The 512,936-nt window shown below is 42.6% G+C and overlaps 3 protein-coding genes and 1 long non-coding RNA gene across 6 annotated transcripts in view; 1 reads left to right on the forward strand and 3 right to left on the reverse strand.

The window, feature by feature from the left end:
* BTBD9 (BTB domain containing 9) overlaps positions 1–64,642 on the forward strand; it is a 423,191-nt gene extending 358,549 nt beyond the window's left edge. For both annotated transcript variants that reach the window (XM_021684707.1, XM_021684708.1), the window contains exons 10-11: positions 44,879–44,957; positions 62,860–64,642. In XM_021684707.1, coding sequence (XP_021540382.1) covers positions 44,879–44,957; positions 62,860–63,057 — 277 coding nt within the window. In that variant the 3' untranslated portion in view covers positions 63,058–64,642. The remainder of the gene's footprint in view (positions 1–44,878; positions 44,958–62,859) is intronic.
* A 14,188-nt stretch (positions 64,643–78,830) lies between these two features.
* ZFAND3 (zinc finger AN1-type containing 3) lies at positions 78,831–416,329 on the reverse strand. 2 transcript variants are annotated; one of them, XM_021684704.2, is made up of 6 exons: positions 416,181–416,329; positions 301,641–301,681; positions 161,871–162,053; positions 139,899–139,964; positions 112,656–112,823; positions 78,831–81,204 (listed from the first exon to the last, which is right to left on the reverse strand). In XM_021684704.2, the coding sequence occupies exons 1-6, from the start codon at positions 416,249–416,251 to the stop codon at positions 81,050–81,052; spliced, it is 684 nt and encodes a 227-aa protein (XP_021540379.1). In that variant the 5' UTR covers positions 416,252–416,329; the 3' UTR covers positions 78,831–81,049. The 2 variants fall into 2 exon arrangements, with proteins under 2 accessions (XP_021540379.1, XP_021540380.1); XM_021684705.2 differs by lacking the exon at positions 139,899–139,964.
* On the reverse strand, positions 340,121–340,354 carry LOC110575694 (reactive oxygen species modulator 1-like). Its single transcript, XM_044917662.1, has one exon. The coding sequence runs from the start codon at positions 340,352–340,354 to the stop codon at positions 340,121–340,123; it is 234 nt and encodes a 77-aa protein (XP_044773597.1).
* A 53,452-nt stretch (positions 416,330–469,781) lies between the features above and the next one.
* On the reverse strand, positions 469,782–470,425 carry LOC110575632. The gene is made up of 3 exons (XR_002480031.1): positions 470,387–470,425; positions 470,114–470,152; positions 469,782–469,803 (listed from the first exon to the last, which is right to left on the reverse strand). It is a non-coding gene; the product is annotated as an uncharacterized LOC110575632 (long non-coding RNA).
* Between the last annotated feature and the right edge of the window lie 42,511 nt (positions 470,426–512,936).

Here is a 512,936-nt window from a genome sequence, read left to right on the forward strand (position 1 = left end):
CACACACACACACACACACACACACACACACACACACACACACACACATGAAGTATAAAATACAAAATAGGATCCTGGAGTCATAAAATGGTTTAACTGAAAGTACCTTGGAAGTTATCATCTAAGTCTCTCATTTTACGGATGAGACTCTGAGACAGGTACAGAGTACAGATGCCTCCCCAAGTTCTCATCTAATGGAAGGGTCCAGATTCCAATCCAGATCTCCTGATTCTGAATCCCTTGTTCCCAGAATGTTACAGGGCCTATAAGACCATAGTGAGAAACAGCCCCATAAGGGCTGTAAGAATAGAGACATGATCAGAATATAGCGTGGAATTAGGATGTGTTTCTGAAAAGATGCGTTTGGAACCTAGCCGCTTACTGCTGGCCCACATTGTAACTGTAAACACTGGTGATTTCCCAACCAAAGGAAGCTATGAACTTCAGACTTAAAAATCACACAAAGGTACAAGTCAGAAGTCGGCTCACCTGCCAGAAGGCATGATGAAGACTATAGATTACAAATCCACTTACATGGGGCGCCTGGGTGGCTCAGTCGTTAAGCATCTGCCTTCGGCTCAGGTCATGATCCCAGGGTCCTGAGATGGAGCCCCGCGTCGGGCTCCCGGCTCAGCAGGGAGCCTGCTTCTCCCTCTCCCACTCCCCCTGCTTGTGTTCCCTCTCTCGCTGTCTCTCTCTCTGTGTCAAATAAATAAATAAAATCTTAAAAAAAAAAAAATCCACTTACATTTTCATATGATCTTCTATTTTGCTCTCACTGCAGCTTCTTCCACAGAATATTAATTTATTCAGCCTATTAGCTGTATCATAATTCATGTTTTAAAAATTGGTTTTAAAAGCACAGTCTCTATATCAAATCACCTAGGGCTTCGTTATCTAGGTTTGGCATCTTCTGTTTTTCTTCCCTTTTCCTTCCTATTGCCTACTTAAAAAAAAAAAATCATTACACTGTTCATTAGGCCATTTATTAGACTATTTCCTTCTACCAAAAGAGACTTGCATGTGTGTTTTTCCTCGGTTTTAAGCCAAGATCCATAAAGCATATTCCCCCCACAGTTGACATTTTCTTTTCACAAGCCCTTGAAATGGGATGGAAGAGAATTTCACCACAGAGCTGTAAATTATGTACTGAGTATCAGTAATAAACATTTCTTACAAGATTTTAAAGTGTAGTTTCAGAGTGGTGATCATCTGGAATTGCACACATTTACCAGCTGCTTTGGAGGGAGCTGCTGAGTGCTTCCTGCTCATACACTTTTCACCTCTTTATCCAAATTTATACAACAGTACAGAGCACATGTAGTAAACCTAAACAGAGCAAAAGAATATTTGTACTCCTAGTAACGTGGCTTCGCGGTCTTGACCTGGAAGGGGTGAGGCAAGTCGTCGTCTTGTTGGTCCTTCTCTCCCCAGGAGGTTGCACATTAAATCTGTACCAGAGAGGTCGCGACTTTCCTCTGGTGAAAAAACCTGGATTAGATCACTTGCTTCCTTATCTGTGCTTCTCAGAGCCTTTAGTGAAAGCGTCTTCCGTGGGGGTGATGCTCCGGCAAAGGAGGGCAGTTGGCGTGGGCGCCACTGCTATTAGAGGAAAGTAACTTGTTTATATTGTTCTTTTCTCCTTCCTTGTTCTCCAGGGAGCCGCTGAATTCTCTATAGGACTTGGCAGTGGATATATAAGCTTAATAGAAATTCTGACTGCTGGAGCTTTGAAATGTATAGTCTTCTCTCTGGGGTCTGCTAGGGGTGGGGGAAGGAGGAGCTCATGGAAGCTTGTTGGTTTGTTTCGCATTTCTGAATCTTCTCAATTCATTTTTCCTAATTCAAATGAAAATCCAGACCTACCCTAATGTAATGTTGGATCACGGGCTTACACTAACAAGGGGATATGATTCTAAAGTTGATGTTCTCACAGCACCATCGAGCCCCTCATATCACAGCCTCGGCCTGTTTGCAGGTGCTTCACGTAGGCTGATTGAAGGCCTCCAGTGCACAGAGATGTGGTTATATTGCCCTGCGAGGACAGAGAACCGCAATAACCTGAGGTAGTAATCAAGTGTTCAGTAAGACGTGGAATGTCCTGTCATCTACAATTACAGATGCATTCGTTTGTGGATTGCTAGCCTGTTTTCAGTTTATACCTTCACAGTGCATTAATACCACATTCTTATATTAATATTAATTAACTTTATAAATTTCCGAGGAGATGAGAAGGGGGAACACAGGGCACACAGTGTTCCAGACCATTCATATTTGGGGATGGAACAACTGAAACTCTCAGATATACTATTTTCCCCTTTTGGCACTTCCTTAACGAAGACTATCTTTCAACTAATCCTGAATCCCTGTCCTGCTAAAGCCCCCAGCCTGTGGGACACGGGCCTGCATTAACTCCACACTTGCGGTTTATCCATGCGTTAACTTAGCAGGCATACTTCGAGCACTGCTGTAGGTCAGGCACTGTGCTGGCTGGGCACTTTCTCCCTCTCGTGGACTCGTTAATTAAGCTTTTCCAATCAGCTCAGGACCACCGTCACCGAAGGGCCTTGATCCAAACGTAAATAGAGGCATTTGTGGATTCTGACACACTCAGCTAGACCAAATCTTCTCTGAGTGAATCAAGAGGGGTAGCATTTATGGGAGACAGCAGCATGCTAAATCTGGACCCACACACTACATAGAAGGGAGCGGGCTTGGCCTCAGTGGATAAATGAAGATCACTCCTTCTCCCTTGAGCCTGCTGGAGGGAAGTTCCGGTGCGCCTTTGAGCACAGATCTTCCCGGAGGTGGCAGGAAGATAGGCTGTACACTCAGCCAGTCCACTTCCTTGTTACCTTTGTATTGGCAGCAATGACCTCAGCCATAGGGAGGCTTGCCAAACTGAGCATGTTTTGTTGCACGCCTGTGCCCATGCTCTGGCCGCCCTCGCTGGTGATAAGATGAGTGTGATGTGCAGTTTGTAATGAGCACTTGCAGTTTCTGTAAACTGTGTAATACCATATAATAAGCAGTAATTTTCCACTTATCCTTGATAACAGGAGGTTTCTGCTGGGCTTTTAGCAATAGCCAAAATGTGGGTGTTTTTTTTCCCCCCTCGCCAATATGATGAGTTTTCAGAGGCATCTTTCTTCTCACAGATAGATTGACAGGTTGTTTTCCAAGTGTGTCCAAAATGTGTATTGGCTAATCTTGCCTTGAACAAGTCAAAGTTAAACACAAAATGATTCTGAAGTAGCCATTTATAATAAAATGACTATATACATTCTTAAGCTCATTTTAGTTGTCTCCTGGCTATGCTTTTCCTCAAGGGATTAGTAGCTTGAAGCTTAGCCCAATAGCTTGGATGATAAAACTGCCAAGTCTCAAGTTATTGTTTTAAATTTCCTATAAGAGATTATATCTTAGGTATAAAGTGAATTCACCCTAGATGACTTGGTGCTCTTCCCTGAGAGAGGAAGAGGGCTATTATGCTGTGTACTTTTCTCTTGAGTTACACACTGTCAAGCTTGGATGGGGTTCTGGCTATGATTTTTTTTAATCATTGGGAAATACTTTCAGAAGAGCCATGGACTCAAGCTTTACAATGAAATCCTCCCCACCTCTATTTAAAGTCATCTCCTGACTTTCCCTAGGTGCTCGGAACGCCATAAAATTCAGTGTTTTCACAATAAATTAAGATTGCGTTTTCATCAGACAGGCTTCTCCCCTTCTGAGATATTGCTTGCATTATCTATTCATTCGTCCGTTTCTGTAGGCCTCTTGGTAACCACTTACCCCTATCAGATGGCTTAAGCAAGACCAACAGCTGTTGATTTTGTGCTGTCAGGGAAGTCTTATGAATCATGTTGATGGGAGCCCTGGTACTTCCATGATCGCTGGGCACTGCCATTTATCTGTCACAGAGCTGGCCTGCCTGCAGATTTCTTGCCTGGCACTTCAGTGTGTCTGACCTGCTAACACCAGGATATCGGTAAACGGTGGCAACTAAGATGCAGAAGTTGCCTGAGCTGATCTCCCATTTAAAAGATGATTGTGCCTTTTGGCACAGAGGGTTGCATTCTTTTCGTCAGAACGATAGTTTGATCCTCAGTACGCAGAGCACCATGTGGGTTCCTGAAGAAAAGAGAAGATAGACCACTTGCCTGGCATCTAGTTCAAAAACAACGTACATGTCAAAAAAGACTCTCCTATCAGCTGACCCTTTCCAAGTGTCCCCTAGACAGCAAACTGAAGTCGAATGATTGTTTTCTTCTCGTGTCTGCTTGAAAATTCATCCAAATCACAGAAGAACTAGTGTGTGGTTTATGAAGACAATTTATTAGAGCTAAAAAGCAAGCAAGTCGCACTTTTACAGAGTTAGACTGCTGATCAGTGAGGTGTCAGGACAAGTGTGTACTTGGGTAGAGACCAGGCTTCCTCCAGACCCCAGTGTTGACCATGTTGCTCAGAGAAAGTGCTTCTGATCCATTTCGCACATCCATACTCTGGTAGCTCTGTTTCCCCGATCTGAATCCAGATACACCATCGCAGTGGCTCTGGGGTCTGGGGAACTATTGTTTTTGTTCGCTTCCTCCCACGGGGCCTTCCATTGACACTCTGCATGTGGAAGTGAATTGACTGTGCCCATGAAATGCACTGACCCAGGTGGAAGCAGATTTTTAATCAAGTACCAATAGAACAACCCATTTTCTGCCAAAATCTCTAGAGTCCTAGCATTACTTGGTGCCCATTTTCCAGTTGTTTACTGGGATTTGATTTCTAGCCTAGCATGTTGTCTTTGGGGTTTACTGAGATTGATTTAATTTAAATTAGGGTTTATAGTTCTCGTGATCCTCTTACTTAGGAACTTTGCATGGAGACGCCCACTACAGATAGAATATCATGTGTTGGGGCGCCTGGGTGGCTCAGTCGGTTAAGCGTCTGCCTTCGGCTCAGGTCATGATCCCAGGGTTCTGGGATCGAGTCCCGCATCGGGCTCCCTGCTCGGCGGGAAGCCTGCTTCTCCCTCTCCCTCTCCCACTCCCCCTGCTTGTGTTCCCTCTCTCGCTGTGTCTCTCTCTGTCAAATAAATAAAATCTTAAAAAAAAAAAAAAAAAAAAGAATATCATGTGTTGGCAGACAGTTGTGATGAAAGTGAAGCTCTTTCCTTCAGAGCAGAAGTGGTCTGCCCTACATTTGCTTAGCTTCCTTTAGGATGATGGATATTTAGATTTCAGGTTGGGGGGTAGCTTTCTAAGTCGTTTGAAATGATGTTACAAACCAGTGTTCTCCTTTAGAAATGCATGGGTCAGGGGTGCCTGGGTGGCTCAGTCGGTTAAGTGTCTGCCTTCAGCTCGGGTCATGATCTCGGGGTCCTGGGATCGAGCCCCGCATCGGGCTCTCTGCTCCCTCTGCCGTTCCCCTTACTTGTACTCTCTCCCTCTCTCTCTCTCATAAATAAATAAAATCTTTAAAAAAATGTATAGGTCATTAACAAAAATGATTTGTTAATTTTACTACACTAAAAAGTAAAGGGGAGGGACTATGGAAAAATCAGAGTTGTATTTTCAAAGAGAAGACCTAAAATTTGTACCTGCATTGCCAATTCCTGGTCTCCACTCACTTTAGAAAGGGGGGCTGAGGAGGAAAAGCAAATGCCAGAGGGGATCTGGGGGAACGGGCATGGGGAAGCAATATAAAAAGTGTTGTCATCATTATTTCTTAAATGAGACATTCTTTTCCTTTAATAAAAACATCTAACTTAGGTTTTCTTGAGAAATGAAGACCCTGGTAGAAGGAGATCTAGAGTCTCAGGCTCCATCCAGGTTCTGAAGTCTTGTGCCTTGTCACACAATTATGTCAAGTGATGAGACTTGTTCTTTTTACCTCCAGCCAGGGGCCATTCCGTGTCATTTTGCCCAAGAGGTCTGTGACAGCATTGTATTTCTGTACCATTGGTTTCCCTGCGTGTTTGGTTTTATGCGTTCAAAAACCTTCTGGGAAGAGGTTCAGAGGCCTCACCAGACTGCCAGAGAGAGCCATGGCACAAAAGGGGGAAGGCCTAAGGGTCAAAGGAATACTCACATATGAAAACCTTTGGAGAAAGCAGACATTTCAATCAGGTGTTGGTTACAGACATCTTGGTTATCATGTTATTTTTTTTTACCTGATCTCTAGTTGTTCTCCAGCGACCTTTCCATCTGATGTGCACCTGAGGTCTGAGACCATTTGCCGCGAAGATGAGCATGTCAGGCTCATCTTTGTTACTGACCTCTCCATCTTAAACCTTGAAATTGGTGACCTCAGTTGTTAGGCTTCAGCCGGGGATGCTGAGAGCCAAATGAAGTTCACGCCAAACCCGAGTCCTGCTCACCAGGCTCAGATTTCAGAACCCTTTCTCTCTTTGCAGCTGCATTTGTGTATCAGTCCTGAAGGTTTTGTTCTAAAAGATTAGGGCTCGGGAAATGTAGCCAGCCCTTGGTGGCTGGTGCTTTAGCCGGTGCTCTCACCCTCCAGGCCTGCCTGCCTTCTTCCAGGACTCCCTCGTTTCTGACAGGAAGTCCGTGCCGACCTTTATCCACTCATGCAGTCCATTTTTCTGAAGTGCCTACTGTGAGGTGGGAACTGTGTCAGACAAGAATCTGCCTGACCACGAAAGTCAGGAGCCCATGGGAGTGAGCTGATGCTTGCATTTTGGCTGCTCCGGGTGATGACCAAGAGCATAAAGTGCAGGCTGCCTAAGGGGTAGCGCTTTCCTACTCATCGGCTGCATCCCAGGCGCTCGGCTGCATCCCAGGCGCTCGGCTGGGGGAGAGGTCGGAGCCCTGCCCTCAAGGAAGGTACAAGCTAGTGGATGAAATAACATGCGCACAGATAAAAGTGAAAATCTGTGTTGGAATTGTGTTTAATGTAAAATTACTTCAATCTCGCCCTCTATACTAGTGGTTTTGTTCTTGAAGTACTCATCAGGATCTCACCGCCGGAAAGAAAAGTGGACAGTACAGCAACATTAACTGCACACGAACGAAGGAAAATGCAAAATAAAAGAGTCCCTGGACTAGAAATCAGGGGGCCTGGCTCTCAGCCAGTGTTCTGCCACTGACTGTCCCAGTGTCCTTGGGCAAGTCCTTTATTCTGCCTGTACCTCTGTCTCTACATCTGTAAAACACCATTCCTAAAACAAGGCTTGCTTACGGGCTCTGAGAGCTCTGTTTATTAAAATAGTCCAGTGTATTGTTATCTTATCAAGAAAAATGTGAAATAGTTATGTAAAAGATAAAATACAATGGATTTCTCTCTAAGGCTCCTTCTAAAGTTGGCATACCACAGTTCTAAAGTCCTAAGATTGTGTGTTGGCTGAGTAGATACACACACACTGACATACTTGTATGTTGTACATATAAAATATAAATGGGAACTTTAATAAACTCTTACTTAGGAGGTTGAACCAAACCCCACAGCTGCTTCTCTCTCTTCTCCCCAGCCCCGGGAAACTATCATTAATTGTCGCGAACCTGGGCCCAAATAGCCACAAGAGCTCCACCTCTAGAGATAAGCTTGCAACCTCAGATATTCTTGTTGGGAAGTGAAAAAAAAAAACACATAAAACCCTGAAATATATTAAATACCTTGAGCTTCCTGAAGATTTTGAAAGTCATAAGATATACAGTTAAGTGATATTTGAAAGAAATGTTCTCATGGTAAACAACGAACAGAAGTGCTCAAGCCCAAGGTTAGATGAGTTCGCGTTGAAAAGAAGGGTCAGGAAGTTAGGCTTTTCCTTCGACAATCACTAAGTACACACCTCCTGACTGGAAGCCTTTCCCTAATGAAATATTAACATCCATTAGATGGTGGGTATGCATTAAAAATGTTTTAACAAGCCTGGACACAGGGGTATCAGTTAAAATAATTAGCCCTTGCCTGTAATCTGAAAGCCTTATCTCTTCATGCTCACTTTTTTCGAAGGCAGATGTTTTATAACTGATTTGAAAATCAAATTTGCCCTTCAGTGATTTCATTGGGAAGAAACATAGAAGTAAACATTATAAAGAAGGCTTTTCAGCACATTATGCATGCAAATGTGGCAGCCGAATTCAGGTTCACAAGCGGAGGTGGATGACTGTTCTGGTTGAGAAAGGTTGAGTTGTTTAAATGGATACAAAGGTCATCCCCCCTCCGAACGTGCTCTTCTGTCATTTCGTAGCAGGGCCGTTGCTTCGTGTTAGGCTCTGTCTGCCAAAAGGTAAGAATGGAAAGCCTTTGGCAGGCACAGTGAAGCCACCTGAATAACACACTAACCGGGTTTAAACTGTGGGGCGCTTTTAACCGAGCCCTTGCTCTCTGCCTAACCCAGTGCCGCATGTCACAGAATGGGGTTGAGGGGGTTCCCTGCTCCTCTCAAATACCCGCTTGCTGGTGTTGAGGCTCTGGTTATAGCCATTAACTCTGTGCCGCAAAGACCGTTTGTGATATATTTCCAGGTCTGTTCAGTTACCCCTCAAAGGTCAGGGACTGTGTCTTACCTATTTTTGAATCATCAAAACTCAGCACAGAGGCTGACATATGTAGGAGACTAGAAATGATTCATGAGCAAATGAACGAATGAACTTATGAATGAACGAATGAGTGGTTATACGCTAGGGGCGTTTTGTTTTTTTTTTAACAGAATGGTAACACGGATTTTTCAAGGGCCGCCTGGGTGGCTCAGTCGTTAAGCATCTGCCTTCAGCTCAGGTCATGATCCCAGGGTCCTGGGATCAAGCCCTGAGTCAGGCTCCCTGCTCGGCGGGAAACCTGCTTCTCCCTCTCCCACTCCCCCTGCTTGTGTTCCCTCTCTCACTGTGTCTGTCTCTGTCAAATAAATAAATAAAATCTTTAAAAAAAACACGGATTTTTCAGACTTACAGTGAATTAGATAAAGGTTATCACTAGGGAAGAGCGGAAAATGAGATTTAAACTAATCCAAACCAAATTCTTGCTCTCTGTCTTGAAGATCAAAAACTTGAGCCCTCCTACAGGTCTGGAGAGAAGAGGTCTCCCCATCCAAGCAGGTGTGACCACCCTGCCTAAATTTTGAATTAAGAACCCCGTTGGGCCAGCTCCTCAGTGGGTGGATTCAGGAAGGGGTTGATTCCCCAGGGTAAGCCAAGCATCCCCGGGGAAGAGCTTGCTGGAGTGGGCAGGGCTCAGCCTGGGCTTTAGGAGGAAGCCTGACCACTTTATGTGATACTAATCCATGATCCAGAGGGACTCATTGAAACAGGCCTCATTAAATGAAATGCAGCTCAATGTCCAATGGCAATCAGGAACCTTCTGGGAAGAGCTTTATGCTACACTACATTTCTCTTGTTATCTTTTATCTCTTTCTGTTTAAGAATCTTTATTTATCTCAGGTTTCTTGGGGAATGTGGTAAAAAACTTTTTTGGGCTGTTCTCCTCTAGTATCCACCCTCCTTCCCTGCTGAGAGGCTTCAGCTCCAGCAAGAGGCCTGTTCCATGTGGAGCGCATATCCCCTCACGCTTGCCCCCTCTAGCACTCTCCTCAGCCTGGACAGACAAGACCGCCTTCACCTCTGGTGTTGAAGTGGTGCTGATGGCCCCAAGACCGTTTTCTGAATGCTTCTAGCTGAAGCTATTCATGTACCTCTAGTCATCGGAAAGTATAAAAGAGGCTTCTCTCAACAAATGTTTGAACACCCACTGCACACAAGGCACAGAGTTGCCACGTTTGTACTCATTGTCCACTTTCCTGGGTCAGGTTGAGAATTCACTGAACTCTTCCCTGAACCCTGGAAAGTAGATTTTCTACATCATCAGCCTCCCTAGGAAGCCCTTGGAAGGCAAAACTTTCAGCCTATGAACAAACAATCAGATTTCAATAGGAGAACTTCTCTTTCTTAAGAACTTTAGTCATTCCATGGAGAAAAAAAGATGTGGTACATATACACAATGGAATATTACTCGGCCCTGAGAAAGGGGGATATCCTGCCATTTGTGACCCCATGGGTGGACCTTGAGCACATTATGCTAAGCAAGATGAGTCAGACAGAGGAAGATAAGTGCTGTCTGTCATTTCTGTGTGGAACCTAAAAAGGCCAAACCTATAAAAAGACAAAGTAAAATGGTGGTTACCAGGGATGGGTTGGTGGGTAGGATTGATGGTGTTTAAGGGTACAAACTTGTAACAAGAAGTAATTAAGTCATAGCGATAGTAATTAAGTCATAGCAATCTAATGCACAATATAATGAATATAGTCAACACTGTACTATAATTATGTAATGTGATAAATATCACTACAGTGCCAATCATAATATATAAATGTATCAAAGTAGCACACTGTACACCTTAAACTTACACAAAGTTACGTGTCAACCTTATTCAATAAAAAAATTATTGTTAAATAAAAAAAGAACTTAGGAAAGAAGAAGGGGTGGGGTGGGAGAGGTGGAGTATTATGTGCCAGATGGATGGATGACAGATCTCTTAGGAAGCAGAGACTATGCCCCACTCGTGTGTCTCTGTGTCTCTCAGAGGCTGGTGTGTGTAGAGCGGTGGTAAAGGGAAATATCTCATCGGTGTCCTTTAGGTTTGAGGCACTCTGGTAGGTAGGGGCCAAGAGAGCTAGCACCAGGGTTCTTCTTTTTACCCCTCTGCCCATGAAAGCCTCCTCCATCAGCAAGGGACAGTGGCAGCCTGTGGAGCTCTATACTTCCTGAGAGAGGGGATGGAGAAACCTCCAGGAGTAGCCTCACACAATGACCCACGGTGTTGTCTTCTTTTTTTTAAGATTATTAATTTATTTGAGAGAGAGAGAGGGAGAGAGAGAGTGAGCACACAAGACAGGGGAACAGGCAGAGGGAAAGGGAGAAGCAGGCTCCCTGCTGAGCATGGAGCCCAATGTGGGGACTAGATCCCAGGACCCTGGGATCATGACCTGAGCCAAAAGGCAGATGCTTAACTGACTAAGCCACCCAGGCACCCTGACCCACAGTGTCTTTTAACAAGGGTCCCTCAGAGTCCACTCATCCTAAATTCTTCCTTCCCCTACTGCCACATACAAGCTAATGCCTTTTTCTACATTTTCCTAATCTAGAAACATCTAATCATACTCAACCCATTTCTCTCCATTGTCTGGGTCAATTCTCTTTGCTTCTGTCTTCCCATCTCTCAGCTGGTCTCCACAGCCTCTCCCTCCACCTCCTGTCTCTACCGTTCTGCCTCTACAATTGCCTTTATAAAACACAGCTATCATACCACCACTTGCCCACAATCCAAATGTCCCTGCCTGACATGCAAGATCTCATAGTCTGACCCCAAACTTCTTATCCACCTCATCTCTTCTCACTTCTGTGGGCTGCTACCTGTTCTCTGGACATGGTCTGTGCTTTCTCATCTTCATGAAACATCCATGTATTGTTGACACCACCTCGAATGCGGGTCTTTATTGTCCATCCCCACCCCCTGCCCCTTCTCTGGTAAATTCTAGGTCATCCTTTATGCCCAGCTCAGTGTCATCTCCTCTATGAAGCCCAACCAACCCCTCCAGACTAAACTTGGAATAGCTAGAATCCCCAACTCAAGCTAAATGTGGGCACCGCTCTTCCTTGATCAGTCATGAAACTGGACTCACAGACTTAGCAAGAGAGGGAAGAATTTCAGGCCTGGTTAAATGATGGAGCCACTTAAAGAGTTCGGAAGAAAGCATTTTAATTGCATGCCTCTTCTCTGTAAGGAAGGCAGAACTGAATCTGGTTTGTTCACTGCCACAGTCCTGCCATTTGCTAGAAGTTCAGTATGGATTAATGTGCATGAAGGACCCAGGAGATCATCTGTCTCCTGATCTAGAACTTACAAATCACAGCTGGAACTTGAGGAGTTCATGGATAACATAGTCATTGAAAAGGAACTATGGGACCCAGAGGCTCCACTTCTAGCTTCTAGGCATACACCCAGGAGAAATGAAAACCTATGTCCACACAAAAACTCGTACATGAGTGTCCATTCACAGCAGCGTTAGCTACCATGGCCCCAGTTGAAAACATTTCAAAAGTCTGTCAACAGATAAATGGATGGACTGATAAATGGATGGACAAAATGTGGTATATCCATGGAGTATTATTTGGCCAGAAATAAAGGAATGAAGTACTGATACATGCTATAACTTTGGTGAACTTTGAAAACATTTTGCTGCGTGAAAGGAGCCATGTATTGCATTATCCACGTGTATGCAATGTCCAGAACAGGTAAATCCCAGACCCAGGAAGTAGACTGCTGGTTCACAGGGGCTTTGGGTGCTGGGGAGAATGAGGAGTGACTGCTAAAGGGTAAGGGGTTTCTTTTGGGGGAGATGAAACTGTTCTAATACGGACTGTGGTGATGGTTGCACAACTCGGTGAATATACCAAAAACCAGCGAATTGTACACTTTAAAAGGGTGAATTTTATGTTATGTGAATGATATCCCACTAAAGCTGTTATTTTTTAAATGGAACGAAGAGTCCTTGGGCATTCCCAGACCAGGGCCACAAGTACCCTTCCACGAAGGACTCATGCTGGGGACTAGGGACAGCTCTGTGCAGTGGGAAGACCCTCATGTGGCCCTGTTTTGTTAGCACCAATTCCAGCTTTGGCTCACAGAAGGCCTGCACTGCTGTTGGTGGGCTCTTAGCTGTTCAAAGAGGCTACACTGAGACCACAGCAGGGAAGCACAACTTTTCTCCGCTGTACTTTCTCTGCCTTTTCCTTGCAATTCCTTTGAGCTGGAAGAGGAGAGTTATGGGTAAGAGATTCACTTTTCCCTTCTCTCCTGTTTTCTGCCTCCCACCCCACCTTTTCCTTTTACCGCTCATGATTCTCTCTCCCCAGATGCGTGGCTGGACCAGGGATTACTGCTCTACTGCCCTTTTTTTTTTTTAAAGAGAAGGTGAAGAAAGGGGGAGGATCAGAGGGAGAGGGAAAGAGAATCTTAAGCAGGCCTCACGCGCAGTGCAGAGCCAGACACGGGGCTCGATCTCAAAACCCTGAGATCATGACCTGAGCCCAAATCAAGAGTAGGACCCTTAATGGACTGAGCCATCCAGGCGCCCCTAATGCATTTTTTAGAGATCTCATTCTGGGCCTTTGGGGTCAGAGAAGGGCCTTGCCGACATAGTAAAAAGAATAGTCCTATTTTCCTCACCTGTGGCTGGGCCACGGCAGACCACTGGGAGCCAGTGGAGCCTTCAGGAGGGTTGGCTTAATGGCACTGTGGTGGATGAGCTGCCAGGCTCTTGATGAGCCCTTCCAGCCCCATTTATAGCCCACTTAATGTGTTGGCTACTAGCTCAACAGTATGAGCCCCTACTATAGAGTCTTACACTGCCCTTGTAATGGGATTCTAAGTCAATAAAATTCAAATTTTGAAATCAGAATGATCCTTGCCCCTAATGTTACACTAGAATAAGTATATATAAATGCAGGGATTATAGACATTTACATGAATTTTACCTGATTGAGCAACAGCCCTCAAAAATGGCCCTTTTTATATAAAAACAATCTAATCCTGTAACCACAGAGCTACATGTGACATGTTAATTCTGCACCAGCATCTTAGAGGTCTCTCAGAGTGCATGGTTTTTAAGTAACATGTCTGTGTTATCCCACATAATGCATTTTTACTACCAATTATTGTCTGGCCTAACTCCGTGCTGGTAATTCTATTTGATTCTTTGATGGCATCACAAAATATTGATAACAAACCAAAGTTGATAATAACAGTGGTAAGAATGAACCAAGAACCATTTTTATAAATACATATAGCATATATTTCATTTCTCCTGATTCCATAATTCTCACTATTACTCATCTATTAAACAAATGAACCAATTGAGCACCCACTAAGTGTTAGGCACTGAGCAAGGCAGACAAGATACCTACTTTCATCAAGATTACATCTTTGCAGGGGAAACAGGCAATACCAGATAATAAGAAACTTTCAACTACTGATAAATGCTATGAAGAAAATCAAACAGGAGAGTAAATAGATAGTAATGGGACTCTTGTAGGCAAAAAGCAGCTACTTGAGCTCAGAAGGGCCTCTCTGACAAAGTGACATTTGAGCTTAGTGATATAGAAGCCAGCCTTACAAAGGCTTGGGGAACAAGAATTTCAGGAAAATTTAAGGCCACAAAGGAGAAATGAACTTGGTGTGTGTGCTGTCGAAGCCTGGGGAAGGAGTCAGCGCAAGGTGGGATGGAGACGCTAGTACCTCTCAGATCATATCTGACCTTCAGGTCTTGGTAAGGAGTGTGAGTTTCATTCTAAGAGCAATGGGGAGTTATGTAGGGTCTTAGGCAAGAGAGTGCTATGAGCTGATTTCTGCTTTTTAAAGATCATTCCGGTGGCTGTGTGGGGAATGAATTGGAGGGAGATAAATATGGAGCTGAGAGACGAGTAAGGAGGCTGTTGCTATAACCTAGAAAAGACATGACAGAGTGGTGACAGCAGGGATGGTGGGAAGTGGTTGGCTGTGGAAAACAGACTGCTGATGGATTGGCCTGGGAGCCAGTGTGGGGACAGGGGAAAGGAGAGCTCTTGATATGTACCTTCTGACTCTGTCCTCAGTCCCGGACATTTCAACATTTCACTGTTTTTATCAATGCCCTGACAGAAGACAGAGGGCAGACATGAGATTCAAAATGACCTCTCCAGTCTCTAATGTGGGGCCAAACCAACAGGATGGGATTTAATGGGAATAAATGTGATGTCCTCCATTTAGGTTCAGAAAATCAATTGTACAAGTACAGTAGGGGGGCAGTCAAGCTTGAGAGATGTTTATGTGAAAAAAAGCTGTGGTTTTAGTTGGCCGCAAACTCAATATGAGCTAACAGTTAGGATGAGACTGCTATAAACTTGGGGCAGTCCTAGTCTACACTGGCTGTACAGTGTCCATATGCCCATGCTACCTTCCTATTGTGCTCTGTGTTGGGCAGGACACATGTGTCCTTGCTTAAAGAAGGACATTGCAAATGACCAGGTGATGAGAGTTCAGGAAGCTGATTCAATGAGGTGGTGTGTGGGGAGGTACACTGAAGGAGCCAGGCATGAAACAAGACCCAGGTAAGATGAGACCAAGGGAGTTGTGAGGTGATGATAATGATCTTTTTTTTTTTTAAAGTAAACTCTATGCCCACATGGGGCTTGAACTCATGATCCCCAGATCAAGAGTTGCATACTCTACCAACTGAGTCAGCCAGGTGCCCCTGATAATGATCTTTAAATGTGTGCAGAACTGTCTTGTGGAAAAGAGACTCTAATTCTGTGAACCCCAGAGGTTGGCACTAACATGTTTTATTCATACCTTCAACACACATTTAATGAGCATCTACTCTGTGCCACTTACTTTTTTTTTAAGTTTCTGAGCTTAGAGTGCTCAGTTTTGGTCCAGAGACAGATACAGAAATCAATAAGTGCACTGAAGTATTGCAGATGCCCCCATAGAAGTATTCATTGAGTACAGTGGGGACACAGTGGAGGGAGTGACCATGTCACCTGAGAAGGGTCGAGAAAGGTCTCTTGGTAGATCCTGAAAGATAAGCGGATGCCGGCCAGGGCACCATCTGGGGTGGGGAAGAGCCATTGGGAGGCACACAAGGCAAAAGGAGCAGCATGTGCAAAGACATGAAATGTGACATAGCTTGGCGCATTCAGGGAATTAGGCCTGGTTTGGCCTGACTGGAGCGTGGCCTGGGAGGTCCAGGGGCTGCCCATTCTTGCTTCAGGGGTAAGGAGGATTGGTCCAACAGCATGCCCTGGGCTGCCCCTGAAGGGAACAAGCTGGAGAGAAGGCTGGAGGGACAAAGTGGGACCAGATGGTGGAAGACCCTGGATGCCATGCCAGGGAGTTTAACCTTCTCTTCTCAGGCAGAAGAGAGGACTGCTGAGGGTGCACCTTATTCGGGTAGATTGTGCCTACAAGAGGAACAATGAACTGGCAGTGAGAGAGACTGGAGACAGGAAAACCAGAAAGCAGCAGTTAGAGATGAGGGTTAAGGAGAGCGATAGGAGTATTCCGGGTGAGAACCTGAAGGGGCGGTGGGGCTTTAGGGAAGGCAAGAGAAACTCTGCAACTCTGTGCTCTGGTGCCCCAGGGCAGCAAGCTGGACAGCCACAGGCCCAACGGTCGAGGCAGAAGGGCTGCTTCTGAGCAAAGTACCATACACATATGGTCCCGGAAGTGCCAAATTACAACAGAACCCTTGTTCTCAAGTCTGTCCACGAATCCGTCTCAAGGTGCCTGGGTTCTCAGCATGGAAAGCCTGGCAGCCCTCTCCATTACGGTCCCCCTGGAAGAGCAGGGCACTCCGAGGACGCTGTCCTCCATCAGCAGGAAGAGCTGCCAGCACCGGGGAAAGCGGTCCCCCATTTGCTTCATAGACAGGGACTTGTCATCTTTGGCAGAGGCCCTTCTGGTCTCTTCTGAAGCACTCTTGAACCGGTTCCTCAGCCAGCTAACTCGGGCAGCCACTGTGGCCAGCCAGCCCTGCTCTCTCGTCCACCTCATGCTGTCCCTCCCCTTCCTTCTCTCCCGCCCCACCAGAGCAGCAGGGACAAGGACAGTCACTGACGTGTGTGTCTAGGGTTCTGGAGCATCCAGCCAGGCCTCACCATGTGGCTCTTTATTCTCCAGCTGTTTTCAAGAGGCTCATTGGTTAGTCCTTCAAGAGTCTCTGGTTTCGAAATCTGCGGAATTTGAAGCCAGGAGCTAGAAGAATAGAAGCTGGGAACTACGTAATAAATATGTGCCCTTAAAACAACAGTAAGTGGACCACACACACACAAACACACAAAAAAAATAGACTCAAAATGGTTGAAAGACCTAAATGTGAGACAGGAGTCCATCACAATCCTAAAGGAGAACACAGGCAGCAACCTCTTCGACCTCAGCTGCAGCAACTTCTTCCTAGAAACATCGCCAAAGGCAAGGGAAGCAAGGGCAAAATGAACTATTGGGACTTCATCAAGATAAAAAGCTTTTGCACAGCAAGGGAAACAGTCAACAAAACCAAAAGACAACTGACAGAATGGGAGAAGAAGAAGATATTTGCAAATGACATATCAGATAAAGGGCTAGTATCCAAAATCTATAAAGAACTTATCAAACTCAACACCCAAAGAACAAATGATCCAAACAAGAAATGGGCAGAAGACATGAACAGACATTTTTCCAAAGAAGACATCTAAATGGCCAACAGACACATGAAAAAGTGCTCAACATCACTCGGCAGCAAGGAAATCCAAATCAAAACCTCAATGAGATACCACCTCACACCAGTCAGAATGGCTAAAATTAACAAGTCAGGAAACGACAGATGTTGGCGGGGATGTGGAGAAAGGGGAACCCTCCTACACTGTTGGTGGGAATGCAAGCTGGTGCAGCCACTCTGGAAAACAGTAGGGAGTTTCCTCAAAAAGTTGAAAATAGAGCTACCTTAAGACCCAGCAACTGCACTACTGGGTATTTACCCCAAAGATACAAATGTAGTGATCCGAAGGGGTATGTGCACCCCGATGTTTATAGCAGCAATGTCCACAATAGCCAAACTATGGAAAGAGCCAAGATGTCCATCAACAGATGAATGGATAAAGAAGATGTGATACACACACACATACACACAAACACACACAATGGAATATTATGCAGCCATCAAAAGGAATGAAATCTGGCCGTTTGCACCGACATGGATGGAACTGGAGGGTATTATGCTGAGCGAAATAAGTCAATCAGAGAAAGACATCTATCTCATGATCTCACTGATAAGAGGAATTCTTAAACTCAGGAAACAAACTGAGGGTTGCTGGAGTGGTGGGGGGCGGGAGGGATGGGGTGGCTGGGTGATGGACATTGGGGAGGGTATGTGCTATGGTGAGTGCTGTGAATGGTGTAAGACTGTTGAATCACAGACCTGTACCTCTGAAACAAATAATACATTATATTTTTTTAAAAAAGAAGATGATAGTAAGAAGGGTAAAATGAAGGGGGGGAATCGGAGGGGGAGATGAACCATGAGAGACGATGGACTCTAAGAAACAAACTGAGGGTTCTAGAGGGGAGGGGGAGGGGTTAGCCTGGTGATGGGTATTAAAGAGGGCACGTACTGAATGGAGCACTGGGTGTTATACGCAAACAATGAATCATGGAACACGACATCAAAACTAATGATGTATGGTGATTAACATAACATAATAAAATTTAAAAAAAAATAAACAGTAAGTGGCAGCACTAATGCCTCTAGCCAGGACTTCAAAGCACAGACCCCAAACATGGTCTCACTTGCAGACAAATCAGCATGCCAGCATTCTTCGAGAACATGAAGAAGGGAAAATACCGGACCCACCTCTCGGGAACCGCGTCCCGCATCTCCTTGCTGTAGAGCATTTGGTCTCCCTGTCAAGTGACTCGGCACAGGGGAGACATGAGGTACACGCGGCATAAGAAGGCCACTCCAGGAAACAGTTGTTAAGTAGTCAGCCTCACACTGCCCAAACCTCTGCTCGGCTCAGCCGTAAAATCCTGGGTCAAATCGTGGTTATAAAGTCGATTGCTTCCAAAGCAACCCTGCCGTCTTTAGGTCTTTGTTTTATTCAGGGCTGCTCTGTCAGCTGTAGCTTGCCTTTGATGGGCCACAGCAGTGTTTTTCACGTCTAACTAGTGTTTTAATGTTTGTGAGAGACGGTGGTTAATTGGATCCCCGTGGTACAAGTGCTTTAGCAGCCCCTTGCGCCAGGGGGCGGGGGGGAGCTCTGTGACTGTGTGTGTGTGTGTGCGTGTACGCGCATGTCCTCACACCTGAGCAAGCACCATGAGCTGTAAGTGTTCTTGGGCCCTCATCTCAGCTTTGAGAGTTTTTGGGTTTTTTTTTTTTAAGATTTTATTTATTTATTTGCGAGAGAGAGAATGAGAGACAGAGAGCATGAGAGGGAGGAGGGTCAGAGGGAGAAGCAGACTCCCTGCCGAGCAGGGAGCCTGATGCGGGACTCGATCCCGGGACTCCAGGATCATGACCTGAGCCGAAGGCAGTCGCTTAACCAACTGAGCCACCCAGGCACCCCTCAGCTTTGAGAGTTTTAATACTTGTTTTCCCAAGGTCAGAAATCTTGGCATCATCCCTAGATTCTTAGCCTTTCTTCTCTTGTACTCTTTTGTCGTGTGTGTGGTTCTTGGGCCTGTTGGAGCTGCCCAGCCAGGCTCATCCTGGTCAGGGCTAACCCACACCCCCAGATCCACTACGAACTACCCCCATCTTACTGACTGCCCTGTGCTATTGGGTCCCCGTTTACAGACTTTTCCTTCCGCAGGGGTGCAGCGGCAGCAAGGGCTCCCCCTCTCCCAAATTCGTGAAAGCTTCCAAGTGCCTATCTGTTGCTCCGGCTTGCTTTGTTTTGTTTGTTTTTCATGGCTGCTTTATTTAAGGGCTCATGACTGACAGCTGTCCCCAGCCCAGCCCCTTCCTCCTCCACAAAAGTGCAACCTAATATGAAAAGGGGCTGTTCTGTTGGGGCCCAGCCAAGGGGCCTGTGGGACTGTGGCTTTTAATCTCAGGCCGCACACCTTGGAAGGCATTAAAGGAGGGCAGGAAATCCAGTTCTAATGGCCACAGTGCTGGTGGGGTGGATGAGGAGCCTGGAGAGCCCCGGAGAGCCCTTGCCCAGGATGACAGGACACCAGGGCAAAGGGGCCAGCAGGTTAAAGGCCTTCAGAGCCAAGTGAAGAGTTCACGCCGCTGGGGTCCCGGCAACCCCACCTCAAGTCCATGCCATGCCCCCAAGCACACCCCCATGGCCATGCACACCCACAACCACACCCATACCCACTCCATACACACAGGTATGTGTCCAATGGCTATACAAGTCCACTGGTTCTGACAGACAGGTGACCAGTGTCTGGGATTTCTCTAGGCACACAGTACAAGAGATGACTCTGGAGTTGCAGGCACAGTCCATTTTCTTCTCACAAAACTTCTCGCGGTTGCAGGAGGGCAGGTGTTGGGTCTCTAGGATGCCTGTCATCTTCTTGGAGGGTAGCTTCCATTTTGACTTTCTGTGTCCTGTGTCTGTAGGAGGACAAATACTCACCTTCCCCCATTGTGATGGCCTCGTTCACCTGGGAGACAGTGGCTTCCCTAAGTCACTACACTTTGAATTATGCAATCCAACTGCCTATGTAGGGATCGGTGTCTTATCGGTTTTCCAAAAGAGAGGGTTTCACACTCCCATCCCCACTCTAAAACCTGAGGTGACCTATTTCTAGGAACCTGAACGAGCCTAACTAACATTCCTGTGGGTGGAGCAGAGAGACCCACCGAGGACAAGTTAGGGCAGGTTAGAGAACAGGCAGGGACAGGAATAGGTAAGTACCTTGGGGCAAGGCAGGCTGGTGTGCCCTAGAATTCAGGATGCCTGGGAAGTAAGAAGCCAGTCTGCCTCTGGCCTGGAGCCTTATGTTCCATCCTAGCCAAGGGACTGTGCTCGCTCATTGAGCACGAGTATTGTTAGTCTCTTTTGATGCGTGTGTCATACCTGCCTCAAATGAATCCACGTACATGGGGGTAATCGCTAAGTGGTAAAACTCTATTCAAAAGTAAGACATCACGAGATCTCTTCAACTAGGTCATAAGCTCCTTGAAGTCCAAGGTTGCTTCTGACACTTCTTTGCATTTTCATAGGTAATCCCTAATCTCTGCTCTTTGCCTGGCTGCACAAATGACCATTGAGATAAGCTGATTAAATACCATTTCCAGCCAAAATGGAGTTGGCCTCCTCTGTTAGTCTCTCTCATAGTACTGTGTTCTTCTCCTTGATAACACCTGTCACGATTTATAATTTTGTTATTTGTAATTCGCTTATTAATTTCTGTCATTGCAATAGGCTTTAAGTTCCAGGAAAGTAGGGATCATGTCTGCTTTCATTGTTCATATCTACATTCCTAATACCCATATAATGCCTGGCATATATAAATATTTTTGAGTTACTAAAGGAATGGGTTCCCAGGAGCACATTAGCAACTTCAGAGCCAGAGAATGTCTCTGTTCTCCTAGATCTTACCAACTAGGGAGGTCCTTGACCTTCACCAGTTTTGCTGGACTAGCTTCCTCATGTACCCTGAGCATCCTGTCTCTTCCCATGACCTCCGAATTTGATTGCTAGTGACTTGATTCAAGTGGATCTCAGAGCCTCTAGGACACATCATTGGGCAAGAGGTGGCAGTTTCCTTAACCAATTTTTCCTGTTCTATTTGTCCGTGGTGTTGTGGGCGATGAAGGAATGGATGGAGCTTTGAGGCTCCAGAGGCACAGAGGTGGGTAAGTGGACTTCTGACGAAGCTTGTAGAGACAAATGCAAAGGCTGCCCTGGGGAGCACCCACAAGGAAAGCATACTCTTTCATTTCTTCCCGTCCATGGTAACTCAATGTCCCCATCTTGTAGAGAGCTCCTTGAGACATGCATTCACCATCTACCAGCAAGAATTCCATCTGAAGTTACTTACCTTCAACTACACGTGACTTTCTGAGCCACATTTATGGGTTTACCCAAATTAGATTATGAAATTGCTGCATTACACTTCATTATTACCTTGAAATTACACTTCCATTCTGAATGGCCAAGTCTCGTAAGCAATGTGAGTGCTACCTGACATACATACTCTGAAACAAGCCCCCTGTTAGCCTGTGAGTTTGTAATGGGTAATATTTGGATAATTCTGATTAAACATATAAATCATGAAAATTAGAAATGGGAAGAAAGCTCTCTACTTGGATTAGTTACATACTAGTGTTTGGCTCAGTAATGGATCATTGTCTCTCCTGCAGATCTTGCTCTTACCCAAGCATTTTTTGTTACATTTTTACCTTTCTTTCATGGCACTTCTTTACCCATGTTCAGCCCTTCCAGTAGACAGAGCCTCTCCGTTTCTGCTCTTTGTACATTGTGTGTACTTTGGCTGGTAATCTGTAAAAGCCTTTGTGCAAGGTTTTTAAGTATTTTTCATCCAACATTGGTTTTGCCCCAAGGATCATCTTCCCCCAAGCAGTGACACTGGATTTTGACAATCCTTTTCTTTCTCATCATTATGAGATGGCCGTCATCCAGAAGTATGCTCAAGAACATATCCAACATTAGGAATATTGCTCAGAAGGCCAGGGGCTTGCCAACTGAGCCAGGCAGACAGATAAATCCAAGAAGAGGAATGACAACATAGAAAAAGAGGTTGTGCAGGCCATAAGACTCAAATAAATCTTACTACTGAATTATCCATACTTCAGAGTTATAAAGAACTCCCAGCCATTCTGAAAGACGTAGGAAGAAGTAAGACCAAGACAGGGATTCCAAAGCAAGATGAGAAATTGGGAACGTTTGGGGAAGATGGTAGGGGAGGGGGATTAGTCAATTAAAAAAAAAAAAGGAAAGGAACAGAACAAAAACAAAGGAAATAAAAGGTTTGGGGGCGCCTGGGTGGCTCAGTCGTTAAGCGTCTGCCTTCGGCTCAGGTCATGATCCCAGGGTCCTGGGATCGAGCCCCACATCAGGCTCCCTGCTCTGCGGGAAACCTGCTTCTCCCTCTCCCACTCCCCCTGCTTGTGTTCCCTCTCTCGCTGTGTCTCTCTCTGTCAAATAAATAAAATCTTTAAAAAAATAAAAATTAAAAAGATAAAAGGTTTGGCTAAAATGGCAAGATCGGGCAGGAGCAGCGTGACAGGGTCAGGGCTTGTAGACTTGCGGGTAGGTGAGGAACTGGGTAGGAAGATAAATGAATATCTAAATTCCGAATTCCTGTGCAGGGATAGCTTCCCGTGTTTAGACGACTGGCTATTGGGCACTGTAGTTCAGTGGGATCAGCTGTTAGAATTCTTTTTAATGGAATTCTTTTTAAATTATTTATTGTGATACTCTACAAATCTTCCCCCAAACTCAGGATCATAATTTCATTTCTGCTGATTTGCCTCACATACCAGATCTATTAAAAAAAATTTTTTTTAAAGGTGCAGAATCAGTAAAGAAAGCAGTGTGAGGAGCTAGAATGGGATGCCAGAAATAACACATGTGGCCACACCCCTGTTTACATGGGTATCACACATCTAGTTATAAGTCAATATTTTATATGGATGTCTAATTTACTTTTGTTTTTTCATTTAAACTCAATTAATTAACATATAATGTATTATTGATTTCAGAGGTAGAGGTCAGTGATTCATCAGTCTTATATAACACCCAGTGCTCATTCCATCATGTGCCCTCCTTAATGTCCATCACCCTGTTTTCCCATCCCCTACCCCCCTCCCCTCCAGCAACCCGCAGTTTGTTTCCTATGCTTAAGAGTCTCTTATGGTTTGTCTCCCTTTCTGATTTCATCTTGTTTTATTTTTTCGTCTCTTCCCTGTGATCCTCTGTTTTGTTTCTTAAATTCCACATATAAGTGAGATCATATGATAATTGTCTTTCTCTGATTGATAATTTACTTTTGATATATGTGGGTGTTCCTATATTTGAGACACAGAGATGAGTTTTATATATTATTCAGCTAGAACCTTTTCAGTTCATGGTGCGTCCATGGGATTATATTCTGAATCTCATTTTGTCCATTATTAAAATCAGGGTTCTTTTGTTAAGTAAATAAAATGATTGAATTATCAATGCCAAGTTAGTCCTTTTTCTCTTCATCAGTGTGATCTTTAAGCACTTTTATTAATACCTTTAAGTGCTATATTTGAGTGGCTACAAGCCCTGTTTTTTAAGATGAATCTTTTTTTAGATTTTATTTATTTATTTGAAAGAGAGAGATTGAGAGAATGACTGGGAGGAGGGGCAGAGGGAGAAGCAGACTCTTTGCAGAGCAGGGAGCCCAACATGAGACTCGATCTTAGGACCCTGGGATCATGACCTAAGCCAAAGGCAGACACTTAACCGACTGAGCCACCCAGGCGCCCTAAGATAAATCTTATATTTCGGTATCAAATGTATCCAATTCATGGTAAGCCCTTAGACCAGTCTCTTACCTTCTCTGGGTTTCATTTCTTCTTCTGAACAATGAACAATTATTCCAGCCCCTCCCCATGCTGTAGGTAAATGAGATTACATCTCTGACAGGAGTGCCTGGTCAGCAGGAGAAAGCTGCAGTATCGTTATTGGGCTGTTACTGCTCTCTTCCAGATTGCACACCACATGATGCTTGTGGCGCCCACAGTCTAGCTGGGCTTCCACTGGCAAAATGATTTAAATGCAGTGGCTTGTTGTAGGCTGTGTTCAGGGTTCCCTGACATCCTGCGGGCAGGAATCTGGTGGTGGGCTCTTGGCCCACGTGTCTGTGCAGTGGGGTGTTGGATGTCTGAGCCTGAAGTGAAGAGGGTGGCAGTGGGCTCCTGGAGGGAGGCTTTTGGACGGGAAGCGTCTGGGTGATTATAAGAAGGCAGGTGCTGATTTACCTGTTTGCCAGTTTATTTTCTTTGGGGGAGGCAGTGTTTCAATTTACAGCATTCCTTGGAGGTTTGACATATCAATTAGATGTTATCGACAGTAATAGAGGGGCAGCTGCTATAAATGTGAAGTTTTTACTGGTAGGCCATGAAATGACACCCCAAGGGACTGTAACAGCGTGGCGTGATAAATACCGTGTTACCTGCACACGGGCAGAGGGACTGATTAATAGGGGAGGAGGATTCTATCTGCTGTACTAAAATGTTATTTATTCATTTGCTGTCAATCAAACCTTCTGTTCTAATTGGCTGAAAGGTTAAATCATCAAGATCTGCTCATAAACCAAGTTAAGGTAGGAAGAAAAGCAGCATTAAATCATAATCAGTAGCTTGTTTATTTACAGCATTATTGCATCTGGGTGACCTTGGAGAGCCTCTCTCTGCCCTCTAGTTACAGTAGCAGCCCTGAGCTAGGGACTTGCGTGAGTGGAGGTTGCTGGAAGGGAGGAGATGTTCGCCGTGCCTGCTGGTGCAGCCAGAGTCGGAAGAAGGCAGCACTCAGTGCGATGTTGCCTCCGCATAATTAGACCACTGCTACTCTTGCTGCTGCATTTTTAATGTATGGCTCACTCTCGTATTGCACGATCCTTGTAAAAGGAAGACTTATTTTCGAAAAGACAAATATATTTCCACAGTAACAGTTTTATAGAGATGTCAGTGAATAAGTATAGGCATCATTAAATCACATTTTAAAGGCAGGCTTCTCATTGTGATAAATCTGCATTATCAGGTCTCATTTCTGAAATGAATCATACGTTGTAAAACTTTATGGGAGTTGAGTAAAAGATCCCTTGTTGACCAGTACAAGTGTATATTGTCAAACCATGCAGAACGGATAGCTTCAAATCCATGAAAACACTGATAGGGTTACACCCCTTTCTTAGAAGCAGTATATTTCAAGTACAAGCTACTTTGGGGAGGTAAGAAGCTTTTCTCACTGCCAAAGAAGCTTATTCAAAGAAAGCCAAGAGTAAACTCGCATTCAAAGGATCTCTCTACTCAGCTTGGCACCGTGAGAACACAGCTTGCTCTTCAGTGGGGCTGGTAAATGTCAGTAACCCAGAACCACAGCGCCGAGGATGGTGAGGCCTGCCCTGACGGGGCGTGCTCACGCTAGGATATGTCCTCACCACACGTACCACCCACGACCCACTCTGGGCTCATGCTCACTCACCCCACCTCCGCCTTCAGCAGCCCAGCCAGGCAAACACTGCAGCCTAGGAAGTGGACCGCTTTTCCTTTATCTTGGTGTTTAACAAATTCACATCCACGTTGTTTATTTGAGTATTTTAACCACAGACAGCCATGTCAAGTCATGAATCATGAATCTGATATACCATACTACCATATTAAATACTAATGATCTACCATATTAAAGATAAATTTCCAAAGAGGGTCTGATTGTCCCCCCTGTGAGATGACAGGGGTGGCTGAATGGCTTCCTCGGTGTTTGAAATTATTTGTGTGTGTATTTTAGGTCACCGTTGTCTGTGGAAAGGTGAAACAAATGTTCATTGGTGGTTTGTATGGCAAAAACGGCCGACATTATCTGCTTTTTCATCTTCTAGTAACTGCTGAGTTCATTTTACTGTAAGAACACACACCCATTTCACGACCACCTGGCCTTATTCATTCTTCGTGAATAGCAAAACTTGTCAGCTGTGTTGTTCCACAGTCAGGTTGCATGTGAGGTGCATGACACTCTCCTAGATAGAGGGACAAAATTGGAGCCATTTCTTCAAGTCAGAGAATTAATCAGAAAGATGAAAGTTGAGAAGCTGGACTTAGGTGGCTAATTCAGTAAGGAGAGACTATTTAAAGAAGAGAATGTGATAAAGTAATGTCCTCGTGCTCCTTCCGAAGGAACAGACTGAGCAGCACTGGAACGCGTGTTGCTTCTACTTACTAAACCCTCCACAAAGAGTTAGTCATCAGTAGCTGTCAGTATTAACGAGCCTGGTGCACATCTGGGTGGGCACTCACAAAAAACCGTACGAGAGAGAGTGGCCTATCTAGAAAGTCGCACACTCCATAAGTGGATTGTTTCTCCCCTATCAGATAAAATGTCATGCATCGCTAGAAATTAAATTTCATATGTATAGAAATTAAATATCATATATAACTAGTCATTCAATTTTTGTGCCCAAGAAATATACAATCTGTTGATCATTGGGATTGGAGAATAAAGAAAAGACAACCAGTGTTTCTTTTGTGAGGTGGCCCGGTCATGGCTTCATATGGCTCTCCTTGTGAGTTTCTGTCTGTGCCACACACACTCAGCCTACGGGTTAAAACCCAGGCAACTGGTGGTAGACATTCCAGATCAGGAAAGTCAGAACCTGGTCATGGGTTCAACCTCCTCCTGGGTTGGAAGAGAAAATTTGGGAACATCTCTACAGCAGGAAGGGGTAAAAGTCGAGATAAGCAACCGTAGGGGAAGTCTGGCAGGTCCAGGGGGTTGTTCTAGAAACAGCACAGCCTAGAAGCACTTTGGGGGGCGGTCGCAGCTTTGGATGTTGGGGTTCAGAAGTAGACTGTTGGGCTGGAAGGGTTACAGCAGGACCTTAGGACTTCAGGGAATGAAGGGAATTTAGCAGGGTCAGGGTCAGGGCCATATTTGGTCCATAGCCTGTTTTTATACAGCCTCTGAACCAAATGGTTTCTACATTCTTAAAGGGTTGCTTAAAAAAAAAAAAGAAAGAAAAATACGTGACAGGGAGCTCTGTGGCCTAAAATATTTACTGTCTGGCCCTTTAGAGTAAAAGTTTGCTGACCCTGGGGGTAGACATGGACTTGAGTACAGAATAATTGCTGGCACCAGGGTGTGACAGGCTTGTTGAATGACAGGGAGTGAGGTGAGAGCCAGTTCCTAGGACCCAAGTCCTTGAGAAGAGGATCCAGGGCAGGGCTCACCTTACTGCTGAGTAACTTCCTGCATCCCTTCCTGGCTTGGGGTAAGATGGAGCTGGGCCCTGGGAGGGGCTGCAGGGAAGGGAGAGTCGGGTGGGTCCTGCAGCAGGGACACAGGGAGTCTGGTGAAGAGGGATTCCTGACGTTTATAGTAACAGTTTACAGAGTGCTCTCCCAGCACTACCTGCAGGATAGGCATTTTCAAGGTGTGGCAGCAAAGACTCCAGAGATCAAGTGATTTACCCATGGCCCTCAAGCTAGTGAGTGGCAGAACCTGGGCCAAAACCTGAATATTGTGACTTCTGGCTGGTGGGCTTCCTGCTCCAACACAGTTCCTGTCCCCGAGTAGTGATCCTTGGCCAGCAAACCTCTTCACCCGACCAGGATACCTATGGAATACTTCGGAAAGCTGGATTTGAAACCTTCCTGCCCACAGCATCCCCTCCTATCAGTCCCCCATCCTCACTACCACTAAAATTGTCCTCTTAGGTCTTCCTGGTCCCCTTATTCTAAAACTGCCTATGCTTTTTCCGGCTTGCTGCCTTCTACCTAATGTAACATAGGCTGTCCTCTTTGTTGCAAAATACAACAGTGGATCTGAAAGTGAGGGTGAGGGCCCCAGTCCATCAGCATCACCTGGGAACCCGTTAGAAATGCAAATTCTCAGGCCCCGCCCCAGACTCTAGGGCCGGAAGCCGGCAGTCTGTGTTTAACACACCCTCCAGGGGCCGCTGATGAATCCGAGACCCCCCTGGAACAGTGCGTCAGAATGTGCATCAGATTCTGTCATGGACCACACCTCCTCCCTCCCTGTGGGAAGCCCTGCACTAGGGCATGTCTGTGTTCTCTCCAGAAGGTGGTTGCCGTGTTCTCTACTGGCTGAAGGTGTTAGTGACAGCTATCATACAGGTCGTTGTCTATTGGTCCTGTCATGAGAACCAGTGAGAATTTCACTGCCGTGGCAAATTCTTCAGACATTATCACCAGCTGCTAAGCACCCCTGTACTGGGGAGAGAAGTTGAGGAAGATGGGACATGAACCAGCTACTGTACATGCAGGGACCCAGACTTGGGAGTGCCAACATCGAAGATTTTCAGAGGGAACCCGTGTTTCCTGAATGCTGCGTTTCTGTGGAATGCATTGCAGTGCATCTAACTAGACTCAGTTGCCATAAAAAGAAGGCCGAGACAAGAACTCTCGGAAGAGTCCTACAGAGCCTGTACCAGACCGCTGGCCCCAAATCTGCTTGCTAACAGGGCATTTAGACCCAAAGTTGGGAGTCATGATTGTTCCCACGAAGGTTATAAAAATGAAGAAAATGAAAATCATAAAAGCAAAGATGGATATCCCCAGGGTACAGCCCTTGTCCAGTCACGTGCTCTGAGTCAACAAACTGCACGGTGTCAGAGCTGCATTCTTAATTTCGTGTGGTTCCCTTTCATGATGTGTTGTCATATCCAGGAGAGATGGCTCCAGAAGGACACTTGCCACCTTTAGTCATAGAACAAAGCAACGGTCCTTCATAAGGAGTGAAGGGCTAAAATACTGATATCCTCCCCAGAGCTTTAAAACTGATGTTGAGGGGCCTTCTCCCTGCGGCAGTTTTTAGGCCAGGGCTGGTGTTAGGGTTGGTGGTGTTAGGGTTCTGTTGTTGTCGTGTTCATCTCCAGTGTGAAGGCTCCTCGGTACCGAGTCCCAGGTCTAGAGTTCCGCTGACTTGATGGAAAAAAACAGCTGAATGACAGAACAGCTGAAATTTCATCCATTTCTGCACCTCCCAGCCCACAGCCCTTCAGGACTGCCCAGCAGAACACCAGTGTGATCCTGATGGGGGCAGAGCCGTCACGGAGCAGGGAGAGGAATAAATCATCTCGCAACTTTAGGAAAATCTACTTTGTGCTTTCACACACTTGGTTGAACTTTTCAAAAATATTGACTGAACAACTTTCCAGCTGTGATCACCAACAGCTCTAGCTGACAGTCGTTGACAGAAAGCCAATGGGCACTCGCAACGTCATCTCGTGCTAACGGCCTTCCTTAGCGGCTGTTGAGGAGATGAGTGCTGTCCTGGACCCGGAAGAGTGATTCCTGTCCCCCGGTGGCGTTCACTCGAGCATAGGGAAGCTGTTTGCTTAGCGAGCCCAGGGGCAGACACGAAGCCTGCCTGTACATCTCCGTCACTCCGAGGGTGTTTTATGTTCCGATCTCCAGGAACACAAATAATATTCTTTCTAAGCTGCTCCAAAATACAACTGATAGAAAATATCATGGAAAAGGTGAATTGCCAGACAGTAAGCCCTCATGACCGAGGGCTTATTCCTAAAATGATGACAAATTTATTGCACACATTCACTGCTGGCTTTCTGAGATTAATAGCTGATCTATCTGATTTTAAAGGCTGACAATGGAATCAGAAAGAGTTACTGGTCAGTTTTCTCACCCATCCCCTTCATCCAGCAACCTTCTTCCCCACAAAATAATACAGAAAAATAAGCTGATTTAGCTTTAGCAGCAGTCTTACAGTATTTTACTGCAGGAGATTTCCATATGCCAAGGATAACTTTTAACCTTGTTGAATGCAGTCTGACTTCTTGGCATCTTCCTTCAACTCTGCAAAACCCTCAGGGCAGGGGACTAGCACAGCGAATAACTATGGGTAGATTGAAACACAACCTGAAAGGAAGCCATATTTTTGTCTGTGTCTCCTGGCTGCTTGTTTACTATGAAGGAGTAAAGAAGTCATTGTTTGATGTCTTAGCCTTGGGGCATGAATAAAATTCAAAGCAGGTGTTAGGAAATTCACTGCTTCACATCTTGGGCCTGGGCACACACGCGCACACACAACTATGTACACACGAAACCTAGGTTTACAAAATACAGGGAGGGAATCTCTGAGGCTGCTGGCCTGAGGGGAGTCCGGATTCATCACAGAAAGCGAGATGCCTCCCATGCGTTTCGCTCTTATCATTTTGATTCTGACTTGGCTCCTCTGGCTAATTAAAATGATCTGACCAGACCTCCTGGCCTGCCAGACCTCCCAGCACCCTCCTTGCCCAGCTAAATCCCCCTTCCCATCTTGGCATCTGATTTTTGTGTCATAAATTATCTAAAGTATTTAACCTAATTTACGTGCTTAACACATGCCCTGGTTGTCTCCTGCCCCGTTGCATTGGCCACCATGCTTGGTGAGCTCACAGGGAGCCACCCACTGGCAGCCTGGCTGCAGGCACTGAGATGAGCAGAGCAGGGTCACCGAGGGGGGGATCTTGCTGGCCGGCATGCGGGCATGAGCCCGGGGACGCCTTCGTGACTTAGAGCCAAGGGCCCCCCTGCAACAGAGCACGCACCCAGAAATCCATTGACAAGTTGAGTGGGGCGGGGTGGTGACTTTTTATCAAGAAAGTGTTTGAAAAGAGAGAGAAATTATTTTTTTTAAGTTCCACTTTTTTATTAACAGAAAATGTCCCAGAAGAAAGACTGTTACATGCACCATACCGCCTTACATCAGCTTTAATTGTGTTGAATGCTGCAATTTATGCAAATTCGAGAAGGGGCCTTTATGGGGCCTGCCAGAAACACTTGTCACCTTTTTATTGTAGAACTATCAGAGATTCCAGTGTGTTCAGCGGCTCGAGGCTAATCTTGGGCGGCTCCGTGCAAAGAGCGATTGTTTTCATCATAGAGAAACATTTTTTTTGTACTCTGGAAATTTTTAAAGCTCTCCCCAGTGCCCCCAATTTCTTACCTGTTCAGCTGCAAATATCAGGCCCTTAATGGTTAGAGAGGGAGAGTCTATTTTTAAGTTTTCACTGAATATCTCCCCAGTGTTAGGTGCTGAATGTATTTGGCATGTCATCAGATCTGGAATACCCGCAGGAGCTTAGTGTAATTTTTAGTTGTGAAATCGGTCAGATTTGATTCAGAGAATGTCTGGAAGCCCTTCCGGAGGGCCACTGGCTTGCTTAGGTGTGTGTATTGCGGTGAGTTTCTGAGGTAGGGTCGGGGGTTTTGTTCTGCACAGGCATTTGGCGTGAATTTCCATAAAAGCAGCCCTTTTTAAAAACCTGAAATTCAGGGCCATTTAGTCCTCATTGTGTTCTAAATCCTTTCAGTATTTAAGACACTAGGAAACGAAATTGCCAAATTCTTAACATTTGAAAATTGGCACCTGCCCAGGCGTGGTCCTCACATTTCCAGCGCGCATCTCCGAGGGAGTGTGCTTCTGGGGAGAGACGGAAGCGACGCATTGGACAGTCACGCAGAGCCAAGGAGGAGTGGCGCTCTCCCCAGAGGCAACAGCCTTTTCAGAGCAGGCCTACTCTCCTTACAGGCTGAAAGGAGCCACTCGTGTCATTAAATCAATAATTCTGTGGAGCATTGGACTTGCCGGGGACAGGGAATCCTCTGGGGAAGAGCAAACTGAATGTGCCCTCGCCCCCACCAGCCTTTAGAGCTACCTGCTGGCAGAAAGTGTGGCCAGGCTGCCCACCCTTCCATCCATCCAGGGGAGGCCTAGACCCGGGTGGTTGTTATATTCCAGGCAAATTTCAGCAGAATTCCCCAGCACCTGAGCTGGGCACCAAGCAATCAAAAGTAGGACCAGCCCTACCGAACAATATGGAGCAAGTCAGAGTATTTGGAGCCAGGGCAGGGCCCTGAGGGAGAAGTGTGTCTCCTCACACCCACCACAGGCCTGGCCTAAAGTAGTCCAGTCTCTTCTGGACAGGAACTTCACAGCACGTGAAGCCTCAGCCCCAGGCAGATCATTCTCCCCAGCTGCCCTAACTTAGAGAGGTGAAGGGCCCGGAACGTAGGCCATAGGTGGAGAGCCCTTCCACCCGCCCCACCTCTGAGGGAGGGCCACTCCTGGCCTCCTCTGTAACATCACCTAGGACAGGACCCCATAGGCTCTCTGAGTCACCACGTTGATGTTTCTGATTTCTCTGGTGGGCCAAGAGTTACTGCTCGGTTGCCAGAATCAGCATGTTGCTGATATCCCTTCTGCACATGGACCAGTAGTGGGCCCAGTCACATCAGAAGGGTCAGTTGGTGGACTCAACACACTGATAGCAAAGGGTTAGTCTAGACTGCTCTGCCTGGCTCCTGAAGTCTGGTCTGAGTCTTTATTTCCAGAGTAATTTTTAGTTAGGAATTTTGGTCTCCCAGACAGGTGGCAGCAAGAGTCCCTGTATCTGTTAACTACGGGAACACTCCTCTGTCCAACCTCTTCCTGTCTGTCCCTCACCAGTGCAGCGACTACTTGGTGGTATTTATTCTTCAAAGGGAAAAAAAGGGTTTTTGTCTCTGATATGGACCTAGAACCATACGAATAATGAATTTGTCTGAAGAAGATGAATTAACTGACCTTAAGCTAATGGCTAATCCTTCGATATCAAGTAAGGTGAATTTTTTGTACAAAATCTTATACTGATTGGAGCCTTTGAGAATTCCAAGGAAATGGACAGAACCTGGAGTGTTTGGGAGTAAGGACTTCCCATCTCCACGCTGTGTCTTGTGAATTGGTTTGTTGAAGTTCTTGCAGGCTCTGGATCTCTAAACTTTGAGCAGGATTATCTTGGATAGTAGGTATTTCGAAACCCATTTCTTATTCCGTTGTGTTCAAAAATCTTAGTGGTGTGAACTTGGTAACATAAAATCTTCCTACCTAAAATGCTCAGCTGTGTCTGGCTTCACCAGAAAAACTAACAAAGGTCCTGAAGAATATGTTGTGCTCTCAGTGGGGAGGGGAGTTATTGGGGCAGGAACTCGGATGGCAAGTGACCCAGTGGTGTTTGGGAGGGTCCATCGGGACTCCAGACGCTGTAGCAGTAGGCTTGAGACACGCTTTCCCTTGGAAGAGCCCCACATTTCCCTCCCATACCTGATGGGCTCTCGGAGGAGGCAGATAATAGGCAAGGGTAAAGGTCCATTAATTCTAAGATCCAAGTGTGACAGAAACCCTATTAGAAAGAACACATCTCTTCAAAAGACTTCCCAGACATTTAGAACTGTTTCAACCGAATTTAAATTTGTGAGGGAAACCATTAAACCTTGGAAGAAAGAAATGCCAGACCAAGAGGGTGCTTTTAGACACTAATTTGATTGACCAGGCCTCCCCTGTTGCTATACCACACAAAAGCTCTTGCCCAGATGCCACCGTGTGCGCGCACACACACACACACCAGTTGTGTACAAACATGAATACCGAGGCAGGAAGAGACATGAATTTTCTTTTTCTTTTCTGCATGATACTCAAATTCATTGCGTTTCTAGCACAGCTGCTGCAAGAGAGAAAAGCACTTGGCCCCAGAGTCTGTTTATGTGTTTGAGCCGAGAAAGCGATTTTTGTTGCAAGGAGCTCTAAGTGAGACAGACAGAGTCAGAGAATAAGAGAGAGAGATAATTATCTAAATTATGTTCGTGCTATTATCGAAGACGAATATAGTTAAAATGTAATTAAATATGACGGGCTAGCAGGATGTAAGCCAAGCTTTGGAATGCTAATCATCAATTACGGCATCCCCTTAGGGGAATCAAGGAGCACTCAGTGGCAGGGAGTGGATGGCACCAGAGTGGGAGTGGGGGACTTGGGGATGGGGAGCTGGGTGAGATGCAGAGTATTAAAACAGCCCCTCTCCCCTCTGCTCCCACACATGCTCGTTTGAACACTCTACGGATGTCCCCAGAAACGAACTTTCCTGTGGCTGCCACAGGGTTAGAAGCTTTCAGTTCAGCTCTTACAAGGAGCTGGCGGGAGGGTCCTGACCTTTTCTTTGAGAGGAAACTCCTCTAAAAGGGAAAATTATGCTATGAGCAGGGCAGGTAACACCAAAACCGGCTCATGTTAGAGCAGCAAATACAAGGGCATTCACCAGAGCAGCCAGAAAGCATAAAATGCCCATGTAGGTCCAGAAATCTCGGAGGCAGGAGGAACCTAGGGGACTGCTGATCTGGACTGTAATTAGGACAGTAGATGACACACGTCCGTCCCAGCAGGCTGCTCCCCACCCCACCATCCCCAGCCAGGGTAAGGACTCCACCCCTGCTGTACACTGAAATCCCCTGTGGAGTTTAAACAGGACTCATGCAGGGCCCACCCCCAGAGATTCTGAGTTTAATAGGCCTAGGGCGTGGCCTGGGAGTGGGAATGTTTAGAAGCTCCCCAGAATAACCTTCTACAAACCATAGCCAAGGGGAGGGCAAGCAGCAGCCACTGAAGACTGTGTCAGCTGTTCTGTCCTTCCACAAACCTGTTGTACCAGTCTCAAGGCCAAGAAGAGAACAGTGTAAGAAAATTGATTTTTTTTTTAAAGATGTTATTTCTGAGTAATCTCCACACCGAAGCTGGGGCTTGAACTCACAACCCCAAGATCAAGAGTTGCAAGCTCCACCAATGGAGCCAGGCAGGTGCCCCAGATTTTTGTTGTTGTTCTTAATGAAACGTGATTTGTATATCTTTGCTGGTGCTAGGTTCCCATAGAATTTCGAGGTGGTATGATTCCTGTACAAGAGTTCATTTGTTCCATTTAGCACTGTCTGAACTCTCTCTAAGGCTGGGATAGAAACCTGGCCACCTCCTTGGGCGGGCCAGGTGGGTGATGTGAGCGAGCAAAGCAGACCAGGGCAGGCTCCAGGGAGATGGATACCACCAGAAGATGGATGGCCTGGGTCTGTCTCATTCACCTCAGCTGTAGACAGTGTTGTCTTTGCAGAAAAGGACCCAAGGATGCCAGATCTTCAGGTTTTCAAGAGAAACCTATTTGTACAAACCTCTTTGTATTTTTATGTGAAATCTCCTAATTTTTAAGTGGGATCTAACTCAAATTTTTAAAAATACTCAGTAAACCAGCAAAAATATGTCTTCTGAGCCTCCCCTAGGTGACCTTTGATCTCGGGAAGCTATTGGCTGATCAGCGTGTGACTAAATGGTCACCACTCCCCGGGGCTCCTTGCAGTCTGTTTTCCTGCCACCTCAGTGGGACCTGCAGTCAGGTTCCACTAACTTGGCAGTGTTTTTCCTCAGCCTGGCATGTAGAGGGCTCTCTGTAAATAGTTGTTGAATGGAGAGACAGACAGGGTAAATGGAGCAAGCCCAGAATTCCCTGTAAGTCGGGGCAGCTATAAAATCCAGTTAAGCGTTGTGCAAGACAAAAGAACTTCCTCCCAGGTTGCCAGATCCGACCTGCACCGCACTGAGGCTTTCCTTCAGACCGGGGTCAGAGGTCTGGGGACCAGGGAGCTCTTTGGAAGGGGTTAATCAGGGTCTGGGCTGCCCCCGCCTCTCTGCTGCGTAGGATGTGGGGTTAGTCTGCCTCTGGGGCCAGGGAAGTGGGCCCAGCATGTGCCAGGTTGGGAGCCGCTGGGGAAAGACACGCAGGGCCCCGCTTAGGGCCTATTACAACTCGGGATTCCCGCCTCACCCAGTGCTGTGGGCGATGGTCCCAAGCGCAGTTTTAGAAACGATGAAACAGATGGCACTCAGGTCCTTGGCCTGTCGCAGCTGCGGGGCAGACAGAACAGCGCACTCCGAGGGATGGCGGGCAGCTGGGGGGTCCGCGCGAGGGGCGCACGCATAAAGAACTGCCAGAGGGATCTTCAGGGGAGTCTGGAGGCTCACTCAAGGCCTCCAATACCTGTCACGTCTCAGTGCCACACAGCTCCAGAGGGCGCCGCTGTCCCCGCAGGAGCTCGGGGGATAGGGGACAGCCTTTCATGTTCCCTTCCTCTGCGAGAATCTTTTCCGAAGGCTCCTGTTTGCCTCCCAGCCCTGCTCCCAAAGGCTGTAAATAAATCTGCTCCCCGCACATACCCTTTCCATTACTCGTCACCATAGGCCTGTCTCCTTCTCTGGCTCTGCTTTTATTTTACACCTTCTGAATTTTTAAATGGTTATCAAAGTTATATGTGGACATTGTTTTAAAAGTCAAGTAGAAGCACAAGGCTCATTAACAAAAAGCAGGAGTCCCCTGCTTCTCCCTTCCCTCCCCGACGGCCTGCTCCCCAGAGGCAGCCGCTTTCCTTCCTTCTCTTTAACAATTTTTTTAATATTTGGAAAAGTTAGAACGTTCAGAGGAAATACCTTTAATATGGTTTAAAAATTAAAAACTAAAGACAGTGAAATGTCTCTCACCCACCACCTCTTCCTCCAGAGACTAGTTTATACATAAAGGAATATGTGGATTCTCCCCATTTTCTTAATACAGATTTCTGTATACCTTGGAGATCTCTAGAACTTCTCGCTCCCGCTCTCCCTTTCCCTAGCTCTCTCCAGCTGCATAGTCCTTCATCACAGGGATAGAGATGACCGTAATTTTCTTACCCAGTCCCTCATTTGAGGAGCATTTAGGTTGTCTGCATTCTCTTGCTCTGCAAAGGGTCCTGCACTGCAGTCCTTATCTGTCACAGTGTGTCACAGCTCCCGTGGTATGAGAGGAAGTGCTAGGTCTAGGCTCGGGGTGTGTACACTTAAAATGTTGCTAGTTGGCTAAGTCAGTTTATACTTGCCCCAGCCGTGTGTGAAAGCGCATGTGTCCCCCCACTTGCCTAACATAACACGTGATCAGACTTTTAGGTTTTAAGGCAAACACGTTCCTGCCTTATAGACCGTTTTTTTGGTCATTGTCTTCGTGTTTCTAAACGATACGCTTTTCTGCCATCTTTTTAATCCTGTTAGGGAAATTATCATCTCCCTACTTTGAAAGATAAGGATTTAGCTTGATGACCCTTCCCCCTCTAGTGAGTATACTTCTCTCCCCCTCCTCCAGTTCAGTCACAGTTTTTATCATTTATTGTTAGCATTAGCATGACTATGTAACTATTGTTCAGAGCTAAGCCACGTAGTTTGCTAAGATCACCATTCCTTTTAGTATCATTTGTTTTTCCTGGAGTTAAACATTACTTACTTTTCCGTGTATGTCATTCATTAATTTTCTAGACACATATCACTTATTTTTGTCAGACCCACAGAAATGCCCTCAGGCTGGTCTAATACCTCTGGTAAATCCGTTTGCTTTTCCCCTTGGCGCCCTGCCTTCCCTCCACAGCGGGGCTGGTTGCCCTAGACCTCGCTCAGCTCCCATTCCCCACTCTCCCTGCCCACCCTCCTGGGAGTTCCCCTCACATCCGTTCCAGGCAGATCCTCTCTTTTCTGGGTCCAGAAACTTTCTTTGCGGTAGTTTAATCCTTTGTTATTGGTGGAACACATTTTCTGGAAGTTTCTAGTGAATGCACTGAAGGTACATTTAAGTTTCTTTATTCTATCCAAATATTGACTGGGTTGGGAATAGTCCTCTAGCTGGGACTAACTTTTCCCTCAACATTTAGAAGGAAGGGCTCTATTATCTCCTAACTCCCAGTGTCACTCTTGAAAAATCTCAAGCAATTTCGGTTCCCTCACCTTTATGTTGACTTGCTTTTGCCCCATCCTGAAACATTTAGATCTTCTAAAGTTTCTCAGTAATATGTTTTGTTTTCTAATTTACCATAGTGGCCACTCAGTGGCCTCTGTAACTTAGGAACTTACGTCCTTCATATATGAGAAAGTGTTTTGTTACTTTGACAGTTTTATAGCTCATATCTTCTCTGCTCTTTTTTCCTGGGACATCTACTAATTGGATAGTGTAGACTCCTTAGTTGGGTCCTCTCATTTTCTTATCCTTTTTCTTCTTTTTTCTATCTGCCATCTTGTTTGATGTTCTACAAAATTTCCTCAACTTAAGCTTCTACTGTGTTGAATTATTGATTTCAATTCATAGTTTTAATTGACAAGAGCAATTCTTGTTTTGAATATCCCTTTTTCATATCATTTTATTCTTATTTCAAGGGTGTAATATTTCTTTCATCATTCTGACAGTAGTATAAGAGTTTTTTTTCCTGAGGTTTTATTCTGTCTACTGAATTATAACTCTATCCTCTGAATTATTTTTCTTTTCTAGTTGCTTTTGGTCTCTATTTTTCATGTTAGGGTCCTTGGTGACCCTTGACTGGCTGTTTACCTTCAAACGTTAGGCACTGAGAAAGCTGGTTGGAAGCTTTGTGTAGGAGGGTGGGTTTGTGGACTTCCTTCAAGGTTATCAGACTGGGATTTGAGCATTTAATTGGGAGACCCCTGCCTGCTCATTCAGATCCAGCACACTAGCTGCCTTCTGTTTCTCCTCCTGGAACGTTCTTCCAGATCCACATGGCCATTTCCTCCATTGGTGTAGGTCTTAGCTCAGTTGTCACTTACCAGAGAGAACCTCCTTAAATATGGCATCTGAAAGCAGTGTGCCTGTCTCAGTCTACTTACACTGCTGTATTTTTCTACTTAGTCCTATATTATATTTTTTGTCTCTCTCTCCTACTGCAATGTAAGCTTCTTGAGGGCAGAGTCTAAAATAGGGCCTGCTCCATAGTAAGCACTGGATAAATATTTATGGAAACCAGACTGGAGGGACAGAGAGAAAGAAGGTGGATCAGTATCTCTAGGTCTTTCCTCTTGGACTGGTCAGAGTCTTCAGAGGGATCCTCCAGTCTTCTGCCTGGGGGTTAAGCCTGGATCACAGTGGTCTAAAAGCCAAGGGAGGGTAGGGGATGGGAAGTCTCACCATCTGAGACAGTCACTTCTGTGTAATTCCTTGCTCTCAGCCTCAGCAGGTTCCCACCCTCTGCTGTGCCTGGTGCCCCCAGAGTAGACCCTCTCTGTTCAGGGACTCCAGAGTGAAATCCCTGTCTCCTGCCGAGATGGGAGAGGGCTCATTCCTGCGGTTCAGGAAGAAAGAAAGGGGATATGGGGCGGGGGGGGGGGGGGTCTGTCTGCTCTTTTCACCTGCTTTCAACCAGTCCTCATAGTTCAGCCCCCTGTACACCCCTACCTTCAAAGGTGACTGGTGACTGAAAGACATGAGCCTTTCTAGGGTCTCGTGGTGTGAATCTGTTTGGGGTGTGTGTGTGTGTATTAGAACACACATATTTGGTATGAAGCATATATTAGATTTCCTTACTGCCCTTTTAGTGGAGGGCGCAAAGATTACCGCATGTGTTCGGTCTGCCCCGTTTAAGTGCCAGTCTGGCCTTGGCCATCTCCCCAGTGTTCACCAGGGCTGCTCTGGAGAAATTCTGACACTGGCATCGTCTTTATAGTATAGGCAGCAGGTCGCATAGTTTTCCAGAACCAAAGAGATCAGATACCATGGGTACCGGATTTACAGGCTCCCTAGAGGAGGCAGGACGAGGCTGAGGATGGAAAGCCAGTCTCAGCCGAGCCCCGCCGCCTTCCTTTGTCTGGTGGCTCTTGTCACCAGAGCCACTCGCACAAGCCCCGCGCTCCCGGATGGAGGCTGCAGCCCCCCCCCTCCCCCCCATCCTCTGCGCACTTCCCACAAAGACCCACTTGTCTGCAGCCAGTGGCACCGCCTGGCAATTCCACATGCCCATCAAGGGGCTGACTCCACCTAGCCCCCGAAGTTTCATATTGGCGGTCTGGGTAATTACACCCCTGGCGAGGGCTTTCTCACATAAACACAGACACCATTTGAATGCCTTTCCTCTCCCTCTTTTTTAATTTATTTCAAACCTGTTTAAAATGCAGGAAAGAATAAGAAGTATTCCGACATTCACTCACATACTCATCCCCAGAATTGAGTGTAGTTAGTATTTTTCACATACACTTCGTCTTTTTTATTTTAATCAAAGAAATAAAACATTCCAGTTAATGTTGAGGCCTCCTTTGTTCTCCATCAGCAAACTCATTCCTCACCCTCTCCTCAGAGACAACCACTATCATGAATTCAGCACATCTCCTTCCAGAGTATTTAAAAATATTTTGCGAGCATGCGTGTTTTCATGAGTAACGTGTGTGGCTGTGTGTGGCTCCACATTGTACATGTCGTCCCCTAATTTGCTTTTTAGTACAACCTTATGTGTTTTCCATCTCTCCATGCTGTGTGGAAAGAGGGAGCACCTGCTGAGTCTCTTCTCTTCTTCACTTTTCCATATGTGTGACTGTAAAGATAGAACAGTAGCCAACGTGCGCTTTTACCACATGCCAAGCACGATTTTCTCATTGAATCCCCACAACCCCTTCGACCCCCTCGCACACAGGGACCTGGGGCTGCAGGGACCCAGCGTGTGCCAGGGGTCAGCTTGTGATCCGCTCGCGTGTGTGATCTCCCGTCCGGCATCATGACATCAGCACATAAGTGAGGGGCTTTAAAACCCTGGGACCCAGGCGACAGGGAGGAGTCGGTGCCCCAGCCTCTCCATCAGAAAGTTCCTCACTGTGCCCTTGGGTGGAAAGAATGCCAACAGTCGTGAAATCTTGACACCGGGCAGCGCTGGAAAGTGGACAGGTGACTTCTCTTTCTGCCTCAATGTCTCACCTCAGAAATGGGATTCCAACGAGCTGCCTAGCTACCTAACAGATTGCTGGGGACCCAGCGTGATAGATTGTGATTGGGAAGGACTTTGTAAGCCCCATGGTGGTCTGCAAATGGAAGACGCCGTTAGGACAGCTCTGGCCCACCTTTTCCACTCCTTAACAGACCACCTACCCTATTCCAGCCACACGCCCCCGATTTTATGTGCATGGCAGTACTTAATCCTCGTTCCTCAAGCAGCAGCTTTAGAGAGACTGTTCATAAGTAAGCTCTTGTTTTCCTGGCTTGTTTAATTACTACCATGGCAACGTCATTTTCTTTCTTTCTTTTTTTTTTTACTTCATATATATATATATATATATATATATAGTATTTCAGCCTCGTTGTGGGTTAAATTGAATTTTATGGGTGGCAACCCAATCAAAATTTATAACTTTTTCTCCAGAAAAATTGCTTCCAAGCTTGAAACAACCAGTTATAAGGGAAGCTTTGGAACACTACCAGTTTGTGAGTTGGGACCAAGGTACTGTTGACACTGTTCTCTACTTAGTTCATGGAAGGATAGCTGATCTCCCCAGAGAGACTATGAGCCTCAGAAGGGCAAGCACTACATCTCACACGGATCCCCCATAACACTCGGGTGCCAGGCTCAGGAGTATATTGAATAAATGCTTGCTTAATTCTTCCAAAGCCCAGCTGCCTTGTCTGCCTCCAAGAAATGGGTGCTGATGGGAGTGCCTTGGGCGCCCCTGGGAACCCATGCTGTACTCAGTAAATCATAGACTAGCAAACTTGCCTCACAGATGAGGCCCGGGAAGCACTGTGTCTTATCCAGATCCATTTGGCTGAATGGTACTGGTAATAGTAATAACAATACCATCTATTTTTTTTTTTGGTACTTTAGCAGTTAGCACTTTGTTCTAGATGTTTTATATTTGTTCATGTATCTAATTGTCACCAAAGAAAGTTAGATATTTTTATTATCTTCATTTTACAGATGAGGAGACTGAAGCCCAGAGAGGTTAAGCAGCTTGCCTAAGGTCACAGAGCTGGGAAAAGGGCAAAACGGAGATTCTAACCCAGAGCCCGTGGTGTCAGCCAATGTGCCAAACCACTTCTTGTTCATGATCTGTATTAAAGCCTTGAGCAGTAGGCAAGATAGGTACTTTAAAAAAAAAAAAATACTTACATATAGATCCTACCAAATTCAGACAGTACAGAAAAATACAAAAGTCTAGGAGATGGGTCTGGAAATTCTTTCATCCAAAGCTAAAGTCTTGATCAACAATTTGGCAAACATGCCTATAGATACGTCTCTCTGAACACATCTGTGTGTAGATACATATTTACAGTCTCCTGTACTTGGGACCTTCCTCGAGCTGCTCTTCAGTGACCAGCTTTGGACAGGAGACTGGAGCTCAGGAGAGGGGAGCCCAGCCTCCGGCGCCAGCCTTGGGACTTCAGTCCAGGGTGGGGCTTTCTGTTTTGTCCCAAGTGCTCAAAGCAGAGGCCACACATATTGTCCACACCCGTTGCTCCTGTGTAGACACTCCCTCCCATCACCCAGTTTTGGCCATGCGCCAGGGGGGTGCCGCGCCCCTGCGGCTCCGTCATCTTCCTGAGCATGTTGCCTACTAAGGAAGGGACCCAGGGTACTTGGCGAGGAGGGACATTTTATACAGCTGTCAGGAAAGCACAATAAAAATGGCAGTGGAACCTCTCGGGGACCGAATGATGGTGGTAGTTCCCTGGCACCGTGAGGTCCTCGAGTCGCACAGTGATTGCATATGTGGCCCCGATGTGGACTTCCCGTGCCCCCTTATCACTTCCCCGTCGAGCAGCATTTAAAGTTGTTTGGAAGCAGTTGAGGGCAAATGGGATCTGATATTTGAGGAGGGAGAGAGATGCCCATTACCTCATCCTAACCAACGTCCCTTCCTACTGATATTTTGTTTTAGGGTTGGTATCCAGTTTTGCTGAAAATGAAATCATCTTTCAGCTCTCAGGCTGTGTTAGTGAAAATGAACTCTAATGTGATTAGATATTAATGCAGTGTAATGGAGGATTGGTATTAAATTGAGGCCTTCTGATCTTATTACTCCACAAATGCTCCCTCCCTGCTCAGGCTGCTGACCAGCCAGCCCCGCTTCCCCAGGCACAGGGGAGGGGCGGAGGCGCCCGAGCCCTGAGCCCACAGTGGGAGCCTGGCTCTGCCCGAGGCCGCTCCCGGCCAGCCCTCCCTTCCTTCACTGCCTTGGGGTCCCCGCCGTGTTGTGGGGGGAGCAGGGGTTGGACCTCAGGAGGCATAATTTGGATCTGGCTGCACCCTCGGAGCCACGAGCATGTTGTTGAGGATCATGGGCTTACAAGTGCCAAGTTTCACCTCCACATCCAGAAGCACTTGAAGATTTTCTGGAGAGGCGTGCAGCCAGAAATCTAAGAACACAATCTTCACCTCCACCACGGCCCAGCCTCTCTGCACCCCAGTTCTTTTTGTGAAGCTGACTTGAACATGATAGTTGTCATTGGCTGCTATCACTTGTCCTGGCCCTGTCTCCCTTTCCTAGGGGGCTGGTCTGAGACGCAGGCGGTGGCCCAGCCTTGGTGTGTGCCGTAGCTTCCCTTAGGAGAGGGGATGGGCGTCGGCTGCCCCACGCTGCATGGACCCCTCATTTGACCTGCCGGAGGAAGGACGCCCGTCTGTCAGCCACACAGCTTGGCTCAGAAGTGACGGGTAGGCCTGTGGGAGCCCAGGCCCAGGGCCGAAGCCCCACAGGGCCTCCCTTATAGGCCTGCCCCAGCCCACAGGCTGCATCCCACCCCACAGACGCCCCAGGGGAGCTGGGTGGGTTTGGGAGCAAAACAGACCGAGAAAATGGGCCAAGAGTGCAGGCTCTAGGGATGGTCAGATGGCATCACCTTCATGTATGAATGATAGCATTTTTACAAAGAGAGTGATTTTTCTTATGCTATTTCCAGAAAACTGCTTTCAGAGGCACAGATTTTGCACACAGGATGGTAATGACTTTTTAATGACCTTAAGGGGCCTGGGTGTCCAGGCAGCAGTGAATCAATCTCAGTGGGAGGCTCACAGTGAGAGAGAAGCTGGAACACCTGAAACCAAAGGGGGAAAAACAAACCACAAACATATACATTTTCTTTGGTAGCATTACTTGGTAATTAGACAATTACAGGAAACAGCTTCCCAGCAGTTGGCATTTCCACTGTGTGAGCGGAGGAGGGACGGCAACAACTGTGAACTCCTCACATTTATTACAGAAAATATTATTGGAGTTTACAGTCGTGGGTGCCGTGCTCTCCTCCAGCGCATTCTGATGAGCTGTGAGCGTTAAACCAAGAGCAGAGCTCCTCCTCTCCGGGGCTGTTTAGGGCCTGCTTGGCTGGGCTTTAAATGAGCTGGCTTTTGAGCCCACCCAGAGTCTGGCTGGTCCTGAGAATAAGCCCTGGGGGGCGGGGGGATGCATTTGGAAGCAGGAAAGGGGAGGCGGAGGAGGCCTGTGAAAAAACCGCCTCTTCTTCCCCAGGTGCCATCCCCTGCCTGGGGCAGGGTTCAGACAGAAGAGCCTGGGGTTCACATGGCAGTGGGTGACCCCCACTTCTCCCTCCCCTTGCCCTGCCCCACCCAGTCCACATTCCTGCCCTGGTTCAAAACTCTCGTCCCAGAACCCCCCACGCCTCTCAGATGCACGCCCACTCAGCCAACAGCCCCCTGAGGTAGGCCCATCTCACAGATGAGGAAATGTATTCGGTGAACCCCCACTGACCTTGTTCACTTTTCTCTTTGGCCACACTCGTGTCACAGTGTGAACTTGGACTGTACCTTGTGCCTGTTTATGGGGAGCTTTGTAAGAATCCCCGTTGCCTTCGCAGAAGGTAGCGCTCTGAATGGGGATCCTAGCTACTGACCGCCTCCCTCAGACACACATGAGGTGGAGCCCGTTCCATTCCCCCATCCATCCTACGTCACAGGCCTCCTGAGGACGGAGGACAGGAGCCCTCAGCATCTAGCTCCTCCCGCCTGCGCTGTTGGCCCGGTTAACTGTACCGTCTTAACCAGGCACATGGTTGTGCTTCCCCTCACAGGTCCTGGCAGTCTGTAACTTTTGAAAGACAGCCCACCTCCTTCATCCGAATCGTGGGAACACACAACACAGCAAATGAGGTAAGGGTCTCCGTTCATGAGCAACACTGTGCTGGTTCATGATGGACAGGTAAATGCTACATCCCGAGCTAAGTGGAACTGTTTGTTCTCCCCACTAATGGGCTGTTGTTCAGACAGCTTGGTACAGAAGAAAGTCCTGCTCTTGCACAGTAGAGATATCATTATCATTTTTGGATGTGTCTTCACTAGGAAATGAAAGCCCACTCCTATGGCCTTGCTTCCCCCCACCAGCCTCCCTGTGGAATCGGTGACCACAGAGACCTTGAGAGGGCACATGTCCTGTCCTCAGAGTCTTCCACCCTCCCAGACGACAGCTATTTCAGAGGTCGCTTGGCCCTCTGAACATGGTGTTTAAGGAAACTCGGCCCCAGACGGTTGCTGGTTTTCTGTCTATCCTGTCCTATGCCAGGCTGCACAGAAATGCTTATGAATGGGCCTGTTCCTCCCCTGGCATCCAGGCCTGGATCATTCCAGGGGACCGTGCTGTTTGTACTGTTCCTCCACTTTGGGATTGCATGAGGGAAGAGTGGGCTGGTTGTTTTGCCCCATTTTGAGCACCCACAGTCAGGGCAGCAGTCAGGTGCGGGCCTGAGCCTTGAATATTGCCATGCTATTTTCTCGGGAATGTAAATGGCCCCAGAGAAATGCACTGGGGTTCCTCTGGATCAGAAAACAGAGGACAGGAGGCGTCCGGGTGGCTCAGTCAGTTAAGCATCGATTCTTGATTTTGGCTCAGGTCATGGTCTTAGGGTCGTGGGATCGAGCCCCGAGTCAGACTCCACACTGGGCGTGAAGCCTGCTTAAGATTCTCTCTCTCCCTCTCCCTCTCCCTCTACCCCTCTCCCTACTTGCTCTCATGCATGCTCTCTCTCTCTCAAATAAAATCTTTTTAAAATATTAAAAATAAATAAAGAAGAAAAAAAAAAAAACAGTGCCCTTGGTGAATGGAGAAACCAGGACACCTGAGTGTGAGGGAGGGCACTATTAATAATTACACCGGGACAGCAAGTGTAAACCAGGACTGAGCTAGGCATACCTGGACTGCCCTCCCCTGCACAGCATGGATTCCCAGTGGGCTTACAGAGGCACCTGGGCATTCACGCACACCACCTAAGGTGAGACTAGTGTCAATCAACTGTAAGTTAACTACTTACCTTTCCTGTTCTTTGAGTGGGTGTTGAGTGAGCACTAATGGCGAGACAGTGGTATCTCGCGTTTGGCCACGCTGTTGACTTCATCTGCTTATCACACCCTTGCTTTTTATGCAGTCATGTGTGTTTAGTGTGAACCTCTGAAGGACTGCTGGTTAAAGACAGGAATCATAAGGAAGAGTAAGGCTGAAACTCAAGAGGGAAATGAAAGGCATCAGAATAGTAACCGCTCTGCAGTTTCACCTTAAGCTGCTCTCTCAGATCTGTCTGGGACTGGCTTCCTGGGCATGTGACCAGGGCAGTTGCGTGGGGCTCCACACCCAGAAGGGGCTCTGTGCTTGGGGTTTAATGCTCACCAGCACCATCTTGAATTCTTCATAATTTTACCTATGAATTTGTTTTTATAAGGGCAGCCACATGGGACAATGGAGCATTCACCAGGGGCTGGGAGCCTCAGCTCCCACACAGGCCCATCTCTGCCCCCTCTGGCCTTCCCAGGACAGGTTCTCAGCCACCCACCCCCTGGCCCCTGGTGCCTGGACCTGCCCAGCCTCCCCCTTCTAACCTCCCCTTGACCACTGCCACCCTCCACTCCCTGTGGGGCCCAGCATGTTTGCAGGGAGAGTCCCGGTCTGGTATGAATCTCACTCGAGTCACAGGATAGGGCCCCGGGCGCCTGTGAGGGTCTGCCCTAGCCTTAGGAGTTCCCCTGACTGAGGGATTACAACATGAAGTAACAAAGGAAAACCCTGTGTCAGGTCAGGAGAGAAACTGTGGGAGGAAAGAAAAAGCTTTTTTCCTGCTTTTTGAATGAGAGGCTCTACATTTTCATTTTGTGCTGAGCCCTGCACATTATATAGCTGGCCCGATTCATGCATTGTGTTTGTCAAATAAGAATTCTCCAGAACACGTCAAGGTGTTTCTGGTACTTCAAAACACATTTTAAAAAGTGAAAATATTGTGATAATTTATATTCATTTTGCCTTTTTATTCATTTAGAACAAAAATGATACATGCCTACAATGTGTTTCTTGCAGAGAAGAGCTGATAAACAGAAGCCTGAAACTTTCTCTCTTACCTCTTCATTTCACAAACCTGAAAATTATAAAAGTAAACAAATTGAGATTTTTTTTTTAAGGCACAAAATTAAAGAACTCTAAACATCAGGTCATAAAAAGCATTTTTTTTTTTTTGATGAGGTAACAAAAGTAAATTTGAATCTGTATTTTAATATATATTTGAGCCCCAAACCAAATATCATCATATTTTTAAACATTTTTTTCTTTTTTAAAAATTTTAATTCCAGTATAGTTAACATAAAGTGTTATATTAGTTTTAGGGGTACAATGTAGTGATTCAACAATTCCATACATTACTCAGCATATTTTTAAAATTTTGCCAATAAATCCCGATTTTTATGTGTTTATTATGTACCAAATTGGAAAACTATCTTTACATAATACTAAATCAAGGTAAATTGAATATTTTTCATTTTCAGTCACTTATTTCTTATGTAGTACATCCAAAAAAACCCAAGCAGTTCTGTCTTTAATTCCTCCATGGGATTCTGCAGTTAGGTATTTCAGCAGAAGGAATTCTAGGTCAGAGAGGGCCAAGGAGCCACTGGGGTGAGTCTGATGAGGGTCTCCCAGAGTTTAGCCCCAACCCTATCACCTCAATGACCACATGAAGAACCATTTCCCATTACAGAACCCTGAAGTTGGAGTGCAAGATTGTCTCTTTCTGGATGAGTTTCCTGAACTGTCTGGGCAGGGAGCTCTAACCCCGTTGACCAGCCCGTTTGAATGGGTTGACTAGTAGGCCACTAATTAATCGGTGATCTGTTGCATTTGGCTTATGAGCAACTTGCTCAGCTGCCCTTACTGAGTCACTTACTGTTTGGGGAAGAAATCCTGAATGTGGTGTTGCCAACTGGGGAACGTCCTAAAGCATAAAGTAAATAATGAACGGGATCATAAGGCAAGACCCACAAACTGCCTTTCTCAGAGCACATGAGAAGACCCAGAAGTGCTGAGTCTCCCTGGGAATCCGGAATATAGCAAACTCTCAAAGAGAGCATTCTTTTCTGTAGCATGCTAGTTTCTGGGGCATCATTTTGGACAAAGTATCACCTATCTTAGAGAACAGTGGGAATGTATATACGTCGGTGTGGTGATGTTCAGAGGTGTGAGAGACAAGGTTGCACTAGGGGAAGAGGGGTAACTAAGGTTGCTCGAGCAGGAGTCCTGGGGGTAAGCAGCCCCGGAGGAGAGGTCGGATGGCCCAGACAGCCAGGGAAAGGAGGCTGGGGGCACAGTCAGGAAATGAAAACAGCTGGGGGGTCCAGGACAAGCCCCATCCCTTGTCCCATGGAAGCCAGAACCCCGCTGTCAATGAGAATATTGGGGTCAGGGTGCTTCTTTCTCACAGGTGAGGGTCGTAGAGGGAGAAGCAGGGTTTCCTCAGCCTGTCACTGCTTGTTTGCCAAGTGACGTCAGGGACCTTCGTTTAGTCAGAGCCGGGACCTTTAGATACTGAGTGTTACCAAGGGCTTTTGGTAATTTCAAGAAGTGTAGATGGAATTGGTTTTTAGCACGGGTGGGTAACAGAAAGAGAAATGTGGGTGAGTCACTTTGCCCCATCCCCCACAGAAGACCGTTTTCTGCAGGTGCTGCCCCATCCAGAGAGGAGGTCAGGCAGGGGATGGCAGGGGGAGCATCGCTCAGAGGCGCCTGTGACTTGAGGAGTGTGGTGGTGGGGGGGGTTGGCTGTTGGGACAGAAGGTGGGAAGCAGCCCGCACAGTGTGTCCTGGGGTGGGGGCTACTGGCAGCTGTGTTGCTGTGGGGCTGGAAACTACCCCGACCCCCACATCCCGCCCGCTGCTGGAATAGCAGAGCCCCCCGCCCCCACCGGAGCTAAACCAGCCCGGCATCCCTTGCGCAGTATAGACGTGTGTGTCCTGCCCCCGAGGCCAGGCCGTCCTGCGTGCGAGGCCCACGTGTGTCAGCCGCGTGCTAATTTCCCCCCTTCCCGGCCACCGGGCTCTCGGGTGACAGCAGCCCCAGCCACGGCAGACGTTCACATTTCTTGATCACCTGTTTCCGCACGCTTCTGATTTCCTGCAGCATTTCATCCCTGTCCTCTGGGGGGTGTCTGTCTGCTGCTGGCATCTGCCTCTCATCTTCCTTTGTGAGCGCCGCAGCGAGGAATTCATTTAATTTTTTAGCTACCTTTATGACCCCTGTCAATCAATTTCCCTACTGCTTACCTTACAGACCCCTCCCCTTCCGTCAGTGACCTCCTGCCCCTCGTGTACTTGGCATCATCCTTGCCATTTATCTTAGCTCCCGAGAACATTCTCCTTTCGGTCCCCCCCAGCGTGTGCTTTGTCATCCTCTGCTCCATAATCTCCCCTGCGCCTGGCGTGCTTCTCGCATGGCTCGGGCCCCTCTCCTTTACCCTTGGACGCCTTTCCTGCACATCTTGTGCGCACTCGCAGGGTCTCCTTTGTCTTCCTGTCACGCTTAGCACTAGATGGCAGACACGTGTCTTTCAGCACAGCCGCCCTCTCGTCCTCCTCTCCTTCAGTTGCTTCCATTTGTCTGAGTCTCCCCAGGGCTGGCAGCCAGAAAGGTCCTCCTCGGATGCTTCCTCGGGCACGTTATGCTGGTCTCGGTGCCAGGCTGGAGATGGCGTTCTCATTCCAGCACAGTGGCCCATCTGCCTCAACCGCTGATCAGTTCCGAGTGCCCAGGAGGCAGACGTTGCTCCCCTCTCCAAGCCTCTCTTGTCTGAAAAAGGGTAGAACCGGGGCCCTGGGGACGGCACCACCCGCGTCCTGGCAGACCCAAAGCTACAGTGCTGGTGACTGTGGCCAAGCCGTGCCGGCTGGGATGCGGCGCCCCACGCAGACCCCTTCCTTCCCATTTCAGTAATGATCGTAGCAGAGCCGCGGACGCGCACACCTCCGTCCCCGGAAATCAGACGGGGTCCAAACGGGATCCGTCTGGGGAACCTCCGAAAAGCAGTCCGTGGATTAAAGGAAACAGAAGTTATACCTGGTCTTGGGGGGAGGGGGGTTTATGGCTTTTATGAAAGCCTGGGTTTGAGAGCAAGTTCTGGAGTGATTTTTCAGGAGGCATTGAGCTCAGGGACATAGCTAGACCCTGGGGGAACAAAAGGACTGTGGGAAAAACAAACTGTCTGCAAAGTAGAAAGACTGGAGTCCCGCTCACAAGAACCCATGCGAGAGCCTTTGCCGAGTCAGTAACCAAGGCTGCGGAGGGACTTGCCAGGCTGTTGGCTGCGCTCAGGGTTCCTTTTCACCCACTGCATGTATGTAGCTGAGGAGAGAGGCTATGTCATATTTACCTGTGTGTCCCGGCACCTCGCGTGGGCCCGGTGCGCTTACAGATGGAGTACCTGTCGGCAGAGGGAGCGAATGAACCGTTCGGTCTGTCCGTCCATCTCTCCCTCGTGCATCCTCAGCCACCGAAGGCAAGGACTTAGTGCTACAACTTCTCACCATCAAGAGCCTGTGGCACTCCAGAGGTAGACTTTGTGTAGCCACACTGAAGAGTTTCTGAAACCAGACACTTTTGTAAGTGGAAAGGTAAATATGCCACATACCTCCACATGTCCTAGTTGAAGCCCCTCACAGTAACGATTATTCTTATTGTAAATTGTAATAGCAGCTCGTATTTACTGAGCACTTACTAGGTGCCAGGCCCTACTGCACGCCCTTGAGGCTAATGACACTATATGATCGGCATATGTGAAGTAGATTCTACTCTCACCCATTTTTTAAAAATGAGGAGGTTCAGTACCAAGTGTTGGCAAGGATGAGGAACAGTGGACAGTTTGCATCCAGCACCATGGGAGTATAAACTGAGGTGGTCCCTGAAGAGAAGAGTTCGGTAACATCTAAAGTTGAACATGTGCATGCCTACCCTAAGGCTAAGCATCTCATACCTGTGTCTATTCTCTAAAGAAGCTCTTACACACGTTCCAGATGCAAGAATGAAGATGCTCACAGCAGCACTGTTTATAGCAGTCATCCATGCAGGGACAATGGATAAGCCACGCATCGTCGGGCTGTGATCCACGGGATGAGTATCACAGCATGTCGAAGGAAAGAAGCCAGACACAGAAGAATACATATAGTAGGATTATATTCATAGAACATCAAAAACAGGCAAAAGTAAGCTATCACATTATAAGGATGTGGACACACAGGTGGTAAAACTTCTCTTTAAAAAAAAAGCAAAGGAATAATTATTATTAAAGCCTGAATTGTGGTTTCCTCAGGGTGGGGAAGCTTGGATCAGGAAGGGCCGGCCACGTGGAGGGACCAAGGGACACCGGCAGCGTTCCTGGGTTCTTGACCCTAGAGGAGTCTATGAATAACTATATAGTTATTCAACGAGCTGCGCATTTGCATTTCATGCACTCTTTAGTGCATGGTTTTCCCAGTAAAAATATTTTAATCAAAAAGGAAAATTTGATGAGGAAACTAGAGCTGAGCGATGTTAAGTGTTTTGCCCAAGGTCACCCCGCCGGCAAGTGCCAGTCAGGATTTGAATCCGGGCAGTTGGTCTCTGAAAACATCCAGACTGCTCTGTCTCCCAAAAAGGCACAATAGATAATAGTAAAGCCACAGAAATGAGCCCAGCTCTGCCCAGCACAGTCAGACATGGTGAGCAGATGGCTCCCGTGGGCACACTTCAGGCGCCAGCCTGCGCCAGGTCCAGGAGAGAAACCAAGGCAGGGCCCTGGCTGAGGGCTGGTAGCAGTCAGCCAGGTGAAGAGCAAGCCGTCCGGGCCAGAGCCGGCGCGCAGCGCAGGGAGGCCAACGGCACAGCTGACGTGGACGGAGGCAGGGCCCGGGGCCTGAGGAGGGGGTTCCTCATCTCTAAAATGGACCACATGAGCCTGGCGCTGGGGACTGGAGAGACATGGATGAGACTGGGCGGCGGAGGGTCGTGGCAGGTGGGCGGTGGCAGACTCCTCCGCGTGCTGGTGCAGGGAATAGCAAGCAGCTCGGGAGCTTGCCGCAGGAGGGTCACCTGAGCCAGCGCCAGCAGGACAGAGTCTGCAAGTGGCTGCTTGAGCTGCCCTCCAGGACCACTCAGCGCGGAGCCTGGAGTGAGGCAGAATTTATTTACAGGCTTCTGTCAGGCCGGTGAGTGGCTGTGGGTCCCAGGGCCGTCCTCGTTCCCATAGCAACATGTGGCTCCAGTGAAGAAAAAAAACACAAAAACAGGGAAAAGGACTCTTTTTGTTTTGTTTTGTTTTGTTTTGTTTTTAAACAAAAAAACTCTATCATTATTTCCCAGACACCCCCACCAGGTCTGGTCACACCCTCGGTGGCTCCCCCGGGGTTTCCCCCTTGCAGCATCCTCTAGAGGCTGTGCTCTAAGCCCCCAAAGGCAGGTGTCCCTCCACACAGCCATAGGCTAGCTCTCCAGGCCAGAATTCCTGGTCGGTCAGCACCAGAACCGAAGCAAACATCCTGGGGGCCGAGACTCCGAGGGCTAACAGAGCAAATGGACCCATGAGCCTCTCCCTCAGAGAGCTCCTGACCTCAAAGTGCCACTTCTGCCAGGGAGGAGGAACCTGGCCATCCGGGGGGTGTCACATGGCAGTGATGGGGGAGGGAGGTGCCAAAATCAGACGTGCTCAGAAGAGAAATAACCGGCACAAACCAGCCTTCCAGTGGCACCTGGATGCCCTGTGGGGCGTATGCAAGGCAGAGGTGGTATTTGCAGGGGCAGGACTGGGTGTGGGCCAGGCACAAGGTAAGCACAGGAACAGGAGGCCTTGGCATGGACAGGTAAGCCAACCTGGCACCTGTGAGTTTACCTAACAGTACTGCAGAGGCTTTGCCCAGGTCCTCCACTATGCTGCACTTCTTGAGGGCAGTGATGGTGTCCTGGTATCTTCGTGTCCCAGCACCCAGGCCCCTGTCCCCCACACCGTAGCCCCTCCATAAATCAGACCGAAGGCCAGAGCTTTAGTGCAGGGTTCTGAGGGAAATAAGCTCTCAGGAATCCCTTGTGACAACCTGCATCTGAGGAATGAGGAAGAACGGAAGATTGCACCAGGCTATAATCCCCATGACCTTGGAAAATGGCCAGGTGATGGCTGTGGGCAAGTCTGGAAGCATTTAGTTGCAAGAAACTCTAGGACAAGGTGAAGGGGGAGGTTAAAGGTGAGCCATCCAGACAAAAATGTGGGTTTAAGGACTACACTTTAGATCATGATTGAAGTCAGGTACCTCAGAAGTCAGGCTAAGAAGAAAGGGGTGGGGAGGGTCTAGAAGTAAGCTCTGAGACCTAGCCATAATGCACAGGCTAGCAAAGTAGGGGATGAGCCGAGGAAGAGAGAGGAGAGTGGAAGGAAGGGAAGGCCTCACCACACTCATCGAGTGCGGTCCAGGAGACCCCAGCACTGGGACCAGCCTCACCCCCAACCAGCCCTGTGACCCCCAACAAGTCACTTTACTCCCTGGTTCTCAGGACACTTGTCTTCAAAATGAGAGTGATGGGTGGCTCAGTCAGTTAAGCATCTGCCTTTGGCTCAGGTCATGATCCCAGGGTCCTGGGATGGAGCCCCGCGTCGGGCTCCGGGCTCAGCGGGGAGTCTGCTTTTCTCTCTGCCCCTCCCCCTGCTCGTGTTCTCTCTCATTCTAAGAAATAAATAAGATCTTAAAAAAAAATGAGAGTGAATTCAGTCTTAAAGATTCCTTCCCAGTGAGACAGAAAAGGCAGGAAAATATTTAATTTGTAGCATAATTATAAAAGACAAACTGTTACAGGCGTCTCTTCTTAAATCTCGATTATGAAAGATTTGCTTGGGAAGAGAGGGGGAGGGTGGCACGGCAGTGAGCGCAGGTCATCGTTCCAAACACTCCACAGTCCTTCTGCATATCGTGAGCAGCAGTAACTCTTGCACTAACCTACTGGCCTGGGGGAGGGTGTGCACAGAAGCTAAGCCGCCCTGCGGCGAGACAAAGGGAGACGTCGGGCTTGTGCGGATAATGATCTCGAGCGGTGTCCCACTGCCCAGTCCCACTACCCAGGATCTCCATGCAGCCAGAGGAAGTGAAGAACTGTCCCGGACAGCTGGGGCTACTCGAGCTGGCCTTCTAGGGCGAGGGGGCACAGGCAGGCTCCTAGATGCCCCTCCAGCGGGAAGGGGGTCTTGGCAAGGCCACACCTACCAGGTTCTACCTGGGAACTGGAACATTTCCCTTGTTTTGTTTCTTAGTCTTTTTTTCAAAAATAAAAAGATACCTCTAACACACTCCGGGGCCAAGATAATTACGATGAGAGAGTAAATCGTTCTCCCTGGAACTCTGGAGTGTACACACAGAAAAAACAGTAACCAGGGATTGCAGGGCTGCCTGGAGTGATATGTATTGGAAAGGCTCTTTTTCCAGAACCTTCCAAGCCATAAAGTTCCAGGGATCTGTGGGAGCCCTGGCCTACGCGAATGTGGGAAAGTGGTATTGGAAAGTTCAAGAACTTGCCATACGTAGGCAGTGTCACCAGGAATCGTACTCCTGTGCCTATTAGGATTAGATAGTTGTGCAAAAACGGTTTGGGCATCGTGTCACCCCGAAGCAATACTGAAAAAGTATTGTTCACAATCTGGAAATGTCTCCCGTTAAAAAAGGGTTTCTTAACTGAAAACCATGTTTTGGGCTGTTCGGATGAACATAAACAGAACTGTTGCTCATAAAAAAGGGTGTTTTGTTGGAGGCACTTGGACTTCAGTTTTAGAGGAACAAAAAGTGAAACATCCCAGCAGACTGCAGAGGGACGCTTAACCTGATCTCCCACGGTGGGTGTAAGAAAGACGTTCCTTGTCACCAGCGTCGGGATCCCTGAGCGCTCATTGAACGCGGCGTGGGTGCAAGTGCCACTGCCGTGGACACGGGGAAAGCCGAGCAGGCGGTCTTCGGGGTGGCATTGCCCAGAAGCCGTGTCTTTGTGCCTGACTTATGGGCACATATCCCTGAGAGGCGGTTACCTATTTTATCAAGATATGTCACCTTGGAAATTTAAGTCGAAAGTCAGGAATCCTATTTGTACTGGCAGGCATGAGAGCAGTCTGGGAAAATTACTCAGGAGAAACCAGAAAAGCAAGGTAGAGCCATGGATCAACATTTATTAAATTTCCCCAATTTCTGCCACAGTTCACGGTGGACTCTTAGTGCAACCTGGGAAAATGAGCCGAGGCTTCCGTGTGTCTAAGCGCCTCGAAGCTCTGTCGAGCACACCGTGCTTGGGGAGCCCCCATAATGAAGGGCGGCACGGCCCGCGGCCGAGGGGCTTGCCCAAGCACAGGCTGGCGCGGCTGTGCACGTCCCCTGCAGGTGGCTCCCTGAGAAAAGAACGCCCCAGACTCGCTCAAACGTGTCGAGAATTATGGCTCCCAGAGAGGAAAGGCAAAGTGATAATAAACAGCAGCTACAAAAAAGGACACCCGGATAGTGACTCAAGCTGTGTCGGATTCGTACACACGACTACATTCCAAATTAGCCGGCTCCTCTCGGGGGACAGATCCAGAGGCCACTGAAGCTGGTTCAGCGAAGGTGCCCCTTTGTGAGCAGTGGCAATCAAACAGGCTAATGGGATACATGATTGCCGAAAAGGGGATGGGAGAATGGTGCGGCGGCCGTGGTAATGGTTTTGCATAAATCAGTGGTGCGACTGCCCTGTACGCCTCATTCACTTTTGGTCACATCCTTTCCAAGGGGTATTGCAGTCTTGGGAAGGTTCGCAGGAAAGAAATGGAATGACACAAGCTTCTGAGCAAAGAGAAACTCAGGACCTGGCTGTTCTCCCCTAGAGGGAGGCAGAGGAGCTTCAGGCTGCGGCCCCACAGGCGGACACTTCGGGGGGCAGCCCGTGCCCCTGGGGGGTAGTGAGGACTCCCCGAGCCCTCAGCTACCTCCCCTGGTCTCCCTATGAACAGAGCAGAGGCCCTGCTGCCTCTCTTCCCCAACAGGCTCACTTCCGAGCCCTGCTCGCAAGAACAGAGTCAGGTCCCCTCTCTGGGTGCCCAGGTGCCCAGTCTTGCACAAGATGATGGTGGTGAGGTGCGGGAGCCCAGAGCCTGGCTGGGTGTTGGTGTTGTGCTGCGTAGGGTTCGGGGCCGGCACGCTGTTCTACAGAGGGATGAGCAGGCTTAAGAGCTGCTCGGCCCTGAAGTTGAATCCCTCCACTCACTCCTGGGACCTTGGGCACACTGTTGCCTCCTCTGCAGGGAAGTAAACTCATACCAGCAGGGGCACCGTACAGCCACCCCCCACCCCCCACCCACCCCCACTCAGCGCCCTGGTCCATGTTTGTGCTCAGTGGGATGCCTTGAAGTTTAAAAAACAAAAACAGGAAAGGATCTGAAGGCAAGGACAGGCCCTTGGAGGTTGGCTGAGCCTGGAGCCCGGGACCCCGCTGCTGCCACCTTCTTAGCAAGGCAGGCTGCCATCTCTGTCCTCCCAGAGAATCCTTCCAGCCACTGCGGACCCTTTTCTTTCCTATGTCCATCTCACCATGTCTGTTCTCAAGTTCTGTTATTCTTCCTTTAAAAATGACTCTTTCCTGTTTATCCCAGATCACTGAAGTCTACCTCAGGGGGTTTCAGAGTTTAAGGGTTTCTTGTCCCTACTTTATTCCTTTAGACTCCCCCCACCCTTTAGACAGTTTTATTATTTGTATTCCTTTTGTAATATTTTTAATTGAATGCTTTTTTAAGAGCCTCCTCTGTCCGGAGCCTTTGGCCCCCTGCTCAGGTCTGGCCAGCCCCTCAGAGTGCTGCCCGGAGCCATACCCCCCACTGCCACCCACCCCGTACCCCCCTGCTCTCTCCATCATCACCCTTGGCTGGAGAGCTCCCCTCTCCTGCTGCGTCAAGGGCTCCCTCCTCTGGCCTTTCCTGCTTGGCTGCCTCCAGCTTCCCGACCCAGCTCAGACCTCTCCACCCCCAGGAAGCATTCATTCCCGACTCCCCCTTCGGCTGGCTGGGCACCCCTCCATGCCCTCAGGGCTCCCTGTAGGCCCAGAGCTCCTTGCTCGTCCACGAATGTGTCTGCTGTCCTGACCGGATGGTGCACCCTCTGAGGGACCAGGACCCACGTGGTCGGCAGGTGCCTTGTACGTGTTGTGGAGTAAATGAATGGATGCGCTCAGACCTCCTGACCTCCACACCCGTCACCCGGTTCCTCCGGCCACTCCTCCCACACATGTGGGGCTCGCCCTGCCCTCTCTATGCCTGGCACCCAGAGGCACCCTTCCTTTCCCGACTTGCGCCTGCCCTTTGCCTGCTTGTTCTGACTCCCACTACACATTTTACCTCTTCATTGACTCCAGGCCTGACCCATCTTCCCATTTGTAACACACCCTTTTTCCCTTAGAACCATCAGCACACCGTTTGTGACTTCCTAAAAGCAACTGTTTCCTGTGTGTTGCCTTTGAATCTGGCAGAGCCTGCTTGGCTCTCCGGAGATGCTTAGGGAACCCACACTGAAGTTCAGTGGTCCTTCAGGGACACCCTTGGGCCCCAGACTGAAGCCCGGCTCGGAGGTGGCCCCGTCCCTCCTGTCTGGTCACCTGCATGCCCACCGCAGGGCCATAGCGGGGCTCGGTCAGGCAGCCAGCAGCCGGGCGGTCCACAGCCTCCTGTCTGCCCTAACTCAGACGGGGGGGGGGGGCCCACCACAGGTGCCAGGGGAGCTGTGCCTAGGCTCTCTCAGGAGGGACAGCCCTAGCGGTACATGAAAACAGCCCGCGGAGATTCATTGGCACTATTGCTGGCCATGTGGGGACTAACAGCCATTTGCACTATTATTTTAAAGCAGGTTGGTTAAATGGGCTAAAGACGGTTGTGCTGTTCACATCACCCAAGTTAGGGAAGAGAGAAATGCAGGCTGGAAGTGGGAATGACAGCGGGAAGGAGGGCAGTAAGAGGCAGGCCAGCGAGCATTTATTAGGCGCCCACTACAGACAGTCCTCCCAGGCCTTCCCAGTGCCGTGCAGAGCAGAAGCCCCCTGCCCCTCAGAGTAGGGACGCTGAGGGGACCCTTTCCAAGATGAAAGGCACATTCTGAAGGGCCAGCCGATAGTGCCTGGCCCCACAGAGAGCTTTTTAAGTTTATTTTTCAATCCAGAATTGAAACAGTGATATGTTTATTCCTGTGCAAGGCCTGCGTGGGAGAAGGGACAACCATGCATTGGTCCTTGAGTCCCAAGGTTGCTGAGATGGGTAGACAGAGGCAGGAGTGGGCCAGGCTTTGGGGGCGGGAGGCCTGAAGCCTCGCAGGACCTGTGGGGCAAGAGCTTGCCCAGAAATTAAGGGCACAGAGAAGCTCGCAGGCGCACGGGGGTAGAAACCCCTTCCATACAGAGGGAAGGTAATGAGGACTGGGCAAGCATCAGTCAATGCACGGATGACCATCAGCCCCAGGGCCTGAGGAATAGTCTCCGGAGCTATGAGCCGAGAGCGCAGGCTGCAGGATTGCACAAATAACGGGCTAGAGAGCCTGATGGGACAGGCTAAGGACTCAGGGTCAGAGATGGGGCAGGTGCAGTAAGGACAGCGTGTGCACATTTCCCTGTCAGAGGGTGGAGACGTGGGCTCTGGGGACAGAGTGTGACCAGACTGGACTGGGAAAGAGAACAGGGTGTCTGTTGGCTTGCGAGAAATTCCAAGGAGGGGCTTGAGAGAGGGTGCGGGTGGGGCTCCAGGCAGTGGAGGGGTGTTTTGGGGGGCTGGCCTGGTGTGCCCCCGACAGCCCCACCTGCGCTTAGAAAGAAGAGTGCTCATAAGGCCAGAGAGGCCGTCGCTAACCTGCCCGAAGATGGTCTTGTCACTTGAAAAGCTTAAAGAACGTTAAACTGATGGAGAAGAAGAGATTAATAGCGGCCGCTCAGATGTCCAGGTTTGCCCTGCGTGGTGCAGGTCAGAGCTGATGGCCCAGACAGGTCAGAATCACAACAGCCCTCCCGTCGGGCTCTTGCCAGGTAAGCACCTGCAGATGGGCCCAAACAGGGAGATTTGCTCTAACGGCAGAAAGGAAGGGAAGAAAGGAAAAGGGAGGAGGATGGGGGTGACTTGGCACCGTGAGGCCCCCAGGAAGCACCATGGTGAGAACAGGGCCCCCTGAGCTTCCTGGAGAGAAATCCGCTCCCTCCAAGGAACCCGGCTCTGCCAAAATGAACAGGACAGACCTGAAGACACATGGCCTCCATTAGTCTTCATATTAGAGTTTGAGATGCGAAATTTGAAACAGCGGTAGATAAATGAATTGAGGTGGGAATATGGGGAAAATAGTGATGCAGGAAGGTAAGCACGGAATTTATAATTTAACTATAATCTCACAGTTGCCATTACATGTCTTCTCCTCTGTGAACCAATTCTACAGTAGAAGGTTGTGTGTGTGTGTGCACGGTGCGTGTGCTTGAGCCATGGTGGCCACAGAGCCCCTGGGACGAAGGAGGGACAGTTCCTTGTCCCCCCACCCCCACCCCCTGCAACTGTCTGCCACAGCTGTGCCGCCCCCCCTCAGCGAGAGGAGCAGGTGCCCACCAGCCCTGCCCTGCGTCCTGCCCGCTCCCAGGGCACCTGTGCCTACAGACAGGCCCTTATCCAGCAGCAGACTCGCCACACGGGCAGAATCGAAGCTGAGCGGCCCCTCTCGGCCAGTAGGCCGGCGGAAAAAAGGGAGCAGGGTGGGAATTGCCGCTGTCCTGGAAGCACTGGGTGGCCCGGGGGGGGGGGGCGGGGGGGCAGTGTGTCCCTCCCTCATGGGCCGGGAAGGTGCCATGCCCCTGGGCCACATGGCCTGCCTTTCGTGGCTGTCCGCGCAGGCTCCAGGCACCCACCAGCCAGTGCAAACATCACTACAAACCAGGCACACTCCGCATTTGTACCCAAGTTCACCGAGAGCTTTGCCAGTTTCACCATCTTACTTCTTTAGCAGAAGCCTGGAGACGGAAGGGAGAAAGCCGGGGATTAGGTAGTACCGTTTGGGGAGCCAGGGCCCTACCAGCTGTCTGCCCAGGAGGCTCTGGTCCAGCAGCTGGGCTTCTGCCCAGCGGTCCCCCTGCCACACCCCCAGCCTCCATCCCTGCAGTCCAGCACAGCGGTCTGTTTAAAACTCTTGAGCCATCGGGCCCCTCAGGAAGTGGACCTCACCCCTAAACCCCATTCCAGCTGAGGCTTCCAGCCTCCCCATCACTGCCCCTGCCTCTTCGTGGGATCCGCTACCGCCAGGCCCCTCTTCACACGCCTCCCTTGCCCCAGTGAGCCTGTGCGGCCCTTCCTGCGCACCCCCCACCCCCGGCCACCTGGGCTCCAGCCTCCTGTGCCGGCTCATCCCAAAAGTTTGGGAGCCCTCCGGATTTGTCCCACTTTGCTGAACTTCACCTCTAACAAGTAGCCAGGGTGGATGTGTGTTTCTCCTGAATCACCTCACGGACCGTAGCTCCTCCCCTTGGCCTCTGTGACCTCCCACCCAAAGCTCTCACCCCTTGTTGAGGACAACACCGTTGGCCGGGAGCTGACCACACTGTCCTCCATCTGCAGGCCGCCCTGCCCTCATGGCTGGATGAATCTCCCCAAACATCCCTGCACCTCATCAGCGGCCTGTGCACTTTTGAGGCCAGAGTCTTTGCTGTTGGAGCTGATGTGCAGGCTCGGCCCCGCGGGAAGTGCCCAGTCGGTGTTCATGGGATGAGCAGGTTCTGGAGTGTTCCTCCGCAGAGGCCTCGCCAGCTCCACTGACTTGGATCTTTCCCTCAGACACCAGTGGGCCCTTTCCTCCTGAGGTCTTCACCCATGTTGTTAACCTGCCTGGAACACTTCTAACCCCGAAATGCCCCTCCTTCCCTCTAGGCTGTGCCTATTAACTTTTAAAAGCACTCCCTTGAGGGCTTAGAGTCTCCTAAGGGCAGCGGCAGTGGCCTTCGAATGTTTTGCTTGTCCCTTAGAAGAACTTGGGAAAGAGTAAGTAATTCTTTGAACATTTAAGGTTGAAAAGTAAAATATTAAGTTGAAGTACAATTATTTTTATAAATACGAGGTAAAAAAAATACACATTTTTATAAGATGGAAGAGGAGGAACCAATTATTAGGAATAAATATTTGATGACGTGATTCACTAAAATCGATTTTAACCCACCCATTGAATAAGGCACACCAAATCTGAAAGTCATCGTGCAGAACTTTTACTCATGGGTTTTAGCCAGTGTATCTTGAAAATGTTTTAATTCTGGAAGAAATCCCAGTTATGTTTAAAAAGTCACAGGAGTCAGGAGTACACCTCAGTTCTGGATTCGAACACCTCCCTGGGGCGGAGGCCCGCTCTCGCGGGAGGGCCCCCCCCGGATGCTGAGGGCAGGGCAGGCCTGCGCTCTCCTTCCGTGAGGGGAGGCGGGGTGTTGCGAATTCAGCCACGTTCGCAGGCAGCTTAGCAAATACAGATGCTGAGCCTCTGGAAGTGAATTCCTGAAAACTGTCAGCGTGCTCCCTGGGAAATGGCTCGGCAAACCCCGCACCAAAGACCACGGCTGCGGAGGAGGTGGTGACTCTTCCCCTTCAGAGAGTTCGGGGCCGACCCCAGGGAGCTGGAACCCCAGAAGGACCTGGTAGTTGGTGCACAAAGGAATTTCCGTGTGTGCCGGTGAGGGGGCAGGCCAGCTTCTCTGCAGGCCCACCTCGGACGGAGTTCCTGGCTGTCCCTCGTTCCCCCCCCCCACACACACACCACGTGCCCTTCTGTTCCACGCCGGGCGTGTCAGGCTCACACCCACACCCACACCCACACCATGGTCCGCTGAGCTCTGAGCCGCGCCCCGTCCACGCCATAGCTGGCCCGGCACTGAGCACAGAGCTCAGGCAGCTGCCCCAGGGACTCAGGGGCTGTGGCGAGCGCCTCTCGGCTCCTGGGGGTGGCCGGCTCGTCCACACGCGGTGTGCGTCCCGGATTGGCCCAGACCGCGTTGGGGTCAGGGTGAAGCCCCCTGCCCCGCACTGCTGCCCAGCCCGGAATCACGCCTCAGGAGCCGGTCCCTTCCCCAGGGCCCAGGAAGAGCTGCAGAGGGAGGGACTAGCTTGGACCCTTGGAGATAAGCCTGGTCCTCCCCCAGGGTGATGCCCTGCTGGCTTTTTATTTTTTTAATATCAACTTTATTGACATATAAACTAGCATACTGTACAACTCACTATGATGCAGTGGTTTAGCACAGAGTTGTGCGGCCGTCACCACAGGCAACCCCTGTTGACCTTCAACCCAACTGCCAAAAGCAAGATTCATTAATTAATTAAAACCGAAGAGCTCGTATGACAAGAATAACCCGAAATGGAATAATCCAGTGAGGGCATTTTTTTTTAAGATTTTATTTATTTGACAGACAGAGACACAGCGAGAGAGGGAACACAAGCAAGGGGGAGCGGGGGAGGGAGAAGCAGGCTTCCCGCTGAGCAGGGAGCCCGATGTGGGGCTCGATCCCAGGACCCTGGGATCATGACCTGAGCCGATGGTAACGACTGAGCCACCCAGGCGCCCCCATGAGGACATTTTATAGGAAGCCATGTCATACTGCCTGTAACTTACAGACCATCAGCCCATTTACTTCTGTCCCACCTTCTCGTCGCTGCCCCGGGTCCGTGGGGCCCCGAAGGACTTCGGCTGCCTCCCGGTGGGACGGCCACTGTTGCTCACTGGCCCTTTGCTCTCTCTCGCCAGGTGTTCCACTGTGTCCACTTTGAGTGTCCAGAGCAGCAGAGCAGCCAGAAGGAGGAAAGCAGCGAGGAGTCGGGGCCAGGGGAGCCCAGCCTGGCTGGCCCACAGTTCGAGCCCCACGCCCTGCAGGCCCCCAGCGGCAGCTCCCTGCCTTCCAGCCCCGGCTCCGCCTCTCGCTCCCCCAACCGGCAGCACCAGTAAAGGGGGCGCCGACGACGTGGAGGCGCGGGTGGGCCCCGAGGGCAGGGGGCCAGGATGGGCGTCCTCCCAGGAGGGATCTCTGTTGACCGTCCCCCTCCCCTGCCGGGAGGGGCAGACTGGGCTGCAAAAACACGGACACAGAACAGGCTTTCTCCCAAGGACAGAAAGGGGCTGCTTTGTTCTCCTCAATTTGTTCAAATTAGGCTAGTCTCCAGGGGGAGAAAATGGGTCTTCAGTCTTCATCAAGTCCACCATTAACACCCTACCTCTCTAATCTAACCCGGGCAAAGGGGACAGAAGGCAGCGGCAGACGGCCCGTGTCGGAATACCTCGGCAACCGAGCTCAAGTGTGGGAGGATCCATTGGGCCTTTATGACCCGGAGGCACCCTTTACGAAGTGGGTTTCCGAAGCGTGTTTACTTTTATGGAACACATTGCCCTGGCAACTAAATGATTTTTTCTTTCTTTTAGTTATTGTCCATTTGCTGAATCATAGGTGTTCCAGATCTTTTTGAAATGCTCAAACAGCAAATCACTTGTTTTAATCCCTTTTGACGCTGTAATTTTCCTTGCTTAGTTTTGTACGGTTAAGCCTGGGCTGGAGCGGAGAGATTCTGTGCACAGCTCCGAAATGAGGCACAGATGGCTCATCATGGCACCTGGTCTGACAAGGAAAATCCTCTGAGGAAGTTCAACAAAATACACAATGAGCAAATCAATCCGAGGACACTGGAGTTAATAATCACTCGAATTCCTGAGTTATTAACCTGTCATTCCTGAAACATATCCAGCCTTTAAGCTTGGGAGGCTGACGAGGAAATATTTTGCCACCTGCTAATTTCCTGTTCATAAGTCTGTAAATGTATCTGGAAGTCCGCAGCAGCTTCCAGTTGGGCTGAGCCCGCCCCTGAATCACCACTGGTTAGCCGGGCCGTGGGGACGGCGGCCCTCCTGCCGGCCAGGGTCAGGAACTCGAAACTGGGGCTTCGCAGCGCGGTCGTGATAGTTCAGGGCTTGCTGTGTTTCACCCCCAGACCCTACTACTCGGCCAGGGTTTAGAAGAAAAAGCCGTTCTAAGAAGCTTTTCTCCTCGAGCCGATCTCCTCTGACTGCCGTGGCCTGCCGTGGCTCTGTTGTGTCTCCTGCTTAGTGACTTCCAGTCCAGCGCTAACTACCCTTTGTAATGTGCTCAGCCTGCTGCCTGGGGTTTGCTGGGCTCCACGGAAGCCCGGCCGCGGTCCCCCGGCCCCCCAGACGCAGGCCCAGGCCCTCGGCACACCCTGTGACCCCGCTTGGAGGAGGGTGGGCTTACAGGGGAAGGTTCCTTTCTGGGGTCTTAAAGACACGTGGGGTTATGGGTGGACACAGAGCCCCTGGGCCCACTAACTAAATGCTTTCTCCAGTGTAACTTGGTCTTGAGTGATCTCTCAATATGGGAGCAGCAGGGGGGCATCAAACCACATGATTAAGCAGGAAGGTGGGCTTTCTGTTTGAACGTGGGCGGCAGGAGACAGTGGCAGGGGTGCCACAGCGCCAGCCACAGCTGCAGAGGCTCTGGGCCCCCCCACCCCGCTCTCAGCTTGCGCATCTGACTCCTTCCCCACCATGTGGGGCGAGTGGGGTGCCAGGCATCTCACGGGGTGGGAGCGGGGCGGGAGGCTCCCGTAACAGATGGCAGGGCCGCTCGCTGGCCATGGGTGGCCGCCCCGTGGGACTTGGCCACTGCCTTTGTCAGCATCCGGCACACGGTCGCCAATTAGCGTGGAGAATTCCTGTCCACTCGGCACTTCCTTCAACAGCGCAGTCACTACCCGGCGGGGAACAGAAGGAGCCCAAGAAGTCAGCAAGGGCAGAGTTCAGATGTTTGGAAAGTCTCCATTCAAACTTTGGAGTCGCCTGTCCAGGGAGGAGTGGGTCCCCGGGCTTGGCTGGCACTGCCGACCTGGGAGAAAGGGAGTGGGCTGGTGAGGACCTGGAAGGTTCCGGCCCTCCATCCCCAGACCGTTGGGTCCCACCGGCCCACGGCCCACGCCGCCGTCTCGGGCCCAGGTCTGGCAGCTCCATGGCACACCGAAGAGGCACAGGCCGTGGAGCTTCAGCACCAGACCCACGTGTGGGCGCCTCCCGGCCTCCCGCTCTCCCCTGCGGATTCCCTTCCGTGCCCGCAAAGTCTGCACGCCTGCCCCGAGGTCTGTCTTGGGGGATCGGAGTGGGTGTCAGCAGATAAGGGAAGGAAGGGAAGACGGGAGCGGCCAGCATTCGGCAGCAGGGGGGACGGGCACGTGGCCACGTTCCCTCCCCTGGGCCGGTCGGGAGGCCTTGCTTGCATGGAAGCCCGCTCTAGAGCCCAGGCCGGCGTGGACGAAGCCCCGCAGAAGCCGCTCTGCTCTCCCTCCTGCCAGGTCAGTGGGCTCAGCCTTCCGTGGTGAGCCTTCTGATTTGGGGAGCAGGGGGCTCCTTCTGCATGCCTGGCTGGGCTGGGGCCTTCTGGATGCGGCCTGCAGCCCCCAGTCAGGGTGCGTGGCCCCAGACATGCGCAGATCTCCAGAACCCTGGCTGGTCCTTTGGGGGGCTCCTCCCTGCAGCCAGCTAGACCAAAATGGCCCCCAAACTGCAAGAGCCCCACGGAGCTAAACAGGAATGCAGACAAGACAACCTGGTGTGCAGCCGGAAGGCCTCCCACGTGCCGGCTGAGTCCTCGCCCCAGCAGCGGGTGGCGGCCACTTCCCCTGTGGGCTGTGAGGAAGGAGACCCGGCCAGTCACCAGGGGGCCGGGGGCAGACGAGGGACCCCGCCCTGTGAGGGTGCAGCCTGGGCCGTAATTGGTTTGAGGAGAGGTCGGGCGAGGCCTGGCCCTCCGTGGGGACAGATAGAAGGGTGCTTGTGGCCTCTGGCCCATGCCTGTGATGCGTCTCAGTTACTGACCGTGGAACACCACCTTTGTGCCTACCAGCCAGGTCAGGAACTCGAACACTGCCAGAGCCCCCTGCCCTTCCCTTTAGATCATGATGTGGGGGCAAGAATCAGCTGTACTGGGGATTTGGGGGATAGCCGTCGCCTTCTGGCAGCTGCTGGGAGGGCCAGCTGGGGTGACACCGGGCACACCAGGTGGGGCCTGCGTCCACTGCCCGTGTGCGCGCGGGGCTGGCGGCCTGCTCGTCTGCGGATCTGAAACAGGTGTGATAGTTTGACATGCACGCGCATGCCCGCCCAGACTTGTTCCCCATATTCTCAGTGCTGTTTCTGTTTTACTTCTTCTGACTCTCGTTAGAACTGCGAGCCCGCGATGAACGTGGGACTCTTCTCAATTGCTCTTCAAATTGTCACTTTTAATCTTATTAAATGAAGTGTCGATTCCTGATAAATACATTAGAAGTGTTTTACTCCTAGAAGAGTTGGGAAAAGAAATTATTTTCAGCAAGAGTGGGATCTGTTTGTTAGACTGATCCCTTGGTCAAAAAAAAAAACACATGAGTTTCTGAATTGTGCAAAAAATTGCTCAGTACTTACGCTGTCGCCCCAATTGTCAAATCGTTGTGCAGATGGCTCCAACCCAGTCAACTTCACCTTTCTTTTTTTTTTTTTTATAGAAGATAACAAAATTGTAATCACTTTTTCTTTCTAGAGACTCAGAAGAAAAAAAGGAAGGTATGATCCGTATGATCCGCAATAAAAAGCAGAGCATCCTGTCTGCCTCTGCAGACGTGGGAGCTGCTCGGACAACTGCGAGCTCCCCCGCCGGCCCCCCCCTCCCTTCCCCGCCGCATCCCTTCAGGCAGGACTTCCTGCTGGCCGGATGTGGGCTGGGACCTGCTTCCAGAGCAGGGCTGTGGGGCAGGTGCACAGACCAGCTCCCCCTACAAACACACACCTTGAATATCCCCGGTCTCTTAAACTACTCGTTAAAAAATATTGGTAAAGTAATAATGCCCATGGGCTAACATTCCAACCTAGCAGAAGGGCCAAAGGTGCCCTCCCTCTCGTCTGGCTCTTGAGTCACCGTTGACCTGGGCCAGGTCGTTTCCTCTGTGACGGACTCATTGCGAGGGGCATAGTGCCCCCTGCTCACCTGCCCCTCAGTCCTCCTTCCCGGCACCCCGGCCTCTCCCAGATGAAAGCCAGACTGTGAAAGGGGCCCTCCCGGCCCATCAGGTTAGTTTTTGGGTTTTTTTAAAAGAACTGAAATATCCCCAAGGGGCCTCATGGCCTAAAGATTCATAATCATCCACCTATAATTTATGATAAGTGTCTCGAGCATTTACCATTTGCATCCTGAGTATTTATAGCCCTGAGCCGGGAGCGGGGGCAGGAGAAGGCCTCCACCTGCCTCCACCATTGTCTCCTGCTCAGCTGTCCCTGCAGCTGGGACAGCTGACGAAGGCCACCTCCGAGAGCCAGGGCAGGGGGGCTCCAGCCCGTCTGGAGGTGGGAGGCGCCAGCAGAAGAAAGTTGGGCAAGAGGGTCTTGAGAGGCTTCTAAGGAGGGGATCTGGGTTCTGGGGCTTGGGTTTCCGTGGATACCCTGGGAACACTGGGTGTTACTACTACCGCCCACCCACCCATCCGTCACCAAATATTCTCATCCCGTCCCATGAGCCCCAGGGGTTGTGGCCCAAGACAGCGCATCCGACAGCGCCTGGTACAGACAGGACCAGCATGTCCGAGGTGGACGTGCATCTGCCCGCCGCCCAGGGTGCAGGGGCAGGCTGGTCCTCCCGTGGCTGCTTCCAGCCCCAGGCTCCAGGTCACTCCCCATGCACATCGCCCGCCTTGGGGCCTGATGGTGGGGTCGGCCCCAGCCCCAGCCTCTGTAACGGCTGCTCCCTCCAAGGCCTGCCCCAGGCAGCGGGGTCTCACCATCCCCGGGGCCAGGCGCCGCTGGTGAATCGGAAAAGCTTGCAGGCGACGACAGTGGGCACAGGGCCCTGTGGTGGCCAGGAGGAGCCAAGCCCTGGGCCGAGCACCCCAGGGCCTTGGGGCCCAGCCTCGCCCCCCACAGGGCAGCTCAGTCCTCAGAGCTCCCTTCAGAGAGGCAGTGGCCGCTCTGAGGAACACTCAGAACTCTCCCCGTAACGAAGGTCCTGAGGCCACCCCAGCCCCAGCTCCTGGAAAAGCTAGAGGGGAGGCGGGCCTCGGCTCAATGCAGAGGGTGACAGGAGTGTCTCAGGGTTGCTGTGGGGCTTGACCGATGAGCTACTCTTGCCAAACTTGTGTATACCCTGAATTTCCCAGAGAGCACCAAGCTCCCCCGCCTTTGGGGTTTCTGGGCCTTGCTGCTCTCTCGCGCTCACTCAGCGCCCTGTCTCTGCCGGGGCCCCGCGGGGCACAACGCCCACCAGCGTGTGTGCACCCCGGCGAGTCCGCTGCTGCCGCCGGGCCGGGGCCGCCACCCCACGCGACCGCACTGGGCTGCCTCGGACCGTGGCCTCGCCCTGAGCTCTTGTCACCGAGAACAGCTTGGAGCGGGTAGGCGTGTTTATTTTCTGAACCTGCACGCAGGGCTTGACATTTCCCTTTGCTAACGCCCCTCCAGCGGTGGTAGCTGAGCCCTGGAACCTCCCGTCAAGGCTGTTTTGAACCTGGATTTAGGCACCGTCGTGTGAGCGAACCTCCTAGTTTCGTTCGCCTGGAACGGACTGCAGTTCCCGACAATTCGTCGATGTGCTGAAGAAGACAAAAACCGAATCCAGAGAGACTGGGGTTCACCACGCAGCTGCTCCCCGGGTCCCCTCGGGCTGTGACCACCACGCAGCCCGGGCCCTTTTCTTCGTGCTGGGACGTAGCGGTGACCAAGGAGCACAGAGCAGGCCCGTGTCCTGCCTTCGTGGCACTTACATTGCTGAGGAGGGGGACGGACGACAGACAACATCCACGAGTGTAAGTGCACCTCACGCCCATGTGCCCGTGGCAAGGACAGGACTAGAAGCGGACGCTCCGGTGGAAACCAGGAAGGGGACAGCTGGGCTAAGCCCCGGGGGTAAGGGAGAGACTGAGGCCCTCTGGGCAGACCTTCCCAGGATGAGGGCGAGCGGAAGGCAGGGCCCTGCCTTGCTGCGGGGCTGGCGTGGTGAGGGGCAGGGGTGAGGCCCAGGGTGACGGGCCCAGGGAGCAAGGGGGCGGGGTGGGGGCCAGGGAAGGGCCCCAGGATCCTTAGAGAACATTGGGCTCTTGTCCAAGTGACGTGGGAGCCAGTGGAAGGTTCTGAGCATAGGAGGGCCCTGGTCTGACTCACACTGTAACAGGCTCCCCGGCTGCCCCGATGGAGAATTCTCGTAGAGCGGAGAGGCGGGAGCAGGAGAGGGGAGGGCTGTTGCAGAAATCCGGGGAGAGGTGGTGCTGCGTGGACGAGGCGAGCTCCGGGGGCTGAGAGGATGTGAGGGTCAGTGCCAAGAGAGAAGCAGCAAGGTCAAGGTTGACTCCAAGTGGGGTCGCCTTCACAGAACCAGGGATGGGGCAGCCGGCTGGGGACATGCTGGGTTTGTAGAATGCAAGGAAGCTCAACAAACACAAACGGTCTGTGACGGAGAAGGAGCTGCTTCTCACTTACCCTAGGCCTCAAGGTGACGACTTATCTTGGTACATCAGCTCAGCAAAAGTTAGGGGTAGAACTGCTTTCACGCAGGGAGTACCGGTTTGCAGGAAATACTCAGGATTGTATTATCACGGGCACCAGAATTCGTGAGGATGGCCCTGTTCATTTCAGCTTAGCTCAGGGGATAAACTGCTTGGGTTTCTGTTTTTTCCCGAGCATCCTGTGGAAAGACTGTCATGGTTGTACCAGGTTTTTCTTCGAGTTTGAGAGGAGTCCTGGAAGCAGTCGGCCCACCGCAGTGCGGACCAATCCCCTGGAACGTGATCGAATGCCCGGCCCCCACCTGTGCCTACAGGTCCCGACTCAGGGGCCGGCGGGGCCCAGGGATCCGCATTCTCAAGCACCCCCCCAGCTTCGGCCCCGATAACCCACCCGGCTTGGAGGAACACTGAACTAGAGGTGCGAGCAGCTGGGACCCCAGCCCGGAGCCGAGGGCGGCGCGGAGAGTCCGGTGTCACCAGTGTTTATGTAACTGGGACGAGATCACCAGCAGGGAAGAGACGGTCCTGGGCTGAGCCCGGGAGCCCCAGTGGGTAGAGCCTGGGGAGGTGAGAGCAAAGGCGGCTGAGGGACCAGGGACCCTGTGCCTGAACAGCTCGGGGGGACAGCCAGCAGGGAGGGCAGATCAGTGGGGCAAATGCCCCGAGGCTTCAAGAAGAGAAGAGGGCTGAGGACGGATGGGATTTAGGGGGCGCCTGATTCGGGTGGAATCCGGTTTTCTGGAATTGACCACGGCTGAGATAGTCCCTGAGGCTGGCTGTGAGCTCTTGTGTGGGCACCTGGGATCCCCACTTTCCTTTCTCAATGTGTCCAATCCTCCCAGCACACTCTTCTTTCATTTTACCGAGGCATGGCATGAGACTTCAAGGACAGCCCTTGCCTGCCTCTGAGGGTCTTAGCTTTCTTCCATTGACAAGATTTGTCCACCAGCGACCAACAGTCATCTTACGGTACCTGGACCCGGGACGCACTTGCCAGGACTTGGAAGGACCAACCCTTCCGAAGTGGCTACACATTTTCAGTCCTTCACCTGTCTGGGACTGCAACATTTCCAGTATATTCTACTTGTTTCATCTATTTAAATTTTGAAGCTCTTGGACTCTGAATTCAAGATGGCAGACGGCTAGTTTTGAGGGCCAGTCGCCGTCTGGACTGAAATGCAACATGTGCAGTACGATAAAAAGAGCAAACACTGCCTTCCCCTCCCTCTCCCTAAATCACGAGCAATGACCAAGAAGAGAGAGAGTTTGCAAATAAAAATAACCGGAGTGGAAAAGAAGGAGGTGATGCCAGAAGCTCAGGAAATGGTGCAAGATAAGCCACCGAGGGATTGCCTCCAGCCACAGTGAGCTTGCTTCGACGTGTACACACAAACACGACACTCGGCAAACGGAGTGCCCAGTTCCCTTCAGACATGCCCGCCGATTCGTAAAGTGGTCGCATCTCTGCTGGCGCGTCCTGCACGTAGCGGAGGTGAGGGGGGCACTGTGCGGGGGCCTCGTTCCCGGGGCCCACCCGGTGCCCAGAACAGCGGACGGGCCCATCCGGAGGCCAGCGGGGCTGCAACAAGACCGCGGGCCACGCTCCTGGGCCGGCGGCGGGCGCGCAGCAGGTGTGTGCCCACAGGACTCCACTGGCCCAAAGCGGGGGTCCCTTCTGTCTGCACTGTCCTTGCTGCAGGGGGAGTTCGAAGCCCCACATCACCCTCAGGCACTTTCCGCCCAAGCCCCGGCTCCTCTGTCTGCTGCCCTCCCTGGCCCTCCCGGCGAGGCCTCTCGGTGCCCTTTGGACACATGAGCTCTTCAGAGCATCTCCAGCCGCTGCCCGTCGGCACCTCCAGCTCGGGGCTGTGGTGCTCTGGGGGCTGGGCAGGGCCCTGGGGCAAACCTCTGACTTTGAACGGCTGTGGGGAAACCCCAGCAGGTGCACCCGATGGGGACAGCAGGGTCTCAGGGGATGGGGGCAACAGACCCTAGCTGTGTGGGCCCTTTGGTGGCAACAGGAGACCCTTGTTGAACAATGCTCCAGACCTGGAGACAGCACAGTTCTGCGGAGGCCCTGGCTCTTTTCTTCCATAATAGGATTCCTACACAATTTAATGTCACATCCTTGGTCACCTCTTTTCCCAGTAATACTCTCTGGCCCTGGAGTCACTTTTCTCTCACTTTTTGAAAGCTGGTTGGCTCTAATCCTTGGCGAATGCCCAGCCAGACCTGTCCTGACCACAACAGGCTCTAAAACGACAAGTACCTCCATCCCGAGGCCCTGGTTCCTCCACATTTGGGTCTTCCACCTGGTCAGACCCCCTGGGAGGGGCAGCTCCTATCTTGCGTCCTGCATCTCCATCCACAGCAGTGGCCTGCTGCCCGGGAGCGGGGCCTGGGTGACTGGACACTGTCTGGACATCAGGAGTGGCAGAAATAAGTCGGCACCTCACCACCTGCGTCGCCTCGTTCCCGTCAGCCCAGCGGTCAGGAGTGGCCGGGCCGCCCCGTGCCTCCCGAGCCTCTGTCATCCCCACGCTGCAGGCGCTGGGGAACCTGACCAGGGTTGCTGTCTCGGGAGCGGGTTGACGTCTGGCGCATTACTGATTAAGATGTGTCCTGTTTCCATCCAAGGGCCCAGCCTGGCTAGGGGCTGCTAGCCAACACCTGAAGCCCTGCGTGAGTGTCTGCGAAGGCGAAATTTTCCACCTTCCCCAGTGAAGGCACAGGCCAAAGGGAGTGGGCCCCTTGGCAGAGAGGCACTTGGAGGCCCAGCTGGACAAGAACGGCGTCCTGCCTCCAGGGCCGGGGCTGACCAGGTGCCACAAGGACTGGGAGGGGCGGGTCACTGGTAAGGATCTCAGCGAAGGTACCAGAATCCACTGCTTCATCAGCACCTGCTGAGTCCATCAGAGTGGGTGCCGTCACCCCAGTCTAACCCCCCAGCAGCTGTCTGCTCCCGTCTTTGCCTGGTACCACCACCTCTGAGACCTCGCGCCACCCTTCCAGAACCTGGCTGGTTAAACTCACTCACAGTCACCATGGCCAAGGCACCGAGCCCTCCCTGCTGCCGTCAGACGTCACCTGTTCACGCCACGTTACTGCAGACCCACCGTCCCAGGACCTAATGGCCTAAAACAACAGTTATTTTGCTCACAAATCCACTGACTGGTCAGGGCTCGGTGGAGACACTCTGCTCCACTTGGTGTCGTCTGGGTCTGCCGGAGGGCCAGGCCAGGTCACCCGAAGACTCGCTGGCTCCCCGCGGACCTAGCGAGTGCAGCTGGGCTCCTGGGCTTCTCTCTCTCATTTTGGGCTCTCCACATGGTCTCGCCAGCGCGAGGCTGCAGGGTAGCCATTTTTTTTCTAATTGAAGTGAGATTCACAGAACATAAAATCCACCATTTTAAACGAACAATTCAGTGGCGTTTAGTACATTTGCGATGTTGTGCAAACGGCACCTCTACCTAGGTCCAGAACATGTTTATCACCCCAAAAGGAAACCCACACCCATGAAGCAATCAGTCCCCATTCTCCTCTCCCCGGGACCCCTCGGGACCACCCACCTGCTTTCAGTCTCTATGGATCTGCCCATTCTGACATCTCCCTTCAACAGAATCACATCATGTGTGATCTGTGACTGGCTTGTCGGACGCAGCCACGTGTTTTTGAGCTTTGTCCACACTGCAGCAAGTGTATTTGATTTCTTTTCATGGCCGAATTGTAGGACTACACCCCATTTTGTTTATCCATTCATCCCCTGGTGGACGCCTGGGCAGTTTCCACCTTTTGGCTGCTGTGAACAGGGCGGCCGGGAACACGTGTGTGCACACACTTGAGTGGCTGCTCTCAAGTCTTTGGGCTCGAGTCCAACGAGTGGAACTGCTGCCATATGGTAATTCCGAGTAACTTTTTGGGGAGCCACCAAACTGCTTTCTACACCGGCCACATCACTGCACATTCACCCCAGCAATAAACAGAGGTCCCCATGGTTTCCACACACTTGCCAACACGTACTTTGCATTTTCCGATCCTCACGGTCCTAGCGGAGGCGATGCCCACACGTCAGCCCTGGGCTCCCGAGGCAGCCGGTGACAGCGAGCCGCTGGAGGTCGTCTCCTGGGCCTTTCCCTTCTCGCCCTGCCGTGTGCTCGTCATCCGAAGAGCCAGGCGCCAAAGCCAGCACCCGTTCGAGGGGAAGGCCTCCGCTTTTTGATGGGAGGAGTGTCAAAGAATTTAGGGACCAGTTTTAAGTCACAATAGCTTCATGACATTTCGCACCCAGAGGCCCCGGGGACACAGGCCAGCACACCGCTCCCTCATCGGGTCGGCTGGCTGACCCAAGTGCGCTCAGCTACATGGCCGACTCACGTGCAGACTCAAGCTCCTCCTCTCAGCCCGCGACACAGGGAAGGGCCCGTGGGCCCCCGGGTCATGCTGGGGACTAACCATTTCATGCCCAGCTTCAACTCTCGCCCAGCCTTTATAGGGGCCCCCCTTTAGGAAAAAGACTACAAAACTTGGTTCATAGATGAATATGAAGAATTGGAAATCAGCAAATCACCCATTTCTCAAAGTGGGACACATACCCAGACATCAGAAAGTCTAGAAAACCACCACAGCCGTTCAGTGACCATGACACGCGTCTGCGAGGCCTGGCCCTGCGCTGTCGGGTTGTGCACTCTGATTGCCCTTCGCGGGAAAACCATTTCCTGACCCCGTGTAAGAACAGAAAGACTCCTCAATCTCTCCTCTGGCATGGTTGATCGAACTCTGACTTACTGATACTTTAGAAAAGTTTCTTTCATCTTCACCACTCACACTGGCACGGACATAAGTTTTTAGAACTGTTGTCAAATGTGGGGAAACCATGATCAGGTTTCCTGACCAGCTGTGTGAGCTGTAGGATTCCAGGCCAAGTCAAGAATTCCCAGATTAATCTTTAACCCACTTTGCACTGCACAAGGAATGGTGCATTTACAGTTGGACGTGGCTGCCCGGCCCAGCCTACTCCTTGAACAGGAGCAAACTTCCATCTTGAGCAGGCAGGAGTGAGAAGCAAGTCTTCCTCTTTTAAGTTTATACATCCAACGACTGGAAGAACATTCCGCAGACTGGCTTCTGGCTCCGCACATTTCAAGTCTTGTCTCCCCTCCATGGCTCCCATCATTCAAGTCACAACACAGGGTGATCAGCGCGGCGGGCAGCTAGGAGTCTTCCTGGAAGGCGTCCCTACCCCCGGGACGACCACCAATAACCCACTCAACACCGACGTGACCGCGCACCACACAAATATACCCCATTCCCTCCAGACTACGTCCCCAACTCGACTTCATCTTGGCCAAACCCCCCAAATGCCCATGTCACCTCAGCACCACCCAACGGAAGAGGAAGTGTGAGGGAGGCGAAGTTTGAATGGAACAGGGACCAGGTCTAACCCACTGCCGTTCAAGGATCTCACTCTTGCAAATTTTATAAAACCGCGGCAGAGGCAAACCCACTGCCAAGGCCCACCGCAGGGGCGCAGAGGGGGTCTTGGTGAGTGAGGGGCCTCAAGCTAAAAACTGCCTTTCCCTGGAAGTCCCCCTCAGGTGGCCGTCGAACCTTTCCTACTCCCCAGCCCACCTCCCGGCGCCCCGAGGAGCCAAGTCCCGGCTGCCTGCCTGTGCGACCCGCGTCTTCCCCGGGCGCTGCGCCGAATCGCCCCCTCCCTCCGCCACCGCGCAGCCCTCCTCTGCGATGGGGCACTCCATCGGCATAAAACCAGTATTTCTCTCCTGCCCCCACAGCCCTTCCACTTGTGCCCCCTTCTCTGCATTTCGTGCGGCGAAACTCGAGCCCGGCTTTCCGCGGCCTCCCGCCCATGGCCAGACTCTGGCCGCAGGGTCCCCGAGCAGCCCCTCCGTGGGCAACAGCGACGACTCCTGGACACTCGTCAGGACTCCACGCTCTCTTGGTCTCCTCCTTCTGCTGGCAGCTTCTTCTCGTCTCCCCGGGCCTCGTAACACCGGGATGCCCCTGGCTGGCACGGCCCGGTCGGCCTCCTCCATCCGGACTCCCTCTTCTTTCAGTGGCCAGTGACTGCGGCCAGGCTGGGGCTTGTGTGCGTGGCTGTGTGCTGACGACTTAAAAAGGCTCATCTCCAGCCCTGGGTCGCGTGTCTCCTCCACCTTCCCCGCCGGATGTGTAGCCCACGCCTCAGCTTAGTCTGTTGTGATCTACCCCGCCCCCCACGTGTTCCCACCGGGGTCCAGCACGGATGGCACCTCCATCCTCCCATCAGGACGAAACTAGCAAGTCACCCTCAGCTCCTCTCGCTCACCCCGGGCCCCTCCGTCAGCAACTCCTGCTGTCACTACCTTCAGCCTGAGTCCAGACAGACTCCTCGGCCCCAGCCCGGCTCCCTGAGCCCTGCGCCACCACCATCTACCGCCTGTTCTATCAAGCGGCCTCCCTGGCCTCCCGCCTCCTCCCTTGCAGGCCGTCCTTTAACACCCACGGCTCCAGCCCCGGATGGTCCCCATCTCAGAGAAGAGCCCCCAGGCCCTGCCCTTCTAAACCACCTCCCCCACCCATTTTGTATCACATATTTATTCCCTTTTGTCCTCTGCCCCGCCACGGCAGACAGTATTTTTGGTCACCACGCTATCCCCAGCGCGTGGATCGGTGCCAAGCACGTTCCAGGTGCTGAATGAGGGCCCCCACGGCCAGGCCTGTGGGCTGGAAGGGCCCCGGACATACAAGGTGTGCGCCAGGAGCTTCTGCCTTTGAGACCTGTGTCCTGGTGACTTCCCCTTCCCTTTTGGGCATTGTGTCACATAGAGTAGATGCCTGCCCTCCTAGTCTGGGACCCCCTGCCCAGGACCTCCTTCTGCGGTCTAGTGGGCCTGGGACCACAGTTCCCCCTAACCCGGGGGTCAGCTGATTCTCACAGCTGACCCCGTGGCCTCCCTGCCCAAAGCCTTCCACAGCCCTGGCCCCCCATCAAATCCACACTCCTCCCCGCAAGAGCTCAGGCTCTTCTCAGCCCCAAGAGGAGAAGAGTGCAGGGCTGCCTGACGAAGGTGGGGTGGGAGTGGAGCTCTAGGAACCAGTGGCCCAGCCTGGCCTCCCAAGTCTGTGGACCCAACAAGGTGTCACGCATGAACCCATTACCCACATGCATGAAACAGGAGTCCCCAGGTTTCTGGGGAGCCTCTCACTTGCCGACAGCTTAATTGCTCAAACCCAAGAGACCAGCCCCCGAGGCCCAGTGGCTGCATGTGAGCCCAGGGGCTCAGTGCCCCTTCCCAGCCTGGCCCTCTCCCGCACGTCCTGAGAGCGAGCTATCAGTTTTGCCAGCTGGTTGCTGAAGCCCCCCCACGTCCCGACCCCCTTGCTCCTGGCTTGCTATCCAGTCATTGATCAGAAACACCTTTATATGTAAACCCGGGGAACAGGATGTAGGTCAAGGGAAATGAATCTGCTGGGTGTTTTGGGTTATGGGTCACTAGGACAGCACATGAGAGGTCCACACTGGAAGCTCCCAGCTGGCCTGGCTAGAATTAACCCCTAGAGTTTTCCTCAAGTGCCCGGGACACAGGAGGTGCTCAATGAAGTGGGGTAACTTGTCCCAGGGTGTCGTGATTATGGTAAAGAGAAGTCCTGCATCGCGTATTGTGATGCACCAGCCACCTGCATCTTCCAAAACACCTCTGGCCAGGAAACCCATATTCCACTCTGCATCACCAGGGTCCTGAGCTCTTGAAGTCCTGACAGCCTGAGACAGTTGGTCCCTTCTGTCATTTTTTAAACTTTAAAAAAAATTGTTACGTATGCGTGTAGTCATGGTAGTAATAAGGCTCACCGCATTCCTATCCTCCACCCCCAAAGAAAACCACTGAACTTTCAGCTTTTTTCTCTGCATTCACCTCCACATTTCTAGGTAACATGCTTCTATTGCGGTCTTGAATTTTCAGTTTTATGCATTATCTGCTGACTGGACAGTAAGAACTTAGCCCCATTATACGCTGCACATACTTTCCCTGTCCCGAGTTCTGTCATCAATTTTTGCCAGAGCAACATGCATCATTGGTATGTTTATTATTTGTACGCAATCACAGCTGAGTCACGTAAGGTCTATGGTTCCTCTTCCTTAATATTTTTTGTGTGGCATTAATAAACGGTGTATTCTTACTTGCTTCATTTTCTCTGTCAGACTCCTGCCCCATCCCTGGGACGGAAGCGTGGATCAAGGGTGGAGCCCTCAGCTCTGTCAGACGGCGGGCAGGCCTCACCCCCGGCTGCCTGGCACACTCCCGATGCCAGGCCTCGGCATTTGTCTCTGCTTACTCCTCTTTCCCTGGAGCCCTCCGGGCAGCTTTGAGAATGGCTGCAAAGGAGGTAATTCCCGAGGCCGCTGTAGACTATTCCTGGGCATCTCTGCTGCTCTGGTGCCCGCGGGGGTGCCCCCTCTCCGTACGCCTCCCACCCCCACTCAGCCCAGCAGGCTTCCTGTTCCTCACTGCGCCTTCTTTCCACCGCCCTCTCTTCTTGCGGTCAGCTCCTGCTGGCGCGAACAAAGCCTCCCAGATGAGCAGGAGGGACAAGGGGGGCACTGCCAGGCACCGCGTGTTCCAAGGCCACCGGACTCCTGTGCTCTCTCCCCACTTCTGATTTCCTGGAGGATCTTTCATCACCTTCAGTGACGGCTGTGTGGTCAACACTCTGCCTTAAAGGTGGTGAGGAGGGACACGACTCCCCAGATGTTTTTAAACACCTTAAGGCATACGAAGTGCCTCCTCTACACCTGAGTTCACACAGCACATCCATCATGCTGCTCCTCCCTCCAGATGCGGCCCCTCCCAGACCCCAGGACCCAGGACCTAGGCACGCCCAACCCACACCACAGAGGGGCCCTCAGGGCTGGTGCCCGTTTCTTCCCATCCCCCCCCCACGTAACCTCCTCGCTGCCGGCAAAGGCCTGGCCCAGCAGACACACCTCCACCAGGGCCAGGCCCCATGGCCTCCCAAGGCACGACCTCCCACAGAAACAAGGGGGGCAGCTGCGAGCCCAGGGCAGGGACAGGTGCTCTCTGCACACAAGAGCCACCTGCTCCCCGACCTCGTCCAAGCCCTGGCCAGGGAGACAGTCCACCATTTTTCTGGCTGTACAGGCAGCACTTAGGAGAACTGGCAAAACAGAGAAATCCAAACTTTCATACGATTGGTTTAATTTTTTTTTTCAGCAGGAGAAAAAAGAATAAAGTTACAAGATTCTTTTAATATTTTCACAATGTTAAAACTAAAACTGAGCTCTAGGCTATGTGTGTAAGTAAATCTAAAACACAAAAGGGTTAAATAAGATCTTCTCTTTTAAAGATACAAGAATTTAAGCTTTCCTTACATTTAACAAACTTCACAGAACAGATACTGCAGGGGACAAGCCCCCCCCCCCCCACCCCCAGCTCTACCACCAGGAAGTGAATATGGGCTGCAGCCCTGTGTGCCCCTGGGCTCCCCAGAGAGCCTGCTTCCCATCCCTGCCTCGAGGCAGCAGCGGCGGGGCCTGAGGAGGGCCGGGAGGGCGTGGGGGGGGGGGGGGCTCTTCGGGATCAGAGCTTGGCGGGGGGCCTGGGCGGGCCGCCTCACTGAGGATGGCCATGCACTGGCCAGAGGGCCGTGGCTTGACAACAGTGGTAAACGCGGGCAGACCTGGCCCCTCTGCCCTGGGCTGCCCTAGAGCAAGAGACACCGGTCTGGGTCCTGAAGCAAGAATAAGGCTGGAGATTTTGCAGCGGATTCCACTCTGGTGGGGGTGGGATGGGAGGAAGAGGTTGGGAAGAGCATGATTTCCTATTTCAGCATTCCGGACCAAAAAACATTTGTAGTTGCAGGTGTTTGGCTGTGAACTGCAGACAGTCGAACTGTTGGTCGTGGTATAAAAGGGAAAGTTTGCTGGGTTAAACTGTTCCAGTAGCCTGTGCGTGGGCAGATCCTAACCACCTCTGCAGGAACCTCCGACTCTCACCAGCCTAGACCATACGGGGTCTCTGGCCCACTCAACCCTGTTCAGGCTTTCCAGGGAATCTTAATCCTGTCTCCCCTCCCCGCCCCCACCAGATCGGTGAGGATTCCCTAACTTGGGCCAACAGGCCCATATCCACCCTCCCCACCTGGCCTGAGCTACCATGGCTACCGACTCCTCTCTGCCCGCAGGAAGCGGCACAGGCTGAGAAATGTGCCCTCCCACCCCCACTGCCAGAGCGAAGGTCCTTCTCAGAGCTGGGCCACGGCCACAAACCACTGTTCTAGACAGATCCCCCCGCTGCCCCTGGGACGCAGGCCGCCTCGCCTTCCCAGACTTGCTATGTGGTAGAGGTGGTCCCCTGGACTACGGAGCTGCGCAGACACAAGGGGCTGGGCCGTGGCACTGTCCTCTTGGCCCAGAGAGGGCCGGGCAGGCGGCCGCTGGAAGGGGCAGAGCCTGCAGGCAGCAGCTTCCCACCTGCTCCCCAGCCCTTCTACTGATTCCCGTCGGCTATGAAATGTCTTTTTAAAAACTCCCAATATAGAAATCTAGCTGCAGAGGCCAGTTTGTAGATCCTAGCCGCAGCTGCTGTGCTGTAATTAGCCTTATTTGATCAATTGCCAGATCCCTGCACTTGGCAAATGGCAAGCCAGAGCCAGTGGGGTCAGGTTGCTTCCCATGACCGTGGGTCCTGTGTAGAAAAGATAGGTCTCGTACATGGACTAGTCTTGAGTGGAGCTAATTTTCAAAGTGAGGTTATTGTTTCTCTTCTCGTGTGATGAGAGAGTTTTTTCATAGCAAGTCAGGTAAAAAATTTTCCTAAGAACCTGCCACCCCCCCCCCCCAATTCCAGCGCTGTGGGAGAGCGAAGCCACCACCCAGCCCAGCCACATGGCCAATCTCAACAGCCTCCTGTGGCCAAGGCACGCGTGGCCATCAGGTATCCTGGCTACTGGGACTAAGGATAAGTGAAGAGGTGAAAGGCCGAACATTAACCAGAGTTTCTGGCAAAGCCATGTGCGTCATGGGAACTTTAACACCAGCTTCTACTCCTCTATTAACTCAGAGTCTCCATCTGGAACACTTTCCGCTTAAGGCTTTTTATAAGTATGACTCCAGCAGTGACAGGTATGTGTTGTTTGAAATCCACTAGCCATGCTCAAAAAAAAATATTCTTCATGTTTTAATTTTATACAATGGCTAGCAGGCACCTTAGTAACCAGCCAGAAATCAATTTCAACCACCATCAACCCCTAAACTACAGTACCAGGATGGCTGGCTAAAGAAAGGAAACGGACTGGCTGTAGTCTGACGCGTGCCCAGTACAAGGTGTCTGGCTGACTTTGTCCTAAATAAGGCTAACATTAGTGAACTAAGAACAGCGTCATGTGGCGGCCATGCCTGGCCTTCAGGAGCACCCCTCCCCGATGCGCTGGCAGGAGCGCCCCACTTTCCGGTCCAGTTTCACCATTTTCATGATGGCTTCCTCTCGGCCGCGGCCCATGTGGTCAAACGTACAGTCATGCTGCTCGGGGAGGCGATGTAACATACAGAACACATAACCTGCAACAGTGGGAGAAGCAGAGAGGACACACTGTTAGGGTGGCCTCCAAACGCCCAAAGCCCAGCTCTCATTCTGGTCTGGAGGACAGGAGGGCAGGCGCGCCTGCTGCTGAAGAGAGTTTATCAGAGCGCCACCCACGAAGGGGCCCGCACCTTCCCATCTCCCAGCTCCTCAAGTCAGCCCAGGGGCCTCAGAATGTCCAAGGGTGGCTGCTCAGAGGCTGACTCTGCATTCAACACTGCTCCTGCCTGAACCCTGAAGGTGGAACCCCAAAGATGACTGCTGCAGTGAGACACACCCCCTTCCCTACGAGATGAGTGGGTTCTGAGCCCCCTCCTTCTTCACCAAACAGGCGGGAGGGCAGAGAGCTGCCAGCTCAGCACTTTCCCAGCTTGGGCAAACGAGTATCTACCACAGGACACCCACCACTTCTAGGAGGCAGGGTAGGAGGGAGCAGAAATGATTATGGCTTAAATTACATTCTACCTCCTGTATAGTGAGGGCTTAGGGGGATGGTGGGTGTGATCAAACCACAGCCCACAAGTGAGTGGAGGCTCTCAAAGGAAAATGGATTATTTCAAGTGCTGGAAAAGGTATTACATATAAATCGGGGAAAGAACAGAAATGTGCTCTAATCGCCAGCCATCTCAAAGGAGCCTTCTAAGTTAGATGCTTCTAACTCCACCTGGTAGGTTAGGAGGCTGCAGGGCTGCTCCTCTCTTTCTGGAGCAGAGACGTCAAGGGAGACACTGCTGGGGCTGGCAGAACAAAGGACCCAGGAGAGGCCCACAGAGCAAGGAAATGGTACAGGTCAAGTCTCTCTGGGAAGAAACAGTAAGAGGAGGCCCTCAGGGCATCAGTGGGAGGCTCAGAGGACAAAGGCAACAGAGCTGCCAAGGATGTGGCGCTTTCCCTTCCCATTCTGCTCAATCTCTAGAACTGCTGATGGGTATGTGGATGTGTGTGCAGGGGAGACAGCTGATGTCCCCTAGGTCTGTCCCTCTCTCTCAGGGAGGGGGAGGGGAGATCCAGGCTGGGAAGACACCAGCCAGTGCTGGCTGGCTCCTTGCCCCCGCTCACCCCATCAGTCCTATGTGGCCACACTTACAGGCCCCACAGGCCTACACCAGGTCCACAGGACCCACCTGTAGGCGAACCTTTCCTAAACCTCCTCTCGCCGTGCGCGTGGGCAGGCATCCCATCCCACAGCAGCCCTTCCAGGCCATTGCTCTCCTCACAAACGACATCTCTTCCCAGAGATTTCTTTCTTTCTTTTCGAGACTTCTTTTACACCTAGATCTCACTGCCCAGAGTGAATGGGTAGCCACTCCTTGTAAAAGGTGTGATGCATCCATCTCTACATCCTCAATTTCTTTTCTTATCAGAGCTAAAGGGTGGAGGCGGTTGATTTTAGAAGAACAGCATTAGCTGAAGCAAAGACAGAGTGGCCAGGACAGGCAACAGTTGTAAGATTCACTTCATCTAGAGAACATTCCTCAGCTGATACAGCCCTGCTCAGATGTCTTGAGCTCATACTGTGTACAGAGCACGTGCACATGGCCTGGGGGCCTGAGTGACCAGGCTGAGCCTGGACCATCCGCTGTGAGAAAAAACACATTATTAACTGCTTCCCAGGGAGAGCAGGGCAATATGTTTGACTCTAAATTGGGACTGGGTTTAAGAAAAAGAACAGAGATGAAATTTTTGTCTCCTGAGAAGCCAAGCTCCCACTTGGTCCAAAAACAAAGTTAAGATTAATGAGCTCATGTGTTATATTTACTGATAAGTTCATTACTCGAAGATATTGGATAGCAGTTGTCTCTGTCCTAAAGGACTTCCCAGCCTAAGTGTGGATGGCCTCAATATGCATCCTCCATCTAACAACAAGCACAATTGTCTTTTGGGAGCAAAGCGGGGGCGGAGGGGGGGCGGAGAGAGGAAGAACCTGCCGCTAAGTCAGGGCCTGGCGGGGGGCACCACAATATGGTGGCATGATGTATGTGTAGACATTTCTGTCACCAAGTCCTGACATATTTCTATAACCTCAGCATCTACAATAAGGGGTGGGAGAACCCCTGCTGCCCCTTCCTATTTTCAAGATACTGGGATGATGTAGGAGAGGGTCCCAGGCGCTCTTCTCCGCTTCTGATGAATGGTGCTGGCTGAATTAAAGTAGCAGGAAATGGATTCTCTCTGAAATTAACTCGGCCCTGGCTCAGCCTAACACCTCATTAGTCAAAGGCAGACTGGGGTGGAGGGGAGAGGCTCTACACTACACACCCCCACAACTTTGCTTAGCTTGCCTTCTGCTGGTTAGAGAGCTGCCACCTCGGGGGATCTGAGAACCCCAGGTTCCGTTTGGAAAAGGAAACAGGCCGTGACAACCACAGCAGCTGCCTGATTCTCTCTCTCTCCCTGCCCGAGGGTTCTCCAGCCAGCCAGAAACACATCGTTTCTCCATCCGAGTTCTGCGCACCTCTGTTAGACACAACTTGACACTTGGCTTTGATCTCTGAAAGGTGAGAATGAGTACACAGCAGCCATACTTGGGAGCGGCACGGGTACCAATTAGAATATACGGCACCGTCATTCCCTAGGGAAAACTCTGGGCAAATTCTGGAAAGCTGGCTGCCCAAGTTGCTGCACTGGCCGGCATAAATTAAGCTCAATCCCCTCTCCTGTCAGGGTCACTCACCAAAAGGAAGTTACATGCTGGAACTTGTCCCAAATGCTGAGTAGGCATTATCCACGGAGGGCAGCCAATCGGCTAAATGCATTTCGGTGTCAGTGGTGGGGAGTGGGCTGCTCTGGATACAGGGGAGGGCGGGAATGACCGGTGGGTGGGATGAATCTATGTCCTCTTTTCTTGGTACCCACAGATCTGTTTCCAGAAACCTCTGCAAGTGTCATGAACTTTCAATTACTCTCTGATTGGATTCTTTAGACCAAGCCGCATATAGAGAAATGAGTTCAGGCTGCTGGGGAAGATGATTGTTCTTAATTTCAGTGACGAACACCATTTTAAAGCGCCTGTCTGGGATTTACAGCCGCTGTCTGGACCAGGCGATCCTCCACACCGTTCATTAGCAACCAATTGGGGCCTTTCCAGAGAGGGTCAACCAAGGCAGTGTCCGAAGGGATGAAAGCACAGAGAACAATGAATTGATCAGCTGAGCTGCAATATGGGTTTGGTATCATTACCCGGGGTACCATGCAATTCTTTTTTCCCTGATTTAAAGAAGTTATAGATCAAAATTGAATTCACTCGCTCATTTGCATACAATCCATAGCCACACTCTCCGTATGGACCCACAGTTCAGCATCATGTAGTTTGAAAAATAATTTCAATATACTTTTGCGTACAATAGCTACATACCACATAACAGTACTTCAGAGGGATGAGGAGGGGGTGGAGAGTATGATTAAAAGGATGCTGATCCCCAACAGAGAAGGAAAACACCCAAAGCAAAAGTTTTTGAAAATATGATCTGCCTGCTAAATGTGGTTTAACCTCAGCCCTTTTGCCACATCAAATGACTGGCCGCCCTACTCCATAGAGCCCCGGATTACTGGTTTTCCATGACATTCTGGCCTGGGAGGCAGCTGCAGAGCTCCTATAAGGCAGCCAGAGTTGTCTTCAATAAATCTGCACAAAACACTCAAGAACTTGTGTGGGCATTTGTTTGCTGGCACTGAGGAGCAATTTGGGATGAGCCCTTGATTAAAAAGGGAGGCTGAAGAAGGCTCTATGAGCACTTTGTCCCATGGCCTACCCTCTTCCCATGCACGCCCCTCTCTGCCGGCCACTCCCTGGCTTCTGACAGGCCCTCCAGCATGTAGGAAGAGGGACAGGGGGCCGACCACAGCAGGTGATCCCAGTCAGCTCCTCCCTGCGAGCTGAGCTGGAAGGTCTCTAGCAGCTACGCCCTCAGTCTGCAAAAGCCGCCTTCAACTAAGCAGGCAGCATCAGGAGAGAAGAGGCTGCCTGCCTAGATGGCCACAGTGGCTGACCTACCCTGGGCTCATCCCAGGCTGTCGAAGCCTGGGGCTGTGGACAGTGAGAGATGGGGGATACCAGAAGCTTCCCTAAGTCTGTCACTATCACAGACACAGGATTATGGCATAAGGCAAGAAAACATAATTTAGGGACTATCTAACCCCCTCTGTCCAGAAAGGGTTTCTCCCTCACATGGCATGAGAAATACAGAAGTCAGCATTCAGGTCACTTGCCCTAAACAGAGAAGCCTGGGAGCATTTTGTGGGAGGACAGGCATTTTAATGGAAACCACACCTCTGGACTCAGCCCTCCGGATGTGGACCTGGGGCCTGCGGCAGCCATGAGCCATAGCCACATCAACCTGAAGACGCCCAACACCCAACGGCCCTGAAAACACATTCTCAGCACAAAACAGAACTGAGGCTCATTTCTCTAAGATTCACAAAGACCTGAAGTACAGGTTTCTAAAGATGCTCATTTTGTGGGAACCAAACTTCCGACCTGACCCTTCAGCTTTTAAAGCTAACATCTGTAAGTCATACTGTTCATCCTGGTGCCCTCATCCACAGTTAAAACCTCACATGTGCTTACACAGGGAGGGGTTTGGGTATTTTCAGACTAAACACACAGGACCAAGAACAATTTGCACAAATGCCATTATCAAAGATGACACCCAACACTTTGCTCAAAGTGCTATGAAAGCTGTAACAGTTTCCTGTTTCACTCACTCGTTTACAAAAATCCACAACAATCACTGCCCAAGAGGAACACTGGGAAGAAGGCTCCCCCAAGACCGTGTGTCCTTTACCTCTCAGTAGTGCTGGCAGGCAGGGCCCTGAGGGCAGCTGAACCAGAAAACCGCCTCACCACCTGCCAGCTCAGTCCTGCTGCTGCTCCCCACCCACAAGCCAGGGGACATGCCTAATGTACTGGGGGACAGGGCAGGTGGGTGGAGAAGCTGGGGGCAGAGGGAGGGAGGCAACCTTACATTCTGCAAGCAGTGCCCACCCTTGGCTGAGGTCCTGTTATCGCCAACACCCCCGCCCCAGCACTTCCCTCCAAACTCTAAGAATTAAGCAGGGAGGGGTTGGAACTTTTTTCATGGAATTTCCTAAGGGAGATGAAGAAAGCAATGCCAAAATCCACATTCAAAGTCTGAGTCCTTGACATTTTTATTCAATCCCTGCCAGGCAGAAATGCTGCTTATCGGCTTCATCTTGGAGTAAAAAGCACTATTTATTTATTTTTTTAAAGATTTTACTTATTTATTTGACAGAGAGACAGCACAAGCAGGGGGAGAGGCAGAGGGAGAAGCAGGCTCCCCACTGAGTAGGGACCCAATGCGGGGCTCAATCCCAGGACCCTGGGATCATGACCTGAGCCGAAGGCAGACGCTTAACGACTGACCGACCCCAGGCACCCCTAAAAGGCACTATTTAAAGTTGGCAAAGCTGGGCAGCCCCGAATACTTTTGGACTTTAGTTAATTAAACATTTCTTTTCTTTTCTTTTTTTTTTTTAAGATTTTATTTATTTATTTGAGAGAGAGAGAATGAGAGACAGAGAGCACGAGAAGGAAGAGGGCAGAGGGAGAAGCAGACCCCCTGCTGAGCAGGGAGCCCGATGCGGGACTCGATCCCGGGACTCCAGGATCATGACCTGAGCCGAAGGCAGTCGCTTAACCAACTGAGCCACCCAGGCGCCCTAAACATTTGTTTTCTTGCAGATTCCATACACACACCCCCCTCCCTTGAAGGCTCACCCACAGTGGCAGTTTTAGTAAAGTCACAGACCAGGGCAGGCCTCAGCTCCAGGTGTTTGGGTGTTTTTTACCCTCACTTATAAGAAATATCTTACATTTGTCTTGCTCATTTGAATTTCAAACTGCCAAAGGTTCAAGGAGAAACTAAAAATCCTGACTCTGGAACGCGATCCACGGGTGTGCAGCCGGACGTGGCAGCGTGACCCCCGTGTGCTGCTGTGTGCTGCTGTCTGTGCACACACGTCTGTCCGGTGTGCCTGCCGGCCAGCCCCCAAGCCTCTGCTGGCTGTGGCGCGGTGCTGGGGCCTAGGCAGGTGTGTCCAGTGAGGAGGGAAATCAGAGACTGCTCCTACACATGAGCACGGGCTCCAGCAAACAGAACCTACCTGAGACCTCCCAAAGCTTCCTGAGAAACCCAGGTAACGGACACTCCAAATCCCACTTCATCAATAGGCACCACTTGCGATCTACGTGCCTATCTGAAGAACAAATGACAAATATGCCTGACCCATGTGTCTGAAATGACCAGGCAAGCTCGTTAGAAAAAAGAATCACATTTTTTCCAGCGAGGTAAAAGTTTCTTAAAGCTCAGGACAGCACACTGACCTCATAGCTCATTTGTAAGTACATGCTGGGAACAGCAGGTGGCTACAGGAAAGCTTGTTGGGAAGCATTGGCCATTTATACTCCCACCAGCAGCAATCCCGGATTACACCACATCCACTGACCCAATGCCCAAGGCAGAATTTGTAGCACAGAAATGTATTAAAGGATCTTAATGCATTTTATTTCATCAGACCCACGGTACGGGCAAAGCAGCTGCAGGTGTTTCGGGAATGGACTGTGTCTGCTTTACATTCTCCTCCACGTCTGGCTTTGCAAGGTGGAGGGAAAAGCATCACACTCCAAGAAACAGAACTGGATATCCTGGCTCACAGAGTTGGCAGATACAGTGCTTAGCTGGGCTGGGGGAGAGAATGGGTGGATGGGCGTCAGTATGTCCGTTCTTCAGAGGGAAGGAGAACTTGCAATTTGGAAGAGCCCATTCTATTCAACAATTTAATAAAAACCAGTAAAACATACCAAGACAATGCTAAAACAGAAGCAATCGTCTGTTTTCCCCCAAATCAATTATGATACCATTCAGACACAAGCTAAATGCTAGAACAAGAGGCAGTGTGGCAGAAGGCAAAGATCTGGGGGCCCCTGTGTGAGGAGCTCCTCGGGCAGCTGTGCACATTCAGCAAACGGCTCAGGGAGAACAGTCAGCAGGAGCAGAGAGAAAACGGTCCAGCGTGACGAAGCTCCCGACGCAGTCTGCACACATGTCATTTTAAAAGAATAAAAAATTCACCCCTCTTGGTATCTTTTACTGCTCTCTAGACGCTCCCTTCTTGCAAAAACTCGAATGACCTCTTTCTCTGCTCTGGGGGGAACATGTGCCCTGTTCCAGTAATGTCTCCTGTCACCCAACTCCGGCAGCCTCCCTTTGCCTGTCCTTCAGAGAACAAGTCCTGCCGCCCTTGGTTCTTGCCTCCCCCCAGGAAAAACCTAGTCCTATTTTTGGCACCAGGGGTGGGAGGTGGGGCAGGGCACCTGCACCATGAAGGATACTTTGTCATCGACTATGACTTGTGAGAATCCCCCTCCAAGCAAGCCCTGAAACACCTCAGCGCAAAAGAGAAGGGGCTGGCTGCAGGCTCACATTCTGCTAGGCTGTTTTACCTACAGATGAACATATATTTAAAAACTAAGAGAAAATGGCTCTAGGAGGTTTTTGCCACAGGAATAATGACTTGGTCCTTCAAACATCATTTCATGTCAGTGGCTGAGAGCAGGGAGTATTAGCCTCTTGGTACCTCGGGCAGTTTTAAGGATCGGGAAAACCCTAGGAGGTACTGGTACTCCTGGCCTCCTCTCCATCCCCTCCCCACCCACAGCTCCAGCCTCTCAGGGTCTCAGGAGAATAGTAAGGTACTGGCAGGAAACTTCTATTTCTTGGGTGACCTTATCCTCCTCTCAGCAGACTCGAGATTTGTTTGCCTTTCTCTTTCAACATTACCTTGTCCTTTAAAAGATTACTTTCGCAAATGGAGTGCTCTCCTAGAAAACCAGCTCCAAAGCTGCAATGGAGGCAAGAAAAAGGGCCCCACCCATCCTACCCAAGAGCCACCAAGGGCACCGTTTGGGCGTACAGGAGCAACTCAGCTACCAGGCCTGCCAGAGAACTGTGGCCTGTTTAGCCATCCCTGAAGACGACACTGGCAAGTCACAGAGTCTCAGGGGGCCTTGGACTGTAAATGCCATGTGTGTCCAGAATAACACTTGGAAAAGAAAGGATTACTTCCCCCATTTTTCTCTGTTGCCCTTCCAATTCATATGGCGAGGTCATGGGAGAGTACAAAGATGACAGACTGGAATTGGGAGAGATCTATGGCTTAGTCCCACCCTTGCTGCTATGGCAAGTCCCATAAACAAGGGTAACCTCGAGGTCTCTTTCTGGATAACCCAGCGAGAAGCTTGTGCTTTGGAGCCAAAGTACTGGACTCAAGTTCCAGCTACACTGCTCTGACAGTTGTGTGATGCGACTAAGTCATTTAACCTTTTAGAGCCTCAGCTGTGCCTCTCATAAAATGGGGTTATGGACACGAAAGCAGCCAGTGCATGGAAAGCCCCCAGCGCAAGGCAGTTGGCTGCTGCTGGGATGGCTCTTCCGGCTTTTGTCACCCCCTTACCTTACACGGTACAGCTAACACACTGGGGGCCCCCCTGCCCTGCTCCTTCCTCCTCTCCTCCCTTTCACCTCTCTCCATCTACTCACTCCCTGCTTTCCTTCTCCTAAGTGAACTGCTACTGACAAAGGAGAATGAATGTGGAATCTTCCTCTGAACGTGTGATGCACAGTGTCGTCTGCCCCTCTCCACAAACCTCTTTGTACAAACTATAAATAAATGCACAGTAAGTGACAAGCTCAGTAAAGACTTCTGTTGAAGATATGCAAATTTTAGGGAAACTTGATTTAAATCAAGACTACACAGGGCAGCCTAGAAAGCACTCACTGGTCAGGGACACCATGAAAGGGACTTGGAAACTTTCCAAGGACAGGGGAGAGTAGCTCCTCTGCTCCTGTGGGGGCTTCTCCGCAGGATGGCTGCAAGTCCGGCAAGCCTCTCTCACAAGCAGAGGCAGAGCGTGTGTGTGTCCCCGTTTGGTCCCGTGCGGGCTGCGTGCTGAAGAGCCCGTGTCCATCTCCCTGATACTGTGGGGCTGGGAACTGCAGTGAAAGGAGGAACGAGAGAAAGGAACGGGCTCTAGACACTCGGAAACCAATTATGCTTTTATCCAAACTGTGCCAGTGACACATGCGCTGGTTTGGTGCTTCCTTTAAGAATGAAAAGTCTCTCTACGTGCCTCTTGTTTTCACCACATTAACTCAAAAAGGTCATTCTGAGGACCTCAAGAGTATAAGCACGCTCTTCTCTATTTTCACAAAATTTAAGCCTTAAAGTCACACGTCCCACAACAGATATCTGCTGTCCACTGTTCTAAGCACATGTAGAGAGGAGGGCAGACGGAGAATCTGGCTTCTTGATTCTCCATTTTTAAAGTTGTTAATTTAAACACACCCTCCTCTGGAGGGCAAGAGGCTTCAGTGGCAGAATGTTTTAGCTGTAGACAGTTCAGATTTGAAAACAGACTATAGACTAGAGATAGTTAAAACCCCCACTGAATGGACGACCCACCCTAGGATTCTAGAGACTTATCTGGCCGGGTGGGAGGAGCTGACCTCACAGCCCAATTCCCTTTCACTTGGGAGAGTGGGTGGGGAGGGGGCTCAGATATGGTTACAGCCTGGCCATATAACAAACGCCATGAATGGACCCTGCTCACTGCTAAATCCGATGGGCCCTTCTCAGTTCTCCTTCATAGCGTCTGGAACGCTTAACTACCCCCATGGGCTCTGTGACTGCTCCCCGGGGCACAGGCTGCTTTCCTTGTTTTTCTTCTCCTGCGCTGGTAGCTCCTCATCTATTGTCCTGTAAGTGTTAGAATTACTCAGTGCTGGACTCTCTTTTTGTCTTACCCCACACTTGCCCCAAGGTTTCAAACCCTAACCATACATGCCAACCACTCTGAAATTTCTCTCTCTGGCCCAGACCTCTCTCTTTGGAGCTCTATGCCTCTGGATCCAATTATCTACTGGATATCTTGGATAGCTTGGATTTAAGGTGTCCAAAATGGAACACTCGATACTTCTTCACAAACTTCTTCTCCTTCAGTGTCCCCCACTCTAAAAGAACAGGCTCATCCTGCTGCCCGTGGCTCATGACAGAAACCTAGGTCATCACTGGCATCTTCCTCATCCTTCATATTCAACTACCAAATCCTATGGATCCTATTTCCAAAATTCAAATTCCTTCTCTTCCTTCCATCTCTACCGCCACCACCCAAAGCCACCAGTATCTCTCGCCAGGGCTACTACAATAGCCTTCTCTGGGTGGTTGCCGACCTCAAATCCATCCTGCTCACAGCAGCCACAGTGATTCCACACACCCGTCTCTGATAATCTCACTCTTATTTAAACGCTTTAATGGTTTCCCAAGAATGAAAGTCAATTTCACCACCTTAGCTCACTCTCATGCCATTCAGCTCCGACCCCTGTGTACTCTGTTCACGATGCTGCCCTAACCAAATTCTGGCTTCTTCAGCTGCAATGCCTTTTCCTCAGGAAGACCATCTAGTCTAGGGCCCCATTATATGCTTTTCATGGCATCCTCATCTTTTCCTTGAAGCACTGGTCATAATTTTAATTGTAGGTATCATTTGTGTGCAATTTTTTCATTTAACTTATTTTCCTGACTAGATTTCATGAAAGCAAGGACCATGCTTCTGTAATTTAGTGCCTAGAACAGTGGGTGATTCACTCAGAATATTTTGACTGAATGAATGAAGGAGAGGTTAGTTACAGACAGTGTTTTCTGAAGCTCTGGGGATAAGTAAAAGCCAGTCAAGAGCTCAAATGGCCAAATCCAATCTGCTCACCGTCACCTCTCAACAGCATTTGTCTCCTTCTCCCTCTCTCGTAGTATCTCCCGCTTGGCTTCTGTAGTATTCTGTGATATTCCTGATCTTCCACCTTGCTGGTTGCAGCTCCCTGGAATCCTTTATTGGTTTCCCTTCTGAAACCACCACAGAAAGTAGTACTCTTACACTTTCATATATTCCTTCCTTTAAGTAAATTTCATCCAGACCCAAAGCTTCAAGTATAGTCTAAATACTGATGCATCTGGAATTTAGATTTCATCCACAAATTCCTCCCCTAAACTCCTATGTCCAACTTACTACTTGACAAACACACCCAACTAGATTGGTTAACAGGAATCTCAACTGTAACATGTTCAAAACAGAACTTCTAATCCTCTTGACTCCTGTATTAGCTGGTCTCCTAATCTTCCCTGCCTCTATGAATGATTCCATATCCACACAGCTGCTCAAGCCAAACCTAGGACTCCTTCTTGACTCCTCATTCCCCTACTCCTCATACCAACTTTATTAGTAGTCTCGTTGGATTTATCTCTAAATGATGTTCTGAATCTGCCCTGCTTCTCCCCATCATCTCATGGCAAAGGTCCTGTGGCAGGAATGAGTACAGCATGCTGACAGAACAGAACAAAGGCTAGTAGGGCTGGGATGGAGTGAGGCCAAGCCTCCACCATGGCTAGCAAGAGCCCACAATGAGTTGCCCTCTTCTTCCTTTGCTGCCCACCAAGCCTTTTCTCTCAGAGTGGTTAAAGGGATTTCTTTTCTTTTCCTTCTTGGTAATTGACTTAGAATGTACTTTTTAAGTATTTGTTAATTAATTTGTATTTGAATAGGTAATACATGAATATAACAGAAATTCAATTTGCATGAAATAATATTCAGCAAAAAGTAAGTCTCCCACCCCATTCTCTGTTACTCTCCCCAGAGGCAAAGCAACCACGACTACCAGTTCTTATGTATTCTTGATAGTCTATACACAAGCATTATGTTTATCTCCCAGAGGGACAGAAATGTAATATAAAATGTAAATCAGATCACGCCACTCCTTTGCTTAAAACCTTTCAATGCCTTCCCACTACTTTTAGAGTTAAACTCTAACTCCTTACAAAGGCCTACTACCCCCCGCTTCTAGTCCCGCTTCTCCTCATGCACTGTGCTCCAACCACACGGGCCACCTTTCTGGTCCTGATCTGCCTAAGTTGTTCCTGCCTCAGACCATCTCACTGTTGTTCTCTTGATCTGGGGCACTTTTCTCCTAGTTCTCTGAATGGTTCTCCCAGCTTTTCCGTCTCAGCTCAGCTTTCACCTCCTCCAGATACTAGCCTCTCACCCCTCCTTGCAGCTCCCTTCCCCTCCTTGCCCTTCTCTTTTTCTGTCATCCTATAATTATACCAGAGCACTTGCTCCCATCAGGAAGTACCTTGTTTATCTGTTCCCTTGTTTACTGCATCTCTCCCCCAAAGAATAAAAGCACCATGAGGTCAGGGACTTTGTCAGTTTCATTCCTGGCTTTTCCTCTGGAACTCAAGTAAGTAGGCTGAATAAATAAATAATTTGAGTCAACATCTGACTCATTAAAAATAAAAGAAAATTACTTCTAGCAATAAAACAATGTTTAATGCTGGTAACTGTGCCCCTCCCCACCACTCCTGGAGAGGAACACCATCACACAGCCTACTTCCAATTACCCGGGTGAATAGGAGCACCGTGAGCACAATCTAAAACTATTAGTGTCTGGCTTTGGATATATTCTGTTGTTTTGCAGTAGCAGGTTTACTTTCCTAATTATGCTTTTCTATTGCCATTATTAATATGAGCCTATATTCCCTGAGCTCACTCTGAGAGGCAACCCAGAAATGTCCAAGATGGCATGAGATGCTCTCCTGGAGTTAAAACTTTGCTGTAACTCATGATCACAAACGAGCTGAGTACAGATAATGAAGAACTGAACATAATCACCCAAATTCCCACTGACATTCATTTCCTACTCTACCCTGGTATTTGGTCAATTACTGTAGATTCTGTGGAAAATTAATCCAGAGCTAACAGTCCAGTTCAAAGGAAGAGCAGTTTAATTGATACAGGAGTATTAACACCAACCTGGCCCTTTAATTTGTAGATCTGGAAACTATCCCCTTCCCAGGTGCACCTGTAACATTGCAGTGCGTGGCTCTACAGAGCACATGTCATCCTATGTTTTAATCACAAGGACGCACAGACTCCACCGTGTGCTGACTCAGAACTTCCATCTCCCAGGGGCCACGGGGCTGACGTGGTTCACGAAGAAGAGCACGTGAGTGTGTGGAGAGGCTGACGGGCTCTCCACAGCAGTACTAGACAGCTGCTAGACAGCATAGCCCAGGGAGGAAGAGACCTGCTCAGCTCCTCAAGGCACGAGTGGGCTACCCGAAGACTAAGCCTCCATTACCCACAGGAACAGTCTTCAACCGCAGTAGCCGCTGCCTGCCAGCCCCCAGCCTACGGCCTAAGAACAACCCATCTGCATCAAAGCACTATCTTGCTTGTTATTTAGAAAACTGTGGTCACGGGGAGCATCTAACACTTGCATGGCAGCCCCCGAGTACTGCTGTGGAGAGCCCGTCAGCATTAGTGAAGTGGGCCTGGCTGTGTGCTGCAGAAGGGAGCCCCAGAGGCCATGCTGGCTGTCTGCCAGTCACCCACCGGGACACACTGCATATGTCAGCACGTACAGCAGTGGGTGAGGCCCCATGACCATGTACTAGGAGGTACCCAGGGCAAAGGGGGATACTCCTTGTCATCCCCTCCTCCCAACGATGTTCCAGGCGCTGGATTGAGAATGGATTGAGAATCAACTAGACAGACAGTACAGGTAGCTCAATCTCTCAACTCCATAGGCAACAATACAGAAAGAGAAAGTCCTTCAAATCTCAAGAAGAAAGAAAGGAAGAAGCAGGGGCACCCTCTCAGGCTCACTCTACCCCTTGAGTAAATGCCAACTGATTTCCCACACCCACCACACCTCCATTTCTGCCCTCTTTCCATTTCTTTGCATTTCTGGTCCTTCTCTACTTTGTTTTCTTCCTCTTTCTTTCTACCACCTTTCACCCCGGCTTTTCTGTTTCTCGAGGCGCCTCAGTAGCTGTGGTTGCCCTGACACTTCTGGACTGCAGGCTCAAGGGCAGGCCAAGCTTGGTGATGGTGGCGAGTATCCACACCGTGCGGCTTCTACGTGTGCACTTCTCGTCTGTCTGTAAAGCATGCGGGAGAGGACTTCATCTCCTACTCGATTCTGCCTAACTCTGATAGGGATGGGAATGATGTCTGTTCCAACAAGGATATGTGGAAAGGTGAGCAATTTCCTAGAGAAGCCAGCTGACCCAATTATTTTAGACACTCATCCACCCTTTCCAGTCTTTGGCCCCTGAACTCTGTTCCAACACTTCACGGTGAGTCTCGACTACCCAAATCTGCAGTGTGACAGCTCTTCTTCCCACCAACTTGGCACCTTCTCTCAGCACTTACTCCCTGCCTATCCAGCACATGTATGTTGTGAGTCTCTGGTCTCATGCACTTCATGGGTCCTGTCCCAGGGACACTCTCCCTCGTGGCACTGAGTTTCAGAGACTGGTGACACCAAGCACTGTCTGACAGCCTACAACCCACAAACACTGTGATAGGGCTCTGGTTAGTGGGCAGATGTACTGAGTGCTAAGGTTGCCTTCTCCATATCTGCCTTCCAAACGATGGCAATGCCCCCCAAACGCAGACTCTCTTTTGATAACAATGGCTACAATATCAACCAACACTGCAGAGCTTGTGTTGCTATTTGTCACAGTCTTATTCAGGCTCATTGCCTGCAACAAGATAGCAAAACTTGAAGTGGTGAGGCTTTTCTTAGAGTCTGTATCTCTGGGACCCAACAGCTGAGGAGTAAGGACTATCACTGATCTTATCAGAGCCTTGGTCTGCTTAGGTAAAAGCACTTTCCAGAAGCAGAAACAAACTTCATTGATATTGATCTCTTCAGAGAAAAGGTGCTATAGAAATATCATCTAATAAATAAAGGATTCAGGCTCCAGTGTTGGGCTGTCAGTCCAGCAAGGAAAAGAAGCTATCAGGCTCAAAGAGTCAAAAGTATTTATTGGTCATTTGTGCACTGTTTACAGAACTCTATTCTAGGGGCTGGGTGGAGGAAAAAGAAAAGAAAGAAGTCACAAGTTCCTGCCTTTAAAGACAGCTGGAGATGCACAGAGAGGAAAACAGCTGAAGGACACAAGAAGCAAAGCAAGAAATCAACTGCAAATAAAATCAATACAACCCAGCTATGTGCAATAAATCAGGGGCACCGAGGAGAGGTCAACTGCATAAGGTATCCTGGAGGAGGTAAGTTTTCAAGGAAAATGAGGACATGAATTAGCACTCAAGAGAAAATGGAATGTCCACATCAATAAGAATTAAGTGCCACCATGTCTCTTATCACCCAGGCACACTGGGAGACAAAAAGGTGGCAACACTATGGACCCTGTCCTCCAGAAGCATCTTATCTAGATGGAGTGACAAGTGGCCCATGGGGCACCACTGAAAACAGTGCACAGGGATGACTCATTAACACCATCTCAAGAGGTTCTCACATAGTTGGCTGCCTACGTTTGTACCATCCATTGTTCAATAAAAAGCGTCTCTGAATTGGGGAAGTGCTTAACAAATGGGCTAAGATTGGGGGCGCCTGGGTGGCTCAGTTGGTTAAGCAACTGCCTTCAGCTCAGGTCATGACCCTGGAGTCCCGGGATCGAGTCCCGCATCGGGCTCCCTGCTCGGCAGGGAGCCTGCTTCTGCCTCTGACCCTCCCCCCTCTCATGTGCGCTCTCTCTCATTCTCTGTCTCAAATAAAAAAAAACAAAAACAAAAACAAAAACAAATGGGCTAAGACCTATACGGCTGAAAATAAAGGTAACTCATGCTGCTATCTCCTCACTGCTTAGGACGCCCATGGGCCAGCAGGGGACTTGAACAGTGAGGGATTCTGGGAGCTCAACAAATCTGGACTCACATGCCAGGTGCTCCCTTAGTATTTCTGAGTTACTCAACCTCAAAGCTTGAGTTTTCTCTTCTGTCAAAATGTGGTACCATTTTACAATAATGCTTTTATCAGGGTCAAGTGATTTAACACAGGAGCAGGCATTCAGTGTATAGTAGGTACTCAATAAAGCTGTTCTTTTTCTGGGGTGTCTGGGTGGCTCAGTTGGTTAAGCACCTGCCTTTGGCTCAGGTCATAATCTCAGGGTCCTGGAATGGAGCCCCATGTCAGGCTCCCTGCTCAGTGGGGAGTCTCCTCCCTCTGCCTCTACCCCCCCACCCCCTCTTGTGCTCACTCTCTCTCAAATAAATAAAATATTAAAGAAAAAAAAAACTGTTCTTTTTCCTTCACCCAGAGGCTCACAACTGCACAGAGTTCAGTCATTCAACTCAAATGTTTACTAGGCATCACTGCACTCTACTACAGCAGGAGCCACCAAAGAACACTATATGGTCCCTGTCCTCCAGTGCTTATGGTCTACAAGGACAGAGAGTTCTGAGAAGTACAGCAACAGAGGTCAACCACAGACTTCACAAGAGAGAAGACTTTAGCAGTCTTGGGAGATCAGCAGGTAAAGAAGGGTTTTTGTTTAAAAAGACACCCAGATTTTGTGAGGTCCCCCGATGAGGAAGACTGTGGAGACCCTGAGCCCACTCTGGCATTCCTATACCCCACTTTAGTTCCCGATGTCCCCACACTAGTTCTTTAGTCCCTATGAATGGACTTGCTACTGGAGGAACGGGGTGCTGGAAAGCCAACACCCCTGTGTTCAAATATCTGAAGAGCAGGCTTACAGGGGAGGAAGATGATTTGTGACACGTCACTCTGGAGCACAGAGTGAGGAGAAATAAGGGCATGTTCTATAAGGAGGCTGGTTCTAGGTCAGCAAAGGAAGCACCTAGGCAGTCTAAGCTGCCTGGCAATAAGACACGCCACACGCCCTCTGGGCTGAAGATGTGCACAGCAGCTGGATTACCTGCCAGGGACCCGCTGACGTGGCTTTGGTGTCAGTTCGGGGGGCTGGACTGGCACCAGATGGATAACTTCTAAGTCACTTAAGTACTTGGATTCTATGCCAGAGTGTGACAGGTTAGGCAGGAATGAGAGACTGGTGTGGTTGTCTACAACAGGGGGTCTGTAAGAGCTCATCTTATTCATGTACAAGATGAAACACAGGTTTTATTTATGCAAACACACTCATCCCCAAAGTTAAGTATTTAATTAAACCATAAGCTTATCAAATATTTTTAATTAGACCAAGCAAGCAATGCTACCCTATCTGATAGTATATATGTCTTATCTGCTTCCCACCCCCTGCCAATAAAAATTCAAGGCAGATAAAAGTATGTAACAATAAATAATGCTAAGGTTCCATATCTACACCTTATTCCTTCAGCCAAATATTCCATTGGGAAACCCTCAGGTTGCACATGTACCCTTGCTTCACGAATATACATGGAAACTGGCCCAGACACTCTCCCATTCAGCCGCTTGGGCCTGCCTTCAAATACTACTACAAAAGAGCTTTCCCCTAAAGATAACCAGCAGGCTCACCAGCACACCACATTTCTGTGACTTCCAATTTTTCTTGTACATTATCAGTCAACATTGTCTGGGTACCACCATAGGCCACATACTCAATTAAGGGCAGTGGGAAGCTACAGAATAACACGTGGGCCTGATCCTTGAGGATTTTAGAATCTAGCAGAGGAAAGGAGATCAGTGGAGAAAGGCATATGCTAAGCATTTAGAAGATGTAAATCTCTAAGCAAAAGAGAATGGAGTTGACTAGATCTGATATAAAACCTCTATGATGTGGATCACCTTACTTGAAATGTCCAGTAATTATATTTGGTCTTAAATTACCTTTGTATTTCCTATGGGAAAAAATGAGCTATTAAGTGTACAGAGAGTATCAAACATTGGGGTATATTAGAATTACCTGAGCAACTGCACTTTTTTTTTTTTTAAAGATTTTATTTATTTATTTGAGAGAGAGAGCACATGAGAGGGGGGAGGGTCAGAGGGAGAAGCAGACCCCCTGCTGAGCAAGGAGCCCAATATGGGACTCGATCCCGGGACTCCAGGATCATGACCTGAGCCGAAGGCAGTCGCTTAACCGACTGAGCCACCCAGGCGCCCCAGCAACTGCACTTTTACTTTCTAAAGAAGCATCCCCTTCTATCCAGGGACTCTGAAGTGCTGGTCTGAGGCCCACATTTATCAAGAAGCCCTGCTCATAAGGGAATCACACTAAGAATCTACTCAGAAGACTGGGAGCGTCTACTAGCATACATTTGCATACAATGTACAGAACACAAATTAGTTTAACTATGTACATCAAAGGCCTTGGAAAGGACATTTCTTTGGCAAAAACTTTGTGAACAATTTGTTGTCAATTTGAAGGGAAAAAATTTTAAATCCTATTATTTTGACTAAATACTACTTTATTTATCTTTACTATACCAATGGCCTAGTTTGGTGACATTTTGCTACAAAGGGTCCTCAGAAGAGTCCTGAGTCCTGAGCAAGGTTTTGGAGGCCAAACTAAGACGAAGCAAGAACAGTTAGGTGTATTAACTCGAAGGGAAGACCAAGAAATCTGGGTACTTCAAAAGACACAAGTGAGATTAAGTGGAGACAAGCAGACATCCAGGATGTGATGAAGAGCTGTAGTTAGGAGGGCCCAAGACCTCTGTGATGGGAGGGACACTGCTATGAGCACTCACCATTACGCAGACACTCTTCAGTCCCTGAGGTTTATATCAAAGGCTGCATGAAATACCAGAATTTCGCACATAGGTATGATGTGAGGCTAGTGGCAACCTTTCTGATCTCCCGTTACCTCTACAGAAAAAAGGTGGGGTTGGGATGAAATGACTACTAAGGCTCCTTCTAATCCTGGTGGTATGTGACACTAGTATCCATCTACACACAAATTTTTGCGACTGTGTCTTGTGGTAAAAGCATTTAATTCAAGCAAAGTATTTCCAAGCATCTCTCAGAGTGGTTTGCTTTTATTACCTCAAGTGAGAGTAACCCAGAATAGCATCTTGGATGTCTATTATGACATTGGTTTGATGAAAAGAGGAATACTCTCAGGTCACAGGCTTTCCCCATTAGAGATGGACAAACACAGAGAACTGTGAGCAAAGGGAATATGCTTCAACTGTAAACAGAAATGAATTCATGAGATGGTAAAACTTTGAAAACAGTGTTGCTGATCTTTTTTAGGCCACATGGTGGCTCACCCTGGGCTATATCATCTGCTTTGGGGGAATGTATCTGAATATTTACTGTTTTCCTAGAATGCATTCAACAGCTACAACCATTAAAATTTGTCAGGGTAAGGGGCAGAGGTGGGGAACAGCTATAAAAAAACCTACAGCAGATGGGGTGCCTGGATGGCTCAGCTGGAAGAGCATGCAACTCTTAATCTCAGGGTTGAGTCTGAGCCCCACACTGGGTGTAGAGATTACTAAAAAAATAAATAAAACTTAAAAAATCTACAGCTAAATCATACTAAGTTGCAAAAGATGGAATTTTACCTAAGATCAGGGAAGAGACAAGGAGATCCATTCTCAACACTTCCAGTCAACATTGTGGTAGAGATCCTAGCCAGTGCAATAATGCAAGAAAAATAAATGACAGACATAAAGATTGAAAAGAAGCTAAACTGCCTTTATATGCAATGACATGATCATGGATGTAGAAAATCCTAAGGAATCTAGAACTAGTAAGTGAATTAGCAAAGTTGCAGAATAAAAAATCATATGCAAAAATTGTGTTTTGAAGTGATAGCAAAGAACAATTTGAAAATAAATTTTAAAAATTCTATTCACAATAGCATCAAAAAATTAAAATACTTGGGAATAAATTTAACAAATGATGTATACTGAGAACTACAAAATATTACCGAGAAACTAAAGACGACTTAAATAAATGGATATACCATATTCATGTATTGGGATATTGTTAAGATGGCAATTCTGTAAATCTTTTTAAATGGTGAAGATACTGGAGCCTGGGTGGCTCAGTCGGTTAAGCATCGGACTCCTGATTTCAGCTCAGGTCACGATGTCAGAGGGATCCTCTCTCTCTCCCTTCTCTCTCTGACCCTCCCCTCCCACGCTCTCTCTCTTAAAAAAAAAAAAAGGTGAATATACTTGAAGTATGGACTCCTCACAAAAGAAGATATGAGTGACCAAAAAACTTACAAAAAAGATACTTAACATCACTAGTCAACAGGGAAATGCTTGATGGGAAATTAATACACCACAGTGAGGTGGAACCACATACCCACTAGAATAGCTAAAGTTAAAATAAATGGCAATATTAAATATTAACAAATTATGGGTAAACAGGAACCCTAATATACTGCTAATAGAATTTTCTTAAAATGCAAAATGTACACTGGTCTTTCAACCTGGCAGTTCCACCTCTGTATCTACCTAAGAGGAATTAAAACATATATCCACACAAAAACTTGTTCATGAATATTTATAGCAGGATATTCAAAATATCCCCAAACTGGCAACAATCTAAAGGTATGTCCACTAGTAATGGATAAACTCATGTGATATCCATACAATGAAATATTACCCAACATTAAAGAGGAATGAATGAACTACTAATATGTAACAATGTGGATCAATCTCAAAAACAACACATTATGTACACAGACAAGACTGTATACATATCCTGTACGAATCCACTCATATTAAAATTCTACAAAAGGCAAAATTATACCAACAGAAAGCAGATCAGTCAGTGGTTGCCTGAGGCTGGGGTAGGGAGTATAGGGACTGACTAAAAAGGGGCACAATGGAAATTTTAGAGATGATTAAAATCATTCTAAAATTTGAATCTGGTGAGGGCTATACAACTTAAATTTACCAAAACTCACTGAACTGTAAAACAGGTAAATATTATGGTACATGAATTCTATCCCCAAAAATCTGTTTAAAAACAAAAACAAAAACAAAAACAAAAACCACCATGCACACTTTGAGGGACAAAGAATTAACTAAAACTACTTACTCTTGGAACTAAAACAAAAGATATCAATAATTCATTTCCTTTTGCAATGATCCATTTTTTTCTCCCATAAGTAAGTATTCTAAGCAGGGTAGGTAACCTATCCAAATAGCTTTGATAAAATTACTGTGCTGTTACTGCTGCTAAGATTAGACTACAGAAATAGCTGGAAATTTGGTATCCAGACAGAAAATATTTCACTCCATGGGACAAGGGTCTCCTGGCTCACCTTTCAGTAGAATGAGAATGTGACACAGGCTTCAGCAGATGCACTCTGCACATTTTGTCCTTCAAAAGCTCAGTCTTTGATGCTCCTTTGCTGGGGAGGGGAGCTCTTCACGTTTCTGATTTCTCTCTACAGCCTTGTCAAAGGACATATGGTAGGCTGGATCTCTGAGACAGTGCCTGAACTAATGGGCTAAATACATGGAGTCAGTGTTCAGTAAAAGGTGTGATTTGTTTTGCTCTAACATCTCAATGTGCAATTTATAGAGGAGCAGCAGAGGGACTAATCTGTTTGGTTTTAGACTGGAACTCTTATACATTAAAGATTAAATGGGGAATACAGATAGCATACTCTTGTTTAGGTAAAGGTATAGTGAGAGTGAAAGGAAGAGAATAGCAAAGGGAGAAAATTTTCTCAGAATTTGCCTTGAGATTTCCAATTACCCTTGGCTCTCACATACATAATAATTCCCATCAAAGGGTTTTTTTGCTTTGGGGAGGATGGACAGGACACCTCCTTCTCTTCAGCCATAGATAACACATATCCAGTTGTGGTCTTACAAGTAATGGAGAAACTTTAGCCTTTCATTGCCAGACTCAGCATAAGAACCAGATCCTAAAGGGTTGGGGTCTTGGTAACCACACACTCTCTCTAGAACACATGGCAGAGCATGGACTCACCACTCAATGGCTGTAATGATAATACTGAACCAACCAAACCAATTTGGTCAGGATAAAAGATCTCAGGTGTTTCCCTGGATAGCAGGGTTTTCTGACGGATCCAGGCTAGAACTCTGTAAGGGAATAAAGCCTTTACAAAAACATACACTGCCATGTTTTCTTTTGGAGACAAAGGACAGAATGCCAAATGTTCCTGACAGGTTCAAACCACATGTGGATGAGAGTTTAAGCAAAGGCACAGACACATGGACTGATCTGTGGTGATCTCTGGTGCTGGTGAAATGGATCAGCCTGGTAATTTCATGTCACCAACACACCTCATTGTCACTGCCGCACCCTGCCCCACTGTGGACCTTAGGGTATCACTATTCACTCACTGTGCGGTCCCTTGTAGTGGCAGGGATGGCTGTGACACAGGCACATTTCCTTTTCACTTACTTAGTTCACATTTATCCTAGATCATTCCTCTAAAAAAGATTCAATAGCCTCCTGGGCTTTCCTTTGTGCTTAATTAAGAAGAAGAAAAAAAAGTCAAAATAGATCATGTTGACCATATTCAAAACCACTGACAGCTCTTCACTGCAAACCAACATCCGAACCCTACAGCCAGGAGTCTGGAATTCCTACCCTCCCTTTCTAGTAGTCTCTCCTCACTCAACCCTAATCCAGCTGCACAAAGGTCACCTTCAGAAAACCAGCTTTACCTAGGTAGTCCCTCTTTCCACACATCTAAATCCCACTCTTCCTTTAAGGCCCTGATTATTGCAGCCTACCCAGAGTTTTCTAATTGGAATTAATCTCTCCCTCCCCATAGTTCTGTAAACACATGGCTTGTCCCTCAGCGAAAACTCTTATAGTAGGCTGCCCTGAATACCAGCTGTCTCGTGCATGTGTCCACCTTCCTCACAGGCCCAGCAAATCCCTACTTTGAATGCATACTAAAATCACCTCTGGGATCCCTAGAAAAATGGCTGATTCTAGAACTGGGCATAGGTTAAGTACCAGATGTATCCTGAACACATCTTTTTTTTTAAAGATTTATTTATTTTAGGGAGAGACAGAGAAAGAGAGGGGTAGGGAGGGCAGAGGGCAAGGGGGAGAGAGTCTTAAGCAGATTCCACACTGAGCTTAGAGCCCAACTTGGGCTCAATCTCATGACCCTCAGATCATAACCTGAGCCGAAACCAAGAGTCGGACGCTTAAATGACTGTGCCACCCAGGTGCCCCCAAAACACATCTTATTATGCCAGAAAGTAAGGAAACACTTTGGGGACAATTCGAGTATCAAAATAATTAAGTATAGTAATGAATTACAAACCACTGAAAAAATATAAAAAGCCCATGAGCCCATATAAATAAATGGGGGAGAAAGGTTCTCAACTTACAGAAGAACACTGACTGCCAAATGAGAAATGTAGAAGGAAGGCTGGAGTTAGAAAAATCATCATTTTGCAACCGTTATAGTAAAGACTGGTTCAGGCAAGAATCATCAATAGATGCTAAATCTAGGAGACATTTTTGATGATGAGCAGGATATTGACATGATCATAAAGTGTTTTCCCACAGACTGCTTACTAGTTGCATGGTCATCTAGTCACACGGTCAACTAGTCACTCACCCAATCATGACCATTAACATCTACAATGAGGGGATGATAGACATCTGTTCCTCCCAATGTCAAATCCTGAGAAGGACACAACATCACTTAGTAGTAGTTTGGCTGGGCATAAATAATCTGAATCTAATCATGAAGAAACACCAGAAAAACACAAACACAAAATGAGGAGCATTCTATTTTAAAAAGGTGGTGGTGGGTGTAGTCTTAAAAAACGTCAATATCAATAAAACAAAGAAAGGCCATAAAAATGTTCCAGGTTAAAAGGGTTTAAAGAGACATGACAACTAAATGCCAACACCTGATCCTGGAATGGATTCTCTCCTGGAAGGGAAAAATGCTTTTATAAAAGACATTTTTGGATCAACTGACAGAACTGGAATATGGGTGGCAGATTTAGTAAAAGTACTGAATCAGTATCAATTTACTAAAGTTGATAACTGTGCTGTGGTTATAAAATAATATCCCTATTCTTAGAAAACACTCATTGAAGTTTATAAAGACCAAAGACCATGATGTTTGCAACTTACTCTCAAACGGTCCAGGAAAACACTTTAAATTTCCAAATAAAAAGCTAAAACAACAGCTGGTGACCTTTTCTGATTTAATTACAGTGAGGCCCACTATCCCATACTCTGAAGAGTTTTAATCAGGAAAGGATGCTGTATTTTGTCAAATGCTTTTTCTGCATGAGAGGACCACATGGTTCTTCTCTCTCCTCTTATTAATGTGTCCTATCACATTGATTGATTTGCGAATGTTCAACAACCCTTGCATCCCAGGGATAAATCCCACTTGGTCATGGTGGATGATCCTTTTAAAGTACTGTTGGATCCTATTAGCTAGGATCTTGTTGAGAATTTTGGCATCCATATTCATAAGGGCTATTGGTCTGAAATTCTCCTTTTTGATGGGGTCTTTGCCTGGTTTGGGGATCAAGGTAATGCTGGCCCCACAGAATGAGTCTGGAAGCTTTCCTTCTGTTTCCATTTTTTGAAACAGCTTCTGGAGAATAGGTATTATTTCTTCTTTGAATGTTTGGTAGAATTCCCCAGGGAATCCATCAGGTCCTGCTCTCTTGTTTTTTCGGAGGTTTTTGATATCATTCTCAATGGGGAAAAGCTGAGAGCCTTTCCCTTAAGATAAGGAACACGACAAGGATGCCCACTCTCGCCACTATTGTTCAACATAGTACTAGAAGTCCTAGCAACAGCAATCAGACAACAAAAAGAACTAAAAGGTATTCAAATTGGCAAAGAAGTTGTCAAACTCTCTCTCCTGGAAGATGACATGATACTTTACGTGGAAAACCCAAAAGACTCCACCCCCAAATTACTAGAACTCATATGGCAATTCAGTAATGTGGCAGGGTACAAAATCAATGCACAGAAATCAGTTGCTTTCTTATACACTAACAATGTAATGTAGAAAGAGAAATAAGAGAATCGATTCCATTTACAATAGCACTAAAAACCATAGGATACCTCGAAACAAACCTAACCAAAGCAGTAAAGGATCTATACTCTAGGAACTACAGAACACTCATGAAAAAAACTGAAGACACAAAAAGATGGAAAAACATTCCATGCTCATGGATCAGAAGAATAAACATTGTTAAAATGTCTATGCTGCCCAGAGCAATCTATACTTTCAACGCCATCCTGATCAAAATACCAATGGCATTTTTCAAAGTGTGGGAACAAACAATCCTAAAATTTGTACGGGATCAGAAAAGACGCCGAATTGTCAAGGAAATGTTGAAAAAGAAAAACAAAGCTGGGGGCATCACGTTGCCTGATTTCAAGCTATATTAGAAAGCTATGATCACCAAGACAGCATGGTGTTGGCACAAAAACAGACACATAGACCAAGGGAACAGAATAAAGAGCCCAGATATGTACCCTCAACTCTATGGTCAAATAATCTTCGACAAAGCAGGAAAAAATATGCAATGGAAAAAAGTCTCTTCAATAAATGGTGCTGGGAAAATCGGACAGCTATATACATAAGAATGAAACTCAACCATTCTCTTACACCATACACAAAGATAAACTCAAAATGGATCAAATATCTCAATGTGAGACAGGAATCCATCAAAATCCTAGAGAACACAGACAGTAACCTCTTCGACATCAGCCACAGCAACTTCTTTCAAGACACATCTCCAAAGGCAAGGGAAACAAAAGCGAAAATAAACTTTTGGGACTTCATCAAGATAAAAAGTTTCTGCACAGCAAAGGAAACAGTCAACAAAACAAAGAGGCAACCCACGGAATGGGAGAAGACATTTGCAAATGACACTACAGACAAAGGGCTGATAGCCAAGATCTATAAAGAACTTCTCAAACTCAACACCCAAAAAAACCAAAAAATCAAGTCAAAAAATGGGCAGGAGACATGAACAGCACTTCTCAAAAGACGACGTACAAATGGCTAACAGACACATGAAAAAAATGTTCATCATCATTAGCCATCAGGGAAATTAAAATCAAAACCACATTGAGGGCACGTGGGTGGCTCAGTTGGTTGGGCGACTGCCTTTGGCTCAGGTCATGATCCTGGAGCCCTGGGATCGAGTTCCACATCGGGCTCCCCGCTCAGCAGGGAGTCTGCTTCTCCTCTGACCCTCCCCCCCCCACTCATGTGCTCTCTCTCTCTCTTTCTTGCAAATAAATAAATAAAATCTTAAAAAAAAAACCACATTGAGATACCACCTTAAACCAGTTAGAATGGCAAAAATTGACAAGGCAAGAAACAACAAATGTTGGAGAGGTTGTGGAGAAAGGGGAACCCTCTTACACTGTTGGTGGGAATGCAAGTTGGTACAGCCACTTTGGAAAACAGTGTGGAGGTGCCTCAAAAAATTAAAAATAAAGCTACCTATGACCCAAGAATTGCACTCCTGGGTATTTATCCCAAAGATACAGATGTAGTGAAACGAAGGGCCATATGCACCCCAATGTTCATAGCAGCAATGTCCACAATAGCCAAACTGTGGAAAGAGCCGAGATGCCCTTCAACAGACGAATGGATAAAGAAAATGTGGTTCATATATACAATGGAATATTACTCAGCCATCAGAAAGGATGAATACCCAACTTTTGCATCAACATGGATGGGACTGGAGGAGATTATGCTAAGTGAAATAAGTCAAGCAGAGAAAGTCAAATATCATATGGTTTCACTTATTTGTGGAATGTAAGGAATACATGGAGGCCATTAGGAGAAGGAAGGGAAAAATGAAGGGGGCAAAATCAGAGGGGGAGACGGACCATGAGACTCTGGACTCCAGGAAACAAACTTGAGGGTTTTAGAGGGGAGGGGGGTGGGGGGATGGGTTAGCCCAATGATGGGTATTAAGGAGGGCACGTATTGCATGGAGTACTGGGTGTTATATGCAAACAATGAATCATGGAACACTACAACAAAAACTAATGATATACTTTATGGTGACAAGCAAAACAAAACAAAATAAATAAATAAAAATAAATAAATACTCTTGGTTAAAAAAAAAAAAGAGTGAGGCCCCGGCATTCTTTTTTTAAAAGCGCCCCAGGAGGGCGCCTGGGTGGCTCAGTTGGTTGGGCGACTGCCTTCAGCTCAGGTCATGATCCTGGAGTCCCGGGATCGAGTCCCACATCGGGCTCCCTGCTCAGCGGGGAGTCTGCTTCTCCCTCTCCCGCTCCCCCCTCTCGTGCTCACTCTCTCTCTCTCAAATAAATAAATAAAATCTTTAAAAAAAAAAAAAAGCGTCCCAGGATTAAGAACTGCCTAGAGCAGTGGTTCTCAAAGCATGGTTCCTCACACCGGCAGCATCAACACCACTCAGGAACTTGTTAAACATGCATGGGCCTACTGGGAGGCAGGTGGGCAGAAATCTGTGTTTTGCCACACCTTCCATGCGATTCTCATGCCCACTCCAATTTGAAACCAGTGACCTAGACTATGAGTTCCTACATTCTGTATTTCTAGATCCTACAGTCCCCACAAAACCTAGCAAAATGCTTCGTGCATAGTCACATCTCAATAAATGCTTGAGGAATTCAGTTTGATACAGAATGAGAATGTAGAAAATGACCACTGAAGCACCTGCAGATGATAAACTACTCTAAAGGGCTAAAGCACCACTCTTTGAGTTTCTAAAGTGAATATAAAATTTATTTTGAAAGCACGAAAGGAAACCAGATTACTCAGGTTGTTAGTAAAAGCGCTGTTTTCCCAAAAGGGAGCATATCAGCTTACAGTTTAAGTCACAGTCGACTGAAAACAGGTGATAACTTATGCAAGCTCTTAGACTGGTATTTAAAAATTAATTCTGTGGTTCTGGGAAGCAAGGCACAGCGATTACAAAGACATGCTGTGTGCATGATGGGAGATCCGCTTAGAGAACACAGCATTCACATGGTTGTGATGTGGCCCAGATCTGATGAAGAGGGCCAGATTTCAGAACACCCTCTAGGTGGCATTTGGAGAGATAAGACTCCTGTAATGAGAATGAGCTGATCAATTTGCCTGAGTAGAAAATGAAACAAATAAATCCATTTTTATGCAATTGTTTTCTATCTTGAGAAGTTAAACTGTTGAAGATACTCTGGGATGCAGGCTATCATCCCAGCCTCACCACACACCTTTTCTAATTGGCACCCTGAAAGATTTCACAGGAAAAGGGTGTTACTTTGGTATTGTTGATTTAAAGGTTATCTAGTCACAGCAAGGCAGAGGAGAATTCATCTTCAAAATTCACCTCCTTATGGAAAGCCCATGGAGTATCTTGGCAATTAACAACTCCTATCACCTCTAGCTGTTCCCTATGTGAGAAGGCTCAGAACTCGCCTTACAAATTGCTCTTTTGAAGATCAAAGGGAAGCTGAATGTGTCTATGTGTGCTCTCGATGAGACTGTAATTTAATGGAATTTTTAGAGAAGGCTTGCTGGCAGTGTTTGGATGACAGCCCTGGGGCGGAGGATTCAGGGGAGCTTGGCCACTCTTCCCTTTGGAGCGTCTTCCCCTGTCTTTAATTGGCACCTCATTAGAAATTAATGAAAATGACATCCTCTGTTCTTCCTGCTCTAGGCACTGAATGCTACAAAAAGGCCCATCACAATTCATAACACATTCAATTTATATAGCAATGGCTCTTAAGCATTATTTATGAGATGTGAATTTCTTGTCAGCAGTTAATAACCTGTACAGAGTGGAAGGGGAATGGAAAAAAGATTGTGAATATATATATTAAGAAAAAGATTTTCTGCAGTGGAAAAGTGTTCTGTTTGAGTTCAAGCTACCTTCCTGAGTCTTTACTTCCAGTAGTAAATTACCGTGGCCCCCTCTCCAGGCCCCAAACCTTTCAGGGCAGTTCAACGTCTCTTCAACACTTCATGCATCCTCAAGGAAATAATGACACAACTCACCCTTTCCTAGAGAGATCTGAGCAGAGAGGCAGGAGGAACACAAGAGCTATTTGTCAAAGACAGTCCCAGAGGTGGATGTTCCCATTGCTGCCCTTCATCTTTTAAAATGTGGCAGTAGACTCCATCATTTTTCTGGGCACATCTAGTGTAACACTCTCAGGGGGCCAAACTGAACTCCCCACTCTCTCTAGGAAGGCTACATCTGGTGTGACTGCAGAAAGCTCAGGGCTTTCTTTCCCAGCATTAAAATCAAATCTCTCTGTAAGTAGACCCTCAGAATTGGGCATAAGCCAAGGGACTACGTGTTAGATCATTTAAAAAGAATGCATGTCTGTGGTAAACCCAACAGGCACTTTAGAAATCTAGCCTCCTGCCCAAGAGATGAAGAACACAGTAGAGTAATCTGAACTTACCAGAGACAGTCAATTGGGCTTCACTTAGGAGCATGTGAAATCATCTAACATATACCTCTAGATTTTTTCCGCTGGGTACTCAAGACCGTAGGAAATCTGTGGTTTGCATCAAAGCTGAAGCATAAACTGGCATACCTGGTTTACAACACCTCTGCATCTCTCGGTGCTAAAACTGTGAATTCTCACTGCTTGCCTGACAAGGACAGGAGGGTATCAGCCACCGCCAGAGGCAAGACAACACACTTTATGGATCAATTGCTTGATCCACTAGGGCAAATCCTGTGTAATACCCACAATTCAGTTACTTTCAAGAAGGAAACAAGAACATAAGGTACAGGGAAATCCCATGATTCTAACTTAGGAACAACCAAGGGCATGTGTTATAAAAGCAACAGGCAAACCGGTCAGGTGGGCTTCACAACACTGATAAGAGACTGAACACTGAAACTGCTCCCTTCCAACAGCTCATGTAAAGATCAAAACAAGAATTTGCAGACTACAAAAGGTGAGACAAACCCTTCAATATGGGCGAAGCCGGTTAGCCGCCATGCCCCAGAGTTTGCTTGGCTGACCGCAGTATTCCTGTGGTCTCCTCCCTATCTCACCGAGCGTTTAAAATTACCTGGCAGTCAAAGAATAAGGTTCTGGGCTCTCTTGGGCCACGCCACACCCATGAACACAACTGAAGTTGCTGACAGCCCCTCCTCCCACCGTTTATCCTCTCTTCTTTACACTTTCACATAAGCAATTAATAGGATAACTAAATGCCAAGCTAAAAAAATAAAAACTGGTCCAGTGACACCTGGACTCCCCATGCTGCTGTCTGTTTCTGCAGCTGAATATACACTTCCAAGCTTGTTGAATACCACACACCAGAGTGTGCAACAAACAGATTTCTGGTCTTGACAGGAACAAAAGTTCAACTTCATTTCCATGAGAAGCTGGTACATCCTCCTTTCCTTCTCATTTCCAACAGGGTAAATAACTGAGGTATGGGAGAAGCAATGGCTGCCTCTTTAGGAGATGAGGGACTTTGAGAAACTGTAATTTTCCAACTGCTGAGAGAACCATTTAGTCCTGCCTGTCAGCATCAGTACCTGTAGGGTATCTATGGCTGTCCCAGGGGGAAAAGGAGGCTTCTAAAGCTCACTGCTAAGGACATAGGACATAGGATCTCAGATGCGAGAGCCAGGCCTCCAGGTCTGCCTGATGACAACTCTGTCTCACAGAACTATTTTATAATACTAAGCTTTTTTTTTTTAAGATTTTATTTATTTGACAGAGAGAGACACAGTGAGAGAGGGAACACAAGCAGGGGCAGTGGGAGAGGGAGAAGCAGGCTCCCCGCCGAGCAGGGAGCCCGATGTGGGGCTCGATCCCAGGACCCTGGGACCATGACCTGAGCCGAAGGCAGTCGCTTAACGACTGAGCCACCCAGGCGCCCTATAACACTAAGCTTTAAATCAGGAAATAAAAACAGGAAAACTGTAAGTCAGCCTAAATAATGCAGCTACACAATTTTGCTTCTATGTGACATGATGTATGTAGTCAAAGGGAGAGAAAGAATTGGACTAAGTTTTGTTCCGCTGTGGTTAGGCATAAAGTTTTAAAAAATACATCCCTGGGCAGCAATTCTGAGAGCCAGTATTACACTGGATAATACAGAAGGAAGTGTTACTTTAAACTTGAAAGCTATTTCAAGGGGTTAAACGACAATGAATTATGGTTCGAAGAAAATTTTCCAATCAAACTTTCATTTAAAAGGGGTATCGGGGGGAAAGAGTTTCCATTTATTATACTTAGTAAGATGCTCATTCAAAATTAATATCTTAATTTTATGGTACATATCTCAGAATTTCACTGGTTTAATTTCTAAGTAAGTCATCAGTGAGTAGGAACCAGAGTAATACCCAGTGGGGAGAGTCTGAAAGGAGTAAGCAGTGACAATGCAACTCTAAAGAAACAAGTGTAAGAGAAGTGGGGATGTTTTTGCCCCCCCCCCTTTTTTTTAAGGGTGAGAGGAGATAAAAGGCGTTCAGAAGGAAGACTCCTCTACTCCTGCTTTCATGAGCTCCAAACCATGCCATAGCTTGCAGGGAGGCACTCCGGGGAAGAACTAAGGACTTCAGCCTCTTAGGAGTAACGTCCAAAGCTATCCCCGGGTGTCAAGGACACAATCTCGTCATGCCACTGGGGGCGATGCTTACCGCAGCGGCATGATCCCAATTCCTGCTGCACCAGCTCCAGTTTGGTTTGGCACTGGAAGCACCGACGTCGACTCTTCTGTTTAGACCGGCTGGTTTCCTCAGGTCGTTCGGTACTCTCCAGTAGTCGTGCCCGTTTCACTGGCGAAGCCTCATTCTCAGACTGTGAATCTGACCAAAACAACACATTTGGGAGTCAGGGTTGGTGCCTGGCTTGGCGAGCGCAGCTAATGAATGTACTGCGGGCCACTCTATGCCCTCCTCCCCAGTTCTGCCCAGCCCGGTTTTCACCGCAGGAACTGTGACAAGCACGGACCTTCAGGGCAGACTTCTAACAAGCCTGAGCTAGGAGAGGAGGGTGTGGTGACTCAACAAAAACCAGTCCTATGTTGTTGTTTTTCAAAACCGCTGTTTCTTTGAGGAGACCATTCAAGCTGGAACTGGGATCCTCCCTTTGTCTGTATCTCTTCTTTGGGCCCTAGCTGCTTACTGCTTGCACTGGTTATTTACTGCTTCGTAGATATCTGCTTGTCCTCAAGTAGACTATAATTCTTCAGAAAAGGGATTAGGTCTAATATTTCTTTTTATCGCCATGCTTAGCACAATTCTGTACCCAATGCAGTGTTTGATGGGTGATCCATAACCTTTTCTACTAAAAATACCCTGGTTTCTACTCCTAAATGTAACAAAACACATAAGAGTCAGGTTCTGCTGTTGAAAGTCCTTTCGACTTTATTCAGAGTGAAGGAGCATCCTTGCTTATTCATAAGCAAGCGACCCAGTGGCCTCCATCGCGGCATGCTACAGAAGCTGCGCTCGGCACCCCACCCCTAACGCTGCTGCCAAACTGGCAAGTAGACGGAGGTATAGTGTGTGACAACCTGGGTTTTGTAGAACCTTAATAAAGTAACTAAAACGCAATAAAGTTCCTGACGCAGGCAGGCTATAGATAACTCTTGCCTTCAGGAAAAAGAAAAAAGAACACCACCTGGGGACTCTGTATTCTTGGACTTGCTGCCACTAAGGCATACTGAAGATGCACCTCTTGCCAGGGTTCCAAAGGGCTTTGTGCTAACCCCTCTCTGGAAGGGAGTCTCCTAAATTATTTTCTTCAAAACAGATCCAGATCCCACCGCTTCTCACCCCTCCACCATCTCCATCCTGGTCCAAGCTATCACCATCTCACATCCAGCCTAGTATAACAGCCTTTTAACTGGTCTCCCTGCCCACCCCCTTGGTTCCTACAGTCCTTGTTCTCCACAGCCAAGTGATCCTGTTAAAAATCAGGTTAGAGTCACTTCACTTCCCTGTTCAAAACCCTTTAATAGCTCTTTTCCAGAGAAAAAGTTCAAATACTTACTACAGCACTCACAAGGACCTGCATGATTTGCCCTCCTCTCTGCTCTCTTACCTCATCTGCTGCTGCTCTCTCCCTTTACCCCATCCACACTAGCCTCCTGACTGTCTCCTACCTCAGGACCATTGCACCTTCTCTTCCAGTTGTCTAGAACTCTTTACCCAGATCTACATGGAACTCACCTCTTTTAAGTCTTTTAAAGTCACATTTTCAACATCTTTTTCTCCGCTCACCCTATCTAGACCACTCTTATTCCCCTTCCCTGGCACTTCCCCTCCTCCCAACTCCTGCTTTTTATCCCTCCACAGCACTGTACCTTTTAACATTATCCTCACAGAGGATATAAAATCCTGCAGGGCAGGAAGTTTCACCTGCTTTGTTCATAATCTGCCTACAATGCCTACAACTTAATAAATATGTCTTAGATGAATGAATCTTCTCCTAGGCAGTTCTGATTTTCTATTTAAAGTGGCCCTAGTGAGAAGCAGCAGACTGTTGGATGTATTTCAGTGAAGGCTGTGTACCTCTTTCTCCAGCGCCACCCCCCCCACCCCTGTGAAGACACTGCATGTCACCAGGGAGTACTCACTGCCCCACCCCCCTCAGCCCAGTACACTGTGCACTGACTTATGGAAGGCATGCACCCTTCTTAGCAATTGTAAACTTCATTTTTCATCTCATTTAGTTCTTCCATTCCTACATGACATTTTCCCCCAATACAAACCAACTAAACAAGGCCTTTGATGAAAGCCATTGAAAGCAAGTTCAGCCTATTTCCCAGCTCTGCTGAGCGAAGCTGTCCAAACCCAATCGGTGTGATGACTGAGGCAGCCACAGACAGGGCCCCTTCCCCTACAACAGCAACAAGCAACAATCTAAATGTAAATCATTACAAAGCATCCAGCCAAAAGGAATTCACCTTGTATGAGCCACAGTGCTCTCCAGGGGAGGTCCTTTTTCACAAACCAACAATGGCACAATTTGTATTAATAACTATTTAGACATATTTTTTTTTTTAATGAGAAGAGAAAATTCTGGAGTGGAGCCATAACAAAAAAATGGTGTCTGTTCTGAGACAAGGTCCTAAATGTGGAGCATCCTTAAAAGAAATTATCTCCCAACCCTGGAGCATGGGGTGGGGGAAGAGAGAGAGAGGAGTCCATACAAGAAGGGGAGGCTGTTGAAGCCTCTGCATTATTAATATTGTTAAAATCCAGAGAGCTTTGACATGATGCCAGTATGCCTCTAATGTAAAAGAGGACCACTCAGATCCTAATCCTCTTTCATTCACACTGCTATCTGATAGAACTGAGCATGTGTCTGCAAATACAGAGTTCACATTCAAGGCTGTTTTCCACATGACTCTGTCCTAAACCGTCAAATGTGCTATCTATCCATCCCCATTTCTAAAGCAAACTTGCTATAAGGAGAACATTTTCGTTTTAGCATGGCAATGCTATATCCATAGCTACCTATTTTCAAATAAGCAAGGGAGGGATATGTAAGAAAATGTTTTTTAATGTATGATTCCTAAAATTGGGAATCATAATCATCATTGGTCATTATCAAACAAACCACTTGATGGGACTCACAAATGTGAGAGGAGGCCTGTCTTGTCCTCTAATTCCCTATCTTGTCTGCCCAATGGGCATTCAATAACAAAACTAAGAAACAAATTTGCATGATCTCATGCTGAAATTTCCCTTTCCCCATTCCACATTTTATATAAAGACTATGGAGTTATTTGTTCTGGTAGTCAGGAGGTAGATGACATTCCAGAAATAATGAGTCCTAAGGGAATTTTCTGATGCTGCCAACAGCTTCTGGGTGCACTGCCTTGGCCATCCTAAAAGACCACTCAGCCCTAGCCAGTTCTCTAAGAGTCAATGTCTAGGCATCCAGACAAGTCTAAGACCAAAGGCATCCATGTATAGAGAGTCTGAACCATGAGAAGCAGTCCTCAGTGATTCTAAACCAACATAGATGAAAAGTTTATCAGAATGTGTTTTTTTTTTAGAATCAAGGAACTGTTCCTAGACATTAAGAGATCCATGACTTTTATGTTCTGGAATATGCCCACTTATCTTCCCTCAGTCAATGGTCTATTAAATGGAAAGGAATCCCTGTGCCCTCTAATGCTCCCTGCCACAAAGAGGGAGGGGGGAAAAAAGCTCCCTAAACTGTTTACCACCCTCCACATGCTGCCATCCAGGAAGGTGACTGGTTATATATAACTTCTTGGAGAAGAAAACCATTCTTTGACATTTTTTCACAAGTCAACTTAATGTTTTAATTAGTAGCTAATGAAATAAATAGTGGTCTACAGGATCACCATCATGTCTGCATAAGAAATTTACATCTCCTCTGCTAATTACGTAACGAAACTTTGTGCCATGGGGTGAGCTGCCTAAATAAGAGATTAACAGATGTCCAGGGCAGGGATTCTAATTGCTTAATAATGAACTAAATAATTCAACTATTCAATTATAAATTTTATGTGAAATTAAAAAGGACTACCAGAAAGAAAAGATCCAAATCAACACTAAAGGAATCCTCATCTGCTGTCCATATTTGAATAAATTAAACTTTGATTATTTACTTTTTGCCTGCAAACATCATTCCTGTCACCATGATACATTTTTAGCTTCCTCAACAATGATGGAAAACACCCAACAGTCTACTTGCTTAATCTGAACTTGGGCAGTAAGGGTTAAACATGGAGAGAAAGGTGAACAGAAATAACTCTTACATGCAGCTTTAACTGTCAGAAGAAACACGTCCTTGCAAGGAGCATGCTCATTAGCAGCAGGAGGAGCTGTAGTGGCAAGCTAGAAACTGTTTCCACCCCAGGAGTTAAGAGTGACTTCTAATTAAGGTCCTTCATAAAGGGCCAACAAAACACATTTTTTCCAGTATGCTTTTTCTTGAGAACATAAATCAGGCCTGCATATACCCACGCAAGAGCTGCCACACTCCCATGCTGGGTGCACAGTGCTTGGTACTCACCAGATGCCCTCTTCCTCTGCCTATGTTTAATAGAATGAGAAAGATATCACATCAGATCTTTTTTTTTTTAAAGATTTTATTTATTTATTTGACAGAGAGAGAGACACAGCGAGAGCAGGAACACAAGCAGGGGAGTGGGAGAGGGAGAAGCAGGCCTCCTGCCGAGCAGGGAGCCCGATGTGGGACTTGATCCCAGGACCCTGGTATCATGACCTGAGCCGAAGGCAGATGCTTAACGACTGAGCCACCCAGGCACCCTCACATCAGATCTTCTAAGTCAAAGGAAAGTTTGATCAAGAATCAACCTCATGTGATCACATGAGAAAGGAAAATCTTAAGTACTTTAACCTATCAGCTCCTTAGGTTTGAAGGAAACCACTTCTTAATTTGTGACAAAGAAACAAGTACAGAGAGGGGCGCCTGGGTGGCTCAGTCGTTAAGAAACAAGTACAGAGATTTTAAGAACACCCACCTTCTGAGAAGAGAAATTCTTCTAATTGTACTTTCCTAGCCAATCGCAGAAAACAGTGGTAAGACTTTCAATTTAGGAACACAGTTTAACTGGAAAGCTTGACTGGAGAACAAACAGAGCTACTTCTTTTAAAATTCTGTTTTGTCTCTGACAGAAATTCACGTTTGTTCCTTACTGCCACCGTTCTTGTCTTTATTACTCATGTTCTCTCCTGAAAATTTCCAAATAAACTGTGTCAGGCCTGTCAGAGTTGAATCCCAATCTCTCTTATCTCCCATCACTGTGCAGCGGGCAGCATGCACACACCCAGGGCCACTAACCGTTGACTGTGGCCTTCTGACATCTCAGGCATGCTCTCAGCCTTCTGTACAAGCCAACACTCACAATTTAGAATAGGAAAGGGGGAGAAGCAAAGTGGCAAAAAAAGACAGGGAAGCCTTCCTCATTCGCTTCACCCACACCTTCCCTCACTTGTAAGAAAGAAAGATGAATCTGTTTAATCTCAGGCTGTATGACAGCTTTTGAGGCACTCAATCAGTTTTTTCAGAACCTATCACAGTCTCTTGACAGACTGACATTTATGATCCCAACAGCCTGTGCAAACATCAGTAAGAGCAATAATTAATGAACCCTCACACATCCCTGCTGTCTCTCCTTCGACCATTTAAAAGGAGCTTAAGCTGCTAAAACCTCTGTCCATGAAAAACACCATACTCTCACTGGAAAAATTGATGAAAGAGACCCAAAAAAATCTGTTTTATAGGTACTTTCTGTTTCTCCTCATGCTTTGCTTTCAGTGTGTGCAGGGATTAAATTCATCCTCTCCTGAAAGACTCAATGGGGCTTTTTTTTTTTTTGACGAGAAAAAAACAAAACTCGCCATTACCCATTAAACACTGTTTCCCCACTTTGTTCAACTGGCATTTCCCCCTCCTTTCTTACTTTCCTAATGGCCCTAGAACAATTTTGGAATGACACACCTGTTAAAAATACATGGACATAAAAACATGGACAAAGAAAGAAGTTCAAGTCTTTGGAAGGGGCTGATTATTAAAGTTTTGTGAAGAATGCCTTCATATATACTGGATATATGACATGGAGATGAATCTAGGCTGAAATATACCAGCAATGCTAGGTCTTAGATCATAACCATTTTAAAGGTAAGTTGTTCTCAAAACTGTCAGGAAGTACTATTCTTAAGCATTAATCCCTCTATTCTCCATCCAGCTCCACTTCCATCCCCCCGTTATTTTCTCTGGCTCTCTGTTTTGCTATTAGTGATACTTGAGGGTGGTCTCCTTCACCATCACAACCTCAAGACAGAAAACTGACCCTTCCTTCCTGCTGGGAACACAAGACTCGGAGACCTGAGGTATGTGATGGGTGGAGCGGACTACGGTGGGAGTGCACCTGGACTTTTGGGTTCTTTGTCCTCAATCTGCTAAAAAAACACAAGGCATCAGAAACCTTCTTGGGGGTAATTGTATCATCTAATGGTCTGATTTTGGTTGTGATGACAGCAATGCAAAAGCTGCTTCTGTAGGGACTTTTTTGGTTAGAAGACAGCTTAAAGAGCAGCAAAACACATGGAAGTCATGAGTCATGATAATCTGTATACCCATGTGGGAGAGGAATACCCACAAGTCCCAAAGGCACGTATTAAAGACTGGGATCAGTTTTCTCACTTCCCCAAAGTCCAACTTCACCTGAGTCCTGCTGGACAAGAAGCTGGAAACTGATTCTGGTGGCACATCTTGACACAGAAAAAAGTGATTATGGATCATCAATGGATCAAAGTAGGAAAAGCTAATGGGCTGTGAGGAGAGCAGCTCTCCATTACATAAAACAATCAAAATCATGGCACCAGAGCCCAAGAGTCCCAAGGAAGCAGTTCTCCCTCAACTTTTCTTTCTACTCTGTATGCCTTTTATTTCTTGCCTGTTGTGTTTACTAGGCCTTCTAGCATAATGCTAAATAGGAGTGTTGAAAAGGACATGCTTGCCTTGTTTCCAAATTCAGGAGGAAAATATTCAGCTCTCACACAGCTTTTCATTTTGAAAAATTTCTAACACACAGAAAAATTCACATAGTACAATAAACACCTGTGCACATTCCATTCAGATTCAACAACTGTTAATAATCTGTCACATTGTTTTCTCTCTCCCCCCCCATACATATGCTCCCCCCAAATCATCTGAAAATAATTTGCACACATCAAAATACCTAATACACACATCTAATATAATAAGGGCATTTCCTGCCATGACCAAAATATCACACCTAAGAAAATCAAAAATAATTCCCCAATGTCATCTAATATTTAGTCCATATCCAAATTATCCCCACTGTTCTCAAAGGCATGTCCAATCAAGTTTTATGTGTTACATTTGGATCCTATGTCTAAGTCCCTTTTAATCTAGGACAGTATGCCCTTCAAAATGTTTGTTTTCCTTCATTTGTTTGTTCCTGCCTTCAAATGACCTAGACTTTTGAACAGTCCTGGTTAGTTTTCCTGTGGAATATACCATATCCTAGATTATCTACTTATCTGTTTTTTAATGGCATAATTTAACTTACAAGAAAGGAGATTTTTAATTGTACATCTCCTCTGTTACATATTCAGGACCAGAAATTAAAACTTCCAGCAAGCACCTGACAGATCCACATGGTTGCAGGGTTGGCACAAGTGAGGGCAGGTACTGTGTAATCAATCAGCCCAGTCCATCTATGCCAGGGCAAGGAATGGAGGCTTAGGCAAACATTAGGAGATGAGCTAGCTCCAAGTGTTGTAGCCCATGACTTCTTATAGTATGATGGCATTCCCTGTGACTAAAGTTGGTCCCAGAAGGTGACAAGTCATTCCTCCAATTATTTCCTTTCTGATAGCTTCCTGGCCTTTTTCTGATTGCCCTTCTTCTCCTGACTGACTATACTGTTGCTAATTATTGCTATAAGACATCTTTTTACTGCTAAATCGCTCATCTCTTTTAAATTCTTCCTTATTTTAGGGGCACCTGGGTGGTTCAGTCATTGGGTGTCTGCCTTCGGCTCAGGTCATGATCCCAGGGTCCTGGGATCAAGCCCCACATCGGGCTCCCTGCTCTGTGGGAAGCCTGCTTCTCCCTCTCCCACTCCCCCTGCTTGTGTTCCCTCTCTCGCTATGTCTCTCTCTGTCAAATAAATAAAATCTTAAAATAAATAAATAAAAATAAATTAAATTCTTCCTTATTTTAGACCTAAGGAAAAATTTCACCAGATTAAAAAACACAAAGCAAAGGCTCAGGAAAATTCATTTACAAAAATAATCACAATCTCATTAAGTAGAGTAATATTCTCAGTTTATTTGATCTACTTTATTTAGGCCTTAAGATTAATGACCACTCTGTTCAGAGCCATGACAACAGCCAATATTTCATTAATTATTTCTCAAGTGCCCAGTGTATGCCAGGCACTGGGCTTTGAACTGGCAAATGAGATCTGCATATGGTAGTGATCTCTTCCCTAAGGAGGCCACGATCCAGATGGAAAGACATATTTACAAATAAACCTATAGCATAGTAAGTGGCATATTAATATATGAACAGAATGCTATGAACACAAAATGTGGAAGTGATAAATTCTGTCGGGCAGGTGATTAAGAAATAGAAAGGTCAGAAAAGTTATCTCTTGAACTTAAGAACTATATTGTATATATGCAGACAGATGGTTTTTTGCTTACTTTTGTCATCTCCACATTCTTTTCTGTGGAGCCTGTTTTTAAAAATACCTTTTTGCACATAACTTGTTCATCTACCTTCTTCTTATTTTAGTAGACCCTTTCACAGTCTCAGGAGCAAAGGTACCTGGAGAACACCAGTGATGGGTTTTTAGGGAAATAAAACCGTTGTTTATCTTTCCCCCTTTCTTCAGTCCCAATTGGTTCAAATTTTTCCTTCCATTATGTTTATTAACCTTAATACGTATCTGTCTGCTCAGACACATACATGGCTTTAACTGCCAACTTTTCTCTATCAGGAATCCTTCAAGCCCATTTTCCTTTTATCATTGTTTTTTTTTTTTTTTTAAAGATTTTATTTATTTCTTTGAGAGAGAGAGAGAGAGTGAGAGAGAGAGCGCAAGAGGGGGTAGGGTTAGAGGGAGAAGCAAACTCCCCGCCGAGCAGGGAGCCCGATGTGGGACTCGATCCCGGGACTCCGGGATCATGACCTGAGCCGAAGGCAGTCGCTTAACCAACTGAGCCACCCAGGCGCCCTAATTGTTTTATTTTGAGATAATTACAGGTTCACATGTAGTTATAAAAATAATGCAAATAAATCTCATGTATCCTTCACCCAGTTTTCTCCAATGGTAACATCTTGTAAAACTCTAATACAGTATCACCAGTAGGACACTGATACAGTCATCCTATACCCATCACCACAAGGGCCCCTCAAGCTGCCCTTTTATAGCAGGGGACTACCTCCCTCTTTCCCCCCTTGCTGCCTGGCAACCCTTGGCAAACACTAATCTACCCTCCATTTCTACAATTTTGTCATTTCAAGAATGGCATATATATATGGACATACAGTAACCTTTTGTCCAAGTTCATTTTTAAGGCAACCATCACAGTAGGGGAACATGGTAAAAGAGATTCCTTAAGTTAAACTTCAGTAATAACTGCAATAATAAGTACTAACATAAAGCACTTATTTTGTACCAGCACCTTCTAAATGCTTTTACAGTAGTTCCCTCTTATCTGCAGGGGACACATTCTAAGACCCCCAGTGGATGTCTGAAACCGGACAGTACCAAACCCTATAATATACGATGTTTTTTCCCTATACACACATACCTATGATAAAGTTTAATTTATAAATTAGGCACAGTTAAGAGATTAACAACACTAATAGAACAATTATAATAATATACTATCAGTTATGTGAATGTGGCCTCCCTCTCTCTCTCAAAATTATACTGTCCTTTTCTTCTTATGATAATGTGATGTGGAAAATGCCTACATGATGAGATGACGTGAGCTGAATGATGTAGGCGTTATGATGTAGATTCAGGCTACTACTAACTTACTGCTGAAACGTCAGAAGTAGAATCATCTGCTTCTGGACCGCAGCTGACTGTGGGTAACCGAAACTGTGGAAAGGGAACCAGTGGAAAGGAGGCCACGGGCAGACTACTGTACATATATTAACTCTTTCAGCTTTCGTAACAAGGGTATGAGGTGGGTACTATTATTACCCATCTAATTTTTAAGATGAGGAAACTGAGGCACGGGTTAAGTGAACTGCCAAAGATCACACAAAGCTAGTAAGAAGAAGAGTTAAGAGTGTGAACCCAGAGTGTGTGGCCTAGAGTCCTTGCTCTTAACCACTTTGCTATCCTGTCTCCAATGGTTATTACATTTCAACACTCTGCTTATGCACCTTCCATGGAAGTACCTAACCGCTAAGACTAGTTTCTGCTACCTCCTATGTACACAAAGACCCAGCTGCCTCAGGTGGGACAGGGGTGGTGGGAGGGGAGCAGATCCTAGGGCAAGTATGGGAACAGAAACAAGCACCCCTTTCTGTTCTATTTAGAATCTTCTTATCTAAATAAAATTGTGCAATTTCTCTAGATACATCTCTTGATAATCCTACTTGTCCTCTGCTCTTAGAATATGATTTATAAGACTTACTCTTCCTACCATTTTCTTCCCATTCCTGCAAACTCTCTGAATTTCTGTGCACTGTACTCATAGTATTTAATTTATACAAAATCAGCTTCGTGTTTAATTTTCTCTCAATTTTAGAAAACTGTCAAAAAAAGTTTCTTTACTATTATAGGATGATATAAATAAGGATTTTCCCCTAATAGCAAAAGGAAAGCCAGTTATTTTCATTTGAAATTTTATTTCTTTTAATGGTCAGAAATGGTAAAACATGCTTTCTTGCCTTTTCATGAACTCCACAGACAGAAGTCAAAGCTCTCTCTTCTCAACTACCTTGATGCTCCCTACAGGTCATATACTAGGTCTCTTTAAAAAGGCAGATGAGGGTGGATAGCCACAAACCACTTGTTCATCTGAAAAACTGCAGCCACCATCTTTGTTGGTTAAATGCTTTCCTACTGCACTATTTACTTAAAGGGTATCACCAGGAACTCCATCCTACAGAGGTGTCACTTCCTTGTTTCAGTTTCTCCATCAGCAAGACCTGTCCTGCCTACCCAACTAAACCATATTACTTCTCCCTACAGATTTTTCAGTTACTCATTGTCACTGACAAATTACCCTCAACAGATAATCTTTCGTTTTTATAACCTGCTTGGATATTTTAGAGTTCAACAACATTACAATGCGTTGATTTTTTTTAAAATATTACATTTATAACATCAGTATAGAATAAGGTAACACTATTAAGGTGAGACAGAGAGAGAAGCAAGATTAAGAAACCCAAGAGAAAGATATACTTCTCAAAAGTCACATGCCCAAGTCCCCTAATTTCTGTTCTTTGACCACAAACCTCAGTCCATGACCATGAGGGTTTTAAGACTCTTAGAGTGCTAAGACTGGTCTTGAATTTCTGTTCTCTCTTTTCCAGTATTTCCAAAAAAACTAAGATCAGCCACAGTTTATTTTCATTTATCCAAAGGTAAATTTGAGAGAATCCATGAATTATCCATATTTTTCTATAACTATGTGTAAGATAGGCATATTATTTTCATTCAGTTTCTTAGAATACTCACTTAGAAGTTGAACTGCCTAAAAATATGGATTAAGACTTCTACTTACTCTGCAGTTACATGAAGCCTAGAGGTTTTCAAATTATACCTTACAAAACTACAGTTGACCCTTAACACAAATTTAAACTGCTTTAAAGAGGGTCCACTTATACACAGATTTTGTTTTTTTGGATACATCGTACTGTTAATGTACTTTTTCTTCCTTACGATTTTCTCAATAAAACTTTCTTTTTCTCTAGCTTTATCGTAAGAATATAGTATATAATACATATAACATACAAAATACCTTATCAATCAACTGTTTCTGTTCTCAGTAAGGCTTCATCTATCTGGTCAACAGTAGGCTATTAGTAAAGTTTTTGGGGATTCAAAGGTTACATCCAGATTTTCAACTGGGGGGGGGTAGTGCCCCTGACCCGTGTTTTTTAAGGTTCAAATGTATACAACTGTCCTGAGCAACTGAACAGTACATGTGACTACAGCCATTTATTTCTACCGTTGATTATATCTGAAGAGGCCTGGAAGGAAGGAACAGTCCAGAAGTCTTCAAATAATAATGGACTCCCCCCCCCCCACCAATACTTGGTCTCCAAAGCATGAATGACATGCCTAAGGGTTACACCTGATCTGGTCATGAGCCTTTTGCCAGAAGACTGAAAACAGCTGTTCTTTATGGAAAAACACTGAGTACAGGAGTAGGGTGGGAAAATGGGTAAAGAGTGAAACACTAATTCAAATTTTTGGCTTTTTGTTAAAAACATACATATAAAAAGTCAAATATTCCTACATCTATCATCTCACTCCTATGAAGCTTAACTACCCACCCTGTGAGTGTTCTTTTTTTTAAAAAAGATTTTATTTATTTATTTGAGAGAGAGAGCACATGAGAGGGGGGAGGGTCAGAGGGAGAAGCAGACTCCCCGCTGAGCAGGGAGCCCAATGCGGGACTCAATCCTGGGACTCCAGGATCATGACCTGAGCCAAAGGCAGTCGCTCAACCAACTGAGCCACCCAGGCGCCGCTGTGAGTGTTCTTAATGTCCAACTGTTTTGCCTGTCTGGCTAATAATGCAAGCCGACAGGGGCAGGGGCAGAACGGACTGTATTTAGTACTCCACTGGTGCACAACAACAACGACGCAACAAAGAATATCTCTGTAACAGGGACTAAGTCCTTAATGATTTAATCTTGCAATGAGAGACGGTCATCTTGTGGCTTGTGGTCCAGGTTTAATGTAAGGTAAAAAATGTTTGAACATTTATATTTTGCTATTTAAAAAAAAATCAGCTTGAATGCATAACTAAGTAGATGCTAAAATTAAATAGCTGATTTGTTTTTAAACCGTTTTTGTTTCTAATTTAACATCAGCTTAATTCAGCTCCTCTCTCTACCTATTGCTTTGTTTCTTCCACCCAAGATCTAGTCTTTGACTCCTTATTCCCAGGGTAAATCCTCCAGCTTATGAATAAATACTTCTGTGCCTCATTGTTACTCTTCCTCAAGCGAGACTAAATGGACCTAAAGTCAGAACTTAACATATGATGATAAAGCTTGTCCAGAGAAAGCTTTGTCTGTCTATCTATTTACTGATTTTCCTGAATGAATATATTAGGTATTCATTACTCAGGGTTGTATCAGGGCTGATGCAGGTACTGCCAAGTATACAGAGGGTTGAAGAGAGCTGCCTTAAGATAATGGCTTATGAAGGAAAGAGAAATAATCCCATTTGTAAGACAAGCTGGAAAATCAGAGGCAAAGAATTCTGCATAAAATTATTATGAAAAGTGCCTAACATTTTAACCTCAATTCAATGGATTTGCTCATCAGCACTCTTCATTAAAAGAATTATTTACCATAACATCCATGCTGTGAACCACTGTACTAGAAAATCAAATATATATTATAATATCAATGTTTACTTCACAACTTTGTGAATTGTACTGTGGCTATCTAAGATAAAACCTTGATTTTAAGAATTGCACACTGAAATTTTTAGCATAACAAAGGCAACTTACTGAAATAGTTAGGGATATGGATTTCACACACACACGCACACACACACACACACACACAGTCAATGGGGGGGGGGAGTAGAAAAAGCCAATGAACTGGGGATGGGGGATAGGGGGGGGGATGGGTAAAGTGAGAATTTGATGTAATCGTCTTAACTTTCCTGTAAATCTGAAATTATGTTTAAAAAATTATATTCCAGGGTAGCCATATTTGCAGATGATTGGCTAGAGTGCTTGCTGAATTCTTTCCCAGAAATGTTGACATTACTTGGGACTGATGGGAAAGTGCATGACAAGATGGTTGTAGCAAGTAATCAACAGTAAGGTCAACGCTCATGCTTCTCCAGGTTTGTAGTGAAGTCAACACTTATCTGTAAGTACACTTTAATGATTAGTCACAGACTTTTTTACATGTCACTCTCTTAGTCTATACTTCTTCCAATCCAGTAAGGACCCATTTTTAATTGCATGAATTACTGCAACTGCTGTTCCAGGAAGGACGATGACCAAGACCTTAAGATGTGATTTTAATCTTCTAGAAATGGATTTATCAACAGGAGGCCAAAGAAAAAGTATATCTGAATCCTTGTCAGTTACAGGAACTATCAGTTAATGCCAAGCTGGAAAACAGACTTTGCTGCAGCTAACACCTCCCATTCAAATTAGTACTACACAAATTCCCTCCCCAGGCCACCTTTCTTTTAAAAGCCACCCTGCATATTTGGACATATAATTCAAGCTGTAATATAATAACATCTTTGGAAAAGAGTTTTCAGCATTCTCTTACAAAAAAGCAGTTCCCAATATATTTTTTCAAGTAAATACTGGTCAACATCTGGTCAACAGTAGGCTATCAGTGAAGTTTTTGGGGATTCAAAAAGTATTTACATTCAAGGTAAAAATCTTAAAGGCTGTCTGCTATATTCTCTTTCTTTATTCCTTGCTAAAATAACAGAAAAATTAACACAGTCTGAGTTAAATGCCCCATTTTCTTGCTTATATATGTATACATTTTTAATAAGTTTTGATGGGGTAGATGGATGCGGGCAATGCATAGCGTGTAACTAATTCCCCTGTCCATTGAGCTAATAGAGATGTGGTTTATTTAAAATTCAGAGTTGTGGTTCTACTATTTGGGAATGGCTTTCTGAAACTCTGTGGGTGGATACTGGTAATGAAACAGAGAATTCAGAACAGCAGGGAGCATAAGGCCAAAGAAGCTTTTATAGCACAGTGTGTGTATGCACTAAAAATAATTATACATATGTAGTGGGAGGCTGGTTAACTGAGCCCAAGAGGCACTTGGTTGTTCAGATAACTAATCACAATATGAAGTCCCCTGTGACAAAAATGTTTCCAAGGTTAAACTGTCTGATTTTTAATCATAAAGAACTGAATTTATTGGCTAAAGTTCTTTCATGTTGTTGGCTTGAAAGCAATAGCCAGCCTTTTTATCAAGATTTTAACCACAAGAAAACTATCAACCTTTGGTGGCTCCTAAACTGTGATTTGCCCCAGAAAGAAGAGGAGTTCTCAATTATAATATAAAAGCTTAAAGAAGAGTTCAGGATATAAGGTTTTTTTTGTTTTGTTTTGGAAGTCAAGCTTGTGAAATCTCTTTCTACCAATACACACAAAAGTTAAATTTTACTTTTAAAACTAGGCCCGGAAACAAAACAGAAAAAAGAAGTTTGATTTTCCCAGTTCTGATGTCCAGTTTTCTTAAGAAAGAGTTTTCTGGGCTTCCTGTCATTCACAACCCTCATGCGTTCAACAAAGGCTGCTAACAGTTCTCCCCATTTCCCTTGACTTCATTGACCTCCACTCTCCAATCTGCTTGGCCTCGGGGGCCTCATCACCAGTTTCTGATTCCAGATCTTTTCCCAACCAGACTACTGGAGCTGGGAGTTCTTTCTCACTTTCCTCTATACTCCTTCAAGTTTCTCCTCACTCTCCTTCATCATCAGGTACCTTCTGTTCACATCTCTACTACCTACTGAATATTTATCAGGCACTATGTCAGGTGCTTTAAATGCAGGATCTCATTTCCTTCAGAACTCTACAGTTAGACCTGTCATTTTACAGAAGAGAACATCAAGGCTCACAGAGCGGTCCAACAGTTTTTCCTCTTACGTGGTTGGGAAACTGGGAGGGGAATCCACATAGTCTGCCTCTAGAGCCCACCATTCTCAACCACCGACCTCTAGCCTTCCTTCCTCCTTCTACAAATACACCTTCAGTGGACCCCCATTTTCTGCCCTGCTTCTCATGACTTTCTGTGCAAGCAGTGGCTGCCACGCCCCTGCAGTCACCAAGTTTCAGCCTCAACCCATTCCCATTGCAATGTTTAGAAATGTGTTTAAAATCTTTTGTTGAAAAAAATTTTTTTAAATCTTTTGTTGATTGTTACACACAATTATATTATTATATTATGTATTTTTATAGTGTTGATTATGTTAAACACACACAATTATATTTATTCCATATATTATATGGTTCAGTCTCCATGTTATTTTTGTGCTTTTATTTCATTTGGGTCTGGGGAGGGGTCAGAAGAAAAAAATGTTTAGTCCTCTCAAACTAAAAGTTATCTGAAACAAAGTCAGGACTATGATTTATGATTTATTCACCAGCGAAAGACAAAAGGAAAGGGTAGCTTCAAACGGAAAGTTGTGGTTCTTAGGAAACCTAGGGGATGAGAGTATACCCAAGCTACTTATACATTAAAAAAGAAAATCTCTTTATCTATATCTGTATCTCTTTCCTTACACTCTTGGAGGCAACTAATGCTTCTGGGTTTCTGCCTCTAAGTAATCTTGCTCGTGTATCTCTTTTATTTCTCCTGTAATATTTTCTATTCTTTTCTCGTTCCATGTACCTTTCCTTTGTATCTTTTTTTTTTTTAAGTTTTTACTTTAATTCCAGTTAGTTAACACACAGTATTATTATTAGTTTCAGATGTATAATACAGTGATTCAACAGTTTCATACATCACCCTGTGTTCATCACAACAAGAATACTCCTTAATCCCTATCATCACCCCCCCTCCCCTCTGGTAACCATCAGTTTGTTCTCTAGAGTTAAGAGTCTGTTTCTTGATCTGTCTTTGTCTCTCTCTCTCTCTTTTTCTCTCATTTTCCCCCTTTGCTTGGTCATTTTGTTTCTTAAACTCCATGTACAAGTGAAATCATATGGTCTGTGATTCTCTCTGACTGATGTATTTCTCTTAGCATTATACTCTCTAGCTCCAACCACATCGTTGCAAATGGCAAGATTTCATTCTTTTTTATGGATGAATAATATTTCATTATATGCATGTGTATACACACACACAAACTCCACATCTTCTTTATCCATTCATCAATCGATGGACATATGGGTTACTTCCATAATTTGGCTATTATAAATAATGCTGCAATAAATAGAGGGGTGCATATATCCCTTTGAATTAGTGTTCTTGCATTTTTTTGGGTAAATACCCAGTGGTGGGACAGCCGGATCATCCTTTCCTTTGTATCTTAACAAGGGCAAAATATTTCCCTATCTTAAACACCTCCATGTCAAGAAATGCCTAACTCCATTTCTCCTCCAACCACCACTACTTACTGGTTTTTAATGTCTTCCCTAACTCTTTAACTGAATGACTTCTGTGTCATGCCCTTATTTCCTGGTTATCAAATCCCTCTTTAATGACCTGTCATAGGCTTTGGTTTCCCACCATGGCACATTAACTTCTTCCAGGTTTCCTGATGATATTCTAATAGCCATAGGCAACAATTTCCTCAGTCCTCATACATCCTTGGCCCCTATTCTCTTACCTCTTTCATAACCCTGTATGCAGCTTTCTCCTTTCTTTAGGTTCCTTAACTCACTGGTTTCTTTTTCTCTCTCCCATCCCCCCAAGTACAGTCCTTAGCAGCCCCTTGTTCTTCTGTGTTCATTCCCTTATCCACTTTCACACCCTTAATCATTGCTTCTAGATTAATGACTTCCAAACTAGACCTATATTTATAATTTTCTATAGGACTATCTTAAGAAATAGTTTCAACCAGTTTTTCTTCCCATTCTTTCCCTGCCATCAGCCGTATCTTTCTTCCCTCAGTTCCCCAGTTTTTCAACTTCACATTCTTTCTTCAGCCAACTCTAATCAGCTATTAAATCCTATCATTATTTGAAAACATTTTTCTCCAATTTCTCTCTCTTCCTCCATTCCACTGGCCACTACCCACAAAACACTCTCTGAAAAAAAGGGATAAGTAGGAATTGGTAAGTCAAATTATTACTTTATATGCAAAAGGGAAAACTTATTCACATTAGCACAATAACAAGAATTTTACAGGCTGAAGGACTCTCATAACATTAATTCTTAGTTTATCTGGTTTGTAATATTGAGATTATCATATATCAAGCTTCTTTAAAATGAGGCACACCTATGCATAACTTAAGGCATCAAAGAACTCCACAGAAATATCACAATTTTTCCAACAGCAGGACGTCTCCTGATAAGTTAGTTTGAAGGTAATGCATAAAGAGGTGTATTCATTTAAAGGCACAAATGACAACTCAACTACCAGAATGCTCATAAACTCCTGGATCAAACTGGTAAGCCCTTTTCAAAGCATTCCTCTGTGACTGTGCTAGAGATTTCTCCTATCTCAAAGGTCTAATTACTGTGATTTAGTGAAGTTGAGTGATTAAAGTTGAACACAGCTGTATCTCAATTTTCCCAACTATCAGGTGCTTATCTGCTACACAAAAGCATTGCCAAGTCATACTTGCAGATTTCCATTCACTGGAAAGCAGAGTCCTACTGCTAGACTTTGCCTCCACATTCCAGGGTCCTCTTATCATTCCTACTGACTCTAAGGAACTAAATTTTAAGCATTTCATCAGGAAGATAATCCTTAAAAAAAAAAAAAAGCCCACATTAGTATTCTATTTTTTGTAGCAATTAGCATAATTTATCCTCCCTGTCTTCACTTTAAAAAATAAACGTTAGCTATGTTTCTTGCTCTCTAAAGCTGGAATTAGTTGTATTTATGCTTCTGGACTTTTTGTCTCTTTCTGGCATAAGCTGCCAGGGGCAAGACACATGCTTATCAGTTCTTCAGCATGTTCCTACAGAATTTACTACAGGACTCTGTCACAGTGGTCTGACTGACTACAGTGTCTCAGCTGGTCCTATGTTACACGTCAGCAACCACTTCTGAAGGTGTGATCTATAATCATGACAGCAGGCAATACAGTAAGATTACAGCTTTAATCGGCCGTGATTATGAAATATTTAAGACTCTTCACAAGGGGAGTGCCTTAGAAACAGACGCAAGTATGAGGACTAAACGCCAGCCCACCTGGTGGCAGAACAGGCAATGGGACTGTCTCTTCAGATGGATGAGCAAGCAGGAAAACGGGTAACACGACTTGTCTTGGAAGCACGCAGCACCATGAGGCAGTAAAAACCCATCAGCATACATCATCCTATCACGGCGAGCGTCATTCCCAGCCTCTATTAGCCTCGCTGCATCAGCGCAAGTCCCAGACACTTGATCCTGTTTATAATTGCTGATGAGCAGTAATAAGGCCTCCATGCCTCAGCTCTGTCCGTTCCACTTCGGTACCCACCTATTAGGTAATAACTTTTATTTACAGCCTTGCTTGATGTGCTGTTCTATTAGTACAGCCAGGAACTGAGTAGGGTGAAAAAAAAAGCCTCCTTAATGGGCAGTATTATTGCAAGGCTCAGATGATTTATAACGCAGCTCTGTGGCTGCTCTATCATGCTCCTTCTGGTAAGACTGCTCCGGGAAAGCTACGTTCCTAACATGCTGCCCTCTAACAGGCACATATGTGCTATGGAGCGGCACCTAAAGCACCCCCAGATCCACCCTCCCCCAAAACCCAAAAGTTTCAAGGAGGGCGGTATTAAATTCCCTTGATATCCTTTTCAAATAGTGTTGGCTCAGGTATTTTGCCCCAGTAGAGCAACAGAACAGCTAATCAATAGAAGTTCAAGGCTTTTCTCCTTAGGAAGAGTGCAAGATATGATAAAATAAAATAAATGACCGTAAATGGGAAAAAAAAAAACCCACATCCCCCCCATACACACACCAGTTGTAACTGCATTCAAGGATGTAAGCAAACTGAATTTGCACAAAGCACGTAGACCACGAGTAGCTCAGCACCAAAGCCCAGGCTTCTCATATATACACATCCAAAACAGCAGCAAGCCTCATCACACTTCCTTTTCCTTTTAATACTGGAGTGTATTTTGATCCATCAAGTGCAAAAATGCCTCTTGACAAGACTGGCGCCCTGGCTTGATATTCACTTAGATCAGCCTTTTTTCAGAGGAGGAGCTACTGCTTCTTATGAGCAAAACTCAAACAAGGCCTCTAAAACAAGCCTCTGGCTTCAAGTCCAGCAAACTTACACATCATTACATGTCTAGCTGGCCTATAATGCAACCACATCAATTGGTGGCAATGGGACCAAACTCTCATTTACAGGTACAGGTAAGCTCTCCCCAACCTTTTCTGAAATCTATACATCATGTGAGGTGCTTTTAAAATCACCTGCTATTATTTACATATTGACTATCAAATCATATCAAATCTATTTATACAGTGCCTCACTACTTCATTCTATTCTTTAATATAAGCAACAAGTCAGGCAGATGAACGTCTTTACAGAAAATAAAAGCCAACACAAGAGAAAGCATTTAGCACATTATTTCCTTTCTCCAGTTATCCACCTACTTGCCAAAAACCACACAGTATCCGTAAACAGCCACTAAGGCATACCATGATAACCTCTGGCTTGTTTTCTATAGTAAAACAAAGGAAGGCAGACCTTTTAGACTAGAGAGATGTTTGCAATCTTGCCAAATATTTGGTATCCATTTTGTCCTGTTTTAGGACCCAAGATGATGAGTGCACGAGGTAAAACATTTTTTTAATCCTTTTTTCTTTGCCATGACAGATTAACTGTTTTGATCCTTCTTCAATGGTTACATTAAATGCTAATAAAAAATGAAAGGTTTATATCTTCCCTAATAGTCTCCTGATGGGAACCTGCATATTTCATAAGTAGGTCAAATTTCTAATTTTCTGTCTCAAATGCTGATAGTGCAGACCTGAGGGAAAAGCTATACCTGAAGGACCAAGGAGAAAGAATGAAACAGAGAACTGAATTACACTTGAACTCATACCCGAAGCCACATCTTTTAAAGCTCCAAAGCATCCTTTACAGAAGGGTCAGCTAACAGTATGTAATATTGATCCACACAGCTGGTTGAGATGTTTCCATGAATATTGACTCTACCAGGAGATAAAACACACAACTGTAGGTATTTCTCAGATTTACAGGGCCACCTCTGATCTAACACTACCACCCTTTAGCTTCTGAATCAATTTAAAAGATCTTATATAAACCTCTTGGTAATATAACAACAATGAAACATTTCCCTTTAACTGGCTTCTGAACACGGATGTGGAAAGTGTTCAGCACATCAATCTTCTCTTAACTCCCAGGTGAAAGGTGGTCTCTTCCCTTGTCTTTGTAAGAAGAGACAATATCACAAACAGCTTGTCTGAGAGAAGTCAAGAAAACGTTTGGGGGGGGGGGAAAGGGAAACAATGAACAATACAAAGGTATCTAGTTCATGTCACTGTTCATCACACTAGAAGAAAAAAAAGTAACTCCAAAGGATCAACATGAACTTTTGAAAGGAAAAGAAAAGGAAAAGGAAAAGGAAAAGGAAAGGAAAAAAGAATAAAGAAAAAAGAAAAGTTTTAAAAGAAAGCACACAAGGGATATACAGTTAAAAGGAATTAACATGCTTCTTAGAGTGGAACTGATGATACTTTCCAGAAAAACCTGCCTTGATGTTTAATGGGACAGTTTCTAGTCCCATCTGCTTTCATCTCAGGCAATACTACAGCTCCCTTATGGTCCCACAAATGGTTATTTTACTTGCTATTCTACTAATTATAATCACATTTTTAAACATACAAACAGCATTTAAAAACCATCATTTTTCTATTGCATCAGAGAAAATATTATTTACTCAACATACTTGCCGGAAGAAGAGCAAAAGTGAATATAGTTATGGTAAACCAAGAGGTTGCTGACAGTATCATCAAGTCTGTAAACTTGCCTATGACTTTTTTTCCTTATTTTAACTTAATAAAGAGACTATAGGGGCGCCTGGTGATTCAGTCGGTTGAGTGGTTCACCATCTGCCTTCAGCTCAGGTCATAATCCCAAGGTCCTGGGATGGAGCCGCGTGTCAGGCTCCCTGCTCAGCAGGGAGTCTGCTTCTCCCTCTTCCTCTGCTGCTTCCCCTGCTTGTGTTTTCTCCCTCTCTCAAATAAATAAAATCTTTTTTTTAAAAAAAAAGGGACTATAAAATGAAAAAACGAAATAAAGGCACATAAGAGTAGTGAACTAGGAAAGGAGCAATTTCCTTTTTTTCATATGCTAAAAAGTCTATCCCTTCATATACTTAAGGTAGGGCCTAGAGCAAAGAGTTGGTTAATGCCCCACTTGGAAGAAGCAGGGTCCTTGAGTTAGTCACTGTTCAAGGATCCTAGTGGAAAGAGACTATTCCTCCAAAAAAAATTTCAGACAAGACATGGTTCTGTCAATTACAGCTTACAATTTAAGGTTTATCAATAGCAAGCTCCAATAAATGAAACACAAAACAACTTACTTCTTTTGCTGTAACTCTCTGTAAAAAAGTCTTATGAAGAAAAAGTTACAGGTCTTTAAACAAGAAATCCTATGAAAAGGCAACAAACTTTCCTACTGTCCCACAAGGCACTTTAAACATAAAAATATGACCTCATATAGATATTCACATAAATATCCAAATATCTTCGAAATAAAGTTCTCTGAAGGAGATGACCATAGCTCGGATTACAACATTTTGGCTTAAGGTGTAACTTGATAAAAAAAGATGAAGGACAAAAGGGAATCTTCTGGTGGTCTGTTGCCAAGGAAAGTGAACTCTTTCTTTCACAATATACTCATTCTTGGCAGGAATGTTGTGAGAATTAACAAGGGAACATGTGCAAAACATTCTGAGCTCTTGGAAGAAACGTAAGCTCTCTCTAGTAATCTGAAGGTATGAAATGCTTTAACTCTCACATTCTAACCAAAAGCAACCTGGGACCTGGCAGCACTTCCCAATTCTCACTTCATTTTTCTCTGCTTAAATACCACAATGATCACAGTGCGTTCTTTTTTCCCCCATCTAAAGATTACAAAGAGTTTAAATGTTAATAGTGCTATGTGGCTAAAAGCCAGCATCTAAAGAAAAGCCTCTCACCTAGCTCACAAATACAAACTGATCTTTCATTTGCCACTACTGCTCCTTTTTGCAATCTGCTTCTTAGACTCATAGCTCTCACAAAGAGCAATTTCTTAAAAAGAGTTCCCACTCTCATTTTGATGGTTACAGACCAACCACGCTATACCACTGTCCATCTCTCTAAATTACAGTACCCTCTGATCAAAAAGTCATCACTTGAAAAATAAATAGAGACATAACCATTCAGGCTTACATTCAGGCCTTGACGTAATAAAGCCATATAATAATGAGTCTAATGCTAATCTTCATATCTAACTGTCAAAGTACTAAAAAGAAAATGACCTATTTACTGAAGAGGTCACTTACCTTTTCTGAGTGTACACATGTTTCTAAGATATTCGACTATGTACCTTTAATAGTATATATATTTCTATGTGTACTTGCTGGTTTTAAACTATGTGCATAGACTAATACATAATTATGAACTGAATCTAGAAAACAGAAATTTTAAAAGGCTGAGATGAAAAGCTTTTACTATTTTCTCCCCATACCTCAAAGACTATATATTGTATGGCCTAAGTATCCTTTTTCTAATATAATGTCATCATCGTTATTATTAATTGTCATTATTATTATCTTTAGAGAGGGAGGGCGGAGGGGGAGTAGAGGAGTGGGAGAGGGAGAGAGAGAATCTTAAGCAGACTCCACACCCAGCACGGAGCCCAACGTGGGGCTTGATCTCACGACCCTGAGATCATAACCTGAGCCAAAATCAGGAGTCAGACACTTAACCAACCGAGCCACCACCCAGGTGCCCCTATAACATCATTATTATGCTAGAGGCTGCTTTAGGTCCAAACGTGTATGGATAGATTGGCTGGGAAGAGTTGGTGTAGTCTCATTCAGAGGGTCCCACTCTACAGCTCGTGAGGAGTAACATGTGGCTGTAAGGTGATCATTTACTGATCATCTATGTCTGAAGCCTGAGAGACTTTGGGAGAAGTACTGTTGTACTACCCACTGTGGTAGCAGCACCACAGGGCAAGTGTTAGAGGCACTGAGTACTACTCTTGAAGACTAGACATAAAGAATACAAGACACTCCAGCAACACAACAATAAGTAACTGGTGGTGATTCACAAGAAAAATGCCCAGGATTCCCACAGTGGGCAACCTTCTCATTCCAGGACAGAAAGATGGAAACAAAGAGAGTCAACCTGTGAATCTTAAGGCAAATCACTTAATTTACCTCTGAAAATCAGGAAGCTCTGTCCTCTAGAGTCAGGGCCATTGTGTAAGGCAGAAGCCACAGGGCTAGTTCAAGGAGCCTGAGGCGGCACAGACAGGCTTCTTGAAAAGAAGTGTAGCAGGCTGAACTTGATGGCCTTTAATGTCCATGCTAAGAAATCTCAACTTTCCTTCAGGCTTTTTGGGAGTGAACTGCACATTGCATTAATTTCCTTCCAAGCCAGAAATTCTCAATCTCTTTCTAGTTAAGAGGTATTATATTCATCTAAAAGGAGGCCTGGGAATGTGTGACTGAGAACTCAATGCCTCCCTTATCATGTGCATATTACCCTCAGTTCCTAATATAGTACTGACATGCAACAAAAAAATGTGATCAACAAAATCAATTAATGAAACTAGATATGGGAGGGGAGCCTGGGTGGCTCAGTCGTTAAGCGTCTGCCTTCGGCTCAGGTCATGATCCCGGGGTCCCGGGACTGAGCCCCATATTGGGCTCCCTGCTCAGCAGAGAGCCTGTTTCTCCCTCTCCCACTCCCCCTGCTTGTGTTTCCTCTCTCACTGTCTCTCTGTGTCAAATAAATAAAATCTTTAAAAAAAAAAAAAAAAATGAAACTAGATATGGCAATCCATTCTGTTAACTTCTAATCTACTCTTCTTTCTCCCTGAAATACATTAATGTGATATCAATACCATCAACACCACATATAATCTTTAGCGATTATAGTATGATAGCAGCTCCCATTATTAAAGATCTATTATGTGAGCTTTATGTATATTATTTCTTACATCAAACCTATGAGATAGATTTATCATCCCATTTTTCAGATGAAGAACACATTCTGAGATGTTAACTTATTTACTCAAAATCACATTTTGTAAGTGGCTAGGCTAGGATCTGACATCAGATCTGTTTCTAGAACTCACATTTTTAAAACTACTTCACAATATGCAGTGTTTCAAAATCTTATTTCTCTTTCTCCATACTTCACCAATGATATGTTTTTTCCACTGTATGGCTGGGAGTATAAGTAATTACAATAAAATGCAATAAGCAGAAACATTATGTAGTGGAAAACAACACAGACTTTAGCATCTGAGAGATCTGTATCCAACAAACTGATAGTGACCAGAGGGGAGGTGGGTGGGGGTATGGGTGAAATAGGTGATGAGGATTAAAATCACACTTAACTTGATGAGCACTGAGTAATGTAGAGAATTGTTGAATTGCTATACTGTACACCTGAAACAAATTAAAATTCTATGTTAACTATACCGGAAATTAAATTTAAAAACTTAATAAAAGAATAAAACATCTGTGTTCAAGTCCTGACTCTATTACTTACTAGGAATATTACCACCACTCCAGGAAATATACTTAACTTTCTGAGTGCCCATTTTTGTCATCTATAAAAGAGGAATAATTATCTTGCAGAACCGTTCCGAAGATTAAGTGAGCATGTATGTAAAACATATTGAATGGTGTCTGGTAATGTAGTAAGCATGCAATAAATGCCGTTACTATTTTTAGATAAACAAAATCGTATGGGAGCAAAAGAGAGGAAAGAGATCTGCCTAGAAAATGAAGGACAAAAGCACATGATATTCAGGAAGGGTTCCTACTAATATCAGTGTCTACGCTGAGCACATGAGCCTCCTTTCTAAATCTCTCAGGATGACCCAATGTATTCGAGGCCCGTTCCTTAACTATCTCAACACGTTAGTAGTGCCAGTGGTAAATTCTGCCCTGAGAGCCAAGACTGAAAGAAAGGAAAGAAGAAGGACTAAAGTATACTGTGCATGTGAAGTGTTGGGCCTGAAATCAAAGGGCTCTGAGTGTGTTCAAGCTTCTGCCTGGAGTGGGTGTAGGAAGCTGGCTCTCTGACTTCCCACTGGCCAGTCAGGATGGCCTTACCCCAGGGCACAGCTCTCTTCTCCCTCAACCAGGAACTACCCAGGGGAGCTCGGGTACTGGGCACAGGAGGGATGAGAGCATGCCAGGACAATCTCATACACCCCCTGCCTCAAAACTAGTGTAGAGGAGTAAAATTAAATTGCCTGAACGTTACTCTGAAACTGTGCAAGGACAGACCTGTTTCCGGTTTAACATCAAAACTATGAGCATTAAAGGGACTGAGGCTTTAGTTTAACTTTGTACACAGAAATAGTTTGTGCTATTTCTGCTTGGGAGTTAAAAGGACTTTTTAAGTTATGAAAAAGACTCTAGGGCGCCTGGGTGGCTCAGTTGGTTAAGCAACTGCCTTCAGCTCAGGTCATGATCCTGGAGTCCCGGGATCGAGACCCGCATCGGGCTCCCAGCTCAGCGAGGAGCCTGCTTCTCCCTCTGACCCTCCCCCCTCTCATGTACTCTCTCTCATTCTCACTCTCTCAAATAAATAAATCTTTAAAAAAAAAAAGAAAAGAAAAAGACTCTAACTGTGACCTTTAGAAAAACAATATAATTACTCTGACTCTCCCAAATATAATCTTTAAGATATTTTAAATAGCAGGCAGCATTATTAGAAAAGGCAAATATTGTTTAAAATAAATTAAGCTACAGACTAAGGGAGCAATGGGCATTTACAACTGCTCTTCAGAAAGCTACAAGATTCATGACTTCATGTTTAATAAAAATGTCACAGATGCACAAAGATGTTTTTGGGATTCCATGCATCTAAAAAGAATGATTTCAGCACACCCCATGGCTTTAAGATGAAGGGGAGAAAATATTTTCTAAAACTATTAGGATACTGTACTACAAAACTTCTTTCACTCTCCAGCTCCAATATTTAAATAATGTTCTTGTAGTAGGTCCGAGACTTAAGACAAATTAGATACATGCCAGAAACCAGGCAATTATCTGTATTTTCTGTACGTTTCATGTCTTAATAATATTCTTCAAACATTAGGAAGTAGGTAAATTTTAATATCCATCTGACCTCAAAGAGCACAACTCCAACCCCTCGTCACTCCACCTCCACTCCCAATACTTAGCACATAATACATCACTTGACAATTGATGGAAGAAATTAGAGAAGTACCCTGGCAAAGACACCATGTTAAAACCAGTAGCTAATTTCTGTGAAGAATCCAGGGAAGAACGAATCCAGATAAGAATGATGTACGTACCTGTACCACAGGATCTTTTGGTTGGTGTGATTAACGAGACATGAGCTGTGTCTGTGCATGGCCCACCTAGAAACAGAAAGGCAGGCACATCAGTCAGGACATATCTTCTAAATGCCCAAAGTTGCTATCTTGGATAAAGAGAAAGTCAAAGAGGCAGGGATCAACCTGCAAATATGCATGAAGAGGGGCAGTGGGAAAGATGGAGGTGCTCGTGGTGGTGGAAGGTTAATTCTAAGGACCTTATTTCAGTTCAGCTCTTCAGACTATAGGTCCATATTCTTTCTATATCATAACGTGCTTTTTATAAATAACAATGGAGTGTCATAATGTTCAGAAGCTGAGGATAAAATTTTAATTAGAATTCCAATCCCCGTGAAAGGAAATTACCAGTAGGTTTGGAGAGATCAGTTTTTCCACAGAGCAATAAGCAGGAGCACTCCCTCTGAAGTTGATCTCAGTGGTCACCCCACCTTTGAATATATTGCAAAACTAGCCTTATTTAAAGAGGGGAAACTCCCTAAGGAACAAAACACTGTTTTACAAAAAAAACTAAGGATCATTTTAATATATAAAGAGAGCATTACTGAACAAGGAAGAGTATCTGGCTTAATTATAAGAATATGATAGGAAGAGGGGCCTTTTATGGAATCTTTGTGAGCCCAGAGATCTGGTGGATAAGCATAATTCAAGAGTATGCAAGAGATACAGTCAGTTACTGGGTGAAGGCTTGAAAAGCAGTAATTTCACTCTGCAAAATCAGGACCACCAACAAATTCTTAAGTTGATATTGATATATACTCCAACCCTCCCATGTTGGGGACATGCCCTACCTTCTGAAATAGGAAGTTACTGTATAAACATGAATACCAATGGTTCTCTACATGCCCTAGGAGGGGCAGTGATGATGATCATAAAGGAATAAAACACACAGGCAAATGTTACAGTATTTTGAAAGGCTCCTCAGATGATGAGGACTAGCAAAGGGAAATATGGTTTCTTGGCATAGTTGTATGCCAACTATGACAAGACTTCCTATCACTGAAGTTACCCATTAAAAAGAAAAGAAAGGTGAAAGAGCTCTGAGCTCTGAGCCCTATTCCTAGAGTTTATGCTACCACCATCTATGGGTTTAGGAACCTAGAGATCCCACCTAAGAAGTTCATTAGTCCATTCTTTCCTACACCAAGGCCGTAACAGCAGCATACTTTCGTGGGCGTAAGAAGACACAGAAGGTAAACAGGAAAAGGAAGGAAAAACCAAGCAAGTGTATTGTTACTGTCAAAGAGCACTTAGAAAATCCTACTATGTGCCACCACATGGGATAGTCTCATGCTGAGGGAGCTTATAATCCTTTTAGGAAGACAAAATTTGTGTACATAAAGAACAATACATGACAGTAATAAAGAGTTGGATGGGAAATGACCAAGTGCCAAAGAGTATGGAACAAATAATACCTGCTAAATGTAATCAGGAAGAACAAGATTCACCATTGGCCAGCATCTCCTGGAAATACTTCTCAAGAATTTGAAAATGAGGCAAGAATAAACCAAAGTTAGAAAGGCTAAAAGAGCAAGGCGTTTCAGTTCAAATTTTTTTCTACAGACATTACAATCACTAGAGAAAGCTTAACATACTAAAATTCCAGAGTCCAAATGGACAACTGTGACATGAAGAATAGGCAACATGGAGTGACAATGAGCTGTAGGAAAATCTGACACAAATCCCAGATCCATTAAGAACCCTCTGAATAATGGCTTCTACAGCTCCATAAAAACACTTTAGCTTTTGCCTCCATGTGAGGTTTTTGATTTTGGTTTTTGTTGTTGTTAATTGAAGCATTCTTATTTCTGGAGAATTACAGGCTGTTATAGAAGACTTAATTTATTAAGTCCTGCAACGACTCCCTACTTGCTCAGTAATCCGGGATAAGTTTAACAAAAAAGTGGGGATAGTAAATTGCCTAAAAGCCACAGTGCTGATGAGATCATCTGTACAAAAAGACTTCATAAACTATAAAGCTTTATATTATTTATCATCACTTTCCCTATCACCAGATTTTATGCTCCCAAGAGCCAAGACCCACTCTGTCATCTACTCTTGGGTCATAACTGTGTGAACAGTGGGCAATTAATAGTGTTTATTAAGAACCACTGCAAGTTGTTTGATGAAATAAAGAGAGTAATGTGTCTTTTTTAAAAAACCTTTTTCTTTATAGAGGTATTACAAGGGGTGCCTGGCTGGCTCAGTCGGTAGAGCATGTGACTCTTGATCTCGGGGTCATGGGTTCAAGCCCTGCATTGGGAGTTTACTTGATTAAAAAAAAAATTAAAAAGAGGTATTACAGAAAGAATGAAATACTAGAATGAAGTGCACAAATCTTAAAGAGACACACTGAAGGCTTTTAACATATATATATACTTGTGTAACAACCATCAGATAAAAATATTAGAACATTTCCAGAATCTAGAAAGTTCAAAGGAGCATTTTCAAAACAAATTCCCAGACCCAGACTTGGAAATTTTGATGCAACTGGTGGGGGTGGGCATAGAAGCGATTTTAGCACACATTTTAAAACCAGCTGAACACAATGTAAATATTAACAGCCCAGTCAGTTCCAATCTCTGAAAACATTTTCTTTAACTCCCAGTTCAATATCTGGCCAAGATCACGAAGCACCCACAACATTGTGAGCTGCATGGAGCGCAAGATTCAATAACGGCATAACTATCAGAATACTTTTTTAAAAGGACATAAAATAATTCATCCAGTAAAATTATGAGAGAAGGGAGAAATTGGTCAAATTGAAACCCCTAAAGAAATTTAGCTGGGACTCGTGAATTAACACTCCCATATTAACAAATGTAATCTTTACCTCAGTCTGTGGGTTGAGAGTTGATCCTTTTTAAAATTCCTAATGAATGAATTTCTGTAGGTTTTGGCAAATACGCAAATAACTTTAAGGCTACCTAGCATATCTCAACATGCATCATCATGGAAGTGTTCTCCAGAGAGCTTGTTAAACTAACAACCCAATCCAGTGTATTCACTATATTACAGTAAAGTACAAATAGAACCATAGTTGAGCCAAAACAAATTGACAGCATGAGTAACTAGCAGTGATAATACATCCCAGCTTTGGTAATTGGACAATATTATAAACAGAAAGCTTGGAACTAAGTTTGGTCTGGAAGACTATAACCTATGAAACTCTTTAAAATCCAGAATGGATGCATATGAGCACTGCACATATATTCTACACTAACTGTGCTGTCATACAAAATTCCTATACTCTCAAATAAAAATAGTCATCACAGGAGATTATATCTACCTTTACACAATTACAGATCTTCCTCAACTTACAATGGCGTTATGTCCTGATAAAGGCATCATAAGTTGAAAATGGAGAGTTGGAAATGCATTTAATACACCTAACCTACTGAATATTACAGTTAGCCTATCTTAAATGTGCTCAGAACACCTGCATTAACCTACCTACACCTGGGCAAAATCATCTAACACAAAGCCTATTTTATTACTAAAGTTTTGATATTGAAGAGTGTACTGAAGGGGAAAAACAGAATGGTTGTATGGGTACAGAATGGTTCTAAGTGTATGGTTGTTTACCCTCGTGAAGGTGAAGCTGACTGGGAGCTGTTCTCCCTACTGCTGCCCAGCATCACGAGAGGGTATCGTACCATATATTGTTAGCCTGGGAAAAGATCCAAATTCAAATTTCAAGTATGGTTTCTACTGAATGCATATGGCTTTAGCACCATCGTGAAGTCTAAAAATCCTAAACTGAACCATTGTTAGGTCAGGGACCATCTGTAATTACAAATCAACTCTGTTAAAATGAATACAGAAAATTAAGGACCACTCAAGGGGAACCTTTTCAAGTTTTGGTCCACAACAATAAAAATATAACATGGGTGCCATGTGGTTATAGCAAACAAAATAATTTTGAGACTTAATAAGTAAGGGTCCAAGTCAGGGCACCTGCTCTATCAAGGAAAGGAGTTGGCTTTTCTTTACTGAGCTTTCTAATGTCTGAGAAGGGTAGCATATGGTCCAATAAGTCACTGTAAACCCTGCTCCCCTCCTCTTCTTTCCAAACAGCAGGGTAGACAGAGCTAATAACTGAAGAGCAAGGTAGGGAAGCCTCTTCATAACTGGGTTCTATAAATGAATGTGATGTATGTGTATGTACATGTGTTTTATGTGTTCAGTGTGATCATACTTAGGAAAAGATCTAAGTACAGAATTATTTACACCATTACCCTCTAGCCTATAGTAGTAGCAACTGAGTTTGGAAAAGTAAGTTTTGGGTTTTTGAATATTAAAAAAAAAACCCACAGCTAAAGTTCCTTGTTTAATGAAAGGCTCTCTGGGGATTCTGAACCAGATGATATCAAGATTAACCAACCTGAACTAATTTTTAGTCAATTACTGTGAGTTCTTTTTGCTTTCTTTTGCTAAAGCATATTAAATATCTTTTTTCAAATTTCTTCACTATCTGCAGATATTTAATGACAGATTATCATTTTGCATTTGATGTTACATTCAAAGGACTTTTTTCTAAGTTTCAACAATTTAGAGCCTGAAATTTGCAAGTAAGTAATATCTGTGGTAGTTTGTGGTTTGTGACCAGAAGTATGAATGCACTATTCTGTCTTCTAGGGATGTTTCTATTCTTGTATTAAAGGTGTCATACACAATGTAGCACTGTGGATTACATTTGCAATCCACATGATAGGCATGAAATAAAATTCTTCAGCTGTATTCCCAACAAGAAATCTTTATACCGTTTCTAATAGAGTAGTGGATTTTCTTGGAGAAATAGTACTAATTTCAGCCCTGTAAAGTTGAAGACAGGGGTCAAATACGCATACTAACTTCACTATAACCTGCAAATCCAGAAGGACTGAATAAAGGTATCCCATTAACTATCAACACTCATATTTCAAGCTGAAGGAGAATTCTCAAATTTTCTGTCAGCCTCCTATAGAGTTACTGAGCATGTCAAAAAAAACCCGGAAGCCTACCCCTGTAGTAGTCAATCCCATAGACTGGCTGAAGACTATGACTCAAGGAGGAAGCAGAGAACACAGTCTTGGAGGCAGCTGCGTTTAGGATGGCAATCATCTTAGGCACTCCAAATCTAAGGCTGAGTAAATATAGAAAAATAGTGTATTTCTCCTTAACCTTGAAAATAATAGAGATCAACAATCTTCCCAGAAAGGTTTTCTTAAAACAGCTGTGATGACTGGTTATTTTTGGCTCCTGGATCCATAGCCCTCATTGGCTGCAGTTATACCACGTGTTAAAGCACATCAATTAGGAAAAATGGACTGTCAAGGAGTCAGTCAGCTAAAAATTGCCAGAAGCTCAATAATCAAACAAATATTCTATCAGCTCTTTCATGGTAACTGCAAAACATTAATACACAAAAATAGCCATTCCTTTTGCAGATTTATAACACTTCTATATTCTTGTTTAATTAAGATGACATTTACATAACATTATCTAATTAATTTCCAACTAAAGGCACTATAGGCTAATTAGAAATGCATCATCCTTTTTAAACCAGCTTGTCAAATTCCATTCTCTCATAATCTGCACATTGTTTACCACGCAGCATCTTCCTTTTCTAGGCTCAGTGTTCAAAAGGTGATTTCTGACAGCAAATTCAAGAGATATAATTCTCCTCCCTCTCAAGAGATTTATAAAATCTTATCAAGAGTTTTTTGATGAAGCAACAAGGAAAAAAAAAAAAACCCAAGCAAAAAAAAAAACAAAAAAACAAGCCCCTATGCAACAGAGATAGTAAAATAAACTCTACACTGTCTCCTCACGTGGCCATATTAAGAATGTAAAACTATCTTTTAAAAATATTCAAAGAATCTATATTTCCAGGTACCTGGGTGGCTCAGTTAAGCATTTACCTTTGGCTCAGGTCATGATTCCAGGGTCCTGGGATCGAGTCCTGCATCAGGCTCCCTGCTTAGCTGGGAGTCTGCTTCTCCCTCTGCCTCCCCCACCCAGCTTGTGCACTTTCTCGCTCTCTCAAATAAATCAATAAAATCTTGTTTAAAAATCTGTATTTCTTTAGTAGCAAAATATTCCTTCCTTTAAAAGCCTTCAATACACACATGGAGACATAAAATAGTAAATGGTAAAAAATAAACAGTAAGAAATGAATATCAGGAACAGATCAGAATGTGCAAGAAAGTAAGTCCTCTCCCTCAGAAAAGGTGATCCTCCAACCTCACCTTAAACGTGCAATTCATGAATTGTTTTAATCAGAAAGAACACACCTAATCTGTCTACATAATTGAGTTTGAAAAGCACCATCGATTAAAAACAAGGATACATAAAGATATAATGAGTGGGAATCTAAGTTTACAGAAAATCTTCAGCACAGATAATAAATAGCCCTCCCATTTCTCCAAATGAAATTTCCAAATTAAACCCTTTACAAAGCCTGTTACAGAATCTAAGTGTTAATTTCTCCGTTAGAAGTTCTAATCCTAGGGCGCCTGGGTGGCTCAGTTGGTTAAGCGACTGCCTTCGGCTCAGGTCATGATCCTGGAGTCCCGGGATCGGGTCCCGCATCGGGCTCCCTGCTCGGCAGGGAGTCTGCTTCTCCCTCTGACCCTCCTCCCTCTCATGCTGTCTCTCATTCTCTCTGTCTCAAATAAATAAATAAATAAAAATCTTAAAAAAAAAAAAAAAAGAAGTTCTAATCCTAACTTACTGCATGATCTCTCACACCATTTAGATCTAAATTAGGGATTCATGAGAAGGGGATTTTCAAAGTGGGTCAGAAGTTGCTACTGATAGCTAGCTATTTTGCTCATAAAGGGCTTCTCAACAAAATTTCATTACCATTCTACCCTTGCTCCCCTAAATAAATTATAGTGCTGGGCAGCTCTGCAAATGTTAGTGTTATGTTTGTGTGTGAGTATGCTTATTACCCTATTTGCTCAATAGAAACAAAATTAAAAACTCTCCCACACCACCTTCCCCAAGGAACAACACTAAAAGAAAATGAAATCAGGAATGCTTTCCATTTGCCTAGTACTGATAGACTCTTTTAGAGGAGTTAAAGTGGACATCCCTGCTGGTGCCAGGGGATGGGTTTTGGAAGAAATATTCTCTCCTGACCCAGCAATGGCCTTAAATGGAATGAGCCTCAAGGGTCTTACTTGTTTTAGTAATCTAGCACGTTAGGTGTTCAAAAATGTATTTTTCACTGCTGAATTAAAATGATCCAGGCCGAAAGCAATTACTGAACATACATAACTATTCAGAAGGGAAATGGAACTACTATAAATATAGTTGATTTTCACCATAGTTACATGTTGATCTAGCACAGCAGTTCTCAAACATTTTGGTCTCAGGACCTTCTTTTTTCCCCAAAAGAAATTTTATTTTAGAGATAGAGAAAGAGAGCATAGGAGTGGGGGGGGAGAAGCAGAGGGAGAGGGACAAGCAGACTCTGCACTCAGTACAGAGCCCCATGTGGGGCTCAATTCTAGGAAGGGGAGATCATGACCCGATCAAAATCAAGAGGCGGATGCTCAACCAACTGAGCCACCCAGGTACCCCCTTGGGATCTTTTTGTACTTAAAAATTATTAAGGACACTAACGAGCTTCTGTTTATGTGGGATACACCTATTGATATGTACCTGATCCGAAATTAAAGCTGAAAAAATTTAAAAATATAACTTCATTTAAAATTCACAAAAATAACTACATGTCAACATAAAAACATACTGTTTTATAAAAAGAAACTATACAATTTTTTAAGAAAATTATGAGAGCTGCCTGCCTTGAAGACATCTGACTTTTCACATCCGTATGTGCATTCAATTTTAAATGAGGGCCATCAAGAAAATCTACCTTTCCACAGATACATAGTTGGAAAAGGAAGGACCTTATGGACCCTTGAATGGGCCGTGGGGACCTTTATAGGTCCTCAGACCACACTTTGAGAACCACTGGTATAGAACAAAACAATGAACCTAAAGATTTATATAATTTCCAATTTCTCCATACTTTCTTCACATGCCAATTGGCTTATTCTGGTCTTGCAGAGACCAACTGGATGTACCAGCATTAATGACTTTAATGACAGCATTAATGACAGCCATTCTCAACAAAATATTAAATATTTAAGTAAATAAAGAAAGGCAAGGGGTAGTGGAATAAACTCTACAGTCATAATTTCAACCCAGGACATTCTGTTTCTACTACTTATATAGAGAGTAAAAACATGTTTCAAGGAATTAAAAAAATCCTGAGCCATTAAATGTTTGATTTCAGTTTTTCAGATATGATTTCTCACTCAGACCTTTGTAACTACAACAGTTTCAAAAAAAAAAAAAAAACACCCAATATCAAAATTCCAAAATGTGATAAAGTCCAACAGCAATTAACACTGAAATTCTAAGACACCACCATCTTAGGGATCAAAATTAGAACCCTTTTTTGAGAGGTCAAAATATCACCTGGCCAATAGTTCTATTTTTAGATACTTGTTTCTCTCTGTGATAAAGCATATTTAATATAGATATGAAATCAGGAGCTGTCACTTCTTCAATTTAGACTTCAGTTCTGACTATTTACAGGCATAACTAACGCCCAGCACAGATTTCTAGATTTGCATTTTACCATCAACATGAGCATGAATCTCATAACAACATTAATGGAGAAAGCACCCAGCATTAGAAGAGCTTTTATTTTGTTGCTGGAGTGGTGGGGGGTGGGAGGGATGGGGTGGCTGGGTGACAGACACTGGGGAGGGTATGTGCTATGGTGAGCACTATGAATTGTGTAAGACTGTTGAATCACAGACCTGTACCTCTGAAACAAATAATACATTATATGTTAAAAAAAAAAAGAAGAAGAAGAAGAAGAAGAAGAAGAAGAAGAAGACAGCAGGAAGGGAAAAATGAAGGGGGGGAAATCAGAGGGGGAGATGAACCATGAGAGACTATGGACTCTGAGAAACAAACTGAGGGTTCTGGGGGTGGTGGGATGGTTTAGCCTGGTGATGGGTATTAAAGAGGGCATGTACTGCATGGAGCACTGGGTGTTATACGCAAACAATGAATCATGGAACACTACATCAAAAACTAATGATGTAATGTATGGTGATCAACATAACATAATAAAATTTAAAAAAAAAGAAGAGCTTTTATTTTTGACATAGTCCAGCTACCAAGAGCGCTCTCATAAATCTTGGCCTGCATCAGCAACTGAAAGGCTGCAATGCCTTCCTTGGAAAGGGAGGTGACTTGTGCATGTTCTTTGTAAGAAGCTTTAGAGAAAATGGAAAAAGACTTCTATTTAGGCCAAAGGTACTGCCCCATGGACATTTAAAAAGAATTTTGAATGCAGGACCCTTCTTCCTTGGTCCTTGTCTGAGCCTCTCCTGCAGGTCGCTGGACCACGGCTGGCAATGCACCCATAGTGATACTGAATGGAAGGTACCTGAGTCCAACCTTCTTGTTTTACAAAAGTGACCGCTAGCAGGTCTTGCTAATGGGACCTCTCTTTGCAAAAATAATAGTTGAAAATGTCATGGTTTGAATTATGTAGAAAAGTGTTTATATTGATATTTTGGAATTTAAAAATATCCTTACAAAGATGGCATCCTATTGTTTTTATTAAATCTAAAAAATTCTCCTTTTGATAGATCAAAAAGTGCAATGGTTTATGAAATCACAGAGCACATGAACAGAAAATGGAAGTTATATGTATTCATTTTTGGCACTGGCAGCTCTGAATTTTAGGAGAAGTTCACAAACACAATTAAAATATAAGGTTAAAATAACTATTTCTAACACACCCAAAGAGATGGCCCTATTATGATTTTTTCAGCCAAACACTTCTGTCATAATAAAGCTTAGATTTAGTTTAGATTCGGCAGTGTCACCCATTACCTGTATCTACAGGAAAGAAAAATATGACAACTGCAAAGGGCTAAAGCTGTGTGAAATGTAGTTGTTGACTGTGACCTTTACTTCCATAGCAAAGTACAGAGCACTTCATTTAATAAGAACATAAAACAAAAATCTGCATTCGCAGAGAGGGGGGACAGTGATAATGTTGCTTCAAAACCTAGTCTGAATATCAGTAACTGTATAATCTCCTAGGTGCCTGACAAAATCTTTAAGGGAAACAAGCCTTTCAGGTTTGCAGACTTAAGGGAGCCTTAAACATGAGTGTTTCAAGTCTGCTAGTCTTCTGTCTGGCAAAGTGGAATTCTGAAGGGGGAAATTCAGGTGACAAAACAAATACTATAAGCAAAAACTGTTACTTCACAAAGAGCAAGTAGCTATTTGCGAAGGAAGGAAAGAAGGAAGGGAGGGAGGGAGGGAAGAAGGGAGGGAGGGAGGGAGGAAGGAAAGAGAGAGAAAGAAAGAAAGAGAGAAAAGAAAGATCTCTGAGAAAGGGAGAGAGAAAAGAAAGAAAGATCAGAGAGAGAAAAGAGAGAAAGAGAGAAAGAAAGGAAGGAAGGTGGAAAGGAGGGAGGGAGGGAGAGAAAAAGAGCGGGAGGGAGGAAAGGAGGAAAGAAGACAGTCTCCCGTTATTCCAAAAGCTCTGGTGGTTAAAAGAGATGAACTGTCACCACAACAAGGCAACCAAATTTCAAACTTTGGTAGGGAAACTGCTTTTTTGAGTTGCTTCATCTTAAGGATACTGAATGGCACAGTTACAGAAAATAATAATATTAAGTAAGTTGTTCCAAATCAGGTTCAGGACAAACCTCTCTTTAATATACCAAAACACATGAAGTAGGTTTCTAAAAGTAAGAAGAATTAGAAAACTTTTCTAACTATTTAAATCAGTAAGCACTTACTGAGCACTGCCTTGCCAAGCACTGTGCTGGGTACTCTGGGAAAGAGCAAAGCAACATATAATAATATCTCTGCTAATTCTGGGTTTACCCTCTAAGCTGGTACAAGGAGATGACATTATCATCAAAGAGCTAACCAAAGCAATATGGGATTAGATGTTACACGTAGGAAGTATAGGAATTCCTTGGAGGAAGGAAAAAGTGTGGATAAAATGGTTTTGAGATGGCTTCTAAAAGCATGAATACAAATGGTAAGACAAGTGCCAGGATGTCTTCTGAGGACAATAGGCTCTAGCGTGGCTCAGAGCTGAACATCACTGCTGAAATGGGTAGACAGGTAGATACAATGAGGGTCCAGATTACAGGGGAGGATGCTTGAATCTGAATGACCAGACAGGTGATGATAAGTCAATTAATGAATTTCCTTTCTTGTTTAACATGATATCAATGGGAAACTCATCTGATAAATTTATGGACTAGGACAAGACTAGAAGCAGGATATGGCTGTAATGCTACAAAAACACAATGGTGGCAGCGACAACTTCCCAGACCTTTAATATGTCTCCACTGAGTTAAGGAGAGGACCATAAACAAAGACAAATTAGGAAATATAACCAATATCAGAGTGATTAAGAATAAGATTTAGCTTATGTACTTGGTACAATATATACTCTAGAGTTAATAAATGAAAGCTATGTATTCCAATAAATTTAGAAGTCTAGATGAAATTAACATTTTTATTAAAATACTGATTATCAAAATTGACTTCAAATGAGGTAGAAAATATGACTAGTCCAATATCAGGTATCAGGCCAATCAGTTTTATGAATAAGTTCTTCAAGCTTTCAAAGAATAGCTATGTTACATAATGTGAGAGCATTAAGATAAAAATTTGTATTTAGAGCACAGGAAAAGATGAAAAGCTTTCTATGAAGTTAACGTAACTGATGCCAAAACTAGACAGGAATAGCATGCCCACCATATATAAACACACTTATGTATAAAATTAACTCACTTATTAAAAGGGTATAAAATTTAAAATAAAATTAGTATTTTGAAGCCAGCAGTATACTGAAAGAACTAGTCGGGTTTAATTCAAGAAATGCAAAGATGGTTTAACCCTGGAAGTCCATTAAATTAAGAGATTACATACTAAAGGAGAAATCCAAATGATCATCTCCATAGATGTTAAAAAGGAGTCATTTGACTCCTGATTTAAAAAAAACAAAGTTAACAAGCCATAAATAGAAGAATATCCTTAAACTGATAAATAATATCTACAAAAGAAAACCCTATAGCAAATACTATATTTGTGAAATCCTACTAGAAGTAGTCCCATTAGTTAGAAATGAAAAAAAGAAAAAAACATATAAAGCTCAAAAAAATAAGGTTTAAATAAATGAAAACAAATAATATTCCTATATGAGAAGACCCAACAGTGTATTAAAATGTCAATTATTCCCAAATCAATCTATGGATTCAATATAATCCCAATCAAAATCACACTGTAACTGTTAATATAGCTTGACAAGCTGAGTATAAATTCATTAACAAGAGAAAATACAAAAGAATAGCTAACAAAATTTAGAAAAACATAAACTAAGGGGGAATGGCTCTATATCAATACATACCACACAAAGCTATATTCCAGTCTTAGGAATATACAAGTAGACAAATGGAACAAAATAAAAGATCCCCAAAGCAGATATATGTTTATATAATGATAATAGCATTTCAAACCAGGCCTATTTAAAAATTTTATTTATTTTAGAGAGAGAATGCATGAGAGCAGGGGGAGGAGCAGAAGGGGAGGAAGATGGAGAGGAAAAGAATCTCAAGCAGACCCCATGCTCAGTGTAGAGCCTGATGTGGGGCTTGATCTCACAACACTGAGATCACAACCTGAGCCAAAACTTAGAGTCTGATGCTTAACCAACTGAGCCACCCAGGCACCCCTCAAACCAGACCTGTTTAATAAATGGTTTTGCGATAACTGGTTCTCCATTTGGAAAGATTACAAAGATAAATCGCGATACCTCATATCATATACAAAATAAATTCCACATGGATTCAAGAGCTAAATACAGAAAAAGATAAACTATAAAGTATCAAAATATATAAAAAATATTTTTATAACGCTGTCATAGAGAGAGCCTTCTAAGAAAGACACAAATGTAGAAGATAAAAGACCAGAACACTTGACTTTTAAAAAATCTGTAAATTTTCCAATAAAATACAAGGCATCCAAATCAAAATTAAAAGCCAAGTGACACATCAGAAGAAAACATTTGCAAGATATGCAACAAAGACTTATGAGTTCCTACAAATGAGTAAGAAAAAGACAGTTAATTAAAAAGTAAGAGTACAGACAGGCAAATCACTGGAGACATAAACAGTTAATAAACATATGCAGCAGTGCTCAATCTCACTACCAGGAGATGTCAGGGGAATGCAAGTTAAAATGAGCTATTCTTTTACCCATTGCCCCCCTTCCCCCAGAACACCTAACACTGGTAAAAGCATGGGAAACACTCTCAAACACTATTCTTAGGAGTACAACATAGTAATGTCATTTTGGAAATGAATTTGGCCATGTATATCAAAAGCTAAAATATACATATTCTCTGACTTCTTGTTTCCTCCTCCATGTATTTATCATGGAAAAATGACACATGCACTATTAGTCATGTACAAAAATGTCTACTTCATATGGTTTATAGTACAATATTAGAAACAGCCTCAAAAGAAAAGAGAAAATAATAATAATATGAAATACTATGAAGCTGTTTAAAAAGAATTACACAGATCTTTATGTGCTAATCTGGAAAGATCTCGAAAATATACTATTGGGGAACCTGGGTGGCGCAGTCAGCTGCATCTGACTCTTGGTTTCAGCTCAGGTTGTGATCTCAGGGTTGTGAGATTGAGCCTTATCAGCACAGAGTCGGCTTGAGATTCTCTCTCCCTCCCACTCTCGCCCCTCCCACTTGTGCGTCCACATGTGCGGACTCTCTCTCTAAAATAAATAAATCTTTAAAAAGTACAGACTGTTAAATTAAAAGAGCAAACTACAAATAATATAGAGTATGTTCCCATTTGTATAAAAATGAAGAAAATCTTTATGTATGTAAACATAGATATAACTGCATTAAAAAAGAATATATAACCCAAAATGAATAAAAAGTGGTTATCTCTGGAAAGAATGGGAATTAGTGGGGGCTTGGGGATAAAGGTGTGAAAAGAGTATTTTCACCTTCTATTCTATATAAACCTGTATGTCTCTGTTTTACTTGTATACTTAAAAAATAGGATTAAAACTCTTAAGGAAGAAAAGCCAGCAAATGAGTAATTTAAAAATCATGGTTCTGCCTTAATTTGGTCTTTATTTTGACTACAAGTTAAAGGTCAGATGATACTATAAGTGCCTCAACAAGTTTCAACCCAGCTAACATTATGGAACAGAAAAAATTTGGTAAGAAAACACTGCTAAACTGCTCAAGTCCGTCTGTTTTTTGACAGGGATTAATTTAATGATCCCATACATTGATTCCTGGTAAATGATAGCCATTCAGTTCAATACAGCATATAACTGTACATTATCATACTGCACCGCAAAGTATCAATCTTTTTAGAACACAGCTATAATAAAAGCAGCATGTTTTACAGAATCAGCTCCAGGATAAATAAATGCAAAAAAAAAAAAAAATACCTTTAAATTAAAATCAAAAGAGACATTTAAAGTTTGGGCATTCTTCATTATGGGAAAGAATCTTCCACTTTGAGACTATTATATATCAGAAAAGCTCCATCTGTTGTGTAATTATCTCTGATAAACGGCCTGATGCTTCGAGCTTCATTAGAGAAAAGGGAAGAGAAAGACACATACAGAGAGAACTGTAAATCAATCTCCCCACCATATTTCACTTAAAACCAGCCCAGCAGGAAGTCATAAAGTATTTTTAAATAGGTAGTATTTTCTAAATGTTCTACTAGAATAAGCCAGCCTGTTTTGCCCAATATCTACCTGGGTCTTCTGAAGTAGGCGTAGTCCAAAAAAGGGAAAACTAGTTTCATTGAAAGATTATTAGAAATTTAATTGGTAAAAACAAACAGTCTTGCTACTTGGCGGCTGTGATATTAATTTTCCAGGGGACAGATAAGGGCTTGTCAGACAGGACTGAAGACTAGAAGCTAGTGAAGCCTGCCCAACGTATGTTCAAAGACCCAAGGGCAGTCTAGCAAGGACATCTATTAAAATGCAGTACTATTTTATTTCTATTTTATTTTACTTTCTAAATGCCTGAGGGAGCCGGGGTATCACCAAGAACCAGTTTCCAAGGAAACAATGGAAATCTCCTTATTCAACCAAATTAATTTAACCACAGATAAAGAATGTTCTCAAATTTCTATTTTGGGAATCACTGTCATAATTAAAAGAAAATCCAGCCAGCAATTGGAAATGAAGCTTTCATCGTTAACAATCTTCATTAACATTCCAGTTAGTATGGTTCTCACTTTTTCTGTATGTTTCCTTTTGGCTATAACAAAAGCATCTCTTGGGTAGATGCAGTAGAGAAGAATATGAAAAATCTTGAGTATTATGGATGAAAAAGGCCCAGAGCTAAGTGCTAGTCCTGTCACGTGACTCAAAGCAAATTACCATGCAAACCTTTTTCTCATCTGTAGAATAGGAAGGAGAATATCTGCCATGCCTGCCTTGCACACTGTCAGATGATCCCAGGAAAATGTTTGTTAAAGTGCTTTGTTAAACAGTGGTTAGCAAACTTTTTCTGTAAAGAACCACTGGGTCTCTGCAGCAACTACCCAATTCTGCCGCCGTAGTGCACAAGCAGCCATAGACACAATGCATAAATGAATGAGCATGGTTGTGCTCCAATAAAACGTTATGAACACTGAAATTTAAATTTCATATAATTTTTAAATGTCACAAAATATTGTTTGACTTTTTTCAATCTTCTAAAATCATTTTTTAGCTCGTAGACCATATAAAAACAAGTGATGGTCTGGATGTGGCCCATGGGCTGTATTTTGCCAATTCCTCTTGTAAACTATATTTTTATACATGTGTTGGCTGCTGTTTATTTCTTACTATGTGCCTCCACAGAGCTTAGGAAAGTATTCTGTATGAGGTGGGCCCTCTCTAACTGGTAGATTAGAATGTCAGAATATTTGAAAACAAGCCCATTTCTTGCCATTACTCTTCCCCAGTAGGAGGTATGGATATCAGCTCTGTCTGGCATTAGTTCTCTTCCTCTCCTGCCTAGAAAGAAACAGACCAGCCAATTCTCCTGAAACACCTCAATTTCTATCCAATATGTAGTGGGACTAGGAAAATGAACACAAAACAAAACCTAGGTAGGCATGCACATCAGAAGTCTCCAAACATGTCATAAGTAGAGACGCCCAGGGTAACAAGAAAGCTGATTTACAGGAGAGAGAAAGGGCATTTTTTCATCTTTTAAAGTCCGATCTGATAAGACTCTGACTTAAGGGGACCAGTCAGCATGCTGCTCATTTAAAAATAAAACAACTGGTTCCAGAGTTCTATCTACAATCTGACATTATCCTTTCTCTCTTTAAAAGTTGGGTCAAGAAATGTAAATACAAACCATGGTTTATCTCCTCTATGAAAACCCTGAAAATTGGGAGAACAATGAATAGTAGCAAAAGCAGGAAAAATGTTAGGTTTTTTTGTTGTTGTTGTTATTTTGTTCTCCTTCATCCACAGTTTACATTTGCATGCAATGGTCCTTTACACTATAAATCACTACAGAGACAGGAAGCTATGGTGCAATGCCAGAAAGCCAGGCTGCTCTGCGATCTTGGGCAAGATACTGAATCATCTGTGCCTCCATCTCCACATCCGTGAAAACAGATATGGTAACAGTCCCCACCATACAAGGGTAATTATGACGATAAAGTAGGTTAATACAGATAAAGTATTTCGAACAGTACCTGGTACTTGATGAGTACTCTAGTGCTAGCTGTTACCATTATTACAGCATTTAAATGCTATGACAAGTCCTTTGGTCACTATTTGAGTTTTGTTTACACTGCCTTTTTTTTTTTTTAAAGTTTCCAATGACTGAACTTCCATAGACTCTTCTGTAGACATACACAATGGGAGAGGAAGAGGTATGTGTGTGAATTCAGACAAAAAAAAATATTATTTGGAGCTTTTGGATATCTGTTTTATTTGACCTTCAGTCAGGTGGGGGTTTTTTTTGTTGTTTTTGTTTTTAAAGATTTTATTTATTTATTTATTAGAGAGCGAGCGAGAGAGAAACAGCATGAGAGAGTAGAGGGTCAGAGGGAGAAGCAGGCTCCCCGCCGAGCCGGGAGCCCGATGTGGGACTCGATCCCAGGACCCTGGGATCATGACCTGAGCCGAAGGCAGTCGCTTAACCAACTGAGCCACCCAGGCGCCCCCTTCAGTCAGGTGTTTTAAGAAATTCTTTTGGATAAAAATCTGTCCTGTTTCTTTGCTTAACCACTCTTGTCAGTAGTTTGTTTAAGATTTTATTTATTTATTTGACAGAGAGAGAGAACACAAGCAGGAGGAGTAGGAGAGGGAGAAGCAGGCTTCCCGCCAAGCAGGGAGCCGGATGTGGGGCTTGATGTGGGGCTCGATCCCAGGACCATGGGATCATGACCCTAGTTGAAGGCAGCCGCTTAACGACTGAGTCACCCAAGCGCCCCACTCTTGTCAGTAGTTTTTAACTCTACCTGCAGTCTTTTCAATACAGCATTAACGTACCCAGACTGTCACCTTTCTTTTCGTACATTCATTTGACAGTGAGAAGCAAAAAGCAGATATAAACAATACTCATTCTCTTGATTATTACAGAAAAAGTAAGACCTTCTCACAAGTCCTAAACAATACACAGCATTCCAGTTCTACACAATAACAACAGATCCATAATTACTGTATAGTTAACAAATTATGTGGTACTTGGATTTGCAATCCCAAACCCATTCCCCAGCAACTTCCACACCCTACCTCTTCATACCTCTATATAAGGGAAGCTATGAAGGACCAAGAGATGAAATTCTGGTCCCGAGGATGCTAAAAGATCAACATAAGTAATCCCCTGCCTCCTCTTCTTCCACCCTGCTTCTACGAGGTACATCACAGCTGAAGAAATTCGCCAGGTACCTAGGGATAGGGCCTTCTACTCTCACCTGGGTCTTCATCGCTACTTGGCAATCACTGTAATTATCTCATGTTGACTCATAATGCATCCGCCCTAAAACTTTAACAAAATTCCCTACTTTTCTCATCCCTATATACCTCACATACAAATCAGGCACACATAGTTTTCAACCTCAGTGAGAAAGCTTTTGCAAATGACATGCTTACTGATCACTGCTCCTGCTGCCTCCTTTCTTATACCCCGAAATTCTTCTGTACCTGTGTCAGAGAACAAGCCAGAATTTCAGGGAGAGGCATATATATTTGAAAAGGTGACCTCCTTGGGGGCCTAATCTTGCTCATTTCTGTACCCAGCACTTAACCTAGTGCCTAACAGAGTAGGCTCCCAGCAAAGACCGCTAAATGAATATACAACCAATCTGCAATAGATTATTAAATAGCTTATATTTAGGTAATCGACCTCATGATCATCAAATCCAAATGTCTCTTGTCAGTTTACAGTCTGCAGCATTCTAATGATAACACAATTGGTTGCAAACATAGGCTTTGGAGCCAAATTAGTGGGTTGAACATGAACTATACTAAGAAGCAGCAGCTCTGGAACTTTGGACTGAAGTCACTGAACCTCTCTAATGCTTTATCTTCCTCATCTGTAAAAATGAGGATAATAAAAGCACCTACCTCATAAGACCCTGTGAAAATTAAATGTTAGTACATGTAAAGAGCTTAGGAAAGTACTTAGAAAATAGCAAACACTTCATAAATGTGAGCTTACATTTTCATTATTACTATGAAAGAACACAACAAGCTGAAATTTGTTCCTTGGCCTCTGTGAACTTGCCCACTATCATTCTACTCTTCTCTGACTTCTTCAAGTTGCGTCCTCTGTTTTGATTTCACTCTCAAGGTTCTATTCTCACTGCTTTTTCTTGCTCTCATCCTTGCCAATCTCATTTAACCAGTAAGGTTTCAACTATCATCTCCCAAGTGCATGAAGCTAACTCTGACTTCCCTCTCCTGAGCTCCAACTCAACCAGCCCACTTGAACATGAAAGTCATCATCATATCTCAGATTAGCAAATCTCCTCAATTCCTCAGATCTGTGAAAACCTGAAGATTACAATAATGAGCCTTATAAGGATTAGGAAATAAGACTGGTTTCAGCGAGTTGCACTCAAGATAAACACACAATGGTTTAAAGCAGTGATGTCATCAGAGAGAGAATGGATCTGAAGCTAGTAGAACAGAAGACTGAAAGTATTTAATTATCAAAAGAAAAAACATGGCAGTGTACAATGGCCTAGACAGGCAAGTTATGGAAACACAGGAAGTATTGTGTCCTAGGGGCTACAAAGCTAAGAGCAGGTCTAAGTCCAGGCAGAGGAGGGAGAAAAGGTGTATGAAGATGGAATCTTGCACTGAATGCAAGACCTTCCTTAGATGTACTTAGAGCACACCTCACAATCAGCCTGACTCAATTAAAAATTTACTTCATTTTAATTCCACTTGGTGAGTCCACACTTTGCCATTTGCTATATAAACCCTCGTACAGGTTGGCTTCCCAGAAAGGTCTGCCTCCAGAGAAAATGTTTTAGTCCTATGTATAAATTTTTATTTCCCTATTTATTTATTCCCTATTTATTAGGATTTTTCATGATGAATTAATAAAGTTAACTTCTGGTTATGATTTGAGTTTACACATACCTTAATTACAGAGAGAGAAAGTGTTGATCTTGGCAACATGAAAATTTCTATTTTCTGTGGCAATTATGTTTTACATTGTGAAATAACTGATTAAAAGCATGGTTTCTGAAGCCAAATGCCTGAATTTGAATACTGGTTCTGGTATCTAGTTGTTTGCGACCACAGGTAAATTACCTGATCTCTTTGTGCCTGTTTCCTCAGCTCTAAAATGGGGATAATGATAGTATCTACTGCACTGGGTTATCATGAGGCTTCTATGAGAAAATGTTCAGAACATACAGAACAATGTCTTACAAACAAAGTGCTCAATAAATGATAGCTACTGTTATCTCAGTCTCACACACAACTTGGCTACTCAGGCTGGTTTGTTGTGGCCTGATCCTGGTATATAAGAATCCAATCAGATGAGATCCTGACCAGCTCCAAACTTTCCCTTAGACAAGGAGTTCTTCACCTAAAGGCCATAGTGAACTTAAAACATTTTATTCAAAATTGGGTATAAATGGATGGTGTGTTTTTTTCTAAGACAAGGGGCCCTATCTTTTATCTGTTTCTCAATAAGTACATGACCCCAAATAGATTTTTAAAAACAAAACAAAACCTATTACCCCAACATTATCACTACCATTTTAATCTTTTCTTTTTCCCTCCTCCTCAATGATTTCTACACCTTCCCCTGGGCCTCTATTCAAAAGGTTACAGTATTTTAAAAATTCTTCCTCTGCAATGTTATTCTACTATAATCCTTCCCATTTTCATTACTGCCAGGTTACTTCTCCAAAAGAACTGTAATATTACTTTCTTTGCTCAAAAACATGACTATTGTCTAACATCTAAATATCTAAGCTGAACATTTAAACCTCTCTGACTTGATCATCATCTACCTTTCTAGCCTTGTCCTCTCTAAATGCCCCTAAAGGGGTCATTTGCCAGTGCAGGACTCCATGTACCTTTCCTCCAAAGCTCACTCTACTCTGTTTAGAATGTCTTTTCACCACCTTGTGTCTGTCTTCAGCACAATTTTCTCCAGTAAACCAACACTCTTCTTCAACAATCATTGTCTTTAATATTTAAGAAGAATCATTAAAATGGACTCAGGATTTCTCAACCTTGGCATTGCTGACATGTTAGGCTGGATAATTCCTTGTTGTGGAGGGCTATCCTATGCAGAGTAGGATGTTTAATAGCATGGGGGGACAAAATCACTCCTGGTTGAGAACCACTGACATATTATAACAAATATATTTAATTTACCCTGATAAAGAGTAAATTCTTTGAGGACACGGACTTTGGCCTTCTTTATTTTTATATTCTCAATGTCACCTAGTACAGTGGTTTATGATAAATAATTTGTTCTCTGCTAATCTTTCCAAAGTTAGTAGGCAGAACATTCTAACCTACCATATTCCAAGGATTTCTAGATGTTCATTAAATCTGAAACATCAAATTTCAACCTGTTAATTTAAAGCTTTTAAGAGGCAAAAACTGCTATGTCAAAATGTGCCTAAAATTTTCAACAGACACTGTTAGTTATAGCTGTGTCCCAAAGGAGCTGGCTACAGCAATAAAAAAGTTAAGTGGACAATGGACTTCCATATCACATATATAACAATAACATTCTATCGCTGAGGACTTACAGAAGAATAAGAGAAACCATTTCCTCCTCTCTTCAAATACCCTATGTTCTATGAAGTATATAGTGTTATTATCTCAGTTAATTGCCTAGAAACATACAAGGCCCAGTGAGTGACAGAAGTAAGGTTTCCAAGGTTCCTAAATTAGGAAGTTCTCTAGACCAGTGGTTCTCATCAATTAGCGCAGATTAGGATCCTCTGCAGAGTTAAAAAGTACAAGTCCCTGGGGCTCCCTCCAGATCAATAAAATTAGACTCAGAGAATGGTGCTAAAGATTGTAATTGTTTTTGGTTTTGTTTTTTTTAAATCTCTAGTGGATTCTATTTTGCAGGCAGGACTGAGAACCACTGCCCTAGACTGGTTCAAGACCTCATACCTTGACAGTTAACCAAAAAAGCTATCTTTGAAAGGACCTTAAGCTCTATGGAATAGCTAAAATTTATTCCATAACTTGCTGACGAGGGCCTACCCGTCAACACTTAATCTTGATTTAGAAGAACTGCTATCTTTTCTTCTGAGACAAGGCATTACTAAGAAGCTCATGATACAATTCTTGGGCTGCTTTCTGTACCACTTCAAAGATCTGGGCACTTACACTCCTCTTTACTTGGTGAAGTTACATTCAATTCTGTCGGAAGCGGCTGCTGGCTGGGACTAAGAGTTGGCGTGGTTATCGAGGTATTGTTGTTGTCACTGGTGGTCTCTTCGGAAAACAAATCTGATTGGCTGTTACTTGTACTTGGAGCGGAATCATCGTCTGGTTGTTTCTTTTGAAAATCTGAAGAGAAAGAGTGATATAACCAGTTTAAAGAAGGAGTTCGTAATTTCCTTGGGAATTAGAAAACAACAAAAGTACAGAAATAAAAATTAAATGTAAGGGGGCAATAATAAAGACTACCCTTAGTGACAAAAAAAGAACAGAAGTAAAATACCATATACCGTATATACTTCCCACTGGTGGAGGGTAACTGGAATTAAAGTTTTCCATGGTCCTTGTATTGTCAGAAATATGGTAGACATACCAATTTTTTTCTTTAAATTCAATTTAATTAACATATACTATATTATTAGTTTCAGAGGTAGAATTTAGTGATTCATCAGTTGCATATAACACCCACTGCTCATTACATCAAGTGCCTTCCCTAATGCCCATCACCCAGTTACCCCATCCCCCTGCCCACACCCCCTCCAGCAATCCTCAGTTTGTTTCCTAGAGTAAGAGTCTCTTATGGTTTGTCTCCCTCTCTGTTTTCATCTTATTTTTCCTTCCATTCCCCATGTTCATCTGTTTTGTTTCTTATATTATACATATGAGTGAAATCATGACATTTGTCTTTCTCTGACTGATTTATTTCGCTTAGCATAATACCCTCTAGTTCTAGCCCTGTCGTTGCAAATGGCAAGATTTCATTCTTTTTGATGGCTGAGTAATATTCCAGTGTGTGTGTGTGCGCGCACATGCGCGCACACACACACATCTTCTTTAGCCATTCATCTGTCAATGGACATCTGGACCCTTTCCGTGTTTTAGCTATTGTGGACATTGCTGCTATAAACACTGAGGTGCATGTGTCCCTTGGGATCACTATGTTTAGACATACCAGTTTAATGTAAGATTTTACAAAGCCAAATACAATTAAAATGTTAGGGGTAGTCAGCGGAAGGAAAGAAGAAATAAAGAAAGGTTATTCAAACCAATAGAGGACAGGTAAGAAGGGGAAAAAAAACAGCACAGAGAAAAGCAGGGTAAACAGAAAACATAATAAGATTGTAGAAATAACTACACATATGTTAGTAATGGTAATAATTGTAAACTGACTAAACTTAACAATTAAAAGAGAATGTTCAAATTGAATAAATGAGGTCCTGTTTTACAAAAGACATACTAAAAACATGAACATGAGAATAAAGAAAAATTTAAAGTATATTAAAAAGAAATACAAGCAAAGATACATGACTAAAAAGCCAGTAACGGTGGGGCATATGGGTGGCTTGGTCAGTTAAGTGTCTGACTCTTGATTTCAGCTCAGGTTACAATTTCAGGATTGTGGGATTGAGCCCCACTTTAGGCTCCATGCTCAGCGGGGAGACTGCTTGAGAATCTCTCTCTCCCTCTGCCGCTGCCCCCTATATCTCTCTCCCTCCCTCTCTCTCTCTCTCAAATAAATAAATCAATCTTAAAAAAAGAAAAGAAAAAGGCGAGTAATAGCTACAGTACTGTCAGGAAATGGAGACTAAGGCAAAAGGCACTGTTAGAGGGGGGAAAAAAGAGGATCATTATATAATAGTAAAAAAACAAAAAACAAAAAATGAGGTGTGCGCACATACACAATTAAAAACAAAGAATTTACGGGCGCCTGGGTGGCTCAGTTGGTTAAGCGACTGCCTTCGGCTCAGGTCATGATCCTGGAGTCCTAAGATCGAGTCCCGCATTGGGCTCCCTGCTCGGCAGGGAGTCTGCTTCTCCCTCTGACCCTCCTCCCTCTCATGCTCTCTGTCTCTCATTCTCTCTCTCTCAAATAAATAAAAAATCTTTAAAAAAAAAAAAAAAAACACAAAGAATTTACGAGGAAGATAAAACAATTTTCAACTTGTATGCACCTAATAACAAAGCCTCAAAATATATAAAGCAAAAATGATTATATTTATGGGAAACTGACAAATCTACCATCATAATGGGAAGATTTTAATATACCTGCCTCAGCCAAAATAATTAGTAAAATTAGAGAAGATTAGTAAGTTTAGGCTCATGTACCCAACAATAAGTTAATAAATTATTTTCAAACATGAGGAATATTTATAAAAACTGACTGAAACCTGGCTAAATCTTGACCACATATTAACCTATAAAGCAAAAGTCTTAACAGATGCCAAAAAATTAGTAAGATAAAAACATTATTAGCATCAAAAACTAATGATGTAATGTATGGTGACTAACATAATAAAATAAAATTTAAAAAAACATTATTGGGGCGCCGGGGTGGCTCAGTCGTTAGGTGTCTGCCTTCAGCTCAGGTCATATCCCAGGGTCCTGGGATCAAGCCCCGCATCAGGCTCCCTTGCTGGGCGGGAAGCCTGCTTCTCCCTCTCCCACTCCCCCTGCTTGGTTCCCTCTCTCTCTCTAATAAATAAATAAATAAAATCTTTAAAAAAAAAAAATTATTAGCTCACCACAGTGCAAGTAAATTAAATATTGATAACAAAAACTTCTATATATTTGGAAATTTTTAAAATATTAAAAAATAAATTTAAAAAATTTAAAGTAAACTCATGGGTCAAATCAGAAATTAGAAAATAAATAAATGATAATGAAATGACTACTTATCAATATCCAGTAAAGATAAAGATGCAAGTTACATTATCCATACCTCAGTCATTTCACATAGGTATATGCCTGAGAGAATCTCAACACACATGACAAGAATGTTAATTATATATTGTTTACAAAAGTAAAAAGTAAAAAACAACCGGAGTTCCATAAATTGTACTACATTCATATAATGGAATAATGTATACTGTGAAAGCAACTACTGCTACACACATCAACATGAATAACACTAAAAAAAAGTAGTAAGATTGTACTTACCTAAACCTTAAAAAGAGGCAAAACTCAATATATTACTTAGGAATATGTATGTTTAAACCATTAAAAAATGATTAACACAACTCAGGTTAGTGGTTGCCTCTTAGGTTGAAGAAGAGGGATGTGAAGGTGAGAGATACACAGAAAGAGTAAAAATTATAGGTAATGTCCATTGACAGCATAGATTAAAATAAAATTCATTCATATAAGGGAATGCTCTATGACAGTTAAAATTAATAATGCTACATATACAACAAAAACATCTCAAATACAATGTTGAGTGAGAAAAGCTATGGAAGGCTATATACAGTATAATACTTTAATTACAATATAATGACATGTGTGGAAATGATACACCAAATTCAGGACAATGGATATGTTGGCGAGGTAAGGCAGAGAGGAACAGAGATCTTCAATTCTATCTGTAATTTTTCATTTCTTAAAGGTGGCAGTGGGTATATAACTTAAAATTATTAGGTATAGTCTCTGTATGTTTCATTTAAAAGTCTAATGCTAGTCTATAAAGTACAGATTATACTATATCAATTCAGAGAAGGGGAAGACCCTGACAACTCCACATTGCTTCATCTTTTAAACCACAGAGAAACTGTTATTATGCTCTATCACCTCATCAGAATCACTGTGTGGTTTTTTCCCTAAGACTTTATTTATTTATTTGAGAGAGAGACCACAAGCAGGGGGAAGGGCAGAGAGAGAATCAGACTCCCCGCTGAGGAGGGAGCCTAAAAAGCAGGGCTCCATCCCAGGACCCTGAGATCATGACCTGAGCTGAAGGCAGACACTTAACTGACTGAGCCCCCCCCTGGCACTCCCAGAATCATTGTTTTAACATATACTGAGCTATTATTTATGTTGCACTTACCATGTGCCAGGCACTGAACTAAATGGTTTATGTATATAACTCACTCACTACAATCAATCCTCAAGACCATCCTAACAAGGGAAGTATAATTATACAATTAAATACCACATCACTGATGAAGAAACTGAGGCTGAGAAAGTTTAGATAATTTGTTCCAAGTTAATAGCTAGTAAGCAGCAAGATGATTTAAATGCAAGTCCATCTGACACCAAAACCCATGGTCTTCAATCACAAACATAGGATGTAAAATGGTGAGCACTAGTTTGGCTCAAGGAAAAGGCCTCCATGTCAAGTTCCCACTGATTTACAGAACTAATGGTGAGTGCAATGGATTTAGCCAAAGAATCAGTAACTTTTGTGCTGATCAGTGATCTAAAGCCTCTATTGCTTCTTTTCTGTGTATTTATTTCTCCTAGCTTTCTCATTCTTTGGTGTTTTGACATTTTAAAATGGCTTATTATCTCGATGTTATTTGTACAGCACCTTTAGAGAAAAAGGTACTATATAAATGGAATAAAAATACTATAATGATGTAATAATTATGCTTTTTTTATGTCATGTCATCTCATTAGCTCTCTTATGTCAATAATCATTGTACCCCTCCTATAACCATCTCTACCATAAGGCCCTAAAAGAACTGCAACTGAGTCATCATTATACCATCTAGCACAATACCCAATACTTGGAGACAGACACACAAACTCACTCGCTCAGGCACAATAATACTTAAGGGTAAATGACACTGACGTCTACAGACAATAACCAGGTCCCACCCACATAATCTCCAGCCCATGCTTGCCATGCTCCTTCATGCTCAAGTATTTTTCTTTAAGTTTTCTTTTGTGAATCTTCAGTTGAAACAATGTACATTCTTTTAATCCATTCTCCCTGATGACTTTTCTGCACCTCCACAGGATGATCAAGTGAAAAAAAAACATCAGACTAATAGTATTCATTACATACCAAACTGCACACACAAAAACTAGAAGCTCTATACGTTCTCTGTTTAAATTAAATGAAAAGCCCAGGAATCAAAGAATTTTATATTCAGAATTCCCTTTAAAGATCCAGCTCAATCCTCTCATCTTACAGATAAAGAAAACAAGAGCCAAGAAAGTTCATGCAAGTTACCAGAAATTCATGGAGTTAATCCTCATAGTTTTTTTTTTTTTAACTCTTAGGCCAACATTAGTAACTTATACACTACAAAGAACTTTAAAGTTGGAACTGGATTCAAATCCTAACTTTGCTATTTATTGGGCATATGGCTAAAAGCAAACTGTTTAATCTTTTGAGGTCTTATCTGTAAAACAAAAGGAGGGAATTATTTCTACCTTTCACGATAATGTGAATTAAATAAGACAATGTATTTATAAAGTATCTGGCACATGGGTACTCAACAAATGATAGCCATTAAAAATAAAAGGTATTTTCCTAGTTTATAGAAAGAGCCATGAATTATCTCTTCCTTTTAGTCTTGACTTTTGCATCATAATTCCTACTCTCTTGCTCCTCACTTTCTGAATCATTTGGTATCCAACTGCTGACAACTGGGGGAAGGAAGGAAGGGAAAGAGGGAGGGAGGGAGGGAGGGAGGGAAGGAGGGTGTCAGTAAGTCCCAGAAGTTTACTCAAGGTCGAAGGGGAGCAGATTTACATCACATGGAAAAAGTGAACAACGAAACAGGCAGAGACTGCCTCTCATCACTCTCCTCCGGAAAGCAGTAAGGGAAAGGTGCAGAAATAGTCACTTCATTTGATTCAGCCACAGTAAAGACTTGTTCCACTTGTACAGTTCTCATATAAATGGGAAAACTAGAAATCTCCAAGCTTATCAACCTCTATGAGAAAAAATAGGAATAATTATCTATTATTGTAAATTGGTAGACTTAATCGTGTATCCAAAGGTGTAAACTTGGTAAATACAAGCTTTCCAAAATAGTTATTTGTAAAACCTGGTAAAAACCTTTGAATTTTATTAATGGGATTGCTGTGCAAAAGTGAACAGAAGCCATCTTGGCAGCTCAACTCACTATCAACTAAGGGGAAAAATAATTTCTCAACAAAGGTACTCTTGGAACCTGAAGTACCTAGAAATGGGATGTTTCCACAGAGAAAATGACCTAATGGTACCAGCTGAGCCAAAATGGCCAGTGAAGTTCCTGTGGCTAGCTGCCCACATACTCAACTCACTGGATATATTTTTCTCCATTATCTACAGAATGATTTTTCTCACAAGTCAATCTTACTATAAAGTGTACCGCAAAAGACAGAGAGCACTGAAAAACCACCTCTCCCTGCTCTGCTGACAAGCCCATTCACGTGGGCAGTCTCACTGGGACTATACCTTATCTAGTCATCACTCAAAACTTACCTTTGGTTTGGATATGCCCCAACTGTTTATCTCTCAGATGTACTATACAGATTTGGCAAGATGCTTAGCTCATTTAACTCCCACCCCACTTCTAGAATGTGACAACAACTATGTCTTTTTGAATGATTTCTTCAAGGCAGAGAATACACAAAACTGATTTGAAATGGATTTCACTAAACTTACTTTCTTTGAAAATAAATTCCTTTTTAAAAACCCTCTTCATAACCTACTTTTCGCTCTTAGCAACATATCATGAATATTTTATGTCACATACAGACACGTGTGATCATTTGTAGGTACACGTATGTCCACTTATAATACAGCAATTAAACCAATTCGCTATTGTTATACCTGTGCAGTTACCAATTTTTCACTATTATAAGCAAGATTCCATTGAACTTCCTCAGGTTATACTGCTAGAAGTGGAACAACTGGGTAAGGAGGATGCACATTTTTACTTTTTTTTTTTTTTTAAAGATTTTATTTATTTATTTGTCCGACAGAAAGAAAGAGAGATGGAGAGAGCACAAGCAGAAAGAGTGACAGGCAGAGGGAGAAGCAGGTTCCCCGCCAAGCAAGAAGCCCAATGCAAAACTCAATCCCAAGACCCTGGGATCATGACCTGAGTCGAAGGCAGATGCTTAACTGACTGAGCCACCCAGGCGTCCCGGATGCACATTTTTAAAGCATTTGGTACATACCTTCTAATTCTCTTGGCAAAATACCCTGTGATATCCCACAGCACAAGACCTACTATGGCACGTAAGGATCAACTGTGCACTTGTCAGTCTCCCTGAACATACGGGTTCAGGATAAAAACGCTGCTCAATAAATGTTAACTGAATGAATAAGTGGCCAAATGTTTTCCTGTAGAAAGCCCATCACTGGATTGTGTTTAAAATTATTTATCCATTGTCATTTTAAACCTTTCACAAACTATCTTGTGTGCCTTCCAGGGCACTCTTGGCATCACCTGGATTAGCATTTCTGAAAGATGAAGTACTCAATACCTGTGAATTTCTATTTTCATAATTATTAGTAGAAATGAGAAATTCAACTGCATTTGTTCTAACTCGCTAAGTTTATATGGCCACTAATAAGGCTTCTACATCATTATTATAGACACTAAAGCTGGGTATAAAGAAAATAAAATTGGAGGTGAAAGAGGAACTAAGATTTAAGTGCCTACTATGAGCAAGGCACTCTGCCAGAGGACTTATGTTCATTTTCTCATTTTTCTCATTTAATTCTCAAAATAAAGTGGGCATCAGATGTCATCCCCACACTTCAGCAGAGGACAGTGGAGCATGGCAAGGGTGGGCAATGTGCCCCCACCCCAACAAGTGCTGGAGCTAGGGTTTTGAGACGCACGCTTACGTGACTCTAATGCCCACACTCTTCCCATGCATCACTGAAGCAAGCACCACCCACCTTATCAAAATGCAACAGTCTGCAGCCTGCAGGGGTTACTTTTCCAGTTCCCACATTCCCATCCCAGTCTCCAATTCCACCTGACTCTACATCACAGATTACAATCCATGTAATCTGGAATGCCACTGGAAGCTTTATTTCAGCATTTCACACCATTAAATGCTGCGTTTCAAGTAGCCAATTAAAGTAAAATGGAAATGTTGCAAATAAAAACTCAATTCGATTATAAGTTTAGTTCATGTAAGGCATTGTATAAAGGCCTCCTTTAAAAGAACAGGGTTTCTTTTTCCTCCTCTTCATCCCTTCCCCCAATTTATGTCCTAAAAAGGCCAGAGCGTCCATTTACAAGTACATTTCTAGGTTTTCAAAGCTGCACGTTCCTACCCCCACCCCAACCATAAACCTTAGATACCTTACTTTTAAAAGCTACGAAGCCATTAGCAGTAGTCAGCCAATTTATAAACCAGTTTTAGCCTCCTGATTAAAATCTCAATAAAAATTCTACTAGTTCGATGTTAACCTGGGTTAAAAGCCTCAGCAAAAACAAACTGGTCTGAACAAAAATTAGCAAGAACCAAGGACTGATTACTATTAAAACCTTAAAATGCACTCACTTTGGATCCTATCTTATGGGGAAAACTGTGATCTACTCAATGTGGCTAGGTTCATTTAAACTTCCTTTCATCAGTAATCTCTTTTAGCTTCTTAAAAAAATAACGACAAAAAACTTTACCATATCCTCACCTACATTCTCATAATGATTCCTTCTCTTTAAAACTCAGAATAGACAGACTGACTGATACTGCTTTGATACTAACTGATATTTTCAGACAAATTTAAAATATATACATTACACACCCCCACCCACTACATATATCCTATTGATGGTAAATGACTCCCGTCCTGTGTCCCCTATCCATGCCCATGAATCTATCCACTTTGAGGTACATCTCAGAGATTAAAGTAGACCTTGTCTTCTGCTCCTTCTCCCCCATCTCAGGGGATGGCAGCAACATTCTCCTGGAAGCTGAAGCCAGAAGCCTGTGGAAGCCTGGGAATCATCTCAGACTCCACATTCTCCTGACCTTAATTCTCCATCTCAAAATATCACCACATCTAGTTACTTCTGACTCCAAATACCTCTTGAACCCTACCACACTAATCTAAGTCATCATCATCTGTCAGATTCCTTCAACAGTATCTAACGGATTTCTTCCCATCCTACCTGCACTTGGCCCACTCCAATGCATTCACCACAAAGCAATCTGAGTGATGCTGTAAACACCAGATTCTGATAAGATCATCTTCCTCCCTAAACTCTTGAAAGGCCTCACACTGCCTTTATAATCAGATCCAGAATCATAAACATGGTTTAGAAGTTAGAAGTCTAAGAACTGGCTTCTGGCTATCTCTTTAGTCTTATCTTAAGCCACTTCTTTTCCTTTCCCTCCTCCTACTTCAGCCATTCTAGAGTCCTTTTTGTTTTTCAAACTCCCCATGCTTTTTGTCAATCTGGAGTACTTTGCTCATGGCATGTGACTATTTTTCTTTAATCTTGCTATTTGCCTTGGTAACTCCCACTCATCCTTGAACCTTAACATATGCACTATTTCCTCAGGGAACCCCTTAAGAGTAGATTCACAGAGGCACTTAATACATATTTGTTGGATGAAAAATAATGCATGTCTTATTCACTATATACCCTAGCCCCCAGCAAAACAATATTATGTCTGCCACATAATACACAAAACAGATTTGTTGAGTGTTAACTTTTTTGATCCAGTGAACATACAAAGTTTAAAAATATTAGTTCTCTCAGAACTTAATGGACTTCAAATTGCTATAAAATATATTTATAGCAAGTGAATGTTTCTATATACAGCAAAAATATTAAATACCCTGTCAATAAGCAGATATTTAAATTTTACAAATTATCCCTGCATATATAAAATTCTTTTCCTTACTACTCCCCACGTAACTAGTTCTGATTGAACTCAAAAGGTCTCTCAAGTCGTATTTGCTTAGATCCAAATCACAGAACTGTAAGCCTTTATTTGAGAATAGAAGTAACATTACATTGGCTCCCAAAAGTATGTCTTCAAATGCTTCTTGCAAAAATAGTCAACAAGAGAATATATGAAGTTAACAAAGCTTACAAACAAGACTCTTATCAGTAATTAAGCTTATTTTATAATCTGGTTTATCACAAATTATACAGTCCCTAGATTCTTCACACCTACAGAGCCTACTGCTCAGAAGTGTGAACTAGCAAAAAAGTTATTTGGAAGAAAGTTGTTTCTTATACAGCATTTATTGTGCAGAGTCTACAGTTTTCCCAGTAATAGTGTCTCCTACTCATTTACAGGGCATAAATTAACATGTTAACATTACAGCAAATATCTAAAAATCCATTAGTACTACAATAACATGCACCAGAGACACATTTATTTCATTTCAGTCGCCAACAAAATGTGTCAATTTTTTAAAAAATCAAAAGCACAGGGAGAAGTTTTCTGAATACTGTGACGTTAATCTACTTCTAACAAAATGAGCATTGGACAATATGTGTGCATATATATACATCCTACACATACATCTCAACCATCAAAAGTTCTGATAGGGCTAGGCAAATCGTGGAAATATTAAGCTGACAAAATAAAATAGGCAAATTAGAACCTAAAAAGAAAACAAAAACCTGTGACCCATCTGTTTATAGCTGATCCTTGGTCCCAGTTAAAGACCTCTCCTCAGGCCGTTAGTTCCTACTGTCATTCATGAATCACTTCAATAGCATCGGTGTGGAATGAACATAACTGCTGGAAAGGCTGGAGTCTAGAAGATTTTTTCCAGCTTAGACCTAAGGTTTCAAAGGACCGTAAGACTGAACAACATTGGGACAAATTAGAAAAGCATTTTTGGGGAGGAGGGGGGATGCGCTGGGTGGCTCAGTCAGTTAAGCATCTGCCTCCAGCTCAGGTCATGATCTCAGGGTCCTGGAATGGAGCCCCATGACAGGATCCCTGCTCAGTGCGGAATCTGTTTCTCCCTCTCCCTCTGCCCACCCCGACCCTCCGGCTTGTGCACTCACTCTCTCTCAAATAAATAAACAAATAAAAATTTTTAGAAGCATTTGGGAATAAATTACCAAAAAAGTTACCCCTTTATTAAAGACTCCTGATTGCTTTTATAATTGTACCCATAGTCTTCGTAATACCAGCCCTTCATTTCACCATGTAGAATAGGAGAAAAGACAAACAAAACACCTCCCACTGGCATGTCCCTTTTTGCAAAGGGAGAGGGGAACAGTGTTCATGCTCGTGCCATTGATACCCCTACAACTTGGTCCTCTAGTCCTTGCCTCCGTCCACCCAGGAGAGCACAAGTTACTTTTAGTGAGCTATTCCCGCCCCTGATACTTCACTTCCACTCAGTTCTCAGCCTCACCATCTCATACAAGGCCACATACCACAACCTCCTGCATGTAAGTCCTACTGGCAACCTGACCACTTCATTTGCTTCAGGAAATTCAACTCAGGGTGGTGGTAACTTTTGAGACACACTTTCTCTTAAGATAAAATTTGCAGAATGTTCAGTATGAATAATTATTTTTAAAACGATGCACTATGGTATCTTTTAAGAATGTCCATCTCTTTCCCAAAGAGTAACAGACTATACACTTTTTATTTTTTTAAAGATTTTATTTATTTGACAGAGAGACACAGCGAGAGAGGGAACACAGCAGGGGGAGTGGGAGAGGAAGAAGCAGGCTTCCTGCCGAGCAGGGAGCCCGACGCGGGGCTCGATCCCAGGACCCTGAGATCATGACCTGAGCCGAAGGCAGACACTTAACGACTGAACCACTCAGGCGCCCCGGGACTACACACTTTTTAAACTGCTAAAAGAAAACTTTTTAGGGGCACTAATTTAGGCTGTAATAACAAATGACCCTAAAATCTAGAGGCTTTACAACAAAAATAGTTTGTTGGTTTTGTTCAATTGTGTCTTCGTTCCAGGAATCCAGAATGGAAGAGTGGCTCTAACTGGAACAGTACTGGTCTTCTGGCAGAGGGAAAAGAGAGAGATGGAACTACAACCTGACAAAATTTCTGTTCACAAGTGACACAGGAACTTTTCATTCGTATTTTATTTGTTAAAAGGTATAACATGGCCAAGCCTGATGATGGGGACAGGGAAGTATAATCCTCCCACCAGAAGGAGCAGTAAATACATGGAAACAATAATATAATCTAGAGTTTATAATACATGTGCCCAGAAAATTTTGCCTTGAATTATGGGTTAATCTTATGAAATTTTATGCATTATTGTGTATGCATACAGGCCCATTATGCCCCTCAGCAAACGGAGCACACATATTATGTTCTGAGAAGTATCACAGACCAAAATGGCCTGAAATAAATCAGATTGGGTTTGAAAAAAAGTCAGGTCTCAAAGATAACCATTACTACTGATTTTATAATAGATCGATATAACAGTCCTAACTCTGATTTTACCAGCTGCTGGTTACCACACAGTGTGGGCTAGGGAAATAATGTGAACTTTCTCCCAGGCAGTATTAAATTCTAGTATTGCCTAATGAAAATCTGAGATTATGAATTGCTGGTTTACTGAAAATAAAAGTCTTACCTAAAAAAACTGATTTCCAGGCAACTGAAAACACTTTATGAAATACAAGATAGTGTGGTCCTAATTCAAAATTTTGTGTTTTTTAACAAGCTCATGCTATGTTTATTACATTTTTTAATGATGGCCAACTCAGGCTCGCTTCCTGATTTTCAAATGGGCAAAGGCTACTAAATCAATGAACTGAAACATTTACAGCTCCCTATCAAATAGAAAAAACAAAGTATTAGAAAGTCCTTCTTAGGAGCCAACTGCCTTATACTAATTAAATAATCCAGTCTGATTTTGTCTAAAATTCGTTTAAGACAGGTGAAATTTGGGGGCGCCTGGGTGGCTCAGTTGGCTGAGCGTCTGCCTTCGGCTCAGGTCATGATCCGGGAGTCTTGGGATGGAGCCCAGCGTCAGGCTCCCTGCTCAGTGGGGAGTCTGCTTCTCCCTCTGCCCCTCACCCCACTCGTGCACGCGCGTGCACTCTCTCTCTCTCTCTCAAATAAGTAAGTAAAATCTTAAAAAAAAAAAAAAAAAGGTGAGATTTGGTATAACTAACTCATTTAACAAATATATTTTTCAGGGCACCTGGGTGGCTCAGTCGTTAAACGTCTGCCTTCGGCTCAGGTCATGATCCCAGGGTCCTGGGTTCAAGCCCTGCATTGGGCTCTCTGCTAGGCGGGAAGCCTGCTTCTCCCTCTCCCACTCCCTAGCTTGTGTTCCCTCTCTCGCTGTCTCTCTCTCTGTCAAATAAATAAATAAAATCTTTAAATATATATATGTGTGTTTTTCATTTGGGAATAGGTTTTTTATTTCACTTGCAAGTAAGGGGAAGTATGTTTTGAATGGAATGAGGAAGAGGAACAGATTATTCTAAAATTATCTTTCAAACATTTAACAGCATTAATACAGGCAAGTTCCTCCTTTTAAGGTTATATTACTACTAAACAAATTAAGTGATGATGTTCTATGTAGATATGACTCTAATTGTTCCTTACTCTTGCAGGTACCTCAACAAGAGGCCTTGTAAATCAAACCTTTTAGAGCTTCTTCTAATTTAGGCAATTAACTGGGTTTAGATCTTGCATTATGTGTGAGAGACTGTGTTTACCATTAATTCTGACCAATGAGAAAAAGGAAAATGAGATATATTTTAACTGTCACTGCTGGTACTCACCTTTGAGAAATAATGCCCTTGGCTTCTTACAAGGGATACTATAAGAAAGAATGGTGGGGCGCCTGGGTGGCTCAGTTGGTTAAGCGACTGCCTTCGGCTCAGGTCATGATCCTGGAGTCCCGGGATCGAGTCCCACATCGGGCTCCCTGGTCGGCAGGGGGTCTGCTTCTCCCTCTGCCCTCTTCCCTCTCGTGCTCTCTGTCTCTCATTCTCTCTCTCTCAAATAAATAAATAAAATCTTTAAAAAAAAAAAAACAAAAAAAAGAAAGAATGGTGTAAAACAGTATTTTTTGAAGGGCTGCTATTGAGAACATTGATCACTACTGTTCTCACTATCCACTTTAGAGCTCATAGGATGGTCTTTGAACTATTCGCATTTCCGTTTCTGCTCTGACTCCTAGGAAACTCAGATCTCAATCTGCACTCTGTCTTTTAACAGTTGTATGGATGTTGATGGTATGAATCTGTACAAATTCCTCTTGTCCTCATCTTACTAATCAATCTGAATATTCACTTTGTCCTGATTCCTTCATTAAAAAAGAAAAAGCTGACTGTACTCTGTATGTTATTTTTTACTAAACTACCATTTTTTTTAAAAAAAGTAGCGATAAATAAATCTCACAATCTCATTTTTATGTGGGTATTTCATAAAGATAAGCACTTGTAAATAATAAATATTTATGTCTGTATCTGTATTTAAGTGAAGGCTACTAATAAAACCAAAAGGGAAGAAATTTAGTAGAAAATGTGTGAGTATGAGGAATATAATTCTACATGAATTACATTAGAATTTCTGTTAGGAGTAGACCACAGTTATGGATTTTTTTTTTTTTTTCCATTTTACTTTTCAGGGCAAAGAATGCATGCAGAGGAAATACGAACTAAGTAGAACTGAACAGTTTTTAAGGCAAGACATACCAAATCTAAGTAATAGATCTAAGACTGTGAGAAGCTGAAAAGTAATGGACAAACAAAAATGAACAGAGGATGCTTAGGAGGCTAGGTACAACATTGCCAAAGCAGTACAACAATTTCCCTTGCAGTTTACACTTCAGTTGTCTCAGCACAAATCATACAAACCTAAAAAGATATGCTCTGAAAAGAAAGAGTAACTACTTTTGCATCTTCAAATGTACTTTATCAAGAGCAAAAGCATTTGCCCAACACAACCAGCCCCAAAGCTCCCATTTCGTGAAAGTGATTTACCATTTCACTTGGCTCTCTGTGCAAGTAACACTGTAGTGCAAACTCAAGGGGAAAGGCTAGCATGTCAAGGAAGACTGCAGCACATTCCCAATTTCTCTTTTAATATTGTGCTTATCAATTTGATCGATGTTAAATTCCATTCATCTCTTTTTCTAAAAACTAAAACTGAGAGTGACAAGGAAAATTACATCCTCTACAGCCAAGTTCTTGCTGAGGCATTAGAGATGCTGGCATGCCTACTCAAGAGTAAACTGTGGCTCTAGAGCTCAGGAGCTCAAATTCTTTTGCAAGATGGCTAAAGGATGAGCTTTTGTTCCCATTTTATTCATCTCAGATGGGGAAAACATTAGTTACCAACTTACTTGCATAGATAACAATGTTTCTCCACAAGTCTTTTAAAAACTAAGAGCACTGGCCTTAATTTCAACCAAATGCAAATCCAGCAATAAGTTTGTTGTTGTTGTTTAATCAATCTTTTCCATTAATCATTTAAGTCACGGGCAGAAATAAATGCAACAGAGGTAGTAATTACAGTTGACCCTTGAATACCATGGGTTTCAACTGCACAGCTCCAGTTACAGATGTTTTTCGATAAATACAGTACAGTATAGTCAATATATTTTCTCTTACGATTTCAATAATTTTCTTTTCCCTTGCTTACTTTATCATAAGAATACACTATATAACACATATAACAAAAAAAAATATGTGTTAATCAACCATTTATGTTATTGGTAAGACTTCAGTCAACAATAGGCGGAAGTCAAAAATTACATGCAGAATTTTGACTGTGCAGGGGCTGGCACCCAAACACCCACATTGTTCAAAGGTTAATGGTAGTATATTGCTATGGATGCAAAAAAAAGAGAAAAGGGTAGAAGAGGGTCAGTTTAATGAAGGGGAGGAGCAAAACTGGCTTATACTAGCAGTGATTATAATTGGTGAGACAGAGTAAAGACTCTGGACTAGATTTTTATTGGATTGGTTTTTGTTGAATTGACTACAACTATCTATACAAAAGAAACTGTTCCTTGTGACTACTCTCATGACAGACTTTCCCCGCAAAATCTATATTTTTCACCTTGTCACTTTAAAATAATTTCACAGAATTTACTCATGTGATTTTGGAGCTGAAGAGCTTTTAGAAATAATCTACACAAGGTTTTCAATCTAAAAACAATTTCAAAGGTACCACCAGCATTTTAAAGAAACAGAATAGACTGCACTGCAGATAGTAAGGTTAAATTTTGCCTCATAAAACTTTTTTTAAAGATTTTATTTATTTATTTGAGAGACAGTGAGAGAGAGCACAAATGGTGGGGGGGGGGGCAGAGGGAGAGGGAGAAAGAGGTTCCCCGCTGAGCAGACAGCCCTACACTGGGCTCAATCCCAGGACCCCGAGATCATGACCTGAGCTGAAGGCAGACACTTAACTGACTGAGCCACCCAGGCGCCGCTACTTTATAAAACTTTTGACTTTGTTATATATATATAATGCATGTACATATGTGTATATTGGCTCACAACATAAATGTACTTCTTATTGTAGGATATAGTAAAAACACAGTTACAAAACCAATGATCTAATACATCTTCATTTTACATACGAGGAAAGTGAGGAACAGAGTGCCTCACAGTGTTCTGGGGGAAATGCACCTGCCACTATGGATGCTAATCCATAACTTTCCCAAGTAGGTTTTGTCACTTAATGTAAGTTAGATACTGTCAATCATCTACTATAAAATACACCCTGAAAGTCTGGTTCAGCCATTCAGAAGGTTGTCCTGATTGGCACTGAAAGATAAATCCTTCTTTGTTTCCCTTTCCTGCAGATGTTTCTTTTAGCAGAAAACCAGTAATGACAAAAACTCCTTATGCTTTTTTTTTTTCAAGTACTCCTTATGTTTCTTAAAAAGCAGCTCAAAAAACGTATCAAAGGTTTATGAATGTACTTTCCCCAAACTGGCCAGAAGCATGATTTCCTCAGTCCATGCATTATTTGAAATGTGCATACTTTTCAATCCAGCAATTCCACTTTAAGAAAATTGTTTTAAGGAAAACAAGTACAAAAAAAAAAAAAGTATGTATTAAGACAATAATGATGACATAACAAAAGAACACAAAAATCAACTTGGAGGTATTCACAGTGGCCAAACTGGGACAATATGAGCATTAAAAAAAAAAAAAAAAAAGAGGATGGTAATGAATTATAACCTTTTGAATAAAACTGAAATTCATGGGTTCATACTGATGTAATTAAAAATGGAAGAGAAGGGAAAGCTCTTTGTTATAGAAAAAAGAAAACTAATAAATACAGAAGAAATAACGTGGTTAATAAAAATCATCAATGGATGCTAAAACGAGTGGGTGAAATTTTGATGAGGAACAGGATATTTATATAGTTTCAAAGCATCTCCCCACAAATTCCTTATTAATTAGAAAGGGAACAGTAATTTTATAGAAGAGAGATCTGGGGACATCACCTTAATCACATACCTCTGGATAGGATGCAATGAGGATACAGCAATCACTTTGTGAGATCTCTCTCAAAAATGCATAATTTGACTCTAATCATGAAAAAACATCAGAAAAAAACAAATTGAGGGACATTCTACAAAATAACTGACCTGTCTTCCTCACTAATTTCAAGGTCAAGAAAAACAAACAAAAAAAAACAGGCTGAGGGACAATTCCAGACTAAAGCAGGCAAGAAGAGACATGACAACTAAATGGCAATGAACAGACTCTGATCCAGGGGAAAATTTTGCTATAAAAGGTATTATTGAAACAAATGATGAAATGTGAATATAGGCTATGGACTAGATAATAAAACAGTATCAGTATTAGATTTCCTGATTTTGATAATGGTGGTTATATAAGAGAATATCCTTGTCCCTAAGGAAATACACATTGAAGTATTTAAGGATAAAAAGGCACAATGTCTCCAATTTATGCTCAAATGGTTCAGAATAAGATGTGTGCATGTGTGTGTCCCCATACATACTTATATAGAATGATAAAACAAATGGAGCAGAATGTAAACAAATGCTGAATCCGCATAAAGAAAATATGAAATTGTATCAAAATTAAAAGTTTTTAAAAGGTGTGTACTTGGGAAGCAGCCCAAGTGTCCACTGATAAGTGAATGGATAAACAAAATGTGGTATATATACATATGTAGAATATATATATATATATATATATATATATTTAGAGAGAGAGAGAATGAGAGACAGAGAGCATGAGAGGGAGGAGGGTCAGAGGGAGAAGCAGACTCCCTGCCGAGCAGGGAGCCCGATGTGGGACTCGATCCCGGGACTCCAGGATCATGACCTGAGCCGAAGGCAGTCGCTTAACCAACTGAGCCACCCAGGCGCCCCATATGTAGAATATTATTCAGCCTTAAAAAGGAAGGGAATTCTGTCATATGCTACAACTCTGACATTATGTTAAATGAAACAAGCCAGTCAGGAAAAGGCAAATATTGTAGGATTCCATTTATATGCGGTACCTAGAATAGTCAAATTCAAAGACAGATGGTAGAATGGTGGTTGCCAAAGACTGGGAGGAGGAGGAAATGGGCAGCTGTTATTTGATAGGTATCGAGTTTCCATTTTGCAAGGTGAAGAGAGTTCTGGAGATTGGTTGCACAACAGTATGAATGTACTTACCATTACTGAACTGTAAAGTTAAAAATGGTTAAGATGAAGTTTTATGATATATGAATGTTACAATTTAAAAATTCTAAATATAATGAATTTTTTAAGATATGTAATATAATAGTCACTACAATCTTTGCTGCCAACAGGGTTAACCGCCACAATGTCCTTTAAGAGGAGATGAAGTAGATCTGTATCTTGCAGACAAAGTGGTGGGAAAAGTAAAAAATCTAAGTTTATAAAATAGTATGTTTAATATACTATTTGTATATAACAATTAAAGTTTCTAATTCTTTTTTAACTCTTTTAGCCATTTCTCCCCAAAAAGTCAAATAGAGATGCACCATAAGTTTAGCAGTGGTAATATCCAAGTGGCAGAACTGAGAAGGAGATATTATTTTCTATAATTATGTCAAAATTGGCTTTTTTTTTTTAAAAACTACATATTTTTAAAAATATTTAAAACAAAACATAGAAAACATGACAAGTACCTGTATTCTCACCACCTAGAATTAACTAATTTTAATATTTGTTGTATTTGCAGTGTGTGTGTGTGTGTAAACTTAAAAAAAAAAAAAATATTACTGGTAAAGTTGTGGTTCCCTAACCCTAGTGCTATTCTGCTCCAACCATCACCATGGATTTGGCAGGTCTCCTTGTAAATCATGTATTTACTTGTATTACCCATGCAATATATAGTATTGGTTTTAAAAATTTACATAAATGGGGGGTGCCTGGGTGGCTCAGTCGGTTAAGTATCTGATTCTTGGTTTCAGCTCAGGTCATGATCTTGTGGTCGTGCGATCAAGTCCCATGTCAGGCTCCACACTGAGCATGGAGCCTGCTTGAGATTCTCTCTCCTCTCCCTCTGCCCCTATGCGTCCCTCTAAAAAAATGAAAAGTAAATTTACATAAATGGTATTATACTGCTTGTCTCATACTATCACTAGCTTTTCCTCAATGTTATTTGGCATATATCCATGCTGACACACATGCATCTAATTTTTTCATTTTAACTCCTAAATACTACTCCATCTTATGAATATACTCTCCTCCTCCTCACTTCTGAGACAAGTCCTGGGAAAATTCTAAAAATCCTTAACAAAGCTAGAACGAAAATATATATGGAAAAGGCTAAAAAGGGAAGAGTGGCCAATTAGGCTCTTCCATATAGGTTTGAAAGCTGATTATGGACAATTTTAACCTTCAAGTTGCTAAGAGTCATTGACTTAAGACCGGTAAAACTCTGAGATTCTCTATACCCTCAGATCTTCTCATTCTTCGCAAAAAATCTTCAGTCTTGCAAGATTGATTGTCTTTGGTAAGGAAGGAAATTTTAAGGGGGATAAGATACTAATTTGCAGAAACAAGATCCCAAACCTTTTTAATTTTACTAACAAAATACAAGAAAACTCCTAGAGAAAGAGACAACTGTTAAACTCCTTTAGGGCAGGGTTTCTCAAACTTATGAAATTTTGGAACACAGACAATATAGCCTGTTGATCCCAGGCTAAAAAATCTGATCTAGGTTTTTATCTCCAATTTTCTATCAAAAGTGAAACAAAAACCCTAAACCTGTTCACTTTAGTATCTGTGGTCTTATTTTACCTCAAAACCCCAAAACAGCCAGATCCCAGTTAGCAGAGCTTCAAACCAAGCATGTTTCAGGGTATAATCCAACAGCTTCAAGAGACAGTAATGCCCCAAAAGCCGATTATATGGTAATAGATTCGGCTCCTTTCTGGTGTGCTTTGCTTTCAAACCTCTGCTTCTTGAATGACATCTAAACATCTGAGACTAATGTTATTTGGCAAAGACAAATGACTGTGAAGATCTACTGACACTGAAAAGGTACAGATGACAATTCTGAATCTTCTATATTATGCCAGAAACACGTTATTTTCCCTCTTAAAAAAAAATTAAAGTACAGGTAGGGGGAAATAACTTTCAGTTGACTTTTCCTATATGAACACCTTTGGAGACTCTGCCTCAGAATGCTTCCTGGAGGCCTAGGATGAACCTTGCCATTTTAAAATACCCCATTTTATAAATAATTTCTCTTGTTATCGCTTCTCGGCCTTTTGGCTAAGATCAAGTGTATAAATAATTTCTCTTGTACATCATTCCCAAATTCAATTAAAATGCTACATTTACTTGAGTTTTAGTTGGTAAGATTCATTTAAAGTTCACACATTTAAAAATATCTGTATGAAATAAAAAGTCATGAGCCCTTTCATAAAGAGCTAATGGGCCAACACGCTAAGCAGAATCTCCTGTTTTGATGGCAACAAAGGGCTACACTAAAGTATCACCTCTACCTGTACCATACAGGAGAAAGCAAAATGTGTCATCGACAGGCTAGAGAGTGAAAGAGCTTTGTAGCAGAGCTACTTCTACTCTTAGGGTCCTCAATGCAGGCATGGCAGAGAAAAAGGCAAGATGAGATGGCTACAACCAGAGACTGTGGACTGGTTGATTAATGCCTGGAAGTCCTGTTTGGCTAGGCTACAGAGCAGCCCTTTAGAAAGCCCCCTTCTCCATATGTAGAATACCATAAAAGGAGCAGAGTGCGGCCCTTCACTCTGCTTTTAACTCTCTACCCCTCTGTTCTTTGGCACTTGTATTAATTAGCTCATCCTTCCACACAACACCCACATGTATTAAGATCATGTGAAGGAAAAGTCACTCCCTACAAGAAAAGATTAAAGATGTGCACTGTGGGAAATTAATCTTTGATTTGCCCAATTTTGCAGTACATAATCAGGAATACACTGGGTTTGTGATCAATTATTTACACTTGGTCAACAGGCAGACACTTGGCTGGTCTCCAGAACAGACAGGAGGGGACAAGAGAGCACAACCTTTATACCCACCCCTCAGGAGAAGGAGGCGAGCTTAAAGGACCCAAAGAGTCCGCTACCTGATTAAGGAGCGGTGGCAGTGACTGGGGCCCTTGTGTGGCTCTTCCCCAAGAGAAGTGCTACTGACCCCCTGCTCTGGGTGTGGATAGGTTGTTTCCTTTATCTACATTAAAGCATACACTTCCCAGCTGATACCTTTCAATTAATTATAATTGTCATCATCACCTAAGTGCACAGGCAACTTGGATGATAGAAAACTTTTTTTTTTTTAAGATTTATTTATTTGACAGACAGAGACACAGCGAGAGAGGGAACACAAGCAGGGGGAGCGGGAGAGGGAGAAGCAGGCTTCCTGCAGAGCAGCGAGCCTGATGCGGGGCTCGATCCAGGACCCTGAGATCATGACCTGAGCCGAAGGCAGACGCTTAACGACTGAGCCACCCAGGCGCCCCGATAGAAAACTTTTTATTAATAAGTGTTATTGAAGCATTTACTTCTAAGATGGCGATGGGTTGGCGGTTACAATGCTTGTTAAACAAGCACTATCACACTTCCTTGATAACAAGAAGTTTGAACCAGTAATCTAAATTGTTCCTGGAGATAAGTGGATAAATACTGGGTTAGCTTATTGGAAAATATAAGTTATTATATTTATTTAATGTCTGACACACTAGGACACAGAGGGGGGAAAAGATTTTCAACTCTTATTTATATTGAATTCCTGCATTATGGATATGCCTAGCTAGAGTACTCCAACCATGCTTATTCTGATCAGATTATACTTCATGACCTGAAAAATCTGAGATGAGAATATGGCAAGAACACCTGATAGGTGAAGTTCACTCAGCTATCCACAACAGAAATTCTATTCTGCTGAACCCCAGATGGCCAGCTGTGTCCAACATCAGGAAGACCAAAACAGGAGAGCTACACCAAGGCTTGGCTATCATTCAGAGAACACTAAAAATATTTTCTACTCGTTTTAGACATTTTATGTTGTATGTGCTTACCCATTACATTTCTACAACCCTTTAAGAGGTTCTAAGCTAGAAATGGCCATGGGTAGATAGATACCTCTTCTCTGTTCCCTAAAAGACTGAGTAGCTCAAAGAAAAAATATATATATATGTTGGGTTAGCAGGATATCACATGACTAGAATTGAGATCCTGCTCCTCAGACAAAAACTACACTGTGTTCTACAAAAAGTAACTCAATATGTTATGAAATAAGTAGAATTTAATGAAAAACTTGTCTAAGTGGGCACCTGGGTGGCTTAGTCATTAAGCGTCTGCCTTTGGCTCAGGTCATAATCCCAGGGTCCTGGGATCGAGCCCCACATCAGGCTCCCTGCCTGCTTCTCCCACTCCCCCTCCCCCTACTTGTGTTCCTGCTCTCGCTCTCTCTCTCAAATAAAATCTTTTTAAAAAAAAAGAAAAAGAAAAAATTGTCTAAGTGAGAAAAGTACACATTATATAGAAAATGAACTCTGATTTTATAGTTTCTGGGAATCCCATCAGAGAGTTTACCTTTTAAAATATACTCATGAATTCACTATTACACATTAAAATTTGCTTACCAACTTAGCTTCTGAGTCTCTATTTGGTTCATTTTTATAATTTCTATCTATTCTCTATTTGATGAATCATTGTAATTACACCTTCCTTTAAACATATTTATAATTATATAACTTAAAAATATATTATAATTTGAATTCTTTGTCTAAGTCCAACATCTGGGCCCCCTGAAAGGCAGTTTCTATTGTCTGCTTTTATTCCTGTATAATGTCACACTTTCAAAACATTTTCTTTCTTTTTTTTTTTTTTAAAGAGAGAGTGTGTGTGAATGGGGTTGGGTGGGGTGAGAGGGTAGGGTGCAGAGGGAGAGACAGAATCTCAACCAGTCTCCACATCCAGCAAGGAGCCCGACAAGGGGCTTGATCTCACAACCCTGAGATCATGACAAAATCCGGAGTTGGACGCTTAACCAACTGAGCCATCCAGGCACTCCCCTTCTCTGCCTGTTTTGTAACTTTTTGTCAAAAACTTGACTTTTTTAATTAAAGAAAATTTCTTTTAACTGGGTGTTTTAGATTATATATTGGACCAACTCTGGTTACTTACTCTCCCCATTTTGGGGGCGCTTATTGTTTGGTCGGGTGGTTATTTGTTTAGTGGTTTGGGTGGACTAAATCTGTGACATCTATTTACCCTGCAGGGTACAGTCTCTGATGACCCTGCTCAGACTTTCCCTTGTTTTTATCTTTTAGCCTACATTCCTAGGGATCATCCCTGGGTCCAAATAGATCACTTACTGGTCAAAATTTGTGCTTAAGCTCCTTAGCCAGTTTTTCACGCTTTACTGTTGAATATATGTGTGGCTTGGAGATTTTCACTTTTCAAGGAATTTATGATTTTGTCCTGCATTCTGCCAGGGACTAGTAGCTTGGGGGCAGGGGGTGGAAGGTTTCCTCTCTCTGGTCACCACTAAGGGGGTGCAGCTTTAGGGCATGCCCAGCCTTCTACATGTGGAATATTGATTACATTTTTAAGCCTGGCTTTCTAGGCATCCCCTCTGGATCAGATTAAGTTATTGTTTAGTCAGTGTTTGTTCACAGATTGTGCTTAAGCCCCTTAAACCAGGAAGACCACATTTCACTGACGGATCTATGTGTGACTTGGGGAATGCTTTCAGGTCTATCCCACACCCTGCTCAAATTGCTCCTAAGTGGATATAGCCTAGTCTATGTGCACAGCCTTCCAGACCCCAAGAAATGACTGTGATCCTAGGAGGACTCTTTTGGCTTTTTCCTTGGTCCTGTTAAATTTCTGGCTGGTTTGCCTTTTTGTTCATTGCTACTAGTATCACAGAGTTACCTGTACCCTTTTAATTATACCATTGTTTCCAAACATGCCCTTAGGTATGAACTTTCCTAGGCTTTGTGCCAAATAAGGGCGGTAATTCCCCCCAACACACACACCCATGCCAACCTCTACCACTGCACAGGGGCTGAGGTTGAGAAGTTTACTCCTCCCAGAGCGACAGCCTGGTTCATCTTGGCTGGTTCTTAGTCTAGAAACTCTGCCCTATGAGCAAGGTGGGGCAAGGGCAATTAGAGGTCCAGCAGCTCTGTCTTGTTACATCTGAGGCAGAGTCCTTGCCCTGTGAATGGGAGCTGGGTTGGAGAAGGAAGCCCCAGTCCTCTTAGACACCCTTGCCCACAACAGTGCTTCTGCGGTGTGAGGCTGGAAGCACGTAAAAGATGCTAGCTGTCTGTCCCTTATAGGGTGAAACTCTATCTCTAGACCTGCGGTTGGAGGAAGAAAGAGCTCTGTACCTGCCTTGGCCACACCTGCCTGAAGTAGGTCTACTTCTGTAACATGAAGCTACGAGAGGTAGTGGACGGGAGCAGGTTGTGACTCAGATGCCACAGGCTCTCGGTGTTCTTACCAAGATTTAGTTGACTGTTTTGAGTGTTTCTCCATTTACTGTGCACCCTCAGGACAACTTCCAGAAATTTAATTTTTTAAAAAAGTAATTTTCACTAGATGGTTGTTTCACTGGACAGAGGGTCCACCAACATTCTTATACAGCCATTCCAGAAACTCCCAGCCTGAACTATTTCTAGGAAATTAAAATATGGATAGGAGATGATAGATCTTCACCTTTCCTAGTTTAGTGGTATGTGTTCTGTTCTTGAAGGACTCAACACTGTTTATATATAACAGTTTATATTATAGAAAAAGAAAATGCAGAAATCTTTACAATTAGAATTATGTTAATGAGGAACTTTCATGTATTAATTAAGCAATGTAAGTTTATTCTGTCTGTGCCTAAATATAAGTATTACTGAAAACTCAGAATGTGGATACATCAGGAAATGTATCACCCTCTCCCTTTTTGAGGATTATATTTAAGGGTTCCAAAGGTAAAATATACCATCACTTAAATGCTGGACATACATGCCCAGCCATGTATCATCTTGGTTGCTTAGAAACCATGAGGCATAGCCTGAATAAACAAAATTAGAACAGCAGAGAGAAAGAACCATTTGTTTTAAAAAAGAGGTTCAGGGGAAAATGCTTTGGCTATACTTACGTATTCTGAAAATGAAACTGCAAGGTAAACAAACGTAATGGAAGGTTTAGGATGTCGTATGTGAAGATGTCTTCTCCAAAGCACTTTAATTATTACTACCCTTGAGTTACATACTTCAACTCGTTGTATTTCACCAAGGAAAAAGAACAACTTTAATGCATGTACAAAATTTCCATAACCCCATGCATCAAAGTGTCGAAAAACCACCAAGAAAGAAAAGCTGACCTATATTTATGAACCCCAAAGGTCAATGTGAAATCAACTTTACACGAGGCTCAGGAGGTATAAAAATTTAATTTCCACTCAATTCTGACTATTTAATAGCACGAATCAGATGTAAGGCAACTCATCAACAACTCTATGCATTTAACAGGCAATTAAAAATTTGAGGATATTAAAAACGACAGAAGAAAACCTGCAAGTGCTTCTGATCACATATAGAAAACATTTACTTAGACTGGTTCTGCTTTACATTATCTATGAAATATCCATCACAATTTATATTTGGCTGTATGTAAACAAAAAGTGATCTTTAATAATTAAACGAATTTAAATTCTAATTGTTAGTATTCACTCTGGATCATTAGCCTCTCGGAAGATACACGTTTGTCTGAATTTACTCAATTTCCTCTGAAACAAAGCATAATAAAAATATAATAAATTGAAAGAGCAAGTGGCTAAAGCAATAATTTCTCAAGCAAGCAAAGAATGTTCTATTCTATTCTTTTTTAAAGGAGGAGTAACATGATTTTTAAAGTTGCCAATAACTAGCATTTCTTATAGGGATAGGAAAATTACTCTAAAAAGCAATACGAAACATCATATAAATTTCAAAAATTCTTGGGCAGAGTCTCTTTTACAGACTTTTATGGTTCATTTGTGAGCTACCAATCTCAGGAAACTTACACAATTTGCAAATGGTGCTCATTTTCCTAAGCTGTACAGAGATCAAATAAAAGAAGGAAAGGTTACACCACCCCAAAAGGGTTCTTCCTTGTTGTTCTAAAAGTCAGCAGAGGGACCTGTATGCTTCTTGTCTACATACAACCTGATTGCCACGTAATAGTTCTTCATGATTTCTTAAAACACAAGATGAACAGTCTGAAATTCCTGAGAAATGGACTATTTCCTATTCTCCTATTCAGCCTGATTCTAGGGCTAGAGAAGTTTCATTTAGGGCCCAATCTGACTTTAATACAGGTGAGGCACACAGAACAGCACCTAGTAAACCCAATAAATAGAAGCTGCTATCCTCAATCCTTATCCTGCAAACTCCCCAACAGAGAAGTCACCAAGGGCCTTCACCTCATTTCTAACATTTATCTCCATTCTACTTCAGCTAACCATTCCCAAGGCAATAACCTGACCCTCATGACTCCAAATGGCCCATTTCAGAAAATCTGAAACTTACCATCACATACTCTAACCACAATCTCCTTTCCTTCCACAGTCTGAACTCCTTTCCTTTATCCCTACTGTTCTTCCCAGTTCTTAAGTGATCAGTTTCTTGCCAGACTTACATCCTTATCCAACCCAACCCAAACTTCTTATGGTCCATTATTGGACTACTGTCACCAATCCTTAACTCCCTTGAAACCTTGTCATCTGTTTTATAGGCCCTGCAAACAAGCCCCCAACCCTGAATCAGTCCTACAATCTGCTCCTAATCTAGATGGCCAAATTCTGCTAGAAAGATTTATGCAACTGGGTAGACTAGGGCCACTTTGAGCCAACTAGCCTCCTCCCCACCCCACAACTCTCCCTATGTGCTAGTTCCTTACCATCAGCAAATAAACATGCTGTTCCTGTGACAGATGCTTTAAAAAAAAAACCAAAAAGGGGTGCCTGGGTGGCTCAGTCAGTTAAGCATCTGACTCTTGGTTTCAGCTCAGGTCATGATCTCAGGGTCATGAGATCAAGCGCTGCATCAGGCTCCATGCTCAGCTCAGAGTCTGCTTGCGACTCTCTTCCTCTCCCTCGACCCTCCCCAATCTAAAATAAATAAAATCGGGTGCCTGGGTGGCTCAGTTGGTTAGGCGACTGCCTTCGGCTCAGGTCGTGATCCCAGGGTCCTGGGATCGAGTCCCGCATCGGGCTCCCTGCTCTGCGGGGAGCCTGCTTCTCCCTCTCCCACTCCCCCGCTTGTGTTCCCTCTCTCGCTGTGTCTCTCTCTGTCAAATAAATAAATAAAATCTTTAAAAAAAAAAATAAATAAAAATAAAAAAAAAAAATAAAATAAATAAAATCTTTTTAAAAAATAAAAATAAAAACCAAACAAAAAAGCTCTTTTGAACCTTAACCCCATAAACATTGCTTTTTCCTTTCTCATTCAAGATTTGCAAGACAGAAAATCTAAATGACCTTAGATTTGCCAATGTCTTTATGGATGTTAACCTCAAAAGTACAACCCATGAAAGACTGATAAATTGAACATCATTAAAACTAAAAATCTTTGCAAAAGACACTGTGAAGAGAATGAGAAGACAGGCTGCAGACTGGGAGGAAATATTTCCAAAAGACTTATCTAATAAAGGACTGTTATCCAAAATACACAAAGAACTCTTTGTACTCTCAACTCTTAAAACTCAATAGTAACAACACAATCCAATTAAAAAACAGACCAAGGCTTTAAGAGACATCTCACAAAATAAGATATACAAAAGACAAATAAGCTTATGAAAAGATGTTCCACATTATATGTCATCAGGGAAATGCAAATTAAAAACAAGATACCATTACACACCTATTAGAATGGCCAAATTCACAATACTGAAAATGTCAAATGCTGTAAAGACATAGAGCAACAGGAACACTTATTCATTGCTGGTGGGAATCCAAAATGGTACAGCCACTTTGGAAAACAGTTTGGTGGTTTCTTACAAAACAAACATACTCTTACCACATGATCCAGCAATCACGCACCCAACTGGTATTTACCCAAAGGAGCTGAAAACTTGTGTTCACACAAAAACCTGTACACAGATGTATAAATTTTATAGGAGCTTTATTCATAGCTGCCAAAATATGGAAGCAACCAAAATGTCCTACAGTAAGTGGATTGATAAACAATGGTACATCCAGACAATGGAATATTACTCAGTGCTTAAAATAGAGCGCGCTACCAAGCCATGAAAAGACATGGAGTAAACTGAAATGCATAATACTAAGTGAAAAACTTCACTTGTATGATTTCAACTGTATGGCATTCTGCAAAAGGCCAAACTATGGTGACTGCAAAAAAAAGATCAGTGGTTGCCAGGGGTTACAGGGAGGCAGGAATGAATAGGCAGAGCACAGAGGACTTTTAGGACAGAAGAACTATGAAACTGCTGGGTATGTATTATTATACATTTGTCCAAACCCACAGAATATATAGTACTAACAGTGAACCTTACAGGCTTTAGGTAAGGATGACGTATCAATGTAGCTATGGCAAGTGAAACAAATATAGCACTCTGCTGGTGAATGTTGATAATGAGGAGGCTGTGCATGTGGAGGGGCAGAGGATATATGGGAAATCTCTGTACTTTCCATTCAATTTTCCTGTGGACCCAAAACTTCTCTAAAAAAAATAAGTTCTAGAAAAAAGATTCTCAAGATATACATTCTTGCTTGATTTAAGCTCAAGAAGAGGTACACATTCAGAGGAGGTAATGCCTATACTACAAGGATTAACTACTCAAAACCACCACCTGTTCACAAGCAATTGCTTATTGAGGGTCACACACCGCGGCTAGTGACTTTACCCTGTTTTAACGAAGTAAGGGCTCACAGAGATGAGGGACTGAGGCTCACAGAGATTAAGTAATTTGTCTTCAGCCACACAGCTAATAAAGGGTAGAAACAAACAGGACATACATCCAGAAAACATAATATTGTCAAGTGATTTCCTTAAAGCATTCATATGGTCCCCAGAGAGGTAAAATTCCTTGATGTGAGAAACTGGCTTCGTAATTCATACTGGGGAAGGGAAGTAAACCTTCTATCAGTCCCTGTCATGCTTAACATACAAGACTTGATTTTAAGTTAGTCTAGAAATAAATATTAAGTTTTACACTGCAGTTATTTTCGTTGAGGAATCCAAGATTTTTTTTTTTTTTAAGATTTATTTATTTATTTGAGAGAGCGAGAATGAGAGAGAGTACATGAGAGGGGGGAGGGTCAGAGGGAGAAGCAGGCTCCTCGCTGAGCAGGGAGCCCAATGCAGGACTCGATCCCGGGACTCCAGGATCATGACCTGAGCCGAAGGCAGTTGCTTAACCAACTGAGCCACCCAGGCGCCCGAGGAATCCAAGATTTTAAATTATAATCGGCCTTGTTAATTTGGTCTTTACACTTGATACAGTCTGAATATTAAACCCACAAGTTCAACACTGTTCCTTATAGCATATTTTAAAAAAAATTCTTTTGGGGCATCTGGGTGGCTCGGTCGTTGGGATCTGCCTTCAGTTCAGGTCATGATCCCACGGTCCTGGGACTGAGCCCTACATCGGGCTCCCTGGTTGGCGGGAAGCCTGCTTCTCCCTCTCCCACTCCCCCTGCTTGTGTTCCTGCTCTCGCTATCTTTCTCTCTGTCAAACAAATAAATAAAAAATTTTTTTAATTCTTTTTAGGGAGTAATATTAAAACAATTGTATTTATAAAATGACATGTTTTAACTATAAAATAAATAATCACTCAGTAAACAAAGGACATTTATCATTGGTTGTTCAATTTAATCCTTTTTTAAAAATGTCTAGGTCAACTTTTTAAAGTACTTATTAACTTCATTCTATTTTGAGAACCATTCTTTAGAACTGATAGTTTTCCAAATACCTTAAGTCTCTGGAGAGAAAACCCATTATCAGCTTTTAACAGAGAATCTCTTAAATTTTTTCTTCTGGTTTTATTTAATGTGAATTTTCACCCCACATTGAAAATATGATCTTGGGCACCTGGGTGGCTCAGTTGGTTAAGCGACTGCCTTTGGCTCAGGTCATGATCCTGGAGTCCCAGGATCCAGTCCCACATCAGGCTCCCGGCTTAGCGGGGAGCCTGCTTCTCCCTCTGACCCTCTCCCCTCTCATGCTGTTTCTCACTCTCTCTCTCTCTAATAAATAAATAAAAATCTTTAAAAAGAAAAAAGAAAAGAGGCGCCTGGGTGGCTCAGTCGTTAAGCATCTGCCTTCGGCTCAGGTCATGATCCCAGGGTCCTGGGATCAAGCCCCGCATCGGGCACCCTGCTCCACGGGAAGCCTGCTTCTCCCTCTCCCACACCCCCTGCTTGTGTTCCTTCTCTCACTGTGTCTCTGTCAAATAAATAAAATCTTTTAAAAAAAGAAAAGAAAAGGAAAAAAAATGATCTTGTTTAAGTATTTTGGTGAATAACCTTCAAAAAGACACCGCATATTTTTTCAAAGGAACTCAGCAGACACAGGATGTGCTCCCTCTGCTGGCTTCTTTAAGTAGAAATGCAAAATACTTTTTTTTCTAATAAAATAACTAGAAAAGGGTGGCACATCCCATTATAATGTATGGGGTGGCCTTTCATCAAAGTAGATTTAGCAAAGGTCTGTGAGACCAGTATCAATGGACTTTCCCCTTTCTTAATCTGAATTATTTTCTTCTATTTTAACATCTCCATTTCTCACAACAGCCAGTGTAGAGGTAGGGAAGTTTGTAAAACTTCATACAAAGAGATGGGGGAGGGACTAGTTTATTTCATACACACTCAAAAAAATTAAATAAAAAAAACCCAAAACATTACAGCACGCAGTTTGGCAAATCTGAGTTCACACAAAAGCTGAAATTAAATGTAAAACATAACCAGTAAACTCAAATCTGCTTTAAAAAGCTGAGGAAACCAGTTTCAGTAAAAAGAACAACATTGTATTAATGCTTTTTCAGATCCCAAAGGGGATGGAAGGTTAGAAAAATCAATGCACAGTCTAGAAAATATTCTTCCATTAGGTTATATTTTTTAATTCCTAGAGTTTTCAGTGATTTGTGAAATAAAATTTATTTTCAAATACTATCTACAAGTAAGGTATTTAAACAAAAGCTTTAGCTCCGCTTGCTTAAATATCTAAGGCTATTCACTTTCATTGTTTTGCCAAGTATCTTTAGATGAATGCCATGAGAATTGTTACAGAGATGTCCTGTGATTGACTGAGGGATCCTGGAAAGGCTTCTAGGGAAAACATGAAAATCTACCCGCTTCTTGACTATCGCTAAAGTACAAGATGAAAGAACTTGCTACTCAAGGCACAGTTGCTAGTTGTGTAGTAAGTACAGTACATTACCACAGAAAACTGTGGATTGGCATGTAAAATTCAGTACAAACAGAGAAATGTGAGTAAATGGAAGGGTAAATAAATAATCCTTCCAGACAGAGCTGAATTACTGCTTTAAACTCCTGGCTGTCACCCACATGCTGTTCTAATTACCTGGTTAAAGCAGACTGCATACCATTCCCATGAGCCTCCTACAAATGACAAGCTTGGTCTCACAATGAGGTAAGGAGGGGAACACTGCAATAAATACAAGTTCCATTAACTAGATCAAACAAAGCAGCTGGTGCAATGACATCAGCTCCAGCTAGAAAAACATTTCAACTTGATTTACACTCAAAAAGGCAAAAATTTCCACCTTAAAAAAAACACGCTATATGAAGATTGGCAAAGTTGGACTGGTATTTTCTTTTCTTTTAAAAAGAAAAAATATTTATTTATTATTTATTTGAGAGCGAGAGCACGCATGTGCGTGAATGGGGGAGGGGCAAAAGGAGAGAATGTCAAGCAGACTCCACGCTGAGCACCGCTGAGCACCGCTGAGCACGGAGCTTGATGAAGGGCTCAATCTCAGGACCCTGAGATCAGGACCTGAGCAGAAAACCAAAAGTCAGATGCTTAACCAACTGTGCCACCCAGGTGCACCCTGGATTGATATTTTCTGACTTATCCCTGAATTGTGTCCCTTTTCTCATCAGAGAGTCTGTATTATATGAACTTTAGTTTCTATAAAGAGTAAACTAAAGCCAAGCTAAGTCCTTTCCTATCTTCTCATACTAGAAATAAATAACTTACTTCAAACTTAGATGTCAGGAATCTAGCTTTTGGATAAGGGTTTACCTGCAGCCATTTTGGCTAAGGCTAACTTTGTCTAAAGGTTTTAGCTAGCAGGCTTCCAGGTCTTTTCAAGAAGTTCCTCATTAGCTTTATACCAAAAGGATATATGTTTTTGCAAACAAAGTAACTATAAACAGGTTTTGTATTCCCATTTTGAGCAGACAACCAAGGCCTGGGTCTCACACATAGTAACATGAGCTCTACACAGTAAATTCAGTCACAAAACCAGGTCTGATCTTTCTAGTTCCCAGATTTGAATAAATAATAATAAATCAATTCGGAACACATCTTCACACAAAAATCAAATGCTGGTTATAAGCAACAAAGTTTGCTAGGCTCTAGGTAAGATAAAACACGACTCCTACTTTGCAGGTACATTTGAGCTGAACAAAGTCCATGAACTCCTGGTCACCATTCTCCTCCAGAGTTATTAGACAAGAAACCTCTCTCAGTTGCCTTTAATTCCAGCTTTTAAAAAAGATGCAGGGTATTTATCAAATACCTTTTGAAATCAATCCAGACTTCTGCCTTCCCCACTAGTTTCTCAGTACATTTTAAAGGAGATGGATGCTCAAGAGTTTCGTTCTTTTGAGGTCCGTGTCTCCCTCTAACTTGCTCTGTCACTTACGGCCCTTCCTATCATACCTTCACAACCACGGAGCATAGTCCAAATGGCATTAACTGTCTCAAAGACTTCGACAAAGATATTCTCCACAAGGTTATTTCTACTGGTGAAACTCTCAAATAGTTAATACACTCACTGAAAAAATGATTAAAGTACAGCATGTCCACGTAGCCTGGATTATTAGGCCACCATTAACATTTCCAAAGATTATTTTCTTTTCATATTGATATATCATAATGATATGTTGAATATATTATAATATGATCTACAACAGAATTATTAACATTATCATATTAACATGGATAAATGTTCATGATAGGTCATAACCAAAAATGCACTATACAAAACTAAGGAGAATTCCAGTTTTGTAAAAAATCATATATATAACAAAGGAGATACATTAAAATGTATTAAAATGTCTCGGGAGAAACTCTTTTGGGCAATTAACTGTTAGGTGAATTAGCCAACAACTTTCTGAGGTAATTAAAATTAGCTTCATTTACAGTTAGAGAAACCAAGGCTCGTGGAGGTTAGGAAATTTGCTCAGTCACAGAGCTAGAAAGTGGCACAGCTGGGGTACAAGTACTCATCACGTCTATCGGACTCCAAAGCCTGAGCACTTACTCTATGCACCAAGAAAAAATGTCAGAACTGAGAAAGGTTTGCAACTAGGCTTTGAACTGAGAACAGGACTGAACATGCTAAGGGGAGCCTGTCATTTCCAAAAAGGCAAGTAAGAAAAGGTAGGGCTGAGCATAGTGGGGTCACTAAATATAAATTTAGGTTTGAGGCATAAAACACAGATCCACTGAAGAGCAGAAGAATAGTACTTAAGGAAGATGAAAGATGAACCTGAAACTACAAGCACTGAGGTACCCAGTCAGGCAGTGAATAAAAGCTGCAGTAAAATCCAAGTATAGGATTACAGAGTAACTATGTGTCACTTTAAGGAAAAAGGGCACAAACAAGGAATCTAACAGGTGGTGGCACCAAGACTGGAGAAGAAACAAAAACATTACATAGTGAAAAAAGCAGCAACTTGGATAGAGAAAGGCCTGGGTTCTATCCTGGTTATATATCCTTAAGGGAGACAGCTTTCTTCTTTGGTTCTATTCTTAATCTATTGCATTCTTATTCAAATTATTATTTTTACCTTATCTTAGATACTACTAGAACCTTAGCAGGTTTTTATCGCATTTATTGCCCTTCTTCCTTTATATTATTGTTGTCATCCATTTTGGTTCAACATCTATTTTAAACTCTAGATGACACCAGAATTGTTCATTTTCCATAGTCACTTTTCACTTAAATTTAATTTTAGCCATTCTAACTGGTGTGAGGTGGTATCTCATGGAGGTTTTGATTTGTATTTCCCTGATGTCAAGTGATGTTGAGCACTTTTTCATGTGTCTGTTGGCCATTTGAATGTCTGTTTGTGTCTTCTGCCCATTTCTTGATTGGATTATTTGTTCTTTGGGTGTTGAGTTTGATAAGTTCTTCATAGATTTTGGATACTAGCCCTTAATCTGATATGTCATTTGCAAATACCTTCTCCCATTCTGTCAGCTGTCCTGGTTTTGCTGACTGTTTCCTTTGCTGTGCAAAAGCTTTTTATCTTGATGAAGTCCCAAGAGTTCATTTTTGCCCTTGCTTCCCTTGCCTTTGGCGATGTGTCGAGGAAGAAGTTGTTGCAGCTGAGGTCCAAGAGGTAGCTGCCTGTGTTCTCAAGGATTTTGATGGATTGAGGTCGAAGAGGTAGCTGTCTGTTTTCTCCTCAAGGCTTTTGATGGATTCCTGTCTCACATTTAGGTCTTTCATCCATTTTGAGTCTATTTTTGTGTGTGCTGTAAGGAAATGGTCCAGCTTCATTCTTCTGCATGTGGCTGTCCAATTTTCCCAGCACCATTTGTTGAAGAGACTGTCTTTTTTTTCCATTGGATGTTCTTTCCTGCTTTGTCAAAGATTAGTTGACCATAGAGTTGAGGGTCCATTTCTGGGCTCTCTATTCTGTTCCATTGATCTGTGTGTCTGTTTTTGTGCCAGTACCATACTGTCTTGATGATGACAGCTTTGTAATAGAGCTTGAAGTCTGGGATTGTGATGCCACCAGCTTTGGTTTTCTTTTTCAACATTCCTTTGGCTATTCAGGGTCTTTTCTAGTTCCATACAAATTTTAGGATTATTTGTTATTTCTTTGAAAAAGTTGATGGTATTTTGATGGGGATTGCATTAAATGTGTAGATTGCTCTAGGCAGCACAGACATTTTCACAATATTTGTTCTTCCAATCCATGAGCATGGAACGTTTTCCATTTCTTTGTGTCTTCCTCAGTTTCTTTCATGAGTATTCTATAGTTTTCTGAGTACAGATTCTTTGCCTCTTTGGTTAGATTTATTCCTAGGTATGGTTTGGGGGCAACCGTAAATGGGATCAACTCCTCAATTCCTCGTTCTGTCTTGGTGGTGGTGTATAGAAATGCCACTGATTTCTGTGGATTGATTTTATATATCCTGCCACTTTACTGAAGTCCTGTTATGAGTTCTAGCAGTTTTGGGGTGGAGTCTTTTGGGTTTTCCACATAAAGTATCATATCATCTGCAAAGAGTGAGAGTTTGACTTCTTCTTTGCTGATTCGGATGCCTTTTATTTCTTTTTGTTGTCTGATTGCTAAGGCTATGACTTCTAGTACTATGTTAATAGTAGTGGTGATAGTGGACATCCCTGCCGTGTTCATGACCTTAAGGTGGCATTTCCCCTGCTCTTGCCTGAAGGTTTTCTTTTCTCTTTTTCTTTAAGTATTTCTTTTAATGCAGATACGTGGGTGACAGACTCTCTTGATTTTTGTTTTCATGGAAATGTGTTCTCACTTTTATTTTTGAAGGATATTTTCCCTGTGTTTGAATTATAATCTGACAACTGTTTTCTTACAGACTTTCTAAAGATGCCATCCCATTGCCTTCTGAATTTCATTATTTCTGTTGGTCTTCGTGTTGCTTCTTTTAATGAAATGTGTCCTTTTCCCTGAATACTTTCACTTTTAGTTTTACTGCAGTTGTCACCCAATCTCTGTGCTGCGCAGAATCAGTTTTACTATGATAAGCACTGTTGTGGTGTCTCTGTATTCAACGTTCTCATGATAGAGCTAAATAGAAATTACACAGATTGGAATACAATTGAAAATAAAGCACAAAAAATAAATAACGGAGGATCTAAGGGCAGTTGAATAAATAGTCTATGTGTAATTCTAATACTAGAAGAATAAGAGAAAATGAGGCAAAGATATTTGAAAAAATCACGGCTGAAAATTTTCCAAAATGACTAACACCAAATCCCAGTACGAGAAGCTCTGAAAATATGAAGATAATCCACCACCACCACCACCACCACCACCACACACCCTAGGCATACCCTATTCAAGGTGCTGAAAACCTAGAATAAAGAAAAAATCTTGAAGACAGTTAAAGGGAAAAAGACCTGCTGAAGAGTGAGGTAAGAATTACAGCAGACCTTCACATCTGAAACTTTGAAAGCCAGGAGAAAACAGAGCAACCAAAAGTGCTGAAAAGAGAAAACAAATGGTCAACCCAGAATTTTATACCCACAGAAAACAATATTTTGACCCCAACTTTATAAATAAAAGCTATAATGAATGTCCTTATACCAAAATCTTTATAAAAATCTGATTATTTTTTCACAATATATTACTTAGAAGGAATTACTAGGTAAACAGCTATATTTTTTAATGATTTTGAAAACCATCACTTCTTAGAAAGACAGAGAAGTACAAATTCTTATAAATACTACATGATTGCAAAATCAAGCCCACCAATTCAATAGTGATTAATGTTACCTAACTTCTTTTAGTATTAGGGATATTGAATTTTTTTTCTTAAATTACGCAAATTGCATGTTTTTTAAGTTTCATATTTATATTCCTACCCAGGTTTTCTGTTGAACTTTTGTCTTATTTTAATTAGAGAGAGCTTATTATACATTAACAAGAGTAAACCTTTGCCATATATGTCGCTAATACTTATAATTTGACATTTACTCTTCAAATATTTTTATGGTAGGAGTTTCTCTTCAAGCATTCACAACAGTTTATGTTGTCAAATTCTTCAGTCTTTTTATTAGTTTCTTTTTTTGGTAATGAATTTAGAACAGTTTTTCTCATGGAAGGTTAGAAAACCAGTTCCTTACATTTTCCTCTACCTTTTAAAAAAATGAGGTATAAACTGACATGCAACATTATATTAGTTCCAGTTGTACAACATAAAGAATATGTGTATATATTGTGAAAAGCTCACCATAGTAAGTCTAGTTAACATGTCACCATACATAGTTATAGAAGAATTATTTCCTTGTGATGAGGACTTCTAAGACCTACTCTCTTATCAACTTTCAAATATGCAATACAGTGTTAACTATTGTCATCATGCTATACATTATATCCCCATAACTTACTTACAACTGGAGTTTGCACCTTTTTTGACCTTGTTCACTCATTTCACCTAACCCTCACCCCAGCCTCTGACAACCACCAATCTGGTTTCTTTCATCTATCACCTTGTCTTATTTGTTTGTTTTTAACATTCTAAATTTAAGTAAGATCATATGATATTTGACTTTCTCTATCTCACTTATTTCACTTAGCAATAATACCCTCAAGGTCCAACCATATTGTTGCAAATGGAGACATTCATTCTTTTCTCTGGCTGAATAACATCCCATTGTGTATAATATTCCACTCTATATACATATAAACCACATTTTCTTCATCTACTGATGAACACTTAGGTTGTTTCCTTATCTTGGATATTGTAAATAATGCTGCAATAAACGTGGGGGTGCAGATATCTTATATGTAAAATATATTTTTAAAATACGTGTAATTTAAAATATTTAAATATATTTTAAAATTTAAGAATGAACGAAGACCTTCTCATATATATACACACACAAAATGTTAAAGACTTATTGTCAGTAGACCTATATGACAAAAAATGTTAAAGCAAGCTCTGAAGGCAGAAAGAATTTGATACCAGCTAGAAACATGATTCTACACAAAGGAATGAACACTAAATACAGAATTTAAGGTAAATACAAACTTAATGTTTTCCTTATTTGCATTTGTTCTAATAGGTGACTGCTTAAAGCAAAAACAGTAGCAAAGTATTATGTGTTTACAGCCTATGTACAAGTAAAAGATATGACAATTCATCCTCCTATCGGAAATGTGTAAGGATTCTTGTCAGCTGTATATCCTCGCCAACACTTATTACTTTCTTTGTACTTCCTTGGTGATTAGAAGTTATGTTTCATATGTTTATTGACCAGTTGAATATCCCCTTTTGTAAAGTGTCCAGCATTTTTTTTTTTAAAGATTTTATTTATTTATCTGAGAGAGAGAATGAGAGAGCTTGAGATGGGGGAGGGTCAGAGGGAGCAGCAGACTCCCCGCTGAGCAGGGAGCCCGATGCGGGACTCGATCCCGGGACTCCAGGATCCTGACCTGAGCCGAAGGCAGTTGCTTAACCAACTGAGCCACCCAGGTGCCCTAAAGTGTCCAGCATTTGCCTATTTACCTAAAAGGCTGTATTTTTTAGGGGTGGGGGTAATTTTATTTGAGAGAGAGAAAGCACACGTGCATGCATGCAGGAGCTGCGGGAGGGGCTGAGGGATAAGCAGACTGGACTGAGCACAGAGCCCAACGTGGGGTTCAATCCCAGGACCCCAAGATCATGACCTGAGCCAAAGTCAGATGCTTAACCGAATGACCAACTCAGGCACCCCAAGTAATAAGTAGATATTCTTTATGTAAACAAGATATGAGTCCTTACTTTAGTCACTGCTGGAGAGATTACAACCAATGATAACCATAGTGCTGTACTGTTTCAGAGGTATTAGAGCCAAATGAATACTTTAAGAATAAGGTAAGAAATCACAAGGAAGACATTTTATTACAGTCACGTATTTAAAGTGTTTTACTTGTTGATATTTAGTAACAAAGAAACTGGTTAAAGTAGAAGTAAAAGCAAAAGGTAAAGTCAGAAGTCCTACCCTTCCTGAGACCCAGAGGCTAAAAATCTATACAGTTTATAGGATTGTCAGGCTGGAAAACCTTAGGTCAGGAGTCAGAAAGAGGGCCACCCACCTGCAATAGTTTGTGGATTTACCTTGATGGAAACATTACAAAAAATAGTTTTAAAAACTGTTCTGTTTAGGGGCACCGGGGTGGCTCAGTCAGTTAAGCATCCAACTCTTGGTTTCGGCTCAGGTCATGATCTCAGTGTTGTGAGACTGATCCCTGCATCAGGCTCCACACTCAGTGGGGAGTCTGCTTGAGATTCCCTCCCTCTCTCCCTCTTCCCCTCTCTCCATTTGCACTCTCTCTCTCTCTAATAATTAAAAAAAAAAAAAACACCTGTACTGTTTAAAGAAGATGAGTAAAAAGGCCTAATAGAACCTTAATGGCTTCTTCTATAAACCCTAATTTTCTCAAGGAAGGAATTCAGATAAAACTGAAACAGCTAGGCAGGCCCAAGATGGAAGATCTGGATCCTACTAACTTCCCAGTTCCTCTACTGGCTATTAAGTAAGGGTTCATCAAGATGGTCAAGAGAAACAGATACATCTGTGATGAGAGTCAAGGTCAACTTCATTGAAAACACACCTAATCAGAGGTCATTAAAACAATTCCTTACTAGCAGAAGACAGAAGCTTGATTTAGCGTGGGCTATTCTGCTCCATCCTTTCTTCATAGAGAAAAGAAAAAGCCAAGTCACCTAGTTATGTTGTATAATAGAATTCTGCATGGAATACATGAAGTCTATCCATGATAAACCAGAAAGTCAGGCCAAGATCCCACAGCACCACTCCAAGGCAAGGTAAAAAGCTACAACTTGGAATCTACTCATCAGTACATTAACTTTGACCTTATTTTTATGTTGTTGCCATACTGTTGAGAGGTAAGTAGATTCTTTACTACCATAGTACCTTAGGTGAGACACCCTTTACTTGCAATGGGACATCACCTTCTAAACTTAAACAGATCTGCAGTTGTCTGAAGAAACTGATTTGGAAAAAGGACACCTTGACCAGAAAATAAATACAAGCATGGTATATAGACTACTGTACATTCAAATTGTAGTTTATTAAGGCTACCCAGAGACGAAGTTTTGTTTGTTTTTTTTTTTTAAAGATAAAGTAGAAGTTTTTTTTTTTTTTTAATTCTAAGACAGTACAGAAAATCTGGTATAATATTTACCTAAAACTCTCTTAATATACCACACAGACATTTAGGTCCTACAAACCCTACCCAAAATTTATAATGGAGGCTACAGACCTACGTTTTCTTATTCACACACATTGTTATCTGGCAAAAGTATGCTATATTACTTGTTGATATTTACTAAGAGGCACAAACTACAGAACAGAGAAAAGGAAAGAAAGATTCAGCCTGTTCTTGGGCTTAATGGTATTTCTGGGATATTGGATAAAAGGAGGCTTTTACAGACCTCTACAAAATAAGGACCTAAAGAAAATCTCCAAACACTCTGATAGCAAATGTACCCGTCTAAATGGTGTGACAACTTGGGGAGAGCAAACCATGCCCTGGGGAATGTTCCTTAACCACTTTTAAGCCTGAAAAGCAGTGTCTTCCCAGACCCTGCCAGAAGAGGCCTGCATGAATTACAGAGAAAACACAAGTAAGGCTCCACTGGCCAGCACAGCACTGATGATATCAGATGTGCTCCTATCTGGCCTGTGGCTGAGGTCTGGGCTCCCGGAGATGTTCTGCTGAGTCAGGCTCCTACTCAGTCTCCTACTAAGATATCCAGATTGGTTTCAAAGCCTCTGCTGAGAACATCAGCCTTTTGTACAAATATTAATATTTTATATCTACCAAGGCAGCCAGCCGTGAAGAACAGTTTTTCCTCAAAATTTTGCTTTGATCCCTTGCTACTCTCCCCAAGCTACTGAAAGCTAGATAAGTTACACACACACACACCGCTGGGTTTTTCAGCCTTAGTACATTCATTAACATTTTATAGACTTAATTCCAAGGCAGCTAAACAATATATTCTATTAAAAATGCTCTATTAAAAAAAAGAGGTACCTTTAGGAGGGCAAGCTGCTGCCTAAAATATACTTATAAAAGGAAAAGTTAACCTTGAAAAAAGGTTCTTTTGATAAGAACCTTAAAGATTCCATGAAAATTCAGCATGGGGTTACTGAATAAGGACTGAGTGAGCACCGACTATTTGTAAACAATGAAGTATTTTAAAGGCTTGCTGAATTTATATTCAGGAGGAATACTTTAAAGGCAGGAGGTAAAAGGCCATGGAAGAAAATCACTATAATCTACACTCTTAACTATCCCTTATTTTGAGAAATTAACAAATGTTTGTATCCACATAACACCATTTTGCAGGACGTGTGGGTGGCTCAGTCGTTAAGTGTCTGCCTTCGGCTCAGGTCGTGATCCCAGGGTCCTGCGATCAAGCCCCATGTTGGGCTCCCTGCTCGGCAGGAGGCCTGCTTCTCCCTCTCCCACTCCCCCTGCTTGTGTTCCCTCTCTTGCTGTCTCTCTGTCAAATAAATAAATAAAATCTTAAAAAAAAAAAAAAAACCACCATTTTGCTTGTGCTCACTATTCATTATCCATCACTAGAGCCCATGTCCTTAGAGCCCTGAAGGCTCTTGAAGGTCTCCCTTCCTGGACTGGGTACTAAGGGAAATATGTATGAAATGGGATAGGAATTCCCTTAGTTCCAAAGGTAGGAAGTTAGTAACACCACTCCTTATTTAATAAACATTAATCAATACAAAAACTTGGACTTGGAATTTCATCCAGAAGAGAGAAAACTAGCTAATGTGTAGGAAAAACAAACTAAATTTGCTTTCCAAATACAGCACCTATACCTTGAAAGCAATGTCTCATTTTATACTACACACACACACATATAAATAATCAGGTTATTTTATTAAATTATAAAAAGCCGTAATATCTACCACACATTGTAGAGAGAAGATGTCCACTGTCAGATTTTAAAAGCATTTTAAGCTCATCTAAAGAGATGCTACAATAGGGCGCCTGGGTGGCTCAGTCGTTAAGTGTCTGCCTTCAGCTCAGGTCATGACCTCAGGGTCCTGGGATCAAGCCCCACATCAGGGTCCTGGGATCAAGCCCCACATCGGGCTCCCTGCTCGGCAGGAGGCCTGCTTCTCCCTCTCCCACTCCCCCTGCTTGTGTTCCTGCTCTCGCTGTCTCTCTTTGTCAAATAAATAAATAAAATCTTTAAAAAAAAAAAAAAGAGAGAGAGATGCTACAATAATACAAATAATAAATGCTTACACAATCCAAAATGTGGCACAGAACTTCATGGCTGAGCAAGCATACTCTGAGTCCTTATACTGTTATGAAGCATTTCCTAATGCCATCTGTGGGTAACAAAGCCCTGATCACAGTGCTAAAACAGGGTGCAAAAGAAGCTATTCTAGGATTTGGGACTGGAGAAGTAGGATTCATAAAGAAAAGTTATAAAAACAATGTATCAAGTATAAAATGATCCAGTATAAATTGGATATATGAATGTTTAGGGGAAGAAATTTCCTTAAGAACAGGATTTTGAAGTGGGGATCTGGAAAAGGTGCTGACAATAACTTATAATTTAAGTAATAGGTTGTTTCTTTTGTAATAGCTATATTGAGATAAAATTCACATACTATACAATATATTAAAGCATACAATCCAATGGCTTAAAGTATATTCACAGACTTGTGCAACCATCACAACCAATTTCACAACATTTTCATTGCCCCAAAACGAAACTCTGTACCAATTAGCAGTGACCGCCCCCCCCCAATTCCCTCCAACCTTCCTAGGCAACCACCAATCTATTTTCTATTTCTTTAGATTTGCCTATGCCAGATATTTCAGAAAAATAGACTCATACAATATACAGTCTACTGTGACTAACTTCTTTCATGTACCATAATGTTTTCAAAGTTCATTAACATCATAGCATGAATCAGGACTTCCTTGCTTTTTAGGGCTCAATAAATATTCTTTCTAGGGGTGAGACGGGCCAGGCACGGTGGCGCACGTCTGTAGTCCCAGCTACTCGGGAGGCTGAGGCAGGAGGATCGCTTGAGCCCAGGAGTTCTGGGCTGTAGTGCGCTATGCCGATCGGGTGTCCACACTAAGTTCAGCATCAATATGGTGACCTCCCGGGAGCGGGGGACCACCAGGTTGCCTAAGGAGGGGTGAACCAGCCCAGGTCGGAAACGGAGCAGGTCAAAACTCCCGTGCTGATCTGTAGGGGTGAGACAGGCTAAAAGATGAATAAGCAACTTATTTGTCAGACTCCTCTTTTTTTTGAGAGAGAGAGAGAGAGAGAGCACATGCATGCACAAGTTGGAGGGGGAAGGGGCAAAGAGAGAGGGAGAGAGAGAATTTTAAGTAGGCATCCAAGCCCAGCCTGGAGCCCAATGTGGGGCTTGATCTCATGACCCTGAGAGATCATGACCTGAGCCGAAATCAAGAGTCAGATACTTAACTGACTGGCCACCCAGGCACCCCTGTCAGACTCTTCTTCTCTTTAAAGGCTAATGTTCTATAGTCATGAATATCACAAATCCAGCATAATTAAATATTTCGTAAGAATAAAATAGACAAAAAACAATGTGTTCCCAAGAGTGATGCAATGATATTTGCATATATACTTTTAATAATCTCACTGTAATATTAATGTTTAAAATTTTTAAAATATTCAGAGAAGTTCTCTCAGTCATTTGATGTGTATGATATGCCCTTTTTTCTTCTTTGACTTGGATATTTGGCTACTAAAAAGGGGAAGAAAATAAATCACCAGTTCTAATTATGAAGTGAAAGCATCCTAAGTAATGAAAAATGTACTGATAAGACCAAAGGAAGATCTCTACTTCTCTTAGTAATGTCTACTCCTAAAAGTATGTGACTTATGAATTCTTGGGAGGGAAAAACTTTTTTATTTAAGATGTCATGTTAAATAAACCCCTGAGTTAGAAAATGAAATTTATTTCTATAGCAAAAGAATGTAATATGTAGGTCTGGTATTAAAATGTACTAAACTCTGAAATCGGAGAAGAGGATCTCTCAATTCTGTGACATGTGAACAAATACCAGATACATTAAACCAAAGAATAATAAATATTCATGAAATAATATTTTTATGGAGGTGAAACTGACAGAAAACGAACCATTTTAAAGTGAACAATTCAGTAGCATTTAGTACATTATGTTGTTTGACCACCACCTCTATTCAGTTACAAACCATTTTCATCATGTCCTATTAAGTTGTTGCTCCCTAATCTCCCTCCCTACTTCCTCCTGGTAACCACCAATCTTGAGTCCTGTCTTTATACAATATGTGATCTCTAATGTCTGGTTTCTTTCACTTGGCATAAATGTTTTTGAGGTTCATCCACATTGTAGCATGCATCTGTACCTGGCTTCTTTCTATGGCTGAATAATATTTCACTGTATGGATATAACCACAGTTTATCCACTTATCCAGTGGTAAGAGAAGTGGGCAGTTTCCACCTTTTGGCTATTGCAAATAGTGCTACCATGAAGATGAATGTACATGTATTTGTTTGAATACCTGTTTTCAGTTCTCTGGGGTGTATATATCTAGTAGTAGAACTGCTGGACTGAATAAAGGAATACTGAATACAAACAGTGATTTCTACAATTGGCCAATATCATAATCTGATTATTTCCTAATCACTTTAAACACTGATAGACAGTATTAGAGACCAAACTGAATAAGCAAGTAGAAATACCACTTAAATTACTTGAAATCTTTTTTTTAAAGCTATTCTTTCCTTGAATCATTTCTGATTTTTCCAGACAAGTAATGACATTTTTCTTGCGGGTGTTATGAAACTGCTCTTACATTTGGATATTTTCCTCTTGCCAAAATGAAATGCTTCCTCCTTGCCTATGCCAAAAAGTCAGATTATATGCAGCTTAGAGACAGCACACTCTGGATTCTTCTTCAGAAGAATTAACTTTCGATTCTTCTTTTTAAATACAAAAACTTCCACTCTGATATTATTAAAATGTTTCAATTGTTAGCAATAATACCTTAATCAGACAAACTAATGTTCAATGAAAAGGGGATTGTCTACCTTAAAATGCATTTTATACACACATGTATAGCTCCTTCTCTGGAGAGGTTTTCTGAATACAAACTATCAGAAAGATGAAATCTTCCTCAATTCAGTGTTTGGCTAGCTCACCTCTGAAAAGCCCCTTCTAGCCTTATAGATTTGTTAGATTATTACCCAAACACTTTTTCCCCTAGTAAATTACAAACTGAAAAACTCGAGAAGGGTAATACATTCAGGTAGCAAATTTTATTTTACTTATTTGCAAGGGAGATGCAGATTCTTTGTCTTTAAAGCTAGCTCCCTCCACATATACCTGCTCCCTAAGTTTACAAGGAAATAAACAAGGCCAACAAAGAGTCATTGAGTTAGTTAGTGGCAGGACTGTACTAGAACCCTGATCTCCTGAATTCCAGTCTTAGGCTGTTCCAACATAATTTGTAAGATAAATTACAACATAACTGTAAGATCAAAAGAATGATATCCCTTGCCAAATATTCTGAGCCAGTAAAAATTATACAGTTCACTTACCTGTTCTTAGATAATTTCTAACCAAATGGCAGAGGCACAGAAAAGCACACTGGCTAAAGGGTTAAGGGCTCTGACAAATTTAGTCTGAACGTCAGCCTTAATACTTAAGAAATGTGTGACCTGACCAAGACACATTAGAATTCTCTGGGCCTATGTCCTCAAAAAAAAAAAAAAAAGGAAAGGGAAGATGTTTTATTGTAAGTATTAAATCAGAGAACTTCATAAACTTAGTATAGTGCCTGGAACACAGCAAACTCTTTAATAAATGGTTGTTGTTGTTATTAAGAGCTGCAAAACAGGGGCACCTGGGTGGCTCAGTCATTAAGCCGTCTGCCTTCGGTTCAGGTCATGGTCCCAGGGTCCTGGGACTGAGCCCCACATCAGGCTCCCTGTTCAGCGGGGAGCCTGCTTCTCCCTCTCCCACTCCCCCTGCTTGTATTCCTGTGTCTCTCTCTGTCAAATAAATAAAATAGTTTAAAAAAAAAAAAGAGCTGCAAAACAAAGAGCTAACCTATTCCTGTTACAGAGATTAGGTAGAAATAACTCCATTTATAAATAGCATCTCCAGGAAGATGCAGAAACAGCACCAAACAACATGGCACTATAATGACTGCTGATAAAATAAAAGGCATTTCTTTCTTTCTCTTTTCTAACCTTCTTGCCTACTTTGAACAAAGGGAAAAACATAGTAGATGCTGATTTTAGAAAAGAAGGCTGTGGTTTATAGCAGAGCTTCTCAAAGGTTAATGTACATTCAAATAACTTGGAGGTCTTTGTTAAAAGGCAGATTCTGATTTAGTGTTTGGTAGGTCCAGGGCAGGGCCTGAGATCCAGGTGATGAGGAAGCTGCTAGTTTGGAGATCATATTTTGAATACCAAGGGTTTACAGGATACCACATTCAAACAACAACAACAACAACAACAACAACAAAAACCTAACTGTGGTCCTGACACCAGATACCTGATTTCCAAATCATAAGACTAAATGGTGTTGACACCATTTTAAGTTTGCTATGATCTACAGATCTGTACTGATAGTTAAGCACGGATAGTTTCTTGAATACTCATCTAAGCCAGTCTTTCTCTTCCAGGAAACATACTACTCACAATGATCCTGGTGCCGCTCTCTCCACCTCACACTGAATGTCTCAAAAACAGAGGCACTTGCCACTGAAGGAAGAAGCACCCTTCTGAATCACAATCTAAAGTTTTAACTCAAGTTTACTTTTAATGATACACGCATGGGTAAAGAGGAAAGGTATTACACCTCTACCACCACTAATTTTTCACCTACTCACCTTTAGACATCTGCCCCCAAGAGGACAATTCATAATACCACAACTTATCCAGGGAAAAGGGAAGAAGAAAACTGCATCACCAATAGGAAGGCACAAGTGAGAACTTTTAAATTTATATAAGGAAAAGTGTTTTCTTCTAACTCTTCCTCTTTCTAGGTTCTACCCTACTTTCTGCCGTCAATGAAAAATTCTGGTCCTTGGGGCTACACTTGAAATTTAAAGCTTCCTTGGTTTTACCAAGGGAGGAAGAGCTAGGGAACCAGTAATTCCTATAAAGATAAGCATATATGACTATGAAAAGCATGGTCCCTCCTCCTTCCCCGGTCACCTCTCTCACCTCCACCTTTTAAAAAAGGGCACAGTAGCAGACTTAATGCTCACTGGCTTTCACAGACAAATCATTAATCTTCTCCACATTACTTATCACCACAGCTAGGATAATGTTTGCTCTAATCTAACAGATTTTCATTTCAAAACCAATTGTAAAGCTCAGCAGGGTGCTATATACAACTTTAATGAGAGCTTCTTACCCAAGACTCCTCCAATATGTGCTTGTTCAGAACTGTTGAATTTTACTGGTGGAGGTTGCTGAATGAAGCAAGAGAAAGGTTAACCAAGAAACAGAATTTTAAAACTGAAACTCATTTTCTCATCTTTTTTATTAAGTAAAAAACACTAATAAATTGGACCAAACTGACGACAGGATTTATGTGTACCTTCTGTGATACCTAAGGCAGCTCTATGTAACTCTTTTATGAACCCTTCTACATAGCATCCTGTAGCTCCCTACAATTAATGCAGAACAAGGGAGTAGCTCTGTAAACCCGCTGACAGCTATTTAATGGGAGAGGTGGAAAGTAGTGGATGGATCCTGGCAGTGTGCTTAATGGATTCACAAACACCACAGTCATCAGCCTGAAGTGATTCTGGCAGAAAATTAACTTAGAGATACAAAACTCATTTGGTGAGAAGACCCACAGCAATCTGGACAATATCAGACTGTAGAATGGGGAAAGGGGTAAAGGAAGAAGATTTTTTCTAAACTCCTCTTAGGAAAGAAACATAAAAAATTTTTTTCACATGCTACTTTGTGGCTTCCTCGCTTTAACATACAAGCCTGCAATTACTTCCTCTCTAGAAAGCAAATGCTACTAATTATAAATGATGCAATGGGCAGAATACAGCAGAGATTTGTTTGTTAATATCAAAGTGTTACTAAAGCATAGTATTTTATGAGATAATCTGAAATGTTACCATCATCAACAGATTCTACCTTTCTAATTTTTCTCCCAGCACTGTGACATTCAGGTCAAAAAAGGGAAGAAAACTAGCATGTGTCACATTATAAACTGTGACACGCTGCTCTAAGGATATTATACATTATCTTCCAGTTTTCATAATTACCCTGGAGATAGGTACAATTATCCTTATTTTACATATGAGAAAACAGACTTAGATACATTAATCTGCTCACTTCACAGAACAGTTTGGTAATGGAGCTATGATTTGACCATAAGTTTCTCTGGATCTACAGTCTATGCTATACAGGCCGTCCTACAATTAAACAGCAAAAGCTAAGATGAGAAAACCAAAGACGGTATTTTGATATTAATGTTCGAGATATCTTGTACTGACAAGAATAAGCCTATTTAAACATAAAATCCAAACCATGAAAATACTGGAAGAAAAAAATAATTTTTGTTTTTAATTTCAGAGAAGGGACAGCCTTTCAGTCTGACACAAAACTCAGAAGCTGTAAAAGTAAAATACTCAGAATAAAAACTTTCTGCAATTTCAACAAATGCCATAAATGGTCAAACAAAAAAAAATTGCACATAGTACAGAAAAAGGACTCATTTCCTTAAGAGGGTTCCCACAAATAAAAGAAAATGACAGCCTAATAGAAAAACAGACAAAGGATATAAACACGTAATTCACAGGAAAGAAATTTGAGTCACTCTTCAAACACACAGAAAATATTCAACTTCAGAATACACGAACTAAGACAAAATAAAGTCACCATTTAAAAAAATCTCTTAGACTGGCGAAGATCAAAAAGTTTGTTCTCTGCTGACAGAAGAGTGGACTAAATGATACTCAAACGCTGCTAGTGCAAGTATCAATTGTTGCAACTTCTATGGAGAGCAATTTGGCAATATCAAAATTAAATGTGCACATACCCTTTGACCAACCAGTTCTACTAGTTCATTTTACAGCTATAATCTTGCATGTGCAAAGTGCCCAATGTACAATGATAATAACTGCAACATTGTTTTAGTAAAAGCAACGGGGAAGGAGGTTAAGTATCCAACAGTAAGAAACTGGTTAAATAAATTACAGTATAATATAAAACTATGCTACTGTAAAAAAAGAATGAGTCAACTTCAACTCTATTTGTACTGATATGAAATGACCTCTAGAACATAATGAATGGAAACAACAAGGGCCAGTAGAATGTGTAAACACGAAAATCAAAATAAGTATACATAAAGGGAGGCAAACTGTAGATGGGGGTCCAGAGCAGACTTTCTTTTTGTGATGTACCCTTTTTTACCTTTTGAAAATTTTGCAGAACATGTCTGTACTTCCTGTTCAAAAAATAGTGTTTACATTTAAAAAATAAGCATATGCTTTGAAAAGATAGTGAAAAAGGAAAAACATATTATTTGAGACACCTTAATTTATTATATGCTACAATATGCAAATTTTACTTCCAGCTTTACTGAGATATAATTGACATATAACACTGTGTAAGTTTAAGGTGTCCAACTTACTGGTTTGATACACTTATATACTGCAAAATGATTACCACTATAGCATTAGCTAATACCTTCATCTTGTCACATAATTAACATTTCCTTTTTGTGGCAAGAATTTTTTTTTTTTTAGTTTTTTTTTAATTAATTTATTTTTTTTTGATGTAGTGTTCCATGATTCATTGTTTGTGCATAACACCCAGTGCTCCATTCAATACGTGCCCTCTTTAATACCCATCACCAGGCTAACCCATACCCCCAACCCCCTCCCCTCTAGAACCCTCAGTTTGTTTCTCAGAGTCCACAGTCTCTCATGGCTCGTCTCCCCCTCCAATGTCCCCCCCTTCATTTTTCCCTTCCTATCTTTTTTTTTTTAACATATAATGTATTACTTGTTTCAGAGGTACAGTTCTGTGATTCATCAGTCTTACACAATTCACAGCGCTCACCATTGCACATACCCTCCCCAATGTCTATCACCCAGTTGTGGCAAGAATTTTTAAGATGTACTCTCTTAGCTACACTTAAGTATATAATACAGTATTATGAGATTTAATCACCGTGCTGTACATTAGATCCCCAGAACTTATTCATCTTATAACTGGAAATTTTTACCCTTTGACCAGTATCTCCCCATTTCCCCCACACTCTAGTCTCTAGTAACTTACCACCCTATTCCGTGTCTCTGATATCACATATAAGTGATATCATACACTATGTCTTTCTCTTATTTCACTTAGCAAGATGCAACATTTTAAAATTTTTTGTATTTTATTTCAAAATGCAAACAACTAAAATGTTTTCTTCATTTACTCATGAGGAGATATTAAAGGACTAAGTGATGTCTTTCACAATGAAGATTATGGATGACAAGGCTAAGAATCACCTTACAAACTACGCTTTAATTATTTAGGAGATAGATTACAAGTGACATTACCTAACCCATCTTATTTTGAAAGCCACATATAAACATGGTAAATTCATATTCTATTAAGATAACTGGCTCTTCAGCTATGATAGTCCACACCAAGAACTTTAAAAAATTCTATGAAAGATGGGGATAGGAGGGTTTTCCTAGTTTCCAGGAAACTAGGAAAAATACACTTTTGAAAATAAAGGGATAGAGACCTGGAGTAAGGGGGACAAAAAACTCAAAACGAGGGATCCAAGAATGACATGAATATTACTTTCTGTCATTTGAGGAAATATACTCAGGTAACACCTATTTCCATAAAGAAACAGCACAGATTGGGAAAAAAAAAACAAAAAACAGGCCCACCATATCTTTGGCTAGAAAAGTAAAAGATGAAGGAAGTTCCTTGGAAGTCAGACAGAAACATACATCTAGAAATGTATGGTTCCTTTTTATGAGTATAGGGGTATCCCTCTTTGGTGAGCCACAAATAACACCATGTCTCCCCCCCTCAACTTTTCAAGTATCAAATACAGAAATTCTAAAATGTGGGTGCCTGGGTGGCTCAGTTGGTTAAGCGTCTGCCTTCGGCTCAGGTCATGATCCCGGAATCCTGGGATCGAGTCCCAAATCGGGCTCCCGGCTCAGCGGGGAGCCTGCTTCTCCCTCAGACCCTCTCCCCTCTCATGCTGTTTCTCTCTCTCTCTCGCAAATAAATAAATTTTAAGAAATTCTAAAATGTATATACACTTTGCGAGCATCGTTTACTTTGCAGTTTTGTATTCACAAAATGAAAAGACAGGCTCTGCTAAAGTGTCTTCCGAAAAAATATGAACAGTAGTTTAGTGGAACTAAGCAGATCAAGCTTTCAGACTTTATTTTAGAAACACTGAGCTACCTCAGGAATGCATGGCTCACTGGGCACACTAATAACTAGCTTCAAATACCAGTTGAAGTCACTGTGGAATGCAAAGGCGGTGCTTCTAACTGAATGCCAAGCAGTCCCTGTCTAGATCTCCCCATAGGGGTTCTGACGTACTTACCCCAAAACTTCCTACCTCTCTGTGAATTGTGAGTTACTTTTTGGGCAAGTGTTTCTAGAAATGATCAAGCTACCAGAAGAGGTTGGGTGAGGAAACTGATCCATTCTATTCAAAAAGCCATTCCCCCAGTTCCCTTTGGCTTTGGGCATCTGCCATACACCCACAACTCTAAAATGCCTATAATCCTGGTACTGGGAGGTCAGGTATCAATGTACCCCCCACCTGCCTCTCAATGTGATGAATTTGAAGGCAGCAATGCCAGGTTAGGAAAGTTTAAGACAGTTTAAAACAAAACAAAACAAAAATCCAGGTTCAAAGTTTACCTCCTTCTCTCTTCTACACACAGTAAAGAATGCCCCTAGATGTCTGAGCTAGGCTTATGAACACAATGTTTGTTAAAGATCCCTAAAGCTAGTTCTCAAAAGACCGTTAAAAAAATGGTAACAGTAATCCTATACTAAAAAAAATTTTTTTAAGATTTATTTATTTGAGAGAGAGAGAGCACGAGCAGGAGGGGCAGAGAGAATCTCAAGCAGACGCCGTGCTGAGCGCGGAGCCGGATGTGGGGCTCGCTCGATCTCTCGACCTGAGCCAAAACCAAGAGTTGGACACTTAACTGACTATGCCACCCAGGGGCCCCTAATTTTTTTTTTTTTTTTTTAGAACACCAACAATATCATTTTCACAAAAAGGATTTTTTTTTTGATCCATTAAATACATTTTCATCTGTTGTACCTATATCTGTGTTTAATATAATCATGCCTGTTTTTTTAATTCATAATTTTTGCTAAACAAATTTATTAAGGATGGAAATTTCAGTTGTTGAAAAATTACAAGTAACTGACCTATTTTTAAGGAACTTTCTCCTTTTAAAAAGCAAGGTTACGGGCGCCTGGGTGGCTCAGTTGGTTGAGCGACTGCCTTCGGCTCAGGTCATGATCCTGGAGTCCCGGGATCGAGTCCCGCATCGGGCTCCCTGCTCGGCAGGGAGTCTGCTTCTCCCTCTGACCCTCCCCCCTCTCATGTGCTCTCTCTCATTCTCTCTCTCAAATAAATAAATAAAAATCTTAAAAAAAAAAAAAAAAAGCAAGGTTACCCAAGAGGAAAGCACAGTAATAAAGTTAACCTCAATAATCATTCATAATTAAGTTTGTAGGTCGAACTCAGGACAGAAATATAACTCTAATGTGGTTTCTAGGTTTTGGCATGAATTTTGTATTCTAGAAACTTTTAATTTTTTTAAGATTTTATTTATTTTTTGGAGAGAGAGTGCACACGCGAGTTTGCGGGGGGGGGGTGGAGGGACAGAGGCAAAGGGAGAACCAGACTCCCCACTGAGCAGAGAACCCAATGTGGGACTCAATACCAGGACCCTGAGATCATGACCTGAGCCACCCAGTTGCCTCTAGAAACTTTTAATTACGCCAGTCATACAGAAAACAAGCAATGCTATGTATGTAACACATTTTCCCCACATCACCATGACTCTCTAGAGAAGGATGGCTCCTTGAAATTAGACTTGTTTAATGTAGGTGGCTAAAGGCTAATTTGTAACTATCAGATATTGAGTAACAGTTACTACCTGTCCCATAATTTTTTTTTCTATTTTAAATCTCACAATCTATCCCTAGGAGGTAAATTTGGTTGCTACACTTTACAAATGATCATACTAAAGCCCAAAGTCAAACAGCTAAGTTGATAAACTGGGATTCTAACCCAGATATACTTGACTCCAAAACCTAAATTCTGGACTACTGCCTTTAACCACCTCACGATTACCTGCAAGGGGTGGTCTGTGGCTCTACATTACTACTGATGACTCAATTCATGGGACTACTGCTGCCCTGAATGTATCTAATCACAGGTTTTATGAATATACGGAAAGTTATAAAAAATAACATGATAAACTATCTAGTTTTGTCTAATCTTAACATTTCACTATATTTGCTTTAGAGTCTTAAAAAAGGAAATAAAACATTGCAGGTCAGGTTGAAGGTCTCTGTGTACTCCTTCCCCAATCAATCTCATTCCCTTCTCTTTCTCAGAGGTAACAATTATCCTAAATTTGGTTTAAGTTTTGTATTCCAAGCCATGTTTTTATACTATTTCTACAAACAAGCATCCATAAAAAGCATGATTTTTGCATGTATTCAAACTTTATATAATGGTGTCATACATCTGCATCATTTAGAAACCTGTTTTTCTACTCAATCATGTTTTTGATATCTTCCATACAGATGCATAGTGTTCTAGTGTATGAATAAACCACAATCTATTCACCTAATGCTAGACAGTTCTTGTTTCTTATTTTTCCACTAATACAAACACTTACTTGTACCTGTCTCCTTTGCACAAGCATTACAGCATTTCCAGGGGACAGACTTAGAAGTAGAAATGCCAGGCCAAGAGGAATGCTACCTTTACTAAATATTGCCAAATTGCTCATGAAAGTGATATTCAATTCATACTCCTACCAACAGTAGAACCCACACATCCTCACCAACACTTGGTATTGCCAGACATTTACATTTTTGCAAATATGATGGGTGTGAAATTATCTCATTTTCATTTTAATTTGTATTTCCCTGATTAGTAATGAAACTGAGCATATTTGCATAATTACTAGCCACATTTTTTTTTTAAAGAAAGGACAATTGCACATTTAAATACTTAAGTTTCAAGGGGGTACAAATGTAATGTAAGATGGATAGAAAAGTTTTTCCTAAAGGTAAATATTCAATGTTGAATTCTAGGTAATAAGAGAAAAAGTAAAATATATACTCCTCTTCCCCTGAGGCCTTAAAAATAAAAGTTTAAGTTTTCATCTATCAGTCAAGTCATTTACTGGCAAAAAGCAGGTTAAACAATCAAAGGTCTCTTCCAACTAAAAATGTAACTTAAAATTCAGTCAAACCCTTTTGTGTGAGAATCATATAATCTCATGTATGAATGAATGAATGGACAGATGAATGAATCGAAGACACATACAGCAACCAACAAATTGCTTTGGGTTTAGAAAACCCTGGTAATTATTTTCTCAACTTTCAGAATTGTACCTGCATCATCTGTAAGCACCTTAGAGGAAACAGAATGTTGTGCCTATGAGGCAGAAAAAAGAAAGAAACAGAGGGAGAAGTGGGTTGATGTTTAACCAGATGCCACCTTCTCCATATCCTAGAGAATAAAAAGGAAATGCCTTCTCCCTTTAGAAATGAGGGCCCCAGGAAGAAGAAAATTTCAGATAAATGACAACATGAATGAAGAGAGATGACTGAAGCCAGATGCACTCTGTCTGCCCCAGTGTTTTTAAAAATGAAAAACAAAATTCTCTCTAAATATTTTACCAGTGATCTGAGAAAACCATCTCTTTTTTACAGAGCTTAGTTTTATAAAGTTTTATAAGCTTTTGCAGAAAAGTTACAAGACTAATACAAGGAACTCCCTTATATCATTTACAAGATTCACCAACTGTTTCACCTTTTGTCCAATTTGTTTTGCTTTATCATTCATTTTCTCTGAATATTTTTTGGAGCCACTTGAGAATAAACTGAATACCTCCTTTAACAGTAAATATCTGGATATTAAACCTGTTATTTATAGGTCTTAAGCCATCAAAAACCTTTGCACCTGGCTTGGGAAATATATTTTCCCATTAAAAAGCAAAGTTTTAAAATGGCAAGAATTTTAACTTTAGCACCTATGTATTATAGGTTAAACAGGGCAGTGGTTCATAAACTTTGCTTAAGATTAGTATCGTGTGGGAATCTTTTTTTTTTTTTTTAAGATTTTATTTATTTATTTATTTGAGAGAGAGAGAATGAGAGAGAGCCCATGAGAGGGGGGAGGGTCAGAGGGAGAAGCAGACTCCCTGCCGAGCAGGGAGCCCGATGCGGGACTCGATCTTGGGACTCCAGGATCATGACCTGAGCCGAAGGCAGTCGCTTAACCAACTGAGCCACCCAGGCGCCCAGTTTTGAAAGCAGTTTTAGGGGCTAGGTACCTACACACCATTTGAAATACTGGTTCTAGGAAAATGTTATAGTTCAAAGCAACTGCTGACAATAAGTAAATACAATCAAAGTGCAAACTGAGGCAGGCAGAAGCTCTCAACATAAGGTTTTCTAGGTAACTACTCACAGTGTGCTTTCTATGTGCTGTTCTGGCACTGGAGGATATAAAAAGGCAAAGTCAGGAAGTAGGTAACACACATAATAACTAAAGCAGGAAGTAATAAGTACTATATTTAAAATATTTTAAGACTACTAGGAACACAGAATATGTTTACTTGGATGGTTCACAGGAATGGTGAGTGGTACAGAAAGAAAGTTACACTTGAGATAGCCACTGAAGGATGAAGAGGGCTTTACTGAGCAAGACTGAAGGAGAGTGAAAGAACATCTTGAGAAACAGCATCAATAAGAATATTTTCACAAAAATGTTAGAGAATGATCAGTGTTCATTAAAACCCCAAACAGGGTTGAGTGAAATAAAGGCCACAGTATATATATACCTAGTATACAGGAATCAAGGTAACCCAAATCTGTATGCTAATGATTATGGATAATGTATTTAACAGCACCTGGCACACAGAGTTGGTCAGTAAGGGAAGCTTTCTTGCCTCTGAGTCTCCCGTATTTTGTTTACTCATTTAAACCAAAAATTACGTGGATAAAATTCAGAAAATACAGAAAAGTATAATTATAAAATTAAAGTCACCCACAATCATACTACCCAGATAACCAATGTTGATATTTTAAGTAACTCCTTACTAAAGTTGTCAGTCCAGATATTTTCCTCTGTAATACAAATAACAATTCTATAGAAACAACAAGCCCCTCAGACATTATCCTTCCTGACGTACACTAAAAGAGGATCAGTTAAAGCTGCAATATGGCCAGAGCAACCACTAGAGGGTGGCCAAGACTGATGTATCCATCAACTTGCCATAATTTCTCAAAGGCCCTTAACTGACATTCAATCTAAGATTTCTGGACCCTAACACTTCGTTACATAAAGATTAAAAATTCATCTCAAAGAGAAAAGAGACACTCTTTCAGGGCAATTAAGTGTAAACAGGATACCAAGTTTGGCTGCTCAGATATTTTGCCAAATGTCTCCCTCTATACTTCTTGGGAACAAGATGCAATTTCTCCAACAGGGTTGGGGATATTTACATTACACAGGTGCAGCAGTGTTCCATTTCCTACCTCCCTGAACCCCCACCATCTGATATACTCAAGCATATTAGGCTAAAATTCTCAATTCTGAATACTTCTACTATAGAATTTGCCTCAAAGTACTATATCCATATATAGTGCTTTTATATATATCCCAACTATCAAATGTCAATATTTGAGCATTATCTTTTATATTTAAAATCTTCATATTATAGTTTCACAAAAAAAAAAAAAAAGACTTCTGAAATACAGCTGTATACATGCTTTCATTAACTGAGGAAAAACGATTTGAAGATTTACATTAGCTTTTATTTCCCCAGGATCCTAATTGATAGGTACTGTCACAAAGAATTATCCTAATGATACAATCATTTGCCATATAGAAACACAGAATATATTTACATGGATGATCACATTTTAAGTATAACTGATTTCTAGACAACCAAAAACCAATTAATATAAATCTGCTGCCGACTATAGAGAATCAAATTATGTTCTGAGAATATAAAGTTTACTAAGCAAAATAGTAAAAGAATTTGAGGGGGAAAAAACCACCCCCACAAAACTTCTTCCTATTTGGGGCTTTTAACACAAGTACCACAAAGTATACATTCACATCCATTAAAATCAAACCTTAAGAAAATGCAAATTAAAACCATAGTAAGATAGCACTACCCACTGACTGAAATGGCTAAAATCAGAAAAGATCGACAATATCAAGTGTTGACAAGGACATGGAGCAACTAGAACTCTCACATTACTGGTGGGAATGCAAAATGGTGTTACAGCCACCTTGGAAATCAATTTGGCAGTTCCTTATATAGATAAGCATACACTTGCTATATTTTATCATACATACAATCCAGAAATGCCACTCTTTGTATTTATACAAATAAAAGCCTATGTCAATACAAAGACCTATACTCAAATGCTCATAGAAATTTAACACAAAATAGTCCAAAACTGGAAGCAACCTGAATGTCCATCAACTCAACAAATGGAAAGCAATGAAAAGGAATTACTGAAATATGTAACAACATAAATGAGTCCCAAAAGCACTGTGCTAAGTGAAAGAAGCCAGACACAAAAGACTAAATACCATACACTTCCGTTGATTTCAATTTTTTTAGAAAAGACAAAATGATAGTTACAGAAAGCAGGTCAGTGATTGTCAAGGATCAGGTGTGAAGGAAGATGATGACTAAAAGAAGTTATGAGTAAACTTTGGGGTAATGGAAATGCTCCATATATCATGATTGTGGTGATGGTTACACAACCATATACGTATGTTAAAACTCATTAAATCAATGAATTTTACTTAAGTATATCTCAAAAATATGATTTAAAATTTCATTTAAAAACCTACAAAACAGGGATGCCTGGGTGGCTCGGTTGAGTGTATGACTCTTGATTGCAGCTCAGGTCATGATCTCAGGGTCCTGAGATTGAGCCCCACATCAAGCTCCATGCTGGGAGGGGAGTCTGCTTGAGATTCTCTCACCCTTCCCCTTTGCCCCTCCCCTGCTCTTTCTTTAAAAAAAAAAAAAAAAAAAACCTAAAAAAAAAAAATATTTAAAAACTATAAAAAAAGTCAAAACTTAATGAGTTAATCAGAAGAAAAATGAAAGGAGATGGTCAAAATGAAGACATTCACATAGGGGAATAATTCTCCTTTGGATCTTTAAAGAACAAGTTCCTACACGTAAAGATCTACATACACAAAATGTGTGTGTACAGGGGGTGATTATTTTACTATTCACAACACGAAGAGGTATTCAGTCAATTGTTGCTTACCACGTTAAGTCTAGAACATGGCTCCTTATCATTGTTCTTACATGGTGATTGCTAATGGCCAGCCACAGAACCTTCAAGAAACAAGCCCAGCTTTCCCAAAAACTCTGCGTCCTAATCCTTAATAAAATATGAATGAGGTAATCCATTCATTCCCATCTCTAGGGCCTGCCCTAACTACTACGCAGAGAAGCAAAGCATGGCAAGCACCAAAACAACGTGCTTCATATATCCTTATCACCGTGTCTAAAACCCCTACAAATGGAGTCACTCTCTGAGTTATAAAACAATGTCTGGGAGGTCCACAACTATAGTACAAAATATGTGGTTAAGAAATCCACATTAAGTATGATCAAATCAATATCGTCTATGGGTACAAAATTTCTTTTCAGGAAGATGAAAATATTCCAAAATTAGATTGTGGTAATGGCTACACAACTCTGTGAATATACTAAAAACTACTGAACTGTAAACTTTGAATGGGTAAATTTTATGGAATGTGAATTATATCTCAATAACGCTGCTTTAAAAAAAAAATCAACAGTTTATCATGTTAGTTTAGAACTCAACACTGGAGACAGAAAATTTTTAATGCAGCATGTAGGCATGAGTTAATGAATGGGAAAAAGACAGGTGTCAGGGGGAGCCACAATGACTACTGGGAGAGGAACACGGAAGAGCAGAAAGGAGAGAGCAAGCATTGGCTCAGGGTTGGGACAGTGAGCCTCAGGTAGGATGCTTTCCAGAAGGATGCTTAAAGGCACTCCAGGGCTGGTCCCGAACATCCACTGTCCTTAATATTAATCTGTTGCTTTTCTACAAACTATTACTAACATTAGTGTTATTTTTCTTCCCCTCTTTCCAGCCTTCATGATTATCTACTTTGTTTTTTTCAATCACATACTAAATCATCTTAGCTGATTTACTTCATCTATAAAACTGCCCTGAACTATACAAAATTAGATGAATAATCACAGAATATTAAGAGACCTTAAGTAACATATTGCTATATGCCTATTTTTACAGAAGAGAAAATTAATGCACAGAAAAAGTGGTTGCCCAAGGTTATCAGCTAAAACTGGAGTAAAGACTAGAAAAGATTTCGAATCCAGTAGTGATTTTATATACCAGCATACATCACCTTAGAATTTTAGAAAGGGTGTTCATTATTTCTTAAAATCATGTAATCATGTACATATGTATAAAATCCTTTAAACATATAGAAAATGTTTTTTAATCCACCTCAAAAGAACTATAAAATAGCCAAATATGATAATAGGCACACCCAATATACTAGTGCTGTTACTCACAATTCAACTGGTAAAGGAAGGCTTCCCTATCAAGTTGCAGATTTTATCAGAATACAGCAATAAATTATAAGCTCATATTCTCTTCAGGGTTCTGAGACAATCACAAACTATTAGATATGTAAAGCATAGCCCTATGGGAACATATCTATCTTCAAATGTGACCTTGCAATTAAGCACTTACCAGCTATCTTTCATATTCTGCATACAAAGTATTCAGAGAAAAGTTCAGCTAAATTAACAAACTAAAACAGAAAAGTTAGAGCTTTTCACAATCTGTCATTACTCCATTCCCACTGAAGCTCTAACAAAGGCATGAAAAGACTAACAGCTGCAGAAGAAAGTAAAAGGCATACCACTGAACCTGAATTAATCTAATAAAAAATGATGCTATTATATATAAACTTTCAAAATCCAGCTGAAGTCCTGTGCTGAGGCTTTGGGCTCCAGAACAGCCTGTATCCTTCCTTCTGGCCAGTTATCTGACAGAAACAGAAGTAAACACTTTTTCTCCACACACACCCCCACCCCCGCCAAAATTCTCATTTCATCAGGAAGGCCAGAAAATTTAAGATACAAACTTTAAATTTCACAGACAGTAATGTAACTATAACTTATTCTGGTGACTGATTTCACACACTGTAACTTAAAAGGAAGTGATAACTACATCTTAGTATCTGCTCCCTTAAAATGTGTCCAGATAAAGCAAACAGAGGTCTCTAATACAACTGAAAAGAGGAGACCTAGGGCGCCTGGGTGGCTCAGTTGGTTAAGCGACTGCCTTCGGCTCAGGTCATGATCCTGGAGTCCCAAGATCGAGTCCCGCATCGGGCTCCCTGGCATCGGGCTCCCTGCTCGGCAGGGAGTCTGCTTCTCCCTCTGACCCTCCTCCCTCTCATGCTCTCTGTCTCTCATTCTCTCTCTCTCAAATAAATAAATAAAATCTTTAAAAAAAAAAAAAAAAAAAAAAAAAGAGGAGACCTAATCTGGCCCAGGAATTTCTTGAAAAAACTCTTCCAAAAGTAACTAAACCAACCCTTTTCCAAAACAAAATCTGGATGGTGGCTACATATTATATAGGTTAAGGCAGGGTCCTTAAGAGTTCTGAATGCAGTTTTGGCAGGCTCCTGTAGACTAACAGATGTATGAGAGAGATTTGGAAGATGGCCTTGTCTCTCCCAATATAACCATTTTTGGATATTTACGCTGAAGACTGCAGGGTGGGAGATAAACACTGGCTCTTTGATAACCTGATATTCAGCAGTGTTTTGGAAGTTACTTGCTACTATGGGAGAAAAAGAAGAAATCCACCACCAAAAGTGTAGGGTGTTAGTGGGAAGGGAGGCCAAAAGCATTTATTCCTGTCAAGATGCCATCCAAACCTTGTATTTCCTCCCCTTCCACACAAAAGTGGCTGGCGTCAGAAATCACACAATCTTAGTGAAGTTTAGAAATTTTATTCTTTAAATTTAAATTTTATTTAACTATTTATTTGATTAATAACATATTCATAGGGCTTAAAATTCAAAAAGAAAACAAGAAGATAAACAATGAAGACTCCCTCTGCTCAGGTCCTTTAATCATTCAGTTTCCCTATAGAAGGCAATTCAAGTACTTTACTACTTACTGATAATACAATAAGGGAACCAATTCTAGTGCAGGAGTAAGACAGCCAGTCTTTGAACAATATGTTTGCAGGTAAGCATCCTCAAAGGAATTCTTACTTAATTACAGGGTACTAAAAACTCTGAACCCCACATACAAGCATAAAAGGGAAGGTTATATATTTAAATATCTATTACTAGAAATTCCACTGTAATTCTTACAGATCATATCACACACAGCAGGTCTAAAGACCTATGCCCTTCAATTAGCCTTCACAAGGAATCAGTAGTCTTTGTATAAATAATACTAGACAAAGTCCTCAAGAAGTTCAGTACTGTCCTCAAGAAGCTTAAATTTAAGAGCACCTGGGTGGCTCAGGCATTGGGCATCTGCCTTCGGCTCAGGTTGTAGTCCCAGGGTCCTGGGATCAAGCCCCGCATCGGGCTCCCTGCTCAGCAGGAGGCCTGCTTCTCCCTCTCCCACTCCCCCTGCTTGTATTCCCTCTCTTGCTGTCTCTGTCAAATAAATAAAATCTTAAAAAAAAAAAAAAAAAAAAAGCTTAAATTTAAGCTAACAAACTATCTGGGATGGGAGTGGAGTAGAAGAAGAATGGGGAGGGTGGAGGGGAAAGGGATGGAGGGAGGATCTCCCTATTGTTACACATGTCCAACGGAGAGGAATCCTCATGTTCACAATGTTCATTGTGAACAGAGCCCTAAACTGGCTGGAGGGGTAGTAAGTGGAACAGATAACTTCTGAAGCTGTTTCCAACTTTGTTTTCATATTTATTTCAAAAGTCCATTGCTTGTTACTATTTAGCCCAAAAGTTGTGACATAAGTTTCTTAGCGCTTAAAAAATGTTCCCCTAGGGGCACCTGGGTGGCTCAGTCAGTTGAGTGTCTGCCTTTGGCTCAGGTCCTGATTTTAGGGTCCTGGGATCAAGCCCCGCATCAGGCTCCCTGCTCGGCAGGGAGTTTGCTTCTCCCTCTTCCTCCCTGCTTGTGCTCTCTGCTCCCTCTCATGCTCTCGATCTCTCTCAAATAAAATCTTTAAAAAAAAATTCCTCTATTTGCAATTTTCCCTAAATATAAAAGCAAGCCTGAAAATACAAACCTTAAAAACAGCTTCCAATTCCTTTAAACAAATACCAGTTTACATCTAACTGATAAGTGATTATAAGTCTTATTATCATTAACGTAAGTCACAAGGCCTCTGTCTACCACATTTTTAGGCTGGTCTTAGTTGCTATTCTAAACAACCTATTACCTCTAACAGTCCTCATTTTGGAACACTTGTTAATTAGGTAAGGCAAAGGCCATGTGAAAATTACCTAACTGAAACCCCTGCTTTCAGAAAGGTCCCCCAAATCAGTATCTAACTCCGCTATGCATGTGAATCACCTGGGGATCTTGCTAAAATGCAGATTCTGAGTCAGCAGGTCAGAAATTCATTTTCAGCAGCTCCCACTAGCTAATGTAGCTAGTCCCAGGATTAAACTTCCGAGTAGCAAGGTCCTACATCATTCTTCAAGATCTCAAGGTATTCATTCTACAATCTCATGAGAATTGTATTTGTGAGTTAATTCAACATGGCAATGTATACCACCCATCTTTGTGAGTACCTACTGAGATAGATCTGAATTGCTTTCTCAGTTGCATTCAAATTTTCTATAAGCCTCTTTAGTTGATGAACCTGAAATTAATTAAAAATACTATTCTACAGCAGTGCTTACCATCAGGCAAGAATTAACTTTGAGCTGCAACAGGCTAACATTATAGTTTTTAATTTTAAACGGTCACATTATATTGAAGTTAATTATGATCACTTGATCAGTAATTCATAAATCCTGGGCCATAGACCAGGTGATGAAATTTTTCACAGTTAAATGAGAAGAGTAAGAACAGTTATCAGTTTTTCAAAAGGCTAAATATATTCTGCACTGTTACATTTTATGTTCCTTATAATTTACTGATTTGTAATTCCTTTGGTGATTCTAAACATCCAACTGATTAAAATAAAAGTTAGCACTTTCCCTTTTCTCTTTTTATTTTAACAACTTCATGCAATCTGAAGTCTGAGAAGCACCAAATTCAAGTAACTTCTCCATACCCCTGTGTTCTCTAGGGACTGGGGGTGCTGGGCTCTCAACAGGGTGTGTGTGTCTGCAGGCATGCTGGCCTCGCAGGAGGGGTGGGTGGGGGTGGGCACACCTGTGCACCAGCACACAGGAGCGATCAGTACCACTAGCGGCTTTGTTTGTTTGTGTTTCTAATTTGTGGCCTTTTAAAATCCTTCCCTCCAATTCCCGGGGTTGTGGCTTTATTTACCAACGGAGCTGTGCTGACTCACTCAAGTCTGGACTTGGCAGACGGTGGGAGTGGGGGTGTGGTAAGATACTCAAGACACACTAGGTGAAGCAATTCTTAGGGTGCTTGGAACTTTGATAGCTGTGATTTCAAGGAATCTACACCCTTTGCTGCCCCCTCCTCTCTGAACAAGCCAGAGCTAACAAAACCATCAGTCAAGGGCACCTGGATGGCCAGTCTGGTAAGCATCTGACTTTGGCTCCAGTTATGATCTCAGGGTCCTGGGATGGAGCCTGGTGCCAGGCTCCCTGTTCAGCGGGGTGTCTGCTTCTCCCTCCCCCTCTGCCCCTCCCCCTGCTCATGTTCTCTCTCTCTCTCATATAAATAAATAAAATCTTAAAAAAGAAAACACCCATCAGTCCAAAAAAAAAACCAAAAAAATCTCATCCTCTGTTCTGCAGGCTGAGCATATGTCAGTATTATGCAAAAGTTTTGTTTTCTCCTCAAGACAAATATGTGGATGAGTTTTGTACTCAGTGCTACTCATAAAGCAAAGAAGCTATGTTTTAGCTAGGTGTAAGCAGATTATTTTGCATTAATAACACTGAATGAGGACAAAGCACTCAGAACAGGAGAGTTTCTGAAGAAAGCCAAATTTATATTTAATTTAGAAAAGACAACCTCTTAATTAGGCAAATTTCCCATGTTCTGTATAAAAAAGAAACAATTAGAATTATTTAGTGGGAAATAAAATTAGTGTGAAATTTCTCACGATCCCACATTCTTTTACATTAAATGTAGAGACACAACAGCTGGTCAACTTAACTTACATTTTCTGTTATTAAACAATACCTCAAGATCATTAAACTCACTTTCTCCCCCAACTCTTTCCCCCACAAAAGACTATACAGATATATAAACTGTATACTGTGTGTCACACTGGGCATCTGATGGATATTGAAGCTGACGCTACAAGAAACTGAAGTGAAAGTAACCTATATTACACATCTTCAATGTGAGCGGCAGAGCTACACCACACAGGGAGAGTTGCTGAAGCTAGCTGGCTCTGCCTTCATCCGAGTTCATTTAGCACACCATTGAGAAGACTCTTCTGGTTCAGTGATCTATGATTACCTAATTAATAACTTTTTAAAGGGATGTCAAAGGACCAGAATTATGGGCTTAATACATGTGCCAAATGTTCATATATGAATTCATGTCCCCCAAACTGTATGTTCAGTTTCATGTAGATTGATAACACTCAAATAGTCTACCTCATACATAGCAAAGAACTATAAAACCACAGTAATATTCTGAATCCTATTTTTTAAAATGTCCTAGAAACCTGATCAAATTAAGATTTTTCAGCTGTAATATTCTCTTCTTGGCAAGTCACACATTATGAATGATGTTGAATAACTGTATAATAATTTAAAAGATTTTTTAAAAATCCATCATTATAAGAAAATGATTATTTGATTTAATGTGTTCAGATTCTTGTATGACATTCTATAAATGGAAAGCTATTTGTCATAACTGGCAAAGGAAGCAAAATTACTCTGATTTCAATGGTGTTTTGAGAAAGGTAGCTTCTGTCAACAGTGTTTTCTATTTCTTACAATAAATAATTCCACCACATATACTAAAAATATACATGGAGCATGACTTACTTAGAATCAAGTAAAAATATCACGTAGTTCTTACTACGTTCTATACAAAGCCCTAAAATGATCCTGGCCTTTAAGAAACATCCACCATCATGGGTACCTGGGTGGCTCAGTTGGTTAAGCGACGCTCAGGTCATGATCCCGGAGTCCTGGGATCGAGTCCCGCATCGGACTCCCCACTCGGCGGGGAGTCTGCTTCTCCCTCTGACCCTCCCCTCTCTCATGCCCTGTCTCATTTTTTCTCTCTCAAATAAATAAATAAAATCTTTTAAAAAAAGAAAAAGAAACATCCACCATCAGCAAGCAGGGTTCCAAAGAGGATCAGATTTAATCATACTGGTACTTGCCTATTAAAATCTAGAATACACCTTTGACTTCAGCAACTTAGTTATAATTATCCTTCCAGAACTGATCCTAAATGCTTTTGTCTAAAAAAGAATATAAGGATGCAAAACCAGTTTTTACCCCTTCCTTTCCATCTCTCTCTCTTTTTTTTTTTAAGAGAAAGACCATGAGAAGTGCAAGACTAATTGTGAGTCTAAAGGGAAAAAAAAAAAGAATATGGTGTGTAGAAAAAAAGTAACTGAATTGTTTAGCAGATGTAAGTTACAGTCCTGGGAACTGGCAACTTACTATGCGAGCCAGATCTGTTTCCTTAATTCTAAAATAAAAGAGTGTAGGAACTGATTTCATAAAATAATTTTAAACTACTGGATTTTCTTCCCGTTCGCAGTCATAATACAGGCTTGTGAACAGTGTCATGGCCATGAATTCTTTAAATATTATTTTCAAAATGCTTTAACATGTATTATATTTTATTCTCACAACAATTCTATGATAAATAGAAGAGGAGGTAAACTGTCTCTCAGAGCAGTTAAACGACTTGCTCAAGAGCCCAAAACTGAGAGAAGGATGGAGACCTGTCAATCTTGTTTAAGAACTCATTCTACTATGCTACAAGATTCTGATCTAGAAAAGGTGGGTGCTTTATAAGTCTATTTTTGGTAGTCAACTGTTATTCCTTACTGGCAATGTAATAATACATACCTATACTTATTTTATATACTGGCACTATAAAGAAATTAATGTTTGATTGCAAGGAATTATCCTTAGAAACCATCTGTCAATGTCTGCCATCTTTTGGTAAAGATATTAAACCCCATCTCTGAGACTTCAGTACTCTTTCAAAAAATGCTTAGACAGATCTACCCAGTGAGAGTAGATATAGAATATGTCCATAACAGAACCCCAAATAAAACTATCCTATGTGGAGCTCCTGGGGTTTGAAATGGCACTAAAGAAATTTATCAGAGATTCTCTGCAAATCTGCTGAGCAGACTCTCATTTTCAATCTTGCTCATATAAAAACTTCAAAGCCACTGCTCTTTCAAAAGCTGATTACCTTGGAGAAGACTGTCCATTTCTTCTTGGGAAAGTTGAGCATTTCACTATACACATACACTGCCACTAATTTGTGATGCCAAGAAAATAGCCAACTTTCAGAGTTAGAAGGGATTACAATGATTTTCTAGTTTGAGACCTGTATTTTACAGACTTTAGGTAAGCCCTTGCTGATTATCGACTGAGCCACCCAAAAGAACTGTCACTGTGTTTTCCAATCTGGCATACTATGTAACGTTAAACTGTTTTACAGCTACACATTTAATGGAAGGGACCAAAGTTTTAACTTTAAATGGTTAAAAGCAAAGATTGAGAATTATCCCTGGATCTTCTCTTTCCGTACCATTCCTATTCTACAGTAACATCATGTGTTGGGCTAAAAAAGTCAAGCTTAAAGGTTATGAATTTGTATGTGCCCATTCAAATATTCAAAATTTCGAAATTAAAGGATCAAAATCACAAATGAGAAATTTGCTTAATATTGTTCATTTCCATCTGAATGAGCTCCTATTGTCAAAAACAGATAAAGATTTTGCATCTATAATAGTATGTTGCCTTGATAGTATCAGGATACTGCTGTCCTAAAGCAACCCCAACAAATAACCCCCAAAACAAATAAATAAAAGCAAAAAGAAAGAAAAGAAATCCCACAGAGGAAGAACACTGATCACATCTCTAAGGCAGGCAATATAACGCTAAGAGCTAATGTGTTGGAAATGAAATCTCATTTCTCATTTCTCATTCCTTTGCTAAGATTCTACCAAATATCTGCTATCAGAAATCAACTTCATAATACACAAGTTTTATATAACCACAAGAACCCAAACTGAGTATTATTCAAGTTCTAGGATATTAATTTGAAGCCCCTGCCATAGTTTCCTTCCATATTCTATACTCAACATGTTACCAAAATTTTTAAAATATAGTACTCAAAAATTCCTCCAAGGGGACCTCAGAAAACCTGACCCTGAAAAGCTGAATGATGAGACTTAGTCATCCTATGATCTAATATAACAAATTAAAAGGAAAGCTTAGAGGAAGAGAAAGTTAGGTGCTACTCAATATTAGAGTCCCAAAGAAAAACTAAATTAAAAGAGTGTTTTCATACAGGATACAGAAGGTGGTGGCTGGGTTATAGAAAACCACAGTAATAAACAGTGATTGAGGGGTGCCCCTGAAGGCAGAAGGAAAAGAGATATAAACAGGAATGTCAAGATTCTGCATGACTTTTAAACAGTATATTTACTCAAATTTCATTAATTCCTATTTATAAATATAAATAAAACATAATGTTTTAATAATCATAAATTAAGTTAAAACACAGTGGTATAATTCAAACTAGACTCTAAGTTTCCTGGGGGGTATCATATTTGTAGTCATAATGTCTTCACTGAGATCGGCAAGTGTTTATTGTTGAACTAAGACTAGTTTATAATTATACAGGCGTATATAACAAATGAACACTTATAGTATTCTATTTTGTTATTTTAAAGAAAATCAGGTCTCTGAGTATTCTGTAATTCTGGGGGCTTCCTTTACTTAAAATGTTCACATTTGATTGTATTTTCATCCATCGGGTAATACAATAAATTAGCTCAATTTTTCGGTGTCTGGTAATTAGAGAGCAAAGGTCTTGGTCATAAAAGAGGAAAGGGTACTTTTTCCTGAAAAACCACTACATTACTTGTTAAGCACTTGGTCAGATATTAGAGCCTCTTACCTTCAAGGTTATTAAAATCTAGCTAATCGGTCAAATATAACCAAACTATCATTGAGCAATTTTATCTGAATTAGCCTTGTTTTCGCTTTAGTATGTCAACTATTTCAAAAGAGAAATAGAAATACCAAAAGCCCAGTAGAATTTCAGCCACTTTAAATCAAATCTAAAATTTAAGCTCTAAAGTTTCAGTGAGTTTGGGAACTATTCTTTTTTTTTTTTTTTTAAAGATTTTATTTATTTATTTGAAGGATAGCGAGAGACAGCATAACCAGAGGGAGAGGCAGAGGGAGAGGGAGCAGACTCCCCACTGAGCAGGGAGCCTGACATGGGGCTCGATCCCAGGACCCTGGGATCATGACCTGAGCCGAAGGCAGACGCTTAACCATCTCAGCCACCCAGGCAACCTGAGTTTGGGAACTATTCTTATCTATATTTCAAATAATGGGGAAACTAAAACATAAACAATAACCAGAGAATCAAGCATAAAGGTAGCACATGATTGTTAAACTCTACATTCATATTATATAACAATATTTAGACTAAAAGAAAAGGGATGAGAAGAACTCAGGCCAACAGCCACTATTCATTTCTTTTGTGTGCAACTAATTTTCATTCCCAGGGACAAAGAAGTTACCTTTCACTTAAAAAAAAAAAAATTATTTATTTTAGAGGGAGAGAAAGAGTGGGTGAGGGAGGGGCAGAGGGAAAGGGAGAGAAAACCTCAAGCAGACTCCGTGCCAAGCGAGGAGCCTGATGATGGGTTCGATCTCACAACCCTGAGATCACAACCTGAGCCAAAACCAAGAGTCAGACACTTAACTGCTTGCACCACCCAGGCACCCCATTACCTTCTACTTTTATTCTGTTTCTCTACAGAGATTATTGGGAGCTATGGAAATGTACAAATACATGTTTATCCATGCTCTGAAAAAGGTTTTCCAGAACTAGATAAATCCGATTATCTCACTACACCAACTGTACTACATCATACAATTTTAGGATATTTACCTCTGACCATGGGATGAATTCATGGCTAAAAAAAGAACAAGTGCTAATATCAAGCATATAATTTTACGACATAAAAAGTAACCTTATACTCTCTAAAATCTGGAGCTCTGCACCTCTGGCCAAAAGCCCACTAAAAGGTAAGATTCCAGTATAGTTTATATGTTGCTCTGCTCTGTGGAAAGATCCCAGAAACACAAAATAAATTGAGCAAGAAAGAACACCAGGACGGAGATTATTTATAACAGAACACAGACTGCCTCACAGACGCATCTGCACCAAGCCCTTTCGTTCTCAGACCTAGCTACGGTTTCAGGGGGCATTCTACCTTCCAGAAGGTCAGATGTTAGTGGAAATGGACTTGTGAAGAGGGGAACAGTGAACCACTTTCAGAAATAGCTGGGCTTTGATTCTAGAGGATTAAGGATATTATTCAACCAGGAAGTTGGTACCATCCTCTCCAGGTCAAGAAAGTATGATATATTTAAGCAGAATAATAAAGATGCATCAGAATGCTTTCCGCACAAAGGCTCAGAGTTTATTCTGGAGATTAAAAATTCTCCCTTGCAAAAGGATATACATGCATTCTTGCATTTCTAAATTACTCTGCATTCTTCCTGTTCTCTTTCAAGTTTAATTAGAGCAAACTCTGAGCTTTATTCAGTGTACCAAAGGAAGATTCAGTGTCTACAATTTTTCATTTCTGAATACTTGCACTGATATATGAAAATAAAGAATGATTAAGTACAACATAGCAGGACAAGAACTAGAGTCAGGGTCTATGCAATTTTGCTCTTCCATAAACTTGTATAGAGGGCATGTGAAAACCAGTTTCTATTCACCAATTTCAGAATTAGACTGAAGGAGTTTATAATTAATTAAGAGAAGCTGCTTGGGTCTTATAAGCAATAAATATGAAAATCAAGATAGTTCTCAGGACGCCTGGGTAGCTCAGTCAGGTTAAGCATCTGCCTTCAGCTCAGGTCATGATCCCAGAGTCCTGGGATCAAGTCCTGCATTGGGCTCTCTGCTCAGTGGGGAGCCTGCTTCTCCCTCTACCTCTGCTCCCCCTGCTTGTGCACTCCCTCTCTTGGACAAAGAAATAAAATCTTTTTTTAAAAAAAGATATTTCTCATATTGGAACCTCTAGGATAATCACAGGAACTTTTTAGTTGGATTGTTATCTGAATTTGCATTTTTTTAAAAAAATTTTTTAATTCCATCAATGGATAAGTATAAGCAATTCTAGCTGTGTGCCACTCAAATACTTTTTATAAGATTTCTAGAACATTTCTAGATTTAAAGAAAAGTTAAGATGGTATAAAGAGTTCCTATACACCTGGAACCCAATTTCACCTATCATTAACATCTTATGCTAGTTTGCTATATCTGTTAAAATTAATGAACCAGTACTGATACAGTTTAAGTCCACACTTCATTCATATATTTAACTTTTACTAATTTCTTTTTCTGTTCTAGGATCCCATCCAGGACACCATATTACATTTAATCATATTATATTTAGTTGTCATGTCTCCTTAGGGTCCTCTCAACAATGACAGTTTCTCCGACATATTTTTAATGACCTTGACAGTTAGGAAGAGTACTTATCAGGTATTTTATAGAATGTCCATCAGTTTGGGTTTGTATGATGTTTTTCTCAGTCAGACTGGGATTGTGGGCTTGGGGGCCAAAGACCATAGAGGTAAACTGTCATTCTCATTACATCATATCAAGGGTACATGCTATTAATATGAATTATCACTGCTAATGTTAATCTTGATCACCTGGCTGAGGGAGTATTTGTAAAGTTTCTCCATTTTAAAAACTACTCCCCTTCCCTCTTTCCATATTGCACTGTTTGGAATTCATTGCTCACAGCCCACACTTAAGGGGTGGAGACTTAGGCTCACCCTCCTTGAGGGAGTAATATCTACCATAAATAATTTTGAATTCTTATGTACAATGAATTTTTCTTTTTTGCCACTTTATTTAATCAACTACTAATTGTACTGGTACAGACTCATGGAGTTTTATACTTTGTGTTATAATCCAGTACTACTTTATTTATTTTGTTGCTCAAATCGCTCCAGCTTTAGCTATTGGGAGCTCTTTCAGTTAGCTCTTCTGTTCCTTTGATATGGTCCCATCATTGTGGGTTTGGGAGTTGTTTTTTTTCTTAAAGTACTTCCTTTACTTTCTAGCATTACAATATACTCCATGCTCATCTCGTATGTTTCCTGCCCCAGTTCTGGAACTGCTGTTTCTCCAAGAGCCCTGGTTCCTGTTACCAGAGAGTAAGAAAAACCAAGATCTGGGTGCTAGGTATGCTTGTCACTACTGGGATGTCATTACTTCTAAGGCCCTCTCAGCTGACAGAGCAAGAAAATGTAAGTGTGTATATGAACCTGTGTGTACACATACCTATAAACATTTCTATATGTAACCATTATATATATATTACATATATTATTATTATAATAAGCTACACTTGAGTTCTTACTGATGTCTCCAAATCTAATCCATTAGCACATAGATCATTCTTACCACCACCACCTTCACCTCGCTTATCTGCAAACTCCAACAGTGAGATAAAATCTGGCTTCAACCAGCAACCATCCATTTATACTCTATTGTTCAATTTCGGTATATGTATATAGCAGTTATCAGAACTGTTAACCTGTACCCCGTGGGAAAAACAACTTTATCAACTGGAGTATAGTACTTATGTGCAGGTCTTCTGCCTTTAGTTTTATAGGCTCCACGTATTTCCAAAGTTACTTAAGTCAGCACCTTTTTCTCCTACCCCCTTCAATGAAATTGTTTCTTACACTTGCAATATAGTAAGTCTATTTTGTCACGCTCTGTCTTCCACCCTGGGATCTCCCAATCCCCTAAATGATTTTCTAAATTTGCATATATTAAAGTTTACTCTCTGTACCGTAAAGTTCTGTGTGTTTTGACAAATGCACAGGGCCATGTACCCACCATTCTAGTATCATACAGAATAATTTCACTGCCCTAAACTTCCCATATGCTTCACCAAGTCAATCCGCCTCCTCTCTTCCCAAACCCTGCAACCACTGACCTCTGCACCCTCACTTCAGTTTTCCATTTTCCAGAACATCCTATGACTGAAATCACAGAGAGTGTAGCCTTTTCAGACCAGTTTCTTTCAGACCAGAAAGAAGCATTTTAAGATTTACCCATGTTTTCTTGTGGCTTGAGAGCTAATTTCTTTTTATCAATGAATAATACTCCGTCCATTACATAAATGTACCATGGACTGTTTATTCATTCATCTATTGAAAAATGTCTTCACTGTTTCCAGTGTTTGAAGATTATGATAAAGCTATTAATTAACAATCATGTGCAGGTTTTTGTATGGTTTTAAGTTTTCAAAGAAGGATTTTTGATGATAGAAATTCTCAACAAAGTGGGCATAGAGGGCACATACCTCAACACAATAAAGGCCATTTATGACAAGCCACAGCTAATATTACAGTCAATGGTAAAAAGCTGAAAGCCTTTCCTCTAAGATCAGGAACTAGACAAGTAGGCCCATATTCATCACTGCTGTTCAACATAGTATTAGAAGTCCTGGCCAGAGCAATTAGGCAAGAAAAAAACAAAATCATCCAAACTGAGAAGGAAGAAATAAAACTGTCACTATTTGTAGACAACATGACATTATTCAGTCATAAAAAAGAAATGAAATCTTGCCATTGGAGACAACATGGATGGACCCTGAGGGAATTATGCTAAGTGAAATAAGAAAAACAACACTGTATGATCTCTCTTACATGTGCAATCTAAAAACAAAAACAAAGCAAGCTCACAGATACAGAGAACAGACTGGGTGGCTGCCAGAGACAGAGGGTAGGGCGTAGGAGAAATAGGTGAAGGGGGTCAAGAGGTAAAAAGAAAAAATTAAATTAAAACAACAAAAGAAGCTTCAGTATAGCAGTTAACATCAATTCTTCTTCCTGAGTAATCTTCCAACTCTCTTAACTATCGACCAAAATCTCTTCCCACCAACTTGGTGCATTTGCCCAAACAGCCTCAAATTAACTAGTAAAATTTTCATTTCATATGTGCTAGCCACTCTTTTCAAAGCTCACCCATGAATTTAATTCAACTGAATATACGTTCACTAAGGGCCTACCATGTGCCAGGCATGTTACTAAAATTCGAAGGATGAAACAGTGGTCTTGGCCCTCAATGAGGGAAGTTTAAAGCATTTCACCTAGAGCATAAAACACCACAAATGCTTCACAGGGCACCCAAGCTTGCCCCAGCAGCTACCTCTCCCCATAGTAGCTGCCTTAACCTCTAGGTATATGAACTGCCTGTATATTTTTATTTGAGCCTCTTCTCTTCTCCTGCCACTGTGCAATTGATCCGGCTAAATTCCTAGATGTCTGGCAGGTAAGACATAAACTCGTTGTCACCATAGTCAATAGGCATTACTGAACCTTCTTCCAACAATGCAATACCATTCTTCTCTCCATCCCCTATTTTCCTGACAGAGCTTGGAATCATATACCAGTTACATTCCTGAAAATGTAAAAATGAAAAGACCATGCCAGGAATGATAAAACTGAAACGCTTTAACACTTCTAATTCAATACTGTCTATATCTCTGTAATTCTTACTTTTCCCAATGGAAATAAGAAAATAATATAAATAACTCAACTTCTTTCTACTGTTTATATGCAAAATGACTGGATAATGCAAAATGACTTTATAAGTAATGTAACACATTTGATCTGCAAATCTATTCCTCCCTAATAACTAACATCATAAAGGTATCATTAGGCACACACTAACATAAGAGGTTCAAGAGTGTATCTGACCCACTTCTAGGAATTTATCCTATAAAAATAATTCAACACCAGAAAAATATTCTATGCAGAAAAGTGTTCATTACTACATTATGTATAATAATAAAAACCTGAAAACCAGAACAATCCAAAGTAGGAAAATGGATGAGCAAATGTGAATAAATTAGGTCAATGGCATAATATGTAACAACTCAAAATAATTTGAAAAAAATAGATGTATGTGAAATGTCCAACAGAATGGCAAAGAAATAGTAAAATATAACACATCATAAATATATGTATACATTGCAAAAATATGTATATATGGAGAGACTGAAAGAAAATCTATAGAAAATTATTTAGGCAATGAAATTAGCCACATTTTCCCTTTAAAATTTTCTTTTACAATAGAAGTTTGAAGAAAAACATTAGTGCACTTCTCTACATCAAGTTTTGCAGGTTCTTCCAAATCATACCAAAAAAAAAAAAAAAAAACCAAGAATGGGAGGTGAGGGGATTAATTGAGCCCAAGAAATAAAAGGAGCTAAAACATCTGACTGCCAGGTTTGAACCCAGGCTCTGCCAGCCATTAGCTCTGTAACTGTGGGACAGTCACTAATCTCAAAGAGTCCCTTTATAAAATTGACTCATAACGTTCTGTGATTTAAAAAAAAGAAAAAAGAAAAAAGAAAGTGTATAACAAGTGTACAATAAATGTAAGTGGTTATTACTCCATTCATATATGTGTTGATCAACTAATAGTATTGAAGAGAAATACTGTGAAAACTATCAATATTATCTTGAGAAGCACATATTCTGTGTTGGTTATTTGGTGTTGGTGAGACTGCAACTTTTGAAAATCTCTTAAATTTTTTTCTCTAAGATAAAAGCCCTACTGCTTAAATTTTTTTTAACTCAGAATAATTTGATAGTATCCTCTTAAAACTTTACCTACTGACTTACTGATATTCAAACACATTTTTACTCATTTTACTTGTTTTACTTTTTGTACTCATTACAAGGCTTTTTAATGAGTAATTTTTTTAGATTTTATTTATTTTAGAGAGAGAGAGTGCATGCAGAGACAGAGTGGGGGGGGGAGGAGAGGGAGAGAGAGAATCTTAAGCCGACTTGGTGCTGAGCACAGAGCCCTATGGGTGGGGGAAGGGAGGCCTCAATCCCATGACCCTGAGATCATGACCTGAGCCGAAATCAAGAGTTGGACCCTTAAATGACTGAGCCACCCAGGTGCCCCTTAACAAATAAAGTTTGATTCAAGAAGGAGGCTCTGCTTTATTCATCTTTGTATTTCCCCAGCACCAGGTACAGTACACAACATATATAATCAACACTCAGTAATTGAATTCTTTAAATATTTTTTTCACCACTGCAGAATTAAATTATGTAACAATCTGGCTAAAGGATAGTTATCACTGCACATTCCTAATGCAATTTTCAAAAAGGGAATTCCTATTTTATTCTAGAACTTTATCCATTAAAAGAAACCCAGAAATAATGTATACAGGAAACCAACAGAATGTGGCTATCTAGCATTCACTGCATTAGTACATACCTTGGGTTGCTTAAGGCAACTCAGAATGAGAATTCAATGCTTAAAGACAGTAAGTTCTAAAATGCTTGCCCCTACAATTGCCAATGAGACTGATACCCAAGATAGAAGTTTCCCTCACCTTAAGAAAGCTGAGAGAAATCAATTTCTAAGTAAATCCCCTAAAAAAGGAGAAAAGATCTGGTTAATAAGTTCTGCCAAGAGTCAACAGCTGCCTTTCTGTCCTTGACACAGCACACTGCATCACTAGAACTAATACCCATGAGGTGTCTCCAGTATTACATTACCTTTCCATTTCTACCCTTGCCTTTTACTCTCTCATTCACCTACTGTCACATTCAAAGAAGTTTTTCAACTGCTATACCACTGCCAGCAGCAAAGAGAGTTAGAACCGCTCAGCCAGAGACAGCAATCTAAAACACTATCATTAGGATCACCCCACTCCTCTCTGGGATAGGAAACTTCAGGGCTGGCCACTACTGTATACCAGTCTACTTGGAGAACCTGCCTGAAGTGTGGTCACTAAAAATGAATGCTAACAACACATGGAAAAGCACCTGCAAAAATTTGGCCCTACACTCTTGGTAAATCTTTGTTTCAAATCACTCTAGTGAACTACGAGGTATAACAAACTGTTTAATCCAGCCTGATTTGTAACTAAGCAGCTATGCTTTACTGATGGAAATTGGAAGGTGAGAGTTACAAATCACATATTTAATATTATAAAGGCTTTGGATTGTATTTGATACAATATAGTCTACATTGTATTTGATAAAATATAGACACCCTGAAGAAGTAAAGAAGTACCTTACACCCTGCCAAGCACACAATGTCAAAACAGTGAAAAATGTTAAGACTCCAGCTCATAATTAGTCATTCTACTGCTAGGGAGGTGATGGCAGGCAATTTCTGTGGGAAAAGAAATGTCTGAGCTTGGAATAAGCAGTCTCTCTACCGAAGAAGTGGACACTTAAGAACTGCTTCAGCCTGCTCATAAATATTCCCACTCACTTGGAGACAGACACCAGGTGGTCTACCTAATCTAACTGATTCTAAGTAGAAGGCAACGTAAGAAAAATAAAATCAAAGAAAGAATAAGTGTTTTCCCATTTCCCTGGTCCACTACAGGAAATAAGCTGCCTGTACTCTAAGGACACTTTAGGATTTTTCTCCCACTGACTTTAATAACCTCTTTGCTCCGTCTTTGGGATCATAACATTATAACTATTATATAATTATCATTTTTTCAAACAGAAGCCACACACACACACACACACACACACACACACACACACACACGAGCAGGGGGGAGAGGGAGAGAGAAAATCCCAAGCAAACTCCCCACTGAGCTCTGAGCCTGATACCAAGACCCTGAGAGATCAGGACCTGAGTCTAAATCAAGAGCCTGATGCTCAAATGACTGAGCCACCCAGGCACAAAACACACAATTCTAGTAAGTATATGTACAAATGCAAAAAGATGGAATCAAATCCTCTCACTGGTTCTGTGGCATACCCTGTTTAAGTGGTAGTTTGATAATGACTTATCTTTTCTGGTGACATTCATTCTTTAACAGAGGACTTCCATATCTTTGCAAAAAATGAAAATATCACAAACAGCCCAAAAGAGTTCAGAATTACATGGTAAATAAATGAAACAGAACACTACTATATTGTGTTCTATAATGTAAATATGGCTAAGCCAATCATTACTGCATGCCAATTTCAATTTCATTAGGCTTGAAAATGAGCTATTAAATATTTCAGAAAACATTTTTTTAATTTAAAATTCCTGAACTTTTAAAGAAAATGGATAGATCCGCATCAACACTTTATTGTTACTAGTAACAATAAACAGGTCATGTTGCCAATAATTTGGATAAAGAAAGTCTCCATTTTTAAAAGGTTAACAGAAATCAGCAAAGGCTGTATTTCTATGGCTTCATTATGCTTAGAGTTACATAAATGAGACAAAAAAAAAGTGTCTTGGAGCTAATAAGTATCCAGGTTTTTGTGGATTTTTTTTTTCTAAAGACATTTCTTGACCATACAATAATTACTCCAAAAGTGAGTTTGGATTCTACAGATCACTTACTAATTATGTACTGAAACACATGTTTGTATAATAAAGCAATCCACTGGTCACCAAGTGATCAAACTTAGCAGCTAATAGTACCAACAGTACCAACAGTACTAGTACTCGTTGGAACATCTGATGTGATGCAATAAGGAGTATATCATGCCATCTATAAAGCACTCTTGCAAAAAAAAAGTCTAAGCTGAATTTAGTCATGAGGAGACCAATTAGATAAATTTGGAATGTTGGACATGGTATAAACTTAAAAACTCTGGGGATGCCTGGATGGCTCAGTTGGTTAAGCATCTGCCTTCGGCTCAGGTCATGATCCCAAGGTCCTGGGATTGAGTCCCACACTGGGCTCCCTGCTCAGCGGGGAGTCTGTTTCTCCCTCTGCCTGATGCTCCCCCTGCTTGTTCTCTCTCTCTCTCTGACAAATAAATATAAATAAATCTTAAAAAAAAAAAAAAAAAACTTTGACCAAGGCTTCAGTTCTTAAAAAAAGGAGTCAGGAAAAAACAAGGAAATAAAAAATGATACAGAAACCACTGTATATTAAAATTAAATTAAAATAGATAATATCAAATGCTTAAATCTTGATGGGATCCTGAATTAAAGACAAAATTTTAATAACTGCTATGAAAAACATTTTTGGGGACAGTTAGGGAAATGTGAATAGGGCCTGTGTATTAAATGTTATGGAATTGTTGAATTTTTCTTAGTAATGATAATGGTATTGTGGTAATATAAAAGGATATTCTTATTCTTAGGAAATGCATGCTGAAGAATTTAGGGGTGAAATGTCAGGATGTCTGAAGCCTGCAGGCAGCAAAGCAGCAAAGAAATAGTGGGAAAGGAGAAAAGGAAAACAAATGTTAAAAAATATTAATAACTGCTTAGTCTAAGTGAAGGATATACAGCTACTCATTGTTCTAGTCATTTAACTCTCCTGTAGGTTTGAACATTTTTAAACTATAAAGTTGGCAGTGGGGAAGAATGGGTGTGAAGGCATCAATGTTTTCATACACTTGCAGTACTATGCTTTTTGCCTGTATATTCACACAACACCCAAACCATCATTACTTTTCTCTCAGCAGCAAAAGATGATAAATTAAATGCTGCTGCATGATGGGCAGCACAGATACAAAATTCTTTTTCCAAGCACAGTAAAAGCTACCTAGAAAAACAAATTCAGAAGAGAGCCCGTCAAGGGTGAATGAATTTAAAAGTCTCGTCTAGGAAAAAAAACACAGTTCCCAAACCTTATTACATAAGTTAAAAGAAAAGCTCCAATCAATTTAAGGAAAGCCAGTCAGCAGGAGTAGTAAAATATTTTCAAAAAATGCAAATCATATCACCCATTTATAAATTTAAAGGTTTTATCAAACATGATTTATCACCATGGGCAAGAAAACCTTAACATTTCATTTGTTTATCTTCAAATGGGTTAAGTGTGAAAAGAATGCTGAACAAATATAAAAAGTTTAATAACCAGAAATTTTTTTTCCTAGCAGGATTTCATTACATTGCTTACTATATGTAAAAGCGAAAAGACTGTGAACAATATGAAACTCCAAAAGAGGATCTGTAATGAATAAGAAAACTGTGCCCCACACACAGAGGGTATGCAAATATTTGTTAAATGAATACTTACGGAAGACAAAAGTATACCATATGCCTTTAAAATATGCTACCATCCAGCAAAACGGGCATGTGAAAAAAATTTTCCCTAATTAAGACTATGACATTGCAATTATCAGATACATACAGCATACTCTCGAAGAAAGAAAAAAAAAGATACAGTGGAACTTTCAGGAAGTATATTTACTCTATGAAAAACTGATCACAAATCCTAAGGGGATCCTCCTTCACTAGCAAAAACCTCCAAAGACACATAGAAGGGAAGTGCCTCAAGTTCTAGAAACCAAGAATACACGCTTTTATGAATCAGAGCTATTCTTTACAACCTCTGGAGGTTTCCAGAGCCATTCTTCTAGGAGAAATACTCAAGCCTGCAGAACTGACTAGCGATCTTTCAGACAACATGGGGTTCTAATGTGGCATGATAACCTTGGTGGAAAAGGACTCCCAGGAATACCAAAACTCCTTGTCCCTGACTGATCTCTTAAGAGACAGAAAAGCTTATACGCAGCTCAAGGATGCCTGCCATGCCCATGGTCATTCTTTCTGCATAAGTAAAAAAGTTTTACTTACATGTCTATAACTAATTAGACCAAGAATCAGTACCTGAAGCAAAGCTAGACATAACAGAAGTGGCCAAGAAGTAGGGTGAAGAGGAGTGGTTAGACTGGCATTGTCTAAAACAGTTGTCACTGGGCGAGCATAGTTATTACTCACTTGAAATCTGATTACTCTGAATTAAGGTGTGCTGTAAGCATAAAATACATGCCAAATTTCAAAAACTTCTTATGAAGAATGTAAAATACCTTATTAATAATTTTATATTGATTATATATTAAAATAATATTTCATTTATTTGGGTTTAAAAATGGTTGAAGTTAATTTCACCTTCCTAATTTTGTTTTCCTTACTTTTTTAATGTGGCTACTAGAAATTTTAAAATTACATGCTGCTCATTTAGCCTTTTTAAACAACACTGACACTATGAACAAAAAGAGCTTGTCAAACAGAGCAGCAACTTATATTTAAGGGCATTTACCATGTTTCAAATACGTGCTATTTTGAATACAGTATTTCTTTTATTCTTTACAACAGCTTTAAGAAATATATACCCTGGTTCAGGGAAGGGAAAATATAGTTTGAGGGGGTGGAAGGGGAGACAAAAAACCAACCAACCAACCAACAAAAAACCTGCCCGAAATCACAGAGCTAATAAATACCAAAACAGGGATTTGAGCTCAAACCTTCAGATCCCAGAGTTTAAGCCCCAGAACCCCTAGGCCGGTAGTTCTCAAAGTGTTGTCCCAAGACTATCATCATCACCTGAGAACTTGTTAGAAGTAGAAATTCTCAGACTATACATCATACCCAGAGAATCAAAAACTCTGGAGGCAGGGTTTAACAGTTCGTATTTTAACAAGTCCTCCAGATGATGCTGAATTGATTCAGCCAAAAAACCATTTCCCTGAGTTATAGCAAATCCTCTCAGAAGTGTGTAACTTGAGAAGTCTGAGGAAAGGCTAGTCCCTGTTACTATATCCTTTGTTGGAGCTCTTCTAGAAACCTGCTCTATCTGGTAAGCATTGAGGCTCTGCAACTGCATCCTGACTTTCCAAAGTATTCCTTCAACAAACCCATCATCTAGTGCAGCATTTCATTTGAGATCCAGATGGATTAAAGATTAAAACACAAATCACAAAAGCACTCGCAAAAAATAGTTTTTGGTTTTTTTTTTTAAATAATGTTAGGGTAAAGACCCAAGTATGAACCAAACCCTGACACTAAAAAAAAAAAAAAAAAAACCTGATTAATTCAATAATATTAAAAAAAACCTGACTTGCACAAAAACACGAGAAGCAGGGTTTAAAAATAAAAAGAATAACTGGGGCAGGGCGATTTTTACAACAAATATCACAAAGAGCTAATTCCTTAATTTATATAAAGGATCCCTACAAATTAAAAGAAAAAGAACCACCCAAGAGGAAAATGCCTCTCCCAATTAAATAATTAAAATAAATGGGTCACAATAAAGGAAATGCAAATGATCGGTTTCCCTCATAGTAAGAGAAATACAAATTAAAATGTGATTTTTTTTTTTCCATTTTTCAGACTGGCAAAGATCAAAGGGATTGAAAATAGGTCCAAAGCTAAGTTTCTGATATTCTTGTTCCCACCCCCATGTGTTTTGATAATCAGTATGTGATGATTCCATTCAGGAACTGCTCAGGTCAAAAATCTTAATATCACATTTGATTTGATTGCTCTCTTCTTTCTCCCTCTTTCCTCCCGCCACCACATCTGATCTGCTAGCAATTCTGCTAACTCTACCTTCAACAAAGATTACAAATTCAACTACTCTTCATCACCCTTCCTGCCATCACTCTGATCCAAGACATTGTGAACTCCTCCCTGGATTATTATAGTAACCTCCTAACTGCCCTTGCTCTTGTCCGCCAGTCATTTCCTAACACAAAAGAACAGCTCTAGCTGCTAAAAGCACATCAGATTATATCATCACTCTGCTCAAAACCCTCCAATGGATTTTCATCTCAATCAGTAGAAGCTAAAGTGTTTACCATGATATACAAGCCCTTACATGATCTGAGCCCCTGACCCCCTGACTTTATCTCCTCCTACTCACCGTTTGCTTTCTCTGCTGCAGTCATACTGGTGCGCCTGCTGTTCTTAAACATTAAGAAAACTTCTGCCTCGGAATCTCTGCACTTGAGTTCCTCTGCCTGGGATGATCATCTTCTAGATATCTACATGGCTAGCTCCCTCACATCCTTCAGATTTTTTACAGTGACCTTCTCTAATCACTGTATCTAAAATTTTACTCTCCAATCCTGAAACCTCATATATTGCTTTGAAGGCATCCCTTCATTGATTCATAACATCCAATGGTGCTAAACAAAGTCTGGCAATCGGATTCTCCTTAAGTAGGGAACCTCGTATGAAATTTCTTTTAGAAGCATTTTTTTTAAAATCTGTTTAGTTATAAAATCTTATCAAGTTGTTATCTTGCTATTATTTGGTGTGGGTCCACTGATTTTAAAGATTTCAGTCTTTAACACTGGAAACTGTCATTACTATTTTGACCCTCCTCCCATTTTTTTCTGCTTTCCCAAGTTTCTGAGGAAAAAATCACTTTGAATCTAGGCCTTTCTACCCAGGCATACAGCATTCACATCAAAAGAGCAAAACACTATCATCATCCAACATGGCTGTCAAATTTGCCACATAGATATTTCTGATAACAATACCAGAATCTGTTCTCCAGCAAAAAAACTGATCCTCAGTAGGAAAATGTGAAATATAAGAATTGTAAGCAAACAAATGAGTTAAACTCATGGTTATTTCTAAATATATCTTTATTTTTTCATTTGTTTTTTAACCAAGCATATACCTAACTTCAAAGAAACATGATTATCAATATAATTTAGGTGCCCTTTTCCAGTCCAATAGCATCTCAAACTTAGCATGCCCAAAACCCAACTCATTTTCCAATCAAAACTGCTTCTCTGGCTGCCTACCTCATCTCAGTAAAAAGTAATTCCATTCTCCCAGTTGCTTAGACCAAATATCTTTTTTTTTTTTAAAGATTTTATTTATTTATTTGAGAGAGAGAGAGAGAGAAACAGCATGAGAGCGGAGAGGGTCAGAGGGAGAAGCAGGCTCCCTGCTGAGCCGGGAGCCCGATGTGGGACTCGATCCCAGGACTCGGGGATCATGACCTGAGCTGAAGGCAGTCGCTTAACCAACTGAGCCACCCAGGCGCCCTAGACCAAATATCTTAAGAGTCATCTCTGACTATCAAAAAATCCTGTCAGATCTACCTTCAAAGTGTATCCAAAATCCTAACAGTTCCGCCCGACTCCACAGCGCTGGTCCACACACCATCAGGATCTCAAACTTGAATTACTGTAAAAATCTCCTAAGAGGACTTTCTGCATCCTCCCTCCTCTGCCCCCAGAAGTTAACCTAAGTAACACTTTTTAAAATTATCTGATCACATCATTTCTTGGATTCGATCAAACCCTACTCTACACTGGCTTCCCATCTCATCTAGAGTTAAAGCTAAAGTTCTTACTAAAGCCTACCAGGGTCTCAATCACTCAAGTCTCTTAATTACTTTTGACTCCACCTTTTACCAGTCTCTTAGTCTTTCACCCTGCACCAGCCAACAGTGGCATTTTGCTGTTCCTAGAACACATCTTGAACACTCTCTAGCCTCAGGGGTTTTGTACCTGCTGGCACCGTTGCCTGGACACTCTATCCCCAGATAACCACACAACTTTGTCTTTAATTATTTAACTCCCCTAACATAAAATAGGAAATCTACACATGCTTGTACAGCTTGCCCTAGTACCCCCTCTGTCGTTAATTATTCCTTTTTTCCACAGCACTTGTCACCATCTGACATACTACATATTTATATTTGTTTCCCCTCCCACAAGAATATAAGGTCCTTGAACATAGAGATTTTGCCAGTTTCATTTTCTGGTATCTCCAGTGCTAGGTTAGTGCCTAGTATACATTAGGTGTTCAGTTAAATATCTGTAGAATGAATAAAAGCTAGACACTTTAAAAGCTTCTCATTGCTCTATTTCTGGAGCCTAAGAGAGTCTCTGACACAGAGCATACTCAGTAAATGCTGGAGCAAGGCAGGGAAGGAAGAGCTAACTAACAATCTACATTAAGGCCACATCCTTAAATGAGCAAGAACAACAAGAGAAGTTGTTAAAAGAAATACGAAAACAAATCAATGTCAAAAATTTATCTCCAAATAACAGCTGTCTTCAATGGAGACATGAAGCTAAGAAAAGCATTTAAGAAATAGTATATTTTATTCATTTATTTTTTTTAAGATTTTATCTATTTATTAGACAGAGACACAGCGAGAGAGGGAACACAAGCAGGGGGAGTGGGAGAGGGAGAAGCAGGCTTCCCACCGAGCACCTGATGCGGGGCTCGATCCCAGGACCCTGGGATCATGACCTGAGCCGAAGGCAGACGCTTAACGACTGAGCCACCCAGGCGCCCCAAGAAATAGTATACTTTAATTTTGTAAAACAAAGCAAAAAAGATCAGTAAGCTTACAGTGAGAAACTATTACGATAATGTCAACATTCTGAATCACACTGGGGCAAATAATGCAGAATATCAGGAATAGAGAGACAAGATGACAAAATAAACAAATTTCAGAGCAGTAACATTTCTTGCAGTGGGGGAGGGAATGGAAAAGAGTTTGCAACAGATGTAGCAAGATACCACTTCAAGGACAAAGTTTGGCAGGAATAGAAAGTATAAAGGTCAAACTGGAGATACATATTGAGACCACATATTTACACAGCTTACTGGGAAAGCAGCATTAAAGTACCCAGTGATACAGAAAGAATCCTATGTGCTTCTACAGTTATCAGGAAAAAGCATTAATCACACAGTCCAATGGGGTAAAAAGACAGCAGTGTGAGGGCAAAGATAACGTTACTATGGGAACTTTGCTTCTTTTTTTCCAACGTATTGGCAAAATTAGCATTTTACCTCTAATGTAGCATTAAAAATTTTACCAAAAAAAATCTAACTTATACAGTATTGTCTCTCACTCCAATAACCCTAACAATCAGTAGTTTCCAAAACATGTCCTGTAAGGGCAAGAATACACAAGTCATCAGAACAGTTCTAAGACTTGCCTGAGAAACTCAGCTTTCTTTGGAGAAAATACTAAATCTATTAAAAGACATTAGTTTAAAGAGTAAGTTTCATTTTGAAGGCATGCCCAACAGTAATAATACTTCCTTTTATTTTTTTTTTTTTAAAGATTTTATTTATTTGAGACAGAGAGAATGAGATACAGAGAGCATGAGAGGGAGGAGGGTCAGAGGGAGAAGCAGACTCCCTGCCGAGCAGGGAGCCCGATGCGGGACTCGATCCAGGGACTCCAGGATCATGACCTGAGCCGAAGGCAGTCGCTTAACCAACTGAGCCACCCAGGCGCCCAATAATACTTCCTTTTAAAGAAATGGCAGTTGAGACCAAGGAAATCCTAACCTAGGGTCACGAGATCCATACCAGTTTCAGTGAGAAAAGTTGAAACCAGGTCACCTAACCCATCTGGTTCTTGCTTCTCTCTCCTCTCCTCTTAACCCTGGTTTAACAAAGTGCAAGCAAATGGTCTCCAAAGTTCTGCATCAGTACAGCAGTGTTTACGCAGGGGGAAGAGTTAGATTCAGGAAGTCTGAGGCAGCCCTAAGGAATTTAGAGTTTACAAAACCTGTGCAGGTGACTGAACTACCATTTGAGAGTAAACAATTACTGCATTGAGAATGCTTCTAATTTTTTTTAGGTTTTGTAGGTTTAGGTTTGTAGTCCCAATACCACACACAAATACAGGTATCCTCATTTTTCTCAGAATAAGGTATTTCAGGATATTTTAAACCTATAGACAAGTGAATTCTGTTTTTCTTCCTAATTTCCTATTTGATTTAAAACTTCTTGGCAACAGTGTTACCAATTAAAGGGAGGCTAGATACTGTTACTGGGAGGGCTTCTAGAACAAATTCAAAACTCTGAACCATTTTTTTCAAAACCTAGAAACTAATCTTTCTGGACATCATCATCTGTAACCTCTGACACCTCATACCACAGAAATTAATTTCTCTCATGGTTGAAGATATGCTGCCTACCTCACTTCCACTCCCCACCTTTGTTCTGTATTTACATTATCTCCTAGAACTGGGGTTAAATTTCAAACTCTGTCAGCAAGTACCACAATCTGATTCAAAGTAAAATCCTACTCCAATGTTTCAGAAAATTTTCCAGGGTCACTGACCTCCAAGATAAATCACTGGTCTACATTTGGGAGTAAGTTTTAAAACTGGGAAGTCATAGCCTATCTGAATGAGATCATATGTTAATCATCTTTGTATTCCCCATGCTTGGAACATTTAGTAAACATTCTGAAAACTTTTTTTTACTGACATAGTTATGACTTAGGCTTCTTAATAACATGGTGAGTATGAAATAAAGTTTGCCTTTAGCCATATAATGAAGAAATAAATAACAAGGGAAAAATATCCTCTTTTCTAGGGAAGAATGGATGGTTAAATTTAACATTCCTGCTTTCTTCAAAGATTCATCTCTTGCTATAATGATTAGCCTTTCTTTAATAATAATAATTTAAAAACATAAAAGTAAATGACTTGCCAAAATGCTTTAAAAAAAAAAGCTGTATCAATGTAAAGTTGGACAGAAGACTCAGGGGTTTTTACTAACTCAAAACATTTGTTTTTATCCACTAAAATAATGATAAAAAACCTGCAACAGGAGGCTAGCCACTATTACACCATTTAAAGAAACTGCTGGTTATTTCTTCACTTCCCAAAGAAGGCACTTCTTATGCCCAGGTGGTACTAGCAGCAACTTACTAAGCATAATTTTTGGTGTCTATCCTATGACATTCAACCAATGCCACCACCCTCAAATCTGTTTACATTCTCTTACAGGTAACAGCTGATGAATCCCATCAAAGTTCAGTCATTTAAGGGCTCAGATTACAAACTCAAATGTCTACAGGAACTGGGCAGGTAACATAAATGAGTAAAGTGAGCTAGGTTCAGAACAACAGGAAATTATAAACTTAGGGATGCCTATCAGTCTAAAGGGGCAACATCTACTCAACTCCAGAAGACTGGAGCCACATAGAAATTAAAAAGAGAAAGGAAAAATACATTTTGTAAAGAGAAGCCAAACATTCAAAATTTATGTAAAAGCTCCTCTAGTTTGGGGGCACCTGGGTGGCTCAAGTTATGATCCCAGGGTCCTGGGATGGAGCCCCAGCTTCTCCCTCTGCCTCTGCCTGCCATTGCCCCTGCTTGTGCTCTGTCGAATAAATAAATAAAATCTTTAAAAAAAAAAAAAAAAGCTCCCCTAAGTTTTGAAACACTTAAGGCCAAATTGAACACATCTACAATCTCTATATTGTGTTTCCCGTTAAAATACAAATGCACCTGGAAGAGTAGGTTATCAATTTCACTAAAGATACCAGCACAATGCCTTTAGCAGAGCAGGTACTCAACAAAGACTTTTTGGATGGACAGACCTTATATTACAAGACAATTTAGGTGTTGAGAGACTAAAAGAATAAAAAGCAAATTTCACATAGCTTCACAATTTCACAGAGATCTGCCTCTCCTGTCCGGTTTATCTCTTCTCCTGTATCTTAATACTCCTTTATCTGTTTCCATTTTTCTCTTCTATAATTGCTTATACTTTGGTCTGTTGGCGCCACTAATAACCCAAATGGTAACACCAACCTAAACTTCACTGATTTTTTTTTTAACTTTGAAAACTACAATGTTAGGATAAGGATTTCAAATAAGTTCCAAGGTTTTTCTGGGCAAGGGCTGTTATATTTATCTGTCTTCCAACTACCACTTCCCTCTTCCTGGCCTCATCTAAGTTCTTAATAAATAACTGTTTCTTTAACTGCATGTCATTACAGAGAAATTTTTTAAATTTTATTTCAAAAAAGGACTCCCTTGAGTATCACATTCCTCCAGTGCCTCAAAGATATCTGGTGCTCCCACATCTTTATTTACTAAGCTAGAAGCAGCCGAAGGAAATAAAACTGACATACTAAAAGTCTTACACAATGGAACAATTACAAATGAAATGTCCCTTTTAAATTTTCATATTCACCTTATTGAAACTTATTAAGTTTCAGGCGTTAAGGGGCGCCTAGGTGACTCAGTAGGTTAAGCATCTGTCTTCAGCTCAGGTCATGATCCCAGGGTCCTGAAATCAAGTCCCACATCAGGCTCCTTGCTCAGCAGGGAGCCTGCTTCTCCCTCCGCCTGCCACTCCACCTGCTTGTGCTCCATCTCTCTAACAAAAAAAAAAAAACCTTTAAAAAAAAAAAAAAAACTGTTAAAAGAACAGTACAAGTGCTGCAGAACCCATGAACACACAACACATATCCTCTCTGAAAGCTAACAGACTAAATCCCAGGCTTTCACATGCTCAAAAGGAGACGTGCTGACAACTACAACTGGCTCGCTCTTTATAGACAGTTTTAGCTGGACCCCGCCTTCACCTCTGGAAGAGCAGCTCACTCCCACAGACTGGACTCATGCTGGACAACTGGATGCTGGGATGTTGAAGTCCACTGGGCTTCAAAAAAAGTTTGAAACAAGTCATTCATTAAGCCAAAGTTTCTGTCAACAACTCACCATCAGCACTGTATCAGGAAGGACACTGCTTTGTTCAAATTATGTAATCAAATACAATTTAAAGGTTGCAACCAAGTGCAACCTCTACATCCGACCATCAACTAAAGAAGAGACCATAAGGTGACTGGTGTTCAAATTTTTAGTTTGTTCTCCAACACCGACTGGGGGAACATGGAAACTAAGATTGCATTGTGCATGTCTGATCCTCCATTCCAACCCATGGATGGTTATACCACTGATAATCCACTTCAACTTCTCATATGTACAAGAAAACCTAGACAGCCTCACCTTAAAAGCTCTTAACCCTCAACTCATCAGACCCAATTTAGTTTCCAGTCTCTTTTTCAACAGTTCTAACTAACTGTAAGGACTGATATTTATTGACCTCTATTCTTTCCTAAGAGTAACTGAAAGAAATTTCATGCTCTATCTTGCAATTACCATATTGGTCCAATGGATCCATTTTATAAATCTAACACATTATGGAAGTTTAGTGATCTTATTTTCCCTTTATCTTGAAACATTTTGTGATTTCATCATCCTGGGAGTTAATTTATCATTACTCATCATTATTTATCAATTATATCCACCGATGCTTTAAAAAAAAAAAAACTACAATAAGAAAAAGGGAAAACAGTTGTCTACATTGAAAGATAATGCAACTGAGATATAAATCATTTCCTTCCATTTTCGCATTGCACTGTACAAAGTATATGCATCATCTTCCAGGAATAAAAGACTTGGAGATACCATCTTTGTAGCCTGCTTTAACCTTCAAATGAATATAGCTGAGAAATCAGAATTTTTCACTTTCTGCCCATGAGGGCAAAGAAAATTAACAGAGGAAGACGGTTCCAAATTATTAGACAAATCAGATTAATGCAAACAGAGAGCAGCACTCTAGACTCTGTATTTCTAATGCTAAAAAGTAAATATTCTCATCAAGTTAGTCATTCATTAGGAAGGACTTTGTCACATATTTTGCAACAAGAATACAGACCATCCCATTCTGTTAAAAGTACATGTGACCGTAATTCTTTCATCTTTTATGTTTACACGGCTAAGTTTACTTGATACAAAGAAGTCTGCAACATTTAAATTCTAAATAAAATTCCTAAATGCTTTTCGCTTTTTCTTCTGTATGTTTTTAATAAAAATGACTTACTATAAAAATATGAATATGCACTATACCCAGATGATAAACTGATTATTTTTCCAACCTAACAGAGATTCAATAACAAATTTCCTCTTCCTACCCCCTATACTCACCCTCTTAAAGGTTGCTACACTGCTTACATCATTTACAAATACAGAAATGTATAATTGGCTGCATTTTTATTATATAACTCATGTTGACTTTCTACAAAGAAAAATACTTATGTTAATGTACATTGATTTAAATATATGCTCTATATAATTTATATTGTATATGTTATACATATTTTACATATAAATATATTTATTTTACAAAACTAAAATACTATAACTGTATTTCAGCTTGCTTCTTTCATTCAAAAATATAAATAAAGCACTTTAAGGTAAATTAAAGTTTACCCCCTGGTTTAAATAATTACTTTAGGACTCCTCCTGTAACAATTAGCATTCCAAATCACCTACCTAACCATGACCAGAAGTCACCAAAATACCCTGAGATCTCATTTCAAAGATCAGAGACATGAGACTCATATTTGCTCCCATATGGACAAAAATGACTTACACACACACACACACACACACACACGCAGAAAAGCATCATTTAGTCTTAATTTTTAAGTAATAACAGCCCTCTTCTTTTTTAAAAAAAGATTTTATTTATTTGACAGAGAGAGACACAGCAAGAGAGGGAACACAAGCAGGGAGAGTGGGAGAGGGAGAAGCGTGCTTCCCGCAGAGCAGGGAGCCCGAGGACGGGCTGGATCCCAGGACCGTGGGATCATGACCTGAGCCGAAGGCAGACGCTTAATGACTGAGGCACCCAGACGCCCCAATAACAGCCCTCTTCTTATTCCTAAATCCTGATTACGGCACTACCCTTTATAAGTGTTGATGCCATCATATGATTTTTTAAGTACCCCTAATTTCTCAGTATAGAAGAAACATGTTATTCTATGAACATAATAGGATCCTAAGTCAGCCCAAATTCTTCTACCTACACATCTAATACCACCAGCATTTCCACCAGCCTTTAGGATGGAAGCACTCTCTAGATGTGGTTCCCCCGGCTCACCCCTTGATTTTGTTATTTTTCTTTTTGGAAAACCTTACGTACTTTAAATTCACCCTCTTCCCTTCCTCTGTTCTCCTGCCCTTAAAAGTACATTCCAATTGTGCTTTTTTGTGTGCAAGAACAAGTAGAAAGCACAGAAATAAATCCATGTTATAATTTTTCCAGAAGGATTCTACTTCACCAAGCAAGATACTGCTTACCCTACAATTAATTTTAATATTGTAGCAGGGAAGATTTTTTTCCTTTATGTTTTAATCTAGGGACAAGAACAAATCCAGTAATAGAACGTCAACATTAATTTGAGGGGAGATGAAAAATGACTTAATAACACTGTAGCAGGATTAATATTGTACAATAGATCATGGAGCCATAAAACTTTTGACAAATTCATTTTTGTATCACTGTATATTCTTGCTAATAGGGCAGGGCATATCTGAAAGGCTGTTAATACCTTACAGCACAAATGCCGATCATATTGCACTGCAAGGGGATACATTCTCTAGGAGAAGGGAGAAAAGAGAATTGTCCTCACCCATCTGCAACTTGCATTTAAACGCAACATAGAGGAAAAATAAGGGCAGAGTGATTTCAAGCAAGAAGCTAATGTCTGCTTGAAATCAAGTAGTACAAGTCAGAAAATGAGTTGATGGTTATACCAGGAAATCTGCTTCCACTTCAAGACCCTCTAGCCAAGGAATTAAGAGTGGAAAACAGATCAGCAAATGACATAAGATGGATTTTACCCAAAACAGCTATCTAAACAAGATGTGAAGCCAATAGACCAAATATGGGAAACCCAGTATAACGACAAAGAAGCTACCAGGTCCTTAAATGAATTAACAAACAAAAAGCAGCTATCAGATCTTTACACCAAAAATAACTTCTGCTTCCAGAGCCAAAATGGACTAACAGGAAATGAACTTATCCTCTTCCCTGAAACAACCAGAAAAATACATGAGACAACAGTTTCCAAAACTAAACATCTGACAAAAAAGGACAATAATGATTCCTGAGGGATGGGAAACAAAGGAGAAAAGCCCTACGACTGCCTCAGCTTACTGCTTCGGGTGAGTTTCCGGGCCACAGAACAGAGAAGGGAAAGTGTGACAAAAGCACGCAGTAGCACTGGCTTCAAGGGCTTTGCAACCTGTGCACTTGCAGCTCAGAAAGGACCTGTGTGTGGTTTCATGCTCTGCTGCTGCCATTTTGAAATTCAAAAAAATTTCTGAACCAGTGGCCCACATTTTCATTTTACACTGGGCCCTGCAAATTGTATAGCTGGTCCTGCCCGGCCGATGTCCTGAACTGAGCAACTTAGCTGAGACTCAGCAGAGACCAATGAAGCTAGAGTTCATAGGACAGAGTAACAGCATACAGCTAGATCAGTACATGTATCTTTAAAAACACTAACCAAGGCCAGGGAAAGATTCATCCAAAAGGATTAGGAAGAATAAATAGTATCTGTCATGCACACAAGGCTGGTAACAGTGCCTGTTCCTAAAGGTCAGACCAAGAAAACTCATAATTTAGGGCAATGGGTAAAGTACTCAAGATCTTGCCTTGCGAGTGGAGAACAATTAACCCTAGACTGAGCACCACCTCAGATCCATAACCGCCCCCCCCCCCCACAAAAAATCCTAAAAGCTCAACTTCAAAAAATCAAATTGTTTCCAAATAAGTTAACTGCATCCCAGAACAAAGCTCAAGATTTATAGGTAGACAAAAATATACAGCATCCAACAAGGTAAAACACAGTATCTGGCATCCAAAAATTACCAAGTACACAAAGGAGTAGGAAAACAGCACCCATAATAAGAAAAAAAACAATCATTTACAACTGCTATGGTCATTCATATGTTGAAATCCTAACCCCCAAAGGTGATGGTATCAGTAGGAAAGGGCTTTGGGAGGCGATGATGTCATGAGAGTGGGGCTCTCATGAATGGGAATAGTGCTCTTACAAGAGATACCACAGAGCTAACTAGCCCCTTCCATCATGTGAGGGTACAATGAGATAGCTCTGATCCGGAAGAGAAGCCCTCATTCGACCAAACTGGCACCCTGATCTTAGACTTCCATCCTCCAGAACTGTGAGAAATAAATCTCTCTTGTTTCTAAACCACCCCAGTCTGTGGTATTTTGTTATAGCAGCCTGAAAGGACTAGGCCATCAACTAACCCAGAACCAACACAGATGTTTAAAATTAGCAGATAAGAACATTAAAACAACAACAGAGCAGAATCTGTATTGCTGCTATTGCTGAAGCAATAATTAGGTGGAATTTTATAGCACTGAAAATATTAGAAAAGATCTTAAATCAATAAACTCAGCTTCTATGAAGAACAAATTAAACTCAGTATGCAGAAAAAAGGAAGTAATAAAGGTAAAAGTAAAAATAAAATAGAAAACAGAAAAACAAAAGAGAACACAAATGAAACCAAAATCTGGTCTTTAGAGACAATCAATAAATTGATAAACCTCTAACCAGAAACTGACAAGGAGAGAGAGAGAAGATACCAATAAGCAATATCAAAAATGAGAAGCACTGTCAATGGTACAGATATTAAAAATACAACAGAATATGACAAACAACGTTATACCATAAATGTAAGTTACATGAAATGGACAAAAACCACTGAAAGACAAACCTCCTAAGGCTCACTCAAGTAGAAATAGATAATATGAATAGCCCTGTATCTTTATTAAAATTAACTGTATTTGTAGTTAAAAATCCTCCCACGGAGAAAATTCTGGGCATAGATGGCTCCAATGGTGAATACCAAACATTTAAGGAAGAAATAATACCAATTCTAAACAAACTTAGAGACAATTGAAGTGATAGGGATATTTTCCAACTCAGTCTTTGATATGAGAATTTGCTCTGATAACAAAACAAGGACATTACAAGATAGGAAAACTACGGACTAATATCCATAATGAATATAGATGTAAAAATTCTAAATAAGATTTTATCAAAATGAATCCACATTATGTGCTAAAAGGATAATACATCATGAAGCAGGACTTATCTCAAAAATGCAGGACTAGATTTCAAAACTAATCTGTGTAATTAATTCACTAGATTAACCCCACATAAAACTAAACTAAAAGAGAAAAACCATACGATCATCTCAATAGACACAGAAAAAGCATTTTAAAAATCTAACATTCATTCTTGATATAAAAAAAAAAACCTTGGCAAACTAGAAACAAAGGGGAACTTGCTCAACCTTACGAAGAGCATCTATTAAAAACCTACAGCTGGGGCACCTGGGTGGCTCAGTCAGTTGGGCATCTGCCTTCGGCTTGGGTCATGATCCTGGAGTTCCGGGATCTAGCTCCGCGTCGGGCTCCCTGTTCAGTGGGGAGTCTCCTTCTCCCTCTCCCTCTGCTCTTCCCCCTGCTCGTGCTTGCTCACTCTCTCTCTCACTCTCTTTCTCCCTCAAATGAATAAATAAAATCTTTAAAAATATGCATTAAAAAAAAAACCCTACAGCTAACCTCATATATAAATGGTGAAAGACTGAGCACTCTTCCTCTTAGCTCAGATGTCTGCTCCTGCCACTTCAACGTTGTACTGGGGTGTCTATCCAGTGCAGTCAGGCAAGAAAAAGAAATGAAAGGCATCCAGAATGGAGAAAAAGAAGTAAAGTCCCCTTATTCACAGAAAACATGATTAAGTTTATATAGAAAACCCAATGGAATCAAAAATAAAGCTACTAGAACTAATATGTTAAACAGTTTACCAAGGTGACAGAGGATACAAAATCAATGTATAATTAGAAATAAAAACTTCAAATACTATTTATAATAATATCAAAAATATAACTGCTTAAGGATAAAGCTGACAAGAGATGTGAAAGACCTAGACAGTAAGAACTATAAGACATTACTGAAAGAAGTTAAAGACTTCAAATGAATAGAGAGGGACAGTTTGATCATGGATAAAAAGACTAAAGATTGTTAAAGTGTCAATCCTTCCCAAGAGTGGTACTGGCATAAAGATAGATCAATGCAACAGAATAGGGACACCTAGGTGGCTGAGCCCGTTAAGCGTCTACCTTCGGCTCAGGTCATGCATGATCCCAGGGTCAGGGGATGGAGCCCTGCATCAGGCTCCCTGCTCAGCAGGGAGTCTGTGTCTCCCTCTGCCTGCCACTCCCCCTGCTTGTGTGCTCTCTCTGACAAATAAATAAATAAAATCTTTTTTAAAAAATGCAACAGAATATAGTCCAAAAAAACAAAACAAAACAAAAAAAACACAACTGATTTTTGACAAAGGCCCAAAGGCAATGCAGTAGAAAAAGGAAAGCTTTTCCAACTATTAGTATTGGGGGGGGGGGGGGCGCAGAGAACAACTTAGATCCATACCTCATACCATATATAAATATTAATACAAAATAAATCATAGATCTAAATATAAAACCTAAAGCTATAAAACTTCTTGAATACAGAAAAAAAATCTTTAAAAGCATCATCTATAACAGAACAAATGAATAACTGAAATTCATAACTTCTCTTCAAAAGTCGCTTTAAAAGAATGAAAATACAAGGGGAAAATACAAACCACACAGCAGTAGAAAATCTTTACAAAGCATATATAATAAAAAGGAATTTTATCCAGAATATATAAAGAATTCTCAAAACTCAGTAATAAAATGAACAACTCAATTTAAAAATGAGCAAAAATTTGAAAGTTCAACAAAGAAGATACATGGGTAGCAAATAAACACATGAAAAGATATGCAATGTCATGAGAGCAATGGAAATTATAACCACAATGAGATACCAAAATATACCTATTAGAATGATTAAAACTAAAGATGGACCATATCAAGTGGTGAGGAGGATATAAAAGAACTAGTACCCCCATATGCTGCTGCTGAGTATTAAATGGTACAATCCCACTGGAAAAGTTTGGCAGTTTCTTAACAAATTAAACATACATCTATATATAATCGATCCATCCCACTCCTAGGAATTTGCCCAAAAGAAAAGGAATATAAGGAACAAATGTCCATATAAAGACTTGCACTGAATGTTTACAGCAGCTTTATTTGTAATAGTCAAACCTAAAAACCAAAATGCCCATAAGAGATAAGTGGATAACTAACTTATAATATATCCACACAATAAAATACTATTTAGCGATTTGAAAGGAAAGAACTGTTGATACAGGCAACACTACAGATAAATCTCAAAATAATTATGCTGAAAGAAGCCAGACTATATATATATCATATAATATATATGAATATATATATGAATATATATATATGATTTGGGGGCAAGATTTTATATCATATAATTCCATTTATGCAAACTAATCGATTATAACAGAAAGCAGATCAGTGGTTGCCTGACATGAGGTAGGGATGGGAGGAAAAGATTCCTAACGAGCAGGAGAGAACTTACTTGTGGGTGACAAGTGTGTTTACGATCTAAATTGTGGTGATGGTTTCACAGGTATATACATATGTCAAACATACTTCAATCGAGTTTTTTTAAATACACAATAAACATATTTCAAATATAAGCCACATAAGCTAATTCAGACCACTATCCCGTCTCCACTAATAACACTTTCTTTTTATTTCTGCATTTACAATACTACTAGTAAAAACACTTCTCAAACTAGAATAATGTCCCTCAAAGTTTCCCTCTAGTTTCTGCATTACAAGTTGGAGTGCTTTTATACTTAATGAAATGTTTTTAGTGAGTCCTTCCAGCAATCTGATCTTCCTACAGCCTATTTATCAGCAGTGGATTAATGTGGGGTATGCTTAGAGTAAGGCTGCTATGGGTGAGACTCTACTTATGAAAAGGCCAAATTAACCTTCCCAGTGCTTGCTAAGAACCACTTTTCTGATTCAGAGAAAGAACTTGAGAGAAACCTTTTTTTTTTTTTTTTTCAAGTTTTTATTTTAAATTCCAGTTAGTTAACATACAGTGTAATATTAGTTTCAGGTGTAGAATTTAATGGTTCATCACTTGCATACAACACCCAGAGAAGCAGTTATTTCTTTCCATTACTTAATCATCACAAAAATAGATTTCTTGTTGCTATAGTACAAGCAAGGAAACTGAGGCAGCTTATAATGAAGTAGATGGAAATGTGAGGAGACAACTCACCAGTTCATGGCTAATTGGCCAGGTGCTTGAGGCAAGTATGCTTCATTTCATCTAATATATGATCAAAAGTTACTTATTTTTTATACAATGAATCTATTTTCCCACTGATTAACATAGTTTTACTTCCAACTGACCTTCAATTGATGACCTGAATAACTTAAGGTCAAACGATAAACTTGAGAGGTGCTAGTTAGATGAACCTGTAAAGACTACCTTGAAAAGCAAGAATACTTTTGTAATGCAAACAATCACTCCCAGATTTACCTACACATAACAATTTTTAAAGCAAAGAATACTTGCAGGTGGAAAATTTTTCAAAAAAAAAAATAAGGAACGAAGGTAAAGGTGAAGATATGAGAAGTAGACAAAAGAAAAATTATTTGCTATGAAAAGGCAAAAGCTGCTATTTCCACTTCTAAGTCCAGTAGTTTTGAGTAAAGCAAAGTTTGATTATTTTCCTACAGATAGTAGGTAATAAACTCCTGGGTCACTACAACTGTCTCTTTGAGATAAAAAACTGATCTAACCTATAACATAATAAACTGACTCCTACATTGCTCATTTAAGATTACAGTAAATGCTTTACTAAGTGGATGAGAAAGAACATTTCAGAACTTCCCCAATGTAGAAGTTGGGAATAGTGAAGACAGTCCTTAATTTATGTCGTGGAAAAATCAAGAAGAGTGACTCCAGGCAGTATTCAGGTCTTCAGCTTCAAGAAAACCCCAATGGGATCACTTTCTTTCAGAACCTCTAGCTGAGGCACCCTATATAATGTTCCAGAATGGTGCTAATACAAGGTATATCAGCAAAGAACTGTGCTGTCACATATGACTACTTAAATTTAATAAAATGGTAAATGCAGTTCTTGGTCACACTAGGTACATTTCAAGTGCTCAATAACCGCAAGTGGCTTTCATACCGGATAACACAGATACAGAACACTTCCACCATCACAGAAATTTTTATTGAACAGCGCTACGCCAGAGTGACCAAGTTTAGAGTAAGGTGATGGCTCTCTTTCATAAGCTCTTTAGTCCTTTACTAATAAATGAGGTTCGTTTATACAAAAATGGTGTTTTCATTAAAAAAGAGTGGCTCAGTTGGTTAAGCATCTGCCTTCGGCTTGGGTCATGTTCCCAGTGTCCTGCGATCAAGCCCCACATCGGGCTCCCTGCTCAGCAGGGAGTTTCCTTTCCCTCTCCCTCTGTCCCTCCCCCCCTGCTCCTGCTCTCTCTCTCGCTCTCTCAATTAAATAAATAAAAAATAAATAAAATAAAATTTTATGAATCCATACTTTTTTAAGAACAGACATTAAAGCCACTCATGGAGTGAGATTAGTTTTAGACACCATTCACCTAAAATGGAGAGCAGATTTTTTTTAATCCTATAGTTTCCTTTACCTTTGGTATATTTAACTACTTGCAAAGTGCCAACAACAATCTATAGCACTCAAAGTGTTCCTCTGGAACATGTGAAGGCTGACAGGGAAAAAAATCATGACAGCTTTACCAAATCAGCAACTTAGGAACTCAGAAAAAGTAGTCAAACAATTAAAAGCCATCGATACAGTGATAGAAGATCTAATGACTTTGACAGATGAACTCAAGGGAGTGAAGTGCCAACAAAAACTCAGTAAGTGCAAAGTTTTTATCAAAGTAAACTATCACTTTATTCATGGATATTAATGTTGGTAAATTGCATGAATAATTCAGGTCCATTTTCATTTAAGTGGAATCTTCAGTGAAGCTATACATTGACTTCACAGCACCTGTCTTCCAGCCGACTGCTAACAAAACTACTCTAATCCCAGTTAGTGGAGATGAGTATTACCTATCACTCACCTACTTCTTTTACTTAAGTCCCATCCGCCAAAATAAAATCTTGCCCCCAAATCATATACAATTTAACAAAGCCAAAAACCTTACAAAGGGAAGGGAGGACACAAAGGACAGCACCTGGTCCCAACTACCCATCCACTAATACTGTAACCCCATTCAAATAAAATAACAGCTGCTGTGACACTAACAGTTATTCTCTGATGTTTCTAATCCTATTTCGTAAGTCCTAACTCTTTATGGATCTTCAAAACGAACATCCTCATGATTCCATATACCTGCAAGGGTCCAAAAAACGGCAGGCAGCCACATCTGTTATTCCAACAATATATTTAATGTGCATCAGACATCTACGGATGTAAATTTTCATTAGCAGAAGAATCATCGATTATTTCTGAAGCCTTACAGAGGCACGTATAGACTCTGGCTGACAAAAAACTGGTCTGACGAATTGATGCTCTAAGAGTGGGCTTTATGTGCTTCTGTACTGTAAAGAAAAGAAAAGAAGAGAGAAAGAAAGAGAGAGAGAGAGGGAGGGAGGGAGGGAGGAAGGGGAAGGAGAAGGGAGAAAGAAAGATGTTACATTGAGCGAGATATGACAGAGCTAGGTCCTATCAAGCCTAGTAAATTGCTAACAGGTTAAAAAACAGAAGAGAGGTTGTTTAACATAGAGGAAACAACCAGGAGAAAAACTCAACTGATATGACTTTGGTCTTCCATTTTTTTCCTTACCCCACCATGCACCCAAAAATCATTTGGGAAAGCCACTATTTTTTTTTTTTTTTTTAAGATTCTATTTATTTATTTGACAGAGAGATAGAGAGCACAAGTAGGCAGAGAGGCAGGCAGAGGGAGAGGGAGAAGCAGGCTCTCCGCCGAGCAAGGAGCCCGATGCGGGGCTCGATCCCAGGACCCTGGGATCATGACCTGAGCCGAAGGCAGCCGTTTAACCGACTGAGCCACCCAGGCGCCCCAGGGAAAGCCACTATTTAATAAGAACAAGAAATATCAGCTAGAGGAATCTGATAGAAATGCAATTGGAACCCCTCATTTCTGTTATTAAGTCAGAGGGAAAATAACAGAAATATGGAAAGCAAACATTGTTCATTCAGGAGGAAACCTTAAGTAAATCTTAGAAATAAGTGTGAGGCAGCTGACTAGAATGAATCAGTAGATTTAGTCATTTTAGAAGAGCTTGGCAACAAGAGGAAGTGTGCCCAAAAACTTTTCACCCAGCCATCAGCAACAAATTTAGAATATGTTTATCATGTTACTCAGAAGGCAGTCAAATACACAAGTATCAAAAGCAAAAATTTAATTTCAATTCAATTAGTGAGACACTTGGCCAACCCAGAACTCATTCCCTCACACGGATACACAGAACAACATCTCTTTCATTTACAACTGTACTTGAGTGTATACAACAGGGGGCTGTATATTAATTACAGTAAATAAGTGCTGGGCTTAGAAAAAGTCATATAACCTAAGGCCTACATTATGGATTCAACTTACAAAGACTGCAAAAGTACTCTGTTTTATGTAAAGTATTTGATAGTGGGAGGAGTAGAGACTAAAAATTATACTCAAATGAAAGCTAGAAGACATTCCTGATGCAGGCTGGACGTTACCACTCAGATCTCTGTGAACAAAACACCTTTATCGAAATCACAAACCACACATCACCAATCCAAATTTTCAATGCAGATCATCACAGAAAGACTGATGAGGAATGAATGAGAGTCCTAGACCAAGGCATATTTAGTGTTGTTGTTGTTTTGTTTTGTTTTTTTTAAATAACTAGGCATTTCCATTCCAACTATCCTGATATTTGAGTCAAGATCTTGAACCTTCCGGGTCCCATGAAAGAAAAAGCTCTTTTTTCCCTTTGCTTCTTTTCCTTCTATTCTTACTAGGACCTGCACCCCCACCTTACACATGCCTTAATGTAGATCCAACTTGTAAAGGTCAAGGAGCAAATGATTTCTTTGGAGTCTTCCAGCATAACAGATAACATGTAAGGAATGGCCCATGTGAGGTCATCATGAACGTTTTTCAAGACCACTGACTCAAGACACCGTGATGTCCAGACCCCTGGCTCCAGGGCATAAGTGGCTTCTGGCAGGCACCTGAGCACTCACCTTTGTTTTGACCAAATCCCAGATGCCTGAGGGGACCAGTATAGCAGATCACTGTCCTCGATAAAAACCCCAGACCCCAAGCAAAGATGTGGCCTGCCTGCATCACTCGTCCTCAGTGCTGGGGTACAAGGTAATACTTGCCACAGAACCAAATTCTTTCAATACTAAATCACTGGCCTGGGCTCCTCTGGCCTCTCATGAGGTACACCAGGAGAAATTGGCTGGAACCTTGGCAGAAAAATTTGTGACTTTTAATTTTTACATTATTTCAAACTTCCAAAAACTGTAAGAATGGTACAAGGAACTGCCACATACACTTCGCCCAGATCCATAAATGCTCACATTTTCTTAACATGTAAAATCTGAAACAGTTTTTAAAAAATTTCTGACCTATATGTTTTTTCCTTCTGGAAATGACTTTACATTCTAGTAAGTCCTATTAACTTCTCTCACTTTAATGATACTAAATCAATTCAATAACCACAAGGGAATTTGACTGTTTCACTGAGCAAGAACTTACTAACCAAGGTTCTCATCAAACAGTTTTCCTCAGATATTCACAAAGTAACTCCCAAATTACTGAATTCAGGTAGGGAAGAGACAGAAAAAAATTATGAATTAATCAGAGCAAATTTCAGTAACTACTAGACCAATTTCCTCCCACATCTTGTTATTCTGAGCACATTATTCATTACTCTGACAGCTACAGTATATTTGATTCACTAATATACCTTTCTCTTGCTAAAACAAACAAACAAACAAAACTCCAAATACCACAGTTTGTTTAACTGCACTGAAATACATCTTTAAGAATTTTAGGGGTAGGATTTTGGGCGCCTGGGTGGCTCAGTTGGTTAAGCGACTGCCTTCGGCTCAGGTCATGATCCTGGAGTGCCGGGATCGAGTCCCGCATCGGGCTCCCTGCTCGGCAGGGAGTCTGCTTCTCCCTCTGACCCTCCCCCCTCTCATGCTCTCTCTATCTCATTCTCTCTCTCAAATAAATAAATAAAATCTTTAAAAAAATAAAAAATAAAAAAAAGAATTTTAGGGGTAGGATTTCAAATACCCCCAAATTACTAGATACCCTTTGGTGTGTTTCAAAAACAGGACTAGAATAAAATTTCTCATCACTTTGGTCTGATGAGAAAATATAAGACAGTACACAGTCCTGGGAATGAGAGTACTCTAGGGTAGTATGCCACGTTCCTCACTCACTGTCCCAATTTTCACTATTAAAAGATGTAAAACCTCCCTCTCAGTAACTGTTAGCTGTCCTTCCTGCTTATTGTTCCCGTGGAACAGCACAGACCAAACATAACTGTCACCCTGTGCCCACATTAATGCCCAGCTTCATGCCTCCTACTGATCCTCAGCCAGACAGTCTGCCTTCACCCTTCCAAAGGAGGAGTCTCTGCATCTAGTTTGTCCCACCCCAAGTCTCCATCCTGTCTGGCTTGATGAATACAGAATATCCTGCCAATGGTTAGGCCTAGCGCTATTAGTCCCTTCAGAGAACATTCTTTTTTTCCATCCTTTCTAAACCCTCTCGCCCACCCAGGAACCTACCTCATTCTACATCCTCTGCATAACAGTAAAATTTGTTTTTCTTTTTAACCTCTAATGAGAATTCCAGAGACAGCCCATTAAGCCCCAATTTCTTGTCAAAGGAACAATTCTAGTTCTGTGATAATTTGCAGAATACAAATTACTAACCCAAGCTGATCACAGGAAAAGTTATTTTTCAGCTCTAACATTCAATTTCTCCCACTCAGATATTTTAGTTGGTGCTCTCCTGCCAACAGGACAATTGTTTCAGAGAATTAATGCCGCAGTTTATATACAGTAGCAAGAACACCAAAATAAGAGGATTGAGATAGTATAATATGGTCATTAAGAAAATTCACTTGGGAGCCCAAGCTGAAGGAGAATAGTATCCTACATTGGGAGAAGGAAAATTGGGAACTGTTTGGAATGGGAAATCAGTTTTTCCTTCCCAAGAAGGAAAAGCAGGGCATCCATTCAGGGGACAAGGTAGTGATAGAGATAGAAGACTGGTAAGACACAGAGAAACTGATCACTTAATATATGTATTAAAAACAATGGAAGCCAAGTTTCTCACAGTGAGAGAAGGAGATTAGAAAATAAGAAAGAAAATTAGAATGAATCCTGTGGTATTAGGTTGAAACTGGACTTACATGAATTCATGATTTTCAACATAAAGATAGAAATAAATATAGAGGTAAATGTGTATGTATCCACTAAGATGACAGAGGTGCAACAACATTCCAACAGAAATATGCACACTAATGACCCAGATCTTGTCTTCTGCATACTATTTTCCACTAAAAAGAATGGAAGTTCCTTGGAGAAATGACTAATTTCAGGACTGGAGCCAGGAAGGTGCAAAATGAGCCTGGAGGATCCTGTACCAGAAAGCAAGAAAAATCTCAAGAGTATTTTGTCAAGGGATATGTCAAAAAAGACATCAACCTGAAGGGGCTCTCACTGGCCAAATCTAGGACAACGTGGACATCAAAATACATAACGGTAGTAACAGATTATATATAACCAACTGAACAAAGTAGGATCTATGAGTCCATACAGATACAAATTTAATGAATAATAAATAGAGTCACAGAGATGGAATATTTACATAGTTGTAAAGCATCTTTCCACAAAACATTTATTAATTACAAAAGTGAGAAGAGTAACTTTACAGTAATGAAGCCCAACAGGTAATACCTCAATAAAGCAGTCAAAGTGGTCATCATTAGTAATGGGTCAAACTGAAATTGTATGACACATGACAGAGTACAATGAGAAGAACACACTTCTGTGATATTCCTCCAAAAGTACATAACCTAAATCAAGAGGAAATAATAGATAAAACCAAATCAAGAGACATTATACAAAACAACTGCCTTATAATCTCCAAAAGTGCCAAGTTCACAAAAGTCCAAAAAGACTGAGGAACTGTTTCACAAGGAAATAAACAGAATTATGGGGATATATGCTGCACAAGACATCATTGGGATAACTGGCAAACTTAAATGCAGTCTGAGGACTAGATAATAGCAATGTATCAATGTATCAAAATGTGCTTGTTTTCAAAAAATAAACACTAAAATATTTGGAAGTGATGGAGCCTCAGGTTAGCAATTTAGCCTCAAATGGTTCTAGGGGGGAAAAAAGTTATTTGTAATTTTCTCTTAAGGTGAAAAAAGAAAGAAAACTTACTTAGGAGTCTGCCAAATCTAGTTTCAAAATCAGGTTCAGCCACTTGCAAACTAAATGGCTTTAGACAAGCTGCTTGATCTCTGTAAATCTTGTTTGCTCATTTAATAAATGGAGATCAATTTCATAATCTTTGGTGAGAATTAAGTGAGATATGTTTATAAAAAACCTTAGCATAATGCCTGGCACTTAGCACATGTTCACTGACCATTTATACTTTCTCGGAAGACAAAATCTGATAACGCTTGGTTCCCCCTAAAATACTTGGAAGAGAATCCCAATCCTAGCTACATCTAGCATTTTGCAGACTTTCGGTTGTCAACCACAGCTGCTATTTGTAAAACTTGCTGTTTGCAATTCTGTACCACAAATACTTGGTCTGTCACCGCTTTTGCATAGAAGGAAAACACAAACAACAAGCTCCTTCTATCTATGGTTCCCCATTTGTCCACAAGCACACAGCCTGGTTTGAGGCTGTACTTTAAGGGGATCTTTAAGTCACCGCCAGTGACGGTTCCACCTCAGCCCACAAGGTAATAGTCCTCAGCAGCGTACTCTTATCCATTTGGCAAGACAATGATTTGTCCAAGACAATGCATGCTTACCTGGTCTTCTCAGAATAGAGTTCTCTTACTTCTAAGGTTAAGAACAATTCAGAGAACTGCATAGCTGAAAGGAAAAGAGCAACAACTCTAACACCTGGGAAGGGGTGAAATAACAATCAGATAAGGAAGGCATTCCAGAGGCCTCAGACGTCCCTCGTACACTGTCCAGGTCAAGAAACGGGTCTGAACTGCTAGCTACTAAATGTCGTAAGAATGGTTCTGTTTTGTTCCCCACCTATACCTTGGTGCACACATATTCTGCCTTCTATGAGACTGTCCATACACACTAAGACAGTGCTACTCAAAGTACAGTCCATGGAATAGTGACACTCTGCAAAGTATTAACGGCCTACAATGAGATCAGTAGAAATATTAAGGGTGAGAATTTAGAAAATTTTAGGGGCACCTGGGTGGCTCAGTCAGTTAAGCATCCAACTCTTGATTTTGGCTCAGGTCATGATCTCAGGGTCATGGGATCGAGCCCCACATCAGGCTCTGCACTCAGCATGGAGTCTGCTTCAGATTCTCTCTCTCTCTCTCCTTCTGCTCCTCCCCCTCAATAAAAAATAAATCTTTTTAAAAAATAAGACTTATTTTATGTCTTATTGTTGGTTTTTTTTAATCTAGTAATTCATTTTTATTGTATTTTACAAAAATACCGGATTGTGACAGGTTGAGGAAAATAACTGGTTTTTCATCACAGACAGTCTGGAAAGTATTATCACTGAGATTTTTATATCCTAAGTTCATACACAATAAACTAACATTTTTTTTTTTTTTAGATTTTTTTTTTTATTTATTTATTTGAGAGAGAGAATGAGAGAGAGCACTTGAGAGGGGGGAGGGTCAGAGGGAGAAGCAGACTCCCTGCCGAGCAGGGAGCCCGATGCGGGACTCGATCCAGGGACTCCAGGATCATGACCTGAGCCGAAGGCAGTCGCTTAACCAACTGAGCCACCCAGGCGCCCACAATAAACTAACATTTATTAAGCACTTACTACATGTCAAGTACTATTTGCCTTACACACAATACTTTATTAAATCTTCACAGCAAGCTAAGTTCTATCCCTACCCTCATTTTCCAGATGAGAAAACTAAAGTGCTGTACAACTTGGTACAATTTGCTCAAGTACCAGAGTACATATGTCTGATTTCTGAACTTAAGTCCTTAACTCCTAAGCCATAGACTACTGAAAATAATACAAAGTAGGGTAAGAAAATGGTCAACTTACTCAGAAATGATGGGAGAAAAGAATTCTTGAATCCACAATGGACCAGTTGGCATTCGATGAACATGGGTATTTTGGCCTAGACTTCATTATGTGTAAGAGAGAAAGCAATGCACTTTATCTGCCCCAAGTAAACACAGTGGGTGGTCGCAAGAACACAAATATATAACAGGGAATCAACAGCAGGATGTGGGTCACTGTCAGAAATGAAAGCTGGATGACTGTCTCTCTCAGGGGCTATATAGTCACTGATATTATACATGCTTCTGCTTTCTTCTCTGTCAGAGCTTACCCTGCTTCAACCTGCACACAACCAAAGATGATCCAATCCAAGTTTACCTGACCATCTCCAGCTTAAAATTTCCCTTTTTATTTCTCAGAAGTTCACATTTCTCCCATGAGTCACACAGGTCAGAGGTTAAGGATTGGCTACCTCATGAATCGGGCATCCCTTCCAGTCCAGTAGCTTGGGATGGCAGTCAAAAGGCACAGAACCTGGGCAAATCCATTTAAAATAGCTAGGGGTGGGGTGCCTGGGTGGCTCAGCCGTTAAGCATCTCCTTCGGCTCAGGTCATGATCCCAGGCTCCTGGGATAGAGTCCTGCATCAGGCTCCTTGCTCAGCAGGGAGCCTGCTTCTCCCCTTCTCCCTCTGCCTGCCGATCCCCCGCTTGTGCACGCGTACTCTCTTTCTCTCTCACTCTCTGATGAATAAATAAAATCTTAAAAAAAAAAAAAAGATGTAGAAAGAAGTTTAATATATGAAACACCAGTCAAAATGAAAAAGTTGACAATTCTTCAACAAAAGTAGAATTAGTAAGATAATAGACTTCATAATTGAGATCTTGAAAAGAGTACAGGAAAATATGCAGGTAGGTATCCACCTTATGTACCTTACATTACTGGTTAATCCTACTGCAGTATGATAGAGTACTATATCCAATAGAGAAATCCTGGATAGAAAGGTATGACACCCAAATTAACAGAACAACATTAAGTTCTAGAGTCAGAGGTAAATAAAGCAGAAAGTCAAAAAAAGAATGGACTAGAGAAGGCTTCCATATTCATACCAGACTAGAAACCTTCACAGAAGAAGCTTTTGTTATTGCTGGTGAAACAGGGAGGAAACCTAAGAACTAGAAAGCAACTGTGACCTTAATTTTTATAAAGAAAGGGGAAGGGGGCTTTCAGGACAGATGACCATCATTTAATATGGAAATTTATATAAATTTTAGTAAGAGTAGTCTCTGTAGCTAAATGAATCAACAAATAAGTAAATGTGGCAGCCTTTTCTAAACTTCTAAATAATGAGAAGGTATGCACATCAGAAGGTAGCTACAAGGTTCTGGTATGGTTGTCTGAGTATCAGCAGTGTGGTACAAACAGAGGATGTAACTCATGGTGAGCAGTTCTGCAAAAAGGAGGAAGTTGCGATGCTCAGGCAAATGTCCTGATGGCCCTTCCCATTACTTCCACTGAGAGTGGAGGGCGTACATGAATGCGTGCCGGCAACAGAGACCTGAAATGTTTGTCACACTAAACATGTGGCATGCAAGGATATAACACTTGGGGTTTCAAGATTCACTACGTGTTATCAATTATTTTGCTAAGTATGAATTTGAACTGTGTGTTACTGGACAGCTGTGCAGGCATGAATTACTTGGTTGATCAGTAAGCCCAAGCAAATCAGCTCAGTGTGGTCTAACAATGTTTATTTAACACAGTGTCTCAAATAATTCTCACAATTTGGAAAGGTAGGGTATTATCACCCACAATTGATAGTTAAGAAAAAGATATGCTATTACTGGTATCTCAAAGGTTTCAGAACATATCTCCCACAAATTTCAAGGGTCTACTATTCTATTTCAACATTTACGCCTGATCTCCCCAGCAGACTTTGAGAGTAGGGACTACATATACACTTCTCCCTACAAGTGCTCAATGTAAAGCAATAAACATAGCAGATATTCAAGAAAATTATCTTTTGAATAAATGTAATTTATTTCCATATAGCACTTCTTTTCAAGTTTCAGAAGCCCAGGTTTTAAGTGTTCTCAGAAGGACAGAGTTTAACAATTCCTCCTTGGAAGGAAACAGTTTAAGTTTAAATTAGAAGCCTAAAGAACTTACCTCTACTTGATCTCAATTTAATTCTGGGTCTAGAAGGTAAAATTTATCCCAATTTAATAGAAAGATTTTCAAAATACAGATAAAACCAGGAAGCAGCTCCAGAAAATGCTCATTTATATAAAGCAACAACCACAAGGATAAGGTCTTTTAGCAGGGTCCAAGAGCATTCACATCAAATTCTTAACATATATTTCACAATTTCTGTAAAATCACTGCCATTTCTATCCATAATATGCAACCATATTATTCAAACGGACATGGTAAAACAACACAGATGAAATACCACCACAACCGGGGTGCCTGGGTGGCTCAGTCGTTAAGCGTCTGCCTTCAGCTCAGGTCATGATCCCGGGGTCCTGGGATTGAGCCCCACATCGGGCTCCCTGCTCCGCGGGAAGCCTGCTTCTCCCTCTCCCACTCCCCCTGCTTGTGTTCCCTCTCTCACTGTTGTCTCTCTCAAATAAGTAAATAAAATCTTAAAAAAAAAAAAAAATACCACCACAGCCAACAGAAAATACATGGTTTGTTAACTGCTTAAAACTATTTTTTTAAATCTGTTTTTAACACTGTGCACATAACTATAGCAGGGCAGAATTCACAGATCTGAAGCCATCTATTGCATTCCGATGCTAACATTTCTATCTTGATGAAGTCAAGCTAAATGAATTCACAGGAAACCACCACTACTGTGGAGAAACTACACTAATAACTTGGAAACATTTTCTGTTGCTGCACATTAATGTCACGTAGCTAGACTGAAGCCTGATTTATGAATCACTGAACGGTGTTAGGTTATATGTTGCATTATTTTGGTTAAAACTGCAGCATGAAGCAAAGCCCTGCATCTAAGAGAATTCTGGAAGTGAAATGGGCTGCCAAGAACACCACACCTCAGCACTCACTATCCCATTTCTACTCATCACAGACTTAGCTCTTTAGTTCTTCAGCAAGTTACTACATATGGATACTGAACCTGAAGACAACTGGTGCTAAAAACTGTGGCAGGTTTGGGCTAAGCTAAGACTCAGGCTTCACTTTGCAAATAAAATTAATAAGGGCTAATCACCTTAAAGCTTGGAAAAGACATAAAGCAAACTTGGGAGAGAAATTTTAGCCTAATTCACACCTACCTCTATTGAAACTTATCTTTCCAAAATAAAAGCAATATAAATGTAAGCTACATTTGCCCATCTGGGGGGACTTGAAAAGCCAGGCAAGGCTTTTCAAAAGTCTAAGTGTGAAAAAAGAGCTGATGTACATTTATCCAAAATTTTATTGTTAGAACCATGTCAGCTTAACTTTTCCTAAATAAAAATCCGAGGCACCTGGGTGGCTCAGTTGGTTAAGCATCCAACTCTTGGGTTTTGGCTCAGGTTGTGATCTCAGCATCCTGAGATGGAGCCCCCAGCTGGGCTCCACACTCAGTGGGGAGGTCTGCTTAGAGTCTCTCCCTCTGACCCTCCCTCCCCCCCAATTGCTCATGTGCATTCTCTCTCTCTAAAATAAATAAATATTTTTAAATAAATAAATAAATACCAAATCAAGTGTTCAGTATCTTGGATCAAGTACTTAGCTTCCAGGATTAATCAGAGTGAAGACAGTGGTATAGCATTATAAAAATAATCTCATTTACATATAATGGCTTAGAGCAGATCTAAAGCAATTTTTTAATCTTATTTTTATACTGAAAATGTATAGATCCGAAGAGGCATAAACAAAGAATAAAGACAAATAACAAAACAATATTTTATGGCTAATTTTCCGTCCACAGCAATATTATAAATTCTTCCCTCCAGGAAAAAAATAAAATAAAATTTAATTCTGCTTTCTATCACACTGATCCAGTCCAATCTCCCTACCTGATTTATGTACAAGATTGCTGGACTAAATAAAGTGAAGCAAACTGTAGACTTTAAACATACTGTATGTCACATATATAGCATGTGTGAGTTTTCTCCAAAGGCATACGAATAAATTATTCCACTAGGAATATTTACCAGACCTTTTGTTGCCTTTCCTTGTAATTTCAGTCTAGGGCTGCAATGCAGCTAACATAGAAGAGCAAAGTTTCCTAGAATAGATCACATTTCCTTGGCAACAACTACAGGTAGAATTCTACCATATTACTCAAGGTAGAACCTACAACTCTTTTTTCATTATATTTATTTTCTTTTTTCAGTTTTATTAAGGTCTAACTGACAAAAAATGTACATACTTAAGATGTTACAATGTGATGGTTCGATATATGTATACATGGTGAAATGATGTATACATGTATATGTATACATTGTGAAATGATTACCACAATCAAGCTAATTAACAACACATCACCTCACATAGTTACAATTTTTGTATGTGCAAGAGCATTTAGGATCTACTGTCTTAACAAATTTCAAGTATACAATACAGTATTAACTGTAGATACCATGCTGTACACTAGATCCCAGAATTTATTCCTCTTATAACTGAAAGCTTGTACCCTTTGACCAATACCTCCTATTTCCTCCACCTCTCAAACCCCCTTCTGTGAGTTTGACTTTTTATATTCTGCAAGTGAGATCATACAGTATTTGCATTTCTCTGTCTGGCTTATTTCACTTAGCATAATGTCCTTCAGATTCATCCATGTTGTCACAAATGGCAAGTTTCCTTCTTTTTTATGACTGAACAATATTGTGTGTGTGTGTGTGTGTGTGTGTGTGTGTGAGAGAGAGAGAGAGAGAGAGACTTTCTTTATCTGTTCACCCATTGACAGACCCTTAGGTTGTTTCCATATCTTATTCACTACAGTGAATAATACTATGATGAACATGGGAGTGCAGGTAGCTCAGATACTGATTTATGTCCTTTGGATATATATACAGTAGTGGAACTGCTGGATCATATGGTAGTTCTCCTTTAAATCTTTTGAGGAACTTCCTGAATACTTTCCATCATGACTGTACAAATTTACATTCCCACCAACATTGTACAAGTGTTCCCTTTCCTCCACATCTTTGCCAACACTGGTTATATTTTGTCTTTTTGATAATAGTCAATCTGACAGATATGAGGTGGTATCTCATTGTGATTTTGATTAGCACGGGCCTGATGATTAGTGATATTGGGTACCTTTTCATATACCTGTTGGCCATTTATATGTTTTCTTTGGAAAAATGTTTGCCCATTTTTAAATTTGGGTTTTTTGCTACTGAGTTATAGGAGTTCCTTACAAATTTTGGATATTAGCACCTTATAGATATATGATTTGCAAATATTTTCTTCCATTCCATAGACTGCCATTTTATTCATTTCTTTTGCTATGCAGAGCATTTTAGTTTCACATAGTCCCAACTTGTTTATTTTTGCTTCCGTTGCCTGTGCTTTTGGTGTCATATCCAAAAATCCACTGCCAAGACCAGTGTCAAGGAACTTGTTTCCTATGTTTTCTTCTAGGAGTTTTAAAGTTTCAGGTCTTACAGTTAAGTCTGTAATCTATTTTGAGTTAATTTTTGTGTATGGAATAAATTTGCCTGTGGCTCTCCAATTTTAAGTTTTGGGTTTTTTTTATTTTATTTATTTATTTGACAGAGAGTACAAGCAGGGGGAGCGGCAGGGAGAAGGAGAAGCAGGCCCCCACTGAGCAGAGAATCTGACGTGTGGCTCGATCCCAGGACACTGGGATGATGACCTAAGCCAACTGAGTCACCCAGGCTCCCCTCTCCAATTTTCACAACACCATTTACTGAAGTGACTATCCATTCCTTATTGTATATTCTTGGCACCCTTGCAAAGACTAGTTGACTGTACATGCATGAGCTTACTTCTGGGCACACTATTCTTTTCCATTATTCTATGAGGCTGTTTTTATGCTAATACTATACTGCTTTGATTATTACAGCTTTGTAATACAGTTTAAAATCAGGAAGTGTAATGCCTCCAACTTTGTTCTTTCTCAAGATTTATTTGGCTATTTGTGAAAAATGCCATTGGAATTTTGGTAAGGATTGCACTGAATCTATAGATCACTTTGGATAGTATGAACATTTTACAAGATCAATTCTTCCAATCAATGAAAATATTCAGTTATACATCTTCTATCTTTTATCAATGTCTACAGTTTTCAGTTCTTATTCGTTTATTTTAAATCTAAGCAACAATTCTTCCACACCACCTTCTAATTTCAAGATACTGAAGTCACATTTTCTGCTTGAATAAAAACAAATCTAAACCACATTTATCAATACACTTTATTACTACTGTGTCCAATAAGAAACTTACATGTATAAAGGTTTATAGTTTACTAAGTACCTTGCAAATTTATTTGATCCTTAAAAATCCCTATAAGGCAGGTTTATCACCATCCTCACCAAACAAAAGAGCAAAGTGAGACTCAAAGAAATTCAAGTCGTTTGTTCAAGGCCACACAATGAACAAAAGGAGTTAGAAACCAATGAAAAAACTTTTTTTGAGAGAAGAGAATGCAGGCATGCATGGGGGAGGGGGAGCGGGGCAGAGTAAGAGGGAGAATCTCAAACAGGCTCCACACCCAGCACAGATCCCCATGCAGGGCTTGATCTCACAACCCTGAGATCACGACCTGAGCTGAAATCAAGAGTTAGATGCTTGACCAACTGAGCCACCCAGGCGTTCCTCAACGAAAAAGCTTTTGGTGCCAAGTCCAGAGCATTTTTTTTTAATTGTATTCATTTGACAGAGAGAGAGAGAACACAAGCACAGACAGGCGAAGCAGCAGGCAGTGGGAGAGGGAGAAGCAGGGTCCCTGCCAAGCAAGGACCCTGGCACCGTGACCCAAGCCAAAGTCAAGCGCTTAACCGACTGAGCCACCCAAGCACCCCAAGTCCAGAGTATTTGATCAAGGATATAAGAACAATGAAATGTTTCTACTAGAATTGCCGATTGATAGAAAAATAATTCACATTCTTTCAGAAAAAAAGATAATTCGTGTTTTCCCCTTTTAAAACGGGGAACTTGCTTAATATGTGACAGAAAGACTGTTAAGACCGAATCATCCCAAACACAGTAAATTGTTCCAACCCCTCCAAAGTAGAAAAGTAGCAAAGGAGCAAGTAGGCAGGAAAGAAGTCATGAAAGCCATGGGCCATTTCATTTTCTTGAAATTAGTACATTTTCTTTCATAGTATCTCTAAAACTCAGCAAGTTGTGCAGACCGCCACAGGTTTATTTTAAGGACTTCTATGAAGGGAAGTTCCACAATCATCAGTCCACTCCCAACAATGTTCACAATCATGAAGGACTAACTGTATCCACAGTTACTACCTCCTACCTCCTTACTCTTTCAGTCTTATAACCTGGCTTCCACACCTACCACTCTTAATGAGACTACTCTAAATATGAATTCCTTACTTGGATGCTGGTTGCCTCAATTGAATTTATGAACCTGCTAAAAAATGTGTGCCAAACACACACGTACCTTTGAGAGAAGAATCCATAGTTTTCATCACATTTTCAAACGTTTGTGATTCCAAAAGAATAAACACTGCTCTCTAAGGTCACAAATAGCAACACTATTCATTCCATTTGATAGTCATTACTCAATTATTCATTTTTCTCTCTCTACCTCACTTAATGCCACTTATTATCCAAATCTGAAATCCTAAAATACATCTTTCCTTTCTATAATCTATATAGTGTCGTCCAGTCACTGGTAGTCACTCCTGCTGTGACCTCTGTGATTTATCTTTTCGTCTTCCTCCCCTAAGAATCAAAGCACTCCTTTGTGCTTTCTATATTCACTCCCCTAAGTCAGTGGTTGTCAAAATGTAATCTCCACACCAGTAGCAACAGCAGCATGACCTGGGAATTTGTCAGACATGCAAATGACTCCAGCCCCACCCCTGCCCACAAAACCAGAAACTCTAGAGGGTGGGGCCCTGAAATGTGTCTTAGAGGGTCCTCCAAGTGCATGCTCAAAACACAATAAGCTTCAATTCTATTATTTTGTCTTTCAAATATTTAGTGAACACCAGCTGTATACAAGAATTTCATCTTAATATGAAAGCTTCTCAAAACTGATTTTAGATCTTTCACACATGCCCGATTTCTGAGTTGCTTTAGAACATATGCAGTCCCGGCATTACCTCAAATTTAGTCCAAAACCAAATTCATCAACACTCCTCCCTCCATACACACTCACAAAACATTTTCCTATTCTGTTCAGCGGCATTCACACATTCACATTTATTTCTTCCTCTTTTTCTACATATGAATCTCAATAAGAACTCATGCATTCTTTTATCCCAACGTAATTCAGAATTTATCTCTTGCTCTCTATTCCCACGGCACCACTGAGATCTGGGACTTTATCATATTTGCTGCACAAGTCTAACTGGTAACCTCCACCCAGAGTTTAAACTCTCACTTATAAGCTAGACAGTTGACCTTTGAACAACATGGGGGTTAGGGACACCAACCCCACACACAGTCAAAAATCCATGCCTAGGGGTGCCTGGGTGGCTCAGTCCTTAAGCATCTGCCTTCCACTCAGGTCATGATCCCAGGGTCCTGGGATCGAGCCCCACATCAGGCTCCCTGCTCGACTGGAAGCCTGCTTCTCCCTCTCCACTCCCCCTGCTTGTGTCCCTCTCTTGCTGTGTCTCTCTCTGTCAAGTAAATAAATAAAATCTTAAAAAAAAAAAAAAATCGGCATGCAGTTCAAATCTGTGCTGTTCAAGGGTCAACCATTTATGGAGGACCACAGATTTTTTTATCATAAACAATTCAAGTATCAAGATGGTAGAGTAACACCTTTAAAAAACTTAAAAAAAAGAGAAAAGAAAGAAAGAAAGAAAAAGAACCAACCTAGAATTCTATACTCAGCGAAAATATCTTTAAAACAAGGACTAAAGACTTTTTCAAAGTTCCAAAAACTGAAAAAATTCATCACCAGTAAGAAATGTTAAAGTACCTCCTTTGGACAGAATGAAAATGATACCATATAGAAATATGGACCTATATAAAAGAATGTCAAAGGTAGCAAGTGGTAAGTTATCACACTGGTAAACATATAAGATTTTTCTTAATTAAGTATGTTTAAGAAACAACTGACTACTGAAACAAAAACAGTAACAATGCAGTGAAAATTTTATAAAAACATGCAAAAGTAAAATGTATGACAACAGCACAAACACAGGGGAGGAAGAAACGAAAGCACACTATTATAAGGTTTTTATACTACACACTAAGCAATATATTATACCACATGAACGGAGACTGTGAAGTTAAAAATGTGTATGATAAGGGTGCCTGAGAGGCTTAGTTGGTTAAGTGTCTCAGGGTCCTGGGGTCAAGTCCCACATAAGGCTCTCTGCTCAGCAGGGAGTCTGCTTCTCTCACTCTCAAATAAATAAAATCTTTAAAAAAAAAAAAAGGGGTATGATACACACTAAGATAAACACTAAAATAACAAAAATAAGTCAACAAAAAAAGATATAATGGTATCATAAAAAATGTTCAGTTAATCCAAAAGAATGCAGGAAAAGAACAGATGGAATAAACAGAAAACATATCAAAATATTTAACTCACAGATTAAATATGATAGGTTTAAACCTAACATACCAATAATCACACTAAATATAAATGGTCTAAACACTCCAAATTAAAAGGTAGAGACTGTGTGAAATGATTAAAAAAAGAAAAAGACCCAACTATATGCTTCCTACAAGAAAAGTGTTTAAAATATAAAGACACAAACAGATTAAATGTAACAAATGGAAAAAGATACACCATGTTATTAACACTAACCTAAAAAAGTGGCTAATTTAATCTCAATGTAGATTTCAGAACAACTACTACACCTAGAATACAGATAGTCATTTCATAATGATAAAGGGATCAATTCTTAAATATGAAAAAATCCTAAACATTAATGCACCTAGTAACAGAGCTTCAAAACCCATGAAACGAAAGATGACAGAACTATAAGAAAAATGACAGAAAAATCTACATTTATAGTCAGATATTTCAATAACCCTCCCGTAGGCCCAAAATCAGCAAAGATATAGACTTGAACAAAACTATCAACCAACTTGACCTAACTGACATTTACAGAACACACCATGCACCAACAGCCAATGCACATTCTTTTCAGGTGCAAACAAAACATTTACAAAGACAAATAATATTTTGCGCCACGAAACAAGTCCATTAAGTATAAAAGGACTGAAATCATATAAAATATATTTTCTCAATACAACAAAATTAAAGTAGAAATAACAGAAATATCTCTGGAAAATACCCAAAGAAGGTAAAAAGAAAAGGAAATATGAAATACCTCTGTATACTAAAATGCCCCATAGGTCATAATATTTATATACTCATAATAATGTAAATGCTCAAGAATTATTTAACCAAAAATTGCACTATAAATATATTTGGGGGGAGGAAAGTACAGGATAGTTTAAGAAAGCAAATGTTTTATATATCATAACAAAAAGTAAAAATGCATAAAAATGACAAATCAAAAAGAAATATAAATATGGAGAGTATAAATTTAGAAGATACCGCAGGAAGAATTGAAAGTAGCTACTTCTGGGAAAACCCGGAGGGAGTAAGTGGAGCATTTTGTTACATGTAATATGTTGACTAAACTATATACACATAGTACTTTGACAAAGAAATACTTTTAAAAAACATTTCTTCTACATCATCTCATTTGATTCCTACTGAGGGAGGTATAATGACTTCCATTAGACAAATGAGTTAACCAATATTCAGGTTACAGAGCTTGCTCAAAGTCAAAGTCACTACAACTTTCTTTGATAATTATATACACAATACTTGTCACGGCATCATTTAAACAAATAAGAAACAGGGAAAAAAACTATTTTCAGTTCTCATTTTTATTTATTTCTATATATATATTTTAGTCTTTAGTCTCCTCTACTGAAGATGACTAGTTTTTTGGTTGCACAGAACAAGGAATATTCACACTTAACCTTTTGTTAATAACAGATTTTTAAGAGAAATCTGAACAGAGGTTGATTCTTGGCAAATGTAGAGGACAGAACTGTTCAAAATCAAAGATTAAACACATCTTTAAAAGACCTATACTCTTAATCATTACTTTTAATTGTGGTAAAATACACATAACATTAAATTTACCATCTCAACCATTTTTAAGTAACAATTCAGTGGCATTATATATATTCACACCTTTGTGCAACTATCACCAACATCCATCTCCAGAACTTCCCATTCTCCTTTCCCTCCAGCACCAGGCAACCACCATTCTACTTTCAGTCTTTATGAATTCGACCACTCTAGGTACTCCAAATATGTGGTATCATAGTTAACTGTCCTTTTGCTACTGGCTTATTTCACTTAGCAATTATGGCTACAGTCCTCAAGGTGCATCCATGTTGTAGCAAAACTTTTTTTTTTAAAGATTTTATTTATTTATTTTGACAGAGAGAGAGACACATCGAGAGAGGGAACACAAGCTGGGGGAGTGGGAGAGGGAGAAGCAGGCTTCCCGCGGAGCAGGGAACCTGACACGGGGCTCAATCCCAGGGTCCTGGGACTGAGTCCTGCATCAAGCTCCTTGCTCAGTGGAGAGCCTGCTTCTCCCTTTCCCTCTGCCTCTGCCTGCCTGCCACTCCCCCTGCTTGTGCGCTCTCTCTGTGTGTGTCAAATAAATAAATAAAATCTTTAAGAAAAAAAAAAAAGAAAGAAAGAAAAAGAAAAATTGTCTCCCTCTCCCTTAACCATGTTCAGGGCACAAAAAAATAATAAATCACAATTTAAACCATTGAAAAAGGGTATCTTAATACTTTATAATGTACACAAAGGAAGGGTTTTATAAAAAACCTACTTTCATTTTTGAAAAATCCAATTACTTTTCCTCTAAGGCTGGTGCTCTTTTGTGTTGTACAGCAAAAGTCTCTTAAGGAAGGGCTTCTGTAAATGTAGACTGGGTCTTTGTTTTCTATTTTAAGGGTGGGGTCACACCAAAGACAAAAGCACTAACAATGTTAGGTGTTCACAAAATATTGAGTCATGGTAAATATCTTATAAACCAGAAGCAAAATAGCCTCCATTCAGTCACACTGAGCTCCAATAGGAAATACATGAAACTTGACCTTTACAATATACTTTGAAAAGGTTCTCTTGGTTGCTGTTTTTAAAAACAAGCTTGTTGTATACCTTTACACTCCCCTCCATTCTCTCACTCTGAATCTCTGCCCTGAATACCTGCATTTATTTCCATCTAAAACTTACACAAAGGCCCCAGTATTTCAATGGGGCCACTAAACAGACAAAGCATGCCAGACCTTTGAGATACCAAAACATCACTCTGATATTAGGGTGAGGCTGGTTCTCTGAATTTTGATTTATGATGCAACTAGAGTCACCCACAAAATTTTAACAAGGGCTGATAACCAGGTGCCTGACAAGCACTTAAGCAAGAGCTGTGCTTTTCTTAGGCTCAGAATATTAACACCAAAAAAGAAAAAAAGTCTGCTTAAAACAAAGTCAGGTATTTTATGTGACAACTATTAAAAAAAAAAAAGGTGTTTTAGGCAAGACATTAAAGATTATACTGTTTGGCATGCCCAAGAGTAAGTGATTACCACTGCTAATAAAATAGGACTATGTCAATGATATTTCAATGCAAAATTTCCATTGTCCAAAATTAACTGCTTCACTTGCTAATTTTCTAGATGCTATGTAGTTTCATGAAGCCTCTCAACAGACAAAATATTATCTAGTACTACCATCACCTAAGATTTTAAATTGCTACATAAGTTATAAGTGGCACCATCTCTATGTGCCACCCACTGTAGGTCAAAACATAAGACTTCAGTCATCCCCAAAGAATTTATTGCTTTTGACTTTCCCCTCCGTAAAGACAAATTTTGACCTGAGCAAAGCATACAAAGTTTTTTTTCTCCTCTTTTTTACGTCCCTCCTCCTTCAGGGTCTTTTAAGAATTTTGAGAGAATTTAGTCTGGGTTGTGATATCTTATACAACCAGACTACTTGATAGAAGGACACCATAAAAAAGGTCCATTCCCAAAGAGCATATATCCTGGTACATGAAACACTTTATCTTGGGTTGACCAAAAAAAGGCTATAATAGACTTTTTGTCACATTCAGGGGGATTTCTTTAAGGCATCAGTTATGTAAAAAACATTTTAAGACATTTTAGTGATTCTTTAATTGCTATATGGGAATAAAATCTCATTATTATGCAAGCCTCGTATTTGAGAAAATTTTTAGAATAAAAGATTGTAATCAATACATCTTAGAAGGTTGACAAGGTTGTCAAGTATACCAACTCTACTGGACAATAAATAAACTTAAGTAACTTTGCAAAATTTAATCAGCAAATGAATTAACAGACAGTAACAGAAAAACACATATGATGTCTTAGAAGTACCCACAAATAAAAGCGTTACTGCCACTTTGTTACAGATTCTCTTTCTAGTCCCATCTTCAAGATTGCTAATATAAGCATAGTTACACTGGAAGTAGAAGGGGAACTGAGGTTGAAAGACATAAAAAAATGAAAAAGCAAGACACTTTACCCCTACACCACACATCACTTTACTTTAAAACTAATTCAGCAGACATTTGGAATAAGCACCAGTGTTTTGGATAGAAAAGGCTCTAAGATTCCTTCCAATCAGATATTCAATGATCACATTTCCTAGTATCACATAATTGATGGGAATTAACATTTCTAGACTTTCTAAAAACAGTGTTATAGAAGACTTATGATGTACACTGAGTAACTGAATGGACATAGAAGAAATGAACAATCTAATTTAGCTTTTGATTACCATTAGAAGTCTAGGACCTATGTTTAAAAACTTTTTGAAGGAGTCTTCCTAACATTAATTTTTTTTTTAAAAGATTTTACTTATTTATTTGACAGAGAGAGACACAGCGAGAGAGGGAACACCAGCAGGGGGAGTGGGAGAGGGAGAAGCAGACTTCCTGCCGAGCAGGGAGCCCGATGCGGGGCTCGATCCCAGGACCCCGGGATCACGACCTGAGCCGAAGGCAGACGCTTAACGACTGAGCCACCCAGGCGCCTCCCCCTAACATTAATTTTTGATTCAAGTATGGAAATTAACAGCTACTGGATCTTAAGCATGTGAGTCAACTTTATGGAAAGCTGGCAAATTCAGTGATTTCTGAGGATACTGAATATTTGCAAAGTTATCTGTCTTGGCCTGTTCAGCCCCAGGTCAGAATAGTGTTAAGGAGAAGGTAGCAGCAAATTTAAGCCTTAATTATCTTTACTCGGGAAATTGTTTGAGCTTAAAATATTATCACTATGGGTGTTAATCTTCAAAAATGAGGGATGGGACATTTAATAATATTATGACTGTCTCTTCAAACCATCAATACCGCTTGCAAGACTTTCATAGGACAGTGACAGAAATGTGTAGGATGAGTTTAATTTAGTCCAATTCAACTAGCTTCCTCTAGTACAGAGCTCATTTTTCCAGCAACAGCTTTTTGCAACAGGGCACACCTAGATACTTTTTAGTTGTTTCATAGAAATGTGTTCCTCTTGTTCTCTCTTGCTTATATAAGTTAATAAATGTTATAATGTTTCTAAAGCCATTATCAAGTCTTTATATAACTTTCTTCTTGGTGTCTTTATTTCAAAGCTTTTCAAAAAGTCCTATTTTCTCCTTCAAAATAAGTGCTATAGAAAGCAAGAAAACAGGGCGCCTGGGTGGCTCAGTTGGTTGAGCGACTGCCTTCGGCTCAGGTCATGATCCTGGAGTCCTGGGATCGAGTCCCCGCATCGGGCTCCCTGCTCCGCGGGGAGTCTGCTTCTCCCTCTGACCCTCCCGACCCTCCCCCCTCTCTCATGCTCTCTCTCTCTCAGTCCCTCTCTCTCAAATAAATAAAATCTTTAAAAAAAAAAAAGAAAAAGAAAGCAAGAAAACACAAGCAACTTCACGCTTTCCTTGTATAAATGTTCATTTCTAGAGTTTATTGGATATATCAGCTAAAAACAAAAGTCTATTATCTATAGTGCAGATACAAATACAATACTGGAACCCACTTAGGAAGGGTGTCTCCCTATAGAGTAAATAAGTAAACAGCCTATGAAGATCTATACAAAGGCATCTGTCCTTAAATTTGGATGAAAGTGCTACTAAAATTCCAAATAGTTTTAAGTCATTGATGGCTCAAAATTCTAATATCATCAGAAAATAAAATAACATCCACACACTTTGGCAAAATCTTACACTTTTCTCATCATTTTCAATATCGTTTGGGAGTTCTCTACTACTGAAAACTTGGCTTCATATATTAGAAAAATTAAGAGGCTAACATAGCTACAGTTTTATATACCCACACCTTCCTAAACATGAACAGTTCAAAATTCAGAAACTGTAGCAGGCACTGGATAATTATTCAGGAATTCAGAGAATTTTGCTAACACATGTCTTGATCATGAAGAAAAAAGTGGATACGAAATGACAAACTTTTACATTTTATTTAGTCTATGAGGAAATGTATAAAACCATTATTTTATGGAGGTAAATCTTTATCCCTCTTTCCCCCAAAAGTCTTGATCTTCAGTAATGACTCTTCTTTGTTAGTCAAAGAGTTAAAACCATCCCTTTTACTCCCAAATGAGTGTCAGTCCTCCTCAGAGGTGCCATGTTTTATTTAAAACATACTTTCTCAGTAACCACTTTCTTCTAATTGGCAAGGCAAAGCCAGGTCCCTAAAGCACATAGCTCGTTACATTCAGTTTGGATTACAAAAACACACGATGAAACAAACTGCATCGAAATGTACAAATTAACAGCACAGGAGTATGGGACAGGGAGGCGGAATTAGATTGTAATATGGAACAAAACCCACAGGGAGGCTGGGGAACAAATCACTAGTGTCTCTGTAAACTATGCAAGGTTTCCAAATGAGCAAATACACAAGGCAGAGGACAGGCTTTTCCATAACTCAACCAAATTGCTAACTATGATACAACAAAACCAGATTTTTTCAACACTATTATGCACACATGTATGAGAATGGGAATACCAAGAAGGTTTAACAAATGAAACCTGCAGGCTGCACTATCTAAATATGAAACTCATCTTTGCTTTCACACTGACAATGTGCAAACAGCCCTGCAATTAAATCACACCTCCAAACATTTTTTTAAAAATCTTCTGAGAAGCTAAACACAGGAGACTAAATTAGAAATGATGCTTCACTATGCAGCACATAGAGCAAGGTTAATGAGCTAAAAGTTACATGAACAAGACCAAGAAAGATGTTACAAAATGACGACTTCACCACCAAAACAGAAAATGCATTAGATAACCCCTCTTCCCGCCACACATACACACCTTTTCCCAAATTAGATACTCTGTGAAGCTTCCAGCACTGTTTCTCTGATTTTCCCTGGAGATCTAGAGACAAACTGCAATTGAACTAAAAGAGAACAGGAAAAGTGTATGCCCTTAACCTACACACAAATGCAAAACAATACTGCTGCTACCTCCTCACAGGGTCTTTACAGTAGGATCCCATCTAAAGCTACTACCTTCACTCCTAACAAAATTTAACAGTCCACAAAGATTATAATTAGCATCTAAATACCTAAAATCAAATCTCAGTTCCTTGCTTTAAAATTTATTTAATCTTGGTGGGGGCGCCTGGGTGTCGGTTAAACGTCTGCCTTCACAGCTCAGGCCATGATCTCAGGGTCCTCGGACTGAGCCCCACATTGGGCTCCCTGCTCAGCAGGGACTCTGCTTCTCCCTCTCCCTCTGCTCGTGCTCTCTCAAATAAATAAATACAATTTTTTAAAAAATAAAATTTATTCAATCTTGGGAAAATTATTTAATCCATTTGAACAGGAGTTTCCTTATCTGTAATAAGGATATACAAAATCACCAAAGTTGTGAGGATCAAATCACATAATACTATGCAAAATGGCTTTATAATATAAAAGGGCTACAAAAACCTTACTATTGCAATTACTTCATCTCAAGATTTTACATTTTAAAAACAAATAGAACTGTGCCATTTCTCCATCCTATTTAACCAACAGTAATCCTTGTGCTACTTCCATTTTAAGTATACTTTTTTTTTTAAGCATTCCCCTTTTAGTATGTACCCTTGTTATTTTTCTTCAAACCAGAAGCCTTGAGTTAAAGTTATCTTTTTCTTTTCTCTATCCAGTATTTAGTCTAAAAGTAAATTTAAGAAACTTAAAACAAACCTTTGGTAGTAGTAAAGATTATTAACATACAGTAAGTTCTACTTCACACACTAAGAACCAGCTGAGCAGTGGGGCTTCTAAATGATACAGTATTTTGTATTGTTAAAAATCATATTTTAGGTAGTGCACCTAGGTGGCTCAGTTGGTTAAGCGTCTGCCTTTGGCTCAGGTCATGATCTCAGGGTCATGGGATCAAGTCCTGCATCAGGCTCCCTGCTCAGCGGGGAGCCTGCTTCTCCCTCTTCCTGTGTTCCCCCTGTTCATGCACTCTCTGTCAAATAATAAAATCTTTCTTTTAAAAAAAAATCATATTTTAAGTATACATTAATGGCCTGCAAATAATGCCCTATCATTTTACCACCACCCCTACTGTAGACTAAGGATTAAGTGCATGGAGGTTATAACCAGAAAGTATCAAAAAGCAGCCTCACCATAACCCTCTCACTCAAGGCCAAAGAGTCAGATTAAGAATTACTCTAAGTATCTGTAGCATAGTGGAGACAAAAATAGTCTCATGGTGCTTTCCTGAGTCTATCTGATAGTTATCGATGTTCCTGCCACGCCTAAAAGGAAGTCCATAAACCTACCCGATCATTTAGTTTGCATACTCTACTGAGAACATGAAATATAGGCAATATGAGCAGTTAACTCTTATGCAGCTTTGTACGTCATCAAGATTTGTTGCCTTCTTACATGAAGGGGCCAACCACATCTAACCAAGCAGATCTCAGAACTAGGGGTCTCTCCAAGCGTCTTTTGACAGAGGTATACCATCAGTATAAACTTTGAGCACATATTTCTTACATGTCTGTTTGTTTTAAAAATCAACAATATATATAGGATGATAAAAGTATACAAGTAGAAATTCTAACATTTTCTCTCTATGCAATGGATAATCCTATGCACCTTATGAAGAACACAGCTTTAGACCAGCACGTGGACAGAAATAAAGTCAAACGACAGAGCCAAACTATCCTAAAAACCCAATAACTGGGGCACCTGGGTGGCTCAATCGGTTAAGCTTCTGCTTTTGGCTCAGGTCATAATCCCAGGGTTCTGGGATTGAGCCCTGCATTGGACTGCCTGCTCAGCAGGGAGTCTGCTTCTCCCCCTCCCTCTGCTATTCCCCCTGCTGGTACTCTCTCTCTCTCTGTGTCAAATGAATAAATAAATAAAATCTTAAAAAAACAAAACCCAGTAACTATTAAATTTCTTCCATTTCTCCTAAAATACTGACACATAGAGACAATTTTTCTACTCAAGGCCTAAAAGAAGCTACCTATCTGCTACTTACAGAGCTGAGCATTTTGTTTCCCATTACAAATCCAACAATTATTTTTGACATAATTTCCATGACAACATCATCTTCAACACACTGCTTCATTTATCTTGACTTGCATAATTATTAACCACACAATTTAAGAATGCTTATTAGTGTGACAGCAAACGGCTACAGACAAGGAGGTCAAAAAGGGCTGCCAGAGTTCAGCTTTGCTAATCAGTTAAGGACCTGCTGCCCTTTGTCTTGCTTTCATTTGAGAGCAAGGAAGCTGTATCAGGGAGAATAGGGTTTCTAACACAGAAACAGTCTTAACATATTCAAAGAAGTTTTTTAAAAAATAGAGAAAATTTAAGGTTGCAACTGTGGTATAAAAAGAATGATTGAGGGCGCCTGGGTGGCTCAGTTGGTTGAGCAACTGCCTTCGGCTCAGGTCATGATCCTGGAGTCCCGGGATCGAGTCCCGCGTCAGGCTCCCTGCTCGGCGGGGAGCCTGCTTCTCCCTCTGACCCTCCCCCCTCTCATGTGCTCTCTCTCTCAAATAAATAAATAAAATCTTTAAAAAAAAAAAAAAAAGAATGATTGAAAGAAACTTCTATCTCCATCAACAGGGGACTAGATCAATTGCGGCATGGTATAATGAAGGTGACCAATAATTTATCAACCAACTAGGACACTCTGAAGAGTGCAAAGAGGTGTTATTAGTTTCACTGTCATAAACATTATAAACTGAGATTATTCCAAGTAAATCAGGATACTGATTATAACAGAATATTATAAACCGTTCAAATGAACTAGAGCAACATGTATCGACATGATTGGTTTCTAAAAACATTATTAAAAAATACAAGTTGTAGAATGACTAGGGCAACGTATCACTTACACATTTTTAAAACAGAATCATATGTTGTTTATATATAAACACCCATTCATATTAAAAAGTATAAATACAAAAATAAGAACAGTGATTCTTTGTGACGTGGAAAAAGAATGACTGGGGTAGAAGAAAATTAAGAGATTTAGTTCCCTTTTAAAATATGTTATAAAACAGGCTGCTTGTGTGGCTCAGTGGGTTGAGTGTCCAACTCTTGGTTTCAGCTCAGGTCATGATCTCAGGGTTGTGAGATGGAGCCCCGCATCAGTCTCCCCACTCAGCAGGGAGTCTTCTTGAGATTCTCTCTCCCCCTATGCCCTACCCAACTCACACTCTCTAAAAATAAATAAATCTTTAAAACAATAAAATACAGGAATGCCTGGGTGGCTCAGCTGGTTAAGCATCTGTCTTCAGTTCAGGTCACGATCCCAGGGTCCTAGGATCGAGTCCCACACTGGGCTCCTGGCTTCACGGGGAGCCTGCTTCTCCCTCTCCCTCTGCTTGCCATTCCCCCTGCTTGTTCTCTTTCTCTAACAAATAAATAAAAATCTTTTAAAAGAAAAAAAAAATAAGGGCGCCTGGGTGGCTCAGTCGCTAAGTGTCTGCGCTAAGTGTCTGCCTTCGGCTCAGGTCATGATCTCGCTCCCTGCTCCACGGGAAGCCTGCTTCTCCCTCTCCCACTCCCCCTGCTTGTGTTCCTTCTCTTGCTGTCTCTCTCTGTCAAATAAATAAATAAAATCTTTAAAAATAATATAAATATAAATAAAATAAAATGTTATAAAACAAACAAAAAGAACAAAAAATGTATTTCTCAATTCTGGTTTGACTTGTGGATGTTTATTATTTTCTATAATATCCTGAATTTCAGACACCCACAGCAGATACCCACCAATGGACAAGAGAATTCAGTGAGCTTGGGCGCCTGGGTGGCTCAGTTGGTTAAGCGACTGCCTTGGGCTCAGGTCATGATCCTGGAGTCCCGGGATCGAGTCCCACGTCGGGCTCCCTGCTCAGCAGGGAGTCTGCCTCTCTCTGTGACCCTCCCCCCTCTCATGCTCTCGATCTCATTCTCTCTCTCAAATAAATAAATAAAATCTTTAAAAAAAAAAAAAAAGAATTCAGTGAGCTTAACTGCCTCTTATTAACGGATGCATGATCAATGTGTGTTATATATAAGAAATCTTTTTTAGACTTTGTTTTTAAGAAATCAGAGTATAGGACAATAAGCAAGTCAACAGAATTACAAAGACAGAAACACCCTATTCAGATGCTTCATTTTAAGATCACCAGCTTTGGGAAAGGTGATTTGAAAAATCAAGGTATGACAAGCTACAAATTCTAGTATCTTGCCCCAACCTCACAATGCTATAAAATGACTCATTAGGGAGGGTAGTTTGTTTTATATTGTTTTAGTGATGGGTACAGAGCTCCCGCAATTTCTAGAAGAAAATATGCGTAACAAGAAGTGCTTAAAATTTTCAAATTCACTCAGTTCCTCTTACTGCAGAACCTCAAAATTCAGCTGTAACCTACAACTCTTCTTCCCTTCCAAAAGTGACTGGTATATCAGGCCATTTATACTCTGAACTTCTAACACAGGATGGAAGCAGAAAGATTAGAGTTCAACTCCAAACCGTGAGAGTTGCAGGTTCATGAGGAAATGCTTTAATTTACTTGATATAAAACAGGAATTTGTTACCCTGTTCTGGAAATTACCATGAAAAACAAGTCACCTTGAAGAGAAATGTTTGCATTTTGGTTTATCTACCATTCCACCCTATACCCTGCATTGTTGTAAAACTGAACTTGGATGTCAACATTTAGATTCCCAATGCTGCAAGCTATGGCCAATTCTAGTTTGCTCATTTCAGAAAGAAATTAACCACTTCTGGAATGTGTCTGACATAAGTAGTACGCACTTTCCTTTTAAAATATCTGTAACATTTTTTATAATTACATTAATAAAAGTCTGAACGTACAGATAAATAAAATTAAAATTAAAATCCCCCCAAATACTCCCCCTCTGAGACTACCAAAACTAAATTTTCACGTACCTTCTCTTTCAGCTTTATCCCATGCAACTATATACATATAAATTTTGTGTAGTTATGGGTATTTACCCAAAGAAAGCTAGAATACTAATTCATAAAACATATATGCAACCCTATCTTTATTGCAGCATTATTTAATAGCCAAGATATGGTAGCAGCCTAAATGTCTGGCAATAGATGAATGGATAAATAAGATGTGGTTTATTATACACAATGGCATATTAGTCAGCCATAGAAAAAAGAACAAGACTTTGCCATCTGAGACAACATGGGTAGACCTAGAGGATATTGTGCTAAGTGAAATAAGTCATAGGCAGGGTGCCTGAGTGGCTCAGTCAGTTAAGCACCTGCCTTTGGCTCGGGGCATGATCCCAGGGTCCTGTGTTGAGCCCTGTGTTGGGGTCCGTGATCAGTGGGAAGCTTGCTTCTCCCTCACCCCCCTGCTCGTGCTCTCCCTTTCTCGCTCTCTCTCTAATAAATAAATAATAAATTAAATTAAATTAAATTGAAAGAAGGGAGGGAGGGAAGGAAAAATAAGGAGGGAGGGAGGGAAGGAAGAAGTCAGAGGCAAGGGCCACCATTTTGACTGAGGAACCCTAGTGACAGGAGTCAAAGCAGCAGCACAGGTTGTTCCCGTTTCCCCTCCCCCTTCCCTTCTCTGGTTGACTTCCCAAGCCTCCTACACTCCACAGTCCTGGTCCCACCATGTCCCAGAAACAAGAAGAGGAGAATCCAGGCGCCTGGGTGGCTCAGTTGGTTAAGCGACTGCCTTCGGCTCAGGTCATGATCCTGGAGTCCCGGGATCGAGTCCTGCATCGGGCTCCCTGCTCGGCAGGGAGTCTGCTTCTCCCTCTGACCCTCCCCCCTCTCATGTGCTCTCTCTCATTCTCTCTCAAATAAATAAATAAAATCTTAAAAAAAAAAAAAAAGAAGAGGAGAATCCTGCAGAGAAGACTGGTGAGGAGATGTAGGACACACAGGAGAAAGAAGGTATTCTCCCTGAGAGAGCCAAGGAAGCAAAGCTAAAGGCCAAATATCCAAGCCTAAGACAAAAGCCTGGAGGCTCTGACTTCCTCACGAACAGATTCCAGAAAAGGCAAACATACTTTGACCCAAGAGACTACAACATGGTCAAAGCCAAGATGAAGAATAAGCAGCTCCCAAGTGCAGGACCAGACAAGAACCTGGTGAATGGTGATGACATCCCCAGCCCACAGATCTGTCACCAGCAAACTGTGGGGTAACCTGGACCCCCCTTCTCTCCCCTTCCTCACCCACTGGACTTTTATATATCATAGGCAGGGATGGAACGAACGCCCCGTTAGATCTTCTCACCTTGCTAGTCAGAAATGACTGTAATTCTGAAGGGGGCTGCTGAGAAAGTGATGTTGGGTTGAAAAAAGGCTTTGAGTCATTTCTTTGGTTAAACTGAAGATTTCCACACCCTCACTACAGCCCAGGTAGGGGCCAGAAATAAAGAGACTAGGATTGGATAATGCTGCAAACATTCTTTTGTCTGCAAAAGGGAAGGTGTGATTTCTCCTTTTGGAAGAGAATATCCCAAAACTGGTTAGGCTAAGCCTTGGGAATAATATGGTAGATTTACATCTGGAGGCTAAACTGAAATACTTGGGAAAAGGCAAATAGATTGAATGAGATCTGTTTTCTGTGCTTCTAAGTGTTTTTTCCCTAAGGCTGCTATTGCATCATATTTCCATTATGGCAGGTTTAAAGAATCCTCAAAAAGAAAAACTGATCTGCTTGCCTAAAACTAAATACCCCCTTAACCTCCCTTACTCAGTGAGTGTCTCTGACAGTTTGCCCTGGCTCATAAATAATATAAAGACTGGAGAACATCGGGGCGCCTGGGTGGCTCAGTCGTTAAGCATCCGCCTTCGGCTCAGGTCATGATCCCAGGGTCCTGGGATCGAGCTCTGCACTGGGCTCCCTGCTCCGCGGGAAGCCTGCTTCTCCCTCTCCCGTTCCCCCTGCTTGTGTTCCCTCTCTCGCTATGTCTCTCACTGTCAAATAAATAAATAAAATCTTAAAAAAAAAAAAAAAAAAAGGACTGGAGAACATCATTTAATGAAACGGGCACCTTCTCTTTCTCTTCCAGCATGCTGCTTCTGCAAGTATCATGGGATAGTGGAAAGAGCACTGGGTTTGGAGTCAAGATATCTGGGTTCTAGTTGCACTCTGTCTCATCAGAACTGATGTGTAACCTTGGTCAAGTCATTTAACCTCTATGGATTTCTATTTCCTCATCTGTAAAAGAGCTGAGATTCGTAAGGATTGAGCTGAGATAGGTAAGATTGATTCTATTTTAAAAATCATATAACTGCCAGCTGAAAAAAAATCTATGATACTCGGGGCGCCTGGGCAGCTCAGTCTGTTAAGCGGCTGCCTTCGGCTCAGGTTATGATATCAGGGTCCTGGGATCGAGTCCCGTATCGGGCTCCCTGCTCAGTGGGGAGCCTGCTTCTCCCTTTCCCCCTGCTCATGAGCTCTCTCTCTCTCACTCACTCACTCTTTCTCTCAAATAAATAAAATCTTAAAAAAAAAAAAAACAACTTTTTTAAAAAATCTATGGTACTCATTGTAAAACTAAGTAAGGAAGGCCTATGGGTGAGCCTACCTATGGGAACCATTTTAGGACTACATGGAAAGAGAGGAATTGAGATTTGAGAGTTATAAATTCAGGCAAGAGGGCCCCAGAAGTATCATGGTCTTAAGGGTCAAGGAAAAAGTTTTAAGAAGCTAGCTTCTATGGAAGCATCTTGCCCCCACCCACTTTCCTGGCCCTTGCTGCTAAAAAGCTGTGGGCCTAAGGACACATGCTCAGTCACACGCTTGTGGTAAAATCCCACATTTCACATGTAGTCAGATGCCAGATGTATTGTTAAGAAGAAAAGGGACAAACTGAGCCAGTCTCCAGGCCTTGGTACTATGGCAGGGCTGAAGCAGCAGGTTCTTAGGAGATGATTCACCTTTGGGGGGGCAGGGGAGGAGGTGGTCAGAGAGAGAGAAAAGGAGCATTGAGAAATCTCTGCCTTCCTAGAGCTCAGTAACTTGACTCCTATGGGATGAGGAGAGGCAGCAATACGAATCCGTGAGCAGGTGGAGGAAAGGGGTGCAGGTGGCCAGCACCTTCAGTCTACTTATCACTAGTTTGGCCTGAACCCCACTGCTAGTTAGGACAGAGAGGGCCAGAGTGAGACCTAACTGTTCAAGAGGGCAAGATTCTGTAATCCTCTCTTGACCTCTCACCTCACAAATTCTGATATGCCATTTGGCCAGATGAGAAGGACCATGAACTTGCTGATGCGCATGCAGGGTGATGGCCAGTGTATATACTTCTTTCCTGACTGGCCATTCACTTGTCAGGCTATCACTCAGATTGGATAGGAGAAAGCTGGTGAGGAAGGAATAGAAAGAACAGGATCCCTGGATTCCCTGGCCCACAGATTCCTTCACTGTCACTTGTAGTTGTATATAACTTTTGTGTTTCTTGCTCCATTTCCTCATGCTGCCTTCCTTAGTCTAAAGTCCATGTGGGGGGGGGGTGGGGCACCTGGGTGGCTCAGTCGTTAAGCAGCTGCCTTCGGCTCAGGTCATGATCCCAGGGTCCTGGGATCGAGCCCCACATCGGGCTCCCTGCTCAGCGGGAAGCCTGCTTCTCCCTCTCCCACTCCCCGCTTGTGTTCCCTTTCTCGCTGTGTCTCTGTCAAATAAATAAATAAAATCTTTAAAAAAAAAAAATTAAAGTCCATGTGGGGAGGGGAAAATGTGGAACACCCTTGTATAGTTTCCTCAACTGTGCCAGCCAGGTTGTACATAGATATGCCATGTAAATATATAGATAATTTTGTACATTTTCTTAAAAAAAAGAAGTCAGGAGAAAGACAAATACTGCATGATTTCACTTATATGTGGAATCTAAAAAGCAAAATAAACAGACAAAAAAGCAGAAACAGAGCCATAAATACACAGAACACACTGGTGGTTGCCAGAGGAAAGGGAGGGGTATGAGCAAAATGAGTGAAGGAAAGTGGGACATACAAGCTTCTAGGTACGGAATAAGTCACAGAGATGTAAGGTACTGCATAGGAAACACAGTCAATGATATTGTAATAGTACTGTATGGTGAGAGATGATAGTTATACTTATGGTGAGCACAGCGTAACATATAGACTTGTGGAATTACTGTACTGCACACCTGAAACTAATGTAACATTGTGTGTCAACTATATTTGAATAAAAATAAATTATGTGTAGTCTAATTAAAAACAGGATACCACAGATACTGCTTCGTAGTCTTATCAATCAGCATTTAATTAATGTCCCTATGTTATTTTTTAAAGGGAAAACAAAAATCCCAAACAAACATGTTAAGAGCATAAATTAGGGAACTCTATTATTCAGTAATAATTTTTGATTTAGGTAGAAAATTTGACAGCAATGAACAAGTTTGATAATTTCAAATTGGATACAAAGTATGCAGCAATGAGGAAAATGAAACCCTGCTTGAATACTGGCCATTTCAAACACTTAAAGCCTCCCCAAAGTCCATTTTGAATTGAAAACAATAACTATATGACAATATTGAGAAATAATAAAAGTGAACATCAAAGTACTATACAGAATAGTTTTCTCCCAGCTGACAAAAGCTAATAACAGAAATGTATTAACTGTAACAATATTTTCTCTCCAAAGTATCAGTTTGAACAGGTACCTGAAAACAGAATCTACAAAACTAAGTACCACCTAGCTCTAGAGTCATGTTAGAATGTGATGCTTACATGACATGTATCATTTTATTTATTGTAATATTCTTTACCAATAATGAGACACAAGCACAAATAACCACATGAGACAAAGATAACCATCTTCTGACTAAGAAATAAATATATATATATTTTTTTTAAAGATTTTATTTATTTATTTGACAGAAAGACACAGCGAGAGAGGGAACACAAACGGGGAGTGGGAGAGGGAGAAGCAGACTCCCCGCCGAGCAGGGAGCCCGATGCGGGACTCGATCCCGGGACTCCAGGATCATGACCTGAGCCGAAGGCAGTCGCTTAACCAACTGAGCCACCCAGGCGCCCAGAAATAAATATATTTGAAAAGTTACACTGAAACTAATTTTCAGGGGCGCCTGGATGGCTCTGTCCATTAAGCGTCTGCCTTCCTCTCAGGCCATGATTCCGGGGTCCTGGGATCCAGCCCCGCATCTGCGTAGGGCTCCCGCTCAGGGTGGGGAGGCTGCTTCTCCATCTGCCTCTGCTGCTCCCCCTACTGGAGTGTGCTCTCTCTCGCTCGCTCACTCCCTCAAATAATCTTTAAAAAAACCTAATTTTCAGAAAATTAAATAACTGCACCATTAGCTTATAATTTAAGAAATGTTTATCTGTAGTTTTAATTCATCTTCAACTGACAAGAGATCTCTTATACTTTAGTTCTTCTATTCTTGTCCCTTTCTGTAAATCGACATAGTAATGCATCAGAAGTATTCCCTTTTTATTTTTTATTAACTGAAGTATACTTGACACACAATGTTACATTAGTTTCAGGTGTAAAACATAGTGATTAGACAAGTCTGTATGTTATGCTGTGCTCACCACAAGTGTAGCATGCATATCATTGACTACATTCCCTATGTAGTACCTTTCATCCTCATGAGTTACTCATTTCATACCTGGAAGCCTGTACCTTCCACTCCCCTTTACCCATTTTGCCTGAACCCCTACTGCCTCCCCTCTGGCAACCACCAGTTGGTTCTTTGTATTTATGAGTCTGTTTCTGCTTTTTATTAAAAGTATTCCCTTTTAAGAGAACTAGTCTGTAATGTAAAAAAACAGCAGCTTCTTGTATTGCGAATAATTATCTTTCCTTATTTATCCCATCTTGTATGAATCATGAACTAGCATATATCTTAAGTGGAACAATATATTCAATTCATGTCTACACTTTAAATAAATTGCTTACTTCAATTTCTCAATGAAGTACTTTTGTCAGTCTATAAATAATAAACATTTTAGTGTCAGTGTCAGTTTTTAAAGGAAATTGCTGAAAATTATTAAACATTAAATACATACAGGACCTACTGGTTCTTTTTACACTGAGCACATGTTAAGTTTGTCTTCTGATAGCATCTATCATCAGTGCTACTCAGAGAATCTTCTGCCCCCTGGGACATATCTTCAGACTCACTCCCTTATAAAGTATAAAATGGCGTATACATTATACCAACTTCCTAGTCACCACACTCCTCTACAGTAAGCATGTCTAAGGGTGGTGGAGATAATGCCACACTGCTAAAGGAGTTACTACAGTCAGTTCTTTAAAAATTTCTGTCTTCCCCACTTGTGATCATCCCATTTGGTATTTCTCTCAACCATACTTTCATTTAGCAAAACCATTCTGTGAAAAGCACTGCTAATATGGTAATATAAGAGGTCTTTGTGAATGAGGTACTAAATGTCCCAAAATATCAAAGACCAGTTAGTATCTAAATTGGGTTTGAACTCAAACAGAAAATAAGAATACCATAGCCAATATCATTTCTACCTTTGTAAAAAGCAAGACTACAGAGGCTATGCTTGACTTTTCATATATACTTTAACAGAGCAGCAATCAGGTTTATTAGTTCATGCTTTCCCACAGAAAATCATATACTTCAAACTATTTAAGAGTTCAGAATAGACAAAGGTCACAAAAAAATCAACTGGTTAATCCTTTGCCTAAAGACAGAAAAGAAATATTGTCCTATTTTCCAAAGAAAATAGGATCCCAAATAACTCGATGACTTTCCAGTCAATTTCTGCAATTCATTGGTTTTCAAACCACCATGGTTTTAAATCATAACCCCAGTAATACATTATTCTCATTTATATATATAACTCAAACAAAGGTTTCACAAAAACAGTACTTGCCCTTAATGTCTGCAGTGCACTGATTATTTTCTATCCTGCTCAATTTTTTAAAATGCAATCATGAGGCCTCTGGGTGGCTCAGTCGGTTGAGCATCTGACTCTCGGTTTCAGCTCAGGTCATGATCTCACGAGTCATGAGATCGAGCCCCATGTCAGACTCTGTACTCAGTGTACTCAGTGGGGAGTCTACTTAAAGATTCTCTCGCTCTGCCCCTCCCCACTAAAATAAATAAATAAATCTTAATTAATCAAATGCAATCGTGACCCATTACACTGATTTCTCTAACCACTAATGAACCACAACACCCAATTTGAAAACTACACTAAAAAGTACTGGTTCAGGGGCGCCTGGGTGGCTCAGTCCATTGAGCATCTGACTCTTGGTTTAGGCTCAGGTTATGATCTCTTGGGTCGTGAGACAGAGCCTCATGTTGAGCTCTACACTCAGTGGGAAGCCTGCTTTAGGATTCTCTCTCTCTCTCTCTGCCCCCTCCCCACATTCACACACACTCGTGCATGCGCGCTCTCTCTTATTTATAAAAAAATAAATAAATCTCTTTTAAAAAGATGCCAAAAAAGTGTTTATTCACCATAACTATAAATACCATGTCATGAAATTTTGTGGCTTTCTATTATAGACACTTACTGATTCTTTTAGGAAAGCTATACAATGTAAAAATATTTAATAAAAGAAAAAGACAGCATGAAAGAATATTATTTTAGAATATTATCAAGGGGGTAGAAAAGCTAACAGTGGACCAAAAAAGATGCTCAAATAGCTTTAAAAATTAGAAAGATCTGTAGCAAGATGAACTGATGACTTTATGTTCAAGGATGCTTAAATATCATCCTTTTCAATAGTTTAGACATTCTTTCTGTAACTTCAAATAAATTGCAAATCTTATCCTTTCTTTAGAGGTAATATAAAAATAGTTAACACTCTCAACTGGGAATGATAATATATCAACTCAAAGGTGGGAGAATTCCTTATCCAAACTGCAGGTGTTTCTTGCTTCTGCTCACAGATAGTCTTTAAGAGAACATGTTTCCAAGAAAAAACACAGAGAATTGTGATTTAAGGAAAGAAAATACTAAACATGTAAAAGGGGGGTTGACAATTAAGTAGAAAAACAGCAAACACTTATGGGAATGGAAAAAATATATACTGTAATAAAAATAACTTTTCCTGGTTTTTTTTTTTAAGACCACATAATAACCTCAGATAAAGAGAATCTAGAAGAGCACTTTCAATCCACTGTACCTCAAATCATAATATTAGAGTGAATCATTTTTTGGTGACTCCCCAGAATAGTTGATTTATTTTTTTTTTTTACTTTTTTTAAATTTAAATTCAATTAATTAACACATAATGTATTATCAGTTTCAGAGACAGAGGTCAGTGATTCATCACCCTTATATAATACCAAGTGCTCATTACATCACGCGCCCTCCTTAATGCCCATCACCCAGTTACCCCATCCTCCCACCCAACTCCCCTCCAGCAACCCTCAGTTTGTTTCCTCTGATTAAGAGTCTCTTATGGTTTGGCTCTCTCTGTGATTTCTTCTTGTTTTATTTTTTCCTCTCTTCCCCTTGATCCTCTGTTTTGTTTCTTAAATTCCACATATGAGAATACTTCCTTTAAATATCCTTGTGATTCTGGCACAAGAACATCTTGGATGATAAGGGTCTTCAAGTCAAAGGCACTTAAAGGTTAAGCAAGTAGCATATTGCACATGGGGGGGAGGGGGGGAGGGAGAGACATACTTCCAAATGGCCTAATATTATTTCAGCCAGGCCAAACCAGGATTCAAGATGCCAAAAAATAAAAATGAAAATATCCTCCCATTTCAGAGAGGAATGTTGGTTAAGCTGCAAGCTGTTAGGAACAGCAAATCCAGCCAGGCTGGTATTCTACATTCATGCAAATGGCTGATACAGACAAAAATATGGAGAAACACTATTATTTGGTATACAATTTACTGGCAAAATTAACAATTCAGTGGTTTTTTAGTAACTTTCAGTGCCCATATACTCATTTCCTTTCTCTAACTTCAAACAGCCCAGGAATCTTTTATAAAGAAAAGGGAAAATAATCTGCAGTGATAGGAGTTACTGGGGCATATGCTCACCATTTGATAGAATATTTCATCAGAGGCAAACAGTTATCAAAATTAGCTATAAACTAGCACCCACAGTTCCTCACCTAGTACTCTACTATCCCAACAAGATTTTAAACATGTCTTTACTCATTTCAATTTTATGTAAACAAGTTACAACAAACTCACTTTTTCACCACGTAGATTTATTCTGAAAAGCAATCTTGAAAAATACCTAACCTAATGGGACACAGCAGCTGTTTCTAAAGTGATTTTTCCATCTTTTAAAAGCACATTGTATACTTTATAGTATACTTTAAAAGAGTATTTAAAATCACAGTGGTTTTGGCCAAAATAATCTTCATGTTGTCCTATACATCTCATACCTAATGCTGCAACAGTGTATTTCTATACTCTATTTCCATACAGGAACAAAACCCACAAATATATCTGTAGAGTTCAATGACTTGTGTATTGCAAAAAGAACCCCAGATGTTACTTCCACAAGCAAATGTTACTAGTCATTCCTTTCAAATGATGTTGAGGAAATTAAGAATATGGGGATGAAGATAAATAGGGGAAAAGGGAGTATTTTCTTTACACACTTGAAAATACCCTCTTAATATTTTTGAAAGCAAAAAGCAAAAATGACAAAGCTGTATAAAGAGTAAATGGACACAGATCACCAGAGAAACAATAAATAATTATTACTATAAAAAAATCAAACTACAGCAAGTACAAAGAAATACAAAGACCACAGCTAAACTGTCTTCACTGGTCATTTTTTAAATTTTATATTTATTAGGGACACGAGACAGTTCTTTTGAGTAGTTGATGTGAGCCCCTTAACTCAAAGGGCCTGGCCTTCTCCCACAGCCACACTTTACTGAATTATAAGGGGAAACTAGCTCCATATGGAGACAGTCATCAATCTAATATACATTTTGTCTCACTGCTTTCATCTTTACTATAAAACTTAAACTCTCACCAGTAAGGAAGCATTTCTTCATATCTGTAATTGTAGACATGCAGAGTAAAACAGCAGAATACATTCATTTAATGGCAGACATACTGTTAAAAGTTGGATAAAAACCAAACTTACCAATATTTTTTTTCCTTTTAAAGACCTAAAGTATTTGACAAATTCCAAACTTTAACAGATACAAACTGCCACCTTCCCCAACTCCCCCAACTCCCTCCCACCTATTCCCTAGATTAGGCAAAAATGTAAAGGACTAAAGCCTAAATATGATTATTTTCTTGCCCAAATAGCATAATGAATAGTGAAATCTGACAAAGATTCTCTCCTTGACCAATCTCTAGCTAGGCTCTTCTGAGCCCTCTTCTCAACTAGGACTCAACCTTGACCTATAAAAACTACAGACTCTTAACACAGATGGTTTCTTCTACCCTTTCCCCAATCATTAAAATATTTAAACAAACACTAACACATTTTCTAACAACTCAAGGCCCCATCCCTAGGATGACCTTAGCCCCTCTTAAAAGTGCCTGCCTGAGAACGCTCAAGGCTGCCAAAAGAATATAAGGTTTTTCTAGCTGTAACACCGGTCTGCAAGGCCTCCGACCACCCCCTCCTTAGACCATTTACTAAAAAGGATTTGCAACTGTGAATCCTTCCTCTGTCCCTTTGAGATGCATATGCATCTCCTACATCTCAGGAGTCCCTATTTCAAGGACATGAAAGCCATTATTTTAAAAGGGATGGTAGGGCCTCAGGCTCAGTCTCAGTAGAAAGACAGAATCCTAACTGCCAGGACAGTCAGCTAGTAGACACAACCAACCTATTCATCATTTACACTGAGAAGCCCTTTATAATTTTTTTACTTCCCTGACTCTACTGAGCCAAGCTAGCATCCCTCCCTACTCCCTCATTCTCCATTTAAAATACCCAGTTACCTCTGCACAAACTGAAGTTGTGTTCAGTTCAAACTGAACTCTTCCCTATTGCTATATATTCCTGATTAAAATCTGTCCTTAGCACTTCAAGTAGTGTCCAGCTTTATTCTTGACAAAATGAATAGAAAAGGAAGGTTAAACATATCTCAGTAAAGACTCAGTTATTTTATATGAAATCATTAGACATAAAATTCTTTTTAAAAAATGAAGGTTTAAGTTCATGAAGGAGTCATAATTTAAGGAGTCAACCAATCAGCAGTTGGGGGCTGGAAAAGGCCCTTGGCAAACATCAAGCCCAAGCACTTCATGTTATAAATGATGACTCTAAGGTCCAAAGAGATTAAGTGATTTACCCAAGGTGATTTCAATAAGGGACTGGATTCTAGGGCTAATTCAACATGATTCTCTTCCTGACTCCTACATGAAAATACCCTTTCTCTTGTATTCTCACTGGTAAAAACAATATTCACTACTAATATTTCAAGTCAAGTTCAGACATAAACATGTTATTACCCTATTACAACACAAGTTTTTACAGTTCCACTATATGCCCACAACTGTACGCTATGTAAAGTTTGTTGGGTGCAAGTACACAGACGATTTCATTTCACTCAGGGAAGGCTGTTTCAATAGTCCTAGGCAAATATATGAAGCATCTTGGTAAGGAGAAACTACTTTCACACACAAGCAAAGAAAACAAAACCCCATGCATAAACACAAAGGAAGGCCAAATAATTTAGATCGTCTTAAAAACAATCAAAAGAAGAAAAAATAAAATAAATAAAAAACCCTTTTCTGCACTTACCAGCAAAGCATTTGGAACAGAGGTTCATAGTCTTGCTGGACCTGGGGCAAAAAAAAAAGAAAAAAAAGAAAGAAGAGCTAAAAATTCAGTATTACTCTAATGAAAACATAAAGATGTTTGAAATGTAAGAATCTCCTGGCCAGGCAACTGAACTAATTACCTAGTGCTAAGTCCCTAATCAGCCACCCTCTCCCACAAGGAAATGAAAACAAAACAACAAAAACAAACACACACTTTGTTATCAGTGTGTTAACAAATGCTTTACTTTTTGTGATTAGCAATATTCAGAAATAATGTAGCAGCAAGTTCAGAATTACTCTAACATGCCCAGAAGATGACACAGGAGTCATTCTGTCCCACAAGATTACCACATTCCCTCTGTTCACACTGGAACATATACCGCAATCACTACAGACAACGAAAATTTTGTCTGTAAAGGAGTAAAACTTTCTGCTCAGATACACACTCATGTATCTCCATAACATTATTTGAATTTTTATCTCATCTTCTTTCCCTTCATTCTAGTCCTATTTTCAGATCCTGGTCACATCATGACCCTGTTATTTAAAATTCGTTCTTCAGAGGTTCCCAATCAAATTATTTTTCATGTCTTTTCATCTGTTAATAATAGCTACAATTCACTGAATATTAACTTTGATGGGCACTTAACATACATTATCTTATTAATCTTTCCACCATCCGTGAGATGGGTATTACCATATTGTTTTGCTTCTAAAATGCACTTAAAAAAAAAAAACCACATTAAAATTTCTACAACCAGGTAACATCATATGATTGGTTACAAATGATGACTAAATTAATGAGGAAATGTTCCTACCACCTCCTCCTAGGTGTTATTAAATTGAGGGATCTTAGGAAATCAAGGACAGTCTTATCTCCATTTGACAGGCAAGCAGTTCGCCCAAGGTCACAGAGCTGGGGAACTGCAGAGGAAATGCATGACCCTGGCCAAAGACCATCCTTTTTTTATTATTATTATTATTAATATATAATGTATTATTTGTTTCAGGGATACAGGTCGGTGATTCATCAGTCTTACATAATTCACAGTGCTCACCATATTACATACCCTCCCCAATGTCCATCACCCAGCCATCCTGTCCCCTCCCACCCCCCTCCACTCCAGCAACCCTCAGTTTGTTTCCTGAGATTAAGAGTCTCTTATGGTTTGTCTCCCTCTCTGGTTTCATCTTGTTTCATTTTTCCCTCCCTTCCCCTATGATCCTCTGTCTTGTTTCTCAAATTCCTCATATCAGTGAGATCATATGATATTTGTCTTTCTCTGACTGACTTATTTCACTTAGCATAACACCCTCTAGCTCCATCCATGTTGTTGCAAATGGCAAGATTTCATTCTTTTTGATGGCTGCATAATATTCAAGTGTGTGTGTGTGTGTGTGTGTGTGTGTGTGTGTGTCTGTCTGTCTGTCTGTCTGTCTGTACACACACCACATCTTCTTTATCCATTCATCTGTTGACAGACATCATGGCTCTTTCCATGGTTTGGCTATTGTGGACATTGCTGCTATAAACGTTGGGGTGCACGTGCCCCTTCGGATCACTACATTTGTATCTTAGGGGTAAATACCCAGTAGTCAAAGGCCATCCTTTGTTCACAGCATAACACAGCACCTTGCACTACAAAGCAGCGCAGGCACAACATGGTGGGCAATCAGTAACTTTTCTATTAAGTTCTTCTCATTGCTGCTTCCGTTCCTGATCCTCTCCCAAGTGGACTCATTCCTATAGCTTTCTTCCCCAAACCTCCTAGAATACTCTATGTTGGATAAGCTGACCTATTTACAGCCTCATTCCTCAGCAACTCCCCTCCTTGTCTTTGCCCAGAGGTGCTCCTATATAGAACAAGCCAACTTTCTTCTGCTCTCCCTAGTAAATTCTACAATTAATGAAAGCCTCCCTCAGGAGTATTCCCTGACGGCTATGGTTGTTTTCCAATGTACTGGAACCCAAGACCTAAAGGCAAGTAATTGTCATAGTGACAAAATTGGGGAGGGGGGTAGGAGGTGGGGGCCCATTGCTTCCCTTTCCCCAAAAGAGATGCTATGTTAACAGGTGAATCTCTTTAAGGATTCTGCTTAATACAAAGACATCAAAGGCAGTAAGGAAATTCTGAGTATCAATAAATGAATAAAAATTAATAAAGAGACAAAAAGATGTTATTATAATTGTGGAATCTAACTTTTATTACATGGCTAGTATGTGGTAAGCATACCAGATGCCTTCAACCCCATTTTACCAAATGAGGAAAGCTTCCAGAGTGTATATAATTTGCCAAAGATTACATAGCAAGTAAGTGGATGAACCTGGTCTGCTAACTCCAAAACCTGTGTTCTTTTCACCATGCCATACTAGGGTCTCTGCCCCCAATACAGAAGCTGAAGGGTACACATAAACCCTGAGTCAGCACTCTGGTAATTTAGGAAAATGGTCCCACAAGTACAGATTTAATGTACGGTAATCAAGTAAGCTCCCTGAGAAAGCACAGCCTTTCATCAGGAGGAAGCCCAATACCTGCCCTCCCCTCCAAATATATATACACACAGGGAAGCAACTGTAGGCTGCCAGTTATTTCAGTTCCAACTGAAAGAGAACTGAGGATGAAGGAATTTCTTTGTTACTAGAAATCCTCCCCCCCCCAGGAAAGCAAGCCTCTTCCAGATGTGGTCCCTATCTTTTGTCCATGCAGTAGCACAGAGAGCAAGAGGTAACTTGTGATCACTTCTGATGCTTCCCATTGTCCAGCAGGAATTATGCGAAGCGTGCAGAGAACCAATGAGGGCAGCTCGGCACCAAGTGTGCAGTTTTACCATCTGTGTTTCACAAAGCTGATAAGAAAAAAAATGGCAAAATAGCCTTTTTCTCTGCATCCCCTTTTCTCCCTTCAGATAATTTATTTAAAATACCCACTATACCTAAATCTTACTGACATCCACTCCACTTTCTGAATAGGAATTTCCCAGCAATGTGCTTATCAATCAGGTTATGAAAGAAATAATACAGCTACTGATATTATTAATCAAAACAGAGATGTATGAAATCTAAAATAAGCCAGCTTTTGGCTAGAGAAATAATGGCCACTGGTAATGCCAACTTGGATCACATAGTTCAGTAACTCACAACTTGAAAGAACTGGCAGACGCTTCTGAGACCTTCTCTCCTTTCTCATGTTCAACATGTAAAACTTGAAGCTAACCACAGGCATACAACTACTGATTGCCCATAGAAAGGAGTCTTGCAGTCTTGAAACAGACAATAGAGTTCTCTATGTGACAGCAAACATGAAAGGTAAATAGGATTCTCTTATGTCCCACTGCTCCAAAGAAACTGCTCTTATAGAGATCTCCAAAGGCTACCATGTTTCTAAAACCAAGGACTAGTAGCTTGAATAATGGCCACCCAAAGAGATCAAATCCTAATCCCTGGAATTTATTTTATCTGGAAAACAAGGTCTTTGCAGACAAATTAAAGATTTTGAGTTTACCCTGTATTATCCAGGGGAGCCTAAATGATACAAGTGTTTCTGAGAAAGGGCACAGAGAGTTTGGAGAGATGCACAGAAGAGAAGGTGGTATCAAAATGGAGGTAGGGACTGTAGGAATGTCCAAACCCAGGAATGCTGGGAAAGCTAGCAGAAGTTGGAAGAAGCAAGGAATGGATTCTCCCCCTAGAACCCCACAGAGAGAAGGCAGCCCTGCCAGATTTTGGACTTCCAGCCTCCAGAACTTTAAAAGAATAAATCTCTGTTGTTTTGAGTCATCCAATTTGTGGTAATTTGTTACAGCAGCCTCACAAAACAAATACACAGAGTTGGGTCTCTGATCTCCTCTCACTCCCTCCCCCACTCAACTGCATTCATCCAGAAGCATCCCTCTTAAAACTCTTTACTTTGTCTTCTTGTTCAGATTCTAGATCAAATTTACCGCCCAACCCTAGTTTTTCTCACCTAACTGCTCTCTTTTGGCCACCTTTGCTGGTTCCTCCTCCACAGTCAAGACCTTCATCTGGAGATCCCAGGGCTCAGTCCTCATTACCTCCACTTCTCCCTGGCTTTAAATATTCTATCTATACACTAAAGACTCACAAATATTCACCCTCATCCCAAACCTCTTCAACTTGCTCCAAACTCACATATTTAACTGCCTATTTGACAATTCAATATGCAGCTCAGAGCCAACATTTCAAACTGGAACTTCCAATACTCCCAAACTTGCCTGATGCATCTTGTCCACCTTTATAAATGGTAACACCTTCTTTCCAGTTGCTCAAGTCAAAATCCTAGAAACCAACTTTGATCTCTCTCTTTCCTATAGTCTCTCATACACAATACTCAGCAAAACCCATTGCGTCTAATTCCAAACAGACCTCAAATCTATCTACTTCTCTCCTCTGTCAATGCTTCCACTCTGGCCACCGTTACCTCACAGCTGGGCCACTGTAAATGACTTTTTACTGGTCTCCCCATTCCCACTCTTGACCGCTTATAAAGATTTTCCACAAAGCAATGAGGAATCTTTCAAAACTAAATTAGATCGTGCTGGGGTGCCTGGGGTGGCTCAGTCGGTTAAGCGTCTGCCTTCAGCTTGGGTCATGATCCTGGGATCAAGCCCTGCATCTGGGCTCCCTGCTCAGCAGGGGACCCTGCTTCTCCCTCTCCCTCTGCCCTTCCCCCTGCTCGTGCTCACTCTCTCACTTGCTCTATCTTTAAAAAAATAAATAATAAATTATTTTTATTTCTTGCTTAATGCCATCCAACAATTTCCTATTGCATTTTTTTTTTTAAAGATTTTATTTATTTATTTGAGAGCGAGAATGAGAGAGAGAGAGCATGACGGGGGGAGGGTCAGAAGGAGAAGCAGACTCCCTGCCGAGCAGGGAGCCCTATGCGGGACTCGATCCTGGGACTCCAGGATCATGACCTGAGCCGAAGGCAGTCGCTTAACCAACTGAGCCACCCAGGCGCCCCTCCTATTGCATTTAATACAAAATTCAAACACCTTTCCAAAACCATAAAGTTCCCTCACGGTCTCACTCTGCCTACCTCCCCCTCTTCTTTCTTACCATTTTGCTCCCCTCATTTACTACATTCCAACCACACTGGCCTTTTTTCTTTTCCTAGAATGTGCTGTAGAGCTCTTGCCCATGCTGTTTCCTCTACCCTTAAATCACAGTAAGAATAGCTCTTTCTTGTCACTCAGGTCCTGGTTGAAACCCCCTCAGTAGGTTTCACCTGACCATCCAAATTAAATCAGTCCCTCTTCCTGTTTTCTTTTAGCAAATGACCCTCTTGGTCACTCATGTTTGGTACTTAATAGGCACCCAATATTTGTTAAATGGAGAAATGAATCCCCTTCTCCTAAAGGCATAAAACATAAAAACCTAAGTAGATTTCAAAAATGTGTTTTGTAAAGGTCATTCAAACACCATCTGGAAGAAAGGGCATCCACAATTCCTGTAACTGCCAACCTGTCATTTCTCAGGAACTCTATCATACTGTATTACCTACAACTGGTAGATAATGTCATCCTGTGTACCCAGTCATGACTTGTCACTGAGCAGGTAACAGGTGGCAGACACTTTCAGAAGTTTCTTTCCAATGAAATGGAGTTGGGAAGAAACCAGCTTAAATTTTTCTCTCCTTTCAATGAATAATGTTTAATGATATTTTCTAGTTTTGAGAACACATGACCCTGTACAGAATTTAGAAAAAGAACATAAGCATTTAAGCGAAAACCAAAGATCACTGATAATCCAACCCCCCAAAATGAAAACTGTTAATATTTGAAATAATTCCTTATCCTATGAATAGATACATATAATTAAGAATTTATTATATTTAACAGTGTTGGTAAAGTTGTGTAGTATGTTCACAAGTGTGCATTATGCTTTATGACATACATACATATTTTCTTTTGCACAGATCACATATTTCATTTTTAAAAGTGCAGTAAAAATATGTAAATTTCATTTTCATTTTATATTTACTTAATATTTCCCAAGAATATTTAAGTATTCTTGAAAAACATGTTTGTTGCTCTGTAACAGTCTAGTACATAATATAATTTATTTAGTCACTCGCTGTTAGATGTTCAATCTTTGCCCCAGATTTTTTCTATTATAAATATTCCTATAATGACCATTTTAAGACATAAATCTTTGGTCATAAATCTTTGAACAACTTTCATTAAGACTGATTCTGAGGAGAATTACTAGATGAAAAAGTATGATTTGGGTAAGTATTGCCAACAAACTCTTACCAACATTAAGTATTATTACTTTCAAATCTTTGCTTGATGGGAGAAATGGTTATCTTACTTTAATCATTTGTTTTCTTCTGAAATAAAAATTTCCCAATTTTGAAGGATATTAATTTTTTAATGAAGGATAAATTAACTTCCAACTAATTCATCTGGGGGAATTAAAATAATATTCCTAACTTCTAGAAACATTTTACTTATAATATTTTCTTTACATCCATAAAACACTACTATCTCTTCCCACCCAGGAAAACACACACATGCCAGGTTCCCCCCACAAAATATTTTTAATATAAATAAGGAAATAAAAAAAAACACACAGCACCGTATCAATATTCCTCAACAATACTTTTTTTGGTCCAACAATGAGGAAAAAAACTGAGATACAAAAATATTTAAGACTCAAAAGGAAAACAACAGTACCAGCCAAAGCCCTTCCAGTCCTATGGTCCCTAAACTTCTCTAAGTTAGGCAAGGATCAATAAAACTGAAAGAATTTAGACTAGAAAGGGGTTTCCTTTTTTTCTTTTTTTTAAGATTTTATTTATTTATTTGACAGAGAGAGACGCAGTGAGAGAGGGAACACAAGCAGGGCGAGTGGCAAGGGAGAAGGAGGCTTTCCACTGAGCAGGGAGCCCGATGTGGGGCTCTATCCCAGGACCCCGGGATCATGACCCAAGCCGAAGGCAGACACTTAACGACTGAGCCACCCAGGCGCTCCTAAGTTTTTGTTTTTGTTTCTTTAAGTAATCTCTACACCCAACGTGGGGCTCGAACTCACGACCCCGAGAGCAAGAGTCACACGCTCCACCAACTGAACCAGCCAGGTGCCCCAATGGGGTTTCCTTCTTAATGAAGACAACTAATCTGTAAAAACCAACTAGTCACATATCCTAGCTCAATCTTCTTTAATAATATAAAGGAAGGAGAGGGAAGAGAGAAGAGGAGACATTGGGGAGGCAAGGGAAGGAGAGGGAGGTGAAGGAAGAGAAGGAAAAATCAAATCACAATGCCTCCTCCATTCTAAAAATCATTCCAGTTGCCTAGAAGATTAGATGATTAAAGACTAGTAACAATCTGTGTGCCACCTCATATACTTAAAGCCAGAAAGTCTAACTTCCTACAACAACTAGGAAGCAAGAAACAACTCTACTAAATCATCACTCTTTGCTCACCCCAGGCAAACAAGAAAAAGGCCAGTTCAAACAGATGACATCCTAGCTGGCAATGACAAAGGAGGCTTTCAACAGTGCATCCAGCCTGTCTGAACTGTTACACATCACTCTAAATCATTCAATGTCTGCGAAGTTTTCTTTCTAAGGGAATATTACAAAGGAAAAGATGGAGTTGTTAATAAGGGGGATTAGTTTCTAGAATGTAGCAATATGGGTCATACTACTTTAAAAGATAATTTCAATTTAACAACTTAGATTCCAGTTGGGATACTGTAATAAACAGTGTCTTAAACATTTTATACCAAATTCAAGGACAGCAAGGACACAACACACACCTCTAGTTTTAGGTTTTTTAAGTCCCCACAATAAAAGATATATAGATGTAAAACAAGTCACCTTATCATCTGTGGCCCTGTACACATTACTAAGATCTTAGTCTAGCACTATCTAACAATTAAAACAAGATGAGCTATGGTCATCAAAAAACTAGTAAAAAGGAAGACAAAAATTAAAACATGTAAAAGCCCTCACAGGAAAGGAGGAAAAAAAAATATAAAGAACTAAATAAAAATGCTGAATAATTTTTCTAAATAAGAGAAACTAATGACACTACCACCTCTAACACACAGTGGTATATATATACCCAAACACAAGGATTTCTTCCCTAAAATTATCTGGAAAAAAAAAAAAAAAAAAGGAATTGCTTTACAATTAAATCCTTACTTTTGAGGCTGGCACCAATAATTTTATACTAAATACCAACAGGGGAAAAAGGAAAAAGCTCCCAAGAAACCTAAAAGTGAAAAACCCAGGCATGCAGTCATGCCCAGGGAAAGGGCATATGGGATTTCAAAAAGGAAGCCCATATCAATGGATTTAAACTCCCAGGGGCATCTATCGCAGTCAGAGTCTGTGAAAGGGCGAGACAGTGAAGTTCATCACCGGGCAGAAACACTTAAGTCTGGAAGGACGTGAGGCAACCCTAGTGTTGGATGCTTTGTCACGGTTATTACAATGAACAAGTTTTAAAGGGAGTAAAATACAGTTTTAAATACATTTAATACTTAAGTATTAAGTGTGATCTCATAATTACAAGAGGTAGCTGCCACTGAAAAAGGCTTTTGAAGATCACTTAGAAAGCAATGCAATAAAAGCCTTGGGGTGTTAGGAAGATCACAAATAAAATTAAAATGATGGCAATTCTCCTAGTGTTACTTGAATAGATTCTTGTGGCTTCAGATAAAATTTCCAACGAGAGTAACATTTACAGATTTTTAAAGTGCTCTATCTCAAATAACTTTTAAGGAAGTGAGTAACTGAAAAACTGTGGTCAATAACTTTAAACATGGTTTTAGTAAATATTAAAGACACTGATATCTGTGAAGATGTGAAAAGTCTGAATAAATTGCTTTCATAAAGAGTGTGTGGAAAAGCTAGTATTTTAAAATTTATATTAGGAACATATACAAATGCATATAATTTTATATAACCTGTGATCTTAAACATGCATGTGAACTTACCATAGGAGTAAAATGAATAAATATAGAAGAACTCTTTATATTATTTTTTAAGTGCATATAAAACTACAATTATCTCAAAATAGAGTTTTAAAATATGTATGTACCATTAGCATTTTAATTAGACATTTAATTATTTCACCTATACCCCTAAAAGTTTCTATATTCAAGTTGACCAAACACTTCTTTTTCTTATGTAGAAAACAGAGGGCTGCCTTATATCCTGGTCTCTTCATTTGCAAATGTATGAAATTTTAAGAAATCTAAACTCTATGTTAGAAAAAAACTAATGCTCAGCAGAATTCACTTTTGTAGTAGATAAAAAAATCTTACCCAAAAAAAAAAAAAAAAAGACTAAGGGACACCTGGGTGGCTCAGTTGGTTAGGTGTCTCCTTTGGCTCAGGTCATGATCCCAGGTTCCTGGGATGGAGCCCCACTTCAGGCTCTCTGCTCAGCCAGGAGCCTGCCTCTTCCTCTGCCTGCTGCTCCCCATGCTTATGCTCTCTGACAAATAAAATCTTAAAAAAAAAAAAAAAGACTATTAAAAAAATTTAAGGGGTGCCTGGGTGGCTCAGCCGTTAAGCGTCTGCCTTCGGCTCAGGTCATGATCTCAGGGCCCTGGGATCGAGCCCTGCCATCGGGAGGCCTGCTTCTCCCTCTCCCACTCCCCCTGCTTGTGTTCCCTCTCTCCCTGTCAAATAAACAAATAAAATCTTTAAAAAAAAAAAACTTAAAAAAAGACTAAGTTCACTGCTGTACAGCTACCTAAACAAATTTTATACACACTGATTATTAAATTTCTCACTTTAACTATTCCCATCTACTTTGTAATAATAGTTTTTTAGAATTCTACAGAAATGGAAGGCACTTTCTGGAGTGATGAAAATGTTCTTTATTGAGAGATGATTACATGTACACAAAGTATACACTTGTCAAAATTTATTACATGATACATTTAAGATTGTGCATTTTACTATATATAAATTATAGCTCAATAAAGTATTATTGGTACAAAAAATAAATTTTTAAAAATTCTACATTAGGTACTACTACCGGTCCATTACAAAAGGCATTCTTCATGTTGCTATGAAAACAGCACAGTGAGATTGTATTTCCCAACCTAAGGGGCAAAAATTTGAGAACTAAACTAAGAATAAAAAAATGAAGAGAGAGACACTGAGGTATTCCCTGCCCTTATTTTTCTCCTGGCTAGCCATGCTGCTGCCCCAAAGGAGTAGGGGAAAGGGACACTGACTACATTTATGGAGGGTAAGAGTGTTTTTTCCTCAACAGTGGTCAACATAATTAAACGGCTATGAAACTTCTGCAATGGGTTAATAATTAAACTCAAGAACCACTTTGTCTAAGGCAAAATACTGAGCTTTGCATTTTCCTTCATCTTTGCAACTATCATTACATAAAAACTACTGAAGAATTATATATGAACCTGCCCTACCCAAGTGGCAAATACTTCTGCTTCATCCTGGTGAAGCGTGCATTTATCTACTCTTGTGAGGCATTCACTTATCCATATTTATGGAAAATCAGATCAAATGCAGGATAATTTTTATGAAAGATGAAAGTAAACCTAAATCATTAGATCTTTCTTTGTCAGAAAATTACACATAAGCCTGGGAGATGACAGAGTTACAAGGATTCAAACTACAAGGTTAAACAGGCTAGCAAGGGTAGATGTAGGGCTAAGGAAGAAAAGCACAAGGTACTTGTGCTGGAAAATATCCAAGTAAAAAGACATCTACAAGATGCAACATTTCAGTACATAACATTTAGGTAAGATGCAAGTGCCAACATGACATCTACTAAATATGGAGGAGAGGAAAGCAATATCTATCAATATATAAACACAAGAAAAACTTTAAATGTGCAGGTAATGTCACGGACATTAAAAAATGAACATCTTGGGGCGCCTGGGTGGCTCAGTTGGTTAAGCTACTGCCTTCGGCTCAGGTCATGATCCTGGACTCCCAGGATCGAGTCCCGCATCGGACTCCCTGCTCGGCAGGGAATCTGCTTCTCCCTCTGACCCTCCCCCCTCTCATGCTCTGTCATTCTCTCTCTCAAATAAATAAATAAATAAATAAAAATAAAAATGAACATCTTTTATACTCCAATAGCACCTTTCATTTGCTCAAATTCTAAACATTTTATGTGCTTTATCAGTCTACTAGGATATTCTCAAGGGGTGGGTGAAAAGGTCAGGACCACACCTACTTTATGTAATGAGATATGGCTGAAAGATGATAGCAGAAAAGAAACTGCTCTCCTTACTCCTAGTCCAAAACTCACTGAAAAGGAATTAAGTTCAAAATTTCCATTTCCTGGTTATTTTAGTCATTCACTTTAAAATACAAAATTGAGGGCGGGGCGCCTGGGTGGCTCAGTTAGTTAAGCAACTGCCTTCGGCTCAGGTCATGATCCTGGAGTCCCGGGATTGAGTCCCGCATCGGGCTCCCTGCTCAGCGGGGAGTCTGCTTCTCCCTCTGACCCTCCTCCCTCTCATGCTCTCTGTCTTTCATTCTCTCTCTCTCAAATAAATAAAATCTTTAAAAAATAAAATAAAATACAAAATTGAGGGCACCTGGGTGGCTCAGATGGTTAAGCATCTGCCTTCAGCTCAGGTCATGATCCCAGGGTCCTGGGATCGAGTTCCACATCGTACTAATAACAGCAGTGGCCTGGGAGGAAGGGGCCTGGCTTAAGTGTCTGACCTCACGTTTGGGTTTTCTTACCCTTTGTTAAAATAAAGTGGGTTACTCAGACCAGTGACCTATGACATTCTATGAGTCTATGACCATACAATAATATAATTATGATCTACTAAGAGAACTACTAAACTCTCCATTATTTCTAGGTTAACTACCTACTAAAACCTTCTGATGGAGACTATTTCCTAACTTTCTAGTTTTCTCACTCTGGAACATTTTTCTGAGATCTTCGTTGAATGCATACCCTGTGATAGTCTAATACTAAATACCATAAAGGGATGGCCTACGATTTCTTTAAGCACCACTCCAATTATAGGACTTGTTATCAGTGGTTTCAAATGCAAAAAGCATCACGGACTCTTATTTAACTGGTTTTCTTATCACCTTATAGAATTCTTTGTACTACCACTGGTACCAACCCAATCCTACTCCTATACTAAATTTCCAGAGCTGTTTACTTCCCTTAAGAAAATTATCTTGCCTTGACCCTGCCGAATACATACACATACATACTATATCTATCCACCAACTTTTCTAAACCTCAGATATTTTGAATTTTAATCCAGTTGCCTATTGAATCATCTATCTTACCCAAACTTGATGTCATTCACAAACTTAATGAGCATATTCTGTGTGCCACCATCTAAGACTCTGGTGGAAATATTAAAAAGCTCAGGACCCATCTCTCAGAATTCAGCATAATAGAGTGCATGGCCCCCTCCCCAGTGCTGAGGACCGGTGCTGAGCTGTGACAAACTGCTCTAAGAAGAGCTTAATAATCATGGATCCATCTACCTTCCGGGCCATAGAACTTGCTACTTTCCACAAACATAAGCTACCTTAATCAGCACAAGAAAAATAGGATGAAAGGCTAAAATCTAGCAGAAGACAGACCCATAACAGATAACCTACACTAGGCACCTTAATATGGTGAGTCTGCAACAGCATCTTCTTCAAAGAATACAGCAGTAGTTTCCGTTACAAGACTTCACTCAACTGGCTATATTTACTTATGCTTGAGACCCTCCATAAAGCAGACTAACAGGCTCACAGCTTGTCAGATGCTCTCCCAGCCAGCAAAACTTTTTTCCAGTACAGAGGCTTATTTCCACTCCTATCAGTTAAGCTGAAGCTTTATGAAGAACTAGTTGTTTTTTTTGTTCCCATATCTGTCTATGCCCAATAACTATGCCTAGTTTACTTGTTGCTGTGATCACACAGTTGACTACCTAAACCCGTAAGTGCAAAAAGAAAGCATTATTTCTATGAAATCTATGTTGAATATTTTGAATAGCTAAAAGTCAGTCATGTTGAAAAAAGTTAAAAAAAGAATGCTGTCATATTAGGCATGGGCAAGACAACTTTAAAGATTGAGGAACAAATCATAAAAACCTAAAGTGCCCTCAGGTTTTCGCAGATGGTGGTCTCCACTTACTGAGACCAAATCTGGACATTGATTAACAAACACTTAGGCACTTATGTGCCAGTTACCAGCAAGATTAAACAAGGTAACCATTTTAAGCTAGCATGTGTTTTACAATTACTAACACATTGCTATTATTGGCATTTTGCAACTGGATTAAAATTCAAAATATCTGAGGCACAGAGAAATTATAAGTAACTTGCCTAAGTTCAGATTTTAGTAAGAGGCAGATGAGGGTTCCAGCCCAGAAAGCCTAGTCCCAAAGGCCATATTCCTAATGTTTAACCATCACAAATGATGTATTATTTGTGTGGCTTATACAGCCCATATGGATGCCTCTCAAATCAATGTTGACTAGTATGCAAAGATAAGGTCTTAAGCCTACTGCAAAAAATACAAATTATATACATTTGTGTTTTAAATTAACCTAAGGCATCTAAATTATTTTTTAGCATTCCATGCTTTAACACATATTCTTCACTTACCTATCAGTCTTACTAGAATAAGAGACATCTGATATACATGTTGGGAGGCAAGCCAGTCACAAACCACATTAATTACAGAGATTACTGACATACCATATTCTCTTTTCCCAAGAAAAGAAAGAAAAGTATTTACAGATTTAAATGTAACATTCTGAGAATCTACCCATGATTAATCAGCATCATAATATAAGCAATTTCAGGATGCACAGATGACAAAACTAGCCACTCTACCAAAATCTTTAAAAAACAAAAATGCAGAGAAAAAGTAAACTATATATGAAATTCTTAACATTCAGAAAACAAATCTGGGGGGTTTTGACAAAGTAGTTGATATATGTTTACTTACTATAGAGAAAGTGTTCCTTCTTACTAGATTCCATTAATTTCTCTACTATCTTGCTCAGTTGACTGCTAAACTGCAATCAAATATCAAAAGCAACTTCTAAAACATAAAATCCATCTCCACACCTTACATGCTACTAATAAATTTCTCTCTGAAACTGAAAGTACAATATAACAAAGGAGACTAAACACAGAAACCTAAGGAAGACAATACAAAATGCCTTTTCAACTGCACAATGAAGTTATTTTGTAAGAGCATTCTATGCACCCTCCTCCATGTAGTAACTACTTCAAGCAATGATACTTACTAAAACCATTAGGTAAAAGGTTATTGAAAAACAAGACAGCATATGGTCTCAAAGTTTCCTCCTATAAATTGCTAAATACAGAAAGTCATACCTTTACAATCTGGCAATCAATACCTTAACTAAGGGATCCCATTTAGCTACACAAGTAAGGAGACATTCCATGTGTCCTATTTCAAAGTTTTAAATTATTTAAGGTATTTTTCATGATTCCACACTTTAACTCACTTTTTCATTTAATCACTGTTGTATGAAAAAAGTACACAACCTTAAGGTATCCTTGCCAAAAATGTTTAATTTAAATCATGAGAAAGCAAGGACACGAATCTAAAATTTGGGATTAAGTGGCCTATATTCTTAAACCTCAGTGAACATTAAAAACAAAAAAAGCAGAGGAACTATTCCAGATTAAAAGAGATTAAGAGAGGGGCAGCTGGGTGGCTCAGTCAGTTAAACATCTGCCTCTGGCTCAGGTCATCACCCTAGGATCCTGGGACAGGGCCTCGAGTGGGGCTCCCTGCTCAGCGGAGAGCCTGCTTCTCCCTCCCTCTCTGCCACTCCCCCTGCTTGTGCTCTCTCACTCACCACCCCCCCCAAATAAATAAATAAAATCTTAAAGAGAGAGAGACTAAGAGAAATAACCAAATGCAAACTATAAATCATTTCTGGATCCTGGATTAGAAGAAAGGGGGTAAAAAAAGCTCTAGAAGACACTTTTGGAACAACTGGGGAAATTTCAGTATGTATATAAAATAGTTGATGTTATGAAATTATTGCTAATTTTTAATTCTGATTATGATACTGTGGTTATGTACGACAATGTATGTCCTCATTCTTAAAGATTCATACTGAAATACTTAATACATAAACTATCATGATAATCTGTAAACAATTATGCAAAAGGTGTGTTCACAAAAAGAGGTAAAGCATGGGGAGCAAATGTTAACAATCAGTGAATCTAAGTGAGGCACATATAGACGTTTATTTTATATATATGTATACACACACACACACACATTATATTATCTCAACCTTTCTATATAGACTTGAAAGGTTTCAAAGTAAAAAGCTGAGGGAGGATGTCCACACAACGATTTGTACATGAACATTCATTACTCATAATAGCCAAAATCTAGAAACAATTCAAATGCCCATCAACTGGTGAATAAATAAAATGTGATACAATCCACAGATTAATAAAAAGGAACACACTATGGGTACATGCTACAACAAGGATGACGAACCTTGAAAACATTAATCTCAGTGAAAGAAGCTAATCTTCTTTCTACATATTATGATTACATTTATGTGAAAAATATCAAGAAAGGACAAATCTATAGAATAGAAACAGAAAGCAGATCAGTGGTTGCCTGGAGGTGGGCACAGAAATTTACCACCAACAGTGCTGAGGAAACTTTTCAAGGTGCTATAAATGTTCTAAAACTGAATTTGGTAATGGTGGTACAACTATAAATGTACTAAAAAATCATCAACCTGTATAGCTACAATGAGTGAAATTTTATGGTATATAAATTATACTTCAATAAAGTTAACAAAAAAGTTGAGAAAGGAACAGTCTATGGAAAAAAAACACCAATATAAAACGATAATCTGGAAAGGAATAAATGTGGCTATCTGCTAGTGGAGACTGGAGGCAGGGAGTACGAAAAGAGGCTAAACTATATAATTAAAGGTAGTTACATTTCTACAAAAAATAGATAAAAATAAAACATTCAATCAAATGTTACTTCAAAAGAACTCCAATCCCTTACTGTTATATTCCCAAATATTTTTATATTCCCAAAGAAGCCCCCTAAAAATGATACATCAATTAATTTCATAATTAAAAGATTCTGCCTTCAACAACAAAAAGACAAAAAAACCAAAAGACATTTCTCCAAAGAAGATATACAGATGGCCAACAAGCCCAATGAAAAGATGCCTAATGTCAGTAGTTATCAGCAAAATGCAAATCAAAACTATAATGAGATATACTTCACACCTAATTGGGTAACTATAATAAAAAATAGTGCTGGCCAGGATGTGGAGAAATGAGAACCCTTATACATTGCTGGTGGGATGTAAGATGGCACATCCACCATGGAAAACAGTTCGGTGGTTCCCTCAGTAAGTTAAATATAAAATTACTATATGAATCAAAGAACTGAAAACAAGCGTTCAAACAAAAATTTGTAAATGCATGTTGGTGGCAGCATTAGTCACAATAGCCAAAGGGTGGAAAGAACTCAAATGTTCATCAACTGATGAATGCATAAACAAACTTTGGTGTATATCCATACAATGGATACTATCCAGCCATAAGAAGGAATGAAGTACTGGTACATGCTAGACCACACAGAGACCTTAAAAACATACAAAGTGAAAGAAACCATACACAGAGGGTTCCAAGTTGTATGATTCCTTTCACACAAAGTATACAAAATAGGCATATCCGCAAAGACAGAAAGATTAGTGACTGGCATGGTCTGGGGAGGGGTAGCGGGAATAGGGACTGACTGTTTAATGGGTACAGGTTTCTTTTTAGGGTGATGAAAATGTTCTGAAACTAGATAGTGTAAACAATGTAAACGTACAACAATGTAAACGTACTAAATGCCATTGAACTGTACACTTCAAAATAGTTAAAATGGTGGGTTTTATATGTATTTTACCATAATTTACAAAAACTGCCTGTGGGTATACATACAGGATATTTAACTTGAATTTATTATAATTTTCCTACCTCTTTTGGCTTTTATGTATACTACAATTTGTATAATAGATATGCCTTAAAATCTAACATTTACTGAGCACCTACTACATGCAAGATATATGCTAGGCATTTTTTGTGTATTTTAATCCTTAAAAACCTGTACAGTAGGTAGGTATTGTTATCCCCAATTTATTTTTTTTCAACAACTTTATTTATTTGACAGAGAGAGCACACACAAGCAGGGGGAGCAGCAGAAGGAGAGGGAGAAGCAGGCTCCCCACTGAGCGGGAGACCGACATAGGGCTCTATCTTAGGGTTCTGTGATCATGACCTGAGCCAAAGGCAGGCGCTCAACTGACTGAGCCACCCAGGCACCCCTAACCCCAATTTATGTATAGGAAACCAAGGCTCAGAGAAATGAGGCAACAACAAATAAGAGGTACAACTGGGATTCAAACACAAACATTTTTAAGATTAACTCAAATATAAGAGGAAGGGAATAAACAAATAATTTCTAAGGCACCTTCCAATAATACAACTTTTGTGAATATGCCACAGGGGGGAAAAAAAAGAATATCGTATCTTTCCTCAAACTCTGACAGTAGACTTCTGGTGAAATATGGACAGAAAGTCAACACTAGTCTTAAAAAGACCTTCAGTATGACATATGCTAGCCATTTCTTTCCTTCCAAGACATTACTGTGCTGGTTATCATTGCCAGAGAACCCAAAAAGTCCAAAATAATTGTCACCACTCATTTCAAAGTAAATCATAAAGTGGGGCAGGGGGAGTGGCTGTACATAAACACCCAAGGAAAGGAAATTAAAAAACAAACAACAACAAAACATAGATTCCCAGTCTCCGCCCTAGACTTAGTGAATCAAAATCTTGGCTAGTGCCCACGAATTCCTATGTTTTCTTAAAAGTGAAGGTGAACAAAAAAATTTAGGAATTGCCATAGTCAAGTGGGAAAAGAAATTTTTTTTTTAGTCAAACAGAACAGATAAGCCTGGTCCAATTAGCATTGATTTTAGAGTATAGGGTTATCAGACTTATTACAATCTAGTAATGATGTCAGATCTTTTTACTATATATTTTCATTTCAAAGGACATGATTCTACCCAAAACACACTTGAATCTTTGCATTAATTCATGATATTCAACATATCAAATTGTACCTAATAATGCCTTTAGAAATCTTTTATAAATTCTAGCTGTGTATGTATATAATGTATTATTATGTATGTATGTATGTACACACACATTTTATTAGTAACCTCACACAACATTTAGCAAGGCGCCTGACAATCTAGCCTCAAAACGTTTTCAAATACACAAGCACAAATAAATTCTATTAAAACTTACACCCACATTATGTGCCAGGAACTGTGCTAGGTGCTATGAACAAGCCAGGAATAAGACATACTCTCATAACACTTATTATTAACAGGGATATCAGTCATTAAGCAGGCTGCTATGGAATTATCCACCCCTTTTCATCATTCCCCTCATTTTATTTTTGGATGTGAACATTCTGCTTCATCCTTCCTTGGGGCATTATAGGATTCTCACTTTGTCATATCAATCCCTTTAAATTCCAATTTTCATTTTACATGGGGAAAATGTACATCCAAGCAGCCTCCATTACTATTTCAAAGCAATTGGAAAAATCCCAGAATCCCCATTTCCATTGGGCTGAGACTTTCCAATATGCCTAATAATGATACTTTATGACCTAGAAGTTCCAATGAATTGGTAGTAAGAAAACATTGATCTGCTTCAGTGGCACGGTAATTGGAATGGTGATTAAATGCATCATGTTAAATTTACCCTGGGCCTTTTCCAGCGTGGCAAACATAAAATGAGCTATCAGCATCAGCAGAGCCTAAACCACTCTTTCCTTCTAAAATGATACTTTTCCTGCATGTCAAAGGTGCTATGTTTGAGCTTCTCCATTAATAATTAGGTGGCATAACACGACAAACTGTATACACCCATATAGGCTTCCACAGGATGTACACTGCCCACCATGGTTTATTGTATTTAGCAACTTGGGAAAACCTTATGTATGTCAGAGCAGTGCATTTGCACCACTATAGTTAATGGTCTGTCAGCATTTCCATTATAAAGCAATTTTCAAAGGTTTATTGCTCTGCTGAAGAATTTGCTCTGAGCTGAAATTTGGCATTCCAGAAAAGCAAAAACTGTAGCCCGTAGTTGTTTATTCCCTTCCAAGTAGGCCAAGTAGTTTTTTTTTTTTTAAAGTTCATCTATCCCTTTATTTCAGAATTTCCTCATATAGCCCTTTGGGAATATCCACAGAACAAAAACCTCACACCTCACAAAGGGACTACTGTTTGGTAATAGCAGTGAGCAACTTGAAGGTACAGAGCACACAGATTCCAACTTATTTATGGAAAACAATTTTTAAAAAGCAAGCATATTTTTGATGAACAAATTGCAAGTTTAAAAACTTTTTCATCAATTCTACCTACTTATATTAATTTATTCATGATATTAGAGTATACTACCATTGATATTAAAATCAAAGGATACCTTTAAAATTCTCATCTATTGTTAAACCTTCTTTTATCTTTCCAAAAACCATAGCTACTAGTGACCTAATGTGAATTTTACATACTCTAAATTCCCTCTTGCCCTACTAGTTAAAGGGAGTAAGTGCTGTTAAGTAAAAGCCAGGTAGCAGTAAAGGTTTATACAGTAGACAGAGAAACTTTGAAGGTAATTTAAAAAATTCAGAAAATGATGATCAGCCCCTGAATGACAAAGTGCACAGAAAACAACTGTGGTAACCTAGAATATTGGTACATTAGTGATATACAATTTTATTCAATCTCTGGAAACTGTATTATTAGTCTAAAAGCTAGCCAGAATATTTCGTGTTCCAAACAAAGAAGATATCAACTATTTCAGTATTTTGGTTTCTTGTTAGTGAATCTAACTTGAAAGCTTCAATATTTACACTTTAAATTACAAGGGCTTTTAATGATACAGCTAATTATAATTCTGACACAACTCTACCCAATGAATAAAGGAGTTATAAAAATGGCTTTCTAAGCTTAAAAATTCTTGTTACATACAAATAAAGAACCTCTAAAACTTGGGAGATCAGTGATCAAAACAACCTTTTAAAAATGAATACTTTTTAGAGGAGTGTAAAGATTCACCCTAAATTACAGCTTAATATATTTTGCCAATTTTCCAACTTTATATTACTCTGAAGACAACTATAATCTCAAATTATTAATATTTAAAACCATCTATGAAACCATTTTCACACAAAATAACACAGAATGTTTGTAAAATGGTAAGTAAACGAGATCCAATTCATGATTACAGCTAATGGAAATACGGACATGATTGCACCAGACCCATACAAGAAGGGCCTAAAACACATCAAAAGATACAGACAAAATTTTGTTTTGTGATTTTTATTGAGGTTATATTCTTATAACATTTTATATTCAGAATCCAAATTAATCCTACCTCTACCTTTGCCAGGCATTAATCATATTTGCCAAATTTACAAGTATAAAAGCTAAAGCCAAAAAAAGTTATCACTGAGGACAAAACAATAGAATACTGAAGATGAACCCCCAATAGCGCCAGTGTTACAAGTTAACTGGATTGACATATAGAATCCGACATCTAGGTAAAAAATTAAGTTACTTCTATCTTTTGCAATGTTGTTAGTGGCCCCAGTTAGAAGGTCCCTCCAGTAGTTAACCCAAGGACCTGTGAATCCTTTTGGGTTTAAGAGAAACCTCAGGAAAGCCTGAAGTGGCAGTTCAGATGTGGTAATGGAGGCAGCAACCCAGCATATAGTGTTGGTCATCACACCTTCACTCAGCCTCACTGCTTTTATTCAAGGGACTAAAGCTTCTCTAAAAGGCTTAACTGAACACTGGCAGTTAGTCATTGATGGTTTTATTTCCATGTGAAAAAGAAGCACAGCCTTATTAAGCAGGATTTTAAATTAACAGCAAAGGAGCTTTATCACCTATATTTTCTTCTAGGAGTTTTATGGTTTCAGGTCTTACATTCAAGTCTTTAAATCCATTTTGAGTAAATTTTTATATAGTGTAACAGTGGTTTAGTTCATTCTTTTACATGTGGCTGTCCAGTTTTCCCAATACCATTTATTGAAAAGACTGTCCTTTCCCCATTGTTCATTCTTGCCTTCTTTGTTGTAAATTTAAAATGGCCATAAGCTCCGTAACATCAGTACCAGCATTTTTTTTTTTAAATCTGATTCCAAAGGCAAGGGAAACAAAAGCAAAAATAAACAAATGGGACTACATTAAACTAAAGCTTCACACACTGAAACAAATCATCAACAAAAAGGCAACCTACCGACTGGGGGAAAATATTTCCAAATCTTATCTTTGATAAGGGGATAATATCCAAAATATATAAAGAACTCATACAATAACAAAAAAACAATCCAATTTTTAAAAATGGGCAGAGAGTCTGAATAAACATTTTTCCAAAGAAAACATACAGATGACCAACAGGCAGATGAAAAGATGCTCAATATCACTAATCATCAGGGAAATACAAATCAAAATCACGAGGTATCAGCTCACACCTGTCAGAACGGATATCATCAAAAAGACAAAAGATAAGTGTTGGTGAGGATGCGGAGGAAAGGGCACCCTCGTACACTGATCATAGGACTGTAAATTGGCAGAGCCACTATGGAAAACACTGTATGGAGGGTCCTCAAAAAAAAAATCCAAAATGGAGCTACCATACAATCCAGCAATTCCACTACTGGGTATCCATCCAAACAAAAGGAAAACACTAATCTAGAAAGATAAATGCACCCCTATGTTCAATGCAGCATAACTGACAACAGCCAAGACATGGAAACAACCTAAACGTCCACTGATGGATGAATGGAGAAAGAAGATGTGGTATATATGCACAATGGAATACCGTTCAGACAAAGGAAAGGAGGGAGGGAGGGGAAAAAAAGAAATCTTATCACTTGTGACAACATGAATGGACCTTTAGGGTATTATGCTAAATAAGTCAGAGAAAGACAAACACCGCATGATTTCACTTATTTGTGGAATCTAAAAAACAAAACAATCAAAACAAAACCCAGACTTATAGATACAGAGAACAAATTATAGTTGCCACAGAAGAGATGAAATGGGAGAAGAAAATTAAGAAGCACAAACTTCCAGGTATAAAATAAGTCATGCGAATATAATGTACATAGGGAATATAGAAAATAATATTACATTAACTTTTTAAGGTGACAGATGGTAACTAGACTCTTGTGGTGACCATTTCACAACGTATACAAATATCAAATCACTATGTTGTGCATCTGTAATTAATACTGTATGTCAATTATACCTCAAAAAATAACAGCAAAGAGTTTTACCAGATTTGATAATAACTTTCATCTCCTACCCATTTGCCACTTAAAACTCCCTTGCTTTCTCAGGGAGTCTTTCTCCTTAATATGCTATTAGTAGGAATTACAATTAAAGAACCACGTATCATTTTTGAATAAGAAAGCCCTGACCACGGGGCGCTGGGTGGCTCAGTCGTTAAGCGTCTGCCTTCGGCTCAGGTCCTGATCCCAGGGTCCTGGGATCAAGCCCCACATCAAGCGCCACATCGGGCTCCCTGCTCAGCGAGGAGCTGGCTTCTCCCTCTCCCACTCCCCCTGCTTGTGTTCCCTCTCTCGCTGTGTCTCTCTCTGTCAAAAAATAAATTTAAAAATCTTTAAAAAAAGAAAGAAAGAAAGAAAGAAAGCCCTGACCACAGAAAAAGGACCAGAATGGACTGTGGAAAGTAGGGCAGCTCCCTACTCCCTCATCTCTAACAACATAGCAGCCTCTTTTAATAAAATTTATTCTTACAAATGTATCACATGATAGAAAATTCAAAAGGCACTAAATAAAGAATATTAGTGAAAGTATGTCTCATTCCCACCCCTGCCTGCCAGATGCCCAGATCTCCCTATTAGAAGCAGCCACTATTACGAGGTTCTTGTAGATTCTTCCCTAAGGTACATCCTTTTTTTTTTTTTTTTTAAGATTTTATTTATTTCACAGAGAGACACAGTGAGAGAGGGAACACAAGCAGGGGGAGTGGGAGAGGGAGAAGCAGGCTTCCCGCCGAGCAGAGAGCCCGATGTGGGGCTCGATCCCAGGACCCTGGGACCATGACCTGAGCCACCCAGGCACCTGGGTACGTCCTATTTTAAAATACATCTCCTATTCTCCAAACCTCAGCACTCCCTAGCCTGCCTGCATGCTTTATTTTTCTAACATTATCTATTATTTACTATTATATACTTAATTTATTCTTGCCCCACTCCTGCTCCACAACAAGAATAAAAGCTATATTCCCAGAGCATTGAACAATGAATGGGTAGAACATAATGGAATGGTGACAAGTATTTGTTGAATGAGTTAATAACCTCATCATTACAAATACTAGTAACAAGCAAGTTATCTATTCTTTACAAAATACTGATGCTTTTCCAAAAAAGAAAAAAACCACAGAAACAATGCACTCTGCTTAGGGAGCTAAGTCAGCTTAAGATAGTATCTAAAATTGCAAACACTCAATATTATCCATTATTTAAGATTATAAATTCTACACTGGCTTTCTACATAAAAGGAAGTCTACTTAAACACCACTTTTACAATTACTTTCCCTTGAGATTTTCTTGAAAATGAGATGTCTTCTGCAAGTCTGTTTAAGGGAGTAAAATTTTAAATCATAATGTGCAATCTCAGGAACACTGAAAAGGTAGTTTGCTACGTAATTTTTTCAGAATAAAGTATAAATACATTATAAATTAAAACATTAAGAGTAAGTATGGGAAGAGGGGCACCTGGGTGGCTCAGTTGGTTGGGCAACTGACTCTTGGTTTCGGCTCAGGTCATGATCTCAGGGTTGTGAAATTGAGCCCCACTATGGGCTCTTGAGATTCTTTCCCTCTTCCGCTCCCTCCCTCTCTACTCTCCCCTCCCCACCCCAACCCCCCCCGCCCCCCCACCCCGTGCATTCACACCCACAGGCTCTCATGCGAGCTCACACTCTCTAAAATAAAATCTTTTAAAAAAGAAGAATAAATATGGGTAGAAATCTTAACACATATGCAGAAAGACATGTATTATAGTCTTTCTACAACATTGTTTCAAATAGTTAAATAACTAAATAATAGTTAAAAGAAGATTGGCAAAAACATGAATATCCATCTTAAAGACTTCTAAGTATGTTGTATCTATTGAGTACAATATTAAGCTATCCAAAGAATGATATAATTCTACACATGCTAATATGGAACAATCTAGAAGATACAGATCACAAGAAGCTGAACAGTGTGTGTAGTACATAACCAAATGTTGTATTATTTAAATATCTGTTTATGGAATGAATAAATCACAGGGATGAAAGGTACAGCATAGGGAATATACTCTATGGTACTATAATAGCACTGTATGGTGACAGTTGGGGTAGCTACACTTGTGGTGTTCAGAGCATAAAGTATAGAGTTGTCAAATCACTATGTTGTACACCCAAAACTAATTTAACAGTGTTTGTCAACTATAATTCAATTAAGAAAATTAAAATTTGGGGTGCCTGGCTGGCTCAGTCAGGAAAGCATGAGACTCTTGATCTCAGGGTTATAAGTTTGAGCCTAACCTGGGTGTGGAGAATGAATGAATGAATGAATGAATGAATGAATGAATGAATGAATGTTTAAAATAAAAAATTAATTAATGTGTAACTGTTAAGCACAATGTAATATGGAAGGATAACCCCCAAACAAAAAACCCGTTAAGAGACTGCTGCAGGGTAGTGGAACCATGAACTGGGGTAAGAAGATTTATTTTTCACTGTAAATCATTTGAAACTGCTTGAATTTTTACCATATGAATATTATTTTTTCAAAGTAGAGGGGGAAATTACAGAATAACACTGAAAAGAAATTTTACTTGAAATATGCAAAGATAATGGGCATTTCTGATTTCTACTAGGCATGAGGGCTAAAGTTAGATCAATCTCATTAATCTCTTATTTCAACTATTAACTTACATATACAATTTAAATTCAAATATACATCTAAATTGGACAGGTGAATAAATACTTTTGGATCATGAAAGGATTCATGCCACCTCAGAAAAATCACCACACAAAAATAGCAACACAATGACATATTACTCTAACCTTCATCAAAACAACAATAACAAGCTAACATCACCTTAATGGTGAAGTATTGTACATATTTCCCCCAAGTCAGGAAAAAGGCAAAGATGTATACTATTCACATCTACTCAGCATTATAGTGGAAATCCTAGCTGATGAAATTAAGCAAAAGAAGCAAAATAGGGATGCCTGGGTGGCTCAGTCGGTTAAGCATCTGCCTTCAGCTCAGGTCATGATCCCAGGGTCCTGGGATAGAGTCCCACATCAGGCTCCTTGCTCAGCAGGGAGCCTGCTTCTCCCTCTGCCTGCCACTCCCCTGCTTGTTCTCTCTCTCTTTCTCTGACAAATAAATAAAATCTTAAAAAAAAAAAAAAAAGGAAAAATAAAAATCCTAAAGATTAGAAATAAAAAATAAATCTCATTAATTATACATGACATGACTGGATACATTAAAAACATGCAAAGGAATCTATAAATACTAATATTAGCAAGTGAATTTGGCAATGTCTCTGACTATAAGATCAACCGCCAAAATTTTATTTCTATATCTGAAGCAACAATCAGGCAAATAATAAAATTTAAATCAGGAGGAGTGTCTGGGTGGCTCAGCAGGTTAAGCATCTGCCCTTGGCTCAGGTCATGATCCCAAGGGTCCTGCATCAGGCTCCCTGTTCAGCGGGGAGTCTGTTTCTCCCTCTGCCCCACCCCCAACTCGTGCTCGTGCGTGCACGCTCTCTCTCACAAAATAAATAAAATCTTGAAAAAATTTTATATCAGGAGTATCTACTATAGCACCCAAAAAAAATCAATCAATCAATCAATCAAAAAAATAAATCTAAAACATGTACAGGGCTGCTATGCTAAAGATTATAAAACACTAGTGAGAGAAATTAAAGATTTACATAAATGAAGGTATACACTATGCTTATGTTTGGAAGGCTCAATATGATAAAGTGACAGCTCTCCCCAAACTGATCTATGGAGTCAAAAGAATTTCAATCAAAACACCAGCAGATTTTTTAAATCTAAAATGTATATTCTAAAATTTATATGGAATTGCAAAGAATGCAGAATAGCTAAGACAGTCTTAAAGAACAACAAAGCCAAAGGACCTATACTACCAAATATTGAGACTTATCCAAGAGTTACAGCAATAAAGACAGTGTGTCACTGGTGAAGAGACAGAGCAGAAGAATCCAGAAACAGACCTACACATACTTGGTCACCTGATTTAAGACAAAAAGATACCAGAACAAATCACTGGGGGGAAATGATCTTTGCAAGAAATAGTGTTAGGTCAACTTGATATCCATATGGAAAAAATGAGCTTTGACCTTTACCTCACATCATATCCAAACGTGCACAGTAGAATCAAATGTGAAATGTAAAACAATAAAGCAAGAAAAACAAAACATGGAGTATCTTTCTTTTTATAAGCATTTTTTTTTAAGTTTATTTTTTTAGTAATCTCTACATTCAATGTGAGACTCACTCAAGACCTGGAGATCAAGAGTCGCATGCTCTTCCAACTGAGCCAACCAGCCACCTCAAAACACAGAATATCTTTGTAACTTTGGAGTAGGCAAAAATTTCTTAAACACAAAAGCATGGATCACATAAAACAGTGATAAGGCTGTAATTCATTAAAATTAAGAACTTCTGAAAAAAAAAAAAAAAAAGAACTTCTGTCCATCGAAACACTAAGAGAATGAAAAGTAAATCACAGCTGGAAGAAGATAGCTGCAGTTCATCTATGTAAGTGGTGTGTGTGTGTTCGTATGTATGCATGTGATATATACTATCCTATATACAAAGAATTCCTATAAATCAATAAGACACTTGCGTCCAAGTTTAAAATGGACAAAACACCTGAATAGGCACTTTAAAAATGTGGATACCTATGTGGTCAATAAGCAAATGTAAAACTGCTCAACATCATTAGACATCAGAGAATGCAAATTAAAATCACAATATAATACCAACAGAATGGCTAAAATCAAAAAGACGGAAAATATCCAAATGTTGACAAATGTGTAGAACACTGGAATTCTAATATTGTTGCTGGTAAACTGGTATAGTCACCATCGAAAGAGCTAAGCATACATAACCTATAACTTAACAATTCCCTTCTGTGTATATACCCAAGAGAATTGAGACTGGATTTCTAACAAGGGACATGTGAAGCAATGTTCCTAACAGTATAATTCATAACAAAGACTGAAAATAACTCAAACGTCCACCCACAGGAGAACAAACATATAGACTTCCATATTCACAGAATGGAGTAAGAACTGCTACCATCAGCAACCACAAAGATGCACCTTTCAGACATAATTCTGAGGAAAAGAAACTAGACACAAAAAAGAACCTACTCTACTTATATTATGTATGAAACAGGTAAAACTCAATTTGTGGTGACAGAAATTAAAATAGTGGTTACCTACAGAGGTAGCTTTGCCTAGGACAGGGCAAGGAGGAGCCTACAGGGGCCCTAGAAATGTTTTGTGGATCTAGATGGTGATTTCAATGATATACAGACAGAGATACAGATACAAATATAGAGCTGCGAAAATGCACTGAGTTGTAAATTTAACATCATACACCTTATTACAGGTAAGTCATACCTATATTTTAAAAGAGGATATATTACAAACAGTATTATGGCAATAAATTTGAAATATAGATAAATTGTAGGGGAAAAACACTTACCAAAACTAGGAACAACTAGAAAATCTAACCAAATCCTGTAACTAATAAAGAAAATAAATCCATAATTTAAATTATTCCAATAAAGAAAGCTTCAGGCGCCTGGGTGGCTCAGATGGCTAAGCGTCTGCCTTCGGCTCAGGTCATGATCCCAGGGTCCTGGGATAGAGTCCTGCATCGGGCTCCCTGCTCCTTGGGAGCCTGCTTCTCTCTCTGTCTCTCTCTCTCTCTCTAATGAATAAATAAATAAAATCTTTAAAAAAAAAAAAGAAAAGAAAAGAAAAGAAAAGAAAGCTTCAAGCTCAGTTGGCTTTACTGGCAATCTATGGAGAATTAAGAGTAAGTCAATAATAAACACTTAGCAGAGAATGGAAAGAGAAAAACACTTGTCTGTTCCTTTGATGACGCTAGCATAACCTTAATGCCAAAACCCAACAAATGCATTACAGGCAAGCAATAAATAAATAATAAATAAATAAATAAAACAAAAATAGAAATAAAAATTATAGACCAGCCTCATTAATGAACGTAGAGGCAATAAATATAAGCAAAATTTAGCAAACCAAAACAAGCAATAAAAGGACACTACAGCACAATAAAGTGGGTTTATTCTGGGAATCTCAGGCTGGTTTAATACCCAAACATCAATATAATATACCACATTAAGAAAATAAAGGAGAGGGGCGCCTGGGTGGCTCAGTCGTTAAGCGTCTGCCTTCGGCTCAGGTCATGATCCCAGGGTCCTGGGATCGAGCCCCGCATCGGGCTCCCTGCTCGGCCGGGAGCCTGCTTCTCCCTCTCCCACTCTCCCTGCTTGTGTTCCCTCTCTCGCTGTGTCTCTCTCTGTCAAAAAATAAATAAAATCTTTAAAAAAAAAAAAAAAAAGAAAGAAAAGAAAAGAGAGAAAAACAGAAGAGCAGCCCAACAAAAGGAGAAAAATTAGGTATTTACATGTACCCATGATTTTTCCAAATTCATTTAAGAATAGAAGTGAACTTCCTTAATCAGAAAAGAGGTTTCCCAACAGGGAACATCAAACAATGGTGAAAAACTGAAAGCTTTCTGTTTCAGAACAAAATAAAACAAGTAAAACTGTTATTACGACATTTATACATCTATTCAAGTATATACAAGACAGCCCAGTCAGTGCACTTAAAAAAAAGTGAAACAGGGGTGCCTGGGTGGTTCAGTCGTTAAGCGACTGCCTTCAGTTCAGGTCATGATCCCAGGGTCCTGGGATCAAGCTCCACATCAGACTCCCTGCTCCGCGGGAAGCCTGCTTCTCCCTCTCCCACTTCCCCTGCTTGTGTTCCTTCTCTCGCTTTGTCTCTGTCAAATAAATAAATAAAATCTTTAAAAAAAAAAAAGTGAAACAAGTAAAAGGTACAAGAATTTAAAAGACAGAAGTAAACTAATTCACAGAGTAAACAATTATATAAATAGAAAATATGTGCAAGAAACTATTCTGAGGGGCACCTGGGTGGCTCAGCAGGTTAAACATCTGCCTTCAGCTCAGGTCATGATCTCTGCGTCCTAGGATTGAGCCCTGGATCCGGCTTCCTGCTCAGCAGGGAGTCTGCCTCTCTATCTCTCTCTCTGCCCGGCCCCGCCCCTCCCCACCACTCGTTCTCTCTCTCAAATAAATAAAATCTTAAAAAAGAAAAAAAAAAAACTATTCTGAAAACTATAAAATGTAGTTGATAAAATTTTAAGAAAACCTAAATATATGAAGATACCATGTTTATGGCTGCAAAATGCAATAAAAAATTCTTCCCAAATCTAAAATTATCAATGCAATCCCAATCAAAATTCCAATCAATTTTTATAAGAAAATTAACAAACTGATTCTAAAATCTATGTGGAAATTCAAATAACCAAAAACAGCCAAATCAATCTTGAAGAAAAACAAAGCTGGATGGCTTACTCTATCAGATATCAAAACTCTCTGTAGACTGTAAAACTATAGTAACTAAACAGTTGGGTACTAGAACAAGTATAGACAAACTAATATATTAGAATAGAAAATCCAGAACAAGACCACATGTATGGACATTTGATTTATAAGGAAGGTGTTACTGCACAGCAGTCAGGGAAAGAGGATTTTTCTTTCAATAAATAAATGGTGTTGGCCCATTAAGTGTCTATATGGAATAAAATGAACCTTGATGCCTACCTCATATCATACAAACAAATTAGTTTCAGGTGGATTACAGATCTAACTGTGAAAGACAAAACAATAGAGCTCAAAAATGGTAACAGAAGAAAAATGCCCTCCTGTCCTCTAAATAGAGAAAGATTTCTTAGAAGTCATAAAGCACTAACCATAAAGAATTACTACACTGGAATACACTAAAATTATCTTTTCATTCGTAAGAAAATCTCTTCATTGACAGAGAGAAGAGAGTAGATTAAGAAAAACTATCCATAGCACACATAACTTAAAATACAGAATGTATAAGAACTCCTACAATTCAATGAGGAAAAGACAAACCAAAAGGCCAAAGCCTTTTTATTTTTAAGTTTTTTTATGCTTCAAAAAAGTATTTATAATTTTGAAAAATAATGCAGTAATCAGGGAAATGTAAATTAAAACCGTAATAAGATAATATGACTCTATCAGAGAATAATATCAAAAAGAACCACAATACCAAGTCTCAACAAGAATATGAAGCAACCAGAACCCATATGGTATAATTTTGAAAAGTAATTTGTCATCATCTATTCAAATAGGCAATACAGAAACTTCTATCTTGGCACAGGTCTTAGCACTCCTAGTTATACACCCAAGAAAAATACATGCTCAGGTACAATACAAGATATGTACACAAAATATTCATAACAAACAACCCAAATGTCCTTCAACACTAGAATGGGTAAATACACTGGCATGTTCCTACAATGGAATAGTATACATAATGAAAATGAATGAAACACACTACATCCAACAATGTAGATATATCTCCAAATACTGCTTAAAAGAAATGAGACTTGAGAGAGGGTACAAAATGGGCTTCTGCAATACAGCCAATGATCTATTTTGTGTTCTGGGCAGGGGTTGCACAAGAATTCAGTTTGTGACAGTTCACTGAGATGTACACATCAGTGGTGTACAATTTTCTGTATATATGCTATATATATTTAATTTCACACACAAAAAATGAAAGAAGATGAAGACTTCCACTTTTGACCAAGACAGAGTTACAAGAACGAAATTTACCCTTCCACCTCAAACAACAACAAACATAAACAAAACACATGAAACAAAGGTTCTCAAGAAAATAAAGATGATCAGAAGTGAAAGTCACACTAGAAAATGAAGGTCACTGATCAGTGAGAGACCATAAACAAATAAAATGAGCTTCTGATTTCTCCATTTTACTGAAAGGAGAGTGTACTCAGGCCACAGCCAAGGACCTAAGAACTAAGAGGGCCAAGGGAGCTAGAGTCTTCAGGGTAGTAACAAGAAAGGAGACAGCTACACAGAGAACTCTGAAGATCTGCAGAGGGTCCTCTTTGAATATTTAGCTGAGTACTTATCACTGTGTTCATGTGAGGAAGAGATAAGAACCACAAAAGGGGGCGCCTGGGTGGCTCAGTCATTAAGCTTCGCCTTCAGCTCAGGTCATGATCCCAGGGTCCTAGGATCGGGCTCCCTGCTCGGCAGGAAGCCTGCTTCTCCCTCTCCCGCTCCGCCAGCTTGTGTTCCTGCTCTCGCTCTCTCTCTGTCAAATAAATAAATAAAATCTTCAAAAAAAAAAAAAAAAAGAACCACAAAAGGATTAGAGGGAACAACAGCTATTGCTCACACAGGCCTGGAACAGTGTCAGCTCCCAGCAGTCAGAATGGAAACCTCAAAATTCATAGGACAGTGCTTAGAAAGGTTTTGGATCAGTAGTGGAGTAAGTGAACTTTAAATTAAATGCTGATCTGGTACAGCCTAAAAAACAGCTTAAAAGATGTGAAATGATCAAACTCTTTCAAAGAAACTGAACTGCACTCAAAGCAAAGCTCAAGAATATTTGTAAGAAAACAAAATATCCATCATCGAACCAGGTAAAATTAATAATGTCTGGTATTATAATCAAAAATTACAATAAGCATGCAAAGAACAGGAAAATATGACCCAGAAACAGTAAAAATCAAAGCACTCAAAACAAATCCAGAATTGATGCAGATGATAGAATCAGTAGATGACAACAATAAAACAATTATTACAACTGCATTCTATGGGGAGCCTGGGTAGCTCAGTTGGTTGAACTTGACCTTGTTCATGAGTTCAAGCCCCACGTCGTTTTTAAAAAAAAAATTAAAACAATTACTACAATTGTATTCTCTTTTGTTCAAAAAGTTAAGCAGGGGCTTGAAAGATATAAAGATGAACCAAATTTAACTCCTAATGATGTAAACTACATGGTCCTGAGATGAAAAATATACTGGGTAGAATTACAGCAGAGCACACTGCAGAAGAAAAGATAAATAATCTTGAAGACCTAGCAAAAGTAAATACAAAGAAAGAGGGGGAAAATGAAGAAAGAAAAAGAACAAAGATACATGTAAAAAAAACTTCAAAAGCCTTAATATATATGTAACTGGAGTCTATGAAAGGACAGGAGGGAAACAAATATATTTGAGGAAATAAGAGAAGGAACATTTAAAAATTTTATTAAAACTATAAACCTGGGGCGCCTGGGTGGCTCAGTTGGTTAAGCGACTGCCTTCGGCTCAGGTCATGATCCTGGAGTCCCGGGATCGAGTCCCGCATCGGGCTCCCTGCTCGGCAGGGAGTCTGCTTCTCCCTCTGACCCTCACCCCTCTCATTCTCTGTCATTCTCTCTCTCTCAAAAATAAATAAAAAATTTTAATAAATAAATAAATAAATAAATAAATAAATAAAACTATAAACCTGTCGCTCTAAAAAGCTCAAAGAACCAAACTCAAAAAATATAAAGAACACTACACCAAGATATATAATAACAAAATTGCTTAAAACCAGTGGTAACAAAAAAAAAAATCTTACAAGTAACCAGAAAAAAAAAGACCCAGGAGAAAGAAAAAACAGATTTCTCACTGGAAACAACTCAAGTAAAAGGCTTGAGAAGCAGTATCTCTAGAGCACTAGAAGAAAAAACTGTCAATCTAGAATTCAATACTCAGCAAAAATTTCCAAAATGAAGGAAAAATAGACCTTTTCATACATATAAAAAAAATGAAGGAATTTCACACCAGAAGACCACCAAAAAAAAAAAAAAAAGAAGTTAAAAGTAAGCATTTCAAGGAGTAAGAAAATGACATCAAATGGAAATACAGACCTACACAAAAGAATAAAGAGCATGGAACGATGACTATGTGAATAAACTTTTTTTTTTTTTTAAGATTTTATTTATTTAACAGAGAGAGAGAGCACAAGTAGGCAGAGAGGCAGGCAGAGGGAGAAGGAGAAGCAGGCTCTCCTCTGAGCAGGGAGCCCAAGTGGGGCTCGAACCCAGGACCCTGTGGGATCATGACCTGAGCCACCCAGGCGCCCCTAAACTTTTTTTGAATAAACTTTTTTTCCCCTAATTATTCACACCTCTTTGAAAAAATTTTAAAGCACAAATAACATACTACAGATTTTGTAACATATGAAGAAGTAAAAGTACACGGTTAACAATAACTCAAGTTCAAGAGATGAACAACAGAAGGTGCTTACACCATACATGAATTTTCTAATATCACTTTAAGGCAGACTACTGTAAGATGAAGATAAAAATAACCACTAAAATAACAATAAAAAGTTATTCCTGGCTGCATTTTATCAGGCTGAGAAAGTTCCCCTCTTCTAGCTTATTGAGTATTTTTATCATCAAAGGGTGTTGGATTTTATCAAATGCTTTTTCTGACTCTACTGAGATGATCACGTGTTTTTTATTCTGATGTATTACTTAATTTCAGACATTAAAACAGTATTACACTCCTGACATAATCCCATTTAGTCATGTTATATAATTCTTTTTACATGTTACTAGTATTTAGTTGATTTTTACAGCCACATTCCAAAGAACTGTAACTATTTGGTTTTCTTGTGTATCTCTGGTTTTGATATCTAGGTAATACTGGCCTCATAAAATAAGAGTTGGGAAGTGCTCCTTCCTATTCTTTTTTTTCTTAAGGATTTATAAAAAACTGGTATTAATTATTTTTCTTTAATTCTTCTTTAGATAAATGTTTATCAATTTTGTTGATCCTTTCAAAGAACCAGCTTTTGGTTTCATTGATTTCCTCTACTATTTTCTATTATCTATTTCATTAACTTCTACTCTAATCTTTGTTTCCTTCTTTCCTTTTGCTTTAGGTTTACTTTGCTCTTTTTCCACTGTCTTAAGTGGGAAGGCTAGAGTACTGACTTGAGAGAGCTCTGTTCTCTCTTAGTATAGGCATTTATACCTATAAATTTCCCTATAAGCACTGTATCAGCTACATCCCATACACTGTGATATGTTGTATCTTCATTTTCATTCATCTCAAAGTATTTTCTGATTTCCCTTTTAATTTCCTCTTTTACCCACTGGTTATTTAGGAGTGTGTTGTTTAATTTTCATATACTGGTGAATTTCCCAAATTTCTTCCTGCCATTGACCTCTAATGTCACTCCATATGGTAAGGAAATATAATTTGTATGATTTCTAGCCTTTTAAACTTAGTAGGGTTTGTTTTACCACTAGCTTAAGGTCTATCCTGGAGAAACCCATGTGCACTTGAGAATAATGTATATTCTGCTATTTGCTGGAAGTATTCTATAGATGTCTGGTAGCTCTAATTGGTGTACAGTGTTGTTCAAGTCTTCTGTTTCCTGGTTTACCTTCTGTCTAGTTGTTCTAAACATCACTGAAACTGAGGTTTTGAAGTTTTCCAATTTCTATTTCTCCCTTCCTTCCTGTCAGTTTTGCTTCATGTATTTTAGTGCTCTATTATGTGGAAATAACAGAAACGTCCAAAAACTAATAAATGGATAAACAAAAAATATATATATCCATACGGTAGAATATCTGGCCATAAAAAGGAAGCAAGCATCATGCATGCTACAACACAGAGGAACCTTATAAACCGTATACCAAGTTAAAGAAGCCGGTTACAAAAAGAGCAGATACAATTATTCATTTCTATGAATCTTTTTAATGAATTTCCAGAAGAGGGAAATCTGTAGAGACAGCCAAGAACTGCAGGGGAGGGAAGAAGATGAGTTGGTAGGGAGTGAGAACTAAAGCATACATAGCTCTATTTGTGGTGATGCAAACATTTGCTTGGTTGCTGTAACACTTTGACTGTTTTCCAGAATTCTGACAAAGTCAGTTCTGACAATTTCTTGCTTGTTTTTCAATGTTTAGCGTTGCCTGCTCCATCATTTGGGCTAAAGTCACTCCTGGGTTTACTTTTAAGATATTAAAGCTGGGAGGGACTATCAAGAAAGTTTAAGCTGTTTCAAAATAAAAAGTGAACTTAGAATAACTTCTGCTATTCTATATGTTGATGTTTAAATTCTCAGATCAACAAGAACTCCAGAATACCAGGACTACACTTACCTTAAAAGGAAATAAACTGGTAAAACAATGTCTCCTTGTGAATCAGCAAAAAATAATCTCAAGGTATTAATTTAGCCATACTACTCGTGCTTTGGGCACCTTTTACTATGAGTATTTCCTGAAACTTACTATTAACGATAATAATACATGTCAACTACATTTGTGAAATCTTTTTTTTTTTTTTAAGATTTTATTTATTCATTTGAGACAGAGAGATAGAGAGAGAGAGAGAATGAGCAGGGGAGAGGCAGAGGGAGAAGCAGGCTCCCTGCTGAGCAGGGATCCCGATGTGGGGTTCGATCCCAGGACCTTGGGATAATGACCTGAGCCGAAGGCAGACGCTTAACCATGTGAGCCACCCAGGCGCCTCCACATTTGTGAAATCTTTTAAAGCATTCATAATCTAATTCATTCCATACAACAACCCAATAAGATAGAATGACAGAGCAGGTATTACAAAAAAGGCAACCGTGTCTCAGAGGGGCATGCCTCTTTACACCACACCAGCAACCTATAACAGAGTCAGAAGTCGGAGAGCCAATGGAAGCTCATGCTCTTCCATTCAACCTGCACCCCTCCTCTATGGATGCCCAAAAGTCCAAATATGAGCAATCAGAGATACTCATTTAAACATCTCAAATTCAGTAACAGTTAACATCGTTAGGGACTCAAACTGAGGTGTTGTTTATTGTAAAACCAAAAAGCGAAAACACATATTCATAAGCTGTTAACAGGGAAAGTATTTATAAATGCCCATGTGTACACTCTCATTCAAAATTACTAATTCCAGACTGATTGTAGCAAAGCAATGCTTGTGTTGTCAGCTGGGATATGAATACAAAAGGAATTAAAATGATTCTTGCTATTATGTGCAGTTTCATGTACTTTTTAAATTCCTGCTTTATCCTATCTAAAACTAAGAAGTGAGTGCCAAATGCAAGCAGTAACATAACAAACTACAAGGCTTAGTTGTTCAAATGAAGTATCATGAGAGGTACCCTAAAGATGATGAATGGAACATGTCTTAACATGCCAAATCATTTCACTTTTCTAACAGGGCTGCAAAAGTAATCAGAAAAAAAATCAAATCACTGCTTAAAATATACAGTGTAGCTTCTAAAAATGAAGCATAGGTTTGAAAATACTAAAAATATATATTATACAACAAAGGTTATATCAACAAACAAGAATACATTTTCTATTTTTTCCAAGTCTAGCTGGTTATTGAATGATGGTTCAAATCAAATATACTCTAGCCAGCAGGCAAGTATTATTTATATAGCAGTAATGCCCTGTAGTAAATTCCAGATTCACCAAGAGGGGCCCATAGTCCAATATCAGGGACACTGGATATCAAAGGCATTCATTATTTTCTTCTCACCTTCCTATGCCTTTCTTTTTTTTTTTTTTTTTTTTTAAAGATTTTATTTATTTATTTGAGTGAGAGAGAATGAGAGACAGAGAGCATGAGAGGGAGGAGGGTCAGAGGGAGAAACAGACTCCCTGCCGAGCAGGGAGCCTGATGTGGGACTCGATCCCGGGACTCCAGGATCATGACCTGAGCCGAAGGCAGTCGCTTAACCAACTGAGCCACCCAGGCGCCCTTCCTATGCCTTTCTTAACTGTAACACAAGAAAGAAGTTCAATGCCTGAGCTTCTCAGACTGACCTCTCTTCTTGTGTGGCAAATACTGTTGGTTACATACCCAATCTTCACCTACTTCATATCCTCTTCACTCACAAAACCCCCATTTTCTTTTGGTGACCCTGGGCATAGCACCAGGGGAGAAATCAAGATTGGTCTACCAGTATGGCATCCATTGTTCCTCTCTGCCAACAACTGACATGAATATGGCTATGTGACTCAGTTCTGGCAAATGAAATATGAAGGGAGGTTTCTGGAGCTACAAGGTGGCAGAAGAGTTCCCGGGAAAAGTTTTATTCCCTAATAATATAAAAGACACAGCAGAAAAAGAGGTTCCTTTTTTCTCCTTCTCCTTCCTTCCTGCTTCAGATGTCCTCACATGAAGGGGCACACCTGGAGATGCTATTGCCATTTTATAACCAAAATGGAAAGGGAACTGCGGAGCTAGAAAACCCACCCTGGAACTGGAGATTCCACACTTTTTGTTAAGTGAAATAATAAATGTCTATGCAGTTTAAGCCCAAGCTACTCAAAGGATGGCCCATGGACTGCTGCTAGTCTGCAAAGTGTGTGTTTTTAGTCTACAACAACAATAATGCCTGAGAGCAGGCATTCAGAAACTTTATAACAATTTTATATTCCAACATTTTTACTGTATTTTACAAAATAAAACTCTGCAATGAATTGAAACTAAAAAAAATAAAACAAAACAACTGGTCCTTCACCACATTGTGGAAAAGCATTTGTCTAAGCCACTTTTAGTTGGGTGTTAAGTTACTTGCAACCAAAACCATCCAGGGACTCAGCAACATCCAAGAGAAAGAGGTGTGTGCAAGTCCTCTTACAGCCTCACACATTTTAAGAGTAACGTTTCTGCAAATAACACACCAAGTGAAATTAAACAAAAATAGAAATGAGTATCATTTGGAGAATTGCATTCTGGTCTCTCATGTAATCATTTATTCCTAAGGATCCCAGAGCACTATGGAAAAGGGAAGACATGTAAGAAAACTCAATGCATATACAATCCAAATGACATGACAAATTAAGCCCTAAAAGAATAAAGCACAGATGACTGAATCATTATGCATTCCTACTGATGCCATAATTACACAACTGCATTTCAGACATTAATTCTCTTTAGAATATAATATTATCTAACCTCATTAAACTAGCTCAGAGCTCAGTTGAGCTGATTCATTACAGTATCAGACTGAGTCATGTGACATTCAAACTTGCCAGGCTGGCTTTAAATAAAGTTAAACAATTCATAATGTAAAAATGGTTTTTTTGTTTTTTTACTCAACGATTTGTTTTATTATAGTACATGAGCTGGGACTGATGTGAAGGAGTAGCTGTACTGGGCAACCACTGCCCTTATCAGCATCAGATGCCCATCCCGATGCCCATGAATGTGCCAAATGTGCCGCCACTCTGCATCATGGTTTTCCCGATGCCGCCCATCAGCTCCCGACCCCACATCCCGATCCTGAGACAGGAAAAGGTGCCCAAGAGCACCCCAGCCGCCATGCCCACTGCACAGCCCATCACAAAGTCCATCTTCACGCGGTCGAAGCAGCTCGGCTGGGACTGTCCGTAGGGCCCCAAGGCCACCGGCATCTCATTCGCAGCTTCGGTCGCTCGCAAAAATGTTTTTTAATGCATCTATTAAAACTTTTGCTAAACATAATATCCAGAAACTTTAATCATACTCTGATATAAAGAAGCAGATATACATATAAAAAATTTAGAGCTGTAGACTTAGAAAAGTACTTACCAGGAAGATGTAATACAAGAAGAGACCTTAACTTATGGTTCTACCTTATGGGGTTTTTTTTTTTTTTCTATTTAGTAAATTAGGAAAGTGTGTAGGAAAAAAGAGTCTATGAATGCCTTCTTAGGACAGTCAAAAATGACAGATGAGAACATACAAGTAGAAATCTCAACACAATGAAAAGCCCAACTGCACTTGCGATAGCATGACTCTACAAATGTGTGTGCAAAGACCACTTGTTTTTCAAAAGGCTATATGTGATTTTCTCCAGGAATAACACATTCTGTAATCAGAAGCTACAAGAGCTTGTCCCGAAATTATGGGTATAGTTAACAAACAACTGCCTAAAAAGATCCACTCTCGTTGATTAAATGCTTAACTACCAAACAAGCAAACCTTATTTTTTGGCAAAAAAAAATGTATATGTGGTATACTTATGAAATCTGCGTCTTACACCAAATAAAGTTCTCCAATCTAAACAGAAGCAAAACTAAAAACCAGTTTTATATTTAAATTGCCTTGGACTTGAAATATGCCACAGATAAGATTCTGTCATCAAGAAATACAATCTAAGGTGAGTTTTTTCTTTTTATCATAAGTTCGTTACCAACACCAGAAGTCCCAATTTGATTATGTCTTTTCTCGTAATATACATTAAGGTTACTTAACATGTTTAAAAGATATGTATTTCTTTTAATAATCCTGATATAAAGCAAATGCTTTAGTTGGAACAAAGTACTAATGATTTTTATTTTAAAGAAGAAAGTTATGAGTACATATGTAATATAAAATTCTTACACATGCCAAAAATAACAAACGCATTTCTTTTAACTGAGAAGCAACTCTCATGTACTTTTACGAGAGAATTACTTCCATTACTCTGCAATTTCACTGCTTCCCAACTGTACAAAATGTATACCTAGATGACATTTAAAAGAAAGGGGGCTGTTTCACCATATCACCACACTTCCTACCTCATTAGAACACTCCTCATACTTTATAATGTCCATTAATTAAGTTACCAGATTAAAGAACAGAAGCATAATGTACAACCAAGAACTTCTTGATTACAACATCCATAACATGAAATTCTTACTTGTAACATATACATGGATATTCGTATGCACATACACAAAGCCATCTTAAGTTTTTTTTAAGGTAGTGGCTTTACTGACCAAAAGTGTGCTGAACCTAAAACAACTCTAAAAAATAAAGTCTTTAAAAAAAAAAAAAAAAAAATGAAAAACGAAAACAGAACATTTGCTCGGTTGCTTCTGCTCAGAATTATACACTTTCCCCCCTTTTCTTTTTTTTTTTTTTTAAACAAATAAACCATATGCCCAGGGCACCTGGGTGGCTCAGTTGGTTGGGCGACTGCCTTCGGCTCAGGTCATGATCCTGGAGTCCCAGGATTGAGTCCCACATCGGGCTCCCTGCTCAGCAGGGAGTCTGCTTCTCCCTCTGACCCTCCCCCCTCTCCTGCTCTCTGTCTCTCATTCTCTCTCTCTCAAATAAATAAATAAAATCTTTAAAAAAAAAAAAAAACCATATGCCCAATTAAGTGCTGTCTTTTCAACAAGCAATCTCACGAAGTTGTTCTAAACATTGAAGCAGTTACTCAAAAACAATGTTAGAATTCTTCAAAACTGTCTTCAGATCTACACTTACAAACCATAAGAAGGAATTAACATATGTGAAGGCCAACTGCAAACCAAGCACAGAGACTATTCATTTATTCTCATACCAATCCTGCAAGGTGGATATGCTCTTGGTTTTAGAAATAAGGAAACCAAGGTCAGTCAAGTCCTGTGGCTGCAAAGTCCCTGGACACACCTCTGGTTCCTTTCATTGTTCTATAGTTACCTCAATAGAGAACTTAAGTATTCAATTTGATGGTCATCAACTCTCTTTCCAATCTTGTCTCAAACATTTATCATACCCCATCCCCCAAAGACCTATCCAAGCTCCAAGAAATGATCAGCCAATAAAGAGCAGTCAAAGCAATGTTCTTCAGTACCTGAAGACCGACCCAAGAAAGAGACACCAAGACATCCTGAGCAGCAATGGCACTGTTGGAATAATTAAAGAAGCTCAAAGCAAGAACTCTGAAAAACAACCATGTGTATGTCTGTTTTAGAAGGCTTGTAAAGGGACGCCTGGGTGGCTCAGTCAGTTAAGCGTCTGCCTTAGGCTCAGGTCATGATCCCAGGGTCCTGGGATCAAGTCCCACGTCTGACTCCCTGCTCAGCAAGGAGCCTGCTTCTCCCTCTCCCTCTGCCCCTCCACACCAACCCTGTGCTCTCTCTAGCTCTCTCTCTCTCTCAAATGAATAAAATCTTTAAAAAATAAAAAAAGTAGAAGGCTTGTAAAAACAAAGATTTACTTGTATCCCAAAAATGGAATTTGAAGGTGAAGGGAAAACAAAGATGTAGCCAAAATTCCTTCCCAAAAATTCACACGTGGATTTGGAAACTACTACTATCTGGAAGAGCTGAAGTGAATGAGCCATAATAAATGTTCCCCATGCAACAGCAGCTTGAAGAACCCACTGATAATTTTTTTTCTCCATTCACATCTATTAGAAAAATGCTGAGTGACATCACTGCATACTTGAATGACTCTACTAATTTGCTTGTTGATAATTTTTTTTTTTAAGATTTTATTTATTTATTTGAGAGAGAGAGAGAATGAGAGACAGAGAGCATGAGAGGGAGGAGGGTCAGAGGGAGAAGCAGACTCCCTGCCGAGCAGGGAGCCCGATGCGGGACTCGATCCCGGAACTCCAGGATCATGACCTGAGCCGAAGGCAGTCGCCCTTTTTTTTTTTTTTTGCTTGTTGATAATTTTGCCTTCCCAAATAATATTCAGAGTAGGAGATAAATGGTACAAATGAGAGACTTTCACAGGTATCGTGTTCTACAGCCTGAAGCCACACTGGAATTTTATTCTAGCAATCTCTCAAAGGATATGAAACCTTACGCCATGCAATACACTTTTGTGAATCAAGACATACTTCATTTTCAACCATTTCTAAAGCCCTGATTGGTCCGAAGAATATCAAAATCAGACCAAACAACCGTCCACTTCTATGTGATCAGATTCAAAATTAACCTCCATTACAAAAGCTACATACACATATACCAGAACTCTAGACATCCTTCTACCTACACAAGTTCTTAAGGCCCTGGAGCTCTTAGTCATCCAAATTTTCTTCACGATGACTGACTGTAATCTTTAGAACCTCTAACTAAGGGTTCCCCGGCCTGGAAAACCTCCAGAACATCAAGAATTACCTGGGTGGGTGGGGAAAGTGGACAATAAAGGGGATATACCATTTAGGTATGGGATATACCATTTATCTTTAATAAAACTCCCTGCTCAGCGGGAAGCCTGCTTCGCCCTCTCCCACTCCCCTGCTTGCGTTCCCTCTCTCGCTGTGTCTCTCTCTGTCAAATAAATAAATAAAATCTTCAGAAGTAAATTTTTTTTTTAAGATTTTATTTATTTATTTGAGGAAGAGAGTGAGCCCATGCATGCACACATGCAGGGAGAGGAGCAAACGGAGAGGGACAAGCAGACCCCCGCTGATCTCAGAATCCAAGACAGGGTTTGATCCCAGGACCCTGAGATCATGACCTAAGCAGAAGTCAGATGCTTAACCAACTGAGCCCCCGGGGCCCCCCCCCCCCACCCCCACAGGATAGATTTCTAAAGACTTAACTATTTAAGAACATTTGGCAAATTAAACTCATTTGTAATCTAAGTATTTTCCATACTGTCAACAGAAAAAAAAAAAAAGAGAGAGAGAGACAGATAGGGAAGGGGGGGATGGAGAAATTAAGAACAGAAAAATCCAATTCTTCACAGTGACAAAAAATACTGCTGATACAATGGGATAAAATTACCCTACCATGCCTTCACCCTCCAGACATGCTTTCATCCACTACTTATACTATTTGTGACTCACATTATTGATTTATTAACTGGGACTGTAATATAATCATCCACTGGGTAGTGCTAGTGAAACATTAAACAACCACTGAGGGACCCCTGGGTGGCTCAGTCGGTTGAGCATCTGTCTTCAGCTCGGGTCATGATCCCAGGGTCCTGGGATGGAGTCCTGTATCAGGCTCCTTGCTCGGCAGGGAGCCTGCTCCTCCCTCTTGCCTGCATTCCCCCTGCTTGTGTGCACACGCGCTCTCTCTGACAATTCAAAAAAAAAAAAACTATCTTTAATAAAACCACCGTTTAAAAAATAAAAACAAAGGGGTGCCTGGGTGGCTCAGTCGGTTAAGTGTCTGCCTTCGGCTCGGGTCATGATCCGAGGGTCCTGGGATAGAGCCCCACATCAGGCTCCTTGCTCAGCAGGGATCCTACTTCTCCCTCTCCTGCTCCCCGTTTGTGTGCGCTCTCTCTTTCTGTCAAATAAAACCTTTTTAAAAATTAAATTAAATTAAAATTAAAAAACAACAAAAAAACAAAAACAAAGGGCACCTGGGTGACTCAGTCGTTAAGGGTCTGCCTTCGGCTCAGGTCATGATCCCAGGGTCCTGGAACGGAGCCCGCATCGGGCTCCCTGCTCAGCGGGAAGCCTGCTTCACCCTCTCCCACTCCCCCTGCTTGCGTTCCCCTCTGTCAAATAAATAAATAAAATCTTTAAAAACAAAACAAAACAAAAACACAACCACTGAAATATCCTGAGCAGAAGTAAATGTTTATGGGGGGAAAAAAATTTCCCAGAGTCTCACAATGAACAAATATAAAGAGAGACAGGGGATTTCTCCTAAGAAATCCCAAGAGAACTGGCCAACTCCTTGTTCTTCATCTTTTTTTTTTTTTAAGTGACACTACTTTTATTTTTTGTAAGATTTTATTATTTTTAACTAATATCTATGCCCAACGTGGGGCTCGAGCTCACAACCCCAAGATCAAGAGTCGCGTGCTCTACCAACTGAGCCAGACAGGCTCCCCTCCTGTTCTTCATCTTTGTATAAAGTCCAGCCCAAGAACTGGGATGATCTAGTCCTGGCCCTCATCTCTAATGTCAAAAAGGAGGGTAAAAATAAACTCTCCATGCTAAACGAATGAGGATGGGGCTGGTGCACAGACCAGTGAGGTTTGGGGTCTCTGGATTAGACAGGAGTTATAGTCATTTCTGCATTCCTCCTCCAGTGGACAAGTATAGCAGCAGGGACTGACCCCTAGGACTGGAAAACGTACCTTAGAATGCAATGCTTCATTCAGGCATCGGAGGAACCCCGAGGCCTGAAAGCCCTGACCTTAACAAGTATTCCATCCTTGGGCAAAGGGAAAGGCTATTTCATGCTTCTGATCTGATCACTGCACACCACCCCCCATCCCCTCCCACCTCACCAATAAACAGAAGCTGAAGAGCCTAAGGTTAAGTGCTTATTGGCCACTCCATACTGTAAGAGAGGAAACAAGAAACCACTCCTAGTCTGAACAACTTTAAACATGTTTACTTGATTCAGCATTATTAAACCCAAGGCCATTGTTGGTCCTTTCTATTTCAGAAGCAGCTGGATCACTTTAATGACAGACACAAAGAGTAAAATTTTTGTTAACATTGGCCCTAAAGTAAAATTCCCTCCACCAGCCCCATATCCAGGGACCTAACCACACAACTGCCCTGTCACTGAAAAGCACCCTAATGTCATAGCTACCTATCTCTACATTGACCATGCTCTAGAGAAACTGGAAAATTCAATATTGGGGATATTCTGCTGCAACACCAGTGAAATTAAACTGGCTATTAGGAAGTAAAAATAACAAAACTGTCCTGATGCTGACCACTTGCTAGCCCTGGTACTACCCCAGTGACCTGTAGTCCTCATGTGATTATATGGGGATCTTTTTGAACTTCTTGTACTTTTTAACCATATACTATCACCCAGAGGAATAATTTTTTTTTAAGTACATCTGTTGAAATTCTAAATAGAGTCTTCAATTCCACTCCTGCCTCAACCCCCATCCCTGCAGTCCTTGCTTTCTCAACACCAAATTTTTCTATTCACACCCTAAGCAGCCAGGAACAAAAATCTCTATAAAGGTTCCAAAGACTTAAAATTCTTGTTTTTACCACTTAGTGGTCTATTGCTATGTTCAAAAACCCTGTATAGCAGGTACCTTTTAGCTAAGGAGATCTGAAAACAACAAAGCCCCAGCAGCCCAGCTGTTTTCTAATTATTGAAAGGGGAACCTGTGGAGGGATTAAAGATTTAGCCTTGCCCCGGAGCTAACAGACTCCCTCTACCAACAGTCCTATCTCTCGCTGGCCTAAGCAGAAAGGTAGAACAGGCAATCAAATCTAGATCTCTGGCATGACTTTACAGGACATTAATAATGACCCTGACAGTCTGACCAACCACCCATCAGCTCTGTAATATAAAGGCCATTATAATCTCAGCCCTCCCTTACAGACTCCTCTATGATGTACTAACATACAACAGTGGGGTATCTAATAACGAACTTTTCTTTTTTTAAAGATTTTATTTATTTGACAGAGACACAGCAAGAGAGGGAACACAAGCAGGGGGAGTGGGAGAGGGAGAAGCAGGCTTCCCGCCGAGCAGGGAACCCTATGCGGGGCTCGATCCCAGGACCCTGGGACCATGACCTGAGCTGAAGGCAGACGCTTAACGACTGAGCCACCCAGGTGCCCTAATAATGAACTTTTCAAAATACATATGATGGAACAGTAATTTATGATCTAGAACTATATAGCTTAAAAAAAAACAAAACAAAACCTTCCATTATTAAATATATACTTCATGGAAGATGTTTATAAAGAATAAAACATACCTGAAAAACTAAACTCTGAATCAGTGATTTTAGGCAATATTTTCTCAAAACTTGTAATACAGACTTTTTAACTCCTTTTAAAATTTTTAGTTCAGAGAAGTTATCTCATCCTGGAGAATTTTTCCAGCTTGATCTTCAATTCCAAGTAGCTCATTCAGTCAACTCCGGAACATCTCTAGTGAAAAGATTCTCACTGAACTCCCTTAGCAAGTTATTCCATTGTCTGACTGACCTCACTGTCAGGTAAAATTTTAGCAGGAGATTAGAACATTTTTCTTTTTCAGTTCCACAACAAAGTAGTTTTTAGATCAAAAAGAATTGCTGCAGCATCCCTGCTGACACAATAGGATAATGCAAAGAAGAAAAGCACTGGTTAATACCATTCAGCTACTGTAGAGTTTATTTCTGAAGCTGTGAATATAGTTTTGAAATATGAAGCTTAAAAATATGAAGCTTAAACCCTGTAACATGGACAGCCAGAGTGTGTGGTTTTTGTTGCTACATTTTTTTAAATTAAATCCTTTAATGGCTATTTCATCCATTCACCTTTCTTTTAATACCAAGAAAGAGGAAAAGAAAAACATTTCATGTTAGTAAATGCTTTATTGACCTAACTCTTATCTGAACAAAAATGATCCATATCTTCACAACTTCTAAAAGCTTGTGGATTTTTTTAAGTCCAATATACAAAACATCACATGCAAAGATTTTGCTTTTAATCCTTAAAATACAGCCAGGCAGCTAGCACTAATGGTCTGGCCCCATGCATAGGCTACTACACAACCCCCTCAAAAAGTTCTAAGCCGACAACTTTCAGCTATCCTAAAAATAATACAATATTTAGTTCAAAAGAACTAAATATCAAAGATATCTGGTTATATGTGCTCTTTAGTTTTCATACCCAAATTCACATTCTTAAAGGATCTATGTATCTATATAAAAAATGTGTTCTACCAATAATGAATTTACTATCATCCATATTAAGATAAAAAGCATGTTCATTCATCCACTTCATTTAGTTATTTGAATACTCTTAAAATATTCACTAAAAACAAGCAAAAAAAAAGCTTCAGACACACACTTAAGTACCCGTGATTATGCAATTAATTCATTTAGTTGGGTTCCGGTACGTGGATATACCTATATATTTGTTAGTTACACACACACACAAAAAAACTCCTTTTAATTGCCACAAGAAATCATCACCCCTAGTATGCAAATCCATGAGGGTATCAAAGATAATAAAGGTGGTTGCATTCAAGCCTCCCACTTTCTAAAATCAATCCCACCACCTGCACCTCCCCGAAAAAAAAACCTCTTCTGCATCTGGAATGAAAATTAGCCTGTTTCTACTCCACCAAAAATCTACGAAACATCCTACCACACACAAAGATAATTTTGAGCAAACTGGCCCCAACCTGTTCTCTCTCTACCATCCTATCACTCCCCCTTGTAATTCCGCCCAGGTGTACTTTGTTAGGAACACAAAGGTCACACGGGTTTGAATGAAGAAAAGTTCTTCAGGCTGGTAGTCAACCACACATGGGCTGGACATGATGGGATTCCCTCCGAAGCTCCTAACTCCCAACTGTGACCAACAAGGATGCCTGCTCCAGGTTCAACAATGCCAAATCAATCCAATCAAACCCTGTCTGTAGGATTAGTTCAAAGAGCTGAGAAAGGATTATCTGGAGCAGTTAGTGCTCCTGAAGCAAAAAGTGAGACACCTTCCTAGCTATTTAAGAACCTCATCAGGAAAACTGAAGATTGAGTACTACCTATGCAGTGAATGAAGCAAATTTCCCTCTATACCGCTCACTCCATCTCTGTGATTATCTAGTGTCTCTTCCTCACCACTCTGAGAAACCTAACCAATCAGATCAGTACAAATCCTTTTCAGAAAGTAAACTAATTCCCAACCTAACAGCCTGAAGTTGCTTCCTTTCTCGTATTTTTCCAGTTTCAAAAAAAATCTACACACAACCAAGAAGCAAGGAAATAATGAATTTTCATGGTAATCTGAGACTCATATTAAATTATCTACAGAATAACAAAGGAGAACGCTACACTGAAAAATTTTCCCCTCACAAACATAAGGAATATACCAAAGGAAGAAATGCTTCCAAATGAGAAGTGGTATGATTTGCCCATCCTCAAGATAATGAAAATCACAGCTTTATTCCCATTGAAGAAATGATGACACATTACCAAGAATGTCTTAAGGGGCACCTGGCTGGCTCAGTGAGAAGTGCTTGGGACTCTTGAATTCAGGATCGTGCGTTTAAGCCCCACGTTGGGTGTAGAAATTACTAAAAATAAATTTAAAAATAAACTTTTTTAAAAACTCTTTAAAATATATCATTGAACACTTATACAAAATTCTCCAGTCCTCTTTTACGTGCATACATAAAGTGCTTGCATAAATATACAAACATTAAAACCCAGGATCCATGTGTCACTCAAGGAAATGATTGCTGCAGGCACAGAATTAATTAATACATTTCTAGGGCTTCCACAATGGAGTAGGAATACTTTCAAAGCAAAGAACTTAATAAATATACATAAAAAATAACTAAACATCTAAAACAACTAACTTCAATAAGCCAATTTATATGTAGGTATATTTTAATCTCAGAAACAAGACAAAAAGAGGATGCAATGATCCCATTGCAAGCCAAAACGGACACACAGCTCTACACAATAATCTCCTCACATCATTATGTGCGGAAGAGGCTCACTGCTCTTTCTACCACACTCCAAACTGCCCTCTGCCTCTGCACTAAACAACATTAAGACACACCATAACTGACTGCTGTTCTTTACAGACCTTTAGGGGTTGATATGACTGACCAGAATTAAAATTGACTATCTCATTACCTCCTCAAAAGAACCACAGATCATTTCAGCTACGTGAACAAATATAAGAACTGCCGCACAGAGAGTATTTTCCAAAGATATAGCTTTTAATATACAAGAGGGACAGGATCCTTCCTTTTCTGTATTTTCTTCTATACATTATTCAGCACAGTCAAGAAGTATCTATTTTAAACCCTTCCTAGACTTGTTTTGCTATAATGCTGACAGAGATGCCTTCTCTTACCAATAACACAAACAAAAAGTTCTTTCGCGTATTCAGGAGCTACTAGTAACTCTACTTAGCTTATACCAAGAAATAATAAAGAATGGTGTATCTACGAAGTTAAAGGTAGAAACAAAGCATCCATAGGATTCTAAAACTAGTTTTCTACTCGGGATAACTAGTAACCTGAACTGATTGCATTTCTGCTGTGCGTTCCCCATCAGTATATTAACACAATTCAAAAAAATCAATATCCTTTATCTCCTTCCTCACCTTTTCCTATTAGTTTACATGTGCAAAATGAGCAATTTCCCAAATTTTCTAGTAGTAAAAAACTTCCTTTCAAATGAAACCTTACAGACAACATGAATATAAAATGAAAATAAGTGTTCTACAGTAAATATATTTTCAAAGGTCAAATGTAAAGCCTTCAAATATTATAAAGTCAATTACCAAAAATACAAGGTTAATTTGATTAACATATACTGAAATCAAGGGTTATGAATAAGAATCATATATGCAATGCAAATATTATACAAACAGGAACTGACACATAGATGGAAATCAAGAAAATCCTGATTCACACATACACCTTGCTAACAGTAACAGATTGATTTTTATTTTAAACAGGTTACCTCAGAGCCTTGGGATGCTCTTTAAACAGATGGCAAAAAGAAAAGAACAAATTTTGAGATCTGCACAAAAATGACTTACTGTAATAGCAACAATGCATTAGTAGTTGCTAATATATTAAAACTGAGTTTACTTTTAAAATAAAATTCTTTTAAAAGATTTTATTTTTTAAGTAATCTCTACACCCAAAGTGGGGCTCAAACTCACAACCCTGAGATCAAGACTCACAAGCTTCTCCAACTGAGCTAGACAGGTGTCCTTAAAATAAAATTTTTTTTTAAGGTTTTTTTTTTTTTTTTTTTGAAAAAAGGGGGCGGGGGGGGGGGGGGGGGGGGCAGAGGGAGAAGCAGCAGCAGGCTCCCCACTGAGCAGGAAGACCGATGCGGGGCTTGATCCCAGGACCTGGGATCATGACCTGAGCCAAAGGCAGACGCTTAACGACTGAGCCACCGAGGCGCCCCCAAAATAAAATTCTTAATAAATGTTTATGAAAGCCTTAAAAGCACCTCCACAGAACACTGAGCAACTATTTCAAATCACTATCTTAAGCCAGCTCTTACTACATTATAACATTTTAAGTTTAACCCACCTCCCAGGAACATCTCCAATTAGGCTGGGGTGAGGGGAGGGGTGTCTATTCTTTCTAAAATTAAAAATAGAATAATGGTAGGGGCACCTGGGTGGCTCAGTTCGTTGGGCGGCTGCCTTCGGCTTGGGTCATGATCCCGGAGTGCCGGGATCGAGTTCCGCATCAGGCTCCCTGCTCGGTAGGGAGTCTGCTTCTCCCTCTGACCCTACCCCCTCTTGTGCTCTCTCTTTCACTCTCTCTCTAATAAATAAAATAAAATCTTTAAAAAAACAAAAATAAAAATAGAATAATGGTTACTTGAACCTGAAATCCAACTATGTCTGGTAAATCAGTATAAACTGTTGTCCCTCATATTCAAAGATGAAACTGATGTCTGTGCCTCCAGTGAATCTACAGAGTCTACAAGATTAGCCATCTCACCTAAAGATACACCTAGCAAGTTTGAGGGGCTGGTAAACCCTACAGGTATCATCTCTGCCCCAATCACATAAGTCAAGTGCAACAAAGTACAGCCAGCTGGCCAAGTCCAGGCTACCCCACCTGATTTTTAATGATCAAAATCTAAGATGTTATGGATTGAACTGTGCCCCCATCCACCCCCAAATATTTTCAAGTCCTAACTCCCAATATCTCAGAATGTGACTTAATTTGGATACAGGGTCTTTACAGAGGTAATCAAGTTAAAATGAGGCAGTGACAGTGGGCACTAAAACAGTATGACTGGGAAATCTATACACAAAGACAGACATGTACCCAGAGTAGATAATGAAGAGACAGAAAGATGGCCACTTACAAGCCAATAAGAAAGGCTAGAAAAGATCCTTCCCTTACTAAGAAGCAACCGACCCTGTCGGTACCTTGATTTCTGACTTCTAGTCTACAGAACCCTGAAGCAATAAATTTGTTATTTAAGCCACTCAAATTGTGGTACTTTCTTACAGCAGCCCTAGCAGATCAATACAAGTGGTTTTTACATTTTCAAGTGATTGGGGAAAAAAAGTAAAAAAATGTTGTTTTGTAACATGTTAAAATTTTATGAATTCACATTTCAGTGTTGATAAGTATTATGTAATAATAATTACTCATCTCTGTACTGTCTATGACTGCTTCTGTGCTACAATGGCAGAACTGAGAAGCTGCAACATAAGTCCCTAAAATATTTACTGTCCAGCTCTTTACAGAGAAGTTTCCTAATCTGAGAATAACTATTTGTCACAAAGCATCACACCACACAGTAAAGATGGACCCCAAGAAGGTCAATCTCTTACCATTTTCTGTTACCACTTTCTTTCAGCTGCTCTTCAGTATCCTGCTTTTCTCCTGAAAATTAGCTATGTCATATCTACTTTCCAAGATTACTGTGTATACATCAAGTGAGTGCTAAATATAAATGCCTCATTAAGCAACAAAATATAATAAACATAAAAATTATAAAATTCCACCCACACAGAACATAAGCTGTAACAAACAATTTTAAGGTTAAAATCTTATATAATGGGACGCCTGGGTGGCTCAGTCAGTTAAGCATCTGCCTTCGGCTCAGGTCATGATCCCAGGGTCCTGGGATCGAGTCCCGCATCAGGCTCCTTGCTCAGCAGGGAGCCTGCTTCTCCCTCTGCCTGCTCTTCTGCCTGCTTGTGCGCTTTCTCCCCCACCCCTCTGGCAAATAAATATATAAATAAATCTTTAAAAAAAAAAAAAAAAACCTTACATACTCCTGGACCATGAACCTGATAAACCCACTAATGTTAGCAGAACTTATGTGACTGATAAAATTAGATAAAATACCTCATATAACTGTCAATGACAAATCCAAGAATTATAACCACATAAATGATTCCACTAAAATTCAATAAGCCTAGGGGCGCCTGGGTGGCTCAGTCGTTAAGTGTCTCCCTTCGGCTCAGGTCATGATCCCAGAGTCCTGGGATCGAGCCCCGCCATCAGGCTCCCTGCTCAGCAGGAAGCCTGCTTCTCCCTCTCCCACTCCCCCTGCTTGTGTTCCCTCTCTCGCTGTGTCTCCCTCTGTCAAATAAATAAATAAAATCTTTAAAAAAAAAAAATAAAAATAAAAAAATAAAATAAAATTCAATAAGCCTAAGCAAGCAAACAAGTGTTACATATGAATTAAGGCTGTGTTTACCTTTTTTTTTAAGATTTTATTTATTCATTTGAGAGAGAATGAGATAGAGAGAGCATGAGAGGGGGGAGGGTCAGAGGGAGAAGCAGACTCCCCGCTGAGCAGGGAGCCCGATGCGGGACTCGATCCCAGGACTCCAGGATCATGACCTGAGCCGAACGCAGTCGCTTAACCAACTGAGCCACCCAGGCGCCCCTGTGTTTACCTTTTATTATCAAACTACCAAATTGTCAATCAAATACTAAGGGGTTAGCACATGGCAAGAATGATAAATTGTGTTTGCAATAACTCTTTGATCTCAATTTCCCAGAAGCTAAAACTTCCTAGTATTTGTTCACTAAAAAAACAATTAGGTACCACTGCTTTGGTCAACTGTCTGGCAATATCTACTACAGCTGAACAAAAGGGTCATACTCTATGACCCAGTAATTCAATTACTCATACATACCCAATATAAGTGCATACATATGTACACCAAAAGACTTGCAGAAAAATGAAGCACCACTTTTTTGTAATAGGCCCAAAATGGAAATCCAAATACCCATTTACAGTAGAAGGGATAGATGAATTATAGTAAATTCACACAATGAAATGTTTTTCTGCAACAAGAATGAACAAACTACTCCTACACACAACATGAAATAATCTCACATAGACACCAGACAAAAAGCAAAATACATGAATAATATCAGTTATACAAGGTTCAATAACAGGCACTAGAAGACAGGAGACTACTTTAGAGAAGCAGTTGGGAGTAGTGATTGGGTAAGGATATGAAAGGGGCTTCTGAAATGCTGGTAATGTTCTATTTCTCTCTGTAAGTCAGTTCAATTTGTAATAGCATCCTGAGCTATAGAGTTACAATTGGTGCACTTTGTGTGTATATGTGCACATATATGATGTATCATACTCCAGTAAAATGGTTAAACAAAATATTAAGTTCCACTTCCAGGAGGTGCTTCCTAAGATTACTGGAAATGGACCGTAATGTGCTCTTATTGGACCAACTGTCCCAAAGGTAACTGTAAACTTGACAAAATTAAAAAGTAACTACCTGAAGACAATGGAAAGCAATCAAAGCAGAAAAGACACTATAGGGGAGTTAATGAAAAAAGGAAGGGCACTGAGGAAATTTTTTTTTATTTATTTATTTTTTTCATGGTTTTTTGCCTGAAGGAAGGCCCCGTTAAGCACTGTTAGGTAAAAGAATTTGAACAGAAACCACACTCTTACTGGCATTTAAGAACCAGAGGACAGAATTCTGAGTGACTCCACCAGGTGGGAATTGAGGGATAAAATCAAGGAAAAAAGACATCCACAAAGGGATAGGTCCAAAGTCTACATGTAAACTTGGCCCTAAATCTCTAGCTGATCCCTGAAAGAGGCATGTGTGAAATAGACTACATGCATCCCAGATAAGACTAAAAACTGAATATAGATTTAAGCTGGTGACCACAGGGAAAAATGATTTGGAGCTTGAGCCTATCCTACTAAAACAAAGTCAATATTCTTTGGAGGTACACCATAGATCCAAAATCTTTATAATAAATTGTTCATAATGTCCAAGATGCAATTCTGAATTACTAAATAAAAAAAAAAAAAATACAGGAAAATGTGGCCCACAGAAAAGACAACCAAAATAAACCAACACCAAGACAATCTGGATGTTGTTATTAGTAGAGGAGGATTTTTAACCTTCACCAAGGTTTCTCTAATGTTAACATCTTACATAACCCCCACAGAGCTGTAAAAACCAGGAAATTAATGATAAAATACTATTAATTATTTTACAAACCTTATGTAAATTCTGTCAATCAAGGCACTAATATCCTTTTTCTGGCCCAACTTTCTTTAAAGAAAAAAATATATATATTATGTATTTATTTTTGACAGAGAGAGGGAGAGCACAAGCAGAGGGAATGGCAGGCAAAGGAAGCCAGATATGGGACGTGATTCCAGGACCCCGGATCATGACCTGAGCTGAAGGCAGTCACTTAACCAACTGAGCCATCCAGGCGCCCCTCTGGCCCAACTTTCAATCCAAGATCCCACAATACATTTAGCTGTCATGTATTGTTAGTCTCCTCCAACCTGAATATAATTCCTCAGTATTTACAGACAAGAATTTTAAAAGCTGCTACTTATAACCATGCTCAAGGATTGAGGAAAATATGCTCATAACAAATAGGAAATATCAGTAGAAGAAATAGAAACTACAAAAAGAACCCAATGGAAATTCTACATTGAGAAATACAATACAAAACAAAAACATCCACTGAATGCAGACTAACAATGGCAAAAGTGTTGTTACTAAATGATCTATCACAGTTGCTAACTCAAGAAACAAAGAGGTGAGCCTTGGCGAGCTGCCTCAGCCAACTGCTCCATCCCAGGGAATCCCGAGGGGGCTGAAGGAATCAAAAGCATATCTCCTGGCTCCGTTTGCCAACAATGGTGTGGAACAAACCCAAATAAACTCATCCCGAGAAGTTTATAACTCAAGAGAAGACAGTTTGGAAAAGAGAAAGGGAGAAATTTATTTTGGGTGCTGGCAGCTGGGGGAGGTGGCAGGCTCAAGCCCTAACAACCAACCCCTGTGCCCACAAAATGGACACCTAGAGGTTTATAGGAGAGGTTCCAGGGGGTTCATGCAAGAGAGCAGGCAGAGGGTATGTGATCATGGGTGGGGTCAGTGTGTGTATCATGGGTAAGGAAGATGACGCACAGGATGTGGTCTTCTGGGCATTCTACTGCTATCAGGGCTTTTCTGGTCTGGCAGCTGGGACATTCTCGGTCACTGCAAAGTATCTTCACCAATGCCTCAAAAAAGAGTAAGAAATAAGCACAAAGGGTTTTACTCAGAGGGTGAATTAAACAGTGTTGTCTATCTTGTCTGTTTTTGGTTTTAACTTCTGGGGTCTATAGTTGAGCAAGAGGGCTTGCTAACAGTGTCAGTACACTTGAAGATGAATGGCAGTTATCTAATCCAAAAAAGAGAGGAAAAAACGAGAAAACTTAACAGTCATACGTGATATGTTGTAAAAATCAAAGATCTAAATGTATGCGTAAGTATAATTGGAATCCCATAATTAGAAATGAGAGAGAATGGAACAGAAAAAAATTTCAAAGAAATAATGGCTGAAAATCTCCCAAATGTAGTATAAGATGGAAATGTGCAGATGCTGGGAGCTCAGTGAACCACAAGCAGGACAAACAGAAAATACCTGCGTACATCATAATCAAACTGCCAACAACCAAAAACAAAAAGAAAATTATTAAAACAACCAGATAAAAATGACAAATCACATGTACGAAAACAGTAATACGAATTACTGGTGACTTCTCATAAAAAATAATGGAGGTCAAAAGACAGGAGAAGGGCATTTTTTAAGTGCTAAAAGAAAAAAACTCTTGACAACCCAAAATTCTATATTCAGCAAAAATATCCTTCAAGAACGAAGACAAAATAAAAATATTTGCAGCAAAACAAAAGCTAAAAGAATTAATCACCAGCAAACCTACAATATAAGAAATACTAAAGGAGGGACAGCACCTGGGTGGCTCAGTCGGTTGAGTATCTGACTCTTGATTTCGGCTCAGGTCAGGATCTCAGGGCACTGAACAGATAATCTGCTTGGGATTCTCTTTCCCTGTCCCTCTGCCCCTCCCTCCCTCCCTCCACGTACTAATATTCTCTCTCAAATAAATAAATCTTTAAAAAAAAGAAAAAGAAATACTAAAGGAAGTTTACTTAGCAGAAGGCAAATGATACAAGATGGAAATTCTGATCTTCAAAACAAAAAAAGAAAACTGGAAAACAGAAAATGTTATGTGCGAAAATATAAAATTTTGTATTTTATTTATATATTATATTTATATTTATATATAATATAAATACATATTATATATTTATTTATATATATTTCCCACATATTCTCTTAATTTCTTAAAACATGCATGACTTTTAAAAACTTTGAGATGAATGAAAATGAAACCTATCAAAAGTTCTGAGATAAAGAGCTCTTGTTGCTGAACTCTGGTTGCAAATAAGTGCGGCCTGCTGGGAACAGGACTCCTATAATGCCAAATAATGTCCGGAAGGCTGTGGTCCAAGGCCATTTTTGCTGGCTATAAGCGGGATCTCCGGAACCAGAGGGAGCACACAGCTCTTCTTAAAATCGAAGGTGTTTATGCTTGAGATGAAACAGAATTCTATCTAGGCAAGAGATGTGCTTATGTGTACAAAGAACAACACAGTGACTCCTGGTGGCAAACCAAACAAAACCAGAGTAATCTGGGGAAAAGTAACTCATGCTCATGGAACAGTGGCATGGTTCGGGCCAAATTCCGAAGCAACCTTCCTGCTAAAGCCATTGGCCACAGATTCCGTGTGATGCTGTACCCCTCAAGGATTTAAATTTAATGAAAAGTAAATAAAGGTGTAGATTTGTTAAAAAAAAAAATAAAAGTTCTGAGATACAGCCAGATCAATTCTCAGAGGAAAAAGGTTAACTGTAAATGACTATATTAAAAAGGGAAAAAGATCAAAAAGGAAAAAAAAGGAACTATTTCAAATCTATATAACCTAATCTTTCACCTTAAGACACAAAAAAGAACAGCAAATGAAACTAAACCCAAAGCAAACAGAAGAAAGGAAATATAATGATTAGAGCAAAATCAATGCAGTAAAGAAAAACAGAGAAAATCAACAAAATCAAAAAGGGGTTCCTTGAAAAGACTTTTTTTCAATGTCAAACCTTTAGCTAAATGACCAAGTAGAGAGAATAATCAAATTACTAAAATCAGAAATGAAAGAAGGACATCACTACCCACCTTAGAGAAATAAAATGGATTATAAAGGAATACTAATTTAGAAAAATTCTATGCCAAGTTAGGTAATCTAGATGAAATGGACCAATTCCTAGGAAGACACTACCCAAACCAGCACAAGAAGAAGGAAAAAAAAAAAAATCTAAAATAGATCTAAAAGTAAAAAGATCAAATTCTTTCCCAGAGAAAAGCCAGGCCCAAATGGCTTCACTCGTGAATTCTACCAAACATTTTTAAAATATTACCAATTCTTCATAAACTTTTCCCCCAAAAAAACAGAAGAGAAGGGAACATATCCCAATTCAGGCTATGAGGACAGTATTACCCTGAGCCTGGAACTAAGTGAAGACATCAAAATGAAAGAAAACTACAGCTAATATCCCTATGACTACAAATACAAAGATCTTCAATAAAATACTCGCAAACCAAATCCACCAAAAAAGCATTATACACTATGACAAAGTGGGATTTATCCCAGGATAGCAATATTTAACACCTAAAAATCAATTCATGTAAATACACCATATTAATAGACTAAATGACAAAAACCATACAATCTCAATAGACAAGGGAAAAGTTTCTAACAAAATCCAACACTCTTTCATGATAAAAACTCAACAAAGTAAATGTAGAAGGGAACTTCCTCACTCTGATAAGGGGCATCTATGAGAAACCCACAGCTAACATCACATTTAGTGTTAAAGTACTAAATACTTTCTCCCTCAGGTCAGAAACTGTGGGAGGATAAATGATGATTACCCAAAAATACCCAAATCGTAATCCCCAGAACCTGTGAACATGTTACTTTACATGGCAAAAGGAAATTTGCAGATATGATTAAGGATCTTGAGATGAGCAGATTATCTGGGTAGGCCCAATATATTCATCCCAGTGCCATCTGTTGAAAAGACTATTCATTCCCCCATTGAATTGTCCTGGCACTTTAGTCAAAGACTAATTGAACATAAATGAGCGAGTTTAGTTTTGGACTCTGAATTCCATTGATCATATATGTATCTGCTACGACCACACTGTCTTAATCATTGTAGCTTTATAGTATGTTTTGAAATCAGGAGGTGTGAGTCATCCAGTTTCGTTACTATTATTTTTTTTCAAGACTGTTTTGGCTGTCTGGGTCCCCTGAATCTCTAAATGAGTTTTAGGACCTGCTTGTCAATTTCTTCAAAAACCCAGACAGATTTTGATAAATCAGTTTGGAGAGTTCTGCTTTCTTAGCAATACGGTCCTCCACTTAGTTCTTTAATTTTTCTCCGTGATGTTGTATAGTTTCACTGTACAAGTCTTAGCACTTCTTTTGTTAAATTTATACCCAAACGTTTTATTGATCTTGATGTTATAAATGGAATTATGTTCATAATTTCATTATCTGTTTATTACTAGTGTGTAGAAAAAATAGTTGACCCTTGAACCAAATGTGTTCGAACTGCATGGGTCCACTTAAATGGTAGATTTTTTTCAATAAATACAGTATAGTACTGTAAATGTATTTTCTCATGATTTCCTTAGCATCTTATTTATATTATTGTAAGAGTACACTATATAAAGCAGATACAGAATATGTGTTAAATGACTCTTATGTTATCAGTAAGGCTTTCAGTCAACAGTAGGCAATTAGTTAAGTTTTTGGGAAGTCAAAAGTCACATGTGGATTTCTGACTGCATGGGGGTGGGCACTCCTACCTCCATGTTGTCTTGAGGGTCAATTGTACATTTATTTTTTTTTAATATATTTTTTTATGATTTTATTTATTTGACAGAGAGAGAGAGAGCACAAGCAGGGGGAGCAGCAGGTAGACGGAGAGGGAGTGGGGCTCAATCCCAGGACCCTGGGATCATGACCTGAGCCAAAGGCAGACACTTAATGGCTGAGCCACTCAGGCGCCCCTCAATTGTACATTTATTTGATGTTGATTTTGTCCTGTGACCTTGCTGAATTAGTTGCAATAGCATTTTAGTGGATTTCTTGGGATTTACAAAATCACAAATGAGATTAGAAAAGGCTCTGAAATGAATCAAAATAAAAATACAATATACCCAAATTTGTGGATATAGCTAAAGAAGTACTGAAAGAAAAATGTGTGCTTTTAAATGACAATATTTGAAAAGAAAGGTATCTACTGTCCTAAGAGTCTGCCCTAAGAAGCTAGAAAAACAACAAGAACACACAAAAAAACCCAGATTAGAAAGAAGGAAATAAAAATAGGAGCAGGGCCATCTGGCTGGTTCAATCAGGTAGAACATGTGACTCTTGATCTTGGGGTCCTGAGTTCAAGCCACACGTTGGGCATAGAGATTACTTTAAAAAATTTTTTTAAATAACAATAGGAGCAAACATCAGTACAAGAAAATTAGACAACAGAGAAAATGAATAAAGGAAAAAAACTGGGTTTATTTTTTTAATATTAACAAAATTGACAAATACCTATTAGCAATATCAGAAACAGGCAATATCACTACAGACCCTACGTGTGTTAAACAAATATAATGAACAACTTTATGCCAATAAATTCAACAACTTGATGACAGGGACAAATTCTGTAAGAAATACAACTGTATAAAACTGACATAACACAGACTAAAATATCCTAATAACCCTAACTCTACAAAAAAAATTGAAATCCTTATCAAATGAATTCCCACAAAGAAAACTATAGGCCAAGATAGTTTCACTGGCTAATTCCCTCAAACACTTAAGGAATAACTAATGCCAGATGATTATCATAATATTATGATATGTCATGACCAAACAAGGTTTATCCCAGGAATATAAGGTTGTTTTAACATTAAACAAATAACTCATCATCATTCATACTACATCACTGCAGAAGACATTTCTTCATTACAAAAATCTAATAATATCCTTCATTTTCTCAAATTCTTTGGTGGCTCCCCATACCTACATAAGAGAGAGAAACTTTAACATGGCTTGGAAGGATCCTTTCATAACCCTGCCCCTGCACAGCACCCACATCTCTAGCTACCAACCTCCAATATGCAACCCATAAACCTGCTACAATAGCCACGCCCTGTGCCTAAGACCTGCCACTCCCCTCCTTCCTTCCATTCACAAATTCCAAATCTCCACCTGAGCTGAGTTCCTCTGAAAGCCTTCCTTACTTGGCCAGGTTGATTTTATTACTCCTCTCTCTGCATTCCCACTGCATCGTTTGTAACCTTCAGTATAACAGATAGTACCATTATTTCTTTGTTTTTCTCTCTATTCAACTATCACTGCTACAGGACAGGGACCAGATCTTTTTACTATACGAACAGAATAAAAAAAGCTATTTATCTGAGATACTGGTGCACTCACATCATTTCAACAGAGGCAGAAAAATCATTTGTCAAAAGTCACTATACATTTGTGAAAAAAAAAAAACTCTCAGCAAATTAAGAATTAAAATAAATTTCTTCAAGCTAAGAAAGTCATCTAAGAAAAATCTACAACATATTTGACTTCCAAGTAGCACTAACCTCAGTAACAATATTCAGCATTTATATGTGCTTATTTATCTCACTGGTCCTCACAACAGCCTTGTTTAAAAAAAAAAAGTATGAAGACATTATTGTATTGTTTCAATTGATCTAAGACCAACTCTGGGTTAGAAATATTAAGGGTTAGAAATATTCAATCATATACCTAAGTAAGAAAGCCAGTACTAGTACTAGAATCCAGTCTTTGACCTAAAGTACTTTTCCACTAGAGTATGCGGTCTCTTATCATCAGGCTCATTTCACAATAAACAATTAGTCTCTACCACAAACCATACTTTGGTATCCTTGTCAAAGACTGAGTGCTGCTGGTCCCTGGTGTGGCAATTCTTAAAGTTTTCTAGTAATGCCATTCATTTAATTATAGCAAATAGTAAGATACTCAAGACAACGATTATATTTCATTAGTTGATAAAATAGGACAAGTAACAGTAACATGGAATAAATAATCCTAAAACCCATATTAAAAAGAACCTCAAATCCCCCTTCCTCAGAATGGCTGTGACAGAGGAAAGAGCACAACCACTGGCCTGTAGTCTTTCCCTTTATAGGTCTAAAATGCAGGAGATAAACAGGTAACTCAAGGCCTCAGTTAAATTTTATCTCCAATCCACTACCTAAGAATGCCCTAATTGAGCAACTTAACAGAGAAACCAGAGTGACATGGCCACTTCTGAGTTTCTGATTCATATGAATCTCTCATGCAGGAAAATATGAATGCTGTCTTAACACCACACCTTTCCATCTGTGATACACCCACAGCCAACAAGTTCCACAATGAGGTTGGACTTGATTCTTCACTGCACAACATGCACTTCACTTCAAAGCACACAGGGAAATCCAATTCCCTTGAAATAATCTATTAACAGAACTACAAAAAAAAAAAAAAAAAAAGATTTTTCTTTAAAGTAGCTTTGCCAACCAGCTGCTTATAGGCCAGTCATTTCTGTGCATCCTCTTTCGTTTTTGCGACTCTGAGTCATCATTTATCCAGGACAAAACATTAAACAATTAAGATATCTGACCTTACTACCGTTGAAAGTCAGTGACCACAGAGGTATCTCTCACTGACATTTACAGTGACTGAAGTAAAAATAAGGACCTCTTTTCTTCAAGTGACACAGAAAACTCAAAAATTCACTGGATAATACACTACACCAAGGAGAGTGCACCAGTGTCTCGGATAAATAGCTTTCTCATGACTATTTTATGGATAAGCCAATAGCGTAACTTCAAACTTCTCTTTAATAACAAGAATTCAAAAATGTTTAGACAATATCTTTAAAAATAAGAAGTCCTTTTTAAATTTCATTCTTTTCTTATTAATCACCTAAGCAAAAAAAGGGAGTTAACAAGGTAATTTAGAATTCCCTCAAGTACAACATCATGTACAATGCTGAGCGAACTATAAACCAAAATTCCTAACTTCACAATATCACCCTCGAGTCTAATTAAGAGAAGAAATTTAAAATGTTCAAAGAATGATAAGCTTAACCAATCACCTTCTGACACACAGTTTTTTTTTGTAAAGCTTGCCTCTAGCTGAATGATTCCAACCAACCATCTCACCATCAGCCTGGGGCTGGCACAGCTGCTGCTATCTCGAGGATAAAGTTAGGAGCTGCCACCTTAAAACAGACAGAAGTTGCCACAAGAGATATGACACTGAGGCACACAGACCAGAAATTAAGTAAATCAGCCAGAGACTCAGGAACACTGAAAGGTGAAAGCCCCATTCCCAGTTTCATAATCTGAGTAAAGAAACTTTTGCACCCACTATTCTACCCCCAAACCTGCCTATGGACCACATTCCCTGTGACCCAGTCCTATTCTCTGTTCCCAATGGCAACACCCTTTCCTCCTGCTTCCTCAGCACTATGAAGCTCTAAGAAATTGTCCTTTGTGTCCCTAGTCTGCAGCTGAATGCTAAGGCCAATTTATTTTCCCCACCCCAACTGCTCAAACCACATCCCCAACCCATAGTCAAATTTCACATAAAATCCATTCAAAGATACATTACAAATCTTACAGTGCATGTGAAATAGGCAGTTCCTAAATCTTCAGCAAAAAGGGAAATTCCATAGTTAAAACAATGCAAAGAGAATGCTTAATTGCAATTACAGGTATTGTTGTATCTGAGTTTAAAAAGCATAATTGCAGGGGTGCCTGGGCGGCTCAGTCATTAAGCGACTGCCTTCGACTCAGGTCATGATCCCAAGGTCCTGGGATCGAGCCCTGCATCGGGCTCCCTGCTCCACAGGAAGCCTGCTTCTCCCTCTCCCACTCCCCCTGCTTGTGTTCCCTCTCTCGCTGTGTCTCTCTGTCAAATAAATAAATAAAATCTTTGGGGGGAAAAAAAAAAGCATAACTGCAGGCCATCAGTCAGTTAAGTGTCTGACTCTCGATTTCTGCTTAGGTCATGATCTCAGGGTTGTGAGACTGGGCCCCGCAATGGGCTCCGCGCCAAGCATGGACCTGCTTACAATTCTCTCTCTCCCCCCCCCACCCTAAAAATAATAATAATAAAAATAATTTAAAAACAGAAATAAAAAGTAAAAAGCATAATTTCAACAGAAAAATTTATAAATACGTGAAATGCTGACAAGTCTTATTTTATAATATGTGTATGATTTTCTTGAATTGGTCCTCGTATAAAAAAGGCTCTTCAACCCTTGTGCACTGTTGGTAGAAATGTAAATTGGTGCAACCACTCTGGAAAACAGTATGGAAGTTCCTTAGAACATGAAAAATAAAACTACTGGGGCACCTGGGTGGCTCAGCTGTTAAGCGTCTGCCTTTGGCTCAGGTCATGATCCCAGGGTCCTGGGATCAAGCCCCACATCGGGCTCCTTGCGCAGCTGGGAGTCTGCTTCTCCCTCTCCCTCTGCTGCTCCCCCTGCTTATGTGTGTGCACTCTCTGTCAAATAAATAAATTAAATAAATAAATAAAATCTAAAAAAAAAAAAAGCCTACCACATGATCAGCAATTCCACTTCTGGGTATTTATCTGAAGGAAACAGAAAACTATCTTTTTTTTTTTTTTAAGATTTTATTTATTTATTTATTTGAGAGAGAGAGTGTGTGCACACAAGCAGGGGGAGCAGCAGGCAGAGGGAGAGGGAGAAGCAGGCTCCCTGAGGAGCGGGGAGCCCGATGCGGGGCTCAATCCCACGACCCCTGGGTCCTGGGGTCATGACCTGAGCCAAAGGCAGTCGCCCAACCAACTGAGCCACCCAGGCACCCCAAGAATCACTATCTTGAAAAGAAATAAGCACTCCCAAGTTCACTGCAGCATTACTTACAATGGCTAATACATGGAAATGACCTATCACCAGATGACTGGATACAGAAAATGTGTTATATATACACATTTATTATTATTCAGTCATGATAAAGAGGGAAATCCTGCCATTGGAGACAACATAGATGGACCTTGAAGGCAGTATGCTAAGTGAAATAAGCCACACAGAGAAAGACAAATACTATATTGATCTCACTTAGATGTGGAACCTAAAGAAGAAGAAAAAACCCAATTCATAAATACAGAGAACAGACTGGTGGTTGCCAGAGGTGGCAGGTAGGGAGGATGGGCAAAATGGATGAAGGGGGACAAAAGGTACAAACTTCCAGTTTAAGATCACTAAGTCCTGGGCATATAACGTACAGCGTGGTGACTATAGATAATGACAGTGTATTGTGTATGTGAAAAGCTGCTAAGAAAGTAGATCTTGAAAGTCGTCATCATAAAAAAAAAATTTGTAACTAAGTGTGGTGATAGATGGTAAACTTATTGTGGTAATCATTTCACAATGTAAACATTTATCAAATCATTATGTCACACATCTAAAACGAATACAATGTCATGTGTCAATTATATTTCAATTAAATTTTTTAAAGGGCTGTTCAACAGAGACATGATATACTTGACAATCTACTGTATCTCCTCTCCTAATCATTCCTCATCATGTCCCATAAGGAAGAATCTTGCAGGAAAATCTACAATCCTTCCCATGTAGAATTATGGTAACTACTAAACAGTTCTCACATTAAGAAACCATCATTTTGCTTATCTTAGATGCCCAGAAAAGTGTACTGTTACGGAAAATGTTGTCTGTTAAGAACATTAAGGGCAAATGTCTATATATGTGAACGCAAAACGAAATCATACAAAACCCTAATTTTTTAATTTAAATTCAAGAGAACTTTTAAGTTGTCCCTAATCTTAAAATTGACCAAAGTACATTTCATCAACTTCATAAACCTAGTAAGCATTTACCTTTAATCAACTGGGAAAGTATAAGACCCTCTACCTCAGTCCTCAGTAATCTAGAGAATCCCCTGCCCTCAGTGAGTTTACTGTATGTTATCAATCTAATGGACTGTTGGATGAATGCCTAGCCCTAGCTAGGCAGTTATTATAATCAAAGCTGCGACTGCTTACCCATTTGAAAATACATCTGAGAAATAATTTTAGCTAAACTTGATGGAAAAATCTATGAAAGCTAAAACTTTTCAACAATAACAACAAAATAGAATAGAATATCAATACAAAGTTTCAAGTATTAACTTAAAGAATAAAATTAAAATCACATAAAATATTCTTATGCCATTCCCTTGAGTGTATTTATTTATATTTTTTTTAAGATTTTATTTATTTATTTGAGAGAGAGAGAGCACATGAGAGGGGGGAGGGTCAGAGGGAGAAGCAGGCTCCCCGCCGAGCAGGGAGCCCGATGCGGGACTCGATCCAGGACTCCAGGATCATGACCTGAGCCGAAAGCAGTCGTTTAACCAACTGAGCCACCCAGGCGCCCTATTTTATTACTTTTTTTAAAAGGTTTTATTTATTTATTTGACAGAGAGAGAGAGACACAGCAAGAGAGGGAACACAAGCAGGGGGAGTGGGAGAGGGAGAAGCAGACTCCCCGCTGAGCAGGGAGCCCGATGCGGGACTCGATCCAGGGACTCCAGGATCATGACCTGAGCCGAAGGCAGTCGCTTAACCAACTGAGCCACCCAGGCGCCCCTCCCTTGAGTGTATTTAAAAAACAAAATTATTCCAAGGCCAGATCCAGACTCAACAAGAAAGAGTGCCATGGATCAATTTTCCTATTTCCACCAGTGACACTGGTGGGGAGAGAGGGTGTACAAAGCAGAACACATACAACACGTTTTCTGTCCCTACTACCAGTATTTCAATAAAGCTTTAACAAAATCTGAAACAGTGAAATATTAGAATAAAGCTCCAGTTATCCATACCTAATGCCTATTAAGAAATATTTCTAAATAAATGCTGGAGGCTGAAAATCACACAGTATAATACCTATGCTCCATGGCCCTTTCACTAAGAGATCTTTAGTTACAGCAAGAAAAGCAGAGACTTCATCTGCACCCTTTACTTATACACAAGATAAAAATCCTAGAACTTCCATAACTGTGAATGGAAATGCTAATAATAGCTTTAACCCCTATAAATCTCACTTACTTCATCCTTGAAATGTACAGAGTCACACCACACCAGAAGATTAACACAAGGATTACATCAGAAAGTATGTGAAGCTCCTGACACAGTGCTTTTCACTGTACCCTAAATAAATGACACTAATATCCCACTCATGCCTTTTGTCATGAGGTCCCCTCTGCCTAGAATGCCTGTCCTTCTCCTCTCCCCTTCTGCCTGTCCAAACCACTTCCATTCTTCAGTCTTTTTCAAGTCACTCTTGATGCCTGCCTTATCTGTACCACACTTCATCAACTTTAATATCCAATTGTTCACTACCTATAACATTCATCATGCTATTTAACAAGATATTACTCTGAATTTACCTAATATTTCACTGGCATTTAGTACCGATCTTAAGCAAAGGAGAAGCTCAAAACCTTCATTGAGTATCTTCTCATCCCTGCACATCTACTTCAACACCTATCAGTGCTTTACAGAAACTAAAACAACATTCAGTAAATATACGAGTGAATGACCAAATAAAGGCACAGAAATTACAAGCTGTTCTGTATGGAAAAAGACTGGGTGAAAAAGGTAGCTCATGAGGTGACTCTTGAGAACCCAGAAGAGTAAATGTATGACACATGATATAAAATCTAGTTTACCTTAAAAAAAAAAAAAAAAAAACTAAATTAATATCCTCTGTGCATTAAATACCACTGCAAACAAGTTACAAGCAAGGAAAGGCATAATGCAATCAATTCCTTACTCAAAATGACACCTCCTTTAACATTAGCCACTTCTACAGAGAATATAAACTTTGACAGATAATCTCAGCTCAAAATTAGGGTTCTTTTCTCTAATTCGTTGTATTTCTAAAGAGTCAGCCAGCAGGGGGAGTTCAAGCTCACTTACACTAAATCACAAAAATCTAAGGCTAACAAAATTTTTAAACTCTGGAATTTCTTTTTTAATTAAACTCCTGAATATTAACCATAAAAAGTTAGTGGAGCCCATATGTTTGTAAGTCATATTTTATAATATTATTTCTATACCATATAAATACTCCATAAAACTGTCACTTCTTGAGTTCTAAACATACATCTTTTTTACAGACAGAAAAAGAAATCAATATTAATCAAAATTCAAGTGACAGGGGCACCTGGGTGGCTCAGTCGTTAAGCGTCTGCCTTCGGCTCAGGTCATGATCCCAGGATCCTGGGATCGAGCCCCGCATCGGGGCCCTGCTCAGCGGGAAGCCTGCTTCTCCCTCTCCCTCTCCCTCTCCCCCTGCTTGTGTTCCCTCTCTCACCGTGTCTCTCTCTGTCAAATAAACAAATAAAATCTTAAAAAAAAAAAAAATTCAAGTGATAATGGAGAAAAGCTGCTACTTTCTAAACTGTTATCCAAACTGAAGTAACAACGCCAGTCTTATGAGCCCAGCACCCACTCATCAATTCAGTCTTCATCTATTGTTCATCCCAAAGTCTCATCTGCTGGTCTCCAGGCTGCTGCTATCATGACCCTCCCCAGGAAGCAAACCTCATTTTTAATCTGTGACCATAAGATTTATCAGAAAATAGTTAAGGCCCTGGAAATTATGTATATTTCTGAGATACAATTTAAGAAGCAGTATTCTCTACTGATAACTAGAGATAAGCATGGCTACAAATGGTACGGAGGAAGGGGAGTGTAACAGGGGGATCAACAATAGGAAATTCTACTTGCCAAACACAGAATAGTCAGATAAAATTACTCTAACCAAAAGTGAGTCATGATTGTCAGTCTTTAATAAAAGGAACTAATGGAAAGAACCAAAATGTAATGCCCCAATTTTCTCTGCTCTGCTTAAAAAGTACTTCTGCACAGTACCATATTTGATCCTTACAACAACCCTTCTGAAAAGCAGGTAACATGCCCATTTTAAAGTTAAGGGAACTGAAATGCAGAGAGGTTGTCTTATTCAAGATAACATAGCTAACAAGTGATAGGAACAAGATGTTAACTTGGGCTTTCTGGCTCCAAAGTCAAAAAGCTCTTTGCATCACAACAGGTCTTGCTGAAACAAGGACTATAACATGTGTACTGGAAATGTGGCCCACCTGCTCCCAAAGGCACAGAAATTATTTTATCAACAGGTATAAAAACAATTATATTCCAACAAATTCGACACCCTAGAAGAAGGACATCAAACCAAAAAGCTTCTGCAAAGAAAACCATCAACAAAATGAAAAGGCAACCTATAAATGGAAAAAAATATTTGCAAATATTTTTTGCAAAATATCGTCAAAAAGACAAGAGATGGGGTGCCTGGGTGGCTCAGTCGTTAGGCGTCTGCCTTCGGCTCAGGTCATGATCCCAGGGTCCTGGGATCGAGCCCCGCATCGGGCTCCCTGCTCCGCAGGAAGCCTGCTTCTGCCTCTCACACTCCCTTTACTTGTGTTCCCTCTCTCACTGTCTCTCTCTCTGTCAAATAAATAAATAAAATCTTTAAAAAAAAAAAGACAAGAGATAAAAAGTTTTGGCCAGGATGTGAAGAAAATGGAACCCTTGTGCACTACTGAAGGGAACGTAAACTGGTGCAGCCACTACTGACAACAATATGGTGGTTCCTCAAAAAACTAAAAACGGAAGTACCTTATGATCCAGCAATCCCATTTCTGGATATATATCCAAATGAAATAAAAACAGGATTATCAAAGAGATACATACCTGCACTCCTTCACTGAAGCATTATTCACAATAGTCAAAATACAGAAACAACCTAAATGTCTATCAGTGGGCAAAGGGATAAAGAAGATATGGCATATATGTACAATGGATTATTATTCAGCCTTGAGAAAAAGGAAATTAATTCTGTCATTTGCAACAACATGGACAGACCCCGAGGGCATTTTGTTAAGTGAAATAAGCCAGACCAAGGCAAATACTGCATGGCATCACTTAAATGTAGAATCTTAAAAACAAAGGGGCACCTGGGTGGCTCAGTCAGTTAAGCGTCTGCCTTCAGCTCAGGTCACGATCCCAGGATCCTGGGACTGAGCCCCGCATTGGAGTCCCTGCTCAGCGGGGAGCCTGCTTCTCCCTCTCCCACTCCCCCTGCTTGTGTTCCCTCTCTCGCTGTCTCTCTGTCAAATAAATAAATAAAATCTTAAAAAATAATAATAATCTTAAAAACAAAATAAAACAAAAATTCACAGAAACAGAGAATGGTTGCCAGGCGCTTGGTGGTGGGGGATATGGGGAGAGGTTGGTAAAAGGGTACATCATCTTCATGATCGTAGACCTAGGACTAGAAGTCAATGAAATATGCCCACTGCTGACCCTGGTAGCATATCTGTTCTTTTTTAGCTCTTCCAGTCCAAAGAAATGACAGTGCAATCACTGGCAAACTCAAAAATTATTATTGTAGTCAAGCACTGTAAATACAAAAGAGCCGATTATGCATTAATAGCTCTTCAAGGAATAAATACATTGGACTTCAAAGCACTACACAAAGGACTGTTTTAAAACAACAGCTTAACCTTTTTTTACTTTTTCTTTACCTGGTTTAATTAACAAAGAGGTTTCATACCCAGCAAATATTAAATATACAGTGTCTGAAAAACTGGACAGCAATACATAACATTAACAATAAATACAAATACATAACAGGATGTGTTCTATAATCAATGCCCCCACCTTTTACTCATCTGGGTGGGAATGGAGACTTTTGTTATATATTTGCAAATTAAAATTTTTTAAGAAAAAACTACCCTCCTCTTTCATGAGCTGGAAGGACAGATTTCAAAGTGGTTAACACTCCACAATCTGTTCAAATGGAGGTTTGTTTTGTTTCCAGTCTTATCCAAACCTTTGTGCACCTTCAAATCTAACTCTTCCCCACACCTTGGCACTCCTATGAGAAGCCCTCAGGATCTACAACTTACCACCCTTCCCCCAGGAAAAGTGCCCCAAGAGGCTCTTCCAGCTTAAAGTTGCCTGTGTCTATCAGCAAAGATGACCCTACAATTCTAGTTGTGCCAGACTAAATCAGGAATTGGTGTTCCAGCCTAAGGCAGCCATGAACTAAACGGACACCTAGGGTCAAACCTGGCCTGACAGGGGTAAATGCACATGGAAGAGTGACAAATCTATCCAAACAGACCCTCCCATATACACTAGGGCACAAAGGTGGCAGGTCACCAGAGTTTAGGCAGTACTCCAAGGGATTCTAAGCTCTCCATGAGGATTACTTCATATCCTCTAGCCTGGAAATTACTAGGATCCTGAATGAATGCACACTTAACAAGCAAACAATACCCTGTACTACTGCCTGTCTCTCTTACTAAAGCCCCATGCCTGAAGGTGTATCTCCTCTGCAGGAAGCTAAAAAAAAAGTCTATCTAACACAACCAAACTACTTCTCTAGACACACCAACACATTTACTCATCACACACAGGGACCTGGTCAATGGACAGCCGTGCCTTCACACAAACCACATCAACACTACACTACACTCCTCTGGTAGCAAGAGCAGGTAAAGTGGAGGACAGACCCTTCGCATTACCTAAAATTCTCCCTCATCACAATAACCTATAATAGTCCTGAGCTGTTTGACGACTCATCTCCTTCAAGGAGATTCTCCAACTGATCCAAATGACGTTATTCAGTGACCCCTCAATATATTTAGTTTGTTCTATAAATCACACATCATTTCAATGAACTTTTGAGATTCAGTCCAACCTATAGTGACACAGAATTCACCTCATGCTAAATATTATTTGAAATTGCCGGGCTATAATTTTTTTTTAAAGACCTTTATTCCCAAATGGTTTGAATATTTATTTACACTATTTCCACAGTGTTTTCTTTAGATTCACTTGTAAAAAGTATCTGTCTCCCCAATAGAAGAACTAGAGTTTTTATCATGACTATTCTTTTGCATGTTTCCACAAAACCCAGCAGTGTTTTACCCTTAACAAGTGAACAGTTTTAGGGGCACCTGGGTGGCTCAGATGGTTAAGCGTCTGCCTTTGGCTCAGGTCATGATCCCAGGGGTCCTGGGATGGAGCCCCGCATCAGGCTCCCTGCTCAGCGGGAAGCCTGCTTCTCCCTCTCCTTCTACCGCTCCCCCAGCTTGTGCTCTCTCGCTCTGTCAAATAAATAAATAAAATCTTAAAAAAAAAAAAAGTGAACAGTTTTGTTAATAAACAATATTTATCCTAATCAGATTATTTTGAAGGACATTTAAAAATGGACTATTTTTATTACTCCATTATTCTGGATTTTCTAATACAGTTGTCCGAACATGTAAAAAGGACAGTTATAACCATGGATTGCATTTTAGGTACAGTATTCACCATATTAATTAATAGTAAATATATCCTCACAAAATTATTACATATACACAAATTTAAAATATGTACATTTCATTACTGGCAAAGTACAAAGCCATTACGCGGTGAACATAATGCAAGACTATCAAAAGAACAAAATCAGATTGTGCCCTAAGGAATTCAGAAATGACAACCTAAGTACAAACAGTATGCATGTGGGGGTGAAGGATGTCCCTGACAGGGAGATAAGGGAAAGTGAAAGCAAGTGGCGTTTGCTTCACTGAACAGGTGGAGTTTTGAGTGTGATCCAAAGCAGAAAGAAAAAACTAAATGTGTTGAATATTGAAAGAAGCAGGTATCTGGCATAGCTCGAAATGGACTATCAGGTGCACAGAAAACAGAGTAACATGGATCCATGCAAGGGAGCCAACAGAGGAAAAAAAAAAAAAAAAAGGAAAAGAAAGGGAACAAATACCAAGGTTTACACAGGAAAGGACTAGGTCTAAAAGAGGAAGAAAGGAAAAGACAGAGCGTTACAGATCATCCTGTGTGCAATTTCAAGAGTTCAGAAGAGTATAATGCAGTATTATGCCTGAATATGAACAATGTCATTATTTTACAAAGTTTCTATCCAGAAAGAAGTCTTCCTAGTTATTCCTCAAAGAGTGAGGCAGCAATAACTACAAAATACATTCACTGTGTATATTCATATTACATAAAGTTTTACATATGCGGTCTCATTTCGAAATGCAACCCATATTTTACATTAAGTCACTGCAGCCACCCAAGAGTGAAAGAAAAGGTGTTGCCTTTCATTTGACTGACAAAATCTCCTCTCTTCAAATTTGAACCCTCGAAGCAGGTGTATCCCTAGTAAGAGAAAATGTAATTGAGAGAGTTCTGGATCAAACATACCTGGTACAACCCTGACTGTCTGATCTTGGGCAAATAACTTAAATCGGAGACTGTTTCCTCATCTATAAAATAAATGTTACTAAAAACTATCTCATGGAGCTGTTAAGGCTGAAAGGAGACAATGGCAATACCATTTGAATGGGGCCTAGCAAACACAAAAAGTTCACTAAATGTTTTAATCACTATTAATGTTTCTCTAAACTTGAAAATCCATTATCATAACCTAGGGACCTCCATTACCTCCTCCAAGAACCTCCAAAAAGTAGAGGGAAGTTTTATAAAAATGTCCTATATGCCCTCCACTACATTCTGAAATTAAATCAATAATATGCTTCTTACCTGAATTCATGCCTTCCTAAAGAAGGCATATGCAGGAAAATGTTTTATCTGTCTTCACTCTGCCTGGTGGACTTACAGTGGGGCTAGCCCACTAAAAAATAGGGCAAAGGCCTTATTTTATGTGTTTGAGTTTTCTGTCCTGACCAAACATTACTTTTGTAATCAGAAAATGCAATAGATGTTATAAGATTAGTCTTTCCCCTCAATAATTTATTTTGGCAGTCAGGAATTCTTATGCAATCTACTTATTTTTTCAAGTGCCTAATAAAATAGTTTAGATTCTTAAAGGTTTCAGTATTTTCTTCTACTTCTTATAGCTACTACACTGCTCACGAGCTAAGACTCAGAAACAAAACAAATTTACTAAACCATATTATATAAGCATATTTTATATACCAGCAGTTCCCTTTTAGAGTACAATCTGTTTGTAATTAAATTGTTTGGAACTCAGGCCTCATTTTCCCTTAATGTTGTAAGTATGGTTAAAGTTCCTACATTAACCCAAAAAGATTATTTAGTCATACTATTACTGAATTCTAGTCATAAGAGTTTTTGAACTAGGTTCTAAAATCCAGGGTCAAGCCACGCAACAGCAAAATTTAGAAGTTTAAAGAGTCCAGCTCCTTTTTTGGAGCTCAGGTATAGCCCTTGGCAAAATTTTTAAACAGGCGGCTTGTCTTTTTTTTTTTTTTTTTTTTTTTGGTGCAAAAAGGTGGTTTTACTAAAGCACAGGGACAGGACCCATGGGCAGAAAGAGCTACTGTCTTGATGTCGTTTGAATGCCCTCTAGTTTGCGCCCAATGGCTCTCATGTTGTCCCCTGTGTCTACCTATTATGGAACCCCATCCAAGCCTGGCCTCCCATGAAACAATCTTACCCAGTCCTCTTTTCCCACCCATCCCACCAGTGTAACTGATTGCATTTAAGTATTAAATGCAGAATCAATGAATGAACCAACTCATACTGAACCCCTTAATTCTAACCTGGAACATTTCTGGTCATACAAATGAAAGTGAATATAAGTCATATAAATAAAGTGAAATCTGCAGGCCATGTCAAAATAGTTATTACTGACCTATCACAATCAGCTTCTCACAACTCTTTTCTAAGCCCACCAGGTTTCGAAAAGCACCAAAACCATCAACAATATTTACAGCAAAAAAAGCTTACAGAGAGTAGAAACCCTTTGAGAAACTTACAAGTTAAGGAAATAAACATAAGAACTTGTGAAATTAAAGAACTATGATTATTATAATAAAAAATAAAGTCAAAAAAAAAAAAAAAAAGAACTATGATTTAGTTTAAATTAACACCAAATGCTAAGGGAACACAAAAATTATGTCTTAAGAGACATCATAGGGACGCCTGGGTGGCTCAGTCGGTTAAGTGTCTGCCTTCAGCTCAGGTCATGATCCCAGAGTCCTGGGATCGAGTCCCACATCGGGCTCCTTGCTCAGCGGGGAGCCTGCTTCTCCCTCTGCCTGTCGCTCCCCCTGCTTGTGAGCTCTCTCTCTCTCTGACAAATTAATAAACGAAAATCTTAAAAAAAAAAAAAAGACATTATAATTATATGAGGAGGAAGTAGAAGGCATTCCAGAAAGAGAGAAAGGGAGAGAAGGCAAGGAGTCTGGAGAAAGCAAGATATGTGCATGAGGGGATAAAGACACCACACTGGGATAAAAGCAGAAGGGGCATGGTTTTAATCAGGAAGTATACGGGACCAAGCAGAAAAAAAGTCTTCAAGCGAACAGGTACAGTTTAGATTTGAACAGACAAAAAAATGAGCCACTGCCAGGTAATTCTTGTACTTTACACTGTAGGATGTTTAGCAGTACCTTGGCCTCTACCAACTTAATGCCATTAGCACTTCTTTCTACCAAGTGGTGACAACTAAAAATATTTCCAGACACTGTCATATATTCTCTAGGGAACAAATTCAACTTTCCCACACCCACTTATCTACTCCAACTCCCTTTATGAGGTAAGGAAACAGAGTCCCAGGGGAGTCACATAACTTGCTAACATCACACAGCCTAGTTTTGGTTTGGCCAGAGCTAGAATATAAACCAAACCAAGAAGTGTGTTACATTGGGCTTCGTGAACTTCCTAAATTATGTTTAGAATGGCTTCTAATGATTCTTCAGAAGTCATCACAAACCTAATTTTGATGCCCAAACTGGACATTTTACCGGCAACATATACTGTATAATATCTACTGTTTCTGTGCTGCTTTAAAGAATCAATCATTAATCAAAAAAATCCAAGCAAAATAAAAAATATATTAAGCTACCGAAGGAACAGCAAATAATGTGCAACTACACTAAAACATAAGCTGGTCAGATCCTTGAGCACTTTAGTGTTCTAAAAAGGCAATCTTTCGTAATAGCTTAAAATCTGTCCTTGTAAATACCAGTTTCCACCACCCTCCCAATTTTAACTCTTGGACAGATAACTTTATTTTAATTTACTGCCTTGCCGTCTTAAGCAAGAATATCAAAGACAATTTAACTCTATTTTAAGATTCAGGGTCATTAGGAAATCCATTCACAATGGTACTCTTAACACTTGGAGATGTTCAGAGAATATTTTAAGCAGGGAACATTAGTTTTATGTGATTCAAGGAGAGTGTATATGAAGAAAGTGGAAGGTCAGATGAAAAAGTACAGTTTGGAGCCAGACCAAGGTGGATAAATGACATGAACGGGTCTGTTTTCCAAAGATCACAAATAAACAGAACAGAGGAAGGAAAAGGTAGACTCTAGCAAGAAGCTCCATTTAGAGGTAACAGGCCAAGCAAGACGCAGAGGCTGCCTGAACTACAAGTGGCAGTGACAGCAAAGAGAGAGAAAGAAAATGTAAGAAACAGCTAGAAGACCAATCTGGTGAACGAAGGGTGCGAAACAGATTGAGTATAAAGAGTCAAAGGTGACACAGGCTTCTGGCTGGGTAGATATAACTAATACTGGAAAATAGTAAGAGAACCTCATTTCCAAGGAAAAAGATAATGAGCTAGATTTGGGGTTTAAGGCCTAGCCTCATGACCTCAATAACCTAGGCAAGTCAAATGTCTACCATAACTTTATCCTCAGGGAAATGGTGAGGAAGAACATCTATCCAATTTGTTTGTGAAGATTAAGAGAGTAAAAGCACTCTGGAAAGAACCAGTCTAGTATAAGGAATAAATATTCCTCTTTTTTTATTCCTGGGAAAACTACTACTAAGTACAATCTTCACTGGATAGCTCTACTTATCACAAATCTTTCTAATCATCACCCTGAATAATTCACACAAAAGCCACCAATGGCTTCTTCCTGGCCATTTCTGTTCTGTACTGTTTTGTTTTCTTTTATTTCACCACTGTGTTTCACCTCTTCCCTGACAGTCTATACAACATCTGATTCGGGAAAACTGGAAATTAATTCTGAAAGTTTCTTTCCCATTAAAACATTTTTATTTTTCCAGGTTTCTTCTACTCAATCTTATCTATTCTATTTCTTATACCCCAGCCCCACTTCAAATCTGCACTACTTCAATAGTCTCACAGCTTCCAACATTTTCACCAAGGTTAAAATAAAACATTCATCCTACTCCTCCCCCACAAAAAAATCCTACTGGCTGTGAAGATCTGACTAGTCTGAATAAAGGAGAGAATCACTGAGGTGAATGTGTATTCTTTGTGTAAACCTCAAGAAAGGAAAGAGCTGGGGCCACCTGGGTGGCTCAGTCGTTACGCATCTGCCTTCGGCTCAGGTCATGGTCCCAGGGTCCTGGGATCGAGCCCCGCATCGGGCTCCCTGCTCGGCGGGAAGCCTGCTTCTCCCTCTCCCACTCCCCCTGCTTGGGTTCCCTCTCTCGGGGTGTCTCTGTCAAATAGATAAATAAAAATCTTAAAAAAAAAAAAAAAAAAAGTTGTAGAAAGTGAGAATAAACTACCTCTCCCCTCCCAAAGCACATTCAGACTTTGTAAAGAAAATCAGGAGTTTCAGGCGCCTGGGTGGCTCAGTTGGTTAAGTGACTGCCTTCGGCTCAGGTCATGATCCTGGAGTCCCGGGATCGAGTCCCGCATCGGGCTCCCTGCTCAGCAGGAAGTCTGCTTCTCCCTCTGACCCTCCCCCCTCTCATATTCTATCTCATTCTCTCTCTCAAATAAATAAATAAAATCTTAAAAAAAAAAAAATCAGGAGTTTCACAAAGACTAAGAAAAGATGAGTGGGGAAAAAAGGAAGAGAAACCAAAATATAGAAAAACAGATGGCTGCAACACACAACCAGCCACAGCTGGTTATATGTTTTGTTTTGTTTTTATTTATTTGACAGAGAGAAAGAGCACAAGTAGGCAGAGCAGCAGGCAGAGGGAGAGGGAGAAGCAGGATCCCCACTGAGCAGGGAGCCCAAAGCAGGGCTTGATCCCAGGACGCTGGGATCATGACCTGAGCCAAAGGCAGATGCTTAACCGACTGAGCCACCCAGGTGCCCTGGTTATATGTTTTATTGAGCATGTTTCATGGCCTGTGTATACCTTCATGCTCTTCAAGAGTAACTGCCCCCTAGAAAACTTGCTCCTTATTTTCTTTTTTAAGATTTATTTATTTATTTAAGAGGGGGGTGGCAAGAGAGTTCGCACAAGTAGGGGGAGGGGCAGAAGGAGAGAAACTTCAAGCAGATTCCCCACTGAGCAGGGATCTCACAACCAATGAGATCACAACCTGAGGTGAAACCAAGGGTTGGATGCTTAACTGACTGAGCCACCCAGGCACCCTGAAAACTTGCTCTTTAAATGAGAGATGGACATCAGACATCCCTGGTGGCAGAGGGGAGTTAGACAACATCCACAGGTAGTTCACAAGTGAATCAATTAGATAATCCTTCTAAGGAATTTACAAAGGTGTGGTCCCCAGAGAAGCAGCATCAGCATCCACATCATTGGGTAACTTGTTAGACATGCAAATTATCTGTCCCCATTCTACGACTGGGGCCCAGCAATCTGTGTTTCAAGAAGTCTTTGAGGTGACTGTGATGTACTCTAAAGTCTGAGAACCACTAAGGGGTAAACACTTGGCTATTATTAAGGTCCTCAGAGCCCCCCTAAAAACAGGTTTTATTAGATATACCATGGGTCTTGCTCTTGAGTTATTGTGAGATTTCCTTGTATTCTTGAATACCTAGAATAGCACCTGACACAGAGTACCTAACTCAATAAATGTCTGCTGAAAGAATGAGTGAATAATCATAAAATAAAATGCCCCCTTGCTAAACTAGCTTTAAGGAATTGTTTCTTATAAGCAAAGACATCTTTTTTTTTTTTAAAGATTTTATTTATTCATTTGAGACACAGAGATACAGAGAGAGAGAGAGAGAAAGCATGAGCAGGGAGAGAGGCAGAGGCAGAGGGAGAAGCAGGCTCCTCGCTGAGCCAGAAGCCCGATGTGGGGCTCAATCCCAGGACCCTGGGATCATGACCTGAGCTGAAGGCAGACGCTTAACCATCTGAGCCACCCAGGTGCCCCAAAGACATCTTAATTAGGCAATGAGTATGCGGAGTATGGGTGGGGAACACACAAGACAGCCAGAGTCATTTGGAGGTAGTCCATGGGGCCTAAGAGAGAGCTGGGACATTGTGTGGAGAAGAAAGAGCTAAGAAACATACTCTGTTCAAAAGAAAAAGTAAAGGAATTTCAGGGGGCAAAACTGAGAATTTAACAACAGGGTCACGGAAATTGCAAGTGTAAGGAACTATGATGTGATCTCGCACAAGGTTCAGAGGCCAAAGCAGAAAATCACCATGCTTTCTCAAGGACCTAAGGAGTTAATAAAGACGTTGACCTCTGCACCTCAATGAGGAGTTATAAAAGTCTACGTACCTAATGATTTACCTGATCTGTATGTAATTTATACCCCAAGATTACAACACACCATGGAAGTAATTTGTGCCTTTCAACTCTGCTGTAGCAGACAAAACCCTCAAAAATAAGAGCAGCCAGACTAAATTCAGAGGGCTCTTAAAAGCAGAATTCTAGGGGCGCCTGGGTGGCTCAGTCGTTAAGCAGCTGCCTTCGGCTCAGGTCATGATCCCAGGGTCCTGGGATTGAGCCCCGCATCGGGCTCCCTGCTCAGTGGGAAGCCTGCTTCTCCCTCTCCCACTCCCCCTCTGCTTGTGTTCCCTCTCTCGCTGTGTCTCTGTCAAATAAATAAATAAAATCTTTAAAAAAAAAAAAAAAAAAAAGCAGAATGCTATCATCATCCCTGTCCCTTGATACTGAATATTGACACAAGAAATTTATTCCCCAAAAGTATAGAATAAAACAAAAACAAATGAAAACTTTTGGGAGGGAAGGGGGCTGCCTCTATTGTCAAATCCCTTAACTCCAATTCTCTATATGTTACAGAAAGATTCTCCTTTCTCAAATAATGTAATAACAATATTGCAGCCCTTCAGTGGTCTCATAAATCATATTTAAACTACTCACCATGGCTTTTTTTTTAAGACGGGCATTATTCCACTTCTTGGACTATTTCCCACTATACCCCCCCACCTATGCCCTCTGCTGCATTGTCACCCTCACGTAAGCTACATGAGGGCAGGGACTTATATCCCCAGTACCTAGAACCGTGTCGGGCACAAAGTGAACAGTAGAGTATTTGTTGACTGACTGACTCCCACTCCCATACCTAATCCCAGGATATCCTGTTTGTTTTAAGTAGGCTCCATGTCCAGCGTGGAGCCCAACACAGGACTTGAACTCACGACCCTGACATCAAGACCTGAGCTGAGATCGAGAGTTGGACGCTTAATCAACTGAGCCACCCAGGCGCCCCTCTAATCCCAATTTAAAATATCTCATTATTAATCTCAGTCTATCCTTCCTCAGACTGAAAACCTCACCTCTTCAAAAAAAGCCTCTCCTGACTGGCTCCAAAGAACTTCAACTGAAGAAAACCATCTTGCTTCCGTTTAACACTTATATGTACAACTATCACTGATTTTACGTTTCAGTCATCTATGTTTTATTCTTATCTATCTTCCCTTTTAGATAGACTATTCACAGGCTAGAAACAAGTCCCTACTGAGGTAGTAAAACCTAACTGGGGTTGTGCCCACGGTGAATGCAATGCTGTAATGATCCATTGCTCAATTTCTTGATTAGATACAACATAGCCATTTTACAGGTACCTTAGCAGGCAAAAGTGGCAGCACCAGGGAGAGGAGAAGGGAGCAGGGAGGCAGGGATATGACTGAGAAAGAGACCACCTAGATAAGACTATGGAAAAGGAGGGAAGAGGGGAGCCAAACCCACAAAGCCTCACTCATTCTTTCCTCACTCAGGACCATCGTAAAGCCGCCCACAAGGCACTTAAATTAAGTTTTAAGTCCTTAACTATCCTTCGGGACATTCTCCTATTATTATCACAACTCTATTTCATCTAAAATAGTAAATTCTAAACAAAAATCAAAATAGTAATGGCACAAAGCACAAACTATTAAATGAGGCAAATCATCTGGGGAAAATAGGTTTTTATAAATTACTTATCACCCCACTCCCCCAGAGAAGGGGAGGGGGGGAGGGAGGGGACACAAAAAGAAAAAAGAAACAGCACAAAGCAACTCTAAAAGGACAGCTCTGCGGGGGAGCCTGGCTGGCTCAGTCGGAAGAGCATGAGACTCTTGATCTCCGGGCTGTGAGTTCAAGCCCCACGCTGGGTGTAGAGCTTACTAAAACTTTAAAGAGAGAGAGAGAGCACTCTGGCTCCAGGATGTAGTACCTCTGTACTCGCCACCCCTTCCCCTGATCCTCTATCTTCACTCCAACTTTCTGACCATCCGCTGCTACTGCTGAAGGGCAGTAGGAATATGGAACCTGAGCTAATTCATCTCAACTTGCAAGGCAGTTTATTTTATTTTTTTTTTTAAAGATTTTATTTATGGGGCACCTGGGTGGCTCAGTCATTAAGCGTCTGCCTTCGGCTCAGGTCATGGTCCCAGGGTCCTGGGATCAAGCCCCACATCGGGTTTTCCCTGCTTGGCGGGAAGCCTGCTTCTCCCTCTCCCACTCCCCTTGCTTGTGTTCCCTCTCTTGCTGTCTCTCTCTCTAATAAATAAAATCTTTAAAAAAATAAAATAAAGATTTTATTTATTAGAGAGAGAGAGAGAGAGAGAGAGCATGAGCAGGGAGAGCGGCAAGCAGAGGGAGAAGCAGGCTCCCTGCTGAGCAAGGAGCCCAATGCGATGCAGGACTCGAGCCTAGGACCCTGGGATCGCCACCCAGGTGTCCCAAGGCAGTTTATTTTAATTATCTGAATAATTACAACACTATTGGCTGATATGCCTTCAGACTTCTGTCAAACCTTGGAGTTGATTTTTATATTTAAAGATGGACTTCTACAGGAAAACATTATGTTGAAGAACCTCACCTGTCAAAACTAGATCAAAGTTATAAAAGTTCCATACAAAATACAAATTTAAAGGAAGAAGTCGACAACTTTCTCAACAGTTCTCTTCTTCCTACCTATAATTGTCTTTGGCTTCATATAATACAAAACTACCAGCATTAAGGCAGAAATCACTCCCCTCCCGTTTTCTCAAACAAGTCTTCATTGATAAACTATTTTCTAAGCTATACAGCTCCCTCTCCAGTTTAAAATTTCTGTGGCTGGTTTAAGTTATGACAACCCAAGAAGTTCTATTTCTGCACTTCCTAATTAAAAACTTACCAGAGAAAGGATTTTTAACTAAAGCCAAAAAGAGGTTAGCAGAGAGTAATTTATGATGAGGCCACAGAGACAAAGGGAATATTCCAGAGGCAGACTATCCAGTTTCCCCTTTCAGGGCTGCAGCTCCAGGAATCCAATGATTCTTCATCAATTCAAATATGAAAATGATAATAAAATTCCCTGGTGTTGACAGCAAGTGATTCTAAACCTCACTGCTGCCTGAAAGGCACCTACAGGCTTTACTTGGCCTCAATCTGTCCAGTTTGGAACTGCCAATTAGTAGCTTCTCAAAAGCAAATCTCAATGTAAGCCATTAAAAAAAGTGCTTTTCAAAGTGTCAAATACAATGGATTAGTCAAACTCAGCACGTTAGAACAAAATAAAACCTAGGTGCTCAATTCTGGCTTCAATTGTCAAAGCCAAGTGACAAAGAACATCATTCCACAGCAAAGAAAGGATCAATTCTCAAAACCATTGTGATACACACAGTCCCGTCAAACACAAAGCACGCTGTGGGGTCTAACAGGTGTCTTCTGGGAAGTCTTAGCCTTTCTCAATCAAGGTTCCACGGGAGAGGATTAAATACTAATGCCCTAAGGCAAAAGCTGGCAAACCTTTTCTGTAAATATTTCAGGCTTTTCAGACCACGTGGTCTCCTTCACAACCACTCAATTCTGCCACTGGAGCTCCAAAGCAGCTGTCAACAGTTAAGTAAATGAATGAGTGGCTGTGTTGCAATGAAACTATGTAAGGGCACTGAAATTTGAATTTCATATAATTTTCACAGAAATATTCTTTATTCAACGATTTAAAAACATAAAACTGCTCTTACAAAAAAAAAAATCTTAAGTTCCTTGGCTAGATCTGGTTCTGGGCAGAAGTTTGCAGACCTATTCCCTAAGGCATCCTTTGTATGTAATAGATTAACTTCTCTCCTATGCATCCAGAATGGTACTAATTATGTATTGTACTACAGAAAATTGAGAAATTAGTCACTCAAATCATTTTGTGTGTGTCTACGGTACTCTGATTGTCTAACAAAATACTGTCTACTATTGAAGCTAACTGGTGAAATTTTATCAGCACTTGTTAACTTGCACAAAAAGCTACACAAGCTATTTTTAAGTTTCAAAATATTAAAAAATATAAAAAGGAACTTCCATGTCCAATATATTGCCAATGGATGATATAAATCCAGGTGCTTCAAATTAAATCTCTGATTAATGTAGTATCACCAGAAACAGTAAAGAAATTCTTATAATAAAGTCAAGAATTCAATTATCATCTTTCAATATATTTTGCATCTTCAGATGTTGTTTCTTCTGAAAGCAGAACCTAAATAAAAATCACAAATATAAGTTATAGGATTGCCTCAGACACTCAGACACTACATACTAGATTTGAGCTCCAGCTCAACCTCTTTCTAGGTGAGTGTGCTTGAGCAAGTTCCAGAGTCTTACTCATCTATTCAGGAGAGGAAATACGTGCGACCCTCCAACAGTAGTTAGAAGTGTACAAGCAAGCTCAGGAGAATGAGCGTACATACCGTACAGTGCTGAAGAAATAGCAGTTGCCATTATTAAGTGCTTGATAAGCCTTCATATTATCATCTTCCACTTTTTAGTAACTGCCAAGTGGAAGATGGTGCACCTAGGAGTATATTCCATTTAATTGAATCAAAGCACAAGGTGAGGCACTGTGGAAAAAATGAAGATGACTGAGACGGGCTCAGCACTCAGACAGCTTACAAAGAACTGAGACATGTACACATGAGGTCAGTGCTGTAAGAGAAACAACTGACAACCAACATGAATGAACTGCAGAAGCAGAAAAAGTTTCAGAGGTAATTTATTTAATAAGGGTCTGAGTATGTAATGGGAGACATACTATTAGAGAATTGCAAAAGGCGAGACAACACTCCACAAAGCCCAGAAGGCAGGGCAGTTCAAGTTCTAAAACAAATGCCCAAAAGGACCGTTTCACTTTTAAAATCTAACCAGGAAAGGGACGCCAGGGTGGCTCAGTTGGTTAAACGGCTGCCTTTGGCTCAGGTCATGATCCCAGGGTCCTGGGATCGAGCCCCGCAGCGGGCTCCCTGCTCTGCGGGAAGCCTGCTTCTCCCTCTCCCACTCCCCCTGCTTGTGTTCCTGCTCTCGCTATCTCTCTCTCCGTCAAATAAATAAAATCTTTTAAAAAAATAAAATAAAATAAAAAATAAAAGGATAGGTTTAGAGGGAACTGAGTTACAGGGAAGGGACAAGTCGGGCCTAGCAAGCCTCTCAGGGAGTGGAGACTGACATACTCAGCTCTCTTGGTGACACATGCAATTCATCAACCTATTCCAAAAAACAATTTCTTAAATCTGAAAGTTATCACAGTTCTCATAAGAAAAAAGCAATATAACAAGCCAGTGCTTAAAAGAATAAGCTATGTATGCTTCCTTGGAAGGAGAGGGACTAGGAAACCTGTTATTCTTTTTCTAGAGTTTATTTTCTTGTCTACATCATTAACCTTTTCCATACCCAAATTTTATTCATGTTTACCCCTCTGCCAACAACAGTAACAAAATATGTTTACGTCGGAACTCTGCCTGGGCATGAAGAATTTTAACCCAGAAGAAAATAAGAAAGGTGTTCTGTAATTCAGCCACTTTTCCCTCCCAAGATTACCACTGCACCAGTGGAATATAAAGATGGCCCCAAACTGCTTCTCCTCTCATTGACAAATGGAGTCCAATTTCCCTCCCCTCGAATTTGGGCAGTTCCTTAACTGCTATGACCAGTAGAATATGGCAGAATATGCTATGCCAGTTTCCAGCCACACCTGTCAACTAACTGTGAAAAATGATACTAAATTGTTTTTTAAGACTCTAAAGTTTTTGGGGCGCCTGGGTGGCTCAGTTGGTTAAGCGACTGCCTTCGGCTCAGGTCATGATCCTGGAGTCCCGGGATCGAGTCCCACATCGGGCTCCCTGCTCAGCGGGGGGTCTGCTTCTCCCTCTGACCCTCTTCCCTCTCGTGCTCTCTGTCTCTCATTCTCTCTCTCAAATAAATAAATAAAATCTTTAAAAAAAAAAAGACTCTTAAAGTTTTGGAGTGGTTCGTTAAGAAGCAACACGTAACTAGAACAGCCACCAGATCACAGTTCCTGCTTTCAGGGCTTTAACCACACCAACAGCCAAAATGTAAAAGGAAATAAAAAGGAGTTACAGTTTTGGGGGATAAAATACACTGTTAATTCTCAGAGCATAAAAAAGAACACCACAGTGTCCTAACTCCTCCTAAGAGATGCAAACTTCCAAAAAATAACGTCATTCAGGTTCCATTAAGGAAAGGTTATAAAAATAAAACCCCTTGAGTATACCAAAATGATGCACTTATCCTTTAACACCAAAGAAAACCCTCTGGTCTGGAAGGTTACCTACCAAGTAGTAGTCATCCTGGAAAGTAGTATTTGTGGAGGAGGGGAACAGACAACTTTATGCTTTATACAATTCTGAATTGCTGAAAATAAGCATGTAATACTTTTAAATTTTTAAAGATATTTCCTTTGAAAAAAATGCAAACCACAGTATTCCTAACAACTTTTAAATGCCTTTTTGATACATTAAGAATGATAGCAAACGCCATTCTTAGCTATGCTCTCAGACAATGAAGGACAGTGTCAATCCCTAAATGGGCCCCTGTTTTTAACAATGAGTTCAGCTTACATTCCCTCTACCTTGTATCTCCTACTCATCCCACTAGCCTCACACCTGCATAGTGTGGCACTCCCAATTAGCACAATGCCCAACAAGGGGTGGAGGGCTGTGAAATTGCTTTGACTTCTTTCAAGCTTTGAAGGGTAGTAGGTAAGAGGAAAACAGTTTCAGAACTTCCCCCCACACCTCCAGCAACCCTGTGCAAGGCCTCTTGCACACCATTTCCCAAGGTGTTTGTTCTCTCTGCCTCTGCCACACTCCCAACCCCAAGAAAATGAGCACGAGGACCGGATGTATATGAAAAAGAGTGGAAGTAAATCAAATCACAAAGATGCAGGACAGAAAAGAAAGAAAATAATTCCTCCCTTGAGTATCTTTAAGTTTTCACAAACTATCCATCTAGATACACTGTTAATTCTCAGAGCATAAAAAAGAAGACCACACTGTCCTAACTCCTCCTAAGAGATGCAAACTTCCAAACTATCTCTAGTCTCTTCTCTCTAGACCAATTCCTTCCTCCCAAGAAATTCCATCAAGAGACCGACAAGGAGGGCGCCTGGGTGGCTCAGTTGGTTAAGCGACTGCCTTCGGCTCAGGTCATGATCCTGGAGTCCCTGTATCGAGTCCCGCATCGGGCTCCCTGCTCGGCAGGGAGTCTGCTTCTCCCTCTGACCCTCCCCACTCTCATGTGCTCTCTCTCATTCTCTCTCTCTCAAATAAATAAATAAAATCTTTAAAAAAAAAAAAAAAAGAGACCGACAAGGAAAAGGTAAAATTCAGAATATTTCATCCTGCTTCTGATAATCAACATCAAGTAAAGTGCCAAAGTGGAAAGGAAATCACCACAAGGAAAGCTACAAGATTCTGCAATTATCACAGGGTTTTGTTTAGGTTTTGTATTGAGAATTCAGTGTAACCTACAAGCACTTCCAGGAGTCTTTCCCAACCTTCAGTTTATCAACAGACTTCCTAAAAGGAAAAAAACATTCAGCAAGTTTAACCACTAATGTTTATTCCAAAACGTCATTTACTAGAGTCCTATGATCTCAGATAAAGTTTTTCTCTTTACTAAACCCTAATACTCCAATTTAGCTTCCATCCCTCATAGAAAAATACAGGTATAGAAATTGAAATACAAAATGAACTGATAAATAGGAGTTCCATAAAAACTAGATACAGAAAAATATAAGTACAGATTAGTAAATTTAGAAATAACACATTAAACAGAATAGTGAAAAATGACCAAATGATCACCCTTTGTGTCACATGCTGAATACATCAATAATAGCAACTTGAAGAGCAGGAAATGAAGAGGGAATTATTTTTAAAGCAGTATAATACATACAAAATTAAGAAATAATCTTATTATATTAAGTATGAATTAGTTAAAAGACATCTTTTAACTTTTTAGTATATGTTCCAGGGGACGCCTGGGTGGCTCAGTCAGCTAAGCGTCTGCCTTTGGCTCAGGTCATGATCCCAGGGTCCTGGAATCAAGTCCTGCATTGGGCTCCTTGCTCAGCAGGGAGCCTGCTTCTCCCTCTGCTTGCCACTGCCCCTGCTTGTGTTCTCTCTCTGACAAATAAATAAATAAAATCTTTAAAAAAAAAAAAAAAAACTTTTAGTATATGTTCCAATCACTTTTGTGGGGAGGGGAGAGGGGTAGAACACTGATGGTAGAAAAATTATCAGACTTTGGAAATGTTAAAGGAACATGACAGATGTCTGATTCAGAAAAGAACGGTAAAAGAAGTCTGATTTACCAATGATTATGGGGAACAGTAAAGGTTTTTAACAAGGAAAATGCTGATTAATTGCAAAAATAGGCTCAAACATCAAGTCATGAAGCAAACACTGGTCTTTGAACAGGAATACAGTGGGCCACATAGTTCCCAAAACTAAACTCTCATATTGGTTCTCAGTACTGCCTTCAGCTTCAGGGAGAAGGGCACAATTTTATGAAACCGGATCACGAAGAAGAAGAGGCATGCTTTAGCTTTAAAAAAAATAAAAATAAATTCACCTTAATAGGGCACAATGACCTAAATGCATTAAGATTTTTTAAATCATCCCCTAGTAGAAATCAGTACATAATGGATGAGATGGTTTGGAACTGGGGTGCTCATGGGGCATCTCCAAAACCACAGCCAAAATCAAATCAAGGGAAAAAGCACGGCTGGAATATAAAGTTATCCAAGAAAATTACAGTCTATTCTCGTCTATTTCCTGATGTCATGTTTGCGGGTAATTGATTTTTGTATTATTGTTATTATTTAAAAAGCAAATTAGGGTGTCTATAAACAGAATAGACAAAATGGTGGTATAATCACACAATGGAATACTAAAGAATCGCAATAATAAAAAGGAACAAACTACTGCTACATACAACACTGACAAATATCAAAAACACTACATTGAGTCAAAGAAATCTTAGCAGAAACAGCACATGCCATATGATTCCATTTACATGACTTGAAAAACAAGCAAAACTAGACGAACCATGAGAGACGATGGACTCTAAAAAACAAACTGAGGGTTCTAGAGGGGAGGGGGGTGGGAGGATGGGTTAGCCTGGTGATGGGTATTAAAGAGGGCACGTTCTGCATGGAGCACTGGGTGTTATGCACAAACAATGAATCATGGAACACTACATCAAAAACTAATGATGTATGGTGATTAATATAATAAAAAAATTAAAAAGAAAAACAAGCAAAACTACTGCAGTGGGGAAAAAATTAGATAGTGGCTGCCTGGGGAGGGAAAGAGAAAAGAGAGATGGGGGGACAGACTGCCTGGGAAGGGACATGAGGGAACTTTCTGAAGTCTGAGCAACATATAGTACAGAGATTTGGGTTATTCATATATACAGGTATATTCATTTGTCAAAATTTATAATAATATACTTAAGATTTGTGTTTTTCACTCTATGTATACTGTACTTCAAAACAACAAAGAAACATTTAACTCTAGTTAGTAATATGCATAGCAAAGTGTCTGAAGGTAAAATGTACCAATGTCTACAATTTACTTGGGAAAATAAAAAAAATTAGATGGATTAATAGATGGATAAAGGGATAGAAAGCAAATAAAGCAAACTGTTACAGAATATAGGTGGAGGTAAATGGGTATACAATCTATACAACTCTTCAATTTTTCTGTTTTTCATGATAAATGAACATCACAAAATGTTAGGGGAAAAAAGAAAATTAGATTTTAGAGAAATAGTCTCTTTCTACTAAACTATTACTCAAAGAATTAAGGCTCATCTGGAGCCTCTTCTTTAGAACAGGGACTACCATTACCCTCTTCCATTACTGGAATAAAAGATCTACTCAAGATCACCCAATCCCCTCTGTGCTGATTCTTCTACCACGCAACAACCTTCTAACTGATTGTTTCTCAAATATCTTGAAATTGCAAAAGGGATACTCTGCAGTGAGGCAAATGTATAAAGCATTCTCGTCACAAAGTATAATCTAAAAAGTTTTTAATCAATTGGTTCTATGCTTTTTAAATATAATTAATCTTCCTTTTATCTCTGGTTTTTTGTTTTTTTTTTTTAAGATTTTATTTATTTGGGCGCCTGGGTGGCTCAGTTGGTTAAGCGACTGCCTTTGGCTCAGGTCATGATCCTGGAGTCCCAGGATCGAGTCCCGCATCGGGCTCCCTGCTCGGCAGGGAGTCTGCTTCTCCCTCTGACCCTCCCCCCTCTCCTGCTCTCTCTCTCATTCTCTCTCTCAAATAAATAAATAAAATCTTTAAAAAAAAAAAAAAGATTTTATGTATTTGACAGAGAGAGATACAGCAAGAGAGGGAACACAAGCAGAAGGAGTAGGAGATGGAGAAGCAGCTTCCCACTGAGAAAGGAGCCAGATGTGGGGCTCGATCCCAGGACCCCTGGGATCATGGCCTGAGCCGACCGCAGACACTTAACAACTGAGCCACCCAGGCGCCCTATCTCTGGTTTTTCTTTTTTATATATATATATTTTTATTTATTTATTTATTTGACAGAGAGAGATACAGCAAGAGTGGGAACACAAGCAGGGGGAGTGGGAGAGGGAGAAGCAGGGTCCCTGCCAAGCAGGGAGCCCAACGCAGGGCCCGATCCCAGGACTCCAGGATCACGACCCGAGCCGAAGGCAGACACCCAGTGACTGAGCCACCCAGGCACCCCCTTATCTCTGGTTTTTCTAATCAACTGGTCTAAGTTTGGTTGGCATAATCATCTCTCCAAAAGTCTGAGGAAACCTTCAATAAAAGAGTTTCTGGTTTGGAAGCGAAGGACCATACACTGGACAGCAATGTCTCAAAAAAAACACCAACTCTGAGAAGGCAGCCATGTGTAAAGCAACCAGCTGGTTTTATCATCCGTAAAATTCGAATAACATCTGTCCTGCCAACAACAGGCTTGTGAGGTTAAATGAGATAACATACTTGAAAGCATTTTTTTTGTTTGTTTTGTTTTGTTTTAAAATTTTATTTATTTATTTGACAGAGAGAGAGAGAAAGCGAGAGAGGGAACACAAGCCGGGGGAGTGGGAAAGGGAGGAGCAGGCTTCCCACTGAGCAGGGTGTCTGCTTCTCCCTCTGACCCTCCCCCCTCTCATGTGCTCTCTCTCTCTCATTCTCTCTCTCAAATAAATAAAATCTTTAAAAAAATAAATAAATAAAGTCCTATTTATCAATAATAGCCAAACTATGGAGAGAGACCAAATGTCCAACGACCAATGAATGGATAAAGATTTGGCATATGTATATAATACGCACACACATACACACACACACAATGGAATATTACTCAGCCATCAACCAGAATGAAATCTTGCCATTTGCAATGATGTGGACAGAACTCAAGTGTATTATGCTACGTGAAATAAGTCGGTCAGAGAAAGACAAATACCGCATGATCGCACTCATATGTAGAATTTAAGAAAGAAAACAGATGAACATATAGGAAGGGGTGGGGAGAGGAGAGAGGGAAACAAACCATAGAGACTCTTAAGGACAGAGAACAAACTGAGGGTTGATGGAGGGAGGTGGGTGGGCGATGGGCTAGATGGGTGATGATTAAAAAGGAAACTTGTGATGAGCACTAGGTATTGTATGTAAGTGATTAATCACTGAATTCTACTCCAGAAACAATACTGCACTGTATGTTAACTAAGTAAAATGTAAGAGAAAGAAAGAAAATAAAGTCCTACACAAATGTAATATATTACGATTCCATGATGTTACTAATGACTTCTTGAAACTACCTGTGTCACTGGACAAATAAGGGAAGAATTACTTAAAAACAGATTACTACCATGAAGTTACAAAGTCACTTAATAGAACTTTCCAGTATAAACACTTGAGACACAATGCTTAGTGTTGACTTCTATGGACATCTGTGTGAGTCAAGAACTACAACTCCCAATTTACCCAACAGGACTTTTTGTCTCACCCATATTCCAGTAGACAAAGTATATAAGGGAGACAGACACTGTTGAGCATAACATAATGTCTTAGTGGCATTCCTGTGGGAGTACTAATAACACCGCTTGCAAACCCAAGGTTTGTAACACTACTAAGCAATTTAAAAACCCTAATTGAAGCAGTTACCTTCAAGTTTATTATCTTGTCCATTATTAGACAGATTCCCAGGAAAATCAGCAGCAGCACCTAAGGGTTTATATCAAAACCTCATTCTGGTTTTGAAAATAAATACACATCTCCTCAATCCCTACAGCTACTCAACAGATTCAGCATAACTTTAACAAAAAGTCATGCATCCTTTGTACAACCCTATAACAGGAATCTGGTAAGAAGTATGAAATGCATGCTAAAGGGTCAATAGAGGCTCTTCTTTGTTCCACAAGCAATTCAATTGTATAGAAAAATAAAAAATAAACGTGAAAATATTTAAAACACTTGCTCTTCAACATAGCCAATGACCCATCTCAGACAAGATTTAACAATCTGTTAAACCTTGTGTGAACACAAGTTATCTTTCATATCAAAATCTGAACACAAAATACCATCTAAAGTTGTTTCTTGATTCTGCAGGCCTCCCACAAAACACACATTTAAAAGCCAAGCACAACAAAAGTCCTTGTAACATTTGGGGATGGGGAGAATCTAAATCTCAAATGTTTAGATGGAAGAAAAGATGGCATTCCATGAGTTAACAGAATACCGCAAGGATTAAATAAAGTCCAGCCCCCTACTACGGTGTGCATATTATGAAAATATATTTAATCTTCTATTTAAAGGAATCACCACGATCTCCAATTAGTTTAGAGTACAAGTGCAGCATAGTGGGAGGATAACAAGCTCCAAAAAGAGTCAAGCCACCGACTTGTTTGGTAAAACACTGGAAAACTAAGCCTCAGTTTTCTGACCTATAAAACAGGAAGCCACTATTTCACCAACCACACAACTCCTATGAGGATTAGGAAAATAATACATATAAAATGAGTGGCATCTAGTAAATAGTTAACAATTATTACTGCTTCCAGTACTAATGCATATTTGAGCAAAAACTCAAAAAAAAAAAAAAAAAAGGCAAGCAAAGAAGAAATCACAAAATACTCTGAGACGAAAACAACATACCAAAACTTACAGGATCCAGTTAAACCAGTGCTTAAGAGGAAAATTTATACATATAAATGCTTATATTAAAAAAGAAGAAAAATCTCAAATCAATCTACCTTAAAACATGAGAAAAACTGCAAACTAAACCTAAAGCCAACAGAAGGAAGGAAGGAAGGAAGGAAAATTTAAACAGAAAGCAATGATATAAAGAATAGAAAAATATTAGAGAAATAGAAAATTGGTAACTGAAAAACTTTCCACAAAAAAAAAAGCCCAGATGTAGATGGGTTTCACTGATGAATACAATCAAATATTTAAAGAATACCAATTCTTCATAAACTCTTCCTCCAAAATGGAAGAGGAAGGAACACATCCTAACTCAATCTATGAGGTAGTACCCTGATACCAAAACCAAAGACATCACAACAAAAGAAAACGAGAGACCAAAATCTCCTACAGACACAAAAATCCTTAATAAATCCTAGCAAACCTCCAGCAACAAAGAAAAAGCATTCTACACTAAAACCAAGTGGCATTTGGGGGCGCCTGGGTGGCTCAGTTGCTTAAGCGTCCGCCTTCAGCTCAGGTCATGATCCCAGGGTCCTGGCATGGAGCCCCACATCAGGCTTCCTGCTCAGCGGGGAGCTGGCTTCTCCTTCTCCCTCTTCCTGCTGCTCCCCCTGCTTCTGCTCGCTCTCTGTATCAAATAAATAAATAAAATCTTTAAAAATAAATAAATAAAACCAAGTGGCATTTATCCCAGGAATGCAAGGTTGGTTTAGCATCTGAAAAATCAAAGTAACAGATCATATATTGATATTTTTAAAGCACAAAACCAGAGGACAATCTTGACAAAGAAAAAGCATTTAACCAAATCCAACACCCCTTCATGAAAACAAAACAAAAAACTCAACAAACCAAGAACAAAAACAAGTTTCTTCAACCTGATAAAAATATTTACAAAAAATGGGGTGCCTGGGTCAATCAGTCAGTTAAACGTCTGCCTTCGGCTCAGATCATGATCCCAGGGTCCTGGGATCGAGCCCTACATCAGGCTCCCTGCTCAGCAGTGAGTCTGTTTTTCCCTCCCGCTCTGTCCCTCCGCCGGCTTGTGCTCGCTCTCAAATAAAATCTTTTAAAAAAAATTATCCTAGGGGCGCCTGGGTGGCTCAGTCATTAAGCGTCTGCCTTGGGCTCGGGTCATGATCCCAGAGCCCTGGGATTGAGCCCCGCATCAGGCTCCCTGCTCAGCGGGAAGCCTGCTTCTCCCTCTCCCACTACCCCTGCTTGTGTTCCTGTTCTCGCTATCTCACTCTCTGTCAAATAAATAAATAAAATCTTTAAAAAATAATAATAATAATAATAATTACACTTGGGGCACCTGGGTGGCTCAGTCAGTTGAGCATCTGACTCTTGGTGTCGGCTCAGGTCATGATCTCAGGTCATGGGATGTATCTGCCTGTCCCTCTCCCTCCCTCTCTGCCCACTTCCCCACACCCACTTGTGTATGCAGATGCACACTAACTCAGGGGAGCATGCTCTCTCATAAATAAATCTTTAAAAAAACTAAAAGAGGGGCGCCTGGGTGGCTCAGTCGTTAAGCGTCTGCCCTCGGCTCAGGTCATGAACCGGGGTCCTGGGATGGAGCTCTGCATCGGGCTCCCTGCTCGGCGGGAAGCCTGCTTCTCCCTCTCCCACTCCCCCTGCTTATGTTCCCTCTCTTTCTGTGTCTCTCTGTCAAATAAATAAATAAAATCTTTAAAAAAAAAAAAAAAAAAAGGGCGCCTGGGTGGCTCAGTTGGTTAAGCGACTGCCTTCGGCTCGGGTCATGATCCTGGAGTCCCGGGATCGAGTCCCGCATCGGGCTCCCTGCTCGGCGGGGGGTCTGCTTCTCTCTCTGATCCCCTTCCCTCTCGTGCTCTCTGTCTCTCATTCTCTCTCTCTCAAATAAATAAATAAAATCTTTAAAAAAAAAAAAAAAAAAAAAACCCTAAAAGAATTACACTTATAATAGTATCAAAACAAAACAGTTGTAAACAACATAAGTACAAGACTTGTACAGGAAAACTATTGAACACATTGTTGAAAAAAACTGAAGGTATATATAAATGGAAAGATATCCCAATGTTCAAGGATGGGTATCCCAATGTTTAAGGATGGGAAGACTAAATATTGTTAAACAGGGCAACACTCCACAAATAATTCCTAGCTGGCTTCTTTGCAGAAACTGACAAGCTGACCCTAAAAGTCATATTGAAATGTAAAGGACACAAAACAGCCAAAACAATTTTGATAAAGAAGAACCAAGTTGGAGGACTCACACTTCCTAATATCAATACTTACTACTTAAGTCCTCATTTGCGTGGTATAAAGAGAGGCATTACAGATCAACAGAATAAAATTTCGGAGTCCAGAAATAAACATATTTATGCTTAACTGATTTTCGAAAAGGGTGCCTAGATAATTCAATGGGGGAAAGAATAGTTTTTTCAACAAATGGTGTGGGGACAACTAAATATCCACACACAAAAGAATGAGTTGGAACCCCATCTCACACCATATACAAAATTAATTCAAAATAAATCAACAATTTAAATGTAAGAAAAGAGCTAAAACCCTAGGGCCATTAGGGAAAAAACAGGTGTAAATCTTCATGATTTGGATTAGGCAACAATTTCTTAGCTATGACATCAAAAAGCATAAGCAACCAAAACAAACAAATAAACTGGACTTCATAAAAATTAAAAACTTTTGTACTTCAAAGGCACTATTCCAAAAAGCATGAAAAAGCCTACAGAATGGGAAAAAAATATTTGCAAATCATATATCTAATAAGGGACTAAATATCCAGAATACATACATACAAAAAACTTTTACAACAATAAGAGGACATATAACCTAACTTAAAAATGGACAAAGGATTTGAATAGTCGTTCCTCCAAAGAATATACACAAATGACCAACAGGCACATGAAAAAATGCCCAGCAACATTAATCATTAGCAAATGCAAATCAAAACTACCATGAAATACCACTTCATACCCACTAGGACGACTATAATCAAAAAGATGAACAATTAACAAGTGCCGGGCAAGGATGCAGAGAAACTGGAACCCTCAAGCATTCCTGGTGGAAATGTAAAATGTGCAGCTGTTCTGGCAGTTACTCAAAAACTTAAACATATGACCCAGCAATCCCCCTCCTAGGTATGTATCCAAGAGAACTGAAAACACATATGCAAACAAAAATTTGTACACAAATGTTCACAGTGTTATTCATAATAGCCAGAAAGTGGAAACAACCCAAATGTGCATCAACTGATGAAAGGAAAAACAAAATAGGATATATCCATACAATGGAATATTATTCAGCCATAAAAAGAAATGAAATACTAATATATGCAACATCATGGATGAACCTTGAAAACATTATGCTAAGTGAAAGAAAACAGACACAGAGGCCATATATTTGATGATTCCATTTATGTGAAATGTTCAGAATTGGCAAATCAATAAAAACAAACTAGATCTGTGGTTGCGAGAGGGCAAGAGAAATGTGAAGTGACTGCTACTGGGTACAGGATTTCTTTTTGAGGTGAAAATCTTCCAGATTTAAATGGCAGTGACAGTTGCACAACTTTCTGAATACACTAAAAATCACTAAACTGTACATTTTAAAAGAATGAATTTTATGGTGTGTGAACTGTGTCTCAATTTTTTTTTTTTTTTAAAGATTTTATTTATTTGAGAGAGAGAGAATGAGAGACAGAGAGCATGAGAGGGAGGAGGGTCAGAGGGAGAAGCAGACTCCCTGCCGAGCAGGGAGCCTGATGCGGGACTCGATCCCGGGACGCCAGGATCATGACCTGAGCCGAAGGCAGTCGCTTAACCAACTGAGCCACCCAGGCGCCCTGTGTCTCAATTTTTAAAAAACCAAAAAAACAAAACAAAAACAACAACAAAAAAAAAAATGATGAGGAACAAAGCAACTGAAACTTACTTTCTCCATTCAATAACGTTGTAGTTAAAGCCATATCCAAAAATTTTCAATCCCAACGTTTCAGCTAAACAAATAGCAGTAGCACTTCAAAAATGCATCTAATTCTGAGCCAGGAACCCAGGCACCAACTTTCTAATCTTTTTGGATTAAAATACAGCAAGCTGTCCTTGTTCACGGATTCAGTCACTGCCCACATTGCAGCCCTCGGCCTTCCTATCTGTCTCCATGCTATAAAGCACCAAGGAGTCAAAACAGCATCAACCTCACCCTCCTGGCCTGGGATATTCTAAAATGAATCAACAGCAAGCTGCCAATAAACTTAAGACTATTAAACTGCACTGATATATTTTAAACAAGTTTAAAATGTATATTTGCATACATTTATCATTAATACATATTTAACATTAACATATTTACCATTAACACAATGGTGTACACAACTGTACTTTAATAAGAGCTCATCTATAAATTCAAATAATCCAACTACCTTTGATCAGCTTAAGTGTTCAAATGCTTAAAATTCCTTAAAGTCATAATACAGTAGTCACATTGCTAAATAAACTGAAGTCTGTTTGTAAAAAGAAAATGCAGCAAAATAGTATTTTCATAACATCTGAAAAATGCAATTTGACCTTACCTCTCAATCACACTACGCGTAGACTAATAGGTCCTTTCTTCTTGTGTCATACTGATACATACAACCCATAATCATGAATGAAACAGTATAAATCGGGCGCCTGGGTGGTTCAGTTGGTTAAGCGACTGCCTTCGGCTCAGGTCATGATCCTGGAGTCTCTGGATCGAGTCCCACATCGGGCTCCCTGCTTGGCGGGGAGCCTGCTTCTCCCTCTGACCCTCCCCTCTCTCATGTGCTCTCTCTCTCTCATTTCTCTCTGTCTCAAATAAATAAATAAAATCTTTAAAAAAAAAAAAAAAACAGTATAAATCAGTATCAGCCAGGAAGTTTACCACTCCATCTCACCTCATATCTCACCAATTTTTTCCTAAATATATATTAGCTTAATTTTTAAAAAATAAATTTCAGGGGCACCTGGGTGGCTCAGCTAGTTAATTAAGCATCTTGCCTTTGGCTCAGGTCATGATCCCAGGGTCCTGGGATAGAGCCCCTTCACCGTCTCAATCTCAGTCTCAGGGCTCCTGCTCCACAGGGAGTCTGCTTCTCCCTCTCCTTCTGCCCCCCCCCCCCAATTCATGCTCTCTCTTGCATGCATGCGCACTCTCTCTCAAATAAATAAAATCTTTAAAAAACAAAAGAAAGAAACAAAGACATTTCAGGGGCGCCTGGCTGGCTCAGTCAATACAGCATGTGACTCTTGATCTCAGGGTCATGAGTTCAAGCCCCATGATGGGCGTGGAGCCTACTTTATTAATGAATTAATTAATTTCATCACCTCCCGGATGATTGGTTCCCTTTTACCCCATCCTAAACTGTACCCCCTTGAAAAAAAGAGTGGGGGAGGAAAGGAGGAAGAATATTTAGTGTCTTTTCAGTGACATAGACATACTTCAAAAAGACATCACACTCAATTGGAAAAACTTTGGAAAAGATACCTGAATATTTACAAGGATAAAAAGTCCAGACTAAATAAAAGGGACTTCTCTTCATAGAAAAACAAAGCTTACACAAGAGCATTAAATCTATAAATTTAAGTAAAATACCAAGACAATCAGGTAAGTGCAATCCTCTCCACCAGAACCTACAGACTTGAAGAACAAAATAGCTCTTCAAACCTAAATTGATAGTTCAAGTCTGTTTTTAAGTCTAATATAAACTCTTAAATTATCATTGGAAAAGAATCGATAGAAACCAAAATTATAAACAGATTCAAGAAAAGTTTCTTAATTCCCGATTACTGGATCCTTGGATCAACAGAAGTTAATTTCTGGTACTCATGAAATGTAATTATGGTGCTTTTTCACAAAAGGTATTTTAGTACCACACTGAGCCAGAACACTGCTGAGATGTACAACATGTCTAAAAAAGCATTATTTAAATTCTTCTAGCACTTTTAAGCAGCAGAGAAATCCCAATCATCATCTTACTTGACCACTCTTTGCAGAATGACCCTACTTGCCACTTTCTCACTAACCTACCCCCTCTTGGTTTTGGTGACCCTACCCTCACTTAATTTTCCTATCTCTGTCAATCCATCTCCACCTCAAACTCCTCTTATTCTATTTGTGTTTATCAGGGTTCCATCTTGAGCTATCTTCTCACTCATAACAACTGGATCTCAAAAGGAAAGTTATACACAGGGAGTAGTTAGCCAAAGGACAGAGGAAAAAAAAAAAAAAAGAATTGCCCAGATCCCACCCTGGACACACTATATTGGAGCTGGGGGAAGCAGCATTAATGTGTTTTTTAGAAAAGGTTACCAAAGTGATTCTGACAACCCCATCTCTACTCCCGAGGGAACCACTGGTCTAACAGCACTTTCTATGTGATCCTGCCTGCTGCACTGGCTTCAGCTATGACCTATGCACCTATGTGTCACCCTAAATGGTGTAGCTGTGACTCATCCTCCCTCCTAACCTTCAGACACCTACGTTACTCCACAGTTAGATAGTCCATAAGCCCTACAATTCAACATACCTGATACCATTTTTATAGCACAGTAATAACAACCACCACCATCAAGAAGTGACTAGAAAACCTGGTTAAATTGAATTTAGTATATGCACCTACTGGAATACCATGTTGCCATTTAAAAAAAGAAGGTAGAGTGCAGTCACTCTGGAAGACAGTATGGAGGTTCCTCAAAAAGCTAAAAATCGAGCTACCCTACAACCAAGCAATTGCACTACTAGGTATGTATCCAAAGGATACAAACACGGTGATTCAAAGGGAAACATGCACCACAATGTTTATAGCAACAATGTCCACAATAGCCAAAATATGAAAAAAACCCAGATGTCCATCAGCAGATGAATGGACAAAGATGTGGTGTGTATATATACAATGGAATATTACTCAGCCATCAAAAAGAATGAAATCATGCCATTTGCAACAACACGGATGGAACTAGAGGGTATTATGCTAAGCAAAATAAGTCAGAGAAAAGCAAATATCATCTGATTTCACTCATATGTTTAATTTAAGAACCAAAACGGGGGCGCCTGGGTGGCTCAGTCGTTAAGCGTCTGCCTTCGGCTCAGGTCATGATCCCAGGGTCCTGGGATCGAGCCCCACATCGGGCTCCCTGCTCCGCGGGAAGCCTGCTTCTCCCTCTCCCATTCCCCCTGCTTGTGGTCCCTCTCTCGCTGTGTCTCTCTCTGTCAAATAAATAAATAAAATCTTTAAAAAAAAAAAAAAGAACCAAAACGGATGAACATAGGGGAAGGGAAAGAAAAATAGGATGAAAACAGAGAGGGAGACAAACCATAAGATACTCTTAACTTTAGGAAACAAACGAAGGGTTGCTGGAGGGGAGGTGGGGGGAGATGGGGTGAGTGGGTGATGGACATTGGTTAAGCCTCTGCCTTTATCTCAGGTCATGATCCCAAGGTTCTGGGATCGAGTACTGCATTGAGCTCTTTGCTCAGCAGGCAGCCTGCTTCTCCCTCTGCCTATGGCTACCACCGCTTATGTGTTCTCTCTGACAAATAAATAAAATCTAAAAAAAAAAAAAAAGGAGGGCACTTGATGGAATGAGCACTGAGTGTTATAGGCAACTGAAGAATCACTAAAGTCCACCTCAGAAACTAGTAATCACTGTATGTTAATTAAATTGAATTTAAATAAATAAAATAAAAAGGTAGAAATATATATGTTAACTTGAAAAGAACTCTAGGGGCACCTGGGTGGCTCAGTCGTTAAGCGTCTGCCTTCGGCTCAGGTCATGATCCCAGAGTCCTGGGATCGAGCCCCACATCGGGCTCCTTGCTCAGCGGGAGGCCTGCTTCTCCCTCTCCCACTCCCCCTGCTTGTGTTCCCTCTCTCGCTGTCTCTCTCTCTGTCAAAAAATAAATAAAATCTTTTGGGGCGCCTGGGTGGCTCAGTTGGTTAAGCGACTGCCTTCGGCTCAGGTCATGATCCTGGAGTCCAGGGATCGAGTCCCGCATCGGGTTCCCTGCTCGGCAGGGAGTCTGCTTCTCCCTCTGACCCTCCTCCCTCTCATGCTCTCTGTATCTCATTCTCTCTGTCTCAAATAAATAAATAAAATCTTTAAAAATAAAAAAAAATAAAATAAAAATAATAAATAAATAAATAAATAAATAAAATCTTTAAAAAAAAAAAAAGAAAAGAACTCTAAAATACAGTTAAGTAGAAAAACCAACGTACAAAATACAGTGTAGTGTGCTATACTTGTGTTAGAAAAAGGAATAAATGCGGTATATGCACAGGAAACTTTTGGAAGGATACTCAAGAAACTTAGCCATGATTCTCACTAGATGGAACTCTGGGTATGGTACAGAAGGGAGACATCACTTTCACTGTGTTGTTTGAATTTTCTATCATATGAATGCATTCCTTTTGTAATTACAAAAAAGAACAAATTAAAAGATATGGCAAAACTATATAGGAAAATTTACATGCTATCTGAAAAAGGACTTGTATCCAGAATATATAAAGAACTCCTACAAATGAATTAAAAAAAAAAAAGACAACCCAACAGGAAAAAAAGCAAAACGTTTGAATAAAAACCTCACAACAAAGTTTAGCCAAACCGCCAACAAAGAAAGTTGCTCAACTTCATTAGTCATCAAGGAAATGCGAATTAAAACCACAACGCACACACAACCAAAATGAAAGACACAGTCAGTATGAAGTACTGACAAAGACGTGGAATAACCAGAACTCATATACTGCGTAGGAGTGTAAAATGATAAAACCACTCTAGAAAACTGGCAGTATCTACTAAATCTAAACATGTATATACTACACACACACACACACACACATTTATAACCCAACAATTCTACTGCCGGGTATATACCCAAAGAGAAATGAATGCTTATGTCCACCAAAGACACATGCAAAAATGTTCATAGCCACATTATTCATAATGTCCCCAAACCAAAAAGCTCCAAAAAGTAGAAAGGATAAATTATGCTATCATATAAGGGAATACCACAAACCAATGTAAAATCATTACCTCTCTACACAAATGTAGATGAATCTCAGAGTCATAATGCTGAGGGGGAAAAGTCACATATAAAAGAGAAATACTGTATAATTCCCATTACATAAAATTAAAACGCAGGCAAAACTAATCCATGGTGATAAAGGTCAGAAAAGGTTGGGGGTATCACCTGGGATAGGGAATAAGGAGACTCCCGCTGGGATGTTGGAAATGCACTATGTGTCAATCTGGGTAGGTGGTGGTTATATACTTACATACACGTGAAAAGAATCATCAAGCTGTACATAAAAATTCATAAAAATAAGAGAATGAGAATACAAGTCAAAGACTGGGAGAACATTTTTCCAAAAGACGTATCTGATGATCAGATTGTTATCCAATATACATAAAGAACTCTTAAAACACAGTAAGAAAACAAACCCAATTAAAAAACAGGCAAAAGACCTGAACAGACACCTCACCAAAGAAGATGTACAGATGGCAAATAATCATCTGAAAAGATGCTCAACATCATGTATCATTAATGAATTGCAAATTAATGAAACACCACTACATATCTATTAGAATGGCGAAAATTCAAAACACTGACAACATCAAATGCTGGTAAGCATGTGGAGGAACAGAAACACTCATTCCCTGCTGCTGGTGGGAATGCAAAATGGTACAATCACTTTGGAAAATAGTTTTTGCAATTTCTTACAAAACTAAACACACTCTTAACATAATCCAGTAATCACATTCCTTGGTATTTCCCAAGCTGAAACCATGTCCACACAAAAACCTGAACGTGAATGTTAAGGGCAGCTTTATTCATAACTGCCAAAAGTTGGAAGCAATCAGGATGTCCTTCAGTTCGGGGCACCTGGGTGGCTCAGTCGTTAAAGCGTCTGCCTTCGGCTCAGGTCATGATCCCAGGGTCCCGGGATCAAGCCCCACATGGGGCTCCCTGCTCAGCGGGAAGCCTGCTTCTCCCTCTGCCTCTGCCTGCAGCTCCACCTGCTTGTGCTCTCTATCTCTGTCAAATAAATAAAATCTTCAAAAAAAAAAAAAAAAAGATGTCCTTCAGTAGGTGAATGAATAAACAAACTGTGGCACATCCAAATAATGGAATATCATTTGGTGCTAAAAAGAAGTGAGCTATCAGGCCATGAAGTCATGGAGTAAACTGAAATGCATATTACGAAGTGAAAGAAGCCAATCTAAAAAGGCTACATACTCCAACCATATGACATTCTGGAAAAGGCAAAACTATGGAGACAGTAAAAATATCAGTGATTGCTCGGGGGTGGGGATATGAATAGACATAGCACAGAGAATTTTTAGGACAGTGAAACCATTCTGTATGATACTATAATGATAAATATATGTCATCATACATTTGTCAAAACTCACAGAATGCACAGGAGTGAACTCTAATGTAAACTATGGACTTCTGAGTGTCAATGAGGGTTCACGGACAATTAAAAGTACCACTCTCATGGGGGATGCTGACAGTAAGGGAGATGGGGGGGTGATGGGATATAGGGGAACTCTCTGTACCTCCTGTTCACTTTTGCTGTGAATCTAAAATTGCTCTAAAAAAATATTTTTAATTCATCAAAGCATACACTTGAGTGCAGTAAACTAAATTATGCTTCAATAAAAAAGTAGAAAAAGAGATCTAAGAAAAAAACTGGGGGCGCCTGGGTGTCTCAGCCATTAAGCAGCTGCCTTCAGCCCAGGTCATTATCCTGCGGTCCTGGGATCGAGCCCCGCATCGGGCTCCCTGCTCCGCAGAAGCCTGCTTCTCCCTCTGCCTGCCGCTCCCTGCTTGTGTGCTCGCGCTCGCTCTCTCTCTCTGACAAATAAATCTTAAAAAAAGAAGAAGAAATATTTAAGGTAATCTATGGCATTAGAAGTCAGGATAGTGATTACCCTTGAGCAGAATGAGCTAGTGACTGGAGAAGATACAAGTGGGGCCTCCTGGGGAATAAGAATGCTATTTCTTGATATAGGTGCTGGTTACCTGCAGGTATATTCACTTTGCAAAAATTCATTTCACTATATACTTTAGATGTATGCATTTTCACTATACATATTACACTTTAATCGAAAAGTTTACATTAAAAAAGGGTACAATAAAAGTACAGACATGCCATCTAATTCACCAAAAAACATGTTCAATCTGTCTAAAACGAATCTTCTCTTCCCCCACAAGTCCCTCATCTTCCAGACAGAATCACTTCAACTTAAGAAATTCCAAAGTATAGGGCGCCTGGGTGGCTCAGTTGGTTAAGCGACTGCCTTCGGCTCAGGTCATGATTCTGGAGTCCCGGGATCGAGTCCCACATCGGAGCTCCCTGCTCTGCAGGGAGTCTGCTTCTCCCTCTGACCCTCCCCCCTCTCATGTGCTCTCTCTCAAATAAATAAATAAAATATTAAAAAAAAAAAAAAAGAAATTCCAAAGTATAAACTTTTTTCTACCAAATAAAACTCTGCACATCACTGACAAACGGCATTAATCACTACCTACAATTTCACTTTCAATTTAGGAATAATTGCATTCACAAACAACCTTTCAAAATATAGCCAGCTTCTAAGTAGAACTTCTATACGCACCACATATGACTGACCATCTTTCACCCAGTTGCACATGTCAGAAATCTTGCTGCCTCTCTTCTCCTTTCCACCTTCCCATACCTCATCCAATCTGTCTCTGCTCTTAGAGTCAAGCCCTCTCTTCAGTCCTCACCAACTCAGTGCTATGGACTGAAATGTTTGTGTCCCCCCAAAATTCACACATTGAATCCTAATGCCCAATGTGATGGTGTCTGGAGTTGAGACCTTCGGGAGGTGATTAGACCATAAGGGTACTGCCCTCATGAATGAGATTAGTACCCTTAGAAAAGAGGCTGGAGAGATCCCTGACCCCTTCCACCCACATGAGGTTACAGTTAGAACACAGCGTCATCCATGAGGAAGCAGACTCTCACCAGACTCACGGATTCTGCCAGTGCCTTGATCTTGGATTTCCAGCCTCCAGAACTATGAGAAACACATTTTTGCTGTTTATAAGCCACCCAGTCTGTGGTATTTTGTTATAACAGCCTGAATGGACTAAAATACCCAGATTTCAGCCTATATTCATCCTTAGCTTTCCTACTCAGAGTTCCTTTACCTTGGGTCCACAGACCCCATAGTATATAGATAGAGGTATATTTATATGTAAGTGGTTTCCTTCATAATCATAGGTGTTTTATTTATGCATTATTCCCGAGAAGAGGTCCATGGTCTTCACCAAATTGTCAAAGGGATCCATGGCCCAAAAAGGTTTAAATGATCTAACTGGACTCTGCTTCCAAGCTTATACTCTCCAATTCTCGTCCACACTGCTGCCAGGTATTTTTTGAAACATAAGTATCATCTGTCATCCATCCTTAAAATCCTTAAATGGTCCCAAATACTTCCAGGATAAAATCTAAACTCAACAGCATAGCAATCAAGTATGCTCATAACTGGCCCCTGCTCATCTCCTCAGCTTCATCTTGCCTCCTGCCATACACTGCTACTAACATACTAAGCTGAATCTGCAATTCTCTGAATTCGCCGTGCCTTCTCACTCCTCTCTTCCTTTGCACGAGTTGTTCCCCCTGCCTTTTATACCCAGCTTAAGCACCATCTCCTCAGAGAAGCCCTCCTGGCCATCCTCCACTCCCAGTCTCAGTAAGATGTCCTTTCACTGCTCACATCACTCTGTGATGATCCCCCCAAAGCAATTTCCTCATGGTGTTTGGTCAGTTTATTGGTCTGCCTCCCCTTCTACACTGTAAGCCTTCCTAGGGCAGAAGCCAGAGCAGGGTATATCATGCCTAGCAGAGCTCAAGACCACAACACAGTACTCAACAAATGCTTACTGAACAAGAGACTGGCCTTGGAAAAAGTGAAACTGGACAAAGGCTGGTCAGAAACCTCATCAACTAATTAGGTGGCACTGATCTGGAGACTGCCATTAGTGCAAATTGCCCAGTTGAGGTAAGATAGTTCTGCATCTACTAATTTACCACCAATGTTCCTTCATTCAAGGCTGGGAAGTTAGCCTTTAGTAAATGTAATTACCATGGTCAGGCAACGTGCCAAAGGCTTGACAGGCATTAGAGCTCACTAAACCTCAAAGCAACTCTAAAATATTCTTTTTTATTATTATTTTAAAGATAAAGAGGCAGAGAGGTAAACTACCCAAAGTCAAGCACAAAGTTTCAAAGTCAGGTTTTAAACTCAGGATTCTGATTCCAAAACCCATGCCTAGCTGCTGAACTCGGTTGGTTTTCTGGAGATAAGAGATCAGCATGCCCTTGGGAAGAGCCTGAACTGGATGACAGGCAACCTTTCATTAGCCACTCAGCAAACAGAAAGGTCTTATTCCCCAGGCAGCACTACTATTAAATTCTTTAACATTTAACGTAACCTCCCCCCGTAAGTATTAGTTGCAAAATCTAGAAGGGCTTATGAGAGTTGTTTTTCCAAGAACAGTAAGTAAAGCTAGTGAACAACAAGTAAAAATGGGTGAAACTTTGTTGAACTCTCCATCTGACTCAGGAATTGAGAAGGGAGAAGAAAAATCCATCTCACACAATAGAGTTGGTTGTGGCAATACCAATAAGGGAAAGAAGGTAGATGGAGTCTCCACAGCCTGCTACAAAGAGACACCACGAAACACCATCCTTTAACTGGCGGAAAAGGTGTCTTTGAGCTTAGAAAAAGAAAGAGCTCAGGGGGTTCTAACAGATGGAACACCAATCTGCTGAAAGCTGCTTCATTTCCACTAAACTTTAGCTTGGAATGTGCACCACAGCTCCTATTCTATGATCTTTAGCACTTCCCTGCAAGACCCCAGGGTCCTCACACCCTGCACTTCTAGAGAAGACAGCATGTTCTTTAATCCCACCCACCACCTGTTCACATTAGTTTCTCTAGCCCTTACAGATGCAGCCACCTCTCATATTTTGATTAGAAAGTGGTGACCACAAAGCATCTTCATTCCTAATTACCACCACTCCACTTCCATCTACATTTCCCGATTTTCATCCCCCTTACACTCCAGTCTTCCCCTTGACCACCTTCTGTGTCCTTCCTCTTCCAACTCACCCTCAAATCTAGTTGATAACAGACCTGTGCAGTGACTTTTTTTGCATCCCAAATTTAAACGCAAAACCAACACAGTCCATTCTTCCTAGTCACTAACTCCAACCAAAACAACATACAATGTAACTAGTGAAAACTATTCAGGTAAACCTAGGGGGCTTTCAACTAGAATACCTCCCTAGTCACTAGACAGTTTAAAACCAAGGGTAAGAAAATGGAGTCTTTAGGGACATACACTTCCACAGAACAGGTTTTTACTGTGGCTATCATTTTCTAAACTAATCCATACCGATACCGAGATTATAAACCCCTAAAGACACCCAAGTATATACCATGCAATCTCCATACTTTCCCTCAAGACTGTATCTTTATAATTTAAGTCACAGCAACTATTCCTTGATTATATCCTGCCCAATATGCAATGAAGAAAAAGATTAGCCTTACAAATAAAATGCATGGTTTGAGCACCTCTCACTGGCAGTGGGGGGAAGGGTGGGTGACACGGATGACAGGGAGAGCTAATTAACAGTGACCTATCCACAGAAACAGGGAATACAGGCCTCAAAGATTATATGAACATCCCCCCAATCAACAAAAGAATAAAACAAAAGTTCCCCTAAGCGAACATTTCTATAGATCAGCATCAAGAACACTCCTTTATTTTTAAAGGTGAGTAGCACAGCTTTGTGTTACATTAAAAGAGAAAGAAAAACTACATAAAATCATGTAAAGTCATATACTTTGAAGATTTTATACACACATGCAAAGTTTCATATGCAAACACACAAAGACTTGAAAAACCTGGTTTTCTAGATTTCAGTGGCAACTGAAGAAGAAAAATAATACCATCCATTCCTCCCCAAGTGCAAAAATCTAGAAATCATAAATCTAGAACACAACTCACACTGAAATATATCATACCTTCTCCCACCTCCAGTTTATTTTTTATTATTTTTTGCTGGTTAATATATTTCTGGACAGTTCAAAAATGATTGTAATCTATTTTGTATCTCATTCATTCTTTCGGGCAATAACTTGCCACCACATCTATTCATATAAGGCACCCTAGAAAGGGTTGAAAATTGAAAAACAATGACCTGAAATAGGCAGACTTTGAAGCATAGACATGCTTAGGAAAGCCCTCCACCCAATCTATGTTCTCCAAATTCCTGCCCCCACTCTTCCAGCTAGGTACCAGAAACCACAGAACCTCACACTGTGTTCAGAAATTCTACCAACATAAGCATGCAAGAGAAAATAAAATGCGTGGGACAAGAACCTGACTGTGGGAAGCGTATCTGTGATACTTTTGAATAGTCAGAATACTTCTTCCAAAAGTGTGGCTGAGAGTGTGATTATTTTATATAAATGCACTTCAACTTACCAGTGCATAAGAGTCCAAGAAATAGATCTAAGACATCAAAAGCTGTTACTCTACACCATTCCACTTTAGCAGGAAGAAATGAGAAAAGGCACTCCCCAAAAGGTCCCAAATACATCACCAACCTCACTCTTTCCCAGGTCATTAATGAGGCAGCAGTGAGGCCAAATAGAGCCTGTCTGCAAATTAGAAACACAAAATGCTGTGGTGTGGTCTGCTCTCATCCCTCCCACCAACCACCCACAGCCAGGGTGATAGCAAGCTCCCAGGACATTCTTCTGCCCTAATCACACCTGCCTACGATACAGGACATCTGGTACTATTGAATGAACAGATGCAATGAGCTAGTACTGCACCTTCTTCCCACTGCATTCTTCCTTCCTCTGGTCAACAGCTGCAGCCACAACTCCAGATGTCCAGCACTGTTTGCAGCTCTGTCCCCTGGCCTCAAGGATGACATGGCGTTTTCTTTCAACTCGTACCATTCCCTCAGCCTGGCACATCACAGTGGTTTTGCTCACTGTTACTGGATATTTCAAAACATTCCACCTTCTTCTGTACGTGGGAACTTGAATTTACCAGAAAATCCAATGCACTTATCCCCAATCACATATCAAAAGCTGCCATATCAGATTTACATTTGTAAAAACAAATATTCCGCCACAAAAGTCATAGTCCAAAGGTGAATACCTTCAAAAAGTCTCTCACTAAAGAGAAATTAAAAAACTGATTCTCCATTAGTCCAACACCTCCCTGTATAGGCCTCTGAGGTTGCCAGTTAAAGAATGCTAAGAAAAGAGCAAAGATGATTGACTTAAAAGCTAACATAAAAAAAAACTGCTCAAATTATGGACTAACATGTACTGACATTTTAATTCCCAAACTGATCAAAGGAACACTTCCCAGTAATCTGAATTAACAATAGCATTGCTTCCCCCAATAGAAATAAAATGTTAGAGCTGGAAAGAAACTTAGAGCTAAATTAGACAAGTCCCTCATTTTCAAAAGACAAGAAAACAGGAGTCTGAAGAACTCACAAGAAAATAGGCTTGAAAATGTCAATTATATCTCAACAAAGCTGAAGAGAGAAAAAAATAGGCTTGAAAATCCTGGTTGTCTATCAGGTCAATGTTCTAGAAGAGCACTGTCCAAAAGAACTTTCTGGAAGGATGAAGTGTTCTGTATCTGTGTTCCCCAATAGGGTAGCTACTGAGCTAGTGAATACTTAAAATGTAGCTAGTATAACTCAAGAACTGAATTTATTTAACTTTAATTACTATGAATTATAAGTTGCTATATGGAGCTAGTGGCTACCATAATGCCTAGCACAATTCTAGAATATGTTCTTAGATTCTGGTTTTTAAAGCAAAGTTGCTTAACCTCTCTTCTGCATTTAACACATACAGTAAATTTCTTCTTAAAAATATCTCATTCAGCAACCTAATCTTGTTACATAGGGACCCAGTCCAGAGCAGGATCAGCCTGTCTCTCAAAGCCCCTAGTAGAACTGAGTGACAATTATGTCATCCACCCGGTTGGAATGAAGTCCCTCTTATACAAACTGCTCGATACAAGTCCCACACACCCAACAAGCCTGAATATGGACGATTTTTCAAGTGTCTCATTAAAATTATACAAGTGTTGGGTTGTGACCAGTCACTTCCTACATGTGGCATTGTACCAAACTTTACCTTTCTTCAAAAAGAAAAAAAGAATTTTAACCTCAATCTTTATGATTATAGGATTCTGAAACTTTGTATCACTTTGCACACACACACAACCTCTTTATGATCTAATAAAAATCCAAATTATATTAGTTCTCACAGTCTTACTATTCTGTTCTCAGTAAATATATTTAACATGCTGGGTTCTTTTCTTAAGGACTTCATTTCAAAAGATTCTTAGCCTGGGGCACCTAGGTGTTGCAGTCAGTTAAGCAAGTGTCCTACTCTTGGTTTCAGCTGCACCGGGATCTCAGGGTCATGAGATAGGGCCCTGTGTCGAGCTCTACTGTCAGCACAGAGTCTGCTTGAAATTTTCTCCTCTCCCTCTGCCCCTCCCACTCATGCTAATGCTTGAGCTCTCCTCCCACACGTGCTGCATGTGCTCGCTCTCCTTCTCTCTCTCTCCCGCACGCCCTAAAATAAATATTTAAATCTTAAAAAGATTCTTAGCTCTCTGATTTTTCTACCTAGGAAAAGGTTAGTCTATGAGAACTAATGTTAACTTTAATACCATTAAGGATTAAGAAGAGATTTTTAGTCAAAACTTTTCAGTACGACTTAAAGTACTAAGTTCTCTTTTTTAGGCAGGAGGACAGTAAATGGGAGAAAAGGGTAATACCGAAAGACCTGTATGTCCTATACGTTAACTGGATCTAACTCTAAAAAGCTGTTCCCTCAAACTAGTGTAAACAAAGACCATGTTTTCTCAAAAAAAAATCTGTGTTCCGTCACATCAAAGGGACAAATTTTATGTTTTCTGAATACCCAAATGCAATCAGGAAAACAGGGCAAGTAGATAAACATACTGACAGTGAGTATTTCATTGTATCATGTCACATCTTCAGGTGCGCACAATACTCAAAAATGCAAAGTAAAACTGCACAAATGAGCTGTTTTGTTTTTAAGGGAATGTTTAAGGGGGCTTTATAATCAAGGGATAATCAGTGACATCACTGGAATAAACATTCTACTGATTATCTAGTAATTCATGCTGTATTCACTTGAACTTGAAAGCCCAGGTTAAGCTGGTTGAAGTGTTGCAACATGTTCTAACTGGGAGACTAAGACTGAAGAATCCAGGGCCCCACACTGTTCAGAGCTAGGCACACTAGCCAGATGACTCACGAAGTGACAGAAACAGAGTTCTACATCAATTCCCAAGGCCTGGGCTCAGAGGGAGAAAAAAGAAAAAAATAAGAGATTCTATTTAAGCTAACTAGTTAATACCTTGTGATTCCCAAAAGTAAAATGGAATAAACCAAATCATCTTATATTTCAATCAACTTTCTACTAGTAACCTCTTCAGGAATGGAATACAGTTTGTGAGAGGACTCTTGATCTCTGCCTAAACCCATTTTATTTAAAATACATCATTATCTAGCATCTCTAGTTGGTGAATAAAACGCTTCAACAGAATAGATCACAAAAAATACTGGTATCTATTTCCCTAAAGAAAATGTATCCATGTAATATTTATTTTATGACATGATTCATTAAGAGCTTATTTTTTATCAAAAACAATGGTTTACCAAATAAATTCCATATTTAAATACTCCATTATTCCCTAAATATGAGACTGCACATTTATGTATACTATACTTTAAAATTATGAAAGAAATAGTACTTCCCAAAATTTTCCGTATTACATTACAATAGAGATGGTCTCCAATTGTAAAAGCAAAATACCAACAATTGGATTTTTACATTTAATAAGTAAAATTAGAAAAAAAAAGTCCATCTTTCCCCATCCTACCTAATTATCCTTTTTTATTATCCTGCAATACTCAGTATATTAGTGTCTTAGTCTTCTTCCTCTCTTTTTTAGAATGTCTGCTCTTTCAACAACTTTTGAAAATACCTATGAATTTACATGTATTAGTACATTTTAATTATCTGAACAATTTAAAATGTAGCTTCAATTAATAACACTTATACCTGTGTAGTTTAAAAGTGCTTTTGTATATATTTCAACTAAAAAAAATACTATTTCACTTCAGATTTGACTATTACAAACTAGCATGTTTTTCTCATGATTACAGAATGCCTAAAAATGAGCCAAGAAAAACGCTCACATTTCACTAAAAGTTTTAAGTACATATCTCAGAGAAAAAACTATGATCATTAACTCTAAAAACATTGTATACACCATGCAAACACCTTACAAATTTTTTTTTAAGATTTTATTTATTTGACAGAGATAGACACAGTGAGAGAGGGAACACAAGCAGGGGGAGTGGGAGAGGAAGAGGGAGAAGCAGGCTTCCCACTGAGCAGGGAGCCCAATGCGGGGGCTCAATCCCAGGACCCTGGGATCATGACCTGAGCCAAAGGCATATGCTTATCAACTGAGCCACCCAGGTGCCCCACCTTACGACTTTTATAAAGAGGTAAATCTTCAACAATTTCCAAGGTAGCTATGCTTCCCAATGGAGAGATGGTCTCTATAAAATAATAACTTAATTACTTGCACACAATTATACAATATAAACCAAGAGAAGGAAAAGTAGAAACTTTACTTGTTCAAGCACTCAAAACACTTGCATTGTATGCTCCTCTTGTCATTCCATTTTCTAATTGCATTCCCACAAGCAAGACCTCACAGCTTTCCTATCTAACCAAGCCCAACTAACTGGTGTCCTGACTCAACAGCAAGTCCAGCAGCCTAAGTCACTACAGAGAAGAGCAATCCTAAGGAACTGCCTTCAGTCTACTGGTGCCAGAACATTCTGGTGAGAGGCTCCTCTGCAAAGGGCTGGGTGTGGGCCATGGCTAGCTGACTTTATAGACGTACGGCTTCCACAGAATGCAATGCTGACTGAAGTTTTCAGATAACACACTCACCTTCATTTTCATCAAAGGAAAAGGCAAAAGATACCTCCTGAATGGCTTTCACAGCTACCTACTTCTCTCCATTCTCCCTGGCTACTACACACAATCATCCCTACTCTGGGTTACTCCTCCTGACAAGACTTCTGAACCTCTGGCAACTCCCCACGAACATAAAAACATCACATTCATACGCACAATCATACCCACACACCCAGGCCACTCTCAACATCATCCAATCTTTCACGTTGAAGAAAATCACGACACTACCTGCTCAAGGTTCTCCCATAGTTCCTTAGTGAACTCAAGATAAAAGTCCAAAGATTTAGGCATTACCTATAGAGTCCTGCATCACCAGCTTCTCTTGCCATCTCTAGTGGATCCCCCCCTCACAATCTACCTATCAACCCCAATGAACTTCTGGTTCCTCAAATGTGGAGTGCTCTCTCTCACATCCAGGCCTTCATCCATGCTATTCCCTCTGCATGAAAAAACTCCTCTATTTCCATTCTCTCCTAGTCTTCCTGCAGGCCTAGGCTGGTGTCACTTCCTCCAGGCTAACTTCCTCTACCTCCACCTCAATTAGGTTAAGTGCCCCTCCCATCGCACCCTATACCAATCCTAACACACTTTATTCTGTCCCTTTACTTCTCTATGCCCTCTGCCCCCCAGAGGATGGGGCCAGTGCCCCCTTGTCCACCACTGTATCAGAGACACTCAATTATTTGTTGAATATATTCAAGTTTACTTAATGAACATAGTATGAATGTGACCCATATAATAAGGGACAATGTTCAAAGCCAGTTATGATGAAACTAGGCAGCAATATCATTACACTTTGGTATAAAATGCAAACTACACAGCTACCTACAAACTCCTTTAGAAAAGTTTAAAGCCTTACACATTAAAAAAGAACTCTTTTCAACATAAAAATATTAGTTTTGTGCTCACAACTGTTAGGCAAACTGCAGTTCCTAAAAAAGGCCAAATTGAAAGTAACAAAAAAGCAAGCCTGATTGCTTATAGGTCAGGTATGAGATCAGTTTAACTACTCCTCCCTGCAACATCAAACTTTCTTGGCATTATTCAGAACTCTGCTGGCTAAAAGTAAAAGGCTATTCCATTTCCTCAGTTTCTCCATCTTGCTGTAAGTCTTTCAATAAGGGTTCCACTCATGATAATGGTCCCAACGACATAAACGTTGCCAGGGAACAAGCCTCTGATACAACCTGGGCATTAGTTGCCATTGGCAGCTACTTTCTTTGAGCCACATGTCTTCTTATGAGTTACAATGAGAGGCTTGTGACACCAGATTTTTCCAAGGCAGTAGACTGATGTCATAAACGTGATGGTACCAAGCACTCTGGAGAGCTCACCAGCTCCACTCTGAACTCCCTGTAAGCAAGGGGCAAGTTATCCACCCTCTTAAGCCTCAACTTCCTCATCTATAAAGAGATAATGGTTCTACCTCCTAAGATTTCTGGGAATTAGATGACCTGTGAAAGCACTTAGCAGCCAACCCAATTATTAGGAAGACTATAAAATCTAAAATATTTTCACATCTTCAAAACTTTTGGTAATACCATAACTTATTTTTGACTAACCTCTTTCCACCAGGAATTTTTTGAGAAAGAAAAGGCAGAAAGATGAGAAAATGAGAAACTATTTCTTTGTTGCAAACTCTGAATTTGACAAATTCCACACAAAACTACATTAAGATCCACTTTCTAATCTTTCTCTGCACTCCCCCAAATCAGACTTAATCTGTACCTCAACCATTCCTAACACCTGGGAGGTAGCAAAAATAAAATACTTAAGTACATCTTCCCAAGATGTTCTCGCCGAAATAATCATTTCCTTACTGCCTCTATGCACCTTGAAATCTACTATGTCTTAGGAAAATTTTTTAAAAAAGAAAAGAAAAGAAAAAGGGGCTCAATCACAAAAGTCCTTCAAAGTCTCTGGTTTCTTTACAATACAATTAGAATCATAAGGTAGGATGGAGGCACCTGTTAGGAAAGAAAGGTGGTAAATTCACGAAACTCCAAGCATGACAAGGAGAATTTAAAATCTAACTATATGTGGAAAAGTTGATTTCCCACCTCCTATTTTTTCACTCTAACACAGGATGGCCAAGTAATAATGCAGGCTGGCCAATGTGAATATTTTTATCATTTAAAAAAATGGGGAGAAAGGAATTTGTGCCAATTGAGCAAACTGGCTCTCACGTTCCCAAGCCAGGCTGACTTGAGTTTTATTTACTTTTTTTTTTTAGGCAAGAAAATTTTACAGATCTTCTGAAACGTGTTTTAAATAAAGGTGAGACCTCTACAGTCTTATAACTTTACATTAGCCTGGATTCCGGGCTGGATTTTTAAAAAATGGGTGACGTGTGAACAGCTTCCTAAAAGCAAATAGGGCACTGGGATATAATTTAGGAAGTGATGATGCAAGTCTCTGGGGGACAGGGCGGGGGGGTGAAAAAGTCAGAGGAAATACCCTCCTGGTGCCTGGGCACCAACTCATACCAAGGCGGGGAGGGAGGGCTGGCCTCCACATGCCAAGGGAAAGGGGCACCCCAGCTCCACCCGGAGGTGCCAACACCGCCCCCTCATCCCTCCCTCCTGCCCTGCCCCCCTCACCCGTGGCCCGGGCGGCCCCTGTTGGCCCAAACCTCAGGTAGGAGAGTCCCAAAGGGTGGCAGAACACCCCGGGCAGGGCCTTCTCTGCCCACCTCCAGCTCCCCACCCAGCGCCCCTCCCCGAGATGCGGCCCCTGCCTCCTCCCAGTAGGCCCGGCTAGGGCCCAGCCCCCAGGGTTCCGGCCTCCCGCGGCCCCAAGGCCTGCCCGGGCAGCCCCCGCGCCCGCGCCCGCGCCCCCGACCCCCGCCCCCACCCGGCCGGACACTTACCCCCAGAAGCCGCAGGGACAGCGAGGCGGCAGGCTGGGCGCTTTGCTGCGCTCGCTCCCGGCGTCTCCCATGGTGCTCGGCGGCGGCGGAGCTCGGCGGCGGCAGCGGTGGCGGCGGCTGGGCCTGGGCCCCGCTCGAAGGAGGCGGCAGCGGCGACGGCGGCGGCGTCGGGGGGCTCGGGGCGGGGGGAGGGGGAGGGAGCGGGCGCGCGGGCGGGCGCGAGTCCGGGGCTCCGAGCCGGGATTCCAGGCCGGTCAGCTGGAGGCGGGCCGCACCACTCGGCCTGCAGAGACGGGGGGGGCCGGGGGAGGTGCGGAGAGGAGAGGGAGGGGAGCTGAGGAGGAGGGGCGTACGGGTGAACCGAGGACCGCGGGGGAGGAGGGAAGACCCGGCGCCCTCGGCAGCTCCCACCGCCGCTCGCAGCCAGAGCGATGTCCCGTGCGGCGGCGCTGGGAAGGACCTGAGGCCCCCGCCGGCTCTGGCGTAGCAGCGACCGCTGTGAAGTCAAGGGCCCCGCTCGCTCCGTCACTCTCCCCTCCCCCGGAGGCTGCGCTGACCGGACAATGGCCGCTCCGCCCCCTCCCCTCCTCACACACCCCTCCCAAGGAGTCACAATGGTCTCGCCCGGGGGAGCCGCCGCCAAAGCCCAGCAGCTGATCAGCTGGGATCCGGGCGTGCCACTTTGTTCAGCGCCTCAAAGGAAGAGTATGCGGCTGTAGGCAAAGCCGAGAGCGTCGGGCTATCACTCGGCGACGGGCCTCTGAGGCTCTCGTATTCTTGGAACTTTTAAAATCTGAGGCAAACTTACCTTCTCCCCGTCTGAAGAAGGGGAGCAGGGCTTCTGAGTACTCTGGGACGCGTTGCCTCCCCCCAAACGCGAATGGTACGCCCCAAGCGGGAGGGGGAGGAGCGGATTAGTTGTTTAGGGTAAGTCAGGCCAGTCCCAGAGCGGCAGACGAGTGCTGCGCATGCGTCCGGAGACGCCGTAACCGGGTGCTGGGAGGGGTCAGGAGGGAGTGCATCCAAACCCGGAAGTGGGTCTTGCTTCTCCCGGGGCTGCGGGGCTCTTCATTTGCGGGGAGGGCCCGGAACCGGCTGCTGCGGGCCCTGGGCGATGTTAGAGACCATTTCTCCACTACTGCCAATCCCCTAGAAATCGCTGTCTTCCCAGTCCCCCCACACTGGACCCACTTTTCCAGTTCCACCCGGAGAACTGGTCTCCTCTTGGCAGTAATGAACTTAATGGGAAATGCCCCTCCCCACCCCCGCACCAGGAAGAGCGGGAGGGTAGTGTCTCGGTCAAGTTCCCTGCCTCTCCTCACTCATAGATGCCCCCCATCCTCAGAGACGCAAGTCCACTCCCTATGCCTAGACTAGGAAAATCTCTCTTTTTCTAGAGTGGGCATGTTTGGTTTTTAGAGGGGAACTATGGCCGAATCAGTGATGAAAATTGATGTAACCAAAGAAGTTCGAGCCCCTAAAAAAATAAGCCTTTAGCACTCCATGTCTTTGATCTTGAACTCATTCTGAGTTCCAGCCAGTCGTGAGTAGAATGCGATTGTTGGTGACAAATTTCAACGAGAAGGAAACTTGCACCATATCTCCTGGAGAGGTGGCCCACAGCTGAGACCCTTGTGGGTGAAATTCTAGGTCCCTGCTACTTGGCAGGAAGACTTCCTGGCTCTAGGTGGGAATACGAGACCCTCAGAGGGTATTACGTAGATTAATTTTATTTCTATATCTGCCATTATATTTGTGCATGATTTGTGGACTTAACATTTATGATACTTCTTTTGGCCTCTAAAGAGCAAAGATCACATTTAGCTTAGCATCCTCTTAAAGATGCTGTTGATGATGAGGACAGTGATTGCAAAAATCAAGTCATTTACAGCCAATGCACCCCCAAATGAGAGTGCTGATTTTCGTAATACTGAGTTTCAACTTTGTGGATTTTCACAAGCCTTCAATAAATATTTCTGTCGAAAGTCCATAGAATGGATGAGACCATACAGCACACTAGCTTTCACTGGACTCATATTGCCCTTAAATCCTCACTTAGACTGACATAAAATTGCCACATTCATGAAAGACTTAGAGCCTTTGAGTTTAACAGACCAAGATTAAGTGGGACTCTCTCTCTCTATTGGCATCTTGATGATCTTTTATATATGGAAAAGGAAACCCTAAAATCAAAAGGAAAATTTAGTATAAACTGTGATTGTCATCTTACAAACTGCCTACCTGTTTGTTAGCCAGTTTTCATTTTTGCAAGCCTCTAACCAAGTACCCAGTATGTGCACAAAATTTTCTAAGGCCTTGTCCCTCCTATTCCCCTCTGCCCCACTGCTCTTCCTCTCTCTTGCCCAGCATACTCCTACTGCCCATTCAGGCATATGTTATCTCTTCAGTCCCTTCCATACTCTTGACAAGGCAGAATTGGTCCCTCCTTCCTCTACCCTCATAATCTCCATTATAGGACCAAGAAATATACATGTTAATCTCTTATCACAAAACCTAGCTCCAGAAGGTTTGGCTCTTAGAAATTTCTAACTGCTGGGAGACCAACCATGAGAGACTATGGACTCTGAGAAGCGAACTGAGGGTTTTAGAGGGGAGGGGGGTGGGGGGGGTTATTAGCCCGGTGATGGGTATTAAGGAGGGCACATATTGAATGGAGCACTGAGTGTTATATGCAAACAATGAATCATGGAACACTACATCAAAAACTAATGATGTAATTTATGGTGACTAACATAACATAATAAAATAAAACCTAAAAAAAATAGCTAATGTGTACCCTCAACCCAGTGGGGGGTGGGGAGGGAATACAAGACCCTTGGAGGGTATTACTCAGATTAATTTTATTACCAAATGCTATTTTATTTCTATATGTGCCACTATGTTTGTTCATTATCTGTGCACCTGTGGGATCCACCAGTCTCTGTGGGATTGAAGCCAACTCAATCCATGTTTGCTGCATGGAAGAGCTAATCTGATAAGAAGCCACTCTTAGTCAAGCCTCTTTCATCTGCAAGAAATATAAACCACTGGAACTTCATGCAAAACTTAATGAATTAATTAATAATTTATGGAAGGAAATAATCTTAAAGAACCCAAGGACACAGAGAGGAAAAAGATCTCATGAAGGACTGGAAGAGGGGTCTAAAATACTAACAGAAGCCAAGTAGCTAGTCCTTCATTATCTCTTTTTCTCTCTGGTCACATGTTCTTCCATCTCTCATTCTGCAGACCTGCTTTCACTGCTGCTCTGGGAACACAGTGGAAAGTGACTGTCCACACTTGCCTTGCCTCACTTCAAGAACCAGCAATTAATCAGTTATCTATGAATCCCAGTTCTCAGGAGAAAGAACCTGACTGGTCAAATTTATGTCAGGTTGTCTATTCTTGATAAAGTTGCTTTGAGCCAGTCCAGGCTCTTTGTTTTGTAATGCATACAGGACTGCCAGAGGCCCATCCTTGTAGCCTGTGGGTCTCAAAGAAGGTCAGTGATGTTCTTGACAAAGATTCCAAAGGTATCTACCAGAGACCGAAAAAGGAGTCAATTGCAGCCTGAAATCAAAAAGCATAAAGAACAGTGGACGTGATGGGGTGCCTGGGTGGCTCAGTCGTTAAGCGTATGCCTTCGGATCAGGTCATGATCCCAGGGTCCTGGGATGGAGCCCCGCATCGGGCTCCCTGCTCAGCGGGAAGCCAGCTTCTTCCTCTCCCACTCCCCCTGCTTGTGTTCCCTCTCTCACTGTGTCTCTCTCTGTCAAATAAATAAATAAAATCTTTTAAAAAAAAGAACAGTGGACATGTTCAAGAATTTTCCAACAAACTAACACCTACTTAAACTATTTCAGGCCTAAAATTAAATGGCATTCCCTCAAAGAAGCTTTCACTAATCCCCAGCCTCAGTTAAGATTATGTTGTCCCATTTTATCTTCCTTTGTAGAACCTATCATGGTTTATAATTAATATTTATTTGTGTGTTTTCTCTCCAAAGATCATATCCGTTTTGCTCACTGCAAAAAAAAAATGCCCACGGGGCGCCTGGGTGGCTCAGTTGGTTAAGCAACTGCCTTCGGCTCAGGTCATGATCCTGGAGTCCCGGGATCGAGTCCCGCATTGGGCTCCCTGCTCAGCAGGGAGTCTGCTTCTCCCTCTGCCCCTCCTCCCTCTCATGCTCTCTCTATCTCATTCTCTTTCTCAAATAAATAAATAAAATCTTTAAAAAAAAAATGCCCACATACAATGCCCAGGACACATTTGGTAGACATTAATAAATGTTTGTTGAATGGAAAAAAATAACCAATGTGAAGCCCATATATGAATTGGCACCCCATTCAGACTATCCTGGGGGATTTTCTATCACACCTTTCCTAGAAGACACTGAAACTCACTGTGAGTCTTTTCATCACACTGAGTTGTACGAAATGAGACCCAGTGTTCATCTTCCCAAGGTTTCTATGAGAAGAGCCCTTGAACCAGTTCCTATAACATGCCCACTTAGTTGGCTGAAAACTCAGAGAAAACATAAAATTTCAGGGCATCATCAAATTAGGGGACCAAAGTATGGGGGTAATTGACAGAAGTGCTTTTGTCATAATTGTCTTGACTATTTCCTAGTGTAGATTACGTTCCAGATGAACCTGTGATGTGACTCTTGGGTGTAGTTTGCAATCACCATTGGCCTAAAAGGAGCCATCTACATGCTCAGTAGGGTCTAATAAAGGATAATATTAATGCTTCAGCAGCCAGAGCTCTTGAAGTAGCAACTGAGGTTGTGTGGGAAAGAGCCAGGTGTGACTCAAGGGCAGGAGCTCACAAGGGCTGCTTCCTTGGTAATACTGAGTCCAAAGACCTTAGCCCTGCAAGAGATGGCCAAAAAGGAGACACTTGTAGAGACCTGAGAGGGAGCAGATTGTCCTCCAACTCAGATTCTAATTCTTACCCCACAGCTCTAACTCCCAGTTCAAACCCTTCCATCATTGTAATTCATTCTACCCTAGTATTAGTCCCAATGTCCAATCCAAACTCTAGCCTCCATCTTCATCCTAATCCCAACATTGTCTGTAAAAGTTAATCCTAGATTCAGACCTAACCCCAACCCTAATTCTGTGAGTTTAACGAAGGCTCCTTGCCTTGCCACTGAGTATTTTCCTCAGTTCCTCTTTCTTATGTCCCTTGACCCAGACCCACTCCTGGGGACAGAGAATCTTATGATACTCTGGACCCCAGAGGAGAATGGGGGCCAGTTTTAATAATCCTAAAAAAATCCTGAAACAGAAAAGGGCCTTGGGCTGCTAGGAAAGAGAAAATGGGGCATCTTTCACCTGCAGCAACCTTTCCCAGCTGCAACATGTCCTGTTTGCCGAATTCAGGAACTGCTCAGCCTCTGAAAGTCCAGAAAAGATGCAATCGAAGTCACCTGTGTAGACCTTAGGAATGTGTGCTATAGCTGGCCAAGAGCAGAAGATCTGAGACCTTTCTGTAAAATGATAGGGTTAGATTAGATGAGTGTCTTTCAAACCACGTTCTCAGAGAGCAAGAATTCTGGTTTCTGCTCTCCTCCCACACTTGGGTTTGGTTTTCCAAAGCGGGGGGCGGGAGGGGGAGCATTTTTTTTTTTAAGTCACTGAACTAGACCCTCCCTAAGTTTGCTTCTGGCCCTTGAGTTTTCTGATGTGCAGTTGATTCTTTTAGTCACTTACGGTCCACTTGGCATGGATAAACTCTCAGAACCAAGGGAAAAGAAGAGCAACCAAGCATACCATCTCCAGCCCTTCTCAGGAAGCTAAAAATAAATTAAATAAAATGAAGAGTGCAATGGAGAAGAGAGGGGAGGGGAGGAGAGAATGCTGCCATTTCACGTTTCATGTTCCCATGTTCATGAAGCAATTGCTGATTTCCCTGCTGCTCACACCCATCTTGGTGTGAAATTTGATTTTACTGACTTTTAAATTTCTTTTCAAGAATGGAAATACTGTTTTTCCCAGAAATACTTGACCTTTTTGGGGACAAAATTTTCAAATAATGAGAAAGCAAAAGTCCTCCCTAATACTACTCCCTAGAGAGACTCTTAACGGTTTGTTACATAGCCTTCCAGGCTTTTCATTTATATACTGTTAGATAAACAGGGTCATATAACACAGAGTATACTATGATTATTTTTAACTTAGAAATATGTCATGGACATCTTCCACATCCATGCATGTAGCTTTGCAGTATTGTCCATAGCTAAATTATTAGGGTTATCTGAAGATATATAGGATATATATGTTCTATTGGTTAAGATATATATGAAACCAGGGGCACCTGAGTGGCTCAGTCAGTTAAGTGTCCGACTCTTGATCTCGGCTCAGGTCTTTTTTTTTTTTTTTTTTTTTTTAAAGATTTTATTTATTTATTTGACAGAGAGAGACACAGCGAGAGAGGGATCACAAGCAGGGGGAGTGGGAGAGGGAGAAGCAGGCTCCCCGCTGAGCAGGGAGCCCGATGCGGGGCTCGATCCCAGGACCCTGGGATCATGACCTGAGCCGAAGGCAGACGCTCAACGACTGAGCCACCCAGGCGACCCTCGGCTCAGGTCTTGATCTAAGGCTCGTGAGTTCAAGCCCTGCGTTGGGCTCCATGCTGGGTGCGGAGCCTACATTAAAAAAAAAAAAGGATTGACAAACCCAAAGAGACTCTTAATCATAGGATACAAACTGAAGGTTTCTGGAGGGGAGGGGGGTGGAAGGATAGGGTTACTGGGTGATGGACATTAAAGAAGGCATGTGATGTAATGAGCACTGGGTATTATATAAGACGGATGAATCACAGACCTGTACCTCTGAAACCAATAATACGTTATATGTTAATTTTAAAAAATTAATTTTTAAAAAGATATATATGAAACCATATATGAAGCTATATATATAGATACAAAACCATACACACACACACACATATATATATATGTTATAAAGTACGGTTGATCCTGAAGGACACAGGTTTGAACTACGCAGGTCCATTTATATGAGGACTTTTTTTAATACAGTACTGTACTGTAAATTTATTTTCTCCTCTTTCTGGTTTTCTTAACAGCATTTTTTTTTCTCTAGCTTACTTTTTTTTCAAGATTTACTTCTTTATTTGTCAGAGAGAGCGCGTGTACATAAGCAAAGGGAGTGGCAGGCAGAGGGAGAAGCAGGTTCCCTGCTGAGCAAGGAGCCGGATGCAGGACTCAATCCCAGGACCCTGGGATCATGACCTGAGCTGAAGGCAGATGCTTAACCAACTGAATCACCCAGGTGTCCCTCTGGCTTACTTTATTGTAAGAATACAGCATATAATACATATAACATACAAAATATGTGTTAATCGACCATTTATGTTATTGGTAAGTCAATAGTAAGTTATGAGTAGATCAGTTTCAGGGGAGTCAAATGTTATATGCAAATTTTTTACTCTTTAGGGAGGGGTCAGCATTCATAAATGCCCCTGCATTGTTCAAGGGTCAACTGCTTAACCATATATATGAGGTTTATTTTCATTTATTTATTTATATTATATATATATATATATATATATATATATATGTATACACACACACACATATGAGATTTATTATAAGGAATTGGCTCATGCAATTAAGAAGGCTGAGAAGTCCCAAGATCTGCAGTCTGGAGGCCCGAGAACCAGGAGAGCCAATGGTGGTAGGTTCCAGTCTAAGTTTAAAGATAAAAGAGAAGATTGATGTTCAGCTAAAGACCATCAGGCGGAGAGCAAATTCTTTCTTGCTCAGCCTTTTTATCTACTCAGGCTTTTAACAAGTTGGATGGGGCCAGCCCACACTGGTGAGGGAAATCTGCTTTACTCAGTCCACTGATTCAAATGTTAATTTCATCCAGAAGAAACCTGCCAGACACACCCAGAATGTTTAACCACATAGCTGGGCACTCCATGGCCCAATCAAGTTGACACATGATATTAACCCATCACACTAAAATCATGGGCTCCAAAGTCAAGATGCCTGTGTTTGAATCTGGCTTCTACCACCTACCAGCTCTGAGACTTTAGGGAAGTTACTTAGCCTGCCTATGCCTCAGTTTCCTCAACTGTTACAGGAGGCATCTGTAGTGGGCTCTGCTTTTCATCTGCCCAGTTTCTCTTTGGTGGTCCTACTTCTCCGGCTCCCAGGCCTTCTCAGAGATGTACACATAATAGATTCAGTCAAGGAGCCCTATCCTTCTGGCCACAGGAATTCCGATTGGCTTTGGAAGAGCCAGGGCCCTCCCTGAGCTGACTCTCTAGCCTCACCTTCTGAGATCAACTGTCCTTAGGAACATGTAAGCCCAAAACTACTGAGGGACTCACCATGTGGCCATGTGGAACCAGGCTGAGAATCAAGCTAATGTAGAAGAAAGAAGAGATGGAGAGCGATTAAGACTAAGTTAAGTCATCAAGGCATTATTTGAGTCCTCCCCTTGCTTGCGTGCTCTCTCTCTCTCTCTCTCTCTCTCTCTCTCTCTCTCTCGCAAATAAATAAATAAATAAATTTTAAAAAGTTTTTCTGAATGTCTTAAAGGACAGTAATGTCCAGCTTTCCACATTTTTTAAATAAAATTTTTAAAGATTTATTTATTTATTTGAGAGAGAAAGCACGAGGGGTGTTTAGGGAAGAGCAGAAGGAGAGGGAGAAGCAGACTCCCTGCTGAGCAGGGAGCCCAACTCAGGGGCTGATCCCAGGACCCTGAGATCACTGAGATCATGACCTGAGCCAAGAGCAGACGCTTAACTGACTGAGCCACCCAGGCGACCCCACATTTATAAAAAATTTTACAGTGAGCATTTGCTTGTTTGTCCTTTTAGTGTCTCAGATAAATTTTTTAGAAAAAGAACTGCAATACCATTTAACATTTGTTACGTAGGCCAAACTTTCCTCCAGAAAAGTTGTATCAATTTACACTCCCTTCAACAGTGAATGAGAAGGCTGATCTCCCTACACCTCAGTAGCCTTGGGATATCATTACTCTTTTTAATCATTGCCAATGTAGAAGGTAAAAAAATAGCACCTAATGGATGTTTTATTTTGCATTTTTGGTTATTAATGAGGTTCAGATTATTTAATTTTTTCATATATATATGCCATTCGAATTTGAATTTAGATTTATTTTTGTGTGCATTATCCATTTGTATTATCTGTTTATAACCTTGGTCCCTTTTTTTTTTTTAAAGATTTTTTTTTAAAGACCTAAGCAGAAATCGAGAGTCAGACAATTAACTGATTGGCGGCCTGCAGTTGTGCTTTTTTTTTTTTTAAAGATTTTATTTATTTATTTGACAGAGAGAGACACACACAGCAAGAGAGGGAACACAAGCAGGGGGAGTGGGAGAGGGAGAAGCAGGCTTCCCGCTGAGCAGGGAGCCCGATGCGGGGCTCGATCCCTGGACCCTGGGATCATGACCTGAGCCGAAGGTAGACGCTTAACGACTGAGTCACCCAGGCACCCCCTTGGTCCATTTTTCTACAAAGATTTTTTTCTTATTTAGGTTAAGATATTAAAGTTGATATTAAGAATATTAACATTTTGTCGTATATACTGCAAATTATTTCTTCCTTTGTCTCTTAGCTGTATCTAGGCTTTCGACTTTGAAGAGTCTAAAATGCAAAGGAACTATGTGAATTAACCTTGGCTAATGTTTGAATTGCCTACATGGCACTTTTTGCTTAAAGCCTCTAGTTGCTACTTACAGGTTTAAAAGAAGAAGAAGATAAGGAGAGAATTAAAGGGGAAAAGACAGGAAATCACAGGAGATGGGGACAAGCAGTGAGAACCCCATCCTCTCAGCCTGCCCAACCCCACCTCATCTCAGGCAGGCTCAACCATGAGGCAAATGGCCAAGGCCTCCATAGTCAGCTCAGTCCCTGAGCCAGAACTGAGCTCCCTGGGGTGAATCATCCAGGCCGTATGTCTAACGCAGCCGCCCCGATTTTCTGTCTAGAGGTGGAAAAGCAACCAGACGCTGTGGCCCTTTAGCTCTGTCAGCCCCCAGGGACTGGCCTGAAATTCTCATCAAGTCACTTGTTCAAGTTTGCAGAGGTAATTTCCAGGAGCGAATGGTACCGCACGTGGCCAGGCTGGGCTTTGAGAACCGACCCAATGAGAAGAACCCAGGGTATTTGAAGAAGGTTGAGTGGTTAAGAAAAAAAGGTTAGAATTCATGCTTAGGATGACATTAGGGAGGGAGCCAGAGTTAGGGGAATGGGGCTAGGGAGTCAGAGTAAGCAGGCTCAGGGAAATGCTTGGGTCGGGGAAAGAGGCGTAGCTGTCCAGGATGGGGCTGAATACTTCTAGGGATGACAAAGTGGCCAGTAAAGGGTGTGTTGTCAAGCCAGCTCTGGTTGGGAGTGACTAGAGCTCCTAGAGTACTGTGCAAAATCACACCTTGAAGTTATCCCAGCTGAGGGCTCAGGGGACTGAGTATTTATGCACCCACTTCTGTTCATAGTTGATGGCTGCTCGCAGCGCTTCAATCTGCCTTTTTCTGGTGGAGCAGCCTTCCTGGGTTTCAGAGAAAGCCCTCAGGCAAAGAGGTGCAGGGACTGGCCCTTGGAAATTAGTGGGATCACTCAAAAGTGTGAAGGCCAAGGGGGTATGGATGAGACATCTACCGAGTTTGTCATAGCTGGGGACAGTTTGGGTGGGGTGTATGATATGATATTTGGTAAAATGATGCAGGGATTTCTTCTGAAGGCTGTGATTAATCAAGGAAGGCTAGATGCCTTCCGATTAGGAGCTAGGGAGCAGAGATAAGGTTACAGTTGGGATTAGAAGGTTAGGGTTCTGTTCAGGGCACTCAGAGAGGCTACTCATCCTGCCTGAAGTTACACAGCGAATAGGTGGTAAGCCGGGGCAGGATCGCAGCCTGGTCTGTTACTCTGAAACCCATTAAGAGGCAGAGTGCAGGCTAGCCTGGTGAAGGGAGGGAGGTATCCACAGGATCTTTGCCACCTGGGCTTCTTCCCCAGCAGCCAGGGAGCGGGGCTAGGAGGAGACTGTGCACCCGCCATCTGTTCTCTTGGCTCAACTGCCTGGCAACTGCCGGCTCATGTCTGTTCCCTGCTCTGGAGGAGGATGCATTCCTCCATGGCCCATCGGGCAGGATGAGGAGCCATGCCCTCGCCAGGGCTGTACCACATGATGGATTCAGTGATTATCACTTTCTGATGTGGAGGCTGCTCAATCATGTAGCAGACCCAATCCCATCTGGTGTGTCTTTCTTGAAAGAGCTGCTGGAAGGAAAAATCTGCCTACTGCTCATGTCGGTGGGAGTGTGTGCATGTACACACGGGTACAGGGGTGCACACGCAGGTGTGAGACGCTGTGTGTTCGTGCACCGCGTGAATGCACAGGGGTGGATGTGAACACTGGGAGTTCAAAACCACTGTGGTTCTATTTCCTTCTCAGAGTTCATTTAGCAAATAAGTCATTGAAAAATAATGATGCTACTGTTTTTGAGTACCTTCCGTAGGCCTGTAACTGTGGTAAGTGCTCTATACACACTGGTTACTGTAGTTATTACAAACCTTACAGCTACCATGCAAGAGAAACATCTTCCTCATCCTGCAGATGAAGAAACCAAAGCTCTCGCATCTCAGTGAGCTGCCCAAGGACTTATTTTTAAGTGGTAGAGCCAGGATTTGAGACCATGTCTCTGATTCCAAACTGCATGATATTTAATTTCCACCTCCTCCCAAATTTTCTCAGAATGAGAATGAAAAACTACTCCTACACTTGACAATAGGAATGATTCACACAAAACTAATGTTGAGCAAAAGAATTCAGACACAAATACCTACTACATGATTCCATTTATATCAAATTCAGAAATAGACATAACTAACCTATGCTGCTGAGAGGAGAATGGTTACCCCTGCAGGGAGGAGGGAGTGGCTGGAAGGGGGGCCCTGGAGGAACTCCTGGGAGCTAGTGATGGGTACCAAACTATTTCTTGATTTTGGTGCTGGTTACACAGATGCATTCAGTGTGTGTGAATTTATTAACTGTGGAGGTCTGATTTGTGCCCTTCTCTGTATGAATGTTTCACCTCCAAAAAAAGTTCACAAAAATTTGCCAGGGGTTGTGAGGGATTCAGAGAAAGGAAGCATCACAGACCCTGCATTTGGTGGCGGGCGGGGGGTCCTGTTCTAATCAAGTGACACAATCTCAGTCTCAGGAAGCTTCCAGGCTATGGAGTGGGGAGGGATATTGAGGTTAGCGGACTTCAAGCTAAATGCTCCCGGGGGCTGGCAAAGAGGAGTGATGGGAGGCTAGGGGAGTTGCCAATGGGACTTGGTCTAAAGACCAAGACAAGAGAGAAGCCTCCAAAGATGGTCAATGTGTAGTGGCCAAGAGAAGATGGTGACCTTTGAATCCTGACAGACGTGGGTTGACCTGGCCTCATCCTCCACCAGCTGTGGGACCTAAAGAGCTACTTATCCTCTCAGAGTCTTGGTTACCTCCCTTATGCAACGGCTCACTGATATGAAGGACCACTATGAGGATTAAATGGCATGACAGAGTTAAAACAGTTGGCCCAGAGCATGATACATGGTCGGCATTCAGTAAGGTCTATACAGAAGGTAGAAGAAAAGATACTCAGGAATCTGAGATCTCCCTAAAATATCAGAGGGGCTGGCAGGTGGAAGATGCCTCACACTCATTTTGGGTAGCTGTGGCCAGAACAAAGTGATTTATTATTGATGCACTAGGACCTGGACGTAACGGGTGGGAAGGAGTAAAGTTAGTGGTGGCACCTGGGGCTGACTGTGGGCTCTGCAATCAAAGTTCCAGTGGGAGAGATCCCAGAAAGCCCCCCACCCCCCAAAAAAGGATCCAGGCTTTAGGACAGCAGGGAGAGATTTCCAGGTTGGCAGCCCAGCCAGAGAGCAACTTTTGGGGAGAATAGTTTGATTCAACAGAGGGCTCATGAAGCTGTGTGCTGTGAGTGGGAGTTCTTCCCCTAGGAAAACGTTTGGAGTCTACCCCTGAAATTTCTTGCTCAAAATACAGAGACTGATAGATTTTGTTCTTTTTTTTTTTTTTAAGATTTTATTTATTTATTTGACAGAGAGAGACACAGCGAGAGAGGGAACACAAGCAGGGGGAGTGGGGGAGGGAGGGAGTGGGGGAGGGAGAAGCAGGCTTCCCGCGGAGCAGGGAGCCCGATGTGGGGCTCGATCCCAGGACCCTGGGACCATGACCTGAGTCGAAGGCAGACGCTTAACGACTGAGACACCCAGGCGCCCCTGATAGATTTTGTTCTAAAAACTGGTGAAGGGACCAAGTTTGGCCAGACTGAGGGAGCATCAGCCCTCTAAAGACACAGCTGACAGATGAGATTCCGAAGGAAGAACTGTCTGTCTCCTGACTTGACTGCCAACTACCCCAAGAAACTTCATTCCCCAGTGTCCCACTGAGAATTCTGTACTTTCCCTTTCATGCTCTGTAGCATGCATGGCCCATGGGACATCCTGCCTGGAGAAGGGAAAGAGCCTTGCATCAGTTATTTTTCTGCTTATAACCTAAAATCCAAATGACAGTGGCCTAACCACAATAGTAGTTTATTTCAGTTCCATTTAATAGAAATCCATAAAAATGTGTGCTTCAAAGGGTACCAAAAAAAAAAATGAAAAGACAAGGGGCACCTGGGTGGTTCCGTCAGTTAAGTGTCTGCCTTCGGCTCAGGTCATGATCCATCTTCAGGGTCCCTGCTCAGCGGGGAGTCTGCTTCTCCCTCTCCCTCTGCCCCTCCCCTCCGCTTGTGCTCTCTCTCAAATAAATAAATAAAATCTTAAAAATGAAAAAAATGAAAAGACAAGCCACAGATTGGGAGAAAATATTTGCAGATCATATATTTAACAAAGGATTGGTATCCCAAATATAGGAATAATTACTGAAATTCAATAATGAAAAGACACGGGCGCCTGGGTGGCTCAGTCGGTTAAGTGTCTGCCTTCAGCTCAGGTTGTGATCCCAGGGTCCTGGGATTCAGCCCCATATCGGGCTCCCTGCTCAGCGGGAAGCCTGCTTCTCCCTCTCCCTCTGCCTGCCATTCCCCCAGCTTGTGCGCTCTGTCAAATAAATAAATAAAATCTTTAAAAAAATAAAAAATATTAATAAAAAACAAACAATCCAGTTTGAAAATGGACAAAAGATTTGAAATACACATTTTACCACAGAAGATACCTGAATAGTCATCAGGGAAATGGAAATCAAAACCACAATGAAACACTACTTCACATACACTAAGATTATAACCAAAAAGAGACAATGGCAGGTCTCTGTGAGGATGTGGGAAAACTAGACCTGTATGCATTGCTGGTAGAAATGTAAAATGGCTCGGCCACTCTGGAAAGTGGTTTGGCAGTTTCCTGATAGATTCACTGTAAGTTTACTGTGTAACCCAGCAATTCCACTTCTAGGTATCTACCCACCAAGAGAAAGTAAAATATATGTATGTCTGCAGAAAGACTTGTAGACAAATGTTCATAACAATATATTCATAATAGCCAAAAAGTGGAAACATCCCAAATATTCATTAACTAATGAATGGTATACCCACACATTGGAGTTCTATTCAGCAATGAGAGAAAAGAAGCACTGTTTACATGCTCCAACATGAATGAACCTCAAAAACATCATGCTCGGGCGCCTGGGTGGCTCAGTTGGTTAAGCGACTGCCTTCGGCTCAGGTCATGATCCTGGAGTCCCTGGATCGAGTCCCGCATCGGGCTCCCTGCTCGGCAGGGAGTCTGCTTCTCCCTCTGACCCTCCACCCTCTCATGCTCTCTGTCTCTATTTCTCTCTCTCTCAAATAAATAAATAAAATCTTTAAAACAAAAAAAAAAACATCATGCTCAGTGAAAGATGCAAAAGTCCACATATTCTACGACTCCATTCATATAAAATGTGCAAAGGAGGCAAATTCATAGAGGCGGAAAGTAGATTGGTGGTTGCCAGGGGCAGGGTGAGAATAAGGGCGGGTGGGCACAGAGGTTGTGGTGAGGGTCGTGCTGTTCTGTAACTTTATTAAGTTACTCCTGTTGTTCCCTACCTTTTGTGTGTTTTTACTGAGGTATAACATACATACCAAATAAAGTGTGCAAACCGGGCGCCTGGGTGGCTCAGTTGGTTAAGCGACTGCCTTCGGCTCAGGTCATGATCCTGGAGTCCAGAGATCGAGTCCCGCATCAGGCTCCCTGCTCAGCAGGGAGTCTGCTTCTCCCTCTCCCGCTCCCGCTCCTCCCTCTTGTGCTCTCTCTCTCTCTCACTCTCTCTCTCAAATAAATAAATAAAATCTTTAAAAAATAAAAATAAAAATAAAGTGTGCAAACCTTACCGGTACAATTTAATTCACACACGCACACACATACACCTGCATCACCACCACTCAGATGAAGATTGCAAACATCTCTGGCACCCCGGAAGGCCCCTCCCAGCCAGCGCCCCACAAAAATGACCACCATTCTGACTTCTGTCACCAGAGAGGAATGTTACCTGTCCTTAGTGCAGAGCGGGCCCTTGGTGGGGTGTCTCACACCATTCTCTGTTCTCACAGGGCTCTTACTGTTTGCCCTGGGCTCCTTGGCTACTGTCTTCTTATTTCAACACTCCACCCCACTCAGACACCACCCCTGTTTCTTCATGCCCCTCCAAGTGTCACTAACATACCATGACAGTGTTGATTTTTACGGAAGATTTCGAGTCATTTGGAAGTCATTATAACACGGGGCAGAAAACAACCTAAAGCTCACTGGGAGGCATCACAAGCTCTGGAATTTATACTGGCCATTCCCGGGCATCGGGTAGTTCCCTCCCGGGTCCCCTACCCACCATGTGACTGCCCACCCTCTGTTCCCAGGAAAGATCCCAAACCCCAAATCCTCCCTGGGACAGGGAAGTCACATACATGGTAAAGCAGTTCGGGTATAAGGAAAGACTGTGAGAACACCGGACCACGGGCCCCACAAACAAGGGTCGCAGCATTCAGCTTCCATCTCAAGTTGATAAGGCAGCAGGAAGAGTTTGTTTTTAATAGTAGTGGAGGGGCGCCTGGGTGGCTCAGATTGTTAAGCATCTGCCTTCGGCTCAGGTCTTGATTCCAGGGTCCTGGGATCGAGCCCCACGTCCAGCTCCTGGCTCAGCGGGGAGCCTGCTTCTCTCTCTGCCTCTCCCCTGCTCCTGCTCTCTCTCTCTCTCTCTCTGTATCTGTGTCTCAAATGAATAAATAAAATCTTAAAAAAAAAAAAAAACAATAGTGGACTGCGTTCAGCCACTGTGCACTTTAGCTTCAGATACTTCTGGTCTTTGTCTCCTTCCCTCTTTCTGGGCCTGTACTCCCCCTATGTTGTTATGCAAAGCAATTCAGTGCCATTAGCCTCAGGCTCCCCATCCAGGCTGGGCCCACAGCATCTCCTCTTTCCCACCAAAATCACCTCCCAAGACTCATCAAGGTGTCTTCCCAAATGAAAGACCCCCCCTACTTACAAGGCAGAAGAGAATGTCTCAGCTTTTTAAAAATAGCACCTTTGTTTTTCCTGCTGTAGTCTCACTTGAAAGATGAAGAAACTGAGGAGCGCCTGGGTGGCTCAGTCAGTTGAGCCCCTGCCTTAGGCTCAGGTTGCCTTGGGCTCAGGTTGTGATCTTGGGGTCCTGGGATCGAGCCCCAAGTTGGGCTCTCTGCTCAGCAGGGAGTTTGCTTCTCCCTCTCCCTCTCTCTCAAATAAATAAATAAAAATCTTTAAAAAAAAAAAAAAAAAAGATAAAGATGAAGAAACTGAGACCCAGAGAAGTTAAATAACTTGCCCTGATCAAACAAGGCTTAATGAGTGAAACTGGACATTGAGCCTGGACTCCAAAGTCCATGAAGGTGGCTTGTCCATTTCCATATCCCCAGAACTTAGAAACCATCAGGGCTCAGTTAATGCATGTTGTCGTTGAATCAAACGAAAGGATGGGTTTGCAGGAGGAAGGCATCCTAGGCCTGTGAGGGAAACTGGAGAGGAGAAAAGGACAAATTGTTTAAGGAGTTGGTGGAGGGCAGTGAAGTGAGAAGGGACTGGGCCCCTCCCCCTGCTTGGGGGCGTGAGCTGCCCCCTCACGGCTTTTCGTTTCCTGCCCAGCCTTCCGGGGAGACTGGTGCTCCCAGGCAAAAGCCCCTGCTATCAGTCATCAAGGCCTGGCAGCCTGAGGAAGCTCAGGGCCTATCCTGGAGGACACTTTCAATCAACTTTGGTTCAATTTATTCCCTCTAAATGATTCTGAAATGTAAATAAAATTAAATTAATGCTACTGTATTTGTCTCTGTTGGGGCTGTAATGGGCTGCAGTAATGCCGCCTCTGCGATCAGTTGTAGAGACAGAGGCCCAGAAAATAGCAGTGTGGCCAGCTTTGTGTCCCCCTCACCCGCACCCCCCATCTCCTGTTCTGGAAGGACAGGCTGCACTGCCCAGATTTCATCTAGATGGTAGGGAGGTGGGGTGGAGAATCCCATCACTTCCACTCTTTCCTCTTTCACCTCAGACCAAGCCAACCTGGACCACCCAATTGTTGTCTACAGATGGCCCCATTGCCACTTCCCCTCACTCTCAAGTTTTTGGAGCTGCAGAACAGGGCAGGATGGCTTTTTCTTTTGCCCACCGAGCCAAGAACCACATAAGGCTCCCTCACCAGTACTTGATCCCTGGGTCCACTCACCCTTCCACAGAAAGGGCTCCATTGCCCCAGAGCAGGGTTTCTCAACTTCAACATTATTACCACTCTGGGCTGGGTAATTCTTTGTTGTGGAGGCCTGCATTGTAGGCCTTGTAGGATGGTTAGGAGCATCCCTGGTGTCCACCACCAGATGCTAGTAGCACCCACGGCCCCGTTGTGTTAACCAGAAATGTCCCCAGACGTCCTCAAGTGTCCCCAGTGGTCCCCAGAAGATCACCTGCAGCTGGGAAGCTCTGCCACAGAGGAAGGGGGAAGTCTGAGGGACGAATGGATTACCAAGTCCCCTGACACACATGTGTCTTTCACTCTCGGCCAGTCTCACCTACCTTACCTCCCAATATAGTCTTTTTTAAAAGATTTTATTTATTTATTTGACAGAGAGAGAGAGCGAGAGAGCACAAGCATGGGGAGCAGCAGAGGGAGACGGAAAGCAGGCTCCCCACTGAGCAGGACCCCGGGATCATGACCTGAGCTGTAGGCAGACGCTTAACCAAAGGAGCCACCCAGGCGCCCCCTCCCCCCATATAGTTTCTTAAAACGTATTAATGTTGTTCTAACATAAGTAATGAATGACCATCCAACCTCTGCACTAAACACCAGGAACCCTGACCTCTTTCATCCAGAAGCCTCCCTCCACCCTCTCCCACTCTAGTCCCCCAGTTTACCCAGCCTAGCAAGAAACCAAGAAAGAGGTTTTCCTTTAGGATTTCTCCACTGGTAAAGATGCCCCCCCCCCCCAAGTGAAGAGTTTGAAATAGATTGGGATTCTCCAAGGAGGGACAAATTTCTTGCCAAGAGAAGATTCCCCAAAGAAGGAAATTCCAAATAGGAGGCAATTTTCCAATAGAACTAGGCCCCCAGCACTTTTTACAGACTGGGCTAATAGAATTCCTTACTATCTTCCTAGTACTCAATGGCCATAGCCCCCAGGTAGGGTGGGGGCTGGGCCAAGGCTCTCCCAGGGCGCTGCCTTCTGGGGCCTGAGTCCGGAGAAAGCTTGGAAGGGAGAGGAGATTTATCTTTCAGCGGTCAGAGGTTCTGATAGCAAAGGCAATAGTAATGAATTTGCCCTGGGAGAGGGGGTGGGGGGCACTTCCCCCCTCTAATGTGGCCTTCCACCTCTCCCTTCAGCTATTTCAATTTACTGAACCCAACTGTGGAGAAACAATCTGGGATTTTAACTCTACGTATAAATCTTTTAAAGCTTTTATGTGGTCCTGAAGAAGGTCTCGCCAGAGCATTCCAGCTTACACAGGAAAAAATAAAAATTAAAAAAAAATTACTTGTAATCACAGGACAAAGACTGAGCCTAGAAGTCCAAGAGCCTGAGAGGCTCCCCACCACCCTACTAGATTTCATGACCATAAAAAGAATTAAAACCCCACCTCCCCATCCTTGGATTTCATCATAATCTGATTTGTGTATATGTGTCTGCTATATTTCTATCTCTCGCCAAAGTCTGTTCCTGGCAGAATTTCTGATTTCTGGAGTCCAGAAGTGCATTCATCATCTGGAGGATGTCCATCCACCAGCTTTATGTTCATAGGATGTTTATTTGACTCATGGCTGTTAGGTTCACTAACTTTTCAAAATGTGCTGATCTGGACCCAGATGCATTTGTGCTAAGTCTTTGGGCTGATTTGATTTTTTTCTGCTAATTCCACCAGGCTAGGAGACCCTAACGCAGAGGATAAAGAATCCATTGACAAGACAGAAGGGTGAGCACCTCATTCATCTTTGCACTGGTCCCTCAGCTTGGCAGTGACTTCCAAGTATAGCTTCTGCCCCTTCTAGGTGTATAGAAGAGCCGCCTTGATCACTCCATCCTGGTAGACACTGTGCACCGTCCTCTTGGGACAAGGTAGTAAGCTGTGGGTTTACTGTGCAGTGAGAAGGACTAGGGCTGTTCTGACTCCTCCAGCTCCTCTATGGAGTTCCTCTTTGGATCAGACTTACGGCTCCCCTGGGCCTCTGACTGCCTGCTCCCTCTGGCTACAGCCTCCCTAGGCTGTCCCTGCCTTGCAGCTCTGGATGGAGCCTCATCTTTAGGGACCCAGGGGCTGGCTCTGCCATACATGGGAACCTCACCTGTGCCTTCCTATCAAGCTCTGGGAGGTAGTTGGAAATAGAGGTGGACTGCAAGGAATCCAGATCACTTTCCAGACCCTTCTGGGAGAGCTGAGGTTAAATCCCATTGAGGACACAGAGGATTAAGGGAGATTCTGCCCACCAGGACACTGCCCTGAACCCTGTCTCCCCTAACCCCAGGAATCCATGTCCCCCAGCCTCCTCTCCAACAGCTGCCCCCAGAAGGAGGCATTAACCCTTTACTGATGGCACAGAACTTGGTTCACAATACCAGTTCCCCTTCTCGACTTTGATAGATGATGAGCGATTGGAGCGAGAAGTGTGTGTGGTGTGTGCACATGTGTATGTACTAAACAGATGAAGGGAGGGGAGGCAGGCAGACACAGAAAGATAGGGCAGGACCAGGAGGCGGAAGGAGAGGCCCAAATACAAAAGTTGTTTGAGGAACAAAGACAGAGAGGAGTTGGAAGGGGAGGAGAATCAAAATGGGGCCAACAAAGACCCTGAGTTGATCCAGAGGAGCCAGAGGAGCTGAGTTTATTACCTACCTGTGCTTTAGTTTCCTCATCCATAAAATGGGAGCAATAATAGTATGGCTGCCTTATGGTGTTATTGTGAGGATCAAATGAATGAATATACCTAAAGTGCTTAGAATGGAGCCTGGCTGTTTTATACAACATTGGTTGCATGAAGTAGGAGATAAGGCTGAACAGATGGTTCAAATTCAGTGCTGGAGGGACTTGAATGCTAGGCTAGAGTTTTGTTCTGAAATAAATGGGGAGCCACGGATGATGTTAGAGAAAGAGCATGGCATTGGCTTTTAAAGGACTATTAAGTACAGGGTGGAATCTTAAGTTCTTTTCCATCATTTGCATGTTTGTGAAAATGAGTTTCAAATAATTCCATGGGAACAGGTTTGATAGCAGAGAAGAAAAGAGAAGGCATAAAGGTTTGGGACAATTTGGCCTAGGGACAATTAGCGCTGATGTGAGAACTGATACAGACTCCAAGCAACCAGGCCAAGCATTTTATCCCAAGCACTTTTCTGTAATTGAGCCTGGGCTGGGAGCCAAATAGAGAATGGTACACACCCAAGTCGTACTGTGTGTGGGTGTGGGTGCATAGAGGGTTGGGGACCAAGGCTCAAATGCACAAGTCAGGAGACACAGTAGAATCTCCATAGCATTGTCGGGGTGAGGAGGTAAAGGGCCATGGTTACAAAAACATAATCTGGCCCCATGCTGCCTGGATTCAACCCCTGGCTTCTGGATTTGTAACCCTGACTAAGTGAATAAAGCACTCTGAGCCTCAGTGTCCTCATCTGCAAAGTGGGTGTGATGATCATACCTCCCCTGGGGCTGTTTTGAAGAAGAAACGAATTAAGGGGCACCTGGGTGGCTCAGTCGTTGAACTTCTGACTCTTGATTTCGGCTCAGGTCATGATCTCAGGGTCCTGGGATCGAGCCCCTGGCTCCACACTCAGTGGGGAGTCTGCTTGGGGATTCTCTCTCAGGGATTCTGCCCTGCCTCCTGCTCTAGCACTTGCTTGGGTGCACACTCTCGCATTCTCTCTCTAATAAATAAATCTTAAAAAAAAAAAAAAAAAAAGGAAAGAAATTGGGAGAGAGAAAGAGAATTCCAGAGAGTATGAGTCAGATCTGACTTGAGACTGGTCCTATAATCTAAGCTCATGTGGGGCACAGACCTTGCATGTTGGGGCCCAGCTGTGATGGTACCTGCAGATTTCATAAGACACTCCTCTGTCTTTATAATAATAAATTTCCCCTTTCTTCCTTAGATTAGTTTTTATTGCTTGCAACCAGAGTATTACAAACACAGGCTTATATATGTATATAATCTTATTCTCTGTGTATGTGTGAACTTGTATATATGTCCCCCCCACACACACAAACACACGCTTTCCCACTTCAGTCACCCGTCATTAATCAAGGTCAAGCAGGTACTGTGGCCAAAAAAAGAGACAGCTTATGGCAGGCAAGGCCTTCATTTCTTGCAGCTGCTTCCTCCCACTTGGGCTCCAGTCCTAATGGCTTCCTGAAGTTCCATAAATACAGCTCATGCAGCCACACCCCCATGCCTTTACACATGTGGTGTCCTCTACCAGGATGTCTTCCCTTTTGGCTGACTTCTCCTCCATTTTGAGATTCAGCTCCAGCATCACTTCCTCCAAAAAGCCTCCCCTGGCCCTATCCCTTCCACCCAGTCTGCACTCCACCCCCTCTTCTATCTGGCACTCCTCCTCCATGCTTCGATGATAATTCCACCAACTGAGCCCTGGCAACCGTGTCTGTTTACCTTTCTGACTTCCATGGACTGGGAGTCCCTGAGGATAATGACTGCATCTTCTATTTCTAAATCTCCAGTGCCAAGTGAAGGGGATGCTCAGGACTGACCTTAATGTAGACATTGGGGTGGGCTATGTGGGCAGATCTTATGAGTATTTACTATGCATGCTAGGCTCTTTTTGTATGTTATCCTCCTTAATTTTTCTCAGAGCAGCCTTCAAGGCACGCATCATTATCTCCATTGTTCAGATCAGGGAACTGAGGCTTAGAGGATATACTAGTTAGGAATAGGTTCTGTTGCAAGTAAGAAAGACCCTCAGGAGAGTTTACTTCTTTCTTTTTTTTTTTTTTTTAAGATTTTATTTATTTATTTGAGAGAGAGAGAATGAGAGGAGAGAGCACGAGAGGGAGGAAGGTCAGCGGGAGAAGCAGACTCCCTGCCGAGCAGGGAGCCCGATGTGGGACTCGATCCCGGGACTCCAGGATCATGACCTGAGCCGAAGGCAGTCGCTTAACCAACTGAGCCACCCAGGCGCCCGAGTTTACTTCTTATGTGAAAGTCCAGAGGTGAGACGTGCAGGCTGGTAGGGCAGCTCTGCTGCATCAAATCCTCAGGGCTTTCTGCTCTACCTTTCCTAGAGTCTAGCCCTTGTTATCATGGTGCAAGATGATGGATAGAGCTCCAGCCATCACATCTTTGTTCCAGGTAGAAGATGGAGGAAAGAAGAATGAAGAAGAGGGCAAAGGATGCTTGATTTTGAAGGAAGCTTCCCCAGACTACCACATGACATTTCTGCTTATATCAGAAGTTAGTCACATGGCCACCTAGGTACAAGGGAGGCTGGGAAATGTCTTCTGGGTGGCCATGTACTGAGCTAAAATTTGGAGGTTCTATTACTGTAGAAGAAGAGAGGCAACACTAGCAGTCTTTGAAGCAGGAAGGTTAAGTAATCTACCCAACGTCACACAGTAGAGAAATTGCCAGAGCTGAAACTCAAGCTCATCTCCATAAACACGGGAGCCAGTGTTTCTTTCGGTAGGTCATGCTGTTTCCTACAATCAGGAGCACAGGGCAAGGTGTTTGCAAAGTTTTAAAGGAGTGAAGCATGGTGGGGGTTGGTGATAAGGAGAGTTCTGAGATCAAGATCAACACAAGTGTGTGCATTAAAACACAAGTTCTGGGTCATTCTCTCAGGGATGGACAACCTCCACGTGAGGGGCTGGCAAATACCTGGGATGCCACTGGCCAGAGCATGTTCTCAGAGAAGGAGGTTGAACCTAGGTTCCTGGAAAGACTGGGGGCGGGGGGCGGTCACTTCCTGGGTGATAGCCCCAAGGGCCTAGAGTCTTTTAGCCTGAGCCCAGACAGGCACCAGGGAGGATCCAGGAGAGGCAAGATTTCCTCAAGACAGTCTCAAGCACCCCCTCTCCCCACCGGGGGCCTAGGGCTGGGTCATGGAAAGAGATTACCAGCTACTAATAGGATATTGCTGGATTTCACTCCTACTTTGAAGTCTCAATCACTTCCCAGTAAAGGTTTGCCGGCTTAAGCCCTCTGGGATTGGATTTTGTTCTGTTCTCCCAGGGGGGACCCTCCAGGCAAGGTGAGGCACTCTGGCGCCAGCAGGGACGATGAGCAGGAGGGGTGGAGGGAGGACACGGCCTCAGCCAGTGGACGCCACCGTGTTCTCTGCCTCAAGCTGGCAGCCACGTGGAGAGTGGGAGCTGGCTGGACAGCCGCCGGATGGTGCCGCTGGGCTTTAGCACTTGCAACCTTGTTCAAGTTCTCCGAACACCCTATCCCTCCAAAAGCATCGATAGTGCTATTTCTAGCCATGAATAGCTAGGGCAAGTCACTTCACATTGCTGAGCCTCAGTATCCTCATCTATGTAATGGGCAAAAATAGTATTTTGAGGTCAGAATAAAGGTTATCTATGGTGGGTATTGACGGGCATGGAGCATGAGGGAGCCTTCTGGAGCACTAGTAGAATGCTCTGGATCTGGATCTGGGTGGTTACACAGGAGTACATTTAGGTAGAGATTCATCAAGCTGTATGCTCACTTAAGGTTGGGGCACTTTATTGCATATAAGTGGTAGCTCAATATAAAAGTAAAGGATCAGAAAAGATGCCTCTCATCCTCAGGTCTAGCCTAAAGGGCAGTTGTGAGGGTTCACAGAGATGCTGAGAGCAAAGCATTTAGCATAGTCTGCCTGGCACTACCATGCTCTCTCATTCCCCAGGTGCACCCCGATGGATCTGTGAGACACAACCTCAAGGAAAGCGGTTTCCCTGAGCCTTTCTGGGGAACAAGACTGGGAGTATGATTAACTATATAAATCAACCAGGAAGACTTCCCTGACTTATGCAACCTGAGGCATAAACCCAAATAAAAAATGAGACATCCTGGGTTTAGGCAGGAGGGGTACCCTCCTGCCCATTTGGGAGTTAGCTGAGTCACAGAGCAGGGAAGTCACTTGCCCAGGGTGGCCAGTATGGAGGAGGCCCAGGAAGGACTAGCACCCAGGCCCCTGACTCGCAGTCCAGTGCTCGTGGCAGTGCTGGAATCGCCCAGATGGCCGGATCTTCAGGCCTGGCTCCCCCTCGCCCCCCTGTGGCCAGCCTGGGAACACTCGTGTTGCGAGGCTGCCAAGACTGTGCACAGATGGGCGAGGCAGCAGCCCTCTGCCCTGGAACCCTCTGCACTCCTGACAGCTCAGCCATGAGTCATCCCAAAGGATGAATGAGCAAGAGAACATTCCCCACCTCCTTGGGGTGGGGGCAGGAATCCCTGACTGGCTTCCCTGCCTTGCTGCATATTCTTTGCAAACCTGCTTGCAGGGCTCCCAGGGTTATAGAGGGACAGAGCGGGCAGCTTCACCTCCCAGGTGCCCTGGCTGACCTCTTGGGCCAGCCAGCTGTATGCCCAGCCCCCCAAGGCCCCCATATTTAACGCGTCCCGGTGAGAGCTCCATCCATTGCCATATGGTTCCCCTGTGGTTTCCCTGCTCCCGATGCCTCTTCCTCTTCTCCCACAGTCCCCTTCTCCCTGCTTCCTGACATGTACTCTCTAACCCAACCTATTATCTGCTGGGCCAAGAAACCCTTCCTGGCTGGGGTGAGAGCCTGCCAGGGACACCCACCAACCTTGTGGTCCCACCCAGCCAGTTTCTCCATTCCAAGAAATCCCAGCCGGTAACCAGTCTAAAATAAGGCTTAAAAGCAATTTTCATGCGAATGCCTGCGCCTATTTGTCTGCTCCTCCATTCAGTCATTCCATAAGCATTTATTGAGTGCCAACAGTATGCTAAGTATTATGCTGGATCCTGAGAATACAGAGACACAAAGCATGACCCAAGGTCCCTAATTTGGCATTCAAAAATGTTCCTTTCCACTCTTCTCCCTTTCCTTTAAGAGCTCTGATTCTAATTTTTTTTTCTGCTTACAAGCTGCGTGACCTTGAGCAGAAAGTAAACAAGAAAAAAAATCATTATTATAAATGCCAAGTACTATGCTAGGTGATTTACATCTGTTATTTAATTCACCTGACCACCCTATGAGGTAAATATTATTACTTCTATTTTTCCAAGCAAGAAAATGGAGGCTCAGATAACTTAAATAAACCGGTCCAAGACCACACAGTTAGCTGTTGGCAGAGCCAACGTTTGAACCCAGGTCGCTCAGCCTGCCCAGATCTCTGTTTCCTCATCTTTGAAATAGTATCTCTGCCATAAAATCCATGCTAGACATACCCAAGTAGGTTTTAAGAATCTTTTCTGTTTTTCTTGCCCCTAGGTAATGGGTACGGACCTTGGCCAGGGTCTCTGCTGTGCCAGGGGCGGCGTGAAGATTCACGGCTGTAGTTGGAGCCTTGTGGGGTCTGTCCAGGGGGTCCCGAGGCTGCCCTCCCCTCCCACAGACACACTCACAGTGCAGAGCTCCGATAATCTCATCCCAGCGTGGCACAGCTCAGTGGGAAGAAATGGAAAGTGGTATGTTATTGCTCATTTTAAAAGTCAAGTGCGTGTCTCAAAATAATGTTAATGGATTCATCAAAAGACAAGCACAAGAGTGTTTGGAGCAGCTTCATTCATAATAGCCAACAACTGAAAACAACATAAATATCCACCAATGTGAAGTTAAATAAATTATAATTATGTATATATTAGGTATATTTACATGTACCCAATAAAATACTACTCGGTAATGAAAAAGAATTTCTGTAACCACATGCAACAACAGGGCTGTATCTCACAGATACAATGTTGAGTGAAAGAAGCCAGGCAAAAAAACATCACATACTGTATGATTCAACTTTTTTTTTTTTTTAGATTTTATTTATTTATTTGACAGAGAGAGACACAGCGAGAGAGGGAACACAAGCAGGAGGAGTAGGAGAGGGAGAAGCAGGCTTCCCACAGAGCAGGAGCCTGATGCGGGGCTCGATCCCAGGACCCTGGGATCATGACCTGAGCCGAAGGCCGATGCTTAACGACTGAGCCACCCAGGCGCCCCTGTATGATTCAAGTTATATAAAGTTCATAGGAGGCAAAATTAACTTTTGGCAGTAGAAATCACAGTAGTGGTTACCTTTGGAGGGGTGTTGGCTGGAAGGGGGCATATACTTCTTGAGGTGCTGGAAATGTGGAAATAGTCTATATTTTGATGTAGGTGGTGGTTACATCAGTGTATACATACGTAAAGATTCATTGAGCTGTGCGCTTAAGATTCGTGCACTTCACTGCATAGATGTTATATCTCAATTTTAAAAAATAATTTTAACGTTTACCCATCCCTCCCCCAAATTCCTTCAGTGCGTGCTGCTCCTGATGGCCACCTGAAGCAGAATGGATAAATGGAAGCTTTGCCTAAGGGAAGGGTGGGGTGGGGGCTGCCTCCGCAGTTGGGGAGAATCCAGAGCTCTGGATTCTGGACCCACTGTTCTCAGTCTCCTGCCTGTTGCTCTAGGAGCGGGGCGGGGGCACCTCCTTCCCTTAGCCATCCCCCAAATCACCTTGAAGGAACGTTATCCCTGGTTTGTGGGGTTGTACCCTGACACACCATGCAAAACAAACAGCATCAATAACTGGCAGATCCCAATAAAGATCCGCCATATTCCGTTTAATAAGAGACAGTGTTCGAAACCCTTGCAGGTGCTTTACCTTGTCCAAATCTCCGGGGTTTATTGGATTTTACTGCTGAGGAAAGAAGCCCCGAGAATCGAGCTGCTTGTGGAAGGTCTCCCGGTGAGTTAGAGGGGAGTTGGCTTGAAGCCCAGAGTCTTCTGTCCCAGTGAGGGCGCCCGATGGCCAGAGTAGGATGCTGGAGTCTGGGGGGACTTGCTCCAGGGGGTCTCTCAGAGAGGGGTGGGCTGTGGCCCTTCAGCGTGGGAACCTGCATGTGAGAAGGAGGAGTATGTGGGGACTGGGCTGGTGTGGGGGAGTCCTTGGACAGCTCTGACTTTCTTTTCATCCCACCCCGAGGGAGAAGACAGCTGGAAGCTTTTCTGTCTTGGTGACACCCCCTACCCCTTCCCCGCTGCCCTCCTCCCAGGCCTCTGCCTGCTACCCCTGGTGGTTCTGAACACTTTCAGTTTAATTTGTGATACGGTTTTTGCTTTCAGAGGTTTTGCCTGTTGGGAGGGCTGAGAGTAAAAGCTAGGGCAGGAGAGAGCAGGGCTGGAAGGCAGCCCTGGGCAGAGAGGAGGGCCGGGGAGGGCGGGGCTGCTCACACTGGTGCGGGGCAGTTGTGGGGGGGGAGGTGGTGGCTGTTTGATTCCATTCACCAGGAAACAACACCTATGGTTCATCTGCTGCATGGGAGAAAGGGTGCATAGACACAAAACCTGCTCTCCAGCCAGCCGGGAAGGACAGAGAAACAGCTCAGCCTTTCTTTCTAGAAAGTTCTCTCTGCTGTCTAACTTCCATCCTTCCTATTAGAGTTCATTCTCCACCCTTTTCTTCTGTCTTCAGTGGAAACGGAGAGGCCGAAGGAAGTCAGGGAGCAAAGAGACACTCCCTCCACACCCCACCTCCTTGCCTGCTCCCTGAGCTCCTGAGAAATCTGTCTGAGACCCTCCCTCACTTAGGGAAGATCACCTGCTTGCTGTCTGCATCAGCCCCTCTGGGTCTGAGATGGCACCAGGTGACTGGTGGCGGGCCCAGGGTCCGGACATCCCAGGAGGAGGGGCTGACAGCGGCAAGTTGCTCCAACCAAACCCACACATTCCACACTCCAGGGCTTCCAGGCCATCCATTTAATTATCAGATATTTCCCAGTTAGTTTTAATCTTATTTTTAATGAATAGGTCCCCAAATCCCAAAGCCACAAACACGTTCCACTTCTAATCCCAACCACCTAGTTCTGAGACAACCTACTTCATCTGTTTCTGGAGTTTCCTTCTGAAGATATGTATAGACCCATAAATCCACATATGTTCTATTTTCCTACGCTTTACACAAACATACACTGTCTTGAACTTTTCATAGGGTATCTTGGAGGTGGTTCCACATGAATACCTATCAAGTTTTCCTCATTTTTATACAGCCACGTAGTATTCCCTTGTATGGATTGTAACATATATCCAAAGCAACCTACTTAGCACCAGGTACCATGCTAGGCCGTGCCTTCCAACAGTCAATCAAAAGTTTCCTGCCCTCATGGGGTTTACAGTCACGGTGAGCTGAAGATAAGAACATAGGCAAGTACCTTTGTCGAGTAAGAATTTTGTAATGGGGGAACTATGTTTTGAAATAGAAAGCCAAGGGAGTGGCAGAAAAGGCCATGTCTATAATGAGGCCAAATGGGCATTAGCCAGATGGGATCCAAGTAGGGAGGGAAGATAATTTTAAGCTGAGGGGACTGTGTATGGGGGAAGACATTCTGGGCACTTTGTCATTCAATATGGGTGTGGGGTGGGAAAGACACTGGTGAGCTCAGAGAGGGGGCTTGCCTTGTCAGCCCTGGAAGAACAAAGGGCTTTGGATTTGGGGGCGCCTGGATGGCTCAGTCAGTTAAGCATCTACCTTCGGCTCAGGTCATGATCCTGGAGTCTTGGGATCGAGCCCCGCATCGGGATCCCTGCCCCTCACCCCACTGTGCTCTCTCTCAAATAAGAAAGTAAAATCTTTAAAAAAAAAAAAAGGACTTTGGACTTGACCTGTGGCGTGGGGACATGGAAGGGACTCAAGCGGGACTGACGTGATTGCGCCTGTGTTTCGGGAAGATCCCAGTGGCTGCTCTGTGGAGCAGCAGGGAGGCCAGCTGGGTTTCCATGCTCCAGGCCTGAGGTCTCACATGCTCACTGGCTCAGCATGAGCAGCCCGCCCCCACCCTGCCACCATGTGCATGTGGGGCAGTCACAGCCTTTTCTGGCCACATTCCCTCACCTCCAAAATGCAGGGAGGGCCAGTGGATTAGACGACATCCCCCCCCCTCCCCTCCCCACACCTTTTCCTACCTGGATGCTTTGATGCAGACTGGGTGCCCCCCCTGTCTCCTGACTTGGCCATCCCTCATCCCTTTGCAAGTATGTCAGTGCTTGGAGCCTGGAAATCACTCAGCTGGTTCCTACTCCCTCTCCCTCCTCCACACTTGCAGGCAGACTCCCATTCTCCAGGCAACCATTCACTCTCTCCTGGCTGGTTAGTCAGCCATTTCTGGGGGTCCCAGTTCTATGTGGGTCTCTCTGGTTCTAAGCCCAAGGAGCCCAAACTTAGTACCTCCCCTCTTCTGGGGGTGCTCCCTTCCTCTCCCCTCTACACTCCCTATTCTCCATTGGACCCAGTTGGTCCTTTCTCAGCAAGCCCACCTCCCCCACCTCTCTGGAGAGAACTTGCCGTGGACTCATTATTTTCTTCCCTCCAGATCCACTTTCTGCCCTTCTCCACTTTGCTTTGTACCCCAGAAAGCCGACCTCACCTTTTGGTCTCTGCTCTCTGGCTTCTAGGTGGGCTGGGCCGACGGAGGCCCGAGCAGTGGATCTGACAGCAACAGGAGAGAAAGGCGAGGGTACTTAGCGCCCCCCACCCTCCCTTTGCCAGGCTGCAGTTTGGGCCCAGGCTGCATTCCTCCACCGAGGCCACAGGCTGTAGTTTCTGTTGGGTGGGCTGCCGGCTCCCACAGCTACAGCTCTTGCCGGCCCCTCCCCTGCTCCCTCCCGTTCCCCCTCCCTTTCCTCCACCAGGCCTGGGTGCTTCATCATCTCTTACTCATTTCTTTAAAGCTGCCCACACCTCTGTAAATAGTTCCTTCATTTATGCCTTCAATTAAGCCTTTGAGTGTGCCCCATGTTTCCTGCCGGGACTGACGGGTGCCCTCCTCAAGCTCCCCCACCCATCACTTCCCTCTGTCCTCCTGCTGGGGTGAGGAAGTTTGCACGTCTGCCCTTGGGCACTGGTCATTCTTCCCCCTTGGATACTGGACAAGTTGCTTATGCTCTCGGGTTTCCAGACAAATGGGAACAATCATCAGACTCCTTTTCTAGGGAGGCTGTAGGATGCAGTGTGTGCCCACGACGCATGTGTCTAGCAGAGTGCCTGGTGTGTTGTAGGATTTGGGTGAATGTTAGGTTCTTTCCCCTCCGGACAGTGGCTTCCTGTCCACACCTGCTTACCCCTGACCCCGGGGTGGGCGGAGCATTCCCTCTGAGGGGTGTCTAGGCCCAGGAGAGAATCAGGGGCTGAAGGGAGTGCTCCTGATAAAAAATCCTGTCCCCCAAACCGTCAGAGTGAGTCAGTTAGCTTCTGTTCCCTTTCCCTGGGCCCACGCTGTCCACCATTAGCAGAGCCCGGCCAGGTGCTGCTTTCACTCCATTAGCCTTCAGGAATAAAAAGAACGATTTCTTAAGTCAAGAATAATTATTTCAACCAGCTTTCCTTCTCAGCTCACTGCTGAGCCGGCTGGACTGCGTATGCTGGCTGACAAATTAATTTCTATTATTTATATTGGGCTCGAGAGGAGCCACATGCCTGGGGAATGTGGGGGAGGAGAGAGGGGTGCTGCGGGGAGAGGTGGGAGCTGGAGCTGGAGAGACAGGGACAGGCAAGCAGGAAGAGAGGTGTACAGGGGAGGTCAGGAACAAAGAGGCTGGTGGTTGGATGGAAAGAAGCCAGAGGGAAGGCAGGCTGGGTGGACTCCAAGCTTGAGGGCCGGCCTGGAGGCTGGGTCAGGGCACAAGAGCCAGCAGGAGTCCACCCCTCCAGGAGATCTGCCAGGGAGCCAGCCTCCTTGTCCTCCCCATCTGGGACATGCACTGGCATATCATCTAGCACTCAGGGTGAATGCTCTTCATGACCCATCAAAATGCACAGGAATGTCTCCGTCTTCCCCAGCCTCCCAGGATCCTGCCAGCACCATGCCTCCTCCCTGAGAGACTAAGAATGTCTCACTGAGCTTATCCCACCCAAGTCAGAACCGCTGGAGGCTTTGAGGACATGTGCCCCTATCTGCCCCTCCTGTGCCCCAATCCCCTCCCTGTTCTCCTTCTTCTTTTCCCTTTTTTCTTCCTTCTTCCTTCCCCTTCCCCTCGTGGGATAGTGGGGGAACTGGCATGGTAAGCGCCTTCCCCTGGGAGAGGTGGGGGCCGCAGGATGCAGACACCCCTCCCTCTCTGCAGAGACTCAGGCCCTCTCCCTTCCAAGTCAGGAAGAGTGGGTCAGCGTCTGCCTCTCCATCCCCACTTCCTGCCAGGATGCAAAACCAGAGTTTTCTTGGCTATCCAACCTTAGCCCTGCTTCTTTTTAAATGATACATATTACACATTTATTTATTTACTTTCTTTCTTTCTTTTTTTTTGAGAAAAACCTTTAGGGTGGAGCTCAAAGAGTTTTTATATACGTATACACATACTCTCGTAACCATCAGTCACTTAGATCTCCATAGAAGACAGTTCCAGGGACGCTTGGGGGGCTCAGTCGGTGTAGCATCTGCTTTCAACTCAAGTCGCGATCCTGGGGTCCTGAGATCAAGTCCCACATCGGGCTCCCTGCTCAGTGGGGAGTCTGCTTCTCCCTCTCCCTCTGCCCCTTGCCCCTTCCCCCTGCTTGTGCTCTCTCGCTCAAGCTCGCTCTCTCTCAAATAAATAAGGAAAATCTTAAAAAAAAAAACCCCAAAAAACAGTCCCAGCACCCCAGAGACCCCCTCTTGCCACAGTCCCAGTCTATGCCCACCCCACCCTCTGCCACCTCGAGGTAACCATTACTCTGATCTCTATCACCACAGATTAGGTTTGCTTGTTAGTGAACTTTGTATAAATAGAACCATGCAGAACATACCCTTTTGTATCTGGCTTCTTTTGCTCAACATTATGTCTGTGAGATTCGCCCCCGTTGCTGTTTGTAGCAGTTTTCATTGTTATCGAGTACTCCATTGTATGACAGTTCATTCAACCATTCTTCTCTCTCTCTCTTTTTTTAAGATTTATTTATTTATTTGCGAGAGAGAGAGAGAGAATACAAGTGGGAAGGGCAGAGGGAGAATCTTAAGGAGACTCTCCACCGAGAGGAGTCCAGGGCTGTGGGCTTGAACTCACAACCCCGAGATCATGACCTGAACCGAAACCAAGAGTCAGATGCTTAACCAACTGCGCCACCCAGGCAACCGTCAACCATTTTTATCTTGATAGATATCTGAGTTGTTTTAGTTTTTGGCTATTATGAATAAAGCTCCGTGAACATTCTTGTACCTGTTATGCTCTGCACATTAAGAGCAGTGTAATCTCAGGCAAGTGCGATATTGTGATTTGTAAGAAATATGTTTGGTCTTTGTTCATGGTTTCTGGCTCACAGCTCCCAAAATGCTTGGACTTCCCTGAGTAATGAGAGCAATGGGAACATCTTTTGTCATAATATTTAGTCTCTTGTCCTCAGTTTCCAAAATGGCTTCAGAGCCATAAGGATGATGTGGGTGTCTTGTGATTCATAACAAGCCCCTTTACACCACACCTGTGTTGGTGTTAATGGGGTGACTTTTGGAAAACTTTTAAGGATGGGGGCTGGTTGTCGGGTGGGGGGGGCAACCTTTACTAGAAGGTCAGAAGTTTCAGTCCCACCCCCTGATTTCCCTGGGGAGTGGGGGAGAAGGGCTAGAAGTTGAATCAATCATCGACGGCCAATGATTTAATCAATCGTGCCTGTATAATGGAGCCTCCATAAAACCCCGAAAAGGAGGGGTTCAGAGAACTTTCACATGCCACCATGTTGGGCCCCAAACTCCACAAGGACAGAAGTTCCTTTGTTCCTATGTATATCTTCATCTGACTGTTAATTTGTATCTTTTAATATTCTTTGTAATAAACGGGTAATGGAGAGATTTAAACGGTTTCCTGAGTACTGTGAGCCACTCTACCAAATTAATCAAACCCAAAGAGGGGGTTGTGGGAACCTCCAGTCTATAACCAACTGGCCAAAGCACAGGTAATAAATAACCTTGGCTTGGGATTGGCATCTGAAGTGGGGGTTGGGGGGCGGTCTTTTGGGACAGAGCCTTTAAGCTGTGGGGTCTGCTGCTGTCTCTATCAGAATTGAGTTGAATTTTAGGATACCCAGCTGGTGTCATGGAGAATTGCTTGGTGCTGTGTAAAGAACCCACCACCATTCTACCCATACATTGGAATTGTGGGTGAAGAATTCTTTAGCAAGTTACGTAGCTTCTCTGAGCCCCAATTTCCTCATCTCTGAAATGAGAGAGAGGGAAGATGTCAAGTGTTGACTGTCCTGCTAGGCGATCATGAGGATTAAATGAGATAACACAAGCAAAGTGACCAACACCGCACCTGATATACAGTAGGTGCTTAATAAATGCCATTTCCTCTATCTGTAATCTGTTGGGAGCTGGTAAAGGGGGTCACAGTATATAATTTCCAGCTGGGATTCTGAGGTCAGAAAGCTATCTCAACAGCAACCACCACCACAACAAAATAAACATAACAACATTGATGACCATTTATTGAGGACTCATGTGGCCGATGCTATGCTATAGAATTTTACTGTCCTTTCTACTGTCATCTATAACTGCTCCCTGAGACCCAATTCTCCGTGGCCTTTCAGGCTTCCTAGAGCATCAGGAATGCTGGGGAAATTGAGTCACAGAATAATTTAAAAGATTTGCTCCAAATCATTTATTCATTTGACCTGACAGTCAAGATATGTCTCCTTTACTTCTTTGCCATCTTGTACCCAGCAGAGGGTCTGGCTCAGGGCGGATGCTCCTATTTGTGGAGTAAATAGAAAATGAAGTTTCTCCTGTGCCAAATCCTTCCTTCTAGGCAAGCTTTATCAGAGAATTATGACTGTCCCTCTCTGCACATGATTTTCCCCCTAGAGAGGTCAACCTTGCTGTAAACGGCCATGCAACAAGCAATGGGGAGCTTTACAGCCACTTCTGAAAGTGAACTGGGTCACCTCATTTGCTCTTGCCCCAAATATGGGAGAACCCCAGCGTCCTGGGCTGATAGGAAACTCCCATGGATTGTCACATCTGGCCTCTGGCCTGGGATAGGTCCTAACCAGCTCAGGCCTGCCTGCCCTCTAAAGCCCTTAGAGAAGGGGCTGCCTTCCCTAACTTGGGGGAGGAAGCCTAGGAGACAGGAGGCTGGGGATGCAGTGGGGGCAGTGCTGGGATACCTGAGTCCAGGGTGGCTTTCCCCCACGGCCTGAGTGGCCTCTGGTGGCCTCTCTGGGCCCTGCTTTCCTTGTCTAGGACACATCAGGATGAATACAAATTCCTCCCAGGTGCAAGGTGTGCTTTGGAAGCTAGGTAGGGGCAACTGCGCTCCATTTCTGAGAGTTAGGTGTGCAGGCGTTGGCGTTGCAGGGGGGCAGTGGGGGAGGCTGCTGCAGCTCTGACCCTCCCTTAGAGGGCCCACAAAGCTTTCTTCCCTTCCTGCAGCCATTCAGAGGAGGGGCTACTAACTGCGAGGTGGAGGGCTGCTAATGAGCCCGCCGAGGACCTCCGAGACAGCTCTGATGGCGCTAAAGGGCTTCCCTGAGTTTCCTTAAAAGCCCCAGTGGCAGTGAAGCCTCCATTAGCGGGAGGATTAATCACCAGACAGGTCTTGGTCACCCCCTTTCAAGGTGCCCCCAGCTGCTCTCAGCTGGCCCTACAGCCCCTGCTGTGCCCTTAGCGTTTAGAGATGCCCCCACCCATGACCTGCCCTAGCTGATCTCAGATGAGGCAGCCGAGTAGGGAAATGGGCCTCGGGGACATGGGGGGACAGAGGAATGGGGGATGGAGGCCTGTGAAACAGGGGCTGGGCCTCTAGGGAGCCATTGCAGAGGTTTCGGGAGACTCCCAGGAGAATGCAAATGATATGCAAAATATGCAAACCATTAGTGATTAGCTGTGGGTCAACAGCTTGGGTCATTTGAGTAATAAGTTGACAGTTCTGTGCTCAAAGCCTCTGATTAGGCCCAGGGGAGGGTTAGGCATTGTGACCTCTGTCGGCCCAGACCAGGACTTCTGACCCCTCAGCTTGCCGCCCCTCCTGGCACCTTCCCAGCCCACCCCTCCCTTCCCCCGCCCCCGGAAGTGATGGATTCAGGCAGCCAGAGGCTCAGAGAAACCCCTGTTCAAGCTGCAAACTGCCCCAACCTCTCCAGAGCCCAGGGCAGTCCCTAGTCCTGAGGGGGCCATGCCAGGCTCCAACTCCCCCCTCCCTCCTCCCCTGTGAGGGGGGGGGAATTCCCTCTCCCCCCCCCCCCCCCCCCCCGCTGCCCTTACCCCTCCAGCCACTCTGTCTCCTTTCTGTGCCTGATCCTTGGCTATCCCTACCTCCTGCCTGCCCCTCTCCACCTGTCAGTTATCCGTGACCTTCCCTCAGCGCTCTTGGAAAACTTAACAACTTCAAGGTCCTCGGGACTCAGCCCCTCAGTTTGCACCTGGTTCTCATCTAATTGGTTCAGAGGGCCCAGCCAGCCCTGGTGGTGGTGGTTGGAGGGGGAATGGGACCTGCTCCATCGTCTCACTCCATCTAGAAAACCCATCGCTGTCAGTCACACCTGCCTCTGAGGGCAGCATGGAGAGCACCCCAAGAGGGCACCCCAAGAGGGCACCTTGACCCTCTCCCTGCCTCCCACCAGGCCATGCTGGACATGCAGAAGGCTTTTCCATGCTGGCAGGACCCAGGAAGGTTGCATGGCTTTCTGAACACCCCAGCCTGCCTCCAGCACCTATTTGAGGGGGGCAGTTCTTCCCGGAGTCTTTGCCATAGTATGGGGAGAGAAGAGATTAATCTATTTGCTAAGTCCCTGCTGTGTGCCTAGCAGTGTCTAGGTATCATAAAATGAAGTAGGGGGCAGTGGAATGGATGTCTTCAGAGAGGCTACCTTAGAGTTCCTTCCTTAATGTGCCCTGCCAGCAAGGGGGGGTCTGCGAGCCTGGCAGGCCTGAGTAGGGAGCTCCACCTCTGGATCCGTCTCTGGGAAGGAGAGAGGTCCTGGAGCAGGACAGGGAGAGGAGGCAACCGGCTCCACCTTCAGCCCAGCAGAGGGGGTGCCTAAGACCCATGACACTGGACCCCAAGGTCTGACCCTCTGTGGTGGTGGATGTGGGTAACGAAGGAGAGCAGGACAGCAGGGAATGGACCCCCCAACATCCCCATGCTGGCTCCTCCTCTCAGCTCCTCTGCCTGCTCCCTCGGATGCAGACTCCAGGAGGGTGAGCTGAGGTTGGCATTGTCCTACCTGGGAACACTCGGAGCCAGACATGTTGTTGGGGGTGGCTGTGGTGGTGTTTGTCCCTTATCTGGCCTTGGACCCTTGCCTGCTCCTAGTTTCCTTCATCACTCTCCCGTCCCATCCTAGAAACCCTAGAAACCGAGGCCAGCAGGTGAAGAGGAGGGAGCTGGGAGGTCTGGGGCTCGGAGCCTCGAGGACAGTTCAGACTTCCTGCATGGAGTTCCCTCATCTGCAAAATGGGAATTTTCCTGCCTGCCTCCTGGGTTGTGGTGAGAACCAGATGGGAATGTTTACAGGCTCTGGGGACTTTTTTTTTTTTTTTAATTTTTTAAATTTTTTAAAAAGATTTTATTTATTTATTTGACAGAGAGAGAGACACAGCGAGAGAGGGAGCACACGCAGGGGGAGTGGGAGAGGGAGAAGCAGGCTTCCCGCGGACCAGGGAGCCCGATGTGCGGCTCGATCCCAGACCCTGGGATCATGATCTGAGCCGAAGGCAGACACTTAACGACTGAGCCACTCAGGCGCCCCGGCTCTGGGGACTTTAAAAAGCTATACAAAAAAAAAAAAAAACAAAAAAAACAAAAAAACAAAACAAAACAAAAGCTATACAAAGCTTAGGTCTTGAGTGCATAGCCTCCCACGAAGATTGCTTTGCAGACTCATGGAGATGTAGAAATCACAGTGTGCTTGTTAATCCTCACCTTCTACACCCTGGACTCTGCATTCTGAGGACTCTTACACATGCCTTCACTGCTGGCCACTCCCCCTTCCCCCCAACCTCTGGGATGGAGACCCCCATTTCTCAGCCTTTTCCTCCCCTCCCCATCCAAACCCCCACCCAGCGGTGTCCTTTGTGACATTGCTAGGATGGCTGAGGATCAGACCCCTGCCTCTCAGAGGCCTCTCCTGTGTGTCAGCAGCATCAGCTTTCCAGCACTGCCCCCCCTCACAACCCCTGCGGTGGCCCAGACACCACCCAGACACCGCTGTCTGCCCCTGACCTTCAGGCAGTGTCAGGATCCTCTTTCATCTCTCCTACCCATGCCCCCCACCTCCAGCCTCCAGCTGCCCTGCTTGTTGCCAGGCTGTAAGGCTGGCCATCTCTGCAGCCCTGAGGGGGGATCAGGTGTGTAGAAGTGAGGGCCTGGCTCCTCCCTGGGGCCCCAGAGGAATTGAACAGCTTCTTTTCCCTTCTGCGACTCGGCAACCTGAGCCCCCATCTCTTGAACTGGAGCAGAGAAATGTATAGCTGAGAAAGAGCCTGCAGAATGTTTCTGGATTTTGGGCAACCTGAGGCCCAGGATGCTTCACTGGGCTGAGCCTGGGGCTGGAAAGGGTGGGCAAAGAAGGAAAAATAGATAGAGCCTGGATTAGGACACTCAGCTCAGGATCAAATTTAAGGGGAACGAAAAAACCCCCCAACAAACAAACAAACACAACCCAGTAATCAAGAGAAATAATATTTTCATGCTATATTTAAAAAAATTAAAATGAATGCAAAACAAAATCCGTGATTGTCGTGGGAAGAATAATGCGCCCCACCCCCACCAAGGTCTGAGTCCTAATCCCCCAGAACCTGTGAATGTGTTCAGTTATATGGCAAAGGGGGATTAGGGCTACAGATGGAATTTCTACTATTAATTAGCTTGACCTTAAGTGAGAGAGATGAGCCTGGGGTGTCCAGCTGGGTCTGCTGTCATCACAAGGGTCCTCAAAAGTGGAAGAAAAAAGCAGAAGAGCCTGAATCAGGGAAGAAAATACAATGACAGGAGCAGAGTCAGAGGGACGGATGTGATATATTGTGAAATGATGAAGATTCTGCTGGCTTTGAAGATGGAACAGGGCTATGAGCCGCAGAATGTAGGCAGCCTATAGAAGCTGGGAAAAGCAAGAATGCAGATTTTCCCCTTGTGCTTCCAGAAGTGAATGAAGTCCTGCTGACATTTGGGTTTTTGCTCAGTGAGATTGATGTCAGACTCTGTCCTTATGGAAATGTAAAATAATAAATTTGTATTGTCTTGAGCCACCAAGTTTGCGGTAATTTGATATAGCAATAGGAAACCAATTCAATAATGAGCCAAATATGAACATTTTAAATAAAAAACAGGGTCAGGAGACTCTAGGCTCCTGGCAGGTGTATATAGATATGCATATTGAGATTTTGAATATCTGAAATGTCTTTATTCTACCCTCCCTTTGGTTAATAGTTTTGCTGGGTATGCAATTCTAGATAGAAAGCCATGTCCCTCAGCATTTAGAATGCATTGATTCATGGGTTTCTAGCTTCTACTGCTGTGGTTGAAAAATCTGAGTCCATTCTGATTCTTTTTTCTTTGCAGGTTACCTAATTTTTTTTTTTAATCCATAAAAGCTTTTAGGATTTTTTTTTTTATCAGTAGTGTTTTGAAATTTTATAATGATGTGGCTTTAGAGAAGTCCTTTTTGGCTCATGGTTCTGGATGATCTCAAGCATGTCTCTAAGTACTGGGAATTTTTCTTGTATTACTTCTTTGCTTATTTTCCTCCCTCTATATTCTCTGTTTTTCCTTTTCTGATACTCGTATAAGACATATGTTGGATCTTCTCAACTGATCTTTGAATGTTCTTATTTTTTTCTCTCCCATTTTCCCACTCTTTGTCTTTTTGTTGTACTTTGTGGGAGATTTCCATAAATTTATTTCTACACTTTTATACTGAAGTTAAGCAGCTATCCTCTTAAATTATTTTTCATTTTTAAGAACACTTGTTTTCTGAATGATTCCTTTTATAGTATTTTATTTTTATTACATTAATACAACATAGTCTCATCTCTCTGGAAATAGTTTTTTTTTATTTTTTGGAAATAGTTTTTTTAAAAAGATTTACTTATTTTTAGAGATCGAGAGAGCAAGAGAGAGAGCACGTGAGCACGGGGAGGGGCAGAGGGAAAAAATCTCAAGCAGACTCCCTGCTGAATGCAGAGCCTGAAGTGGGCCTCAATCTCAGGACCCTGAGATCATGACCTGAGCTGAAATCAAGAGTCTGACACTTAACCTACTGAGCCATCGAGGGGCCCTTCTCTGGAACTAATTTTTATATTGCTTTTTATTTTGTTAGTTTTCATCTGCTTCCTGCATGGTTTCCATTTTGTCAGACTTCCTTTTTTTTCTGTTTTTCTGTTTGGTCTTCGTCTTTCAATTGAAGACTTTTTGCACACATGTAGTGATCCCTGCTATCTGTTCATACTTAAAAGTGGGTTACTAGGAAATCATTTGACAGCTCCATGGGAACGGCTGTCAACTAGTGAGCCTCATGGGTAGGTGATCAGGTGGAGACCTAACTGCTTCATTGGCAGATGCCCAATGTCAGCATATATACACTTTTCTCTTGAGATAGTCAGTTTCTCCAGGGAGAGATTCTCTAATCTCCTTCTGGGGGTATGAACCTGGCTGCTAGCATGCTTAGAACTGAGTAGGGGAACAGAGCTGGAGTCCCACTATTCAGGGTACAGATTTTCATTTATCATCTCTCCCAGTAAAACTCCTACAGTGAGTTGTTTGGCCCCCTAGAAGGTGTCCATGTTGTCATTCCTTGAACCCGTCAATGTGAATATACTTGGAAAGAGGATCTTTGTAGATGTCATTAAGCTAATGGTCTTGAGAGGAGGTCATCCTGGAGTATCAAGGTGGGCTCTACATCCAATGACAGGTGTCCCATAAGTGACATACAGAGAAAAGACACACAGAGAAGAGGAAGCATCATGTGAGGATAGAAGTAGAGTTTGGAGTTATGTAGTCACAAACCAAGGAACCCCTGGAGCCACTGGAAGTTAGGAGGGCCAAGGAAGGATTCTGCCCTAGAACTTTTGGAGGGAGCCCAGCCCTGCTGACACCTTGATTTCATGCTTCAGACACCTAGAAGACCTCAAGCCACCCATTTGTGATAATTTGGTATGGCAGCCCTAGGAAACTTATATAGCACCTTCCAGCTGGCCTGTTATCCCTGATACCAGGGGCCCTTTGGTTCAACCTCTCCTGGGAATAAACCTCCAGGCTTCTGCTGAGTTGGGGACAGGGTAACTGATAGGTCCTAGAGGAGACCCGAGGGCCTAACTGTTCCTACTAGAGACTTTTTAAACCAGTCTTCCAGTTTTCATCCTCACTCTTCACTCCCCCTTCAGTAGTACTTGGTGCTCCAGCCTCCTGTGATGTGAATTGTCTGGCTTCTTGTTGGCACAATCCCTCCAGCTTGTGGGGATTTTTACAGTAAAAATGTATGCATGTATGTATTACATGCTGCTTTTTACAGTAAAAATCCATTACCACCAGGTCGTCAGCTTTCCGACTTCCAAAATTTCAATGATACCTCTCCTCTCCTATCAATTCTTTTTCAATTCTCTTTTTGTGATTTTTTTTTTCCTTTTAAAAGATCTTTAAGGGGCACCTGGGTGGCTCAGTTGGTTGAGTGTCTGACTCTTGATTTCAGCTCAGGTCATGATCTCAGGGTCATGAGATCCACCCGTGTGGGGCTCTGTGCTCAGTGGGGAGACTGCTTGAGATTATCTCCCTCTCCCTCTGCCCCTCCCCCTGCTCGCACTTTCTCTCTTTTTGTAAAATAAATAAATAAATCTTTTTTTTTTTTTTTAGATTTTTAGTTATTTATTCATGAGAGACAGAGAGAGAGAGAGAGGCAGAGGGAGAAGCAGGCTCCCAAGGAGCAGAGAGCCCGATGCGGGACTTGATCCCAGGACACTGGGATCATGACCTGAGCCGAAGGCAGACGCTTAACCATCTGAGCCACCCAGGCGCCCTAAATAAATCTTTTTTAAAAAAAGATCTTTGGGGCACCTGTGTGGCTCAGTCATTGGGCATCTGCCTTCGGCTTGGGTCATAATCTAGGGGTCCTGGGATCGAGCCCCGCATCGGGCTCCCTGCTCCTCGGGAAGCCTGCTTCTCCCTCTCCCACTCCCCCCCTGCTTGTGTTCCCTCCCTCGCTGTGTCTCTCTCTGTCAAATAAATAAATAAAATCTTAAAAAAAAAAAAAAGATCTTGAACTGTCATTTAGTGACATTTTAGAAAGTGGCAGAGATTAATGTGCACACTCAATTACTTTGTTTAATCAGAAGATTCATATTCTTAATTTTAATTGTTTGAGTTTGACTGCCACGCACTCTCTAGTTTGCCACAGGCCTCACCACTCCCTGCAGTGCTATACCTGGTCTGATTTGCACATTTATGTTTCCCACCTGGTTTCCTCCTGTAGGCATCTACGTTTGCTATCGCTGGTTCAAGTATACCTCCAGAGAACCACAGTGAAGGAGGGGGCATGGGTATATGGCAGGACAACTTCTAATTCTCCCCACTTAAAAGATCCTAAAACTGGGCTGGAGATACAGAAAAAATTATATTTAGAAGATTGGGGCAGGAGAGGAACTTAAGGATGGCTCACCTTGGCTTGGTTGAGTATCTAATTCCTGAGGTGTATAACCTACTGGTTCCTGTTTTATAGCCCCTTTATAGCCCCTGCCTCAGTGTCCCCATTTGCCTAATAGGCCCAATCATCTACGCCCAGTGGAGTGGGGTTGGCATGGTCAGAGAAGACATAAAAAGCCTCAACAGAAGGAAAACTGGGAACTTTGCTATTTTCACTTTTATCTGTAGTGTTACAAGTTATCTTGACCGGCATTGAATTGACTGCTCTGGAACTAACCACCTGGGCCACCTGGCCCCAGAACATTGTCTGTTGGAAGGAGAGCTCTTGATACTAAGAGTCACAGCTTGGGAGTCCTGCAAATTGGTGTTTCTCAGCTGAGATACCCAAACACCCTCCTCTGGGTTCCTCAGCAGTCCCCACATGAATATCGAGGGGTGTAGGGATCTTTCAGCTAGGAAGACACAAAAAGCAGGAAGAGGGATTCTGGGAGGAGCTAGAGATGCAAGGGTGGTTGAGGCCAAGGTCTTAGCTCAGGGCTCTGTGGTGAGCTTTGAAGGGGACACTGAGCAGGTGCCCTGTGGGGCAGGGGAGAGGGAGGCGGATGGGGCTGCAGTTCTCCAGTAAGGACCGACTAAGCATTGGTGAAGTGGTCAACCTCTCTTCCTCCTCCCACCCGTTTCCTGCTCCCTAAAGCACCAGGGGACACATCCCCATTCTGATCAGTGGGGGCTGTTGGTTGGATTGAGTTGAATGGCTGCATCCCAACCATCTCTGTCTTCCCGGGAGAATGGGATCCAGGGGAACGGGCTCCAGTATTTCAGGCCATAACTGCTCTCTGCAGATCAGCCAGGGGCAGCCACTTCGCCACCACCCGCCAGGACCATGATGCTGGTCCTGGGCAAGGGGAGGCGAGGGGAAAAGCAGAATCTGACAGCCCCAAAGCCCGGCCACCTCTTCCTCTTCTCTTCCCCTCTCCCCTGCTCCTGCCTTTCCCTTGCCATGCCGCAGGAAGCACCAGACACAATCAGCAACTTTCATTTTTTTTTTTAAATAAAAAAGCACTTTAGGGCTTTTACGGAGGAGGCTGCAGCCCATTAAGACACAAATTAAATCTTTGTGGGAATAGGCAGAGTGCAGATTCCCAGTGTGAGGACGCCCCCTCCCTTCTAGGGCTGCCCCCAGCCCTGGGCTTCCACCAGCCCTGTCTCCCCCCCCCCCGCCGCCCCCCCGCTGCCCGCTCCCTCCCTCCCTGCAGGATTTAAAGTGCATCTTAGGGGTTGAAGGAAAACTACTCAGTCTTGGCATTGAGTAGGTCTTAGGGCAGGGCTAGAGTGGGGTAGGAGGAGAGAGAAAGGAGCAGGTGAGGGAGTCGAGGAGTAGGGGGGAGGGCAGAGACAGGGAAGGGGGGCACTCGGCCAGAAACCCCATGCGTTGTCTTCTTTGGCCCTCTCGCCTAGTGTAGCAAGGAACTACTATTGTTGTCCCCCATTTTACAGACAGGAAAACTGAGCCTCTGAGAAGTTCAGTAACATGGCCAAGGTCATGTGGCTAATGCCAGCTGGGATTTGAGTCTCCTTTTGGAGGCTTGGGGAGGAGAAGAGGGGGAGAGAGATACATTGTTCCCCCTTCCTCCACCTGCCCGCACCTCACTCCCCTCCCCAGCATTTCTCTGCAGTCTGACCATGACTCAGGAGGAGGAAATCCTTCTCATCCTTGCACTTTCCTGGGAATGGTCACTCTTGAGGGTCCCCCAGAGAGGTGTGTTTTATTTGGGCCATGACCCCCGTGGCTGGGTGGGTGTCGTGTGAGGGACCATTAGCCAGTCTACCCAATCAACCTGTTGGGAGCCACGCCAGGCCGAGGGGTTGGTCATCTGATTTGGACAAAGGGGAACAGGCAAAGGCTGAAAGGGCCTTGGGCCTGGCAGACGCCGCAGTGGAGAGGGTTGAGAACCAGTGCGGGAGAAAGAAGGGGAGTGGGGCTTTCTGAGAGAGGTGCTGGGCACCCTTGTTTTCCTCACCCTTGTGCTGCTGGCCCGTCACTCATCCACTCAACACATGTTTATTCAGCACCTGCCATGCGCTGGTGGGGAGCAATAAGAACGAGAATAATGCCCTACTTCATCTTTCTTTTTTTTTTTTTTTTTTTTTAAAGATTTTATTTATTTATTTGACAGAGAAAGACACAGCGAGAGAGGGAACACAAACGGGGAGTGGGAGAGGGAGAAACAGACTCCCCGCCGAGCAGGGAGCCCGATGCGGGACTCGATCCCGGGACTCCAGGATCATGACCTGAGCCGAAGGCAGTCGCTTAACCAACTGAGCCACCCAGGCGCCCCCTACTTCATCTTTCTGAGGAACACTTTTCCCCCACAATTTTAACATTTCTGAAATCAGGATGAGTCTTTCAAGCAGTGAATTTTAGTTATTTGCAGCAGTGTTTTATTTTTCTTAGAGGTACATGAAGTCATGGTGCCTCCAAACCATGACAGCTTAGATCTGATGAAATTTGGTAATAGCTACACTTACAGTACTTCCTACGGGCCAAGCACTGATCTAACTGCTTGGCTTGTGGTAGCACACTAGGGCTTCCCAACCATGATCGAGGTTGGAATCCTTGCTATTCCCAATTTAGAGATGGGAAAACTGAGGGACAGAGAGGTGAACTCTCCTCTCCCCTTCAAGGCAGGGACAGCCCCATCAGGTGTCTTATGAACACCAATACTAAGCTTGTTACCACAGCAGAGCTGGGTGCAGGGCAACAAAGAAAAGTCCAGAAGGGGAGGCCCACCCTGGAAACATCCCACCCAGAGCTGGCTGTGGGGGCCCTCCCAGGCCCTCCCATTTAGCTGAAGAGTAATGCTCCCCCACCCCAGTTCAGCTTTCCCTTCCCCTCACTCCCCATTCCCCTATCCTCTGTGAGTGGTGATAGGGATTAATCACGGATGCAACCATCATTCCTACCAGCCCCACAACCACCAGCTCGGTCCAGGCCACAGGGAAGGAGGATGATGGGATGGAGGGTGGGAAGCTGCAGAGAAACTCAGAGCTGGACATGGGGCATCTCAGCATTCCTGGCCCTTTCCTGGAGTATACACTGGACATTCCTCAGGACTTGCAACTCTCCTTTTCCTGGTCTGTCTCAGGCTGGGAAGGCACCTGCTGATAGGGAAGGTTTACAGCAGGGAGGAGAAAAGGGAGAGAAATTACCAGAAATCCTGCCCCTGCCTTTACCATGCATGCTCCAAAGCTGGCCAAAGGTCATGTTGGGAGGCAGAGCACCCCCCCCCCAGCCCCCTGGGACCCTAGGCAAATTTCTGTGCCTTTCTAGACCATGCTGATGCTCCAGGCCTTTGTGCCCCTTATGGCCTCTCTCTCCTGCCTACGCCCCTCATCCTGTTCAGTTCCTACCCGTTCCCCAGCCTGACTCTGCCAAGTACTGGGAAATGAAGACCTCACCTGCCAAGAGGGACTGGGGGGGGGGGCGCCCACAGGCCCTGCCAGCAACCGGGAGCTGTCAGGCTGGCAGTTTTCTCTAGCTGGAGCTGGTGGTAATTAATTAATCCATCCAGAAGCCCAAGGCAGTGGTCGGCAGCTTCTCGCAGACAGAGACTACAGCAACTCCAACTGGGTTAAAGCCTGGGAGGCCCTGCCAACCTCAGCCATGTGGACACTGGGTCCCTGACGTCTGAGAGGGGTGGGGGGGTCGGGTCATCTTCGCAAGCCTGGTGTGTCTCATACTTGTTCACTGATTCAACCAACACTCTTGAGCATCTGCTCTGTGTCTCGGGTCTGAAAGCAGAGCCTGAGCCAGGCATTCAGACATACGTGGTTCATTAAGGGGTGCTTGCTTTTCAGGAGCCCCTTGTAGAGGAGGGAGCTGTCTTAGTCTGCTTGAGGTGCTATAACAGAATATCACAAGACTGGGCGACTTGAACAGCAGACATTTATTTCCCACACTTCTGGAGGCTGAGAAGTCCAAGATCAAGGTGCTGACTGATTTGGTATCTGATAGAAACCGTCTTCTTGGCTTGCAGATGTCCGCCTTCTCGCTGTATATGGACATGGCCTTTCTTCTGTGCACGCTCCTGGAGAGAGAAATGTCTCTCTTCTGCTTATAAAGGCACAAATCCTATTATGAAGGTCCCACTCTCATGAACGAATCTAAGCCTAATTACCTCTCAAAAGTTCCACTTCCAAATACCATCACATCGGGAATTAGGGCTTCAACATAAGAATTTTGGGGGGACATAGATATTTAGTCTGTAGCAGGAGCTGAGCAAGGATGTGGTCTCTGCTAACGGCTAACCTTGGCCTGATCTGCAGGAGGCTCTGGGGCATAGACCACACCACAAAGTTGTCTCCCCCTTTGAGAGGAGGGCTAGCCCTTTTACCTGCCCCCCCATCAATTGGTCACTGGCCATGGATTAATGACTGACTATAGGGGATGAGTGACTTCCAGGACAAGGTGCTTCCCATCAGCAGAGGGAGATACTCCAGCAAAGGGGCAGCTGGGAGCCCTTAGCAGCCAACGTCCCCAGCAGCTGAGAAACAGTGTGCGTGCCTTAGGGCAGAGGATCTGGGCAAGGCATCCTCAGGTTCTACCACACCAGTGGTTCTCAGAATGTGGTCTCTAGACCAACAGTGTCAGCACCATGGGAAATTAACATTGTCAAGCCTGATTCTAGAGACCCTAAATCAGGAACTCTGGGGATGGAGCCCAGCAAGCTCTGTTTTCATCAGTCTCCTGGTAAATCTGATGCCTGCTTACTTTGCAGACCATTGAACTCCCAGGTCCATGGTGAACAATGCTGTCACCATCCCACTGTTCATGGGACTTAGAGTTCAGTGTGGCTAGACCAGCGGGGCGCATGTGGGTCTGTTTGTGGGTTTGTGGGCCCAGATCTGTGGCTGGTAGCTCAGCTGGTTTGACCAGTTTCCCGGCAGTGGTGCTACTCCCCACCATCCCCCATAGACCTTTGTCCTCAGAGCCCTCTATGACCCTCATTACACCCAAGGAAGAGTGCCCTTCTGGCCTCATCCCACCATGGCACCACTATAAAGGGAGGACATTCATAGTCAACCAGCATGTACTGAGTCTCTTCTGGGCTCACTCTCATAAGCTATTTTATTTGATCCCGTTCTATAGCATCCTGTATTGTGGATATTAGTATCCCCGTTTTAGAGCTGAGAAAACTATGGTTCAGTATAACTTGTTAATAAAAGGTTGAGAACGTGGACTTCTCTTTTCCAAGCTGAGCGTGTATTCTGTTATAAACAACTTTGGCAGAAGTCAGAAGAGTGGCTGCCCTGGGTGGGAGTGGGGGGGGGGATGGGGTACCCAGGGTCTTCTGTGGCACAGGAAGGGCCATATCTTGATTTGGGTGGTGGTAACACCCATGTATGCCTAGGTAAAAAGTCCCTGAGCTTTACACTTAAGATTTACGCTGTTTACTGTTTGTATGTTATACCTCATTTTAAATAATGCAAAAATAAAAGCCCTAAACAGTCACAAAAAAACCCCAAAATGCCATGTGACCTCACTTATATGAGGTATCAGGAGTGGTCAAACTCATAGCAACAGAAAGTAAACAGTGGTTGGCAGAGGGAAAGGGGGGTTGTTGAGTTTCCATTACACAAGACGAAGACATTCTAGAGGTCGTTTGTACAATAATGTGAATATACCTTTCACTATTGAAGAGGAAGAAAGACATTTCTCTCTCCAGGGGCGTGCACAACCAGGGATTGGCCCCCTGAACTAACTGGCTAGAACTTTGGATGTTTTGGATGTTTGAAGTCAGAGGAAGCAAGCCTTTCCATTTGGTTCTTGAACTCTCTCCTATAACATCCTTGCTAGGTGATTTCCAGCCAGTGCCTAAACATCTTCTGGTGACAAGGCACTCACTCCACCCACACATAGGACAAAAGTAGTCACGCCACATAATGCTGGATCCTGAGAAGATGCGACGTGCACAGAGTAGAAGGTATGTTCTTCTTTGCATAGAAACTCTCTAGTTGTGGAGCGCCTGGGTGGCTCAGTCGGTTAAGCCGCTGCCTTCCGCTCAGGTCATGATCCCGGGGTCCTGGGATCCAGCCCCGCATCGGGCTCCCTGCTCAGCGGGAAGCCTGCTTCTCCCTCTCCCTCTGCCTGCCTCTCTGCCTACTTGTTCTCTCTCTCTCTCTGTCAAATAAGTGAATAAAATCTTTAAAAAAAAAAAAAAGAAACTCTCTAGTTGTATGCGGCTCACATCTCTGCCCTTTGGTTTCTGTTCTAGGTTTTAGGACCATAGAAAATGAGTGACATCTTGCACAGGACCGCCCTTTGCTTCGTGTTTTGGTTTTGGCTCCATACATTTCGTACTTGATTTCTTCCCCACTAGCCACGTATTTCCAATGTCAGGCGTACAGGACACACTTAGATGGACTCTGGCCCTCAGACTCTGCCCTGTTGTGTCCCTTTGCTGAATGGATGGAAGGAGTATTCCTGAATGTCATTCCTGCACCAGGACAGCTAGCAAGAAGGCAACTATAGGGTGCCCGGGTGGCTCAGTCAGGTAAGCATCTGCCTTCGGCTCTGGTCATGATCCCAGGGTCCTGGGATCGAGCCCTGCATCGGGCTCCATGCTCAGCAGGGAGTCTGCTTCTCCTTCTCTCTCTGCTGCTTCCCCCTGCTTGTGCTCTCTCCGTCAAAGAAATAAATAAAATCTTAAAAACAAACAAACGCTAAACCCAACCCAAAAGGTTCCTTTACCTAGCTTCCCCTGAGCTGGATCCCATAAATGCCCACGGCCACTCTGGCACCATCCAACATGAGGGAAAGTGTGATGAAGGGGAAGTCAGTGTGGAAAGAGAAGGGGATCTTAACTGGTTAGGATTAAAATATCTATATTTGCAGATTTTACAAAGCCGTATGACCGTGTGAACATTTTTTGCCAACTCCCCTCTGAGAATCTTGGAAGGGGCCTATTTCAGTGAGGGGCCCCGGAGCAGAAGCTATATCCACACCATGGTTAGTCCATCCGTGTCCATGGGCTCTGGGTCCCCAGAGGGCGGGGCAGCCTGGCAGGATTTTGAGGACCCTGACCATCCATCCCGCCTCCTTCCACCCCCAGTCTTCTCTTCTGCTGGTTCAATATGGCCAGTGTCTTCTATGGTTCCTCAAAGACAGGTCCTTCTCTGACCTGGTGTCAGTTTGTCTCCATCCCTTTAGAAGGGTCCAGAACTGAGGGGCAGGCTGCTGATGCCACCTGTCAGAGTGGGCCATCCAGGTCTGCACATCCTTGGTTCCCTCACATGGCCTCGGGGCCAGGGTGTCCCAACCAGGCACTGCTCCATCCTCCAGTAAATGATTGCTTTAGCAACTATTTCTGAGTGCTTTGTCTGGGCCAGGCCCCGAGGTGGGCCTGGAGATCCAGAGATACAAGAAGAGGGTCTTTGCTCTAGGGGAGTTCGCACCCTCAACTCACAGAGCTGCGGCTGTAAAGTTACGACTCCTGCCCCATCTTGTTCCCACAGAGTCAGCTTTTAGCCCCAGTCACAGGGTCTTCTGCAGATCCTTAACTCAATTTCATCTTTTTTTTTTTTTTTGACTCAATTTCATCTTATTAGATTTGCTTCACTTGGCCATTCTGCCAAAATCATTTTGGATCTTGCTTCTGTCATGCCCTCTCTCTCTCCCTCCCAGCTTCGGGTTGTCCATGAATGTGATAAGCCTGTCTGTTATGTCTTCATTACAGTCCGGGGTAACAGCGTTTGACCGCCTGGGACCAGGACAGAGCCCAGAGGCATGAGAAGTTTCCCTCCAGGTGGACACATATTCCTTAATCAGCACCCTTTGGGGACAGTGGTTCAATCCACCTAATTACACGATCACCCAGCCATATTTGTCCATCTTGTTCACAAGGACATCATAAGACGTCTTGTCACATTCCTCAGTCAAGTCCAGATGCTATGTCTGACACAGTTTCCTTTCTGTCAGCCTGGCAACCCTGTCAGGAACAGAAGAGTGGATTCTGTTCTCCAGCCACAGATGCCACACTTAAACAAACAAACAAACAAACAAAAAACTTTTTACTGAAGCATGCATTCAGAAACGGCCCCAAATCATAAATGGACAGCACCCAGTTGAAGACATGGAACAATGCTGGCCCCCTGAAGCCCCCTCATTTCTCCTAGCCACTGCCCCCTGCCAAGAGTAACCCTCTCATAACTTCTCACATCACAGATTAGCTTCTCCCATTGTGAACTTGGTGTAAATGAATCATGGAGGATGCACGCTTTTGTACCTGGTTTCTTTTGCCCGACATTATCCATGAGACTCGCCCGTATTGTATGTAGTTGTAGATGCTCATTCTCATGGATGCATAATATTCCCTTACACAAAGACAGCACCATTTATTTACCCATCCTACTGTTGATGATTAGAGTTGCTTCCAGTTGAGGCGATTATGAATAGCACTGCTAAGAACATTCTGTTATTTATAATTTAGTGCACATATGTGTTCGTATTTTGAGTCTATCCCCAGGCACAGAATCTCCGGGTCATGATGTATGCATTTTATAGATTTTGCCACACAGTTTGGGAAAGTGGTTGTATCATTTCATACTCTCACCAAAAATATATGAACATTCTCACCAACATTTGGTTTGTCGATCTTTTTCATTTTATCCCTTCTGTGGGTGTGATGTGGTATCTCATCGAATTTGCATTTCCCAGATGCCTAATGATGTGGAGCACCTTTTCTTGTGCTTATTGGCCATTCGGATGGCCTCTTTGGTGAAGTGTCTGTATAAATATTTTGCTCATTTTTCTATTGGGTTGTCTGCCTTTTTCTTATTGATTCGTAGTAGTTTCTTTTTTATATTCTGGATGTGCACTGACTCTGCTCTTAACTTCAGCCAATTATTTTTGCAAATGAGTGTATTTGATCCTCGGAGACAACTGGGAGGGAGTGATTGTCCCTTTAAGAAACACGAGAAGCCACACCACCGACGGGCTGGTGATTCCTGTTGTCATTGTTCATAACTGGGTCACCCCGTTGCTCTTGAAAAGTGGTGAGGCTGTGTGGGAGAGAAGAAGATCCAGAAACCACATGTGGAAGGGAACAGGGCAGAAGGCGCACCCCAATAGCCTTGCTGGGGGACTCTGAGGGTCCTTGTCAGAAACCCTGAGTGTGGGTACTGGCCTGACCACTAGCCTTTTTGGGGATCTATCCTCTCCTCAACCAAACACAGATAATACCATTGCACAGGGTTTTCTGAGGTTAAATGAGAAAGCAGTTTATTGGGGCGCCTGAGTGGTGCAGTCTAAGTGTCTGACTCTTGGTTCCGGCTCAGGCCGGGATCTCAGGCTCATCAGATTGAGCCCCACATACGGCCATACTCAGCATGGAGTCTGCTTGAGATTCTCGCCCTCTCCCTCTGCTCCCCCCCCCCCACCCACACACACTCTCTAAGATACATACATACATAAAGTATTTTCTTAAAATCTCTTTTTTAAAAGCAGTTTATCAAATGTAATATTCCGTGCAAATGTCATATACATCTTGCAGTTGGGAGGACTCCACAAGTCTGGCTTAATATAGGAGCCGCTCAATAAACATGCATTGTTGGGTGCCTGATGTTTACCGAGTTGGCAATCTGGTGGCAAAGAGGCGCTGACGTCAGACTACCCGGGTTCAAATGCCAGTCCCACCACTCACTGGCAATGCGTCAGTACTCAAGTTAATTAGCATCTTTGTGCTTCACTTTCCTTATCTATAGAAGAGGGATAGGGGAGTACCTAACTACATAGCATCAATGTGTGAATTAAACGGGATGATTTATGTAAAGACCGGTACCAGGCTCATAGAAGGCACGTAAATATTAACTATTACTATTATTACTATTACTATTATAATTAAGAGTTTACATATGTCGTCTCCCATTTTCATCCCCAAAAAGCCATGTGTGCATTATCATCTCCATTTTCTCGATAAGGAGAGGTTAAGTGAATTGCCAAAGTCACATGCCCTGTAAGTACCTGCGCTGGGATTTGAACCCAGGCCTTTATGGGTATGTTGCAATCCAATGCATCTAACTCGACTGCCATCCAGCTCATCTTTGTCCATCATATTTCCAAAGGCACTTGGAAAACCCTCATCAGATGTCTCCCTGGATTTTCGGGGTGGGGGGAAGAGGGGCCTGAGCCTCTGGATGTGGTCATAGGGTGGGTTGAGCGTGCTAGGCCTGGTGTGCAGGGAGGGGCTGAGAGGGTGAGGTTGGTGAGTCCGGGAGCACGGCGCCGCAGAGCCATCAGGGCTGGGAGTCCGCAGTGGGGGCTCTTCTGAGGCAGTGGGGGTGGCCCCAGAGCTTTCTTTTTTTTTTTTTTTTTTTTTTTTTTTTAAGATTTTTTTTTTTTTTTGGGGGAGCGAGAATGAGAGAGAGTACATGAGAGGGGACAGGGTCAGAGGGAGAAGCAGGCTCCTCGCCGAGCAGGGAGCCCGATGTGGGACTCGATCCCGGGACTCCAGGATCACGACCTGAGCCGAAGGCAGCCGCCCAACCAATTGAGCCACCCAGGCGCCCGGCCCCAGAGCTTTCTGTAATGAGCCTGCCACACAGCTGGACAGAGACTTATGACTTCTGGTGGCTGGGCTGCCTCCTCCCACTTGTCTTCCCTGGTCATTTATCACAGTTGTCCCTCTGGAGAGGCAGGGACATTGCTTACACTGTCCAGAACAGGGAATGCAATAAAGCCAGATCTACAGGGGGCCCTGAGCCCTGTCCCCTTCACTGAGGGCCGGAGGGGGCTGCGGCGCTGTCCTGGTGGGGGGTGGGGCAAGGCACTAGCAACAATGTCGACCCGAGTCCGGCTTCCGGGCAGGGCTCCGGCAGCATCTCCAAGACCACAGTGACGGACATCACTCGCCCCGCCGCAGCTAAGGCGGCACACCCAGGACCACTGAGCACCCAGCACCCACTCGTGGTATCACCTCGCCCACCGCCCCGGGCATTGCTGCCACCAGGAAGACTAACATCGTCTCTGGTGACCTCCCCCTCATGCTGCCACAGACAGAGTCGCCATGGCCACCATCACCACCATGGCCACCAACAGGAAGGGAATTACCAGCCTGGCTTCTTTACCCACTCACGCTTGGCTCCGAGAAACAAGGTAATCAGAACGTGTATGGCTGTTTCTACCTCTGCTCCTGAGTTCGGCTGCCATCAGGGACCTCTGCGGCTCCTGGAAGAAGTAGTCCTTCTTGTCTGGCTTCCCGGGTTCTATGGACAGAGTGGGGTCACGAGAGGAGCTTAACTTTGAACTCGTCTGGGTCGCTGACCAGATGAGAGGCCCAGAGTCGGTAAGATGCTTCCCAGTGCCTCAGTAGCCTTATCTGCAAAGAAAGGGCAGTAGAATTCACCTCGCTGGAGGGGAGAGCTGCGGGGGTACTGTAGGGATAACAAAGTGTCTCTTATCACCACTGTCGGTGCTCCAAACACAGCACATGAACTGATTATCAAAATTATCATTATTCTCGGGTGAGACTGCCCTCCTAGCCACCCAGGTCCCCAAATAGCGGGCTCCTCCTGTCTGCCCAGAGCATCTCCTGGACCTCCCCGCCAGGCCATGCAGCCCAGGACAGTGGCTTCCCTCTCCACCTCCCACTGCCTGACTCAGTTGCTGCGAAAGCCCAAGTTTCTCACCGAGCAGAGGCAGCAGTCACATCCCCAGGTCTCACCGTCCTATTAGAACAACATCAGTGTAAACATTAGTTATTCACAAACCCAATTACATTTTGATTGCTCTGACCCAACTGAGATTGGGGTTACTCTCAATCCACATTTATATTTTGGCGCAAGCTTCCTAAGGTGCGGGGAGAGGAAAACAAGCTCCCTCCTCCCCCGCTGTACCAGGCAGGAACCTTCTCCTGGGTTCCCTCATTCCTTCTCTGTCTCGGCTCCACAATGCAGCCATACCTGGGCACTCTGCCACGGAATGGAGAGCGGGAGGGGCTGGGCCAGGGCGAGAGGGGAGTCCGGACAGCTTTGGAATGTCAGTCAGAAGGAAAGGAAAGCCTGCAACAGGAAGGGGGAGGAGGGGACACGACAGGGGACATGAGGATGTCTTTGGCTGTGTTTGGGGTGGGGGTGGCAAGCTGCTTCCCAGCACCTGGGACACCGTGCTCCCACATTCTAGGCTGAGCCCTTCCTGAACATGTCCCAACTTGAGCTCTGGGTCTTCCCCGCAAAACCTGCTTCTCCCCATACCTTCTCCATCCCTGTAAATCCCTCCAGTTGCTCGGGCCAGAAACTCACTCCAATCCATTAGCAAATCTTGTTGGCTCTACTCAAAATATGTCGAGAATGTGGCTGCTTCTCACGGCCTCCTCGACTCCCAACCCTGGTCCAAGCCACCACGGTCTCTTGCCTGGCTGACTGTCATTGTCCCCTAAGTGGTGTCCCCTTCCTCTATAGTCTATTCTCAACACAGCCACCAAAGCGGCCCTTCTAAATGTGTAGCTGACCAAGTCATTTCCCTGCTCAGAAAGCTGCGGTGGGTCCCTGTTTCACTCAGAGTAAAAGCCAAAGTCTTAGGTGCCTATCCTACCTGCCTGGCCTCCTGCCTTCTCTCTGACCTTGTCTCTATTATTCTCCCCTCACTCGCTCTGCTCCAGCCACAGAGATGTCAAGCCCAGTCCTGTCTCCAGCTTTGCGCTCGCTGTGCCCGGGAAAACTTCCTCCCAGATATCCCCATGGCCTGTTCCTTCATCTCTTCCAGACCTCTGCTCAAATGTCACCTCATCAATGAAGCCATCTCTATCTGTCAGTTCCCTTCAGGAAACAGATGGCTCACTCAAATTCAGATCCTCTGAGCAGGGTTTACACAGATGCGGGCAGGGGGTCTGGAAACCACAGGGATGGTGCGGGGGCCCTAGGCTGTTCACAGTGAGGAGCTGTGACCATCCCAAGGCCAGATGACTGGGTGGGGCGGTTGGATTGGAGGGAGGCAGCCAGGCTACATACTCTCCCCCTTCCTTCTGATCTCCTGTGGGGCTCCCCACTGGCCACACGTAACAGAAGCCAGAGAGCAGGGTGACGCAGTCCACGTGGGTCAGCATCCTGGGGCACAGAACGGGCTGGAGGGTAGAGAAGGGTAAAGAGCGTGTCTGGAGAGGCAAAGGGAAGATGGTCAGGTCATCACTCATGACAGCACGACTTAAATATATATCACTCCCTGCACTCTATCCCTCTTCCCACTTCCTTTTCTGTATCCCACTGATCACCTTCTAAAACACGATGTAATTTTTGTTTGTCTTTACCTATTGGATTGTAAGCTCCATGAGGACAGGGATTTTGTCGGTTTTTGTCCTCTGGTGTATCCCCAATGCCTAGAACAGAGCCTGGTGTATCGTAAAAGTTCAATAAACATGTGATGAAGAAGTGAGTGCATGAGAAAGAGGGAGGCAGCGTGGGAAGGGCCAGGTGAGATCTAATGGGGCCTGAGATCCCTGGGCTTCACCCCAGGAATTGCCATCTGTAATGAAGAAAGAATGCATTTGTTGTTCAAGTAATTGGTAGTAACTGATGGTAATTTCAAGTAATTAAACACTAATTAATTCAATGAGTCAGTAATGTATTTATTTATGGTATCTATGTTTGTTTCCTTATAAATATTGGTATTACTTTTGTCAGGCAATTAAAATTCACTGGGGAAGTCGGGGAGGTTCCTGGGGGTGACAGAAGCTTGGCTTGGCCTGGGCCAGGCATGAGCAGTGGGACCAAGCTTGGGTGAAGGCTGAGGTCAGAGCTCACATGGGTGGGGTGGGCCAAAGCAGGCACTGGAAAGGGATTTTGCACTTTTGGCTAATACTAGTTTGGGGTTGGGGATTAAGACGCTTAATCACAAAATATTTTCCAACTTCTTGAATTCCCCTCCTCAACTCAGAAGTATTCTTTTTAGATTGGAATATATGAGGTCCATGGTGGGGGGGGGGGGTGCCCCCAGGTAAGGAAGTTTTTCCCCCCCCCGCCTTTTTTTTTTTTTTTTTTTTAGATTTTATTTATTTAACAGAGAGAGAGTGAGAGCACAAGCAGGGGGAGCGGCAGGCAGAGGGAGAAGCAGACTCCCCGCTGAGCAGGGAGCCTGATGCAGGACTTGATCCCAGGGCCCTGGGATCATGACCTGAGCCGAAGGCAGATGCTCAACCGACTGAGCCCCCCAGGTGCCCCTCCCTTCCCTGACTTCTTTTCTAAGAGAGCAGCAGTATCTTGAACTCTTGGCCTTCTGCCCTGGGCCCTGATCTCCTAGGCATGAGACCAGCTAGTTCTGGGCTGGACAGAAGATGGAGAAGAAGAGGAAAGGGGGATACTCCAGCCTGTACACCCGAAAGGACCCAGCGCAAGATCTGAAGGGCTGAGAAAAGTCATATGGGGGTGAGTGATGCTGGGGGAGAGCATGAGCTCATAAAACTTTGTCTCAGGCAGTTACAAGCATCCAGATCACATAGATGAATTGGCAGGGAATGACACAGAATGATGGTACCCATAGAAGACGCTGCCCTCATCTTTCTAGATTCCCAGCCCACATTCCCCACAACAGCCTCAAACTGGCAGTGTCAAGCCTTAGGGCCAAAGGTAAACCTCCCCTCCCTCACCAGTCTTGGCTTTTTAGATCCTCCATGGCCCAGGAGGCAAATTATACTTATTACAGGTTAGAAAAAAAAAGTACAAAATGGGCATAGAGAAAGCAGAGAAAGAAGTGGGGGTAGGGCAGGATGTCTCAGAGGCTACAGTATGTAAGAACTCTCGCCCTTCATGTGCCCTCTACAAGGGCTATCCTCCTTCCCTGTGCTACCTTTCTGCCCCCCCACCCCCCAAGGTGGCAGCAGGGAGGGGTTCAGGCACAGGTTTGGGAATCAGATGACATAGCGTTAGATTCTGGTTGTTCTACAACTTCCTCTCCATGTGATGTGTTGGGCAAGTTACATCTCTGAGCCTCAGTTTTCCAATCCGTGAAATGGGGATAATCATAGTACCTGTCCCATAAGAGTTGTTACAGCGTTTAAATGCACTTATGCACATAAAAGCACTTAGCCCATGTAGCCTGGCAGGCAGGAGGTGCTTAATCTGCCCTAGTTATTAGAATAACTCATGAAGGTGTCTAGTCACCCATGACTCACTTTTTGCATTCCAGCTTGGCCTCATCTCTAACCATGAAGAATCTCACATCCCGGTTGGTGTTGACCAGCCCTAAGAGTTCTCCTTGCAAGGGCTCAAATGAAAGAGGAGTGTCCTTCCAGGTCTGAACGGGGCATCCCTTTGCAGCAGACCTTTACTCATGGTCCCCAAATGTCGCAGAGTCTTGCCTTTCTTCTGCCTCTGCTTCTCCCCTGCAGCCCGGCCTCCGGAGTGGCCCCAGCTACGGAGGGACCTCCAACTGCAGGCTCCTTACCGCGCGGCTGTGACTCACCACCACGGCAGTTTTGCGCTGTCTCGTTGTCTCTGTCTCGCCGTCTCTGACCCCTTCCTGGCCTCTCGGGCCTGTCTTTCATTTCCCCTTCTCGTTCCCTCTTTGTTCTATTTGTCTCCCTTAATTAGACATACTTTGGAACTGAAGTGCTTTTATTATGTTTTATTTATTGAATGGCTGTACGTTTCCTGTTCTTAATTTAAAAGGCAGATCGATAAAATGCTTTATGGTCCTTGCTTAAAATAAAACAGAACTGAGTTAAGTTGCTCTTTGTTCATGTGACTCTTCCTTGCTTATTTCTTTTTTCACAGGAAGAAAAGGTTCCTCATCCCCATTCCCTTAATTGACAAGAACACTTAATTCACTCACTGGCTTATTCATTCCTTTAATTACTCATTAAACAGCTATTAAGCCCCATCTGTGTACTGAGCTCTGCGCGGGACCCGGGGCAATACAGGTAATACAAAGCGGTGTTCCTGCCCACAAGAGCCTCCTCTCTAGCTGGGGAAACTTGCTTGAACACTGACATGTGCCAGAAATGTTAGGGGTGCCGTGTCAGTGTGTGATAGCATTGGATGTGGCACAGACGGGGAGTAGGAAAGGCTTCCTGGGTGGAGAGCAAGCTGGGCTGGGACTTCAAAGATGAGCAGGTGTCTTGAGTTGGGCTCTCCCAGAAGCAGACCCGAAGACAAGGGAAAGAGGAAAGGTAGTTAATTGGGGAGGCTCCTGGGCTGCACGGGTAGGGGAGTGAGGAAGAGAGACCAGGAAGGAAGGGAGGGAGGAGTTGATACAGGGCACCTCCGTGAGCCGGTTACCACTGCGGGCAATGGGTGTGCACACCATTCTGGGACACTGTGTAGAGTGTGTCTCAGAGTGGGCTCAGCTGAGTGGTGAGGGAGCTGGGGTATTTATACTCCTGTCACCTCCTAACAATCATGGGCGAGGGCCGCCCTGGGAAGTATTGCCTCTTCCACACTCCTGGCCACCTGCACAGATGGCAAGTGGGCTCTGGTGGTCAGAGAGGAGCCTCCTTCCAGCAAAGGCGGCAGGTTCTGGGAGTCGGGGCTCAGGCTGGCAGGCACTGAAGTGATGAGCACAGTGGTGCCCGTGGGGCCCCAATGTCATCTGCTGTAATGGGTGTTGGGGGAGGGGAAGGGCACTACCTAGTCGGGTGGTCAGCGTGAACAAGAGCTAATGCCAGAAAAGTCTGGCATGGCGTGGCCTGGGCCTCAGCTTCCTCATTTACAGAAGGGGATGAGAAAACCTGCCCTACCCATCCAGGATGATTTGCACAGACTCCCCAACTCGGACCCTGCAGAGCAGAGCCCAGTTCCGCCCTTTCCTTGAATTGCTCCGCCATGCCTCCTGCCAGCCTCTGAGGCCCTGGATAGTCGAGGCTATTTATGATGCCCTGATGATATCTGTCTTGGCGGAGGAGCGTAGGGGGGGACGGATGGAACCTGGGGTCCTATCCATCAGTCACTTGGCTGCAATCTTTAAAGAGATTTTAATTGTGAGCTCAGATTTACTCCAGTCATCAGCAGCCCGCCCGCCTCTTTACCGGCCGAGAGTGGGGCCTGCAGGCCTGCTGTGGTTTGCCAAATGGACGTCTTATAGCAACGCTGAGAAAATATTTGCTGCAGTGAAACAATGTGCCGGGTGGAAAGCAATTGTCCTAAATCGCCCCCTGACAGCGCGTCAGAGCTCTACCAGGGGCTCCTTCCACTGTACTCACAGCTATTTTTCCGGAGGAGCCACGTATCCCTGCCACCTGCCCAGGGAACAAAGACGACAGCCTCAAACCTGAATTGGAGGGAAACTGAGGCAGGGGGCACCACTCCCCCTCTTCTGGGCCATGTGAAAGAGGGGACAGTAGGAGAACAAGGTCGGGTTGGGGGTGGGCTGGGGGTGGCATGGGAGACAGAGCCCTGCATTAGGAAGACCTATACCAGGCCCACGCTGAGCAAAAGATCCAGTAAATGCTGTCTCCATTTACAGCTGAGGACACAGAGGCTGAGGGAAGTGGGAGGCTAGCCTGAGACTGCACAGCGTGTTATGTTGGGGGGAGCTGGGAACCTTGAGCTTTGGTCTTCTGGAGTTCTGCAGAAGGTTTTGTTGTGGACCCCTGAGTATCCCTTTCTGAACTCCTTCCTTGTCCTATGTCTCAAGGCTTCATTGCTCCCTCCTCAGAGGAACGGGGCCCCTTCACTCTCAGGATTGGCTCTGGGGAAGTGACCTGCTTCCAGGAGCTTCTGCCTCTCAGTGCTTCTGAGTAGCTATCTCCTGGAGGTGGCCACGTCTTCTCTCTGCCTGTGGGGTATAGCCACTTGTGTCTTTTTTTTTTTTTAAAGATTTTATTTATTTATTTGAGACAGAGAGAATGAGAGACAGAGAGCAGGAGAGGGAGGAGGGTCAGAGGGAGAAGCAGACTCCCCGCCGAGCAAGGAGCCCGATGTGGGACTCGATCCAGGGACTCCAGGATCATGACCTGAGCCGAAGGCAGTCGCTTAACCAACTGAGCCACCCAGGCGCCCGCCACTTGTGTCTTGATCAAAGGAGAACCTCTAGGGGAGAGGAGAAAGAGCAGGAAGAGCAGGGGGAAAAGAAGAGATCCTTCCTAGACTGTGAAGTCTCCCAAATAAGGTCTCCTATTCTGCCTTTGAGGCTCAGGACTCAGGAGCAGGTCTGGTCTTGGCACACATTTCCTTTGCACCAAGCCTATTGTTGCAGAATTTATCCAACAGAAAAAACAAAGCCCACAAGAATATCGTACATGCTATCTATTGTTGCTGGTGATAGCAAAAAAACTAGTAAAATGAATGTCCATTAGTAGGAGAATGGTTGACTAAATCACAGTCCAGTTTTGGAGTATCATACAACTATTAAAAAGGAGGGAGACCTCATGGTTGACTTGGAAAGTTGCACGTGAGAAAAACAAGTTGCAGAATAAAATGTGTGTTTGGATTTCATTTTTAAAAATTTGTTTATACTTGTATTTGGGGTTTAGGAGGTAAGTAAAAGCACTTGGAGGGGTCAGATTAGGATCAGGTTCGGTTGTGAAAAACAGAAAAAAAGACAATAGCTTTTTTTTTTTTAAACAGGGTAAAGTTTACTTCTCTCTCACTGAAAGTTCTGGAGGTAAACTCTACTCCATGAAGTCCTCCAGGTTTCTTGTATTCACCATCAATGGCTTCCATTCCCAAGGTCATCTCATGGCCCAAGATGGCTCCTTTAGCTCCAGCCATCACTTCAACATCCTAATCAACAACAAGGAGGAAGGCACCAAGAGTAGCATGCCTTCTTCCCTTGAAAGGTCACTTCCTCAAAGTCACATATATTAATTTTGGTTACATCCCATTCACCAGAACCTAGTCCCATAGCCACACTTAGTTGCAAGGGAGGCTGGGAAATGTAGTCTTCATTACCAGTGGCCACCTGCCCAGCTGAAAGTCCTTTAGGAAAAAGAGTATAGATATAGGAGACAACTAATTGCCTTTGCCCAGGAGAAGGAAACTTCATATTAATCAATTTAAGGAAGAGGTTTGGGAAGAGGCATGGAAACTAGTCAAATATTAATTTTTTTATAGCCTACACTTAATGCTTAATTATTAAAAATTTATTGGGGCACCTGGGTGGCTCAGTCTATTAAGTGTCCGACTCTTGATTTTGGCTCAGGTCATGATCTCAGGGTTGTGAGATTGAGCCCCATGTTGGGCTCTGCACTCAGTGCATATCTCCTTGTCCCTCTCTCTCTGCTCTTCCTCATGCTCTCTCTCTCTCTTTAAAATAAATAAAATCTTTTTTTTAAAGATTTTATTTATTTATTTGACAGAGAGACACAGCGAGAGAGGGAACAGAAGCAGGGGGAGTGGGAGAGGGAGAAGCAGGCTTCCTGCGGAGCAGGGAGCCCGATGTGGGGCTGGATCCCAGGACCCTGAGATCATGACCTGAGCCAAAGGCAGACGCTTAACGACTGAGCCACCCAGGAGCCCCTAAATAAAATCTTTTAAAAAAATGTATTACTTTGTTACTTTTCTAATAAAGAACTCCAATAACATATTTTTTTTTTTAAAGATTTTATTTATTTATTTGACAGAGAGAGACAGGGAGAGAGGGAACACAAGCAGAGGGAGGGGGAGAGGGAGAAGCAGGCCTCCCGCAGAGCAGAGAGCCCGATGCGGGGCTTGATCCCAGGACCCTGTGATCGTGATCTGAGCTGAAGGCAGACGCTTAACCGACTGAGCCACCCAGGCGCCCCTCCAATAACATATTTCTTAAAAACCTCTCTGATTGCTCTATTTATTCTAGTATAAACACTAAATCTCTTAGCATGGCATTCAAAGCCCTCTCAGATCAGCCTGAGCCACATGTTGCATCTTCTTCCCTCTTCTGGGCACCTTGCTATGGCCACATTTTTTTTGCTGTGAACCATTCACTTTTCCCTGCAAACTCTCCACCTCTGCCTCTGTATATTCTGGTTCCTCTTCCTAAAATGCCCTTCCTGCTCCTTGTTTCATCTTTACAGACGCTCAAAAGTCATCTCCTGGGAGAAATCTTCCTCCCTGGCCCTGGGTGGTCACCCCTGTCCTTGTACCCCTGCTGCCGTGCCATCTGGTGGTTCATCTCTTCTGCATCCACTAGATGCGTTCCCCATTAGACCAGGAGCTCCTCAAGGGAGGGGGAGGGACTGTTACTCATTTGTTCATATCCTCAGGCACTTATGATAGCACTTGTTACATTGTAGGTGTTCAAGGAATGTGCAGATACCCCCTGCAAGCATCACCTCATTGCATGTTCACATCAACCTGTGAGGTTAGCACCATCATTCTCCATTTTATAGGAGTGGGTGGCAATGTTGTGGCAAGTGGTTATAGACAAGGAGCTAGGCAGGCCTGGATTCAAGTAATAATACTTGGGTAAATTACTTAGCTTTCTAATGTTCCCCCATCTGCAAATCAGAGCTCATGAGACAGGTCAGCATACAGTAGGCACTTAATAAATGGTGGTAATTGTTGACTATCAGATGGCTGGGGCTGGGATCTTTCTCTCTTCCTTCCTCTCTTTAGTTCTTCTCCACTCAGGTGGAGTCATGCTGCCCACATCCTTTGCCCAGCCCTGTGGCCGGGTCCAGGACAGGTCTGCTCAGCGCCAGCCCTTCCTCCCTCGAGCCCTAATGGGGAAGCTGGAGGAACAAGGGGAGAAAAGAGGAGGACAGAAATTTGATGCTCCTTAAGCTATCATACCTTCTCCCCAGCATGTCGTCCTGTGGTTCCTCCAGGAGCTCACCACGGGGGCGGTGTCTTTGCTGCTGGCTCATTCTCATTGATCAGCAGGTACTTTCTCTGTCTGCAGGACCTTGAGTCGCCCTTCTGGGTTGGAGAGGGACATGGGCAGGGGGCTGGGGGCTCCCCTGCGGGCCCCTCCCAACGTCCCAGACGCCCACAGCAGAGGGCGGCCTTCTCAGGCTCTAATTTTAACCCCAAGGAAGGGGCCAATCGTTCATTTTCAAAGCTGTTTGAAGATGTAGTTTTCCAGGACCCTGAGGAGAACAGATGCCCAATGGGGGGAAAGACTCTTACCCGATGACCCCCACTGCCAATCAATACCCACCTTGGCAGGCTGTCTGTATAGCTTCTGGCTGGGCAGCCCTCCCTCCTGTCCTTTGGCACCCATATCCCACCCCAGGCAGAGACATCATCCTGAACTCTGGGGAGGGAACACAGACAGACTTCCCATGCAGAGGAGCAAGATGCAAGATTCTAGCTTAAGCACGGGCACCCTATACATCCAGCCTGTAGATGACCCTAACTGGACACTGCACTACACACACACACACACACACTCAGAGGCTAGCAGTGGCCTCCCTGGGGACCCTACAGCTCCTCCCCAGGGTCCTGTGTGGTCAGAAAGCATCAAGCCTTCTATCCTCTGCCCAATTAGACGCCATGGGGAGAAGAATGGCTGCCCCTCGTTGTCCTCTGGCTTCTGTTATTGTCCATGATCCGCATCTCATTCACTGATACCTTCTGTACTGAACCAAGTGGCAGTCAGAAAGCTGTTGAACCAGGCCCTAACTTTGGTCTCACACACACACAAACATGAGTAGAAGCATTTGGGAGGCAGGAGGTCAGGTAGTGGGCACAGAGGATTCTGGAAGGATCTACCATCAGGCTCCCCAGGGGGATGGTGGGCTCTGCGGCTGAGTGTGGGGAGGGCAATCTGGGGTTCGTTCTCCTTTCTGGGTGGGGGAGGTGAGCCAGTGGGCCGAGGCAGATGACCTGTACCAGGCTGACCAGGTGACTTCTGGGTTCTGGGTTCTGAAACCCTGGCTGCCAGGCCTCACCCTCTTTTGTCACTTGTTTTCCTGTTCTGAGACAGTGTCTTAATGGCCAGGTCCTGACCTTCCCTCAGCCAGGTGGGAGTGGGGTAGGGGTAGAAACCTCAGCCTCCTTTACCAGAAAGGGGCCTTCTGAAGGCCAGAGCCTCCCCTCCAGATAGGGGATGAATCCTCCCCTCACAGCAGGCAATAATTCCAGGGGATTGGGCGCCTGGGTGGCTCAGTCGTTAAGCATCTGCCTTCGGCTCAGGTCGTGATCCCAGGGTCCTAGGATCGGGCCCCGCATCGGGCTCCCTGCTCCGCGGGAAGCCTGCTTCTCCCTCTCCCACTCCCCGCCTGCTTGTGTTCCCTCTCTTGCTGTGTCTCTCTCTGTCAAATAAATAAACAAAATCTTAAAAAAAAAAAAAAATTCCAGAGGATGGACCTTGCTTCTGCCATCAGCCTGGGCACCCAGCTCTGGCCTCAGGGGCACCCAGCTGGGGTGGGTGGTCTGGGCACGAAGAGCCAGGAAGAGACCTCCTGCCTCTGCCCTCTGCCCCCACCCCAAATTGCCTCCTTCACCTTTCCCAGGTTGTGTTTACCTCGTCCTCCTCCTCTGCCCTGTTCTCCCAGCCGATCTGATTGCTGTAATTAGTTAATCAGTAACTGGCATAATTTCCTCCTGATTAATGCAGGAATAATCACCCGCCAGGGCTGCCAGCAATTTGCTTATCAGAGTCACTTTGAAACAGCTTTGAAAATGAACGATTGGCACCTTCCTTGGGGTTAAAATTAGAGCCCCGAGAAGGCCGCCCTCTGCTGTGGGCGTCTGGGACGTTGGGAGGGGCCTGCAGGGGAGCCCCCAGCCCACTGCCAGAGGCCGGGTCTCACCTCCGGGGCCTGGGGGAGGGCGGGGCAGGCATAACCGGGCCCGCGCAGTCGGGCCACGGGTCTCTCTCGGCCTCCCCGGGCCCTGAGCAGTCGAGGTCCTCCCGGCTGCTTCCCAGGCTCCCAGTCTCCCGTTAGCACTGGGCTCAGCGGCACCCCAGGCAGCGCGGGGCCTCCGGAGCTGGCGAGCGCCACAGTTCCCACGGCTTCTGGCTGCAATAATGTTTGCAGAACGGAGGAGAGATGCTCCACCTGCCCCCGCCGCGCCTGCTGCACGGGGCTCGGGGGGACGCGGGGAGACAGGGCACGCGTCCTCGCTCACACCTTACAGCCACGCGGTCATCGCAAGGGCGGATGGCGGGCGGGGGCGGGGGGTGGTCTGCGGCGCCTTCCCGAAGGGAGGGAGCTGGCAGGTGGCGACCAGGACCAGAGGCTGGTCCAGGAGGAGGAGGCTGTTGGTAAAGGGGCAGGGCGGGGCAGTAGGGCGGAAGGAGGGGCCTGCCCTAGGTGGTTGTAATAGTAACAATAACAATAACAATAACAGTAACAACAGTAGTAAAAGGCAACCGCCCGACCTTTTGTGGAGTACGGGCATTGCACTACATTCTTCACATATATTATCTCATTTAATCCTTATGAGCTAATAATAAACACTTAATGAGCACCTACTATGTGCCAGTGCTGCCTCTTTATTTTTGTAACTTTACTTTTAATTATGGAAAATTTCAAGCATACACAGAGAGAATTGTCATAATAAACTCCCATATACTCAACACCCAGTTTCTACAATTTATTAATGTTTTTCAAATCTTGTCTCATCTCTCCCACCATTCTTGAACTTGTTTGAATATTAAAACCAGTGCCAGACATACCATTTCACCTGTAAAATGAGATGCAGGTAGGAAGAGCATGGTCCTCACAAGGTTGTTGAAGGATTTAATGAGATCACGCAGGCGTAGGTCTTAGGACACATATGCACCCCATAGATATTGGTTATTATTATGTAGAAGCAAGGGAGTGTTAAAATCTTATCTAAATCTGTAAGGTCTACAGGAGAAGCAACAGACAGGGCCAGGGGTGTGAGAGTCTCCATGGGCTGTACAGGGGTTACTCTGACAGGTCTTCGGATTTGGGGCAGGAGAGGTTGGCGTTATTGTCGCCAACATTTCCTGTGCACGTGAGTCACCTATGGCGCTGCAAATGGCAACTGAGCTAGTGATCACAGGGGATTCTGTGGCCTTACCTGAGCTATGGCCCCTGGGTCAAAGGGGTTTGGTGCATCAAGTACATGCCTCTCTCTCCAGGTGTCACCTAGCAGCTTGCAGAGCTGAGGGAAGGGGGCAGGCGGGTAGTCAGAGACACTGGAGGACTGGTTCACATTCTCTCAGAAGAGGGCATCATGAGGGGCGCCTGGGTGGCTCAGTCGTTAAGCCTCTGCCTTCCGCTCAAGTCATGATCTCAGGGTCCTGGGATGGAGCCCCACATTGAGCCCCACATCGGGCTCCCTGCTCGGCGGGAAGCCTGCTTCTCCCTCCCCCGTTCCCCCTGCTTGTGTTCCCTCTCTTGCTGTGTCTCTCTCTGTCAAATAAATAAATAAATAAATAAAACCTTTAAAAAAAAAAAGTCAAATGCTGTAGGGGGTGCTGTGTTGTTGCATTTGCTCCCAGGTGCACCACTGGGTCGAGGGATTCCGGAAAGAGATGGAGGAAGGCCACGATCTGGTTGGAACACACCGAGTCAAGCAATAAAGTGCAAGACACACAACTATCAGAGCTTGCGCGTGGCTGTCCAAATCAGTTCCCAGGCCGGCTCGCGGGGTCCTTGATGCTGAGTGGGCGGACGGTCACGTGTGTGCGTGCGCATGCGCGTGTGCGTGCGCGCACTTGGACTCGCACTCCTGACTTGCAAACGCACTGTCCTGTGCACACATTGTCAAGAAACGCCTGTCACGGAGAAGCTTTCGTCAGGGTGAGATATAATAAGTGAATACAGAAACGTTGCCCTGTCAAGTAGGTGAGGCTGTATGACTAGCTGCATTTAAAAAAACAAAACAAAACAAAAAACCCAACAACTTCAAAAAAGCTTTTTTAAATGGACTTTGTGTTTACAGAATCAAGCCATTTGCCATGCTTGGACACCTGCCAATGGCCAGCTCACAGAGAGCGCAGGTAAATAAGCTTCATGGGTCAGGCATGGGAGGGGGTGCCTGTATTTCTGAAGGGGAGGTAGTGGCCCCCTGTGAGCAGGCTCCGCCCCCTCCCTTTGCAGGACATTGACATTTTGCATCCATCTCCTTCCTTCTTGAAACTCTCACTCCCTCCAATTTGCTGACAACTGAACTCACTCGCTTCTCTGACATCTTTGTCAGCCCCTCCTTCTTCTCCTTTGCTCACTCCTCCCTCTGTCCCTCCCCTTAAATGCAGGCAGCCCCTCTGAGACTCCATCCCCAGCAGAGTTCAATTTTGGCACCACCTGCCCCCCCACCCCCCTTGTGTGATCTCTTTGATTCTCTTGTCTTCAACCCTTGTATTGCCAACAAGCAAGACTCTCAAATAGATCCCTACTCCTGGGCCAGATCTTTCTCCAAGGACGCCAGCTTGCAGTTCCCCTTGGGTGTACTGGACAGTTCCACTAGGCTCTCCTGCTGGAACCTCAAATTCAATTTGTCTTTATCAATTTGTCATAATCTTCTTCTGCAAATCAGATTATCCTTCTGCAGTCCCTAAGCCCTCAACTGGCACCACCTCCCTTTCAGTCCCTTTATCCAGAAACTTGGGAGTCACATCCAGCCCCCGCTATAACCATGTGGGTCCAAGGGCTTCCATCCTGAATCTCTCTTCTTTCTCCCTCTGCCCCACCGTCCCCACCGGCCACCCCCCTGGCCTTTGCCTCTCCTCGTGTTCTGTCTCCCATCCATCCTTCAAACCCTAACTCAGGAAGGCATCTGTGAGCTCCCCGTGATTGGTCCCAACCAGCTCCTTCCGCTGAGTCTCCCTATATTCACTTCCCTCACCCTGAACCCTCTGCCCAAGCATCATCCTGGCTGTGGCAACTTTCCCAGAGCACACCAGGCACTTGCATACTTTTGTCCTTCACCCTTCCTTGTCCCATCCCCGATTTCTACCTATCCCATTCCTACTCATTTTATTAGTTAGCATCAGGTCCAGCTGAAAATAATAGAGACCCCAAGTGATAGTGACCAAAGAGAGATGTTATTTCTCTTTTATGTAGAAATCCGGATGGAGCTCTGCTTCGTAAAGTCCTCAGGGACCCAGACTCATTTTAGTTTACTGGTTTGTCATCCCTAGGTTGTGGTTCCCATCCTCATGGTTCAAGACAACAGCTAGAGCTCCAGCCATCACTTGTGTTCTACGTAGCAAATTGGGCAAAGGATGTGGGGGCACCTGATCGAGTGGGGGTCGGCGGCACAGGCAGTGAAAGAATTCACCCGACGCAGAACAAAGGAGAAGTTTATGGAATACTCCGCAAGGGAGCAACGTGCAGGACAGTGAAGGAGAGACTGCCTGCTCCGAGGCGGTGGTGGTGGGGCCACAGTTACAGGGCAGAGTGTGGGAGTATGGGGCCCATATGGAATTTTCCCTTTTTTGGTAACTGTGCCTGGTTGTAAGTAGCCCATTGGTTAGTTAGGGCCTGTGGATTTCAAGGTGGGTCACTTCATGAGCCTGTTTGCATTCAGCTCAGTGGTCAGTGGTCACTGTGGGCTTTCTGCCTTACTGAGGTTTCCATTGCTCAAACCTGTCACCTAAAAGTGGCCTCTACAAAGGGCATGTGTGGCTGCTTTAAAAGAAGGCTACCAGAGGTACCACACTGTTTTTCTTTCTTTCTTTTTTTAAGATTTTATTTATTTATTTATTTGACAGAGAGGTAGAGCCAGGAAGCCTGAGCCAGGGGAAAGGCAGAGGGAGGGAGAAGCAGGCTTCCCGCTGAGCAGGGAGCCTGATGCGGGGCTCCATCCCAGGACCCTGGGATCATGACCTGAACCGAAGGCAGATGCTTAACCGACTGAGCCACCCAGGCACCCCCCACACTGCTTTTCCCCTTATATCCTATTAGCTAGCTGCAAGGGAGGGTGGTAAATTTTGTCTTCATTTTGAATCATGTACCTAAAAATCTGATCTAGGGTCTTATACTATAGAAGAAAAGGAGAGAGGATATTGGGGAACAGTTAGACATATCTGAAACCATCTGACAGAGACCCATTTATTTATCTATTTTTAAAGAGAGAGAGAGAGAGCAGGGGGCGGGGTGGGGGAGAGGGGCAGAGGGAGAGGGATAGAGAGAATCTTAAGCAGACTTCACACCCAGGGCAGAGCCTGATGCAGGTCTCAATCTTACAACACTGAGATCATGACCTGAGCCGAAATCAAGAGCCAGACACTTAACCACTGGGCCACCCAGGGGTCCCTGACAGAGACCCATTTAAATGCCTCTCCCTTCAAGTGCTTTCTCAGAGCCCCCAATGGAATGAACCACTTCTTCCTGGGCCCTTGCCTACAGTAGTTAAAATTCTTTCTGCTGTCTATTGTAGTCAGTTCTGGAGTTGGTCTCCCCTCTTAGACTGTGAGCCCCTGGAGGCAGGGGAAGTCTCTTCTGCAACCTTGAGCCTCCTTGTGGCCAGTCGCAAATGCGGCACAGAAGGTACTTGGGGAGTGCGTGTTGGCCAGATTGAGCACTTGAGCATCTTGGGTCCTTCCTCCCTGGGGGCTAATGGCATGGTTTCGGAGATGCCTGGTTGTTGTCAGGATTGCAGCCTGGAGCTGGTGCACTCGTGGACCTACCCTGTGGCTGTAGTTTGTTTGCTTTTACATAATGGCACTTTACTGAGGTATAATTTATATACTTTCAAGTGCCCTAATCTTAAGTCTAAGCCAATGACTTCTGACAAATGTACACACTCCTGTAACCACCACTCAGAGCAAGAGATAGAACATTTCTGGCACCTCTAAAGGTACCCTTGTGCTCCTCCCTTCTCATAGCCCTTGCAGAGGTAACTGCTGTTCACGTTACTTGGGTGGCTGTGGCTTTATTGGTGCTTTTATTAACTTCAGCAACCACTGGCTGCTTGGTGGTTGTGAAGAAAGTAGGAGCCAAGGTTGGGAAGCATTTATGTCTCTGCTCCAAGTCTTCTCCCATCTCTCTATGTGCCGATCACACTAGTCTTTAAGTTCCTTTAACTCACCCAGCTTTCTCTGGCCCCAGGACCTTTGCACATGCCATTTTAGCTTCCTGGAGCATTCTTCCACCACATATGGCCTGTCTAATTCCCGTTTGACCTTCAATTCTCAGCACAAACATCACTGCCTCATGAGGCTGTCCCTACCTCACTCACACTGGGTTCTACATCTCATAGCACCTGGCACCTTTCCTTTTGTAACAACCATCAGCCTTGTAACTCTTTAATGCTCACTGTGGCAGACACTGAGTCACATCCCTGTGATTTGTTTCTAATCAATAGACTATGTCAAGGGCTACAGGGTTTCACAGTCCCAAGTCAATTGATTTGGGGTTAATAAAAAAAAAGGAGATTATTCTAGGTTCAATCAGGTGAAAGCCCCTAAAAAAGGGACTGGGAACCTCCTTGAAGTCAGAGACTTTTCTGCTGGACTCAAAGAAGCAGGTCACCTGGAGTCCCACCTTTACATGGAAATTAATATGGTTTGACGGAGCTTGGAAGATCTTTCTCCAGTCAAGCCTCTGCCGAGAATCCAGCCCAGCTGACGCCCTGATGTAGCCTCATGGGACTGTGAGTAGAGGATGGAGAGAAGCCACGCCTGGACTCTGGGCCCACAGAAACTTTGAGATAAGAAATGTGTATTGTTGGGGCGCCTGGGTGGCTCAGTCAGTTAAGTGTCTGCCTTCGGCTCAGGTTGTGATCTCAGGGTCCTGGGATCAAGCTCCTGAATTGGGATCTGTGTTCAGCAGGGAGTCTGCTTCTCCCTCTGCCCCTCCCCTGCTTGTGCTCGCTCTGTCTCTCTCAAATAAATAAATAAAATCTTAAAAAAAAAAAGTGTATTGTTTTAAGTTTGTGGTAATTTGTTACACAGCAAAAAATAACTGACTTACTAATACATCTGCCTTTACCTATAAACTGTGAGATCCCTGGGGGCAGGACCTGGTCTTGTATCTTCTATGGCTATCCTTGTCCTCTAATATAGAGGTTCTCAAACTTTCTTGGTCCACGGTATCCTTAATGTCTTCATTTTTTCTCATGATGTCCTTCTATCAAAGAAATACTAACACTTCCATTTATTCAGTAGCTATATCCAAACAACTTAAATATTTACATCCTAACAACTTAGTAAAGTTGTTATTTTTTTGCAAAAAAATAATACACATAGATTAAAAGAAAAATTATTTTATTCTTAACTACAATTATTTACTTGTAGGATGTGTGTAGCTGTTGGACCCTGCACAACTTCTCAGACCTTGGACTCAGACCGGATGCCACCACCTTCATCTTGGCTTCCTATTCTGTGAGGATTTTCACATGGGTGAAAATCTATCTCTGCAACGTCATTGAAAGTCTCTGCAACGTCATTGAAAGAAATGTAATGCAAACTAATATCTGGTGTGAATGTGAACCACTTCAAGCTCGTGGCCTTCATGGTGTACGATGGATGTTGCTGTGTCATCGAAAATTTAAAATGTCCCACGGTGCCCCTGTGAATTCACTGAGGTGCCTCAGGGCACCTGGACTCCCACGAACCACGAACCTGTATATGGAAGGGATCCAACAAGTCATCATTAACTGAGAAGTGACTGCCCGATGGATGATCTGGGGTGGGAGGGGCGCCTGAAGAGGAACAGGGAGAGCGTTGGGGAGACAAGGCCCCTTTGTCCTTCCCTAGCACGGTGGCATTAGAGGCCTAGCCCTTGGAGTCCAAAGAGGAAAACAGAAGCCCCTCCAGAGGTTTCAAAAAGAAAGAACTTAGCCCAGGGGATGGGTTATACAATGGCGGAGGCACAGAGAAGGTGGACAAGGATTGGTGAGGTGACTTGGAGATTAGTGAGAGCCAGAAACTGCTATTACCCTCAGCCTGTAAAGACATAGGGACAAGGGTAATACCAGGCCCCCCTGGGAGGCCGGGGGGGGATAGCAGGCCTGTCGGGCAGGAGTGGGATCCATGAAGGAGACGCAGCAATTGCCAAAGGTGCCAACTGAGGCGGGGGTGGGGGGTGGGGCACTAAGAGCCTGGCTCTCCCTCCTTCTTGCCTTCCAAGCTCTCATCATTGGCCAAACCCAGCAGGAAACCAGGCGGCACAGAGCCCGATCAATGCAGCCTGTAGGGGTCAGCCCCTGTTAGAGAGAAGAGTGGGGTAAGGTGGTTGGGAATGGATGGGAAACCAGGCCCAGGACCTGCTCAAGAGAGCTGGAATGAACTGGTTGTGTCTGGGACAGAGACTGGGTTGGGAGGAGGGTCACTTCACCGGGGCCCTTTCCCTGGCTTGGGAACAAGCAGGCGTCATTCTGAGAAGAGTCAGCGTGTCCAGGGCTGTGCTCAAATGGACACCGTGTGTTCTCCCAGACACCAGCCGGGGAAGCCCCTCCTCCCAAACCCAAAACCGAGACCAAGACCGCTATAGAGCTTTGGAGACACATCGGCCACCGAGTGGCTGAGTGACTTCCATCTGGTCACTCAACCACTCTGAGCTCTGGTCTTCTCACCGTAAAACAAGGGCTCACACAGGATGATCTCTTGCATTCCTCCTGTCTTTAGCATCCTTTGAAGCATGATTAAGCCAGACTTTGAAGAAGTTCCAGAAGGGTAGTTTGTAGATGGGGGAATGGGTAAACAAGAAGGTGGGGCCGGGTTCCACCCATTTATCTGGTGAAGCAGGGGCTAGAGGCAGGTCATGGGCAGACCATGTGCATCTGAGCCTCACTGGCAAGATGTGGGGGAGGTGCCTTCTTCCTGGGGGTATTGCCCAGGCCCAGGAGCTTTCTCTGGAGGGACAAGGGGCCCCAAAGAGTCTACACTTTGGCTTCACCTCTTAAAAGGTGGAAAGAACTTGGGGGGGGAATCATCTAACTCTGGAGGTATCTGCAGTGATCGCAGGGAAGGAAATAGAGCTTGGGAGACAGATTCAAGAGACCTGAAAAGATTGGAACAGAGATGGGGAAGAGAGAACTGGACCAGAAGTTGTCAGATGACTCCTAGATCTGGGGAATGTCTGGACTGGAATGCAACTGACAGAGTACCTAGTCCAGTCTTACCGCTTTCCTGTGGGGAAACAGGCCCAGAGAGAGAAAGTGTGTAGCCAAGACTCCTGATCTGTTACTAGCCAGCCTCTGACTCCCAGCTTGGTTCTTTTCTGAGCTACAGATCTCTCCCACATCACACTCAGACCAAAACTGACTTGCTCTGTGTCCCACTCTCTAAGGACTCTGCTTTGGATTATTTGTTGCTCTAGAAAGAGAAATGAGCAGTGAATTTTCATTAAAACACAAGTTCAATATGCAGTCCTACTACGGTGTCAGCCCCACAAAAGCAGGGATGTTACCTGCTTTTTTTCCTACTGTCTCCCCAGCAGAACGGAGCCTGGCATGTTACAAGCACTATCTCAGTGATCCTACTCTAAAATCACAGTCTGTTGGGGATGATGTTCTAGGCACCAAGTGCAACAAATGGTGGACATTTCAGGCTTTGGTTGGGGGAGCTGTTGGAGATTTTTCCCCAGATCAGGAGTGCTATGCTCCCCATGCTCATCCTGAACACCCACCCCTGGGGAGACTAATCTGTCTTTCCTCAGTTCCCTCTGTCAGTATTCTCATCTAAGAATTTCTCCAGTCTGAGCTGCTCTATCAGAGTCTCTCCCTCCCTTTCACTCCCCATTCAAAACATCCTGTGGAGCCCCATGCAGGAGATTAAGAGACCAGTGCATTAGAGCCCCCCTCCCTTGTGGCCCCAGCCTGGTATTAGCCTCAGAGCTGTTTAATCCGAAGATGTTATTTTCTTTCTTTCTTCCTTTCTTATTTTTTTTTTAAGATTTATTTCTTTGAGAGAGAGAGAGTGGGGCGGGAGAGGGCAGAGGGAGAGGGAGAGAGAGAATCTCAAGCAGACTCCCTGCTGAGTGCAGAGCCTGACACAGGGCTCGATCTCATGACCCTGACATCATGACCTGAGCCGAAATCAAGAGTTGGCCGCTTAACTGGCTGAGCCACCCGGGCACTGCTGAAGATGTTGTTTTCAAGCCCCAAGACCACATTCTCAAAGGCTCACTAAGCATCTCCTCCTTGATGGTCATTTTTTTTTTATTTATTTTATTTATTTTTATTTTTAAAGATTTTATTTATTTATTTGACAGAGAAAGACACAGCGAGAGAGGGAACACAAACGGGGAGTGGGAGAGGGAAAAGCAGACTCCCTGCCGAGCAGGGAGCCCGATGCGGGACTCGATCCAGGGACTCCAGGATCATGACCTGAGCCGAAGGCAGTCGCCTAACCAACTGAGCCACCCAGGCGCCCCGGTCATTTTTTTTTTTAAAGATCTTATTTATTTATTTGACAGAGAGAGACACAGCAAGAGACGGAACACAAGCAAGGGGAGTGGGAGAGGGAGAGGGAGAAACAGGCTTTCTGCGGAGCAGGGAGCCCGATGTGGGGCTCCATCCCAGGACCCTGGGATCATGACCTGAGCCGAAGGCAGATGCTTAACCATCTGAGCCACCCAGGCATCCTGTGGATGGTCATTATGTGTTGAATTGTGTCCTCTAAAAAGATACATCAAGGGTACCTATGAATATGATCTTACTTGGAAATCACATCTTTGGCAGATATAATCAGTACTAGATTAAGAGAGGCCCTAAATCCAATGACAGATGTGTCCTTCTAAGAGGAGAGAGATTTGGCCACAGACGCAGGGAGAACACCATGCATCAAAAGAGACAGAGGTTGGAGTGATAGGTCTACCAGCCAAGAAATACCATGGATTGCTAGGAAACACCATAATTTAGGAAGAGGCAAGGGGGGTTTCTTCCTCAGCCTATGGAGGGAGCATGGCCCTGCTACACCTCAATTTTGGACTTCTAGCCTCCAGGACTGTGAGATAATACATTTCTGTTGTTCTAGTCATCCACGTTCATGTTAATTTGTTACTGCGGCCCTAGGAAACCGATACAATGGTCTGCTAGTACTTCAAACTCAACACATTGCAAACAGAGATGATCACCTTCCTTCTCAAGCCTGTGCCTCCGGCAGCTGCCCTTCGCCCAGGCTTCAAGTCTGAGCTCCATCCGCATCCATTCCGTGGCAAATCAGTACCAACTAGTCTTTTGCCCTGTTCATCCATCCCTCTCCTCCCTCTTGCCCCCAACCTTTTTAGTTCTTTTTTTTTTTTTTAAGATTTTATTTATTTATTAGAGAGAGAGAGAGAGTGGGGGGGAGCGGAGCAGAGGGAGAGGGATAAGCAGATTCCTCACTGAGCACAGAGCCTGACACGGGGCTCGATCCCATGACCCCGAGATCATGACCTGAGCCGAAATCAAGAGTTGGACGATCAACAACCGAGCCACCCAGGCACCCCTCCCCACCTTCTTAGTCTAGACCCTCATTCTGGATCTCATGACCTTGCCTCCCATCCATCTCCCACAGGATTGGATGATTAATATTCCATCGTAGAGCAATCATGTGACACCCGCTGCTCCCTAGTTAGAAACACAAACAAACCTCCTTTGTAGGGGACCCTGCTGATGGCCCAGCAAATCCCCTTTATTTGGCAGATGCACTCATCCTCCAGCTGCTGTGAGCATTGACTGATAATAACTCACAACTGTTCCTTCTTTGGAGAATTGCCCTGGGCCAATGGGAGTCACCTTTTCTGGGAGCCATCTTTTCTAGGCGGTTATGTCTTCCCTACCAAAGGCAGCCCACAGCCAATGACTGACTGATTCAGGGGTACAAAAGGCCAACCCCCTTGCCTCAAAGCAGGGCTAAGTCTGTGGTGTAATTCATTCTCCAGAGCTTCTGGGGGGATCAGGCTAAAGCCAGACTCTGGGTGGAGACCATATCCTTGCTTAGCCCCTTCCCCTGCCCTACCCTGCTCCTCACCCTCTCCTGAGAGTTTTCCCTCAGTAATCACATCATTGAGTACCTGTCCCAGGTTCTGCTTTCAGGGAGCCCACCTAGGATGACCCTTGGTAGAGCAATGGCATTCCTTAGTACAATCCATACCCCTTCACTTGGCATTCAAGGCCCTCCGTGATTAGACCCAGAGTGCACATGTTCCCACCTTGACTCCCCTCCTCCCCCTTCCCTTGTGCTGTGCTGATGCTAAGCATAGCAGATCGTTGAACTGCATACTAAGTCAGACATATGTTCTTCTATTTCCCACCTCTGAGCCTTTTCTATGCTCTTCTTCCTACTGGGCCTCCCTTACCTGCCTCCCTCATCCACACACATTGAAGCATGACCCACACTTCAAGTAGGGAAGTAGGGAGGACCCATCTCCCTCCTTTGATCTCTTAGAGCACTTCCTGTCTCTCTCCAATGACATGAATCTCTTTCTGCTCCATAATCGTAGGCTTATACCAAGTTAAGTGGCACTGTTTCTGTCTCACTCGAGGCCCCAAGTTGCCAGGTGCCAACTTCCACTAAGTACACAACCAAACCGGGCAAGGAATACCTTTCCTGCCCCAATCCTGGAGGGACAGAAGTGGCCTGGTGATCGGTGAAGGGAAGGGGGGGTCCCCTGGGGAAAGAGAAGAGAAGCAAGTGAAACCTGTGCCTCTCCTGTCCACAGCAGAGTCGGGCCCTGACTCTTCAGCGAGACACTTCAAACTTGTAAGAAGGTGCCTCTCTGGCAAGATGGGGACTGGACTTAACCAAACACACAAGCTTTGTCATGGAAAATGTCAAACACACCCCAAGTAAAGAGAATACTCTAACAGGCTCCCGTGCACCCCTTACCCAGCTTCGGTATTATGAGCGCAGGGCCAGCCTGGTCTCATCCGCGCTCCTGCTCTCTTCCCTTCCCCTTCCTGGACTAGACATTTTAATTATCAGACGCTAATTTGCTTTTGTGACACAAGCAAGTGAGAACTACTTACTGCCTCAGAATTGTTGGGGCTCTGTGTGGCCTTGGGAGAGTGGTTTCTCTTCTCTGTGCTGTAGTTCCCACAAGGTCATGATCCCCGTCCTTCTGGTCTCTAAATGCAGGCGGTGGGGGGGCTCTGGGCATGATCGCACGCCACGTGGACGGCCAGCGGTGATGACAATGATGACTGCCAGGACCAGAGGGTCAACGCACGGCGTGTGTGCTTGGACTAGGGGTGACATGCAGTTGGCACGTGGGTGGCGCGTGGGTGGGGTGTGGTGACATGTCGTTCGTTGTGTGCTGTGTGGGTGGGAGACTGGGTGGCGTGCGGCTGGCGCGGACGTGGTGGCCAAGGCGTGAGGTGTGCGGTGCTGGCCGGTTCACTCCAGGCTCACAGTGTGTAATGATTGATCTGATTTGCCCTCCCCTGTGCCTCCCCTCCCCGCAGCTGACTACATCTCATACATACCAAGGTTCTTATCACATCAAGAATTCATAATCATCCCAAAATATTCAATGGGGATATGAAATATTTACACATGAGGCACCAGACGGTGAAATGAAACAAGTCCATCCCCAGACCCTGGTAGAAACCTCTCTTCTGCGGGGACAGGAAGGGGGCTGAGAATCGCAGGCATCTTCACGGGTTCCCATCTCTCCTCCCAGCGCTCTGGGGCCCACAGGGCACATCCCATACGTGTCCTGTTCGGCGGGGAGAAGCAGATCTCTAGACTCCTCCCTGTTCCCTGTGTGGACAGGAGATGGCTGAGGGGGCGGCAGGGGAACTGAGAGCGGCTAGTCCTGTATCATAGGAACCCAGAGGCTTGGCAATGGAAGCGGTCACAGAACTCATTCACCCTTTGCTCCACAAAATGCCAAAGGGATCTTCATTTGTCTACTTGCTTAGCTCCAACAACGGGGAGCTCATTACCCTCATTCAACAGCTGGTGACTCATGGTTAGAAAGCTCTTCCTCATCTTCAAATTCCTGCAAACTCCATTTGCCAGCCCTCCTCAGCCTGACAACATATCAGCTCCCTCTGAGGGTCACCTTAGCCATCCCTCAGTCAGCCTGGGTCCTTAGTATCTTGAGGCCCCTAGCCCTGCCAGCCACCCTGGGATGGCCCAGAGCACAGATGGGCCCCTGAGCAGCCGTAATGGCCTTGTCTGTTTAATTAGCATGCAATTTGCCTAATGCATATTTTAACATGACACCACAGCTGCTTATCAACCATCTGCAGCCAGGGACAGACAGACAGACGGTGGACCTGAAAAGCTAGGAGGAAGGAGATCTTCTCAGTGATTTTTAAGGGCACAGCACTGCCAGAAGGTTACAGAGCAGCCTGAAGGGTTGTGCCATGTTAAAAGGCCCAAAGTCCTTCCCTCCAGCATCCAGGGCAGGAAGAGGAGGCTCAGGCCTCAGTTTCCCCAGTTGCAGTTCTATCCCCACTTGGGCCAACAGTAATGTCGACTGCTGAAGGATACTGTCTCCCCCAGCAGGCTGGAAATCCTTGTTCTCTTTGAGGACAAGTACCCTATCTTCTCTCTTCTCTCCTTCTCATTCCACCTGGAATTCCCAGCTAAGAGCTATGATCCAGAACAGAGAGAGCACTGGGCTGGGAGTCACTGAATGAGCGTGTTATGTTGACCAAGCTGTGTCTTCTGGCAGAGTCTGTTCCCCCCATGGTGCAGAAACAACAGAGGCTTGCAAGCTCCATCGGTGTCCCATTTCAGCTCTACCACAGGCTAGCTGGGTGGCCTAGGAAAGTGTCTTAACCTCTCTGAGCCTCTGTTTTCTCAAATGCAAATGGGTTATAATACCTACCTTATGGAGCTGGTGGGAGAATTAAATGAGTTAACACAGTGCCAGCACTTATAGATACTGAAGACAGGATGCTTTCTTCCCACCCACTCTCCCTCCTTCTTTCCCTTCTATCTCATACTGTCTTGAATTCACAGGTTCCTCCCTGGGCTCTGGCCACTTTGCTGGTGGGAAGTGAGACTGGACCTCGGGGGACAGGATAACCCTTACTATCTGTAAGGCTCCTAGGTGGAGCCTTGCGTGGGGGTGAGCTGGGGTTTGTGCGGAGCAGGAGGATGTAGCTTCCGATGGGTGAGGCAGGGTGTTCCTGATGGACACATTCTCTGTGAGGATAAACTGGAATGTGACACTGTAACTGTCAGACCCTGAATGGCAGAATATGGAGGAGCCTAAATATTTTATGGTCAAGTTCATCAATAATGGAGACCGAGACTAAATTACATAACTGTCACCTTTCTGTTAAATAATATTTTCTGCGTGGGGTGGGCAGGGGACCATGGAGGCCTTTATTGAAAATCATGAATGATTTAGGTCAGCAAATAAAAGGGACCAAGAAGAGAAGAAGGGAGAGGGATTTTCTAGGATCACCTCCCTCATCATCCAGGGATGCCTGGAAGGGATCTGAAAGGTGTGAGGGTCTTGGGGGAGAGGGTGCTGTGCGTACCTACAGCGAGGCTTTGGGGGTTGGTACACAACTTCCGGAGCAAGGTGGGGTAATTAACGTGCTAACCTGAGTCTCACTGTCACACTAATCCTTTTTCATGGAGATGGACTGAAAGAAGCTCAGAGACAACTATAAATCAGGGGCTCTGTCTCCCCATCAAACTGTACTCTGAGTGTAAGCACTTGTCTCCACCATCAGACCAGGGACTCCTTGAGGCAAGAGCTTGCCTCTCCCATCAGACCAAGCGCTTCCTGAGGGCCCCAGCTGTTTCTCCTCCCTCAGAATTGGAGCCCTTGTGGGGTGCCAGGGTGACTCAGTTGGTTGGGCATCCGACTCCTGATCTCGGCTCAGATCTTGATCTCAGGGCTATGAGTTCAAGCCCCTCTTTGGGCTCCACACTGGGCGTGGAGCCTACTTAAGGAAAAAAAGAGAGAGAGAAGAATTGGAGCCCTTGTAGGCAGAGGCTTTGTCTTGCCCCATAAAACTGGGATCTCCCAAGGGCCTGTGCCTTTCTCACCGGAGAGCTCCCTGAAGGAAAGAGCACTCCCTCCCCATCAGACCTGGGGGCACCTGAAGGCAGAGACTGCGCCTCTCGGACAGACCCAGGGCTCCTCCACAGCGTGGGCATGGTCTGATATCTGTCCCAATGTCAGATCAGGGGTTCCTGGAGGGCCAGTGTCCTGTACCCCGAGTCAGAGTGGGGCCCCACTGGACAGGAACTGTGTCTTCTCTATCAGACTGGGTGCTCCCTGAGGGAGGTACTCCCGCTTTTTCCTCACCTTCCTTCTTGGTTCAGCGGAGGAGGGAAGGGATGGGGCCAAGGGGCCCGGTGTCTAAGGGCTTCTTCGGCAGCAGGCTCCCAGCCCCCCCCGCAGGAGGGAGTCTCAGTGGGCATGTGTGCGGACTCCCCCTGCACTGTCAGCCCTTCGTGGGAAGGGTGAGGGCTGGGATCGCTGTGCCCGCTAAGTGTATAATTACACAGTACTTGGGGTAATTTTCCTCTTCCTCAAGAAGCGCACGTTGGCCCTGATTTTCCTATCTGCAGATTGTAAGCTCGTAATTAGCAGCAAATTACCCACACAAGTGACAAATTTTTGTGCTTTCAAGTAAACAGACAAAATACCCACAGTTCCCAAATTGCCTGTCGGTGCAGCCGGCACCTGGCTCCCGGCGATGCCCAGCCTGCCCACACGTGGCGGGGAGGGGGTTGGGGAGCCAGCGTGAAGGCCACGCCTGCAGAGCCAGCGATTCCGGGTAGACTGGCTCGCCTTGAGAATCAGCCCTTCCCACTTCCTAACCAGTGCCAGTGGGGCAAAATCCTTGGTCTGTGTCAGCTTCCCGGTCCTTGATGTGGATCGGGAGCACCAGGGGGGCAACACCAGCCTTGAGGATAAGAAATAGGGACCTGTGCCACCATGTGTCACCCAGATGTCATTGACACTGCTTCTCGTTCTCCTCTCAGCCAGTATGACCTTGTCTAGGTCACACCGGCCTGCTGAGCACAGCCTCTTACTCGCTTTTGAACATACTTCTTAACCTGTTTGGTGCCATGCATTCTTCAGAGACACGGCATTTCAGGAGGTAATTAAGGTTAAAGGGGGCCCTAATCTGATGGGACTGGCGTCCTTACAAGAAGAGGAAGAGACACCAGATCTCTCTCCTCTTTCTCTCTCTCTCTCTCCATGTGCACACAGAGGAAAGGTCAGTGAGGACACAGAGAGAAGGCGTAATGTAAACCAAGGAGAGAGATCCCACCAGGAACCCACCCTGCTGGCACCTCGAACCTGGACTTCCAGACTCCAGAACTCTGAGAACACAAATGTCTGCTGTCTAAACCACAGCCACCCGAGCAGATTTAACATACCAGGTGACTTCTCTGAGCCCGTCTCCTCATAGGAAAACCAGGGGTCACCGTGAGCCTCCTTGTAGGACCGTAGGGTTAAATGAGACAAGGTACGTCCGTAAAGGTCTTATCAGTGTCCCTGGCACCTGGCAAGGGCTCCCCTGCTGTGTTATTATGAACGGACCAGGATGCTAAGCCCACCAGCAACGCCCCCCCCATCCTACAGTGACCTCATGCCCAGCCGGCACCCTCGCCAAACTTGAACCAATCGAACCCTGGGTCGGCCTCCCTCTTCCCTGGTCCTGGGAGAAAAGGAGAGTAACATTTACATTCCTCCTAATTTTGTCCTTTTCAAATGTCAACAGGGAAGGGAGGGGACTCCGTTCCTCTCTCAGCTCTGTAGGGTCTCCCTAACAGAGCACCTCACTCCGCATCTCCATCTGCTTAAGTGGGATGGGGGAGGGGTGCGAGTGGGGGTGCCCTCTGGGATCCTTGGAGGATCGGGGTGGCTCAGGGGCAAATGAGGCCCCCCTCCGTTAGGGTGTAGAGAGCTGGGGCTCTTCCTGGAGCCAGGTAATGCGGAAGGCAATAAGAAGCCAACTAATGAAAAGACAGGGGCAGGGGACACAGGTCCATCTGGCCCTTCAGCTCAGGGTCGATGGCGGTTCTTTCTATGGATGCATCCTAAAGTGCCCCAAAACTTAATGGTTTAGATCTCTTATTTGATCACAGTTCTGTGGGTCAGAAATTCCGACAGGTTAGGCCAGGGGCCCTGCATCTCTGATCCATGTAATGTGTCCTTGGGCTGGAATGTCTATGGCCTCCTCATCCACAGGTGCGACACCTCAGGTAGGAGGGCTCGAAAGGCTGGGGGCTGGTTGGAAGGGCTTGATGGGGTTGTTTATCTGGCTTCCTTGGCTCTCTTCCATGTAGTCCTAGGGTCTCTCCCTCCCCTTGGGGCTTTTCCACCTGGTGGTCTTTCTGGAAATGTGGCTGAACTTCCTATGTGTGGTTCAGGGCTCACAGTTCAAAAGCGGAAGCTGTCAGGCAGTGGTGTGCTGGTAACTGGCTTTACCGGGGGAAAAAAAAAGGAAGAAAAAGAGAAAAAAGAAGGAAGTGGGGGAAGGAAGGAGGGAAGGCCCTTGATTTGTAGTATTTGCCAATTTCTGTGGTATACGTACTTCCACCAAGACTAATTTCAAGCTACCAACTTGATGTCAATCAACTCAGAAAGTTCCTCAAAATTTAACAATCGGCTCTTGCAAGCTGGCATGAACCAGGGCTACAGGCTTTCTTAAGGAATGTTAGCCAGGAACTGAGCCAACATCCCTTCTGCCATATTCTATCAGTTAAGGCAGGTCTCAGGTGAGTGCAGAATCAGTGGGGGAGGGGGTACCCAAGGCCATGGTGCATGGAGGTGTACTTCATTGGGGCCCACCAAAGCAGCAGATCACCAGCTATCCTGACATTGTGCCCAGAGGTACCAGATGTTTGGGGCAGGCATTTGCTAATATTACCCCTTTCCAGCCTGAGGAGGTAATCAAGATGAAGGCCCTGAGATCAGAGCTGGGAGCAGCCTTACATCCTATCGCCTCCAGCAGGGAGGCACCTCCTCTCCAGGAGGGCAGTGGTATTATAGTTATTAGATGGTATTACAGAGCTTAAGAGTTTGGGGGAGCATAAGAAATGGATTCTTATGGGGCACCTGTGTGACTCAGTCGGTTTGGCATCTGCCTTCGGCTCAGGCCCTGATGTCAGGGTCCTGGGATTGAGCCCCGCGTCAGGTTCTCTGCTCAGTGGGGAGTCTGCTTCTCTCTCTCCCCCTTCCCGCTGCTTCTGCTCTCTCTCTCTCTCTCTCACACACACGCACATGCACACGCACTCTTGCTCTCAAATTAAAAAAAAAGAAAGAAATGGATTCTTATTAAATGAGTGTTGTCAAATCTGGGAGTATGGTGGAGAGTGACATGAATCAACATGAAGAGGAAGGACAAAGAGAGGAAGAATGAACTCACCCAAACCCTATAATATAACGGAAGTTACTTGGGACTGGTATGGGGCAAAATTGCCCTCTCCATCCCATTTCCAGTGCCCCTGCAGCTGGATAAACCCAGGGGTTCCCACCAGAGGCGATGCCATAGGTCTGCATAATATTTCCAATTTTTTAAAAAAATTTATTTGAGAGAGAGTGAGAGAGGACAAGCCAGAGGAGAGGCAGAGAGAGAGGGAGAAGCAAACTCCTACTGAGCAGTAAGCCTGATGTGGGGGGACTCGATCCCAGGACCCCAGAATCGTGACCTGAGCCGAAAGCAGACACTTAACCAACTGAGCCACCCAGGCGTCCCATTGTTTCTAAATTTCTGACAGCTACTAATTTGGGGGTGTTTGGGAATAAGAAATTGGAATCTTGAGAATTCTTGGAAATCTCTGAAATCATAAATTATTCTGTATTTTCCATAACACTATATTTACAGGTTGTAAATGAGTGATAATAAATAATAAACAGTGAATCATTTTTCTGTAATAGGGTTATGCTAAAAGTTTTAGAGTCCTTTTGTTTAAAAAAAGACAATATTAATTTATTATTACTATGAACCAATATATTTTGACAAGATTATACATTTCAATAACATGTAAAATTGTTCCCTACCTGAAATAGACATTTGATAAGAGACAATGTCAAATAAAGAAACACGAACACAAAATTAATGACAAATAAAAATCATTAAAATTGAAAGATAACAGAAATATTTAATATTAAAATGTTTTCATTAAATATTAAATGAAAATTTTAAAACACACAACACATTAATTGATTTAACAGTCTTGATCTTTGTTTTACAACAAATATTCCAGATATAGAAAAAAACCCTTTTGTGTTGACATTGTTTGAATCATCAAGCAAATGTTCAAAAGTGTCTTCAGTTTCGGTGTTAGGCACATGTGCTTCATATAAGCCCTCTTTTTTTTTTTAATAAAGCTTTTATTTATTTATTTGTCAGAGAGAGAAAGAGCGCACATAAACAGGGGGAGCTGCAGGCTCCCTGCTGAGCAAGGAGCCCAACCTGGGACTCGATCCCAGAACCCTGGGATCATGACCCGAGTCGAAGGCAGATGCTTAACCAACTGAGTCACCCAGGCGTCCCTCTGTCTCTCTCTCTGTTTTGTTTTGGTTTTTTTTTAAGATTTATTTATTTATTTTAGAGAGACAAAGAGTGCAGTGGGGGAAGGGGCAGAAGGAGAGGGGGAGAGAGAATCTTAAGCAGACTCCACACTGAGCATGGAGCCCAAAGAGGGGCTCAATCTCATGACCCTGAGATCACCATCTGAGCTGAAACCGAGTGGGTCACTTAACCAACTGCGCCATGCAGGCACCCCCTCCTTTTTTTTTTTGAACAATGAAAACTCTTTGTGTGCTTGTCTTGATTTTTTTTTTTTTTGCCATTGAAATTGATACTGCTTTTGCTCATTCAGATTTTAGACCAGTTTCTGATTTCATGTCTGAGAATTCCACAACATTCCCATTTTCTTCTCTTTACATTTCTTCCATCGTGAATATCTAAGCCCTGGCAAATGCCAGTGACCATGCCTGGATAGTACTTGAAGATTGTAACATTCAGATCCTAGCAAGGTTAACAGTACTTCACATACCAAAATTGCCAATTTAAGGGCTTATTTTGCTTCTGAAACTTATTTCTTGGAATATTGTTAATAAGATTAATATAAAGTGTACTATGCATATAAACTTCTTAATATTTATTTTATTTGTAAGACTGTCTCACCATGACAGTACACAGGGCCACAAACACATTGATATAATGGCAATAGCTACAAGCAAGACTTCTCACCTATGAGCTCCTGACCCAGTTCCCAGAGATGTTGACATTAACCTTCAACTCCATGGATAAGGGCTGTTTCTAGCATTTGCTTTCAACTTGACATCAGTTGACCCTATAAACCAGTAACATCTCTATGTTGATTATGAAACTTTAATTCTTGCAGGGGAATTATAATACTTTTTTCCATTTTTCAGTTTTCTGGACTGACTTCAACAAAGAGAATTTCTGAGAAGTGCTGGGAAGATATTAATGGGTTGTAACACTGGGTCTACAGCATGGCTTATGGGATGTGAGCTCTATCCAAGGAGAATGAAGTCTTGACATGCCTATCCCTGGATGGGATGCTATTACCTAGAGGTTGGAAAGGTCATTAAAGAGAGGGCTGGACTCCAGTAGAAAGACCAACCAACCCTGCATGGCTCCCCAGTGCCCTGCCTGTCTCCCCTGCTGAATTCTTGCAAGGCAAAGTTCCCCAGGGACCTATTCATAGCTCCCTTCTTGTCTTCATCTTTATGCTCTCTGGAGTACCCCATTCATGATCTTGGTTTCAATGTAGTGATGGAACCCAAATTCACATCTCCAGCTCAGGCCCCTCCCATTTTCTACCTAAAGATCCATTTGCACATTTTTTTTTGCTTCCAACCACATGACTCCAGGCTTTACTGATTTAGAAGTCAGAATACCCAAGGCAGAAATGCTTCCACCAGGGGACAAAATGTCACCAGGCCCTTCTGTTTCTCATGCACAAGGGAGATTACAGTGTTGGCTGGGGCAACTCTAATTATCACTGGGAAACAATGGGACAGGGAGGTGTAATGGGGCATTTCCTAGTACTTCTAGGTCAAGGGGTAAACGTTAACGGAAGCCCGTAGCAACACAAACAGGCAATACCATCCAAAACTCAGCCTTCCCCAGAAAGAGGGTTAAGATTGCCCCACCAGATAAAGAACTCTGGCCAGCTGAGGTACTTGTGAAGGGCAATGGGAGATGGGATAAAATGACAAATACCAGCTATGGTCTTCTGATTAGATGCAGGAATGAGAACTATAGTTTTCACTCATATGATACTCCTTGCTTTGAGATGGATATATTCATCTATGTTAACAAAATTTCCTTTTTACTCCCATCCTCATTGCCTATTATTTTTATACAGTCATGTTTTTGATTTCTGTATTTGCAATTGATTGCATAGATTATAGAATATCAAGAGGAGATCATGATGGAATTAGGAGAAGAATGGAATCCCAGTTATTCTGGTGGAACTGATGTGAATTTGGGTTGTCCCCCTTTGGGGAAAAAGGTAAGTTTTCATTTGTGAGGAATAAATTCCATTATGTTGGGTGGAAGCAGGTTATGGTGGAGGTGCTCATGGTAAGTTTAAGAATGGAAGAAAGGTGTATGTTGACGTTGGGCAGCCAAGAGGTGGATTGTAGTGGACATCTGTCATTCTTCTTATCTGCCTACATCCTTTAAACTTTCTTCCTTTATTTGGGACCTCCTTACCTTCTTTGTCTACCTCTCCCCTAAGTAGAAGCCAGTAGAGCTCACTTACCCAGCATGCCTTGCACCAGGTATCTAACTTCACACCATTTTTTTGAGCACTTGGGTTGTGCCAGACACTGTGCTAAGCACCCTTCCTGCTATATCTCAATCCTTACAACTATTTTATGTGGTAAGTACTCTCAGTAGCCTCATATCAGAGACAAGGAAACAGACTCAGAGAGATTAAGTAACTTGTCCAAGACGACACAGCTAATAAATGGTGGAGCTGAAATTCACAAGTAAGTGGTGGACCCGGTGCCGTCTGACTGCGTGACTGAGCTTTTAACCATCTGCCTCCAGGTGACATCTGTATTTGATGGGAGAACACACAGATAATGTCATTATAATCTCAGCGTGTTCAGGGTATGACTCTAAGAGCAAGGAGGAAAAGCAATCAGTGGAGATCCAGGAAGACTTCTGGGAAAAGATCTAGCCTGAGCTGATCCTGAGGGATGCGGGGAACTGGCTAGATAAGGGGGGATGGGCAGGGCACTCCAGACTGGGAACCGCACGTGCAAAGGCCCAGAGGAATGAACTGACATGACTGCAGCAGCCATATTTCCGTCGTGTGGAGGGGAGCGGAGGGAAGGAAGGCAGGGCCCAGATCCCTCAGAGTGCCAGGTGCTAAGCTGAAGAATCTGAACTTGATCCTGGAAGCTATATGGAGAGCAACAAAGGGATTTGCAGTGGATTTGTGTTTCGGGAAATCTCTGGCAGAACAGTAAGATGGTTTGCGGGGTGTGTGCGCTGGAAGCAGGGCGCTCTAGGAGGCCTTTGCATAATCCAGGTGAGAAATGAGCAGAGTCACAGGAAGAAGCCACAGTGAGGGGAAGAGGAAACGAACAGAAGGGATGGACATGACACGTGGAGGAGGTAGAATCTGCAGGACTTGGATGTGGATTCTAAGAGGAGAGTTAGAGCTCAGGGTTCAGTCCCAGATGGCTGCCTGGGTCATGGGGGAAATGGTGAGCCATCCACGGAGATGAACACGGGAGGAAGAAGGAACTTTAAATTTTCAAGCACAGAGGTGGGCAGCCTCGGGGAGCCTGGGGCCGACGATGCACCTAACAACAGCTGGCAATTGCTAAACACATACAGCTCACTAGGTCGAGCCAGCCTCACAGGAATGTGGTAAAGATGAAATGAGTTAATACATGTAAGGTGTTGAGAACAGTGCCTCTCACAAAGTAAGCACCCTGGAAGAATTTGCTGTTCTTACCGCTATTATTAGCCTTGATTTACAAAGAAACGGGGCACTATAAGAGAGGTGAGGTAGCTTGCCCAGGTCACATAGGCAAGGAGTAGCTGTCTGACCCTCGCGCAGTGCCCCCGACCTCACTCACACCTTGCTGTCCGCGGGTCGCAAGTGTGGATGGTGCTCAGAGCCTGTGGATAGTGATCAGAGCCGTGGGGCAGAGGAGCTCACCCAGGGGGAGCATGAAAAGGACAAAAGCAGGGGCTGAGAACCGAGGCCCAGGGTACACTGATAAAGCTGTCTCCGAAGACCCTCAGCCGACCGTGTGCCCCCGGGGTCCGCTGGTGCTCTGATGCAGGCACTGCTCACCCCTGCAGGGTTTTTAAACAGTATGTTCCCACTATATTCCTGCGTCCCACCCAAGAACCTCTGCTTCAGTCGTTCTGGAAAAGTCGAAGTCCCGGGCCGACCTCGAGAGACCCCGAGCTCACAGTGATCTCCTTCAGCATGGGTGGGATGCTGAGTGTCCTTGGCTGAAAGGTGGGGATAAATGTGGTACCTCTTAGGGGGTTGTGGTGAGGGTCGAGATAATGTTGCGCAATGTCCTCCATAAAGCGGAGCCCTTATTATTCTTAGCACTTAGTATTATTGCTACTGGTGCTCAGGGTTGACTCTCTGGGGTCTGGCCCAGCATCTAGGACTTAACGAAGAGCTGGGGAATAAATGTGTCCATCAGAGCACCTTGGTTCTGGTTCTAGCTTCCCTTTGGGTGCGTCCCTCAGAGACTGTTTCCAGACTGGAGACCTTAACTGTACCCCACAGGGCTCCCAGGATTAAGTGAGAGCATCCAGGTCTGTATTTTGAGGACTGAGAAGTGTCCTACAAATGCAGTGCACTGTCACGCTCTATCTCCCTTCCCCGGAGGTGGCTGGTGACAGGCCAGGGAAGGCGAGTGGGAGGCTGTCCTGAACTGGTGGGCAGCTCTTGGCTCCTGGTCAAACGGGGGGGGGGGGGTGAGGTTGGCAGGTGGCCGGGAGGATGTGGGCCAGGTGTGGGCTGCCGCCGGCTCACCAGGGTCAGGAGGGATTGTTGAGGCTAACGGACCGCGGCCTCCCTCCTGCCCGTCCCAGAGCGTGTCTAACGGTTTGGCGTTCAGTGGTGTTGCACGCTCCCTGTCTGCTTGCCCCTGCGCACGTGTGTGTGTGTCTGTGGGCGTGCACACTTAGAGGAACCTCGACTATCTCCCAGAGTAGAGAGGGGGCGAGCATGACATCTGTGAGAAGCCTCCTCTTGTATGCAGGAGAGATCACTGGAACACTCGGAGCGTTTAGGTTTGTTTGGGTGTCTGTCCTGATCTCTGCAAGCGCAGCATGTGCACATGTGTCTGTATGAGCTGCTTAATGGTGCCAGTGGACCACACATGGAGAAATGGTGGGCCGGTAGTGATGGCGGGGTCAGCCTGGTGGCTAGGCGCCGCGGCTCACGCTGGGGGTGACAGTGTCGGTGGTGCCGAGGGTGGGTTGATGGTGGCCTCTTGCCTGGCACTTTCACACGCTGTAGACATTTTCCCTGTAGGTCAGGCCTTTCCTTGAGAAGGAAGGGTGATGAGGAGAAGGTTGGGAGGAGGGGAAGAGAGGAGACGGGTCCTTAGCTCTCAGGACCCACTGTCCAACCAGCAGTCTCTCCTGGACAATCCAGCTCTTCCAATATCATTTTTTTCCTCCAGAAAGCAGTGCGCTTTTGCTGTGTGACTGGGAAGGTAATGGGTGGGAGCAAGCCCCTGCTGTGGCATTTTTATCTGGGTGGAGTGAACACGCTCCGCCCGGCTTTCCTCTACTGCTCCCCTACCCAGAATGCCTTCCATTCCGGCTGACATCTCACCTATCCCTAAAGGCTCAGCTCAAAGGCACCCCGTTTATCACGCCTTCCTAGGTCTCACACAATAGAATTAAATGCTCTGTCCTTGGAGCTCCTCAGTTGCGAAGACAACTGTGTAGTAGTTTTGTGTGGTTCTGGGCGGGCCCAAGTTACATTACAAACTTGGTCGGGGCGCCTGGGTGGCTCAGTCTGCCTTCAGCTCAGGTCATGATCCTGGGGTCCTGGGATCGAGCCCTGTATCAGGCTCCTTGCTCCATGGGGAGCCTGCCTCTCCTTCTCCCTCCACCCTTCCTCCCACTCATGCACGCTCTCTCTCTCAAATAAATAAATAAAATCTTGAGGAAACAAAAAACTTGGTCAATGTCAGGGCGCCAGCGTGGCTCAGTCGGTTACGCATCCCACTCGATTTTGGTTTGGGTCATGATCTCAGGGTTGTGAGATGGAGCCCTGCTCGCTGGGGGAGGGAGGGCTCCCTTGAGATTCTCTTCCTCTCCCTCTGCTCCTCCCCTCCGCTTGCTCTCTCTCAAATAAATAAATAAATCTTCAGGAAAAAACAAACTTGGTCAATGTCCTTCTCCAATTTAGACCATAAGTTCTTGGGGTTCAGGTCTGTGTGGCCGGAGACACCAAGGCCTGGTACAGTGGTGTCTCGTTTCACAGCTAGGTCTCTGTGGGAAACACCCTGATTTGGACCACTTGCCAATCTCTGTGGTCTAAATACTGCCACCATGTTAAAGCTACCCACGTAACACCACTGCAGGTGGGGTTGGGAAGAGGCATATACCATCAGCTCTGTGGGCTGCTATGAGCTGGTTCCAGTATGCAATTGCTGATTCATGTCTATGCCCCATAAATGTTGACATCAGCTAGTGCCTGGCACATAGTAGGCCCTCACTACCTGCCTGAATGAATACACGAATCAGCGAATACATAAATAAATGAATGGCTGAAGGCATGGATGGGCGGGTGAAATTAAATCAAGTGGCTAAGGCAGTGGTGACTCATGGCTGACTCTGGCAGGGGGAGGTGGGAGGAGAGAAGAGGTGTGTCTGTGTCAGGCAGGGCCATGGGCGGTCAGCACCAGGCAGATCCAAGGTACCCCAGTCTCCCACCCAGAGGACCTTCCTGCCTCCCTCTCCCCCCTCCATTCCTCTGGTACTGAGGCTTCTTTGCATTTTCTCATAAATAACCTGTAATGCTGCTGAATGCAGTTTTCTTGTTGGGTCTTTTGTTTCTTCAATCATGACAAAAGCTGCACTAATGAGTTATTGGAAAAACCAAGCCTGCTCCAGGCCAGAGAGGCTGGGTGAGCAGGGAGGAGGGGGGAGGTGCAGAGCCCGCGGGGCAGGGAGCTGAGCCCTTCCGAGGAGGAGAGCTGGCGAGCTCTAGAGAGGGAATTTAAAAAGCCCTAATAGCGCCTATGTGTCCAGGGCTTTCCAGTTCACATAGACTACCTCAAGCAATCCTTCTCCCCACGCTGGTTGGGCAGGTGTTATTCCTGGGGCGAAATACCATTCTTATATCATCCCATTGCTCTCAGGTGTTTCCACCTCAGGGCCTCTGCCTGCACACCCTTGCAGCCAGGTATCTGCTTGTCTCCCTCCCTGACTTCACTTAGCTGCTTGATTGAACTGAACATGTCCTCACAGGGACCTTCTCCGACGACCCTGTCTAAAGGGATACCATTCCTCCTTCTCCACCCCCTTGCCTATTTTAATTTTGTTCTCACAGCACCAACTATAATCTGATGTCTTGGGTTGGATTTCCCCAGAGCAGACCCAAAACAAGTATTTGAGGGCAAGTAGTGTTTGGTGACTCCAGGAAACACCCACGGGAGAAGGGGGAAGTGATCCAGGGAAGGGAAGGCAGCCGATAACGGGCATATTTTCCCCCAGTTACTGTGGGGAACTGGAGCCCAGTCCTGCTAGGGAACTCTGGGAGCTAGTGTGGGACACACACCTCAGAAACGTCCTGAGGGGAGAGGGAACCGGGGTATTTACGCACCAGTTCTGTGAGTCTCTGGCTGACGGCTGCGCCCAGGGAGCTGGGAGACCCTGGCCCTTCTGCCCACGTGGGTAGGCACAGAAGCCTCAAGCAAAGGCACCCTCTAATGGGGTGCTGGCAATTAGAAGTCAGCCAGAGGGTTAGTTAGTATGAGAGGATGTGGGCCGAGCTCCCACAGCATCTACTAGACCCGGGATGATATAACAATATTATTGTCTGTCTTACCCACTAACATCGAAGAGAGGGACTTTGTTGTGTTCACTGGTATATCCTCTGTGCCTGAAACAGTGTGTGGTAATCATGACATAGTTGTTGAATGAACAGATGCCCGTTTTACAGATAAAGATGGTGAGGCTTGGAGACGTGAAGGACTGCACCCAAGATTAGACTCATGCACAACAGAAGTATTTACTGAACACCTCTTTTGGGTCCAACACTTCAGTCTCTCTGACTCCAATTTCTGGGCTTCCCCTTAGGAACCCTCTTCCCCTGCCTGGGTCCTAGGAAGGGGGAGGTGGGGCTTTGGTGACTCCATTCCGTACCCCCTGGCACATAAATGCCTCAGTCTGACCTCACAAGGAGAGGTCTGAGAAGCCATCATTCAAGGGATGAGTTGTATTGCCACGATCTATACTGAGATGTTATTTGGTGTTTTTCCCACTTCACTTGGAATAGTGACAGATATTTCCCCTTTCTCCATCCCAAGAAAGGAACCAAGGTCAGCATCTAAGTCTGGGCTTTTTTGCCTCAAAGAGCTTTGGGTTTTGTTGTCAAAGCAGGGATTCCTGCCCCTTCTCCCCCCACCCCCGTTAGGTTTGGGGGGTGGAGGTCTCCTGGGGGGGGTGAAAAGAGAGAGGACTGGACAAGGAATGAGGAAAGTGGCCTGACTAGGAGGGAAAAGGGAGACAGACCTCTCAGCCAGGGAAGGACAGAGATTTGGGGGCTTTTGTTTGGGGCCTTGTGTCTCTCTGGCCTGTGGTGCCAGATGGGGCCGTTTGTGGAGGCTAAGTGATAAGCACTGAGGCCTGGAGGGGCTCCAGGGCCCACTTGTGGTCATGAGAGGGCTGCTGTGGGGACCCCAGAGCCTGTCCAGGGCGGCCAAGTCCAAGAGAGGCCTGGCCCAGGGTTCAGTAGCCAAGGTGACAGGAGTTAATTACCATGGCAACCACAAGGCCTCAGGCCCCTTCTCCTGGGTTCCAGATTCTTCTGTGACCTGAGACTCCCGTCCCCAAACATAACTAAGGTTGATTTCTCAGCACTCTGGCAATTGGAGACTTGGGATCAGAATTTATTTGACTTGAAAAAATAAAACCGTATGACATTTATTGCATGTGGATGTTGCTGAGTAAATTCAAGCCCACTCCAGTGCAAAGGGACCTGAGGGCCTCTGGATGAGAGGCCCTCACAGGCCTCCTGTCTGCTGGCTGGCCTGGCCAGGCAAAGCCAAACCCCAGGGCAGGCCTCCTGGGTGTTTAGAGGGCTAAGGAGGTCACAGGGGAAACACTGGAAGAATTTAAATTTTTTTTTTAAAGATTTTGTTTATTTATTTGACAGAGAGAGAGTGGCAGGCAGAGGGAGAGTGAGAAGCAGGCTCCCCACTGAGCCGGGAGCCCGACGCGGGACTCGATCCCAGGACCCTGGGATCAAGACCTGAGCCGAAGGCAGACGCTTAATGACTGAGCCACCCAGGCGCCCCTGGAGGAATTTAATTAAAAAAAAAAAGTATTTGAAAATCACATTTGTTTATTTCTGATTGTAAAAATAATCCATACTGCTTATAGGAAATTGGGGGAAAAAATAGAAACACATGAAGACAGAAATGCAAATCGCCCATAATCCCAGTGCCCACGATAATCATTAAAATGGCATTATCTGTCATCTCATCTTTATTCTGCATACAGCTTTCTACATAATTGAGACCCTATTAATATTATTTATATAATTTAAATTCTATCTATAGTGGACAACAGGTTCCTGAAGTCTGCACAGTGAAGAAACGGAGAACACGCACACAAACACTCCCCCACAAACACCCACACGTTAATTTTCACAGATGGTGGAGAATGGAGCAGGGGAAAGACCTGTGAACAGTACTAACGGGTCCCTACCCTGTTACTCAACGGCGTCATGACCCCGAAGTTACTTCACCCTCTCTGCCTTAGTTTCCCAAGCTATAAGATGGGGGGTTGATAAAACCCCATTTAACTGCCTCCCAGCATCTTGGGGAGGGTCAGATGTGAAAGCCCTTTATCAACTGTAGTGGTATCACTAAGCCATGTGGTGGCAGTCGAATTCGGAGTTCCAGCTTTTGGCATTTGAGGTACTGTGTGGCTTTGAGCCAGTTCCTTAGTTTCTCTGGTCTTAGCTACCGACTTAGTTAAATGAAGGACTGGACTACGCTTCCTAAAAAGAAGACTAAGAATTTTTGGAACACTTACTATATACCAGGCACTGGACTGAGCCCTTCGTATGCATTTTCTCATTTCATTCCCCTCCTAGCTCGGTGGGGTCAGTGCTATTCTTACCATCCTTTCACCCATGAGGAAACAGACACAGAGAGGTTAAGTGACCTGCCTACAGTTGCTCAGCTAGTAAGGAATAGAGCTAGGGTTAAAATTAAGGACTCCTGAGCACTGCTTGTCACGTGTGACTATTAAGCACTTGGAAAGTGGCCAGTGTGACTGACTTTTAATTTTTACTTTATTAAAACTCAAACAGCAACTAGTAGCTCGTGCCTATGTGTCAGCCGGCGCAACTCTAGGGCTGTTAGCTTTAGGCCCCTCTTCTAGGTCAGAGGTGAAGGGTATGGGCTCTATAGTCTCTGGAGCCAGATCATCTGGTTTGATAATCAGTTTTGCCACTTACTAGCTGTGTGACCTTGGGGGAGTGACTGAACCTCTCTGTTCCTCAGTTTCCCCCACCTCTAAAACGAAGATGATGAAGCTCTCTACCTCCTTTGATGGTCCTGAGGGCATTTTATGGTTATGTGATGGCACCCCTACTCCTTCAGATAAGCCCTGGGTTAGAGGACCGAAAGGGTGAGAAGTGGAGCTAGACTGTCCTCACAGGGCTGAGGGGGAGGGTCCCTTGGGCACCCCCTCCCTGGGCCTGGGCCAGATGTGGCTCCCAAAGGCCCCGGATGGTGGACTTGGCGCATACCAGAGGAGAGCGGGGAGAGCCAGATAATGAGTTCATCAAAACGGCAGCGAGTGTCCAGGGCTCCTGGTGTGTGCATGCGGAACAATGAGGCTGCCTGGCGGCCAGGACCCCTTCTTCCCCCACAGCGTCCTGCAGGGATGCGACCATTAGGCCTGGTGTGACCTGCAGGGGGAGGGGCCAGAGGGGGCGGGTGTGTGTGTGGGGGGGAGGGGGTTGGGAAGTGAAGCGGGGGGAATGAGGTACAGGGTGGGATGACACCAGCTTGTCCTGAGGTTGGCTCCGAGCAGTGGGAGCTGCAGCGAGGCCACCCCTTTGCACACTGGGGTGGGAGGTGGGCGCCATTCCTGTTGTATTCTATGTAAATGGCGCCCCCTGGAGTGTATGCCACGCAGCAGTCCTGTCCCTGTGTGTGTGTGTGTGTGTGTGTGTGTCTGTGATTATCCCACTCCAGATTTCCTGCCTTTCACCCCTTTACATGGATCAAAAAGAGGTGATGACAAAAGGAGCAAACATTTGCTGGGGAAGTTAAACAGAAAGGAAGCAAGAAGAAATATCTGCCCTGTCCCTGGGCCCAGCCCTGGCCCCGTTCCCCCCCCACTTGATTTCAGTTTCACTGCCCTTTCCTCCTTTCCCCACAGATCCCAGCCTGGCTCTTCAAGCTGGAGAACATTTGATACTGCTTCCTAAGAGCTGCCCGGAGAAGGGGAGAAAGACCAGCTCAGCGAAACTTGATGCCTTCCTCCGGGGCCGATGGGACCCTGGGGGCAGATGCCAGAGGACAGAGCCCCCTTCAGCCTGGCAGAGGCTCCCCACCCCCCGCCTCCTAGAAAGCATTCCAGAATGAGGCAGAAGTGGGGGGTCACGTCCCCTGCCCCTTGTTTACACAGCGTTTCCCAAAACCTCTGGCCCTCCCTTGCCTACTTCCCTCTCCTGCGAATTTGCTTTCTTGCAGCCTGTACTGAACACACATATTTCTTCTTATATATTTATTATTTGTATTTGTCCCTCATCTACATATTGTCTGGATAATTTGGGCTTCCCTTATCCTGGTAATTCAGGTCTTGCCTGGAGCCTGTTTTCGTGTGAGTTCAGTTCATTTGAACGAGCAGACATCAAGTGACTTCCAGGCGCTCAGCCCTGCGCCGGGAGCTGTGCGTGACCCGGGGCGCGACATCCACCTGTCCGAGAGCTCACAGCACAGGTGGGGACAGGACACACCACACAGATGCCGCTCTCAACCTGGGGGTGGGGGGGACATCCACAAGCCCAGCTGGAGCCTTGGGAGAGTTGGCTGAGCTCCAGTGTTCTGCAATCCCCTTGGCCAGATGTGTCCCTAGGGAGGCTAGCAGACTGAGGTGGGGAAGGGGTTTGTTCCTGGGCTGGGGCCTGGACCCCAGAGAGAGCGGGTTTTCTTCCCTCCGGGTGCTGACTGCTACATGCCAGCTTCACAGTCTCGCCTTCAAACAGGCCTGGTTCCCAGGAGCCCAGAGAGACATTTGCATTAGGAAAAATACCCAAATAAAACACCAGGCTTCTTCCCTTGGGCTTGGTTGAAACTTGGAAGGTTGCAGGCAACCAGGCTTAAAGTAGGAAACAATCTTGCAGTGAGAGCCAGGAAGTCAGAGTAACCAGCAGGATGTCTTCCTTGTTCCCCATCTCCTTAGCCCTTACCCACATCCTGACTACTTTATTACTGTTACAGTGTGTCTGCTCCTAGATCTCTATCCTGACTCCATTTTTAGACAATCCATAACTCTATGGTAGCAGTCTCCTCCCCCAGACTGGGGCTCCCTGAAGACAGGCCTGTGTCTCCCCTCAGACTGGGGCTCCCTGAGGGCAGGGCTGTGTCTCCCC

Source organism: Neomonachus schauinslandi, chromosome 8, assembly GCF_002201575.2.
Source record: "Neomonachus schauinslandi chromosome 8, ASM220157v2, whole genome shotgun sequence".
Taxonomy (NCBI): Eukaryota; Metazoa; Chordata; class Mammalia; order Carnivora; family Phocidae; genus Neomonachus; species Neomonachus schauinslandi.

Excerpts from the sequence above, each read along its gene's own strand:
- LOC110575694 (XM_044917662.1), bottom strand. The coding sequence starts at position 340,354 with ATGCCGGTGGCCTTGGGGCCCTACGGACAGTCCCAGCCGAGCTGCTTC.
- ZFAND3 (XM_021684704.2), bottom strand. The coding sequence starts at position 416,251 with ATGGGAGACGCCGGGAGCGAGCGCAGCAAAGCGCCCAGCCTGCCGCCT. Across the intron at positions 139,965-161,870 it reads TTCACCAAGTAAAGAGGAGT|GTGGGCCATGCACAGACACA; the intron begins GTAAGTGCCCAG and ends TTCTGTTTCTAG. Across the intron at positions 112,824-139,898 it reads CAAAAGATCCTGTGGTACAG|ATTCACAGTCTGAGAATGAG; the intron begins GTACGTACATCA and ends TGTTTTGGTCAG.